Source organism: Panonychus citri, unplaced genomic scaffold (genome assembly GCF_014898815.1).
Source record: "Panonychus citri isolate SS breed McGregor unplaced genomic scaffold, ASM1489881v1 Contig00001, whole genome shotgun sequence".
Lineage (NCBI taxonomy): Eukaryota > Metazoa > Arthropoda > Arachnida > Trombidiformes > Tetranychidae > Panonychus > Panonychus citri.
This window is the reverse complement of record NW_026515406.1, coordinates 268,929-681,035: the sequence shown is the minus strand read 5'-3', so window position 1 is coordinate 681,035 and position 412,107 is coordinate 268,929. Positions and strand designations below refer to the sequence as shown.

Below are 412,107 nucleotides of genomic sequence, written 5' to 3'. Positions count from 1 at the left end.
ATACAATTAACTGTGTTAACAATTAAGTTAAATTACCTGGAGAATAAAAATCTCATTCTAAGAAATAGAAGGAAAAAAAAAGAAGATTAAAAATGATCTTCCATAGAGATTGTATTTTAATGGTTCAGGCAAAGTCCAGTGAAGCGGTCAGAATGAACTGTAAGGCGATTTGAAGATGGGGGAGAGCGGGAAGTAAATAGTAGGAGGTGGAGGTGAAGGCTAAGGTTAAAAAGTTGAAAAGAATAGAAAATATTACAAAAGGTGAAAAAGAATCCAAGTGACCTCTCTCTCTCTCTCTCTCTTTTCTCATCCTCATCTATTCTCAAGGTAGAGGTCACGCGGTCGTCATCATTGGTAAAAAGTAACCACCAGGATGGACGGAGGATGAAGATGAAGATGAAGATGAAGAGGAGGAGGAGGAGGAGGGTAAAGGTAAAGACTTAAAGTAAAAGGTCAATTGGATCACCATGAAGGTGATATTCAAGTGAGGGCGGACAAGGTGATGAAGGAGGAGGAAGGAGGAGGAAGGCGTCCCCGCTAATGTGACTTGAAAAGTTGTTTTTGTTATCATCATCATCATTGTCCAGTTCCTTTGACCATAAGAAAAAAAAATATATCACTGACCATTGGAAAGAATGAGAAAAAAATAATAACTAATATTAACAATGGTAATCATCATAATCATAATAATCATCATCATAATAGTAATGATTAATAATGAATAGTTGCAAAGAGAGCAATTTTTTTCTTCATCATCTTTGATTACCTTTGACCTCTGGTCAATCATCTTATTTGGTCATTTTCCTTAATTTTTTTTCCTTTCTTTTTTTCTTTCAAAATGTAAACTTTAATTTATTTACCTTTGGTCATTTTTTTTTCCTCGCTTGTTGTTGTTTCGTTTGACCATTGTGTTGGTGTTGCCCTTTTGTTATCAGGTCATTTTGTTGCTGATCCTTGACCATTGGTACCGCCAACAACAACAACAACAAATAACAACAATTACTGACCTCGACCTTGATTGTTTGAGTAAGTTTTTTTTCACCTTAATAGTAAAAGGAAAAAAAAAATGAATTATTACTTTGATAAAAATCAATTGTTAATCAACCATAATCATAATCAGTTAAATGGTCAAGGGAAAAGTTAATCATGTCCAGTGAATGAAGATAAATTAAAAAGTTTCAACTCTATTCAATTTGTTTGATGAAAGTTTCAGTTAACTAAAACTTGACATGTAACAATAATTGTCCACAGGTAAAATCTTGAAATCAGCTGAAAGTTAAAGCTGCTTGATGATAATGATGATGATGTAAAAAAAAGGTCACAGACTCCTCCTAAAATTACATAGACCCTGTATAATATTATACAGATTTTTTTTTTCACATAGATGTTGGTATTAGGTCATGAAGAGGGAAAAGTTGAGTTGCCAATTTAATTTAGGCCAATTTGATTACTAAGATACCTGCGGTCAGAATTGAGGCCAACAGATACATAACGGAGATGAGAGAGAGAGAGAGAGAGAAATAAGGCCTCACTGATGATAAATGAAGAGAGGAAGATAATATTCATTTCGCTCTCTCATTTTCATCTTCAGCTTTTATCTTACCTTTGAAACGTCATTGAATAACTGGGCTCGAGTTGTACCTTAGGTGTGTCATGGTCATCATCTTCATCCTCTTTTAGACCATCATCCTCATCATCCTCATCTCTCTCTCTCTCTCGAAATAGCATCATCTTCATCCTAATTTTAGGGACACCCAGCGTCATAACCAGAGCCAGTTTTTGGCCTGAAAATGTGATCTAAACTTGGCCTTAACTGTGAAAGTTAAGGCGTGTTACCTGTTAACCGATATTTGAATAAGAAAAATTTTCCGATTCTTATTTCAATCTAATTATATTTTCTCAATTTAAATTATTAACACAATTGAAAAATTTATCAATCAATTTAATCAAAAGTTTCAATTTATTTTTATTGTTTTCTCATTTATTTGGGTTGATGTTATACTTTTTGCTTGACAATCAATTCATTTGATTATAATCATTAAATTAATTGTACACTGGTTAATATTTGATTGTTATAACTGTTTAATTGTTTATCATTAATTTTCCGTCCTTCATTTTCATTTTAAATTAACTTCTTGATTGGTGATGATACTAATTTATTATTCAATCGTTTCATTTTACTTTTCATCATCTAATTGATATTTTTAAATCTGCTAGTTAATCACGATTGTTGTTGTTAATAATTAAGCAACAATTTATATTGTATCCGGTGATTAAGATGACCCTAACTATTTATTTATATTAGTTTATATTTGTTAATTACATTTCATCATCATCAGCATCTTTTAAATTGTTGTTAGGTCAAGGACGATGTTTAAAATACAATTAACTCTCAATTATTAAATCAACAACAACAACAATCAATACCAAAGTAAATTAATTGTAACTTTTGATTAATAATTTACCAAAAAAAAATCACCATTGAAATGATTAACTGTTGCTAGAAATGAAAAACACAATTAAACAACAATCAACCTTCAGGGCATTAGAAAGTGTTGCTATTAAATTGTAATTTAATTGTAACGATTAACTTTGATTGACCTAATTGTTGATTGTCTTTAAATATTTTTACATATCATCAAAATTGTTTCAATATTTAAACTTCACAGATCAATTGATAATTAAATCAAATTCAAACTTAATCACCAAAAAAAACACAACTCAACATTAATTAAGAATTAAAATTTAAATTATAATCTAAATTAAAAGTGAAAATAATAGCAATTCATAAATTGTGGTCAACTCTCACTAATCACATTGTTAAATGATAATAATGATAAAAGTTAACGTGAACAATTAGTTAGCAATTAAAACGTTTTCATTGAAAACAAAAATAACGGTAAATGTTCAGGTCATTGACCTGAACTCATGAATGAATCAGAATCATCATGTTGGTGTTGGGTGGGAAGAAGGAGGAAGAAGCATTGAAAAAAAAGAATATAAACTTTTTCTTCATCATCCTTATCATCCTAATCATCATCATCCTCATCAATAGACGTAACATTCACGTTACTACGAATGGAATTGAATGGAAGGCGAAAAAAAAAAGAATCGAAATTAGTTCGACCTCATCATCCCTTTAGCTCTTTCTTTTCCCTTTCAAATTTAGAATTAAAATTAACCACATCATCATCATCATCATCATCATCTTCATCCTCATCTTCATCTTCATTTTAATCATAATCAACAACAACAGTTATAAGTCAATGAACTCTCACTGAAAAAAAGTTTTCGGTATATTAATAAACAAACAACAATCAAAAATGGGCTAAAGTAGTTTAACAATTTAAACCTGTAATTCATAATCATGATAATAATAACCCCCTTTTTTTACAACAGTTAACTAATTGTTAATCATACAAATGATTTTAAATCAACTCCTTTGATTACAATTTAAATCATTGACTTTGTATTAATATTTTTTTTTTCATTTCCACTCCCTCTCATTATTATTGCCCATTGGGTTACTAAGGTAAACAAATTGTTGATTGTGTGATGATTATAATCACGATTGTTAATCATTATTACAAATAATAGATTTAATTGTTGTCTACTAATCAACTAATTGTCTAACTAACTAACTAACTAACTACCTTTCCCATTGGGGTGGGTGGTTGACCCCGTTGATTGTTGTAGTTATTTTCATTAATCAACCTAATATCAATATTAGATGTTGGTTGATTGTTGATGGAAGAGAAAAAAAAATTTACTAATTGTTACAATATTTTATATTAATATTTCTGTTGTTAATATAAAGATTTATTTATAGATATGATGATTATTATTATTACAATTAAGAGTAGGTCGATGATGACAGTTGGATTAATTGACAATTGAACTTTTTGATTGCTGATTTATTTAATTGGCCTTTATCATTATTATTATTTTCATCAATTTTGTTACTCGTTTGATTGACCAGCGCAACAATTAAGGGTTAATTGTGATCAGAAACAAATTTCCAATACGGGCAAACCTTAATTTCAATTATCAATTGTTAATTAAATGATGTATGACCTTTTTAATCAAAAATAATATCAAGATGATTTGAGTTAATTGTTGAAAATTAAAATGTTTCCAAAGGCTTATCATTGATTGTTTTTCTTGATTAAGCTTTAAATTAGTGATGATTATTATTCATATACGAAAATTTGATTAATTGAGTTAATCAAATGATCATGATAACAATTGAAATTGACGGTTAATTGTTGATCATCAGAATGAGTTGATTAAAATTATCCAACTAGTCATATAAAAATAATCTAATTAAATGATGTTTGTTAAAATTTAATTTTTCCCAATTTAATGATGAACTATTTTTGGGTTACAATTTAGTTAATTTAGTTTGAAAAAGTTATTATAATTAAATTAAGGTCAAAAGTTATAACCCTATCTTTTAATTAACAGTAAAATTACTGATCAACATATAAAAGGGAAACATTGAAATGATTGATCAACAATTTAAATTGTCTAATTAACAATTAACACTAACTGATTATTATATGTACTTCCCTTTGGAACCGGAATTACAATCAAGATTAATAAACAATTGATTGTTAATTTCATCATCGTCATCATCATCTTGATGATTAAGCTTCCTGTCTGAATGTAGTTGTAATATTTTATCATTGATTAGATTGTTGTTGTTAATCAACAAACAATTAACGTGAAATAATCAAGAAACCCAAACAATTTAATGATTGCAATGACCAAAGAGTGACCAGTAATGATTAATTAGCAATTGATTGGATTACAGAGTTGATTAAATTTAGGAAATGACCTCAAAAAAGTAGATCAACCTTCAGATGATGATAAAGTTGAGGGTGGAAGATGATAAATGTTAATGATGGAAATTGAGAGAGAAGGAAGAAAATAATATAATTATCATGATGATAATTATAATCATCATAATCGGTCAATGAACTTTTCTCTGATTGTTGTTTGATAATATTAATGAAAATTAGTTAATGATAAGTAATTAAAAAAAAGTGAAATTGAATGTAACTTTTGTCATGATGATTACGTTTGATTGTTGTTGATTGTTGGTTAATCATGATGATAATCAACTTCGATAATCAACTTTTATATAGAAGAAGAACAAAAAAAGACAGTTCTCTCATCTAATAATAATTAATGGAGAAAAAGTAAAATCGAAAGTAAAAGTTAGTGTTCGTTGGAGTGAATCGTTTGTAACAACGAAACGCCAACGAACCCTTTTAACTTGTTTTTCTGAGTGAGAAAGAGAGAGAGAGAAAGGAAAGAGAAGTGAAAGGTTTAAAAAAAGATTCGATGATGAGGATGAAAATAATATAATGAAAGAAAGATAAAATGATGAACGAAACGAAACGAAAAGTTCATTGACCTTAGAACTTTTTTCTTGTAAAACTTTCTCTTCTTTACTATCGAACTTGAAGGAAAAGTTATGATTTTTCATTTTCTTTTCTTGGCTTTCAACTTCATTGACGAATGATAACAAAATGGTGTAGGAAGAATAAAGATGAACGATGAAGATAAGAGAAAGAGAGAAAGAAGAAACTTGAAGTTCTAAAAAAAAGTTTCGAGTCTAGAAAAGTGAGAAAAAAAAATTCCAATCATCTCGTACAAACGAATTGATAATAAAGTAACAATTGATTTTCATGACAATCAGAGAGTAGGAGTTGATTCTGATTAGACTACGTGGATGGAGATTGAAAAGACAATTCAGTGATCGTAAAAGTGGACACAACAATTAGTTAATTGTTTTGCATTTGAATGGAGAAAATAAATCATTAAATTAACTTATTTTCTTTTGTATATCTTATATCATTAACTGTAGACGTTTGTTCAGGTTTCCATTTAGAATTTCAATCGAAACTTTTTCAAGATTTCATGGAGAGTTCAATGAACTCTCCATCATCATTATCATCTTTATCTTTCTTTTTTTTTTCTTTCTTTATCATCATAAGTTGAGGTTCCAAATTTAACCCGATTCCGGTTAACGATAATAACCAAACAGTTAAGGTCGAAAAAAACGAATTACTGAATTTCGGAATAACCAGTTATTCTGTATCATGAACCAGAATTGAATCATGATGAAGATAAAAATGGTGAAAGAGGTTAAGAAGATGAAGATAAGGATGATAAAGATGATAAGATAAGTACAGGTAAGAACAAAAAAAAAGTGAGATGAAAAGTGAGAAAGTTTTTGTTGTCATCAAAACGAAAGGTAAAAGTAACCGAAAAAAATTCATTCCAATAATTATTTCAATCGTAATTTATTTTCATCATGATTAAAATATAAATCTAATTATAAATACTACGTTCATTTCGTTAATTGTGATCAAAAATCGTTCAATTTTAAACTTGAACTTAGACAATTAGTTAATTGTTGAAAGATTAAATTTCTAACCTATGGTATTAGTATTCACTGATTAGTTTTAATTGTTGTTGTTGTATAATTTTTAATTGAACAATTTTCCTAATTTGATTACTATTTTATTATATAAATCAAAACTAAACCCAATCAGATTTAAATGATTAATTTAATTTAACAATTGTTATCATATGAACAACAATTAACAATTCCCACACAAACACAATTAATAAATAACAATTGAACAACAATTTGTAACCATATTAAGTAAATAATAATTTATTATATGTACAACAATTAAATCTGTAATTACAATTATCGGCCATTTGATTTCAATGATTAAGAGGAAAATGATTAGATTCATATTGTATTTTTAATTATATAACAATTTACTTGATTGTTGATAAACTAAATCAAGTTGAATACACAAAACATTATTAACAATTAACAGAAAGTAAAAAGTTGATTAAGTTGTTGAGCTGTGTTTTTTTTAATTCTCACTGATTACAATCAAGAATTAAAAAACTTACGGAAATGATTAACTTACTTAATTTATAATCAACTGATTGTTATCAGAACAAATTAAATAAATACTCATCAACAATCAAAATTAAATCAACCTCTATGCATGAACATAAGTTTCAACAATTAAACATTCAACTTAAATTATATTTCAATCAATGGCAATCAAATTAACACAATACAAATAGTGAAAACAATCAACCAATCAACAGCAATTAACATAGACAATCAAGAAAATATTATCAACGGTAACAATTAAGATAATAATAAATTGTGAAACTGTTAATTGAATGATACAGAAGCTCCCAAATAATTGATAATATTAATAATAATGTTACTTGTCGATTGTAACAATTAGCTGATTACCTAAAGTGCTAATCAAAAATTTAAATATAACTTGATTTCGTGAGTTGAGTGACATGAATGATGATGATGATGATGATGATGATTAAAGATGATTAAGATGATGAGCTTGAAACTTTCTCTTTTCCTTGTAAACACACAATCACAATTTGATTCCCATGCAACTGAACCAGGACTCAGACCAGTTTTTCAACAATTCAAGTTTAATTTCAGTAACTTTGGGTTCATCCTCCTCATCGCCATCATCATCATCATCATCATCATCATCATCATCACCATCACCATTACCCTCCCTCCCTCTCTCACTGACTCACTAAGAGAGTGGGTCTGTGAAAATGTATGTTATTATAACGGCGGTCATGTTTAACATTGGCCTTTCTGAATGAGCTATTAAGGGCTGATGGTTTATGATGTGATCATGTTGAGGTGGGGCTCAGGTTGAGTAACCTGAAAGTGAAATATATATAAACGAGCTCATCTAAATAAGCTAAGGTCAGATTCACCTAATGCCTTATCAACCCACTTCTTTGATAACCTACAAAACAAATCAACAATCAACAGTAAACAATTAACGGTAAAAAACGATGTTTATATATAACAATTTACAATATTCATTCATATTTCATCCTCATCATCAACATCAATCATGATCAACTGACCTTTTTAAATGGTCATCATCATCATCATCATCATCATTAACAACAAAGTAACAATTAATATACACTCACAATGATCATCTCTTAATATTTGATTGATTGACAGTTGTGTCCAAGTGTTGATTGTCATTAAATTTTGAGCCCGAAAAAAAAAATAATCACTGACCGATGATTATAAATAATATGATATGAAAATGATCCGAGCTAATTATGATTATCATCATCATCATTATCCAAGCTTAATTGTTTGACAATTTGTATTATCATATCTTATATAAGCCCTTAAAATGAATTGACAACAACAATCAGCCAATAATCAATATTATCCAGAGCAAGAAATCAACAAAACAAAACAAAAAAGTGTAAATCAATATGTTTTACTATGAGAAAAGGTAATGATAAAAATGTATTGATGACAATTGATTGGTGGACAATTGAACAACAATCAACAACAATCAACAATAATCGTTGGTAAAATTTTGCAAACATTTTGTCACACATCCGATGACAATGTATCACAACCCATAGGCTGATATACAATTCAAATGATAAGCAAATGATAATCAGACCGCCAACAATTAACTAACCATACCCTAGCCTCACTATTGAATAATAGTTTGGATGGCTTAATTTTTGATTTCCAGGTAAATGATAATAAAAAAAAAGGTAAATCATGTTTTTCTTACTGCAAACCTACTGTTTCCTTTTCCGATGACAATTGCATTCGTAATATAAGTCCTGATATAATAAAAGTGTTTGAGGTCAGTTATATTTTTTCATTTTTGACGGATGGACGGACGGAAGAAATGGCCTAATTCTCGAACCTTTTCTTTTTTCTTACCTTTTTTTTATCTTCATCATCATCTTTTCATCTTCTTCTCACTTCGATAATCAGATCGCACCTTTAGTCTCTCTCTCTCAATTTCTTTCTCTTCCTATGTTATATAATACTCGTCACAATAAGAGCGACAACGGACTCGACTCGGATTAGGTACAGTCTCTTGATTGTCGGTATATTATATATATTAGAACATAATTTTTCTTCCTTTTTTCATCCTTATTTCATCTTCATCTTCATCATCTTCACTCACTCTCGGTAAGATACTATTGAATTTATTTAGGTCAAACTCAGACTGGATTGTGTTGTTGTTGTTGGTGTTGTGCTTGTGATGCAAGATGATGATGAGAGAGAGAGAGAGTTACACCGGTTATCATCCTCATCATTTTTTCGGGATAAACCTTTCCTTTTTTTGTCATCCTCATCCTTTTTTATATTACCTTTCCTGTGGTTAGTTAGATGTTGATATTTTTGGATAAAAAAAAGGTTTGGTTTTATTTTTTGTGCCTGCGATTCATTGAAAAATGTTTTTTTTTGTATATGATTAATCAATTGATTATGTTGATGATGATGATGATTATGATCTTGATCCAATTTAAATGATAATAACAATAATCAACTTATATGCCTGTGTGTTTATTGTCACCTTTGTTGACTGTATATCTTTAACAATCAACAGTTAAATCACAAAATTGTATATTAAAAAAGTAAAACTTTTGATTGTGATGAAACTTTTTTTTTAAGTATTGACCTGAAAACTGATTGTTGATAAATTGTTACTACTGCTGTTAATTAGTGTTACTTGTTTGATTGTTGTAGTTTATCAGAAGCAGTTGTGATAATAATATTGTTGATAACTGTTTATATTGGTCTATTAAATTGTTATGATTAACTTTTTTTTTCATCATCATGTGTAGTTTGTTAAATGTTAATAAACTTTATCTGTATCAGGCCAAGGTTATCATTGTAATAGTATCATCCTCATCATCATCATCATCATCATGATAGATATACAATTTATCAGGTTGCAAATTTATCATCCTCATCTTCATCAACATGATGATGATAATTGACGTTACATCTATGTTAATATTGATCAGTATTCTGGTGAAAAAAAGTAACTAAAGTGAGAGTAACCTTCAGGTTCTTGATTGAATTTTATTCAGAACTTTTTTTTTTGTTCATCTTCGAGATTGAATTAGACCAGATTGATGATGGAAATTGGGATGAGGATAAAAATGAAAAGAGGGAGAGAGAAATAGAGATACTTTCAACTCCTCCTTAAAAGGATGAGGGAAGATGATGAGGAAGATAAACACTGATGTTGTAATTGATGAGGTTATTTGCTCTTCTTTTAAAAAAGAAAAAGGAAAATTCCTTCATCTTCATCTTTATCCTCATCTTCATCCGTATCATTAACTTTCTCTCTCTCTCTCTCTCTCTCTCTCTCTCTCTCTCTCTCTCCTTCTCATCTTCCTCCCCGTTATCAACTTTCTCAAGGACGAAGACAACGAAAACAACGACGACGAGTTAACGTTATATTCAAAAATGGACGAAAAAAAATTCGAAACTTTTGAAATTACTCTAAAGATACGAAAAAACGAAATTCGCAAAACAATCAAAACTATTTAAATTGTTGATTGTTGCAGTTGATAGACAATTTAATCAACCTTGTGATTATAATGAGTATAAATACAGAGTGAGAGACAGGAAGAAAGTGTAAGTGTAAATTGTCAGAATTAAATTGTCTCCAAAATAGTTTATTGTCCATTCGTAACAATATAATAATCGTAATGATAATAATCTTTGATTGTTACTTGTTGATGTTCATTTGTATATAAATATAAAGGTAAAAAAAACCATTGGAAAACTTTTTCCCAATGATTTCAGTTCTTGGAATTACCAACTTACCATATTAAACCATTGACCATATAAATATAATAATAATTTGATGTCCAGTTTGTTTTTTATTGCCCAGAGACTATCGGTGTCCTTATGGACTGGTGCTAATGTGCCGGTATCGGTACCTGTATGTGTATTTTGGTGCTGATGGTAATGAAGATGAAGCTAAAAGAAGGTGAATTATTGTGGGAAAAATGATCTTCCTATGATGATAATGATGAACATTAAGGAAGAGAGAGGAAGAGAAATGGATGATAAACTGTAACCTAGTTTTTTACTTATTCTTCTTACGAGAGAGAGAGAGAGAGAGAGAGTCTTGTTATTACATAGAAAGATGATAATGATGGCGAAGAGGAAGATAAGTTTAGAAGGAAGAGAAAATAATTCTAGAAATTTTTGTTCCTTTTTCTTTTCGTCGAATTGAAATTCTAATGAACTTTTTTCGAACCATTTGATTCATTTGATTTAGTTACGAATTTACTAATTGATTGATTATCATTATCAAGTTAAGGATAAATATTGTTGTTGTTGTTGTTGTTGCTAATTCAGAGTGAAACTAATGATTAGTTGATTATTATTATTTCGGGCTTGGATTATCAGTTGATTGATAAATATAATCATTTACAATCAGTTGATTGTTAATGAGGAGACAGTGAAAGTTAATTATATAAAGTTTTCTGATTACGATTAACTTCAAATGAAAAGGTTAACAAATAATAATAACTTTTCATCATTATCATCATGAAAATAGGAAGATAAATCATAAAGGTTTAATTATCAAGGGGAGAGAGAGAGATAGAGAGAGTCAATATTAAGAAAATGAAGATAAAAAAGAAAGAAAGAAAAGAAAGAGAAAACTTTTTCTTCTTATTATCATCACTCTCTCTCTCTCACTCTCTCACTCACTCACTCGCTCACTCTTTAAAGGACATTGAACTGAACCAACAATCTCAAAAGGATTGTTGTTAATTCAGATTAGATTGTTGTAATTTAGGTCTAAGTCCGAAATCAAGTTTGTAGTTAGTTACCAAAAGAAAGTAACTAAATTAACTTACTTTCATCATCCAAAAATAATCATCATCTCTACCGGGTTTTCCCTTCAAATCTTCATGATAATCATCCTCATCATCATCATGTAGTCGTGGTGGTTAAAGAGGAGGAGGTGGAGGATAAAGAGGTGATAATAATAACCCACTACAAGCACTTGAACGAGTTGAAATGTAAACAAATCGTCCCAACTGATTTTAACTTCAATTGTGGTTCACAATTAAGATTTAAATTTGATTAATCTTAACATTGATGTTTCTATTTGGAATCAATTGATTTATCTAATAGTTGAATTAATTGTTCTGGTAATGGGAGGATTTTTTAATTATGACCTCTAATTGACTCTCTCTCTCTCTCTCTCTATTTGATATAATCTGGCAACAATTTATTAACTATTATATATTTTTCTTGTTGATGATTAACTCTGAAAATTAACTATGTCACTCTAGAACGATAACCTCCAATGTTATGATGATAAGGATGATAAAAAAGTTCTGAGCATGTGAAAGAAGATGTAACTTGTTATGATTAGTTGATTGTATGGTAACAATTAAAGTCTAACTAGGTTAATATCAAAGGCAATGGTAAACAAAAAGTATTGACTAGTTGTCAGGAATTAACTTTCAACAATTAAACAACATTGTCATAAGCACCATGATAATGATTCTTGATTGTAAATTAAATTGTTTACCAATCAAGATGATTAATCATCAACTAATAAACTTTTAGACAGCAAAAATAAACAAAAATTGGCCAATAATTAAACTTTTTCATTGATCAACCAACAACAATTTAATCTCAATTGTAATATCTTAATTATTATCAACAAGATAATTATCATCTGATTATGTGGTTTAAATTGATTGTAAAGGATTAAAGTGTAATTTAAATCTAATGATGACCCAAATTAACATTGCCAATGAAAAGAAAGGTAAATTTAATTTCGTAATGATGATAAATGATGATGAAGATGAGAAAAGGTAAAAGAAAGAGTAAAATTTTAAAAAGTGAGACAAAAATCACCTTGATGACAATAGAATGAGAGAGAACGAAAAAAGAGAGAGAGAGAGAGAGAGACTAAAGATAGACAAGTGCATTGATATTTAATTGCAACTCTGACCTCAGATGATGAGGATGATAAAACTCACCAACAGGAAGATAATGATGAGGGAGTAAAATAGTAAACTCAACATCCAATCAATATTTATCTTCATCTTCACCATCATCATCATTGAACATTAATACTTTCACTCTAACCTCTTCTTCAGTCTTTCTCTTTCTCTTTCTTCCTTCTCTTTTTACTCTGTCTATCATCATCATTATCATCATCACAAGTGATAGAGAGAAAGAGAGAGAGAGAGAGATAAAAATAACAATTTAATAATGAAAGAGAAAGAGAGAGAGAGAGAAAAAATGGGTCAAATAGAAATGTGAGTTCATTGACTTTTTTTCATCTTTTTCTCTTCTTGAATTAGGGCAAAAGAAAGGAACATTTATCTTCTCTTTCTTTACTTTCTTTCTATTTTTCTACCACCCCTTTTACGAAAGAAAGAGAAAGAGAAAGAGAATGCGCGTCAAGAGCAAAAAGAAAGAGAATTTAAATGTAACCTTATCCGCCTTTAGAAAGAAAAGTAACTAAGGTCATTGACTTGATTTTTCTCTTTCTTTTTCTTTTCGCTTATCGAACATTTTCAAGAAAGAAAGAGAGAAAAGTAAATCGGGAGCTCTTTCTTTTTATCTTCTCTGTATATTTTTTCTCTCTCTCTTCTTCTTCTTCGAAGACCAAACGAGAGAGAGCAAGAGAGAGAGAGAGAGAGACGAGCATGTGAATGAACCTTCACTTACAGTTCGTTTTTGCCTTTCTTACAGTTCGTCATCATCATCACCATCAACAAGAACAAAACTAAACAGTAAAAGTATTGCGAGAGTGACATCATCCTTCATCTTCATCTCTCTCTTTTTATCATTTTAATTGCAAAGAAACACCAAGAAACACCAATCGCTCTCTCTCTCTCTCATCTTTATCATCATTCTCTTTCAATTTCCCTCTCATTTTGTGCTTTTTCTGTGATTTTCTGTTGAATCTTTCAAATGATTCACCAACAAACAACAACATCAACAACATCAAATGGTTAATCTTAATCTTCCTCATCTCTGTTAATCTTTTTCTCTGTTTGCTTTGTTTTCTTCAACAATTTTCTTCATTCAATGGAAATTATATATTAAACTGTTAATAGAATTTGTTAATTACCTGTTAATGAGAGAGAAACAAACAAAAAACAATGGATTATATTAAACCAAATGGAATATTTTATTTCTTCTCTTGTAAGGAATATTGTTTAACTTGATTTTCCAATTCTCTTCCGGTCATTTCAAACTCTTTCTTCTTTCATCATCCGTGATTATTTGTGATCTCCACCATCAGAATTTATATCATCATCCTCATCTTCTTCATCTAGTGAATCAATTTCCAAGAGAAGAGAGAGAATTTTTTTTTTTTTGTTTACTTCAATTTTTTCTATTCTCTTTTTGGAATCTTTGTTTTTTTCTCTTCTATTTTTTTTCTCCTTCTTCTTCTCTCCTTTCAATCTCCTTCTCTTCTTCTTTGTTGGCTATTTGTCATCATCATCATCATCATCTCTCTCTCTCTCTCATCCTTTGGATTTCATCTTCTCCCCTTTTCCGTTTGGTGTTTTTTTCGTCTGGTGGGTTCATATCACCACCACAACAACACTCAACCTTTCACCATAAAGAGTAATCATATTATTCACAAATCTTTATATTTACTTAGTTAATTATCTCTCTCTCTCTATTGTGTTTGGTGTATATAATTTATTAATTTACTAATTAATCATCATCATCACTTAATATATATACTTAGTAATAAGTATATATATCTTATGCCTACATGAAAAAGATGGATATGAATATGTTTCATAACTTAAAGCTGAAAAAGATGCGAACCTCAGCTCAAATTGGTACTACGGTAACACCTAAATATGACCCCAAGCAACATGATCTAATGTCCACTGATGATAAGGGTCAACGATTTTTACCCGTTGTCTCATTAGAAGCGGTTGTTGGTTCGACAACATCTTCATCTTTAACTGCTCGCAGGTCAAATTCATCTTCTTCATCAACCTCATCAACCTCTTCTTCAACCAATTCATCACCCTTTGATTTGGACCTTGAGGGCTGCCTTGACCTTACCACTAAACCCAAGTCCAGTTCAGGTTCATCGGTAATGGTCACCAAATCTCGCCTATCCTGTGGTATACCACCTACACCGCTTATCATGGGTGATCTACCAGGCCAAGGACCCGGTAAAACTATGTTATGTAAGTTAACAAATAAGATGAGGAAGAAAAATTTTCTCTCTCATATCTGTCATCTCTCTCTCTCTCTCCCTCCCTTTCTTCATCATTCACCTTAACCATTGTGTGTTAGTATATGTATATTACAATCAACCTTGATCAAGGTTAAACAACCTCGATCTGCAATCGCAAGGTTACATACAAATACCAACAATTACATCAACAACAAAATCATCATCATCATCATCTCTCTCTCTCTAACCAAATGACCTTGTTAATTTCATATGCATCTCTCTCTCTCCCATTTTTTTTACAACAATTTACACAATACAATTTATAAATTGTGAATAGTTTGATTTAAATAATCATTAGCTGATGTGTGCACCCAATTACGTTCATTTCATTTGTATATCATCATAATATTTTAAATTTTGGTTTACTTATTTCTCACTTTGGTATTAGAATGACTTTTTTTTCTCATTCTCTCTCATCATCATCTTTCACTCAACTTTTGATTGAAAACTTTGCTGATGATGATGATAATGTTGATTCACCTTAAAAGAGTTAATTAACCTTTATATAATACGCGTTGGTGCTGACCTTGCTCGACTTTTACTTTGGTCTATATTTGCACCAGAACAAAATGATAAATTGTATTATCATCGTCATTAATTATATTAATTGTTGGCTGATTGTATTGTTTACTTAATTGGTGTAGTAATTTGTTATTATTATATTGAATCAATTTTTCTCTCTTCTTCCAATTTAATTTAGTTTCTTTTTTTTTTGGTTAATTGTTGGTTTTTTCTTTTCATCTTAATTTAGGGACCATAATGAATAAAGGATCGCCACCTTCTAGCACAGGGATGACCAGTTCATCTTCACCGCCTTCATCTTCACCTCCATCCATTACCTCATCTCCACCCTCATCCCAAATATCTTCCTCCTCGCCAACCTCATGTGAACCAAATGGTTCAAGTGATGGATCAATGGTTGTTAATGGTTCAACCAATGGTTCATCTCGTGATCATCATCATCATCATCATCATCATAATCTTCATCATCACTCCTCCGTATCTTCATACGGATCTTTAGTACCTTTCAATTATTCGGGTTCTAATAATGATACCAATGGTTCAGAGGTTGATCATGGTTCCAATGGCCGAGAAAATGGTCGTGATTTAAGTGAAAGAGGAGGAGGATTAATAAATAATGTTCGAGGTATTGATCGTTCATCTAATACAAATGGTAATTCAAATGGTACCATAAATGGTTCACCATCTTCCAATGGAAACCATCCAACCGCCGATCATCTTCATCATCTTAATCATCCTCGTTTTCTTGTCCATCCATCTTCCTCATCACCCTCACATCATCATTCACTTTCCTCTCTTGCTACATCTCTAGCCAATTCTCCCTCCTCAAGTGGCCATCTTTTAGGTCACCTTCCTAGTTCATCTTTACCATTAGCCTTACCCTCATCATCATCTTCATCCACCTCTTCACCACCATCATCCGGTTTACTGTGTACATCAAACTCAGCAGCATCCGCCATGGGTAACCTAATCTCATCAACACCAACCTCATCCTCATCACCCAACATGATATGCATGATTTGTGATGATAAAGCAACCGGACTTCATTATGGTATAATTACCTGTGAGGGTTGTAAAGGTTTCTTTAAACGAACAGTACAAAATAAGCGAGTTTACGTTTGCGTTGCCGAAGGTCAATGTGTTATAACCAAACAACAACGAAACCGTTGTCAATATTGTAGATTTCAAAAGTGCCTACGACAGGGAATGGTTCTTGCAGCGGTCCGAGAAGATCGTATGCCCGGAGGCCGTAATTCTGGTGCTGTTTACAATTTGTACAAAGTAAAATATAAGAAACACAAGAAACAACCTAACGGTACCAATGGTTCATCTTTACCCTCCTCATTAACCTCAAATGCTAATAATAATAATAATAATAATAACAGTAATGGTACAACCAATGGTTCGAGTTCACTTGGCAATGGTACATCGAATGGTAAAAATTCTCTATCATCATCATCATCTTCATCTTCACCAACCTCATCCTTATCCAATAGTCTGTCCACCCTAAATGGTAATGGAAGCCTTTCCATTGCCCTTGGTCAAGCATCTCTTAACTCTACTTCTAGTACCAATGGTCGAGGTCCCGGACCCGGAGGTGGAAATGATTCAACCAATGGAGGAGTTAGTTCAATGTTTACTATCTCATCTAATGGCCTTGGCTCATCTACCGGTGGATCAACCGGTAATCATGGTTGTCCACCCAGTCCATTAAATAGTCCATCCTCAACGATGAATATACTCAAGTCAGCATTAACATCGCCTTATCCGATCAACAATCATCACCATCACCATCATCACAATAATAATAATCATCATAATAATAATTCCCATCATCAGTTAGTGCTCAGTAATAACAACACCAATCACCATCATCTCAATGGTAATAGTAGCAACAATTCAAATAATCGAGATAATAGTCACGGAATGTCCAATGGTAATAGTAATTCAAATAATATCCACACAAATCATAATAGTAACAGTAATCATAGTTTATTTGATGGATCAAATAACAACCACTCCTCCACAAACACCACCACCACCACCACCAACAACAACAACAACAATAACCTAAGTCACATAAATAATAATAATAATAATAAGAGTTACGACCTCGTCCTTGTTGATTGTAATTCATCAACTCGAGGTAAAAGTCCATTCGAGATGAGAGATCATCATCATCACAACAAAAACAACAATAACAACAATCATGTTAATCATTTTCTTCATCATCGTTTAATGTCCGGTGTTCGTAAAGAGTTACTATCTAGTAAAGAGATTCATGAAATTATCATGGAATTGATTCAAGTTGATGATTTTAATGAAGTAATGGAAGATGTTAACTTTGTTAATTCTCATGATTTAGATGATGAAACTGAGATTAAAATTAAAACGGAAGAAGAGGATGAAGGTGTTGAAGAAGATGAAGATCTGGATGATCGAGAAGAGAATCGAAGTAAAGTGAAAAAGTTAATAATGACCATTGGCTCTTCGAGGTCAATCGACGGAAAAGATAAACAAGAGCTTACACTTAACGATAAATTGTGTTCCATTGGCGATTCCATTGTTTATAAGCTTGTCCAATGGACGAAAAAGCTTCCCTTTTATGATTCACTGCCTGTTCAATGTCACACAATGGTGAGTGTTAATTGTTTCTTTCTAATAACTAAATCAACTAATTGTAATCATCTTTTTCTTTCAATTCTCTTAAACTTTCACTTTACTTTCAAAGTGAAAGTTTTTCGCAAGCGTCAATCACAAGTCATTTACCTTTGAACATCAAGTTTATTATCATCACCCCAACAGTTTATTATGCAAACGATTCAATGAACGTTTGTTGAAAGATAATCAGATTAATTTTATCGTAATTAGAGAGTGAGACTTATTATCTAATTGTTGATTTAATTGTGTGACTTTCTCTTAATATGTGGTGTGTGTGTGTGCATATAAATTGTTTGATATTATTTAGTTAAATTGTTACTCTTTTTTTATATTTATGATCATCAAGCTAATCTGATGTTTCTGTTTATTATAATTGTAACTTTGTTTTCACTTTTCTCTCTTTTTTTGATGATGATTTAAACGATTAGTGATATTTGGGATTATCTAACGATTAGTGGTTAATGATAAGTAAATAAACAAATTGTTTATCATTTGTGTGTGTGTGTAAATTAAATGTATTGAGAAATTAGTACAAGGATAAAATCTGAAAGCTCAATAAACTCTGAGGATTCTTGTAATCATAATCCTCGTAAAGTAAATGAATGATAACATATCAGGAATCTATGTGAACTTTTCATGAGCCAGAAACTCAGGCTAGAAATTATATCATGAATTTATATATATAAATATACGATTCGGAGTTCAATCTACCCTGAAATAATCATGATAATACAGGGTTGGCAATTTATTTTTACACAGTTTATTTCTTAAATATTTCGAAAATTAATTAACTAATCTGTTTGGTCTTTGCTTAAATCGATTATTCAAGTTTGGGAGATTAGTTTAGCCATATCAAAAAAATATTCGATTGAATTAATCCGTTTAATTTTCGATCGAAACGAAGACCATTTTTACACAAAAACAAATGAAGCTCTATGGGTTTTCACTTCTAAACTAAACTAAATCTTTTTAGATACTGAAGTAAACTTGAAGCTCAGTTCAAGACTATCCTTCAGAAAAAGGCTGAATTTTGTTCATTTCTTCAGAAAACATTTCAGACACGTACCAAAGTGATCTCCCAAATCTTGTCTACAATTTGGTTCCTTTTTTAATTAATAAAAATCTTTAACTCAAAAGTTATCACCAAATTAAAATGTGTAAAAATAAATTGCCAACCCTGTAGAAAGAAACATTGCTCTCTTTTCTATGTTTCTTGCCATGAACTTTTCCTTAGCTTCCTCCTTCTCCTTCACCACCACGATCACTCCGTCTCTCTCCCTCTCTTCCTATCTCTCTCTCTCTCTCTCTAACCATGATCAATATATCAATATATTTGTGGTATCACTTCCTACTTCCTGGTAGTAACCATCACCAGGCTTTTCACCTTCTCCCTCACTCACTATCATCTCTCTCTCTCTATTGCTCATTCTCATTCTGGGAAACCCACACTTTCTTTCACTTTCTCCCTCTGTCTATTTTGTTACAAATTCCCTTTCGATCTGATCAAAATTAATATATTATCACGGAGATGATAATCAAATTGAAAGATTCCTCATCATCATCATCATCATCACTTTTCACCATCATTCTTGTAGCTCTCTTGTTCATTTTTTTATTTCCAATTCTCATCATGTGTACCAGGCTCATTTGTAACCAAATCTGTATTAATATTAACCACAATCAACTCATTACGACTAATTAGCAATTTATCATCACTTCCAAGTAGCAATTTAATTTAATTTTTTTTCCACATTTGATTTAGTTTATTTGGACATTGAACCATAAAAAAAATGAACATGAACATGATGATTTCATCTTATGTTGTTGATGATGAATTTAAACTCATCTATTTTCATCGTTCTCATCGTTGTCGATTATTTAATTTCACAATTATAACGAAGAAGAAAAGTTTTACAACAATTAACTAAATTGACATTGAAGTAATGGTGTAAAGCTAAACTATGAGGGGAATCATATTTCATCAAATTAACTTATATTACCACAATTTAACTGGTGAGATGATTTCATCAAAATCTTAGTTAATATAATTAATTGTCATGATAAGTTTATATTTATCATCAACTTTTTTCTTGCTGGAAACTTTGATTAATCAACTAAAATATATCTCAATTTCTGTTTCCTTTTCCTGTTTATAAGCCTCTAGACCCGCTATGAAGTTAATTATCACGATGAATTAATCACAAACCCACAATGAACAATTTAACCAACAATCAATTTTGATCCATATATTATCAGTTAAAGTGTTTACATTAATACATGATAATAATTACTTAGTCAATATAATTGATATTGAATTGACCTAGAAATGAATATTGAACAGGCAAATGTCATTTATTTTATCATCATCACCAATGATGATGACGATGATGATGAAAAGGATGATAAATTATTAAGCTCTCTCATTATTAAATTAGAAAGTTTCAAATTGTAATTGATTCTGGTTCTGGTTCTGGTTCTGGTTTTCAATTCTGGTCATGATTCTGGTTGAATTTTAATTTCACTTTAAACTTATATGTATTTATATAAATACTAATAATTATCTTGATGATCAACAATTTATCATTAAAAGTTGATTATTATCATGATGATGATTATCATGATATTCAATTGCAATTAAATGTGTGTGTTGGTTGGTTGAAAAAAACAGTAACATGATACAATCAAATTGAAAGCAAAAACATTTACCGTTAACTGTGAAAGTTATATAACTTTTTCTTGATTAACTGTTAAAGTTAAAATTACAATTAACGGTCAATGAACTTTAAGTTAACTAATTTTTTCTTATATTTATATTTATCAATGATTAACTTTTTTTTTCTGTTGTTGGCTTGACAATTTGTCAATCAACTAATTGCGAGTTTTTTGAGTTGAAAAAATTAACTGCTATCATCATTTACTTGATTATAATTAAGCAAATCAACTAAATAATAAGTATAATTTTATTAAGCTTTCACTTGATTAGTTAGTTAATTGTAGGAGATGATTATTTAATTTTAATCACTTGTTTTTTTTAATATTATATTATTAATAAGTTACTAATTATATTCATTGATTAGTATTGATTATTTTCAATTGTTATCAATACCTGTTAATTAAATTAGTATTGTAGCTGTTTAAACAATTTTAATTGTTTTAAAATTAAATGTTCATTGACACTTATTGAATCAATTTAACGATTTAACTTGATTGTTTGCATTTTCTTTCGTTTAATTGTAACAATTAGTTTATATTACTAATTACGATGATTATTAATGTTGATCAATAACTTTTTTTTTACTTCTTCTTCTTGATTGATAATTACTAATTTTTTTTTCTCTTCAATTTTGTTTTCTCTTTCCATGTTTTCCAACAATTAATTGTCTCTCATTGATGGAATTGAATTAATTGTTTGCTTAATTGTCAACAGTTATTAACTCATAAATGGCATTCATTGTTAGTATTAACCTTTTGTGCTTACCAAATTTTAAAAGAATCAAATTCAAACAACAATGGCTACTCGTCCAATTTAAGTCATAACGGAAATGGAAATGGTCATCATCATAACGGTAAATCATCCCAACGTTATGATGAAGATGATTTTGGAGACGATGAAGACGATGAAGATAATAACAGTTCTAATAACAGAATTTACGAAGAATCCGATGAAGAATTACAAAGAGAAATGAGACAATCAATGCAGAAATTGATTAATTGTTTAGGTAAGTTAATTGTGAAGAAAATTGTTATAAAAGAGAACTGATTAACTAATTGTTATTGTTTTTTTTTTGCTTTTCTAAATTTTCGTTATCAGATAAAATTGTCCAACGACGTACCCGCCGAGAAGAGGATAATCTAACCCTTGACAGTTTGGAGAAAGAGTCTCGACTTTTAATTGAATATCTTTGTAAAGTGAAATTATATTTAAAGTCAATTAACTTAAAGATGGAGGAATACGTCCTGCTCAAGGTGATCATAATGACCATGATGACCAGTGAGAAACGTCAAGAATTATTATCGGAAAGGGAAGCAGCCGGATTAGATATTATCGAAAGGATTAACTGTAAATATCTCAACGTGCTGAGCTGCTACTCGTCCCCGTCGAGGTACAAGATGATCTTAAGGTCAATCCATCTGATCGAAAAGTGTGCAACCATTTTATTAGATTCCAAGATGTTTTATGTTCCCTTTTTATTAACATCGAACATTTAAATTATCGGCAATTAGATCGATCGACAATTAAATCAACAATCAATCAACCAAAAAAAAAAGAGACACACTCACAAAATACTGAACCAAAAAAAAAACGAGACCAGGATTGAATCGAGTTACCTTACAATTTGAAATTAAAGCACAATCAAAGATGACAAAATTTTTTCTTCTTCTTCACCAATTAATTGATGATTTATTTACAATCGGAAAACAATTAACAGCAAATGGAAACGATCATCATCAATTTACCTGTTTTTTTTATACACAATATATTATTATTATAACCAATGGTTAATATCATCAAAATTAAATTGATTGTTGGCGAAAACAAAGTTAACAAAGTTAAAAGATTTGTTGTTAATTAATCACAAACCACCAGTTTGATTGTTTATCATCATCATCAGCTCTCTCTCTCTCTCTCTCTCTCTCTCTCTCTAGGTGTTTAATTGTGATTCTAGCAAAGTATCAAGAAACTCAATGATAAACACTCATCTTAAATCACAATTTAATTACAAAAGGAAAACCACAATTACGATTAAATTTATAAATAATAATATAAATATATATATATACTAATTGCCTCATACAACTCTCATCAAACTCAACCATCATCATCAATCAATCAATCAATTAACAGATTGTGACTCACAAAAAAAGGATTATAATTATATTGATATTATTAACTGTTGATTATTTTGTACCTTAAATGATTAATTATGGAACCAATAATTGTTGTAATTGATTGTTGAAAGAAACCAAAGGTCAATAATCAGCTGATCCATACAAAACAATTTCAATCAAGAATTAGTTTAAATCCTTTGATGGGAAAAAAAACTGTTATATTAACATTGCTTGTTTATCATCCTCATCTTCATCTTCATCATCACCAAGATTTTTTTTTGACTCGCCATGTCATCATCATCATCATTTATCTTCATCACTTGCTATATATAATTATTGAAATTATATTATACCTTCCGGAGGTGAAAAGAAATCACAATTTAAAGATATTAATAGTTATAATATAAATCCAATCGAGTGATAATTAACCAGAGTGAGAGTATCATCATCCACATCCCTGTTATCATCATTATCATCATCATCATCATCATCATCACCTTAATCACCAAATCACATTAATCCTTTTTTGCTGCTATTGCTGCTGCTGTTACTTGGATGGCTCTTGTTTCCTAAATCGAGGACTGAAAAGCTGAAAAAATTAAGAAAAAAAATTAATTGTTACAAGTTTCTATATAATATGATTAACTAATTGTAAATGTTTATGTTTAAAAAAAATGGCAAACAAATCAATCACAACACCAACCATTTAAATCATCCCGTCCTCTCTCTCTCTCTCTCTCTCGTTATCAAATCTTTTTTGTCTTTGACCCTTTTAATTTCCCCCCTTATCATCCTCTCTTTCTTGCTCTCTCTCTCTCTCTCTCTCTCTCTTTGTGATTTTTATTATCTGATGATAAAGTGACCATCAGCCTTTTCCCTCATCATTTTCCATCATTTCCTTTTCCTGTTTTCCCTCTTCCCTCTTCCCTTTCTCTCTCTTCCTCTCTCTCTTTCTCTGTTATTGCAACAACAAAAAAGCCTAATTAAATTTGTAAAAGATGAAAAAAAACCCTACTCTCTATTTAATTGATCGGTTAATTATTAAATCAATTCATTTCTCTTTTCGGGTTCACTTTAATTAGTTTCTGTCAAGAGACATTGACAATAAATCGGCTTCCAGATGATTTTTTTGGTCCTCCAAATATAATCATAAACTTGGTGACAATTAACTCTCTAATGATAATGATTAAATTGCGAAAATTTGGTAAACTGTCACAATCAATATCCACTTGTAGTTTGACAGTTTTAATTGTGGTTCCTTTGTTTTTTGCTCACGTGATTCAATTTAAACAGAGCAAAAGTTTAATTACTAAAAGAAAAGAAAATAATAATAATCAAATTACTATTTCATCAATTAGTTGATTGTTTAAAGTAAATATTGATAGATAAAAATAAAGAATTGATTTTCATACTTAGTAGATCCTTGAACATGATATGATTAATCAAGATACTTGGAAGAGATTTTCTTAAATGATAATTTATAAGAGGAAAATGGTAACGTAAGCACAAGTAATTAATTGCGAATGGAAACTTAATCAACTAATCAAATGATTAAATGGTTGTTTGATTAACATGATGTCGGTTAGTTTACTGATCCAAATAATGGCGATTTAAAATGTTGACCGTTTGTTTGTATTTTCTCAATACTTGATTAGTTATCTTCATTTTCCCTCCAATGGTCAATCGTTTTCTTAATCTTCTTCACCACAAACACTTAAATCACCATGAGAATGACTCATTTCTTCAAGATTATCCAGAAACGAACCTACGATATCCTCTCTAATCGGTGGACACTTTTCTGTTTCGTCGCTTTTTTCATCGTCCTTCCGATAACATTTATCGTTATGTTTGAAAAGGTAAGTTAAACTTAATGTAAATTCTGAAAGAGAATCAAAATTTGCTAATCCATCAAGGTTAATCCATTTTCTTTTCTTATATTATGATTATAAGATTCTGTTGATCTGGAATAGTTCACAATCTCTCATGTTATTTCAAAGTGATTACGGTGAATTGATGGTTAACAAATTATCGGGTTCACTTGGACTATGTGAAAATAAGCCGGACATTGATGTGGTTTACACTTGGGTGAACGGGTCGGAGGTCACATTTTTGCGAAACTTGTTAAAAGTGAAACGTAATTATCTTGAAATGATTCATGGTCAACAAGTTAATTGTTCAATTCCATTGGAATGTATTTACAATAATAGATCAGCAAATAATCACCCTGTTGATAGATTAATCTTCATGGATACAACTCTGGTTGCAATTGATTCCTCAATGGACATCAAAGGTTTAGAAATGTTCAAATCAATCAAATCATTTGAAACAATTACTTCACAATCGATTGGTTCTCAATATTATCTCTTATATTTAACTAAAGGTAATTTAATTGTTCCTTAAAACAAATCAATTAGAACAGAAATCAAATCATATTCTGTTGATAGACAATCAATTTGATTAATTTAGTGGTAACGATGAACTGATTTTCATTTGAATTGGAAATTTTATTCTTTTTTTTTTAATTGTTCTTTTCTCTTTTGTCTTTTGATTTCTAGATGAGGAAAAAGCTCTTGTTGATTACTTTAAATTGCACAGTAATGTTAATCCAGTTAAACCAATTTATGTTCATCTTAATTGTTCCGATTTCTCCTCATCAAATGAAAGACTCAATTTGGCTGAAAGTTTTGTCTCTAAAAATATAATCTACTTATCGTCAACCTCATCCACTGGATCAATATTATCTTCGGAAATGTTTTCATCCTTGTCATCATCTTTATCTCCATCTTCATCTTCATCTTCGACTTATCAATGGTTACCACCGAGGAAACAATTTCTTAAATTGTTCAGCGAGAGAGAGAAAAATTCAATAAGAAATATTGTTTTCCATTCGTCTAGAAGATCAGCTTTGATTCTGTTGGAACCTTTTGTTGACCATCATGACGATTTAATTGACCATCTCTTTTCTCTGGGTCATCGATATAATTTCACCGTAACCTTGTCCCCACTTCTTTACCTTGGTAATGAAGATCTGGTTGAATGTTATGATGGTAAAATCGCCGAGTCGATAAACGTCAATAGATTTGCCGATAACGATGAGTTTAAATATTCCCTTCGATCGGTGGAAAAGTTTTCCCCGTGGATTCGTAATGTTTACCTGGTGACCAATGGTCAAATTCCCGATTGGTTGGATGTTAATAATCCTAGACTACGATTAATTACTCATGAGGTAAGAGAGAGAGAGAGAGAAAAGGTTCAAAGGAAACTCGTTCTATTCATTTTCTATTCTCTTTTTTCATTCCGTTTTCGAACAAGGACATTTTTCCGAATAAAAGTGACCTTCCAACCTTTAATTCTGTGGCCATCGAGATTCACTTACATCGTATTCCAGGTTTATCGGAAAAATTTCTCTACTTTAATGATGACATTATGTTGGGTAAACCCGTTTACCTGGAGGACTTTTACACTCCCGCCGATGGTTACAAGATCTATCAGGCTTGGCCTGTACCGAACTGTGAGCCCGGATGCCCGGCAAGTTGGTTGGGTGACGGGTTCTGTGATCAGGCCTGTAATACAACCTTGTGTCTCTATGATGGCGGTGATTGTACTAATAAAACTCTAACCTCCTCGTCTCTTGGTGGCATTTTAAGTGACCACTCCAATTTCCGTGGTGGGCCATCATCTTTCACCGCTTCTCGACCTTTAACTGACCAGTGTCGTCCCTCTTGCGCTGATTTTTGGCTTGGAGATAAATATTGTGATAATGTTTGTAATCACCCTGATTGCGCTTTCGATATGGGAGATTGTGGCCTTGACGGTTATTCAACTATCCCAGGTTACCCTTGGTCACCCCATCAACGGCACTACTTTTACCCTTCACCTACACCTTCAATTTATCTTAATCTAACTGATCTCATGTCCACACCCGATTTCCAGTTAATTTCAGCCTCTTATTCAAAAAATTCACAAATCAGATCGGTGACAATTAACTTGAAACATCAACTATTAACAATTTTATTCTCAACCAATGTTACCGATATCATGATGCCGATTGAATTACGATACAAAATTAACAAAGTCTCTTTTGACCTGAACTTTGAATTGAATGTCACCTCATCAAATGAAGTTTCCTATTTCAGGTCAGATCCCGTTCTCGTTACAGCTTCACCTGAGACTCAGATGACAGTTAAAACCGACCTGAACATTTTGGATTCTATTCCCAATGATAATTCAACGATCCAAGTTGATCCAATTATCATTTTCAATTTAACATCAACTGATCACAACCAGAGTTTGATTAAAATAATTGATAGTGAAAATCAGAATTCATCTAATCAAGTTAAATTGGGTGAAGATTTAACCAAATTAATTGAATCATTGTCAATGGGACAGTTTGATCAAAGGCCGATCGGCGTTTATCCTTGGGAAAATGAGGAAAACTTTAAGAAACTTGGAGATCTAATTGCTAATTATGAAAAATACTCGACAATTAACGATCAATCAATGGTGAAAACTACTCAGCGACAATTACTTGACATCTTTTCAGATTCGATTAAATTTGTTAACCATTTGTACAATCGCGTTTTCGGAATCAAAGCTCGTAAAATTGTCGCCCATTCACCGATACTTTTGGATAAATCGATAATCGCCCGTTTATGGGAACAATTTCCCGAAGAATTATCATTAACCTCATCACATAAATTACGAAGTTCAAATGATATGCAATTCTCATTTTCTTACTTTAATTTTCTAATGAGTGAAACTCTACCAGCTAATTACAATCAACTAATTAAACAATTCGACACCGACAATTCAAACAAATTATCAGCAAACGAACTACGATCACTTTTAGTTAATATTGTCGCTCCTCCGATCGTACCAATTGTTTGGTCAAATTACTCTGATTGTTGGAATGGATCAGATTATAATTTTCTAAAACAAGTAAGTAAATCTAATCAACCAAATTAACTAATTGTCTTTGTTTTAAATTAATGTTCTAATATTAATCATACATTAGGAAGGCTACGAATGGACAATTGATGAATTGTTGGACTGTCAGAAAATCGTTAATTCATTGGATAAAATGTTTTCCTATATTGGTAAAAATCGTTATACACTCATGAGTGATTCTGAAGTTTCATTTACCATGATCAGGGGGAATTCAGGTCAATTGATTAACAAATTAGATGGCCTTCGACGGGACCCGAAAAAGTTTCTTTGCTTCAATGACGACATTCAGAACGATGAGTCCAATGAGACAAAGCTAATCAGAAGCTCATTAACTGATTATTATCAATATTTGGTACCGAAAAGATCATCATTTGAATTGGCCGATAATTCAGTTAATCGATTTGAAAATATTTCAGCTTACCGATTATGGAAACAATCAAGACAATTAAGACTAAATTCACTCGATCAATCATCAACTTGGTTTTACTTTTTACTCTATGGGTTAATTTTATTTCTTATAATATTTAAAGTTTTAAATTATATTTCAACTCGTTCACGCGTTGATTATATCAACATTATCAGAGTATAATTAAAATCAATTAGTTAAATCAACAAGTTTCAAAGCAATCAAATAACAATAATAATCACAATCGGTCAGTTGAAGAGCTAATAAAACAACAATTAAAGAGTAAAATTAATTATTAGCTCGGTGATAAACTTAACCAGTTGAAGTGGAGACTGATTATCAATTAGAGTCGATGTTTCAATTTACTAATAACATTTTAGAGTTAATTTTGTGTTTATCATCATTCAATTAAATAAATCAGTCAATTAAATCGTCAAATTGGTGATTATCGTTTTTCCATCTTCATGAAACAACAACATCGAAAATTATATTCTAATTTAGTTAAAACTCTTTTTAGTTTGATTCGATATTCTGTTCGGTGAACCATCTTTCGGGTGACAATGGACGGAAAAATGACCTTAGAACAATTTAGGCATTGAATTGATGCAATTTCACTCAAAATATTCCAATTAGATCTGTTAGACCTTTTGTGTTTTAGAAAAAGCATCGAGTCTTTGGTTCGTTAGAATATTCAATCGTTAGAACTTTTGAGCGAGTTGATTGTTCATTCAAAGCTGAATATCTAATTGTTTGTACCTCAGAATCGATAAACTTGAATCAGTATAAGAATCAATTGATTACTTTTTTTTTGCTGAATTGAATTGTTCTAAAATAAGTGTTAATACAAATCTTTTGATTCTGAATATAAACTTAGATAGATGAAAGTTTTTCTGAGACAAAAATGATGTCTTAATGTTGTGGTAATTTGAAAAAATCGTAAATAAATGTTGGAAAACTTCAACTATCAACAAAATTGGACAAGACTTTTAAATCTGATTTTCATGTTTTCTTTTTGCTGTTTCAATTGATTGCTTTTTATATTCTAACGCTTATATTTGTCTATTTTCCCTTACCATTTCTCTTTTTTGTAGACTTATTCAATGAAATTAGGTCATTGAGAAAGTTGATTTTATGCTTTAATCATGTGCATGGAAAATAGTGAACAGTTCAATGTAGTTGGGAACATTGAACTTGTTCATTTCCCTTTTTAGTTCTCTTTCTCTCTCTCTCTCTCCCTTCCTCCCTGTTTATTGTCCTTGATAAGGAAGATGAAGGAAACTGAATGGGGTTATGAAGATTAGGTTGTTTATTTCATTATGGAATTAGGATCCAATTAAGAAGGGAGTGATCTTTTTCTTCGTGTTGATACTCGAGGTTTAACACTTTCTTCGTCTTTTTTCTTGGTCGATTTTGATCCTTTCGACCCTTTCGATCCTTTTGATACTTTTGATCCTTTAGATCCAGTGGTTGTGGTTGAGCTTGAATTTGCATCTTCGACGAATTCTTTGGCCAAAGTTGAAATTCTAATGAAACCTGAGTGTATAAGATTCGCCAGAATGTTACGAGTCTCTCTATTTGGTGACCAAATGCATTTATTGATGGACGTTAATGGATAATCAGTTAATCGGGATCGTTTAAGGTTTGAAGCTTCTCGAAATTTATTCACAATGGGAACCAGTGCAGGGCCCATTTGGTTTATTGTAAAATCGTTGAAAATAATTCCATAAGTGGAAGACATTTCCTTATAACTACGAACTCGTTGGACACTTTTATCGATAAGATAACCATTTGATGGCAGAACTGTTTTCGCCTCTGACGTTGGCCCCGTTTTACTAGTAGCGGCACTTTTTTTCGTAGTACCTTTTTTCGTGGCACCTTTTTTCTTGGACGCTGTAGATTTTTTTGATTTTGTCACAGATTCTTGATCTTTTTCGTTATCAACCTCCATGGGAGTTGTATCACTTGGCACAATTATATTAGCACTTTTGTCAACATCAGCATTTTGAGCGACTAGATGTTTTAATTGACTTGTAAATACAGGCTGAAAATGAGAAGATAAAATAACAATTAGTATTACTATTATTACTTGGCTTGTGTTAATTATTCACAATTAAACTCACCAAAAGGTCAGATAATTTTCGACGGGTAGTTTTCTCGTGTTTGGCTCGAAAATTATTCTGTAGAATTGAGTTACCCGAATTGTCTGATACAAGAATCGAATTGAAGAAAAGTGAAAGTGAAAGAGATGGTACATTTGATGTTTCGAAAGGTATTGTGTAAAGAGATCGATTTTCACTTGACTTTTGACCTTCTTCATAAATTTGTTTAAAGGTAACAATTGATTGATTACTGGCGAGAAATGCTTCATCCAGGGTTATAAAGAAACCTCCAGGTAAATGAAGAGAAGAGACCAGACAATTAACTACCGATCGGTGGAGAATTAAAATTGGAAGGAGACGAGGTTGATGGATATTCCATAGTTTTATATTTCTATCCCAACCACCGGTCACAATTATCTTACTCTCAGGTAAAGGTAAGATTTGAATTGCACTAACCATTGCCCCATGAGCGATCCAAGTTTTAACTGGTTTAAGTGTCGTTATTAAGCTAATATTATTATCATTATTGGTCTCACTTTTACTTTGAACTAAAATTGATGAAGTGGTGGCTAAATTGTAGTAATTAACCATTCCATTGCCATAACCCACAGCAAGATAATTTTGTTGATCGCACCATGACCAAGATAAACATCGGGCAACAATATGAGAGGAAAATGGAGGTTCCAAGACAACAACCGGTGGCAAATTATAAATGGCAGGTAATTGATTGAGTATAGATGATGACTGATTAGATTGACTAGAAGATGGTTGAGAAATTAAATCCTCTGGAAATGGAAGAGAAAATATTCTTACAAAACCATCATCGAAAGCGGCAGCAATCAAGGAAAGTCTCCGTTTAACTGGACAATAAGATGTTCCACCTTTAGGTGTTTCAAATGCCCAAATTGTACCATAATTGTTGGCAAAACAGCAGACACATTCAAGTTTATTTGAATCAAATTTCCAAACTTGTATTAATCCTTTACGATTAACTGGTGGTTCGGTTTTCTCTATGAAATTTGCTACCTCATAATCATCAAAACCTCTACCATCACCCAAACTGGCAACCACAAGATAATCACCAATTGGACAAGTTAAATTGGATTGATTGTTTTCTTGACTATTTAAAATGGACGAATAATCTACTGAGAAAGGTTTTGATATCCATTCCATTGTATAAGATTCTGAACCAATGTAACAGGTTAAAGTTTCACTCTCGGGATTAAAATGAGTTTGAAAAATGTCCAATTGAATCCATTCATTTTCCTCGATTGAATCATTGTTTCCATTTATTGTCACCTTAAAACAAGGCGATTTTAAGTTAACAGGATAATAATCAGAACGATTTCTAGAATCAATCAGGTTACATTGGGTAATTGAAATGAACCATCGGTCATCTTGGAATGAAGGTAAATTACAATATCTACCAAGGAATTCAAATGTTTCCTGATCATGTAACTGAAGAGGTTTAAATGCTTCAGTTTTAATCTTCTTCTGATACTTTGGCATCTAAACTGTTGACAAATTTAGTTACTCATTAAACAATTAAAAGTTAAACAAAATTAAAAGAAAAACTTAATTACATTAGATTACAGTTGAAGAAAATAAAATCAAACGAAAGGTAAACAAACAAGAAAATTTTTTTTTCTTTTTCAAAATTTTACAGAATAAAAAGTTCCAAAGAAAACCGATAGATGTCGCTGTTTGCGAAAACTTTTCCATTAATTACATTTTGATAATTAAATTAATCGAAATATTTTCTGTTCTAATCTTGATTAATATCTAGATAATTAATGATTTACTGAAGCTGAAAACAGGACATAAATGAACTTACTTGCCTGAAGAGTAATTTAGCATTTTTTTGTGAATCTTAATAAACTAATAGTTGGTTAATCAGGTTGATTTCAATTTCTTTGACTTTTAATTGTGATTAATGAATAAGTAATGGCAATTTACAATTATTATTAAAATCTTTTCATTTTAGCATCTAATTATTAACAATTTTGATTGCATGAAATAATCAACAAATGGATTGACAATTAGTTGATTTGACTGAGCGTTTTGATTGATCAATTTATGAGCACTTATTGATTATTGACTAATCATCAGGATGATTTATAATTATCATCAAAATTAATTTTGTTTTACAATATTAAACTTAAGTTTTTTTTTAATTCTCATCAATTATAATTAAACTTCAATTGTTACAAATACAGAAGATTGTTATTAGCATTCAGTTGGAGTTGACCATTGGAGCCAACCGATTTCACTATAGCAAAAAACTTTTTTATTTGATTGCAATTCAAATTGTGAATAATTTAAGATACAATAGAATTAAAAGTTGTTACAATTAAATATTTCTACAGATAATTATCATTAATAGGATCATTGATTCTGCATAGAATTGTAGTGATTAATACTCTCCTTGTTCTTTACCTTCCCTGTGTGTTTCTAATGGTTACCAATTATTTAGAAATGAAAACAAATTATTTTGTTTGTTTCGTTTTTTTTTCATGATTGTGAATTTGAATTCTGTTTAATTGTTTATCTAATTCTATTAGAATTGAATATGAACCGTTTTCGACACCAGTGAGTATATATTTTAGTATTTCTTTCAGCGAAAAGTATTCGGTGTATTCGTCTTAATTTCTGCTTGATTTCTAATTGAGATGCGATTGTTTGATTTGTAACAGGGAATCGATGATGGACCGATTAACTAATTTGGAGACTCATTTACGAGAAATTTGCTATAATCTGGCCTCTTATAATCGTAAAATAGCCAAAACCAGGGACGAAGGTGATTCTTTGGCCACATCGATCGTTAAATTTGCCGAAGAGGAAAATGTCAATTCTAGTCTAAAATATGGATTAGCTCATCTCGCTGATTATTTCAGTGCTGTTCAAGATCAAAGGAATACAGAAGTATAACTTAGTAATTAACAGAGTAATTAAAGTAATTAGTATACTAATCAATATCATCATGTGGACAATTAGGTTTTCCAATTGGAAGGTCGGATCATCCAAGAGATGAGCGTCTATGGTGAACTCTGCAAGAAAGCAAGAGTAAGTCTCAAGATGAATTTGAATCAAAATCACGAACATTTTGATCTGATTAACATGAGAGAATCTAAATTGTTAATTATTTGTCCATTTAGGAGGAAACTCGTAAAGGTTTACTAGCCAAGGCCAAAGCGGGTGACATGGCCCGAAGCAGTAGCATTAACGAGATTCATAATGCTGTCAAAATGTACGAACTACAAATCGACCGATTTGAAAAGCGAAAATTATCAGATCTCAAAGTGAGTTGACAAGATTTAATTTCGAACCACTAATCAATTTAATTTAATTTTCTTTCATTAACAGAGATACTTCAAAGAATTGGTTCAGATTGAATTGTATTTCCATTCGAAAAGTGTTGAACTTTTAACCAAAGCATATAAAGAGATGATCGATGTCGATGAGAAATCTGACCTTAACTCATTTCGAAATCACTTCGGCATCAAGAGGAATCAATCACCAATCAAAGATAATCGCCTAAGAGCCGGTGGAAAAAGTACCAATAAAACGGCCACTTCGCTCCGTCGATTCAGCTCTTCACCTGAGGTCTCATCGGAAAAATCGACTAATCAACCAACGCCGACGATTAGCAAGGCCAAAAGCGACTCTTCAGACAGTGAGGACGATGAAATCGACGAAATGGCCTCAGAGGTTGCTCGCAATGAGACCACAATCAATAAATAATCATCGGTGTCTCCTGATTATCTTTTAAATCTCAACCATTTGAATTTGATTTTTTTACCAATTCTAATCAAGAATTAATATTTACTCATCTCATTTATTTCCTTCACGAAAATGAATAAATTATAATTTTGGTTCTCGTTTTTAATTGTAACCAATTTATTTGGAAACCTTATTGAAATTTTATTTTTGGCGGAAAGTAGTTAACAAAATTGTTTGTTGATACAATTAGATAATGAAATTATAATGAGCTATATAATTAAAGTTTTGGGCTTTTGTTTTAAGGTTCTGATAATATGGATCGACGTTTAATTGAATCGACACGATGGGTTGGTCTTTTTGTAGTTTTCGAGGGCGAGGATGTTGTGGATGATGATGAAGATGAGGTTGAGGTGTCAGAATTTTTGGTCTTTTTGGTGTTTGAAGGAACAGTTTTCTTTTCCTTGACACTTGATGACTTAAGGCAATGATTACGGTGTTTAGCAAAGGTCAAATGATGACTGAAGATTTCACAGCAGTTTGTACAATGGTAACGGACTTTGCGAATCCGTTTTTTGACCAAACTAAGGCCACAATCTAAGTCTATCTCGGCTCCATTGTTTTCTCTTCTCCTGGAGCGAGTGCTATACGATAAAGAATCAAGTATACTATTGGAACAGGTTGATCGTGGAGATTGACCTGACCTCCGACCAGTTGAAGATTGCGAGGAGACAGGAGTGACTTTTTGTTGAGCTTTCCGTTGTGATGAGCCATTTGTAAGTGTTGAGACGGAGGAGTTAGCTGAAGATGAAGGCATCGATGATGTTGCAGTAGTTGTTAATGATGTAGGAGATTTTGTTGATTTTGCTTTGATATTTTGATTGTCATTAATTGTAGTAATTATAGCATCTGATGTTATTGCATTTTTTGTTGATAGTTCTGTTGTTGATGAGGATGATGAAGTTGATGTGTCAGAATTTTTGGTCTTCTTGGTTTCACAAGGAAAAGTTTTTTCTTCCTTGACACTTGTTGATGACTTAAGGCAATGATTACGGTGTTTAGCAAAGGTCAAATGATGACTGAAAATTTCACCACAATTTGTACAGTTATAACGGACTTTTCGTATCCGTTTTTTAACCAAACTAAGGCCACAGTCAACGTCAATGTCGACATCATTGTTTTCTCGTTTCCGGGCAGAACGAGTACTATAAGATAGAGAATCTAATATACTACTGGTACCAGTGGTCGATCGTTGTGATTGACCTGATCTACGAACGGATGAAGTTTTAAAGAGACGGGAGTGACTTTTTGTTGAGCTTTTCTTTTTGATGAGCAAGTTGAAAGTGAAGAGGTAGAAGAGATTAATGAAGATGAAGATGAAGATGAAGGTTGTGAGATACACGATGAAGTGGATGGTGTCGCAGTAGTTGTAGTAATTGTTGTTGATGATTTAGGAGATGGTGATGAAGATGAAATTATTGGTACTTTTGGTTGAGGAGAAATTGTTAATTTTGGTTTGATATTTTGATTATCATTTACTGTCATTATTGCAGTTGGTATTGTTATTGCATTTTTTTCTGGTGGTTGTATTGTTGGTGAAGATGAAGATGAGGTTATGGGTAACGATGAAATTGATAATGATATTGATTTGATTGGTGGTTTTGATTTTCTTTTTGATTTAGATGAGCAATCAAGTATATGCTGATAAAGCTCCGTGGCAGTGGAAAATTTGTTGTGACACTTAGTACATTTAATACTAGGCTCGGAAGATGAAGAGACAATCACAGGTACTTTACATGATCTTAATAATCCATGGGGACTGTAGGATTGCCATCTAAATATATTGACGGGAATGTTTGGATTGTACTCAATTTCGGTGTACGAACAAAATACATTTGGATGATTATTAATTTCGTGCTCATCAAAATCACTTAATGAAAGGAAATAATTATCACATGCATTACAAATGAAAACCAAAGTTCCCGGTTTTACATCAATTGTACCTGTTGATTGATTATTGGTAAAATCAATGACTAATCCATTGTTAGCATCGGTGGTGGTGGTTGTGGTTGTGGTTGAGGTTGTTGATGAAATAGTAATATTTTTATTATCTTTCTCTGATTCCGTTTCTTTGTCTTTAATTGTATTACTATTATCATTGTTGATCATTGATAGATTGTTGTTGTTATTGTTATTATTTACTTGAGCAATTGAACCACCGTTGGTTGATTTTTGTTCATTTACAGTAATATCACAATCATCATCATCATCGGCATATAGTTTAAAACCAGGAGGAAAATTGTAATCTTGTAAGTTCAACAATTTAATCTGGTTAGTTGAGCTTTCGTTGGGTTTGTCTGTGCAGTTATTGGTGCTGGTTGAGTTTCTACCGGTGGTGTTGTTGTTGTTGTTGTTGTTGTTACAATCATTATCTGGTTGAACCTTGGGTTTACCATCAACATAGAATAATAGATTCTCAGATATTTTCTGTGCAAGAGATTGATAGAAGGCAGATTCATCTCGATAAGAAGCATTGTTATTAACGGATCGAGTACTTCGAGTGGGATTGTGAACAGTTTCCGCGTGTTTCAACAATTCGGTTGCTATATGAAATTTAGCATAACATTCGTGACACTCAAATAGATCATCGTCATAATCATCTGCATCATAATTAGCTCCACGACGATTGGCACGTCGACGTTTAAGAGATCGAGTTGAAATGGTATTTTTTAAACGTTGAGAAGAGGATGAGGATAAAGTTGAGGTTGTAGCATCAACATGAGCAGTTGATGTTGAAGGTGATGTTGATAAAGATGTTGATTCAATACACATTGATTTGAGTAATCGACTATTGGCCACTAGTGATTTACTATGAACACGGGAAAGATGTTCAATGAGCTGCTTTTTAACATTGAATTGAATTTTACAATAAGCACATGTAAGCGTATTAATCGGATGTCGGGATGAGATGTGTTTCTTCAACTGTTCAGGTGACTTACACTTAAAGGGACATTGATTACAGGTAAGATGATTACGTTCTTGTGATGAACTACTATTACCATCTTCTTCCTCGTCATCACATTTCTCTTCACTTGATGAGTTTTTTTGGTCACAGCCAGATGATGATGATGATGATGTAGTTGAACATGATGATGAACCCTTTTTACGTTTAATACCTCCAACTGTATTGGTTGTGGTTGTTGTTATTGTTGATGATGAAGTTGATGTTGATGTTTCCACTGATGGTTGAACCATTGATGATGGTTGAGATGTAATAAGTCCATGAGCACTACTAAGATGTCGTACCAACTGTGCCCGTTGAATAAATGTCATATCACATCGGTGACAAGGTAATCTAATGGCTTCCAAAGTATCTGAATTTTGAGAACGATGTTGCTCTCTAAGATGAGCTCGAAGAAAACCAATTCTATCAAAAAACATAACACAAGCGTGGCAACAATATAAACCTTTAGACTTGGGTGGTTGATAGGTGGCGGTTTCAGTTGTAGTTGTTGTTACAGTAGATGAAGAGGGTAACATGGATGAATCTAAATTTCCAGAGACCAAATGATTAGTAGAACCAAAATAAGAGTCAACTAAAGATGCTGATGATGATGGATTACCAGAGGATGTTGATGGTTGACCTGTATCAGGAGAGGAAACATTTTCACCATTAGAAATTGTTGCTGTTGTTGATAATGTTGATTTTAATCTCGATATCCAAGCAAGATGTGATTCACTTAGAGCAAGGGTGATACTACAATTAGCTAAATCAGCATCACATAGGAAAGCATAGTTTATATGGGTACGAATAAAGTGTCGCTTTAAACTGAATGAATGACGATAAATAGCATTACAAACATAACAATGATATAAATTTTTTCCACTCTGGTCTTTGGTTATAGAATGATTTACCATAGAGAAGGTAAAAAACGGAGAATCATTGGTAACGTTATCATCTCCAGAATCAGATAACATTTTATCTTCATCTTTTCTCTGTTCACCAATTACAACAGTAACACTCCTATCATCATCTCTATTCACTTGATTATTATTAACATTATCATCATTAGTGGTAGAAACAGTGGTTGTTACTATATTATCATTTAAATTGTTAGGTGAATTAATTGGTCCATTACCAGTTATAGTTTCCTTTTTTTCTTCATCTTTGGTTTGGTCTGGATTAATGGTACTATTTATGTTATCCTTTATAATAATATTTTCATTATTATTATTATTATTATTATTATTACTTTTTGGTTGGTTAGATGGTGATGATGAAGATGTTGTTGGAGAGGATGATGATGATGGTGATGATGAGGTTGATGGTGATGATGATAACGATGATAAAGATGATGATGTTTCTATTGGTGTTGATGATGATGGTGATTTACCATTAGTTAAGTTTAAAGGTGGACATTTTGTCGAAGTAGATGAAAAATCTTCACTTAGATTACCAATTGCATCATTATCTTCTGGAATAAAAGCTTTTCGTAATTCCTCTTCAGTAAACTCTTCACCATTTTCTTCAATTTCATTGACCATTTCTAACAGTTTGACCAGATCATCGATACCAGATCGTAGTTTAGCCATAATAGATTGAAGATTTTAACAAAACACAAGCTTTGATGATGGAAAATAATAAAGAGGAAATCAAAGCGAAAATGTTGATAATTAACAAATTAGAAAAGAAGAAAAAAAAATGAGAGGAAGAGAAACACACAAGTAGATATGAAGATGATGAGTAATAAAAATGATGTGGATTAAAATTTGACTAGTTCTCTCTCTCTCTCTTTCTCTCTGTCATTCTATGTCTCTCTCTCTTGCGCGCTCTCTCACTCTCTCTTTCTCTTTCGTTTTCTTTTTCTCTCTCTTTTCTATTGTTTTTAATCCAAAGGATTAAACATAAAAAATGGTTATGTTGGCTGAAATTGAGAATCTTTTTGTTGCCTTTTAAAAAGATTTACTCCTTGATAGTTGGTTTTAAAGAGTTTAAAAAATATCTACCATGCTTCAGGGATGATAATGTTGATGGAGGAGAGAGAGAGAGAGAGAAAAATAGAAAACAGAAAAAGAAACAAAAATAAATAGCTTATATCTAATGTATAGCTTATAGGAAAATTAAGATAAGCAAGGACTTAAGAAGTTAATCTCAGGCCTCATGACCAGTAGATTTTTTAGTTGTTAATTAATAGAAGACAAATATTGAGATATTGGGATAGTGAGCAAAAATGTTATAAAAAAATTGTAAAAGAATTTTCATAAACGAGAGAGAGAGAGAGAAAGAGTAAGTGAGTGAGAGAGGAAAAAAAGCTTTCAAGATGAAGATTATATTCGCACAGTTTTATGGATGGAGATTGAGGTTGTAGATAAAAGATAATATCTAAGACACAAGAGGTAAGAATATGAACACAGAGAAAGAAGGAAAATGAGAGAGTAATAGAAAAGATGATAAATGTATAAAACAATAGTAATATAATAGAAAGATGAAAGATGATGAAGATAAAGATGAAAAGAATATAAGAAAAAAAAAGAAAACCTAAATCACCAATGGGTAAGAAAAGCGATCAAGGGAAAAAGAGGAAGAAGAAGGAGAAAAGGAAAAGAAAAGACAAGAAAAAGTAAGGAAAGACAAGTGCACCATTTGATGTTGATGTTGTTGATGATGATGATGTTGTTGTTGTTGATGATGATGTTGATGATGATGAGAAAAGTGATGATGGTGATGATGAAAAGAAAAGAAAGAGAATATGAAAAAAACTCTATTCTAAAGTTGAATCCCGACAATGGTTGACCATCCAAGAGATTTAAAGATATACTCGAGGGTCGAACAATATTTTCTTCAGTTGAGATTAATTGTTTCAACTACTACATTCGACAAGAATTAAATGGATAACAATTTATAAATTGCTAATAATTAATAAGGTAACTGGGACAAATCAAATATAACAGTAAATATAACATTTTTTAAGATTAGGGTGGTGCCCTAGTTTTCCGCTTGGCGGTGACTCAATTCGATGTTTACATCGATGGTCGATTATTTTTTGCTTGTCATTCTTTTTTGTTCAATTTTCTTTTTTATTTGTTTCAGTATCTTGATGTTCTTCATGTAGTTGTTTTCCATGTTCCAGTCTGTTTTCTTTATTTTATTACAGTTCATAAAGTGCTCAGTTGTTTGTTTCTCGCCACAGCAGTTATTCTTAAGGTAGTGTATTTTAAGTGTTCTAATTGTTTCGATTAGCGTGTGTGGATATCTTATTTTTCCTTCTTCGAATTTTTTGTTACCATTAGGAAACATTGTCTTTACGTATTTGGGTGCATATAGATAATATAATTGTCTTTGTGTTTGTTCAAGAGTTGATTCAATTATTTTGTTTAGATCATTATTGTTGGTAAGTGTAATCGCTATTTCTTCAGTTTCTATTGTTTCAAAGCATTTCTGATAATTGTTTTTAATGTTTATTTTTATTGCTTTCTTTTCTTCTAGGTTACTCAAATATCTTTGGATGAGTTTATTTATATGCGGTTCAACTGAAAGCTGATATTGTTTGTTGGTATCGTCAAGGGCAACGTCTATTATAGAGAGTATGTTGGAGACCATTTTCTTTGGATCATTTTTAAAGTGTTTATGTTTGGGCTTTCTCAGTGTTTTCAAGCAGATGTGGTTTTTATTGAAGTGAAGATTAATTGTTTCTATTGTTTCTGTAATGGTTAGTTTGTTGTTTAGGTGGTTAGTTTTAGTTTTTTCTATTATGTTAATGTGATTGTAGTTATTGAGGATCGGAAAGGTTTCTTGATTTCCTTGATTTTTAATTAGTTTTCTTATGATCAGTTTTATGTAAACAATGGCAGGGTTTTTGATGTTTAGTATATATGACCACCAGTAAGACGCTAAATTTATTTTAAGAGCATGTGAGATGGTTTTCAATCCTTCGATAATTAATAGTCTAATTCTGTATTTGTATAGATTGTTAAGTGTGAAGGGTGAGGTTCCTAGTTTAATAAAGTTAACGGTAATGTAAGGTGTTAGGATATTGTTGATTTTCTTAGTAGTTAATTGTTTGCAAATTTCTTTTATTTCATTTCTTATTTCTGTCTTAAAAGTGATTTCTTTGGTAAATTTAGTGTGATATCCTGTAATCTGATTTTGATAGAGGTTGTAATTTTCTTGTATTGTTTTAATTTTGTTTAGGTTGAGAGTGAGATTAATTTTATTGAGATGATTATTGATTGTTTCTATTGTGGTTAGTAAGTTAGAGTTGGTAAATGTGAGTAAGTCATCAGCGTATGATATTACTTCGATTTCTTTGTTAATTTCTTCGAGAGTCTTGTTCATTCCGAGACAGAATAATATTGGTGATAAACTAGTACCTTGGATAAGTGCTCTGGGTTCATTAATTATTTCAAATTTTTCTTGTCTATATATTCTGATTTTTCTGTTATGAAAGAAAGATACTATTAGTGATAAAGTTTGTTCATCGATTATATTTTTTAATTCATCAAATATTTTGTCTAGGTTAATTTTGTCGAAAGCTCCGCTGATGTCTAATAGGTAGCAGTTTTCGTATTTTTGTCTTAGCTTTTCGAATTCTATTATGAAGTTCATTCTGTCGCTTCCTGGTATATAAGCGAATTGTTTCTTGGTGTCTATTTTTATTTGTTTAACTACTCTATTAGTTAATATTTTGTCGACTATCTTGGTAATGAATGATTGGCTTCTAATTGTTCTGAATTTGTTATCTTTTTTTGGTATTTCAGTTCCTCCACTAATTTTCATTATATTTGGAATTTTTCCAATCATGAAGATTTTGTTTATGGTATTAATGATTGTTTCATTATTAAGTTTTTTGAATTTATTCCAATCTCTAACTTCGAAGGGATCAGCTGTAGATGATGATTTATTAAATTTAATCGTTTTTATTAAGTTAATTTCTTCTATTGTTAATTTGCTATATTTAATTTCATGATATTCATTGATAGTAGTGAAATATTTTGCTTTGAGTTTATCTTTAGGTTTTTCGAAGAGATTGTCAAAATTAGATGTTTCTATTTTGTTTATTTCCTCCCAGAGTTGTAGTGTTGTCATGTTTTTTAGGTTGTTGAATTTGATTGCGTTAAATCTGACTCTATGTGGAATTCTTTTTCTGATAGGTGATGTAAATATTCTGGTTAAGTTATACAAATGATTTTCGCTTTCCTCAATTTTTTCTATTTTGTATTTGGTTCTATTTATTTTTTCTTTAAACGTAGTAATGTGGATTGAGCTTTTGATGATTTTATGGTCACTAAATTTGTTTTTGATTTTTTTATCTATTGAGTGGTGAATAAAATTGGCTAGTATGATATCAATATTGTAGCTTTTCTTTGCATTAGGGTTGATAATTGTACCTTCGTCAGTTAGTGTATTTCGATAGTTAAAAGATTTAAGAGTTTTGTTTAAATTCTCTAGCATTTTCTTATTGCCATTGCAATCTTTTCTTGGATTTTTGGTCCAAATTTCGCTTTCCATATTTATGTCTCCACATATTAGTGTTGGTTTGTTACCAATTAGTTTAATTGTTTCTATAATTTGTTCGGTTGTTAAGTCATTTCTTGGTGTTCTGTATAGGCTGACGAGGAAGAAGAGTCCCTCCTTGTATTGTAGGAGGAGTATTAGGATGTTTTTGTACATTTTTATGATTTTTCTGATTATGACGTAGTTTGGTATACATACTGTTACTTGGTTGTGTCTTATAATATTTTTACTTGTTAGTTGAACATTGGAGGGATTAGTTTCGTTCATTATTAGTATATGATCTTTTTTGAGTTTAAAGTTTTTGATTAATAAGTTTTCATACCTGATTGATTTTCTGACATTGTTCATTTTAAAATTCAACATTATGCCTCCAAAGAAGAGAAAAACATGTAATCCGCCGATTGGTGAGGAGATGGTGACCAGTGTTGAACCTTTAAAGGATTTGGATGCTTGTTTAAATGTGATTAAGCGTTTTTCACAGAATAGAAGTGGTGATGAACTTATGGATGAGTTGATGAGTGTTTATGGTGAAAAGGATTTTCTTGAAATGGTTAATTTTGTCCAGGATTTTTGTGATAATGAGATTAATATGTTAACTTTGGAACATGAAGAGAGAATCGTTTTGGAAAACTTCACTATGATGTACACTAATTGGAAGGGTTCAAATGAGGTGACTATTGGTAATCCTGTTGATGAGACAAGGTTGGATATGTCTTTGATAAGAACTCGTGAAGAAATGAGTAGGCAGGTTTTTATAAAGTATCAAATTAAGAAGGAGGTTCCAGCTAATTGGTTGGATGTTTCTTCTTTTGAACTTCGACCTGTACTTCTTGTTTTTGCGAACTTGGACGCAGTTTCTGGTGCCGATATGAAATCTGATTTGGATTCTTTGATTCAGTCGTTGGATGTTAAATGTATTGAGCGAGTTGCTGTTGGTAAATTTTGTCTAAAATTTAGACTTGATTCACTTGTTTCCCGTGATACTTTTCGTGATAAGTTGATGTCGGATTCAAATTTCATTTCTTCTTATTATGTGAAATATCCTGATTTGCATGACCCATTGATTCGTATTGAGAAGATAAATGTTACTGGAGACATAACTGATTCTTTTTGGTGTGATTGGTTGAAGAAATTGGCGAAGTGGAATCATTGGAGTGCTGATTTGCGACTAACGTTTAGGACTGCAACAAAGTTCCGTGGGAGTTATCGGTTAATTTTGCAAGTTGAGTCTCGAGTGAGAACTTTGATTGATGAGAGTTTTGGGAAGGTATCAACTTCTTGTGGAAAATTGCAAGTTTATGATAATTTTTCACTGATGATGTGTGATAATTGTTGTAAGTTTGGTCATCGTCGAGAAAAATGTTTTCGTCTACCGGTTTGTGGTTATTGTGCAAAGAATCATTTATCTTCTAATTGTCCGGTTATTCTGAAGTGTGATTTGCATAAGTGTTCGAATTGTGGTAAAGTTGGTGAGAGTGTTTATAACAGGGGTTGTCAAGTTTTTCTTGATCTTTTGTTAACTGAATTAGAGCGTGTTAATCATACTTATTCTTATGTTATCTTATAATTGATTTCTTTCTATGGCTTTTTTCCATGAAAATGGTTTTTTTATGCCTTTCTTAATGTTTATAATGATTCATTTTCTAATTTTTATTTTCTAGTATGGATTCTAATCTCGATACTTTTTTAACTAAATTGGAGGGTTTTTTATTGATGGGTGAATTGAATTTCGCTGATGAAATAAGTTTGATAAAATCAGATTTGGCTGTTGTGAAGTCTTTCTGTGGACCTTTGACTGTAGTTCAACATCAAACTATTCAGGCTTTGGAGTATCGTTTAAGGAATTTTTTACCTTTTTTGATAGTTTTCATTGGTCCTGATTTTTTAAAAGTGGATGTTCAAGGCGTTCGTAGAAATTGGAATTTGATTGCTCGTTCAAGAAGTGGATCATGTATGCTTGGTGCTCAGGATTTGGAAAAGGTTTTAATAGACGTAATTAAGACTGAGAATTTGGATTATTCTTATGGTTCAAAGTGTCTAAAGATTTCTTTTGGTAGTAAGCACGAAAGGTTAACAAAGTTGCGGTTTTTTCGAGAGAATTATAATATGGTCGAATGGTTGGAGCCAAGTCCAATATTGCCGATGATGAAGGTACTGGTGCCAAAGTCTTTGCGTTTGCAGCGTTTTCGTAATCATCAGGTTTTGAAAGATCAATTGTTGCGAGAAAATTCTTGGTTGGTGGATTCAGTTTTCAGAATTGATTATATGATTCTTGGAGAGTTGTATGATTTGATTCTGATGAGTTTTGCAGCCCATTCAAGGAAGAGGATTGAGGATGAAAATATTTGTTTTTTGACTATTTTTGGTACTAATTTACGTTTACTTGATAATTTAAATCTTCGTTTATGTGATCGTTGTGGTTTGTTTGGTCATTCCACTTATAAGTGTCATAAGGAATTGAAATGTATGTATTGTAAGGGAGATCATTCGTCAAATAATTGTGTCTCCAATGGAGTACGAGTGTGTTTTTATTGTTCCGGGGGAAGTCATGATGTTAATTCATTTGATTGTCCCGAATACCGTCGTAGGATGAAAGTTGCTTTGGACCGAATTGATTATGATTATACTTATTTGTATCTTGAAAAGAAAAATTGATTTGAATAAAGTTGGAATTTTTGAAAAAAGCGCTTTTTATTATCTTTCTACTTTTTGGGTTTGTTGTTGTTCTCAATTTTTACTATTTCCTCTTTTTTCTTTCAGTCTGTGTGGTTGCCATTTTTATTTCTTTACCTTGAATTCATCATGTTCAGTGTTTATTTTTATGTTAATAAGAATTTTGATATTAGTGCTAATTATTTAATTAGAATGTTGTGTTGGTCAAACGATTTGTCTACATCTTCTATTAAATCTTATAATTTGATCGAGGGTAAAGAAAAGGATAAGATTGAGTTATCAATTGATTTAAAAGCTAGGAGAGTGATGGAGTCCAAGGAGATGTGTTTAATTTTACAGAATAAGGTGTATGTGTGTTTTGATTGTGTTTCACCTTATGAGGAGTATTTATTTAAAGTTCGTGTTCGAAATTTGATCTTTGATGAGGAAAGGAAGATGATGTTAAGTTTCAATGGAATTGATAAATTGTTCGTTGAGGTTGATATTGGTTTCCGATCCGAAAAGATATTGATTAAGGATCTAAATGGTTTTCGAAGGGCCATTTTGTCAATCAATTAATCGATTAAGTGTTTCCTTAGGGCGCATGTCGGAAGTTGATCAATTTTTTCCACTGTTTCCCTTCTTTGCTTCATTTTCTTTCTTTGTCTTTAATTTTCTTCATTTTTTCTTTTGTTTCTTCATTTTCTTCGTTTATTGTTTTTTCTTTTATTTTTCAATCAATTTCGTGATAATGTCTCTAATAAAGAGTAATAAAAAGGTGGTTTTAAATTTGGCATCATATTCTTTTTGGTGTATTAAGCCTTTGGACAATAATTTGGATGATTTGTTCGGTTTTTGGTCTCTTCTTAATCAGGAGGAATTTATTCGTTCAGTGATTGTGGATCCGATAAGTGTTTCATTTGTTAACGGTGTTGGTATTAAAATAGGTATTTACCGTCTTGCAATTGATGGTTTAAAGGAGTTTTGTGCTAACCATGAGATGATATCAGATGTCGTTCCGTGTGAAACTAAATGTATGGAGGTATGTTTTTACCGACCTGTTGACATGGACTGTGAAGATTCTTCTTTGGTCCGTCATATGGCCCATTCAATAAATTTAACTGAGGATGATTTGAAATTGATTCGAGTGGATTCGACTGATAATGGTGATTTATTTGTGGTTTCATGTACCGATTTTGCATATGAGGAATTGGTGAGGCGAGGTAAGTTATTCTTAAGGTTTTTTGATTATTTTTAATTTTGGTTTTATTTTTTCATTTTTTAGATCTAAAGTTATTGTTTCATACAATGGTAATTGGTTTGTTTCAGAATCTTGATTTAATACAATGTGGACGTTGTAAACGGCGTTACCCAGTTACCGTTGGCCATCAATGTATAAATGAGACGTTGTGTGAGAGGTGTGGAGATAGACAACACGGCTTGTGTCGGCGGTTGTACATTTTTTGCGTCAATTGTGGTGGAGAACACAGTCCTGATACGATCCATTGTAATTTGTTTTTAAGAGATATTTTGCGGGGATTTGCTGTTTACGATCGTTATTTAGACAAAGTCTTTCTCGATTCTACTCGATATATTGGTGACAATGTAAGTTTAGATAATTTTATTTTGTTTTTTTTTTTTTTTTTTTTTTTTTTGTTAATTTTCTTTATTCTTTTTTTCAGAATTAATTGTGAGTAAAGACTTGTAAATTTTCGAAGTATTTCTTTTCATTGGTGGTCACAAGGATGAAATTTCTGTCGGTGTTAAATGATTCAATTGGTCTCCTTTCGTAATTTGGTATTTTTTCAACTTCATATTTTCTATCAAAAACTCGAGAAGTTCTATTTGGTTTCTTAGATTGGATTTGTTTAACATGACGATAATTCGGCAAACATTTCTGTCGATCCTGATGTAACAGTCACTTGTTTCAAATTCAGGGAGATCAACTGGACCTTTGAAGATGATGAAAACATTCACTGAATTAATAATGTTGACCATTAATTTATCACTTAGGAAAAGCATTTTTGTAATTTTTAATGTTATCAGTTCAAAGAACGAGCATTAAATTAGCTTCAACTTAATCAAGGTAACAAATGATAATAAAAATTAACCAGTTTGCGATTCGAAAATTGAGACATCTGGTGGTCAGAATTGTAACTATTTCGGCGCCATCTTGAATTGTTGAGTTTTTATCTTTCATTTGATTGTCAAACAATTAATTCTGTTAATTAGTTTGGAAAGTTATTTACACAAGATTAACATGATTGGTAATGTTAAATTGTTTCCTTTGTTGTTGATTGTTGGGGTAACGTTGATTACTTTCAATGAATCTTTCAATTTTCAAATTATCTTTCAAATCAATTATCAACTTGAGAGATACTTGATTGAGACTTTTAATTGTTGCAAAGTGATTAGTGTAACAATTAAAAGATTGGGAGAATCGAGAGGAGGAAACAAAAGTCAGTAAAAAAAAAGAAGGTGAGAAAATAATATCGATTTTTGGGTTTCGTGGTAATTATGACAATTCCAATCATTTTTTTCAGGGTTTTTTTTGTTTCTGTTTGATTAATTTACTTTGATTTTGTTTATCTCTCGATATTTCTAAATCTTTCCATTGGTTAATTAGTTAATTTAACAATCAAAATGGAAATATTTCTCAATGTGAGAGAGGAAATTACGATCAACTCCTTTGATGAAGAAAAGATTCCGTTGGGTAAGTTTTAGATCTTTAACTTGGGTTACATCTTTGTCTCGAATTGAGGAAACGACAATTTTCTCGACCGAATGTTGTTTCAATGGACCTTCGTCAGTTAAATCAACTGACCCATCGAAAGTAATTACAATTGAGTATTTGTAGGGTTTAATTTCAGCTGAAGGTAAACAATTAAGTGTTGATTGTCTCATTTTGGTCAATTCTTCTCCAACTTTATCGAAAGTGTTTCCTGTTTTCAAAATAGAGTAAAATTTTCATTCTATTAGTTTAAAGTTTGCAATATTGAAACAATTAAGTTTTTCTTTGTCATTTATCATTAGTTACCTGAGATCTTGTAGTGTTTATCTTTGTAAATTACTCGATTTTGAGGATAAATAAAGAGTAGAAATTGGATAAATTCGGTCGGTTTAATTACGTGTGATAATATGAATGGTCTCTTGAGTTCTTGATTAGCTGGTTTCTTTTGGAAATTACTTCCGGATTCATCTGAATCAGTTCCAGGGATGTTAAGGATAAATAGGACTTCTTCAGGGCGTTTGTAATCATTGTCTTCGAGAATTGAGCCAACTAGAGATTCTAATTCTACCACTGATTGTGGATAATATTTCGGGTCTATGGTTCCGGATTCTCGAAGATTTTTCCCTTCTCCAAAGAAAAGATATTCTTGAAATTTCAGCCATTTCCAGACAACGAACACCGATAAAATGTTGACCTTTTCGTTCTTCCTTTTTATATTTTATCCTAGAAAGAAAAATAACAATTGGTCAAGTATAATTGTAATAACGTTTAGAAAAAAAAAAGGTTTAACATGATTAACTTACTTCCAATCTTTAAGTTGGTCAGTTAATTCCTTGGTTAGTTCAGATGACCAAGGATATTTTTGCCACATTCGAGGTATATGTTCAATGTAATCATGTAATGGTAATCGTTTGATGAGAATCTTCAAAACATCAACACTGTAAATACGAGGTTTAACATTGTAACAAAGGTCAAGTCCAATTTCATTGATATAATCTTGAGAATTAACAAAATCTAGCCAATCCTGACGATCATCGATTGTCCTTAACTGGACAAGTTTATCGACTAGTGATCTTTTCTCAGGAGAAACTTTGGTTGGATCATAAGGGAAGCCCATTAAAAGTCTAAGAATACCATCTGATTCAGAGACTGGTATTTTCCAGTGAACGATTATATCCCGATGTCTCCAGGCCAATCGACGTTTAACCAAAAGTAGATCTTTCAATAAGTCAGAATCTTGAGAGTGAATCTTATACCATGCAATCAACACTCGGCGGGAACACTGGTGACTTCCTTTCACTTTCTTCAAATAGTAAGCAAAGAGTAAAAGCTCAGACGAATCACGGATAACGGAAAGAAACACTTTTGGTAAAACTGGCCTGAGAAGAGAACAAGTGTAAATTCTGTATAAAAGATAGGGAATTACACCAGCAGGAGAAGAATCAACATTCTCAACGAGAGTAGAAGCCATTCGGGAGATAATATCCTCTTTTCGTTTTGTATCCTGATGTTTATGAAAGAAAAAAAAAATTAGTAACCAACAACAATATGGTACAATCATTTTAAATTTACTTCTTCGTCTTTACTTTTGTCCAAGACTTCAATAGCTGCTGATAAACACCTTAAGCATTTAATTTTATATTCTTCAATATATAAACGAACATTTGTCTCCGTTAAGAACCATCGGTTAATTGATTGATTAGAACATGATTTATAATGAGTTTCAGTACCAAAGAGAATGAATCTTTTAAATTGTCCAAGTTGAAAGGTTATGTCAACCTTTTTATTCACGTTTGGCTTGATCACCTCAACAATATCATCATTCTTTGAAGGTGATGACAATTTATTGTCATCACATGAAACAGTTAATTCTGATGGTGAATTTTTCTCCGGTAATTTGGTGGAATCGTCAATTCCCATGATCACTTAATGAAGAAGAAAAAAAGAAGCCAAAGAATAAATAAAATCAAAGAGAATCGAATGAAATTAAAATTAACACAAATGGAGAATTCAAGTAAACACAAACCACCAGAATAAAGAATCAATTTTTCAATTTGAATTGATAAAAATACTCCAATTAATTACCGAAATTAATTAGACAAAGAAAAAGTGATTTCTATTGTCAATTCAACAAAAGAAATTGAGTAAACAAAACCGAAAGAATTTTTTCTATTCCAACATCAGATGTCGCTCTTCACCGATTCTTTTTTAATTCTTTTAGGAGATTAACCTTAATCACTCGAGATTAATTGTAATTTAATTAATTTTACCTTAGAATTTAAGATTAATTTTTCGTTAGTGTTGTTCGCCTTTTCCCGAGGATTGCGATCATATCAAAATTATGATCTTTCTTTCACTCTAAATTATTCCCAATCTCCAAATTGGACATCAGGATAATCTTGCTGACCAAGACTCGATTAATTTGATTATTAAGCTTTTAATTATTTTCTTTAGCTATTAATCTGATATCAATTAACTAATTCTTATCTTAATCATGGTTAACTCTCAGTCAAAATCTAAATTGTATTGATGAGGTTTCATACTTTTCACTTAAAGTTGCACTTTGGTGTTAATTGAATTTTCTCAATGTTTACAATTAAAAATTAATTTTTCTCTACAATTTCTTGGAATCTCACATTTTAAATTGTTACAATTTACTCACTAATTGTTATTCTATCAAGATAACTCCCCTAATGTAACAAAATATTGATAATCACTTTACACTAATCTGTTAATCAATTAATTTCTCTCTATAATTAGCCTCATTTGTTTGTTGAATTTACAACAATCAACTAAAAAATATTATGAACTCGCAATCAATTAGTTAACGAGTAATCAATTTGATTTGATTTCTTAATCTTAACTCTTTCTACTAACCAATCTGATTAATCCAATAACCAATTAAGCTAAATGATTTGATGATTTCCTAATACAATGATTAAGTCACAAAAACTAATCAAGTTTCCATAATAACAATTATTTAACTACCAAAAGCTAATCAAATAATTGCTCGCCCATTATTAAATCTTAAATCCTTCATCTAATTTAAATTGCTCCATAAAAAATACTAGTAATTAACAATTAAAATCTAATCATGATTCCTAATTGACATATAAAGAAATTAAACTAAACCGTTTTTTTGTTATTCTAAAACAGATTCATCATTAATCCTCTCAACACATTTAACAAAATTATGTACATGAATCATGCATGTTCATTAAGAAGAAATGTTTTTTTACTCATCAACAATTAAATCTAATTAATGAGTTAATTTAATTGTCCAAAGAAAAAGAACTTAAGTAGCGACATCTAGCGAAAAATTTTAGAACTTGAGTTTTGTTTACTCTTTTTTTGGAAAATCCAACAATTGAATTGATATTTTTTCCTCCTCATTAAAATTAAAAGATTTAATTGCTTATCGATTTTCTTGATTAAAAGGATTAATCTTTATTTAGAAAGTGTGACAATTAAATCTTATAAGTTTTCTAAATTCTGTTGGAACAAAAAGAGAAACGAGTTGGAGTGAAACAATCGTTTCCACATTCATCTGTTTATTGGCTTCTTTTTTTTTCTATTTTTTTCTATTCTTTTCTTTTCATTCTCAAGCTAAACTTTTTTTTTCTTCTGTTTATTATTCCATTGATATAATTTATTACCATTTATCGTATTTAGTTTATATATTTACACTTGTTCACGATTATATCCGATTGTCTTCATTACTCTGTCTTGAGATTGGTGGATTTACTCTTGTTTTGGAATCTGTGGTGAATATTATTGTTTTTGTCCCTTCTCTCTTGAAGCTGCTTTTTTTCCCCTTCATCTTCTGGTCTTGGTCTTGATCTATTGTTTGGTCCAGCCAGAAATCACCATGGCTTCTTCAACCGAAGACCAATCTCAAATGTCTATTCTTTCCGATGTATCCAATGGAAAAATGGTTGAATCCTCTTCAAGCAGTTCATTAACAATCAACCAAGATGGTGACTGTCAGAGTCAATTATCACTGAGCACAAGTTCATGTTCTGAGATTAAAATTGCAGATTCAAGTGAACAATCAATCAACAATCTAGAAACCTCACAACCAACCGTCAGTGGAAATGGTAAAATGTTTGCCATTAAAATTTTACGTAAACCACCAGTGTCTCGAGTAACAATTTATGTCACCCATGATTGTGGACCTGAATGTCTTGGAGAGGAGAAACGACTTAACGATATTAAAGGAGTCAAATTGTCCACTCATTGTATATTAATTAATCGAGTTAATCCTTACTGTGTTCCTATTTTCCTTGGTTGGAATAGATCTAAACAAGAAGGTTGGATTGTCTATACATCTCCATGTGGTAAACAATTAAATTCACTTCGCCAGGTTTACCAATATCTCCTAAAAACTGAATCTGCTCTTTCAATTGATCAATTTTCCTTCCATAGTCAATTAAAATTACACACCAATCGGGATATGTTCAAAGTAAGTAGAGAGAGAGAGAGAGAGAAAAACAAAGATAAAATTGATTCTTCTACGAGATTAACAAGATTCTAATATATTTTTTATTTCCTCTATTCTAATTTAGGCTTATACTTATTTTGCTGATATTACCGAGGGTAAAGAAAATGTTCCAGTTGCAGTTGTAAATGAAATTGATTCTAATTTACCAGTTGGTTCGTTTGTTTATATTTCTGAACGAATTGCGGGAAAGAATGTAAATTTATCAAGTGATCCAGAATTTTTGTCTCACTGTATTTGCCAAGATAAATGTAAAAACAGCGATGAATGTAGTTGCCATGGGCTATCTCGTGATGAGGCTTACATGATCTCTGGTCTTGATTCTGTTAATCAAGCTGGTTACAAGTATAAATCATTGAACAAAAAACTGGCCTCAGCTGTTTTCGAGTGTAATTCCCAATGTAAATGTACAGTTCGCTGTTTAAATCGTGTCGTACAAAATGGAATCAAACATTGTCTACAAGTATTTAAAACACCTAATCGAGGTTGGGGTTTAAGGTGTTTACATGATATTCCTCCGGGATCGTTTATTTGCCTCTATGCTGGTGAGATAATTGATTTTGATACTGTTAACGAATCAGATCGGATCAATGATTATATTGCTGCTCTCGATTATATTGAAGAGGGTCGTCGTCCAAAAAGAGACTTTGATACCGCATCGGATGCTGATTCTGTTCTTGATTCCGATTCATCTTCATCAGAGGAATTGTCAAGTTGTGAAGGGATTTCAAATTCTTCAATTATTGATGATTTAAGTGATATCGATGAGACTCCAATTGAGAATGAATCAACACCATTAGTTGAAGGAGAAGGAGAAAAGGAAAAAGAGAAAGAAAAAGATGAAGAAGAAGAAGAAAATAAACCAAATTGTTCAAATAACAATCAAACCAATGGAAAAGCAATTGATCAACAATCAACATCAATGAAACCTGATGATTCACCAAATAGTTGTACAATTTTACTTAATGATTCAAGTAAAAGGTCAATAGAAACGGAAGATGAGATTAGTATGGATATTACAAAACGATCTAAGAAAGATGATGAACCAGTTCCAATAATTGATTTAGAAGAAGAGTTAATCAATGAAGTTTTAAATTCTCAAGCATTAGATAATGATGATGTTATAATTGATTTTGATTCTATGGATCAATCAAGAATATCATCTTCTCGGGAAGGTGAACATGGAACAACAATCGATGGTAGCAATGAGAATCATGATTCATATTCAAATACAATTAACGGTAATGGTCATTCAGGTGGAATCTATGAAATTGATGATATGGATGATGATAATCCAGAATCTGTTCCAGTAATTTTGCAACATCTCGAGATGACCCACAGTTTGTCCATTGATGGTGCTCGTTTCGGTAACGTGGGCCGTTTTTTGAATCATTCTTGTGAACCTAATTGTCGAATTAGAAATGTTTTCGTCGAAAATCATGATTACCGTTTCCCAAGATTGGCCTTCTTTTCAAATCGTCTCATTCAAGCTTACGAAGAGTTAACTTGGGATTATCGTTATCCACCGGATATCCCATATTCGGACTCTAAAATTTGCCTTTGTGGTTCTCGTCTTTGTCGAGGTCGCATCTATTGATCGAAAGCCTAATTTTGTTCAAAATTTTCTCTTAATTCTCTGAAACTTATCATCTTTACACCCAAACGCAATGATGATCAACATTTATAATCATTTTTGCAAATTCTCTCTCTCTCTCTCTCTCTCTCTATTTCTCTGTTCAATTCTCATCAAATAGATCCAATTGTTTTTTGCTTATTTATCATGTTCATCATCTATACCAATAAATCAAATTAATTTTCTGTATAAAATTAACATTACAATTAGAATTGATCAATTTATTCACGACGAAAAAAAAGTTAATTCTTAAAAAAAAGTATTCACTTTAAAATTAAATTATTGCTTCTCTTTTTCCAACAAAATTGTAGCGTAAAAATAGTTGACAAAAATATCAATTTGTATCTTAATTTAAAGATCAAGAATCAGTAATTGATTGCAAAAGTTAATTAACAATTACGATGATGATTTTGATAGAAAAACAAAAGTTTCCAAACTATACCATCGAATAGGTAAACAATTTTGATTGTAAATCATTGAAACGATTAATATTATTGCTTAGTAATTGATAAATGTTTGAATTTTCTTGAATCTGAAAATTGTTTCTATCGATTGTATTTCCTTTAATTGTTATGATTCCGTTGATTTGAACATCTTAAACAGTATCGGTCATTGCAATTGGCAGTTCACTCTGGTCAAACGGAGCTAATCCTTCAAAATTAATGTGACTTGAATACTTGGCAAGGAGGAAAAGCGTTGCCACACCCGAAAGGATGCCGACATTTTGTAAAATTAAGGCTTTGATCATTGAGCTTGTCGACCGGGCCATCGCTTCATCAAGGGACGCGGACAACTCGGCCATCATGTCAACCAAGGCAATGTACAGAAACATGCCCCCGGCAAGGGCAAAAATGTAGGTACTTCCAGCGGCAAAATCGCCGATAATGATTCCCAATATCATACCAAGATAACAGGTACACGCTGAGAGGAAATTGTACCCAATGGCCTGACGCAAAGTCATTCCGGAACTGATGAGAACTGCGAAATCGCCCAATTCATGAGGAAACTCCTCACAAATCACAGCAACCGAAGTGCTAATTCCTGTTAAAATTGAATTTGAAAAAGCAGCTCCTGTAACAATAAGAAAATGATAAATAAATTGCTCATTATTAACCTTGAGAATTACAAATGATTATCAAATGAATTAACTGATTATATTGAATTAACAGTTTGAGACTTTGAACTGAATATCAAGATATCGGCTTTCTCTTAATATTTAATTCATCATCTTTTTGATTGATAAAAACAAAACAATTAATATCAATAGAGTAATTAATTATTACTATTTTCAAGTTAATAAAAGTGGATTCATGATAATTAGCCTTGAATATGTAAAAAATATTCATTTACAATTAAAGTTAATTGTGCAATTTGTTGATCTTTTTCAAAAGATTACATTTGACCCAAGTAACATTTTCACTTTTCCAATTAAATGATGAGAATTAAATTTACTTAATTGTTATCAATGTTATTTTAATAGTTAGTTGTTTATATTGAATTTGATTATAATGTAATTATCATTTCCAATCATCTTAATTACTTAAGCTCTTCAACAGCAATTAGCTCTCAGATTTACAAGAGATGAATAAGTATAATAATTATATTAAGATAATATGAGAATTAAGATAATTATTAACAACAATCAGTGATTATATTAAATTAATTACAAAAGAGGCAACTAATTTCCATGTCATGGTCAGTATATTAATCACAATTAAACTAACGATTACCATTAATCAATTCAATTGATTGTAAGATGAAAAAATTTTATTTACCAACAGAATATATTAATTTTTATCAAACAATTATAATGAAAAATTAACAAATTGTGTTAATCATAAAAAAAATCATAAGTATCAATATGATTATTGTTTTTGCAATTAATTAATTTTCTAACTTTAATTGAACATATTGATTTAATCAAGAGACTGTGGACTTTTAAAAGCTCAGAATTAACCATTAACCAGAAATTAAAACTAATTATGTTTTCCTAATCATCATCGATTTCCATATAATTTATCTGATTGATTTAATAGATTGTTACCTTTATTTTAACGCTGATCTGTTAATTTTCAGCCCCACTAATTAGGAAAAGTACTTTTGTCTGATTTGATTTGATTAGAATGGAAGAAGAAAAAAAAAACAAAATTAAATGAGAAAGCGCAAAGGAAGTGGTAGGAAATTTTCCCTCTAGATATTAATAACTCTCGACGTTTTCCAGCAATTAGTTAATTTCAAGTGTAACATTGAAATAAATGATTAGTTGATCAACTTACCAACTGATAGACCATCAATGAAATTGTGTAAACCATCACCGAGAATAATCATCCAAGCAATGGTGGCGATGTCTCTTTCGCCGGGATTACTTGATGAAGTATCGATGTGAGTGTGAAAGTGTTTATTCAACGAGGCGGAAGAACAGGAAGTTTTCCTCATAGAATGATTTCCAACGGGATTATTAGGCACTTTAGGTTTCAATAGACCCCCACCACCATTAAGACCACCTCCTCCTCCTCCACCAGAAGCATTACCATCCAATCCTCCGTTTCCTTCATCTTTTCCGTTTCCTTGATTCTCCTGGTTAGAGGTGAACGTTGTCTCCTCTGAATCTTCATTGGGATGACCTTCGTTTTCAACCAAATTACCATTGGCGAGGGTCAGTGATTTGGACACATCATCGTCACCCATGTCCCTAAAGTAGACATGTTTCATTGCGTTGAACCCGCTGGCTAAATTTGACGATTCGGTTGGATGTTCAGGTGAAGAGCTTGTCGGAACGTAAACTGAGGCCAACTTTTTTTTCCGTTTAAACTCAGAGACAATTTTCATTATTCTTTCCGACCAAAAGAAAAGGTAAATACCACCAAAGATAATCAATGCTTTCCACAGGAAATCATGGGAAGGATATTTGATTACCAGGTCAAAGGCTTGAGGTATAAGGTGAAAAATTGAGCTTCCAATTAAACTTCCCACCGCTAAACCTTCAAGTAAATTCATTGCATTGGTAAATGAATCTTTATCAATGAAAGGCATAATCATAACACCAACCAGTGAACAGAATGAGATAATTGTTACAAATAGAATTGAAAATCCCCAAACTGACCCAATGGATGGACGCGGTTGCGAAGCCTCATCTTTAGCCAATTTAGATGAGCACTTGGAATCATGTAATTGAAATAATATCACAGGGCAAAGTTTAACAATTGAATGGCTTAACCTTAAACCGGTGTCTTCCTCTGAATCGGTTGCAGCGGTTGTGGTTGTGGTCGTGGTTGTGGTCAGAGAGGGAAGGTCAGCTTTACGAATTAAATTCAACAGGTCATCACTAGATTGGCATTTATTAACTGCCCTACAGATTAAAATGAGCTTTGACCTTTGACGATCAGCTGAAGTTAATGAAGCTGAAGATGGAGATTGATTTGTTGATACTATTGATTGTAAAGGAGATGATGTAACACTAGATGAAGATGCTGATGATGGATTAGAAGTTAAATTATTGATCAATCGAAGATAATTATCAACCTCATGTTCACAATTGATTTGACGTAAAAATTGACCAGATTCATCGACATTACCACTTCTGAGATCTTCAAAGAATCTGAATAAACTTGATTCAGTTAGATTTTTATTGCACCATTTGGTTTCCTCCTTATTACCACCAAATCGATCACCATTTAAATTGTATCGACATTTATCTTGATTGTGACTTGACAATAAGAAATATGAAAGAGCTTCAATATCTTCCAAATTTTCCAATAAAGGACCTGGTGAATTGTAATAACTCTCAGAGGGATCAGATTGATTTCCAGATGAGGATGAAGAAGATGATGGAGATGATGAGGTAGAATTGATTCCATACGAAAGTGTAACAATTAAATTAACCATCAAATAGATTATGGTGACTAGAAGACCATTGAAATTAGTCATCTTCCTCTCTCTCTCTCTATCTCTTGCTATGGCTCCTCTCCAAATCTTTATATTACTAAGATCAACTTGAATTACTTATAATGATGATGATGATGATGATGATGATGGTTGATGATAATGAATTTATGTTGTGTTAACAAGATGATCCAGAGGAAAATAGGAAAATATTGATGATAATTATGCTATTAATTTATTTACATATGGATATAATCAATTGGCTTCTAATTAATTCACCGGGTTGACACATTGCTTTTTCAGAAATATACATTTGTATTGATATAAATATTGAACAATGTTGTTGATTGTTGTTGAGCTGAGGTTTGGTTGTCACTTTCGAGATGAAGTCTTTAATTACACTTTGGTAAATCAGTTGATTGTTTTCTTCTTTAAGATGATAATTGTTGGTGTTGATGTTCAATTGTGTGTTAACTGGTTGATGATTGTTGCTTTAGTTTACTGATTCCAACAAGAAAAGATTCCATTGGAATATGAGAAAAAAGGAAACTTGATTTTCATCTGATTTTCCTCTCGATTGGTCGGCTGATTCAGCCGTTTCTGGTTATCTCCGCTTCTGGTGACCCCCATTCAGGAGGTTCCAAGATCCTCCTGAGTCCAGGATGTTCTGGTGAAAGGAGGAGACTCTCCTCTTTCCCTCCCAATCCCCTAGCGACTGAATTAGAGCAAAATTCAAAAATTATTAATTCGCAAGTTTTAACAATCAAGTCGATGATTAACTTGACAAATCAACCTAAAGTCTAATCATTATTTAGTTGTTCAGTTAATTAACTACTTAGAGATATCATTTCGATTGTTAAAATCACAATTGAATAAGAAAATTTTTCTAAATTGTCACAATTTTTTTTTTTTTCTAATTTTCATTACGATTATCATGAATTCGATGCTTGTGACTTTTTCTCCTTCAATCTTAATCATTACGGGTGGAAAGTGAATTTAATTGCTTCAAATCTCCCGTGATTTGTATCCTAATCATTTTATTGTTGATTATTTGCTCAACTAAATTGTTCTAAACTTATCTAAATATTGTTTTCTATTTAGCAAGTTCCATCATGTTGACAATTGACATTCGATTGGTGAATTTTATGTAAATTATCAATAAAGAGAAATTAATTCTTTGAATTAAATGTAATCATCTTTCGGTGTTTTCAAATCGATTAATAATCAAGTATCTTGTTCTATTAATCCATTGATTTTTTTGTTAGAATGGTGAAAGTCCAAGATGATCCGAAGTGGTTGTCAAGAGGCTTTTCGTTATTATCTTTGATATGATTAGATGATTATCGTAAATGATTAGTCTGTTGTTTTCTTTTATTTTATATAATCTATTGATTTCTTGCTATTAAAGATGATGATGATTCTAATATCTTCTCATTTTTTGTTTTCAAATTCTTCAGATAAGTTGTTGATTTATGTTCATTAGTATTTAACACGAGTTTTTAAAGTTCTTCCTTGAATGGTTCTAAATGTCGCTTATCGATTTCGTCGCAGGATGTTGGGGAGGTCAGTTTTCTCTCTCTCACATACTCCCTCTCTCAATTTCTCTTCCTCTTCTCTCTCTTTCTCATCTTTCTTTTTCTCTCTTTCTTTCTCTTCCTCTTCCTCTCTCTATCTTTCTTTCTCTTCAGCTCTCTCTTTCTCTTTCTTTCTCTCTTTTTCTTTCTCTTCCTCTTTCTCTTTCTCTCTTTCTCTCTCCATCTCTCTCAATATTTGTCAACTTGTGAGAGTTTTTTTCCCTCTCAATGTTGTTTACAATGTTACCATTGTTTAGTGTATGTGATTTATTATATTCTTGATTTGATCAAATTTTTTGGTTCCTTTTTCATTCATTTGAATTAATTTTCTCTCTCAACAATTAACTAATCATTTTATTTAAATCACATAATTTCATATATTTAGGTGCCTGTGGTGTACTAGTTGGACATCCTTTAGATACAATTAAGGTTAGATTACAAACTAATCCGGAAAATGTTAGTTTATCAACATTACTATTCAACAAGAATCAGAGAGTAAGTAGTTAATCAATTGTCATTTATTACTCAATACAATTAATTGGATGATGATGATGATGATGATAATCAGTTAATCTTCATCATAATTACAATCAACAAACTCATGATGTTTGATTCAGTTATCACCATAAGTATTTATTTATATTTGAATTAATGATAAATCTTAAAATATCATAGGATTAATTTCATCTAATTAGTTTTTTTAATAATAATAATATCATTTGTGTCACATTATATTTAATTGACAACAATTGTCACTCATTGTGCAATATTTGTCCACATGATTATCATCATTTAGTTAATTGCAATCACAATTGAATGAGTCTAAGTTGGAATCATTTTTTTCCTCATCATCGTCCTAATTATCATCAGTTGATTGTCCAAATTAAAACTTTCTATCAATGGAAATTATCATTATCATTGTTATAACTTTATTTGGTGGATAATGTTGTAATTATGAATGATACAATTCACCCAGAACTTGTTCATATCCTCAGTGAGTAGAGATTCAAGATCATTATGAACTTCATCATGTTAGTTACTTTTTCCATCATCATCTTCATTGTATAAACTCATAATTCTGTAAATAACTGTTTTTTTATCTTCCTTTTATATATATTTCTCTCTCTCTCTCTCTCTTTCACTTTCTCCATTCAATTATTATCATGATGATGATTGTTCATTCAGCTTGGTGGACTTTTTTCCGGTCTATCTTCACCCTTAGCGTGCCTTGCATTTGTAAATGCGATAGTATTTGGAGTCTATGGAAACCTTAATGAATACCTGAAAACTTTGGAGTCAACAACGGAACCACGAATGTCCAAAGTGGGTCGAGAGTTTATCGCTGGAACAGTTTCTGGTGTTGCTCAGTGTCTCATAACTTGTCCCATGGAATTGGTCAAATGTCGCATGCAATTAACACCCTCGGTAACTGCGGCAGTTACCATTTTAAACGAAACAAATCAAATCAAATTTGTGAATACCCAAAATCCAACCGTCACCAACAACAATGGTAACATTAAATTGAACAACAGTAATAATATAAAATCAACATTTAACACTCTCAACAATCAACATAATCCTGATCATCATCATCAACCATTACAACAACAGCGTCAATTTCATCACTCTCAAAAACAATTATCTTCAATGGTTAAGCATAATTTTCCCTCTCGAAGTGTCCACAGTTCAATTAAAAGCACCAATGGTCAACCAACAGTTCGCGATGTCCTCAGGCAAATAAAATACGATGAGAAAAGTTACATTCGTGGACTTTATCGAGGTATGATTCCAACTTTACTTCGAGATGCTCCCGCTTTTGGTATTTACTTTTCCTCATTCCAATATCTTATCGACCGGAACCCGGAAGAGACCAGTGAAACTAAACTTCTAATGGCCGGTGGACTTGCTGGTGCACTTTCATGGCTGTTCATTTATCCAATCGATGTAATTAAAACTAAAATACAAACCGAAGGTGCCAAATATGATCATTCACTAATCAAATGTACCAAATCGATGTACAAAGATAGTTCATTGGGATGGAGAATCTTTTTCAGGGGATTCACACCCACCCTGGTAAGAGCATTCCCAGTAAATGCTGTCACCTTTTATGTTGTCAACAAGACCTTTGTATTATACGAGAATTACCTATAAGTTATCATCATCATCGACAACAACACCAACAACAACCCACTCACCTCATCTCCAACCATTGAATAGTGATCACTATTTTTTACTATCATGATGATTGTATTTTTTTCCCTCCTCAGATGATATCAATTCTTATATATATTTGAGAGAGAGACACACATATACACATTATCTTCATCATCTTCATCATTTTCTCTTCTTGTCTTCCTTTTCCTGTTTTCCTTTTTTCATTCACCTTCCCTGTCCAAAAGCTTATGGAAAAAAAAAACTCCAACGAAAAAAAATATTCCAATTGTATAATATAAAACTTATTCTTTGAAACAATTTAATCCCAAGGAATTGATCATGTTTTCAGCTGATTAATTTGATCCAATTTCTGTGTATGTGTGTCAGTTAATTGTTAGCATTTTTTTCATCATCGTAAAAATAACAATAAAAATTAAGAGAAATGAAAACAAAATGTTAACAATAATTTTCTGGAAAATTGAATCATTGAAATTGAATCAACTTCTAAATACTAATCATGATAAGTTTGATAACTTTTTCGGTGAGTGAGTGAGTGTGTGAGAGAGAGAGAGAGTGAGAGTGAGAGTGGTGATGATGATGATAACGATTCTGGAGAAAAGAAAGAGAAGATGTTTAACCAGAAGAAAGAGAGTAAGATTAAAAATCGATATATTCGAATTGTGTATTCATTTTCTCTCTCTTTCGATTTCTCTGTCTTCGTCTGCGCAATTGGAAGGACGAAGAAGAGAAAAAGATAATCAGCTTCAGGGAGAAGAGAAAAAAAGATGGAAAAAGAAAGAAGAAAAGAAAGAGAAAAGATGAAGATGAATTTTTCGAATAAAACAGAAATTCTGAGAGAAGGAAGAAGATGATGATCATCACAATCGTCTAATTGTAACCATTTTCTAAATGTAAATCGAACTACTCATTTTCTACTTCTCTCTCTCTCTCTCTTGTTCTATTCTCTTTCTCTCTTTCTCTCTCAGTTTATTTTCTTTTTTCTCTCTTACCTTTGCTTTCTCTTTTTTCCAATTTCATCTTTGTGTCATTTTCTCTTTTTATTCCATAATAATCTTCATCATCTTCTTTCATCTTCTCATAATAATCTCCATTCTCATTATTTCTGTATCATCTTTATCTCCATCATCTTCATTTGTCTCTGCTTTTCTCTCTCACTCTCTCTCTCTCCGGTTCCATCTCATGAGAGAGAGAAAGAGAGAATCAGTGAGACCAACAACATCTCCAATTGTATCTCCTCTTTTCATCCAATATTCAATTTAATCTCCATCAAGGGAAACCCCTAATTTAATTATATTCTTGTTACCATATTAACCGTTAAGTTAATCGTTAATTAACTTTAAATTTGTGACAAAATTGTTAAAATCAACAAAAAGAAAATCGATTCAGTGTCCATTTCCATCAACCCTAATTGCTTCATCTTCTTCCAATCTTTCCAATCAACTGGTAACAATTAACATTCTCAAATCAATCAGTTAATCACAACAACAAAAAAGTGAAATTCTATCTACAAATCTAAAGAAAATCCTTTTCTCTCTTAGGCCTAACTAAATCTCCATGTTTCCATTGTTTCCTATGTTGGAATCTGTTTGTTTTCTTTGTTACATTTTCACCTACAAATGGTTCAAGTTGATTAATCTTCCATTTCTCTAATAACCAATTAATTATCCTAATCAGTTCTTCACAACAACAACACAAATTGATTTTCTAATCGTTTGGATGGTCTTCTGATTTCTCCAGTTAATCTACTGTTATTGGGTTTATAATCCTTAATCTTTAATCTCTAACTCTTCTCTCTCTCTCTCTTCAAATATAAACACCTAATTAGTGTGTATATTTATTGGTTAACATGTTTAACTTTAATCTCTTGAAATGCAATTACAGTGCCAAACAGTGTTCCAACAGTGTGTCCATTTTAATTACTACAATTAATGGTTTCAATTACAACAATTTAACGACAATATCTACATTGGAATCAAGGAAATTAACTATACCAACAACAGAAATGGAAAATATTGTCTATAGTTGCTCCTGATGAAGACTCATGGTTGTGAAATCAAACAATCAAATTAGTTAATCAAGGAAAATCATATTGTCTCAAATTTTAACGATACAAATTATCCAACAATCCAATTGATTAATAAAGAAGGAAAATCAAGAAGAAGGAGAAGAAGAGGAAAAAAAATCTCCAAATCAACTAACCAAGAGGAGGATTATTTACATAACCTTCCCCTTGGAATTATATATTGTTTATCATCTATATCTTCATCTATTTCTTATCATCTTTATCATCTTCTTCTCATGTTCTGTCATATTTCATCATCCAAAATTCGAGAAACAACAAGATTCTCCTTTTCTCTCTCGAGATTTTCAGGAAATTACTTGATCAACCTGAGGAATAATTCGTGACTCTCTCTCTCTCTCTCTTTCATTTCATCAACAATTACTCTCTCACTCTCACTCTGTCATCTTCATCATTCTCTGACAATTTCCTCTTATACATATAACTTCAAGATCAATTACACACCTTAAACAAAAATCATTTCCATCATCAATATATTATCAATTTTAATCAATCTTATTGAGTTACTGTTACATTTTGGAAACAAAATAACCCAAAGGTTATAAGAAGCTGATATAAGGAGTACCAAGTTAAATCGTTTTCATCCAATTAGTTAATTGTTTACGATTTGTTTTTTTCTAAAATTCTTACATATAAATATAAAATATATAGAAAATGTTACGTCGTTTATCAATTGCATCGACCTTCAGGTCATCTGGATCTACCAATAAAGTGAAATATTGTAAAAATCGTGGTGTTGTCCGAAAGACTGGTCGTAAGGTGAAGGGTGCCCTGGGAGGTGATGATGATGATGAAGATGAGGATGATCTGGAACAAGGAGAAATGGATTCATTTAATGGTGTTAAAGTTATCGGCGGTGGTGGAGGTTACAATGGGTCCGGTGTTGGAAATGTATATCATTCTGGATCAGCTGGTTACTCTTCAAGTTCCTACTCATCATCTCACCAACAACAACACCAACAAGTCCAACAACAACAACAACAACATCCTCATCCTCATCTTCATGTACATTCACATGCTTCATATAATCATCCGTCTTCCTCATCACCACCAATTAATGTAATGAAAATTGGACAAGGTCAGGTTACTTATGGAGGTAAAGAGGGTCCCACAAGCTCATCTGGTATTGGTAAAAAGGGTGATTCGGAAAGGAATGGACCCAGGGTGATACCCGGTATAATTACATCTTCTGGTAGAGGTAATGATAAAATTGCTCGAGTTTTCTCATCACAATCAACTTCTTTACACAATAATCGAGGGTAAGTTTCGTTATACACATATGATTATATTACTAGAAGAATAAATTTACATAACTAAATCATTTGCCTTCCCCCAAACAATTAACCAAACAACAATAATAGTAAATTGTGAATGATGATGAACATTTAAGAAAATGAATCAATGTTCATTAAATACTCAATCTCATAAATTGATTTCCTTGATGAGCTTTTTATTTATTCACAACAACAAACAATATCATATGAAATTAATGCTCATTGTAATCAAATTACTTTCTGACTTACGGATTATCATTTGCAGTTTATGATGATGATGATGATGATGATGATGATGATATGGTGGTTGTGATGATGATAATTGTCACAAAAACAATTACCATGATTGAGAAAGGAAGATAACAAAGTAATTTGTGATGAAAGAGCAAAGGCAACAATCAATAAATCATTTGTTTACTTTTTCTTTGTTTTCTTTTGTTGGTCATTTTTTGTTTTCTTTATTTTTCTTATTGTAGGTCAAGCATGGATGGTAAAGATGAGGATGACAATAATAAAAACAATGACAATGATGAAGATGAAGACGAAGATACCAATAATAATAAAAGTAGTTCAATTAAACCAATTATCATACCAACAATCAGTGGATCATCATCAATGATTACCAAGCAGCAGAATAAGACAACCGAAGATGAGGAAAGTGTTTATCTGAGTCGAAAACGTCGAGAAATGAGAAAAAAGGAAATTAAAAGGCAATTTGATCGTTCAGATGATCGTCTTGGAAGTGGTGGCGGTGGTGGATTATCAGGTAAACGAGGTGGAACTGGTACCGGTGGTGTTGGTTTCACTGGCGGTGGTTCATCTAAGGGCTGGTCATTTGTTTTCGATCCATCCGGACGTTTATGTTACTATTGGTCAATGATTGTCTCTCTTGCTTTTTTATACAATTTTTGGGTCATCATCTATAGATTTGCCTTCAGTGAGATATCCTCTGAAACAATGGTCCTATGGTTAACCTTTGACATTCTTTCTGATACAATTTACATTCTGGATATATTAATTAACTTCCGTATTTGCTACCTGGATGAAGGTGTCCTACAAACTAATGCCAAAAAGCTGAGACAATATTATATGAATTCAACCTTCTTTTACATTGATTGTCTCTGTTTACTTCCATTAGATTTTCTTTACCTTTCCATTGGTTTTAATTCAATACTTCGAGGTTTCCGTTTGGTTAAAATATACAAATGGTGGTCATTTCTTGATCGTACAGAGAGACACACCAATTATCCAAATGTTTTCCGAACTGTATCACTTGTCCATTATATATTGGTCATCTTCCATTGGAATGCTTGTTTTTATCATCTTCTTTCAAAGAGAAAAAATTTTGGTTCTTCCGATTGGTTTTTAGGTTCTCGAGATCATCAACTTTGTCCCGATGTTGAATGTGACTATTTACATGCCTTTTATTGGTCCATTCTAGCGCTCACCATAATAGGTGACCTTCCAAGACCTCGTACCAAAGGGGAATATATTTTTCTCATTGTTGAACTATTTTTGGGTCTCTTTTTACTGGCCACTGTTTTAGGTCATGTGGCCAACATTGTTACCAATGTATCAGCGGCTCGTAAAGAGTTTCAAGCTAAATTAGATTCCGTTAAAACTTATATGAGAATGCGTCGAGTACCCGAACATCTTAAAATTAAAGTAATCAAATGGTTTGATTATCTGTGGATGACACAAAAATCAGCTGATGAAGATAAATCAGTCGGATTCTTACCAGGTAAAATATAAATAATATAATACAAACTCTAAAAACAATTTGTCAACCTTTACCATCACTTTAGTAATATAATTTCGTTTACAATCAATTTCTCATTAATAACTTTTTCCCTCTTTCTCTCTCTCTCTTTTCATCTAATTTCCCACCATTCTGATGGTGTGTAAAGAAAAGCTTCTTACCTCATACACTGAATACCCACCGTTTAATATTTGGTATTCAAATGACTTTTTCCAACATTTAAAATGAGAAAATATTTCCTATGTAATTTAATCATCTATTTACATATAATATTTACCTTTTAAATGTATTTCTGTCTATGAATGAGTAAATATTATTGTTACCATTTCGCTTCTTGATTAAATTTGGTTCAAGTTTACATTGAGATTATTTTCTATCAAATAGAAAATAGATTCTCACAATTTAAATCTTACTAAATAGAGAGAAAAATATTACGATTTTAATTGTTGTGTAAAACTTTTCTCTCTTTCTCCTTTTCTCCTACTAATTCTCATTAACTAATCATGATTAATTTCTAACAATCATCTCATTAATATTTAGATTGTTTTCTTTTCTCATTTTCTCTGTTGTTCCCCTGTTAATGTCAATCAGAACTTTTTTTTTCCACCTCAATTACATTTATTGTCATTTCTTTCATACATATAAAAGTTATTAATATTATTCTTGATTCCCTTGACCATCATGCTACATAGTTGTCTAAGCATATTAATTATATATGTCCAGTGTTGAGCTTACCTTTGACCCCTTGTAAGATTTGTTGTCAATTGCAATGACAACAAATGTTTATATTTATATATTGATACTTTTTTTTGTTTGTATCAACATTTGATATTATCATTTAGTTGACATTTGAAATGATTAATATCAAATACATAAATATGATATTATCATCATTTGATTAATGAAATTTTCATTTCATGTTTCCCAATCCTGCCGCCCACAACTTTGATTGAAACTTTTCAATGATAATAATAATAATAATAATTGTTTACATTTGACTCTTGATTGTTTCGTTATTATAATATATTAACTAATTAATTTTTCGTATTTCTATTTTTGCTTATTAATTATTTAGCTAAATTAAAGGCAGAGATTGCGATTCATGTTCACCTTGATACCCTGAAACGAGTTGAAATATTTCAGAATACGGAAGCTGGTTTTCTTTGTGCTTTGGTATTACGACTTCGTCCAGTACTTTTCTCACCGGGAGATTATGTTTGTCGAAAAGGGGAAGTGGGCAAAGAAATGTTCATTGTTAATAGAGGTAAACTTCAGGTTGTCTCTGATTCTGGTTCCAATGTACTGGCCACCCTTAGGGCGGGAAGTTATTTTGGTGAAATATCAATTCTAAACATGGGAACAGCGGGTAATCGTAGGACTGCCTCAGTTAAATCAGTTGGTTATTCTGACCTATTTTGTTTATCCAAACAAGATCTATGGGATGTATTGAAAGATTATCCAGCAGCACGAGTTAGATTGGAAGCAATTGCCTCGAAAAGATTAGAAAAATATAAGAAAGAACCTCTCATGAAAAGTAAGTAATCATCATCATCATTACCATTTAATCAATACCATCCAACTACTATTATGTATATAACTATATCAGTAGCATCTCCATCCTCATCCTCATCATCAACAACAACAATATTATCATTAGACATCAACATTATCATTTCGCCTTAGATTAGACAAGGAAAACAATTGAACCAGATCAATCTTAATGTGATAATGTCTCTCCTTTTCTTGTGATATATATTTGAAAACATAATCTGTCAATCACAATTCAACTTTTAGCACAATTAGCTTAATTATTTACATTCAGCTTAGCGTTAATTGTTGTTGCTAATATTACGTTTAATTAAAAAAAAAATAATAAGATGAGCCTTTCATATCAATCAAAATATAAGGCAATTCAATGAAAAATTGACTCTTAATTGTTGATTTAATTTTGCCCTTTCATTGATAAGTCTTAATTGTCTTAAATTTGTGTGTATGTGTGTGTGTGTGTAAACAATTAACGATTAATTTGATTTACTATTTTTATAACGTAAACAATTTAATTTTTGACGTTTAAATTGTAAATGGTTATTGTTGTGTTTTATAAATCATTTGATTAAACTTAATGTTAGTTGTATGTTTAAAAGGTAATTTAAATGTTTCTAAATCATTGGCAAGGCCTATTAACATGTTAAATTGTTCGTTTATTATTGTAATCATATTAATCATTTTCTGCTTAATTTGACCTAAATTTAATGTCATGAAAAAATAACGATAATATAAATGTGATACATTTTATATCTCATTTTAAATGATTAGCTAAATTGTTGTCATGTTTAGAAACGACATCAATAGTTAGTTTAAAAAACGAACGGTGTAAATATCAATTGTTTTAATGATGATGATTGAGAAAATCCAATGATAATTGGTTTTAATACTAAACAATTAAAGGTTTTTAATATATATACATATTAGTTTGTCTGATGATTAACCTTAATTTCATTGATTAACTAAGATACACAACCTTAGGTTAGATTGTAAGTTGATGTTTGTGTTAATTCAAATTACTTTCAATCTCCTTTCAGTTTGATTATTTACTCAATGGATGATTATTATTATCATGATGATTATGAGACAATAAAGGATGAAAAACAAATTGATAGTATTATGATATCTTCATTGTTATCATCACTTATTGTTGAATAACAATTGATAAACTGATAGATTTAAATGTTGACAATGTTCAATGGTGTGTAGACTCTAGTGTTTACAGTTATATCCATATGATATTATATCAATTGAAACCTAATCTCTGACCAATATGATTGACGGATTTGATTTTGTTTCTCATTTTTTCCTTCTCCTTTTGTTGCTATTGTCTTGTTGTTGTTGTTTTCCTTCATCTTACTTGGTTTCAAGTTGAAGATATACCCACGAATTTGATGTGTATACTTGGAATGAAAATTCAGAGTATCACCATGAAAAAAGAAAAGATGAAATGTTGATAATGATGCGCAAAATCAATCATCTCAACTCTCATGAAAAGATGTGTTATAATACTCACATAGGAAGATGAATATAATATATCAATCTCCTTCCTTCACCATGAGTTTCAATCTGTTTTTCATCTAGTTTTTTTTTACTCATCATTTTCAGGCTCATCTTGTGTCTATCTTTTCATGGTATTATTATCAGGTAACATGAGATGTTATCTCTATATAAATTTGAAATTTTATCTGTGGTTTTGATGGGTTAGTTTGTATTCTCATCCTTTACAAGACCATTTGAACATTTGGGATGATGAACATGAACGAGAAAAGATTTTCTTGTCAAATCTTTTATCCTATTCAATACTTTTTTCCTATTCTTAATGATTTATCTCAAGAGATGGTGATGATAATGATGTTATATTTGTACTATTCAATGAGACCAAATATTTGATTCAGTTAATTACAATTAAGTGACAATATTTATTTTCTTACCTTTGGGTTTACCTTTTCGTTGACAATCAAAGTCTATTGGTTCATTATTTTCAACTTTTTTTTTATTTCCTTCTTAGTTTTGTTTTTCCAAATCAATCGATTAACTTTGTAATTACAATTTATCGATTTTCATTTCATTGTAACAATTAAGGATTAGTTTTACACTTTAAGATGATTAGATTACCTTTTTATTGTTCAATTTCAATTTAATTCAGTTTTCTAGGTTATTTTCATCTTACCAATTTACTTTTAATTGTTTCGTTGTTTTATCAAGTATTTTCCTTATAATCTCCAGATTGATTAATTTAACTATTACAATTATATCTTCTAATTAGGTGATAATAGTTTTTAATTGTTATAAACTTTTTCTATCTCGGTTGATTAAAACAATTGATTATAACAAATTGTAAATGTTTTAACCATTACAATAATTACTTTATTTTAATTATCACGATTTGTTGAAATTAATTACTCATTTTCTCTGGTGATTAATATTAGATTCCCTGTTGAATTGAAGTGTTAATTATAATACTCAATAGATGTGAATATTAAACGATTTGATTGTGATAATGATTAAGACTTGATTGCAATTCTAATCAATGATAATTAGCTGATTTCAAATGGAAATACAAGAAAACTTTTTCAACATTTTGTTTTCCGTCTACTGATTAGTTTGGATTACGATAAATTGTTGATTGATTTTCTAATTGTTTATCTATTTATCGTTTCTAATTTAGTATCTAGAGGTCGATCTAAAAGTACACCCGGAATTCAATCTAAATACAATCTTAGTTTGCCGAAGGTGAATGATGGTAAATACTCACGAACTCATACTCAATCTGCGAATACACTATTAACGGAAGACGAATTACTTGTGATAAATGAAGAGAAAAGGAAAGAGGATGAGGGGCGAGATGGAAATGGCGATGATGGCGGAGAAAGAGAGGGAGGAATAAGCGAAGATGATGTAGATAGAGTATCTGATCATCCACCGCCTCCTTATCACCATCAGCAATTGTTACAATCATCACATCAACAACATAGTTTATCTGGTCGCTCGGAGGGAAACAAACCTCCTAACGAGTTGACTAACTGTAATTCCCAAGCCAGTGTTGCCTTTACCAAGGAAGGTGTTAACATTTATTTTACTCCGCCAACACCAACACCACTTACCTCATCCGGTCTTGATTGGTTAATCGATGGATCTTCCATTGCCGCTGCTGCTGCAGCGGCCGCAGCAGCGGCGGCGGCTTCTTCATCTTCCTCTGTAAATGTTTCTACTTCCATGGGAACGGGTAAAAGGTGTGATAATGAGAGTGAACAAACTAACGGTACCGGTGGGAACAATCAGGGAATCATCCCAAGACCAAGTCATCTTCAACCCTCTGTCTCTCCAACACCTTCTTACAATTCATCAACTTCACCCTCTCACAGCCATTGTCTTGTGCCTTCATCAACCAGCACATCAAACACTTATCATCATCACCATCCACCCCCATTTACCTGTCATCTAATATCTCCCGCTCATTCATCTTCACAACTTTTCCTCTCCACGGCACCAGGTACACCTTTAATACCTTTAACAGCTCCAACAACTCCCTCCGGTGATTTACCCTCCGAAGGTGGTACTTTCAGTTCAATTGGTGTCTCCCCATCAACCGTGGCAAATGTCACAGCAACTTTATCATCTTCCACCGGTGGTAATTTACCTCCACAAGAGATTCTGTTGTCCGAAATAAAACGTTTACGTGATAGATTAGCTCACCTTGAGAAAGAAAATACTTCCATGAGTTTCAAATTATCTCAACAACAGTGGGAAGTTGAGGAGAGACTGAAAGGAATCGAGATGAAGATGATCGCCACCAAGGAAGATGACAATGGATCAACCGGTGGAAATCGAGGTGGAATTTTCAATGATGATGCTGTTTGTGATGAAGATGATGAAATAGACGATGATGGTTATCATCATCTTCATCATCATCACCATCATGGTCATGATCATGGTCAGGGTGATGGTGAAATTGGATTTGAATCAAGTGGACCGGAAGAGGAAGATGAGGGAGGATTAAGTGATATTGGAGGTGATATTCGTGTTGATGAGGATGAAGATGAAGATGAAAGTGAGAGAAACAAAGAATCTATTATTTAATTGATGATAATTAATTCTGAACAATTGGTTAATTATGTTGATAGAAATTGAGACTAACCATGCAAACACAGCGAAAGTAACGAAACAATTTATTCAACGATAGAAAGAAATTTAATTGTTGATTAACTTTCCGATTATATAAAACAATTAACTTGTTTCAACCAAAAAAAAAATCAATCAATTGATTGTTCAACTTGATCGTAATGATGAGGCGAGATAATTATTTAAGTTTGTTTGTTAATTAAAACTCAATTAGTTGATTGTTTTTGTTTTCTAAATCAATCTAAGAAGAAAAAAATCTCTACACTTAATTATATATAAAAAAATTACAATCTGATTATTGTTAATTGTTAACAATTAAAACATTTTAATTAAGAGATTGAGAAAAAGATTGTAAGTAAATAAATCATTTTGATCAAATATGTTGCTAATCAGATTGATTGAAATCAATCAACTCGCCATTATAACGATGATTAACAAATTTAGACAATTCATCAATTCAATTGGCGAACGATAAATTAACTAATTACAATTGATTAATTATCAAGTCAATAAAAATTTTTACTAATTACGTAGTAAAGGTAATAATAGATTTAATTTTAATCTATTTTACCTTTTTGTGTAAAATAATCAATACAATTAAAAGAAAATTGAAATTTGAAGAAATAAAGAAAAATTGATAATCAATTAATTAGCGCGAAAATAATTAATTGTGGTTAATTTAAATGATCAATGATTGTGTGAAACTTTGTCAATTCATTGAGTATTTTTATCGCAATTTCATGAGAGAATCGGTGATCATGACTAAAGATTTTAGCCCAAGGGTATTTTTTTAGGCTCGGCTCGATTCTTGGACGAAGAAAATTGATCTGAATTGACTCGAACTGTACAATCGATACAAAAATGGTTACAAAGTTGTTCGCGACGGCCAAGGACGTGATTGGCACAAAGGAAGTGGATGGTCAGTTTCATGAGACTTTTCAATCTTAGCGATGGTCATTGTGTCTTCGATGAAGTCTAACTTGTGCTGTCGCTTATCGGTTGTCATGGTGGACAGGTCAAAGGCCGATATATGATCTAATCGAGCCACTATTGGATCCCAATTTTAAACAAACGCTTTTCCCGTTTTAGGACAAATCAACCAGGTTATTGTCTTACAAGGCCAATTGACCACTTCCGTTGAAACGGAAACACTGAGTGAACATGACAGAGACACGAGCAATCAATTAAAACTAACTAATAATCGTTGTATTAATTGTAAATGATCAACTTTAACACTTGACAATTAAGGTAAACAAATTGTCTTCTCTTCCCACTCTAATATAATTAATCAATCCAATAGTAATCATCTAATTATCTAATTGGTCAATTATTAGCAAACAAACAATTTGAGACTGTCCAATATTTTGATTAACCATCAAGATATAAAATGTAATTACGATTATTTTTAAATGCTATTGAACTCAAATTAGTCTATCAACAATTTAAATTGGTAATAAAAAAATCGTCACAATTAACGAGTGAAAATATTTAATTTCTAAATGAATGATTTCCAATTTAAATTGTTAATTGAATTAAATGTTATCCGATTTGGATTTTTTCGCAGTTATCGTTGGACTGGTCAGTTGTTTGGATCGTTGTTTGGTCAATCCTATTGTACTTTTCGTTACCTGTGACGGTCGACTGACGACCTCACTAGCGTCAAGGTCACTTTTCCTGAAAATATTTCTCAAAGTTGGTGGATTAAAACTAATTGTCTTATTGAAAGATGACCCTTCAGATAAATTGACCACTGAGCCGAAACCCGTTGAATTGAGGTTTTTTGTAGCAATTTGTTTTGATTGTTTAAATTGTTCACTAAATAATTCAACAGTGGCTGTCGATGATGAAATATCACCATGATAATAATTAGCTGAATCATTTTCAGTTGCATGTTCAACGATTACATGATTATCTTCATGATTAAAAAAAATTTCAAACAGCAAAGAACCAGAATTGTTGATACAAATGTAATTAACCCAATTAACGGAGCCAAGTAATAGATTTGTTCAACTATTAGATTGTTTGTAATTTGAACATTAGTCGATTCAAACTTTGATGATATATCAATATGCATATAGAAGGATATAAACAATTAGACACTCAACATAATTAGTTAATTGAATTACTCGTATAAACAATAAACTTTAATCACTTGACATGAAAATATTTACATGTTGGCATTTTAAGGTTTGGGTTAACGGTTCATTTGGTTTGATTATCATTGTCATCGTAATTGTCTGGTAATCAACACTGATTTTCAATTGTATTGTAGTTCATACTTAGCAATTAGTTGATTGCTTGGAGGGGTTTAGCTGAGTTGATTTGGTTGTGATTAAATTTAAGGTGAATTTTGAGTTGGAAATGTTTTTTTTGTTTATTTTTGGATATGAAAAGTATTACAATTGGTAATTGATGATTTACTAATTGTTTCCCTTTCGGGATAAGTTAATTTACTTAATTGTATCCAATGGAATCGATAGTTAATTTTTGTTAAGTTGTCAAGAAACAATTTGGTTGATTTAATTGTTTTTTTTTCTCGTTTGGTGATTTGATTTTAGATCATCTTCAATTATAATTCAACTTTTCGTTGATTTAATGATTTAACACATAAGGCACAATGGTCAAGAGTCTTTTGGTCATCTAATGAACCATCAGTTGGCTTAATTACTGATTAAATAGAGAAAGAATTTAATTAATACACTGATCATAATTAAAGTTAATTAGTTTTGTTGTTTACCTGGTGTTGGGTTTGGTTGAGGCTGAGGTTGAGGTTGTGGTTGTGGTTGTGGTTGTGGGTTTGGTGATGACTAGATGATAATTAGAATTAAATTGTTGTTATTGGTAAGTTACAATATAAGAGTTAATTGTTAACAATTAGTTAATTACCTTTGGTTCAACATGGAAAGCGACCATTGGAGCATCAATGTCACCTTGGATTTCAATTGTTGCAGTTCCGTCAGCGGCAACGTTAATTGATTTACCAGTACACTGACCACCTTTACAATCAAGTTATTATATTATCAATTAGGATGAGCAATTAAATTGTTAACAATTAATTTGCTTACCTTTACCAGAACCGTTAATGATATCACAATAAACTCCTTCAGGTAATCCAGTTTGAAAAGTTGATGTAATTGTTTTACCTTCATTGTTAATCACAATAAAAGCCTTTGACCCTCGACTGAAGGCAATTAAATTGTTATCGTTATCGTACCAATTAGCGACGGGCTCATCTCCGGCCACAGCTCTAAAGGTGACCATGTTAGCGATCGCTTTGAATCTGATTAAAAGAACAAGACAATTAACTGATTATCCAGATTATCAATGATTACAATTAATAGTTACCTGTGTTCACAAACCCAAGGGGCTTCACATCCACCGTCTTTCTTGACTACACGTTTGATGTTTTGTTGATCATCAGCTGGAGGGCCCATGAATTTATTTCTATCATTATCCTAGATTACAATTAGCCAACAATTAGATTACTCAACAATTAAAATCGTATAATCATATCACTTAAACTTACACCATCTAAGCTTAGTGGCCAATCGTAACTACTCATGACATTTGGAAGACCTTTTGATAAATGGATTGGAATTAATCACAATTTGGTTTTGTTTTTCGTGTTAATTGTCAACAATTAAATGGACTCACCGTAAGGCCAAGACAACATGAAGGCGGTTGCGAGTTTGTAGGCTCGGGATGAACGGAAGTTACAACCTCTCACTGGCTCTGATCGTTGGAGATCGTGATTGTCCACCATAGGAACGGCATCACCGCTCTTGACAAATGACCAGCCTTCACCAAAGTTTTTCAGGTACTTCAATTTTTGACCATAACCTCTGAACACATCACGAATTGATGATCGATAGTTAAACTCTAACACTCGACCTAAGGGAGTGTATTCAGCCATTGAAACGGCCCCACCAGGCATTACTTCATGAAAGATTATCGGTCGACTTCCAGAGGGAAAGTAAGCAGTATTTAAATCGTGAACTCCGTCAAAAATGGCCTGAATATCGGCAGGCCACATGTGTTTAGATGCATCCATTCGGAAACCAGCAATACCAATATCGATAAGATGATTAACGGCATCACGTTGTTTTGACCTGACATATTCACTACCAGTATCTAAATCATGAAGACCGGAGAGTTCACAGTTTCTGACCTGAGAGGGATTACCGTAATCGTGAATTTGTCCATCACCAGAGTTACATTTTTCCTTTGAATTAAAGTTTGAGGCATCAAAAGGTACACCTGGATATGATTTACCCGATTGACCTTGGAAACTTGACCCTCCCGAGCCGACACCATCCAATTCACCGGTCATATGGTTAAGAACCAGGTCAACGACAACACGAACTCCAGCTTTGTTACATCGATCAACCATCGATTTGAAAGCATTTTCATCACCACTTCGAGAGGCGATCTTATAACTGACCGGTTGATATCGTTCATACCAAGGTCGGATCGCAGCGGGTTCATACCAAGGTGCGGATATAACTGCGTACTCGAAAACGGGTGAAGTCTGAACGGCAGCGTAACCCGCTGGACCTAAAAACTGTTCACATTCATCGGCAATATCATCGAAACGCCATTCAAACAGGTTGGCAATAACCGACCGCTCAGGTGAGGTCGGATGCAAGTCCGAGTAAGAACCACCCGCTGATAAACCGGGAGCTCGGGAAATAAGTAAAACTAAATTAAGCACAATTAAAGGAAACACCGATGTTGCCATGATTGAAATTGAAACTGAAACTTTTACAATCAATTTCTCGAACCTTAAATACCAATTGGTTGATTAATTTATCTTAATTAATTGCCCTCAACTTGATTACCGCCTTGACTACAAAAATAAATTGTAATTAACATTTTTACCCAACACAATTAACTGATATTAGTTTGATTATTGTTTAATTGTCAACAAGATGATCATTTTGATTATGATTGGCTGATTTCATCTTGAACAATAGTTTTTGTCTGCCAATAATTTACAATTGTTTTAGTTAATTACAAATCTAATTGTTGTTGATTAACTAGAGGTGATGATATTTATTTTTGACAACCCAACACAATCAAATCAAAATACAATCATTATAATTGTAACTAATTGTATTTAGGATTGAAGTCTAAATAACTATTGACGATTAACCAATTCTATGAGATTTCCAATAATCAATTGATTAAATTTCTTGATAGACAAAATTAATCACAATTAAGCGTGATTACAGAATTGAAAATCTTAAAAATTTAATCAATGATTTATATAATTTAATGAAGATTAACTTGATTAATAATGTAATTAGTTGATCATTTAAGTGCGTGGCTTTAAATTATGACAATAAATTGTAACTATTTATAAATTGTTTTTCCTTTGGAAGGTTAAATTGTTCAAGTTTTAATCACAATCGTAAACAGAAAATAACTTTAAACTTTTCTCAACAATTAAGGAAATGTTTTAGTTGCATCGATTAATTGTCGTATAAATCAAGAAAGGGAAACTATTGATTCTTAATCATCGTGATTAACTGTTGGAATAGAAATGATTAATTTAGTTTAGTCACAATCGTTGCAATCAATGGGTTTAATTGTGATCAAATGGTTTGCTTATTTATTTGGATTGAAATATTTTCCTCTATTAAAGTTAAATTGGTTTAAAATGATTAAATTTAATCTCTTTGATTGGATACGAGTTTATATTGACCATCACAGTTCCGATGGTCAGTTACTGTCCCATTTAAAGTATATGAATGAAAGTGGTCAGTTTTGGTTAGTCTGTTGTCGAGGTTATTCACAGAGGGGGAAAATTTCCCGTCGACAAAAAGTGGCCTCATTTGGATTGGATTTTATTTGCTTATCACTGGTCAGTTACATTGTTTATCTTGCATATATCGAAACGGAGTCCGTTCAAATAATGACCTCAGTGTTTATCTTGATCAATTTTCTCGGTATCCGTTGGGCCTCAATTTATTGTGAACTTACCAATCAGTTTACTATACTTCGTGTTTTGGATGACCTTTTGTTTGCTGGTCATTTTGACGGACTTATTGACCTAATGGGTCCAGTTAATTGTAGACTATTTAAAAAATTCACTTTTATTATGGTCAAGTTTAACTCGTTTGCCGTTTTTGCCGCTGCACCGGGACTCGTTTTGTATAATATATTTGCCGTCCTCCGACTTGAGGTCATTCAACAGCTTTTCCAATCTGATCGAGTTGAAATTGACCGGTTAAGTGACCTATGGTGGTCGATTGAAAATCGATACAATCTACTAATTGTTGTACCCGGTCTTGTAATTACCATTATTTTTTTACTCCAAAATGTAGCCTGGTGTTTCACCCATATCATAATATTCATGACCTACTCAACGCTCATCTTGGATAATATTATAAATTCAGCTGATCATCATCATAGCTCATCGGTTGATTGTTCAAAATATTGGCGAGCAACTAATTATTGTTACAATCAAATCAATATAATGAAACAACAATTTAGCCCAATCACTTTCTATGGATTCATGTTGGGCTGTTTTGGAACTGATTTTGCCCTTTTCACTGGTTGTATTTACGGAACTGGAAATTCAACCTTAAACTTAATCATCGCTGGACTTGGACTATTGGCGGTCAGTATGTTGACCATGATAAACATAACCGCAGCTCAGGCCATTCGTAAGGTCAGTTTTGTGTCGGTAGAAAAGATGATTCATTCATTTCAATTTCTTTTCTTCTTTTTTTTCTGATTCCTTCCAAATTCAGATTAACTATTGTGAGAAATTAAATTATCGCCTTTCTTATTCCTGTAAATGCTCAATTAGTATCAAATTAAAGGTTAGCTAATTAACTATCAACTAATTAAATCATCGAGAGGAAGAAAAAATTAGTTTTGTCTATTTTTCCTTCATCAGAGATTGTCAACAATTAGACGAATGCAAATCTCACCAATTGGTTTTTATGTTGGAAATTTGTTTCTAATGGACAATTATCGTTACTTTGTGGTAAGCAATTAACCCTTTAAACAATTAATATCCAACAGAACAATTAACTTTAATTCGTAATTAATTTAATACAATAGTTTCTATTGGAAAACGGAAGTTTATTATTACTTTTTGTTACCAACTTGACAAAAAAATATTGATCACAATTGATTAACAGCAACAATTAAGATGAAACAATGATTATTGTGAATGTTAATCAGTGATGGAACTTGATGATTAACAAGATAAAGCAATTAAATAAGATTCAAAGATCAACCATTAAATCATATCAATCAGCAAATCAAATCAAATCAAATGTCTTTCCTCAAACTTTCAATAATAGTTAATCATAAATCAGTTGATTTGATTCCTTCAATTAACATGGAGATACAATTTATTCATTTTCTATAATTTAATCAAATCATACAATCAACTCAATTCTATTGGAATAATCAATGGAAAATGTTCATTAGTTGATTAATTTGATCATCGAACGTTAAAATTTTCATATTCACCTTGACATCGTTACCATACAATTAATTGTCTTCCAACGTCTTAAATTTTAATTTTAACGAGTTTTTGATTAATCCATTCATCGAACGATTAACAGGAAATAATTAGAATTTGTTGATTTAAATCAATTGAATCAATAGTTTGATAAAAAGTTTTAATTGTTGTTTCTCTCGTAAATTGTTATGTTGGTTAATAAAATCGGGGAAAAAATTTGAGAAAATTTCAAGTTTGATTGTTGATTGTATTTAATTATCGATTGTGGTTGCGAAGGAGAAAATTATTGTTAACAGATTTGAAAGAGTTAATTGTTATGAAGATGGTGATGATTTAATTTGATTTAGTTGCAATCGATCCTGACATCAAGAGACAACCAATTTGCTTACGAGCTGCGTCAATGATTGTAAATCGAGCGGTATAAGTGCCCTGAACAATTAAAGAATCGCGAAAAATGAGAAAATGGTGAAAATCAATTAATCAAGTTGAAGATTTTTAAATGAAATGACAATTTAAATATGAAAACAAAATTTGAGCTCAAAATTTGATACTTACTGAGTTAAACCAAGAAGGGAATTGACTTTGGGAGGCCATGATGAACTTTTCACCGACATCTGACCTGATTCCCGCTTTAACGGGACACTTACAGTACGATTCTGAATTATGGTATTTCATGCATGAATCAAATTCCATTGTCATCCAATCACAGATTGAAAATTCACAGGCAGGTCCAAATAAACAGGGTGTTCGTTCATCGTCCTTTAAATTATTGGCCTCAGATAAACGATTTCCAGTCCAAGTATCGACATAAAATGAAGTTTCCGCAGGTAAATCGGAAGCGATCTTATAAACTATCGTTGATTCACCTTCGTTATCAAAGTAAACTGGACTCGGGGAAATTGAAACATCGGTAAATTTGACAATGGCCTCAGGTCCACCTAGTAGACAATCAAGGGATCAGAGTTAATTGTTGCCAAGTAGAAATCAACTGATTGATTACTTACCACAATCAAGGAATTGAAATGAACTTGAAGGAGCGCCAATAATAATTGGAGATAAAATTAATAATAGAAAAGTAATTGTTGATAACATAATTATTGATTAAGTTGATTTACTTGTTGATTTGATTTCTATTGTAACAATTTAATCACTGCTTGTTTGCTAACCAACGTCTAGGTGTTTAAATAGTTTCAATTACTTGACCTATTGGTGATCACAATTAGTTAACATATGTAATAAATCAGGTCAAAAACCGATAACGATAATGATGATCATTGAAAAATAATCAATTAATTGTGAATCTAATTAACCAACAATAACCCAACATTCAAATTAAATCATCATCATTTAACTAGGTTAACTTTTGATGAACCAAATGAAACATTAAACTGGATCAATCGGTTAAATTATTTTCATCAGAATAAAACAAAAATTAATTTAACTAAATCATTCAATTGATTATCATTGATTTAATTAACACTTGGCCAAGGCTAAATTGCTAAGTATGCCGAGACTTTTGGTAAATTGTTACATTTCAACCAATCAAATAATTAGATAATTGTTACAATGTTTTAAACTTTTGTTGTTGTTGTTGTCTCAATAGTTGATTAGTTTCCATTTGATTAACAATTTTCTTTGGTTTTCGTTTTTACAATTACAACAATTAAAACAATTAACCTCTTCGTCCGAAGCCTCGACCACCACCACCACCATTAAAACCACCGACAAGTTGAATGGGAACTGTTGCCCTGAGGTCCAAACCAATTCCACACTGAGAATTCATTCCACTGGTCATTTCTCCCGTTAAAGTGATGATCGTTTTATGACCAGAGGTCGTTGAGAAAATTCTGTCCACATTATTTGGTACCCGTTTCGATTGATTATCAGAATAAGGTTTAATTGTCTCAAGTGAAGTTGAAAGTAATTCATCAAAATAAAGTTGACCAACATGAAGTAATTTACCTGAGGACAGGTAAATCTCAAAATGAATATGAATCGGTCGACCAGGATACCAACCAGGAACAATTGTTTGAAAATTAACTTGACCAATTGAATCGGAAATTTGATAACCTCGTAAAAATCTGTCAACTGGACTGATCGAGGTTGTAATTGTCGACCGAAAACCACTTCGACGTCCACCACGACCTGATAACGATCCAACTCCTGAATAAACACCCAAAGCATCACAATGCCAGATATCAACTCGTAATCCAGGTAAACCTTTACACGAATTAACTGAGTCCATTACGTTTATCGTTAAATTTAACGGGATTCCAGGTTTACCATCGGTGATATCTCGTCGCTCTAAGACATCCTTCAAATAGTATGGACCCTCAGTGGACATTGGGGTCAAGGAACATGTCCCGTTGGTCGATTGTCTTTTCGGTCGAGGCTCCAGGCCAATTGTGGTCACATTGGAAACACTCTTGTTCTTATAAGGTGAAAAAGTGACCACATTAGAGTTACTATTGTTATCACAATTAATTAGTTCCAGAATTGTTGATAAACTGAGAAAATATATCGCAATAAATTTCGTTGTTATCATGTTACTTTTTTGTTCAATGATAATCGAAATGATTGAACTTTTCGAATTGTAAATTTTTCCAGAAAAATGATTGAAAAATAATCTCTTTCTTTTATAAATTACTAATACTCTCTCTCTCTCTCTCTCTCTCTCATTTTATCTTCTTGTCATCCATTTTGTTTGTCTTCCTTTTCATTCATTAACCTTGTCTTCTGGGTATCCATCAAATTAACGCAACAATTTGACAGTTTTTAATAAATGACCGTAATCACAATTAGATAACAATTGAAACTATTGTTAGATTGTTAATTGTCCCTTCTGTTCAAATAGAATCAAGTAATTACCATGATTCAGATATTTACACAATTTTAGACTTTATTGTTGTGATCATATGAAATCGCAACAATTACAATCGTAACAATTAAGGTGCCAATCGAGTGAAGGTAAATATTGAAATCGTAATTATCTTTTAATGATAATAAGTGAATGTTGATTTTTAATTTTACCTTTTTCTCTTCTTAATCCAATGACCAATTTAATAATGATTAATTCGTGATTTACTATTTACACCATTTTATTGGATCGTTGCTAGATTACAGTTGAAGGATTAGTTGATTAAGAAAATTAAGTTAATCAAGTTGCTGTAAGGAAAAAACAAACAATCTGATTAACAATCAGGTCATTTTGACATCATAACAACTTCGTATTCTCAATGTAAAGATTTAATTAAATAAATTAATCAAATTACAATACGGTAACGCTAATTGGACAGATTTGTTTTCTGAATAACTTTCGAACCACGTTGACTATAAACATGTGACTGACGGATTTGGAGTCGCTATGACACAGGACTAAGATCAAGGTCATTGAGGTAGTGAATGAACCTCCATTTTGGGTGAGAAGTGGAAGTGAGGGAAAAATTTGTGATTCTTGAATAACTTTTTTGTCTTTGGGTATTCAGACACCAGACTCAAGTTATGGGAGTTTGAGTGATACTCAATATTAAGGTTATTCCTGGTCACTCTGTTATGAAAGGTTTCAAGGTCATTTGATGATCAGAATCAATTCGAGTTCCAACCTGTAGGATACGATCCATTTATGGAGCTGCAAAGAGTAAGAATTAGTAAACATTAACGAATGAGCGGTAGTTAATTTAAGTCTGTTTTGTCTCTTGTGCTCTCAACCAATGGCATTTCCTATTTACATAATTTCTTTTTATTTCAGATCAATTAGCTAATTCAGAAGAAGATTTTATCGGTGTAATGTTTACTGATCTTAGGACTTTTCAATAATACAGAAGCAACTTCTGTTGAATCCTGGACAGATTCTCAAATGTTACCAAAGGTTTTCATCTAACAAAAGATTCTAATTAAACTAATCTCAACTCTAATTTTAAGTTTAATAGTTTGGCCATACTCAATTGTCATATTGAAATATCAAGGTCATTCCGGTCATTCTGTTAGGATACAGTTCAAGGTCATTTGGTGGTCACAAACTACCATAACTTGAGTCTCAACACTAAAAAACAAAAAAGTTATTCGAGAAAAACTTGTTGGAAACTTGGTGAAATGCCCTGTATAATAAGTAACTTACGGTAAACTTAATTAAACACTGTCATTTTCTCTGTTGCAAAAGTTTTCCTGTTCGGCTCAAAAATAAAAGTGATGAGACGAGAATTTTTTCTCTACATTTAATTAGAGAAGGAAAGATATTGAATGCTCCTCCGTTATTAGCAGATATGAGGTCTAAAATGTTAAAACCATATTGAGTAAACCTGGTTCTCTTGAATGTGGCTGCTCGAGTTGCATCCAGGACAAATTGAACACCTTCGAGCGAAGCAATAAGCTACTGGAGCACATGAGGAGAATGATAAACATTTTGATCCAGTGTCATTATTGCGAAAAACTACTTAAATCAGATCAATGGTCGAAATCGAATTTGAAGATCTTTCATTGGGCATTAGGAAAGACGCAAAAATCACTTCTGAATGAATTATTACATATATTAGAATACTTTTCACAATATATGCAATTGTAAATCCATACACATTCGACTAATGTTGTCAAGTAACAACCTCAAAATCTCAAGAGTTACAAAACCAGAACATAGATGGAGTCACATTTATTATCTTCGCCGATTATTGTAATAATTTCATCATAATCTTAATCCAAATTGTTGAAAATTGTTCAAAAAAACATAATTAGAATTAACAGATCTCTCTAAAGTTTAACTAAAAAACTGAACTGACGAAAAAGTCACAGTGTACTTTTATCAATAATAATCTAATTGTTCTAGTCGAATATATTGTCAACCAATCCTTCAACTAATCAACAGTAAACAATTAAAGTTTATTTCTCTTAAACTTTCCCTCTCTCTCACTTTCTTTCTCATAATTTAAACTCATTCAATCTCATTAATGGAAACTACAATTAGATCAATTGTTCACCCAATGAACATTTGAATTACCGTTAAAATGGAAAAAAAAGTTAACCATTAATAATAATAAAGAAAAACGTGTTTCTCCCCAAGAGTTTCTCTGGTATATGTTGGCATCTTTTTCTTGTTTCATTTTTTAAGAAAAAAAGTTCAACATGAATCTAAATCTAAATCCATCTGATTCCTTAATTACTTTGATCATTCTCACCATAAAACGAACATGAAAAACCCTTGAAACCGGTTCTCCATTGATAACTTACCTGTTCTCCTCTGAAGATAGAGAATATTTTCATTTTCTCTTCTCTTCTTCTCTTCTTCTTCTTCTTTTCTCTCATTCACATTTTCTAACATTCTAAATCAACATTGGTTCTTATTCTTGTGCTTTGTTTATATCTTTGTGTAAATGTCTCCAATTGATTAACCATCTTAAATTGTTTTCTTCTAATTAAATTCTCAACATCAATATCTACTTAAAACTCTCTCATTCTAATTGAAGTGATTTGTTGATTGGTCTCAATGATTGATTACAATTCCATCACCTTAGAACCAACATCATCTTCTAGACACTTTTTCCTCTTCTTCTATTACTTATTCTTAATCTGTTGATGTTTACAATTAAATCCAACAATTGATGTTTATTTTTCTATTAATCCACTAAATGGAATTACTATTGTACCTTAATTGTTGTCATCTTCTTATTAAATCGTCACTATTGTTTCGTATTTAATTATGATTCCATTTAGAAGTAAATTCAATGTTTCACTTGGAATCAATTGGTTGATTATTTTTTCAATTCTTCAATTGATTATTATTTCCAATGGGTAAGAATTAATTTTCTCTCCATGATTACCTTAATTATCTTCCAGTGATTAACTTAATTTCTCAACAATTCTCTGTATTGGTCAATCGTCTCTTTTGTTTTCTATCCTTGATTTTTTTCCCCTCAGACTGACCATCAGAATTTGACCTTTACTATGATTTCGCTACAATTTAGCAATCAAATTGATTCTTAATTGTTTCAAGTCATTTGAATCAATTTAAATTAACTTGTTCACTTTTTAAACTATGGTTAACACTATTTTATTTGATTGACAGTTTCCATCGATAACCAAATTATATTAATAACAATTAACACAATTAAAAGTTGACTTTTGTCCTAATTACAATTTTCATAGTAAAGGTTAATTTCAAATTGACTTATTGTTTAACAATAATCAACATTTTCCTTTCACCGATTAATTTATTAATCAATTAAAGTTTAATTATTTGGGTTACTTTTCAATTCTTATATTTAATTGATTCAATTCATTTTCTAAATCATAATCAAAAACAATCAACTTTAATTATTTTCAATTCAGTTTCCTCTTTTTTTTCCAGTTAATTTAATGATCAACTTATTATTGTCATTTTAATTTAATTGTTGATAAAATTGAATACACGTAGTTGATTTGTAATTAGTGATTTTGATTAATTTACCTTAATGATTATGATTAAATTTTGATGATTCCATTGTTTGTCCTTGATTAATGAAAATAATTACAAACAATCAGTCAATCATTAAGATTTTCTTATAACTATTATTATTATCATTTCAATTGCTTCCACATAATAGATTAGATTAATTTGATTGTAACAATCAACAACAATTAGCTAACTACTAACTAACTAACTTATATAATTAAGTAAATCATAAAAAAATCTGATTCAAACTCAAACTTATCAATAGTTAATTGTTATCATTATTACAAAGTTTTCCTAACCAACTAAATTAAATTCACAATTAACTCACTAAACTTAATTAACTTGCATATGTAATATTGTATTACTTTATCCTTGCTGTTCTGTTATTAATTCAGTTTAAATTGTTTGAATTGATTATAAACATAATGATAATTTAATACAACCTTGATTTGTATTAACCTTGTTCAAAACTAAATTGATTATTAATCAATACAAATTAAGATTGTTTTCAATTAATTAACTGAAAAGTCTGATGATGATGTTTTTGTCAGTTAATCGTGTTAATTGTTGAATGAGTAACAATATTTTCCAGTTAATTGCTTGATTCTGATTGAAAAGTTTTTCCGCTTTTCATGTAGATTAATATTTCCTGATTCTCAAATTTATCGTAACTTTAAAATCTCCTTTTGATTTGATTGTTATCAGATTAATCAATTCGGACCTTAATTGCTGTTCATTTAACTCGTTGCTGATTAGAATCAGTGAAAAGGGTTTGAAATTGAATGAACTTGAGCTCAGGTCATTGGTCTTTCTGATTGGAGAATATGATTAATCTAATTTCATGTTCGAATTTTGATTTTCTCTTTTTCTTATAGCCAAACGCATGAAAGAAACTTTTCATTCGAATCATCCTCATCTTCATCCTCATCATCTTCTTCTAGTGTGATTAATGAAAGTCGAAATCGAGCTGCTTATATTGACGGAAGTGCAGCAAGATTTAATTCCAACTTTGGATCAACCAAACGTCCATCAAGAACTCAACCTTCGCCATCAGAACGATTCGATGATGAAGATTCATCAGCAACTCATTTAAGATCTGTGATATCATCGAGTTACCATGATAGTAAAATTGCCGATGAAAGGGACGAGATACCCGAAAGAAAAGAGAAAGATGAACGAGAGTCAAGTGCCGAAGTTATCAGTTCATCTCGTCGAGGTGATGATGAAGATGAGGACAGAAAAAATAATCAACCATCAGAATCCTCATCAACCTTAGCACCCGATAAACCGATAAGGTCACAAGGAGTGAAAAAAAGTCGGACAACACGTCCACCAGCCTCACCACCGAGTACATCAACACAACCTCCTCCTCAACAAACATCAACAAAATCCACTACAACGCACAGTCCAGCCGGACAATCAAATGGTCATCGTGTAATTAATACTCATTCCTCATCTCGTCCTAACGGTGAATCATCATCATCATCATCAGAATCATCAGAGTCTCGACCAGGATTGATCAATAGTAACTTTGCCTCATCGAGTGTGCCAAAGTCGACCAAGCAAATCAATCCATTTCTATCAACCTCAATTCATTGTGGTGAAAACATTACCCTAAGCTCACTGACCACTTCAATTGTTTCTCCAGGGTGGACAGAGGGTGAAAAATATCCCGCCAATGTTGAATGCGTTTGGATTATTACCGCTGTAAGGTCACATTTTACTCATAAAGAGTCAGCGATTTTAGTTCGAGTGAAACATCTTGAGATTGAACAAGATGAGGTCGATTGTCCCTACGATTATCTTGAGATTAAAGGTCACAAGAAACTCTGCGGGTTTATGCAGAACAAAGAGATTCTAATTAATTCGTCAAGTTTAATAATCGTTTTCCACACCGATTCCAATAATGAAGATCGAGGTTTCGAATTGGAAATTTATTCTCATATGGATGATTGTACTCTGGAGGTTAAGGCAACGAACTCAGGTGAAATAACATCACCCGGATTCCCGAAAAATTATCCCGATTCAACTGATTGTTGGACATTGATCAATGCGAAAACTTTAATCAACAGTGGATCTCGAAGTGGTGGTTCTTTAAACGGAGATGGACACGAGAATTTAACCATAATGGTGACATTTGATTTCATTGAATTGGAACCAGATGATCAGTGTAATTATGATTTTGTTGAATTCTTTGAGGTTGATAGTTACACCAAGAAACCAACCAAAAGTTTAGGTAAATTTTGTGATGAGAAATCAATCAATAAACTATCTGAACGCACCATTGATTATAATCCTGATCCTCGAGTATCATCATCACCTCAACCATCAACTCACCTTTTAATTACTCGTCCAACAAATACAAATAATAACAATCATCATCATCAAAGTGAATCAGTACAACCATCATCTTCATCCTCATCATTGAAATCATCATCATCATCCTCATCTTTGGCCAATGAAAACATTAAATCAAGGGCAACAGTTAATGCTAAAGGACCTTATCTATTGGTTCATTTTAAATCTGATCAATTACTTAATCTAAGAGGTTTCAAAGCCTCTTACAAGGTTGAAACTGATCTGTCAAGGTCATCGCTTTCAAATTGTGACTGGACTCCCGATGAATCCTCCATGACACTGAGCTCACCTCAATATCCTAAACCATACCCACCGAATAAGGATTGTTCATTAATCTTAAAATCACCTCGAATCGATCAGAAAATTATTATTGTCTTTGAATCATTTCTCATGGAGATTGATAATAATTGTACTTTCGATCGACTTGAAATCTATGATGATTATGCTTCGATAAAAGGTGAATCATCTAGTGACAATAAGCCATCAAATGGAGTTCGAGGGTCATCATCTAGTCTTTATGCCAACGGTTTGACCATGACAAAAGTACCGACAAAAGTTTTCTGTGGACACAAATCGTCCAAATTTAAATACCTTTCGAGTGGACCATTGATACGATTACGATTTGTTTCCGATTCTCTTCATGAACATCAAGGTTTCTTTGCAAGGTACAAGTTTATTCAGGGTGAAAATATTGATGTTCAACCTTCAAAACCGATTGAAATTTTTACTCAAGTTCCTGAAAATGCTTCGATAATTTTAGGCTCATCTCATCTTCTTTCTTGTCATCCAAATATTTTACACATTAATCAGCCCTCATCATCATCATCATCATCATCTTCAACTCGATTACCTGAAACAAATGACCAAAATAATAACAATTATAATCATCATGTGGGTGACATTAATTTCAATCAGAATCACAAGAATAATAATAATAATCCAAATAGTAAAAATATTTTATGGTTCAAAGATAATCAATTAATCACCGACGGAGTCTCTGAAAATGGGACTAAATTGTTGATTCGTGAATTTTCAAAGTTAGATGTTGGCAGGTACTCTTGTAAATATGGCTCTGCCACCGCTGAGGCTTGGCTTAAAGTACAAAACACCGAGTGTAGTATAACCTTCCGTAAACGACCTCGAGACGCTGTTCTATCAGAAGGAGAGTTCACCATCTTTGAATGTAATGCCATCTCTCCAAGTCAACTGTCCAGTAAAGTGACCATTACCTGGACCAAGAATGGTAAAAAATTGGTAAACAATTCTCGAGTTGATAAGCTTAAAAATGGTTATCTTGTTATTAACGGAGTAAATCAAGAAGACTCTGGTCATTATTTTTGCGTTGTTCGGCTGGAAGATTATCCCAGTTGTACCTCTCAAGCCGGTGCTCGACTTGATGTAAACGCACGTGCCAACGTTGAAGATATTTGTGGTAAACCAAATTTAGCACTGCCCTCCAAACAAAAGCCTCTCCTCGACTCGGCGGGTAAAATTGTCGGCGGTGCAGATGCAAGGAAAGGCGCTTTCCCCTGGCAAGTAATGTTCTGGGACGTTAATCGGAAATCATTTTGTGGTGGAGCGCTGCTCAATGAACGCTGGATAGCCACGGCTGCTCATTGTTTCACCCAGAATAAGTACAGTCCACCACCTCCGCCGTTGGATACAATTGTTGTCCGTCTTGGTAAATTTGACCAGAAAGATACGGAAGAGCAAGAGTTCAACACCAAGATACAAGATATAATTAAACATCCCGATTATAATCCGGAAACTTTTGACAACGATCTGGCCTTGGTTCGTGTTCGAGATCACATTTTATTCACTGATTACATTAAACCAATTTGTATTGGTTTCTCACGATCTCTTATCGATGGACTTTTCTTCACTGATAACCAACGGACAATTAAAATGGGCCATGTAACCGGTTGGGGTCAGTTAAAAGAGAACGGACCTCAACCTCGTTATCTTCAAGAGATACGAATGCCAATTGTTGACCAAGATTCTTGCCGTAAGGCCACTTCCTTTGCCGTCACGGGTAATATGTTCTGTGCAGGTTATGCTCAGGAAATCATCGGTGATGCCTGTAAAGGCGATTCGGGTGGACCATTTGTCGGACTCTCTTCCGATCGATGGTATCTAATTGGAATCGTCTCCTGGGGCGAAGGCTGCGGTCGAACGGGAAAATATGGTTACTACACAAAAGTCTCCAATTACATCGATTGGGTCAAAGGATTGATTAAACACTAATTGTTGACTCATTTAGTTAATCAGTCAACTTTTCATCAACTTAAATTTATTTTTCCATTAACTATTTATTTAAAAATCTTTCCTAAAATCCGAGAATCGCAACAATTTAACCAATACAATTTCAATCATCAAGAATTACATCATAATCAACCTTTTCATTTTTCCCCCTGTTTTTAATTGTAAGACTGAAAAACAATTAATTAACTAATCAGAGAGAAAAAAAAATAAGTAAATTAATTATTAGTAAAACCAAATTTACTATTAATAATAATATCAAGTACAATTATCATCATTAAACAACAACAACAACAAAGATGATCCCAAGGTCTTGATAATTAACTTTAAGGAATCAACAATCAACTTAATTTTATCATCACTATGATTGAATAATAATCAATATCAAAAATCAATGCCATTGACAACAATTAACAAATGGATTATCCTCCTTTTCATCATCTCATTATCATCATCATTACTTATATTGTGATAGATTGAAATTATTGTTCAATCTTGATTTGATTTGATTTCTTTTGATTAAAACTAATCATTTAATTGACTGGATTTGATTTGATTTAATTTAATTTATCTGGTAAAGAAAAAGTTGTTTATCTAATTGTGTGATGAAACTGGTTTTCCTTCAATAAAGATAAACATCAAATTAACATTAAACTGCAATTAGTTGATTGTCATGACATTTAAATTTGTTTTTAAACTTTTAAATTTTGCTATTTTTAAGTTTTGTCCATTTATTGAATAAGTTAAACTGACCATTGATTGAGACCAATGGGAATAGGTCAAAATTAGCGATTTAATCTAATTGTGATCAATCAAATGATTGATGATGGCAATTGTTGTGATTGTAAAGTATTTGAAAAGAAACAGCTTGAAATTGATTCAATTATTGAAAGAAAAATATTCAAATCAATTAATTGATTAGTAACTTTATTCATGGTAATTCATGGTAATCATTTCCTTGATTGTTGGGAAAGTGATTCCATCCGATTGATAAGTTTAAATTGGTGCGATTCGGTTTTAATTACAATCAAAATGATCTCGAGAAAATTGATTCGATGTTTACAATTAACTCTCATTGTCTTTGGTATTTGTAATATTATCGACTCGAGTTTACGAGTTTACGAATATTTGTCTGGACAGTTCAATCGAACGGCAATTTATACATTTTATCGAGCATTTAATAAACTGCTCCAAGGATCTATTTTGATCTTTGGCCTTCGATGGGACCAGTTGATCCGATGTGTTGACCTAATTGAGACCATGAATTTTGAACATTTATTTCCTAACCAAACGAAAACCGGACACTCGAAAATAATTAAGTTTAATCTTCTAATGGCTTTTCCAGTCCTCGTTTCTTTAATTGCAACAATTTGCATCGATTTTAATCCGTTCAGAGATTCACAATTCATAAAATCGACCTCATATATGATCAGATTTTTCCTCCTCCCGGCGAACATCATGAAAATGTTCACAATCCAATCGATTCTCATTTATCTCTCAATTAACCTAGGAAATTATTTCGATATTATCAATCGGAAGATAATTGATTTCAGTCGAAGTGTTAATCGAGATAATTTTCACCTTAATCAGATTCGTTGTTTGTACAGTTCAAATATACGAGCCACTCAAGCGGCTGAAAATTTTGCCGTTTACATTGTGGCCTCCATTTACTTTGAGTGTATCTGCCTGAACCCGATCATTTTTCACCGTTATTTCATTGATTCATCTGGTTCACTAATTAGTAGTAAATTTTTTTACTACATGATTAAAGTTGTAATAATGATCTTAATGACTTACCTGTTTGTCTCACTTAATTGTCAAGCATATAAATCACTTGAAGATTTACATAAGATCTCATTGTGTCGAGATATTGATCAAGAAGAGGTAACAAAGTTAATTAGTCCGAAACAATTAATAATCATATTGATTAAATTTGTTTCTCCTCTAATTTAGATTCAATCATTTCTCCTGAGAATGAGTCAAAAAAATATTGGTTTCACTTTCCTTGGGCTATTTGTTGTTAATCTTAATTTTATCGCCTCACTATTGACCCTTACGATGACCATTGTCCTTTACACTCAAACAATTATCAACCTTTGACCTGATCAAATGTTAATTGATCAACATTTCCATTGATTGTTAACCATTCATCTAAATTCAATCATTCAATCAATTACCAATTACAAACGCGTTACTTTTTGTAGCTGATCATGTCAATCAAATAATAACAATTAACTAATGTTACCAATTGTTTTCATCTATCATATTATAAGTAATATCAATAATAACTTTCAATTGATTTAATTTTGTTTCTAATTGTGAACACAATTAATAAAATGAATCAGGTACTAATCAAAGTTAAACATTAAACCGTAACCAATGTTAATTTATATTCATACAATTATAATTGTCCCTTATAAATTGTAATTATGTGTTTATATGTGAGTGTGTGTGTGTGTGGTTAACTGTTAATGTTAATCAAAAGTTAATTGTTATCACAGTTATGATGATAACATAATCATATTAAAAATCAATTTAATTGTGATAAGTGACCTAACTGAATCTCTGTTACCTGAATAAATCATTTATCTTCCGGTGTTTTTTTTTACTGTTACAATTAACTTACGTTTGCGGTTAAAACCCGGCAAAGGTAATAATTTAGTGTATGATTTAGGAAAAGTATATTAATCACTTGGTTAATTAACACTCTGTTCACGATTGTAAACCAATCAAAGTTAATTGTGAATTAAATAGATGACGTGGGTTTTATAACCTTAGCGGGGTTTTACTCTTGTTGAACTCGATACGCTGAGAGAGTAGTAAATCAATTTGATTGATTTTCTTTTTGTAGTAGTGATCTAATTGTTATCGATTGTGAACTCACTTGTTTCTCTCACCATTTGATTAAATTTACCAATGAATATGTGGTGATGGTATTTAACAATCAATTGGACAACACTAAACAACACCAACAATTAGTTAATAAAATGCAATTCAATCAACCAAGTTGTTTGTGTTTCTATCTTTTTCTAGTGATTAACTTTCTGTTAGTTAATTATTGTTCATCGGCATCTTTAAAATCATCATCATCTCCATCATTCTCAACTTCAAATGATTATCAAATTTACTCGGGTGATAATTTGCCAAATTGTTCTCGAGCTGATTTAACTTTCGCTGCCGATAATCCGATTCCCAAACAATCAAATGGAACCACTTTTCTTCCCGATTTTGATCCAACCGTTGTACTTAATGTAGTCGACGCAATTGTCAATGGTGACCTTTGGAACGACGTTGTCTCGGGAATACGAACTGTTTTCACTCATTGGCGAGATCGATTGTCCCTTAATCCACCATCACCAAGTACCAAAAGTTTTCCAGAAAATTCAACCAATTCCGCTAATCAATTACCATTAGTTGCTTTTGATTGATCAATAACCAGATAAATCCAATTGTGTAAGTAAAGAAAACCAAATTTGTAACCAGAGATCCTTAATTGTTGTCAATCCATTGACAGGTAAACATTGAAATCCTAAATTATTGCTCACGAGAAAAGTTAAATTACAATTAAAAGGATAGAGAAAAAAAAAACAAACTAATTATAGTTAATCAGTTGATTTTTTCGCGTTCAACAAAAAGCAATTGTAAAAAAAACAAAAGAAAACAATAAGCAAATGATTAATCAAATTGTTACTGTTTCTTTTGTAAAAACTTAGAGTGAGAGAAATTAACAATTTGTTTATCACAATAAACTTATATTTTGAAAACAACAAGAACTTGGAGCAACTTTCCAATTATAAAAATAAGCTTTTCGAATCATTAATTGTGATTTACAAAGGAGACCAAGTTGCTTAATATTATCATATTTTTGTCTCATTTCCTTGGTATCCTGTTTATGGGTGATGAGAAAATTGTTTGAACATCCTCGTGATTTATATTCGGTATCAAAACGAGGATCATGTTGTCGGGTTATATTTAATGGTGCCAACCAAACACCAAGAGTAACATCCTCATTATGATAAAGTGAAAGAAGATGAGAATTGGTGACAATATATTTAACTAATGAATGAGATATAACATAACCACCGCCCAGAGCATAAGGTAAATATTTGTCACATAGAAACCAATTATCTTCAGTCCATTTTCCTTGGCGTTTAATATTTGCATCACCATTAAAATATCCCCAATAGAGTGTTCGAGAATCGGCTTTTTTACTTTTCAATTCATCGTAAAGTTTATCAATTCGTACGAAAGAATCATCATCAACCTTTAGAATAAATTTATAATTGAAACGAGAATATGTCCACCGGAGGGATTCCAAAAGCTTTAGACTAAGGGTTGAATAGGAATCAAGAATATGAGGGAAAATTATGATATCATTGAATTTTTCTTGCTCCTTTTTTAAATGTTCTAGAACTAAATTACCACCAGATTGTGTACCCATAACAAAATAATACTTGATTGACCGATTCGATCCAATTAGATTAATCCAACTTTCCCTAATTGCATCTCTACGATCTTTGTATCCTGGTGCAGACATGATTAGAATTACTAGATCAATCTCTTGCTTCTGAGAGGTTGTTAAGTGAGATGATAAGTGTATTAATCCATTAGCCAGGCCAACATCGGTTAATTCTTTACCCATATTATCACCGCCACCAAAACCCTCGCTTTCATCGTTACGTAAAAGACCAGCTTCTTGGTTATTTATCTCTTGATTGGCCTCATCATCGACAGTTGGTGATTTAAGCCTTGAGGAACATAATCCATCCATATTCCAAAGGAGACCAAACATAAATCCAGTTGAAAAAAGTGCTAATCCTCCAATGGTAATTAATACAACCGTTGAATGGAATCGGAAAAATTTTTTACACACAACTGATGGGCTGGTAGATGTTGGCTTAACGATGAACTGCATCACACTAGATTTGATTATCGATTATTGAAGTGAAGATGATCAACTTTAAAGGAGAGAGAGAGAGAGAGAGAGAGACAAAAAGGCAGAATTTTTTTAGATTGGAGAAACAATTGAGGTTAACAAATAAGTGATAATAAATATCGTTCGGTTTTAGAATTGGTAAAAATGTAAAATATGCACATAGAGTAGAGAATAAAATTGTTGATGATTGTTGAATCTTCTCCGTGAAAAATTGTTCAATAAGGAGACAGAAGAAGAAGAAGATAAATATTCGAAAAACATAGTTAATTAATAAAATAGACAATTAAGACAAATTGATTAATTAAAAAAGACAATTGATTAATGTGAGATACTTTTTCCATGATGATGTTGATGCGGCAATTTTAGAGTTACAATCTTTTTCTCTAATTCTAAGCTCGCAAATGAGCAATAATTAGATAAACTGTTGAGCTAAAGGACACATTATGATAGAAGGTAAATTTCAATAATTGTTTCAATCAACTAAATTAATTCGATTACAGTAAACAATTAACTCGAGTTCATTTGTAGTGAATTGTGTTAATCTGATTGACCCAAGAAAGTAAATGTTTCCAGCTGATTAACATTGGAAAAGTTGAAGGCGCGAAATTTGATGTAACAATTTCGTTCTCAAAATAGTTTTTTTTTATTCGTAATTGTTATGATTAAATTAATTTTTTTCTGTAATTAACATTTGAGAGGTTAGTTTAAGGGAGTTTCGGAAGAAGAGAATGAAGAAAATGATTATTTGAAACTCAATGTGATTCTATTGTTTGTTTATCCTGTTGAGTGAATATTTTTTGCAAATGTTTCGTTAACAATTAAAGGAAGCACAATTGAAGCATCACAATTAACTTTTACACATTTAGCGTTTGATTTAATTTTACCCCAAGAAACAGCTTCATCTGGTCGAGCTCCAGAATCGGATCCATCAAATTCATTTGCTGTGTTGATGAAAACTGAATAATCGGCTCCATTTCTCTGAGAATATTGAACAACATTTTTCATTAGAATAAAGAAAATGAGAATTTTTTCGTTCTTTATAATTACCATTAAATTAGCGTTACAAATGTGATGTTTAATTATTCCTCCGCCGATGATTAACATGCCCGATTTTTGGGCTTTAACTGCAATCGTATTGATCCGCCTTATATCAGAAGCAATGTCAACAATTAGTCCAGGATTTCGGAAAGAGTGAAAATAAATCATATCACCAAGTGACCCATCAGTTAGTCCAGGGCAAAAAATTGGAATCTTATTACGAGCTGACCAATAGCATATCGATTGGTCATTGTTAATCTTTTCACCTAATCGGGTGATCATTTTTGATGGAGTCCAAATCTTTTGCTCATCTGATTTTTGCTCTGACAACATTTCATCCAAAATTGGGATAACCCAATCTTCAAATTTACAATAATTCTCATTGGGTATTAATAAATTTCCAATCCTATTGATACCTTTTTCTCTGAGATAATTTCCTTTCAGGTTAAAGTCACCAACGAATGTAGGAGCTAAACATTTGATTAAATCTTCTTCTATTCCACCAGCAGTGGTCACAATACAATCTACCTGAAAATAACAATAGAGTTAATTAACATTCGCAAGGTGATCTCTGTTAATAGTTACCATTTTATGTTGAACAATAAATCTAATGACATCTCGAAGACCACAAGAGACAATATTAGATGTATAACCAAGGAAAATTGAACATCCACTTTGTTTCCGAATGAAACAATCGCTCTCCAAATCATCGGGAGAAAATTCTTCTTTCCTTGCTTTAAGCTAATTACAGTTGACAAGTAAAAAAATAAGAAAAACAATTAGACGAAAAGTTAACTAAAATCAAACAAAAACATTTACCATTTCATTGATTATTTCAATGGCTGTGGATACATTGGTGGCTTGGAATCCAGTGGTTTTGAATGAATTAAAAAGTTCCGCGGGATTAATTCCCTTGTTAAAATCATACCCATGCACCTCAAGAGAAAGAAGATCATCATCTTGATCATCTTTTAATTGAGTTTTTTGGAAAACAGATGAACGAGCAATTAAAGGACTTTCATCAATCACTTTCGTTGAGGAATCATTTTCATTTTCACAACACTTCACATCACCCAAAACCTTTGATACCTTTGGATCCATAGAATTTCCAACAATTTAGATTCTTCTCAACAAACTTATCTAAAATAGAATTTAAAAAGAAATGTAATTTAAATGGTAACAATAATTAAAAAGATTAACAATTTAAAGAGATACGAAAATTAAATCTTCCATCACATGTTCACTATTTTGATTTTGGTTCCAAAACGAAACTAACTCCATCTATTGGGGAGAATCGAATTTATGGAAAAACATGTTTGATTGTTTATTTTTTGTTCCTTTGAAAATGTGAACATTTAATTTGTTCATTTGATTATATTTCTCAATTAAGGTTGTAATTAATTGTTAATTTGGTGAATTTAGGATGACTTCGTGTGCTGTGACTGCTTTTAAGGCCCTTAATGGGATTTTCTCTGTTTATAAGCCTCCATATCTTGGAAAAGCTGCTTTAACTGAAATGATTAAGAAAAATTTAGCTCAAGGTAAGTTAATTGTTGGCAATTTTTGTTTCGGTTTTTTAATTTGCTCATTTTTTGTCTATTTTTCCATCTGTTTTTTTTGTAGGCTTGAATGAAATGGAGGTCAGGCCAGTGGCATCTAGAGTTGTTATTGGTGGGTCACTTTCTAAAGGAGAAAATTTAACAGTTAATTTAGTCACAAATTATGCTGATCATCCATTAGTTGTTGGTCCAAGATATCAGATTAAAGATATTAAATTAGTGCTAGTAAATCATCTTGATTGGTTTTCATCTGGCGTTATTCCGGTCGGTATTGGACCTTCTGGGTGTTTTAATGGTAACAATATTATTTACTTTCTCTATCATTTAGACCTTTACTTATATTAGATTTTTTTTCCTTTCCATACATATAATTTTTAGCTTTTAGACTAAAGAAATCTAATCCAATCAGATGTTACGAGTTAACTGGTAGACTTGGATACGCAACGGAATCTTTTGATTCTTCAGGAGAAGTTCGTGAAAAGTCAACTTATGGTCATATCACTCGAGGAAGATTAGAATCATTTCTTAGTAGAGTTGAAGCAAATCACCAATCACTCATATGGACAACCGTTAATGTCGATATTAAATCACAAGAAGCTTATGAATTGGCATCTAAAGGCTTATTGAAACCCAAACAAAGTAAAAATATGCCAATAATTTATTCCGTTAAGTGTTTGGAATTTGATCTACCCTATTTCACCATCCAAGTTCAATGTGTCAACGAATGGCCGACTTATCTTAAACGATTCATTCACGACATTGGAATTGGATTAAAATCTAATGCAACTTGTACTCGTTTAAGATGCACAAGGTTTGGAACTTATAACGTTGATGATTCGTTGCTTCCCTTTCATGTTAATCTTGAAAATATTGTCAATTTATTGGAATATTTTGATCCTAAACAAGGTAAACTTGTTCGTCCAATGATTGATCAAAGTTTGACCAACGATCTAGACATTGATTATGATGAATATTCATCTGATAATCATGAGGAAGAAATGAAAGATTTGGAATCGATGACATTCAAATTTGAAAAAGATGCTGATGGTTGGATTGATGATCGAAGCGATTTAACTGACGATAGAATTTAAATCTCACTAACGAAAAATTCTTGTAAATTTATATGATTGTAATATCAATGATTTGTAAAAAACTGAATCTTTAAATATTTATAGTAATTATAATAGTAACCATAATAGCCAATTATGTGGTTAATCTTTGTAAATATTGTGATGTTTTAATTATAGATTAATATTTTCATAGAATATGTAGATGCTATTAACAGATCAATTTTGATTTGGTTAATTTTGTGTATGATTGTGTGTGTGTTTGTGTAGATTAAAGGGAAAATAAGCAGACTAATAGTTGTAAGTTGACTCAATGGATTAATCAGAGATGAAAAGGTTCACAGACTAACAATACACTCACTGATTTATGAATGAATGATTATTTTAAAGTGATTATGATAGAGATAGTAGAAATGATAGAAATATTTGCATATTTATATATGTAATTATGATTATTCTGAAGATGGAGGTGGATGCTCCTCAAATCCATCAGATTCAATGACCAAAGCTCTTTCCAAAATAACTTGACCCTCTTTATATCTTTGAGCTTCTTCATTAGCAAACTCATAAATCCATCCAAGCTTGTTGTCACAATTCTTACAGGAAATATCTCGAACTTTATGTCTTCCAGTTAACATGGCTCGTTCCTGAATTTCACTGTTGACAAATTAAACAAGAAAAACAGGTTTAATAAAAAGATTAAAGAATGAGAGCAAAAGAGAAAAAGAGAAAACCAAACCAAAAGAGAATAGAAAAAAGCTAAAATTAATCCTATTCACATAGTTAACCCTTCAACTGATTAACTAACAAATCAGCGAGGTTATCTGAAGATCAATCTTCTGAAATCTAATTAAAAAAAAAAAAAAGAATAAAAGAAATACCTGTAGGTAAGATTAACTGCTTTCTTAAATAGATAAGCACGTCCAGTGGATCCTGTAAATCGGGTTGAGGCCAATTCCTTTTTATTAGTCAAAACGGTGTCACAAGAAGCACATGAGAATAACCTTTCACCTCCCATATGTTCTAAATGAATACGACCCATGATTGGAAAAGAAAAATAATCAAATTTAACAGAATTGAAACAATTAGAAAGCAAAATCCTTTTAAATGTAAAGAGAATTTTTTTGTTTTCAATTTTCTTTTTAAAGGTAAACAAAATATTCCATCGAAGATCGAACACCAGATGGCACTACTTTCGAATGTTTTGTTGAAAGAATTGGCGCCAATTGAGTTTCTCTCTTTCAACTTTTGCCTCTTAAATTTTTTTTAATTTTTTCTCTTCTCTTTAACAACCATTTTAATTTGTTTTTAATCTATTTAATTAGTGACAATTTTATATTCTTTTAAAATTATTGATCAACCTTTTGGAATCATGAATGTTTTCAGCTTTTACCTAAATACTTTAATCTGTGGAAATGTTGGACAAAGATGTAGTTACCAGTTTAAAGTTGATTCTTATCATTGTTCACATGAGGCAACCATTGAGATAGAAACTGAGGTAAGTTAATTTGATTTATTTTCTATTCTATTCTTTTTTTCTAATGTATTGATTGTATTATTTGTTCTTTCATTCTTTCACTTTAATTAGGAGCATGAGATACAATGTGTTGTCTCACCAATTCTTTCCATGGCTCAAAATGGAGGAAAATTACTCGCTTCCGCCAATGAAGCGGGACTTGTTAAACTTAGTGATATTAGTGATTTAAATACAATTTCTTGTTTTGAGCTTCATCAAAATGCTATATTTGATATTAAATGGAGACCCAAAGAACCAAGTCAACTTTTAGCTGCTTCTGGTGATTTAAGTATTTCGCTGGTAGATGTTGAATTCCCTGGTAAGTAGATTTCAAATTTAATTTCTTTGTTCTAATGTTTTTCGATTTGTTTAATTTTCTTATCAATTCTTTATTTGTTTAGAAAAAAAGATAGCCCACATAACCGATAGCCATTCAGGGTCAGTAAGAAGCATAAACTTTAAAGATTCCAATGTTTTCGCAAGCGGGTCAAGAGATGGACAAATTAAAATTTGGGATCTTAGAGATACAACAAGTAAGTAAAGTATTAAAATGTTTCCAAAGTGTTACCATTTTTTTCATTGTTTTTTTTTTAAATTTTTCTTTCGTAAATCTTTGAAATGTTAAATGTTTTCTTTTTCTCCATTTTTGTTCAGAGGCGATGATTTCTATTCCATCTGCTCATGATGTTAATTCTAAGTTTGTCAAGCGAAAATTGCGAAAACACAAAACTCGACCGACAAATGTAGTTACCTCAGTTTTATTCAACGATTACTCATTGTATAGTGGAGGCTCAAGTGATGGATTAATTAAACTTTGGGATACCCGTAAAAAAGGAAATAACAAACGACAACCCGTACATGAGATTCCTTACAATGGTTGTTCCAATTTTTCCGATAGACAAGGTTACACTTGCCTTCTAATGTCAAAAGGTCTTCTTTATGCTTCCTGTTCCGATAAAATAGTTTATTGTTATTCTTCACAACTTGATACAATGATTGGCCGTTATAGAGGTGCTCGAATTAATAATTATACCAAATTATCCATAGTTCAAGATGAATATCTAGTCTGTGGATCAATGAATAAATGTGCTTGTGTTTGGAAGCTCAATGATAAACCTCAACCAAAAGGATCGGTGGTTTCACCTTCTTTCATTTTACCCGAAGAACATGAAGTCGCTTCGGTTGAGACAATCTCCGAAATTGGATGTATATTTACTGGATCTGATGCCGGTCGATTAAGAAGATGGTCTTTTGATTATTTTGATGAGAAGGTAATTAAAGAGAGAGCAGTTCCCTTCGAAGACTATCAAGAGACAACACTTAACGAATCAGAGATTGAAAATATTCCAAACAATTCAATAGAAAACATTTCTTCGGATAATCTTAATGATAGTCTAACTAGAAATGCTCCTCTAGCTGAGAATCAACCAACTCCAAGAATAATTAAATCACTCAAACCAAGGAAAAGGAAAAGTCCTCGATCTTATTCACCGAAGACGAAAAAATCTGCTAAAACTCGACATCAACCAACAGAACCATTAACACCGATAACTAATTACTATCAAAAATTACCCAAGGAAAATACTCCCAAAGGATAATTGAGATAAATTAAATCTTCAATTGTTAAATTTTCTCATCTTATCAGACAAAAACTCGTAAGAGCAATTAGACAAACTGTTATCCAATCAATGACGATATTATAATAATAATGACAATCATCATACAATTGGTGATCATATTTTCAATCTCAAATAATTTTAAATGGAAAGAAATTAATAATTTACCCGTTGAAGAAAATTATTGGACAATTGAACTTAATCACAACAATCAATCCAACTATAAATCAATCGCAATAACAATTATACTTTTACCTTGGAGAGAAACAAATTTAGCCTCTCAAGTGGATTATCAAAGTAAAATAACAGATTAAGTGTACCATCAAACCACAATCAATAAGTGTGAAAAACAAAAATCAATCAATAACGAAACTAAAAATTTGTAAATGTGTTTAATTATTTTAATTGTGTATCTACAATTAACATTGTAAAATTATAGACAAGAGAGAAAGTTACATAAATAACATTGTAACTTCCTTTCGAAAATTTGTATTCTAATTGTCAAATAAAAATATTTTCTTAAAACAAAACAAAACAACAAAAGTTCATATAAAATCAACAACAATTAAATTTAATTCAGTTGTAATTTCCCCTTAACAGCGACATCTATTTTCTTTAAAAAGAAATATTGAGATCCGATATGTAACCAGTATGGATCTTAGATTCGATACATTTACAGAGAGATTTGAAAAGCGACAGAGAAAAAGAAAGAGAAAAATGTGACAATTTGTCGAAAGAAGAAAATATGTTAAGTAGAAAGAGAATTTAGTGGCTCCATCTAAGGGTTGAGTAGATAATCGATGAATGAAAACATTCCCTTGACATCAAGACGTGTCTTCACTTTAAGAGTTAATTGTAATTAAATTGTTATTGATGATTGTCACTCGATTATTTTAATTTAATAAGCCATCGGTTAATCTCGTAATTTTAAGTAATTTACTTGTTCACAATTTGGAATCATGGTTAATACACAAAGAATGAGAGTAGCTAATGAAAAGGCTTCTAAAAATGTTACTCTTAGAGGGAATGTTCCGAAAACCAATGTAAGTAGAATTTTTTTTTATTCTTTTCTCTTTTAATTTCCATTTATTTTTTCCTTTCTATTCTGTGTCTATTTTTTGTCATCTAAATGTCAACGTCAATTGATTTTATTTAATATAAATCAAGTTCTCTCTTGATTAGATGTACCATTTACTTTTTTTCTCTTTTACCCGGTTCTGTTGCGTTCTTCTTATAAATAATTCATGTTCTTTAATTTTCTTTCCGTATTTTGTTTTTTTTTTACTCATTTTTATCTATAGAAAGGACAAGATGATAAATATCCAGTTGGACCTTGGCTTTTGGCTCTGTTTATTTTTGTCGTTTGTGGATCAGCTATTTTCCAGATTATCCAATCAATCAGATATGGTTTCTAAATTGTATTTGTCTCCAAGTATTTGAAGAAAAAAAAATATCAAAGATTATTATTATTATGTTAGCTGTTTAAGAAAAAAAGAGAAAGGAGGACAAAAATTGACCATAAGGTTTACTATTATGCTTTCTCTTTTTGATTAAATAAATTTATTATTTTTTCAAGCAAATTGTTGGACCTGTTGGTTGATAATTACAATCATCTACTATTATCGTGATAATAATCATTAGGATGATCAAGATTTCCGAGAAAATCTCAACTTTCCAGTGAAATTAGTGATTTCTGATAATTTACTTCAATCAAAGTTCTCAATTTAAGAAAAGAAAAGAGTAAACCAAACAACATTAGGAGAAAAGCAAATTAAACAATCAACTAGTTTAATCATCAGGTTTATATACATTGTACTTCCTTTTCCTCTAATTTAACTCGATTAATCACTTTACTATTTTCTAACATCTTTCCTTATGCTTAATTGCTACAAATTAACAACAATTTGCGTTTTCTCAAGATCCCCCTTGAGAAACTCTGATAAAACCAAATCAACTAGAAAGTTGATTACCTTTACTAAGATTCTCGATAATCATACAAATCACATTAATCAATTCTTAAATCATTCCAATTCCTCCAAAACTAACAATCTATTCATCCATCAACAATATCAAAAGTATCAGGAACCAAACATTTATCAATTTAACGAACAATCTAAATAATCTTAGATATCAATACGTCTCCCTACCCATTGTGATAAAAATCATTAACTTACCGATTAACCAAATTAACTTAATCACCATAAACTGACTGAATATTCAAAACAAAACCCAATATGAATAGACTAAAATTAACACCAATCGATAAACTAAATTGTTCAATTGAACAATTTTGTGAATTGATGAGCGGAAACAAAACTGATCGCTAACCCATTTTAACAAAAAATTATCTTCGAACAAAAAAAACTAATCAATATCACTAAAAATATCATAAATTATCAACAATTCTGAACAATTGGTTCCAATTAACGATTCCAAGAAAAGGAAAGAGAGAGAGACACCAAAAAAAAACACCAAACTCTAAACGACGATGAAGATAAACATTAATTTGGTGAGAGTTAACAATCAGTGAACAGATAATATGATGAATCAATCAACCTGAGAGCATAAACATTACATCAATTAATAAATTGTTGTAGTAATTGTGACACTTTTTTTGCTCGTTGTTCTATCAATATAAAGTATCACTTGCTATCCCTGGTGAAGATCAGTTAACGTGTTGAACTGAATTAACTGAACCATTGATTTTTCACCAACACCACAAAAGAGAGCGAGAGATACACACACACTTAACTTGCCGAACACACAATTAACTCTAACAATTAAAAATATCTTTCTTACCTCCCATTTAGAATGGAACATGAAAAAAAAAATATTCCTTCCTCTTCCTCTTTCTTTTTCTCTTTCTTTTTGTTAGAATTTTCAATCTTCCAATTCACATCCCGCCTTTTTCTCGACTCTCTTTCTCTCTCTCTCTAACCAAATTGTCGATATTCTCTCTTAATCATCGTTAACAGAATCAGTTGAACAACAGACATTTGTTGTTAACAATTTAAATTCATTGTGTTAATTCACTTTGATTTTTGTTCTAATTGTAAATCACCTTTTCTTCTGTGATTATTGTTTCTCTCTCTCTCCCTGTGGTCACTCATGGCACCGAATGCCGGATACAAGGAGATAAATGTTGTCCATCGAACATCATCCAACTCGAATAATAAACAAAATGGTTCCTCAGTTAAAAATGTAAATCGACAATCAAATAACAAGAAATCTAAATCATCTAAATCATCTGCATCTTCTTCAAAGAGATGGTCAGTTAATACCTGGATGACCATTTTCTCTCTATTCTTCTTCATCTCTGGACTTATCTTATTCTATATTCCAATTGAGAGATTGATTAAATTACAACAACAACAATCAACTGTCCAAGAAAAAGAGGATTTCAAATGGATGGTCACTACCGATCAACATGTCGGCCCTCATGTTTTGTAAGTTCATTTTTCCTTAATTTCCCTCAATCAAATCACTCGATTGTTAATTAGTCAACTTATGTGATTTACAAGCAACACTAATTATTTAACATTGTCTTTGATTATTTATTTACCTTTCCAAAGACAATCAAATGATAATTGTCTATATTTCTCAACAATAGATTTAATCATTTTCTATCAACTGAATTAATATTAACCGTTTACATATTTACTCAACTTTTAATTGTTGTAATTAACTTGGGAAACAATGCTAACGTTAATAACTTGGATCTGTTGATTTTAAGATTCACTTTGAATTAGACAACAATTTGCTTATATTTTCATTTCTTTTCTGTTAATCATGATTAACTAATTGTTAGAATTGCTTCCGTTTTGTAGTTAACAATTTGAATCCAAAAAAAAAACATCTTCAGACATTTTCATGGTCTAATTGAAGATTGATTATAATCTTAAATTAACTTAGTTCTTAATCACCATGATAATCACATTTCGACGATGATTATGATGATCAATTATGAGTTAATCATCAGACTGTGAATTGTATCTCTTGTTATTCATTTAGTTAATTATGTTAATTTACCTTCTAACTACTGATCATTTTCATTGTGAACATTTTCACAATTAGAGTTGAATTATCTAAACTCAATGTGAGACATTAGTTAATTAAATTGATCAGATTTTAAGTGTAACAACAATTTTCAACAAGAATATTTAATAATCGGTTAATTGTTATTAATAATCATCATTAACTGACACTAATTGTCAAACAAACAATTAGTTATTAATTAAACTCGATCAAGTTAATCAATGAACCATAAATTAGTTACTCTTACGATTATCGATTAAATTAAAAACACAAAATGCAAATTGTTTTGTCGTAATTAAGTTAATCATTTTATCGTATTGTCAATAATCCCCAATAACTAATTAACTCTTGTCACTAACCCGTACAAACTAATTTACTGATTGTTTATTTAAAATAACAATTAACAACTAATTGTAATTGTTATTAATCTTTCCTTATATTTTTCTTTGTTTTTCAATGAAAAGAAAACCTTTCAGCAATTAACTTTCAATTATTTGATTCTTTTTGTTAACTTAAGACAATCAATTCCTGCTTTTGATTGTTACACTCTAGAAAAAAAAAGTGTAACAATCAACTGATCATGTTGATGATTTCTATAAAAGTAATGCTGATGATGATCACAATTAAAGTGAAAGAATAAAAAAAGTTAAATCAATTGGGTGACAATTAGCTTGATTATTTGACTTCTCAATCTTATCACAACTGCTTTCAGTTTCATCAAAGTTTTTTCATCTCTTCATTATTATGAGACAATTAGTTAATTATTTGAAAAAAAAAGAAACAATCAAAATCAACCAACACAATCAAGTAAAAGTGGGATAAGCCTTGATTGTTACAGGTCGATACAATTAATCACAACAATCAACATTTTTATTATCAAACTTTACGAAAAAAACTTTGAAAAAATTAAGTTTTTATCATCTGAAGATTAAGTTGACCTGAAATGAACTAACTCAATTGATTTTAGTTGATCACAATTAACTAATTGTCCTCCAACTTATTGAAAGTTGATAACTTCTTACTGTAATAATTAATTGTAATCATTTTAAACAACTAATTTTAGCCGAATTTAATTGCGTTTCAATTAGTTTTCAAGTCAATGAAAAGCAATCAAATAATTTTTTAAATGACAAAAATTAAAATCAATTTGAAAAAGATGAGGTGAACAATTAATAAATTGTTGCCCTTGATTGTTAACCATTTTATTTTACAACAAATTAAGAATCATTCACACCACCAAATACAATTAGATTATTTGATTTTCTTAAAGATTAACCATTAGGCATTTGTATTTAACATTTTATGATCATTTTCTTTGACAATTAAGTTAATCGTTTCCATGATTATCCAATTTCAGCCACCATGATGTCCCATGTCATAAACCAGGTTATCGTCGGGAAAGAGCCTATGGCGCTGAACCTCAGCGTTGTGGTACTTTAATTTACGATGAATTGGTACCAATGGAAGAAGCAATTAGATTAAGACAAATGGCCGCTAAATTGGTTTACGAAATCGGGGAAACTAATCCATACTCTCGAGAATCAACTAATCTCCATTGGGTTAATCTTCACACTGTCTTCAAACGAGGATACAAGGAAAAGGTTTTCAATGAGACCGATTTCAAGTTGATTAAGAAAACATCAGAACAAGCAAAGGTAAAGTAATCAAAATTTAATTCGGTTCGCAATTGTTGTAGAAAATTGTTTTCATTACAATTAATCCTTACGAATCAGCTGACCAACCATATCGATCAAACTTGACCTTAGGTTTGCAATTAGACTAATTCACATATTAGATTTTCTTCATTGTAATTACAACAATTTGATTAGTTTGGCAAATGATTTATTATCACAATTGATTTTGTTGTTTATTGTAAGAGTAGTTTTTGCCATTCGATTGAAAGTAATCGAGACAATTAACTAATCACTGACAGGGTAATCACCTTTTAACCTAAATTGTCGGTCAGTTAATTTGTAAGCTATTTTGTTTTCATCGATAGTTAAAAAAAAAGTAGTTAAAATCAATTCAATTGTAGTAAAAAAAAAAATTCAAATCTCTAATTAATCATAATGAAAAATAATACAAATTTCAGTTCAAATCTGTTGAGAATCAGTAATTTACTTATCATTACAATTATCTTAATGGTTGATTGATCGTAATCATTATTAAAATGGAAAATGTTTTACCAATAGTTTCAAGTTTCGATTGTTGGTCATTATTATTATCACAATTAAACATTACGATTTAAATTGTTGTTTTTCACTTCGTCAAACACAATTTCGAGTGAATTAAATATAATAATAAGTTACTAATCAGAAAAGCGGAAAAGTGAAAGTTTCACTTTCGCTTAATCGAATCGATTGTAGGTCAAGATTGTGATTGTTGATCGAAAATATTTTTAGTGAAAATGATTAACTAATTGTCTCTCTTTTCCCTTAAATTGTTAGACTGTGATAGCCGAAACTTTCGGAATACCAAGAGACGCATTACACTTTACAACCGTCGCTCAATTTACTAGATATCGACCGATGACCCGTTACTCTCAATTCCGACACGTTGATAAGGTTCGAGTTCAATCGTTAATTGTTACCTCGATTCTATGGTTATCAACTTATGATTATGATTTCGGCGGTGGAACCACATCTTTCTTAACAGCTCCTGATTCCAAGCCATTTACTCCTTACATTGTTCAACCTAAAATCAATCGATTTGCAGCTTGGACTTCAGGCTGGGAGAATCCTCATGAAGTGATGCAACTTCTTTGGGGTGAAAGATTAGCGTTAATCTTTGCGTTCACCGTTAATCCCAATCTTGGTGAAAAGAATATGGAATCACTAAGAACTTGGGCTCAAGCTTTACCAGAGAATCCATTCCATGCTTAGAATGACAATCAATCTTTATGATTGATGAATAGAAAATTTCAATTTTCTAATTCCATCTAAATATAACATGACATGTTGATCATTTAAGAAACTTGATCAAAAAAAAGGTTCATAATCATCATCACCAACTCTTTTCATCGTGTTTGTCATTAACCTAATCATCACTTTGTTTCTTGAATGTGATTTATGTGATTGAAAAGATCTGTAAAATAATTTATTCTCATTTTTCTCACAAATTGTTAAAAAAAGTTGTTTTTCTCACCTATTCTATATTAATTGTTATCGTTCATAATTGTTGTTAATCGACTTAACATCTCACCACAAAATGACATTAAATCCTCTTTTCCCTTTCCAATAAGAATATTGGTTTTATTTTTGTAACTATGTTTTCCTCGTTTTCTTGGATTACAAAAAAAGAGATACAAAAAGGAGGTTTTTCCAAACCATATTAACTCGTCTTCTTGGCTGATCGCTGAGGTTTGGAGATATTATCTGAAATTTTGTTCAGTTCTTCAGAAAATTTCTTAACTGTCAATCGGAACATTTCAACATCATCTTCTTCCCATTTTTGTCTATCTCCATGAAGAAGAAAAGAAGCAAAAATCACAAGATTTGACACCAAGAATGAGAGAAGCAATAACAGCACAAACAAAGAAGCGAAAGTTTTCCACAAAAAGAACAAAATTACCAAAATAAAAAAAGAATAGAAAACAAAGAAACAATTAGAATAGAATAGAAATAAAAATTTGAAAGAAAAGATCGACATTTTTACTAACCCATTGATATTGACGTCACTTGCATCCAGATGCATGGTCAATTCTCCCAATTTACTGAAAGCTTGACCAGCAAAATTAAAAATTTCAGCAACTCGACCTGCAGCAGGAGTAGATGACATTTCTAATTGATTAAATCAAATCAATAAACAAAAATTTAAATTGTTGTTTAAAAACAAACAAAAAGTACCAACAAAATTTTCAGCCAATAAGAATCGAGAGGGACCGAATTAAAATTACAATTCTGTTCCATACTTAACATACACTCCCTCATTTTCCATCGATTTCAAAACAAACCAAAGAAATTGAAACAATTCTAATTGTAAAAAAGATGAGAAATTAATTAAACTAATCAACAACAATAAGTGAATGTAATTGCTTAAATTGGAAACTATTGATTATCGGTTTTGGAATAAATTTTTTTCTTATCGTTTGATTTTCTTTTCAACAGATGGTGTTACTTTCGTCTTTCAATCAGATGTTTTGTTTAAATCATTTGATTCCGAACAATTTATTTAATTTGATTGATTGTTAATTCTAATCAATTTGTCTCGATGATTTAATCGCTTTTACTTTATTATGCTGGGCGGTTTCTGCTGGTGATCTATTACTTACTTGTGTAGTTATGTTTCTCCTCTTCAAGTGACATCTCTCATTGAGAATCGGATGTGTTTTCAGCCTTTGGTGTAACTTTGATCATCTTTAATTGTTACAATTTTAGCTTTTTTTGTCATCAAACTACTAAATTTAAAAAGATGACATTGGGTTAGAAAATTTATCTTCATTCACTATTCTGTCCATTATCATTAACATCCACCAACTAATTTACGAACAATCAATCCAATCCATTAATCCGACTAAAGGAAAAATTAATATTCCATTAGCTATGGAATATAATATGTCAATCGTTTTCTAATTGACTTATTATCTAATTACCATTATTAACACTCGCAATTAACTTATTAACCTATGAGAATCTTTTCCTTTATTCGTTGGACTTTAATTTCATCGAGGTTTTGTATTTCCTGTCCAAGACTTTAACAGGTTATTCTCAATGGAGTTTGCTGTTCTTGAGCTCGGCCTTAAAAACAAACAGATTTTCAATGTCACATCATTTCTTAGGATTCAAGTTGAAGGTAAATGATTAACAATTTATTTACTTTTTTTTAAAAAATTCTATTCTATTTGAAAGTGTTACTCATTATGTGAATAAATCTTTTCTCTACTTTGATTGACAGCATTTCGAGTTAACTGGGAAAAACTGTGTACAAGTTTGGATGGAGCTGATGGTGATGATTGTCAACCTCTTTTCGATGATTGGGAGAAAGTTTTTTCTAAAATATTAATCATTTTAAAATCAACTTTACATGTTGGCCAATCTAGAGAAGAGAATGAATTTGGTCAACGATTGGCAAGAATATCATTACAAACAAGTAACTCACTTTTAGAGATATTAAATCGAGAAGACAGTAATCACATTATTAGCCCTTCACTTGACCGGGAGAAAACTCATTTCATCTCTTCATTAATCAATCAAATTAACTTAATTCGGACAACCATTGGAGCGGTTATAGCTGAATCAAATATTGTAGTTGCCGTTGAAAAGACACCAAATGATGAGGGGACTGAAATTTTCCGCTCTTGGGATGGAACAAGTAAACAACAGATTCTCATCAATTGTATTAAAGATCAATGTCTTCCCTTGGGCCAATATTATATTATCCACAAACGAAATGAACAATTACCATGGTCATCAATCAATGAGATGGTTTACCAATCAATTATTAGCTATCTTAAAGCTGGTGAAATTAAACAAGTGGAAAGTATTTTAATTGGCCTCGGACTTGATTACAACTTTCTTCTCAAATATATTTTGGAATATACATTTACCGATAAATTACGATCTCTTTTAATTAATCGTCTAAATTCCGAAGACCAATTAATCTATGAGAGACTTTGTCTAATCGAAAAAGTCAACGAACCATTGCAACTACGATTAAGCCTCTCCTGTGTACGATCAGTTAAATCGAGCTACCAAGGTGACCTGTTGACCTATGGGATTTTCCAGGAGAATTCAAAAAATCGAACCTCTTGTTTAAAAGTAGTCGAACCAAGTCAAATTTGGTCCTATCTAGTCAAAACTAATCGAATTAATTTACTTAAAATGTGGATCACTCGATATTATGATAACGCTAAAACTGGCGATTCTCAAGATGGAACTGTTTTCTCAGCTAAAATAACCCAATCAATGATTGATCAGTTAATCATCGATGGTCAAGATTACCTAAGAGAATCAACTTTATCCTCTTTGGGTAATTATGGTATTTTTAGTTCCAGTGAATTGGATAATATGCCACTTTTGATTCGTCGTCTTTTCCGTTCATGTCCTGCTGAAAAAACTGGCATATTAACTGGATTTGCTGATCACCCGTTGTTCAATAAAACCACAATGATTAGTTATCAACAATTTCATAAGCAATTCATTGAATATTGTGCTGAAAATTCACTCTATCAAATATTATATTGGTCATATGTTCAAAATGAATTTCAAGTTAACCTGGAAAAGTGTTCAATTGACCCGAAAATGGGCAATCTCTTACAACGATTTAAAACTTGGAATGAAGATCCACTCAAAGACTATCATACTCTTAATTCAATTCTTGAAGTTTCCCGTTACCTTTATGACCTTAAATCACCAGTTAATTTACAATCCCTGTTGGACGCTGATTTAGGCAAACTTGCAATTCTTGCCTCTCAATTTGCTCCCAAAGGAACTTTATCATTTTTAACCGCATCACCAGATGAACTTTGGTTCGCTGAAAAAGATTCACTTCTAAAAGCTATGGAAAAAAATTATCCTCTCTTATATCTTGCCACGGTTTCCATGAAAGAATTGAATCTTCCCTTCCTTCCTATGCAAGGAAGTGAATTCCCATCAATATATACTCTTCTCAATGAGACAATTGACCTTGACATTACCCGTCTATTCACGTGGCAAACGACAAATAATTACCGTATTTCAAATGATTCAACGATTCTCGGTGAACTTCCCCACTTTTCCCACCCCAAGTTGGTCGGACTTGGCCTGAAAGCGAACCTCACATTCATTTATCACCTAAAACGAGGTCGTCCTTTCGAAGCCTTCACCCGATGGATGTCAACTAAATCTACTTTACCCTCGCCTAAGAAAATTGATCTCGTCTGTAAACGAGCAGCTCTTTTAGCCTTCTACAATTGTACCAGCTTGGAGATGACATCGGCTTGTGTCACATTCTTTGAACTGTTCAAAATCAATTCGACAAATTTTAGACTTCACCTTGCAATTGGCAACCTTATAATGACCCACGCGGGTAAATATTTAGGCCTGGAGACAAAAGCTCAATCTATTGAACTAGGAAACGTTTTGAGAAAAGCTTATTATCACAATGAGAAAGGAGCAATTACTCACCTGATGGAACTACTTTTAACCTCATTCACCAAGAAATACGGTGAAAATGAATGTACAATGGACGAATGTGTTGAATATCAACTGGCAATTAGTTTCTCTAATCATTACAAATTAGATTTACCATTAACTTACCTCAACAAATGTATCGATTGTAACGATTGGTTAATGTTTACAGTTTACTCGCAATTTTATGAATACCCTAAGGAGATTGTATGTAAATTATTGACCACTTTCAGTGGATGTATAACTGAACATCTTGAGAAAGCATTCAGCTCTTCAATGGTCACTAGCGAACGTAAAAGTCCCCAATCAATTGTCCGTCGACGAGTAACCGAATCTCGAGATACACTATATTCGAGACTTGGTCTACTTAAAACACCAACAAATACACGTTCAATCCCACCAAACGTCCAACAACAATTAGCAGTTAGTCCAGAAGATGATAGAGCTTCCGTTATTAGTGAAACTGATCTATCCAATCTAGAAACGGTTTCGGTCACTTCGAGCTCAATGATCGGAGATTTACAAGAAAACCTTGAATTTGATCCAGAATCTCCACCCAAGGATCTTTTCAACCTAATATTGACCTGTCAACGATTCCATCCCTCGGAACCAGGAAAATCACTACTAAACGCATCTATAGCTCTAGTTAATCCAATTCCCGCTTTAATTGCCGCTTCTCTTTATTCCAATTCAGAAAACGACAGCGTCTTTTCAACCTTTGATTGTTTCTGTTGTTGGCTTCATTCCTCTTTCCAAATGCCGGACGATAAATCGATTCGGCCTTCATCTAATTCAATCCTTTGGAATCAACAAGATTTTAATACACTGATTCAAAGTGCCTTACAAGTACCAAGTAACTTTATCGTTTTCCGTAACGCTCTCAGAATATTTTCCTTGCCCAACAGTCCGCTTATTGATCTGGTTCAATTTTTCATTGAATTTCTGGTGGAAAAAGATTACTATGAGTCTGTTAAAAAGTTGAAGACATTCCAAGTGTGCCTGTGGAATTATAAGAAACCCGTTGACTCTCGAGGTCTTTTATCATCAAAGGCCTGGATGGAGGAAACATCGGTCATCATATTGTCCAGTGGACTAAAAGCCGCGGACTCAGAGTATGAGCTTCATATACTTTTACGACACTTAGATTTTGCTCGACTTCAAAGTAGTTTCGATGAAGAAAGTAAGTATTGTTTGGAGAAAAAGGTTAAATCAATTGTTTACTAATTGTTTTTCGTTGTTTCTTCAGCTTGTGTTCCCGATTTTCGTAAAATTTATCGCTTATCCCAATGTGTCCAAGAAACTAGTCTAAGTCTTAACCGTCTGAACATTTGTGATTTCCTTGATTTCCAACCGGCAACTGATGAATATAATGAACGTGTCCTATCATTTGTCTACGAACTACAAGAGCGAGGCTTTTATCTGGAAGCTCAACAATTTGCCACAATCAATGAACTCACTGATGATACAATTTATGTCAATGGATGGAGGAAAAAAATTCAAATTGATAAAAGCAATTTCTCTCTTTGGAAAAAATGTTTCAACGATCTTGAAGAACGACAAATTGACCTGACAGTAATTCGAAAATTTATTCAAGAATTTCGTAGTACCTTTTATTGTGAACTGACCAATGCCTTCATCTTGGCCAAAGACTTTTATTATGCAACCAAATCATCAGCTGATCATAATGATATTATTTCATGTGAACTTGCCCTTTGGAATACAGTTATATCCATTGAACTGAATTCCATTCATCCCGATGAACTAATCGATTGGACCGATATTTGGGAAAATATTTTAAACATTGCGAAAGATACAATTCCACCCAGTAAGGGGACCAAAGGTACAAATCATCTAGCGACAGAATTGACCGATGAAGAGGCTCGAGTGCTACGAATAATTATTGGTAAAATTTTAAATGTCGGCAAAATCGAGTTGGCCTATCGTTTAGAGTACCTTTACAGAGTTCGAAGTCACGATTTGCTTTTCATCAATGTAAGTGTACCATCAGGTTGATTAATCAATTTACTCTAAATTCTAATTTTTTTGTTTCAAACTCGTTAATTGTTAACAGTTTAGCAATTTACTGGCCAACGATTTTTTCTTAAGTCAACCATTTAGTGCTCGAACATATTTTGAAGTTACTGCCAAAGAATACGGATTCACAGATATCGCTCAAGGTAACACTTAAATTGTAGTAGTTTTGATTATGATGAACTAATTGTTTTTTTGTTGTATTTGCACAGTTACCCAATTGTTGATGCGACCACCCCTTGAATCTGGTCAAGTGGTCAAGGTTTTGGAAAAGTGTCTCTCTCTATCAGAACATGCTGAGAATGCTTGTCAACGAATTATTCTTTATTATAAAATATCATTTGTAAGTAGATTTTATATAATAATCTTAGAGTTTTGGTCTCTTAATTGTTTGAATTTGTCATTTCCTCAGGTTATTGAAAAGCGTTATTCTGAACTCGCCGAGGAACGAGATGAATTGTCCATATTATCTGAATTGGTCAAGAGATCGACAACTAATCCTGAAGCGTTAGCTTATGCCAAAGAGTTGATTAGTTTTGGTAAAATTGGCGATGATAAAGTTTCCAATTTAGTTTTGGCGGAAATTTTACCTGCAATTAAAAATGATATTGCTCAAAGTGAATCAAGTGAAAGTGGTATCGGGGAAATTAAAAATGGCTCTTATGAAAATGCGACGGCAACAAATTTCCTCGCATTGATCCGATTAATCAATGATCCAGCGATTCTTGGTCGGCAATTACTTGACATCTTACGAACCAATGTTTCACCTTTAATGTCCGTTGAAATCTGTATCAAAGCCCATGAATGTTTTACCCTTTGCTGTGATATCGAAGGTATCTCATTGGTCCTTCGAAATGCTCGAATATTGATAATTCAACATTTGACCATAACCAAGAATCACCAAGCAATGATTCGTCTTCTAACCGGAATCGGTCGATATTCTGAGATGTCTTACATTTTTGACATTCTCCGTGAAGATCATCAATTTGAGTTACTTCTTCGTCGAGGTAATCAAAAGTGTAACAAACTACGAGTTGCACTTTTAGATTATCTCAAGGGAGACAAAGAGATGTACCCGTTGATTGCGCTTAACTTTAGTATGCATCGAGAAATCGCTGAAATGTTAGAATCGGGAGCAATCAAATCACTAGGCTCAATTAACCTTCGGCGGCAGCAAAATTGTATGTCATACAAAGAGGAGCTGGAAAAGATTTTACAAGAGCTGATGGACGCGGCGGAGAGCTACAAGAAAGCGGGTGTTTTTGCCCGATCGGATTATTGTGATAAAATGGCTCAACTTGTTGCTCTTCAAATTCATTATTTACCCTCGGGCGTTATCTTGATCAATTTATCGGACACCATGGTGACCGATTTCATTGCTCGCCATTCCAAGTTCATCGAAGCGCTAATTGTTGCCGATGCTTATCAAAATCATCGACAATGGGCAATCGCCATTTTCAACAATGTCGTTAATCGCGGTGATTGGACTTATTTAAGAGATTATAACAACACTTTTCCTCTTAATCCAAACAATTTAGAGGAAATTTACGGTTTATATATTAAATTTCGTACCAATAATCGTAATCTACCCTCCGATAAATTGTCCACAATGAAGAGTAACCTTCATAAATTAGTCAAACAATCAAATGATCTGGTTCAAGTTTACAAATATTCACAAGAATTGGGTTTCGTTGAAGCTTCCAACAATTTACTCAAAGATATCAATGGAGCCTATCTCAGTGATCTCAGACGTCAAGGAAATCTATGAATCAATAATTAACAATTAATTGTTGAGAAAAACAAAACCAAATCTAAAATATTGGAAATGAATCAAATCAACTATTGTTATTATTATTTTTAATTAACATCATTATAAATTTTTCTAATCAACTTTTTATTATATCGAAACAATTGTTTATCTAAATTCTGTGACTTGTTAATTTACTTCAAATCTATTATATCATAAATCAAATAATCATTTTTTATCATCACAATTAAAGATAAATAATAAATTAAATCAATATTTGTGTTAAATGAACAAACGAAAATGTGACAATTTATTTTCCAATTCAATGATTATTATCAATGGAAATGATTTCTATCAATACGATCAAAGTTCTCTGACAAAAAAAAGAAAACAAGTTAATCTTAGAGTTAATTGTTTTCTAAATAGAAACAATTAAAACAAATCATGAGACCAAATTGAAAGAAGAAAATTTTCTCTTTCTTTTTTCTTTCTTTTTTCTTTCTTATTCTTTTCTTTGTCATTTCTTTGTTTACTTTTATCGGAGCAACATTGTTATTAGAAATTCATCTTGTTGATTGTACTTTCGTTTCTTAATTATGTTGACAATTATTTCAATTCTGTTTAGTTTAATTGCTTTAAACTATGGAAGTGAACATGTATTTCTCTCTGAGACAATTGATCCATTGTCGGATGAAATGATTAACGAAATTAATTCACTCAACTCTACATGGAAGGTAAGTCTTTGTTTAGCTTTTCTTATAACTTTCACCATTAAAGAATTTAATTTTTCTTTTCTGTTGATTGTTACACTTGATTCGCAGTGATTGTCATGTAATATTAACCATTTTTGGTGGAAAATTGAATTTTCTTTGTTTGTTGTCAATACAATTGATTCTCAATTTCTCTTCTCTTTGTCTCTTTTTAGGCTAAGAAAAACTTTGCCAATGTTTCCCTGGATTATGTGAAAGGATTAATGGGTGTTCATCATACTTACGATAATGTGATTCCATTGGCCGAGGAAGATTTTCCAATTGCTTCCGATATTCCTGATGAATTTGATGCTCGTGAAGCTTGGCCGGGATGTGATTCGATCTCGTTTATTAGAGATCAAGCGTCTTGTGGCTCTTGTTGGGCATTTGGTGCAGTTGAGGCCATGTCTGATCGTATTTGTATCGCTTCGGGTCAAAAGGCTCAGGTAATTTTATCGGCTGAAGATTTGCTAACTTGTTGTGGTTTCCTTTGTGGTTTCGGGTGTAACGGTGGTTTCCCTGGAATGGCCTGGTGGCATTGGGTCCATCGCGGTATTGTCACCGGTGGATTATACGAGGGAGAGGGTTGTCAACCCTACAAGATAGCCCCGTGTGAACATCACATTGTCGGACCTCGACCTGATTGTAAAATGGAAAAGACACCAAAATGTGAGAAAACATGTCAACCAGGATACAATAAATCTTATGAAGCCGATAAACACTATGGATCCAAATCATATTCCGTTAGTGGTGTGGCCAAAATTCAAACAGAAATCATGACCAATGGTCCAGTTGAAGGTATTGATAGAAACAAGTAATAATTAATCATCAAACTGACCATTTATTTTTCCTTCATTTCTAATTACAGGAGCTTTTACCGTCTACTCTGATTTCGTTTCTTATGCATCAGGTTCGTTAATCTTAATTGGCTTTCATTTGAAGAGCTCTATCATTCCAATCTAATCAACTCTAGTAACTGAAGTATTAAATTTTTCCTCTCTATTGATTTAATTTCTAGGTGTTTACCAACGACACTCTCATGAGCAACTTGGCGGTCATGCGATTCGTATCCTTGGTTGGGGAGTTGAGAATGGTGTTGATTATTGGCTTGTTGCTAATTCCTGGAACACTGATTGGGGAGATAAGGGTAAGAACTACTCATTTACTAACAATTAGTAAACAATTAAATCCAATTGACTTTCAACTCTTATTGAATTCAGGCTATTTCAAGATCAAACGAGGAACCAATGAATGTGGTATTGAAGGAAAAGTTAACGCTGGACTACCCAAATTGTAATTCCAATGATGGACAATTAATTAATCATTAACAATTAACCTTATCAATTTGTCAACATTCATATTTTCATCATTCAAGTTAAATCACAAAGTTTGATTGTTAGACAAATTTACGATTTTTTTATTGTTTAGATGTTTTTCTTTTATATCTGATGGAAAACAAATCAATTAAATCATCAATAACAATCAGATCGTCATTAAGTAATTGTCACAATTACTTGACCGCAACTTATAACCTTTAATATTTAAATGTATTAATAATTTGAGAAGACAATTATTACAATGAGCTCTTATCATCAACAATTAACTTCATAGTGAATAAATTGAGAGAAAAATTATATCACCAATTAATTTAATTGATTCGGTAACATATTAACTAATTAAGGAAATAAAGTTGAAAAAAGTATAAAAATAACAATTAAGTGTGAGAAAGTAAATCACCTTTGATTACTTTTGAAAATGATTAATATAACGACACAGTAACAATCAAAAATCAATTGATCTTAATGAACAAAATTAACCATTAATCATTAGCCAAAAAATCAAGGAAGCAATCAGAATAAACAACAATCAGTAAATGATTAACTTGATCAATTTTAAATGGTAAGATTCATGTCAAAGTTTCAAATGAAAATCAAAAACTATCAACACAATCAGTTGATTAAAAATGAATTTAATGAAACTTAGCAATTGTTTACAATTTAGTCAATAACAACAATCAATGAGCAAAATGAAGGTAAGTAAATCGTTTCAATTGTAGATCTTAATTGTGGATTAAGTGAAATATTAGAAAGTTAATTTTTGATCAACTTTTCTTTCAAAGCCCAATGTGATCTGGATGTTAATTAGTGTCTCAATTGGATTAATTACAATTAGTCGATGTGAAATTCGGCTTAATTTCCGGATTAATCTTCAACCCTTTTCATTTGCTTTGCCGAGATTCAAATTGCCTCCCATAAGGATTTCCGCTCATTTCCTGCCCTCCCCGCCCTCTGAACATGACCCACCGCCTCGGGCATTGAGTTTCCCAGGGATAACAGTGACTGGACAAAACAATTACCCAAACAATTTGCACCATCATCGGATTAATCAAGACGAAGAAGAGACAATTTATCATCACCAACAATCAACTTCAATAATTGATTCAGATGATCAAGTTAATCACAATCCAACAGTTGATTACAATCACCATCCAAATGATTACGATTAACTGTTAATCCCAACTGATCAGTTCATCGGTCAAATTTGACTAATTGTAACTTCAACGATTACAATTAAATTGTTATCACCGTAACTACCTTTTAATTAGACTGTGTAATTATGTAATTGTTACGATGATTTATCAATATTCAAGTTGATAATTAATTTCATTAAATAGTTCAAATGATTGATCATCATGAACAAGAACATGATTAATTGTTTTTCTCTAATAATAGTGAGTAATTAACCCGAACAATTAGTGTCTAATTAATCAATAACAATAAAAATCAAACACAACCATAGTTAACTTTTTGTTTCATGAAAATTTAATTGTCGTCGTAATTAGATTAACAATTAAATCGGAGTTAACATAAAGTATACAAATTGTACAATCAAATGAACCACAGATAAATATCAAAAAAATATTACAATGTAATAGTTATATGAATGAACGAATTAAATTTTCTCAATTCGTAATCACAATTAATCACCAAATTATCAATTTCTTTTCTTGTTCGTGATTGGTAATAGTTAATTGTGTCATCAAAAATAAGAGTTAATTGGTTCCCCGAAAATTTTCTCAATGTCTCCAAAAACGATTAACAATAATTTCTGAATTTCATCTGAATCGTCCTCATGAAGTTCCGCCAAGAATGGAACTGCTTCCGGAATATATGGTGTGTATTCCTCGGTCATAGATAAGATTAATTGATGGAGAACATGTAAAGCTTGATAACGAACCTGAGGGAACAATTAAAGAGAGAGAAAAATCAAATCAATTAATTTACCATAATAGAAAAGAAAATATCAAAATTAGAAAGTTCAATCAATTACCTTAGCTGAATTCTCCCTGGTTTTCAATAACAATTGGTAATTAGCATCTTTCACAATGTTATGGTCATTTACCGACTTGACCAAATGCTGAATACAAGGGATAACACCTTCATCGATTCGTTGACAGTATTTATCATTTGGACCAAAGTCATTGGTGATCTGTAACAATTAAAGAAAAGAGAAATTAATTAATTGTGGATATAGTAAGTTACATATTTTTTTTCTAATCAAAAGTTTGCTTCAGAATCAGTTGATTGTTTCCACACATAAGTGAGTTTACACTTTTCAGGTGACGAAAAATAAAATTTACATCATTTGAAGCGAAAAATTGATTAATGGACAACAATTACGATTAATTTACCTGATCCAATATCAAAGGATATAATTTTTTACTACGATCAGGAGTGGCAAAAGTAGAGGCGACATCGTGTTGGAAACTTTTAGCTAGAGTGGTCAGTATATTGCTAATGATTAAGTGACCAATTTGTTCATTGTCAGTCTTTGTTTTATTATCGTTGGATAATTTCAACATCCCGTTTTCAGAATTAATGTGAAAAGCTTTTAATTGTTTGATACAATTAATCACAATATAAGGAGCAGCAAATGCACTGAATAGATTTTTCAATTTATCGGCCAATTTGTTGGTTAATCGGTAAAAGGTTAAGACTCTGTGGTAATTATTATTTCCATCACCAGTTTTCACCCAATCATAGACCTAAATAAAAATAATGAAATAGAAATTAATTAGCGAAAAACAACAATTAGTGAAAATTATTCATTTTAAATTGGACAATTTAAACTTTACCTTGTAGAAAAATGATCTGAAACTGGCCTCTGATAGTTTCGGCACGAATGAAGTTATTGCATCTAAACTTTTATCTTCAATCTTATTGATTGATTTAATATCCTCATCGGAATCACAATTAACTGATCGATAATCCAACAATTTGAGAGCAAATTTTTGCAAATTAACCATATTAGGTTCAATTTCATTCTTATCACAATCTTTTAATCCTCGATGTAAAATAGTTAAGCAAACATAACGTGGTTCCTGTAGGAGAAAAAAAAACACAATTAACAATCAAAATTGGTCAACAATTAACAAATGTCAAGTTGATCTTACCGATGAATCAAGCTGATCAAAAGCTTCTTCCAAACTTTCAATCAGAATTCTGAATGGAACCTCATTAGCGATATTAATTATAACCTTGTCAACTCTTATACTCATACCAGTGAAACTACAGTTTCTATCAAGTTTACAAATCTACAAACAACAAGAGAAAAACAAAATTTAATTAGTGAAGAAAAAGTGACAATCTAAATATTAATTAAAGAAAACACCAAACAATTAACTTACCGATATTAATAATTGACAAAGATCTGAGCTTAAATATTTACCAAAGTATAAGGTTAATTTACTGAGAGCAGTTAAACTACTAAGTAATAACACTTCCGACCTAAAGGGAGAGAAGAAACAAATTAACAATTAAATCACTTAATTAAATCAATAATAACAAAACAATCAGGGAAAATGATAACCATTAAGAGATCAGAGTTATTTAAATCCACACAAACAATTAATTCAGGTGACGAAAAATAATATTGGACATCATATCTCAAGATGGTTAGAAATTAAATTAGTGAAACAAATCATAATAGAAACATGAGAAACAAAAAACTCAAAGTAATTAATGAGTTCCAGTGTTTTCATGGTGATAATATGATCAGGGAGAGAGAGAGAGAGAGGGAGAGGAAAGGTGATACATCTAAATGATTAACTTACTCTTCTTTTAGGGTTGACAAAATGATTGACATAACAGATGGAATTAAAGACAAACAATCAGTCTTTAAGCAGCTAACTAGCTGAGATATACAGAGTATCATTGAAGCAATTAAATTGGTGTTGGCAATTTGAGATCGATCTTCACAAAGGGAAACAATTGATTTCAATGCGAAAACAAGGAAATCAATTGAATCAGAATCACCCTGTAAAATTTTAGATAATATTCCAATGCTTATTAAACCAGTTTGTGAGGTGACAATTTGAATGTCACTTTTATTTTCCTTAAGATCACCAACAATTTTCACAATTGGTTTAATGAAATCTCGTAACATTGAAATCTAAACAGGGGAAAAAAATAAAAGATTAGTGAGTAAAAAAAAAGATTAATCAATCTGTAAGTTTTAAATTGTTAATTGTTGTTTACCTTTGATTTAGATTTGTTGGCAGGTAATCGTCCATTGAGTAGGTCAAGTGCTTTACGACGGACGGGTAACGATTCTGAACCAAGAAGACGATGAATAACTGAAATAAACTCAGGTTCGGGCAGCAATACGTTAACCTTTGAAAAAGAAGAAATTTCCAAGTTAATCGAGATGATCAATTAAAAGAATTAAATTAAATATTATCTCACCTTTTCGAGGACATTAAGAAGCTCTCGGTTGAGTCTACTGTTACCACGATTGGCCTTGTTTTCCGGTTTATTACAATAATCAATGAGAAGTAAATTAGTCTCAAAGAGTTGATTAAAGAGATCCTCTAAATTGGACCATTTTGATTTAGCAATTGCTGAGACATAATCTTCAGAGGAAACAATTAGATAAATCGTGAGAATGGTTTCTTTTGCAAAATCAACTCGATTAGTTAACTCGGGGAAACGATGATTTTCACCAAGAGCCTCGAATGAACCATTATTAACTATATTATGACACATTGACATTAGTTGATTAATTGTGGTCATTTGAATTGTCGCATCAAAACCAGTAACTAGGGCAGAGATAAATTCTTGGATAAATTTCCTTGATTCTTCAATTTCAAGTGAACGGCGAATCAATTTATAAACAATGTACCATAAAAATTGCTCCTCTCCAAGAAGTGAGGTCAACTTTTGGAAAAGATATAATCGCCGATGAAGAGGAATATCATTAAATGAATCGGTAAAAGTTTCAATTATCTTCTTCTGTGAATCCTCACTGGACATTACAAGACCAGGAATTATTGTCTCCATTGTATCGTCCAAAATTTTGTGAGTATATTGATCATCACATTTGATCATATCGTTGCCAATAAAGCCAAAGATGACAATTATATCACGAAGAATATCATCTTTCAGATGACCTGAGATTCGGTTAATTATGGTTAATGCTTGCATCCGAGTTTCTCTTAAACGGGCATGACGAAGACTCTCCAAGATGTAGACAAGTTCAAAATTGGTTAAATCAATTTCAGGTTGATTAAGACAATTAGATAAGATGACTAGTAGGAGAGATCGAAAATATTCCGATGATGATTGCTCTTCCGAGAGAAGATTTTCCTTGAGAAGTTTAAAAACTGTTCCCATTAATTGTTCGGCTCCGGTGAAAATCTCTTTGGAAGCAAAAATTTCAAGTAGCATAACAATTTTCTTCCATCTATCCGAATCTTGATTTAGAACAATCTTCTTTTCCAATCGACGTCTTTTAGCTTGACCACTTCCTTTATCATCTTCACCTGAATCATCTAGATCACCACCAGAATCAATCATGACACTGATTATGTAGGAAACAAGTGAACCATCAGTTAGAAATTTTCGCAATTTTCGTCGGCAATAGTTATCATTGTGAACTTGGATAACATCTAGAAGACATTCAATCAGCAATCGTTTAGAATCATCATTCAATTGTTTAACATATGAATTGTTGAACAGGTTTAATAACATTGGACGATAATCATCTGAAGTGAAAAGACGTTGAAGATTCAATCGAAGTTGAAGATTGACAAAAAGATTGCTCGAATTATCGAGAACTGGAAGCATTTCTATGATTTTCCTCCCCGCAAGGTAGGTCAACTGCCGTTCAGATAAATTGGTTGGTTGAAAGTGTAACAATGACAGGAAAAGTTTGAGACAATCAATGTTGTTATAATCTCGTAACATGCTTGCTAAACCAACACGTACGGTGTCGGGAGTGTTGGGGTCTTGTTTAATCAATTTGGTGATATTTTTAAAAGTAATTGAAGGTAATTTAATTTTTCCAACAGGTTGATTGTCTGTCCAGTATTTAGCGATGGCGATACTAATTTCTCGTGGATCTCCGGCCAATAGTTCCTTGTATTGACTGAGAAATTGTATAAAAGTACTTGGTTTAGAATCAATGTCCAATAATTTAACTGCGATCGCACGAACTGCTGAGTGGGGTGATTGAAGAGCAATACAAAGTGATACCAATTCAATTTCATCGAAATCATTTTCTACCATAAAGTGGGAAGAAATTTCCAAAGCTCGAGCTTGAAGAAGAGGATCTTCTGTCTTTACCCAAAGGCCGACAAGAAATTTTGGACAAAATGTTCGAATTTCTTTTACGAACAACTTGAGAAGACTTTGGAAAACTGGTTGAGCTTGAATTTTCTCATGGTGACAATTGTTACACAGAAAATTGAATAATCCATTGATATAATTATTCTCGGTGGTTTGTAAATGCCAGAACCAAGGTTTCAATCCGGGTGAACATTTTTTATGTGATAAAAGTCGAGTGACAAATAATTGAACCATTGATGAGGTGACACGTCTCTTGGTAAGGTAATTGATTGATGAATTGATGAAATCTTTGATACAATCAAAATTATCAGCATCTTCATAAGAGGTTTTCTTGAATCGGACAGTTGATGGATCAACCAGTTTGGCTAAAATTGAGATACAAGTTAACGAAAGCTCATTGATTGACTCGTAATTGTCATTAGCTGTTTGTAAGGGTAAAAGGTGGAAAATAACACAAAGCCCTAGAATTTGTTTGCGATAATTTTCCGATCCTGATTGATTAAGAACTTGTAATAAGGGAGAAGTTGGATTTTTGTTAATATATGAAGCAATTCGTTGTGTAACAAAATCAATCGATGAACCATAATCTTCATTGGCTATAAATGTTTTCAATTGTTCGGTGTAAATTGATTTAGTCCAATCAAAGAGTTTACGGTTTGTTTTTTCAATGTCCGTTTCGAAAATGACGGAAAAAAGGGAAAGGCCAGTTTCATCTAATGGTATGAAATAGTCGACAAAAAGATCCCAAAATTGTGATTCTTCCTTAAAGTCTAAATTGGAGACAAGCTTGAAACAACTTCGACGAACTGTTGTCCAATCATTGTGAGTCTCAGAATCGTCTTTGTTACGTCTGATCATTTCGATACATCGAGGTAATAATTTTTTCCCATAGACAATTAAATCGGCTAATGGAACCATTTTGATGAAAAGATCACGACAAGAGAGTAATTCAATCAAAACCAATGGATTATTTTCGTGTAAAGTGTTAACTAGTGAATCGGCGATTAATTGTTTGGTTTGTTCATCAGTACATTTAAGGATTTCCTTATGATTCTTGGCAATGTGACACGCTGAGTGTAAACGAATACCTTCATTGGCACTTGTTAGACCAACGAAAACGTTGACATTTTTATCATTCAATTTGGTATAAAAGGGAGAGATGATTAAATTTTCTAAGCCTTTGATTGTTGATTTACTTGTTGCTCCATCAAATTCACTGGGAAAACGTCGTTCCAACACTTGGACAATATTAGATAATTTAGATTTAGCATCAGAATCTGGATTTGGTTTTAACGCCACAACAGCTTCAAGAATTTTACTAATTGTCCATGAAGAAATTTTTAAATTGTCGATTAACATTAGAGCGTTCAAATATTGATCATCATCTTCACATTGACCAATATAATAGGTTAACAGAGAGGTTAGAAAATATTTCGATTGAATTTGACCATTAATCTCAATGAAACGTTTCAAGTTTAAAGTTTTCACAACAATTTCAGGTATTGACTCTAATTCTTGAAATTCGTAGACAATCAAAAGTGTTAGAAGAAAATTTTTCTCTGTATATGAATCAGAAACGTCCAATAAATGTTTAGCCATTTTGGATAAAAGTTTTTCCAATTTAGAGACTTTCAATGTTACCCTGGTAACAAGTTGACTTAAGACAATGTAACAAGATTGAACTAAACCTCTGTCCCGAGATTTGGTACCATAGAAAAGGTAACTCAAAATGATGGTTATGTATTTGTCCTTAAAAGTGTCCGTAAGGACAAAATCATCTTCCAAAAGGGTTACAAGTGTCGAGGTGAAAAATGAAACAACCGCTGGTATTTTATGTTGACTTTTAACCGTTTCAATGATGGAATCCTTTAGATATTCAATGGTAACTGAGCTTGTTTTCAGGTAAGCGATGAGGGAAACCTTTGGCAGTGGGATTGAATGTTTTGATACCGATGATAACCAGTGCCATTTATTGATTGGATCACGAATCTTTAAGCTCAACCTGACAATACGAGGGAAAAGCTTCGTCTCATGGTAAGGTAAAACTGAGATTATTAGATCGTCAAGATTATATTCATGAATTGAATATCTATAGATTAACCATTCCAACATTTTATGGGTGTGGGTTAACAGGAAGTAGGGTGAAACAGCTTGAAAGAGAAATGAACGTATTAATTGGTTTAATTTGTCATTTTCTTCCTTTGATTTAACAGCTCGATCAAAGTCTTTATTGATAACACTAAACAATTCTTCAAATTTAACCAAAGATCCATCGATTGAGCAGATTTGTCGAAAACCAGTTGAACCAATGATAAAATGGGTATCCTTATCTATGGAAAGGGCTTCCTTACGGTCGTATAAAAATGATGCCCGATACTTGGTGTCTCGAAGGCTATTTGTTTGAGGAGCCTCAAGTTTCCGCAATTGGGAGGCTAAAGATGTTTCCTTGTTCATCGTTTAATCTTTTCTTCAATTTTTCTTTTTTACAACAAAAATCAATCGAATCTCAATTAAATCAGTTATTCGGTCACATCAAGAATAGAATAAAATAGTTAACAAATGATTACAACATGGAAAACGTTGATTAATTAACAGAAAAGTAATTAAGAAAATAAAATTATTCCACCGACATAAATGTAAACATCCACATGAGAAAAAAAAAATGTGGAAATAATCACGTGTATGGAAGTTCGTGAAAAAGATCATAGGGGTCGCTGTTTTCGGCGAATTTGAGAAAATTTAATTTTCTCGATTATTTTTAATTCTAATCAATTAACTTTATTTAAATTCTCAATTGTTAGTTTATTGGTGATTTGTTTGGTTTAGATTAATTTGGATTTTAATTGGTTAAGGGGAAAATAAATGGGTGGGTTGATTGAAATTGGAATGGAAATGGAATTGGAAATTTGCTAAAGTTTGAGTAACTTATTTTTCTTGGTGAAGGGAAATTGTTTAATTGTTTGGATTATGATTGTGTTGATTAAATGAATTGAGTTCAATTTAATAAGAATAAGTGTTTTCATGATGATCAATTAATCAACTTATTTTTATAATTGTTGTTTGAGTTTAAGAAAATCACTTGTTTGAGATTTAAATAGTGTTAGAATTGTAATCAAATCGAAATTATTAACAATTGTTAATTGTGATTAGTGATTATCTAAGAAATTAGAATTTAAATTGTGTATGAGAATATTTCAAGAATTAGATTCGAACTTGTAATTAACTTTAAATTCGATGGATTAGAACATCGAATTAAAAGTTTCTCGAAACTCTTTTAGAATCGATTTTTGAGAAAGTCGATCGGATTGAACTCGAAACTTTTTGTACATTAGAATCGATGAAATCGAAGAAAAAAGTTATTAAGTTTAATTGGGAATTTAACTAATTAAGATTTCCACTCGATAATAAACCGAATATAAAAAAATTGGAAACAAATTTTGCGAGAAAAATTAGAAATCATTTAATGATAATAATGATAATATTTGGACAATTAGTTAATTAAAAAGATACCATAATTATCCAATTATTTATACAATTGATTTTACGACAAAAACAAAATAAATAATAATCTTGTCATTTTCATATTACAATATAACAATTAACAATTAAAGGTAAATTACTTTGTTAATGTCTAATAAGAAAAAACGAAATTAGGAAACAATTAACAATAAGGAGAAACAATTAAATGATTAATTAAATAAATATATAAGTTAATCAATTAGTGTCCAAATATCATTTCCATCCAAAAGCCAATGATATAAAAAGTTGAGAATCAGCTTCGTAATTGGTAATGTATTTAATTCCTGAGTGTTAATTGTTACGAGATTGTTATCCAAATTACAATGTACTTCCATAATTAACCATAATCATGATTGTAATAATCAAATTATATTATCGATGCTAAAAAATAAATAAAATAACGATTAATAAAAACAAAAGGTTAGATGATTAATCAAATTGGTCAATAAATAGATTGTGATGTAATTAAAATCAACAATATAAGAAAAAAGGATTTAAAATTAAAAATATAATTGTAGTAATTAAATTACCTGGAGAAGATCAAGAAAAAAAATCATAATAATCATAACAACAATCAATAAATGATAAACAAAATGGATGCAAATTACTGGTTAAAGTAAAGGCAATTTTCCTTGTTAATTGTCGTAATTTAAATAAAGTTAACAATTAACTTTTTCTTGTTGTCATTTTAATGTCACTTTATGATTTTGTTCAACAACTTATTATGTAATTTAAATTGTTAATTATTACATAACAAGAGAGATACAATAATCTAAAATTGAGCCAGGAACACTTTACTCACAGGGATGTTTCCAATTGTTGGTGGTAATTGTTGATTATTTGGTGAATTAACTGATTGACTGTGATTACAACGACCCTGACCTGGCTCGTTAACAGCTAATTTAAGGGGTAATTGTTGTTTAATTATATTATTAGAAGCACCAACATTATTATTAAAGGCATAATTTAATGGCTGTATTGATGTTGATGATTGATTAATAAATTTATCTGATGTTATTGATCCAGTTGTAGTGATTACGGAAGGAGATGATGATGAGGATGAAGATGATGAGGGTGGTGATGAAGATGAAGAAGATGGAGTTGATGATATGTTATTTAAACCAACAGATCGAGTTAATTGTGAGCTAGTTAATCCAGTTAATCTATCATCAGATTGATCGACAATAATTGCAGAAGAACCGGAAGAAGAGGAAGTACAACCATGAACAGAACCAGAAGAAGAGGAGACACCAGAGTTATGGAAACAATTAGAACCTCGATTATTTGGATTACTTGTATTAACGATTGTGTGAGCCGGTGATAAAATAATTCCCTCCTTCTGAAGAGCCTCCAATTTCCGGTAAAGTGTTTCCCTCTGTTCTTCAACATCTTTCTGTTCCCTTCGAACTGATTCTTTCAATTCTTCCAATGAACTTTTTTCCGCTTCGATTGAACTTTTCTCTTCGTTCAACCTTTTAATCCAATCACTTTTCTCACATCTCAATTGTTCCTGTAAATTTCTCAACTCTTCCAATCCTTGTTCAGGCCGATAAACTGATCGACGATCTGGTTTACTTGTTCCAATTGTCGTTGGTGTTACCGATGAACTTGAAGCCGATGACTGAAAACCTCCAGTTAATGTTGACACACTTGATGATGTTAATCCACTTCCACCACCACCATAATCAAAACCTTTACCACAACCTACAATATTACCACCTCCACTTGAACCTCCACCACCACTACTGGACATACTTGAACTGTGGGTGGTTGAATATATGTTATCCTTTTGAAGTTGAATTATCTTATTATTTGAATCCATCAACTGAAATCTCATATTCTCAAATAAAGTTTGTTGATAATTGAATAAACACTAAACCAGAATCAGAGCAAAGAAAAGAAATATATTAACAACAACAATTAGTTAATTTGGTAGCAAAAATCAATTCAATTAAAAGGTGAATTAATTTTTCTGCTTCACTTTCAAATGAATTTTTGAGGAAAAAAACTGTTTGCATATTAATCAAACTTTAATAACAATCAATTGCAAAAAAAAAGGTAATTGTGATTATAATTATCATAATTATCGTCTAATATATAATAACATGGGAAACAAGAAAGTAATTAAATTAATTCACTTTGACTACCTAATCATTATTAAATCATGAAACCAGAAACTAAAACTAATATTGAATATAAAAAACGAGTAACTCTTAATCTTAAAATGGTGACTATTAAATGCTCAAAGTGATTAAAGTGATTAGAGAGAAAATTAATTCTCTCTTAACAATTAACTAATCATAAATATGAAATATTAATAAATTACCGTTGATAATCATTAATTAACTAATTTAAATGCTCAACAAGTTTCTGTAAATAATATTAATGATTGAATTGATTTAAGGCTTTGAGTTTTTACTTTTGCCTCTTTTTTTTTGCTAATTGTTGTGTGAAAGTTAAATTGTTTCATGTTCAATCAATTAACTTACCATTAAAAGATTGACTTGATGTTGAAGCTCAGCAATTTGAATTAATTGATCTTTTCCTTGAGTCATTAAGAGTGGGGTTGTTGTTAGACGATAAATATCACTTGGGTCGTAAAGAGGTAGAGTGGCAAACATTGATGATGTCGTTGTCGATGATGATGAATTGAGTGGTGAATTTGGTGCCAATGTATTGGTGGATGAAGGGGTGAACAGTGATTGAATGGAGGGTGTCGGTGTTGTGACCAGTGATCTACGTTGATATTTTTCTGGACTTGAGGTTGACGATGAGCACGATTTGTGAATGGTACCAGTGGAAACATTGGTACTTGAATTGTTACCAATAACGGGACCAGATGAACGTCGGATCTCATTGATTGTCGGTCTAATTGATAGGAATGATTCACTGGTGTTTTGATTGTTAGCGGTGGTTGAAGATGAAACTGATGTTAAGGATAACGAATTTGATCCCAATATATTGTTAAGGCCACTTCCATCTGATTCTGCTTCGGTAATCCGACCACTTCCAATACCAGAGCTTGATGCTCGATCTCCACCACCACCACCGACTACAATGATTCCACCACTGGTACCGATCATTGATCCTTCCGTCTCTTTGAATGTACAATCTTTCAGTTGGACGAGTTTCTTTTTCAGTGCATTGAAACGTAGGGTGGGATCTTTTTCCGGATTATCAAAACCACCAAAGGTTTCAGCGCGTTTGGGTAAAATTGGTGAGACAAAAGTGTCACTTTGATGTTCACCCGCCGAGGAAACCGATCGACATAAATTGGTACCCGAAATGTATAAACTATGAGCTATTCTGAAAGCTGAAACGATAAACAAAAAGCAACAATTAGATCAACAAATTGTTCAACATATGAAAATTGTCTCAATTAAACTAACCTTCATTGGCAGCGTTGATAATTGTTTCCGGTGAACAATTATCTTCAATTATTGGCACATATCGGATTAACTCTAATCCCTCCTGTTCAATTCCAAGTAATTCCTGAATTTAATGAAAAGACAAATTTCCAAAACAATAGTTGATTAATTATTTTAAATTCTAATGATTATTGATCATCTTACCATCATATCAGCAAAAATTTTCATCTTATCTTCACACATTTGAGCCATTCGAGCATCTTTTTCGTACATAGAGTTTAATAGTTCACGAACTTTGGCCTTTCGTGCTTCTTCAATTTTCCTTTCCTCTCCTTCTGAATGACCACCGGAACCGGAACCCGAGCCATTGGTATTCTCTTCATCTTCATCAGGACACATTTCAACCGCTTCACGAGTTTGATCAATCAATAATTTTGATCCTTTGCCGTTGGACAGATAAGCTCATACATTTCCGGTTCATGGGGATTAGATGAGATTAAGTAGACACCACGTGACAATTGTCCAGCTTTCTCACGAACCAATAGTTTTTGTAACGAGACAACACTTGACTGAAACAATTAGAACGACACCAAATTAATATTGAGACCAACGAAATCACAATTATCTTCATCATCAGTAACGTGCAAATAAAAGGTTCCCAAAAATCATTCAGACACCGAAATGAGATTAAAATGGCAATTCAATTTTACCATGAAAAACTAACTAAATTACAGATTAAAATTCTGATTCTAGATGAAAACGAATTAAGAACGAGAAAGTGAGATAGAAAAGTTCTGATGGAAACATGATGAACCCTCTGAGGTTTAATAATTTGATGAATAACACAACAAATCATAATAATAATGAACAATTTAAATTGAAAATTCAACCAAATATAACAAGAGTGATGATTGAGATAAATTCACAACAATAATCACCATGAACATATTATCAAAATCATGATGAATTCATGAAATTGTGAAAAATATCAGCAATTTAAATATTATAACAACTACAATACAAATGTGATAAAACTATAACTTAAACTAAGCCAATATCATTGTAATATTATCATTTCCTTACCAAGATCATCAAGATGATGAAGATGATGATAACATTATCATGCATTCAGAATTGTCCTTGAAATAATAACAAAAATGATATATAATTAAATGATTTGACATGTTAACAACAATCAAAGGTTACCTAAAGTTTAATTTAACCTTAAACATATTTGCCAGACTTGATATTAAATTTATAGAGCAACAAAAATGACACAAAAAGATGAGGATGAACATGAACATGATGAAATAAGTGATGAAGATGAGCAAGAATTACAAACAATATTGTCAATGAATTTAAAGGTAACCCTAAGTAAAGGTAAGACAAAATATTCCCAAGGCAGTATTAGTTAAAGTAAGAAAACTTGTTAAAAACTAAATCTATGAGTTTTTACTTTCTTTTTCATCCTCATCCTCATCCTCATCATCATCATCTTCCTTTCAGCACTAAAGTGTATCCATACACTTAAATACATCTCTCACAGTATGAACATTATATTACAAGTAATCAAAGGAAATGTTTCTCAACCTTAAGTAAGTGTGATTCATTTCACTAGAAAACAAAAGTATATAAAAGAAAAGCTAATGTAAAAAAGTACCGTTATTATCATCATCATCATCTTCATTTGATGATGATGATTAAATTGATTAGCTAAATGACAGGGGAAAGATGCTCAAGGAACAAGTTGATTAAGTTGTTAACATATGAACACAATATTATTACATTTGTTATTACATCTTTGTTAATATCTGTTAATGAATTGTTATTGTTAACCTGAAACTGGAAAATTAAAGATAATAATGATAATATTATACAATTAATAGCAATCAAAATGATATAAAAATTTAGTTTTGTTGGGATAAATTGTAAATTTTGTATGATTAGTTTACAATTTAATCTAATTAAATGGTAATTCATTGGTGTTGTTAATAATGATGAGGAAAAAAAAATGATTCCAAGTCAAGGAAAGGAAGATGAAAAATCAGCAGAATCAAGGTCAAGGTTAATGATGATAAAATACAATAACATTAGTCTAGTATCTATGATGATTTTTTTTAACCATGGAGACTTTGTATATCGATGATGAGGATGATAATAATGATGAAGATGTAAGATAATACAAAGATGAAATAATGATCAAAAGGGATCATGAAGTTTCAGTTTGATATTGTTCAGGGTTTTTATTTTCAGTGAAAAGAGGAGGATGATAAAAGAGACACAGTTGAAAGGTTAGGGATAAGAAAAGATGATGATGATGATGATGATTAAGACGATTTTTCTTACATCTGATAATCAGATAATGATGATGATGAGAGAGAGAGAGAGAAACTGAATATTTCAAAGGAATGGTTAATGCGTATTCATGGTAAGGCAAAGTATTTCATTTTCTTAACAATCTTGATCATTAATGAGATTTAATTAATGAGCCATGTTGTTAGATTATGTTTGACAGTTTGTTATAACAGTAAATTCTGAATAAATTCAGACAAGAATCTGAAACTTTCACTGAAATAACAAGAGTAAAGGAAACAAAAACATCTTATTATCATGAAATAAGGTCAATCTTTTAAGATGATTAACTGATGATGATTATATAAGGTGATGAATTAAAGACTCACCTTATTATCTAATGAACAGAAATGATACTTTTGATTGTTTTCTTGAAGTAAAATGATAACATCAGACAAAACAACAGCGACCACATCGATAATTTTACCACGAGCTGATTTCCATGAAATATTGGCCTCATGTCGTAATTTACGATTATTTGAAAGAAGATCAGATTTTCGAAACTTTTTCCCTCTATACAAAGTTGTCGATTTAGCATCGATTTTGTTATAAATCTCAAGTAAACGAATTTCCTTTTCCTTTTCAGCGACCTGAGCATCAACTCGATTGATAACATCCTTAATATGTCTCAGAGCATCTCTCAAGTCAAGATAATCACACTTTGTATCTAAAAAAAATAAAATAAAATAAAGACCAACAACAACAATTAGATTATAACAATTAAAACAAGTCTCAACTAATATAAATTGTCCATACCTTTGGTTACTTTCAATAAGGAATCAATTAACAATGGATACTTAGTTATACGTTGAGTTACAAGTAAAATACATTCAGGAATACCCCTGGTTTTACATAATGGTTTTGCACTGCATTTCTGTTGACAATTAAGATAAGCAATTGATTAAAAATCAGAATGATGAGTAAACAAAGTGATTAAAAAAATTCAAGGATTAACTTTGATGATGGTGATGATGTTCACCTACTTTCTAGATTTAAAGTAAATAACTGTAACTTGATAATGTTTGTTTACCATGTTGAATATGTTAATCTCTATGTATTAACCTTGACCTCAAAGGTTGGAAATGTTCATGTGTAGATTAAGATTAGGATTGATCATCATCATCATCACCATGATTATCTCGTTAATCATACTAATTGTTAATCACTTACTTTGATAAAAGTTTGGAATTTTCTATCAGTCTTTAGGATATCTTTATACAATGAGAGTGCTTCTTTATGTTGACTACAAAATTGACCATAACAATTTCTTAATTGTTCACCATTTGATCCGGAAAACTGATCATTTTCATCATTAATCCAGTAAGAGTTAAGATAATCCAAGATAATCAAAAGAAAAAAAAAATTAAAAGTTAATATTTAGTTTGGTAACAAGATATAACATAAATAGGAAAGAATCACAATTTATTTGAAAAGTTAAAATCATCTCAGTGAATCGAGATGATCAATCATTGTCATCTTTATCATCTGATGATGAAAATAACGGTTCATATTTATGAGAAAGAAATGAAATTTCATCAGAGATGAACTCATCCAAATAACATCAATAACAACAAGAATAACAATTAAAACCATGTAACCAATTTAAAGGATAATTTAGGAATTGATTGGATAAGGGAATAAACGAAAAGGAAAAAAAAAATTTTTTTTTCTCTTTCAATTTTGTTCATCATTTTAACAAGAGAAATTCAATTGGAATCATGTTACTCATTAGATGGACATTCTGAGTCTGAACTTTACCTGTTGTAAGATGATGTCTCCAATACTATCGATTACAGAATCGAGAGATTGTCTTTCACGTAACTTTTTCAGGAATGTGAGGTGAGTCTCAAGAAGATCCTCCAAACAGGGGAATATCCTTTCCACCATGTCTTTGGTCATATGTAATTCCTTAATCATACCCTGAGCATAAATCTTTTGCATGATCTTAAGGGTTAGGCAATGGTGCTTTTCCGTTATTATTAGCTCTGAGAGAGAAGCACAATCAAGATATGCAAAAAAAAAGAGATGAGGATGATAAGAATGATGATACGAAAGAGAAGAGGATGTGAAGCCAAGAAAGAAAAGAAAAGATAAAAAAAAGTAAGAGTAAAAGTAAGAAATTAATTTCAAGTCCATTGAATATCATCCATGTTGTGTGTGTGTGTGTTATCATCATTATCATGGTGAATACAAAAAAAGGGACACAATAGATTGAGATTCAGGCTCAGGTTCCTGGGTATAAAGTCAATTATCATTGGTCAAACAATTGGGTCAAAAGGTAGTGTAACCATTGATGTATATGGAGTAAAAGTCTTAGGAGAGTGGGAAGTGGTTGATAATTGAGATTCCAAATGATAATAAAATGCTTACCATGAATAACCTCTTGTCGTCTGATGTCCTTTTCCTTTAATCGTTTGAGAACCTGAATAATGAATAATAATAACAATATAATGAACATCAACAATCAAAGGTAATCGATTCAATGAGAATACATAATAATCAGGGTAATCAACATGGTCAATAATCAATGATAATAAAAGTTAAATTGTCATCAAAATGATGATCATTTATCTTGAAAAGTCCGGAAGAGAATCGGAAAATATCAAAAAAATCATCAAACTAATCAGTTTCATATCTCAAGGTAATCATCATGATTATACCAAGAAATTAATATCATTACAATTATATTGGATTATATTCTTAATCAATGACTAATTTGATTGATTGTTCATTAGTTTAATTACCTTTTTATCAACTGTATTGTTCCAGGATTCTGGTTCATCATCCAGAAGCCTCAATATTAAATCATCTTCAAATTCAGAGGTAATTATTTCGGCAACTCCTTCATCAAGTGACTCCATTGAACCAGAATTAGTCTCAACCATGCTAATTAAAGGTTTTTAATTGTTCATTAGAAGAGTTAATTAATTGTTACTCTTTTTTTCCAACTTACTTGCTGTGTCCATCCTCACCAGTGTCCAGTTCCTTGTCCTCACAAATGACTTTGCTGTTGTTATAATGAAGACGAAAGGAAAAAATCTTGATTAAAATGATCAATTTTCAATCAACACAATTAAATTTAATTTAGTTCGTGCAACTTCAATGCAATTATTCAAATAATAATAAAAATCACAGGCAGAAACAAAAAAAAGTAATTGATAAACAATTATAACATTAGATATGATTATCTCATGTTCATCATGTTGATGATTAGTTAATTGTCATTCTAATAACGGTTTGCAATTAACACATGCAAAGTTAATTGTTAACTTGCAGTACAATTTATTTACAGTTAACAACACACATGCAATGTAATTTAAACCAATACTAAAGGATAGTGATTAGTTGATTATACTTGATTAATTCAAATGATAAAAAGGTTACGGTGTTGCAATTAAATCCATTGATTGTGATAACAATAATGAAGGTGAACAGTTAATTGTAGTGACAATTAGATTTTGATCATTATCACAGTAACATTCAGATTGTATTAGAATCAGTTGATTTGTGGTTCACTGATTGTTGATGGTTAAATGAGTTGTTAATTGTTGTTAACATTGATTTCCTAAAGTTAATTGAATCTCAATTTTTAAGGTTAATCAACATGAATACAAACTAAAAAGTGAACAATTAACTCAATATTACTCATAAATCACCATAGATGATTATCGTTGAGAGACCAAATTTATTCAGAATGGAAATTGATTAATCCAAATTTTAAAAAGTAAACAATTAAATATATAAATCCTGGTAATAATTAAATCACTTAGTATAATCCTTAATCCAGTTGATTATCCAAATTAATTGTAACAGTTGATCAACAAAAAGTTTACAACTTAAACTGTTAAGTTTCAGTAAAATCACAATAAGATTGAATAAAATTAAACATAATTAACTGTCAATAAAGTATTGATCAAATCAGAGGGAGATCTTTAATTTAACTGAATTAATTTAATTGTAGTGATGAGTCACACCAAGAAATGAGTAAAACTAATTAGTAAAAATTTGAAAATCTAACATTTGAAACAAAAAGCAGAGAGTCACAATTGTTTGAATTGATAGAAACCAGTTGATAGGCATTAATGGAGAGAGAGAGAGAGAGACTGGAAATGATGAGGATGAGGATGAGGATGAAGATGATGATAAAACTGTAAAGATTCCAGAAAAGATTCAACAAAAAGCAGTTAAGTTTAGTTACACCTCAGTGTGACATCGACTCTCATGAAAATCATATTCAGGAAGAAAATGAGAATTAAGATAATGGCTGAAAGGAAAACCTTAGTAATCTTGAAAAAAAGATGATGATGAAGATGAAGAGATGAAGATGAGAGTTAAATTTCTTGGAAAATGTCCTAAAAACGGTTTGTAAAGATGACGAAGTAAAACAAAATGCTAAACAGATTCAATCTAAAATAAATATAAACCTGAAAAATGAACATCATGGTTGACAGTTTCTTGTTGTTGTTCATTGCAATTCATGTCAATGACAATCCTCATCTTCATCTTCATCCTCATCCTTATCTTCATCATCATCATTACCATCAAGGCGACATGTAAGTTTGTGTGAGTGTGTATATATCATAATGTAAACACTTACTCATAGAGATAAATAGTAAACCTCAATGTAAGTATTTAATTAACATTGTTTTTTTCGCAATCAATGATCAATGTTTCATCTTCCGTTAATCCATTCAAATGATTATCTTGATAAATTGAAAGGTTTCTTCAAATTTCATGTTGATTCAATTAATCTCATCTAATATAATCTGTCAGTCTGAATAAACTTTGCCACTCTAATAATTGGTCACCATTCATTCAGTGATACAAATATATTTACATGAATGTTCAAGGGAAAAGATTATCAAAATTATATCTTCATCGTTATCATGGGAAAAACTGAATTAACCTTTGGTTAAGATGAGAAGAAAAAAAAGTTCTGAGTTGACTGAGTAAATATTATTTCCTAAATGTAATGTTACATAAGTGAGAAAAAAAAAGTTTCTTTTTTTAGACCTTAGATTAACTTGGAAAATTGATTAGTTAGATTTACTTGGTAAGTAAATTTAATTAACTATCTTACAGTAATTACTACAATCAAATAGATAATATTAATAATAATAATCAAAGTTTATTGTTAATTGAACAAATTGGTTTGGATGATTAAGATAATCAGAGTTATATTCTGGTTGATCAAGAAAAACAATCAGAATCCTTTTTCCACAGTTTCAGTTTAATTAATGTAAACTGATTGTATTATAATCACAAAATTAATAATAATAAACCATTAAATTAATTAACCAACTTGAAAGGTTTTAACTGTAACAATCAACTTTATAAATAAACATGTGAAGGACAAAATTAACTTTGATTACGATAATCAAATTAACGGTTAATTTTTGTTTACTATAAGTAATAGTGGTATACAAGATAACTGCAAGTTGTAATTGATTTAGATGATGATAATGTTGATTATTATGATTAACATGATTATCATCATGGTTATAGTAGTGGTTGTGATGGAGGATGAGGTGTTGGTGGTGATAATGATAAATAATGATGATGATGGAAGATAATATAAGATGAGAATAAGATAAACATGGAAACCAACTTGATGATTCTCTCTCACTCTTTTCCAATCAATTGATCTAATATTATCTTCATTTTTATCATCATCAAATCCAGTTGAAGATAGAAAGAGTTAATATCATGTACCTGGGACGATATCATCTCTGGTCCCAGAGGAAGTTACATTGAGATGATGATGAAGATGAGGATGATGGTAAGGAAGTGAGAGAAAATTGAGACTTTCGATTGAGGGAGAAACTTTTTCAAAGAGAAATATTAGTTTCGATTAGTTTATCTTCCAGGAAAGATGATCATAAAATAGATAAACATGATTATTTATTATCAGAATCATCATCTTAATAATTATTATTATCTTCATCTTTAACTTGTCATGTTGAATCAATTTGTAAGAATCAGCTGATCATCATCATCGTCATCATAAAACCAAAATCAGTTGTTGTGTTTTTCATATTCAATATTTTAACAATTGTATCAGATTAAATTAACTTATCAACTTTTGTCAATTGTATATTGAGATGATGAGGATCATGTAAAATTCAATCATACTCATGATCAAAAGTAACAACAACAAGTTGATTTAACAATATCAACAATCAAAATGAATAATTCATTGATTATTTTAATATTTTTTTTCTTGATTCATTCAACGATTGAGAAAGATAAATATTGATGTATCTTAATAATCAATAACTAGTCATGTTAAAATCTCATATTCACCCAATAAGTTGGTATAGTTAATCAAAAGTATAACAGAAAATTGGATTATGAATTATTACTAACAAATTGTTATTAATAGATTTACTTTAAGAAAAGAGCAAGAAGATGAAGATGATGATTATGATGATGATGCTGGTGGTTAGCAAACATGTAATATGATGCTATCATTAATGTCTCAATATTTACCATGGAAAATGTTGTAGACTGAAAGTTATTTACAGTTATGAGTCTTGAGAATAATTCTTTTGACCAATTAAGATTTTGACATTTAAGATATAAAAACAATAACAAAAACATTGGATCGATCATCTTGAAATAATTTGAAGATTAGATGAACAAAATGAAAGAGAAATGATTTATATATAAGTTATTATCATTTTCAATCAATTCTCATGATATGGTGGCTATTCTGAGAGAGAGATGAAATAACAATCAGAGAAAAGTAAAGATGACTTAAGGGAGTAATCTAGTGTTAAGATTGGTGGATATTTTCATCTACACCACTGACCACTACTGACCACCCCTATGTTACTTGTATCACTTTTTTTCCTTGGGATTTACTTTTGTAAAGACTTACAAGATTCACCATTAGATTGATCAGTTGGATGGTCAAGTTTTTTTTTGTTTTCTATTGACCATTTTACTTTTTCATTTAGTCGACTAATGAATTAGGTTAATCATAATCATCAGTAGCATAGATTAACAGACTAACGATTTATAAATCATGAACTTTATAAGTATTGAATCAACCATTGGTTAATTTTTTTAGATTAAACTCTAAACCAGATTAAAATCAAATTACGTTGATTTTTTCATCAAGACAATCAGTGAGCTTTTATAACTAAAACAAGGTGTACAATCAGATTAGCTGATTAATCTCATTTTGATTTTGATTAAACAGGATACCAGAAATTTAGTTGCTAATGAAAAAAGGTAAACAATTAACTTCCTCCCAACAAATAGGTAGACAAAATTACATAGGAAATGCAAGGATCAATTTGAAGGAAACAGATAATTAGATGAGTTTTATTTTTCGTGGAAAATGTTGATTAACTTTCCATGATATCGGGCTGACAATTATTTTAATTAATATCTAAAGTAATCAGTGTTAAAACAATAAGATTTTTCCAATCAATAGATCAACTGATTTGATCGTAATCAAATGTTTTATTAGACGATTAAGTTGATTGTGAAGAAAAAAATTTCACCAAAATATTTACACATGAAGATGATCATAATCATGATTGAATTGATTGATTGATCGGATGTGAATCGAGGTCAATACAATTGAACAAGATCCGATTACTAGATTACCAACAATTCAAATCAAGTATATAAATGAAAATCAATTGATTGACTGAATCAATAGTTATCAAAATTCATTTGAATTAAATCAATCAGAGATACAAGATCATGTTACCTAATTTTTTTAAATTTACTTTTCAATTTTTTCAATTGAAAAAGTTAACGACAATTAGGACAATAGATTAACTGTTAATAATGAACGTGATAGAAATAAATTGTCAAGTTGAAATATTATCACAATTAACAAACATAAAAAAAAATCTAATCAACAATCAGTGGATTATATTGAAACAGGCAAAGGTTTGTTGTGAAAAACAAAAGTAAAAGTTAATATAACGAGCAACAATTAACAACAATTAGTAGAAAGAGTTAATTGTAAAACTCACTTAACACCCAATTTGGTGGCAACTCGCCTCCATTGTGAATAGCCACTTGGTGTGTATGATTTACGATTAATGCTAATCAGTTGAAAAAGAAAGAGTTGATTGTAATTAAGAGACAATTAAATTGTGCAAAATTTTAATCATCACTTGCAAGTTTTAATTAACCTTTGATTTTAAAGTCTCATTAAAAAAGCATCAAAGTTTATTCACAGGGAATGGTAAAGGTAAGAAAATGAAGAGAGAGGATTGGAAATGCTCAAGTAAATTTATTCAACTGGAAAGTTTCAAAGTTATTCAGGGTATTCATCATGAATTAATATAATAGATCTTGAATTGAGTGAAATGGTAAGAAAACACAGCGGATATTAATTCTTGTCAAGTTGAATCATTGATGAAAATCCAAGTTTCCCTTTGGAGATGAAAATGAAATTGATCAATAACATGAAAAGAGGACAAATAAGATGATAGAGGATCAAGAAGAGGATCAAGATGATGCAAGACAAGGATTCTCATGATAATATTCATATTATTAATCGATGACCTTTACTATGAGTATTTTCACCGGGCTTGGATTAGTAATGAACCATTCAAATATCTAGTCTGAGTTAATATTAATAATCAGACAAGTTTGATTATTAAATTATGATTAAAGGGAGAGACACTCACAGATACAATTCAGACTTACAGGTAAACATTACCACCCTCTGAATAAGATGAGGGTGGGTGGAACTGATTAGGAGACTCTCAATAGGAATATATATCAATTTAGATTATCATTTTCTTCATTCATTCAAACTCAACTTACTTACTAATATTTTGTTTACAACATTAGTTTTCTTGGTTGTTTCATCTGGTTGATTTTTAAATTGTTTTCAAATTGTTCATTTTATCACTTACCTGGGTGATGATGATGATGGTGGTTTACAGGTAATACCCTGAGAGTCATGGGAAGATGATAAAGTGTGAGATGATGATTGATGACTTTTACAAAATCCACCGAGTTTTTTATCCTTAACCGATGAGGTGGGAGATGATGATTTACCATTTGATCCTAGATGAGGGATGAGGCAAGGGGCGGATGCGGAAATGATGAAAACAAATCGATTGAGAAAAATCAGTAAAATTGTAAAATATAATATATATATATGAATCATGCATGAATCAGAAAAAAAAGTTAATGAGTTACAATTAATTGAATTTAAAATGATAAAATATGATTTGGAAATCAAAAGACGATTATCATCATGCAGAAATAAAAGAGTCAATGTCATGCATTGGAAATGAATGAAATGGGATTTGCATTGCAGTTAATTAATTAATTATCATGCAGGAAGATATTGAATGGAACTGAATTGAAAATAATTGTAGATATCAGATGAGATACAAACCAATAGGAATAGGAAACTCTTCCATATCTGGACATTCATGGAGAGATGGGAATCCTCTTAGAGGATGATAATGATGTCGGCCTGATGGGTTAGGAGGTATCATGATAATTAATTGTCATGAGTTTTTTGTTTATTAATTATCATCATTTTTGGTAAATAATAGCAAAGGTGAAGAAAAAAAAATCAAATTAAGTTATTTCCATGATAATTCAATTTCAAATGCAGATGATAAATGAAAATAGGTTATTATTATAATGGTCAGCAAAGGTAAGCAATCAAGGGTCATAATTATTGGTGATTGAAGTAGAGTTCAAGCAAAGATGCATCAGAAAAGCACCAATATATTGATAATTATTGATTTTGAAATGAATTCTAATAATAAAAACTGAGAGAGACAGAGAGATTGAGAAAATGGTCAACTTACCCAGAGGAACTTGTAACATTGGTGAAATGGTCCGGTCTTTAGTGGACAATGCCAAGTGACTTGGTTTCTTGGCAAGACGAAACTTATTGCAATCTAATATCTGATCCTTACATGAACTATCATGAACAGTTACCATACAATCTGAGGTAATTAAGGATGCAAAGAAATTAGTGATTAATACAACAGGTAATCAGTTAATCTATTGACTGGTCAGTTGGTCAGTGATGATTAAGGTGAGTGTAATACACTTACTTTCACATTTAATGGCAGGTTTATTGGCTAATGCTTTTTTACAAACATCACAGAGAGCAGCAATTGAATAGCAAACGGACACAAATTGGTGAGGTGATACCTTTTTTGTATCTTTATCCTTCTGTGTATCAAAGACAATTAAAACATTGAGATTTGATTAATTAGTAAATTTTTCTTTGTTATTGTGGGTCAATGACATCATTTGAATCACGGTCAATTGTGTGTGGGTTTTTAATGTTAACCGATTGATTGACCGGAAGGAAGTTACGATCATCATAACAAAAATGATGATGATGATGATCATCATCATTAGAATAATTAATTAGCTACTTACTCGTTTCTTTCGGAAAAATAAACTTCCTCTTTTTTTCCTCTTTGAGATTGACTTTTCATCGTCACTTTCTTGATTACTGATGTAGGATAAATTTCTGATAACAATTAAGAAAGAAATAGAAACAATAATTAAGAGATTAATTATACAACAATATTATCAAATAATTAAGTTGATTAAAAATTGGATTAAGTTTCAAAAGAGAGATTAATTCATGAAACTGAGATTCAATTATTATTTTTTTTTTCTTCAGTAAAAGATTAACAATCAACACTTGAAACATTGACGTTTGTATTCATGATTAAGTTAACGTTGAGAAAACAAAGACAATAAAATCAATTATTAATTAAATTGTGACAGTTTAATCAGGGAAAACAAGGTGAATGATTAGATTGTGTAAGATTTGTATTAATATTATATCAAGGTGAGCAAAACGTAATCATTATAATCATTACCTGTAAGGATTAAATATCATAGACAAGGTTGAAAGTCAATGATAACTTACAGATGATTAAGTAATTAATTATTGATTATCATCATCATCAAATTGATAACAATCTTAATGATGATGAGTTTTCATCCCTTTGGTGATTTAATGGTAAATATACAAAATGGAAGCAATAAAAATGTTGATTTAGTTTTTTTTTGGTTCCTCTTGTTAATTGTAAAAGTTAATCAATGTGAACAATGATTTAGTTACAATTAATCATTTGATTACATCTTCATCATGATTAATCATTCAACATTTGGCTAATTGTGATGGTGATAATCTAATTGCTTAACTTTCACTAATTTTAATCAATAAATAAATAAAAAAAAGTGTTAATCTGAAAAAAAAATTTACTGTTAACTTTTTGATTAGTTAATTAATCAATTTGTTTGATTAATTAAACTCCCAGTTAATTTCTGAATATTAATAATGATAATTAACTTTCATTTGGTGTTGAGTTTTAAAATTTCAAATTGAATTACTGTTAATTGTTACAACGAGTTAAATTATAATTTAGCAAACTAATTGAATACATTATTGAAATTTCAAGTCCGGTAGAGTAAAAAAAAGTATTCAATTTACAATTTCAATCACAATTAACTGATTAATTAATATGTCAATCAATTTTAATTTTGTTCCTGCAAAAATTAACCCATAGAGAAGATTAAATCGTAATTTAAAAAACCAAATTGATCAACAATTAACTTGACTGATTTTTGATTAATCTACATGTTAGATAATATTGATTTTCTAGTTGAAATTATAAATATTAATCAGTTCAACAATTTAACTTTTATGAATTAAATTAATTATTAATTCATTTGGGATTTTTCAGAAATTATTTTTCTCCGTGAAAACTAAATTGTGATTAACATTGAATTAGTTTGAAAAGATCAACAATTAAGCAAAAACAACATTATTTAGATGTTAATTGTTTGAGGGTTAAATTAATTCAACTTCTGTAGTCACTTAAAATGTCAAAGTTAATTGTTACAAATAAATTGTTACAATAAAAAAAAGTATATTAAAATCAATCACCAGTTATTAAGATGTTGATTGTTTATATTTTAAACATGTTCATCTAATATAAATTGTCAATCAACAAACAAAAAAAAACGATAACAATTAACTTTTTTTAACGTCTTGGTGATAAAACCGTAACTTAAATTGTCTCAATTATAATAATCAAAATGAAAACTTTTCCTTGAGCCTAAGAAAAGTTGAAATAGTTGAATTAACAACCAATTGAGATGATGATTAAATTAGTTGCATGTTAATTAACTTACTTATCTCTACGTTCCCGGGACGTTGATTGCTCCTCCGCCGCCTCTTGAGCAGCCAAAATGGAGGGAGTTGATATTGATTTATGTAAAGTTGATCGAGGGGGAGTCAGGTATTGATGAGGATGATGATTAGGATGATGAGGATGAGGATGATGTGAGGGTGAGTGTTGATGATTTGATTTGAGGGTTGAATTGGGCATAATTTTACTGGTTGTTGAGGTTAAAAACTGTCTACAATTAGCCAGAAAATTTGAATCAGATGAGGAAGAGGATGCGGAAGTGTGAGTGTTATTAATTATCTGAGGATTAATTGTGTTCATTGGATGGTGATGTTTGGTTTGATTGGAAGAGCTTGTGGTAACAGTTGATTGTCCGATTGTTGTTGTTGATTGAGGTGAGATACTTTCACGAGAAGATGAATTAGATCCACTTTTAGGTGATGGACATCGATCGGTGGTTCCGGTGCTGGTCATTATATCATTCATACTACGAGCACATCCATGGGACATTGTTGATTGGGTTGAAATGCGATTTGATTGTTGTTGTGGTTTTTGTTGTTGTTGACTAGTAATTGAGCTTAAATTATGATGATTAGGTTTGAAAATTGTCTCACTTGAACTTGCTGAAAGTGATCGCGGCTTTTCAATTGGGATCACGTTAATTTGAGATTCTGGTGATCCACTGGGAGATGAGGATGAGTTAAGGACGATATCGGTTGATGAAATTGCGATTCGCGTTTGATGACCAAATAAACTTTCTGGACTTTGACTACCACCACTCAGCGATTCACTATTATTAACTAAATCATCTAGACGAGATGCGGATGCTGATGAATATCGAGTCAAGGTGAAATTAGTTAATTGTTGCTGTTTATCAGCTGTTGAAGATTGACCTTTATCGTTGGCTCGTTTTTTAGGAGATTCTGATTCTCGAGCATCATAAAATGTATCCTCAAGATCAGAATCTAAACTTGATAAACTGATTCTGTTGAGTAAAAAAAAACAAAACAAATTAATCAACAATTAACACAGAAACAATTACCCAAGATGGTAACAATTTAAGTCTAACCAACAAATCACCTGATTATCAACTGATTAAAAGATTAAATCTTATCAAGATGTTGATTAAAATATAATAGTAATTACAACGGATTTAGATTACAATCAAGATAATAATAAACTGTTTCATATTTAAATGAATTTGTCAATATGAATAATGAATTAGGTAATATGATATAATGATTATGATGAAATTATATTAATCTATTAATGATTAAAAATAACCTCTAAAAATGCATTCAATTTAAAATGTGATTAATATTATTAATCATAATTGTAACGTTAATTGTTTCAACGATTAAATCAATAGTAATGATTGTAAGAGTTGGTGAAATTTATGTATCGTTAATAAGCTAAATGTTTAAAAAAGAGGGGAAAATTTTTCTTAAATTGTAATAAAGTTATTGTTTTGATTGTTGTTGTATTATGTTGATTGTTGTGATTTATGGTAACAGTTAATGATAAATTTATCGTTATTATTATTATATTGATTTGACATACATTCTATGTGGTCCATTTCCTTTTCCTTTAATTGAATCACCATTAAAATCGGTTTGATTAATTCCAGATGATTGGTCAGTAGCTGATGACCAACTTTTCCGTCTAGGAATTGGTTCATTGTCATGGTGCTTATGATTAGTATTATTATTGTTACCAGTGGGGTGGTTATTGGCCAATAAAGGTAAACCGTTACGCTTGGCACACCGTTTGGCCGTAGTACCACCAATGGTTGAGATTATCGTTTGACAGCCACTGTTATTGGTCGTGGGTGTTGGTGAATTGTTGGTGTTTATTGTTGTTGTTGTTGTTTCTGTTGGGGTTGTTGGTGGTACTGGGGGAGATGTTGATGATAATGGTGAAGGAGTTGCTACTGGTGACCCACTGATTGAACTAACTAAACTTGAAGGGGTTCCTGGTGTCCGTCGTCCACCCAATGTGGGGCCAATAAATTCTTGTGAGCTTGATGGTGTTAAATCATTTACTTTAATTTTAACGGATCTTAAATCAGTTCCACCCATTGAACTATTATTATTATTGTTTGCATCAAATAGATGAGGTTGAGAATGGTGATCAATGGGGTTTGTGGCTATAGTATTATTTGCATCTTTAACCTTATATTGATAATCATCATCATCATCTTCATCTTCATCTTCCTCCTCTTGAGTCTTATCAATCATCTCAATGGCTGATAATGATAATGATGATGGTGATGGTGATAATTGACCTTGACCGATACAGTCTATGTCGGTTGTCCTTATTGTTGTTGATCCAAATGCTAGGGTATGAGGACGAGTGGGTAGTGGTGGTGGTTGAGGTGGTATCATTGGACTTGATTCTGAGCAATCATCTTCTAGTCGGTGGTTGGAATGAGAGCGAAATTTAACTGTTTTAAAGATGTAATCTTCTGATTCATCATTATCATCATGATGATAATATGGTGGTTCTGATGATATTGATGAAGAAGATGATGAGGATGATGATGAAGATGAAGATGAAGATGATAATGAGACAAGAATCTCTTCCTCCATTCACAGGGAATCGCGAAAACAAAACTTGTTACCCAATTAAACGTAATTTATATAAATTAAATCATTTGGATAAACCATGGAAATGATTATGAGCAATTAAGATACTTTCAGATTATCGGCAACATAAGATTATCTGTTAAATCAACATAAAGAAAAAAACAAATCACATTAAACATTGAAATAGAAAGTTAATCTGATTGAGTTGTGATTGTAAATTGTTACAATTAAAAGCCAATTGTATGAGTGAAAAAAAAGAGTGTTAATAAATCAATGAATGGAAGACAACAAATTAACAATTTAAACTGAATCAATCGATGATGTTATATAAATTAACTAATATTAAACGTTTCGAGATGAGATTAACCTTGAAATTAATACAATCAGAAGCTAATTAATCAAAATTTAACTAGTTATCAATAGATTACTGTATAGTTGTAATAGTTACAATTTAAATGATAGTTAATAATGAATTAAGGATAATCAACCATTTGATAACAATTTACTGATTTACCATAAAACAACAACATTAAACTTGATTAACATGTAATCAAATGATAGATATAAAATAAAAATCAAATTAATCATAATGATTACATGAAACATATAAACTTCTTGATTGTCAATTGAAATTATCATAACTATTACTATAAATAATCAAATTAAATTGTTACACAAATGATATTATCATGATGATTATGATGAATATCACCAATTCAAATCAATTCAATTCCCTCCTTATCAATGTTAGTTGGAGAGATTAATATTATTATTAAGAAATATATTACATGCATCATGTCATTCATATAGAACCTTGAATTTCATGGAGAAATCTTGAAACTGAATCATGATTTAACTTCAATTCTGAAAAATTTCAATCTCATATTGTCTTAAAATTAAATTGCCCTCAAGTCATTTTGAAACATATATACCGAGTAGTTCAAGTTAATTGGATGTTGGAATTGTAATATCAACCCAACCCTTAATAATTTGGTTGATTCCTGAAACTGAATTGACCTAGTGAGAAATGATTAATGATAATTTAATTAACTGATTAACTTTTCAATCGTAATCAAACTTTCATTAATAAGGTACTAGTAGTAGACTTGCAATTGTACATTTTTTATTATCACAACTGAATTGAATTCATCCATGGTGATTTAAATATCATCATGGGTAAATGCTGATTCATTTGGATTTCACTTTTAAATTAATACAACTGATTATGAATTAAGATCAGTTGTACAACAACAATTTACAATGTTCTGAATCTTTTATTTTCATGATAACATGTTGAATCTTTGAATGAACTTTTCTTGTTATATAAACTGATTAATTTTCTCCTTGATTCATGTTAGATTTCAATCTCTTACAGTTCAACTTAAATTCCGGTAAATTTACATGATATTCATGATTCATCATGCAGATCTTTTTAGCAAATGATGTGATGTATTAACTGAATACTTTTTGGTTTCTGATGAAAACCATAATTTGCTGATGGAAATTGAGTCAATTGAATGTCGTTTCCAATGTTCATTTGTTATGTTTTAATATTTGTTGAATTAATCATCATGATTATCATGAAAAATAACCAGAAATTGAAAAAAAAATCTCCCTTTAAATATTGAATAAAGTTCAGTCAAGTATTTTTAGTGATGTTCAGAGATTATATTATGATTTTCAATGAACTTTTTGCTTCACCTTTCGTGTTTACCTTTACATGAGGTTGTGAAACTGAATCAAAAAGCTCAATAAGTTGAACAGGTAGACACATATTTCATGGGCTTCAAAAGGTTTTGACTTTTGAATTTCATCAAGTGACATGATGATGATGAAGGATGAATGATGATAGTTAAAAAATTTCCATGAAGATAAGTAGGTAACTGTTTGGCTAAAATGAGAAAAATTTGAGATAAAATTTGAAACTCTTCAAATTTGATACACAGGGTAAAGCATAATGAGTCTGAAACTTTTTTCCAGATCATCATGATAAATTCATGCTTATCATCCTGAGAGGATTTTACTGTTAACACTTATCCAGGTAAAAAAAATCAAGCATTTATCTCATTTTTTTTGTTTACATTAACGCTACTCGGAATCAAGGTGAATAATAAACATGATATTCATGAGAGTTAAAGTATATATATTTATAAATATATTTAGTCTTTACTATGTAGAAAGATATGATGACCATTGGTCAAAACTATGAAGCAAAAAATCATACAAATTATTGATTCTCAGGGAGTGAATATTATCATGAATCTGATGGATTCGCATATTTTATCATCTATATTTAGAGATAGAAATTCAATTTAGGATAGATTGAGATAGAAAATATTTCATGATAGAATTCGGGAAAAAAGGAAAAGAAAATCTAATTCCAATTAATCAGAGATTCCAAGTTATCATTTTCGCATGATTCTGATATCAGGTATTCCCTCCCTTATGTGTAAGGTCAAGCATCAAATACAATACATGACATTTAGGGAGTTGCAACAAAATAATAAAAATTGATTTAAAATATTAAATCAAAGATAAAGTTGAGATGAGTATGTGAATAGTTGATCAGAGATTGATCATGATAAACAACAGATAGAAAGATATAAATAACGATTTGATTTTCTTCATGATATCAAAACGAAAAGTAACTTAGGAATCGACTCAACTCACAGACAGAAATTGATACTGAACTTTTCTCTCTCTCTCTCTCTCTCTACCTGAATTGATCAGAGTTTCATTTCATATGAAACATTGATAGAGTTACAAGTTTCTAGGACTACTCAGGATTACATGAGATTGGATAAGACGATGATCAATATTATCATCTACTGCATGATGATGATGGTGATGATGATGATTTTTCTTTCTATTTTCTGTACTTTTTTTTTCTGCAAATCAATCGATGACATTAACATTAATCTTCATCGAGTATTATTATTGTGTTTGCAAAAACGAGAAAGAAACGATTCATTTGTAATTCTCAATGATTTTCGTTACAACCAAAATCATGAAATGAACTTTTTATCCATTCTTATTCTGATGAAATTAACTCTCTCCCCTTTTTCCTCTACTATCATCATCCATCTTACATTTACCTATTTATAAACTAATATACAAAAGTTCAACGTGATTTATTAGCTCAAACCGAGAATAATAACTTGAAACTAACGCTACTTTCCATCACCCTGTAGGTAAAAATATCATCTCAATTCATTGAGTCATGAAATTTATTCAAATATGAAACAATTTTCTCTCAATTTCCAGACCAACAAGAGATGTCGAGAAATATTGTAAGACTTACAATGGTGTAAACTTGAATATTACCAGGGTGACAATTTTGTTGTACCCTCCCAGTTAATTGAATCAAATTGTTACATGATTAAAATCATTAATACTTTCATGTTTCTCTTCATGATAAATGGTTTGCCAAAAAATCACCAAGATGCTAAGGTGATTTTCCTGCTATTCTTAACCTTGGTTCCAAGCAAAATGTTGAAACATTTTATCAACTACATTTAACCAAAGTTATCATTTACTACCATGACAAAATATCACATTTACCCAATTCCAATTTACTTTTCCCATAGACATTAAATATTATAATGGTTTTTTCTTGTGGATAAAAATTTCAATTTATTGCTCAGCTAATGCATGATAATTGGATTACCTCGAGTAGACATTACAATTTAAATTGTAATTTAATTTGCTATCAACAATTAATTGTCAACCTTATATATCAAGTTTACGATAATGGTGATGAGAGTTCATTCATCATGAAAGATGACACAAAATTTTGTTAATCTTCATTTTTTTTTCCACTTCCTCATCACTGAATTTATCTGAATCATTGAGATAGAATTTATTTATTTTTAAAATCTACTATTGGTCAACTGGACAATAAAGTCATGTCCAGTTTTACATTATTGGTAAAGTTAATTGACTTTTGTTAACTTGTATTGTATTTAGAAAGCAAAATTTAATCATCAATCATATGTACAAGTAAATCTACAGACTAAATTATTAGGGTGAAATTAATTTCTTACAATTAACTGAAGGGTATGTATATGTATTGATAGTATAATACTAGTAGTTAATTGTTTCTATTTACAATTAGGTTAATCTCATCAAATCTGATCACTTGGTACACTATGTAATCAATAATAACTCAGAGAAAAAGTCAATAATGATTTATAATGGTAACAATTAAAGTGACAACGATAAACAAGAGACCACAATCAATTTTTTATTTGATATTTTTATACTTAATCTAATAATAATAATCAAATTGATAAATGATGATGATGATGATTAAATCAGTTTGGATTTTTATAAGATGATCATTCAAATTGATCAAACAGAATCATAATTGTTATAATCATCATCATCATCGGAATAAGAAAACAACAACAACAACGATAATTTAATTGTGGTTACATGAATTAACTGAGCCACTTATCACACAATGATTGATGGTAATGATGAAGATAATGATATTAACTATTATTGTCTCTTTTTTTTCATTCTCATCTTATTCATGGAGGACAATTTTTTCCTCCATGAAGATGCTGATCAAGACAGAAGTTCATTCTCATCATTAGCTTACATTTTCTGGGTCAATTTGTCCAAGAAAAACACAGTAATCAAGAGTAAACAATTAACCAAGATGCTAAAGGCAATTGTGATTAACAATCAAATATGTACAACAACAAATAGAGTAACAATTTGTTACAAACAATAGTTATTAGTTGATCAGTAATCAATAAATCATAATCAATATTTAATGATATTAATTTTCGAGTCAATTCTGTCAACAATTACCAAACATTGACCACTAATTGTACATTTTTGCAAATCATTAAAAACAAAAGGATATTTGTCTTGAGGGAAGTTTAATTGTTAACAAAAGTGTGTTAATTGTCACGATTTAATTAGTCCAAAGTCAATTGTAGTTTTGTGTATCTCTCATCATCATCATCATCGGATTCATGAGATTCAAAAGTAACCTGATATCAATGAAATTCATTGGTGTGAGCTCAATCTTTGAAACCATGATCATGATGATAAATTCATTGAGATTCATTGGAAGTAAATTTCATGTATCACAATTTAAATTCAAAAATTGTAAACTCTTTCAATGGATTTCATGGTAAAAAGTTTTATCATGAAATATAAACAACAAGGAGATTCTTATGATGATGATAAACATTTTCTAGGTTAAAACAAACAAACAATTCAATAGTTTTCATCTCATCTTCAGTTACCATGAACTTCATATACGTTAACTGAATCAAAATGAGAGAGTCAGAATAATTTTATCATCATAATAATCATTGGATGATAAAAGGGATAAAATCATTTAAACAGATTGATATAAAATCACTCTTGAGATTTGTATGTAAGTGTGATTGACAAAAATGTCGTTAGTTGCATCAAATGATGGTGATGATGGTGATAACCTAGTTTCTTATCATGTTGACCATCATCTTTTATCATCATGATAATAATAAAACAAGTCATGATAATGATAATGATAATCATTAACAGTCTAGTAGTAGTAGTAATTTTAGCTCCTTTGACATGGTCAAACTATTGAAAATGGTGAAAACATATATACTTGTCAAAGGATATAAACAACAATCAAGAGACAGTTAATACAATGGATTATATTAAATATTAAAACAGTTTCATCATTCAAGTTAAAATCCTCCCTTCCAAATATCATCATCATCATCATCATGACAATGTGTCACTTGTCAGTTAATTATCAACAAAGATACTTGACCAGTCCTGAATAATAATCATTATCATCATCATCATCTTCATGAATTTTTCATTCCCATTTACCTGAAGTTATCATCAATCCTACAAACAATAATGTACCAACAATTAATGATGATAACTTAATATTACGATAACAATTGGTTAATTAGTAACGAATATAAATATTAATGCAATTACTTATTTATATTCACGTCCAATTGTAATGTAATTATTTTAATCTGACAAATTAATTTCGATTTCAATTCAAGTTAATGAGTTTAAATCTTCATGTAATTGGATTAAGTTAAAGATGATAACATGATAAAGTGATTAAGATACAAAGATAATAATGAACAGTTACAATCTTTTTAAATAGTAAGTTTTTTGGTGAATTTATTTCTTCAGTAAGAAATATAGTCAATAATGATAAAGGAAGAGTATTAATAATCATCATGATGATATTCAAGTGAATGAATAATTTCAACAACATAGAAAAAAGGTAAGATTGTTCAACAATTGAATAGGAGTTACAGGGAATACATAATAAAACTTATGAATATCATTTTCTTAAGAGGGAAAAGAGTAAGTTATTATCATGAGAAAAATTGAATTGGGTGGGATGTTATCAAGTAATACATGTGAGGGTGGAAAAGAGGTAAAAATTGTGAGTGACAATGAGCTGAATGAAATGATAATAAGCATATACATTGTTTTACCCTTGGTGAAAATGTATTATCATGATAATATTATTAATCTTGACTATATGGCATATATACAATAATATGCACAGGGAATCAAGTTGATTCAGTCATAGGATGAGTAGTGGGTGGGGGTGGGATTGGATTGTGATACATGTAGTATTATAAGTATTATCTAGGAATCTGTGTCATCCTCTGCCTTTTTTTATCTCCATGTAGTTATTTATATAATAATAATATTTTTCAAATTTCCAAGGTAAATATTATAAGTATCTATATATTGAGAAAGATATTCAAGATGAACAAGATGATGGTGATGATGATGATGATGATGATGATAGGTGAAAGGGGAAGGGTGATTTAAGATGATAAAGGCTTATAAGTGACTTATAATATTAAATATATACTTTTTTTTTGTTATTGTTTTTCAAACTCCCAGGAAACTCAATAGATATATCCAGTTACCTGGATTCATTTGATAAGCTAATATATTATTTAATAATATGGTTTCTGATAAGATCAACTTTAATCACCCCGATTAACTTATTCATGATAATACATCATCATCATGAAACCAGAATCAAAAGTTTAACTTGAGAGACACACTCAGTGATTAGTGGGCGATTGTGTTTTTTTTAAACAACAATTTAAATTCCCACAATTTAGATATGATGATTAACCCACAACAACAATAAATAGATTTCTTTTTGTAAATTTACACATGATAACATATAATTTGTTGGAAATATTATAAGTCTTGATGTCACAATGATATTGTAATAACAATAAAGTTCACAATTAAACTGATTGTTACCAATTTTTTTTTTCTAAATTTTCTTAATAATAAAAGATGACTATTTATCAGAGTTGATTGTTATCATTTAGCATAGTTTAATTTATTTCCTATTCCATTGATAATATTTGTACATATATACAATTAAAATTGACCTTTAATTGTTACAAAATTTGATTGAAGTATATTAATACATAACTGAATTAAAGATTTTTGCTCACAATGATTGGATTATTTTAATTACTAGTATATTTACATTGACGCCCTTGGTAAACTGTAATGAATTTAAGGAAAAAAATTAGTCTCATCATCTTCCTGATATTGAATCATCATTTTTATCATTATCATCATCAGCATCCTCATCTTAATGTTTATCTTGGACTCATACCTAATATTATTTGGTTATTAAAAGGCGTTGCTGATGTAAACAAATATTATTATGATTACATGAGAGTCAAGAAAAATTCAGTAAACAGAGTTTATTATTATCATCATTTCCTAGCATGGAAAATGTTACAATGATATAGTGATGAGGATGCTAAAGTAATGAAGATGAGAAAATTTTGGAAATATTAATCTGAAAGCTCATTATATCTATTGAATGTTAATCAATAAATGATTCCAATCAGATTAGACCAGAAATTGAGTGTTTGATTTGGTTTTCCTTTCTGTTTGTGATAATATGAAATTGTGAAGAAAATAAAATCGTTATCATCATCATTAGATGAAGTTCATTAGTTATTATATGTTATTATTATTGTCAAGACACTGAATTAAGATGAAATTGATTGTAAAAATAATACAGAGACACTTTGATCAACACCATCAATGTCTGGTTATTTTTTTTTCAAGGGTAACTATGGATGAAACTGATTCAGGATATATTTTAGTAGCATCATCATCTTCATGATAACTGAATACATCTCTAACAGGGTCAATTTATTTGGTACAATTTAATCAATGGTCAGAAAGAAAAGTTTCTAGGGTAACTTTGAGAATTGAGAACAAATAATTTCCTTGAGTAATAATCGATCTGCTTAAAGATATCGGATAAGTTCAACTCTTTTCATCGCATCTACCGGATTTTTTATCCATTGGTTGGGAGAAAGTGAGAGAGACAGAGAGAGAAATACTTATTATCAACATTATCACTTTTCCACTCTTACCATGTATCCATTTCCTCAGCTGAATATCAACCAGAATCAAATTGAAACCCTTTTTTCATGGTTTCCAGTCTGATATGAATGAAAATATCAATAATCTAATATCACAAATGATAATTACCTTGTTTAAAACTTCAAACCTACACTGTTAGTAAACTATTAACAGGCAAGGACAGATCAACAATCAACAATCAACAATCAAGATAAACAATCAGCATCAACAGATGAGGAAAAACCAGTAAACATCAACATTTGTTACAATCGTTGATTTTCAGTGTTGGCTGATTGAATTTTTTTCTTAAACCTTTCAGAAAATTATAATTATCATTGATGATGGAAACTTTTCTTAATCAACCTACACACAAATTAAAAAAGCTCAACAATAATCAGTAAATTGTTTACAAATGATCATGAAAAATTGAAATAAGCTAATAAGATATTAATTTAACTCGGTAATTACAATCTTAATTTAATTACTACAAGAATGATACTCAAGTGACAGTCCAAAAACCATAATTAATTAATTGCTTAGGTGCAAATTAGAAACTAAATTGAACTAAATTAGGGATCAAATTTATCGATAAATTTTATTCTTACAAAAAAACAGCTTAGATTAAGTTTATTATTCATTGTATTTATATTTAGAAGTCAATAATTAATTCAAGTTGTTGTTTAATAATCAACTAATATCATTAAAGTTTCAATAAATATTCAAGTTTTAATATCTTGGATATATAAAAGTTTTCATGAAATAAATATAATATTTGTAATTCAATAATATCAATGATTATCATCATGAATAATCATCATGGTTATACCAAAATGTTTCACTATTAACCCTCTGGGGAATTTATCATTTCCTATCTCATATATATTTACATAGGAATCATTTATTCAAATTCAATATAATATAATATCAATGAGTATTATTAGATTGGGTTGGTTGATCAGATTAACCGGTAGCAAATTTAATCAATGATAACCACACATATATCAAATGCATTATTATGATTAACTGATTACTAGGCTTTAATTTAGAAACAGCATTTAATCAAAGTAAAAATTGATTACCTTAATATATATAGTATTTGATATAAACAGTATATATAGTTAATCATCATGTATTGTGATTTAATTGTTGAAATGAAAAGGTAACTTCTAAATCAATAGGAAAAACTGATTAAAACCATCAACTTATTTTATTGATTGAAGTTAATCATCGTTACTTGAGACAATTAAGTCACTAAAGTAAATTGTTAACATTGAATAATAAGGAGAAATGAACGATATCTAATATTCTGAACCCTCGAACACGAATGATATTTATTAAGTTTGTTCTGAAAAAGGTTCTAAGGTTAACTTTTGAAGGAAGAAAAAAGTTTTTCTTTTTAATAAACAAGAAAAATCAATAATAATCAACAATTAACCTAATAAATCAATTGATACATGAAATAATTATGATTAATGATGAAAATAATTTATAATTGTAATCGATTAGCATGTTAAGCTTTTTTTTTCTTTGTTTCTAAGTTTTAATTGTTGTCCTAATGATTATCATTTGTAGCAAAACTAATGATAATTATTAATTGGATATTGCTAATAATCAATTTAATTGTTAAGCACAATAGACAAAATCATTGGTCAAGCTTGACCTTAATATGCCATTAATATATTATATATGTACATATAAGTCCTTGTTGATTGTTAATCAAATTGTAATCAAAAGTAAATAATCATCAATTGTGATTACAATTAAGGGAAAATACTAAAAGTTGATTAGCAGATTGATCAATTATTGGAGACGAAGATCAATCAATGGTAAACAATTAACCATTGGATCAACAGTGAGTAAATAATAAGATTATTAAATTGATTCAATCAAATTGATTTATTAACTTGTTCAATTGTAATATTATTATTAATCAAGTAATACAATTAACCTCTGGATGTTATTTTTTTTTCAATATTATTATTTCATTACTGAAACTGGACATAGGTCAAGGTTAAGTAAATACTGTTATTTAATATTCAATTGAGTCCAGGTAACCAAATATATAAAGTACCTACTCTCATATGTTATTAATATAAAATCATTTATTTAGATGACCTACTAAACTGAAAGTGAGCAACAATTTATTAATCATTGTTGATGATGATGTATAATTAAGGGATAATTTAAGTTAAAGAGAGTATGAGAAACGTGTTTAAATGATTAAAAAATTAGCAACAATTTAGTAACTAACCAATACAATTGATGGAGCACAGGAAAAGTTAATATTAAATGACAATAGATTTTTTTGTTATAATATTTAAATTGATTGTTAACAATTAAAATATTGTCTAAATCAAGGTTTTAATCTGCTAAATAATAATCAGTTAAATACTTGGTTACAAGTGACTTTTTTTTCCTCTCCCACAGTTAATCACAATTAACTTAATCAAACTAATCAATTGTATCGTAGCTTTTGTTGCGCAAAACTTTCGCAATTAACAATTAACAATTAACAATTAACGAGAGTAAATCTTTTTACTCTTTGATTGTGAATATGATAAATTGTACTTATTTCATTTTCTAGACAAAATAATGATTTAATAACAATTAAAATACATCATGTGTGTAATATGGTGATAGTATTTTAATTAATTGTTGTAATTGATACGCTAAAAATTAAGATAAAAGGAAATTCAAAGACAGTTAATTGTGTTATCAAATTAATTGTTAGAACAATCTAATAATATCAAATCAAATTACTTGATCATCAACAATTCAATTGATATATATTACAAGTTAGACTTTGATTAAAACTTTAATTACCTTGGAAACTCAACCTTAGCAAATTATTACTTTTGATATTCAAGGTTTTTAATTATTATGATGATTTAAATGATGTGTTGACAATGATTAAGTAAATCACAATCAACAGTGATTCAAATAAGTAAAAAAAAATGAATATTAAATATGGTAATGTGATAACCAGATGAACTCATATATCAATACCATGATGATGATTATCATCATTCTGATTAATATTAATAAGATGATATAAGTTGATTCATCATTAAATCATGATTGAAACAAGGTAATTGTTGATAATCAATATTTTCATCGGTGAAAAGGTTGATTGTTTTATCAAACAAATAAATTAAAACTTTCTCTCTCCAGGTAATTGATTGTCTAACTTGTTATGTTAATCGTAATTGTAATTAACTTATTATCTGATGGTAGTAACCTTTGAGAGAGAGAGCAGTTTAGGTTAGACAACAATTAACAGAAGAAAATGAGTTAATCACAATCAAATTGTTCTAAATTTTTCATTTAATCTTTAAGGTGTTAACAATTTGCCGTATACTAATCAACAATAATATTTAGTTCAATTTACAACAATCAACAATTAAACTAAACGATAAGTGTTAAAGGTTAGGTTAAATGGTGAACCAATAGAAAGGTAATAATTAAATTTAATCATGAAAAAGTTTCTCCAATATATTAATTGTAATATATATTAACATTTCCGTGTTCCCTTTTAATTGTTGGGTAATTGTTTTTCATTGTTAAACTAAATTAATTGTTGTTATTGTCGGTGTTACCATTGATCATGATGTAATCAAAATCAATTCATGTTTAACAATTAAAAGTGAACATTATTTTCGTATATAAATCATACATTAAATTAAAAGTACATAAAAAAACAATTGAAAGTGACAATTAACGTGCCACTGAATTTAATTATTGAATAATAATTAGCATTATCATTATAGTAGATAAGCAATTAAACTGATTGAGTTGCGATGATCGTTAGTTAGGTGATAATTATTGCGAAAAAAATTCAAAGGATTAACACAATAATAATCATAACGATCATGATGATCATGGTGATTTTCTGGAAGATTAAATCTTTTGTTTATCTTCATTAATGATAACTGATATTTATGATTTTCAGGTAGCATTTTTTTATCGATAGTTAAAAGGTAATATCAATCGAATCAAATTGATAACAAATTCAGGTAATTTAATAATGAGAATGGTGATAATCAGGATGTTTTCAGTTCCGTTATGATGAAAATTGATTTTCTCTTGTTACTTTTTGTTGTTAGTTTGTTTTAGTTCATTGAGCTTGTAGATATATTTCAATATTATCGTTGATAAATTTATGAGATTCATTTGAAACATTCAGATAGTTCAGAATGATATGAAGATGGTGTTTTTTTTCTGGTGGTAGTAAAGGAGGAAGAGGAAATCCTGCTTCTGTTATTTTCCACTTTGATTAATATTGTAATACTTTCAGCCCTCAAGTATGAGTTGTTTATTTTTTTCATTGGTTGATTGTTGTGAGTTGAAAATTTTACTCAATTTTCAGCTCAATCAAGTAATCATCATAATCAGAATCATAATCATGGTTGATTACTACGAGGAATCAAAATCGATGATAATTTTGATTTGATGGCTTTTTTCATCTTTTTCGCTCACACACACTCTGATCATGATTAACTAATCAAGTGATGATGAGTGAATGATAATAACGATGATAATCAAAGATGCAACAATAAGCAAACACAATACAAAAGGTAAAGTTAAAAATTGTTGTTGTTGTCAATATGATTTTTATTATTATTTTTCGCTTGTTAAAAGTAACATCAACAAATAGTTATGAGTAATAATAATATAATGATGATAATCATCATAATGACAATTGTAATACATGTATTGAAAATGGATTCGGAAAGAAAATGTTGAACAATGAACATTTTCAGGGTGGAATCAACAAGGTACTTTTCATCTTCATCTTTCCATCAGCTTCCTTATCTCTGACTGTTCATCATCTTCATTGTCAACGGAGGAAAGAAAAAAAAAATTTTCAAATGATAATCATGATAATGATAATGATGAAGGAGGTGGAGGAGTAAGACCAGTTCTCTCTCAAATATACTCACTCTCTCTTTCTCTCTCATATTTCTTATCATCTTTGCCGTTTTCATTGTTTCTTTTCTCTATATCAATCATAACGGTTATCATTTCAATTCTGGCAATGACCTTGGGTAATAACGTCCATTGGGATGTTGACCTGATAAGGAGATTGTCAAGTTGATGAGGAGGATGAAGATGAAGATGCTCATGATGATCAAGAGTCAGAACAAGAAAATACTATTCTAATAATCATCAATACTTTAGATTTGAGTGCTGGATACATGGTCTCATGATCATATTTACATGCATCTCTCTCTCTCTCTTTGTATCTGTGATTGACCAGGAATATATTTGATTGACAAGTCTGATTATGATGAGGATGATAAAAAAGATAAAATGATTTATCAAACCTCAATATTATCTTCATCGCTCATTAAAGCTAAGTGACAATCACGATTCTTTTATTATTATCAACAATAATTAACTTCATTAGTGATAATTATAGTGATGAGCAACTGTTGATCACAAATCCTTTTGGTTCATGTTTAAAAATTATTAAAAGCTTCAGCAATTAGTAAATAGCAAATCAATTGTTTCATTAATTGATCAATTATCTTAGAGAAAAAGAAAATTCCTATTTCAATAGGTAAATCCTTTTAATCAACTTTGATTATAAAAATAATAAAAATAAAATTAGTTCAAAGTATTATAATGGATTGGGTTAAAAAATAAAGAATCAGAAAATTCAATTAACCAACAATTAGTTGATACTAACCACTTGGTAGTAGGAATTTAAGGAGAGAGAGAGAGGTTAATCAATTGGCTAATTAAATGTTGATTATTTAACTTCCAATTTATCTAATCACTTATTTAACTCTATCTTTGATAATTGTTTACATTTATCATCATCAATTGGAAGCAGAAACTTGAATTGGCAAAGATAACATATGATATTGTTGATATACGAGAGAGAAAATGAAAATAAAAAGAGATGGATAAGAGTGAGAGAGACGAAGATGAAGATGAAGATGAGAGTAACATGATAATTGTGTCTTTATATAAAATTCAAGTTCACAATCATCTGTTGCTAAATTGTTGACTTTTTTCTCGATTGTTGTTGTTGTTGTTGATACTTTTGTGTCTTCTTTTTTTTTCAATATCAGTTGGTGTCAATTTGAAAGAAAACTGGTTTTCATTTTGGATGGATAACAATAAAATGCTATACAAAACAATGTTACTCTCTGTCTAGAGGGAAGACCTTCAAGCATCACTATCGCCAAATATTATCACCTTAACCACCCCACCTCCTCACCACACTGAGACTACTATCATCATCATCATCATCATCATCAACCATTATGTTTGAAACAACAGAATCATGTGAAAAAAAACTAGCTTCAAGTTAAATGGACATTGAATGAGTATTTGTCTGTTTGCATGCAATTCAAAAGAGCCACTAAAAAATTTGGAAAAGAAAAAAAAAATAAACAAAAGTAAAAAAAGTTAAGTAAATCAACAGATTGTAAGCGAAAGTGATACTGATTATAATGATGTTAATGTTGATGATAGAGTGAGTGAGTGAGATAGAGAGGGTGAGGGAGAGTCGCTTCAGTTGATTCAGATTAAATTCAGTCCTTTCAAGCTTCAGAAAAATCATCCAAAGGTATATAAACATAAAAAATAAACAGAGTGATGATGAAGATGAAAAAAAAGGTAGATCGAGAGTTAAGAAGAGAGCAGAATGAGAGAGAAAGAGGGAGAGAGGAAAAAGATGTAGAGTAACTTGAAGATTAAAAGAAAACGTAGTAACGACTTCCTTTCCCATCGTTGCCCTTGGTAGACTTGATGACAAAGAATAAGAAGATGATGATGATAAAGAAGAGAAAGAAGAAAGAAAGAAAGAGAGAGAGAGAGAGCACAAAGGAAAGACCCGAATAAGGGACAGATTGTAAGGCGGTAATAATGTTTACCTGGTAAAAATGTGGATGATAAAAGTACAGAGGTAAAGGTGAAGTTACTTTTAAACTGATACCAAGATGACAAGTAAACTTTATCCAGTTGCTGTTATTGTTGTTGTTGTTGTTGATATCTGAGAAATGATGATAATAACATCCGATGCCTTAGGGCACTTTTTCACAGTACAATTAATACCAAAAAAAATTTTCACAGGTTATCATCATTTCCAATCATCATCATTTTTTTTACAAGTATTTCTATTGAGTAAAATTAATCAGATGTTACATTTTGTGGCTGATTATTTACACCAAATGTTTGTAAATGATGATTCATTTAACAAGAAACAAAAATAGTGTGTTGATTCAATTGATGTCAGTGTTACACTAATGCATGAAATTAATTCAGAAAATGAAAAGATATGACGATCATGATGATAAGAGGGAAAAGATTGCCTACTGATTGTTATTAACAATCAAGATGAATTAAAGTTGATTAAGAAGAAAAAAGAAGCCCGGAAAAAGGACACTTATATTATCATCTTTTTCCTCATCATCATCACAGTTATATTCTAGTTACACACTGTTATTAATAATCTCCCATCTTTTCATGTTAAGTTGAATTTAATTTTTCACGATTCCAATGATAAAACACATCAAATTACTAACCAACGACTGGCTAATTAAATAAGTAATTCAATTGAATTAAACTAAATTGTAACTATCAATTAAATGATAGAGATCTTCAAGTTGTAGTTGGTAAGAAAAGTTTTTTTTTTCAAGTTATTAGAATGAGAGAAACCAGATGATGAAAACAAAGCATTGACCACAACAATTTAATCCCAAAAGTACACAGCAAGCAACAGGAAACTCGGATGAGGATAATGATGAGAGAGAACATCATAATCATTATCATCAGTCAAAGAGAAAAGAATCCCTGATGAGAATAAGTTAGAACTCAGGTAAAACGTTCGAGGTCAGTTTTGTTTGCTCTTCTTTTTTTCTCGCACTCACATCGTTTCATTATGATGATGATGATGAATAAAAAAAGACAATTGTTTGACCCAGTTACATTCATACGGTTACTATCATCATCATTATTATATTTTCCTATTCATTTTCTAAGTTTAATCATAATGAGAATTGTTAATAATAAGCATGATGAAAATAATAATCAACTTTGGTTTGACTTTCATTGGGATTACATTGGAAGCTTTTTTTTTATTTGATTCTCTATCTTGATAATTGAAACAACAACAAAATTTGGACCTTGATTGTTGATTGTGATTAAATACGAGTTAACATAATTTTAAACAATAGTGAGTGAATGGGAGATTGAAAATGTAATTAGTTTGACAATTATTAAATCATGTCTTCTATGTGTGTGAGTGTTGGAGTTGATTAAGTCATTTTCTGATGGAAATTGTTAATATGAAACTTTGTAATCTAACACTAAATGAGAGGAAATGAAAAAAAAAACTTTGATTATGCTGATTATTATTTAGATATAATCAACAGATGATTGGAATTTGATATATTTGATCTTTGACAATTTGATTATCATCAAGAAATGAAAGTTAATCAGTTGGTTCGATTAAAATTTTAATCTATTTGGTACAATAATCTCAATTGTTTAAAACTGATTTAACTGACCAGGTAGAGAAATAATAAAATGGACTTCCTACTTTTCTGTCTATTATAATACTTAATGAGGTTACAAGATCATGATCATGATTTTAATCATTGATCATATTATCAAATCATCAAGTAATGATCAAGTTGATTATAAGCTAAACTGATGATTATCGTTCATATAACAATGAGAAAGAGTGATGGAAAGTGAATGTGTTTATATGAGAGAGAGAATTAAAAAGAGATCAATTTATTAATCAATTGATATTAACCATTAAAGGATAATCAAGGTATTTAATTGTATTTTGGTTCAGATCAACAATCAACATGACAAGAGGTAAGGAAAGACTAAGTTGATCAGTGGTGTTAACAAAGTTATTGACTGAATGGTTGATACTGTTGATGATGGTAAATGTGGATAATCAATTGATAATGATGGTGATGATTAAAAGACTAAATTGTATCCTGAAGATGAGTGAGAGAGAGGGAGAGAGAGAGATGAAAGTTTTCAAAATGAACCGAAAATGAATTGATCTAATCTGATGAACATCTCTATCAACACACTAACATGTACACTCACGAACATAATTCAATTCAGTTATATACACAAACTGACTTGTGTTTATGTGCATTGATGGTGTTGACTGATTAAATTATGATTAATTTCATCAAAACAATATTTCCAGAAAGAAATGGTCAAGTGAAAAATTGTTTACACAAAATTGAAGGGAGAGGGAAAAGATATGAGACAAAATGAAGGAAAACCCAAAACGTGACACTTTAAGTTAACCCACTTGACACAACAATGGAATTGAAAACGAGATTCAATTCAATTAATTGTCGATGTTATTCAAACCAATGTTATTACAAATTAGAATTTAATTTTTCTCGACAATTAATTAGCAATCACAATTCGGGTGAGTAAAAAAATAAGAAACAAAAGTCACAAATCTACTCACCGAAATAAGAAGGAAAAAAAAACAAAGATGGTCGACACAAAGAGTTGAAGAGAATAAATTTCTCGCTTTATTAATCAGACGAAGAATTAAAATCACAATCCAAATGTTAACGGAGAAAAATAATTAATTGTAGTTCCTCTGACACTCTCACAAAAACACACAATCAATTGATCCAGTTGTAAATTTGATGACAATTTACTCGCACAAATTAACAGTTAATTTAGTTACTCTAAATGAAGAGAAATCAAAACTTTCCTTTCTAATGATAAAAGAGAAATAAAAAATTCTAAACTTTTTTTCTTTTTGATTCTTTCGCCATCTGTTGGCCAATTGAAGAACTTGGAGTAAGTAGCGAGATCTAGTGGATTTGATTGACACTATTCGATTTTTGTTTTTTTGGTTAACATCTACCTTCTTAACTCTGTGATTAATTAATTACAACTAATTAAGAAAAAAGCAGTCAATATGCATCAGTTTAATTTCAAGTACAACTTTTTCCTGTGCATCGAGTGATATATATAACAATTTACATCAAAATGTCTACCTTATCACCTAACCCAAAATGTGAAAAGTGATCGTAAGTAAACTTGCTATAGGCAATATTTAAACAATCGATATTTAAACATGTCTACCCAACAAATTCATATTTAAAATGAAACATTTAAAAAAAAAAAAAAATTTAAATTTTAACATTTAAAATATATGCTTTCGAAAATTGGACATCACTTCAAGGACCCGGCAAATCTATGAAAGAACACAAAAAAAGGAAACAAACAAACAAAAACTAAAAAAAAAAAAAAAAAGGATTGTCACCATTAGATGCATCCAACAAAATGAAGGACAAGCCAAGCCAATGAAAACACCGAATTATTCAATCACTGATTTAAATGAACCTTCTTACACCTAATAAAAATTCATGAGATACTAACAAGAAAAGCATGAAAACTAACACGAAACTTGTAAACTGAACGTCTAGTTCGGTACCATGTACATGGTTAAATGCCTAATGCATTTGTCAATTACGACGATAATAAATTTTGATCGTTAACTTTTTTAATTTTCACAATTGAAAATTAGAATTTCAAATTCATTCTATTATCATTTAATTGGGAGAATAACTATCATTTGTTATTATGGAACTAAAAGATGTGAAGATTTTCTCTATTCTATGTTAGAGGTAATTGTTGTTTTTTGGAAACACGAAGAAAAAGAGTTGGAAGTTAATTGTGACCTCGATGTGATTTTCAACTGAACGAATAACTTTATTGATTGATAATCTGCTGATTCTTTGATTAATGCCGGATGACAATCAATTGTGATCAAGTTAGGATTTTAAAAATCTTTGATATTGATAAATAGATGAGGTAAATGAATGTTGAACCCACTGGGATGTAAATTATATTTACGAGTATAAAATTGGTGAGAAAAAATAAATTAATTCTATCGTAACAATGAGGCTTAAATTTGTTGATAAATTTATCTTTATCCTGGTAAAATGAATTGAGCATTGACTCTTTACTTAACCACAATTGCTGTAACCAAAATTCATTCAGTTTACACTGAGGTACTTTGTAAATACAATCTGATTGTTCAACTGTTTCCAATGATTGTATTTTATTTAAATCGTCAACTGTTTGATCATCTTGGTTAATTGGGTCGATTTTATCATCGTTTATGATCTCGAACACTCTTGATACACCATAGATAGATTTTTTGGTCAATTGTTCTGGATACAGGAACAAGAACTTGTCAATTTCATCGATATCTTCATAAATTAGAGTACAATCAACAATATGAGTGAAACCATTTCTTTTGTCAACAACATCGACGAAAGCACGAGTTCGAGGCCAAATTGTTCGAGTTAGCTGGGGTAGACCATTTTTCTTAGCATATTTGTTACTTTTTTCTGCGTAATCATTTTTAAATGCTCCTTAATGATGAAAAGAAATGTATTAATGTTAATAATTGTTAACAATGGAAGTGATTAAAATATTTTACCTTCGGGAAACAGTAGAAAAACATTTCGATCTCGATCAGATTTCTTCGAGTGTTTTGCCCAATAATCAACGAAATCTCCTTTTTTAAAAGAGGAATCGATAGCGAAATCACTTCGCAACCTTTGAATTATCCCGTTGGCATAAAATCGATGCCATTTGTGCCAAAAACTAGCGGGTTTGTAGCAGCTTTTACCAAGGAATCCAATGTACAAAGCGGTTGAATCAAAGACCGTTTGATGATTACAGATAACTAGTATCTTCGTTGATGGAGACTTGACATCAATAATCTCAGTTGGATCAACACCTAATCTGAAACCTAATAATAAATTGATGATCAACAGATTATCGTGATATTAATGTTATCACTCACCTTTTAAATCATACAAAGTTCCCCAAGTGGATATAATCTTGGCCAATGAAACTAAGAAAACTCCTTCAATCTTGTTGTATACCTTAAATGAGATTAATTTAATTGGTAAAATAATACAATTTAACAAGATAATTGCAATCACAACCAAACTTATGTTGATTAAGGTAACAAAATGTATAACTTTTTGTAGCAGATTAAAAATCATTGTTTCATATAATATAAATTTACTGTTAAAACCTCATCAAAGTGAAATGAAATGTCATCAAATAACAAGTTAATTAGTTTATAACGATCTTTTCAACGATGCAAATTAACATGTGAACTAATTGTAAAAGTCCTCTATTAAATTTGTATTTTAATAGTAATATATTAGCAAAGAGAAAATAGAAAAACAATTAATTGTATAGTTATTTTCGTCACAATTGCAAACTTATTCTTATTTAATCAACAGTTTGTGTTTGGGTAAAATTATGAGAACTTTTCTTTGCTACTCTTTTTTAGTATTTCCATTGGTAATAACAATCTTCGGCAGGTATCAATCGAGCACGAAATCCTATTCTCATCATTCTGGAAAAAAATACTCGAAACTTACCTGTAAATCTATTAAATGTGGTGAATTTGGAGAGAGAGCACTTAGAATTAGATTATTAACTTCTTGAAGTAAATTCAGTTCTTTGATACGATCTTGATAATATTCAGGGGCGACTTTTGATGCGAGAGGATTTTTATTAGTTATCCCTCTGATTGACTCATTATTATTTACTCTAATGATATCTAATAGAATTGGTGTCAATCTATTAACCATATTTTCATCTACATCACTGAATTTATAAGAATCAGGTAGCTTTCCATCAATCAGGTGAGTTTGGGTTAAATTTTGAGCAGCCTCAAGTCCACCGAAAAAATTGAAAAAAGGTTTATCAAAGTGTAGTGATTGTCGAGTGATATTGGTTAAAGCTTTGTTTTTCTCATCAGCTGAAGGAATAGCGGCCAATTCTTTATACCATTTGGTTCGATTTAAGTAAGATGTTTTAAAGAAATGACTAATCTCTGAGTCTTTAACAATCTCTGGATAAACAGCAACATCATTCCACTCTTTTTCCGGTGGATTAAGTGTTTCAATGGTTAATGGTTTGTGTCTATCAACCCACCGGGCAGGTTTAGGTCGGGGTACAAGTGAAGACCATAATCCATCAGGATAATAAGTTAATCTTCTATTAGGGTGTTCAAACATGGCCGGGTCTCAATCGATCGCGGTCACTTCGGAAACTTAATTTCTATTGCAAACGAAGCAGCTCACTTACTTATCAAGAAAATGAAGTTAGGACAAAATCTATTTTGGCGATCAATTTTGAGACCAAAAAAGGTCAATTTTTACCCTTTGGAAATTTAAAATGGAAATGGAAATTTAACATGGGTTCAACAAAAAGCATGATTTCAATCTGATTAAAACTCTACACCCTTTCGATTAAATTTGTTATAAAATTTCATTCGGTTGAGATTCGAACCCGATTTTTTTACATGAGACTCTCATGGAGTTGAGAATAGCATAGAAGAAAAATTTTCAATTTCGAACAAAAATTCTTGAATATTTTTCAGATTGAAATCGAGATATGGAAAATCTGACCTATTTTATATAAAATAGCGCCGAAATTGGACGCCATCTTGGATTATCGTTTTATCTGAATTTTCAGATTAGAATTAAAGAGTGTTGCAGTTAAAAATGGTAAATTATCTTAACTTAAATTGTGATAAGAACTAGAAAAATGTAGACAATTGAATTAAATCGTCATCTCCTTTGACTGCAACACCCTTTAGTTGCTGATCAATTTGCAGATGAGAGAATCACTAGTGATTCTCTCATCTAAATGATAGCTATCATTTGTTATATCATGGAACTAAAAAGATGTGAAGATTTTTTCCTATTCTATGATCAAGGTAATTGTTGTTTTTTGGAAACACGAAGAAAAAGAGTTGGAAGTTAATTGCGACCTCGATGTGATTTTCAAGTGAACGAATAACTTTATTGATTGATAATCTATTGATTCTTTGATTAATGTCGGATTACAATTAATTGTGATCAAGTTAGGATTTTAAAAATCGTAGATATTGATAAATAGATGAGGTAAATGAATGTTGAACCCACTGGGATGTAAATTATATTTGCGAGTATAAAATTGGTGAGAAAAAATAAATTAATTCTATCGTAACAATGAGGCTTAAATTTGTTGAGAAATTTATCTTTATCCTGGTAAAATGAGTTTAGCATTGACTCTTTACTTAACCACAATTGCTGTAACCAAAATTCATTCAGTTTACTCTGAGGTACTTTGTAAATACAATCTGATTGTTCAACTGTTTCCAATGATTGTATTTTATTTAAATCGTCAACTGTTTGATCATCTTGGTTAATTGGGTCAATTTTATCATCGTTTATGATCTCGAACACTCTTGATACACCATAGATAGATTTTTTGGTCAATTGTTCTGGATACAGGAACAAGAACTTGTCAATTTCATCGATATCTTCGTACATTAGAGTACAATCAACAATATGAGTGAAACCATTTCTTTTGTCAACAACATCGACGAAAGCACGAGTTCGAGGCCAAATTGTTCGAGTTAGCTGGGGTAGACCATTTTGCTTAGCATATGTGTTACTTTTTTCTGCGTAATCATTTTTAAATGCTCCTTAATGATGAAAAGAAATGTATTAATGTTAATAATTGTTAACAATGGAAGTGATTAAAATATTTTACCTTCGGGAAACAGTAGAAAAACATTGCGATCTCGATCAGATTTCTTCGAGTTTTTTGCCCAATAATCAACGAAATCTCCTTTTTTAAAAGAGGAATCGATAGCGAAGTCACTTCGCAACCTTTGAATTATCCCGTTGGCATAAAATCGATGCCATTTGTGCCAAAAACTAGCGGGTTTGTAGCAGCTTTTACCAAGGAATCCAATGTACAAAGCGGTTGAATCAAAGACCGTTTGATGATTACAGATAACTAGTATCTTCGTTGATGGAGACTTGACATCAATAATCTCAGTTGGATCAATGCCCAATAGAAAATCTAATACAGCGTTTCACGAGTAATAATACGATAAGCAAATGATTATCAACCGCGTACAATGATATACAATTGAAGAAACTAAACTCTCAGTTGAGAAACATTTTTCTTATTTGAACAATTCAAAGGCAAAAAAACTAAGGCTCGAAGTCTCAAACTTTTGATATCAATTGGTATTCAAACGTAACTATTGAATTTTCTTCAAATGAGAACTAAAATCAAGTTTTCGACTTTGATTTCTTCTAATGAGTAAAAGTTATTCTTGATTGAAAGTTTGATTTCTTGAATCGTAAAACATTGTAGCCAATTGATAATCAATAGATTATCGTGAAATTAATGTTATAACTTACATTTTATTTTATACAACCTTCCCCAAGTGGATATAATCTTGGCCAACGAAATTAAGAAAACTCCTTCAATCTTGTTGTATACCTTAAATGAGATTAATTTAATTGGTAAAATAATACAATTTAATAAGATAATTGCAATCACAACCAAACTTATGTTGATTAAGGTAACAAAATGTATAACTTTTTGTAGCAGATTAAAAATCATTGTTTCATATAATATAAATTTACTGTTAAAACTTCAACAAAGTGAAATGAAATGTCATCAAATAACAAGTTAATTAAGCTTATAATGATCTTTTCAACGATGCAAATTAACATGTGAACTAATTGCGAAAATCTACTATTTAAATTTGTATTCTAATAGTAATATATTAGCAAAGAGAAAATAGAAAAACAATTAATTGTAGTTATGTCACAATTGCAAACTTATTCTTATTTAATCAACAGTTTGTGTTTACTATTACTTCAATTATATTAACTGAAGAGAAACTATTAATAAACAATCAATCAATTTAACGGTAGATAATAAATTGATTTACTGGCTTTATGTTTTCGCAATTCAACAATTGTCTTATTTGTTAGTGGTGACTTTCAAACCATAAGCTTGACCAACTATCAATGGAATCATATAGAATTTAGTTCGAGACTGAACTTCGGTAAGCCAAAAGACCGTTCAAAGCCATTTTTGTGAACTTAAGATTAAGATCAAGGTCAAGATATTTCTCCGAGATTCATCATTGAAACTTGTTGGGAAAATATTGTTACAAATCTCCTAAAGTTTATTAGATTTTTGTTTAATTTAGTCTAATTGTGAATTAGAAGTGCGAGCAAATCTATTTCTTCAATTTAATCATTTACATTTGTTTGGGTAAAATTATGAGAACTTTTCTTTGCTACTCTTTTTTAGTATTTCCATTGGTAATAATAATCTTCGGCAGGTATCAATCGAGGACGAAGTCCTATTCTCATCATTCTGGATTCATAATCTGGATTATCAACGAAAATTCTATGGTACAATTGTGGATAACGAGCAAATTTATATGACCACATTTGTTTAGAATGTTTATTGTTTGCTCGAAATCCTAAAATTTTGCGAGTTGATTCTATTTCTTCTTGTGTTCTCTCATCTTTGCCAATTAGTGGACGATAGTTGATATCCAATTCTTTTCTTGGAACTTGAGAATACATCTGAAAGAAAATGATAAAAAAAAGAAAAGAAAAAGTTGATATGATTCGTCGAATTGTCCATTTTTGTAATTAGTAATAAAAAAAATTATAACCAACCTTAATTAGATATCGAATAACATCATTATTGATACCTGTGAATTGTCCATTTTCATAAGATTCGTACAATTTAATCTCAGGTGAAATCCAGCAAATATTTTTCGGACCAATTCCTTCAAATATATCACTATGGAAAGTGTGAGCGTTCATTTGGTAAACAAAGAAATGCCACTTTTGACCATCAGTGACTAGCCCTTGATTAACAAATGGATAAGTTATTTCATGGAAAGGTGTAAATCCATGATAAAAGGCTAATCCATTTAACCAAGAAAATGAACCAATGATTGCTTTACATTTAACTATATCTTCATCGTCCTTAAAATCTTGACCATAATTGATATTTTTTCGTGAGGCAAGATCATGTAAACCAAACATTGACAAAAAAGGGAAATCATCTTGTTCATCGGTAGAAGGGTCAAAATTTTTTACAGGCCAAAAACCGGGTAGTGAAGGAAGATAACGATCCCTCAATGGTGCACCAAACTTGTAAGGGTGAAAGGTTAACTCAGGAATCGAAGCTGTTGAGCTTAAAACATCAGAACCAGAGACAACCTGAGAAAAGAAAAGACTTTAAATTAAAGGGAAGTTCTGAGTTGAAATTAATTTAGATAATTACTCTTGAAAGAGGCTTCGATGTCCGAATTGAAAGTGGAATAACACTATCGTAGGTACAAACTTGGTCGATTTTTTTGTATTCTTTCTCTCTCCAAAGGGGAACTTTCTTTGGGGGCAAAGGAAGTTGAGATGCATACCACCATGATCGAACTCGACTATCAATATCAACCTTTAAAAGGAAATAAATATGAAATGAATTAGAATATAATGGAAAAAATACTCGAAACTTACCTGTAAATCTATTAAATGTGGTGAATTTGGAGAGAGAGCACTTAGAATTAGATTATTAACTTCTTGAAGTAAATTCAGTTCTTTGATACGATCTTGATAATGTTCAGGGGCGACTTTTGATGCGAGAGGATTTTTATTAGTTATCCCTCTGATTGACTCATTATTATTTACTCTAATGATATCTAATAGAATTGGTGTCAATCTATTAACCATATTTTCATCTTCATCACTGAATTTATAAGAATCAGGTAGCTTTCCATCAATCAGGTGAGTTTGGGTTAAATTTTGAGCAGCCTCAAGTCCACCGAAAAAATTGAAAAAAGGTTTATCAAAGTGTAACGATTGTCGAGTGATATTGGTTAAAGCTTTGTTTTTCTCATCAGCTGAAGGAATAGCGGCCAATTCTTTATACCATTTGGTTCGATTTAAGTAAGATGTTTTAAAGAAATGACTAATCTCTGAGTCTTTAACAATCTCTGGATAAACAGCAACATCATTCCACTCTTTTTCCGGTGGATTAAGTGTTTCAATGGTTAATGGTTTGTGTCTATCAACCCACCAGGCAGGTTTAGGTCGGGGTACAAGTGAAGACCATAATCCATCAGGATAATAAGTTAATCTTCTAGGTGACCATTCATCTGGTTCAAAATCATCATGGGGCTGCAAAGGGACATTATTATATTGCCATTTAACTGTATCAAAATTTTTATCCTTTTTACCTCGGAATTTGCTTTTCTCCCTAAAAGAAACAATTGTAACCTGTTTGTAACAAGATATTCTAATACAGGGCTGATGTAATTGTCTTAACATTCTACACAAAACAATAAAAAAACAAATTAACTAAAACAATCAACTAATCATTAAAGAGAGAAGAAAACCAAAATCAAAAAAGGAAAACAAACTCATCACATTTTTATTTAGAATAGAAAAAAAAATTTTCGTTAAAATAACTAACCCCTATTCTCACATATTCTGCGCGTAAAATAGGCAAGTGATTTTTTCGTTGATTAAAATGATTATGATTAATTAATTGTAGCCAATTTTTACTTAATTTCTTTCAAAACTTCTGATTATTAATAATCAGATTCTTTTCTCTTTTAATTTTCTCTCTTCCATTTTAGTTGATTGTTAATCTTTTTCCTAGTTTCTATTTCCGATTCACAATCGACTCGATTAACAATTAGTTAATTGTTTATTCTTGTTGAATGTTGATTGTTGCTACTAGAAGTGATATTTTTTCACCATTTAATTGTTTCTATGGAACTTAAATTAAATTGATTACTCGAATATTTCTTTTCTTTTTGTTTTCTAAGAAAATGATTAATTTTACTTGACTGATTTGATTTCGATATTTATTTTAATTGTTATTCATGTGGAGATCATGTTAGGCTAATTCCATGTTCAATTAAATCGTAATCAAGGTAACATTTTTCATTCAATCTCTTTTCTTATCTGATTGAGTTTTCCTTTTTCTTGACAATTAATTAATATCTCAGTGACATTTCATATCATGACACTTATGGAAATTACAATTATAATGGAAAGTGAAATTTAATTAGATTTTTAATCATCAAACTCACCATTGAATGAAACATATTAAACATCAGTAATTATTTTAATTACATCACATGTTGACTGGATGATTTACTATTACAATCAGATAACAATTAACAATAAGGTTGAAACTTTTTCTCAACTAATACAATGTATTAATAATTAACCGATTAAGATTAACACTCCAATAAAACGAGACCACAATTAATAACTGCAAGGAAAGTGAATTTCACAATTAAGGAGTATGTTCAATCCACTCTCAGACCTGATGATCAAATATTACCACAATAACGATAATCAGATTAGCCAAAAAAGATAAACTCACAATTAACTGAATCTAAATTCAGTTGTAACGATTGACCATTTTGCTATAAAAAAGGAGTTCAATTCAATTTCTTGAACAGTACAAGTCACCAAATCTTGACGATTGAATTAAATCAGTTACCATTCTCGGAATAATTTTCAAAGTGAATCAATCATGAAATTATCTTCGTACCTTCGTGCTAATCAAGTGAAACTGATTAAATCTTGGTTTTGTCTCATGTCTTTCATGGGTCTCGGCGGTTGTTGTACTCTTCTTGGTTCATCTTTACTCGATCTTCAGATCCGAATGAGTGAATCATTTTCGGTGACTTCTAATTTGGTTCCAAGCCGTTCAATTGGTTATCTAATTGGTGGAATACTTTGTAAGTTATTATCTCGAGCAATTTAATTCTTCCCATTGTGATTAAGTATCAGTTTCGTTTTTCTTTAGCCGGTATAATTGACCTTTGGCTCGGACCCAACATGATTCTGTTTATAACCAATTTCACCGCCGGTCTTTTCATTGCTCTGGCTCCTTGGTTTAAATCATTTTATGTTGTTTATTCATTTTTCCTCCTATCGGGTATATCCCAGGGAATTTTTGACATTAGTAAGTAATTAACTTTCATGAGACAATCAACCGATCACCTGTAAATTCAGTTGAATATCTTGTTATCATCCAAGTCATTTTCTCATTGATTTTGTTGAGCTAATTGTTGTTTAATCCTCTTCTCAAATAATATTAATAGCTTGTAATACTTATATCCTTAAAATTTGGCAAGGGAATCCACAATTAAGTAATTATATCCAAGTTTTACATGGGTCATTTGGATTAGGGTCACTCCTTACACCTTTAATTACTCAACCTTTCCTGTTACCTTTAAGTGACCAAGGGTCAACAGAGCCAACAATCAACGGAACCACTGATGATTTAGCCCTTTTGGGTGATTACAAACCTGATGATGTTTTAATTCAATATCCATTCATGGTGATTGGATTATTTTTAATCACTGCTTCAATTGGATTTCTCACCTTCCATCTGAATGAAAGGTCAAACTCATCGGGTGGCGAATCCCATTCAATGAGATAAACAGTCAAATCGATGAACCATCAAGAACGAAAAAATTTATTGGAATTGCCATGTTATCCCTTATTGCTAATTTAACTTTCGGAATTCAAACATTAATTGGTAAGCTGAATAATAAAATATGTTATACTATCAAATGAAACAATCAGTTAATTGTGTCCATCCGACTCTCTCAAGGTTCATTGGGTCCAGCATTTGCCGTAAAATCTGATCTTCATATGAGTAAATCAAATGGCGCAACATTGGTCACCGTTTTCTGGACAGTGTTCACCTGTTATCGGGTTATCTTCATTGTCTCATCAAATTTTATCCCTGAACACATTTTGATGTGGGTCAGTTATGCCTCTCTAGGGGCTAGTATTGTGGTCAGTGTTCCTCATGCAGCCTACAATCAACTGTCCATTTGGATCTCAATGATTCTCCTTGGAATTGGATTTTCCCCTTTATTTACCGTTTCATTGGGTCGACTTCAGAAATATTTCTTGCTTTCCAATAGTTTAGCTTCATTCATCTTCATCAATGGTTCCGTCGGTGAATCGATTCACCCTTGGGTCGCATCTAAATTAATGGAACTCAGTCCGGTCACTTTTGTCTATTATCTCGGATTTCTTTGTGGCCTTTTCGTTATCGTTTGCGCACTTTTGCCCTTCGTTTGCAAAAGGATCTTTCGATCGGTTAAACAACGGCCTAACCTACGAACCGCTTCAATACTTTCATCCACAAGATAATCACAATCAACCAACTCAACATCGAAAACATTTCACACAATTTAGATCAATAACTTTCTCAATTACAACTATTAGAATAACTGTAATTAATCATATTCTTTGATTAACCTTCAGTCAAGTTGAACTAATCAGTTAATCAAACATTCATCAAAGGAACAACTAATAATTGGAATCGCAAATTTTTTCTTCCATTTCAATATTATCATTAATTTCTCGAAAAAAAATATTAATCTTCAATGTCCAGTTGTGTATTAATGGTCATTTGGAAGACAAAATCTCTTCCCACCCAATCATCTAAACTCACCTTTGAAATGTTCCAATCGATTCAAGTTACCTAGAAACCCATTAACTTTTTATACTCACTTTTAATCATAACAAATTGTTAATATAACTGTAATTTTATTGTCAATATTGTGTATCATTTATATGATCAAAAAAGGGACACATTGAAAATCAATAATTAAAACTTGCTACTTGTTATTGATCATTGTCAAAGTGAAATCAGTTGAAGTGACAACAACAATCAGTGAAACAGAAATTAGGTCAATCTAATTGTCCAGCAAAAACGGACACTCAATTGATGCCAAACATTTAGATTGATATTAGTTTGTTGATTGTTTTTTCCCATTGAGATTTGTATCTGCATCCATTGATTATGATTAAGTTAATTGCTCCTCATGGTCAATAGTAATTCAATGTCTTGTTTCTGTCTAAGTGTCACCCTCTCTTTGGCGGGTATTTGTTTCACCGTCGCCGGGACAATTATCATTTATTTTCAAGCTTCAACTGATTCACAATTAGCTGATGTTTGGCTCTTATTGGTAATTTTACTCGCAATTGGTTCTGGATTAACAATTATCGGAACAATTTGTGGCTCATTTACTTATTGTTGTAAAGGTTCAAATGATTCAAACAAAGTTAATTCATCAACGAAACGAGCTTGGTCCACTGATGAACAAACTTAATTGTTGTTACAATTTAAAAAAATTTTCCTCTTTCTTGATTAGACAAAATTTGTAAGTTTCTCATCACTTTCAATATATAAATTTTTCTTGTTTTCATTTATTATTACAATTTATTTGGTTTGGAAATTGTTTTTTTTTATTCATTGATTAGTTTTAATTACAATTGTTTGAAACAATTTGTTGAGTTTTTGTTTTCATTCTTATAACGGTATTAAATTAGCCTCTTGATTGTTGTTGATGTTAGAGTTGGGAAAGTTTTGGAAGATGACATTTATTTTTCATCAATTATCAAGATTAATTGATCTTGTTGGTTAGTTTATTAATTGTCTGTTGATTGTTCAATTTACATGACGATTAAAAAATTGACTCTAATTTTGGTTTAGTTTTTGTTTTCTTGCTGTTCGGGTGTTTCCTTTTGCGCTTTTTAATTTGTAGCATTTGATCAACTGGAGTCTTGACAAAAGAGGAAATGATGATCATGATGATGATGATGATGATGATGATACATTGCGAGAGTTGGGAAGATGAGTTTGATTTTGATGAAAGGGACAAAAAGAGACGATGGAAGATGGTGATTGTCAGTTGGTTATTGATGATTTGCAAGTTGTGACAATAATTATGAAAATGGTGATGAAAATATGATGATTTTGGATAAAGATGAAGACGAAAGACAAATAACAGGTTAAACCAATAGAAAGAGATAGGAAGATAAATCTAGTACCAAAGTTGTACCAATAGAAAAGTTTATCAAAGAGCATAATTGTTAGATGATAAATCAACACCCGGAGTTGATGCTGGGGAATTGCTTGAACCTGTATGGTGAGAGTGCCCGTGCCCATGGATGTTGCACTTTTCAATGGCGGTTGCAAAATCGTTCAGGAAATTGGTATTACCATAGAAACGTTCTTGTTCCTCTCGCTGTCGGGCAAATTCCTCTTCCAATTTCTATGGGAGAAAAAGTGAAATGAACAAATAATTTAGAGCAAAAATAAATATTATCATCGACATATTCTAATGGAAATTAATTCACAGGCTTATTGTTGATTATCTTACCTGTTTACGAGGTTTCAAGTTGGCTTTCCAATTATTAATTTCATTATTATGTTCTTCTTGTAATTGTTTTAGTTTAATTGTTTCATGTTCCATCAGAGCTTTTCTTTTCTCATTTTGAGAATGTTCTAATTCTCTGATAGCTGCTTCCGATGCTGCTCTCAGATCTTCCAATTGTTTCCGGTGTTTATTTTCTTGCTCCTGTTGTTGAGCTTTGTACCTCAATTTTTCACTCTCCTGCCATTTCCGGATTCTGTCCCGTTCATCCTCAACATTGGATAAATTTGCACTGCTACATCTTAAGCTCTCCCTGAACATAAGCTCACGAGCCTTCATTTCAGCTCGAATGTGTTTGGGTAGTTGTCGCCTCTCGACGGCTTGTCGTTTCAATAGTTGATCTTCTTGTCTTTGGCTCATACGTTTCAATTGTTCAAGTTCCTGTTAAATAAAAGACAAAGTTAATTAGCAATTAGAAAATCAGGTAGTATGATAAACCGAAAACCTTGAGTAATGAAAACTAATATAATTCAAAGTAATTAAGTGACGTACTTTTTCATGACGAGTGATAATCTGATGTCTTTGGAGGAAAAAAATATCCTTCAGCTGTCGCTTAGCGAGTTGATGTTTCTCATGCATTTGACGCTCTTCGAGTTCCCAGATTGCAGCTTCCCGTCGGCGGAGTAACAATTGTTTCTGCTGTAAGAATTGTCTCTCTAGATCGGCAATCTTTTTCCGGAAAGTTTCACTCATCCGTCTCATTGCGATATCATGAGTTTCATTGAGCTTCTCCATAAACAACCGCTCACGCTCATTTTGGTCAGCATCAAGCTCTTCTTTACGAACTCTCCAGATATCTTTACGTTTATCTTTTGGAAGTTGATCAATTTCCGCTTTTAAATGCTTAACTTCTTGTTTAAGTGCTTCTTTAAATGCTTTCATCTCTCGCTCTTGGTCCATACGAATCTTTTTCGATGCAAATTTAAGATCTAACTCTTGCTGTTGTTCAGCTTTTTCAACTAGATTTTTTTGGGTTCGATTGAGAGCCTCCAAATCGGCTTCATAGCTTCGCAATAAAGTGGCCACTTCTTGCTCGAATCGTTTCTCTGCTTGTTCACGAACCAGTTGAGCTTTAAGGGCCAAATCTTGGAATTGCTTCTGCTCCAGTTTTTGAAGCATCTTCAATTCACGTAATTCTTGTTTTCTACAAAAAGGAAGAAAACAAAACAAATCAAATCAATCATGAGAATTTTTGAAATTAATTTACAAAGAAAAACAAAAAAAGGATGAAAAGGATGAAAAGGATAAAATCTCATTGAAAAAGTTTTAAAATCCAAATACAAAGTTTACAAAAGTTGAAATAACAATCCAATGAAAGAAACTCATAAAAAAAACAGTTTTCCAAGATGAAATTCTCATGGGATGCATGATAGATTATCAGATAGATGAACTGAACATTACAACGACAAGGTTAGGAAAATGATAACTTGTGAAAATATTTTTTTTAGTTTTGTTTTTCTGGTAACATGAAACATAAAACACAACTGCAAAGCATGATGAAACACCGACCTGTCATTGTAATTGGAAGATTGAATATTGTCAACGAAAAGTAAGCACACCATGATGAAGATGAGAAGAATGAGAGAAAGGAAGATAATCAGACAGAGATGAAACTGGACATGAAGGTGATTGAAAGATGAGAGAGAAAAATACAAGTTCACATCGGAAAGAATTGACTTCAAATGAACAAGTTGTAAGATTGTTAACTGACCAATATAATGATGAAAAGATTAAGTTTGTTTCTGATTATTGGAAGACTAAATTGGAACTGAATTAACATCAATAAGTTAATTTTAAATGTATTAATTTACATTTAAAATCATCAAAGTGTCAATACAATTATCATCTTCCCTTAGGCCTGACAAATGGTCATCACATTGAGGTCAATATTTTGAAAATAGTAGGAGGAGTTTTTAACAATTAGGCTGTTTGTTTCATTATTAGATTTCCGTTGAAATTAAAACTAATTGATTTATGTGTAAATCTGTTAATCATTTCCTATGAAATAATTAGCACATAATTGTGACAGATTTTAACAATTAAGTTAAATGCTTAACTATAAGTTGTTACTATTTTTTGTTAAAATTAAACATACGAGTGTTAATCACATCAATCAGAGAAAGTATCAATTAAAATCATTGATTGTTTATATTCTGATAATCCTGAGAGTTTAATTAATATTAATTGGTTAGTTTTCTTTAACATATCACTTAGAGTGATAATCATATGCTTGACTATTCATGCACTCATGAGGGAAATGTAAGTTAGTTATAAATAAAATAATCAACAAAATTGATACTTAGAAAATCCCAGCAATCAACAGAAAGCCTCCTTGATAGAGAGATTAAATTGCTTATGAATTTATGATGATCATCATAGAAAATCAATTAAATTGATTGAAAGGAAATTTATAAACGAAATGATAAACATGATATAAGAATAGACAATGTATCGAGATATTGAATAGAACAGAATATGAAAAATCAATCAAAAAAATCAAAGAAATCAAGCTAATCAGAAATGAACTGAATTATATAAATTCAACTGATTAGAGAATGGTAATTGTTAATCATCAAATGGAATCAGCTATTAATAAATCAAGAGAAAAATCCAGTAACTAATCAATGAAAAAGGTAAATCAACAATGCAAATTTAACTGCAAAGTTGGAAAAATGAATAATTTAACAAATCAAATATTCAAAATAGTAATACATATTTAATAATATTAGATTTCCTATTGAGAATTGAAAAAAAAAGTTAATCATCATAATTAAAAATGATTTAAAATGAAAATTGTTCAAAATTAAAGCAAAACAAAAACAAAAACAAAAACAGAAAGTAATTAAATCAAGACTGACATTAACCTTAAAGACTTGACAATAAAAAAGATATAATAACGATGATTAGTAAATTAATTGATACAACAATTAGTAATTAATTGATAATCAGTTAAAATGAAAGGGTTGATAACTAATGTTTATCGCTGGAAACCTTTAATTTATTGACCGTAATGGTAAATGATAATAGTGATAATAATTAATCACTTGAGGCCAATTTCTTCATACCTCCGTTTCATTGTGATAATAGTGACAATAATAAACATATGATAAGAAGACGATGATGCAACATTTAAAGAGGAAAGATAATAATCAGCTGAAGGTTAAATCAAGTCAAGTTAATAATTATTTTTGATTAAGTTCAAGAAAAAAAAGTAACAACAAATATCAATATATTATATTATTAATATAATATTAATAATATCAAGAACATATCATATCATCATAAACATAAAACAAAATGGTAACAGTAAAAAAACAAATCATCATCTTCATCACTAAAATTATCATCATCTGGATGTCATATTTTTAACATACTTTCAACACATATTATCATTATTTTATCAGAATTTATCATTATAATCATAATCATAATCAGCATAATCTGCTTGTCATACTCAAGCTACAATTTAATTGGATCTTTAACTATATGATTCTTAAATTAAATCTTCATCAGAAAACTGTCATTTAAAGTAAATGTAATAATTAATATCAAGTTTAAATTGGAGATAAATTATCAAAGTTACCAAGTATCTCTCACCTTAATCTTAAACCAATTTAAGAAGGAAAAGATTTAGAGTCTTTATTTGCCTCTTTTTCGCAATAATAATAATAATAATCAATTGATTACAACAACAACTAATCCTCAATGAAAGTTTATGACACTAACATACGGTTAGCACGCTATTCCTATTGAAACAAAGTATCTTTATCATCTCAATGATTTTCAGTGATCATTTTTTTTTCATTAACTGATAGTAACTTTATGGATAGATAAAGATATATGAATGAAACCTGTTTGAAAAGATGATGAGGAAGAGATGTAAATGGATGAGAGAATTGAATCAATCAGCATAAAGCGGAAAAAGATGTTGCTAATGTGAGAGTTTCCAATCAGATAATCAAGGTTGACCAATGAATGTGAGAAAGATTTTTTTTTTAAATTCTTAATTGTTAAGCTATGATAATCTCAATATAATGATTAAGCTTATCTCATGATTATTGTGAATTAAGTTTTAACATAAAAATGGATCAATGTTTGAAAAGGATAACATGGTCAAGTCATTTGAATTCACTTAGTGTTACATCATCATCATCATCATCATCATCTTAACAAAACAATTTAAAGAGTATGATGATGCTTTCAAGGGGAGAGAGAGAAGATAAATAAAGTGGGTGGGATAGAAAAGGGAGCAAAAAGATGATCATAATGATGATGATGATGATGATGAGTTTGGTAAAGGTATGGTTAACTTGATGGATACGCTCAGAGAAGCGTTGAAAAAAAAATGTGTATCAGAAAAAGATTAAATTGCTTCAATGATGATATATTGGTTAAAATTAATTATAAGTTGTGTCAGGTAAGATGATGATTATGAGGTAATTAAGAAATTGATAGTAAAATAATGAGAGAGATGAATTAACCAAAAACACATAAAACAAACAGAATATGTAAAATAGGATATTAAACCAAAAAAAGAAGATGAAATTACCTTAAAACATGGTCATCTCTTGGTTTATCCTCATCACCGTAAATAACTTTACTCGTGGTGGTTGTAAATGTTTCACCATCGATTACAAATTTTCTGACCCTGGTCAGTGTTTTCTTTTGGGCAGCATTAAAAGCGTTCGATTTTTTCAGATGATTATTTACATTACCATTTTCCTGTAAGAACATAACCATTTTGATGAAAAAGAACAGTTAAATTATTGAATAATAATGAAGATGAAAGATGATGAGAGGTTAGTGGCTGACTGTCAATTTTAAATTTGACTGATAACCGAGGAATAGATTGAGATTATGATGCAAAAAAAGGATGAGAAGGAAGGAAGAAAGGTTATTAACTAAGGTGCGAAGCTAAGAGATTTCTCGTTTTTTTTATGTTGAAAAGATCAGTCGCAGATCAGAATAGTTTGAGATCGATAGATAAATAAAAGAGGAAGAGGAAAAGGAAGAGGGAGGCAAAATGATGAAGAGAAACTGAGAAGATGCTGTGAAAATGATGAGGATGGAGAAAGAGAGAGAGAAGAGAGAGAAAAGATGAATTTAATGATCTTACTTTATCAGATCTCCGTTTACGAATTGCTACCTGATCATCATCAGTTCCATTTCGATTTTCTTTATCACTATTTAAACTTGCAAAACTTGTACAACTTCCGGTGTCCGATGATTCCCGTTTTAACATACGAGAGTGAATATTTAATCTTGAAGGTGAATCAGTAATTGAGGAATTGTTAATTGTTTTTGATTGTGTAGTTGATGTAGGAACATTTTCATGAAGACTGTTTCTAATATTTGAAGAAGCTGAACTTGAATTAACACTTTGACGACTCATTGAAGATCTTGGTGAAACATAGGAATTCCTGTTCATCTCAGATTCTGAACTATCGGTACCGGGCTCGGTTTCCTCTCTATCAGAGACAAGATTAAGATTTACTTTAATCCTTTTTCCACTATTGGAGCTATCTGATGAGATTGTTTTAACGGAAACATGATCATCTAGTTCATTATTATCTGTTGATGTATCACGACGATGATTCATTTTAAATGCTGTTGTTGGACTTGTTGTAAGGTCTGAATTTAAATTTTCGTTAGAAATTATTATCAATTCTCTTTCACTATCAACAGTTGAGGTACCAGTTTTATCACCATCACGGGAACAGATTAAATCGGGTGTATATCTTTTAGGTGATGAGATAAGTGATGAAGATGATTTAGTCCCACGACCATTAAAATTATTTTCATTAGTTGAATTCATTAGATCAACTAAATCCTCTAGTTTATCACGATCTGATCGATTGGCTAAATCTTTACCATAATCAATGGACACTATGGACACATGGCTAGAATCCGTTATATTTGAATCACCATGAACATTATCAATGATAGTACTATGATCCGATGAGACTGTTACTTCACCGATTGCTTCTTGGTTTACATTGTAGTTTGATGAAGATGAAATATCTACACTTTTTGGTCCATCGGCCTCGTAACGGGTAAATCCTGATTCTTCACTAGATTTAAACTTATTTTCACTTGTATCATGCTCACTGGAAGATGCACCAGATGAACGATTATTTCGTTCGACAATTTCTCCTTTCTCTTTTGAACCAACTGACACTAAATTGTTATCCTTTTCAGGTGACTCTTTTTTACGATCACCATTTTTGATAATCTCTTTATTAGGTAAATAAGGTGAATCTTCCTTTTTGTCTTTAACCAGGTCAACATTATTTTCTGATGAACAGGGTGGTTTAGGTGCTGGTCTTTTGTTGTTGCTAGAATTGTTATTATTACAAATTGTTGATTCTCTAATTTCTTTATTGGGATCAGTTTCACTTTGTTTTGAAGGCACTTTGTTACTGCTACTTTCACTTTGATCTTTTTGATTTATTCGAGTTCTTTCAAGCATATCACGTGGTTTTGATTGTGAAGGCGGTGTTGTTGTTGTTGTTGCTGTTGGTGATGATGAAAGGGACTGAGGTGGTGGTCTGATTGAAGATGAAGATGAAGGCACAGTCGGAGGAGGCGGCGGTGGTGGTGGTGGGGGTTGTGGTGGTTGTGGAGCTTTTGGCTTATTTTTAATATTATTCGGTGGGTTTGATGGCTGTTGTTCAGTTCCTCCTGATTCATTGACGGTACTTTCTTTAGATGACTCAATTTGCTTCCGGGATTCACCTTCCACAGTGTTGGTCGAAATCTATTGTGGCCAAACGTAAAATTAATCATCAGAATAATTAGATCATTAGTAAAATTCAAGAACCATAAGTAATCATGCAAACTAAATGATTAACTGTCATGGTAAATAATAGAAATCCTTTTCAAGTAATCTAATCTACCGAAAATGTTTAACCCTATTCTGGTTAAACATCTGATCTTTTGTTAGAATTGTGAAGTAAAAGGCAGAAATAAGGGAGAGAAATCATATTATTGATTAGTCAAGAATATTAATCATTAGGGATTATTTGATTAGTTAAAGGTTTTGATGGAGTGACACCCACTCTCGTAAATGTCATAAGAACTTAGTTATATTTGGAAAGAGAGGGAGAAAAAGTTGGTAAACAAAATGAATAACGAGAGTTAATTAGCAAGTAAGAGTTTGTAAAAAAAAATTGTCTACGTAAGATTTAAGGACAGTTAGTTGATTGTTTAGTGTGTGAATAGTTCAATCAGCTATTGTAAATTATAAGTGATTGATAATCTTCAAGTAAAAATGATAAAAAAAAATAGAAAATGAGAAATCACCTCAGAACTTTCTTCTTCGTTATCCGTGGTTAGTACTTCCTCTACAATTTCAGCTTTATATTCACTGATTAAATCACGAATAGGCTTTGAATCTATGGCTTTTGATAGGAAAGGATGTTTCAATAATTCATCGGCATTGGGACGTTGGACGGGATCCTTGGTAAGACATTTATCGATAAAAGAGACGAAATCTCTGGACCAGCGACTGGGACGATCTAAACGCGGTGGATCAGATTTTTGAATCTTGAGTAATACTCTCATTGGAGCCATTTCATGATTAGGAGGTTGCATTTGGGCAAATTCAATTAAGGTAATTCCTAAACTCCAAATATCTGCTTTATAATCATATGGGTTATCACGAAAAGCTTCACATTTAACAACTTCGGGAGCCATCCTAATGTAATAAATGAAAGAAAGAAATATGATTACAATTAATAAATTAATTTCTATTTGAAATGATTACCAGATGATATAATTGGACTACTTGATGAAGATTAATTTAATCAATTTGGTCTTAATTGTGAGTAATAAAACTTTTAAAGCCTCATTAATTGACACAAAAAAAAATGCTTGTAACTTAAATATATACATTCAAAGGTAAGGGTGAAAGAAACAAGATTTATTTAGTTGATTGTGACAATTAATTGCTGAAAAAAAAGGTAACAACAAAAAGTGACTAATGTTGTATAAATATACATGAGATTAATTAATTGTTCAGTGAAAAAGTTTCAGGAAAAACAGTTTCCCGGGATATTGAACCAATAGTTTACTTGAGGGAAGAGATCAAAGTTAAAATCACTAATATAATCAAAATCAAATGAAATCAGAAAAAAAAAGTTCAACCTAAAGTTTTTAATTAAATTCAATTAATGTTAATGTGGGTTGACACACACACACGGTAATTGAGTTAATGAATAAAATAAATGTATCATCATTAGTATTAATATTATCTTCGATAACAGCAATTAACTTATTGGTAATGAAAAAGAGGGAGAGAGAGAGAGAGAAACAATCATTGGGTAGATTGATGTTAATTAAACACTAGACTAATTATGATAAATTACTAACCATATGGTAGTATTTAATTGTCGTGATGAACGTTTCATAATTAAAAAACAAATAGGAAAATAAAATAATAAGGTAACATCATATCTTTGATAATTTGAAGAGATTAATTTTCAATTGATTGATTTAGATGACATTTTGAGGGAATCAAAACAATCAAAATTAATTAATTAATTGAAAATTTACCTGAGATAATAAGTAACAAGTGACAGGATTAATTATCTAATTTTACAACAATCATAATCTCTCCATTGGTAAATAATTTGTGACAAAATAATCATAGTTAAACATATGATTAGTTTACATAGTTAATTTGTTTTTTACGCTTAAACACAATCACATTACTATTAACCATAGATTTTTATCTGATAATATTATAATAATATAATTACTTGCATAAATAAACGATTAAAAAACCAAACCGTAACAAAGTAAATTTTACTAATAGCTTATAATTCAATGTCGGAAGTGATTTAGTTGATTCTAGTGATTAGAAACTGTAGTTTTAACTATTAAAAGCGTTACGAAAACTTTTCTCTTTACAACCCAACCATTGTTGCTGTCATATTTTTCAATGGAAACAAACACAATCAATTTAGTTAACTAATCAATGAGGATCAGAAAGTTTAACTTATAGACCTTGATTTTTGTTTTTGGTGCATAAACAACAAACAAGGTAACGATAAGGCTTCTCTCTTTCTCCCTCTGACAGTTACTTTACTAGTTTACCTGGAATCTTGATGTTAATCATTTACCTCAGAATGAGAAATGTTTCATATGTAACAATGTAATAGAGGGAGAAAAGTCCAGTCTCAGTGAGAGTATTGAACAAAATTGTATTGGTAAATTAGGATACCAGTGATCAATTAATTTATTGATCATGATGATGTCGTATTATATTTATAGCCACTTTAATTTTTTTATATCAAATAGTATTTGTTGTGAAAATCCAATAGAGAAACAAATTAACATACCAATAAGGTGTTCCAATGAACGAGTCACGTTTTTGCAGGGTATGGTTATTTTTTGCTGATACACCAAAATCGGCTGTGAATGAGAATATAATAGAATTTCATCATCAGTTTTAGTCGTGAGTTGATCAGAGTTAGAAAATAGGGAGAGATAGAGAGACGGGGGATGATATATTGATGAAGGAGTAAGAGAGAGAGAGAGAGAAATAATAAGTAGGAAAGGGTAAGAGTAGAAAGTGTGGGAGGCATTGGTGACTATCATCTTCTTCTAGCAAGATCGAGAGGTTTGATGTGAGGTGGGAAACGTTAAGTGAAAAAAAGGATGGAAAAGATAAAGGTAGACTAATATGAGAGAGAGAGAGAGAGAGAGAGAGATGAAGACCGATAGAAAGAGTAGACAGAAAAATACAAAAAGTTTGCAAGATAGATTATAAAAACAGAAGAGCTGCACTAATATTGAAAAGAATGAGAGAGTTGGTGAGAGGGAGAGAGATGACAGGCACATCTGATTACGTACCTAATTTAACACCTCCATCCAAAGTCAATAAAACATTTCCAGCTTTAAGATCACGGTGGATTATTTTTTTCCGATGGAGAAAGGAAAGGCCTTTACAAATTTCATGGCACACATAACGTATCTGTGGTTCGGTTAAGGGTTTATCTAAATCAAACATGATACTGTCAATGGCTCCACCTTCACAAAATTCAATGAGAATCCAAAGTTTTTCATCATGAAAAAAGGCTTCATAAAGTTGAACAATATTTTCATGGCAACATTCACTGAGAATATCAATTTCAACTGTAAAATCTTCCAATTCATCTTCTCCTTTAAGTTCACAAATTTTTGCGGCTGCAAAACGTCCTGTTTGTTTGTGATGTGCCTGTTGATGTTTTTGTTGATGATGGTGATGATGGTGATGATTATCGTTTGTTATTGTCGGCAATTAGAAATAGAATTTTAAAAAAAAAGAGAAGTTGATTAAAAAAAAAGAAACAAAAAGAGAATAACAAAAGTAAAAAAAAGAAGAAAAGTAAAAAGGAAAAGATGAAAAGAAAGAGAAAAGAAAAACAGACAACTGACATAGAGGAAGAAGAAATTTTTCTCTTTCCTTCTCTTCTTCTTCTTCATATATTCTTATAACTTTGACATATACTAACCTTATGAACTTTACCAAAAGCACCATCACCAAGTTCACCGACTAGAGTCCAAAAATCCTCAGGATTCTCATTAAATCGAATATTATGGCAAATCTTTTTTCTTTTCACCTCATTAACACTACTGCCTTTAAATATTTTACCAATTCTATCCAAGAAAGAAGCCATTTCTTAAAGCAAGAAAACAGTTGGCTTCTTATCACCTTTTCTTAGCAATTATATCCACGATGACGGGATGATGATGAGAGAGAGAGAGAGAGGAGTAGGTTGAGAAAGAGAACAAACCAAAAAAAGAGAATAGAATAAAACAAAAATATTTAACACCAGCAACCAAGAGACACACAAAGTAGATAACCACAAGTAGAAAATAATTAACCAACAGCAGCAGTGATTGAATCTATATTTTTAATTGTTTTGATGTTGATGAGAGAGAGAGAGAGAGAGAAAGAAAACCAAAAAAAGAGGAAGACACACAAACAGAGAAAGAGATAGAGAAAGAAAAGAAAGAGAAAAGAGATAAAGTAAAAGGAGAAAGAGACACAAAAAAAGCCAACCACTAAGACACAAAAACGTTATCAATTTAGAGTTAATTCTATTAGTGTAAACACTAGTGAATACTCTTGATTATCAATCAACATTTAGTAAATTTAATTACACTAATTAAAGATGAAATAAGGTAATAAAGAAAAAGTTAAATGTTGTTAATTGTTCAATTGCAACTTTTTCACTCAACAAAATTTTCTTCAAACTCAAAATCGTTTAAGGGAACGTATAATAATAATGGAGAACAAAAATTCTACCAACAATTGGATTTAATTAACTTTTACCTTGGAATTTTATTTAATTAATTGATTAGTTTTCTTATTTAATTAACATTACAATCAAGTTTTTAATTGTTAATTCGCTTTATTATGGTTATGGATTAAATTACCTTTTGGGTGGAGTTTTCGATTAGACTGTGATTAGTATTCGATCCCCGGTTATGTTGGCAAATTTTTTTTTCTTTTTTTAATCAATTGGGACAATGTGTTTGTTTGGATTGTTGATTGTTGATTAATTTCCTTGGATTAGGATTTTAATTGTTTTGATTGTGGTTTTAATTGTGATTAAGAGTAATTTCAATATGACTGCTACTCCTGATAAGAAAAATTTGTCCACTCTGTTCACCGATCTGGTTAAATATGAGAGAATCAATAATTATCAACAAGCATTGAAAGTTTGTGAGAAAAGTATGTCAGTGATTATCATTAATTTCTTCTTATTATTTGATTGATTTATTTTTTAATTGTTCTTTTTTTTATTTCTTTTCTTCCTTTGTGTGTCTAGTTTTATCCGTGGAAAGTGATAATATTAAAGCTTTACATTGTAAAGTAATTTGTCTTATCCAGGAGAGTCAATTTAAAGAAGCTCATGAGGAAATTGGTAAACACTCTGATCTCAGGTTGGAAGATTAATTGATTATTCTTTTCTTTTTTTTTTGTTTAATTTTTCTAATCCATTTTTCTTTTCTTTTTCAAGTGAGGAATGTATATTCGAAAAAGCTTATTGTGAATATAGGTTGAATAGAGCTGATGATTGTATCAAAACATTAGATTCTCATCCTGAGCCTGATTTTCGTGAGAAAGAATTAAAATGTCAAGCAGTAAGTATATTTATTGATTAAGGGTAAATTTTATAAATTAGTTATTATTCAATTGTCTGTAATGTTATAAATGTTTTAATCAAAAATTTGCTTTCATTTTGACAGCTTTACCGGTTGGAAAAATATCAAGAAGCTTACGATTTGTACCTTGAGCTATTAAAAGAATCAGCTGATGATTCTGATAATGAAAGAGAAGCTGATTTAGCTGCTGTTGCTGCTGGATTAGCTCAGGAAAATGCTAAAGCTGTTGAAAATTTACCCGATCTTGAGGAACGAGACAATTTCTATGAAATTTGCTACAACAAAGCTTGTATTGAATTATCTAGACAAAATTATTCTGCTGGTCTTAAAATGTTGAACAAAGCTGAAGGTAAAACAATCAAATCAAATCAAATAGTCTGAAAATTTAATCTTCTTTCATTCTCTCAGATGTTTGTAGGAACACTTTAGAAGGTGAAGGTTGGACTGAAGAAGAAATCGATTCAGAAATTGCTATAATTCGCGGTCAAATGGGTTACGCTTATCAAATGATGGGACAATTAGATTTAGCATCTAAAATGTACAATCAAGTTTTAAAACTCAAGTAAGTTATACTGGGTAAAGTGATTCTATCGTAATAAATATTAATTGTATCTTATTTATTTACCTTTTAGGCCTACAGATCCTTTGGTAATCGCAGTTGCTTGTAACAATATTGTTACCGTTAACAAAGATCAAAACATTTTCGATTCTAGGAAAAAGACCAAACAAGCTCTAAACGAGGTGAACAATCCCAAGCTTAGTGTTTTCCAGAGAAGGTCAATCGTATTCAACAATTGTCTTCACCTTTTACTAACCAATCAACCTGATGCTTGTCGAAAACAATTAACCCAATTTAAGGCAACTTTTCCAGAAGCCGGTATTGACTCCCTAATTTTAGAAGCAAGTGTTTTATGTAAAGAGAGAAAAGTTAACGATGCCATTGAGATTCTAAGAAAATATAAAAGTATCGATAACAATAATATCGAAGCTCCACTTATTATTACGCAACTTCTTCTATCGCAAGGACGTGATGGTGAAGCGCTGAGTCAGATGACCGAGTTAAAAAATGAACAGAAATTAGCATTAATTTCAATTATGGTTACTCTTCATTTAAATTTGGAAGATAAAATTGGTGCTATCAAAGTATTAAAATCTGCAATCAACTGGTTCCAAGAGAATAAACCAAAAGGGTCAGAATTAATTATCTTATATCGAGAAGCAGCCAAACTAATGATGGAAAATAAAGATCATAAAGGAGCAATTGTTTTACTTGAAGAGCTTCGTAAACATAATCCAGATAATCCAAGAGTATTAGCTCATCTGATTTCAGCTTATTCGGAAATTGATCCAGTTAAAGCTCAAGAGATTATGAAATTTTTACCTCCTCTTGAAAAGGTCATTGCTGAAGTTGATGTTGATGCTTTGGAAACATCTAATTGGTCTTTGGGTGCTAAATATGTTAAGAAAAGTACCAAATCTGATGTTCCCTCACCAGGGAATATTAAAGAAGAGGTTAAAAAGAATAAGAAAAAGAAGAAGAGGAAAAAACAATTACCCAAAAATTACGATTCGAGTGTCGATCCAAATCCGGAAAGATGGTTACCCAGATGGCAAAGGTCAACCTATAAAAAGAAAAAGGATAAAAGAGGAACCCAATTCGTGGGTAAAGGTACTCAAGGTGCTGTCGGTGGACCAGAACCCGAACCAATTGCGAAAAGCTCACCCAAACCTGGTTCCAATGTCGACGCTTCACCCAATCCTAAAGGACCTTCACGAATCGCCCAGAAGAAGCAAAAAAAGAAAGGAAATCGACGTTAATTGTTACCATATTAGATTTACATTTAATTTAATTCAACTATACAATCGAAAGTCACATTATAAGTGTTTTTTTTGGTACCCGAAAGGTTTAATATTTTGAAGTAAAAATGTTTGTTTATCAACAAACTCGCAAAAAAACTGTTCACATTTATTGTTTTAATCGATCCACTGATTTGTCATTAGTCAATTTGTCGCGTTTTGGTTACAATTTAAAGGTCATTTCGACTTTTGATTCGACATTTTTAAAATCGAAAAGGTCACAATACAGTCTTCAGAAAAACTCCATAGATGGAGACACTTGTATTCTTTTCTATGTTGGTTACCATAGTAACTACGTTTAACTGGTTAGTTCATTTTTAGAAAAAAAATTTTCAAATTCTGATTGTGATTGTGATTCTTTTTCTTAATTAACAATTTTAACAATTTGTTGAATTAGTTTCTTTCTTGTTGATTTGTTCTCTGTAATTTGGATTCATCATCTCTTTGTCTCTCTTATTCTCAAGTGAATTGTGTGCTACTATTTCTCTTTCATCATGGAGATTAACGATACCAACATGGAGGCATTGGCTCAATTTTTATCTCAAACATTGTCTCCTGATCCAAATATTAGGCGACCTGCTGAGAAATATTTACAAACAATTGAGGGTAATGCTAATTATCCTATTCTATTGTTGACACTTATCGATAAGCAACAGATTGATATGAATACCCGAGTTGCCGGTTCGCTTGTGTTTAAAAATTTTGTTAAACGTAATTGGCGTTGTGATGATGATGCTTCTGATAAAATATCACAAGCAGATAGAAATATGGTTAAATCATTGATCATCGGGTTAATGTTGAAAAGTGATGAAAAGATTCAACGACAATTATCTGAGGCTGTTAGTATAATTGGTAGAGAAGATTTTCCTGCTCGATGGCCAAATTTGTTAGATGAGATGGTTAACCGAATGCAAAATTGTGGAGGTGATTTTGCTGTAATCAATGGTATTCTTCAAACAGCTCATTCATTGTTTAAAAGATATCGACATGAATTTAAATCTCAAGAGCTTTGGTCGGAGATTAAATATGTTTTAGACAATTTTGCCAAACCTTTTACCGATTTATTCACTGCAACCGTTTCACTGGCCAGAAGTCAGGCCACTAATCCTGCTGCTTTGAAAATAATTTTCAGTTCTCTTGTGCTGTGTGTGAAAATTTTCAATTCACTTAATGCTCAAGATCTTCCAGAGTTTTTTGAGGATAACATTTCTATCTGGATGTCTCATTTCTCTGAGCTTATTTCTGTTGATCATGCATGTCTAAAAACAGATGATGAAGAAGAGGCTGGTCTACTTGAGCAACTTAAATCGCAAATTTGTGACAACATTTCAATGTATGCACAAAAGTATCACGATGAATTTGCAAGTTATTTACCCAATTTTGTGCAAAATGTTTGGACTTTACTGAGTACAATTGGCCTTCAACCTAAATACGATATTCTTGTTAGTAATGCGATTCGCTTCTTGTCAACTGTTGTTGATCGACCTCAATATAAAGGTTTATTCCAAGATCCCAGTGTTCTTGATTCATTTTGCTCCAATGTCATTATACCAAACATGCAATTCCGAGAATCAGATGCAGAAATGTTTGAAGATGATCCAGAGGAATATATTAGACGAGACATTGAAGGTTCTGATACTGATACCCGTCGGCGAGCTGCTTGTGATTTAGTTAAATCATTGAGTCGACACTTTGAGGCTCAAATAACTTCAGTGTTTAGCCAATATATTCAAGCCATGTTAACTAATTTCACAGTTGATCCACAACAAAATTGGAAAAACAAAGACGTCGCTATTTACCTTGTAACCGCTTTATCTGTTAAAGGAGCCACCTCTCAATCGGGTGTTACTCAAACATCATCATTGGTTAATATTGTTGAATTTTACTCTACCGTAATTAAACCCGATCTGGAAAGAGAAAACCTCAACTATATTCCAGTTCTTCGAGCTGATGCATTAAAATACATTATGACCTTTAGGAATCAATTACCATTAGAGGAAGTTATAATTCCCTCCCTACCAATCATAATTGCTCATCTCGCTGCTCCAAGTATTGTTGTTCACTCGTATGCAGCTCATGCCATTGAAAGGTTATTCACAATGAGAGAGGGAACCACCAACATCCCTCGAGTGAAAATTGCCTACATTCAAAATTTGATTACTCCCCTGATCACCGGTCTATTTAATGTGTTTAACATTGAAGGTTCATTGGAAAATCAATACGCAATGAAAGCAATTATGAGAACATTAAGTCTTCTCCAAGCTCAAGTGATTCCCTATTTTGATCTAATTTTACCTCGAATGACGGAAAAATTAACTCAAACAGCCAAGAACCCAAGCAAACCTCACTTTAATCACTATCTATTTGAATCACTTTCCATTTGTATTAAAGTTGGAGCCAAAGCTAACATTGAATCTATCGCTAATTTTGAAGCTATCCTGTTCCCTGTATTCCAGAATATTTTCATTCAAGATGTCCAAGAATTCATGCCTTACATTTTCCAAATAATGTCACTTCTCCTTGAGGCTCGACCCTCAAGTTCACCTGTACCCGCTCATTATATTGAAATATTTCCCCACCTTTTGGTACCCATACTTTGGGATAGACCGGGTAACATTCACCCTCTGGTTCGACTTCTTCAAGCTTACATTGAGAAATGTTCTCAACAAATTATCGAATCAGGAAAATTGGAAGCTCTTCTCGGTGTTTTCCAAAAACTAATCGCCTCCAAAAACAACGACCATGAAGGTTTCTACCTACTACAAACCCTCATGGAGAATCTAAGTGAAGATATTTTAACACCTTATTGGAATCGAGTTTTACTTTTACTCTTCAACCGATTAACCAATTCAAAGACCGTTAAATTTGTCCGATCTTTTCTCATTTTTACCTCTCTCTTTGCCTACAAGTATGGTGTCCAAAATTTGACTACCCTGATCGAAGGCATTCAAACCAATATGTTCGCCATGGTAATTGAAAGACTATACATTCCGGAAGTTCAGAAAGTATCAGGAACTTTGGAAAGAAAAATATGTGCCATTGGAATGACGGAAATTCTTAAATCACCTCTTCTTCTTGAATCGTCATCACCCCAATTATGGATCACTTTTCTAACCAGTTTAATTGCTCTATTTGAATTACCGGAAGATGAAAATGTACCCGAAGATGAACATTTCGTTGAGATTGAAGATACTCCAGGTTATCAAGCTTCTTATGCTCAATTGGTATTTGCTGGTAAAAAGGAAGACGATCCATTTAAAGGAACCATAACTGATGCTAAATTATATCTCGCCACACAATTAAGCCAATTGTCTCAAAAATATCCACCTAATCATTTCAATTTACTTCTAAATGGTATGGATCAAGAAGCGAGAAAACATTTAATTGTTTACATGGAAAAAGCTAATGTTCGTTTCGCCTAATCAACGTACTATTAATACTATTGTTAATCTCAAATTGAATTAACAATTTAATTGATAAAAATCTAATGGGTTTGCCTCATTAAATTTTCAATCAACGATTTCAACTTGACGTTATTCAATTCATCGATTAAACGTTAATTGTTAACACAATTTAAATGTGAATCATAATTATTGATGGTGTCGTTGTAGGTTAATAGCAAATTAACAGTTAATTATCACACTTATTAAGAATGTAAACTTTATTTAGATAATTTGGTCGATTCAAACTAAAAAGTTAATTTGATTTAATTGTTTGCGAGTTGAATTGGTGTTATTGTTAATTACTTAATTAAATATTACAGAGATTCTGATCAATTTAACGATGACATGACAATCCATTCGCGTTTATTTTTCTCGTTAATTGTCACGAAATCTTGATAAAGAATATCAAAGTTACGTTGAGCAATTAGTTTACGTTGTTTCCTCCTCTGAATTGATCGTATTGTAAGTCCACTGATTAAAAGTGAAAGTCCTAATCCAAGTGCGATACAAATCACTAGAAAAGATGCTAATTAAATAGAATTAGTGATTGAAAGTAAATAGATAAAATTAATTAAATTGATTAACTTACAGTAACGACGATCTGATAAAATAGAAGCAATTTTAAGTCCAAAAAAAGTTAAATTAATATGAAAATTAGCAAAAATTGATGAAGATGCTGTGATTAATTGTGTTGCAGTCTCTGGATTTTCAGGTGGTTGATTAATTAATTGCTCTGTGGTTGTCACGATTTCTGGTTTGATTGCTGTGGTTGATTCTGTTGCGTTTGTAGTGATTGAAATTGTTGTGATTTCATCAGGTTGGCGAAAAGCTGATTGGCCTGTAGATATATAAATTAATGGCTCAATTGAAGTCGTTGATTTCAAATCTGTAGGCCTAATTGCTGTGGTTAATTGTGGTTCAGTATGAGTTTGAGTGTTTGTTGTTGCTTCAAAATTAATTGTATAAATCATTGACTCTGTTGCTGTTTTAGTTGATTGGGTTGTTGTTTCAATTTCGGGTTTGATTGTTGTGATTAATTGTGTCAGTGGTTCATCGGGTTGCTGAGTCGTTGATTGCTCGGTTATTGTCGTTGTCTTAATTTCTGGTTTGATTGTCGTTGTTAATTGTGGGTCTGCTGTTGTTGCTTCGGTTTCAGTCTTGATTGTTGTGGTTAATTGTGGCTCAGTTTGAGTCGGTTGGGCTGTTGTATCAATGGTTTGTTGAGTGGTTGTATCAATTATTGATTCAGTTGTAACCTCACTGATTGTTGTCGATGTGATTAATTGTGTTGTAGTTTCAGGTTCATCTTGATGAGTCGTTGTTAATTGTTCTGTAGTTGTATAAATCATTGGCTCCGTCATTGTTTCAGTTTCAGGTGTAGTTGTTGTGGTTAATTGTGGTTCAGTCTGAGTTTGAAAAGTTGTTGAAGTTTCAAAATTAATTGTTGTTGAGTAAATGATTGGCTCTGTTGTTGTCTCGATTTCTGGTTTGATTGTTGTTGTTAATTGTGGTTCATTTGTGACTTCAGTTTCAGGCTCAAGGGTCGTCGTTAATTGTTGCTCAGCCTGAGTTTGTAAAGCTGTTGGTGATGTCCCAATTTGAATTGATTCGGTTACTGGTCTATCAGTTAAAACGAAAGCTGTTGATTGATAATCATCCGAATCAGTTGTTGTTAATTGCGGTTGACCATCAGTAGCGGATAAGATTGTACTAGTTTTATAATCAATGTCTAATTGTGATTCTGGTGTCGTTGATAACATTGTACTTGACTCAAAGGTGGGCACTGTTTTGGTTGGAGTTCCGGTTGTACTGATTTTCATTGACTCTGTCGTTAGAATTGAATAAGTTGATCCATTTGGTAAATTTTGTGTTGAATTGTTAAATGTTATCGTTGTTGATTCATTTGTAATTGTTGTTGATGTGATTTCTTGATTGTGATTGGATGTTGTTCTTTCTGTTAATTGTGTGGTTTCGTCATCAATTACTGTCGATTTAAAATACTCTGAGGTTGTGGTGAAACTAATGTCCGACTTGGAGGTTGTCAACATCTCGGTCATCATTTTTTCTGATTCTGTGGTTGATTCAATTGATTGTGTTACATGAGATTTATGATCATGAGTTGTTGAAGTAAATTCAGTCTCCAATTCAATTGGATTTAGTGTGGTAATCGGTTTGACCGGCGGGTTAACTGTATAAGATTTGGTCACTTTATCATCATAATTGGAGTGAGTTGTCTGATCATCGATAGTTGTTGGCTCGAGATACTCTGGTGTGGTTAATTTAATTGTTGTCGATGGTAAAATCAAAGGATCATTGGTTTGACTAGCGGTTGGATTGTAACTCGTAGAGGTCAAAATAATGTCTGAGTTAGAGGTGGTCAGTGTTAAAGTTGAGGTCAAAGTTTCGATTGTACTTATTTCTAGTGATTCTGTCACTACAGATGAGTCAAGTGATTGTGTTATATGAGTATCAGGGAAGTTGCTTGTCGCTGTTAGGTCATTTGAAGTAGTAATAGTTTCGACTGGTGAGTTAGATGTACAAGATTTGGTTGATTGATCAACTTGTGGTTCGACTGTTGCTAAATGAGCACTAAGCCCGTCGATTGTTGATGTCAAAGAGCTAAATGTGCTAATCAAATCGATCGGTGTATTGGTTGTATAAGATCTGGTTGATTGGTCAACTTGTGAGGTAATTGTTGTTGTTTGGTCAGTTATTTGCTCATAAGGTGATTCATTGTGACACTTTTTCTTGCGTAATGTGACCTCTAATGACACGACGATCTCTTGAATATCCTCCGGTTGTTTTTGTTTAACGGCAATTCGATAAATACCTGATCGATCAAAGTAAATTGTTCTTGAAAAAATATTCCAATTAAGAGCTGATTCTCGTTCCAACTTGATTTCTTTGATCAAGTTTTCAACTAATTGTCCAGTCGAGTCCAATTGTCGTGAAACAATTAACAAAGAACCAAGATCCGAATACTTATACCTTGGGATTAAATAAGCTACACTGACACAAAGAACTGAATTAATTTGTTGATAATCACTCAGGTAAATTGGTTTCTCATAATTTGCATAATTTAACTCAACTAGAGTAACAATAATTAAAATAAAATACAATTTAAATTTCATCTTGAATCTGAGAGTTTAAACTGAAAGAATCTCTTTTCATTCTGATTAATCAATGAAACAACAATTAATCAGTTTTAATTATGATTTCATCAATGGGCTAATTATTGTTACTCTCGTATTAGCCTAAAAATTTACATAGTTTTGATGATTAATTAATTCACAAGGATTTTCGTGTGCCTCATACCATTTAGATCATCAGTTGTTAATTGTTGTTTATCTTCATGAACTAAATGAACAGTTTTGTTGATTAACTTTGATTATGAGAGGGAAACAATTATCTCGTTCATTTTAATAACTGTTCAATATTAATTACTGAGAGTTTTCTGATTGGGACAAAGATTATACGTAAATGTATCTACATTCTTGAATAAGATTGTCAAAATTCTGGGTAAATATTACGCTCAAGCTACAAGGAGTCTATTAGAGGTTAGGGTGTCAAAAAATTCAGCCGAAAATCCTACAAAACGGAAAAATAGTCCAATTCAAAAAGAAAAGAAAAAGAAAAAGAAATTTCGAATTTGCGATTAAAAAATGATTTTCATTTTCATAAATCCAAAAATCGGTCTGTCAAACAACCTTAACAAACTTTCTTACGAAAGTTTTTTCCCGCTTGTTAACATTTAAACTAACTTTTTTATTGTGTCTAGAGGGTCACTTAGTACTAATACACTAATACAGAAAAGCTCCTTGGGAAGTTTTTGCCGACTGAAAGAAACTTTTTTTTCTTAAATTGGGAACTTATCATCTAAATCAAGATTACATTAAAGCTTACATTGAGAAATGTTCTCAACAAATTATCGAATCAGGAAAATTGGAAGCTCTTCTCGGTGTTTTCCAAAAACTAATCGCCTCCAAAAACAACGACCATGAAGGTTTCTACCTACTACAAACCCTCATGGAGAATCTAAGTGAAGATATTTTAACACCTTATTGGAATCGAGTTTTACTTTTACTCTTCAACCGATTAACTAATTCAAAGACCGTTAAATTTGTCCGATCTTTTCTCATTTTTACCTCTCTCTTTGCCTACAAATATGGTGTCCAAAATTTGACTACCCTGATCGAAGGCATTCAAACCAATATGTTCGCCATGGTAATTGCCGTTGTCGGTTGTTGGTTCAATTTCTTGTGGCCCAAATATGAAATCTTCAAAAGGATTAATCAATGGAGGAGTTAATTTCTTATTGTCGTTAATTGTTGTCGATGAATCATTTATATCAAGCGTTGATTGGGTTGTATCTTGATTAGTAACTTTAATTGTTTCAATATAATCAGTTGTCTTTGTATTTTCAGTTACAAAATCATTTGGTAAATTATCTGACTTATTGGAAACTGAATCAACTAAATCATCATGATGAGTTGATTCATAATAAATAAAAGTTGATGAGGTTAAAGTTGGTGGGGTTGATGAAAGTAAATTAAAATCGCCATCTAAATCAATTGAATCATAATCATAATCATCAACTAATCAAGGTGAAAATCAGATTCAATTAAAAACAAAAATTAAATTATTATCATAACAATTCAATCATTTTCTTAAAAAAATTATTTACCTTTGTATTCAGTTTGAATATCATTTAGTGATTTAATTTGATTGTCATCAGAGTTAATTGTCGTTGGAACAGCATTGGACACTACAAAACAATTAGGGTTACAATTAAACATATGAAATTAAACATTTTGATTGTCAACAATTTAACTTACCCTACAAAACTGTGATTAAGATGGTTGATAAACTATTAAATGCGAGAAAGTTTTTCACTGAAAACATTTTTAAAACAATTAAATTAAAATCAACAACAATTAAAATCTAATCCACTACTAGCTTAGTTTTAATTAACTGAAGCAATTAAAACAATGGTTGGTGTTAATTGTAATTAATCAGATGAACTGAGTTACTAAATCAATCTAATCGACATTGATTTCTCACTCATTGTTTTTTTCCTGATAAATTTGAATTTTTTACCATTAAAAGATTTGATTGTTAACTAATGATGATTAGCTATTAATCAAAATGAAGATACATTGATAACAATTAACTAACCACTGTTGATTAATTTTAAGCATGAAACATGAAAATGAATGTTAAGATTAATATATTGTTAATCTTGATTGTCCAATAATCAATTGATAATTAAGTTGAGTTGATTGTGATCAGTGATCAGTGATACATATTAATTGTTGTTTATTATAATTGGTTGATCTTTGAACTTAATTCAATTAATTATTTAATCTGATTCCTAATTGTGATAGTGATTAATTCATAGCCTTATTTAAATCAGGTAATTGTTACCTGATAATCAGATTAATTATTGACATGTTTAAACATTAATCATTGTGGATCACAGTTTTAATCATGTTAATTAAACAGTTAATTGGTCATTAGGTAGATACAATTTTATTATTTCTAATTGAATAAGGATTAAAATAGTTAATCATCAAGTATCCAATTAGTTGATTGTTGTTGAATTTGTAAATGTAACATTAGATTTGAATGTTATTCTGAATGAAAATGTTATCCAAGAAAAATTTATTAATCAATTTAATCACAATTAAATTGTATTTCACGTGTTTAATTGTTACTCTAAATTGTACAGTTACCATTGAGATGCCAGCAACAGTTAACTCTGGTGACGATAATAAACCAACAATTAAAACTGATTACAAAGGTAAATAGTCTGTTTAAAAAGTGATTAAAAGCTTAATTGTGATAACTCAATTTCTGTATTTACCTTTATCCTATCAACCAATTAGTTGATGAATCAGTTGATTTAGATGGTGATATTGATTCAGTTTCCATTTGTTCAGATGATTTTTCAATGATTAAAAGTCAAAATCTACTACAACAATTTACTACTTACTCAAGTTAATTAAACTTGAGTTGATCGATCAGCAATCAATCAAGATGAACAAGATTATATGATTATATGATTCTACTAATGGTCACGTTGGAATTGTTGTTAATTGCTCTCCCCTTGAATAGCTATTTGTTAATTAAATGTTGCCGAAATCCAGATCAGTTCAACGATGACATGGACCAAACTTCGATGCGACAAAATACCGTTACATTTTGCCCGTCGACGAGGTCACAATACACTGGTGTCAAGTCGATATTCGCAGGAATCAGTCATTTATTTGGTTGACCTGAGGTCATTATTAATAATTGTCGATCACTCGAACCTTGGTACAATCGATTAACGTTAGTCCAATTGTCACAATTAAACTACAGTGGTTACAAATTCTTAATCATTTGTGTTGATCGAGAGATTGATTTTGGTTTTTTTCCTCAATTTGATCCAACAATCAACCGATATTAATTGACGATACAATCAAATGTTGATTAATACAAGAATTTAAATCTATCAATGGATCTAAATAACAATCATAATTAGTTAACTATTGTAAACTTTAATACCAATCAGGAAAAAGGTTCCGGATTTAAGGTAGTAATTGCAAACCGTATTGATAAGACAGAATCACAATTAATCAATTTATCATAATAATTTAGATGGAAAAATGATAATTATCGTTGTACTTGGTATATTAATAGTAAATTAATTAACATTAATCAGTTTTTAATTTGATCTGGTAAAGTAAATCAACTTTGATCAACCTAAGGAAATTATTAACAACAATTAAAATGAAAATCAATAGATATTTAAGTTTAATTTTGTTAACACTAATTCCATCACTTAGCAATCAAGGTAAATATTAATTAAATCATTTTGTTTAGTTTTGTGATTAATGATTTATTTATTTTTTATTCGTTTTCTTGGTAAACTTTCAATTGTTTGTGATTTAATTTCTCTCAACAATTAAGCTCATTTCTCACAACCAATTTATAAAAGTGAACCTAAATTATTTAATTCAGTTATTTGTATTGAGATTTCGTATATTTTACCATTTGGAGTTGAAATAAAAAACGATGAAGAGCTTGTGGTCAGTTTAATAGCGTTGAATGAAGATGGACTAATAACCAATTGGTCAAGCATTATTTCTCGTATTAAATTGAATCAAGGATCAGCTGGTGTTTGGAATAAGTATTTGAAAAGTGTCTATTTTAACTCGGCTGAACTGGCGATTGTCTCAGTGTCACATGAAGGGTCATCAGTCGATGGTCAATCATCTTTATCATGTACCGTTCGTATGGACAAAAATGAGTGTCCAGATGAGTCTGATCATATCTATTCAATTAAGCCAACGACCGAACCAATAAATGAGACAAAAACCGAATCAACAACAGAACCAACAACAGAACCAACAACAGAACCAACAACAGAACCAACAACAGAACCAACAACAGAACCAACAACAGAACCAACAACAGAACCAACAACAGAACCAACAACAGAACCAACAACAGAACCAACAACAGAACCAACAACAGAACCGGCAACGGAACTAACAATGGAACTAACAACATTGGAATCAATAACTGAATCGATTTCAGTCTCAACTGTTGAGGTAGTAAATGTCAGCATGACAACAGTGACCACACCAACACCAACGGAACTGGACACGATTGAGACAACAATATCTACAACTGTCGATTCCTTTACTGAAACAATTGTTGACAGTCAAACACAATTAACTTTAACTCCATCAGCTGAAAATCTCACTTTGAATTCAGTCACAATTTCAATTATTGATCCAGTTCTTGAGGATGACAATCAAAAAGATGAACTAAAAAGTGCAGATTTGAGTAGTAATTTATTTCAAACCTACAAATTGTTCACTAACGAACATTATTGTAAGTTTAATTGTTCGATTTTCTTATGAAATTTATTATTAATTTAATATTTTCATCTTGTTGTTGATTTATTTCAGATTTTGCTTCAATCCTTGGACTTGTGGGCTTAATTGTTGTCACAATTAGTGTAACATCGGTGATCTCATATCGTAAACGACAAAACTATCAACCCAAGAATCAAGACTTGACTGTTTCAGCATCTCGAGATGGAGTTGAATTAAATACAATAACAATTAAAAGACAAACTCTCAGTAATTAAAATTGAAATAATAAAAAAACAATTGACTGCTAATCTTTATTAACGTAAATTTGATTATCAAATTAGATAATTGTTACCCTCTTGTTATCAGTTGAACTGCTAATTTATTTATTTAATTTATCAATTAACAACTGATAAACTAAACGGTTGATTAACTAAATTGGGTAAATAACTAATCTTGTGAATTAATTAATCACCAAAATTAATTGCAAACACAAGAGTACAACAATCAAGCAATAATTGAACCATTAATAAATTTTAGTTTAGTTGATTAATCAAAATAAAAAAGTGATTCTTTTGGTTTGAATTTTCAGCTTCGAGATGAAATTGTATTTTATTTTAATTGTTGCTATTTTAATTGATTTAAATTATGCCAGTGTTAGAAAAACAATTTACCTGAGCGATTATCAAGATAGTCCAGTTCTTTGTGTAAGCCTTTCTTATTTTTTTTCAATTAATAGGTACTCGAATCTTGGCTCTTTGTTGATTTTTTCAGAAGAAACTTCCTGGAATGGACAATCAGTTGAAACTTTGATTGGAGAAATCTCGTTGGAACGAGAATCAGCTCTTAATTGGAACACTTTTTCAAGAACAATTCATTTTGATCGATCAGGTATTTATCGAATTATCGTTAGACAGAAACAACCAAAGGACGTTCAAGAGATTGTGGTGTCATTAGATGTCACATTGAAAAAGAACCAGTGTCCCAATGAATCGCCACACGAGTATGAAACTGTCCAACCAACAACAATCACACCACAAATTGACCAATCAACCAAATCTTATATAATTAATCCACCGGTCAAACTGATAACCACAATAAATCCAATTGAATTAAAGACTGAATTTGCTTCAACACAATCAATTGAATCAACTACAGAATCGATTACCGCTTCGAGTGTCTTAACAACATCAACCAACGACCCTGGTACTCATGTAACACAATCAATTGATTCTCTAGTGACAGAATCACTAGAAGTAAGTACAAATTACAATCCAACCGCAAGTCAAACCAACGATCCCTTGATTTTACCATCGACGACAATTACCTCACAAGTTGACCAATCAACCAGATCTCATACAACCAATATACCGATCGATTTGATTAGCACATTCAGCTCTTTGACACCAACAATCGATGGGCCTAGTGCTCATTTAGCAACAATTACCCCACAAATTGACCAATCAACTAAATCGTGTACATCACCAGTCGAAACTATTACTACTTCAAATGACCTAACAGCGACAAGCAACTACCCTGATACTCATATAACACAATCACTTGACTCATCTGTAGTGACAGAATCACTAGAAATAAGTACAATCGAAACTTTGACCTCAACTTTAACACTGACCACCTCTAACTCAGACATTATTGTGACCTCTACGAGTTACAATCCGACCGCTAGTCAAACCAATGATCCTTTGATTTTACCATCGACAACAATTAAATTAACCACACCAGAGTATCTCGAGCCAACAACTATCGATGATCAGACAACTCACTCCAATTATGATGATAAAGTGACCAAATCTTATACAGTTAACCCGCCGGTCAAACCGATAGCGACACTAAATCCAATTGAATTAAAGACTGAATTTACTTCAACAACTATCGACCCTAAATCTCATGTAACACAATCAATTGAATCAACCACAGAATCAGAAAAAATGATGACCGAGATGTTGACAACCTCCAAGTCGGACATTAGTTTGACCACAACCTCAGAGTATTTTAAATCAACAGTAATTGATGACGAAACTACACAATTAACAGAAAGAACAACATCCAATCACAATCAAGAAATCACATCAACAACAATTACAAATGAATCAACAACGATAACAGTTAACAATTCAACACAAAATTTACCAAATGAATCAACTAATTCTGATAACAAATCCAATGAAAATGATAATCTGAATACAAAGACTGGCAATTTAGCAGATGATTTGATTGTTACAATCAAATTATTGACGAACAAACAATATTGTAAGTTAATTTTCAATGAATTAATTTCAAATCAACTAATCATTTGTTTTCTATCACTTTAATTACAGTAATTTATTCAATCAGTACACTAATTGGACTAATTGTCATAATAATTGTTGTAACAATTATAATCAATCACTTGAAACAAGAAACATGGAAACCAAATGATTCCAGTATTTCCGCTGATCCATCAGGAATTGAATTAAATGTAGTTACATATCACCGGCGGACAATTAACTCTAAAATTTTCAATGCCCTTTCTATTAATCGTAAATCAAAACAACCAATTAACGAAACTGTAGTACAATTTAAACAATAATCAAACTAAAAATGTAAAATTAAAATGTTTAAGTTTAAATTAACACAACTGATCAATTTAACCATCAGTTACAATCAAGGTTTCAAATGATTTGAATCAATTGTTTATTGTTGATCATGATATTAATATTTAATTGCACCAAAAATAAAAAATGTTTAATTTTAATTGACAAGTTAATCATTTTATCTAATCACTGACTAATTTACAAACAAACATGATTAGTGAATGAGATCACAATTATCCGAATAAAATTAATTGTCCTGGTTCATATTAACTTTAATTGGTTGTAAATTAGATTCTAATCAATTGGCAAATCAATCGGCAAAATAATTCTCACCACAATCAATTATGTTAATTCAATAACTAACAAAAAAAATGAAAAACAATTAAAACCTTTACGATTAAAGTAAATCAATATGAAGATTTATTTAATTGTGTTACAAATCACATTCATCAATCAAGGTGAGTTAACAATTAACGCGTTAAACAAGCAATTAACAGAATAAACTGTTCGTTTCTTAGCAATTAGTGATTCTCTTAATTGTGACTTTAATCTGAACGATTGTACTTGGTATCCAATCGGACAAACATCAATCAATTGGCATTGGACTGGACAGAGATCAGCTGATTCTCATGGTGGTTATCTCGAGGTTCCTAATGAAAGTCCGAGTATTGGTCAGTATTCATCATCATCTTCATCATCAACTAATCAACTAATTAGTGGATCGATTCGTAACCTTTGGTACATTCCGAGATCAGGTTGTTTCTCATTCTCGTATCGATTTTATTTCATTCAAAATGGTTGGTTGAACTTGACACTTACTCCAATTGTGGGTGACTCTGTATTACTTTACTCAATTAAAGATGGCCGATCATTGGACTGGTCAAGAGTTTCGGTTGATATTGGTAATAGTCCAGAGTTTTATCTTGTCTTTTCATTTTCATTGGAAACTTCATCTTCTAATGATAATAGTAAATCAACTGATTGGATAATTTCATTGGATGATTTTAACTTTATCAGTGGTGTTCAATGTTCAGATTTCAACCTGTGTGATTTTGAAACTGGTTCATGTCACTGGAAATTGTCAGGGTGGCAAAGGGTCACCGCTGGTCAGTCAATTCCAGTTGATCATACAACTTCAAGTTCATCTGGTCATTTCATTGAACCCAAAGTTTTCGGATCAACAAGTAGTCTTTCATTGGCCCCACTTCCGTCCAATATTCTGGAAGGATGCTTAGCATTTTGGACCAACATTGACCTGAAAAGGTCAATGCCACAACTTTATGTCCGACAAGATTCAGGCAATCGTTGGAAAGTTGATCTAAATGGACCAATGGTCAACAACAACAATGACCCATCCTCCTCATGGCAATATCATCAGATAACAGTTTCGCTTAAATCACTCATCTCAATTGAAACAATCGCTTCCAGCTCATCACAATTAGCAATAGATGATTTAATTTTGTATAATCAATCGTGTCCATCTATTGGGTCGTGTGATTTTTCATATGATTTCTGTGGATGGGTCAACTCAGGTAAATTACCTTGGCGACGTCAAATTGGCCTTTTATCTTCTCTATCAGTTAGTGGATCATTTCCAACAATTAAGGAATCATTTGATCGTCAACGTTGGTATGTTATTTCTGATCAGAATCGAGCCAAAGGTCAGGCCATATTTGAAAGTAGACCAATGGTCATTTCGTCATTGATTTGCTTTGGTTTCTCATATTTTTATACTTCAACTAATTTCCAACGAAATGAAAATTTATTGATTAATTTAAATGATGTTAGCGGTAAATTAATTAATCACAAATTAACCACTCAAGTTGATAAAATTCCGTTGGAATCAACGTCCTCACTTAATTGGATCAAATTTGAGAGGACAATTAACGTAAAATCTAATGATTGGGTAACAATTTCACTGACCACTGACCAGCAATCACATTCATCAATTGTATTGGTTGATGATATAGAAATTAAATCAGATAAATGTTCAAATGAATCTCCAAGCAATCAACTAATTACTACAACATCAATTCCAACCACGACGATGGAAACTGATTGTTGTGTATCAGAACCTTGTATTTGCGTTAATTCAGGTGAAATGTCAACAATTAATCACAATTACGAGACAACCACTCCATCATTTTTTGAACAATCAGTGGTCCCAGCAATTAGTGAATCAACTTCCACTACCATTGATTTAATATCAACAAAACTTAACAATCAACAAACAACAGCTTCTGCCATTGATTATCAATCAACTACTGAAATCTACAATGATTTAGAAACTAAATCAACTACTGATTTAATTTTTTCCTCCACAATAACAACTGAATCAACTAGTGAATCTGAAAACGATAAGAAACTTAATTTAATAACAACATTTACCAGTTCAACAAAAGATCAATCAACTACTATCACAATTAACACTAATCAACAAATATCATCAACCCCACTGAACACAATTAAACCTGATACATTAACTGCTAACTCAATTACACCGGTGACTTCATCTCCAATTGATTCAGTATCAACAGTTAACTTTGAACAATTAACTGAAACTGATAAAGTTACTGATGAAAATAGTGTAACTGAATTAACTATTAATACAATTACCGAGGCAATTGATCAAATTATCAACCAAACAGAAGCCAATAATTTAATCAGTGAAAATACAACAATCAACTCGTCAAATTCAAATGAAAGATTAATAATTGGTAATTTAGGGAACAATTTAATTTCAATAGTTAACTTAGTTTTTGATGAGAAACCATGTAAGTTTTTTTCTCCAACAATTAACTTTACTTGATAATCAATTGTTTAATCAAATTTACTAATTTTCTCAAAATTTTTCTCATTTTTGATGAAATTTCAGTAATTGCTTCAATTAGTGGAATCGTTGGTTTAATTTTCCTTATTTTTGGTATAATTGTATTAACTGCAAGTTGGAAAAAATCAACAACAAGCCAGCAACAATCAACTAATCGACAAACAATTAACATAAATCAAGATGAGATGGAATTACAAACAATCACATTCAGAAGGCGAACAATTAATTCAAATGTTTTAAAACTTTTATCGCAACAAGAACAAGATCAATCTAATTCATTAATAACTTTTAATTCTAAATAATAATCAGTAATTAGTATTATTGTGCTGTGGTAATATAATAATTAGTTGATTCAGTTTTCGTTGATGATTTAGTAGTTTCAAGAAGATCTTTATTAACTCTTTCCATCTCTTGAATTTGAGCAGCAATTTGACCGTGAATTTCCTCAATCATTTTATCGTGTTTAGCGACTTTGTCAATCATCGTATTGTAATCGTCACCATCTAAATAAATTCCTTCTTTGTTGATACAATTTCTCAAATCTTTTTGTAATTTAGAAATTTTTTCAGCATAGTCACGTAAAAATGCCTTCTTATTGATCCTTTTATTTGCCTCGGGCTTATTGGTGATTCGTTTTGCTCTTTGAGCATATTCCAGGGTAGATGCAGTATCTTCACAATCATCTATCGATGGTGAAATGGTGGCAACAATTGAGGTTCTCGTTTTACCACCAAGAGAATCTTGAAGAAGACGTGTAAGCTTTGATTCTCTATAAGGTATGTGAGCAGTTGACTTATTAACTAAACAATTAGCAACAATATAAACTTAGTTAGGATAATCTAATCAAATCGAATCCAAAAAATTTAAAATCTTTAAATGTAATCATATTTATTTGGTTAATCTTTTGACTTAATTGTTATTGAGGTTCAAATTGTTCCCGTGTTAATTATCATCATGAGCTCTACTCAACAAGATTATATGATTCTACTTGAGGTCACATTGGAATTGTTATTAATTACTCTCCCCTTGAATAGCTATTTGTTAATTAAATGTTGCCGAAATCCAGATCAGTTCAACGATGACATGGAACAAACAACGATGAGACAAAATACCGTTACATTTTCCCCATCAACGAGGTCACAATACACTGGTGTCAAGTCGAGATTCGCAGGAATCAGTCATTTATTTCATTAGTCTCAGGAATTGAATGCTGTTCAATATCCGTTGGAATGATTTAGAAATTGAATCAACTACTGAATTAATTTTCGCAATTTCTTACTGTTTGGAATTCATTTGAATGGCTGCGTCATCTTGTGGATTATTAAATAACTAAAAGTTCTCGTAACCATGGTAACCAAAATTGGAAAAACAAATTTTAAATTTTATCATTTTCGTTTCTTTTTAAATGTTAGTTGATATTTTGCTCTTTTTTTTCCCTGTTAATTGTTGTGTTGTTTTTATCTGATTATTTATTTGATTGTTTAATTAACTGTTCTATCAACCGAATTATTAAAGATGATGAGTCAAAATATTAAAGTCTATGTTCGTTGTAGACCTTTAAAGGAAAGTGAAATTCGGAATGACACCTTAACGGTTAAGAGGGAAAAGAAAGAGGTCATTTTGAAAGACAAGACCTTTGTTTATGATAATATATTCACCGAAGAATCAACTCAAATTGAAATTTATCGATCAGTCCTGGCTCCCCTGATTGATCAAGTTCTCGATGGTTATAATTGTACAGTTTTCGCCTATGGTCAAACTGGAACCGGTAAAACATTTACCATGGAGGGAAAACATACTTTAAACTGTAGTGATTGGCAAAGTGATCCATTGGCTGGACTTGTACCTCGATCTTTTTGTCAACTTTTCGAGTGTCTTGAAGGACGTGATTGTACCATAAAGGTATCATTTCTTGAGCTTTACAATGAGGAATTATATGACCTGCTGGCGGCTTCAGATGACATTGTTAAACTGAAAATGTTTGACGATATAAATAAGAAAGGATCTGTGATTGTCTGTAATCTAGAAGAAACTGTGATCACAAGTAAAGATGAGGTTTATAAATTGTTACAAAAAGGATCAGCTAAACGTCAAACAGCAGCCACTCTGTTAAATGCTTGTTCCTCACGAAGTCATACCATTTTCACGATTACAGTTTATGTTACCGATGAAACGGCCAATGGAGATGAAATGGTTCGCATTGGTAAATTGAATCTTGTCGATTTAGCTGGAAGTGAAAGTCTCTCCCGTTCTGGAGCTGTTGATAGAAGAGCAAGAGAAGCAACTTGTATCAATCAAAGTCTTCTATCACTTGGAAGAGTAATCAATTGTTTAGTTAATAAGTCAACTGCTCACATACCTTATAGAGAATCAAAGCTTACACGTCTTCTTCAAGATTCTCTTGGTGGTAAAACGAGAACCTCAATTGTTGCCACCATTTCACCATCGATAGATGATTGTGAAGATACTGCATCTACCCTGGAATATGCTCAAAGAGCAAAACGAATCACCAATAAGCCCGAGGCAAATAAAAGGATCAATAAGAAGGCATTTTTACGTGACTATGCTGAAAAAATTTCTAAATTACAAAAAGATTTGAGAAATTGTATCAACAAAGAAGGAATTTATTTAGATGGTGACGATTACAATACGATGATTGACAAAGTCGCTAAACACGATAAAATGATTGAGGAAATTCACGGTCAAATTGCTGCTCAAATTCAAGAGATGGAAAGAGTTAATAAAGATCTTCAGGGAACGAAGAGAATCCTTAAGGAGAAGGAAGAAGAATTGGAAAATAAAACGAAAAAAATGCAGAGAATTTTATCTTTTGCTGAGAATTCATCTAAAGATGCAACCATTTTGTTCAAAAAAGTGTCCAAATTAAAGAACAACGAAGCAAATAACAAGAAAGTAATCGAACAACTTCAATCGAACCTCGATATTCAAGATCAAAATTTCGATCGGATGGTCGAATGTAGAATGGAAGAGCTTCAAGATCGAATCGAAAACAATGCCAAGCAATTGCGAGATAAATTAACAACATTCACGGAAAGATTTGCAACCAGTCGAAGTTGGATATTTGCTTCTCGATGAATTTCGTAAACAAGTGGAATCAAGATTGAATGAAGAACAAGAGATGATTAACACATTCGCCGTGGAAGTCGATGAATATTCAAGTCAATGTCATTCCATGTTAAACAATATGCGAAGTGAATTTCGTCGAGAAAATCGCCATCGAAAAATGGACTTACAAAAGCTCACCCGTCAATTAGTAATCGATTCACCAACCGGAAAAACACCAAGAAAAATATCCCAACAATTAACCGATTTACCAACATCTCCAGTCAAACAAGAAGATTCAAACCTGTAGAAATTAACTAATTAATCCATCATCATCATCATCATCATCATCATCGTCGTCGTCGTCATCCTTCAACAATCAACAATCAACTTGTTAAATCATTGGTACTTATTTTTACTAAAATTTTTGTTAATTACACATCTTTTTGTTTACATCATTATTATCATAATTGTTTACCCCTTGCGTTATTTGGTGAAATAATAAATCACAAAAAAAAGTACAATCACAATTTAAAATGGAATTACAATTAACCAGCATCGGTGATTTTCTCAATAGATTAAATCATCGATACGAATATATTTTTATTCTCTATTACAATTAACTGATTAACGGTCATCACCATTTGGACCATAAATATAAATAATGACGAAAAGGAAATGTAATTAAAATCGATGAGAAAATTAATTGTTAATTGTTTCGACCTAAATCATAATAAGTTATTAATACGATGTCATTTTATTTTTAATTGTGATTATTCAAGTTTTTCATTGTTGATTCACTAGATTGATTAAATCTTCAAATGGCTCACTGATTAGATCACAGGTAATTACACCTATTAATTAATGAACTAAACACTGAACGAAATCAAATATATAAATTATACTTGATTGTTACAATTAACTCGTTTTCGAGTACAGTTATTAATTATAAATTCCAAGTGCTATAAACTTTTTTCTCAGTCTAATTGACTTACTAACAATTAACCATAATGAAATTAACTTTTTACTTTGCTCTTTGTTTAACTATTTTTCTAGGTAAGTGGTTAGTTAATTGTTGATTAATTGGTTATGTGTTTTGTTTAATTTTTGTTTCTTGATTCGAAATCTATTCAAATCTGTTCAACGATTTAGTTTTAATTGTTTTTTTCTCATTGATTGTTGATCAGTTGTTCCTAATTTGGTTAAAAGTGACGATCCAGATCAATCTAGTGGTGAAAATGTTGAACCAAAAGTCGATGATCAAGTTAAAACTGATGACCAATCAAAATCTGATGTGACAGCTGACGAATCGTCTAAGGAAAAGTCCGATGACCAATCAGCTGATGATCAATTAAAGTCAGAAACTAGTGATGACCAATCTCAGCCTAAAGTAGACGATCAAGTTAATCCAAATGCCGATGGTCAAGATCAACCTAAAAGTGACCAAAGTGATCAAAACAAATCAACTTCGGATGATTCTAAGCAATCAACTGATAACGATCAGAAAAACTCTGACCCCTCACAGCCACAACCCGAACCTGAAACATCAAAATCTGATGATCCATCAGAACCTCAACCAGAACCCGAAGTCAAACCTAACGACTCGTCAGAACCCGAAACTAAATCAGAATCAGACCTCGAACCACAAACTGAGCCTAAACCAGAACCTGAAGTAAAACCCGACGGTTCATCAGAACCCGAGACTAAATCAGAACCAGAATCAGAAACAAAGTCCGATAATCCATCAGAGCCTCAACCAGAATCACAACCCGAATCTGAATCATCAAAACCTAATGATCCATCAGAGCCAGAAACAAAACCAGAATCAAAATCCGATGACCCATCACAACCTGAACCCGAAACTAAACCCGACGGTTCATCAGAACCCGAGACTAAATCAGAACCAGAATCACAACCAGAACCTGAAGTAAAACCTGAAACTCCAAAACCCGACGATTCGTCAAAACCCGAAACTAAACCAGAACCAGAATCAGAACCAAAGTCCGATAATCCATCAGAACCTCAACCCGAATCTGAAACATCAAAACCTAATGATCCATCTGAACCTCAACCCGACCCTCAACCAGAACCTGAAGTAAAACCTGAAACTCCAAAACCCGAAGATCCATCAGAACCCGAACCCCAAACTGAGTCACAACCCGAACCCGAACCTGAAACATCAAAACCCGAAGATCCATCAGAACCCGAACCCCAAACTGAGTCACAACCCGAACCCGAACCTGAAACATCAAAACCCGAAGATCCTTCAGAGCCTAAAACTGAATCACCCGAAAGTCCAAAAGACGATAAACCAGAAAAGGAGCCAACTAATCAACCAAAACTTTCTTTCTGGCAGAAAGTTAAATTCGCTCTCTCCCCCAAATCACCACGTGAGTTTATCAATCAATAACAATTAGAAACTTTTCTACGATTAAATCGAATCAAAATCTCTTCTTCTATCAATAGATTTCTACATTCTCATCGGAATATTTGGATTCATTTTCGTTGCTTTTCTGATCTTTGGTTTCTCTCGTCTTTTCATTCATCCACAACAACGAGAACAATTCAACACTTCGACTAATGTTGAACGAGGTCGAGATAATTCAAGACTCGAAACAATTCAACTCGATTTATACAAAAAAACTACTGGAGTTATAATAGTTAACTAATTGTAATCAACTAAATTTCGATTGATTCATTTTACGTTGAAAATAACATGAATGTTAATCGAGTTGAAAATAAACTCATTTTTATTTTTTTTTCACCAAGACAATAACTATCAGAGTTTTAGTTGGTTATTTTGATTTTTTGGTTTAAAAAACAATTGTAATAAATACTAGTTATCATGATAATGATTGAGGTGATTAACATGATGATTTTGATGATGCTCGAAGTGAACAGTTAACATTTGATTGTATGTTTTTGTTTGTTAGGATTAGAGGTTGATATTATACATAATAGGATAATTTTAGATATGCAAATGAATCAAAAGGTAATCAGTTGATTATATATATATATAAATTGTTTAAAAGGATAACCAAACAATTAGCGAATGTTTAAAAATATTTCAGTGGGTGATATCACTTGATGGGCACTTTTTTGTTATCTTCTATCTTGCACTTCCGTGAGTTGATTGTACTTTTAATTGCCAATAGTTTTTATCTCTTGATTAGCAGGAGGATTATTATTACCAACGGAGTCACATTTAGTCAACCGTATAAATCACATGGCTTTACGAGAATCAGGTAATTACAACAGGTTTTCATGATTAACGAGAAACTTGATCATCTAAATGTATTGGATTTAAAAAATATGGTAACAGGTATCAGCAATAACGAAGATTGAAACTGGAAGGTAACTTAATTACAACAATAACAACTTGGAATCATTGAAAAGGTTGCCTCTTGGTAAATTGTTTGCCATTGATTGTTGATCTGGAATTTACACTTGGAATTGGTATCATTTTGGTGACATTGAGTGAAGAGATCACGTTTTCAGGGGAAACAGTAACAGGGCAATGTGAGTTTTTCTCGCAATTCGGACAAATATTTGGATTGGGTCACCACTGAAACAGCAAATGATTCACTGTTCAACAGAGTAAGTTTCATTTTCCATGAAAAAAAATATACATTTAAAGCTGGGTGACTAGAATAATCTAAAATCGATCAAACTTATTGGGTGGAAGAGATTGTTTCAATATTATGTCTCTCTATTTGTTTCCCTTGGGATCATCCAGATGAACTTTTTACCATAATAATTATCTACAGAAGATTATTATCCACAAATACAAGGTCGGTGGAAAATATTAAGAGTACAATTAACAAAATGAACCAAATGATAATAAAGGTTCAATTCCAAATGGCGCTAAAAAAGAAAAAGAAAAAGAAAAAAAAATAAACATTAATAAATTACAAAAAGAAACAAAATCTTAATCAACCCAATAACCCAAAAAACAATTTAAATGGCACAAGAGACCATCTCAATCAATTAAACAACTAATTATCCAAGCACGGACATAATTTAATTGAGAAAATCAAAATCAAAATCAAAATCAAAATCAAAATATAGAGTTAACTTAATATCAACCAAATTAAATTGAATTTGAATCTCAAACAATAATAGAAAACAGAAATGATCACATTGAACACAATTAACTAACCATTTGTACAGTGATGGAAAAATAAATAAAATTTAGCTTGAAATTAGCAATGATGGAAGATGGAAAAAGATTAATTTAATCAAAGTGAAAGAGAAACAATTAAAATTGATCAACAAATGAGAAAATAATTAAGAAAATAATCAAAAACTGTAAGAAAAACAAAGAAAAAAAAAGAAAATAGAAAAACTGTTCCAAGGTAGTAACCATGGTAACAGTTTCTTTTTCTCTTTCTTTTTGTTCTTTGGTTAGTGTTGGTTAGTCAGAGAAAAGTGTTCAGACAATAAACTACTTCTCATTTTAATTTAATCTCTTTCTTTAATTGTTGTTTAAATTGTTCCGTGTTCTAGTTTTTTTTTGCTTAATCAACAGAATAATTTGGACGATGGAACAACAATCATCTTCCTTTTTACCTGACGATTCCATCAATTATGTAAGTAAAACACTTTTCTTTCAAAGAGTAAGGAGTTACTACTCTTTGCTTTTCTTGTTGCTCTTTTTTTGTCTCAATTTCTTTTTAAATATTGTCCTCTTCTTCCGATCTTCCTCCTTCCTCCCCTGTTTTTTACCTCCTTTTTCCTTGATTTTCCCTTAATCTCCTCATATTTTTCTTTTACCTTAAAAGTGTCTCTCCGATTTTTCTCTCATGCTGAGAAAATTATGTTTCTGAAATAAGAAACCGATTTCCAATTCTTTTCTCCTTCTGGTTGTTTCATTTTCTACCTCTAACCATTGGATTACTTTGGTTAATCCAAAATCAACTTGTGTCTTCATTGTTTAGCCATTTTCCGACTCTCTTTCTCTCTCATCCTTTATTATTTATACTTTTAATTTAATGTTAATTTACTCATTTCTCTATTTAAATATAAGCAATGTTTTGGTTGTTCCAAAGAGATAAAATTCTCTGATGTTGAGAGTGATGACGAAGATCTTCCAAACCATTTGCTTGATCACTTTTTAGATAAATCTCGTTCTGGTAAGTCTTGCTATCACTTTTGTTCTCTCTTTTTCTATCTCTCTTTTCCATAGGCTCTTTTGGTTTATTTTCCTTTTCTATTTTGAAACCCAACCTGTTTTCTCTTCTTCTCATTATCATTATCCCTATTGTTTTCACTTTCTTGTGTCTTAGGCCAGAAGATCTTTTCCTCAGTCTCTTTTTTCCCTCCACTTTCACTATTTACCCAATTTCTATTTTATTTTCTTTTTTTTAAAATCTTTTTTCTTTTCTTTTACAGCTAAACGTCAGGTAATAACAGATAGACCTTGTTATCACGGTCGACTGGATACTCCTCTTGTTGGATTCAACGTTGCTGCCTTACCACTTTCTAATGATCTATTTGTTGCAATTGAGGTAAAGATTTATATAGTTGTGTTCACCTATTGGAGGATATTATATGTATTCTAATCTTGTCTCTCTCTCTCTCTTTCTTTCTCTGTTCTTTTTCTTTAACTTTAGCATATTCCTAAGACACTTGTTTTCACCGAGAAATGTACCCCTGATGACTTTTTCAATCTACTTGGTTGTACAAAAGAATCTACAGAATTTCAAACAAACATAATTGTTTTCAAATTAATTCCTGAAGATATTGAAGACGAAAATCCTACCGAAAGATTATATCAACATCTAATTGAGAAGAAAAATTTCACTCAAACCAAGTTAAGGTGCGAAATATACAAAGAATTATACATATTACCCTTGCCTAAGGAAAACGAGCCTCCAGCATTTTTACCAATCACAAATCGACTTAATCTTGAAAAGTGTCCAAGAGAGGATAATCTACTATTAGGTGTATTGGTAAAAAAACCACCACTGGAGGAAGGAGAAATTAGTGGGGAAAGTAATCATACTCATGTCATCTCTGATTCACCAGTTTTTTCAGAAATCTCTTCATCCTTTTCTCCAGATCTAATTGATTCTGTAAATTCGAATAACATTAAAAGCCCTTCACCATCCAATAGAGGGACATCACCAGCAACACTGGAGAAGATTAAAAGTGGCCTTGAGACAACGTTCAAACTAATGCCTGCCAATCGCTATGGTTCTTATATTGGTGCTTCAACGGAAGATATTCCCTTTCTTACTGATCCAGTTACTAATCAACAAAGTATTAAGAAACAAAAACCTCAACTTATTCAATCAATTTCTCAATTAACTGATGATATTTCATCTGATTCTAATGAAGGTGAACCTGAAAAAAGTGCAAACACCAAGTCAACTAGCCGTAAACGGACATTACCAGAAGTTGATCAAAATGCTTCAAAACAATCATCCAAACAAAATGTATTAAAGAAACAACAACGTGCCTCATCATTAACATCACCATCGCCATCACCATCACCATCAAGATCATCATCATCATCATCATCAAAAGTAATCAAACAAAAAAGTTTATCATCTTCATCATTAACAAAAACAACAACAAACCAATTAAAACCCATTTCAAATAATCCTGCCAGTGCAAAGCTTTCACCTAAAAAGCTAAAAATGTCAGCCAGTAATGTTGTCGATCTTGATTCATCAGAATCCGATCCTGATGCTGATCTATTTCCTCGTAAACCAAACAATTCAATGACTGGTATATTTATAACTACTTTTGGAGATTTTGAATTTAAATATCATGTGATTAGATCAGATCGACCCGAAGTCAAAAAATATTTACCATTAACGCTCAAGTTCACGGGCAGAGTGAACACCGTTGAATGTGAACAGTGTCTTAATGTTGCCAAGCATAAGCCAAATATTAAAATAATCATTTTCCAAATACTTCCACGGGAAACATCAGAAGATAAAAGAATCTTTGGAAACTTTGCCACTTATTTAATTAATCGAGATCGATATGCAATCTGCGATTATAAACCTGAAGCCTATCGAGCTTACGTCTTACCAGTAGTAAAAGGAACAGCAAATATGAAAGCATTTGAAATTCTCAAACTAAAACCAAGAGGAAAATATCCACATGAACTTTATGGTTTGGTGATTAAAAAATCCGCTATGGTAACTGTCCTGCCATTAAATCCTCAAGTTAAAATACAATCTCTTCCATCTACTTCGTCCACTGGCTCATCATCAGCAACTCGAGTTCAAGCCACATCAAGTACTTTCACATGTAAAGAGAAAAGTGCAGCTGAATCATCAGAATTTCATAATACAAATCTTAAAGCAATATATGGATCAGAAAATTTTCCAGAATTGGATGTAAATAGACTGGCCAATTTGATACACTCTTCAGTCGACGATTTATTAAGCTTATCGGCTAATGTAGCAAATCTCTTACAAAAAACAACCGAAAATGATGCAGATCCACAAAGGAAGGAGGAAGCAACACTCGAATGCCAAAGCAAAGTGCTCTTTATAATGGGCCTCGAAGAGCAGCAACACGCTAAACGCAAAAAAGCATATGAAACTATTCTCAGTTGGTTAAAAACGTTAACATCGTGATTCATCTTCCCCTTAATCCCAGAGATCCAGCTCATCACTCTCTCTCTCTTTCATTATTTTCTGTGACAGACATTATCAAAATTTCATTTTAATAAGTGTCCATTAACATTTTCACTCATTATGAATTCAATTCAATTGCTTAGAGTTTAATCAAAAATGCTATCTTTTTGTTTTCATAGAGAAAAATGTATTGATCATCATCATCATCATCATCTTGAAATTATAAGAACATGATCTCTCTCTCTCTCTCTCTCTTCTTTAAAAGCCTTTTTCCATATTATATATTATATATTAATCTCTTTCCTCATTCCTCCATTTAATTCATTTTCTAATTGGCATTTTAATTGCGTTCTTGACCTTCCTATTTAAGTTGATTATTAATTCTCTCTCATTTCCTTCAAAGTTGACTGATTATAATAATAATGACGATGATTATGATGATGGAGAAAAAAAGAAAATAAGATTTCATGAAATGATAAATAATATTAATTAATAACGTCAACTCACCTTAAAACAATAAGAAAAAAAAGTATAATAATTGTAATGATTTTCGAACAATCAACTAATTAACCAATCTCACCCTCTGATTGACTTTGTTTATTATAATTTTCTAAATCTTTTTGACAAGAGGCCAAGCGAAAAAATTGATTCAGCTGATTTTGATTATTCAATTAATTATATTTTTCTTTTTTAAATAAGTTGATGTGATTATTTAATCACCAAAGTCGTTAATCAAATGGACAATCAAATGATTAATTTGATTCGTATTGTTGACATATTTGTATTTTTTTTACTTCTCTTTCATAACCAGACTGATATTCGAAGTGATTAATTTTTCTTCTCTCTTCGTCTCTCAATCAAATTGTCCAAATTAAATTGTCTAAATATTCAAATGGACTATGTAATAAATTTCGTGTTGACCGTGCAATTAGTTTGGAGGAACCTCAAGGTTATCATGATTTTGAGAATAGAAAATTTCATTTTTTTTTAATTCTCTTGAAAAAAAAATCATGACGATAATCATGATGATGATAAATAAGAAATGGTAATAAATAATTTCTCTTACTTTTGTCTTTCTCTTTTCTCTTTTAATTATCTTTCAGCATTTTCTTTTGTTTCCAGTTAATTAGCACCATAATAGTTGACATCGGTTGGTTCGGTTGACGAGTTATTTGGACCTTGGGTTGACATTGACGAAGAGAGGAAATAACTTCTTCCATTACCAGTATATCCAACGTATTGGTCACTATCGTCATCATCGACAACAACACCACCATTACCAATCACTCGTCGTCCATTATTATTACCAGATCCATTATTATTATTATCACCTCCCAATAAATTGTTACTCTCAATGCTTGACCTTCGGTCATTCATATTTCTTTGATTATCACCTCGATTATCACAATTATTATTATTACTATTGTTATTATTATTAACGTTATTGGTATTGTTTAGGATAACGTTTATACCTCCATCGATATTATTATTTCCCGTTGATGATTGGGGTCCAATTGATCCTCCGGGAACAATTATGTTACCCCCAAGCATTGGAAATGCTGAATTAAAATGTGTGGACATTTTTTTCCGCTTCCGTTCAACACCTTCTTGATCTACTGGTTTAGGTTTGTAGGTAAATGGCCTTGGTTCCGAGTATTCACCATCTTTTGGACGATATAATTGAGCATAAACTTGAACCGATCGATCAATATTGGTATTATGATAGGGTGGAGTTCGGAAAACTATGGCCACTTGATGGTGAACATCGGCCTCCGTGAAAGAGGCAAATGATTCCCAAGTTTGATTTCCGTCCATGTCCGTCTCGAAGAAACGAATTTTGATCTCTTTCTTATTTACCTTTTCACAGAGAAGAAAAACTTCCTCATTACCTGTACAAACACCCGAATATTTGTCCATTCGAACAATTTTCAATTCTCCAGAATCGGGAGATTCTAATAACAAACCAGAAAAAAAGAATAAAAAAAAACAATTAAGAGAAAAATAAAATAATCGTGAAAACAATTACTATTACAATTGAATAATGATAATTATCACAATCAATGAGATAACAAAATGACAACAATTAAAAGTAATTGATTGTAGTTTTGATCGTCGACGTACTTTGATTAGCTATTGGTCTTGAAAAAACGGCATCACAAATAGGAAAATTCATCCCTTGGCTTTGATCAAATGCTTGGAAACAAATTTTAACACAATTAAGATTAATCCGTTTCGCCTCACGATCAGCCTCTTCTCGAAGTCGCTCCCGATCAGATTCTAAAACGGAGAGAGAGAGAGAGTGAGAGAGAAACAAAAAAGAAAATTCAATTTTTAAAAATCTCACTTTGGTTAACATAATTATCAAATTCTTACCCGATAATTGTGACCTATCACTTAGAGCACATATCAATTTATGCTCTTCCAATTTCCGTTGATAAAGTATTTCAGGAACTTCCTTTTTACCCACAAATAGAATTCCTAAATTTTGGAATCTGAATAAATAGGAAGAGAGAAACAAAAAGTTAATTACCATAATTAATGAATCGAAATCCGTTAACAGAGACTAGTGATGATAATAAATCGATGGCGATGATGGTTAAGAATCAACATCATCTTTGAGTCAATACAAAAGTTGAAACCGTTAACCTTGAAACGAGCATCAAGTTGGTTCCTTAAAGTTGATATTCGAGAGAGAAAGAGAGAGAGATAAAAATTACGAATAGAAATTAAACTCGTATAATTTAAAGGTCTCTTCTTAATTCTTCTCACAATCAGTGAAAGAAATTTAATCAACCGGTTCCACAAGAACTTCTATCAATCGGCCTACTCTTTCCTGTTTTCTTTTCTCTATCTGGTTAACACACAGAAAGAAGAGAGAAAAATAAAATAAAATAAAAGAGATTCTCTTTCCTTCAATTTAATTAATCTCTTTAAAGGTAATCACAGGTAGACAATTAAAACTATCGTAATTAGAAAGGTAATTGATGATGTGATGGTGGTTACAATTTCATCTTCTTGATTAGGATAATTATGGTAACTTAATTATGATGGATTGTTGTTGTTTACATGATGGTCACTTTTTTTATATTGTCCATTTTGAAATTTTTTTTTCTTTTTTCTTCACAATTTTATATCATCATCGACAAGAAGATCAACTTTAATTCTTTTCTAACTGAAGATAATCACAATTTGCAAATTAATTGGAGGGAAAATGAAACAAAGAGATGATCGGATTACTCACACTGCTTGATTATTGTCTCCAAGAGGTAAGATACAAAAACCATTTTCGTTACAATGTTTTCCCATTAATTTGTGTACATGAAGTTTAGGTGTTGAATCATTCGTATAAAGACTGGCCTTAATGTGGACTTGGTTCGATGATCGGTAATTTTTAAGCTTTAAAAGGTAACACAATTTGTTGTAGAAAAGAAAAACAAAAATTAGAAACAAAAAGAAAAAAAGAAAAACAAAATTACAAAAGAAAAGAACATTTTTTTTATTCTCTTCTAAAATAATCTACTAGAATTTTCTTCTCTTTTCTTTTTTTTTTGTTTCTAATATTTTAATTCGTTCAATTTTCTCTCTCTCTCTCTTTTTTCTTACCTTAACTGTTGGATATGTTTTCTTATTCTGTGAACTGTTTTCTCCCGTTAATCCACCATGAGATCCTTTTTCGCTTTTGTACCGGTACCTGATTCGGTTTGTTGGTTCTTCTACAATTCTCAGATAGGATCCTAATAAAGGGACACAAGGAAGACCCGATTAATAAGCCGACAATCAAATTTGATGGAAGGATAATGATGATAAGATAATAGAGATTATCCATCAATTTAAAACAATTAAAGAGAAGGTTAAATCCGAAGTGAAATTAAAAAGGAATCAAATGACTTGGGATAATAATAATGGTTAAAGAAAAAGCTGAACAATTCAAGGAAGAATAAGGTAAGAAAATATCAAGAGATAATATTGACAGATTGGTTTTTCTATTCTATTAGCTGAATTATAATGATTATCATCATCATCATCATCATCATCATCATCATCATCACCTTAATGCTGGAATAAGGGTGATGGATGGTTGATTTAATGTTGAAGGTAAAACAAAAATTGTGACAATTGACGTGAATTCTACCTGTTTATTTACGTCTAGTGTAACATGTTTTTCAATTTGATTGTCCATTTTTGATTGTCAGGGCCTCCACTTCATCTTATAACAATTTAACAAATTTCTTCATTCAAAATGGCGAATCAAATTTCTTTTCTTATATATTTATATTAATATATTTTTCTTTCTCTCAATTAGATTATATATTAATTCTTGTCCTGTTTTTTTTTCTTCTCTTCAACATTTTGGATTCAACAATTTTCATTCCATATCCAAGTGACCTTAATTGAAAAGGTCACACTTACCTTTCCTTTCAACAACAACAACAACAGTAACTTACCAACTACTATTCATACAATTGAAATAATAACCACTTTCTCTCTAATCCTAATCATCCACTAATCATTTCTTCATCAACATAATATAAATATAAACATTTCTTTACATGTATTTTTATATTGTTGTTTTGGTAAGAAAGGACAAGGAAGTTTTCTCCTTTAATTTAGGTATTTTTGGTTTTTTCTAAATTCTCTCACTTTTTATTACCTCGATTCTATTTTTCCTCTCTCTCTCTCTCTCTTCATCTTTTCCCTTTTTGGTGTTTATTTTGTATTCCAATTCTGCTCTGATTCCTTATCTCTTTTAACATAGATTTTATTTCCATTGATAAATCAGAGTTTCTAATTGTTCTCTTTCTCTCTCATTTTCTGTATATTCAAAGATTTACTTCTAGATAATCTTAACAATTAACTTACATTGGCTTCTAAACTTGGATTTTCTATTGGCTCACAATCATATAAATCCCGCTACTATTACTAATCCAACCAGAGTTTCCAATATTTTTAAGCTGATATGATTTCTGTATACACACCTTTAGTGATTTAATCATTAACATTCCTTGATTCCAACGATTCTCATGTCATTACCTGAGGATCATTATCATCATTTTTTTTGACAATCAGTGTTTGACATCACTGTATCTCTTTCTCGCTCTCTCAATGCTTTGAGTTACAGAGGGATTATTGTAAGTTACAGTTTCTAGATAATTAGTTATCTAGTTATTAGGAAAATTAACTGACTGATAGTGCAAAATAAGGGCGACGGTATAAAGACAAAAAAAAAGAAATGGAGGGAGAATCATTGACAAAGGTAATGACGATAGAAAAAGACAGCGGAAGAGAGAGAGAGAGAGAAGGTTAGGTGAGATCAATTTGGTGAAGAGGAGGAAAAGAAAATGTAAAAAAAAAGATGAGATAATTACTTGAATTATCATCTGTTTCCATGGGACCCAAAGATATACCTGTTGATCCATTATCAAGTTGAATTTCAATCTTTGTCTTTTTCGGATGTTGGTCAGTTAAACGATAAAATAATGATGTGGTCACTGGTGATCCTAATCCACTTGATGATTGTAACGGTGATGGAGATTGGTGTTGACCTGATGAAGGTGGTGACAAGTGATGGTGATGAGGGTGAAGGTTCTGATGCTGCTGATGGTGTTGTTGTTGGTGTGGATGTTGAAGATGCTGTTGATGAGGTTGTTGTTGTTGTTGAGGATGATGGTGTTGGTGTTGGTGTTGAACTTGATGTTGATGTTGAGGGTGAGTTGAATGTAATCGAGTCATGGTCGATGTATTTGAATTTGGTGAACACTCCATTGAGAGTATCAACTGATCACAGATTCTTGATGATGGATTAACCATTGATTGAGGTTGTTGTTGTTGCACTGGTGATACAAGGACTGAATTTGAGGTTGGCGATGACAAGGAAACCGAAACTGGTGAAAGTTCAGAGTTAATTAAATTCATTAATCCATCTGAATTGTCATATGGTGAATACTGATCATTGGGACCATTTCCAGAATCATTAACGGGAGTTGCTGATGCTCCAGATACTCCCAGGCCTGAGGTTAAAACGGAAGATGACAAACAATTTGGTTGACTTAACATTAGGCCACCAGAATTTGGATCATTGGTGCAGAAAACTTTCTTCTCCTCGTACGACATTTGACGGAAAATTAAACTCAAAATGGTTGTTACAATGTAGAGACAAACAAAAATCAACAAAAGAAAATCATCAAAAGTGATATAATTAACACTCACTCACAAAACGAAAATTCCACTCACGAAATCAAAGGAAGATCAAGTTGAGCGAGTAGCCAAGGTACAAAAGCCTCTCAATCATACAAGAGAAAAAAAAATCCACAAAGATGAAGACAAAACCCACCACTGAATAAACGAGAAAACCAGAATCACAGTGAAAACAACAATCTGAAATTACAAATGGAAAACCACAATTAACTGATTCCCGTTTTTGATTTTCCCGATGTTTGTATCGTGTTGATCTTACATCCACTAGACGTGTGATCGTAGTAGCAGATTAATTGAAACAATCGTTACAAGTGATGGGAAGGATTAAACAACAATTTGAATTAGTGCCAATGTTATGATTTGTTTATCGACACGTAATCATGCAAACACTTTTCGCTGTGCTGTTGATTTAAGTAGAAACACAGTTAATGATGAAACACTTACACTGGTTACAATTAATCCAGATCATTTGAGTGGTTTAAACAGCAAGTCAACTCACCAGCAAACACACACACACACAAACAAACACGTACACGTTAATAATTAACTAGTGGATCAAGATGATCGGTGAATGTTTCATGTGATGACATATGAAGATAAGAATCGACACTCACTCTGTTTGTCTCTATCTCTTTCTCTCTCTTTTTCTCACCCAATGGATGGATAACAATTTGTTAATTGCTGATTGTTGACGAAATCGTTGACGTAACGTGAAGACACAAACTTATAAAATGGACTTTCTCGTGTTGGTATTTTGGTTCATTGATAATCGGCTTTTCGTAATACAAACGGTAAAACTTATAATTCCTGTTATAATGTTCACATTCAGGATTCAACAGGTAATATTATCGGTGCTGATGTGCTTATGTTGTATGGTTAGTTTTGAGAGTACAGAAAGATGATGATGATGAGAAACTCACTCTCTCACTTTCTCCCTCTTTTAATTTTTCTTTTGCTCACTCTCTCTCTCTTTTTTTACCTTAGTATACACACACAGGCAATCGACCAACAATCAAGAAGTAGAAGGAGCAAGAAAAAAGAGGAGAAAGAGAATAAAGAAAGACGATGATGATAAGGGAGCAAATTAATATAAGGAAAAAAAACTTTTACATGTAAAGGTATTTTCTCTTTCTCCCTCTCTCGAGCTTCCTCTCTTCTTTTTCTCTTTCTTCTTTTCTCAGGGTTACCTGGTAAGGTAGACACTCTGTAAGCTGTAATACACTTACACATATACAAGCACGAATTTCGATAAACTTAATGTCCTAAAGGTAAAGTCGATGATGAAAGGCCAAAGAAAAAAAAATGATGAGGATAAAACGATCCAAAGGTAAATGATTATGAAAAAATTAATTGTTTTCTTTTTGTGATTTTTTTTCTTGTTGTTCAACAGAAATGATGATGAATTAATCGTTTACCCAATTGACACAATGGCACAACAATAACAACAAAAAACCATCGATTACACTGAATGAATATGGTGACAATTTATTAACAGAAAACTTTGACAATCAACTGAATGTGTATTCAGGAATCAAGGAAATTAACAAAACAAGGTAAATGAAGAGTAAGTTAATTGTTATTGTTGTAAAATAGTCACAAATTAAGTAACAATCATATAGTAAGTATTATATTTATATACATGAAAAAAGTGATAATATATTAATAGTAAGACCTGATAATAGTTGGTGCAATTGCTATCAGAAAATAACAATTAATTTTTCCTCAATTTTGTCATTCAATGTTAACGAATATACTTGTTTGATCTCAGATTAATTAGAGAGACTTAATTACAATGTAAAATAATTAATGATCAACGATATATGTACACATGGAAATGAAGAGTAATCAAGAAAAGGTAATTTTGTCATGGGATTGTCTCATTTTTTTCTGTTCTTCAAGAAAGAGGAAAAGAAAGAGATGGATCATCCTTATCATCCATCACCACAAAATAACGTGCTAATATCGTATATATTATATGATAGAAAAACAAAATTAGACAGAGAAGAAAAAAGAAAGAGAAAATTTTAGTTTCGTCGTAAGCGACTGGCCTAATAACGACGTAGACGAAAAAGTCTTTCGATAAACTTTATCTTCTCTGTCTTTATAATATCTTATCTCTCTCTCTCTCTCTCTCTCTCTCTCTCTTTCTCCCTCTTTACCCTTCTCATTTATCATCATTCGCATTTCTCTTCCAACACAACAACAACAACACGACACAATTAAAACTACATATGACAACGAGATGATATTATAACTAAATTGCTGCTTCAATCCTGTTTACACATGTTGATTCAAGTTGATTAACTTTGATTATCAACTTCTATTGTCCTTTGTAACCTTCTCGATTATGACGATTTAATTTTCCCGTCTCATTTTTGGACTATCAATTAACAAATATCAACGATAATAATAACGGTACATTAGCCCTACTTTTAAGAATCGTCTACGTATCAAGTTAATCATTGGATTGAAAGATAAATTCATTTACGATTTAATTATCTTGGTAATTATATTTGATTAACTATTATCATTTTGAGGCATATTAACTTTTCTTGATTGCATTGGCTCAATAATAGAGACATAAACAACAATTTCTTAAAACTAGTGTAACTATTAAGTTACAATTTAATAAGTTTTGTCTTAATTATTGAAGACAATTTGATTAACCATCATAAATTTAATGTGTCAACTTGAAAAAATTGTAACTGTTAATATTTTCAAAGCAAAAATATCAACAGTTATCAACGTAAATGATTTATCATTAATCCATCAACCTTAATCATTAACTTTAATATTTTGTAAAATATCAGTTAATTAAATTGTTAAAGTTTTTGACAATTAGATACATAAACTAGTTCAATATTTATGTATAATAATTAACAAGATTTGAAAAACTTTCTCATCATTTGATTCAATTAACTAAACTTTTTCATTTCTCTCTCTCTCTCCCTTTTAGATATATGATTTAATTGTACAATCAAATTGTAATTAACTTTCGTTGTTAACCAGGGTAACAAAAGGTATCAAACAATTAACTTTAAACATTATGGTTCCTCAAATTAATACGTGTTACCTGTTATCATGATAACAAATGATTATTATCATTATCATTTGAACACGATAATTATACTAATTACACTATTAATATTAAACTGAATTAAGTTTCCTATGATATTTACAGATAGTATAAAATTCATGACGTATTCAGGGTTTTCCTTACACGTGACTAATAATGATGATAACATGATGATAATGATGATGATGATGAGAATCATCATCTTCTCATCCTTTGATTTTTTCACTCATTTTTTCATTAACCTTGATGATTAACTAATCATATTAATCTAATACTCTTATTTTACTCTTTCTCTCTTTCTCTCTTTTTCCTAGTGATTAAGGTTAATTATTGATCATTTCAAGCAACAATTGGACTCACAATTAAATAGACAGAGGAAAAGGATTGATCATCATTCATTGATTATCGTCATTAATACTAATCATCAGCATCATCATCAATATTTTTCATTCAATTTAGTCATGAGATGAATTCATATCTAATCTGATTGATTAGATATCGATGAATTTTTTTTTTTTGAGAGTTTATAATTGTTTCGATTATTGTAATTACAATTATGTAAGTTGGTTTTGATTTCAAGTTGAATGGTTGATTGAGTGCATACCACAATTTAATTAGCGATCATTATGATATCAGATTGTTTTATTTACTTATGATTATTTATTTTGGTTTAATTGTTGATTGTTTACAATTAAAACAAATGATCGACTAATCAATAGTTAAATTATGTTTATTAATCTATTGGTTAGTTTGGTTTTAATTGTTTGTAATTACTTTGGATTCATTTAAATCTGATTATTTTGCTTTTATCCAACAATTGATTATCATTGTAAAAGTAAAACATTTAGTCAGTTTGATGATGTTAATTATTGATTGTTACGATGATCATCATCATCATCATCAAGATGATGCCCTTCACCAATTATCAGTCAACCTTGATTAGTTTAGTGAAATAATAATAATCAAGGAATACAAGATGATTACGTTGATGATTAAACAATTAAGAGGACAATTTATAATAGACAATAACGTTCATGTTTGATATGAGAAAAAGTTAACAATTGAATATTGATTGTTGATTTGAAATGATGATGTTGATGATGCTGCTAACTGTTAATCACTACAATTAGTTGTGAAAAAAAGTGATGTTAATTGTTGTCATTATAAAGGTTGATTTTGTCTGAAAAAAAAGATGAAGAAAATTGAAAAAGTTGATAATGATTATTTTAACCAAATGATTAGTTTGATTGTGAACGAAATTGAAAGAGTAATTTAATTAAGTTTGATCAAGTATGAAATAAATTGTTGAAGGTTAAATTGAGATTGATTAACGTTCATCAATTGATTGTCAAATAGTGTAACCTAATAATTAGACGTGTGTCTTAATTATTTTGATTGTAAACAATTTGATGAGGCATGAATTTGGTTAAGCTTTTTAAATTGATCAATAATTAACGATAAGGTTAACCATAATTAAACATGCAATCATTGAAAATTTAGTTAATTGTGATTTAAAATTTTCTAAGGAAATTAGAAAAACAAAAGTTACAACAATTTACTAGAAACTTTTAAATCAAGTAACAAGTCAATCAACCATGATTCTGTTAATATAAATGGTTAAGATTATTGTTGATGATCAGATGTTGATTGTGATTAATTGAGAGAAAAAAATTGTACAAACAATTAACGGAGACAATTAATTAAATCAGTCTGAAAGAAAAAGAAGAAAAAAAGTTCAATTATTCAGTTAATTGACGTAGATTGAAAATTAATATTACAAAAAACAACAACTAATCGATTATTAATTGTGTTTAGTTAATTGTAGATTAACAATTGATATTCATTCACTAATTGTTGATTATGGTATAAAGATGACAATTGGTGTTGATAGTAGATGAAAATTGTTACTCTACAATCAGATGTTGATTAATTGGTCTCAATTTGTTATATATTTTACTTACGTCTTTCAGTTAATTTTACGTACAATTAGTTACAATTAAACCGGTGGTGGTTATGTAAATATTAGATGTTCAAACACAAGGTCCAAATGCAGTTCTCTCTGCCTAATTATCAGCAATCTACTAATTAATACATATAAAAAAAGTAATTAGAATTAAGTCTATTAATCTTTTCTTAGTAGAGAGTCAACTTAATTTCTTAAATCAACCTTGTCTCTCTGATATTTTATACTTTTCTTTGATTGTTATTGTTATATTATTATTGAAATATAACTGGGATTTTCCAGGATAAACGGTGTAGCTTTTTCATAGGAATAAACTGGTTTTCCACCAATATTAAAATAATCGTTAATATGATTAGAATTGATGAGAAATTAGACAAATTAATTGCAACAATAGAAATCTCCATTTTGTTATAAGTCTAGTGGTTCCATTGGGAAGATGATGGAAGTGGTTGTATTGATTTGTCTGCGATCAGGAAAGTTAATTTGGTGACTTTTGAGATCGACGAAATTGATTTGGTTTGGGCCAATTGGTTTTTTTTATGTTGTTGATTGGTAAAATATGAAGGGAGATCAATTTGTTGATGATTTGGTTGAATTTCTGACAGAGTAGGTTGAAGATGATGATCAGGTATCGATGTAGGAGATGAATTAATTGTCTGTAGGTTTGTGGTGTTTCCATTTCCATTATTACTCCATCTTTTTTTTTCTTTACGCTTTCATTCACGTAATAAGAATCCAGGACATTGATTTGAATCTGAATGACTGATTATCATCATCATTCATGGTTAAATTGCGCCTTAAGAATTATTATTATAACCATTATAAATCATGGAAATATGAGGATCATCATCATGTCGATAGTGTTGATGATCAAGTTGTTGTTTAGGAAAAAAATGATGAAAAATCTTGATGATGGGCAGGGTGGAGATTCACAAGTTTGGTTGGTGTAAAACCCGAAGTTAAAACGTAAATCTTTGTGTTTCCATGTTTCTTTTTTTTCTCTCTCCTCTTTTACAACCTTGTTGTTCAATTCTTTTTCAACTTATACTTGAATTTTTAAACTAAATTCTGTCAGAACGATGGGTTCACTTTTCATCTTCCAATGATCAAGAAATGGATAAGTATTAGAAGAGGAGAATTGCAGAAAAGAAGATGTAATAATCTGGGAAATCCCTTTTGGCTTTTGTTGTGATTTTTTTTTGTTCGCGTTGAGTGTTACCTGTTAAGAGTTTGATCTGAAAAGAAGAAGAAAAAAGAGAAAGAAAGAATAAAATAAATCAATGTGATCATTTACCTTAGAATTTATGGTTAAATAGAATATTTTTTGTTCTCTTCTCTTTTTCTTTATTAGAGAAAGAGAAGAGATAAAAAAAGAAAGAGTTTTCTTTCTTGGCAATGACTATACATCTAAACACTTTGTTTAGATTAAATTAGTTGATTAGAATAACGATAATTTTGAATTACCATTGACATTCTTAACCATTAAATGTCAGTCTGTTTAACTCAATCATTGGTAATAAATTAATTGTAAGATAAATTGTCTTTAAACAAGAAAAAAACATATTCTCAATACAAAAGAAAATGACAAAATGTATCAACTTACCTGAAGAGTTAACGCTTCCAATAGAAGAAGATAAATTGATACACTTTCAATCCTCTTCAGTTGATTCTTCAAATACCTTCACTAAATTGTAAAAGAACAGATTAAAATTAATCACTACTAATTCAATTAGTTAATTAATCAATTAAAATGATTGAAAATTCATTTTACCTCCAATTCTGAGCGAAACCAGTGACATCTATTGGTTAATAGAAAAGTTAACAGCTGATTGGAAATTTTTTCATTTTTTCAATTGGATTTGTTTTCTAATTGTCACTTAAACGAATTCAGTTAATTAGATCTTCAAATGATTTAGAATTTTGATTTTGTGCTAATTATTGTTGGAGATGGTTCTTTATTCTGTGTATTATTGAGTTGATTTGGTTCGGTTTTAAAATGTGTTATTTGGAATAACAATCGTCTTGGTAATTTGATTTTGGACAAAAACAATTTGGAAATGGCTTTTACCCGATTAACTAATTTCCTTTGGATTGGAATTAATTTTATTTCAACTGTTCTATTTCTTTATGGTTATTTTTCAGTTGATGAGAAATTGTCGGTAAATTTGAATAGTTTCAATCAAAATGCTGTTGGTTTTAATTCCACTGGTTTTGATGCCATTCGGAATCATTGTAAAGTCTATAAGGAGAAACCGATTTTCAATAAAATGGTTTTCATTTTAATTGATGCTCTTCGAAGTGACTTCGTTCCTAATTCAGATGGTCATGGTATCGATAATGGTTCATCTTCTATGCCTTTCACCTCTCGATTGTTATCATCAAATGTTGGAGCTGTTAAATTAACTAGTATCGCTCAAACACCTACTGTAACTATGCCGAGATTGAAAGCAATTCTTGCTGGAATCAAACCAAATTTTCTAGATTTAATTCGTAATCTAAACGCTGTTTCTTTCAACGAGGATAATCTAATTGATCGAGCAAAACAATCTGGTAAAAGAATGATTTTCTACGGAGATGATACTTGGTTGAAAATGTTTCCCGGTGAAACTTTTATCCGCCATGATGTAACCTACTCTTTCTTTGCCACCGATTATACTCAAGTGGATACTAATGTCACCGAGAACATGAAACCCGAATTGAGTAAATTAGATGAATGGGATTTCCTGATTCTTCACTATCTTGGTGTTGATCATATTGGCCATAGTTATGGTTCTAAATCACATTTAATGCCTCAAAAACTCAACGAAATGGATTCAGTGTTAAAATCAATCTATACAAAAGTTTATTCATCAACCGAACCATATCTTATTATTGTAACCGGTGACCATGGAATGACCAATGAAGGTAATCATGGAGGATCAACTGAACCCGAAACAGAAACAGCTCTTATATTTATCCATTCAAAAGGAAACTCAACCAATAATCATCAGATACAAAAATCTACTGATAAATTAACCAATTCTGTTCAACAGATCGACATCGCTGTGACAATTTCTCTTCTCTTTGGTATTCCAATTCCATCTAAAAGCCATGGAATTGTAATAACATCTCTATTTGACCAATGGTCTATTCCCCTTGAACAGACAACTTGTTATCTCTTTGAAAATAGTATACAACTCAGCGAATTGATGAAATTCAGTTCACCGACAATCACCACTCTTTCAAAAGCATTGAATGGACATTATAAATTCGTGATGGTAAAAAACAAAACCTCATCGGTGGAAAATTTAAAATCAATTGACAAGGTTTACATAAATTTCCTTAAATCGGCTCAAAAAGAGTTAACCAATCAACAAGATTCTAACACAATGATTGGTCTGGCCATTCAAATTGTCGCCATTACACTCAACCTATTTAGCGCCTTGAAAATTGGTCTAAATGAATCAAAGGAAATTAATTCTGTGATATTTAACAATCTATTCAATCAACCGATTCAAACTTTCACTCTATTGGCTCTCATCTTACGAGTTCTACTTTTAGCATCGACAAGTTTTATCGAAATGGAACATTTTTTCTGGTTCTATCTTTCATCGACGATCGTTATTCTAAATGGTTGTCGTTTATTGACAATCGAACGAATCATCCCAAGTATATTTAATTTCATGTCTCTACCTTTCGATTATGCAGTTAAAATTATTGGACATATTGTTGCCCTAATTTTGATTCGATTGATCTCCTCTTGGCAAACCTTAATCACTCCTACATTGGGTCAACTTTTCACAACCAAATCAACTCGTAGTATCGCCACTGCTTTGACCATCATTTTTTTAACTTTAATTTCATTTCTATCAAATTTAAGTAGATTCAGTAAACAACAATGTATCTTAGTTTCCGGATTATTTTGGATTTACCTTTACCGATGTGATACTAATTTTCTGACAACGTTTCGTTTACCTTTTATCAACTTGATTCCTTCGTTATCATCATTGTTTAAAGCTCGTCTTGTTTATCTTCATATATTGATGCTTCTGGTGGAAAATTTTTTAAAACGTCGACGAATTGACTTTGATTGTAATCTAATTGATGGTTTATTGCCAAAAAATTCCCGTCGAAATGCTGATCCAACACCGAGTATCCTTCGTACCTTTACCGTTTGTTGGATCCTTTTAATTTGCCTTCTAACCAAACTAGTCAACATCCCCTTAATTGTTTTGTCCATTGGTTTGGAGAAGATGATTTATTTAATCGTCCGATGGTCTCTTAATAATGATTTTTCAAATATTGTCTATTTCATTTCAACCTATTTAACCTTTGCAATGACCTTTCATTATGGTCAAGGTAATTCAAATGATATTTCAACAATTGAAGTGGCCGCTGGTTATATTGGTTTAGATGATTATATGCCAATGTTTACAGGGATACTAATTGCTTCCCATACATATTCACAATTAACTCTTTGGTTGTTGATGATGTTTGTCCGTCTCACCGAAATCAAATCTAGTCTCATCTCAGTTAGGACAACCAAAGTGATCAATGGAACCTTTAGTTTCTTGTTAACTTTACAATTTACCACCGTTGGTTATTTCATGATTGTCGCATTGATCCTTCGTAATCATCTTTTCATCTGGACGGTGATTAGTCCTAAATTATTGTATGAATCTTTCCAATCTTTCATGGTTTTCATGATTGCAGTTATGGTAACAATTTGTACACAGTTGAATAGGTGATGGCTCTCAGAAAATGGAGAAAAATTGAGAGAGAGAAAGGGAGAAGGAGGTGTAAATCCTTTCGTCATCTCTTGATTGTTCAATTTTTAAATATCTTTTAGTTGTATACATTAGAATTTTGTTTATCAAATGTAAGATTTAAAGAACTTTGAAACTCTTTAAAATCAACTTGATAAAACACAGAATCTCTTTGCTTTTTTTAATCCATATGGAATAAATATAATTAAAAAAATCTTGATTAACAAAAAAAAAGAGGAAAAACACACTTGGATCTAAACCATAATAGAGAGTTCAAGTAATGTTTCAGTGATATAATATGTTGACTTGATTGATTCCACCATTAGGGAGGGAGGAAAGAAGGATGAAAGAGAAAAGAGAAGAGAAAAAAACACAATATGGAATGATGATGGTTAATTAATCCATTTAAAGATGAAGATGATAACAGCGAATCATTGGTCTTTCTTAATCTTCTGACTGGTTGCCCGGTAGATTATTGAATCTCTACCTGGATCCATGTTCCACATACCCACGGATACACCAAGAACCACAAGAACCATGACAATCACGGAAAAAGCGATCATAGCAAATGCTATATGGAAATCAGGTGAATACTCATAACCCAATCCAAGGTAACGTTTATCCACAGAAGCCTAACAATGGAAATAAATTAAATTCCAATGATCAATGAAACAGAACAAAAACCAAAATGAGAATACAATTAATCTGAATTCTTAAAACAACTCACCATTTTATCTTGTAACTAATCCAATTAAAATAGTAACAATAAATAATAGTAGATTAATTAAAACAATTTAATTCTTTAATCAAAACAATTGAATTTTATTTGATCTTCTCAAAAGTCAAATTAATTTTTCGCTTATCAGCTGCGCATGTGCATCAAATAGGAATCGAAAAGCGGCAACTTCAAACACTAATTCTTCAACAACTAAACTGAATTAATTTCCGAATCCTAATTCTATCAAAGCAAAATTGATCTATTATCGTGATCCATTTTGGATGCAGTTTATTATTCCAGGAAGAGAGGATTTTCGTGATGAGATTTGGAATAGAATTTCGAATGTTTCTAATTTGATCAATATGGAGGCATCGCACTGATTCGTTGGATGCCATGTTCTTATAAAAGATCAAAGAATTCCCAATTTAAATAGGAATCATTAAAAGATTACCATAATCAAACAAGGGCACATATTGGATTTATACATTGGATTTTGGTGTAAAAGTTCAGTTAAATTGAGATGAATTTTCAAAATTGGCGAAGACCTTATTTCAATTCCATCTACGCTTTTCAATGCGCGATTGATGGGGATTAACCCATATTAAATTCACATTTTTAACAGGAAACATTACGAATACTTATTATTACAATTATGAATTAGATTTTGCCGCTAATAGTTTTGTGAATATATGACGATGTTATATATTGGCTGATGGAACTATTTACGTTCAGGTCAATTCAATTAAAAATGTTGCCTCAGATTAAAAGTTTTTCTGTTATGTGCTGTCTCTTTCTCTCTACTCTTTGCCTATTCTTGTATTTACTGGAAAACTGTAAGAAATAATTGTTGTGTCGATTTAAATATCGACAGTGGACAAGATTCATGTTGTTGATGGATTCAGTTACTAATTCTAATTTAATTGTGATTCGATTTGTTGAAGAAAAAAAAACAAGATGAAAATGATTAAATTGTGATTAATTGTTGTAATCATAGTGAGAGAGTTTTATTTTTCAAGTGAATTTAATTGTTGTAGGAAAATTTAGAAGTCGTTAAATACATTTTTGTTTTGTCTTAATTATAATTATAATAGTTTATACAAGTCGATTAATTTGATTGGAATAGCAAATATTTTTAACCTCAATTAAGATGGTTAAAGATACAAAGAGTTGATATATTAATTATAAATCACATAATATACAAAGTTGATTGTTGGTTATCAAGAATGTTGATAATTATTATTAGTCTTAATTTAATCCATAATTTAAATGCTATAACAATCAATTTAAATTCACACACAAACAAAAGTGTGAATAAAAATTTTACATCGTTATTTGATTGATTGTAAAGTTCAATCAAACAACTGAATCAATTTAAATCACCACCATTGGATACAATTGAAATACAAAGACAAGGGAAGAAAATATAACAAGAAAATGAAGATAAAAAAAAACAATTATTTGGGTAATTAGTTAATTGATTTGGTTTTTGAATGGTGATGGCAAAGTAAATTCTTGAAAAGTTAGACAATCTTAATTGTTAATCAGGTGGGATTAACCAAAAATTTCAATTATCTCAGTAGACAATAGATAATTATCAGAGAAAGTCAATTTTCTTGAATAATGATTAGTTATATGCAATAATAATAATAATTAAAATTGATTGTTGACTTGAGGTGAAGAGGAATAGGAAACAATTAACAAATAAATGATTGATCAACTGAAATAACTTTGGCCGTTAAAAATGCATGGATACAATAAAGTAAATGTTGAAGTTGATTTGTTTTAATTTCCCGAGTCTCAATGGTAAATTGTTTTCCAATTGATTCTGATTGTTGATGATGATGATTTAGAGTTGATGGTAAAAGTGATCCAGCTGATGAAGATGATGAAGATGCTGTTGGAAGATTAGGATTATCGGAAGCAACAGTTATCGATGAAGTTGATGAATGTGTTAAAGTTTCTGATGATCTATCATGATGTTGATTGGGATTGGTTGTTAATCGTTTTAATCTTTCCTTATTAATCTCGTACCGGGATGAGGTTGATAATGAGGAGGGTGAAGAGGTTGAAGATGATGAGGATGATAACACAGGTAGACGAAAGGAAAGCCAAAGGGTGGACCTTCCGTCATCGGAAGAGGTTTTCAATTGTGAAAATTTGAATGACCAGTTATGTTGTTTATTGTTATTATTAAGTTCACTTGGATGACCAGTTGTTGCAGCGGAAAAGTTAAATCCATATTGATAATCCAATATTAAGCTTCCTAATTTACCAGAACAGGTAACAGGAAATGATTTACTCTAAATTGTAACAATTAAGATGAAGAAAAAAAAAGAATAAGATAAATCAGTTAAGTGTAATTATAATGGTGATTAGAATTTTTTTTCTTCATTCCATTTCTCTTGATTCTTGGCAGGAGACAATTAGCAAAAAAAGTGGATTACAATTATAATCATCATTATGATTAGTAAAGGATGATTATAGTTATGTCAGGTAAAGGGTTAAGATGATTAAGGAAACTTGATTATTTATACAACTTGTTGTCTGATGATTAAGATGAAGACGAGAGTGAGTTTGATTGAGAAAGGGGTAAGTAGGGTGATGATAAAGTAACATCGGAGTGGGTTGATTAAGAGTAAATTAAATCAAGGAGGAGGAGGAGGAGGGAATGATGATGATGATGATTATGAAAAGATGAGAAGACATTAACTATCATGATAATTAGTATATGTATTTATGATGGATAGAAATCATTTCTCATCATCACAATACCAACTAATGATAATTTGAATTAAATATAACGGTATTTAACCATTTGAAAAGTCCTACGCATTTATTATTATCATTAATATCAAAAGAAATGGTCTATTGAATTGTTAATATGCTTGACCGTTGCTACAATTAACTTAATCAAAACATCATCATTATCATTAAGATAATTTTAGGTCAAACAATTTACAATATTATGATAAGACTAATAATGAGATATCATTAAACTTTATGTCACAATTGTTATTCGTATCACCATCCTCATCCTCATCCTCATCATCATCATCATCATAATCATTATAATTTAATCCTTTAATCAATTTTTTATCAACAATTAACATGATCAAACATTAACACTCAATAAGAAGCAATTTCAAAATGATTTAGTGAATGTTAACTTTTTTTCATGATGATTGTAATCATCATCAGTGATTCAGTTTAAATATCAAGAAATTAAAAAAAATTATCTTCGTGATCAAAAACTGGATTAACTTTGAATGATATAAAATGATTTTCTTATGATGATGATGATGATGATTGTAACTGAATGAGTTGATTAAAATACTGAATAGGCGTTTACAGTTATATTATATCATTATATCATCACCAACATCATCAAGAGGATTATATTAAACAATTAGATGGATGGATCAAGAGACAAGAAGAAGATTAATTTTGTAAGAAAAAAAAATTAGAAACTTTTTCTCCTTTCTTATTGTATCTTCTACCTGCACAAGTAATACAATAATAAACAGTCACCATTAAGTGATTTTGATTGTTACAGTTGTTTATTATTATCGTAACTACAATTAATAAAGTATTGTTATTGTTGATCATCACACGTAAAGTCCATTGACTCGGTATGATTGCGGGGGTGAGATGATAAAAGGTAACAAACAATAATAACAGTTGCACCCATCATACAGATGATAATTATAATACTGTAGTAATTAATATAATATTATTATTAAAAAGTAAATCAAATCAAATTGATAAACAATTAAATCATGTAAGTGTAATGATAAAAGTAACAAAACAAAAAGAAAAACTTTTATATTTATCTCTTGTTGTTGTTTTTGTTTATAACCCTAAGGCTAAATTCAGTTTCAAATTTTGATTCAGTGATCATGAAGATGAGTATCATGTTATTATCATCATTGGTTAACAACCTACAAGAATTAAATTAGTTAATATATAATAGAATTACTATTAAAATTAAAAAAAAATTAGGTTCATGGTAAATTAATGTTGATGATTTTGTTTCTGTTTTTTTCATTGCTTCGAGGCCTAATTATTGTTGTTGATTAACAATCTACCTTTTTAATATATATATTGTTAATCATTAATCTAATCAGATGAGAAACACTTACAATTAGGTTAGTTAGTCAATTTTGATTAATAAAAAATATAAACTACATTAATCAGCTCGTAATCAACAATGTTGTTGATTTGCTTTGAAGTTTTTGATGGTTTTTTTTTGTTCAAAGTATTAAGTAAGTAATGATTAAGCAAATGTGCCAAACAATTAAATATGGAACAGGGTTGAGATGATTAGGATTATGGTGATCACGATGATAACAATCAGTGAATTAGAATATTAATTATAAATAATATTATATTAATCATTTGACATTGGAGATGATTGTATTGATTGATTAGGTGACCTCTTAATTGTGATTTATTTTTACTTTCATTCGTTTCCTACCATTATTTTTACATCTATGATTAACCAAGAGAGAGAAAGAAAAAATCAAGGAAATTTAATTGTTATTTGAAAACTCTAATGATTTATTATAATCAGATAATCAATTTGAATCCATCATCATGATTATCATGTTTATAAGCTTATATCTTAAAGGGCAAAATGATGATGATGATGATAAGAGGTTGGGTTTGAACAGTTCAAGGTTGACTTACATAGTAAGTCTTAATTTGGCTGATAATGATGATTGTGGAAAACAATTTAATCATTGAAACAATCATTGATTGTTAATGATATAAGCACAATCAAATTGTTCAGTTTAATATTTGAAAAAGTTGCAAGAAAAAAAAGTTTACAATTTTGAAGGAGAAACTTTTTTTTCTTCACTTGAATTTTTTTTTCCAAAACAATGTTACCAATACAATAGAAAGTTAAAATGTTAGTGACGATGATGATGATGATGATGATAAAAAGAAATAAAGAAAATAATTCTTAGTTATTAGTTGGTAGGGTGGAGGTGGAAAAGGAAGGAAGGGAGGAGGAAAAGGAGAGTGAAAAAGGGAAGAGTAAGGAGGATCCCTGATATTGAGAATTTTATCCTCTGCAGAGAGAGAGAGAGAGAGAGAGAGAGAGATCATCCATCCAAGGAGGAAGAAGATAATAAACAGAAGACAATCGAGATTATCTTCATCATCAGCATCATTATCGCCTTTTGCAATTTGCAGATCTACTAATGATGATAATCTAGATTATCATCATCATAGTTAAACTAGGTGAGTCTGATTGCGGTTTTTTGGCCAATATTTGAAACTAAAAAACAAAATCAAAATAATTATTGATCAGTTAATTAGACACATGAAGAGGTTAACAGATGACTTGGAGTGAGAGATAGAGTTTTAGCCGTTTGATGATAAGGATGATAAAATGCGTGATAGATGATTATAATTATGATAACAAGATAATGATGATAATCTATTAAAAAGTAATACACAACTGATTCAATCGAAATGGTCAATGAACACGCAACAATCAAATTGAGTGTAAATTTTAAGTGAAATGAGAAAGATGTTGTTTTAAGATGATGAAGATTAACGACAAGGTACATAACTATTAATGTAAAAAAAGGTGATGGTAAAGATGGAGAAATGATGTGAATGGTTCAGTGCAAGTGAAACCTGATTTGGTCAAATAAATTGTCGGGTCCAGTAACAACAACAGATATATAATATTATAAAGGTGAAAAAAAAGCGGTCAAGAGGATAGAGCAAAAAAACAAACTCAGGTAAAGTGAAAAGCGAGAGAGAGGGAGAGAGAGATACTAGTTAAGTGGCCTGGTCAACAGATCAAAATAATAGCGATAATAATAATCACCATCATAATGACAATGATGTCTGATGATGATGAATTTAATAATAATAATGGAACGAAATGAATGATAATAATAATGGGAGACGCAATCAACAGCGAGAGAGAAACAAAAATTCAAACCTTGTAAACTCATAATAATAATTCATATACAAGTGATGGCGAAACTAACAAACTATGCAAAAGTACAGTCCTCGGCAAAAGTTTAAGGACAATCAATTGATTATAATGTATATTTAGTATATGATTAACATCGTCACTGTTTTGATCAAAATCTATCAAAAGAATCACAGAATCAAGTAATGAACGATCAATTGGTAATAAATCTTGAGTCAGAGCATATTATTATCAATGAGCCAATCGAATGAACTATCGAAACTCATCGTGAATAATGAGAAAATAAAACTAGTGTAAAGGTCAAAATGATAAATTATCACTTAATTAGCTAATAATAAATGAGGTCAGAATACGAAAGATTTATCAAGGAAATGTCTCAAGAGGAAAATCAACAAAAACTAATGCATAATCTTGAACAATTAGAATATCAAAAAATAAATTGATAAAACAAACAATGTCTTAAACTTGACGAGTTGATCGATGCAATGTTAATAAATAATTAAATAATTAATTAATAGAAATTATATAAAAATCATTTTCAAAACTACTACAATGACTATATTTCAAAATTTATAAATTATCATAACCAGATCGAGTTATAATCAATTGATTGTTGTAAACTTTGAGGACTGTATATAATGATATGAGACGTTTTGATAATGTTGGTAAGATAAAAAATCGTCAACATGATAGATGCTGTTGAAACGGATGCTGTTGATGGAAGTGGAGATTGGCAAGAAGAGAGATAAGAGAGAGAGAGAGAGAGAGAGAGAGAGAGAGAGAGAGAGAGAGAGAGTAAGAAAATCAACAAAGATGACATTTGTTTGTTAATTCACACACATGGTTGATCACCAACACTATGCTAATAAACGTATTTATAAACACATAGTTAGTCAGTTGTTGGTAATTTACTTTTGAATGGACACAACAGCTTACAGACTTGTCAGAATACTAGAGAGAGAGACGATAAGTAAAAACTGGGCTTAGAGGGGATTCTGCAGGAAGATAACATTCCAAGGTTGTTTTCATCATCATAATATACATAATAAGGAAGATGATGATTGTAATCATTGTTGGTAATCTTTTTTTTTCTTTCAAAAAAAGTCCAAACAAGCAAACAGAATCAGGTATTGCTCCTCTTGGTGTTGTGTACATACATTATAATATGTTTGGTAAAATGTAGAAATGGTAAGCAAATCATCAAGTAATTTTCAAAGTGTGTATATTTGTCGTCTCCTTGTTGCCAGATGATGGAAATGATGAGGATGAGAAAAAAATGATTATGATGATGAGAGAGTAAAGTGGAAGGACCAACATGATGATGATGGAAAAATTGGAGAAAAAAATCATGTTGACAGGTTAGGAAAAAGTGAGTAAAATGAGAAAGATGAAGAAGAGGATGATCAAGATGAAGACCAGATCTCATGTAATATTATATTGGATGAAAGAAGGAAAAAAGAGGTGAAGAGATTCCCAGCGGGAATAAACAAGCAGAAGAAAAAAATATGAAACAACGAAACTTTATCATGTTTAAGAAATGGAGATGATGATGAGAATGATGAGAATGATGATAAAAAAAATGATAGAGACACACATGATTGGAAGCATTAACAAGAGTATTTGAAATGGTCAAACAATTGATAAAAAAAAAGTTCAAATATGATTTCTTTTTCTACCTGAACTTTTATCTTGGTTTACCTTTGATTACCTGACAAGTTAAATGTTTTAATTTGTGAAGGTGGACAAAGGACTTTTATTAATGTTTCAATGTCTTTGGTCAAATATGAGCAAACGAGTTGGTTCCTAATATGGTTGGATTGATGTAATTAACTTCAATCAAGTTGAACAATTAACATTTATCATTGTCTCATTGAGATGTTTCGAAAATTTCAATTGTGAGTTAATTTATTTAACATTAACAAACAACAGCAAAATGATATTTATTATCAAGATGATCTAGAAATGGTTCAATGTGTTCAAGTTGATTGTTTTGCTTTCAATTTTGTTTGTTGTTGATTGTAATCAAATAATTAAGGTTTCCTATTACAAATTCATTCATGAATTTTGAAATAAATTATCATGTTAACTTTGAGAAAAGTTGATGAATATTCATTTTCTTTCATTTTTTGCTTTCTTGGTATCTTTTTGTTGTTATCTTTAACTCTCTCCCTTTCATGATGATGGAGTAACAAGTGACAATAACAACAACAACATCTTTCCGGTTGACAAATGATGAAAAAAAATAAGGAAAGGAGATTTGGATGATGAAGATGATAATGATGGTGTTGATGTTGATCATGGTGATGATTAAATGTACTGAGAGGATGGAAAAAAAGTTAGTTTCCAATTGAATTTTAAATAGTTTTCCAAATTGTTTACACATCTACAGTCAATATCAAAAACAACAACAGGTAGAGAGAGACACGATTGGTAACTATGAAGATGATGATAATGATGAGGATGAAAAGGAAACAGCAAGTTTTACTTGAATCTCATCATCCTCAAGATTCAATTGATTGCAAGACAAGGATGTTGATCTGTTTGAGTAAATTTGTTAAGGATCATCTGATTAACCAAACAAATTAAATATTAACAGCTACTGTTTTTGGCCTAATCATTGGGATGAGGAAGGTGATGAGGATGCGATTGACATCCTATTAGGTTAACTGTTTTTTTCCATTATCAAGTGTTGAGATAAATGAATTGTTTGCTTGGTTTAACCACAATTTAAACATTAACAGTTAGTTGATTAAAATACCAGTAGCACGTACACTTTTATTATTTAATCAAATATAATACTTGGCTTGAGACAACAATTAACTAATTGGTATACAATTTGATTTGTATGAAGATTTACTATCATTATGAATTTAATTGTCTGAAAAAAAAACTAGAGTCTGTTGAAGTTAACTGAACAATTAAGATGATCGTTGAATAATTTAGGGTAAAGGTAAACATTGAAAGTTAATATAAAAGTGTAATTAATTAATTGTCAAGGGTCAGGTCAGGTAGAGTCAAACGTGGTTTTATTTACTTTCTTGTTTTTTTTTGCTGATAACTAACCATGATAAGAACCGGATTCTAATCAATGAACAATCATCAACAATTTAGATTTGATTGAGAAAAAAAACTTAGTCTAACAATTAACTGACCAATTGTATCGATGATTAAAAAACTAATTATTTCAATTTGATTACTTTCATAATACAAATGAAATGGTATTTAAACTTGTAAAAAGTTGTTGATTTAATTTCTATCTTAATTTTGGATCGTATATGTGTATCATTTTACTTCTTGATCTTACAAGGAGGATTAAGGTTAAGTGGAGATTATGACAGAATCATGGATTAACTTTGAAATAATCATTTCATTTAAAAAGGCGATGATGACTAAGTTGAAAAGATAACCTGAAAAAATTGAATAAATTCATCATTTGGATAACATGAATATGTCTTTAATCAATCATATGTTTGATTGAAAAAGAGAAGAAAAAAAATTTGAACTTTTTTTCAAACGATTTTGATTGTAAATTAGACATAATAATCTAAATCACTATGAGATATGATGGTAATGATAATTAAATGGAAATACTTTGAGAATTGAGTGAATTAACATTGACAGAATGTGATTGTAACAATAGTTACAATGATAATAATGGATTGAAATTAATACAATCAAAGTTGGACAAGGTTTAATGTTATTATTGTGGTTTATTGTTGTTGTTGTTGTTGATTATAAGGCAATACTTTGGATTGACATTCTTGGGTATCATTGGATCAGGTAGCAGCAAATACACTAGTTTACAAGGTGGACCAGAGAGGGAGGAGTAAGAGGAGGGAAAATAAGGTGGAGGTGGTTGGGTTGTAGGGTGGAAAAGGTTCAAAGGTTATTGCAATACCTTTGCAATGATATATTGCATTGCATATGTAGATGCATATTTATTTGCAATTAGTTTTGGTCAGTGACCTCAAAAAATAGTAAGTAGAAAGAGTGAGAGAGAGAGAGAGGAGCTAAATAGGAAGATGACGATAAAAAGTTACCAGAGCAAGAAAATGAGATGAGAGAGAAAAAAGTGTAACATGGAAGAAAAAGTTTTCTTTTTTTTCTATGAGAAATAAGGAAGAAAAAGATGAAGATAAAAAGGTTGATGGAAGATGATGATGAGGCCTTTGGGCTTTTAAAAGCATCAATAAAAATAGACTTTTAATGATGTTGAATCGAGATGATGATAACTTAGCATCAATATAATCTTAGATATGTATAAGATTATAACCTTTTCTTAAATAATAATAATAATAATGATGATGATGATAATCAAATACAACATAAGATCAATTTAAATATATTCAAAGATGAGGATAAAATAAACAACATGAAATCAAGAAGGAAAAAAATGATGATCAAGGTAACACACTTTAATTATTGTAAATAAAGTGAAATTAAAAATCTTATCATCATCATCATTTTTCATTTTATAGTAGATGAGGTTCATTGATGCAGACTTTTTTTTAAAAAAAAGTTGAATAGTAATTAAGATGATCTTCAGACAAACATAATTATCAACCATCATCAATGAAAAGAGGTTGAAACATTAATTTAATCTCTTAATCATCTTTTAATAATCTTAATTATGGTAAAATCTTATGGGTGTAATTGTTACTAATTAAAAAGTAAGCTAATAAACGGTAAGTAGATAAATTAAATTAAATTAAATTAAATTTCCGTTTTCTCCAGCTGAGAGATCAGAGGTTGGAAAATAATAATAAATGTACGATCAAAATTGATTACTCGATTAAATTGTAATTTGATGACTTATTTAAATTACTTGTTATTAAAAATAATAAAGTATTTCAGCAAATTACAATCAAAATATTAATACGTCTCAATTTAGATTGAAAATATTGATTCAGTTTCCATTAAGGTAAACAATAAGTTTATATCTTTAGGTAAGGTAAATACACTCATTGTTAATCTTAAGGCTATTGATTAATTAATTATGTCCTTAATTAAGTCATTTGCTGATGACGATCAACAAGATGACCAAGATATGGTGAAATTAAGTTAAACATATTGGTTTATTGAAAAGATAAATTGTTTGACATTGTGTCTATTTTTAAGCTTCTAAATTTGAATATGAATATGATTTTTGTTTCTGGTTCAATTGAATGGAATCCAATTGAATGCAAAAGTCATGACAATCTAAGCAATTAAAATGATTATTCAATGAGATTATAAGTTATTATTATTCAGTAAGAAGATGACATTGTAAAAATAATTCATGTAATATAATATAAGAAAAAAATTCTCCTTGAAAGTTCATCAATTGAATAACAAAAAAGCAAAAAAGGTAAATGTAAATATAACTGATGAGAAGAGAAAAAAAAACTTTCTTTCTAAAGTCTATTGAATCAATTGTGAGCAAATTATCATGATTAACATGGTAACATGATTGAAGAAAGTTCAGAAAAATTTGCAATCTACTTTTACTATTACATGAATTACCTTTGAAACTGGAAAAAAAGGGGTGAACGTGAAATGGGAAGGGATGAAGATGAGAGAGTGAAAGGCAACAACAACAACATGGATCATCATTGTCTCTCTCTCTCTCTCTCTCATCTCCTTGAATTTCAAGGTGAACAAGTTGAATGGTAAATATAATATCAACTAAACATGAGTAACGATAACTATTCATTGAATTAATTGTAAAAGACAATGGCCATGAAAAGAAACGTAAAAACTTCTGTTAAAATGAAAGGGAAAAATAGGAATCATCATTACTATCATGAAGATGATCATCTTCATGTTTGATGGATGAAAGTATGGGTTAGGTTATTATTATTTATTAAAAGTGGTTATCAGAAGAGGATGATGAGAGCAAAAGATGATAAGAAAAAAAGGAGAAATGGTAAGAGATGATAAAGATCAATGGGATGAAATGAAATTAATGTAAGTTAGATGGTAAACTTGTAACAGGTAATCAAAAGGTAAAAGAAATCATGATTCAGCTGATTGATCTGTTAATTAATAGAGATGCTGGAGAGAGAGAGAGAGAGAGAGAGAGAAAATAATAGATTCGAATTGATTATACAACAAGCTCAAAGATGATAATCAAGAGATACCTGTAAAAGAAGATACAAAGAAAACCATGATGATGATCTGATCTTTGATATTTAATCAGATTGTATCAAATTAAATAGTAAAAACATCATCATCTTCATCATTCATCAGCAATAGCAACAGAAGCATTAATAACAAAAGAAAACAGATAAGAATTTAATCTGTAACTAATTACCTTAGAAACCAATTTAACATTCAATCTAATGAGATCTGCTTCATTTAACTCAATTATCATTATGATTGCATGAAAAATGATGACAATTGAAATGAAATTGTTGTCAATGTTTTTCATGCTTTCGTTGTTAAAAAGTGTTAATGGTAATCATCATCATCCTTGCACATTGTGATAAACAACAACATGATGATGCAGAAAAACAATGCAAGAGAAATGAAATAAATAATAATAACAAAAAAAAAGTATATTAAATGATACAAACCCTTAATTGTGTGACAGATTGGTAAGTTGCACGATTCCAATTGTTTCTAATAAGTGCTAATTCACTTGGTGTTTCAACTGAAAAGTAACAAACAGTTGCCGTTGTTGTTGATTCATTTGATGTCTCGGTTACAATTGGATTATTTGTCAGATCAGATTTCTCACCATCAGGATGATGATCTGTTGTTGTTGTTGATGATGATGATGATGATGTTTTGTGTTTTGAAGTTAAAGGTGATTTTGTAGCTGATGATGAATAATTTGTATCACAAGATAGTAGAAGAAAACAATTTTCTCTCTCATCGACATATTCATTTGGGTTGAGACATCGTAATACTGATTGATGAGCCTTGAAAAGGTAAGGTTGACCCTCGGACCACCTAATGGTATTAGTGGTAGAGGGGTGGGAAGATGAGGAGGTGGATGAGGAAGAGGTGGTTGGGGTTGTTGTTGTTGTTTTAGTGGTAGATGAATTATTATCATTTGGAGTAAATAAAAGACCTTGAGGGGGTTTAATGTAAATTAGGGCATCGCCACCTTTAATTACAAGGTATCGTGTATACCAATGATAACAGGGGCGATGTGGTTCACTTGATGACGTTGGTAAACCTTGATTAATCCAGCCCATGAATAAGATTTTATCGTTTACAGGTAAATGTTCATTTAATGTGACCATTTGATGGGTTGTCACACTTTTAACACTTTTCTCAATATTTGCAAACAATTGAGAGTAAATTTGTTGATTATTACAAATGACTATGGCTGAGGAATAAGTTTTACTCGATCTACCACCACCTCCAATTAGAGATGATGGTTCCTTGAAATTTCCCATAGATGTGATTGTACTGTTACTGGCACATTTAATGCCAACACCAACACCCGAATCAGTTGATTTGGGTGTAGATAATGAGGTTGTAGATGAAGATGAAGATGATGTTCCAGAGGTTGATGAAGTAGATGAAGAGGAGGATGATGTTGATGATGATGGAAAGCATGAGTTTGAACGGTTAGAATGTCCATAAAAATTGGTTAACCATCTAATCTCAAAACTTTGTGGTCGGATTTTATCACTATCATGAATATATTTGGTTATGAAACAGTTTCCAAGGTCAATTGATATTAATGGAATCCAATTGTCAATTTCTGATTCTTTTTCATGGTTAACATTTACCTCCTTTTTCACTTTGCCCTTTTCTTTACCATAATTATTATTATTATCGCTTTTAATGTTATTATTATTAACACTATCATTGGATGATGAAGATGAGCCAAGTTTACCAGATGATCCGTTTACATTGGTTTTGGTTATATTCGAATCACAATCATCTTGTAAAGGTTTTTTCCCCTTTTCCTGTCTACTGGTTGTACCATTATTATTTTTGGCGGTGGTGGTGGTGGTAATGGTTGAGGCCATAAGGTTTCCCGCCTCGTTATCCAAGGTCTCTCTTTTTCTCCAACATTTGGTTAGGAAAGGTGAGACCATCTTGAAATGTTTTACCGTTAAATTAACCTCATGTCCAGCCTGTTTCAATAATCTGATTGCTTCCTCGTGGGTTGTTGTGGTCAATGAAAGGGTAACATTATCTATCCTAACAATGGCATCACCGATAAACAATTGTCGACTCCTATCAGCAGGACCTTCTCGAGTTAATCCAGAGATTAAAATTGGTAAACCATGTTCACATCCACCTTTGATACTTAATCCAAAACCAACTGATTTCTCACGAACCAATTTAACTGTTCGATACTCTTCAATTTGACGACGACCAATTCCAGTACCAGTTTTAGATAAATTAAATTGAATCATAAAACCAGAATCATTTGAATTAACATTATTGATTGACAATAAACCATCATCATCATCGTCATTATCAATAATATCACTTTCTTTACGTAAAAGAATCAACTGATCACCGGTTATCCGTAATCTCATTGGTAATGTTGAACCACTGATTGAACCTTTAATTGTTGAAGTTGTTGTTGTCGTTGTTAAGGTTGATGTTGATGAATTAGTTGAACTACCGTTAAAAGTGTAAGTCACCATAACGATATCACTTTCAATATTACCGGTGATGGTTCCTTTGGGTATCACAGCTTGATCACTAGTAAATTTATATTTATTATCACTAAAAATAACATCATCAACATTATTATTATTGTTGATATTGATATTGTTATTGGTAGGGATACTTTTTCTCAAACAATTAGAATCAGTATTAAACTGATGTCTAGAACCCAATAGATTCATTTTAACATGGATTTTAGAGAAGAAGAAATAAACCAATTAAATTAAATGGTTAACAATATAAACTAAAATTACCAACGGTTTGTAATAAAATGGAAAACCGTTTCCAATAAGATATTGATTGTTAACACCATCCAAGAGCATTGAACAAATAATATTATGGTATCTTCATCTTCTCATGGTGTAAGGAAACAAACAAAACGATTATGTTAAAACACTAATCAATGGTAAAAAACATAAGCAAAAAAGTAACAATTAACTTTCCGAAGTAAAACAATTGATTAATCAAAAAGATTAAAGAGAAAAATTTAAAAAAAAACTTGTTTCTCTCTCAAAGGAAAAATAAACCGAATGAAAAATTTTAGAATAAAAAATTATTCTACAGTTTTAGTTCTTTTTTTCGCAACAAGAGGCCGCTAAAAGCGGAATTCGAAAGTTACTCCATCTAGTGAGTAGAATTTAAACTAATTACGAATTAATTTTCGTTTTTATTAATTGAATCACTTTCGAAATTAATTATTCCAATTTTAATTGATTAATCGTATTTTTTTTATAAATTGATGGAAAAAAGATTTAAATTGTAGTTTGGGTATCTGAGTGATAGAGTTTCTTTCATTTCTGATATTCGAAGATTGAAACAATTAATTAATCTCTTGGAGTTTGATTGGTCAATTTGATTGGAACAATTAACTTTGGAATCAAATATTTGTCTTTGCAATTTAATTGATCATTATCATCTTTTGATAATTATTCTGTTCATAATTCAATCTAATTGTCTTGAAAATTAAGTCAACACTTATTTTAATATCATAATTATCTCTCTAGTGATTTTCATTTTAATCTAACAATCAATTAACTAATTAATAACAATAAACAATTGAAAACAATTTATGTTTAGTAATCTCATTTAATGATAATCTAAATCATCTTAAAAAGTTACTTCTATTGAAACAATAGATTAAAACAAAAGGCAATCATACAATTAACATGATCAAACAGTTAATTATAGTTCATAAGAATCAATTAAATCATCAAATGTTGATGATAAACAATCAATCAATTAACTAATTGTGAATATGATGAAACATCAATTGTATTGTTTGTAAGAGGAAATTGTTTTGTATGTATAAATGAATAAACAAAAGGTATTCACTTGGAAGACATAAAGAGTTGATTGTGACTTTTGATTGTGATCAGAATCTAATTAGAAAAGTTAATTGTTAATATTTGAACAAAAACAAATCATAATTAGGATGATAAGATGATGATGACAAAAGACAAAGATAAACAGAGGAAAAGATCAAGTGAAAACAAAACTAATCATCTTATTTAAAGGAAAATCATTTCGTCGTTGTTGATTAGTTTGTTCATTATTTTAGTTCAATTGTTAATCATGTCTAATTTACTAATTGCTGTTTTAAGTTTAATTTCCGTGAGCCTGGTAACATGTTCATCGATCTCTGGTACTCATCAATCACGATCTGTGACCTTTGATGATAATTATTATGTCGAAGGTGTAATTGTCCTTCCATACGCTGAAATCCATGAAACATTTACCGCTTATTACGATGGTCAAGGTAATCGAAGTCGAATTGATTATTATGGTGACCTGGTGTTGACCCTTCAACGTGGGATGTCAACTCGGAAGCCGATGATCTGGAAGGTATAAGCTACAAGATCGCTTACAATGTGGACTCATCAGGTAATCCAGGTCGAGTTTGCTTCCAAGTAAATGGTTCGTCACTCGATCCCGTTAGACCTCAATCAGCTTTACCCGATTTAAGTCCATTCAATTATCAAGGAAATGATAATTGTCCACAATTTGATTCACAATTAAAGGGAAGTGAGACCTGTGAAAAATATTCTTACACGATTGTTAACGGGGAAAAGAAAAGTAAATATACTTTTTGGTTGAAACGCGATCAGACCAATGGGTCACCCATTCCAGTCCACTACGATATGGAAGGATACAATTCGTTGTTTGGTTCACATTACGATCGATACCAAGTGTCTTATAAAAATTATCGACCTCAATCAGTCTCAAGTTCAGCCTTCGAATTGACGATTAACATGACCTGTGGCTCTTTCCCTGGACCTGGTGCTGGTAAAATTGCTCATCTTCACAATCCAATGTCCGAATTTATCGCCGATGAGGATAAACGAGAATCACAAGTGACCAAAGCTTTCGAATCATTCAAGGCGACTCATAATAAAAATTACGAAAACTCATTGACCGAGGAAAAGAAAAGAAACTCTTTCCGACACAATCATCGTTTCATTGAATCACATAATCGACGAAATGTCAACTACAAGTTAAAGGTTAACCATTTAGCCGATATGGAAGATTCTGAACTTCGTTATATGAGAGGTCGATTGAGCACAAAGGGTTATAACGGAGGTTCACCTTATATACGATCTGAAAAGAAACACCGACCATCAATTCTTGATTGGAGAATCGCTGGAGCGGTGACCCCAGTCAAAGATCAGGCTGTTTGTGGATCTTGTTGGTCATTTGGTACAATCGGTACAATCGAAGGTGTCAATTTCGTTAAAACTGGACATTTACTCCGTCTTTCTGAGCAGCAATTAGTTGATTGTAGTTGGGATCAAGGAGATAATGGTTGCGATGGTGGTGAAGATTTCCGAGCCTACAAGTACTTAATGAGAGCCGGTGGAGTTTCCCTCGATGAAGATTACGGTTCCTACTTGGGTCAAGATGGTAAATGTCACGATTCTAAAACACCTAAGGCCGTTAAAGTGACCGGTTTCATTAATGTGACCTCAAATGATCCCGAAGCCTTGGAATTGGCTCTATTTGAAAATGGACCAGTGACCGTGGCCATTGATGCCTCACAAAAAACTTTCTCCTTCTATTCCCATGGTGTTTATTACGATGATAATTGTGGTAACACTCCAGACGATCTTGACCATCAAGTACTCGCCGTCGGCTATGGTCAACTTTACGGTCAAAAGTATTGGCTAATTAAAAACTCGTGGTCAACCTATTGGGGTAACGATGGTTACATTTTAATGGCCCAGAAAAACAACAATTGTGGTGTAATGACCAGTCCAACTTATCCAATAATCGCTTAAATCAAGCCAACAATTAACCGTTAACATCAATACGAATCCAAATTAAATCAATTTCCAAACTCCATCTGAAACTAATTCTAATAAATTGTCGACAATTAATATTTTCCAAATGAAATAATAAAAGAGTTTTAATCTCTACTTGTAACCTTACATATATTTCATCATCATTTTCTTAATTGTTGTCTTCTTTTTCATCCTTAATTGTTGTTGTGTTGCTGCTGTTGTTTCACTTTCGCAATTTGGCAACCTCTAAACGTCTTAATTGTAGTTAATACAACAATTAGATATATTTGATGATTGTTATTAATATTATCTTCTTGAGTGTTTGTTCACCATTACAATCAACAGTAAAATCTTGAGGAAAAATGAAAAGATTAAGAGGTTGAGAAATTGATAAGATAATTAAAGAGGATTATTTGTTGATGATGATGAGAAAAGGAAGATGATTAAGATTGAGTGAGTTAAATTGTGATGAAAACAAAAAGCGATCGTTATAAATCAGCTAATTGTTATTAATTCTTTCGATCACCTTAGTTTTGTTATTTTGATTACTCTCCATCTCTCTCTCTCTCTCTATGTGTGTGTTTGTTTGTATTGATTACAATCAATAACAATTATCGTCTCTCGCATTTTGATTGTGATCATCTTTCAGTATAATTGTTATCATCTAATTGTTGATAATTGTTATATTTATTGTATTTAAGTGATTGTCCATCATCATCATTAACCAACAAGAAAGTTACTTTGTGTCTCTCTGACAATTTACCTGAGATTAAAAATTTTTCATTCTTTTTATTGTTCAACTTTTTTTCCACCTTCAAGTTTGTTAATTCATTTAATTGGTTGACCATTAGACTGACCATGTCGCACGGGGAAAAGGCTGTTGATTTGGATCATCTAATTAACTCATTGAGTGAACTATTTAGTACCGATCTTGTCGATATCGAAAAGGTCAAACAATTAATGTCATCGTATCAAAGTAATCCCAAAGAATGGCGGAAATATGCCCACTTTGACCGTCACAGGTAAGACTTAATTACTACTCAACTTAATTGTCCACTGATTAGATGATTAAACAATCAAATTGTCCATCAAACCTTTGAATACATTGGGAATGAGTTGTTAACATTGAGGAAGAAAAAATTTCACTAATTGAGTTTTTTTGTTCAAATCGAAAATTAATTTCTAATTATTAACTGTTCCTTTGGTTGGTTATTAATTGTTAACAATCATCAAATTGTGATGATGTAAGGTGGAAATTAAGTATTTTCCACCTTGAGAACTAACCAAATGCACAATTAAGATAATGGTGATTAAAATTTTTACGCTAAGATAATTGTATCTCTTTGATTTTATCATCATCATTATCATGATTAACTAATTGTTTTCAAATCAATTGATAACTTTTGCCAGGATTAATTATCATCATCAAGGATAAATGTTATTATTATAAGAAAACATAAACTCTCAAACAATTTAAATACAACAACAACAACAATAGAGACGATTAGGATTAACTAACGTTTACATTGATTTGGATTAATTAATTGATTAGATTAACAATTATCTTTACAACAATTTAACAGGTACACCAGGAATCTGGTTGACACAGGTAACGGTAAATATAATCTCATCCTATTATGTTGGTCCCCTGGTCAAGGGAGTAGTATTCATGATCATGCTAATTCCCATTGTTTCATGAAGGTAATTAACTTTAATTTTAATTGTTCCATGTTGATTAATTGTTTTCGTAACTCAATCAATTGGTTTTACGTTTTTCTCAAATCCATTCAGAAATTGATCTCAACTCATCTGATTGATTGAGTTGATTAAATCTTGAATATGTTTAGTGTGATTATTTTTTCTTGTATCTTTTTGATTGTTTTTTTAATGATGATTACAATTTGTTAATTGTTAATTAGATTATGTCTGGATCACTTGTTGAGACACAATTTCAATGGCCTGAGGATAAAGAGGTAACAAGTGATAATGATTATGATGATGAGCTGAAAATAATTTCATCAACAACTTACAAATGTGATCAAGTAACTTACATCAATGGTAAACAAAATTTGTCTTAATTGTATTAATGATTTAATTATCATGATAATTAATTACCTTACGATAATAATTAACCCACTCTTTACCACTTTAAAAGTCACCTTAAGATTAATTGTTGATTGTCACAAATGAATAAACGATTATTATGAGAATGAAAAAAAAAAGTTTTTCTATTAACATTAAAAGTGATTACGATTACGAGACAGAGAAATAATAATTTGACAATTAATTAGACAACATAATCAAGTTGATTGTTGTTGATTAACATTTATATTTAGAGATTAAATTAATCAGGTAATAAGATGATAATCAATTTGACATGATTAAAACTCAATGACATTGATTTGTTGTCGCGATTATTATTATGACGACAATCATTATGTTCATTTAATCAGTTTGGTGGTTTGTGGTTGGTAACAATTAGCTAATTGTTTTCTAATCGATCTAATTTTCTTAATTAGACTCAATTGGTCTTCATCGAGTGGAAAACATGAGCCATGTCGAACCTGCGGTCAGTCTTCATCTCTACAGTCCAGCGATCACTAATTGTCGCATCTTCGACCAGCGAACAGGTAAAAGTACCCAAGTTTCGGTGACATTTCATAGCGAAAGCGGCATTCGAACTCCATTCAAGGTAAAGAAAAACTTTTTTTCGAATTTTTTTCAACAACTTTTTTTTTCTTAATTGTTTTTGTTTTCTTTTTTCTCTCATTTCTTAATCACTTTCAGGTAACCGAGAAAAAAGGATTCTTATTATATGAGAGTAATGAGAAAAATGGAGGAGAAACTTTAATTAACTCTACTACCGATAATTTAATTGCTTCCAACGTAATCAGCCAAGGAAATTAATTGTTTATCATTGATCATCGGAAGCGATTATTATTTGTTATCAAAATATTACTTTTACTGTGTCTTAATTATTTCCGTCAACTTTTGTCAACAACAATCAAACTAATCATCGTCTCTCATTTTTCAATTAACTAATTTAGAGAGATACAATTATGTGAAATGGTTAATTGTTAACTCATTGATAACTTTTTTTTTCAAATCTTTAGACAAATATTAAATATTATTTACACACAATTGGAATTGATTCAATTTTTGATTCATCTCTGATTTTAATTGTTCATTGAGATTTCATTCAATCAATTGATTAATTTTCGTGATAACTTTTGATGGGTTAATGACTGATAATTAGATTGAAATTAAAATTGTGACAATTTATTTGAAAATCTTATATAAATTGTCATGTCAATTATGATGATGATTAACTTGTTGGTTAATTAGTCAATTATTATATTGCTGAGTTGGCATTTGAACTGAATTACTTAATTCATCTTGATTAATATTAATCAAAGTTAATGGTTGAACTTACGACTTGGAGTCCAAAGGATAATCATTTGATTTTTAATTATCCTTAAGGAATTAACAATATCCTTAAGTTTGATCAGCCAAATATCACAAGGATTAACTCAGACAATTAGGATTAGGATTAAAATTAATCAAAGGGAAACAAACAAAAATCAAATCCTTTTTAAAATCCAATGGTAAAAGTTATATCAACACTTACGATGGAAATAACCTCAATAATTTAATCAACTCACCATTTTCAACTCTTTACTTTAAACTAAACAATCAATTTAAGTTAATTTTGTAAATTACTTTAAATTAATTCTAATCACTTGAATTGTAATTGAGTTTATCGAGAAGAAGAGGAAAAAGCTTAGAAATGAAACAAAAAGTTAATCATCTAAACGAAAGTCACATTGGTCAGTTATCGTGTTTCACTGATCAGAAGATAATCTTTAATTAAACGGTGATCAACAAGCAATCAGCTAATCCATAAATCAGTTTACAATTAAAAGCGAATCAATTTAAATTTAAATTATATTGGAATCGAATAGCTGCTGCCATCTAGTTACTTTTTTTCGAACTAAATTTTGTTCTCTTTTATTTTTCTCTTTCTTTTTGTCTCTTTCTCATTTTAAATCTTTAACTCTTAGTGTTGAATTTATTATTGGCTTTAATTAATCTTGATCAATATACTAAATTGTAATTACTGTTTCCTTTTAATTTCTTTGTTTTTTGTTTGTTATTAACGTTCCCTTGGTTTACTTTAATTATAACTATTAAGGTTTTCCTCTGATTTTGATTAGTGTCTCTCTCTCATTGTTTTTTTGTTTTTCTTTTCCTTAGACCAAACTGGCCACGCTTTTGTATCATGAGCTTGTCAACCTATGGACCCAATTCACAGGGAACCCTAACATTTCATGATCCTGAGGAAGCAAATGAACTGATTGGAGGTGATACCCAAGGAACTGATTTCGATTTTACTGATTTCACTTTACCCACTTTGACTCAAAGTCAATGTTCACAACCGCTTACCGGAGGAGCTGGTGCTTCACTTATTTCATCCTCTTCACTGGATAAAGATGGTTCCATCAATGTAAGTTCTTCCTCCATGAGATTCAGAGAAATTTCAAACTAGTCAAAAAATTCTTTTTGTAGAACAAACAAAATTCTAAAAAAAATTGTAAGGCCTTTTGTTACATGTTTCTCTTTTTTACCTCCGTTTTGTTTTCTCTTCTAAAAAAGTCAAGATGAAAGTAGAAAATTTTTTGCTCTTTTTTTTCTAAAAAGAAAAGATTTTGAAGGTTTTCTTCTTTATGAATAATTTTACCCATTTAATTAGGTTTACTCAGCTTATTCATCTTTTAAATCAATTAGCTTTTAATACACTTTCAAATAGACACAGACGCCATTCGTTTCTCTTCCTCAGTGTGTGTACATTTTAATCTCTCTTTCTCTCTCTTTCTCTCCTTTTCTAGTTTATATTTTCTTTCTTTTGTTTGTATTTTTCTTCTATTTAGAGAATATAATTGTTTACGCTTTTTCCTCTTCTCATTTTAACCTATCAACAGGCACATAAGTCAGGAGATTTGGGCTTACAGAATGGAGATATTACCGCTGTTGCTCAGGTATTTGGAGAATTAAATTTTGAAGAAGAAGAGGAAGACCAATTTTACAACAAAGATTTACCTGATCACGCGTGTAAATACTGTGGTATTCATGATCCTTCTTGTGTTGTTCAATGTAATGTTTGTAAGAAATGGTTCTGTAATGGCCGAGGTAACACCTCTGGAAGCCATATTATCAATCACCTTGTACGAGCTAAACATAAAGAGGTAACCCTTCATAAAGATGGTCCATTGGGTGAAACTGTTCTCGAATGTTATAGCTGTGGATGTCGTAATGTTTTCGTTCTTGGCTTTATTCCTGCTAAAGCTGATTCGGTTGTTGTACTTTTATGTCGACAACCTTGTGCTGCTCAGAGTAGTCTAAAAGATATGAACTGGGATTTAGAACAATGGAAACCTTTGATCAATGATCGTACTTTTCTTTCATGGTTGGTTAAAATTCCCTCTGGTCAAGAACAATCAAGAGCTCGGCAAATAACCGCTCAACAGATTAATAAACTTGAAGAGCTTTGGAAAGACAATGTTGATGCCACTTTTCAAGATCTTGAGAAACCTGGAGTCGATGAGGAACCTCAACAGGTTCTCTTAAGGTATGAAGATGGTTATCAGTATCAAAATATTTTCGGTCCTCTGGTTAAAATGGAAGCCGACTACGACGAAAAGCTAAAAGAATCGCAAACACAAGATAACATTGAAGTACGATGGGATATTGGTTTGAATAAGAAAATAATTGCTTACTTTAATATCGCCAAATCGGATAGTGATATGAGATTGATGCACGGAGATGAACTTCGTTTACGTTATTTGGGCGAACTGGATAAACCCTGGTCTGGTGTTGGTCATGTAATTAAGATCCCCGACAATTACAGTGAGGAGGTTGGAATTGAAATGAAAAGCAATATCTGTGTACCAACCGAATGTACATCTAATTTTGTTCTTGATTTTGTCTGGAAATCAACATCATTTGACAGGTAATCTTATTATCAAAATGATCTCTCTCAAAAGTTTAACCTATTCGATTTTATTTCTTTTGTTATATCTTAAATTGTGAATCTAACAGTTAATATATTGATTTTTTTTCCTCGCAATTTTCTTAGGATGCAAGCCGCTCTTCGTCAGTTTGCTGTTGATGAATCTTCTGTTTCTGGTTATATTTATCATCGTTTATTAGGCCATGAGATTGATGATGTTATCATGCGATGTAATTTACCTAAACACTTTTCAGCTCCAAATTTACCCGAATTGAATAGATCCCAAGTGATCGCTGTTAAACACGCTCTTCAGCGGCCATTGTCTTTGATCCAAGGTCCACCTGGAACTGGTAAAACTGTTACTTCAGCGACAATTGTTTATCATCTTGTGAAAACGGGTAACACTCCGGTTTTGGTCTGTGCACCGAGTAACATTGCTGTTGACCAGTTGACTGAGAAAATTCATCGAACTGGACTAAAAGTGGTCCGTTTGTGTGCTAAAAGTCGTGAAGCAATAAGTTCACCTGTATCTTTCCTTGCTCTTCACAATCAAATACGCAATATGCAAGGACATTCAGAGTTACATAAATTACAACAATTAAAAGATGAAACTGGTGAACTTTCATCAGCCGATGAGAAACGTTACCGAATGCTTAAAAAAGCCTGTGAACGGGAACTATTGGAAGCCGCTGATGTCATTTGCTGTACTTGTGTGGGTGCCGGCGATCCAAGGTTAATTCGTTTCAAGTTCCATTCAATATTGATCGATGAGAGTATGCAGGCCACAGAACCAGAATGTATGGTTCCCGTTATTTTAGGAGCTAAACAACTTGCACTTGTTGGTGATCATTGTCAATTGGGACCCGTTGTTATGTGTAAAAAAGCCGCTCGAGCGGGTTTATCACAATCTCTTTTTGAGCGTCTTGTTGTTCTGGGCATTAGGCCACTTCGATTAGAAGTTCAATATCGTATGCACCCATCGTTGAGTAAATTTCCATCAAACTTTTTCTATGAAGGTTCCCTTCAAAATGGTGTCAATCCCGATGATCGTAAAATGAAACGGGTCGATTTTCCATGGCCTCAACCCGATAAACCAATGTTTTTCTACTGTTGCCAAGGTCAAGAAGAAATTGCTGGCTCAGGAACCTCATATTTAAATCGAACCGAGGCCGCACTTGTTGAAAAGATTACAACTCGATTCTTGAAAGGTGGAGTAAGACCTGAACAAATCGGTGTCATCACTCCTTACGAAGGTCAAAGAGCATATTTGGTCCAGTATATGCAATACAATGGATCTCTTCATGCTAAACTTTACCAAGAGATTGAAGTTGCAAGTGTTGATGCTTTTCAAGGAAGAGAAAAAGATTTAATCATAATGTCCTGTGTACGATCAAATGAACACCAAGGAATCGGTTTTCTTAACGATCCATGTCGTCTTAATGTCGCCCTAACTCGTGCTCGTTATGGTATAATTATTGTTGGTAATCCAAAGGTTTTATCTAAACAACCTCTCTGGAATCATTTGCTTACCTTTTACAAAGAAAACAAAGTTTTGGTTGAAGGGCCATTGAACAATCTAAAAGAGAGTATGATTCAATTTAGTAAACCTCGTAAAATGTTAAACTCAATCAATCCCGGAGGCCATTTCATGAACAACACAACTTTTGACGCTCGTGAGGCAATGATTCCCGGAAGTATCTATGACAGGTCAGGAACTGCAACTACTGGAAACCGTTACAATGGATCGTTACATTTAATTGCTGCAGCCGCTGCTGCAGGTAACACTGGACCACCACCACCCAATGTTAACCATCCTTCATATTTCCGTGCACACGATCAAATATCGTACATTAGTCCAGAACGGGCTCAAGCAGGAGCAGCTCTATCCAACCTTCCAGTACCTATTGGTATGTTTATGAATATGATTCATATACCACCTCGATTTTACAATCAACATCAACAAGCAATGCAATCACAACGTCAACAGCAACAACAACAACAACAGCAACAACAAGGTATCCTTGGTGAACAAAGATCCAAAGGTTCAACTACTGGTCGACTTAATCGTCTTAACAGTAATCAACCTCCGCACACTTCACGATCAACTAAATTGGAAAATGGTTCATGTCCAAATAGTCAACCAGCGAGTCAAGATATCGGTGGTTCGTCTTTCTCTCAAGGTCCATTGACTCAAAATCAATTGTCAATGAGTCAAATCAGTCAATTACCTTATCCATCATTATCTCAACATCCTTTCTCTCAACCTGGACTTTCACAGACTGAACTCTCTCAAGATCCATATTTGACCGATCCATATAATTTCTAAGTGCTACCGTTTACAACAACAACAACAAAAAAAGAAATGACCTGCAGACCAAACAAACAAAAAGAAAATCTAATATCCCCCTGACAACTTTGGTGGATTGTGCATTTTGTTTTTTTCTTTGATTTATAAATGTGAGAATGTGAGAAAACAATTGGGTGATAATTGAAAGATGAATCTCACTCGTGGAAAAAAATGCAGCACATCAACACAAACACACACACACACATACACACACAAACAAGCAAACAAGCAACACTCATTTAAGAAACATCATTCATCAAATAAACACACAAATAAACTACACACACACAGACACAACAATCACTCTTTAAAGCGAACGCAATCCCAAACAAAACAGAAAATGGCCTGAATGGTAAAAAATAAAAGTTCCTCAGGAAAAGAAAAACTTCTGGAATCGTAACTTAAAGACCATGATAGAAACGAGATGAACAACATTTAATCATAGTTAATATCAAACAAGAAGTCATTTTAAATTATAAAGAGGAAATCTTGTTACCAGGAAGATAATAATTCGCAATTGAATTGAAAACCAACTTTGAACGGTCACTAATTACCTGGAGAGAGAAATGGAAATATTCAATGATTTAAAAAAAAGCCAATAGGACTATCAATGTGATTAAGATTTCGAGTCGATGACAAATCTAATTTACATATTCGTGGTCAAAATTTTCTGGAAACTCTTGTTGATTTGGTCATCGTAAACCGGTATAATAGCTATGGGGCTATTTCTTTGAAATTTATCATCTCACTAATTATCTTCGCCTCCCTCATCTTCCTCTAATTAATCTAACCTCTCTCTCTCTCTCTCCCTCTCTCTTAACTATTTGGATCCTCCACTCTCCTCCTGATCATCCATCTTTCAAATGATTTGGAAGATTGGAAATTAAAAAAAATCAAATACAATGGATTTAAATTGTGCAGTGGTAACTGGGAACATGCATGAAAAGCAGAAATCAAAAATGAAATCAACTGAATCAAGAAATTGAAGATTAACTGCTAATTTAATTAACAATAATTTCCCTCCATCACTTGACATGAAAAAAAAATCAAATATCTAACCGATGAAAACTGAATGAAATTAAATGAGAAAATTGAAATTTACTATTTACAGGAAGAGAAAACAAAAAAATCAAACTAAAATCTTGGTCTAATTATTATGATATTTGTTTAATTAATTGTAACAAATGATTCGTTGAAATGATTACGAAACAAAAGAAATTAATTGAAATTAAAGATTAAGTTGAAAAGAAACACTCAACGATAAGTAAATTAACTACAATCAACTAATTGTGAAAAGAAAAACGATCACTTTAAGATATTATAATTGTAATCGAATCACTGATTTCCTATTGATCATCAACTGATCATCATTAGTAATTAAAGTCAAGTTGTTAAAATACTTGAACAATTTGTATCCAATTGCTTCTGATACGCAGGTTATTAACTTAATCAAATTGTACACAATCAACTTAATCACAATGATTAAGATACAAAGTAAAAAGTATAATTAATTGTCCTTCCTTGAGGGTGAATAGAAAATCCTTTTCTTGTCTTTGTCTCTACAATGGATCAACAATCAACGAGTAAACAAACTGAACAATTAACTAACCATTGATCCTTGGAAAGTTAATCAATCAAGAAAAAAAAATCAACAACAACAACAATTAATTAACATGAGATTTTATTTACTCACAGAAATTAACAGAATCAAAGGAAAACCTTGAATTAACTGTTCCAACGAGAATAACAATTTAACATGTATTGGTGATGATCAGTAAATTGTTGATTTAATAGTTTATTAAATTGTCTATAATTTGATTGTTGTGAACAATTGAATTGAACAACAACAAGTGAAACAATGAAAGGTAATTAAATTTAATAATAATAATAAGGAAAAGAAATGAAAAGTTTTTCTTTTGATTAGAAAATTGTGATTTTTAATTTACTTTTATTAACAACTGGATTAAGTTTCAACAATTAACTGTTAGTGAGTGAGTGTGTGTGTAAGATTAAAGTTCAAGACAACAATTTAATGATAATCAACTATTAATAATTAACCACAAACCTGAATATAAGTGAAGGTCAATCCATTTCAAATTTACCTTTTAATTCATGGTCAAGTTAATTGTAATTTAGGTTAATTTATGTTTTATTTATATTAATTGCTGAAAACAAGATAAAAATGTATTTCAAGGATCAATAGTAATTAAAAATAAATTGTTGTGTAAGTGTTTATGTTTATTAATCACAATCAACCAAATTAACTTGACTGATTTTATTTGCATCTTTTTTGTTTTCTTTTGATCATTCAATTTACTTATCGTACAATTGATTAAACAATTAACTTATTTGATTGTTTTTCTTGATTAAATAATAACATTGACCCGAAGGGCTGGTAAAGTTAATTGTTGTTGATTAATTCAACAGTTGTCATTAATTGTCATAACAGTTACAATTATCAACCAATAAATTTTAATCATTTTTGAGGTTTTTTTTTCAGAAAAAATTTTCAAGGTAAAAATTTGTTATCTAAAGGAAACAATCAGTTAATTGTTGAAATTAAATCAGTCGCCGATAATTGCTACTGTTCATGTTATTAATGGTTAATTATAATGTCTAACTTAAATTGTAATCAAATAAAGGTTCAACTGTCTGAATGATTTAGTGAAGATTTTGTGATCAGGTAAATAATTAATGTAAATAATTAGTTGACAATTTAATCATCAAGTGTAATCATAATGTAGTGATTAAGTTTAATTGTCAATCAAAAATTTGACCAACAAAGTTTGTATCAAATCAATATAAAGATAAAATTTATTATTTCTCAGAATTAACAATCAGAATTAATTGTTATTATCAAGATATATTAATAATTACCGATGAAATTGATTGATTGATTTCCAAGAAAAAAAATCAGCACAATTAGCTAAATATACTTTGTGAATTTAATTGTTTGATCAGCAACCCGGATCCTCTGTAATCACAATGAGAAGACTAATTGTTATCAAATATAATTCTCAACCATCAAGGAATTTAAACAATTAACAATGAAACAGTTAATCAATTTATCAATCCCAATATGACATTGAACAAATAATATAAATTAGGCTAATTGATCAATCTAATTTGGTTATTATTAATAATTATCATTATAAACATTACATGTAAATTGTATTATTATTAATAGAATCAAAGAAAGTTGTTTTTTATGATTAAAATGGGAAAACTAATTGTTACCTGTGTATTAATTACCATGATTGTTTCATGTTTAGCTGATCCTGAGCGACCAGGTAAATATCTTAATCATGATCGAACGGTGATTAATTGTGCTAAATACAAGCGAGAAGCTAATCAACACCAATGTGTCCTTTCACCAATCAATGTCGAGGGTCCATTTTACCTTCCCGATGACCACGAGCGATCTGATATAACCGATGGTCAACCAGGTATTCCCTTGGAATTAACAATTAACCTGGTCAATTCAAATGATTGTAATCCAATGGGAAACATGTACGTTCATATTTGGAGTGCAAATGCCGTAGGTAAATATTCAGGTGTCGAAAATTTTGGACCATCAGAAGAGTTTGATAAAGGTCAAGGTGGACAACATCCCGAACCAGGTAAAGGTAAACCAGGACCTGGTTTACCTGGAAGACCAGATCCAGTAACCGATGAGCGATTCCTCCGAGGTTACCAAGTGACCGATTCCAATGGTCAAGTCAACTTTAAGACCATAATTCCCGGCTGGTATTTTCCACGTTGTCTCCATATTCATATTGAAGTTTATCCCAAAAATACAACTGAAAAAGCGGACATTTTATTTGTCGGTCAAATTTACTTCAAAACCGAACTGGCCAATGAGCTTAAACTGATTGACCCTTACTCGGCCAACACCAACCCGATAACCCTCAATGAAAACGATGATCTTTTCACGGAAAGACACGGAAATGAGACACTTCTTAATCTAATTAACCATGGAAACAACTTCTCCACAACCATCACCTTTGGTATTAACCCTGAGGCTAAAATTGAGATTGAAGTTTAATCCTTTACCTTTTTTCAAACAATTAAATTGTTTATTTTTAACATTATTAAAAAACTTTTCGTGCAATAAAATTGTATGTGTGTCTTTTGATTGCTTGAAATGATTAGATTACAATTAAATCTAATACACTTGGTTTAGTTTTACAACGTTATTAATCATTGATTAATCAACAGGTTATAATACTTTTAATTACTAATCATCTGTTAATTGATCGTATTGTGAGTGGATCAAATTTACAACTACAATTTATTATAAAAGACAATTAGATTATATTAATTGGGTCATTTTATTTTTAATCTTAGATTGATTAACTTTTTTTTTACTAATTGTGTTTTAATCAATTGTTTTTCTATTCTATTATTAATTGTTGTCAACTCATTTAGATAATCGTCATGTTCAGGTTGTCGTTTTTAATTGTTTCGCTTTGGGCTATGTAAGTTTATCGATTGTTGTTGATTTTCAATTGGTTCGTTACGATTTATTATTAATCTCATTTCAGATTAGCGATTGGTCAGTATTGTCTCTGTGAGAATAATGGTCAAGATAAACGTTCTCGAATACGAATCACTCGTGAAGAATTGGCTCTCCTTCATAAAGAGGCCATAAGGGAACATGAACATCACCTTAATCTACTTCGAAATCAGAATTCTAAGATTCGACCATCATCTTCTTCTTCTTCTCCATCTTCTTCCGAACCACCGATAACCATGGATTCAACTGAATCGACAGAATCGACAGAATTTACTCCCACAGAAAAACTATTGATTCGGAAAAAGAGGATCGCCGATGATTCTAATCAGTAAATCTACTTGAAACTCTCTCTCTACATTTCCATTAAATGAACTCTGGTAGATAAATAAAATTGTAATTTCGAGAGAGAAAAAAAAATCTAATAATAATCATTGGAATTCTAAATAAAATATAATCTATTGATCTGTCGGAACAATTAATTTGAAATTTCTTTTATGATGATGATTGAGATTCTTTTTCATCTGGACAATGGTCATTCCTCTGGAAGGTGAAAAGATGAATGACTTTTAGAGTGGAGCTAAGAGTCGGTTTAAAGGGAGAATTAAAGTAAATCTCTCTCTCTCTTTCTCCTCGAAATAGAACCAGAGGGTGAGTATGTGAGTGAGATAGAGAGAGAGAGTTGATTTCCCGGTAAAACGAGAAAAATGGGAGAGAGAAAGAGAAAGAATAGAAAACCAAAAAAAAAGAGAGTAGAATTTTTCTCTCAGTTGAAGAAACTCTTTGGCCTTTGTTTATCTCCAAAGTTCTTAAAGAATTAATTATCTTTCACTGTTTTTAATTCTTTTTCACTAATTAAAAGTTGAACAATTAATTCATCAATATCTCAACGTTCTCATCATCTAATCAAATCATTTCATCTTCGCCTTCATCTCGATTTTTGATTCTCTTTTTTTCCTTTTCCTTTGCTTTTCTTTCAAGACACTCACTCACTCACTCTCTCATTAAGGAGAATAGAAGAAAACAAAAAAAGAGAATTTTTTTCTTCTCTTTCAAATTGTTTACCTGTTTCATTGTTATTCGGATTGTGCTTTTTTCTGATATATTTCATTCATTCATTCATTCATTCATTGTGTGTTTATGTGCGATACCAACATTACATCAACGCAATAAAGACCAACCAAAAAGTGAAGGTGAAAAGGTTGTTTGGTAAGTTAACAGTCAGGTCAACAATTAACCTGATTTTGTTAATTCTATTGACAATTGATTTGGATACACATAAAAATCACTGTGTGAGTGAGTGAATGTATCTATTGTGTGAATGGAGTAGACAAAGATTCCAATACGCTGCCTTTTAATTTACTTTCACTTTTCCCTTCTAATTGTTTGTATACTAATTCACTCATCATCATTTTCAAACCTTCTCTCTCTCTCTCATCTACCTTTATCATCATCATCATCATCAACTGATTCCAATGCTGTCTCAATTGTGACTACACCTTGATTCGCTTCTCACCATAATTTCAATTGTTTACCATTCGATTTAATCACTTTCACTATCACTTTGTGTTCCTCTTTTTTCACTTCGTTTCTCCTCTTTGTTCAATTTCTTGATAGAATTCAATTATTTTCTACTTTCACTTGTAGATTATTTTCTCTCTCTCATTCTCTGTGGTGATCATGATTTGATATGTAAGCGAATTAATTTCAATTATCTTCCAACAATCAAGATAAGGAAAGTTGTCATCTAAAAACACGCTCACTCTTTTTACATGAATGATAATCATCAGGAAAATCATGGAAAACATTACAAACCAATAAGTTATTAGAATCTCAAACCTTTTTATATTCGTCTCTCTCTCTCACTCACTTACTCTCACTTTCTCACTACTCTCACCTGATCAGGTATCTCATTTTAATTAACTTTCGCTGAGTTTTTTTCTGCTTCCAATTCTTATTATGATTTTGGAAAACAAATCTTTCCTTGTAACTCTTTACCATTAGAACTCATCTCACTTTTTAGAAAACTAAATTTACTTTGCTAATCTAATTAACTATCGATCCTCGTGATTAATTAACTGATTGTTTGACTATCAATCTGTTTTCTCTGTGTAGCTATCATTTCCTATTTCTATTGTATCTTTGTGAACAATCAGCAAAAAAGAACAACAATTAACAAGTTAATTCAGTTTCTGTGCCATTGTTAATTGTTGGGTGAATGTTACATTTGTGTGCCTTTCTGTTATATCATTAAATTGTTAATCATTATTAATATTATTTTTTTACCTTCGACAAATTAACCCAAGGACAACAATTCTAATTGTGATTATTATTTTTCTCTCCAAAAACAATCTAGAAGAAAATTAATTATGGATAATTCAATTGACGATTCGAGCCAAACCTTTCGTTGTCCATTAGCTGATGCAAATAATAATACGACCAATGGTTTAACAACAACAACAACAACAACAATTAAAAGTCCTTTTTGTGATAATGATGATAATCTAACCAATTGTGATTCTCAACAATCAACTAATCCACTCTCATTGATCTCAAAGTGTTCACAACGAGCATTCAAAAGTGATCCCGATTCCCCTTGGACTTGCCCATCAACTAATTCACCTCAACAATCAACCAACAAACACTGTAAATATCATAGCAATCAATGTTTACGTAAACGGGAACCAATGGACAAATTTGATTCTAACGATGAATCAATTAATTGTGATGATTGTGAAGACGATTCAATGTTATTGGATATCCCACCAGAATATGCTCGAGATGATATCGAATTGATCGTTGATTTGTACATTTGGTTTGAAAAGGTTCGATCTTTTCTATTAGGATTATTATGTTAATCTAATGATTAGAAATTCGATGAGAACTTTGTAAAAATTTCAACCATCAACAATCATCAGTGGATTTGATTGTTGCCTCGACTCTTCAAATTATCATCAACATGAACAACAAAAAGATTAACTATCAAACTCTTAATAGTTATAATCCATTAATTTTATACTAAACTAAATTAGATGGTCAAGAAAACAGCTAATCTAATTGAAGAATTATTTTTTTAACAATTGACCAACTTAAGTTGTAATCAACAAAACCACTTGTTAATTGTTTATTTCATATCATTTTGTTTCCACTCAACAATTAAACTAATTGGTGTTTAAAGAAACCGGGTAAACGATTCTGCTACCTTGATAACCAGAGTAAAGAAATGAATGTAACAGGTAGATGGACATTGTCCAATGGGCAGTGTCCAAGACACTACAACGTGTTGTCCGATTTACCATTTTCTCGGAAACTTTTGAGTTTTAGTTTTTTTTGTGATTGTTTGTTTTGAGAGAGAAAAATGAATATATTGAGTAAAATGAGCTTATTGACAATCTGTATAAAATCGGTGCCATTAGGATCGAGGAGATTGTCCTGAAATCGGGTGCTCGTTCACCGATTTACATTGATTTACGCAAGGTGAATAGTTATCCTGCTCTTCGTCGATCAATGTGTTTGTCCATGTGGTCAATGATGAATGATCTTGAATTTGATCACATTTGCGGTGTTCCATTAACAGCAATTCCATTCGCGACAATAATATCGGACAATCATGACGTTCCAATGTTGATGAGACGATCAGCACCAAAAACATACGGAACCAAATCAATGATTGATGGGGAATTCAAATCGGGTGATAAAGTGATGGTTTGTGAGGACATAATCACCAGTGGATCGAGTATCATGGAAACAATTGAATCTCTCAAATCAGTTGGTCTGGTGGTTGAAAATGCTTGTGTTTTTGTTGATCGAGAGCAAAAAGGCAAAGACAACCTGTTAAAAAGCGGAATAAAAGTCAGGTCATTTTTGAAAATTTCCGACATTTTAAATCGTCTTGTGGAAAAAGGGATAATGGAGGAAAATGAAAAAATAAAAATAACAAATTGGCTCAAAGAAACACCAGTCGAATCATCAACTAATTAGATTGACGATCAATATTTATGTGTATGAAAATAATGAAACAATAAATGCAAAAATCAATTTAAAAATCACCAACAATTTGATTGTCATTTCCTCTCTCGTGTTAGGATAACAATCAAGGTAAGTTTGTTTATCTACAAAGGGGAAAATCAAATTTCATCCAAATTGCGATTAAGGTGAAGCTCCTTCTTCAAACTACCTGTAAGCATCATCATCATCTTCGGTCAACCATTTTTTTTCTATTCTAAGCATTGGCCTAATTTTAATGTTCTTTTATTCATTTATTGGTCGTTTATCATCAACATAAGTTCACCTTTTTTGTTTACCTTTGTGTCTCTCTCATTGGTCTTAAAAAATGTTACGAAAACGGAAGGATGGTAAACAAATAGGTAAATTGATTGATGGTAAACAAGCAATTGAATTTTCTGCAAAATCTCATCTTAATTTTATCACATTAATTGTTACAATTATCTTAATTGTAACAATATTTACTGCAAGGATTGATTACAAATTAACCAGTAATCGCAAAATAACAACAAGTGACAATAAACCAAGAGTCTGGATTGCTGGAAGAAATGTTAGTTAATCAACTAATTGTAGTGATCATCATTTTAATTGTGATTGTTTCTGATTACTTGTAGATGGAATCTGGTTACTTAAATCATGTTATCGAGGCTTTCGATCGCCTTGGCTACCAAAGGGTCGATGGATTAACTCAAGATTGGGATGTCCTCTGGTCACACGATTATCCATTTGGTAAAGAGTTTTTTACTTCACTTAAACCTCATCAAAAAGTAAGTTGATCAACAGTTAACCAATCAATAGATTATCAACCAATTAATTTCTATTGTATCTTTGTGAACAATCAGCAAAAAAGAACAACAATTAACAAGTTAATTCAGTTTCTGTGCCATTGTTAATTGTTGGGTGAATGTTACATTTGTGTGCCTTTCTGTTATATCATTAAATTGTTAATCATTATTAATATTATTTTTTTACCTTCGACAAATTAACCCAAGGACAACAATTCTAATTGTGATTATTATTTTTCTCTCCAAAAACAAGCTAGAAGAAAATTAATTATGGATAATTCAATTGACGATTCGAGCCAAACCTTTCGTTGTCCATTAGCTGATGCAAATAATAATACGACCAATGGTTTAACAACAACAACAACAATTAAAAGTCCTTTTTGTGATAATGATGATAATCTAACCAATTGTGATTCTCAACAATCAACTAATCCACTCTCATTGATCTCAAAGTGTTCACAACGAGCATTCAAAAGTGATCCCGATTCCCCTTGGACTTGCCCATCAACTAATTCACCTCAACAATCAACCAACAAACACTGTAAATATCATAGCAATCAATGTTTACGTAAACGGGAACCAATGGACAAATTTGATTCTAACGATGAATCAATTAATTGTGATGATTGTGAAGACGATTTTAATTGTGATTTTTTCTGATTAATTGTAGATGGAATCTGGTTACTTAAATCATGTCATTGAGGCTTTCGATCGCCTTGGCTACCAAAGGGTCGATGGATTAACTCAAGATTGGGATGTCCTCTGGTCACACGATTATCCATTTGGTAAAGAGTTTTTTACTTCACTTAAACCTCATCAAAAAGTAAGTTGATCAACAGTTAACTGATCAATAGATTATCAACCGATTAATTGCTATCTAATCAACAGGTTAATCACTTCCCCGGGTCAGGTTATATCACCAACAAAGTGAGTTTGGCAACGACTTCAATGCCTCATATACCAAAAGCTTTTCATCTTCCCAAAGAAAAGGATAAGTTCATTTCCTATGTAAGTTTATCCAAATGAACTCGAACTCGAACTCAAGTTCAACAAGTGGTTGTGAACTCGAAATCTTAGGCTGTATTTCTCTCTCTCTCTCTCTCTCTCTCTCACTCACTCATCTTTTGATCTTAATCTATTTTATCTCAATAGGCCAATGCTAATCCAGATAGATTATGGGTGAAAAAGAGCAACAACCACCGAGGGATTAGAGTTGAAAAAATTGACCAAATGAATTTAGATGAGACTGGACACTTTGTTCAAGAATATATTCAAAATCCACTTTTAATCGATGGAAAGTAAGTTGATAATATGAATGAGAGTAATTAGAACTGATTGTAAATGATTTATCTATTTGTTAGGAAATTTGACAACTTATTCGAAATGGTTCGATTGATTTTTTTTATTTTATTAATCGATGAAAATTTCATATCAACTCGAGGATATTTTGTTTCCACTCAACAATTAAACTAATTGGTATTTAAAGAAACCGGGTAAACGATTCGGTTACCTTGATAACCGAAGTGAAGAAATGAAATTGGCAGTCAGGCCTGACACATGAACGGAGCCGGTGGGTGAACAGTAGATGTCTCTAGTCATGAACGAGATGTGATTGGCCACAACGTGTTGTCCGATTTACCATTTTCTCGGAAAGTTTTGAACGAACCGTTTGAGTTGTGACACTTTTTGATTGTTTTAAAAGTAAAATGAAAGTATTGAGTAAAAATGAGCTCATTGATAATCTATACAAAATCGGTGCCATTAAGATCGAGGAGATTGTCCTGAAATCGGGTGATCGTTCACCGATCTACATTGACTTGCGTCTGATTACTGGTTATCCCGATCTTCTCAAATCAATGTCTTCTACCATGTGGTCAATGATTAAAGATGTTGAATTCGATCGAATCTGCGGTGTTCCATTGACAGCAATTCCATTCGCTGTGGCGATGTCTTTGGACAACAATGTTCCAATGGTGATGAGACGATCAGCACCAAAATCATATGGAACCAAACAGTTGATTGAAGGGCCGTTCAAATCGGGCGATAAAGTGATGGTTTGTGAGGACATAATCACCAGTGGGTCAAGTATCATGGAAACAATTGAATCTCTCAAATCGGTCGGCTTGGTGGTTGAAAATGCTTGTGTTTTTGTTGATCGAGAGCAAAAAGGCCACGAGAACCTGTTGAACAACGGAATCAAAGTGAGGTCATTCCTGAAAATGTCCGACATTTTAAATCGTCTCATGGAGTCCGGGATAATGAAGGAAGATGAAAGAATCAGAATAAGCAATTGGCTAAAAGAAACACCCGTTGAATTATCAATTGAATAGACTGATGAACAATCAATAATAATCATTCCAACGTATTTTCCAATTAATTGTAATTGTTATAATCTTATCGTGTTTATAAAGAAACAATTAATGAAGCAATAAATTCAAACATGTGAATCAATTTGATAATCACTAACAGTTTGATTGTCATTTTCTCTCTCAGCTTATGGTTAAATAACTTCCTAATTGTAAAGTTGTTAATATGAATGAGAGTAATTAGAACTGATTGTAAATGATTAATCTATTTGTTAGGAAATTTGACATCGGATTATATGTAATCCAAACGTCCATTAATCCACTTCGAGTTTACATTTACGATAAAGATGCTCTTCTCCGTTGGTGTGGAAACAAATATCAACCTTTCAATTCATCTGATTATGATTCTTATGTTGTTGGTGATGATTACACACCAATTTGGGAGGTGAGTTAATTGTTTAGATAATTGAATGAATCGATTAACTTTCCTTTCATTTTGTCTTTTCATCCTTTAGATGCCAAGTTTGAGTAAATATTTCAGTGAATTGAATTACAATATGAAACAAACTTTGAACATTTACTTACGATCAATTGGTTAAGACCCTCAAGTCATTTCAAATGTTTACCGGGAGAAAGAAACACCAATGGGACACCGTTTAGGTCTAATATTTTTCGCTCATTCGCTTTCCGCACACCTGCGCATTGGTGATTCTTTTGTTTTGTTGACTCAGGTGAAGAAATTAGATTTGGTTTGTTTTCCGAATCACCATTTTCTCCGAAAGTTTTGAAAGTATTGATTGTTTCTTCAAGAGAGAAAGCAAAATGAATCTATCGAGTAAAAATGAGCTTATTGACAATCTTTATAAAATCGGTGCCATTAAGATTGAGGAGGTGGTCCTGAGATCGGGTGATCGTTCACCGATTTACATTGATTTACGCAAGGTGAATAGTTATCTTGCTCTTCGTCGATCAATGTGTTTGTCCATGTGGTCAATGATTTGTGATATTCAATTTGATCACATTTGCGGTGTTCCATTAACAGGAATTCCATTCGCGACAATGATATCGGACAATCATGACGTTCGAATGTTACTGAGTCGACGAGAAACAAAAACATACGGAACCAAATCAAACCAAATCGGTGGGGAATTCAAATCAGGTGAAATAGTGATGGTTTGTGAGGATATAATCACCAGTGGATCGAGTATCATGGAAACAATTGAATCTCTCAAATCAGTTGGTCTGGTGGTTGAATTTGTTTGTGTTTTTGTTGATCGAGAACAAAAAGGCGTCGAGAACCTGTCGAAAAAAGGAATCAAAGTGAGGTCACTCATGAAAATTTCCGACATTTTAAATCGCCTCGTGGAAAAAGAGATCATGAAGGAAGATGAAAGAATCAAAATAACCGATTGGCTTGAAGAAAATCCTTGTGAATTATCAATTGAATAGATTGATGATCAACTTGGTTAATTGTTACACATCAATAATCATATCGTGTGTATAAAAAACTATGAAGCAATAAATGGAAACATCAATTTAAAAATCACCAACAATTTGATTGTCATTTCCTCTCTCAGATTATGTTAACTTCCTAAATCTAAATCAGACTGTGACTATGATTAAAATCTAATTGTCTAACCAAATAGCTAATCATTTGGTTGATTAACTTACTCTCCATGTGTAAACAATTTCATTAACAATCAAGGTAAGTTTGTTTATCCACAAAGTTGAAAATCAAGTTTCATCCGAATTGCGATTAAGGTGAAGCTCCATCTTCAACCTACCTGTAAACAGAATCATTTCAATTCTTGTGTAATAATAATCATCATCATTTCATCTCTCTCATCATCATCATCATCTTCTTCTTCTTCTTGGGTCAACCATTTTTTTCTATTCTAAGCTTTGGCCTAATTTTAATGTTCTTTTATTTTCGTTTTATCATCAACATAATAAGTTGACCTTTTTGTTTTACCTTTGTGTCTCTTATTGGTCTTAAAATGTTACGAAAACGTAAGGAAATCACCAAGGTAAGAATTAGATTTTTAATTGTTGACAAAATTGTCTATCTATTGATAACTGTTAATTGTTTTACAGGAATCAGATGAAGAATTGAAATCAAATTGTTCTGATGGTAAACGATCAGGTAAAAAGATTGGTGATAAACAATCAATTCAATTTTCTGCAAGATCTCATCTTAATTTCATCACATTAATTGTTACAATTATCTTAATTGTAACAATATTTACTGCAAGGATTGTGTACAAATTAGCTGATAATGAGACAATTGATTTACCAAATCAACTTAATCACCTTAATCAACTTTTGATGAGTGATGAAAATCTGTTAACCAAAAACAATGGATCAACATCAACAAGTAAACAACAAATAACAACAAGTGACAATAAACCAAGAGTCTGGATTGCTGGAAGAAATGTTAGTTAATCAACTAATTGTAGTGATCATCATTTTAATTGTGATTGTTTCTGATTAATTGTAGATGGAATCTGGTTACTTAAATCATGTTATTGAGGCTTTCGATCGCCTTGGCTACCAAAGGGTCGATGGATTAACTCAAGATTGGGATGTCCTCTGGTCACACGATTATCCATTTGGTAAAGAGTTTTTTACTTCACTTAAACCTCATCAAAAAGTAAGTTGATCAACAGTTAACCAATCAATTGATTATCAACCGATTAATTGCTATCTAATCAACAGGTTAATCACTTCCCCGGGTCAGGTTATATCACCAACAAAGTGAGTTTGGCAACGACTTCAATGCCTCATATACCAAAAGCTTTTCATCTTCCCAAAGAAAAGGATAAGTTCATTTCCTATGTAAGTTTATCCAAATGAACTCGAACTCGAACTCAAGTTCAACAAGTGGTTGTGAACTCGAAATCTTAGGCTGTATTTCTCTCTCTCTCACTCATCTTATTAATCTTTTGATCTTAATCTATTTTATCTCAATAGGCCAATGCTAATCCAGATAGATTATGGGTGAAAAAGAGCAACAACCACCGAGGGATTAGAGTTGAAAAAATTGACCAAATGAATTTAGATGAGACTGGACACTTTGTTCAAGAATATATTCAAAATCCACTTTTAATCGATGGAAAGTAAGTTGATAATATGAATGAGAGTAATTAGAACTGATTGTAAATGATTAATCTATTTGTTAGGAAATTTGACATCGGATTATATGTAATCCAAACGTCCATTAATCCACTTCGAGTTTACATTTACGATAAAGATGCTCTTCTCCGTTGGTGTGGAAACAAATATCAACCTTTCAATTCATCTGATTATGATTCTTATGTTGTTGGTGATGATTACACACCAATTTGGGAGGTGAGTTAATTGTTTAGATAATTGAATGAATCGATTAACTTTCCTTTCATTTTGTCTTTTCATCCTTTAGATGCCAAGTTTGAGTAAATATTTCAGTGAATTGAATTACAATATGAAGCAAACTTTGAACATTTACTTACGATCAATTGGTAAAGATCCTCAGGTCATTTGGAATAAGATGGAAGAAGCAATTTCCAATGTTTACCGGGAGAAAGAAGCACCGATGGGACGATTATCGACAATGGCTTTTCCTAAATCGAATAGAAACTTTTTCGAAATGGTTCGATTTGATTTTCTTGTTGATGAAGATCTTAATGTTTATCTAATGGAGGCCAATATGTCACCAAATTTATCTTCGGCTCACTTTGCACCCAATAAATTACTCTACGAACAAGTAATTTATAATTTATTCTCTCGTTGGATTAACCAGAATCGATGGAATCAAAGATTGGAATCAATATGATTCAGATTCATGGAATCTCAGAGTCTCGGAAAAAGACTTAGCCGTTAATGAGGATCTTTGTACCTCCGATGAGTGTTTCATGTCATGTAGATCAGATTCTTGTCGATCATGTTACATGTGTCTCTCTGATGGCCTGAAATTAACCCTAAAAGACGCTTATCTTGAACACAATTCCCGTTGGAACTCAAAGCGACTCTTACCTTCAACGAAGGAAAATTCAATTAATCCAACAAGTGGAATCAATCAAATTCAAATCGATTGGTTCAATGGAAAATGTTCAATCAATAGTGATTGGTGTTCATGACCCACAGTTACTCAAAGAAAATAATAACATGTTCTCATTTTTATACAGCCAAAGACTTAGAATCTGCAACTAACTGTTAAATCATCCACACAATTAAATTTAATCAATGAGAGTTAAACTGACCAAGACAAATGATAAGAACCAATGAGCTCTCATTGTAACAATAAAATCTCCTTAATGGTCATCCTATTAGATATCAAAAGTTACCTTTACCTGCACGAATGATTTGAACGGGTGGTTGCGAACTCAGAGTCTTTGGCTTTAAAATTTTATCGATTCTATTCATTAATTTGTTTCTCTCTCATTTTCGTAATTTCGAATAAAAATTTTTCTATTCTTTTCTAAAATCTTTGCTCTTTTCTCTCCATTATTCTCAATCTTTATCGTTATCATTTTCAGTTATTAGATTTTTATCATAATAATAATTACGATATTATAATGTAACGAAATAATTAACAGTACGAATTGAAAATTTGACATTTAAATTTTAGAAAAAAAAATTATTCGAAAAAAGTTTCAATTTCGATCGGTAGATGGAACACTTTCATGGAATCAAAAAGTAAACATTGAATGTTAGTCATTAATGTTTATCTATTTGAAATGATTATCTAATTTAATTGTAACCTCTTTTTACTAATTTTTCTGGTCTACAATTAAGCTAATAACTCACCTTTTTGATATAATCGTGTTGGACTTTCTAACTGGGTGAGTAAATTGTTTTCTCCAAATTGATTTCTCTCTACATATGATTAGAATGTTGTTGTTTCTATAAGAGAGTTTATTGTGTTTTCTTTTTTTTTCCTTGTTTTTTTCTTCTTCTTTCTTTTCACTCTCCTTGGTTAAGTTTTCTATCATCTTCTTTTCTCGACTCTTTCTTGTCTTTCTCTTCTTATCCCCATAATTTGCCTCTTTTTATTTTGGTTCATTTTTTTCTCTGTCTGTCTCAAAAATATACTCACTTTGAGACTTTTCTCTCTCTCTCACCATCTCTCTGTCTATCTCTTTCTCCCTTTCAATTTGTAATTTTACTCTCCCTTCCTCCCTCCCTCTATCTCACTTTTCGCATCATATTGACGTTTTTTCATCTTTTATTTTCTCCCCTTGTTGTTACTTTTGCATTAGGTAATAATAAAAACATCTCATCGTGAAAGAAAAGGTTATAATCTGGCGATGATCTTTAATGGTTATTCTCATTCCTTTGTGTCTCCTGATATAAAATAAATTCTCCAACTGTAATTTACACTTAAATTGAAAAGAAGAAAAGTGTTTTTTTCGTTTTTTACACTTATTCATTTTCTAATTGTATAGAAAAAGGATTAGAACATATTATCAACCAGTGATCTTAATTCAATCATTACGACAATATTCATCCTATCAACACACTCACACCAAAGTGTCATCATCATCATTAACAAGATCGTTAAAAGGAAGAGTTGATCTTTAAAAAGGCCAACAGAAATCACAACTTCTAATTGTTTTGTCATCAAGAATCTACGATCAAAACACCATCGCAACAACAAAAAACATTATTCAACCACCTCCATCATTTACCTTAATCATCATAATCGTCATTCACCATCATCATCATTTGGTTTTCTCATTGAGGAAGTGTTTTTGCTTAGATTGATACTATAACTTACTCACTTTTCTCTCTCTCTCTCTATTCTTTTTTCTTCAACCAAAAGTCTGCTTGATTTTCTTAAAACATTTATTTCTTATCAATTTGTGTGTGTAAGTTGATGTATTGTTTTAAATCACATGCTTACAAGTTTCAAGTTCTGCTTTCCAGTTATATGATAAGTAACCATTGATATTCATTGAAGGTTAACTAATATCTTTCTAATACTATTTTTCTTTTATTGAAAAATTTTCGATCTCTGATTAATCTTTTTGCTCCTTTTTCAAAGTCAATGGTTGATTAAGGTTCAGCTTTATTGTTCTTCTCTCTCTCTCATTCTCTTGATATTATCCTATTTTCTTTCTCTCTCTCACACTTTTATCTCTCTTTCTCTCCCTATTGTGTATAATCTACTTTACTTGATTATCTGTGACAGTTGTTCTGTTCAAGTGCAAGACTCATTTGTTTGACTTTTTGTCACCAAAAAGAAAAGAACCCGAGGTATCGTTTTGCAATTTCTGTCCTCATCTTCTGTTATCATGTTATATATTAGATGATTATCAAATTTTCTTTCTCAAGTTGTTCGATTAACCAGTAATTCTAATCCACCTCCATCATCACAACAACCTCCCTCTTCTTCCGACTGTCTCTCTCTCTCTCACTCTTCTCACTCTTCTCTCTCTTTATTACTCTCTTTTCCAATCTGTTCCAATTGTCCTACATTCCAACGTTACTTTTTTTTAATCCTTTTCAAAGTGACTCCTCAACTTTACCTGTTACTCAGTGAGATAAAAATAGCAAGTGAGACAGTCAAATTTGTCCCCAAATTTGATCAACTGTTTGTGTTCTTCCCTCTTTGTGATTGCTTCTTTTTTCCTTTCTTCATAAATTTTCTCAATTAGTAATTAATATTATTATCGACAAATTATAAATTATATTTATCAATAATGGGCTCATTGCCGAAATGGTCATTACTCGATCCAAAGCGAGTTCACTCTGGTGCTAGTAGTGGTAACGATAGATCAACAAGCAACAATAATTCAGCCTCAACATCCAATTGGGTCAATGGAAGCTCATCATCATCATCATCTTCATCTTCTGCAATAGTTAATGCCTCATCATCATCATCGACCTCATCTGGTAATAGGCCTTCACATAATGATATTAAACCTACAACTAGCAACAAAGACAACAATTCTAACATCAACACTAGTGGTTATACTGCACCAACTGGAATCAGGCCTAGAGTGGAAGATGATTCAGATGAAAATCTACCACCAGGATGGGAGATTCGTTATGATCAATATAATCGTAAATATTATGTTGATCATAATACAAGAAGTACAACCTGGGAGAAACCACAGAAATTACCTCACGGCTGGGAATTAAGAATTGATCCTCGAGGTCGAGTCTATTATGTTGATCATAACACGAAAACAACAACTTGGCAGCGACCAACTGAAAACACTTTACGTATTTTCAATGAATGGCAATCGTCTCAGGGTCAAGTTATGCAACAATGTGGTCAACGTTATATGTATGCTACACCACAAATGGAGAGAGGAGCATCTTCATCAGGAGCAACATCATCATCATCATCAAATAATTTAACTAATGGTGGACAAAATGGTGATCAATCACAAGAAGCTGGTTCAAGTGTTTCCAATACCACTGGCAATAAGATTGTCTCCTCTTCATCAAATTCATCCTCATCTTCAACAATCAATTCAACCCTTGTGGCTTCCAGTTCCGGAGGATCCTCCAGGGAAGTAGTAATCAAATATGAAGAGGAACCTTTACCCGAAGGTTGGGAGCGACGTCTTGATCCAAATTCTCGTGTTTATTATGTTAATCATAAAAATAAGACAACCCAATGGGACGATCCAAGAACCCAAGGGAAATTTATACCTAACTTACAAAGTGGCCTGAATGGTTCAAATGTTTTAACCGGTTCAACCAACTATGAACTATTACCTTTACCAAAAGGTTGGGAAATTAGATACACTAAAGAGGGTGAAAAATATTTTGTTGATCATAATAGGAAATCGACGACTTTTCAAGATCCTAGGATTCCAATTGAAAATGGTGATATCGCTGCATCCGTATCCAGTATAACCTATGAACGTTGTTTCCGTGCTAAACTTCACCAATTCCGTTACCTATGTCACATAAATGCGCTGCCTTCCCATATAAAGATTTGCGTCTCTCGTACCAACATTTTTGAAGATTCTTTCCATCAAATAATGAGAGTTCCTCCACATGAACTTCGTCGACGTTTATTTATAACCTTTAAAGGTGAAGAAGGTCTCGATTACGGAGGAATAGCTCGAGAATGGTTTTTCCTACTCTCCCATCAAGTACTAAATCCAATGTATTGTCTCTTTGAATATGCCGGTAAAAACAATTACTCCCTACAAATTAATCCAGCCTCTTCAGTTAATCCTGATCATTTATTATATTTCCGATTCATTGGCCGGTTTATTGCAATGGCTTTGTTTCATGGTAAATTTATCTATTCAGGATTTACTTTGCCTTTCTACAAACGCATGTTGGGTAAAAAATTGGTCATGAAAGATATTGAATCAATTGATCCACAATTTTACAACAGCCTTGTCTGGATTAAAGAGAATAGTCTTAAAGACATTGAAGATGAGATGGAACTTTATTTTACCGTTGATTATGAGATTTTGGGTCAGCTGAAAAGTACCGAGCTTAAAGAAGGTGGAGCCGATATAAGGGTAACCGATGATAATAAGGATGAATATTTAAGACTAATCAGTGATTGGAGATTTAGTCGTGGACAAGAGGAGCAAACCAAAGCCTTATTAGATGGTTTCAATGAAGTTCTACCATTGGAATGGTTACATTATTTTGATGAAAGAGAATTGGAACTTCTTTTATGTGGAATGCAAGAGATTGACATTGAGGATTGGCAAAAGAATACAATCTATCGACATTATTCTCGAGGAAGTAAACAAATCCAATGGTTTTGGACTTTCGTCAAAGAGGGTATGGATAATGAGAAAAGAGCTCGTCTCCTTCAATTTGTCACCGGTACCTGTCGAGTGCCTGTAGGCGGTTTTGCTGAATTAATGGGTTCCAATGGACCGCAAAGATTTTGTATTGAAAAAGTTGGTAAAGAAACTTGGTTACCCAAAAGTCATACTTGTTTCAATAGACTTGATTTACCACCTTACAAATCTTATGAACAATTAGTTGAAAAATTAACCTATGCCATTGAAGAGACTGAAGGATTTGCCCAAGAATGAACAATTTATCAATCAATCAATCCAAAAATCCATTTACCAATTTACTTTCATCATCCCTGATCCAAGCAGAAAAAAAAAATTAATAAGCAAACAAATTGTTACCAAATTTTGACCAACAATTATATTTATAAAACAAAGAGATTACAACTAAATATTATAATTGGATCCTAATTTGTAAACAATAACAACGGAACAACAATCAACTGAATTTTAAACCTTATCCATTCAATTGATTTAATTATGTTTGACTTTTTTCCTCTCCCACTTTCTCCTTCTCTCTCACTTTGTGAATCTCTCACTTAATTTCCTTTTTTTCTTCTTTCTTATTCTGTGAAAATTTAGCTTAAATAACGAAACAAATGATTATGTATATTCTAATTAATTAATTAACTAAAATCTGTGAGAAAAACAAATTATATATACAATTTTATGCTTGAAAAAGAAAACTCTATTGGTTATAAATTAAATATTGATTATTGATTTTAATCAAAGTCTGAGATGAAACGAGCGGTAGAAATGTTAATTTACATGAGTGATAATCATGAGAATAAGAAAAACAAAACTATCGAAAATGGAACATTTTCTTTTTCTTTTTTTTTTACCTGGTGAATTATGATTTTGGTTTTAATTCTCAATCATTAAGTTCTAATCGTTTGAACTTTTCTACATCATAGAAACTTATTTTCACCACTCGACCTCCAAAGTATCGACCGTTTAAATCAACGACCGATTTGATTGCTGCTTCAACTCTTTTGAATTCGACGAAAATTCTGACCGCTTCTTCGGGATGACCACCTTGAATCTCGTAGATTACACACCTTACCACCTCACCATATTTTGAACATTCTTCTTTCACTTCGGGTTCCAGGTCATCGTCGACTTCGCCGGGTCCAACCATGTTACGAAGTAGAACAACTTTTGTCGGATTTTTCATTAAATCAGTAATCGATTCAACTGCCGCTGATAAATTGCCTTGAACGGGATTTGATGAAGATCCAATATCCGAGTATAAAGATGATACTGTTCCTGGAAATGGTTGCGGTGGGGTTGGAGTCGATTGTGGTGGAAGTGGCGACGGTGGTGGTGGTAATGCTGCTGATGCTGTTCCAGCGACAATTTTACCGCCTCGTTTACTCGTTTTCTCCACCTCAAGTGCTCTACTTATCCCCTGTTCCTCTTTACCTAAACCTTGACCTTCCTTATAACCCATTCGAGCCATGATCTTTGCAGCAACTGAACCTTTCGGTGCAGATGAGGAAGATGATACAGTTATAGGTGATGCTGATGATGATGATGACGAGGTATCCATCATTTCATGAGACGTTGATTTAACTACAGTTGATTCAATCAGTGAAGGTGGTGGAGCAATTGCTGCCCCTCTAGTGACCACTGGTGCTGATCGACCAGAATAACCTGAAGGTTTAACATCTTCCTCTTCATCATCACTATAAGCATCCACCAGTGACCTGGAAAACATTGAACCACCTGTTGGATTGACCAAAATTCCCGATGATAATGATCCTGATGAGTTAGAATTTGCTGATGTCGAAGATGATGATTTATCGATTGGACGTCGTCTTCTATGTTCATAATCATCTGAATCACGATTCTTTTCACCTTCTATTTTAACTTTATCCGGATTATTTGGTCGATCTTTGATTATCTTCTCATAATCATTGGGAAATAAAGGATCATATTCTTGTGTAACATCCCAATCACCTCCTAATAAAGATCCATTTGTATTCTGTTGAGAGAAATTTTTCCAATATAAATAAATAACCTGTTCGTTTTTTCATCCACAAATTGCTAACAATCACCTTTCCATGATAATCCAATATTGAGGACAACGGTGTTTCCTCGACGATCGTTTTATTCTTGAATCCGAATCCAGGTCCACTATGAGGCCCGACAGGTCGCCTTGGAATATTTTCTCTCTGTAATGGAAAAGATATTTTTTATAGAAATTGTATAGATTATCAAATAGAAAATAGAAAACAATTGTTTTCAATTCCATTTTGAAATGATTTCTTTTTTTTCTCTCACCTTGGCTTGATTTTTCTTCTTCGATAATAAATGTGTCTCTAACAATTTAATTCCAGACCATTCAGATGATTTAGAATCTTTAATTGAGTCACTTTTATCACCGGTAATTATATCATCATAAAGAGACATGATGACATTTACTAACACTTTTCAATCTCTATGAATTTGGTAAAAGAGAAACTAATTAACTGTCTTTGATATTTAGTTAAGAACAATTTATTCTCATGATAATCATTTAAATTCAATAACAATCAAGAGTTAATTCACTAAATATGAAAATGAATTGTTCACATTTGAAACATTGGAATTTGTTTGTTTACATTTGTAGTTCATTTGGAAAACAATAGATGGAATTAGATTAGAAGTAAAAAAATCGAAAATTTTTGTTAATCAAAACTAATTAATTCACAATTAAGATTAATTATCTTTGTAATAAATTAAAGGTTTAGAAATTTTTTGCTTCTCCTTTTAAGTTAATTAAAGTTTGATAATGTTTGAGTTAATTTGATGGTTTGATAAGTGAAATTAAAGTGAAGCAATTAAATTGTCAAGATGGAGACAAAAAAATTGATTACAATTAAAAATTAATCTTGTCAAGATTAAGAAAACTAAATTAATCTCGTCCTAATTAATAGTATTAACTAAAAAACACCAATTAAATAATGAGACAAAAGTTCAAGGATAAACAAATGATTATTAGGAAAAATTAACTAATCATTTGATTATATTTTCGTAATCAAATCAACCAAATGTAAAGAGTTGTAAATGCGAAAAACAATTAAAAGATAATCACCATAATCATCTCCTTAATCCAGTAAAACAATTAAGGAAAAGAAACAATAAAACGATAGAATTAGTGATTTAACAAGAGATGATCATTTGATATCGAACAATTAAATTTAATTGTTACCAAAAAAACTTTAAAACTTTTCCAATTCAAATGAGAAGAGTAACAATTAAACCGATTTAAAGTAAACAATTAACAATTAAAGTGAAACAATTTGTTAAATTTGTTAAATTAATCGTTAAATCGAGAAAAAAAGATCAATTTAATCACGTAATCAGTTTCAATCGAATCAAATTAAGTTAATCAATCAATTTGCAGAATTTGTGTTTACCTTAAAGGTAAAAATTAAAAGAAAAAATTTTCTTATATAATTAAGTTAATTACTTTTTAAGGAAATTGCTGATGTATAAATACATTTACCGATGAACAATTAGTTTAACCTTGAATTAGTTAATAGAATTAAAGAAAATTGTTAATCAAGAGAAATGAAAATAAATTAATGACAAGAATTAATTTTCGCGCCAACAAATTTGAAAGAATTTCAATCAATCACTTTGTTTGTTTATCTTTTTAATTCATTTCTTTAACCATTTACTTTTTGTTTCACATCAAGTGTTTAATTAATCAAAAATGGATTAATTTCTTGTTTTCTTCTTTTAACAAGTTCAATTTCTGTTTCACTCTTAATTGTGACGATTAAAGAGAAAATGATTAACTTGTGATCACGTTGATTCTTTACTTTAATTGCCGAAAAAAAAAATGGCGAGAGAGGGATGTGTCTCTCCAGCGACTAGAGACTATGAGATTGTAAGATTATTACTAATCTTTTCAATCAGCTAATTATTTTGTTTTCTTTAATGTTAATTGTTAAATAATCTATTCTTTTTCTATATGTGATACTATCAAATTCTTTTCAACTATAAATAATTAAAGGTTCGTATGAAAGCTTCTCAGTTTAATCCATAACCGCGACATTCTTACATCTGATTCTCTTTTTTATTTTCTTAACAAATTCTATTCTCTTTTTTTTTCTTCTTCTATATTTTCGTGTTTTCTATTCTAATTTATAATCGACTTTGATTTAATTCTTCTAATCAATTGAAATTCTCCATCATTACACCATGAATATCCATACATTTACCTGTTCTATTATCATTTTGTTCTTGTGTTTTATTCATCAATCAAGTAAGTCTCTTTAATCTGTTAATGTTTAATTTCTTTTGATTTGACTTTCGTTAAATTGTGTGGTTATTTATTCTCTCTTTTTTCATTTTGTTCTTCTTTTCGATTGTAACAATTAAGGTGGTCAAGATTGTACAAATCAGGAAAACGGAATTGATGGAACCGTCAAACAAGTACTTCTAATGAATCATGATATCCCACTTCCTGTAAATTCAAGTGTCATGAACGATTGGTGCAGGTAAGTGTTTATTAATAAAGTTAATCAACACAATCAATATTCAATCATCGGCATGATTTTCAATCATTTTAATCACGGATGTGTTTACATTTCAAATCTTTAATCAACAAGTGAAAATGTTAACATATAAGATAAACTTGTTGCTTTTGTTGTTTTTCTTGTAAACATTGTACCAATCATATCGATTTTGTCTGACAATTTAATCTGATTACCTTTATGTTTAATTAATATTATTATTATTTTTTATCAATTTACAGTCCATTTAAAACCTTAAGTCGTCGAGTATCAAAATTCAGTAAATGTATGCCTCCGTTTTTGGCCCAAGTCGTCGTTGTCCTAGGAAGTGGAATCAAAAAGCCCGTTAAATATATTTGCAAAGCAAATAAAGCAAGTAAGTTGATTAGTTGATCTCTTAATTGATTGAAATTTCTAATCAATAACTAGTCGATCATGAAAACCATAAACGAAAGTTATATTGAGTAAAGAGTCAAATATAATCAATATTACATTACTAACATTGAAATGATCTTTATCAACCTAATTATTAGTTTAATTGGAGCGTTTGATAACTAGAGTTTTTATCTGTTCTGTCCAACAATTTATTGATCAACAAATTGATTACTTGTTCTGATTTTAATGATTTTTTCTCTATCTGATTCTCTCGTTAATTTAGAGGCCATTGAAAATTATGCTTGTATGACAACTAAATACCTCGAACGATTTAATCGTCGTGAATCTTTTTTCCTTGATTCACTTCAAATTATCTCGAAAAATGTCACCGATGATCAAATATTACCTCATTTCTGTTGTGCTGTCAACACTTTGCTCCATGATATTTACGCACTTGAAAGACCTCGTTGTAAAGACAGTTCAATAAACACCAATAATTTCATTGGAGATATGGTCAGTCTGGCCGTGTCCGATGTCCTCGATTTGATGTGTGGCTCTTTCCGAAGTCATAAAGCTTGTCAAGAAAAAGCCCCTCAGGCACTTAAGTTTTGGCAGACAAAGGAGTTGATACCGTTGATCTAAGGAAATACTCATTTGTATCAAGTATACTCAAAGTGGTCGGACGATTATCATAATCTAATTTACCATCTCATCAGATTGATTATCAATTTACTTTCATCACGTTCACCACCGTTAATTTGTTTCTTCATCTATTAATCATTATCATTATCATCTCATCTCATCTCATCTTATCATCATCATCATCATCAATATTTAAATTAGCAATCAATTAACTCCTTGAGATACTTGATTGTTAACCATTTTTTTATATGCCTTTCTTGTTATAATTAATATAACAATTAATTATAAATCTATTACCCTTTGCACTTATGTACAATGTGATTATCTTTAATCACACAATTTAAATCCATCTCGATTAACTCAAGTCATAATAATGAAACTTTCTAGTGATTATAAACTCAACCAATTGTATAAAACCAACTTACAAATGAGACACTATTTTGTAAAACATTGTTTTTCTTATTTAATTGACAATTAAACTGATTGAAATTAATTTTTCGAGAACAACAATTAACAATTTGTTGATCATGATAAACTTTTGTCTCCACCAAATCAATAACAAAAATCCAATATTGGATAACATTTTAAATGAGATTACAAGTAGAACCATAAAAGTTGGATAACTTTTTTCCCCAACGAAATCATGAAGAAAATCAACTAATTTTCTTAATTGTGATTAACTATTGTTGATTAACTCCATTCGGCTCTCCTTGCATATTAGTTTTAACTCGATTTCCATTGAAAGAATCTCTTATTTCGGCAATTATTTCCTTCATTCGGCCGAAAATTTGTCTAAATCTCTCGACGACTTTTTCAATTGTTAATGAGAAAGAAAAACAGATTAAGCTTATCAACAATTAACCAGCAATTAACTTACCAGGATTAACTTTTGTTGGATCTCCAGGTTTCATCGGTTGTCCATTTTGATCCATAGGTTGATCTTGATTAGTGGTCATCATATCAGCTTGTCTCTTGCGTCTTGATAGCACTTGATTTTCTTGATCATTTAATCTTGTCAGTGGTGTTAATTGTTGCTTTGATTGTCCACCTCGTCTAATTATCCAATCAATATTGGCAACGATTCGCGATCGGACCAATAAATCATTTGAAGGTAATTGATAAGTTTCAATGTTGCTCAAAATGTAAGATCGATGATTTTTATCCTCCTTATGATCAAAATTGTTTGATCGAGCAATTAACTTGGGTTTAATTACATTTCTCAGATCAATTTGATTTGTCTCATCGTTATTATCATCTTGGTTAATCACTGTTGTTGTTGTGGTGATTGATTGTGGTGATGGTTGGGTTAATTGTGGAGTTGATTGTTCGGCTTGATTGTCTTCCACTGGAGTTGAATCAATTACTGTTGATGATGACTCTTGATCATCTGAATTAGGATCATCATTAATTAGCAGTGATTTAGATACATAACCTGGAACATTGAGTAAAATTGTTGTGAGAACAATTAAAATTAACAAATATGAGTTTCTCATTGTAATCAAATGATTTATATTGTTACTTGTCCGATAATAATTAACCAAATGAAACAATTTCAATTGCATTGGTTTGCTTTTAATTTCATCTAAATTAATATCTAATTGTTTTACTGATTCACTTTTTTTTCATTGTTTAATCAGTCGTTTAATTTAGTTTAATTATTATTTCATTATCAAGGACTGATTGTTTTAAAGTAATTAATTGTTTGTTTGATATTAATATGAATCTGATTGATTATGTTATGTAATTACATTGATATCGTTTAATTGTTTTCAAACATTCAAGTACAATCAATTGTTGACCCATGGTAATTGTTTTGGTTATTAAGATAATCAATTGACCACAATTACTGATTATTATTAATACTTGATGATTTTTTTATTCTTGATTAGTGATGTTAATTGTATTATGGTTCATATATATATTTATATTAACTAATCATTACTGGATTTAACTGAATTGATTCAGCTTACAATCAGTTTTTGATTTGATTTGATCGGTTGTGTCAATAAAGTATCGTTAATTGTTGTTAAATTGTCAAAACTTAAAAGTAAACATTGTTGACAGAAATGTAAATTTATCAACGACGTGACTTTTTTGTTCAATGTTATTAATACAATTAGTAGATTATTAATAAAATTAATTGTTATCAGGAAAACTGTTTTCTCAACTAAATTAATGTACTATGAACCTAAACTTTAATTGTTTTGATCATTTATTGATTTAGTTTCGGATAATTATTAAAGTTAACAAAAAAAAGGGATTTAAAATTGATCAACTTCAAATGTTATTATTTTTAAGATGAGAAACAGTTTATTGTACTTGAAACTTTGGATTTATTGATTTAGTTATAGGATAAGAGAATCAAATGGAGAAAATTTGATTAATTTAATTGTTTAATTAATTACAATGATTGAGAAATGAAAACTAATTAATTGTTGAGAAAACTTTTGAAAGAGTTTCTTGAAGACAGTGCCATCTATGAATTCTGAAAGAAGGAAAAATTGAGCAATTAACTGTTGGACTTTTAATTTCTATTGATTAACTAATTATTACCGTTGAATAGTTAGTTTTGATACGATTTCCAATGAAAAAATCATTGATTCTAAAGACTAAGTCTTTGATTCGATTGAGAATTTGTCCAATCTTTCCTGTGTTAGAATGTGAAAGAAAATTAAAGTTACTGAACAATTGACATTTTCGACCGACAATTAACTTACCATGATCAGAGTAATTATCTGAAAGTGATCTGATCGGTGGCCTTTTCGAAGATCCAATAAAACTTTTCCAATCTTTCGATGGATATTGTTTAGGATTCTCAATATCAGCTTGTCTCTTACGTCGCTCATTAAATTGATTTAATCTTTGGTTACCTTGGCTAGTTAATTGCCGATAAATTAACTTAATAAATAAATCATCTGATCGATAATAAATTACCTTGACTTTAAATGAGTTTCTCGAATCAATTGTAAAATCAGTTTGATCATCATCTTTACTAATCACTGTAGTAGGAAAAACTAGAATTAAAATCACCGATAGAAATGAAATGTTCATCATGACAACAATTAGATTGAATTACTTTTAATATAAAAAAGATAATCATAATGCTAATAACAATTAAATCGATTGTTTAATCAGCTTTCAATTTGTGGATGCAAAAAGTACCAATGTACCAGTTAAATTGCTAATAAATTGGTAAACTTAAAATAATTTAGTTGATATTTTCTTGTTTGGATCGATATTTTTAAATAGTATTTCAATGAACATCAATATTTTTTCATTGCCTGAGGGATTTATGACATTTTGGTAACAGCACCGATGAAATAGGTTGCAAATGGCTCCTTGTCGATTGAGAAACCCTTTGGTGCTGGTGTCCGAAGGGTGGTCATCACTGAAGGTATTTTTTCATCACAAGTTTTCACATTTTTATAAGTTGAACAAACGAGATCCAAAACATCAGCAGCTCCTGAGCTGATTCTTTGATGAATAAATTTACCTGTGTGAACATTAGGTGAGGATGAACATTTAGCTGGTTCGATTTTGGTCAAACTGTCCAGAAAATCGACCATTGAACAACAGAAAAGCGGAAGAGCTTCGGCACTCGAAGCATTATTGGTGATATACTTTAGATTCTTGATCAGGTAACTTTCTTTCTCGTTTAATTGGTCGATAAATTGATCTGTCATACAGCCAAAGTTTTCCATTGAAACTAAACAACATTTTCACACATCAGAAGCAAAGAATATGCAAAAAAACAACAATAGAAGTAAAAAAATTCGAATAAAAAAGTTCGAATTCAATTGTTTCTCTTACCTTGTTTCTTTTCGTTGCAAATATATTTTATCGGCTTTTTCACACCATTGGAGAGAATCGTCAACACTTGAGCTGCGAACGGCTTTTCACATTTAGAGTATCGATTTACCTTTTTTCCGAGTGATGTAACGTCCCTTCGAGAATTAGATTAAAATTAAAACAATTACGAAGAGAAATCAAAACAATTAAGAAAAAGAATCTACACAAACGCCATCTAGTGATTCGAAATAAAACTAATGAGAGAACAAAATTTGCAACAATTAACCAGAAAATTAAATTGTTCGCAAAAAATTAGAGAATTTGATCTGTTAATTAGAGATTTAGAAGAAGAATCAAGTAACAAATTAAATTATCGCTTTAATGGTTGATTAGGATAAAAGTGGTTGAAGAATTCAATAGAGTAAAAAACTAATCGAATTGAAATTCGATCTTGATTGTTGAGTAACAATTAACTTACTTGCAGTATTCGGTGTGCTTAGCATCATCTTTGGGAAGTAATCTTCGTTTACTGATTAACAATAATACTTTAAATATTCTGTCCACTTCTTTTAATTGTTCCGGACAAGATAAATTTCCTAGAAAACAATTAAAATGACAGAATTAAAGTTAACAGTAATCAACAGAAAATGAGATGAAACAATTAACAATTAAGACAAACCTTTAGGTTTATTTGGAGCTGCTGATGAGTGATTAATAATATAAACAGTTAGCAAAAGGATAAACACATTAACCTTAATCATGATTAACTTTTTAACTGTGGAATTAACAAAAATTTCAAGAAAAACCTCTGAACAACCAACAATCAACTGAATAATTTAAATGATTTAGAATCACTATTTATACATAAATAGACAATCATATGGTGATTAATAAATCTATTAGTCTAATGATAAGACTAAAATACCACAGGAATCAAAGTTAATTGTAATCGAGGGGCGTTGATTAAGAATCAACAATTTAAACCTCTAAGGTAAACTTATCATGGAAAACTCTGAATTCTTAAAATTCAATCATCATAATTAACTTCAATTCAGTAAAATCATCATCATCATCATCATTAATTTGCATGGTTGAAGTCATTGGTATTAATATGATTAGTTGATTAGTTGATTAGATGAAGTTGTTACCCCGAAGGAAAAGTTTGAAAATTTCATGGGAAAAAAAAGTTTTTTTTTCTCAACTAAATTTTGAATTCTGATTAATTATTTCACAATTATCAACAATCATCAGATCTATCATACAAAAATCATACAACAATCAGCATAACCATCATGGCTTATCAACTGATCGTTGATCAATCTGATTGTTTTGATTGTCTTATGAATCAGAACCTTGATTAATAATTTCAGGGTTAATTGTAAAAAAAGTTTCTTACTTCAATTGTTTATCTGATGTCAATTGTAATACGAAAAATTGAAGGTTAATTAAGTTAAATTGTTTATAATTTAGCAGATCATATTGATTATCATTGATTGATAATCACTATTTATTAATAATGATAAATCAAAGTTTTAATTATAATAAAAATCTTACTTTTGACAAAACAAAAAAGATGATTGAAAGTCAATCGTATTCTGGACTTTTTTGCATCAATATTGACTCACCTACAAGTTATCATCAAATCAAGATAGGAAAAATACCGTAGTTATATATGTATGTATAAATAGGCAATGATTTTTAATTTTGTAATAGAAATCAACCAAATGAGTAATCTTCTCATGAACGAAGTGTGTGAATATTTACAATATGAGTAAACATGAATTAAAATCAATGCAAACTATTAATTTTGAAGTTTCTCCATTAAAAATATCAACACAACATCACCATGATGGAAAACAAGAGATATTTTGAAATCAACATTATCATCATTTCATTCATGTTTGTTTTTATTCTAAATCTACTCTTGTTACATTCACTTGATATTCATTTAATAATAATAAGGATTACCGATTACTATTTTAGTAATCATTAACTTGATGATAATCGTTATCATCATCATCTATATCTTTATCTATAATATTAGATGATTAAGGTTTAAGCTATTAGCATTATATGTTATTTGTGAATCACAAGTCTAATAAATACACATGGTTTAATTAGATTTGGCCATTTCGTCATCGTTTGATGCTAATTCAATGAGATATAAATGTTAGGCTATTTTTTGCATAAAAATATTCACCAAAAATGAGTAAACTTTATCTGCATTGATGATACACGATGCTGAAATTTATGATTGAACTCCACCTAATTGCCCCATAACCAGACGTCATAGTTCACCCCTTTACTCTTTCTTTTCTATCTCGTCCTCTTATTAATCTAATTAACATTTTAATTTGGTCAATTTAACACTCATTTTTTCATCATTAATAACTTTTGACTCTGACTATGCCATTGGTTCTGTTTTGTGGGCTTAGCTTTTCTTCAATCTTCATTAGAAAAATTGTGAATCGTAAAAATTGTTTATGATTAATAACAGATTGTTAACATTCTGACATTTAATTGGTTGACAATCAAGGCACATTAATAGTAGATTCTAAATTAAGTTAATTGTTAATCAATCAATTCCTTAATTGACTTCTCGATGTAATCATTGAAAATCAGCATTTCAATTCATTATTTACATAACTAGATAAGCATCAGTATGAATAAAATTACGTTCTAATTGGAAATCGGGTTTTAATTGTTCGCTAATTATTCAGATAAACTGGAGAAAAGTTGAAGTAATCTAATTACAAAGGCTTCGTCCTTCAGATCTCTTGGTCCTTTTTCATAGCTTTTGAACTGTTCAAAAATTCGTGGCGCTTTCTTATTACAAGTTTCCATGTCCGGATAAGTGCCACAGACCAAATCCAAAGTGTCTCTAATCGCTTCCTCGACTCGACTGAATAAGAACTGATTAGGAGTCGCAGTTTCATCTGAACATGGATTATGTTTAATCGTCTTAATTGCTTCAAATAGTCGATTAGTTGAACAGCAAACACCCGGAAGTACAATTTCCCGCGAGAAATTTGCCGAATTCATTGCATCAAATGAGTCTAAATATCGAGCCTCAATCTCCAACAATTTATCAATATAATCATCGTCCATACAAATATAATGTTTCCTGAAACCTAATTTAAGATATAAACGTAAAGATAATCACTTAATAGTAATAAACAAATCAATCACAATTAAATTAAATTCTTACGTTCAGTTGATCCTCTGCAAATATGTTTAACTGGTTTTTTAAGTCCATTGATTAAAATTGTCGCTGTTTGACCAACAAATGGAGTAGCACATTTAACATAAACACCACCTAATTTAGTTAATTGTTTCAAGGGTCTTGGTGACAATTTCACAAGAGGACAAGACAATCGATTAATCAGAAATAAAGTACAATTCAAGTTAATCACTTACGAACAAAATTGATCTCGAAGTTGATCATTTTTTGGTAAAATCCTTTTCCCATCCATTAATAACACTGATTTAGCTAAATCATCAATCTGATTTAATGCATTGATACAAGATGAACTTTTATCCCTTAATATTGAATCAATATTAGGAACTGCAATCAATAAAATCAATCAAACAATTAGCTGATTAAAAAAGTATTGGAATCACTTTTAATTGTTAAAGTGTAATTTACCTGATAAAATGTTAGTGGCACAATTAATCTGCATGAAAGTAACAATTAAAATCTGTAAAGTCCATAAGAGATTCATCTTGATTAATAGACACTTAATGGTTAGTTAAATTTGATACAATTAAAAACTAAAATAAAACAAGAGAGAGAGACTGAGAGTATAAAAAAGTTAATTGTTAATTAATATGTGAAGACAATTAAATGAGCGATTAAATTGTCGACGTTGTCAGAAAAAAAGAATTTAAAAAAAAAATTTCGTTCAACTCTTTTCCATTGATTGGAATGAAAATCAATTCAATCTGATTTAAATTCTGGTTTTTTTTACCTTGATTATTACATCTTTCTAGTTATCAACAATTAATCACAAGTAACTATCGGATGAAATTAAGATGATGATTAACGGCCAGTAAGCATGTTATGTATTAATCCAAGGTGTCCCCAAGTGGTTTAAAAGGTTAATTGTTACCTAGAAGAAGAAAAAATTAAGGAAATAAACGTATAATTTAATTAGAAAGATTGACAATTAACTTTTTCATTAAAAAATTGAATCGTCTCTGTGCTAATTGAAGTGTTAATATTGTCACATCTTTTTCAATTAATCAATAACTCTGATTCCGAGGTCTTGATTAGTCATTTGAGTTTTTAAATTCATTTGATTATCAACTGATAATTAGTTGAAATTCAAGGTTAATTTACACTATCAATTATCATTAATTAATCATGATAATTTATCTCATAGTCATATGAATACATTTCCAATTACCTGTTCATCTCAGGTGATTGTTCAATTAAAAATTGATTCACAATATAAATGATCATTAGCTTAATTGTTGGCTAATTATTATTCACATAAATAGTCAATTAATTGAAGAAAGTTGATTAATGTCTCATTCTTTAAATCTCTTGGTCAGTTTTCGTAATCCACGAAAAGGTCAACCAATCGAAATGCTTTTCTTTTACAGGTCACTTGGTCGGGGTAACGGCCACAGATCCTTGAGTCTAGAATCAATCTCTTAATCAATATGAAATTGATTAAGATCAGCTGTTCGATTTGGACAAGGATTATGTTTAATTTAGTTAATCAAATCAAAGAATCGATGAGTTGACCAGAAAAAATCATTTTCTTAGATGATTTTCTAAATTCAGTTCATAAAGTCAATTTAAAAAACGACCTCCAATGTCCACCAATCAATCGTCACCATCGTCCATGCAATAAAATGTTTCTTAAAACCTAATTAATGAAGATAAACAATTAGAAACTTAATTATAATGATTAAAGATGATTCTGGTCATTTGTTTCAATTCAATCTCATTGATTTGTCATTAGGACTTTGAATTGGAAATCCTTGAGATTGAGAAGAAGATTGAACGATTCAATGACCTTCCAAGAAGATTTTAATTATCAGCATGGTCATCATGATGATGGTCATCTCTTTCAAATTGATTCGTATCGTATACGATTGAGTAATAATATTGGCGATGACCTTAATCATTGGATGAAATGAAAAAGCTAAACGATGGAAATAATCTCATCATTTGATTCTGTTAATTGTTTACAAGGTTAATTTTCTAATTATCATCATTTTCATCATTAGATGTAGTCATTAATTGGTTAATTTGTGTAACAATTTAGTCTTACATTCAATTGATCCTTTGCAAATATGTTCAATTAGCTTTTGAAGTCCATTAGTAAATATCGTTGCTGTTTGACCAACGAATCGAATTGTAAATTCAACATAAACACTCAGTTAATCATTTCAGAGTTCTTGAGTACAATAAACGATAATAATCAAGTAGCTAATGTTGAGAAATTAAAACTAAATTAACGCTAATAACTCGCGAAATTGATCTCAAAGTTGGTCATTTTATCCATTAATTAGCATAATCAATAATCTGATTTAATGAATTAACACAAGATGAACTTTATCCTTCAATATTGATCCAATTTTAGAATCTTAAATGAACAATTAAATCAAAAACATCAACAGAATTCAACTTCGAACCATGATCAACTAATTATTTGATATAAAATCTTTAGGTCAATGGGAGATTCATTTTCTTGACGTTTTTTAGTTAATCATTTGGGGATTTTCAATTATTAGAACTAAAGTTCTAATATTTATAACTTTTGTTTACTTTTAATCAAATTGATATGACAATTAAAAGGCAATTTTTCAACCTGAATGATTGTCCAATTGTCCATTGATCATCAATAGCAACTATTAGATTGATTCACTCAAAGATACGGAACTTCATTTTTGATTTTTGATTTAATTAGTGGTACGATTTTTTTAATATCTATCTTAAACTAGCGAGAAAATAGTAAGAATTTTATTTTAATTAAAAAAAAAATTAATAAACCGAACAATCAATTAATTATTGTAAAAAAGTCGAAAAAAGTCAATTTTCAAAAATAACAAATTTCCAAAAAAAGTAATACTCCCCCCTTTGATTTGCTCGGCAAATTTTTTGGACTTTTTCGCTTCGATTGTCCACTAAATCTTTATTCTATCAATTGTAAAATTTCTAATTACCTTAATCAATTAAAAAGCCTTAGGTGATTATAATTAAGCTTTCAGAAAAATCAACTGATTAATTGATTTTCTAGGCCTTCAAACTCAGAAAAGTGATTTTTCTCGATTTTTTATGTTTAGTTCGAATTTTCGAAAACTGGTGAATTTAGATCGAGAATTTCACCCCACATTATCAAACTAGATTCTTGTGAACACAAATTGTACAATATAATTAGAATCAGATGAGTTTTCAAAAAATCATTTAAATTCAAACGTCCGTACCTTTGAGTGAATCACCCTAATAAATGTAAACTAATTGTCAAAATGAAATTGAAGGTTAATTATTATCTTAATATTAAATTGAAATGTAAACAAAATCAACTTAACCTTTAAACGAGAAAACAAAATCCAATGTTATTCAGGTTTAGAATTTTCAATCAATAATGATTAGAGTAATTTAGTTGATGAAAATCGTTAATTAATTAAATCTAATTGAAGCTATTTGAAAGCAATTCAATTCTCTTCCTATTTTGATATCAGAAAATATTTGCATCAGAAAAAAAAAACGAGAGTAAAGGATAAGCGGAAGAAGAGGTTAAAGGTTTAGTAAGCAAAAGGATTAAGATTAGTGATTAGCATTTAATTTAAATGACGATTAATTATGTCGGAGAAATTAAATTAATTTTTGGCCTCGAAATAAAGAAGAAAAAAAAATGCAAAAAACTAAAGCGTTTAAACTGAATACAAAAAAGAAACACTTACATATGATAAACACACATTACAAATGGATTTGGGTTCATTCAATAATCTTTAATCAGATTATCCAATTGCCTCAAGATTCACCTTTAACCTTGTGATTATAAATTCGTGACTGTTGATCATCATAATCCAATAATCAAAGTTGAAATTAATCATCATCATCAACATAACCACAAAATATACAAAATGTATGTTACCCTTTGAAAGTCATCGAAGGTCAGGTTACTGGTCACATTAACGGTTCACCATTATTACTCCTGTTTCAACCGAAAACTGGACATGATGGATTAGGTAAATATGATAATGAAGATAAAGAAGATGATGAAGATGATAATGGAAAGAAGAATCTAAAAAGAAAAAGAAAAGTGTAATGTCCAATCAAGAAGAAAATGGCGTCGACCAGAAATCAAGATGAAAACCTTTTGGTTAGTAACAGAAGAGAAAGTAAGTAAAATATATTTGGTAATATATTCGATTACAAATTGACCTGACGACCGAAAACAACATCTTATTGCCGTTAGGAGATTAATTAAAACACTAACAACCTTTTAAGAGAAACTGAATTAATATAAAACAATCAACATAATCAAGAAGAAGAAAAAAACATGAACCCATTTCCGTTTTCTCTTTCACCTTTATTACTCTTATTCTAATCCCGCCTTTTAGATTTTCTTTCATTTTCTATTCTTTTACCAACCGAAAAACAGATAAACAAGTTACTCTTTCTCTTTATTAACTGTTACACTTTTGTTTTTTTCCAATTATTGTGTCGATTCAATTTTCAGATATCATCATGATGATCGTCATCATGGAGGAATATCAAGTAACACCCTTTCAACTGGATCTTCCACCGTGAGTGTGTATATATAAGAGGCGAGGTCATCGAGTGAATCATCTCCATTCGCCTTCAACAGTCTAACCTTTCAACTTCAAATTCATTTTTTTGTTTGTTCCCTTTGATTAACCAAATCAACTTTTTCAACAATCAACATGCGTTTCTTGGTAAGTGATTAGTTTAATTTAGTGATTTTCGACCATCTTTCTTGTTGGCCTTTTGTCTTTTTCCTGTGATACAATTTTAATTCTTGTATGTGAATGTAGGATTATATGGATTTCAATGTTCTCTTCTTGATTATTTCTCTCTGATGTTAATTAGATTATCAGACTAATCTTTCTGATCTCCGTTTGTGTGTGTGTTTTTTTTGCTATTTGAGATGGTCAACTTATTGTGTTTTCTTATTCTCTGTGATTTGTTTTTCTAATTTTCTATTATAATTTTGTTTCTTTTTTCTTAATTGTATTAGGTCGTTGTCGCTGTTACCATCATGTGCTTGGGTTTCATCGTTGATGCTCATCATGTTCCATACATTCCCGACAAACTCCTCGGTAAATTAGCTCCTCCAGTCCTTTTCCTTGGTAGTGCTTACGGTGTTGCCGGTCTTGGTGCCATCATCGGTGCTGGTTTAGCCAAACAACAACGACATGGAGGTCACATGGGCGGACACATGAACCTTTTCGCCGTTCACCCTGGTCTTCAATTCGGTCACGTTGCTCCCATTAACCATCAAATCTAAACCTAAATCATACAAAAATTATTTATATTCATTACCTGTTAAACATAATTGTTAATTGTTACCAACACAAATTTATATATATTTAATTTCATCAACATGTAGATTTTTTTTGTTGGATTGAAGCAAATCATCATCATCAATCAATTGGAAAGCAATTAATGGCGTGAAAAAAGCATCCCAATCATCACCAACCATCACTATTTAAATAAGATCAATGTCACAATCATCGTAATTTATTTTGCTTTCAATTCATAGTCATTAAAACAAAGAAAAAAATATCAAAACCTCTGGAATCATTTTATCGGATAATTTATCTCAATCACAATTAACCCAAAAATCAAAACAATCATAGATCATACTAATTACGGAAGTGAAATTTAACTTAAGTAGGAAGAGAAAATGAGAGAAACTGATTCGATTTTGTGAACCAATTAAATCAAAATTCGTTAATCAAAATAATCGCCTCAGGGGTTAATCAAATCAAATGGAAATTAAAATTTACAACTGGAAACACTTTCGTTTTCAATGAATTTTGATCATTCCAATAATTGAGGTGAACAATTTATAGCCTTAGGGTTAACCGTTAATTGTATTCGATCACTTGAGTAATTTAATTATTCGGTCAGAATTTGACTTAATGATTTGAGAAAATTTTGGTTTTCCTGATTCAACTGATTAATTAATTTCTAATTTTTATAAAACATACAATTAACTAAAGGCCTGATGGTCAATCTGAATTAAAGTTAATTGCTGATTGTACTTGATGAGACTTTGATGAAACAATTAAATTGAACATCAATCAATTAACTGCTAATCAAGCAAATCAATCAAATTGTTTCATTCTCATTGATTTTAATCGTTAATCTAATTTTGTTTGTGATTAATTTGTAAAAATTGATTTGATTGATTGTTGGGAACAATTAAAAAACAAAGATAAATGATTAAAATCAATGAGAATTGCTTAGTTAATCAATTTAAATGGTTGATTTAACCGAGAACATTTAATTGTAAATTGTTATTTTTAAATTGTTATTAAAAATTAGACTTTTGATTTTGTTTCTTTAATTGTAATTACAATTAATTCCTCTCTTGCTTTTTGTTTGCTATTGTTGATGGGAAATAATGACAAGACATTAAATTTAGTTACGTTATTGATTTGATTAGTTGATGGTCACAGGGAAAATAATACAATTAGTATTACAATTAACGATGCTGATGATTAATTTTGCAATAGATAAAAGCTTAATTTGATTAGCAATCATCTAATTATCGCCTTTTACATATTAGATGAGAGGAAAAATAATGAAAACAATTAACACAAAACTAAAGTTAAAACAATTGCGAAAACAATTAAAATTAAATTGGATAGCGTTGAAAGGGCAGAATTTAATTTAACGTTAGTTTGATTGTAAACGGCAACACCATCAGCGATTATCTGTAATTTGTAGGACACTTTTTTAGTGTCCAAAACCCCGTACAAGCATTTAACGATCTTGGGTAATGTCCAAGAGCATCGGTAATCATAAATTTTGGAATGATCAAGTTGATTGTTAATCGATGATGAGACAGTACCAATTGTGGCCAGTCCGTTGAAAGAAGCGTTTTCATAGTTACATTCGGCAACGATTCCAAGTCCATCTGAGTTATTAAGAGCGACTCGAACAATTTTCGGACTTTGTCCAATCACTTGAAGTAAAAAGTCCGTTGAGTTGACCTTTTCTTTAGCAATTAAAAGATACTCTCGATTACCTCGAACCTTGTAACCAATATTAGCACCACTATTGGTGCAACAATTAATGAATTTCATCTGATAAATTGGTAGTTCACTTGAATTTTCCCCAACGGCAACCGATCTGGAATCGGCGAGTATCGATACTTGATAATCGTGATCCACCACTAGATCGGCTTTTTTACCTTCGTCAACGGGCCAGGATGAATCACTTTTAGCCATTATCCAGGTACAATATAAATTACCGTTAAGATAGATTGACGACCCAAGTGTCGCATTAACGGCTCCTTGAGTGACAGTGGCACTAGTTAGTCCAGAGATTTGTTTCACACAAGAATAGACAACATTGGAATTAGGTTTTCTAAATTGTAATCCAATTGTCCGAGATTCCGTTTCTTTGATATTATAACCAATTAAGGTGAAATTAAGATACTCATCAAAATATTCCCGTTCGATGACACTGATCTTTACTTGGACCATACAATCGTTTCGTGAACAATTGGTTGTGTAATTAGTTGATAAACAATACTTTTTAATCCCACAATTTGCATCACAATTGTTGTTGTTACCAATTAGAGCTGATGATTGATGAACAACTGATCCTAAAATGATTAAACAAATGGACCAAATCAATGGATACATTTTTAATAAGTTACGATTGATTGTTGGGTTAATTAAGTTGGAAAGAGAGTTGGATGTTCTTGTTAATTGTTGACTGTGTTAAGTTTGTTGCTAAATTGTTGACATACTTGATAGCAAATAGATACTATGATGATTGTCAGAGGATCTTTGATGTCACATTCATTTGAGTGAAAACTTCAAATCATCTCGAATCCAAAAGTGAAATCAAGGTTTACACCTTTACTCTAACAATTAACTCAATTGATTACACTTTTTTTCTTCTTCTTCTCGGTAATAATAACCTTGAATTAGGTAAACGGGTGAATTGATTGTTGCTCCTTTTTCATGGATAATTTCAGTCTCTTTGTGTTCATCAGTTAATTTAATGGAAAAATTTGATGATTCATTGTAATCAGATCGAAATCACTTTTCGAGTCTCTCTCTCTCTCTCTCTTTCTTTCTTTCTTTCTCTTAGATTGTCAGGTAAATTCTGTATATACACAATTTGTATTCTGATTTGATTGTTTTGTGAAATTAAAAGCGTTTAAAGATGAATCATTGGATGGAATTACGATTTTCACGAGTAAATATGATTGATTGATTATCTTCCTTGTTGCTTGGATCTTTGTGTGAATAAGGGTGAATAACCAATACCAAGTTAATTGTTCTGATTTGATTGATTTTAAATTTTATGGGACCAAATAGATGAAGGCGAGAATGATAAAGATAAATGTTAAAAATGGAATCCATGTTTTCAGAAAACCAGAAATTCCGACATATTTTCCGAAGAGAAAAATCCAACCAGCAAGAATCACCATGTTCCAATTATCTTTTCCTTTATACTTCATGGTGGATAAAGCAAGGGCCACATGAGAATGACAATTATCTAGGAATAAATTGTGCTAAAAAAAAGGAAAACAAGTCAATTAATTACATGAATAATTAGCAATCTTCATGATTCTTACCACTCTTGAAGAGTAAATTTCACAAGCATAATCTGTCGCTTCGTCCCAGGCCTCTTTATTACCATTCACTTGGTGAGGATCTAATTGTAGATATCTGGTTGGATCACCAAAGCCCAATTTGTCCGTCTATTAAATTAACATAATCAAAGACAAAGTGATTAGTTGTGAGAAAGAAAATTTTCTTATTCTATTTAGAATTTGCAAATCAGCTGATCGACAACATATAGAAATAGAAATTCATCTTTTCCATACTAACCGAAATTGTATAAGACATCGAGAAATCTTTAATTATTCCTTGACTTGTGGCGATCCCCATGTGGCCAATGAAAGGGAAAAACCATCTAATTAAGTGACAATTAAAATTAGAAACAATTAATCAATGAAAGAGACAAACAACCAAGTAACCTTATAGAAAACACTTACGTTATTATTGGTATTGGCGTCCAAACAATACAATATGGATACCGATTTCTTTCAAAATCCACCGACATTTTGATTGTTAATCCAGTAGTTAATCACAAGACAACAAATCAAACTAATCAAATGGAGATAATCAATCAATTAATCACACGAAAAAAAATATGAACATGAGGTTGTTAGAGTTTGTAAACAAAAGCAATGAGATTGTTGTTATTCATTTGGAATTATTTTCACGGAGAAATTAAACTTACCTTTTAATTAGAGAAACTAACCAATGTAGAATAAAGAAATTCAATTAGTGTTTAATTAGAAATGAATAAAAGAAATTGGCACAATTAAGACGAGAAGATGAGACGAAATCAAGAGTTTACAAAGAAATTATCAAAAGTGTAAAGAGAAAGAAAAATTTTCCTGACAGACTCAGAAGAAAAGATTCTTAATTGTAAATCAAATTTTCTCAAAGTTTAACAATAAGAAATTTATTTAATTGTAATTGTAATTAATTTCTTAACAAAAATATACAAAAAATCGGCAGATTATCAAAAAAAAAAGATTTAAATACAAAGTTGAGAGTGAATTTAACTTGATGAAAAATGATGCAACGATGGAAACGATTATGATATTATCGATAAAATTAATTTAGTTTATCATAACCGTTGGAAAAAAATTAAAAGACGATTTAAATTTGTGATCAACGGAATTCGCCCTTGATTTTCCAAACACCAGTTTTATCTGATCGTCGATGGAAATCACTAATTTTCCATAAAAGTGACTTGAAAACTGGTGTCAACGAAGCGGGAATCCGATCTTTAAATCGTTCGAGAATCTCTTGCGTTGTCGCTTCTCCGTCAACCGAGGCTTGGAAAGCGATAAAATTTCTGATATCATTTAAAAGTTCGTTATGTTCAGATGAACAATCATCTTGAGATGTTGATCCATGTTGATCACCAGCGAAATCTTCATTATCGTCATCACCTTCAACTCTTTCAGGCCTTTCGAATTTATTTCTCGCTTTAATTGACGCAATTAAGGCAGCGCTTGACATTACACTTGACGATCCACCATCAGAAGCACTTGTTGATGCCGATGATCCTGGTAGACGATCTCGACGACCTTTTCCAAATTTATTGATTCCATTATTATTTGGTAATGTGGTGCTACTTCCAGTCCATGTTGGTATTCCGGCCGCTGGAGCATAACACATTTGTCGAGATCGTCTGAGCGCTTTTATCGCTTCGTTGGCAACTTTTTCAGCCTCACTTTCAACCAAGACAAAATCGGTATTCGTTTTACCTTCGATAACATCATGTTGTAAAGCCGAATGCATGGTCGACTTTTTGAACAGTTTTTTCAACACATAATCGTCTTGCTGTTTATCGATATTATCTTCCGACGTAATTGTTGAGGACGTCGAGGGTTTCGCAGATTCTTGATTGTAAGTATCACTTTTGACCAAATATTTAATTCGTTTGCCCTCGAAAATGGTTCCCTTATGTTTCTTAGATTTGGTTGATTTCTTACTCGATTCTGGTTTATGATAATTCTTGTACATTGGTGATTGAGCTGTTGTTGTTGTTGTTGATGATGATGATGATGGAAGGATGAATCACAGATCGGTTGAGTATCACTTTTTTTGGTGCAATGTGAAGATGAGGATGATAATGGTGATGAAGTATTTGAATTAGAATTGAATTTATCTGCTATCATTTTACTCAATTTTTTCGCTTTTTCTTGCAATTCTTTGATCTTTTCTGGTGGCAGTGTAATTTTCTCAGTTGAAGATGACATAGTTCGAGAAGATTTATCTTTACTCTTTTTGGTAACATTTTTGCCGATTTATTAATCTTGACCTTTGATCCAGTTCCTGCAAAAAGAGCGCTTGATTCAGTTGTTGCCGAATCATTTCCAAGAGTAAACAGTTCGTGAAGATCATTGGTCTTGAAAAATCGTTGCTGCTTTGGATCTTTTAGAACTCGATTTGTGAGATATTGTTTGAAAACTTGTCGATGATAAATTTTTTCCTCAACTGTTCCAGCGGTTAGAAGCCTAAAATTAATCGAAAGACAATATATTGATTAAAATGAGAGAGAAGGAAAATCTCTAATCGAAAATTACCTGTAAATGGTCACTTGCTTATCTTGACCGATTCTCCAGGCTCGTTCTCGGGCTTGCATGTCGGTAGTTGGATTCCAATCAGGATCATAAATTAGCACACGATTAGCACCAATCAAATTTAATCCAACGCCACCAACCTTGGTAGTTAACAGGAATACAAAAATATTTGGATTCTAAACAAGTAAAGCAATCAAATTAATTTCTCTTCTTTTTTTAGAACCTCAAATTACTTACTGAATTAAATTCTCGAACTGTTTGTTGTCGAGTTCCAATCGGTGTACTTCCGTCCATCAAAAGGTAAGTATACTCTCGATATCGTAAAAACATTTCCAAAATATTTAACATCTTAAAAGGAGAAACAATTGACCCATCGGATTAATCAGTGAGTTAATTGTTGATTATGTTATTAAAACAATTTACCTGTTTTCCTTGAGTGAAAAGTAACACTTTATGTCCTTGTTTATGCCAAAGGGAAAGTAAAACATCAACGACTTTCATTTTACCCGATCGCTTATAATAACCGAAAGTATCTTTAACTTCACCAGTTTCCTCTTTTGGACCATCGGTAAAAAGATCGGGATGATTACAAATTTTTCGCAAGTTAATTAGTCCAACAAAAATTTGCATCTTTCCTTTGAAAATATCTCGAATTGTATTCGACTCTAAATAAGTTTTATAAACATCTCGCTGTTCATCAGTTAAACGGCAAAATAAAACTTGCTCGTTCTTAGTTGGTAGATTAAGTACCATTTGAACTTCATCTTTGACCCGACGTAAGAGGTAAGGTTTAATTGCATCTCGAAGGACGGTTGCACATCGATAAGCGATTTCGACCTGAATTTGTGAGGCGTTTGCATAACCTCCTTGAGTAATCGGAACGGAAAATTTTTCCATGAAAACGGGAAGAGTTCCCAGTTTTCCCGGATAAATGAAATCAAAAAGTGACCACAATTCTTTGAGATTATTTTGTATCGGTGAACCAGAAAGGATAATACGATGAGGAGTTCGAAACTAAATTATTTATATTTCAAGGAAGGAAAAGAAAACAAAATTAAATCACTGAAGAGAAACAAATTAAATTGATTGATTTGAATTACCCTTTTACATGCGAGGGTCGTTTGAGCGTCAGGATTTCTGATCTTATGACCTTCATCGAGGATCACATAATGCCAATCATATTCGTAAAGTAAATCTTGAAATGTAACAATACTACAATAGGATGTGATTAAAATCCCATTGCAACGATTAATTATTCCAACCAATTTTTTCTGCAAAAAAAAAGATGTAACAATTTAGCCAATTGATTTACTATTGGAAGCCAATTAATTTTCACCTTTTTACCATGGAATGAGCCAGTGTGATGTAATATAGCGACTCTAAGAAAAGGCCACCAGGCCTGAAATTCAGAGACCCATTGATTCATAACTGTCGCTGGAGTGACTAGTATAACTGGACCTAAGGTTTTCCTCCTAAAGATTTGCAATAATTATTAGGGATTATTATTAATATTATTGAGATTTCATGAGTAACAATTGATTACTTACTCGTCACGGAAATTTGAGATCTCACTTGAGGCCAAACCGGCAAGAAAAGCGATCACTTGAATAGTTTTTCCCAAGCCCATCTCGTCACCCAAAATCCCACCACAACCAAGTTGATGTAACTCCCAAAGCCATTGAACACCTCGTTGTTGATAACTAGAGACAATTAAATTGTGGGATGAATATTTATTAAAACAAATCAGATTGATTGTCAATTACTTACTTGTACAATTTAGACCATATATGTTCAGGTACTTTGAAATCACCTTCGACGGTGTGACAGTTTTCATAAGTGATGATTTCATTTGCATCAACTTGTCTTTGGATTTCTAGTTTAACGGCTCTGATTTGAGGAGAGAAAGAGAGATTAATGATTTAATTATCATTTAGATTGTAAAATGGATTTTAATTGTTGTCTCTAAATAGTTACCTCATCCTTTTTTGGTAAGCGACTTCATCTCCATCATCTAGAATCTTTTTCTTGGTTACCTTTTCTGGACCCGCTTCGAGTTTAATTTTTTTCGATACTTTTTTCCCCACCTTTTTACGTTTCGATTGTATCTCATCAGCGTCCCCACCATATTCTTGATCATCGATATCACCAATTTCTTCATTATAATCATCTTCTTCTCCATCTGAAGGAACATAATCATCTGTGTCTTCCTTTTGTCGAAATCTTTTACTACTCTTGGAATCAATTCTTTCACTTTCTTCATCCTCCATTTCCTCATCATCATCATCATCATTATCATAATGGCGATTCTGTGATAATTGAAAATTACGAAATCGCTGAAGAACTTCTGAGCTGCTTGTGGCTCTATTGAAATTGGAATTTGTTGTAATGGCTTCCGATTCCTGAAGATTGATTGATGAAGATAATTTATCGGGAGATGATGAAGTCGATGGTTGTAGATGATCATATCCATCATGTGTTTCCTCTTCGATTTTAACAGTCGGCCTTTTATCGAATGACAAAATGTCGGCAAGTCGTTTCTTATGAGTATCAGTTTCTTTTGGCTTTTTACCGATAACCTGACTATTCATAACCGAATCGACTTGTTTTAAAACTCCTTTTTCATAAGATTGTTGTTCATAGGCAACAACTCCAAGTTCTTGAAGCTCAGAGACTTGATCTTCATTAGAAACACAAGGGATAGATGACATATCAATCCGAAGTCGAACAGGCCCCTTTTTAACTTGATCTTCGGGTGATTCTTCATCTTCATCTTCACCATCATCTGAATCTTGATTGATGCCTTCTTCCTCTTCCTCCTCTTCCTCTGCCTCTTCTTCACCATTACCTTCATTGAAATCCCCATGTTCCTCATAATCTTGACCAGGAGACTCAGGTTCTTGTTTAACATGAAAAGAATCACCTTGATCTAGATTAATTGCACTCGAAGAAGATGAAATTCCATCACCAGGAACACGTAGTGAGGCACAGGATTGATTCACATCGAAAGGCATGTTGACAAAACCTCAGACGAAAATAGATCTTGCTTGAAATTTATCTGTTTCTATTACTTCACTTATAAAAATCTATCAAAATAGAAAAATGAAAATTAATGAAATGTTAAAATACCACAATTAAATTACTAACCTGATAGAGGAAAAAACCATAAATAGAGTAGCTTGTATTTCATCATCCAAAGTCAGGCCTGGTGAAAGGTACAAACAAAAGCTACTAACAAACAAGAATAAACAAAAGAAACGATTTATATAAATTAATTAGAATTAATCTCAATCAAGTCCACATAGAAAAGGTAAATTCACAAACAAAATTAAAGCATTCAATTGATTTAGAACAAAAGAAAAGCAAAAGAACAATTAATATTAATGATCAGTTGTGAATAGAAAAAAAAATCTAAACATTAAAAGAAAAGGAAAACAAGAGAAAGAAGAAAAAGAAAGAGAAAAAATCAGCTGATTCTACCGGTTTTTTCCAAAATCTTTTCTAAAAGTGAACTGATTTTAATTCTCTAATTATGATTATTAATTTTAATTGTTCTCGATTTATTCTACTTATTATTCTGTTTATTGAATCGATGATTAAATAAATTCTGATGGTAAATCAATTGAATCTTCAATATGTCAACATCAAAAGGTAAGAGTTTTTTTATTTTCTCTTCATTTGTTTACATGTTAATTTTTTATTCTTTTTGCTTAATTGTTTCAAATTGATTGTTGATTGGCTTTTTAATTTTTATCAATTAATTGTCTCTTATTGTATTTTAATCATCTTTTGATAGGAGTTCGTAAAAAAGGCAAATCAAATTGGAAAAAGGTACTTTATGAATCTCAAGATTTTCCAGACAATTACATCCCACCGACATTTCTTAAAGATTTACGGAAAAATGGTTAGTTAATTGTTACAATCTAATTGTGTATTTGTCACCTTCTTTCTAAATTGTTAACAATAAGTGACTGATCATTTCTCTTAATGATTTTCTTGCTTTACAGTTAATTTGAGATATTACTCACTGAGAGAATCGTTAATCTATTCTGGTCTTTTAACCCAAGAAATTAATTGTATCATAATTTTCCTTCAAGTTTTTAATCTTCTACAATCAAGTGAACAATCATCTTCTAATTATATTTGTATTTCCATTGCAATTATAACTCTACTTCTTTACCTGACACTTTTATTGTCTTCAGAAAGCGATGATGGTAAGTGTTAATTTCTGACCAACACAATTGTAAACAATTCATATCAACCAATTATTAATTACTAATTTTACTCCAATTAACAATTACTCCAAACAACAATGAAAAAGTGATCGGTCAACTTAAAACAGGAATAATTTTCATCATCAGTGGATTCACAGTCTCACCAATCCTGAAAACATTAACGGAAACAATTAGCACCGATACAATTTACACAATGGTTACATTAATGATGATTATTCATTTAATTTTTTTCGATTACGGGGTCAAAGTGGCCATTGTCAGTCCGTCTCTATCAATCAATAGTGCCATTTTCGCTGGCGTTTGTCTTGCCTCTCGATTGACCTCAAGTTATCAAGCATTTGCCTTACTCACCTTTGCGACCGATATTTTTGTCCTTTCAACTGTAATCCGATCAAAATTGCGGAAAAACATCTCAATTCAAGTTAATTACATTCTAACTTGTTTATTAACCACAATCTCGTTGATTCTCATGGTTAATTTATGCTCACCCATTTTCACAATTATCTACGTCATTTCGTTGATTATGGTTAATCTAATTCTTCCCTATGGTTTCTGGTCACTTCAATCGTACAAGGAAAACATTTATGGCCCATGGGACGAAGCCGTGATCCAGATAAATGATTGATTTACTAATTGTCAAGGAAAATGTTTATATTCTTGTTAATTCTATTTATATATTATTTTTTTATTTAATGTTAGATTACATGCTTATTGCTTGTATAAAAGAAACAATAATTGTGATCAACATTTGTGTTGATTTTTGGAGAGATAGTTGGATGTTGGTGCTGAAATGATTAAAAACATGCAAAAAGAAATTGATAATCAGCATGATTTCACAATAATTTGAAGAAATAAATTAACTTGTGAATAGAAAAAGAGAGAGAGACAATTAATCAACATATGATGTGTTCGTGATTCCAAAGTGAAATTGATTGACAAAAAAAAAGAGGAACCAATTAACATTAATCTCTCAGTTAAATGCTGTTAACTGTTGATGTAGGTTTGGTGTAAAATCCAATTGATTTAAATTGTTTTAAGATGATTACAATTTATATATGTAGAGAGAGAAAATTATAGATAAAGTTGATAAATTAAAGGAACAATTAGTTGACCAGTGTAGATGTGTGAGTGTAGAGGTGAGTGGATGTCAAAGAGAGAGAGAGAGAAAGATTGATTGTAATCTCTTTTTTTCTTCTCTTCTTTTAGATTGTGATTCGATAAATTAAAAGTAATTAATAGATTGTATATGTTTGTGTATCATATAAGCTATTAAATGGGATAATTGATTAATTATAGTAAGCGGTGGTTGATAGGTAATTTTTTGAACAATTAGAAGGTGTAAAAAGAGGTGCAATTGGTTATTAATTTAATTTGGACAGTCAGTTGATTCTCGTTCGATACCAACAAATTTAAGTTGTTCCGTGAGTCCATATCGATAATCAAAGAAAAGCTCTTCACCAGGTTGGATTGGCCGTCGAGCGAAAATACCAATTCGATGATCACCATTAACCATTAGGACTTTGGCATAGCAATTAGGGTTAACTGAGTGATTAGCGAATCGTATCTTATTACCCTTTCGAGTTGCATCTACAACATAATCGTTGTTAAGGTTAAACAGGAAGCTACACTTGTACTTGTCGTACACTTTTCCCCGTCGATCGGCTTCATCTTGTGAGATAATTTCACCACAATATTCAGAGATAAATTCATTTTTGGCCACATAATCTTTAAGAAAGATTCCCCATCCGACAACATCGGAAGGTGCGAGAAGAAGGTGTTTCTTTAAACCTCTTTGTATTGAAACATTTCGACATGTAATTTGTCGGGCATCCTCTTCGTGGGAACCACAAGTTTGACAAAGATCGGGATCACATTCACGAACCGCAAGGTAACAAGGACATTGTTTTGTAAAACATTGAGCTTTACACCGACAACCAGGAAATCGGTGAGGACATTCAATACTACAAGAACAATATTTTTCACAGAAATTATTGGTTGATACACAGATACAATTAGCGTCACAAGGTAAACCTGGATGATCACAAGGAATATAATTGTAAACACCAGTTGAGGTAGTTAAAGTTTCTCCGTCTTTCTTTAAGTGTAACTTTCGATGTTGTAATGCCCAATATCGTGTTTTCTTTTTCTTTTTTCGAGGTGGGGAGAAGGTTAAATCGATCTCTTCTAAACCACCATGGGAAAGCTCTTGTTGAGCAAAAAAGTAAACCTGTTTACAGGTTTTCGTGAAAATGGCCTCGGCTACCGCACAATAATTACGATAGAAAGTTTTCCATAAAACTCGAAATAATGATTTCTCCGCTCCAGTCCATTCGTCACAATTATTAATCTCGCTCATCAATTCACCGGTTTAATCATATTCTCCTGATTAGCTCCAGAACGTGAATTGTTGGAATTTTCATCACCAGAAATTAAAGTGCTCACTGTCGGTGGCGGTGGTGGGGGTGGTAAAGTTAATGGTAAATGGACATCGTGATTTGTCAGATAAAGTTGATTAGTTGGATTTCCATTGGTAATATTATTACTATTTGAGTTGATAAAATTGTTATAATGATGATGATTATTATTATGGTGACTATCGTTATTGGTGCTACATGATTTCCTTTTATTTGACTTCATTTGTCTCCATTCTTGCATATGATCATGTGGAGATCGGCCAATATAATTTGAAGATCCTACATTACGATTACTATGAATATGATTACTTAAATGGTGATTATTATGATTATGGTGATGCTTGGAATTGACAACATGTTGATGGTGATTATGATGATTATGTTTGCTCAATAATTGATTTAGACTATCATTACTGTCTTCACTGCTAGCATCATTACTGCTGACATTACAATAGAGTGTCACTTTTTTGGATACTTCTTGATAGTTGAGTATTTCATCATCTTGTTTTTCTTGTTTAATTTTCAATCTAACACCATCCATATGTAGATAACAATCAGGTCCACAAGGATCAACAGCAGGTTTAATATCGGAAGGTTTGGGTTGTGGTTTCAAATAATGATCTGATTTAGAAAAAACAATGAAAAGAGAGAAGGAGAGATGAGATGAGATGAGAAAACGATTATTTTCAAATAGAAGATTGAAACATGAAATTTATCCTCTTGATACTTTGATATTTATAAGGAGAAATATTATTCTTCTATAGAAGAGAATATTCTTTGCCTTTTCTGAAGAGTAAAGATTAACTATAAGTACACTTACGGTGAAGAAAACAATCATATCTGTAACAACGTCTACAGAAAAGAGTATGAAATGAATGCATTGTCTGTTCTCGAGAAGATGAGGTTGCATGAGGACCATCGATGTTTGGAGTAGATTCAATATTTTCCACATTGAAACAATCTCTTTTCGCTATAAGGTTTGCATACCTGAGAATAAGAAGAGAGAGAAGAACAAAATTAGTACCTGCTTTTGAAAAAGAATAGAAAAAAAGAATTACAAACCTCTCTTCCAATTCTTTTGGATTCCCTTTGTCAGGATAAACTGAAGAAACGGCTTCGAATATAATCGAAGGGATCGTAATTTTTTTACCTTCATCTTCGATCTTTCCAATATCTAAATTAGGAAGTAGAAAAGAATAAGTTAGAAAAAGAAGAAGATGAAGAAAATTGTTCAATAATCTCACCTGATGAAACATTGGAATCATCAGTTATGGTGGAAACTGTTTTAATCTCATTATCAGTTGATGAAAGTTTTCGACGATTTTTAGTCTCGGATTTAGCGAGAGCTTCAACTGCTTCAATGAAAATTTCATCTTCCATGATATCCTTGGTTCCATGAACTTTACCATCATAATTTTTCAATAATTCTTCAATGAATCCTCCTTCAACTACTTCATCACCCATATAGGGAATATTGTGAAGTTCAGTTTCATCTTCGACCAGAAAATTTTGCTGAATAGTAGCCCAAGTAGCCATGGATGGAATAGCGGAAACCGAGTAGAATGTTTTAATTAGACAACGTTGATTAACTTTGGCTGAATCAGATTTAAGATAAGCTCGTTTATGGGGCACATCGGTGGGTAAATAATCACCAAATTTATAATTAACGGTGATAACACTTTTATCCTCACCAGAATGCTGATGATTATCATTTTTTTCATCATTATCATCATTAACCATAATTGATTCTTTACCAGAAGTGGTTAACAATTGTCGTAAATAAGATCGATTATTTGCATAACATGCCTTAATTATATCTTTTCTACGGTAACGTTTTTTAGCTCGAATTTTACTAAATTCACATATAACCCGTTTCCTCCAATTTTGTGGTACCAAAAGGGAAGGTGAAGAAGAAGAAGAAACCAGTGAAGAAGATTGATTTGAAAGAATGGACGATGAAGATGAAGAAGATGATGAAGGTGGTGGTGAAGAAGATGCTGGTGATAAAGGTAATAAAATAGTCGGTGGTGAACAAGATACAGATGAAGAAGAAGATGAGGATAAAGTGATCGTCTGAATAGAAGGACTAGTAACCAAAATTCCAGAAACACTATTACAAATAATGGAAGGTAATTTGAAACCATTGATTCCATTATCAGCACCATTATCACCACCATCCGAATTATTAACGCCATTAGAAGTGACAGAATTATTTCTTACCACCTCTTCATCTAAATCTTCCTCTTCCTCATCTTCCTCTTCCTCTTCATCCTCATCATCAACTCCAATTCCACCATAAACACCAATTAATTGACCACCAATTCCATGATTACCATCACCATTATCACCATTCAAGCAGCTGCTGGTTCTCCTATTGTTAACAATTGTATTGATAGAATCACCATTTTCCATCATTGGTTCATCTTCCTGTTGTTCCCTTTCTCCGATAACCAAACCTTTCTCCATTCAGACTTACCTTAATTACCAACATTAATTATCACATAATCACAAAGAAATTTGGTTAATTTGATATAAAGAAAGAATAAAAAAAGAAACTAAACTTAAAAATAAAAGAACAACAAAAAGAAAATGAGAGAAGAAGAAAACAAGAGAGAGAAAAAAAAGAAAGAAGAGAAAAAGAGAATATGAAAGAAAGAAGAGAAACTCAGGCTTTGTGTTGATACGAATTCCCGGTCAGAGAGACTTTTCTTTTCTTCTCTTTCTCTCTTTTTCTCCCTTTCTTTATTCTCACTTTGATAATCATCTTTATCTTCACTTGTTACCTGTCATCTTGTTTCATCTTCTTCTCGGAACAAAAATGTGAATCAATTAAAATAATCATTAAAGTTGATTATTGGTCTTGGAACATCTTATTAGTCACTAATAGTTTATCATGTTAACCATTAAATTGTTTCTTCATCTAAAGAATTGCCAATGTTTAATATTGAGAAAGAGAAACAACAATTTTTGATTCTCTTTTCTCATTCTCATTCTCGTTTGTTGTTTTCTCCATTTACATTTTTCTATACAATTAATTCCATCAGGTATTGTATTTTTTTTCTCTCATTTAATCTCTTTTCTTTTTAATTCTTATTATCTCTCACCTTTGGTCTACTGTTATTCTAATCCTGTTCTCTTGTGTCACTTATCCCTTTTAATCAGAATTTCGGTTTTTTTTTCTATTCTTTTTTTTTCTATTGGGTTTGTTTACTTTGTTTATTTGGTCTTTATTTTCATCATTAAGGATGAATTTATTTCTTGCCACGAGTTAATTTTATCTCTCTCATCTCAGTCTTTTTCCTTCTCTATGTTTCTCTTTTTTTCGTTAACATCTTGGTTAATCATTTGATTTAATTCTTTTTGTGCTGATACCATTTCCATGATTCTCAAATTCTAATTCATTTTCTCTTGTTCTTTTTTTGGTTTTTTGTTTATTCCAGATTTTCTATTCTTTTCTTCATCTCTGGTAAATTATCCCTTTGATCGTAAATATTATCATTTGGTGGTGGTACACTTGTTATAAAATAAATACCATGGAAAAGAGTAAAAGTGATAAACATTTATTAATCCATGTTGGTACTAAGATTGAAAGTAACGATGTGAAAATATTACACTACGAAGGAAAAGATTCTTGGTTTGGTAATCGAGATGTACTTAAATATGGTTCTTTAATTACGTTAACAATACAAAATTGTACCCTTAATTTATTGATGAGAGCCTCGCGAACCCAGAAGGAATTATTTATCACATCAACGGCTGTTATCTTAGCTGAACTGGTCAAATTGATTACCTGTATTGGAATGGTCTATTCTAATGAAGGTTCATCTAAAGGAGCCATTAAAACAATCAACAATCAAATAATTAAACGTCCCCTGGATACATTAAAAGTTGCAGTTCCTTCCATCATCTATTACGTTCAAAATAATCTTCTCTATCTTGGTGCAACTCATTTGGATGCAGCTACTTGTCAAATAATTTATCAATTAAAAATTTTAACCACCGCCCTTTTCTCAGTGGCCATGTTGGGTAAACGACTTTACCCCCATCAATGGATTGCATTAGTATTATTATTCATTGGTGTAGCTCTTGTTCAACTACAACAAACAGTATCAATATCATCATCATCTCACCATCATCAACAACAACAACAACAAACACCAGAGGAAATAGTTAAATCAACTCACATTAATCAATCTCCTTTCATTGGATTCATGGCTATTCTTACAGCCTGTTGTCTCTCAGGTTTTGCTGGTGTTTATTTTGAGAAGATATTAAAAGGAGAAATATCTCTTTGGATTCGAAATGTACAATTAAGTGCCCTTACAATTCCTTTCGGTTTAATTGGGATACTTTTCACCGATTTTGGACCAATTTCTGAGAAAGGTTTCTTTTATGGTTACAGTCCTCTCGTTTGGACGGTCATCTTTTGTCAAGCTCTTGGTGGACTTCTCTGTGCCGTGGTGGTCAAATATTCTGATAATATTATGAAAGGTTTTGCCACCTCTTTGGCCATCGTATTATCATGTGTTGTCTCAATGTTTTTCCTCGATTTTCATCCTAGTTCACAATTTATTCTCGGTGCATTAATTGTCATGGCTTCAGTATTTCTCTATGGAAGGCAAGTTCCCTCATCAAACTCTTTCGCCAAAACCTCAAGTTAATTAACTCTAATCATCTTAACCAATCATCCAAAAGCAATCATCATGGTATATAAATTAATTTACTACACATATATATTTATTTATTTATTGTCGGTTTGTTGTAGTTCAACTTTTACCTTGAATCTTTATTGCAGTTGATTAAAAGGTTAATCTTTAATTGATGTTCTGTTCATTTTTTTTGTCAAATGAATGAGAATCTTCAATCAATTGTAATGTTTAAAATTTTGAAATTCAAGTTCACTTTCATAATAGAATATTTTTGTTAATTATAAAAACAATTTTAGAAGAGGAATTAAATTTTGTCAACAATTGCAAAGTGAAAATGTAAAAAATATTACACAATTTTGTTCTGACCGTAACAGTAAAGGTCAAATTCACAATAAAAAAGGTATAATTGCACGTCGATCAGCTGGATAAAGTTCAGCGAAAGCAACTTGATACCATCGATGAGTTAATATTGCTGAGATAATTTGATTCACTATAACCCAAATGTAAAGTGCCAACCAATTGTAATTGAAATCAGTTAAAAGGTATAAACTAGTGTAAGTAATTATTTCAGCGGCATAATTTGGACATGAGACATATTTAAATAACCTGCCATCGGGAAAATAATAAGTGCCTCGTCTTACAAATCGAACTGTGGAAAAATTTTCATCAGACTTAGAGGTTAATTTAAATGTTGGATAAACAAGAAGAATAAATTTACGAATGATATTATTACATCGAGAACTTCTAATGGAATTGGGATCATGTCGTAAACGGGCTAATTCATAATGAGCCCAGAGTTGAATGGTTTGGCCAATGAAAAAGATAATAAATCCAATTGATGTAATCAAAAGTCGTTCCCCTGTGAATAACAAATTTGCAAAACGAAAAATTAGTTTACATTTTGTATATCATATAAAGGAAAGTGTGAAATTAGGTGTTAGGGTATTGGCGAAATTGTTTTTTCTTCAGTTACATTTTATAAAGTGCACTGTCGCGTACAAATTATTCGCATTGAATAAGGCGATACTTAAATAGAAAACTATTCCAGTCATATAATGTATAATGTTAATCTCATTATCAGATGATACAGAAATGAAGACACATTCAAGATATCTTCGAGTAATATGCATCAGACAAATAACTGAGAAAGAATAGGGTTCAAGTCCAACTGAAAGAGAGAAAAAGAAAATGATTTAGTAATCGATTGAAAATCAATGTAATTGTTACAAACCATAATTTATGTCACCGAAAATAAATTTCAATGTTGGATAAACAAAATCTCTTATCTTAAGCTTATACAAGTAAGCGGACAAAATGACAATCAAATTAATTATACCAGCAATCGCATAGAAATGAGAGAAATATCTACAAAAGAGAAAGAGAGAACAAGTGTCATAATATAACAGTGAAGAGATAATCTATCCAATTAATTATTACTTTTTCTTGATCATCAGAAATTTCATACACCCAGCTGAATAAGCATTACGTTCACCATTACTTAAAGTTGCCAATGTTTTCCCATATTTATAAAGGACAACCAACCAAGTTGGTAACACTTTCTCACAGGTTAACATGAAAATTCCAATAACTCCAACAATTAGCGTAACACTTAACCAAAAAAGAATAAACCATGAAATTCCCAGTTTTTCTAAATTGCAAAAAAAAAGAAAAGAAAAATTAAATCAATTCATTTATGAACAAACAAACAATAAGAACAACAAAATAAACAAAAGTTACCTTTGGTATTTAACAGAGAAACGAAAAACTCCAACATTTTGATGAAAGACAAACGGTCAAAGGGTAAGGTGAAAATTAACTAAATTTATTTTCTATTAATCAACAACATTTTATACTCAAGACAATTGAATAAACAAAAATTAAACAGAAAATTAGGTTAATTGTGCAATCAAATGAAAAAAAGAAAATGAAAAAAAATGGAAAAAGAAGAAAAGTGGCTCCATCTGTCGGGATGATTTTCTTCTCCGAAGGGGAAGACAAAAAGGAGCGAAAAAGTCGAGGGAGGGAAGAAGATGAAAGATTGTTATTGTTTGTTGACCGCGAGTTTTATTCGCGCCTCTTTAAAGGTCTTCCTTGTCTTTTAATTGTCTTTTAACTTCTCGCTCATTCACTTGAGATGTTTATTTAATTTTCTCTTTTTTTAATTATCATTGATTTTATTTTATTTTCTATTTTAATTGTGTTACACTTTTAACTGTTTGATTTGAGAACATCTTTTTAATATTCTTTTGGTTGTGGTTTGCTTTATTTTTCAACTTCTAATCTCTTTGTGACCTCTTCACTTTTTTTTTTCATTTGTTCTTCTTGTGGTTTTTGTTTTTTTTTCCTTTACTTTCCTTCACTCAGATAAGAATCTTTGGTCTTTGAGATTTATCAGAGTGTTTGTGCTGTTCTCTGTTTATTCTTCTTCTTCTTCTTCTGTGATCTGCCTTTTGTGCTCTTGTTGGATAAATAAAAATGGTAGTCACCAGATCGGCTCAGAAACGGCAACGTGTTGAATGTGCATCACCGGTGAAAAATCGTAAAAATGTTATTGAGAGAAATGTTAAAACAAGGACAAATACCATGATGACAAGAACCACTTCCATTAAAACTCCTAGAAAATGTCACCGTAATTTAATGGACAGTTTTAATGATGCTGCTGTTACCGAGGAAAATAATGACAATCAGTTTACTGAGAGTAAATTTGAAGAAATCGACCATGGACTCACCATGACACCTCCGCCTACACCTGACCCTCAATCTGAATCCGAGGAGATGTTATCTTATGCCACCAGTTCCCCTGAATGTTCACCGGTCAAATGTAACCCGATTGTTGAGGCTAAACGACTTTTATCTATTGGTGCTGTTGACGGTATTATTGGTCGAGATACTGAGATCTCAGATTTATCCAATTTTCTAGAAAAATGTCTCGACACTAAAGAATCATCAACAATTTTCATCTCTGGTCCTCCTGGAACTGGTAAAACTCTGACCGTCCAGTCAATCATCACAAAATTAAAGCAAAGCTATAAGATCACTAAGCTTTTTTACAATTCAATGGATTTCAGAAGAGGTACAACAATTTATTCAAAGATCGCTGATGATCTTGGATTAAAAGACAAGACCAGGTAAGAAAAGATTTTACAAGGAGAACATTTTCCAATTCTCTTAAATCGAACAACAATCAAATCTAATCAATTTTCTATTCTTAAACTATTATAGATTTCGAGATAAATTGATCGAATCAATTGAGAAATTTATCACCAAAGCGAGACAAATGGTCATTTTAACAATCGACGAAATTGATAAATTAGACAAGGATCTGGTCGACGCGCTATTAGATTGGCCTAAAGTGAAAAAATCGAAATTAATTTTAATTGGTATCGCTAATACGATAACCTCATCAAGTCTTAACAAAATGACCTGTATCTTTGAACAAAACAGTGTCAAGAAAATTTCATTCCGCCCTTATTCAAGAGACCAGATTATCGACATTATCCAATCTCGATTACAATATCTAAATCCATCTTTTGAACTAATCTCAAGTAATGCCCTTCAACTCTGTGCACGAAAGGTTTCATCATACACCGGTGATGCTCGTAAAGCACTGGACATTGTCCGTCAAGCAATAGAAATGGCAGAGAGGGAGAAATGTTTATCTAATCCCTTAACTGGATTAAAACTGACCGCTGATGATGGTGATAATCAGGGTTCACCAAGGAAAATGGCTCGAATGTCACCTCGTAGATCACCCCGGAAACGACTTAACTTTGATCTTAATCCTGGTAAACCATTAGTTGAACCTCGACACATAAGTGCCATTTTAAATTCCGTTTTCGGAAACAAATTATTCTCCGAGGAAAATTTTACCGAACTCACAATTCACCAACAGATTATCTTATGCTGTATTCTTTACTATGGTAAAGAAAGGCAAAACAAAGAGATGAACATTCCCACCCTGTATAAATTATTCATCAAATGCTGTTCTAAAACTGGAATTTCATCTAATCAAATATCAAATTCTGATTTTCTGTGTATCTGTCAAATCTTGGAATCAACTGGATTAGTGAGGATTAAACAAGCAAAGGAAATGTTCCAAACCAAAATAACATTATCGGTGAACGAAGATGAAGTTTCCCAACGAATTTCCGAAAAGTCTCTCATTCAACATCTAATGAAATATATAAATACTCTTATATGATTATCATCAATTCCCCATCGAATATTATTTAAATCCAACAATCTATTTTATCCTCTTTTTTTTCAAAAAAAAAACTTCACTAATCCTTTTAATCAATGAAAACCAAACAGATTTGTACATATACATTGTATATTTATCAGCTTTTCTGTATGAAGGGATAAACTTTTATCTCTGGTAATAATTATATTTATCTTAATGAGACGAAAAGAAATTTAAAATAAATGATAATGATAATCTTTTAAACAATCACAATCAATAATCTTAGATTACTAATCTATGTAAAAATCTAATCACAATTTTAAAAAGATTAACTCAATTACTGTAATGGTGAGGAAAACGAAACAAAGTAAATAATAATAATAATGATTAATAAAAACTTTCCAATCACTTTTGTTGGTGACAAAATTTTTTGATGGTTAACACAATAGTATCGTTGTTAATTGTCGTCATCATTATTAAATTTAGCTTATAATGGGAGCGCATTCGCGCAATTTAGTTAATTGTTACGGTACAAAAAATCATGTGCAACTTTTTGTTGTCTGGATTTGATCACATGAAGTTTGTTGTTGTTGTTGTTGCTTTTCAATTTCCGTTTAACTTTTTGTTTTATACAAGAGGATGATCGAGATGTGTGATGATGATGATTGTGATTTGATTATAACGTTGATATATTTAGTATTTTTATGTGAAATTGGTGTTAATTTGTAGTGTGACAATCTTGATGATCATCTAAATGGGAGGAAATTATTTGGCCTCACGTTGATTATTGATATTTTTTATCGTCTTCTTCATCTTCCAGTTAAACCTTTAGGTTGTGGTCTCACTTTGATATCGTTTTCTGGTCCATCGGTAAGAAAGATCAACTCTGGTTGACAATTTCTCTCCGACTTTCAAACAATTTAATGTCAATAGTTTGCATTTGTCTTCCTCTTCCTTCCATGGCTTTTCTTTTCCAACAATTTAGCTCCCATTTATTTTTCCTTCTCATCAATTTTTCTCTCTCAATATAAATTAATTATACATGTTGATGGTGTGGTGGTGTTGGTGTTGAGAATGAGAGTATAATGGTAGGACTTGATCAAAAATAAAATCAATTAGGAGGAAGTAGACCATCAGCTCCGGATGTTCAGTTAGTCGGGTGTCTCTTTATATGGCTAATCATTAGCCGGGTATCTTTATTGCTTAAACAGGTTTGCCCAATTAATTAACTTTCATTGGGTTAATTTGTTAAGTTTTTTCTCATTCTATGTTTGTTTATGTGTATATAATTTAAGTGTTTTCTTATTGTGAGTGTGTGTGTGTTGTGTTGAATTGTGTTGTATATTCCTATGATTTTTGTTGTGTAATTTGTGTTTTTTTTTACTGTTGCGATGATGATGATGGTGTTGAATGGAAAGGGATTTTCAATTATACACAATTATTGTTGTTTCCTTTAGATTAAATTATTGGAACACAAGTCATGAATTGGTATCCTCTTCTTCAGGATTCTCGGTATCGATAAATTCAACATGATTAAATGGGAAATGTCCAATTTTCCCATTCAACTCTCCTTCCCATTGTCCATCCAATTTTGTTTTGATTACTTTAATTATGTCACCAACCTTTGTGATAGAAATAGAATGAAAAAAAAAGATATTCAATCAATAACAAGTAAAAAAAAATCTATTTCTGTTTACTTTGAATTACCTCTAATTTTAAAGCCGTTTTATCATATGCATTAGGTACTCTTGCTTGTGTTACTTTGGCCATGGCGGGTAATTGTCGTTGTATCTGAGGTGTATTATATTGCGGTTTAGCGGGTATTTGTTTGGTTTGACTAGGAATCGGACTGGAAGTTCTAGTTGTATTTTCATTTTGGGTATCATCATACTGGAAGATATTGATGAGATGATTTATTTTTCCATAATTTTCCCGAGGCAAATTGAGACAGAAAATAAAGGAAGAGAAATGCAGAAGATGAGATATTAATTTTTTTTTTGATGGAGAATAAGAAAAGTTCAAAGTTAATTAGTAACCTCTGTTAGCTACAATAATTAATTAATCTCTCTCTTTTTTCTTACCGGTTCAACATAATTAACAGGAATACAACCTGTTTTGCCCAACCTATTTCTCGCTGTCCACCAATGGTCTTCATCTTTAGAGACGATTGTTAAAATTTCATTCCGTCTGAACGGAAGATCTTCATCATCTCCACTTCCTACGAAATCATATTTAGCACGAACTTTTTCAGACCTTTTGGTGGCCTTTTTATAAGAAACAGAGTAAAGATAAAGAAAAAAGCAAACAAACAATTAATCGGGGAGAGAAAAATGCTTGAGTGATATCATAATAATAACAGTATCACAAACAAATGGTTAGAAAGATGATAAAGTGAGTAAATATATGTAAAGGTTAAATCATCGGTATTGGAAAGTGAGAGAGGGAATTAGCCACTCACTGGTCTTTTTAGTTTAGTTGTATCCAGGAGATGAATTTTGTAAAAGCTCAGTAATGAAGGGATATCGGGAAACATTTGATCGCCCATACGAAAACGAGTCTGGTCATATTGCTGAACTTTATTAATGATGTAATGGCTAACTTTCAAATCTTCTCTGTGGGAAAAGAAAGAAAGAAAAATGAGAACAAGTGAAAATTAATGGTAATTTAGATAAAGAGGATAGGAGAGAAAAGAAAACAATAGAATGTCAGTCAAAATTAAAACCATAGACAAGAGAAAATGGCAAAAATAGTTACCTAACACAGAGAACAAGATCACCAAGGATTGAGCTACTGTTTCGCACCAAAAACACTCCCACTTCATTTTCAGCATTCAATAAGTCAATGGCCTCTTGTCTTGTCATGGAACCAAAATACCAACTGTCCAACCAGAGGGAGAAGTAGGAAGAAGAAGATAAAATAAGATGGGAAAAAGAAAGACGAGAAGCCCAAGAGTTAACAATAATGAATGTGGAAGAGAAAAGAAATAAGAGAATATCAATTAAAAGGCCAAAACAACATCAACCACAGGCTACAAGTGAAAGAGGAAAAAAAATCCTGAGAAAAAGAAGCCAAGCAAATTTGAAAGAGAACTTGATACACAATCAAGACAAGCACAAAACAAATATTAGAGAAGAAAATTAACATTGGTTAACCATTAACAGTTCAATGGAAAAGAATAGAAGAAAAAAAAATCAGGACATGTTAGATTATCATTGGACTATAACATAAGCAATGGAAATAATAGAAATCAAAGGAAAACCATAAATATGAACAATCAAATTTTCACAGATAAATTGACATGAAATTAATCTATCATGACATAATTCTGACCTTTTTCATCTTTTTTTAAAGGCTAAAAATAATGAAAAAGATGAAAGAAAGAGAATAAAATAAATTCCATTGGATAAAAATATTAGAGAAAATCAAAACCAATGTTAAATTAAGAGAAGAAAAAAAATAGAAACAATCAATTACTCTACCTGTTTTTATCATAGGGATCGAAATTTGCTGCCATGATTAGATGGAAGCAGTTGTTAACAAGAACATATAAAACCACAATTAGCAGAAAAAAGAAATTAAAACACAATTAGTTAATTGTTAAAGAAAATGTTACACATAAAAAGTGAGGAAGAAAATGTTTACAAAAAATTGGAGAAAATGAGAAAAATAAATTGACCAAAATTCTTGCGAAAAAAGGTGACATCTAACGACGAGAAAAAGAACTAAAAGAGAAAATTTTAATTAGGTAACATCCCCTAGGGACTTTTCTTCCTCAACTTTTTCCAACAACAAGTTAAGTTGATTGTCATTGATTGTCTTGTCTTTTTTAATTTAATTCTTTTCATTTTAATCTAATTTAATTCTGATTTAACTGTTTGATTAAAATTTTTAAGTCTCTTTTTTATAGTTTTCACGTGAATTTTGTTTAAATTGAAATAGTTACACGATGGAGGAAGATCCGTTCACAATAGAAAATAGTCAATCTAAGGTAAGTTTTTTTTTCTATTCTCTTGTGTGTGTGTGTGAGTGTTAATCTTTTCTGTATCTCGCCTTTTTTTATTATTATTTTTCTCTTGTTGATGCTTTTTTTTCATCTTCTCTCTCTGACTCTCTGTCTAGTTGTCTCTCTATTTTATCCTTGTCGTTTTACACCTCTCTTCTTTGGAGTAACATTTTTCTTTTCTCCATCTTTAGGATAAATACAAATGTAATAATAATTTGTTTGTTTCTCTTGCTAGAGAACGGGCGAGATTTTATCTTTTCTTTCTCTCTTTCTCTTTCTCTTTCTCTCTCTTCATTCTCTTTATTTATTGGTTTCTTTTATTTTCTCTCTCTCTCTCCTTAATTATATCGGTGTGTCAATACTTGACATAAGAGTGAATTATTATTGTTCAGTTTTGAAGGAAAAATTAGATAGAGAGAAAGAGTCTACTGATTATTGGGTTGAGAAAAGTTTTATCTTCGTTTCTCTCTTTTATCTTCACCTTGGTGTTAATTGTATTTGTTGTATTTATATCAGAGAATGAAATGGTTGATTTACAATCAAAACTAATATAAACACAACCATATTATTGTCATGATGAAAAGGGTGAGAAAGAATAGATGAAAATTATTGAGCCTTTTGAATTTTCCTTTCTGGTTACTATCCTTTCACTGTTCGGCTTTTGACAATCAATCAATGAATTGGTTTTATTGTTAATGAATCTACTGATTTGTTGAGTTATTACTTTTCATTGATGAATTTAAGGCTTTTTTTCTCAATTCTATCCAGGCTGATTGTTGTTGATGTATTTATTTCTTTGCGTTTTGTTTTATTCCATTGATGTTTATTATATTTAATTTTTATTTTGTTTCTCTTTACTTGATTTTTCTTATAGGGTAATGGAAATGATGAAGACGATGACGAGGACGACGAGGAGGAAGATGGTGACATAGCCGAGATGCTTGATTACTATAAGGGTGAAATGGAGGAAGCGTTAACTTGGATACTTGAAGCGGAAGAGCATCTGATTGACATTGATTTGATGGAGAAAAATTTACCCGAAGTTAGAAAGATATTTAAAGAGCACGAAGATTTTATCAATTCACTGAAAGATATTCAAATAGAAGTTGCTAAGTTACTGGGTGAGGGTCAAGCTATTGTTGACTCAGAAGAATGTCCACCCGAAGAGAGAACTGAACTTGAACTACAGATGAACCTGTTAAATGAACGATTGGAACAATTAAGTTTAAAAACCCTAGAGTTTCGTAAAAATATTCATGAAACATTGATGATTTTACAACAGAAGCAAATTAATCATCTAAGAAATTGGCTTTTCACTGCTGAGGATAAATTAAGTCAGTTTACCGATTTTGGATCTGATCTTGTCGAGTTAAAGAAACAGTTGACAGATTATCAAGTAAGAGTTTTAGAGATGTCATCATTTACTTTCTTTTAGCAATTATTTGTTCCTCCTCTTTCATTGTTATCAATTTTTCTTTCTTTCTCTCTCTCTTTTGAAAATTATCGCTGACAGAATTTCCAACAGGATTTCAACGTACAAGAAGAAATTGTTGACTCATTACGTGACCTTGTCTGGATTTATGATGATTGTGAAGGATCCAGTCCAACAATGGATAAGCCACCGGATGAACTGCAAGATCAATTAGCCCCATTAGCTGAGAAATGGAATATGGTTCGTAAATTTATCCATGAACGTAAAGAAAATTTGGAAGATATTGTTCACTCATGGGAAAATTTCACCGACGAGGAAAATAAATTCAATTCATGGAGAGCTAAGTTAGATCGAAGGTTAAGGGAAATGGAAGAGGCGGCTGCTGACATGCATATTGGCTCTTCGTTTGTGGGAGAACTTGTTAAACGACTTGAGAGAATGGAGGCTGAAATGGATCGCCAGCGGTCTTTGTATTTGAAAATAGGTGAAGAATCATACGAGCTAATAAATAAGCTTGGCTCGAAATCAGCTGCTGGTTTGGTTATTACCAGAAAAATGGAGACCCTAAAAGAGGTTTGGGAGGCAACGGTTCAAAGGATGAACACCTTAAGCCATGTTGTTTCAAAAATTAATGAGGCCTCACTTGATGAGCTGTCCACCGATAATAATGGGGAGGAGTCCATGACAGAAGGTAATGAAATACTGAAACAGGTTGAAGGGGAATCATCTCACCACATTAACAAACAACAACAACAACAGAAGCAGCAACAAAAAGTAGCTACGCCTACGACTCCAAACCAACTGGTTGGTTCAAGCGCAAAGAAACGTCGGCTTGATAGTTGGCTGATTCAGGAGTGGCAAAAGGCTCTTGATGTGTTTACAACCTGGTTAACCGGTGTTGAAGAGGTAATTGGTGTGGAAGAAGCTACTAATGAAAATTGCACAACTTCATGGAATTCAATGTCTTTAGAGGAGCAGCAAATTTTCTTGGAAGATACTGAAAGTGATCTAGAGATGAGAAGACAAGAATTCGATTCACTTGTTACCAAAGGAAATGAATTTGTGGATGAATTAACCAAATGTGGTGAAAATGAGGAGAGCTCATCTATTAAACAAATTGTGGAAACAGTTAATGAAAGATGGTGTCGAGTTAATCGTACTCTTCGTGAGCGTCAATTAAGACGCCAAGGATTAGTTCAGTTGAATCGTATGGTTGTCGAAACTGGTGCAATGTCTCTTGTACTTGAATCAGCGAAAAAATTTTTACGCGAAAAAACAACAAGTAGTTTAAGTGATTTATCACCTGATATCCTGAAGAAAATTGATGAAAACTGTAAATTAAGGATAAAAGTGCTATCAGCTCAAGAAGATAAAATCTCTAAGCTTCGTAAAGAGTTGGAAGATCTGAAGCGGACATTAAGAACAGCGATCAAAGAACCATCTTATCAGAAAATTGTCTCTTTCTTCAATGAGAGAGAGCAAGTGAATGAACAATTGTGTAATTTGCTTAAGAAAGTTAGTGAATCATTAACTCAATCTAAACTCACCGATGGTTCAACCGAAAAACAAATTCAAGTCACACAACAACAACAACAACAACAACAGTCATCAACATCAAATGGTTGCCCAAGTGATTTAAATCAAAAAGTGGACTCTTCATATGAAAGATTAGTGAAATTGAAAGAAACCAAATTCTCCAAGAAACCAAAGGTTTACTTTGATTTGTTATTAAATGCTAATCAACTTGATGAGTATAATCAACTACTCAATGAGATTGACAACGAGGGAAAACATTTGAAAACATTACTCGCAGAAATATCATCGTCATCATCATTAACATCATCATTATCATCATCATGTAAAGAGAAAAATTTTATCAACCTTTCAAAGCAGCAACAACAAGGACAAAATGACAATACTTTGGTTAAAGAGATGAGAGATAAGTGTAACTCTTCACAAGAGATTTGGGAGTTTTGCCACAATGAGTGTCTCAATAGAATAGCTAATTACCGTAAATTGGAAACAAGCCTGACTACTTTTGACGATGAAACATCAATTCTTGAATCAGAAGTAGAACAATTAACTGATTTTCTCAATGAACTTCGTCCTGCCCTGGGTGATATACAAACACTGGAAAGTGATGTTGAACAATGTAACAAAGTTTTGGACGATATTAAAATAACATTAGAAAGCAATTGTGCACTAATTATATTAAAAAGTGAACAGTTGATTGCTGAATTTGATGAATTCGATGATGATAACAATGATGATTCCAATGGTGATAACAATCAAGGTGGATCAAAGTGTTTACAAGATCGGATGGATAAACTAAAGGAAAAGTGTTCAATGTTAAGGATGAAAGCATCAGATAAAATTCAACAATTGGAAACTGCTTTGAATCGTAGTAAAAATGTTTGCCAATCTTTTGAAAAGCTTGAACGAGACATTGAATCGTTAAGCTTTGAGACTGATGAAGTTAAACATTCGGTTGTTGATGATTATCAGAAGAGCTTTAAATCTGGGCGAACATTACAAGAGAGATTACGAAAAACCAACGATGAGGCAAACAAATTGTCAAAATTATTAAACAATTTATCACCTAGTCATCAACCCACCACCGAATCATTGGAAGAGATGAAAAGTAAAACAGAAACAATCAAAGAAACACTGAAAACATTGATTGAATCCATAGAAGAATATCTAACAACATTGAAACAAAATCATAGTAAATTTGGTGAATTTACCAGGTTAATTATGATGGAAAAAGATTGGTTGGATAAATTGGACAGAAAACTAAAGCGATCTCCACAAACGGCTGCCGATGCTGAAGAAATATCTGGTAATCATGATGATTTAGAAACTTATTTACGACATCGACCTGTTGAACGTAGTGATCGTATTCATAAATTGGCCAATGAATTGATTGCAATGAGTTTCTTTTCTGATTCCGTTGAAATTGAGATAAATAAGGTTGACCAACGTTGGAAAAGTTTACAACATCAAGCTCATCAACGATTACAAGATTTAGAGTCTTCAATCACTTATGCACAACAATGTGATTCTCAAATTTTAAAAGTGCAAAAATGGATTCAAGATGTTGATTGTTTACTTCAACAGCGTTTTGATGAAGATATTCTTGCGGAAGATATGCCGGATGAAGTTGATGTAATTAATTGCTTCTACTAATTACTTTTATTGTCAGATTATTGTCATTAATTATGTTATCATTTCTTTTTATTTTTCACAATTGACAGAAATTGGATCTAGAGTTTAAATCAAATAAACAAATTCTGGACACATTGACTGAAAGTATTGAGAATTATCGTTCTCAGGAAAGATTGGAAGCTGCATCCAGACTTGAGGAACAATTAGCAATCTTAAATGTAAGTGATGATTAATTGATTGATGATTTGGTTTATTTTTAATTGTTGATTCTTTTTTTCTTATTTTTAGTCTCAATATCAAGATCTTGTTATGAAGTTTAAAAAGTATCAGCATCCAACTGATTTTGCGATTCGTTTGAATAGTTTATCGAAAAAGTTAAATGAATTGATGGATAATCTTATTGATCTCAAGGTTAATTCTTATGAATATACTGTAATCCAGGAAGAGTTCAATGAGTGTCGTAAATTAGTTCAAGAGATTGATAATGTACGTGAAGAAATTGATAAAGTTAAAAAGCAAACATCACTTGCTGTGGATTTTGCTGATGATCCGGAAGATTTGGTTCGAGAAGTTGATGTGCTGGAAAAAATTTACGAAAATTTATCTCAAATGGCAAGTGAACGTAAACAAGAGATTGAAAAAGTAATGGAAATTAGTTCAACTGTAATGAATTTATTATACGAACTGAAAAATTGGTTAAATCAACAAGAAGATCCATCGAGTGTTGATCAAAGAGAATTTGGTCAAAAGAAAGATGAACTTCGACAATTAAATGAAAAAGTGCAATTATTATTCCATATTATTGGAAATAAAGACAATAATGATAAATTGAGACTGAATATCGAGACAATTGTTTCCGATTTTGAACTTTTGGAGGAGAAAATGTCTCGTAAATATAATTCCGAATTTACTACTAGAAGTAATAGTTCCGATTTGACACAATTAACGACAAAACAATCATCCTCATTGAAATCACTTAGTAAACAACGACAACTTGGACTTCAACGGTCAATCGATTTATCCGAAGGAATTGATTCCAATCAATCGTCTCCAAAGTCAACTACTAGTCGTAAAGGTTCATTATCAAGAACCATAACTGCAACCGCTGCTTCCGAAGGTCTTCCAATATTATCAACAACAAGAACAACAGAAAGTAACACAGTTAAATTGCTCAATTTTTTTACTCTTCCCGAATTGGAAGATATTGATTACGAATTACAAAACATTCAAATTTATTTGAATACATGTGAGATTTTGAACAAAGGTGATTTTATTGAACAAAAGCAACAATTAGGTGCCTTAAAGAAGATACAAAACACTATGGAATCCCATAAGCCTAAGATTCATAAAATGGTTGCTGAGAAAATGATGATCAACACTATTCATCCCCAAGGATCTGAATATATACCACTGATAGAATCCATTTGGACCCATTGGCAAGCACTTCGAGAATCATTTATGAAACGTCATCGACGTTGGTGGTTTGCTAAAGAGACACGAATTCAGAACGATACAACTTTCAATCAAATTAAATCATTCCTTGATATGGCCGAGAAAACATTAGCCGCTAGTCGATTGCCAACTGGTGAGTTGAACATCGAAGTAGCTAAAAAAGAGGACGAACCTTTGAGAACCGCTTTCAACGAGCATGTACCCGTTTTTGGCACTTTCAAAGTAATGACTAAAAAAATTATGGCCGATCTACCCGATGGTGGGGAGAAGCTTGTTGATCGTATTACTTTGATTGATGAAAAGTGGAAATCAGTAGTTCGTGATTTGGCCTGGCGTAAAGAGCGACTTCACAACGAGGACAAAAATATGGACGTTCTTGGATATTGGAATCAACTGGAAACTTGGATTGGAAAGGTTAACAAAACTTTAGCCAAATTAGAGGGTAAAATTGAAAGCTTCGAGATGGCGAATATCTTACAAAACGAAGTCAAGGTAACTAAATTTCCTTTAATCATCTAATTAAGAAAAAATTTCTTCAATTCATTAATTCATTTTCTCTCTGTAGTTTCTTGAACAAGAATTACAAACTCAATGGTTAAACATGATGACCATTCAATTAGCTCCAACAATGATCATTGAAAAAGATGTTGATACCATGGAAAAAGATTTTTTCAAAGTAGGTTTTCAATCAAATAATGTTCTAATTGCCAATATAATTAACAATTAATTTAACTCTTTTGTTTTAATTTTGTTCCCAGTTAATCATTGGTTTACCTGAAGCTCGTATTTCTATTGACAAATACTTGACCAGTTTCAAAGTGGTCTCACGAATGTTGGACGATGAAATTGATTGGACATCTACTCATTTAGAGGAAGAAACTAAACCTATCGAAGATGCAAGTGTATGTATAACCAGAACAATTTTCTTAATTGTTATCATTTATTTACATAGTTGATAGATAAACACTCTCATGAAAAGAAAAATTGTCCATCTAAATGAACCAATAATCAATTGTAATCGAAAACATTGGAATCTGTATATTGTATCTTCTCATACTAAATAATTTATTTTTATTTATTTTCAGGTACATGAAACCAATTACGAGAAATTAATTGTTATGTTACAAGAAATTGAAAACGATGCAAATAAATTCGGACACAAACCTCCAAGTTTCTTGAAAGAAAAGATGGATTGCCTTAAGGGCAAACGTGAATTACTCCATAAAAAGATGAGATTAAACGCTGATCCAAGTTCAACTGAATGGTACAATTGGCTTAATTCTCAAGTTGATTATATCGCAATTACATTTAAAGATTGTTCTGATGAGAGAGTATTAGAACAATTGAAAAATATTGTCAATCAAATTGAGGTAAGATTAAAATTTAACTCTCTCGCTCTAATCGTTATAATTTCTCCATAAAAATTGTGTTGTATTATTTCATGGAAATGATATATTTATATTATCTAATATTCACCATAAGAAGCATGATCAGAGGATTTAATCTAACGATCTTCACTTTTCATCCTCATATCTTAATCCTATTGTGTTCACTTGATAATCTGAATACATTGACTTTCATTAGAGAGATAATGGTTTGTCATTCCTTTTGTTATTGATGCGGGATTTTTGATGATTATCTTCATCATCAATTCATATCCTACTTGGTTCATAAATGGTTCATGATTTAGATTCAGAGAGTAAAATCTTTGATAATTTAGGTTGATGACTTTCAGCTTATTTGATCAAATGAATACAATTTGATTATTTTAGTTTAATCATTATTGTTCAATCTGATTCCAATTTGATTGCTTGTAAATTTTGTCTCCTCTTTGCAACTTCTTGAGTGAATTCAATTAACTTAATTTTTTGCATCCATCTTTCTGATTCTTAACAATTTAAATATTTTATTCACACAATTGGTTTATTTGTATCAGCTTTTAGTAATATAATGTGTCAGTTGTATCTTTAATAATGAGATGTCGTTATTTTCATCATCACTTTAATACATTTTTATTAGACTATTAGAGTTAATCTGATTTTGTTTCTTCACTGATAACATTGAATATCAACTGTCCATTCAGTTTTCCTGCTCACTAAATGACCTTTAATTCAGTTTATGATATACTATCAATGGATGATAAAAAAAGGTATTAGCCAGTCATTTTTATGTTACACTAAATACAATCAGTAAATCATTGATGATAACTTTCATTATTAACAATCAAACCTTTTTCACACTTTTGTCATTTACAATTACATTAGTAATGATCTTCCATTTGTTTGATCAAACAGAAAACCCATTAGTTAAATTATCAATTACCTTGGAAAATTTAATCTTGATTTCGATATTTTTTTATTATCTTAATCATCTGATTTTGTTAATCAAGTGGAAAAAAGTTGATTTATTATATAATCTCTTGCTTTGTACACTTGATTGTATTAATATTTTCCCTTTTTTTCAATCAAGTGATTCTCAAATTGAATAATTAAAGGGGTAAAATTGATAGAAAAGTTAATTATGGTGATTTAATTCGCGTTTCGATTGGTTCAGATTCTTTAATTTAAATTTGGATTTTTAAATTCTCTTGCTTCTTCTTGATCGATTTCGCGATTTCCGAAATTTACTATGACTTTTATAAGGGACACTTGTCGTTGAATCAAGTGAAGATTGACTTGAACTTAGACTTCGGCTTCGGCTTCGACTTCTACTTCGACTGTGACTTGAACTTCGACTTCGACTTTGACTTTGACTTGGATTTTTGCTTCGACTTCGACTTTGATTTTTGCTTCGACTTCGACTTCTGCTTCTACTTCGACTTTGCATTGATGATAAACCACCAGATCCTCTTTTCGATCGTGTTCTAGATCTTGCTGAAGATCTCGAGCTAAGCCGAGCGCGTGATTGAGGTTTTCTTTTACTTCCCCTTTGACTGTTTGTTGATTTTCTACCTCTACTCTGAGTACTTCGACCTCGTTTACTGCTCCGTAGACTTTGTCTGCTACTCGAGTGTTTCTCTTGAAAATTATTCAAATCTAATTTAGAATCAGAATTCGAGCTTGTTTTGCTTCTAGATGGTTTAAAAAGATCTCTTGAATTAACACCAGATGAAGTGTCTATCGTTTTTCCATCACTTGGTACCAAAATTGTTACTTTTTTCTTATCTTCATCGGATACCCGTTGATCTGAAGATGAATTTGACTGAGATCTTGACCGAGATCTTGACCGAGATTTTGATCGAGATGATGACACTTTTCTTAATATCGGTGATAACAAAGGTGTAATCGACCTCGCAACATTGTGAAAAATTTCTGAAATACCACCGCCCTCCAGGTCATCCTTTTCTTCAACATTTCGTTTACCTTTTAATTAATTCGAAATGATTAAATTGTCTCATATAATATCAGAAAAATGACTTACTTTTATTAGCTTCATCATCTAAATGCTCAATTGAAATCGGACCAGATTTTAAAGTTTCAAGATCTAACGGAGATAAAGATGACAATGAAGACAACGATGAACTAGATGATGGTGATGATGACGATGAAGATGATGACTTTTTCGTCCTCTTTGAACTTTTCGTCTTTTTCCTTGGCATCGATATCGATACAAATTAACTCCAATCAAACCAAAGAAATAGTAACACTCTCATAATCCAACCAATTGCTAATGATTTAAATTATCAATTGTTTAGTATTCTTCCAATTTTGTCGTATCTGTTGATTAACTAATTGCCTTCGATTGTCTTCTTATGTCAAATGATTCTTTTCGACGTTTTTTTTTAATATCTTATTCTATTACACGAGTTTGCTCGATGTCGATTACATAATATGTTCAGAGATCTGAAAACCTTTTCTTTTTCCTCTTTCTCATTCATCTTTCATCTCCATCAACTCTTTTCCCATCACTACGAGTCTCTAATTTTTTACCATTTCAATGTTATCTTAAGTTGTCTACAATTTAAAGCTAACAATTAATTAATCATTTATGTTTTCATATAATTATGTTAACAATACATTAATCATCAGATTAGAAAGAGTTAATCATTTGTTTACTTATTGTGTTAACATTTCATCTAACATTAAAGTTTACAATTTAATTTTCCATTAGAAACAAATTGCAATTCATGAGGATTTAAATTCCATCTCTAGTAACGATAATAACAAGGACCATGATGTTTTGGAAGATGATCAGAGTGCAGAATTAGAAACAATGAATAAAAGTAAGTATTTAATTGTTTTCTACGAAAATTGATTAGATGAATTGTAATTCATGTTTATTTTGAAAGTTATTCGTTTTGCTGAACTTTTGGAAAGGTTTTTTTTTTATTGTTTTTCTGTTTGATTATTTGATTTAATTGTATTTCTTTGTATTGTGATTAATTAGATATATCAAGTTATCGTTGGAATAGTTTGAAGGAGAAAATGCTTGCTTTACAAATTCGCCTCGAGGCAAATTCTGGCGATGAATTGAATCAACTGCTACTTTCATTGCGTGAATTAAATGAATGGGTAATTAAAAAGCGAAGTGATTACAGCTCATTGGGTGATATTATTGGTGATGTTTCCTCACTGACCAAGCAACAAGATGATCTGACCAACCTGAGTCTTTCACTGGATGAAGAGAGGCCAATCATTGAGACAACTCTAATGTCCGGTCGATCACACCTTTCAAAAGGTGATTCTCAAGGTAAATAAATATCTTTATATTCATATTTTTCATGATATTATTTACCTAATCAAAAACTCCTTCAACAATATATATAATCTTCCCAAAAGCAATAACTTATATTTGGTCAAACATTTGATGAAAAAAATGATCTTGTCATCAAGATGATGATGATGATGACCAGCAAATCTTAACCTATACGGTTAATCATATTTTTTTTCATGATGATTACGATGATCAACTTGAATAATATGATTTGGTTTCTATGGTCATTCCATAACAATTTATTTTTTCTACTTATGGATTTCTCTTTCATCACCATCTCTATTGTGTATTTTTTATATTAAGATCATAATGATAATGGTAATAAATATCAATACAAATTCCGTGGCAAATGAAAATGTCCTTTGGTGTATTTGAATGTTTATCTATTGATTGATAGAAATGTCAGAATTTTTTTTCCTGATCTTAAAAAGTTTTTCTTTATTATAAATTGTTGATGGTGAATTTTCAACTTAAAAATTATTGATTAATCTTGCAATTGTCTAATTTGTTTTTCTGTTTAATTTTCCAGGTTACGATGAGATTAGTGGGTCCAGAAATCGTGATAAAGGTGAAATTAACAAGATAACTCAAAGTATCCAATGGGAAGTTGAAAGATTATCCGAAAAATGGTCAGAATTATTAAAAGTAATTGACCATAGGAAAAGACGATTAGATGATATAATGAGAGTAAGTTTCTAGTTGTCATTGCTCATTTATTATCATTGAAATTGTTAATTGTTACTAATTTGACTCTTTTTTACTTGTTTTCTAAAACTTTTTTCCAGAAAATGGTTAAATTACAATTCCAAATGGATGAATTATCATCTAAACTTTGCATAGCCGATATGACCAGAAATAAATGGATACCGATCTCTGAGATTGCTGTTGATCAACTTCCTGAAGTTCTGAACGAGCTTCAAACATTCAGAGATAATATTTATCCACTTCAAAGGTTTGTTGATCAAATGAATGGATCAGCAACCCGAATCAGTGGATCTCAAGTGTTACTTTCTGATGGAGTTCTTAATTGTTTGGAGGAACTAAATACTCGTTGGAAGTTAATTCAAGTCTCTATCGAAGAGAGAAGGAAAAACTTGGAACAAGCAGTAATCGATCACAATACAGCTCAACAGCGTTTCCTAAATGACGCAGTTGAAAATCCATGGGAAAGAGCAGTCGCTTTCAATAAGGTTCCATATTATATAAAGTGAGCATTTTACCCAAGTCAATCTGATTAATTATCAAAATTTCATCCAATTGTTATTGACTTTTTCGTCTTTCTTATTATAGTCATGAAACTGAGACAACCCATTGGGATCATCCTAAAATGACTGAACTCATTAACACCCTAAATGAGTTTAACGAAGTTAGATATTCAGCTTATCGAACTGCGATGAAATTAAGATCAGTCCAACGTCACTTATGCCTTGATTTGGTTAAATTTGATGGATTAATCGAAATCTTCTACAATTGTGGATTAGCGGGACAAAATGAGAAACACCTCAATGTACCGGAAATAATAACAGTCCTTCAAACAATTTACACAGCAACGGCTTCAGGTGATCAAGCGATTGTAATTAATGTACCTTTATCAATCGATTTATGTCTTAATTGGTTACTTAATTTGTACGATACGTAAGTAGTTTGTTATACTAATTTAATTGAATAATAAGTGATGAATTTTTTCTATTCTTTTTCCAATTTGATTTCAGTGCTAATCGAACTGGTTTTATTCGAGCTCTCTCTTTGAAAATTGGCCTGGTTACTTTATGCAAAGGAACTTTAGAGGAAAAATATCGATGTGAGAACTGTTATTTTCTATCCATTTTGTTTCCTAGTTTATTAATTTGGAATATAATTTTCTCGATTGACAGATATGTTCAATGTAGTCGCTGATAACGGACTAGTTGATGAACGAGCTTTGGGAATATTGTTACACGATTTTATTCAAGTGCCTCGTCTCTTGGGAGAGATTGCTTTTGGTGGAAACAATGTTGAACCAAGTGTCCGATCGTGTTTTGACCTTGCCGCACGTAAATCTGAAATTGAATTGATCGATTTTCTTGCCTGGTTACAACGAGAACCTCAATCAACCGTTTGGCTTCCTGTTCTTCATCGTTTAGCAGCCGCTGAAAAGGCTAAACACCAATCAAAGTGTAACGTTTGTAAACAATTTCCAATCATTGGATTCAGATATAAGTGTTTACTTTGTTTTAACTTTGATATGTGTCAAATTTGTTTCTTTTCTGGTCGAACTTTGAAAAATCATAAAAACATCCATCCAATGCAAGAATATTGTCTGACCACTTCCTCAGGTCAAGATATAAAAGATTTTACTCGAATCATACGGAACAAATTTAAATCCAAACGATACTTTAAACGGCATCCAAAATTTGGTTATCTTCCCGTTCAAACGGTTGAAAGTGATGCCGATGTAAACACAAATGAAGGTCACCTCAACTCTCCGACACATACACTCCAACATCCGGACTCTCTTGATATGCATTCAAAACTTGAAATATATGCTAGTCGATTAGCGGAAGTGGAACTGGACGATGGACAAGATCGCAACTTTGACAATTACGAAGAACTGTGAGTTAATATCAATATTTTCTTATATCATTTTGAGTTAATTGTTATTCTAATTATGTTTCGTTTCTAACTCTTTTTTTTGCTCAATAGTGATGATGACCGTCAATCTAATGCTCAATATCATCCAGAGTATGATATCAGTTCACTCACCATTCCTCGTGATCGATTGATTACCACAATTGCCCCAGATCAACGTAATGAACTAGAATCCATTATTAATGGATTAGAACAAGAAAATAGGTTAGTAATAGTTGCTACCAATTTTCACTTTAGGTTGATCAGGTTAATCAGTTGATTAAATTGATAACAATAGCTGTTTTAATCATCGATTTTTTCATCTACTCAGTCTCATTTTCAATTGCTATTAACATCATTTCAATCCAATATTAAATCAATACATTTGATTAGAAATAAAGTTAATCATTGGACTTGTTTGTTTCCATTTTGAATTTCAATATTTTCTTTGACTAATTATTAATTTGGTTGATTTTTCACTATTTTCAGGCAATTACAGGCTGAATATGAACGATTAAAGATCAAAAAGAGCCAACAAGTTAACGGAAAGAGCTCAACTAATGTCCAAAGTGATTCTCACCATTATTCAACCATTGGCTCACTGACCAGGGGAGGAGGTGATATACTTACAGTTAAAGCGGAAGTGGATCCATATGCATCTTTAATCTCATCCAGGGAGGAAATTCTATCCGCTGAAAAGAAAGCCTTACGATCTAAAGAAGACGAACTTGAAGTGAAACGTATCCTTCTTGAAGAGCAAAACAAACGCCTGGAAGCCACTTTGAAACGATTGCGACAATTTTTGTCCAAATTTCCCGATGCAACGAGTTTATCCAACACCCTGCGATCGACACACAGCGATTACGCTACTCCGGCCAAACTATTATCCTCGGCTGGGCGATTACACTATTCAACTAACAACAGTATGGCCTCGCTACGGGTTAATGGATCTTCCGATTCTCATCATCATCTTAATCATCATCAATCATCCAACATTGCTAATCACTCTGACGAAACTGCTAACAGATAGCTGAAGATTAATTGTTTTTAAATTGATTTTTTACTAATTTTAATTCCTATGATTGTTGATTATTTTAAGACAATTTTCTCAATCATCTTAGTCACAAAAGTAGAAGGTGAAAAAAATAGTCAATATTAACATGATTAGTTTTGTTTCACATTGATTAACTTTCCGTTTCTCTAATTCCCTGGCTTTTAATTTTGATTAAGCATTTTAACTAATTAATTAATCATCATTATCATTCATTTTTGATCATCATCTCAATTAACTATCTATCTATTTTAAGCTTTTATTTTCCCTCTCACCGATTGTATTTTCAATCAATTTTAATTACACTTGTGATTTAGTTGATTTGGAATTTTTACAATCAACTAATTAACCTTTAAGTCCTTGAGTTATTTTCACCTTTTTCTAATTATATTTCACCAAAGTTTTCAATTTACAATTTGTTAGCATTTAAACATTATAGCAATTTACAGGAAAACAAACAATCAATAGATTTGATTAATCTTATCATCGATACGAGTTGACTAATTACAACAATTAAGTTAACATAATTTGCATTTTCCTCCCCTTTATTATTTCCAACAGATCTTCAATCAAAATTATCAACAATTGTATTTATTTTATTATAATTTAATCATCTTAATTGTAATTGGTCAAAATGGTAGCAATTAACTAAATCAATAATCCATTTTGATCAAACTGACAGAAGAAGCAAAAAAATCCAATTCACTAAATTTGAATACATTAATTGTTATATGACACATCGAAAGGTTGACAACGAAAAAAAAAATCTTAATTGTAATAATTTATATCTTAATCAATTTGGTTCCATTTAAACAAAAGCAGCTTTAATTTTCTTTAAATCATTTATATAATTAATAGAATCATCTCTTTATAATTAAATCTCACAATTAAACTAATGGAGAGAAATCATTTCTCTCTCTCTCTCTCTTTTTACAACAATCAATGTCTCTTAATTATTCAACGATATTAATAACCAAATTAACCTTTTTCCTTTCACAATTAAATATCAACATAGATGAACCTATGGACCTTTTTTTGGGTTTTCTGGTTTTCTGGTCACGAAAAACTGGTAATTGTTTGGGTTTCGTTTGTTTTGATTAGTAAATTGATCTTCACCATGGAGATAACATCAAGTAAACTTGTTAACAAAATCGACGCAATTTCATCAAGTGAATACGAGCCTTTCCAATAGCCTAGTTAATTGTGTGATTTATTAGATGGCCATGTTGTTAATTATGATTTAATTGTTTGGATTGGAATCATAATTATCTAAAATAATTGGGGTTTCACTTTTTTCCTTGTGTCAATGCAATCATCAGGTAAGAAAATTGTTTCCACTTTTTATCAATGAAATTTGGATGATACATTTTGTATTATTAATCGACAGCTAATCAATTAATTGTTTTCTTTTTTATCTCACAATAACAATCAATCAATCATCTTCCATCCAATTAAATGGCGATTTAACTGTTTCAATTTTCAAAGAACAATTAGAAAATAATAATTCACCTTCCGAGGTTATACCAAGTGAACTAGTTGCTTGCTCCATTTGCAGTAGGAAATTTTTACCCGATAGATTGGTAAGTAGAAATATAGATTTTATATGCTTGTAATTAGTTAATTGTCAGATTTTTTGATTGATAATTAAGTTCATTTCAAAGGTTGATTGGTTTTAATGAGAGAAATTGATCAATCAAACCAATGGAAAAAGAGAATCAAATTTACCGTTACCTTGTTGTTTTGTAGTTGATCTTTGATCGTTTGATGTTTTAATTGTTACAATTGAGTTGATTGTGATTCTTAATTGTTATTAATTAGGTGAAACACGTTGAAATATGTGAGAAGCAGAAACGTAGGAAAAGAAATATTTTCGATTCTTCCAAACAACGAGCTCCGGTCGACGAAAAAGGTGATCTACTTGTTCCAAGTTTATCGAGTTCGATTAAAAATTCAAGTCCATCTAAATCGAAAGGAGGAAAAGGAAATGGTTCAAAGAAGATGATTGAAAGTGACCCAGGTATAGACGATAAGTCAACTTCTAGATCATCGAATTGGCGAGATCAACATGAACAGTTTATCAGGACAATTCGTGAAGCGAGAGGAGTTAAAATGGAACCCGAACCATTAGAAGAAGATGGAAAGAAGAAAATTCCCCCAGGCTATGTGGAGTGTCCATGTTGTTCCCGACGATTTAGTAAAGCGGCCGGTGATCGGCATATTCCATGGTGTAAGGAACAAAAATCTCGAAGCATAAGATCACCAAAGGTTAACAATTTAAATCATCAAAATGGTTCCAAGGGAACAGTTAATAAGGTTAAAGGGATTCGAAAATATCATCCAGAAGGATTGAGTAAAACGGATATTGAGAGTGATTCAAATGGTGGAGATTTAATCATCCAAGGGGTCGGATCATCTCCATCATCATCATCATCAACCACCGGCGAGATTAATAGTAATGGTAAATTGTTTTCTCCGCGAGTCAAGAAAAAAACGATCGCCGGTGGGTCAAGGTATCGATCACCTCCTCGTAAAGATAATCAGAGTAACAGTAGTTTAGTGAACGGTGGTGGAGCCAATGGAATTAATTCTAATTCTAATCATGTTAATCACAATTATTCGAACAGTAATAATACACCAAGTAGAGTGAAGACCCGGTGGAAAGCGGAAGATGGTCAGAGTAAACAACATCCGAAAACGCCGGTGATGAAGTTTAAGGAGAAATTTCCAAATCATGTTCGATCGTCTCTCGATTCGATAACGACCAAATTTCTGGCCAACACTGAAAATCCAGCGGAAATATTGAGAAAACCGGAAAACTTTACTGGCCCAATGATACCGAAAACCGTTCCCGGTGTACGAACCAGAGGTTTATCTCCCATGAGAGGGGAAAATGGTCAGTTATCAATGGAATCTCAGGATTTAATTAGGATGAAAGGAAAAGGAGATTCTGGTGGTTCGTTTGCTGATGAAAGACTTAAATTGTTTGACCGATTAATCTTAAACAATGGTAACGGTGCTGTCGATGAAAATAATCGTAATAGCACCTCAGGTAGCTCAGAATCGGGCTCATCTCGTCCATCCCATGAATCAATTGATTCCTCGTCGGAATTGATTCTTCCTCGTTTCTGTCACCAATGTGGAACCAAATACTCAACACAATCAGCTAAATATTGTCATGAATGTGGATCAAGGAGGTTGGGAAGTGGTGGTCCCTTTTTGGTTAGTTAATTGTTCCTATTTAATTTTCATTGCCACAATTAAAATCTTTCATTTTTCCATCTCTCTCTCTCCATAGTTGCAACATTAGTTACATTGATGATTTCCCTTTCCTTTTTTATTTTCAATTCTTATGTGAATGATTAGTTAATTGTATCAAACCTTTAGAACAATTAGAATAGAAACTAATTCTTAATATCTAAGTTTCTCCTTTCAATCAATCAATCAATTTTTGATTATGTTTGCCCCTTGTTTATTAATTGATTTCTTAATCAAGTCCAATATAAATTTGAAATTGATTCAATGTGGACAATCAAATTATCACCTTTGTAATTGGGTTTTTAGGATCAATTCACTAATTGGCTTAATGGTCAACCAAAGGATGGTTTCTTAAGTACTGGATGACCTTTTGTCTTTGTCTAAATCAGTTGAATTTCAATTTTACTTTAATTGTAATGATTAAACAAAATATTGATCCAATTTACTATTAATAAAAACGTAAAACTGTTAATCAGATTTACACTTTTGTTTTCAACTAAAGTCGTCACGTAGAAATCTAATTCAATAACAGATAAATACGTAGTTAAATCAATCCTGAAATAACAAATTAATTCAGTTTAAATTTCGTTGATTAAACTGACAGGTGAATCTATTATTTAATATCAACGAATTGTCAACATCTTGACGAGGTTATAACTCAATATTGTTGATTTAAAGACTCGAACGTCGATTGTTGAACATATGTCGTTGAGAATGTTGTCCAGCCAGTGGTCAGTGAGACTCTGGTGGGAAGTTAAATGCCTCAGGCTGTTCAAGAGTTTCGTTGAACAGAATTTCTTGTCGGGTTCCATTCCGATCGAGTGAATGAATTTGTCACAGAATCGAGCGAAAAGAGCAAACCAGTTTTCTCTCATCGCAACTCGATGTTGGTCTTGTTAACGCCGGTCAACATTCTGACACCCAAGGTATTGTTTGGGGAAAATTATTGCCAATCATTTCATGAGACACGATTCATTTTGGTCATTTCCGTTTCCATCTTTTACTTTGCACCTTCTAATCAAATCATTTAAACTCTCATCAATTCCACTTCCTGTTTCCCTTTCAAAGACCACCAACCCTTCCGGTTTCATTGAACTATCATATATCAACTAATCATAATTGTTTCGATGATATTTCATAATATCATCGAAAATAAAATGTTCAAAGTTTTAACTTGAAACAAATCTCGAGTTACTTTCGATATATCGAAAAGAGAAATTCTCTTAATCGATAATCGTTTCAATGTTTTCTTTTTTTCTCTAACCTTGTCTTTAGATTTTGAATGTTTATTTTTTTTCTCTTTATTTAATTGTAACAATTAATTAATTTGGTCGAAATTCTTTTTATTTTTTGTGTATTCTATTCTCCAGTTTAACCAATTATCATCATAATGCCTCTTAAAGCGGAGACCAGAAAATTCTCTGATGGATGTGGACGAGTTTCTGGTCGATTAACTCGCTGTATGGAGGCTTTTGCTAAAGATCCCGAATCGGAGGCAAGATGTTTCGATTTCCTGGAAGATATGAGAAAATGTTGTGCCGATTATGGTGCTGTTTCCACCGCGTGTAGGGGATGGTTGGCAGAAAGACGTAAAATTGAAGCTCCACAACTTAATTTAGAAACGGTAGTCAAATCAACTATGATCGACAAATATCAAGATCGTCTCAATTTCTCTCCAGCAGAAGCTTTTGCTGATTCTCCATTTTAAATTGTCTTAATTGTTCAATTACAATCGTTAGTTACATACATTAATTATATCGTTAAACCTCAGAAAACCAATATAATTAAATGCCCGGAATGAAACCTCTTAGGGTTTGATTATATTCCCGGTAAGAAACGCTTTTAATAAAAGTGTAAGAATTAATTTCTTGGAATTGATGTGAGATTAAAACTTATTGAATCAATATAATTAACGCGAAAGTATCATCTCAAAAGGGTTAATCGATGTTTAGATTAATCATTTTATTTTCATCAGTGAATTAGTGTTATGGTAAGACAAACATAATTTTGTTGATACAACTTTTCAATAGAATCGTTTGTTGTAACCTTGACAGTTTTCAATCAATTAGAATTAGTCTAATGATGATAATGATGATGCTTCGGCTGTAGTTAAAGGTACTGGGGAATATTTTCTGATCTTGGTGAGTATTGATGAGATTGAATTTGAAAATTGAGCAATTTTCTTTTTTATTTTATCAACTTCGGGAATTTCCATGTCCACAAACTCGGAGTTAATATAATCATTAACGGTATCCAAGATTCTTTCCAATCTTTCAGCTTCCGGATCCTCGACTGGTGTAATAGTCAAAACAGATTCAATTGCTTGACATAATTCTTGCCAATCAGGAATCGATGATGGTCGTTGGTTGGATTCAATTGAAGCTTCTCCATCGGCAAATTGTTCACTCAATGTTTCATTATTTTCGTCATTTTCCTCCATTATTATCTGGCTCTCCATAGATTTTCACTCGGGATACAAAATTAAGTCACTGGATAAATTTGATGATGAGTTGGAGCCAACTTAAATCCACAATTAAAACATAAAAATTGATTCACAATTGAGTCAATAATCAAATTTAATTGAGTGGTTGATCAACAATGATAATCATTGTTGGTAAGCTACTCATTTAAAGTTAATTTAAAGTAAAGAAAATCTTATTAAGTGGATACAGTAGAGAAAGAGACATGCAATTAGAAGCAGATAGTTGAAAAAAGTGTTAATTGTTGTTGTCTTTGAAGACTCCTAACAAAGGATATCATATTATTGGCGAGTTAATTAGGAGGATATATTGTTGGATTGATGGTTTAGAAAAATAGATTAAATATAAAATGATTATAGTTAAAAAAGAGAATTAGAAGAGAAAGTTAATGAGAGCGTAAGCATTATAAATGGTCGTTAATGTGATTGGAGTCATTCCGCTGAAGAAGCCACAAGTTCGATATTTAGGATAACCAAGCCAGAAAAGAACTCGAGAAATGGCAAAGAGAATATTGAGAAGTGGAATTACTCGGATGAAAATGTCTGGAGCTAAATTGGTGGCAAGAATAAGCTGATTGACAAAGATGAGTAAAAATTGTTCCATCGAATTGGTATGAACTTGTTTCGCTGAAATGACCAAGTTCTCAAATCCCTCAAGTGGATTAACAGCACCGGTTGAAAGTCGACTAAAGACAACCAAAGCTGTCGTAATGACCAACCAGACAACATGAATTGCTTGAAATCGCAGGATGTATTCAAGCCGATTACCCAAAGTCATAAGCGATTGGACGGTTGTTTTTCCATTAAGTTTGATCTTATCGTTCATCACCAGGTAAGCAAGAGAAACTTGTAAGATTATGGAGGCAACTATGCCGATTGTGACAATCGATCCAAAGGTTAAATTTGTGGTTGGATCGATTCGAGATCGAACTGATTTTCGTCCTGAATAGCTTGATGAGGGTGAAGGACTTTTCATCGGAGTAGAAGTAACTGAATCACCTTTACTTTGGTTTCGTGTAACAGCCATGGTTTTAGTTCTTGATATAACTTTGTTTAAGTTTTATAAATATAAGTAGTATATTTGTACTTTCCAACCAAGTGCAATCAAGTCTGGAGAAAATGAAGTTGATGATTAAAGAGACAGAGAAAAGGAAAAGAGGGAGAAAAAACCAGAAACCATCAAGGTAACCAGAAAAAGATTAAATTAGTTATCTTAATTGAGAGAGAGGGACAGACACAAGGAGTGAAAGAGGAAAAAATTACTAATAAAATCTAAAGGAAGATAAGAGGCAAATCAATGGAGTAAAATCTCTTTCAAATGTTTACATGTAATCAACATGAAATATTGTCATCAAATTGAACAATCAGAATCAAAGTTCAATAGACAATAATCTTTAGGGGAAGAAGAGAAAAAGCTGATAAGTCAGCAGAAAATGATATCAATTCTATGAAGGATATTGAACAACAATTAACCTGAAACTGGAAACGTGTAAATTAGAATAACATGCGAATTACCTGAAGAGAAACAAAGTAAATACCAATGAATAAATCAAATGAGACACTAAAATAGTAAATAAAGTGAATTAAATTAAAATGATCACAAGTTTGAAGAGGGAAAGAAAGAAAGTCAAGGCAAAATGGGATAAAGATAGGATAAGGAAAGAGTTTCTGATGATTAACGAAAAAGAATAAAATAAACTCAAAGAGAATTAAAATCTTTCACATAGACAGATGAAAGAGAGGAGAAACTTGTTTAATCAAGTTTCAAATTAACAGAGGAATTCAAATTGAAAGAGTCATCATGATAGAGCAACAAAAATATAAAATCGAAAAGAAACAAAAAAAATAGAATAGAATGAAAGGTAAAAAATGGAGAATAGAAAACAAAATGAAAACACTTACCCAAAGTATTACCTTTCGATAATAATGTGAATCAATGATCACTTGAGAATCAATTGGTGATAAAATAATTACGAAAAAGAAAAAAAAACAAAACTGAATCAACTAATTGTCAAAGTGAAGAGAAAACAAATTGTCAAAAGATTTAACTGTTCACTGTTGCAATGGAGAAAAAGTCGTTAACTTAAATGAAGAGAATTCAAACCCAAGAGAAAATGGCGGTTTGATCTCCGTTGTCATGGTTACAAAATCGAAGACAAGAAGAAGTGAGAAGATTTTTTCTTCTCTCACATTTTATCTTCTCTTTCTCTTCTCTCTTACTCATCTCATTTACTATCTTCTAATTTTCTGTCTACCTTTCAGTCTTCTCGTATCTTCAGATCATCATCATCATCTTTTAGACGCTCCGCCTGTCCCTAAGTCTGGCTCTTTCTCTTCTCTCTCATTTTCTCTCTTCTCTCTCTCTCTTTTCTCTTCTTCTTCTTCTCTGTCTCTCTTTTTCCCTTCTTTACTTGTTTATGTTTTTTTCTCTCTCTTTTTCTCCTTCTCCTTCTCCTTCTTCTCTTTCTTATTCTCTTTCTCTTTCTATCATCTTATTCTTCTCTCCCTTCATCATCATCATCATCTTATCTCTTTCTCCCTTACTCTCCTGTCTGTCTGTAGTTATTATTTTTATCAGACTCACAAGCGTTGGATGAACACAAGTATTTTTTTTTAATTGTCTTGACTATGTTGTTATTTTAATTGTTCTTGTTTATTTAACTGTGTTTTCTTTTTTCTCACTGGATTATCCAGAGGATTTACCTGTGTTCGAATTTGTTTGTATTACCATTGATGTGAAAAAAAAGTGATTAAGGTTTTTACTTCTCTCTCTTTCATTTACTCACTTTTTCTCTATTCTATCTCTATAAGACTATTACTACTCTCTCTCTCTCTTCTCTCTCTCTCTCTATCTGTCTTCTACTCTTTTTCCATTCTGTCTTTATTTTTTCTCTTTCTCCCCATTCTCTATTCTTGTAATTTGTTTCTTTATTCTCTCTTCTCTCTTTCTCTTCATTCAGAGAAAAATGTTTTTTAATTTTTCTCTTATGTGTATTTATTTTTTCTTGTTTCTCTCTTTTCAGGAAAGTGAAGATGAACATCAACAGAAATAGCAACTTTATCAAATTCATCGACAACTTCAACAAAAACCTCATCATCATCACCAACCCATTACTCAGTAACATTGTAGCACATTGAAGTGAACAGAAAACAACAACAACACCAACAATTCACTACTAAATCTGGATTATGATGTTTTCTACTTTTCAGTTTAATTCTTTTCCTCTTTTAATTCTGACCAAGTGATTAACGTTCCATTGAAGCAGGTCAACGGAATGAGAGTTGTGGGCCCATCATTACTCTTATTATTATTGTTATTATCATCAACAACAGCAACAACAACAACAACAACCAGCACCACAACCACTAAATCATCTACCTCATCTCCATCAATTTCACAATTTTTTTCATCAACTACTTCACCATCATCATCACCATCAACTTTTTCATCATCCATGGTTTGGAAACAAATAAATAGGTTACTTTTTAAACAATAGTAACTTGAAATCACAAACTCACACCAACCAGGGGCAACACTTAAGGTAACCCAAGAAAAAAAAACACAACTTGCTGTTGAAAAAAAAGATATTAATCAACACATACAACACACACACACATACAAATCATTAAACCTCTACATTTTCAACATCACTCACTCTACCTCACCTTCATCATCATTATCATCATCTTATGGATCCCAAATCATCGCGCCCAAATCAAAATAATCTCTCACCCAACTCTGCATCAAAGCTTCGTTTGAATAAAGTTCTTAAAAGCTATCGACAATGTGCTCCTGACAGTTTAAATGGACCCAATTTTTACCATCCTATCTGGATAAATGATGATCATCACGATCATGATAAAATTAAATATCCAGCCGAAAAATATTCCAACAATAGTTCATCTATTGTTGCATCACCATATTCAACCTCCTCAAGTCATAATATAAGAGCGCATAGTATTAATTTAACTAACAATAATTATCATAGTAAGGTTATTTATAATAACACCACCACCAAAACTACCACCGCCAACAAAGCCAATAATAATATTAACCTTAGTAATAATAATAATCATCAAAATAATAGTTCAAATCACAGTAATCATACCAAGAATACCTCATTGGAATTGTCAGTGTCGTCGTCATCATCATCATCATTATCATCTAATTTAGTTTCTAAAAATGATTTACATCCTCCCGGTATTCTATCACCAAATAGTGATGATACAATTTCGGATAATGGTAATAAAATCATTGGTGAAAAAGAAAAAGGAGTTAAAGGTGGATCTTATAGCGAATCATCATCATCATCATCATCATCAACATCATCGTCATTAACAACAACACCAACAACTAAAGTAACAACACCAGTCACGAAAACATCAGGTTCATCTTCTTCTTCACCAGGTACATTATCACCAACATCTACACCAACAACTAACACCACCATTTTATCAAATGAAGTTGTACCACCAAATTCAAGGATTCCACAGCCCATTATAGTACCAGCCGATCCAGATAGTTGCCAAAGATCAGAGACAAAATTAGAGGATTTTGAAATTTCGTGTTTTATTGTTGGTGGTGAGGAGCGTCTTTGTTTACCTCAAATTTTAAATACTGTTCTAAAGGGTTTTAGTTACGATCAAGTCAACTCGGTCTGTGATGAGTTAAAAATATTTTGCTCCCGATGTACACCTGAGCAGTTAGAGGTTCTTAAAAAGACAGAGATCATACCTATTACTGCTCCAAGCTGTGGTCTTATAACCAAAACGGATGCGGAAAGACTTTGTGCTGCTTTACTATTTTACGCTAATCGTATTAAAATGTTAATGTTAACCGGATCACCAGTGAACTTGACACCTTTTCCTGGTCCACCGCCCATGATGGGCATGGATTATGATGACCTTTTATTTGATTTGAAAGGTTTACCCATTGGTGGGGGTGATAGTTTGTTAACACTTAAAACCGAGAAACTTGGTACCGGTTTACCTGTTTCTCATAAATGTTTTGGCCAATGTTCAGGTATCCTGTATACAGAATTATATACTGAGCCTACCTCGCGGTGTATTAGATGTTCATCTTGTGGCTTATGGTTAACACCTAAAAGATTTGTTACCCATATTCATGCATCTACAGAAAATCATACCTGCCATTGGGGCTTTGATTCTTATAATTGGAGGTCTTACATTCATTTAGATGATGAATCAAAAGATTATCAGTGTGCAATTAATGTTGATCAACTTGAAGCGGAATTAGAATCATTCAAAGCACGTTTTGATCCAACTGTCAACAACCATAACAAAAATTCTGGTTTTGGCTTATGCAATAGTAACATTAACTCGTCCGCTGCCAATAAAAGGAAACTCAATCAGTCCAATAAAATGCAGACTGAGAAAAAAGATGATTACGATAAACAGGTTAGTTTCATTTTCATCATTACCTTTAAAATCACCTCTAAAATTCATCATTTACTTTCTCTCTCTCTCTCTCGCTCTATTACTTATTTTTTGTCTTCTTTTGTTGTTTTTCATGATGAAGATAATGAATTTGAGTCTCATAAATAAGGGGAAAAATGAGAGAGAATGATGAGTATGACGAAAAAAGAAATCATTACATTAACGAAATAAGTGACACACACACACCACCGCCACCGCCAGCCTTAAGTAACTTGTTGTGCATACACTTATTTATTTTCTTCATACATTGTAGCAATTTCAAGGTCATTATATTATCCCGTTATATTTTAAGCTCACAACTTTCCTCTCTCTCTCTCTCTCCTCCCTCCCTCTCTCTCTCACACACATCCATTCTAATCCATCTTTTCTCATCATCTTGTACTCATTCATTCAACATACATTCTACATTCACGATCAACCAAACAACTGTAGAAATTTTTGTCTTTCACTTTTGTTGTTCCTCTTTTTGTTTCTCATTCAATTCCTTCATTCAATTGTGAATAACAATCGTTAAAAATCAGACTTGATTCTTTATTTTTGTCAATCAAAAGATGAAAAGATAGATAGATAGTTTTTGAAGAGAAAAGATCAATTTTGTTAATCGAAGTGTAAAATAAAGACTCGATCCAAAAATTGATTGTGAAAGAATGGAAATAACAAAAGGCTAAAATCACCTGAGAATCAGAAACTGATTAACTTTGTTTCTTTATTTCTCTCTCTCTCTCTCTCTCTCTCTCTCTCTCTCTCTCTCTCTCTCTCTCTTTGTTTTGCCAATATTTAATTTTCCAAACCGTTAAGCCTTCAAATGGCAATATTATTTATCATTCTAATATATTGCAATTATTAATAACTTTCAACTCTTTTTTTCCTCCGATAGTAATCATTGACTCATCATCATTTGTTGATTAATTTATGAATGTACTTTTATTGAAAAACAAGAGAAACATAAATCAGCAACTGTAGACATACAATGTCAATGTTTTCCCTTGCACACATTGGCATACAATTAAGGTAGACTGATAATTAAATTATCATTATTATTACTATTATTTGTATTATCAAGATTATTATTTACATGGTGATTGTTATTATCATCTTTTTCTTGTTGTTATAAACCCCATGCTATCAGTATACAAGTTGTTTATATCATCATTGATTACCAACAAAAGCTCAGGTTACCTACTCCCTCTTTCTCTCCCTCTCCCTCTCTCTCAGTCGTTTTGTTTTCCTCAATCTTTCTCTTTCTCTTCAATATAATAGCAAGATGATAATATTATCACGAATAAACCATGTGACTGTTGTTGTCGGTATTTGTTATTAGTTATGATCTTGAAAATGCTGATCACACTTAGCATGTTAGAAATGGTCTGTTGATAATAATGATACATAATATAATAATAAATGTAATAATTACTATTCCCTATTTCAACCATTAACTAAATCATATACATGTATACACTTGATAATTTATATTACTTTACGTATTTGCATAATCACAATGACAATTATCATTAACCAATGGTTAACAAACTATATATAAATTTATGATTGTACTGAAAATCAACTAAATTTTATCCTGATCATGAATCTTCTTATCAATGAACTGATAAAGTCTGTATATATATATATATACTCCTTAATGAATGTTGGAATAGGTGTAGATTAGATGATTTTTTCTTAATGTTATTGGTATTATTAGCATTAATTGTTGATGATTTAGATTGTTGTGTGTGTTCAAAATGCTCGTTATACCTCCATGTTGTTGACAGATGTAATAGTCTATTCGTTTTTTTCATGGTGTTGCTTTTACCTAATCAAACTTAGTCTAATTACTTTACGGCTCACTCGTTACACACACACACACATCACAATTAAGGCCTAAGGTAATCATCACTATTCCCAGCATTAGGTGTATTAATTGTAAACTTAATTGTAATACTAGTTGTTACTTGTAAATCTTTTTTTCTTTCCTTCTCTCATCAGAATGAAAAAAAAAACTATTAATAATATTTGCTTGTCAATACTCATCTCCATCTCTCTGTATGTTTAATTTCATCCTGTGTTTTTTTTTACTAGAATTTAAAAATGATTAAATTTTTAAATTAACTCTCATGATAATATTTCCAAGATGTGGGTAAAGTGATATAGCCAATTGAGTTGATGATGTCTCTCTCTCTTTTCTTGCTCTTTTATTTATATACATGATATAATCTACTGAGTCTTCATGATGATATTGATTGAAATTCAGATCGATAAATCCTTGACTATATTACTATAGTTATTAGTAACTTTAATATATTTTTTGATGTTTTCTTTTCCATATAATAACACTGATATTATTATTCAAATTTGTCAATTAGTATCACTCTTGATGATGTATGATTTTTTTTTCACTTCTCCCCCTGTTATTTTGTCTTTTTTCATGGTGCACAGGGTGGTTACTTTGTAGCTCTCTATTATTGCTTATGATATTTATATCTGTCTTTTTACACCCTTCCCCCTGATAGCTTGCTAACCTAACTCTTTGTCTGCATTGCTGCTTTTATTTTGGGCTGTGTGGTTGTGGTGTGTTTGTATGACGTTGCAAAAATAATATATGAAGAGAGAGAGAGAGAGAGATCATGACGACTCTCCTTTTCTTTTCTTAAGAAAATAACTCACTGTGAGTATTACATGTTGATGATGATGTAAAGAAGCACTTCGTGAGTTAGGGTGTGTTGCTCTTCTTTGGCCCTCTTGGAAATTTTTGGCATGTTTCTCTAATTCTTGTTGATTGAAACACGATACTTGATGGCTGGCTCTCTCTCTCTCTCATCATCATTTTTGCACTCTACTTTGTCTTCATTGTGTATTCATCTTCATCTTGATTCTCTTTCCTTTTCCCTTTCATTTTGATTTCTACTTACCTTGCATTTACCTTAATGATGATACTTATATTTTACAAGTAGTATATTTAATATCATTGATACTCATTGAAAAAAAAAATCATATTCAATTATTAATCAAATTATTATCATTAAATCTTACAATTATAAATTGTAATTGTTGTTACAATTTTTTTTAAAAAAAACTTGTTATCAACTTTTTGAATTGCATATTAATCATGATATAATTTTAACGATAATGATTAAAGTTGTTGTTGTTGATGAAAAATAATATATCCTTGGCCTTAATAATAGTAATAGTAAATTAATCAGTTATCATTCATTATGACTGTTTATTATCCTTGTTTGGGATCGATTTTTTTTCTAATTCTAATCAATTCGTCGTTAGCTAATTACTTTGATATATTTTCTGTCTCAATATCTTTCTGTCTGTCTTTTTTTCTTTGATTGTTGGCTGTTTTCGTACGCTGATAACGATTTAATCAATAAATATTACATCAAATTATCATTAACTTGCATTATTATTAACTTTTTTTCTCTTTATTCTCATTTTATCAGCAGACAAGTAATTCAAATGATGACCTGTTACTGGAGCCCTTGAAGAAGATAAAAACTGAAGACATGGCCACTCTGAAACCTTCTCCTCCCTCTGCTGCTTTTTTAACATCACCTTATCCTCCACCTTATCATTTGCCGCCACCACCACCACCACCACCTCCTCCTCCTCCTCCTCCTCCAACTTCTGCTTCTTCTCATTCTCTTCATCATTCTTATCATCATTTTCCTGTTTCCACCAATTGGACTCCGGATCCTTCTGTGTTCAGCTACATGTATCATCATCCCAATTTATTATCCACTGTTGCTACCCCATCATCTTCATCATCAACCTTGTCCGCGTGTACGACTTCAACGACAACAGTAGCAACAGCCAATCACCATAATAACAATAATAACAATAATAATAATCATAATCATCCCTCGCCCAATTTATCATCGCCAGAGAAAAATCGTCAGGGTAAAAATCACCAACACCTCTTTTCTGATTTGGACAAACTTTTAAGGAGAAACAAAGTACACAGTGATCTTAGAGTACAAATTTTCAAAGAAATTGAAAACATAATTGAAGAAGTCCGTTCAACTGGTAATGATGATAATGTTGTTGTTGATACCACGCCAAGTTAATCATCAGCAATCTATCAACAATTTACAACCTCTCTTTCTCTCTCTATCTCTCATACACATTGGAAGCAATTAAATTAACATGCATACACGAAAATTCACAAAGAGAAAAAAAAGATTCCAAGAGTTGATCAGGCTCGCCATATATTCTACCTCCTTATTCTTTTTTTGTTGTTTTCTCTTCTATTAATACATCATCATTTTCTTTTCTTCTTCTTCTTCTTCTTCTTCCTCTTCTCTCGTGATCTTGAACCTTCTTCTTCTCTTATTTTCTTCTTCAAAGATTAAAGTGGCAATCGAACGCATCTCACCTTGTTCATCATCTTCATTTCTCTTCATTATCAACCATTGAACTGTATCTTCATCTTTCTCTCTCTCTCTCTCTTTCTCTTCTCATAAAAAGCATCTTCATCTTCATCTCCAATGCGATTTAACTGTTTCATTTGGATTTTCAAGATAATCTTAACATCTTCTCACCATGGATGATTTTAAATCAATGATTTCCACCTACAAATTTGGAAGATAACAAAAAACAAATCATCTCTACCTCTCTCTCTTTTCTTTCTTTCTCTCTTTTACTGACTCCTTATTTCTTTTTTCTTCTTTCAATATCTTTCTCATACTGTCAACCGATTTCTGAGATTGATGTAAATATTTGGACGACGAAAGATGAATTAAGAAATGAGGAGAAAAGATTATTACTATTACTATTATTATAATTATTGTTATTGTTAATATGTCACTATAAATTACATCCAATTTTTTGTTCTCGAAAAAAAAATGTCTCCTTTTTTCTTTCTTAAATGAGGTTAAAATTTTCTCGCAACTCCAATACTATAATCAAATAAAGATGGATCGGGAAAATATCCATCTTTATCAATATAATAATTACCAAGTTTACCTTTTATCTTGAACAAAACGTAAGGTGATTTAGTGTCTCGACGACTTTGTACACAAGAGACATGACTTAATGGAACTCGGAAAGAGTATTCAGTTCTTGAAAGTGGTACACGACTAAGAGCTTTAAATGCCACCTCTTTACCTCCCTCTCTTAATTCAATCATAGAAATTGTTCTCCAGAGAAAAAATTTATTCGTTGAATAAGCGACCATTCCAAATAGAACCAAAGAAATAGAAAATGGATACCGGTAGTTCAATAGAAACTGAATCGGTTCAATCTGTTTACTTGCTGCTGGTAATGAGTCAAGAGTATAGATAAAACCACCGCCATAGACACAAATTAACGAACCAAAACCGGCCAAAAATGTCCGACGAAAATAAACACCAAAATCTTTCAAAGCATAAATAATTTTATTCTTTTCCTGTTGAACTCCACCAGCGACCAATTGATTAAATAACTTGGACGAAGACATTTCACATAACCTAAACCAGAGAAGGGAAGTAAAACCATCAATTAACAACAATCAGCATTTAGAAAATCAAAAAACAACACAAAGAAAACAAAGAAAAAAACATTAATCAGTCAATTGGATTAAAGATTAAAGAAACAACAAAAAAAAGAGAAACACTAATTTAAATTAAAGAAGAAAACACATGACATCGATAGTATCGAACATCGAAATTTTTTATTCTTTTCTATTGTAACATAAATTCCATGTTCATTCAATCGGTTTGGAATTAAAAACAATTCAGATGATGGAGATTCTATAAATCTAATTAGTTGTTAATTTCTCTTAATTTGAATCGAATAAATTTCCAAATTAAATGCTCCTGATAAAAGCGGTTCGACTTACAAATGTGCCGCTCAAATTTTCGGTTCCAATAACTAGTGACATCTGGAGGATTCGTGAAAGTTACTTGTATATGATGAACATCAAGTCGCCATTTTTGTTGATGGGGTTGAATTTTTTTTCTTGTCTGTTTTTTGTGGTATTAAATTAAATTGGATCATTTTTTTTCATGTTTATATAAATATCTCATCATTAATTAGTAAAGTACTTTTGTTTCTAAATTTAGAATTATTTTCCTTCTCTCTATCTCTTATCATTGTTTCTTCCAGTCTTTTTTTTTCTGTTTCTTTCTCTCTGTTTTTAAATAAGAAGAACCATGTCATCCACACCTGTGGAAGATGCTTTTCAAAAAGCTGTTGAAAGAGCTAAAGCGGTTGCCACTAAACTCTCAGGTAATATTTCCGGTAAAAGATCGGCTGAAGATGATGGTGGTGCTACCGATGCTAAAAGACCTCAATTAAGTGACCCTTTTGGTGCTCAATTGGCTGCTAACAAGTTGCAGGGTCAACAACAACAGGGACAAGGGCAACAACAGTCCCAACATTCACCACAGCAACAATATCAACATCAACCTCCGGTATCACATTCAATGTCTAATTCACAATCTTCTTTACACTCACCTCAACAACAATTTGGACAAAATATGGGAGGTGGTAATGATGGCGGTGGTGGAGGAGGTGGTATTAGTAAAGGTGGCTTGGGTTTAGGGGGACAGCAATTAGACTCAAGACCTCCACCTCTTACTAATGAATATGGTACCTCTAGACATATTCACAGAGAAGTTCCTGTTCCTCCTCAATTCATAGGTTTAGTTATTGGTAAACGCGGTGAAAGTATAAAATCTATTCAATCAACTACCAATACTAAAGTTCAATTTGATTCAAATCGGGTAGATGATAATGGTTGTAAGATCTGTAAAATCTCTGGAGATTTAGAGAATGTAAATCGAGCTGAAAAAATGATTCAAGAAATTATTGAAAATTCTCGTAACATTCAGGTATGTTGTCCTTTTTTCACTTTGTCTTTAACCACGTTGTTTTTGAGAGGTGATAATCATGCTTGCTAATTGTTTCATTTTTTTGCTATCTTCGTATATTATTTATTTATTTTTTCTATCTAACAATTTAGGCGCAACAACAGCAACAGCATTCCGAGGGCCATGTGCGTGAACATCATGGTTATGATCGCGATATGAATCGTGATAATAGAGACCGGGATCGTGGTGGAGAAAGAGGAGGTCGAGGTGGTGGAAGAGTGGGTGGGGGTGATAGGAGGCGATTTGAAGGAGAAGAGGTCGTCATGAATGTACCAGTTAATCGGGTTGGAGTTATCATTGGTAGAGGTGGTGAAACCATTAGGTCAATTAAACAACAATCAGGTTGTCATATTGAAACAGATAAAAATTCCAAAGGAGTTATTATTATAAGAGGTCCACCTGATCGTATTGGTATTGCCCAACAATTAATTAATGAAAAAATAAAAGATACTCGTCACAATGATGGAGGTCCTGGTGGAGGAGGAGGTAGAGGAGGCTATGGGTATGTTATCATTTCTATTATTTATCATTCAAAAACAAAATCTCTCTTCATATCATTAATTTTATCCTTAAAAAATACAAAAATCATTCATTGCTTGTTGAATTGTATTTTCAGAAGGCAAAGTGGTGATGATACTAGAAACAACCAATATCAACACTATAACCAATCTCAAATGTACAGGTACTGGCACAAATCTTATTTTTATTTATCCAGTTCACCTTTTTATTTTTCCATCTTCTCATTTTTTTCTCAATCTACTCTATCTCTCTGTCTTCCTCTATCATAATCATTTCATCCTCCACGTTAAATTATCTTTGATTTTAATTTATTTAAATCATCGATTAGAAAACAGTGGAAAGAGAAAAGACTGTACTTTGTGTATAATGTCGATTATTAATCCGATCGTCATTAAAGGGTTTCTGTACAGTAACAAGCTTTATTTCTACAAGACAGAATCATCTCTTCCAATCGATGCAAACAAAACAATTTATCTTTGATTATTAATATTTTTTTTTCTCTCGCTTCTTTTTGATCTCTTTGTAAACAGTAACAGGCACTATAACCCTACTCATCAACAAACACCTCAGCATCATCCACAACAACCAAGCCAACCCGCTCAACAGCAACAATATTGGCCCAATTACTATTACCAAGATCCATCTCAAAATTCCACCGATTGTAAGTTTGAAATTTGTCTGCAAATTAGAAGGAAAAATTTCAGCATTTCTTTAGAGCTTATTCCATTTTTATTCGTCGTGGAATAGGTGTCAATCTGTGCTAGATTAAAATATCTTGTTTAAGTAAATCTTTTTCATCTCTATCTTGTAGATAATGTTAATTTATCTTATTGATATTGATGATTATTACCTAACAAGAAACACATGTTAATTAGATTTTTACTCATTTCCTTTTCTTATTTTTTATTTTCCTTTCTTTCAGCTTCAAGCCAACATCCAAACTCTGCGGCGTGGGCTGCTTACTATGCGCAAACTCAAGCTCAGCAAATGGCCTCAACAGTACCAGTAAGTGTTACTAAAAGAATTGGATTAATTAAATTAACAAGTTTTACTATCATGTCTACCCTCTTTGGTTGATCTCCACCTCTCTTTCTCTCTCTCTCTTTCTCCCTCTTTTTCACTCTTTTGGCACATGCTAGAGCTTATTACTCTTTTTTCCATGAGATTTAAGTGTATATTCTGTTGCCAGAGTAACTCCTTGAAGTTACTTTTTGTCCTTATTTTCAAATTTTTTCTCTATTTGTCTCAAGGACTTGTAATTGATAGGGACAAATGAAACTAATTATTGGTAAATTGTAATTTGTTTGCGTTTTCAGACAACCGCTGGCACCCAAAATGGTAGTGAACAACCTCAACCAGATTATACTGCTCAGTGGATTCAGTATTATCGTATGTATGGTATGGTAAAGGAAGCCGAGATGATTGAGCAAATGGCTGAGCAAATGAAACAATCTGCCCAACAAGGCCAACCACCACAATCGCAGCCACCAACATCAGCGGGACAACCAAAGCAACCGCCAGCACCTCAGCAACAATGGAGTGCACCCCAAGAACAGAGTAGTGAATCTTATAAATATAAGCAGTGACTTTTTTTTTAAAGAAATAACAAAAAAGTAAAAAAGAGAAAGAGAAGATTCCTTTTTCTGGTCCAGAATTTTTGTTTTTTGAATGTGAATTAAGACACTGGTCTAAAAATGTATAAAAAGAAATGAAAGAGGTGCCATTTGCTCTGGTCGTGATTTAATTTACCATCGTTTTGGACGTGACCGACACCCACTAAACACATACACACACATACATACACACATACCTACATACATACTACACACCTACAAAAAAACACACACAACCACCACCCATCTTTAACCTTTACTGGTATGAACTCTACATATAAAAAAAAAAAATACCAATGTTTTAAAGAGTAATAATAAGCAAGTCTCTTTCTCATCTTCGATGATCGATTATATTTCTAAATCGATTTTGAACGAAAAAATTTTTTTGTAAAAAATTGGAATCACAACCAAAAACACACCAGCCCCTTAATATTTCTTACCCTTACTCCCTCTCTCCCTCTTTCTCTCTCTCCTCATCCTCTCTTTCTCTCTCTCTCTTTCTCTCATCCCGTACGAATAAATTGGACGATCCTTTTGTGATAATCCTAAATCACTAATCATATACACATACCCCATATATGAACCTTAAAATCATATCAAATTATCACAAAAATTTAAATTATTTGATTGATTGTTGTTGGTGATCAAAACAATTTCTCTTAATTTTTAGAGAAGAAATTAATTCACTTTCAATGTTTTTTCTTCTTTCGTTTTGTTCTCTCTCTCTCTCTTCTCTCTTTCTTTTTGTATTTTTCATCAAAAAATGAGATGATAAGAGTCTAATTGTTGACATACAATTTAACCTTTCACAATTTAAAATGAAATTAATCCAATTGTCGCCGTTGCACAGAAAAAAAAACAATCAAAAGGTTCAAAGACATAAATTTATCTCAACCATTGAATCCAATTCAATCAACTTAAATTCAATGAGAGAGATTTAGTAGTTTCTATCATTATTATTAATCCTCTTATTTAGAAAATTTAATTTTCTTATTAACTAATTAGCTTATCTAATCTCGTGTATCAATTTAATTCAAGTTGATTGAGTTTTAATGAATTTTTGACACTTAATTGACACCAAAAGCGACCATTTATCCTTAATGTTTATCTCTTATTCAAGGTGATTTTATATTAATCATTTAGTTAATTTGTTTACTTTTATTAATGTTTATTATTATTCTGATACAATTTAATGATTATGATTAGTTTATGATGAGATTATCTAATTAGCATCTCTTTCCGTGTCTCCGCAGAAACTTATGTTTGTGACCTTCGAGTGGATCTTAGTTGTCATCAAATTTGGTACAAACTGGAATCGGCTTTTAATTGTATTGGTGATCAATTATCTCTACGGTATGTTAGTTATTATGATTAACGAGCAATCAAATTTCAATCAATTGAGACAAATTGTAAATTCGTACGAAACTTTTGGTCCTAATAATCTTTGGTCTTTAACATTGTATATTTGTCTTAAAACTTTACCTGGAGATTTCCAACAATTTAATAATGATTATTGAGAAGATTAATTGTTGATCATTGTTGATTATCTTTTCTGATTGGTTACAATTTGTTAGAAGTTCAATTTATTATGATGACTCGTCTCACCTTTTTTTTCTCTTTCTTTTCTTTCTTTTGTGTCTCTTTTTTTCACTTAGATTTATCAGCGGCACTTTTAAATTGTTCGGTGTCTCAACAATCAACTAATCTAATTGCTACCAACACTTGAGGCACAATCACACCATGATGGTTAATTACTGTTCATCTAGAAACACTTATCTTCATCTGATCTTCCTCATTTGTTAATAATAATTGAAAATCTCTGGTCATCTCAGTTCAATTTTACCTACTAAATTATAATGTAATTGCGATGGTTTAATTAAGCCGATCAAATTTGATTGTGATTCTTTTATTGATGATAATCATCAGTAAATTATTCTAGTCTGACAATCTGAGTTAATCTTCCTCTCTCTCTCTCTACCTGATTGTAGATTCAGTTTTTTAATTCTCAATTTAGATCTTAATTGTTCCCTTTAATTGCCTTTAACTACTTCTTTTTAATTGTCATTCTCATCTCTTTTTATATTATAACTCCTTTCTCTCTCTCACTCATTTTTCATCAATCATCATTGGCGATCCTCTTAATTAATCTAATTAATGTAAAATATTATTTGCACCAAAAATTATTCTATTAATTTATAGATAACAATTTACAATTAATATTGATTTTGTTAACCAAAGTGAAATCGATCATTGAAAATGTGTATTGTAAATATCTCATGATTTATACATAAATTGTCGTGATTTTTTTAATTGTTACTCTTGTGACTTTAATCCAAACCTTTTGTATATGAAATAATAGTAATTAACAAATAACTTATTCAAATTGCTTTCGATCAATATAATTATTTTCTCATTAATCAATAACAATCAGTTAATTTATTAGTTAATCGTTTATTTGTGATCATTATTGATTTTAAATCTTTAAATTAATTATTTTCCTTAATTTTTTTCTCACTTATTTTTAATATCATTTAATAGATTCAATCAATTTTAAAAATCGGTCAAATAATTGGACTCATATGAATTAATCAACTACAATGGGAATGAAATAAATAAATTATGAATAAACTGACAATGAACGGTTAATCGTAACAATTAAATGATCCTCATTGAATGAGTAACTTATGATTGAGTTGATGATTTATTAATTGATTGACAGGCTTTTATTTATCTCTTCACGTTAATTGTTACTTAATTAATCAGATGGTTAAAAGCTGTAACTGATTAACACAAAGGTAAAGGTGATTGTTTTCAAATTAATTGATTTTCATATTGAAGTTATTGGTTAATTAACCAAGGAAGTCTCAATGTTTAACTAACTACCATGCTGATTAAATTGATGCTAATGTAAACTTGAACAACCATTGATTAAATGAATTAATTGTTTACAAAGTTTTCCCTTTGATTATGTTTAGTAAAAAAAATTATGTCTATTTGAAAGATAAACGATTTCCAAGGTTAATTGTTGTGAAAACGAAGCAATTTAACAAATCAACTCGATTGACGACGGAAACATGGCCAATGAGAAACAATTACCATTCGGACAATTTATTATATGTCAAGATAATGTTGATGCTTTTTGGACTCAACATGTTTCCGGTCAGTGGTTGTTGGCGATTGTTAAATTATCTGTTGGTCTTTTCGTCAATTGTTTCCCAATTGTATCAATTTTTCTGGTCAATCGTTTTGTTTGCTTATTCCGATGATCCAATTAATTCGGTTCTCTGGACATTTCAAGCAATTTACGCATTTGCGATTCGATTCATTTTGATCCATCGAGCCAAACGAATCCATTCAGCTTTGGTCATCATGACGAACATGGTTCCTTTCGGTGAGAATAAGTTTCGATTGTGGTCAATCATTTGTCTTCTATTAACATTATCGACAATGTTGTTTGATTTTCTTCGTCTTGTAATTTGGTTCATTTGGGGACCGAACGAGGAATTGATTGATTTGTACACTTCCATTTTAACCGATTTCGATGTTAATCTTCCTCTGCCCGTTGCCGCTTTTACCGATTTTTGGACTTATTGTTATGCGACAATCGGTTGTTTAATTGTTTCCAAATCGTTTTATTTGTTCACCTTTCATCTCGCTTCTGAATGTTATCAATCACTTTACTCGTTTTGCCAAGAAACGGCCTCCGATCCAAAGAGAATCCGTTATATCAGTTTAATGTACCACAAAGTGTACAATTTAAAGGACGAATTGAATGAGGCTTTGAGTTCACTTCCGTTTTTCTGGTATTCGCAAATTTTTTTCGAAACAACTTCACAAATTGTTCGAAACACCAAAGATATTCCTTCACTTGATTGGTCTAAAGTGTTTTTCCGTTGGGGCTCTTATCTTAATTTACTAATCATTACCATTTATATAACTTATCAGGTTGATAGATTTACCATCAAGGAGATGTCACTTGTTGGTAAAATGATTCAATTGTTAACTGATACTCGACCTGTGAACGAGTTTAAATCTCGCACTTATGCGGTTGACAAATCGATTCTAGTTAATCAGCTGATACAAACACCGACAATTATTCCCAGTGCATGGAGTTCATTTAATATCGATCGAACGTTAATTGTTTCCTTCTTTGGAGCGGTGGTTCCTTTTTCTGTTATGTGTTTAGAGTTCCAACAGATAATTAACAGATGATTTAGTTTACTTTCTAAGCGAAATACAATTAAATTATATCCGATAATTTATTGTCATGTTAACGATGGAAAGATGCACAATTAAACCCGATAATTTAAACTTCTTTGGATCAACACGGGAACAAAGAGACAAACATCGACAATAAAAGATGAATCAATTGATTTCAATTTCAATTTTTATCAAAAGAAAATGAGAAATTAATTGAAATTAAGTAAATTGTATAATATGAATGAAAAAATTTCTGCAAAAAAAAAGATGGAAAATCGTTTAGATTTTCTCGATTATCTCTCTCTCTCTGGCGATTTATCGAGCTGCTCCTTGTTCCTCAGGATTCGCCAAGTTTGAGATGAGAACGAAAATGACCACAGGTACAATGTACATCCACTAGTAATTAAAGAAAAAGAATAAAATTAATTAACAATCGAAATCTAATTGTGTGTGTGTCTCTTGATTTCTTACATATTTTGCAAAGAAAGATCTATTATCTGATTTGTCTCCTCTAATTTTCTCATTCTTTTCCTGTTCCATCCTTTTAATGTAAGACATTGTATCGGGTCTGTAAAGGAATATAATTAGTTGATTGTTGTCCAATTAATTTGATTCAATTACATACAATGGTCCTAAATTTGTAGTAACCAGTGAAACCGTAGTATTGAAAGTATCTAATGTAAGAGGAGAGGTTGATGGTTGCCCACAGGTTGGATTGGTTGAAGTTGAACTAATACCAATTAGATTTCCTGAATAATCCAATGAAATCATGAGAATATCCGATAAACTGGACTGAATTAATGAACACTGTAGATTAATATCCATGAGAGAATAGAAAATGAAAAAGATTTCAATTAGAAAGGTAAGTTCAGTTGATCAATTGTTCTGATGGTCAAACTCACTGTTTCCATGAATGAAGTGGCCATTTTGGTTTGCTCTTCATTGTTACTCTTGTAAGCGATAGCTTTTAAATAATATAATCCATTATTACGTGAAGATTTCTGCGATTAATGATTAAAAAAAAGAAGACTCTGAGTATCACAATTAAAAGAAATCTAATCGATTCCTACCTCAAGTGAAGCTATTTCACTTTCGGTTAAAGGTTGTTCTTGTTTAATGATAATGTCCTTCTCCCTGGAAGATGGTATTGTTATGGTTCCTCTTAATTTATAATTGTCATCTAAGAACAGGGAAGAAAACAAATTACAACAATTAATTGATAGAAATCAATACAATTTTATATAAATGAAAACAATCAAAGAAAAACATATATTCACTTACATGAATCAATCGAATGGTACAGTTTAATGGTTAATACTTTATCGAAATTAGTTTGATGGGAAATCTCTTGAGCCTGTAAATTGAACAGTAATTAAGAAAATTAATCAATTATAACCATAAGAAACTGATAGAGACAAAAAACAATTCAAATAGTGTTTTTAACACATGAGAAAATTTTGTATTCTTACCTGGATAAGAGTGAAGAGAATCAAGCAACAAATAGATTTTATCTCCATAATGATACACAAGATGACTGATTAATTCTAGAGGACAATTTAAAGTAATTAAAAAAGGACTAAATTAAATTAAATAGAAAAACAATTAACTAATTGGTAAGAATTAATTTGAAAATAAAATTGATCAACAAAAAAAAACGAGTGACTTGAAATCAGCTGATCGGTCACATGACTCAGTCCATCAAGTGAACAATTTAAATTTTTAGTAAACAAATCAACTGATTGTTTCACCCATGGAAGTTATCAGATTAGAATTAAATTATTTAGAACTAGTTTTAATTAGATTAAATTGTGAGGGTCAACTTTACTTAAATCAATTAATTTACCGATTTTCTTCCAATCCTCCTTCGGTTTAATTGTTACAATCGACTAATAATTAACCAATTGAAACAATCAACAGATAAATTTACTCACAATAATGAACCGAACTGAACTTTTTATTCAAATGTTTCAATTTTTACGATGAAAACATTAATTTAATCAACTTAATCGTCACTTAAATTATTACCTTGATCATCATAGTCTTTCAACTAATTCAATAGCAACAATTTATTTTTTTTACAATGAACTAACTGTTAATTAAATTTACCTAATAAAATATTAATGCAACGTATTTAATTGTTAACCGATTAACGCTAAAATACTTATGGAGATGATAAATCAATTCTAATTACTCAGTTGACAAAAATATCGAAAATTATTCCCAAAGTTTGAAAGTTTTACTATTGGAAAATGAATCGATTTTAATTCAGTGAATTTAGTGAATGAATCAAATGGTAAACTAATCCAATCTTTATCTGAATGATGATCAACCCTGAAATTAAATTGTCTGTGACAATGAGAGTAGTTTGGTACTAAGTGTGTTACAATTAATTCAATTAATTGCACAATAATAAGATTACAAAATTTTGGAGCAAAAAAATATTTTGATAACTTAATTATTCTGGTGACATGAAAAAATTATCAATTTCAAGTAACAATCTGAACTAAATATGAGAAACTTTGAAATTTTCATGACAACATGATAATTCATGGTTTAACAATATTTAGGTGAGGAATTAAGAAAGAGAGAGAGAGAGAGAAAGACTCAAGATGATAAAGAAGATGATAAGAAGATGATGAAGTTAAATGGTTACCAGAATACAAAGAGATCGGATAAATATTAATACTAAGGAGGAAGCAAATGGTTCCTTTTATATTCTGTTGCCAAAAAACTATTTATAATTAACGAATAAGAATTTTCTTTATCTTCCTTATCATCTTAATCAGAATTACTCTTTCTCTTTCTCTTTCGTTATCATCCTCATCCCAGCCCTCATCATCTTCATCTTCATCTTTCTGGTTACCCTTTGGTAAAAAAGTGTCACCTTTAATAAGAGACTTTCCTTTTCGCGTCTCTCCCTCTTGTAGTTAATGTCCCGTTGATCAATTGATTACCACAATTAACTAATCACAATCATTAAAATCATTGAGAAAAAAACAACATCACGTTGATTGTTACAATCAATTTACTCCATGATTAGAGGTGTTAATTGTCACCTTTTCATTTAAATATTAACATTGTTGTTGTTATTTTTGTTTTTGTTGTAAAAAAGTCAACTTTTTAATTTGCTGTTGTGTTAATTGTGATTAATTAATTGATTGTATTGGTTGGTTGATGAAAAAAAAAATGTTTCCAAGAAGTGGACAATCAACTTTAACCCCGGAAGTACCAAGACGAAAACACCGGAAAGGTTTAAGTTCATCGGGTCACAATTTAAATTCAGTGGGCCAACAAAAATATGATCGAGGTAAGTTAACAATTAGTTAATCAACTCAACTATTTTATCACTTTAATTGCATCCAATTAACACCTTGAAGATTGCAAGTAAATTAGTACAATAATTAGATATTGCAGAGAAAAATTTTCATCACAATTAAGGATAATTTGATTTTCTATCTTGACGATTTTAATATTTGTCTGCATTACTAAATTATTGCCGCTTGTTAATTGTCAGCGAAACAATTGACGCAATCAGCAATTAATTGTTTAACTCTTTTCACCCATTTGCCAATTTATACAAATCTAAATTGTTGCAATCTAATTTTAGTAAGTGATTATTGTTTTCATCTCCTTCTGATTTGATTACTTGGTTTAAATTTCTTGGCAAAAATTGAAAACAACGACAACAATCAAGAAAATTAAGGTCACCATCAAGTTAATTTTTAATTATAGTAAATATTTACAATCAAATGATTTCTACAGGTAGCAAATTAATTGTTCAAAATTGTTTGAAAACAATTAAACAATTTAAATCCAATTGCATGAGAGATACAAAGAAAACAATTAATAGATTGTAATAGTTAAACAATAACGAGACTAACGTCTTAATGTGTTCATAGTAGAAGATGAATAACAACAATTAACTTATTGATTTACTAATGAAACGAAGCCAAAAACTGAAATTTCTTAATTTTCTGATGTTAATCAAATTTGGAAATTAATTGTTACAATTAAGATGCACTTGCCTTCAATCATTATATTGGATATTTAAAACAACCATTGAGAAGACATTTATCATCGGATATAACATATCTCGTCCCATCAATGCCAATCCAGTTAAATAAAGATGGAAACAACAATCAACCCCAACAATTAACTACTCGAGAGGTTAATCAACCAATAAATTATGATCGACCTCCTTTGGCCTTAAGTCCAGAGCCAATATATTCCGCTCCAAGACGACAACGATCATTTCGTAAACAAAGATCACTTGATAATCCAGCGAACGATAATCAAAGTAAATCAATTAATTGTTCCAATTTGGGTCCAAATGAAAAACCAACAATTAATCAAATTGACTATTTATCGATAGCATCATCGGTTCCCCATTTAGCACAACAACAACAATCACCAAGAAATTCACTTCTAGAACAACAATTAGTTAAACAGGAGAAAAAATCAGATAATCAATTGAAACCAATTTCGGTTTCAACTGAAGGATTAATTCAACATATTATATCCCAACAATCACAGATTGAAAGATTATCAAAGCAACAAGATTTTCTAACTCAACAATTGTTAATTTCACGAGATTTGGGATCAAGTGAATCGAGTAGTAAACGAAATGGACGAACACGAACTCGATCAAGATCAAAATCTCAACAATTAAGTGGTAGTTTATCCTCATTGGAACCAGTTAAAAGACGCTCATCATCAAGGGAAAAGATTCAAGAGCAATTACATGCCCAACAAGCTCGAGTTCAACAACATATCCAACAATTAGAAGCTCAATTAGAAATGATTCGTGATATTAGAACTGGTTCATCGACCAGGCCGACATCTAGGTCACATTCACGGGCGACCTCAGTTCGAGACGGGTCAAGTTGTCCACCGGAAGAGGAGGCAGAGGAAGAGGAGGAAATTGATCATCAACACCAACATTCAAATCGACCCTTGTCAGCTGATCCTAAATGGTTAAAATCAAGTGATTCAACCTCACCACAACTGAAAGATGAACAATTAAAATCAACAACCTTAGTATTACCTACAATTAAAACGACAAAATCAGTAAATAGTAATAAGGGAAAAGTTAACAATTCCGATCGCGAATCAGTTATTAGTAAACCAAGATTAATGTTAACTAATCCATCGGAGGAAGGTAAAGACGATGATTTAGCAATTGGATCAGAAAATAATCAAGGTAAATTGATTGTTAATCGACCAGTTTTAATTGATGAAGATGATGGTATACCTTTTATGGATGATGAATTGATTGATGAGCCACCGGATGATAATGAATCAGATGAATTGGAAACTGTGTTTGAATTTGATTCAAATGTTGATGGGGAAAAATTAGATTATCGGGATGATGAAGAGCTAATTGATAGGGAAGATGAAGATTGGGAAGATGATGATGAGCTGGATTATTATTCTAGATCACCACAAGCTGAGACTGACCAATGGTCAAGATTAATGGAGGAAGATATACTTAGAGCAAGAGAGGAGATGGACAGACAACGATCGTTAATGGAAAGACAAGAAATGGATCTTTCTGATCAACGGCAACAATTAATTGGATTAGAAAATGATGAGATGATTAATTTAACACCAGAACAATTGAATAATCAGAAAATTAATCAACAACTATTAACAATTAAAAAAGAAACTGAAACTTTAAATCAACCAGATATAAAGCAATTGAGATACTCACCAACCCACAGTAAACAATTAAATCAAACAATCAACCAAAATTTGATTCCATTAACTCAATCAAGATCTAGATCAAGATCACCAAGTCCATTTACAGTTGAAGAGCAAACAATTAAATCAATTTCTGATGATAACAATTATCGAAATCAAATCGATACTAATCGTGGAAACGTATTCAATTTTAACGATATGGAAACACAACAATTTCAATCACAATTAACTTCAAACAATCAGCCAGTCAATTTATTAACAAGTAAACCTCAAAGATTATCTCCTAATTATGTTAATCAACAACAGCAACAGCGACAATTAACTAATATGATTAATCAACAGCAAATACCAACATCTTCGGGATCGTCTTTTAGTCCAGTGGTCAACAGATCAAATCAAAGTGGAAATGAAATTAATTATATTGTTGGACCACCGAAGATTATTGATAGACAAATATCAACACCAATTAATGGAAACAATCAAATTAAGTCACCGAATAGTAATTACATTAATCGACCTTCGATTGAAGATCAACCATCAAACCTTTTTGTTCAGTCATCTATGTTGCGATCTAAAATGTTGGCATCACCAATTAATTTAGCAAATTCTAAGCAATTTAATCAACCGGCAGTTCCACCTCGACGAAAGCCCGTTACCCCACGGACTCAGTCACCGATTCAAGTTCCGTCGAGTGTCACATCACCTTCGTATCGAATTCAAACTAATAAGAATCGAATGGCAGGTCAACAAGTAATCAATTCTTCCCCTAGGCGACCTCAAAGATCAACATCTCAAATTGATCAAAATTTTTCGATAAATCAACAATCCAATCAACCCCAACAACAACAACAATTAAATCAACCACAATTTAACCAGTCATTTAATTCAATGCAAGGATCGTCCAACAATTTAATTTATCCCCAAGCTAATCAGCCACATCTTTTAATGAATCAACAATCAAACCAACAATTTAATCAATCATCAATTTCCTCCAATAATTTGACTGCAAGATTATCACCAAACTTGTATTCACCAAAACCAACCCCAGTCCAGGTCCAAAAACCAATAGCGACTACGACAACAATTAAACCACCAACAATATCCCGTCCAGAGTCAATGTTCAGGCCAATTTCAAGCAATCAAATGCAAACAAAATCAAATGTCCCACCGATAATCAAGATTGACCCATCACGAAGCTCATCTAATCTCAATTTATCATCACCATCTCCATCAACATCCTTTATTAATCAATCACGACGATCACCAAGTCCACAGCCCCAATCACAACAACCCCCATCATCATCTTCATCATCTTCATTTTTAAAACGAGCTGGATCATTCATCCAACGGAATACAACATTTATGAATAAACATCAATCTAAAAATTCAGATCAAAAAAGTCAGCAATCAACACGATCACGATCACGATCACCTTTACCTGTTGCGACAACTATGACTGCCCCAAGTATTACAATTTCACCACAAACACCATCGATAAACAATTTAATTGAGAATGTAAATCAATCATTTAGCGGAAATACTTTGAAAATTGATTTACAAGCAATTCGATCAAATCGATCATCTCGAGCATCTTCACCAGCCCCACCCTCAAAAGACCCACCGCCATTGATGAGAAAAATTTTCATCAATAAGGATACAGTTGAAGCAGGTAGGAAATTAATAATAACTAATCAATTCCACTAATCAACTAATTGTTCATCTTCATCCTTACCTAAATTAACATGTAACATAACAAAAACTATGAACACAAGTTTGACTATTAATTGTTACCATTTTAAAGTAAAAGAGAGAGAGAGAGTGATTAGATTTTGATGATTTAGATTTGCAACAGTTTGATTAACATTTTTATAAACGATCACTAATTATAGACTTACAATTTAATGATTGTTTACAATTTAATTTTTCTTCATTAGGTTCCTTTGTTGATCATTTTAATCACTATTATGCACCACAGTCTGAACCTAATCGACGTCCATTAAGTCAACAATTTACACATTTATCAACTGGTGAATTAAATAAATTAGGACGATCCATAACACCGATGAGAGAGTTCAACAATCAAGGTAAACAATCAACGGATAATCAACCACTTAAAAGATCACCTTCAACCTTCAATAATAGTAAAGTGCCTAATCAAAGTACAGCAAGTGAGTTGAAATTCAATGAGATTTGAAACCTCAGGTCGATTTAAATTGTAACCATAATCATCTTAATTGTTTAGATGCTTTGATTGACGCTCCAATTAATTACGAGAGGCGACAAACTTTACCTGAGATAAGCAAAGTTCTTGGGGTGGAAGATACAACCACCGCCAAGGAAGAATCAATTTTAAGGAATCTCTCTGGGAAAAAGAAACACTCACTTCCACAAAATGATTTAAATGAGGTGAGAATAATTAGTTCAATCATTTTCTATTAATAATTGAATTGTCGTAATTTTGTTTTCTTATTGTTTCAGGTTCCATTGATTCCTGGATGGGAGAGGGAAAAGGTTGCCACTTTGGCCCATGAGGCTCGAGAGGCGAGAATGAACCAGCCGACTGGACCGATGGTCCATTTGACCGCAGCCACTAATTGGTTGATTAAATATAAATTGATTGGATTGATTATCTTCTTCAATGCAATATTAATGTACCTTTTTATTAGGATACTTCAACCAATTGATCAGTTTAACATGAATAATGATCAATCAAAATCAACGTAGAAGTAAAATGAAACTTTTTTTTCATTTCGAAAAACTTGTTAAAATGTTTGAATTTGTTTGAAATAAACACAATAAAATCTGAACCATAATTTTGGATATTTTTCAACAATTAAATATTTATCGTGTATTGGCCAGAGAATCGAATCAAAAACTCCCTGAAAAATGAGGTAGCAAAGTACTAACAGTATTAACAGAACAGTTGAAAAAAAACAATTTATGCCAGAAAATGGATTGAACTTTGCTCTCTCTCTCTCTTCCCATGTCATCAGAATTATCAATCGATGGGAGAGATCATTGTGAGATGACAATAATGGCTCATTTAGAAACAAAACACGACTGTCATTCGGATTTAATCACGTGACCATTTGACAAGCAAACCCCAATTTTTACTTTTGTCACCATCATCTTTCAGCATATGGTTTTTAAGTCCAGTGCGTTACGCTGTTAATTTTAATTAATTTTAATTCTTCTATTCGTGTTAAAATTTGAACAATGAGCCAACAACAAAAACAGCAAAAGCGACGACATCAACAACAACGTCAACATCACCAGCAGAGTCGAGAAGTGGAAGCAAATTGAATTCAGGAAATTCGCAGAAAGCTGAAGAGGAGCTGGAAAGAAATCGCCCGACCTAATCAATTTGGAACAATCAGAGAAGGTGGAAGTGGACCCTCAGTCCGAAAGTTGCGTTTCTATGATTTCAGTATCACCCTGTCATTCAGATCACTCCATCGGATATAGAGCTGAGATGGTGAATCCGAAAATGTGGAAGAAAAAGTCTCTCAAACAATGAGAGTGATGAGGATGACAACTATTAATCATTCGTTGTATCGACAATCAACAATCATGGCCATACACGAAACATCTTGTTATGTGTTACCGTGTTATTTTTTATATTTAAATCAACTCAATTTTCAATATCTTAAACTCGATCGGATCTACTGTCTTAAAGCTTTTTCCTCAAAATTTCTTTATCAATTGGCTTTATTTGTTTTTGATTAAAAAAGTCGTATTTTGTTAAAATTCTTGCACTAAATCAGATATTTTCGTAAAGACTTTTTGTGGGTGATGGATATGAAAATCCGTCTTGAAACGAAGCCTTCGTTCATCCTCCTGTTGTCCAAAGAAAAAAGTTCAATTTGTTCGAGGTAATTTCATGCAAATATTTATCAGATTCATAATTTGCATCGAATACTGTCGAAAATATTTCGAAAATATCGCAAATCGAAAAAGTTGATAGGTTTAGTTCCACTCTTTACCGATCATACCTTAACAATTTGATTTAATTGTTATACCCATTATGTTCATCATTCAATATTCAAATCTTGCTTGCCATTTAGGAATGGGTCAGTTGCCCAAATTTGGAAAACAAGATGGACAAGACAAAGTATTTTCATGAAAATAACATTGTAATAAAAGGTGACATTGGAAAATAAAAGATCGGCCACCGATTGAACGAGATTTATTTGATTAACTCTTTCGTATTCGTAAATATTTTTTTATCACTTTTCAATTTACCAACTAGAGCAATGACTCGTTGGTCCAAAAGACGATCCCAGACCCATTTAAGACTGAAAAACATGATAGCCTAAGGAAAGAAAAAGAGAAATATTCATGAAATTAGAATCCATGAATTCAGGATAAGTAGAATAATCTTACTTGGATGAGTATAGCAAAGTAAACCCATTGGTAGTAAGGGTGATAAAATTTTGATCCATCATCCGTTTTAGTACTGGACGTGACCCCGACGTAGGGTGAAAGTGAAGAATGAGAACTGGGTAAAGTTGTGTAACTACCATCGATCCAACAATAATCCTCGATTTTTTTATCGTCAAATTTTGGAATATCGTTAAAGGTAAAAGAGATTTCGGTACCAAAAACATCTTTACATGTTACAAGAAGAGCTTTCACTAGAAGGATTTTCGACATCAGAGAAAAGTTGAAAATGGAAATCAGATTATCATACGTGTGTTTCCCATAGAAAAAAGTTTGAAGATTTCAATCTTCTTAAAAGATTCGAGTAATTTGGTTATATCGATTGACCGAGTTTTACTCCGTGAGCCCCAATCACCCATTTTTCTGATTGAAGAATGATATTTCTGATATCAACACTGAATTCGAATAAACAATTGAAAGAGAAAATTTTGTCTTAAACAAATAGAGAACTTAAAACAACCAGCATTTACTCGGAACAATTCACAAATAAATAATTACTGGTTATTAACCAGTTGAGATTACCACCCAAACGGATTTTTAGTTAAATCATAGTTATGAAACAAAGTCTATTTCCATATTGTCTCTGTTTGGTTGATGATTAATTATTGATTTTTTAATGATTAAAAGATTATCTATCTAATGGCTCAGATGAAAACGAAATGCTATTTGATCCTCTACCAAGCAGTTTCTTATCTGAAAAGCTTCAACCTAAAACTAAAACTCAAAGTCAACCTATAACCTATTGTCCATGGAAATTACGAAATGCCTTTTAAATTGGATACCAAAGATGTTGAGATTGTTGATCAATGAATTACAATTAAGAAAGTGAACCAATCCATGATTTAGTTGATGAACAGGAAGGATTAGTACAAAGTGAACCAACATGACTCACATTTGACCTGAGACCAAATGTGATTTAACCAAATCGGCCATTCCTTTGATGAAAGCAGTATGATCATTAGGAGCTGGAAATGAAATTGGAACAATTAGAAAAATTTTTCGCCCTCGTTTAATGAAACCTTCAATTGCTTCATCAGTTTGGGACTCAACCAAAGGGCAGGGCCAGCTTTTGATTACCAGACAATTAAGTTTAATGAACCTCGAATCAAACTGATTTGAAATCAAACTTGATTGTTGATCAATTGCTTGCCGAATGATAAGTCCTTACTAATAATGTTACTTCATCATAAAGTTGAAAATATTTTCTTCGTGATACAACTGAGACACAGGGAAAATCACAGAGAAAAAGCAATAAAAAAATCCTGGTGATAGATCCACTATTCTTCGGCATGTGTTGAAGTCCTATGGATGTACATTTTATTGTACACCTTGTGGTGCGACCTTCACCATGAAAGCCTCTGCCAGAGCATATTCATTGATTTGTGCGTATCGTACCCGATTGTCGATGGAACATCGTGATTTCAAGGAAGCTTTTAAAAAATCAAGCTCAAAAAAGAAAAAAACAAATCATGTTACACTTAAGTTTATTTCTGATGGTGAATTTGAACAGAGATTAAAAACTTGGCTTGAGCGGGTTATCATGGATGCTGCTTATGATGGTAAAATAGTTGGCCAAACAGTAATACGGTGATCACTCAGATCAAAAGAAAACTTTACCAAATTTAATCTCCATCTTCAACATAGTTGATACATATCGAAAAAGTCGTGAAGGTGATTGTTTCGAAGTTGCAATGTAAGTTTATTTAATTCTCTCCTTATTTTGCATTTGAATTAATTCATTTTTTTCTGCACAGGAAAGACGACGATTATTTTACTATTTGGTTTACGAAAGGCATCGCCTTTCAGCTGGTAGAGGTACGCAAACTTGCTGCTGTCTCAACTGCTAGAATAGAGGATTTGGCCAGTGAAGCAGAAGTAGTCGAAAAATGCACTTATAACGGTTGTGTTTGCTAGCAAACCTTTACGGCTTCTCCCGAAGAAGAATTCGCATTACATATTTTGTGTAATAATTTCTTAATGGTTTGTCTCTGCTGCCGAAAGGGATTTAGAACAATCACCAAATTTCAAGAAAATTTGACCCAACAATGTTCAGTCCAGAGGAAAGTAACCAAAGAACAAGAGCGGGAACAAAACAAAAAGAAATAACTTCGATCGTTCAATCAACTTCAACAACAATTCTCTATTCTAATTTCTCATTACATTACACTACCATTGCTCATGAGGTCATGAACGATGGCAGCTCAATGGTAGCTTTCTTGAACACTGCCATTACACTACCATGAATTCAGTTAATATCAATTTTGATGAGTTTCTTTGTTTATTTTTCTCGATGAATTATCATCAACAATTTAACATGAAAAACGGTTAAGGAAATTGAGAATTCCCTTAATTGTAATTCTGTATCATCATTGCAACTATTGGACTTGATTGATTAGCTTAAATTATCATTTTCACCGTCACGAGAACTTTGCAAAATTATCTTGAGATTGTCAACTAATTGCAAGTTTTGATTTTAATTACTAACAATTGAAAGCTTGCCAACTCTAGTTAATTTTGATTGATTCAACAATTAAATTTTTGTTTTTAATCAATAATTCAATTTGATTATCTAATCAAATCAATGATGATCAATACAATATAATTCAATCATTATATTCAATCAATAATAATTGTAACTCTAATTGTTGATGATTTGTTGATCAAATGAAAAGACATTCGTTCGAGTGGGACTAATGTTTCCCTGAGCAATGGTAACACTTTAGTAATTCATCATCAAATTTAGCTGAACAGACTCCTGTGTGTCTTTTATAGCAGTAAATACATCGAGACGCATCTAAGCAATGGCCATGATTTTCTAAACAATGATACAGGTTGAGTTCCAAGTTGTCAAAGATTTGATAATAAGTTCCGTTGAAGCAAATGTGACCATCAGCATCCAGTAATTTGTTTGTTTTCCTCACTTATATTGAGTCTGATGAGGTAATCAATTTGAGCAGCAGGTTGATTGCCAAATAATTAAGTTATGAACCTCGAATCAAACTGATTTGAAATCAAACTTGATTGTTGATCAATTGCCGGCTGAATAATTAGTCCAATTGGACAATCAAACTGATTCAGATTGATTGGACTAATTCCTCTTTTCTTAACAAGAACATGGGTCAACTATGTGATTGGAAGAGATGAGAGCAAAGAGTATAGTGAAAGAGACTGCAAGCTATCCGTGCTGAGAGCAAACTGAGCCCGGATGCCACCAGAGGGCGCTTTTTACCATTTCTCTTTCTTTTTCTCTTTCTTTTTTGTAGACTAAGGGCCCTTTCTTTTCACTTTCTTTTTCTCAATTTCTCTTTCTTTTCCTCTTTCTTTTCCCTTTCTTTTTACTTTTTTCAGCGGAAAAAAGTAAACTAAAAGAGGGAAAAAGAAAAGAAATGGTAAAAACGCCCTCTGGTGTCAGGCTCAGTTGCTCTCAGCACGGATAGCTTGCTCTCTCTTGCTTCTTACTCTTTGGATGAGAGACAATAACAGAAAAAATATTACGGAAAAATCAACACTATATTTGCTATGGATTCGACACTGATTGGCACACAATTAAATACATCGTATGACAATCAACAAATTTAATAATGAATTAATATAATTTTTATCGCTGAAACTTCGACGATTATGACAAATACATCAACCAAAAAAACTGTGCGAAAAGAAGAACGAAATCACCTCGAGGAAATGAAAAAAACAGATCATATTAATCACATTATCTTTCAAAATATCGATTAAATTCTGAAATTCAGTTAGATAACAATCTTCATGATTTCTCAATATCCAAGGCGAAACATGATCAATGGTAACACCTTTCGGTAGAGGGCTTGTTTTAGCAAAATCGATCATCCAAACATCAACATTGGATTTATCATAGACCATAAGTAAAGAGCTACCGATCATCTCATGGGTCGAGAAAAAGACTGATTTTTGTAATTCCTTTTGCATAGATTGAAGACGACTAATAAGAGCATCTAACTGGTTTCGCCGAGTAGGAAGAAATTCCTGAAAACGGTTTTCACCTCATCACAAGTTCTCGCTGAGAATAAATCGTTGTTAGTAACTTGTCTTGATTCTGTCTGCTCAATTTAAGATGAGAGAGAGAGAGAGATAAAATTATTATTCAAAAACAAAGTTATTTTTTTCTTTTTTAGTTGCTCACCTTAAATCCTTCAATACGGAATCCGAGAGTTGATGTTGAACTCAATTGCTCCCTTGCATATATTTTAACTTGGTTATTGTCCCTTTTGACTTTTCCTCTGATGATAACGAGTTATGATCCAATTTAATCATCTTTATGTACAGATCTTTTCTCGGCTCATCATTTGAAACCTCGTCTTCAAGGAATATAAATTATTTTTACGAAAAATGTACCAAATAGACGAAGGTCTATAACCAACTATTGCTGCAGTTTTCGGTAAAGATATTGATGGATCTTGGGTGACAATTTCCATGGCCTCAGTTTCTTTGTATGATTTTTTCTTTCTCTTTGATTTGATGTTGACCACGTTTCCAGTTTTTTCAAATTTACCCACTAAACTCATCATCGCTACATCTTCATCTCGCTTATCAGTGTTTTCTTTGTCATCTTCATTATCTAACTTGAGATAATTTTAAGTTTTTATTTTGAACACCCTTTACTTATTTTCATCCTGATAAAATTTACTAATTATTTCTAAATCATCATATTTAGCGGTTAATAAATCAATTCGAAAACAACCAAAAATATCCCGTTCAGAGTCAATGTCTCTAAGATGTTGGGATTTGTTGTTGGTTAATCGTATTAGTTAATTGTCTCTGTTGATGTTGGTTAAGATAATTAGAAGATAATTACTAAAATCTGAATCAGGTAAATAATTGATATAATTTAAAATGATTTTATTAAAACAAAAAATGAGTTAACTTTTTTTAATATATCACAGACTTGTATAAATTTCTACTATTTATTGTAATAATTAGCTAGTTATTATGATAATTATCATCATAATATCTTAATCTTGTTTTCCATTGACGATGATTTAATTTTCCATCATTTGTGCCAGACAACAATTGACTGTGGATTTGTGATCAATTATTTCAATTTAAACTGCTCAATTTATTTCCGTTCATTTACATTGGAGTAATTTTAATAGTATTTGAACTTACACACAGCACAGAAAAGTTGCACCACAGAGGCGCGATGCTAGTTCTTCAAGACTTGGACCAAAACTTTTACACATGAAGTGACAAGTTGATTGGACGATATTGAAAAATTAATCCAACCAACAATATTGACCCCACTCTATCTTAAGACTACAACAAGTGCATTTGTTTTTTCTTCTACAGCTCCACTGTTGACAAATCTTCTCACCAAAATTTGAAGTTATTCATTGTTCTCTCGCTCTCATCAGTTACTGCTCCAAGTTTGTGACAAACCAATTCAAGTGAATGACGCCAAATTGGACACAATTGATCAACAACATAAAAACAAACAACTTCATGTAAGCTAAAATCTTTCGCCGGCAACTACCCCAAAATTTCATTCCAGCTAATCTATTTATTATCTTCCATCGCCGGCTCATCAGCTACTTCATTCGTTCTGGTGTTCAAAAAACGATATCTTGGTAAGTTGTTTTAGTTAATACTTTGGTTGGTTTTCTTCACGGTTAATATTTTTCATTTCAGGAACGCATCAATGTTGAGGCTCAAAAGCGTGGCCGGTCGTCCTAAGGGCGAAAATAAACAAAACCAGCTGGACCAAGATCAGTAAGACCCTGTGTTGCTTGTGTCACAGATTCTGCGTCAAATCAGGAATCAGTCTTTGCGATGAATTTTCCGCATTATCATTGAGTGATGCATCTCGTAGATCACAAGGAGAAACCATTGTCGACTCAACATCCACGGAATCGGGTATGCCAATTTCACAAACTGACGAACCATTGGTGTCAAGAAAATCAAGATTAGAGACACCGACTCACTCGATAAGAATGGTTCAGATGATCCAGTTGAAACTGTTTTCGGACTCGAATCATTCCGTGGGTGCAACTGCTCAAGACCTCAAATCTAAGATTACTGAACTATTTTCGAATACAAGATTCACTTTTCGAATACCTTCTTTACAATCCGAGTGTTTCAGCTTGAGAATAGGTTAGTGAAAGAATGCATTAAATTACATACATTACAGTTGAATTTATTCATTTTTTTCCAGTGCAACACCTCAGATGGAAAAACAGCCGGCAAAACGCTCAGATACTAAAGGGTGTTGCGTTTAAAAAGTATAACTTATCTTACTTTAGATTGTGATGAAAATGATAAGAATGAAGATAAAAAGATAAAGATGATGAAGATGATGAAGAAGAAACAAAACATAAACAAACTCAATTTGCGATTAATTGTTTTCATTTTATAAATTATGAACAAAATGATCACCTTTGGCTTCTCGACACTTATTAATTCGCTTTACAAAATTATTAATTGTGTTTTTTAGCATTTCTTTTGTAACCAATTTAAATTTATCAACAATTAAAGACTTTAATTGAGTCAAAGTCTTCGGCTGACATCGCCGAACTTGCTCGTCAATGTAACCCCAGAGAAAGAAGTCCAAAGGGTTGAGATCACATGATGATGGAGGCCATTCAAACTCACTCCGCCGGCTGATAAGCTTTGAGCCGAAATGTTTTGTCAATAAATTAATTGTCTCAGCGGTACAGTGAGGAGTCGCGCCGTCTTGCTGAAACCAGGCCAAAGGCCTTTGGTCAGGGTATTTGTTGAGCTCGGGGATGAAGAAACGGTCAATACATTCCCTATAAGTTATTTGATTTACATTCGAAGAAAAAAAATAAGGACCAATTAGTCCATAGTGACTCAGCGCAGCCGTACATGGCACTGAGGTGAATGAGCAACAAGCTGGTTAATGTTTGGGTTATGAGATCTTTCTGTTAGCCAAGAACGATTATTCTGTCGATTTATTCGACCTGTTAAAGTAAAAATCTTCTCGTCCGAAAACCAAATGCTCTTCACGTCCAATTGTTCCAAGCGAATCAATTGGTCGATTCTGACACAAAAACTAAACCTGGAATCTTTATGGACTTGTGTCAGTTTTTGCCCTTCGATTGGTTTGTAAGCGAAAAGTCCATTTTTTTTGAAAATACGATAAACGGATGTTGGAGCCGATTCAACCACCGCCGCCGCTTTTCTCAATGAGATTGTTGGGTCTTCAGTTACCATCACCATCACTCGATCTTCATTATGTGATTTTCTCTTTCTCTTTGACTGTTTATTTGATACTGAGCCAGTTTCTTTAAATTTCTTGACCAATCTCAACATCCCTGAACTATTCATCGTCCTAAGGCCACTTTCTCTCAACTCTTTATTCACTTCCTGGACACGTTCATAGTCCGTTGAAAATTTTCGGTAAACCATAAAAAAAGTGGTCACTACTTTGGTCCTAAAAGCTATTTTTTGATTCATTTTCACCAGAAAAAAACTTACACGTTGATTTTGTTTATGTTTGTTTTGTTTCTTCTTTATCTTCTTCATCATCTTCATCATCTTTATCTTTTTATCTTCATTCTTATCATTTTCATCACAATCTAAAGTAAGATAAGTTATACTTTTTAAACGCAACACCCTTTAGTATAATTTCCGAATCGGAGGATGCTATCGCTTGGTTAGTAACAGTCCCGATTCATATACTATTTAAGTTAGATCCGTTTTTAAAACTAAGTGTTTCTCTGTTCCTGGCAAAACATTCCCCATGAGGAATTGGAAAAACAAAAAATCGAAGTAGCTGCTCATGGCGAAAAAACAGACAAAAAAGAAAGCCGAGAATTTCCTTATAAAATAATCAGTGCGACCGGCGGATTGATTACGAGAACGTTCCTTTACGACGCGATTAGACGAAATTCCAAGAGAAACGAAGAAAATTGCAAACAGCAAAATCCATTTGTTCCAATTGTATTGGATAACTGGAAATGTTTAAATTTGATTGTAATACTTGATTTAATGAGAGACTCATTGTGGACATTGTTGGTTGAATTGAATTAAAAATATTCCTTGAAAGATGAGGGAGCAAAGTAAATGGATGAGATGATGGACAGGTAGATTCACAGGTAGAACCAAAACGATGGAGAAAAAGATAAAAGTCATTTTGAGTGTTTAAATCACTTCGGAAATTGAGAAGATGAACATCACAGGGTAAAGGTGATGACATAAATTGTAACGATCCTTGATTACTGGAAGATCCACTTTGCATAAGAAAAGGTTCATTGAGTAATTTGGTCAACTCTTGATGGACATGAGACGTTGGCTTAAGGGGATTGAGACCACGATTTTCAATTGAAACTCTAAAACGTTCACGAGTCCGTCGATGGTCAGTTATACCTTGACCAACACCTCGATTATCATCTTGAACCAACCGACGATCCAGAAAGACATCAATTAAACCTGCATGTTGACTGGTCACTCCTAAGGGTTGAGCAGAAAGGACATTCAATCGAGTCCAAGAATCTTCTATGTACATTAGACTAGCCATTGGATAAACATTTCCTTGAACGGGAAGTTTTTCAAACCATTTACGTTTAACCATCTAAATGAACAAGTTAATAAAAGATTAATTAGAATAGTAAAACAATAGTTTTTCGTCAAGTAATTTACCTGGAAACCATTTAAATCAGTGTAAAATGTATTATCACTTTGAATGTCAGAAAAAAATCTTAATAAAAGCTCCTTATTGTCAAAAGAACCTCCTGCCTTGACCATATGAAATTCATTTTCAATCTCAAAATAAGGTTTTCCTCTGGTTAAGGTGATTGTATGTTGTAATTTTAATGAATTGTCAATTATAATCTCCATCCGACTGACCAAAGGACCATCAGTTATACGTATGGAAGGTTTTGAATAAGCCATGTCTTGAGCTTCAGCTGAGTCAGGTAGGAAAAGGTAAGCACCACTTTTTTCAACCTTTTTCCCACCAGGTCGAGTACCGTAGGTCATAAATTTTAATCTAAGGTCAATCGTTTTAAAAAAGTCACCTTGATGTAAGATCACTTTACGTAGCATACCATCAGCTCCGTTAAAGATCAATTTGATCTGGTAAAGGCTCAAAATAGCGAAATTAAAAGAGCGAAAAATCAATAAGTTAAGGTCACTAGCGCGAAAGTCAAAGTAGCGAATTTAAATGGTAAAAATTAGAAAAGATTGAAACAAAAATAAAAGACAAGAAAAAAATACAAAAACATAGATTCGTAAGACCCTTACGGTCGTCAATGTGACTGGGCAACCTCGAGTGTTGCCCTCAGCGGTCACATTTTTATTCAACCGCTTTGGAATACAGTCTTCTATAAATTCAGTCTTCTAGAAATTCAGTCTTTCAAAAATTCAGTTCTTTAACTTTAACTCTTAAACAAATCACAATTTTGCCGAAAGGGAAAAAAACATATGATCATTTTTGCTTCTTTTTCGTCGACACAGAAAAAAGAAAGAGAACAAAATGTAGACACAGAAAAAGAAAGTGAATTAGCTTTTTTTTGGTTACCTGATTTTGGAGCGTAATTGGTAAATTGGTTTGTTAATTTTTTTGTTAATTGTGATTGTTTTTTATTCTAATTAAGATTTTCTCTATTTTTAAATAGTGAACCTCCGATGGATTGGACTCCAATCAGTTGACACGAAATTAATTAACTGTGATTAGTTAATTGGTTTTTTCATTTTCTCAAATGTTGTTGGTTAATAGGTTCACCTTTTTTTTGTTTACCTTTTTTTCATTAACCTTAAAGGTTTGATTTAATTAATCAACTGGTGTTAATTGTCTGGCGACTTGTATATCATCTTGTTGATTGTGATTAACTCAGCAAATTAGTTGATACATTGTACTAATTAACCAACGGATTGTTTAGTATCCATGGAAGATATTTCTGGAAAGTGAATATACATTTCAAAAGATTCTCAATTTCATCTTGAGTGTCGAAAATTTTGTTTACTTGGACTTGATTAATCAACAATTAACAGAATTTGTATATAAATTGTTGCAGATTTTTCTTCTATTCGAGTTGAAAATTTAATTGGAAATCACAATTGATTTATTGGAGTTTTTTTACACCAAAGGAAATAGATTTGGAAAAGTTTAACATCAATAACAATTCAAAAAATACATCAACTAAATTGTGATTAAATTGGTCAATGAAAGCGGTGGTATAACTATAATTAAGATTGAATAACGGATACAATTAAGATGATCAACTTCCCATTCTAATTGAAATGATTTTCTCTCACTGGAAAATTAAGGATTTCCAATAATAATTTAGAACCCAATTTTTCAATCTAGTGATTAAGTTGATTTTTCCCTTTTCCCTTGATTTTAATTGTTGTGCTCCAAAGTGATTTATTCCAGTGATTAACTAACAATTAATCAGATGTTTACACTGGATGGTTTAATTTTTCATCATTACAATAACAAGATCATAATGTTTAATCATTATCATTAATTCAAGGTAAATTGTGACTTTGTAAACAAAAGTATAAAAAATCAAACAATCAGGAGATGAAGTAAATTAGATTAATAATTATAATTTATATCAATCAATAGGTTGATTAACTTGGCTTCAACTAGAAGTGACTTTCTTATTGACAATTAACATGAAACAATTAGTTTCAATTAAAAGGTTAATCAAATCAAAAGGTCTGAATTCTAAGTGATTAACCTTAATTTGTGTTCTGATTGTAACGATTGTAGATGTTAATTGTTAGATAGAAAAAGTTAATTAATGAAGATAAATTAGATCAATTACCGATTGTAAGAGTATAATTTTCTGTTATTGTGATGACGATTGATGATTATCCTGATTGTTGTCTAATTATCTGAGAGATAATCAATTTCCATGATGATTATCATGATTTAGATCAAAATCTTTTCATTTTTTCCCTCTTTTCCCTTAGATCCAATGGCGAGATAATCATGATGAATATAACCAATCATCTCTAAAAGAAGCAACTAATTAAAGTGTATGGCGAATATACTAATTGTTTACAATTTAATAATGAATGGAAAAAGTCAGACAATTTAATCATAATTCAATTGTTACCTTGTCCGAGTGAACTTTTCCTGCAATTAGAATCATCAACAACAACAACAACAATAAAAGTAAAATCTCCAAGTAAACCACAAGAATTAATTAATTTCATATCAACACCAACCATCCAGTTTCCAATTGGGATAATTATCAACAATTTACCGATTGTTGAATCATCATAATTATTGTTAACCAAAGTGTAATTTAAACAATCAAGCCAACAAAAAGTAACGGTCATGGAACAGGTCGGAGATATGAAGAATTTATTTCTTATTCTTTAATCATCATTTCAATCGGATAATTAAATTGTTATCACGTAACAATTAGGCGGTACTTAAATCAACTCATCATCAGTTGTCATCATCATTGGCGTCATCACCAGAAGATAGAAAGAGAGAGAGAGAGAGAGAAACAAAATTCAATGTTGTTGTTTACTAAGTTAGAAGGTGAAGGAAAACCCCATTGAAAAAGATTCTCAAGGAAACCAAGTGAAAAGTGTCATTCTTTTTTTCAATTAATTGCAACAATCAGTGTTTTCTCTTGTTAATTGCGAATAATTAAGTGAAATTTAAATTGCTTAAAGAAAACGATTAAAATGATCGTTTATCTCAAGTGAACCAGTAAACAAGATTTTGACCAAATAGAAATGATGAAATCTGGTTAACTTATTACTTTCAATGGATTTTTAATTTTTGTTTTTGTTTCTCTTTTTAAATCATGTTGTTTACCTTCAATGTTAATTTAGTGTTAATTAAGTTAATCATCTAAATGGTATCCAAAGGTTTTTCTCGTTTTCATCTTAACTCTTTATTAAGGGTTGTTAATCCTTCATCAACAATAATTGATACTTTACCTTCATCTTCATCTTCATCATCTTCATCATCATCATCTTTACCTTCATGTGAATTACCACCTTTAGTTTCAGTTCCATCCCGGTCTCGACATGATTGGGGTTCATGGGATAATCGAATTGATTTTAATATTCTCCTGCAAGAATCAATTAATTATGGTAAACCAATTCCAAAGATAACAACAGACATGGCGGGATCCGCTTCTGTTATTGGGAGACGATCAACTAATGAAGATCGTATCAGGTTAGTTTATCGATTCTCTCAATTTTCCATTATCTAAATCACTTCTTAATTGTTGTACATTATCGTTGATTACAATTTAGAAATAATCGTTTCGCTTTTAGGTAAACATGAACCAAAAAGAATCTCATTCTTCTATATAATCATATGTAAACATTTCTTTTTTTTTTGTTCTTTTCTCTTTGTTTCTGATTGTTTTTCTATTCTCTTTTTCGTTTTCTTGTTCTTTTTCAGAATTAAAGAGTTGAGACCTGATCTTCTTTATTTGGCCATATTTGACGGACATGGAGGGTCACTTGCTGCCGATTTTTGTTACCAAAAAATGGAACAATATATCACCTATTGGTTACAACGAGGAGAAACTGATCTTGAGGCGGTTTTGCAAAACGCTTTTATCGAAGTTAACAACGCACTCGCCCGACATATAGCGCTTAAGGTTAAAGAAAAGGAATCCATGTTTTCCGGAACAACGGCCACTGTTTGTCTTCTCAAAAATTCCGTTGAATTAACGATTGCCAATGTTGGCGATAGTCGAGCTTTACTCTGTCGTAATGGCGATGCTCGTAAATTGACCATTGACCATAGTCCATCTCTCAAGTCAGAAAAGGTGAATTAATCTGAGTTGAAAGAAGAACAATTTTTTTATTCAATCTCTCTCTTGATTATCTTTAATCAATGATTAAGTGATTTTCATATTGATGAATATTTGATTATAATCAATCTCTTGGCAAACACCCAACGTATTACGTTTGTACATTAATGTACTTGGTTAATAATTTTTCCATTCAATTAGTGTGTTGATATGCTGAGAATTATATAATTATGTTGATTGTTTCCAATTTAGGATTTGAGATATTTCCACTTTGTTACTTTCAATTACAATCAATGAAAATCTTTCATCGTCATCAAGTTAACAATCAATTGATAACTGAGTTAATTTTTCCATTTGATTGTCATAGAAAAAAAGGGAAAAAACTGTCCCTCCGTTAACTTATAATCAAATAATCAAATAATTACTAATTTTTTTTTCTCTATTAATCAGGAACGGATAATGAAATCAGGAGGATCAATAATTGCAAACAGTCATGGAACTGGATTAGTTAATGGTCGCCTTGCAATGACCCGAAGTATTGGTGATTTAGATCTTAAACCTTATGGAGTAATTGCTTTACCTTATACACGATCTCTTGAGGTAAATTAGTTAACAGTTAATTTGTGATTTTCTATTCTTTTTTTTCGTTAAAAATTAATTTTAATTTTCCATTTTTCATTCTAGATTAAACATGGAAAGGATTCTTTCCTAGTTATGGCCACTGATGGTGTCAGTTTCGTAATGAATGACCAGGAGATCGTCGATGCTGCCTCTCGATGTAGTACCCCATCCGAGGCTGCTAATTTTATCGCAGAACAAGCTCTTCACTATGCTTGCGATGATAACGCTTCGACAATTGTAATTCCCTTTGGTGCCTGGGGCAAAACTTCACACAATCGAAACACAGTTTCATATGGTTCCTTTGGCCGCGAACTTTGTCGAAGTAATCGATACTAACAATCGAATTAACCAATTTCTTATCATCCATCACAATCAAAATTAATCATCTTATTTAAAGAAACATTTTCCTTCATTAATTGTTTCGTTAATCATCGTTAAGCATTTAAACTCATCTTTAATTAACTTACGTTGATCAAGTTGAAAGAAATTAACAAAGAAAACATGTAACTATTTTTTTCTTTCTCTCTCTTAATCTCTTTCCAAGTTCTAAAAAGTGATTTTCAAGGATTTTTATCCTTTAACTGTAAATTAAAATTATCACAAGTTATTGAAATAAACAATTAAAAATCTAAAAAAAAAAGAAATTATTTTTTCTAGAAAATAAGAAAATATTAATTTCGATACTATCGAGATACACAATCGACATCGAATTTATCTTTTTGGATCCAGTAGAAAGTTGAAATATCGATACTTAGAAATATCTGTAAACAGAATTTTTTTTTATTTTCTTTTTTTCAATTTAACTTGATCGTTGTTGTTAATCCAATTCGTTTGTTATGTTTAATTTAATTTATTTGATTTATGTTCCATCAAGAAAAAAGGGGATAAGTTAAATTTTGTTAATTATAATCTTTGGAAAACAATTGTAACCTTGAGCCAATGGCTTTCTCATTAGTAACGTATCATTATCATCACCATCACCACCATCATCATCATCATGGTAATAATAACAATCATGAACCTCTCAATTCACATAATCTCAAAGGAAGTGATGTTTCTGATGCCTTATCGTCAAACTCAGCTGATTCATCTGAAGATACATGTTATTCATCATCAGATGAAGAAGGTAACAGTAAAACCAATACCACTACCACCTCAACAACAACAACATCAACAACTAATCATAAATCAACAACTTTACGAAGTGAATCTCGGTCTGGTGGTTCGTCAATCCATAAAACAGCCAAACCCGAAGCTTGGAAAGCTCTTGTAGCAATGGTCTACTTTTTTCTGGTCACATGGATAACAGCTTTTGTCATGGTTATCGTTCATGATAGAGTTCCCGATATGCAAACTTATCCACCTTTGCCCGATATTTTTCTCGATAACGTACCTTTAATCCCATGGGCTTTCCAAATGTGTGAATTATGTGGTGTTGCTTTGTTTCTCATCTGGTCCTCAATTCTAATCTTCCACAAACACAGGTAATCTTTCATGATTTCTATTATCAAGAAAGAAAAACATTCAACGATAATGAACAAAAGAAACTTCGGTTCTCAATTCCAAGGTGTAAAAATTTCTCCTTCAAGTCAATCAAGTTTTTTTTTGTTCCATTAAGAGAATTTAGAGTTTTCTCTTTTTTTTATTTTTGCTTTCTCTTTCTCGTTCTCTCTTTGTTTTATTCTGTTTATTTTATTTCTTTTTTAGAAAATAATAGCAATTCTAAATATTTTGACTCTTTAGTTTGTTTTACCGATTAAATTGGAATTGAGATTATATTTTTATCTTTGGCACAGTTTAGAGTCAATCTCTGAATATCTTTTATTTTCAACTTTCTAATTCAACAATAAGTAAACAAAGTGAATGATCAATTTACCAATTCAATTTAGAGATTTAATTGTCTCACCGAATTTATTTCCTAATCTTATTGTTTTGAATTTCACTTTCACCACCTTCCTTCAATTACTATCATTTACTTAACTTTTATTTCCTTTAATTTCTATTCTAATTCTTTATTCGATCTTTTGAAACTTGAATAGGTTTATTCTATTGCGACGGATGTTCTCACTTTTTGGATCAGTATTTCTACTTCGATGTGTGACCATGCTTATAACCTCACTTTCTGTCCCTGGTCGACATCTTAAATGTACTGCTCGTGTAAGTAATGGTTAACCATTCCAACCAACCATGTCACCTTTTAATTAGCTCAATCAAATCATTTGACTTTCATGAAACAAATTCTGATTGATCACCAGGGAAAATTAACTGATTCGCAATTCTAATTTTTTTTCTTTCTTTCTAATAACCATTACAGCCCTACGGAAGTTGGATTGAGAGGTTACATCAAGCATACTTAATATGGGCCGGTGGAGGAATGTCCATCAAGGGCGTCCGAACTTGTGGTGATTATATGTTCAGTGGACACACAGTTACCTTGACATTGCTCAATTTTTTCATCACTGAATGTACGTAATCGCCAATCAATCAAAATCAACTATCCATGTATCCGATTTAATTGATTTTCCATCAAATTGGATCTTATCCTATGGAGTTTTATTTTTACATTCAATTTTGGAAATAGTTTTTCTCTCTAATCATTGACAATAGAGCAATTTGATAATTTTATCATTTACCCAATAACGAGAGATGATTAAGTTGACTTAATTGCAAATTATAAGGCTTAGGTTAAAACTCAAAATGGTTTAGCAAATGTCAATTGATTGTTGGTATTAATTTAAAATGTGCTTTTTATGGACGTGAAAAAATTTACTTTCCGGTTTTTTATTTTAATCACAATTTAAATTTCTGAATGACAATTATTTCTCATAAAATTACAGCAATTATGTTAATAAATTGTTACAAGTTGATCTCATTTATGGGTTAATTGTGTTTTCCGTTGAAAGGTAAACATTTTGTTTAATTGCGTCTACCTCATTGTAGACTAACACAAAAACAAAAAGACCAACAACAATTTAAATCATCAGCACTTATCATCTAGAACAACCAGTTAATCAATACAGGTAATCATAAGGTTACCATTGATTATTTATTTAATTTACATTATGGTTGAAATAACAATCACTTCACAAATAACTAATGAAGTATAAATTTTGTCATTGAAAAAAAAACCAACAAAAGCTCTTGGTGATTTAATCTAAATCAGATAATTTCTCAACAACAATTAAACAACAGAAACAGCAGTTACCTTGTGCCTAAGCTTTTTCAATAAATTGCTCGATTGATGATTAATAATTTTTCCATCATCAAACAATATGATTAGTTATCATATTCTCAATCCAAAGTAAATTACTAAGATAATTAACCAGATGTTGATTGATTACTAATAATTTTGTTCTATTTAATTTTTTCCACTCTTCAAACAGATACTCCTCCTCGAATGTACTACATTCACACATTATCCTGGGTTCTGAATCTGTTTGGTGTTTTCTTCATACTCGCAGCCCATGAACATTATTCCATCGACGTTTTCATCGCTTTCTACATTTCAACAAGACTTTTCCTCTATTACCACACTCTTGCCAATAATCGAGCTCTCTACCAGCGAGATCGTAAACGAACTCGAATATGGTTTCCACTTTTCTATTTCTTTGAGTCCCGTGTCAACGGAATTGTACCTAATCACTTCGAACAACCATTTCGATTGGAATCGATTAGAAATTGGTTTCAAAAGATGCGAAAATCTAAGGAATCATAATCAATTCTTCAATCAAAAGCCAAGCAATTAACGAACAATCTTCTTACTTTATCATCTTTTCATCATTTCCACCAACAAGGTCAATACGGTCAAGAAACTTCACCTTAACAATTAAGAAAGCAAAGGACAAATTCAAACATTTTTTTGCTAAAACTTCTAACAATCAATCAGTAGATTGAATTTTTGTAAAAACAATTAACTCTCACCCTGTGTTTGCATGATATTATCAAGATAATGTCATTTTTAAATAATAATCAATTTTTGTCATCCATTTTCAAGCAATTACTTGATTATTATCTAAAAATGTTCAATTATATTGACCATTGCATTTTTGAGTTAATTGTTTCAAAATGATTATTACAAAGTTTATTTTTCGTTTAATAGCTAATTATGATCAACGAGATTAATCTCAACCTAACCTTCATCTCGCTAATCATATTTATATTTTTTTCTGTGTTTATTTCTCTGATTTCAAAATGTCTTCCTTTTCAATTGTTTAGTTAATTGTTAATCTCATTTTTAGAATAAGATAAAATTACTATTAATTGTGATTTAATCTTTTCTAATTAATGATTCACCTTTACAGTCTACCATTTGTTTCTTATGTAGTTCGATTACATGTATTTTCTTTCCTATGTAAAAAAACTAACTTATTTTGACGTGTTAATCACCAGAAACTTCAAAACAATTAACTTTTTCAATTGCAATCAGCGAACGAGAACAAAAAAAAACAACGAGACAATTTAATCTGATTACGAAAAACAAAAGGATTTCCATGTCAAACTATTCTAATACATTTCATTTTCTGTGTAAATTGTTAACTAATCATGTATCATATGAAAAAAACATGATACTGTATTTAATTGTAATTACTATCAACTAATTGCCGGTTAATTTTATTGTCATATCTTTGAATGGACACAAAAAACATAATTCAAACAAAATCAGTCTTCGTAAGTTTAATCAACTACTTATTGTCATCAGAAGCTCATAACAATTATAATATTGATTCTGTATTGATTAAGATTATAATCTAATCAACTATTAATGTAAAATCTTGATTATATTTATCCGTTGATCCTAAATTGTAATTATAATGTTATGAAAATCAATTTCAAATTGGAAACTCATGTAACCTGAAGCAGCAACAATTTAAATCGCAACAATCCTAATTGTTACAAATAAAAAACTCGAACAACGAAGTGTAATTGTTAACATTGAAACTAAATTTAAATTAAATTCACTGGGAGACAAATTTTGACACCCAATTATTAATATTAGCGAATTGGTAACAATCAATTGACTTTGTTAACAAGATAATTTGAATTCGCAATGGTACAGTTAATTGTTAACAATTAACCAGCAAATAATTGCTAAAGAATAGTGAAGAAATGTTCATGGTTAGTTAATTGTTTCTTCCTTTACTTTCTTTTTTTTTTGATTATCTTGATAATCTTTTATTAGAAATTAGTTACAATCAAAGTAAATTACCACTAATCCATTAAAAGTTAACCACTGATCCAACACAATGATAAGTTAACAATTTGTTATATGAATTAGTTAATCATCTCACTAGAAAATAGATTCAAATGATTATCATGGTTCAGGGAATCCACTGAATCCATGAAAACAAAGACAAGATTGAGAGACAAGAAAAGGAACACCAAGAACAACAATAATCTTAAAATCTCAGAATGCATCAGAATTAAGGTGAAATAATAGGCAAGAGAGAGAGAGAGAGAGAGAGAGAGAGAGAGAGTTCTGAACAAAAGAATCGAACTGAGAGTTTACAAAGATTGTTCAGCCTCAACGAAAATCTCAAGATCATCTCATGTTTTCATAAGAATCAAGAGAGATAAAAATTTCCAAGAATCTGAATAACATGACAAGGTACAAGAACGACAAGAATAATAACAATTAGAGTTAATTGTAATTCGTATATGCACAAATTTCGTTGTGAGAGCAAGTCCTTTTTTTTCCGGTTCGAGTTTTCAGCTTGAAGAAACACTGAAAACTTTTCAAGCTCACGAACAAAATATCAACCATTTTCATCCAAGGAAATAGGAAGGAAATCTCACCCTTCGTCATCATGAATTCAACTCCCACTTTCTCTTTCTCTTCTTAAAAATCATATTACAACCTGAGAAAACCTTGTTCTCCAGGTAACAATTGATTAGAACAATTTTTTTTCTCTCAACTTATTCACTTTTGTTTGAACGGACAACAAGCGATAAACAGAGAGTAAGAGAAAAAAAAATAGAAAAAAGTGAAAAAAAGTTTCGATTTTGAACCTTAGCTCCTTTTTTGTGAACACTCGCTGGACATCGTGAAGCCAAATCATCGTTTTAATATGTTAACGTTAAAAATCAATGTGATTCTTGATCGGACAATCAACTAATTGCTACCATTGTGTTAAAAAGTGAAAAGTGATTTACAATTTTTCGGATAATTGTGCAAATTAAGTTTCTCTTTGTGATAAATTGGATAATCATAATTTTCTTACCTTGTCATTTGCTTTAACTCATATTCTTGACCATCGATTGACCACTAATTATTTTGGAAAAATTTTCGTTTCTCTCTCGTTTATTGGATTGATTGTTTTCTGTGCACAAAACAAATTAACTCATTAATTGTTCATAATGAGACAAAGTAGTCGTTCACTGGCTTCCAATGTATCTCGAGGCAGTAATGGTAATCTCACTCATGTACCTAACGGGATGATGGGTAGTGGAGGTGGTGGTGGTGTTGGTGTTAATCGTAACAATCAACACCATAGTTCAAATGGTTTACATGGTATCGATAATGTTTGTCTTAATATTGATTCGTATTTAGATGATCTAGATCAAAATATGGATCCAATTAACGTGAATAAAGGTTCACCTACAGGCTCATCGATGATACGACCTTCCGTTACCTCGAATAGTTTACCATCAACATCAACCGATTATAAGAACTGGTCAATGGTCAGTAAATCATCAATTCGTCGTCTTTCCCTTGAACAACAAGATATCGTTAAGGAAAAACCAACTGAACCTTCAGACGCTTTTCTTGCCTTTCCTTTTGAATATTCATCCCATTCAACCAATTCAATTGTCCGACTTGTTTGGCGTAATTTAACTTACACTTCACCGAAAGCACCGAAAAAACCCCCGACCACACCAACGGGCACCAGTTCTATGGGTCCAATTATACGTCGAGTTATTTTAGATAAACAAAACGGTGAAATTACCGGTGGAACCCTGACCGCAATCATTGGCCCTTCGGGTGCAGGTAAATCAACATTACTTGAAAGTTTAGCTGGTCGACGGACTAAAGGTCTTAAAGGTTCAATCATGGTTACCTATGATCGCGATTACCTTGAGACAAGTGAAGAAAGTAGGTCAATTAAGATCTCTTTCATTGGTCAAAAGGATCAGCTAATTGGTGAGCTAACGGTCCGAGAGACTCTTATGTTTGCCTCAAGGTTAAAAAATTACAAACGAATTCGTAACTCATATTATCATCCAAGGTTAGTTAACTCCGTTTTAAAGGCACTTACCCTTGAAGGATGTGCTGAGGTCAGGGTTGGCCGTATCTCGGGAGGCCAATTGAAACGGGTAACCTTTGCAATTGAGTTAATCTCAGGTCCAGATATACTTATGTTGGATGAGCCAACCTCCGGTTTAGATTCATCGTCAACCTATTCTTGTATCTCCCTGTTAAGACAATTAACCGATCTCCGTCATAACGGTAATTATTATAAACCACCGGCCATTATTTGCTCCATTCATCAACCCTCGGCAAGAGTGTTAAACATTTTCCACCAAATGTATGTCCTCTCCTCCGATGGTCGGTGTCTCTACCAGGGTTCACCCACTTCACTGTTATCTCATCTTTCCCGTCACGATTTAACTTGTCCTCAGTTTCACAATCCAGCAGATTTTATCATTGAAGTTGCATCAGGTGATTATGGCCTTGAGCCGATCAATAAATTGGCCCTTTACGAGTCAACCAAACAGATGACATTGATTAACGATGAGAAAACAATGTATCTCTCTTGTCGTAAATTAATTGTTCCCGGTTCTCGATCGGGAGTTGATTCGGACACAATGATGGTTGATGATCAAATGGACCCGATGAACAATGGCCTGGGAATGATTACCGTCTCACCAAACGAGAAAAGGGTAAAAGTTACTCGAATTGTTGATAAAATGAAGCAGCAAAATTTTCCCGTTTTCTCTCATTTTATTATTCTACTCACTCGAACTTATTTAACAACAATTCGCGATCCAAAGTTGACCTGGTTTCGTATCGGTCAAGCAATTTTCATCGGTCTTCTTATGTCTTATCTGTACGATTATCCAATCGGTGAAGCTGATGGTTGTTTCCCCGCCAGTGTTAATACTGGTAATGGAGGTCTATCCCTAGTCTCTAACAATTTAACTTCAACGGAATTGTCAAGCTTAAGTGCTAATCTAATTAACAAAAGTCCTGGGGCCGTTTTAGCAGCGACTCAGGATAATGTGGCTTTCATTTTTTTCATCACTCTGTTTACCGTTATGGCCTGTATGATGCCGACGGTGTTGACCTTTCCCGCTGAGGTTGCAGTTCACATTCAAGAGCGTAACAATGGCTGGTACTCATGTTGGACCTACTATTGGACCAAAATAATCGCCGACACACCTTACCAAATCGTGATAACAACACTTTTCTGTTCAATTGTCTATCCAATGACGGGACAAATTTGGGACCATTGGAGGTTCGCTTTGTTTATATTCATCTCTATTCTGATTTCCAATATCGCACAAACGGTTGGAATGCTTTTCGGTACAATTTATGTTCGAAGTGTTCAAAACGCCGTTTTCATGGCTCCACTTTCAATGGCACCCGTTTTCCTTTTAAGCGGCTTCTTTGGTAAAATATCTAAGGTACCGTTGGCCCTTAAACCGATAGCAACCATTTCCTATGTTCGTTATGCTTTCGAAGCGTTTCTCATTGTTCTTTATGGTTACGATCGGTGTCCACCTCTAAATCTAACAATGGCTAATCTAAATTCATCGCCATCTTCATCATCCTCTTCCTCGGCATCTCCCTCTTACTCCCTATCATATGCTGCTCAAGACCTTCACTTTTCAACTGAACTTCCTCCAACCGATTACGAAGATGAAAACATCTCAAGTTCACCCGATTACCCTGGTGACCCTGAATCGTCAACCGGAACTTCATCCTATTTATATGATAGTTTACCCAAAATTTGGTCTGGATTTTACAATCCACTTGATTATTTAAGACTCGCCGCTGAGTTACCTTCATCTTCATCATCGCCCGATCAGGTGACATCTTCATCTTTGATTCTTAATCATTTCTCCCTGAAAGATGATTACCTTTGGCAGAATATTGCAATTCTAATTGCAAGTTTAACTCTTCTTCGTCTTCTAGCTTATTTCATCTTAATGTATAAAACAAATGAGAGAAGATAATTAACTAAATCAACTCTCTCAATGGAAACAAACACTCAACAGAACAGACAATTAACTAATTATCAGATGAAGAGACAAACAATTGAAAATGAACAAAAAAACTCCAATAGTTTCAATTTGTGAATGGAAACAAATTCAATTTCAATCAATGTAACAATCAAATTGTAAAGGGAATAATCAATCAATATAATCATCGTAACCATCGGTTGCAACAATTAAAAACTATTTTTTGGTAAACCAAATTTAGTAAATCAAATTTAATTGTTGATTGTGTTTCCTATTTTCTTAGCATAATTAATATTCAAATTTTATTATTATTATTATTTTAAAAGTGTATTATTATTATTATTATTTTAATGACAATGAAAAAAAAGAGACCAACAATCAACTAATTCACTGACAAGAAAAATTAAATCACAATTTCCCCTCGGGTTGATAATCAACGGTAACTGAATCAATCTAAATCAACATTGTAGTTTAACACTTAATCTTTGCTGTCCAATTAACAACACCGACAACAATTTAATTATTGTACCAATTGAAGCACGAAGGTTGAGAAATAAGAATCATATTTAATTTAATTGTTGACCAAACTGTTAACAACATGGAAGTGAAAATGTCCCAACAATTTAGTTTGTTTCTTTTTCGTCAAAAAAAAAGGAAAAGCCAAAAAATTAGAATCAAATTAATCAACAATTAAAGGTTCGAAGAGGAAACCCAAAGAAGGAACAATTTAACCAAGGCCTTACAACGATTCACTGATTTTTACCTGACAATTTATTAACTAACCTTGTAATTAGACAACAGCAACAACAATAAGAGCAACAACTAAATTTAACTAATCACAAATTCGGGTTTTTTGTTGTTCAACAATTTACACGATTAATTTTTCACAAATCGTAACAATTACCGGCTAATCATTTAACCTTCATCATCTTCACTGATTTTGTGTTTTTTTCACAATTAGTTCAATTCACAAGTTAATTAGCATCTTAATTGTAGTAAAATTGGAAACAAAAAGTCAAATCAAAGTGATTTTAATTTTCTAATTAGATTGTAATATATGCATCCAATGTTTTAATTACTGGATAATTCTTGCATCCTAATTATGCATTGACAATAGTTTATTATGTTTAGTAAAGTGTCAACAATTAAAATTAAAAGATCAACAATCTAATCAAATTAAACCTTTAATTGTCCTTTCAATTTTAATCATCTCAACTTTTATAAGGTGAGTAACATAATCATGATCCTGATCACCCAACCATGATTAAAGATTTAATTATTATCAGACAATTTAACTCGCAACCGTTATAATTATTACGAACTTAAATAATAATTAAAGTTTAATTGTCTCTTTATTTTTAAGCTTCAACAGCGGCCTCAGGGGAGGCTTCGATGAATTGGAATTCATCGTTTCCGGCAGTGACAACCGTACAAGGGGAGGGGAGATTGGATAGGATTACAGGAATAAAACAAAAGAATTTCTTATTGCCCCTGAGGCCGATATTACAATATTAACTGCTAATATAAAATCATCAACATTTGATAGATTAATTTTGAAATTTCTTGTAAATTTATAATTAGTGTCTTGTTCTATTAGCGCTGCATTTAAAGTTTCCGAACAGGTGAACGGGTGATGTCTTTGATCGTTGGGACAGCAATTGAAATTGTTGAGGTTAACTGTCTTCTTGGATAAAATGTTCATCAATTGGCAATAGTGTGTTTGTCCTAAATAACCATATTCATTCGTATAACACTCGATGTTGTTCATGATTGTAGCAATGACATCGTTTTCATCTCGCAACCATTTGCAAATTCTTGCTCTGATCTCAAGTCTAATTTCTTCTTTCCATCTCTTGGTCGACAGCCATCCAATTATTTGCTTTGTTATTCTTCTTGGGGTGAATTTGTATTTAATATAATTGCCGTAGGTCCATCGCAAATTTTTCTTCCCATACTTGTTGATTATCGCAAATGCATCGTTAACATAGGTCGATTTTGAATTGATTGATAATTGCAACTTTTCTGGTAATATTAAAACATGATCTTCCTCTTCCTCCTTCATGAATACCAATTGAGCTTGAATCATTATCAGGTAATTGTCCCATTCAGATTTCAATGTATATTCAAATGCATTCATGTTGAATGAACCAACTCCAACGAACAAGCTGTCTCCTTCAGTGAAATATTCCAATGATTGGGTGATTTCCATTGTGATGAACTTTTCTATTATTTTTTTTCTGATTTTGGATGATATCTGTTCCGGTGGGTTCAGTGATTCGAAGGTGTATTCATCACGAATATTAGTTTCTTTACCATTTCCATAGATTAGTGATTCCATCCACAGTTTTTCCAATAAATGATCAATATTATAATAATTCCAAATAAATGAACCGGACGTTGAGCTTCTTTCTAACAGTGACAATGTTGAATCCATAAGGTGAAACAATTTAATAAATTTGCTTGGAACTGTCAGGAAAATTGAGTATCCAATCAGTCTTAATTTCGGGTAAACAATATTGCTTATTATAAGACGTTTCGTTTTCATTGGCAGCATTGATAAGGTTTTTGGTTTGCACCTAAATGATGCTAACAATTCAGATCTCATCTCCATCATAGTTTGTTTAATTTGTTTAACATCAAATGGAATCAGGAACCTAAAACCCAAAAACTTCATGAGATGAAATTTCTTGCAAAAGTTTTGCGTTTTTTCCAAATTCAAGGTTAGATTAATTTCCTTCAGGTGATTTTCGACATCTGCAATTACACTTTTTTCATCATCATTTGGGTCCAAATAAACAATCAAATCATCGGCATAAGCTTGAATATTGATTTTTCTTTTCCTCAGAGCTCGAATCTGTGAATCCAATGCCAGTATATATAATAATGGGCCCGAAGATGATCCCTGTGGTGTCCCAACACTTTCTTCACAAAATTGAGGCTTCTTGTCTTTGATTATTTTTGTCCACCTCCGAGAGCAAAATGAGCCGATAATATTCGCCAATGGTGAGTCTCTTTCCTCTATTCTCGGTATTAATTTGATCATCGACACTCGATCAAATGCTGCCGTTACGTCCAATAATAATAGTTTAACCTCCTGCCAGTCGTGTTGAAAGGTCATTTGCAGAATCAAATCCTCTCGACTTGTATTTCTTTTAAACGCAAACTGAGTATTTTCCAATATAAATTCGTCACAAATGTCCAATAACCGATAACTGATTATTTTGTCGACTGATTTGAATAAATAATTCGGCGACTTCACCATTCTGACTTTATTTGAATGGGATTTCGGTACCATACCTGCTCCTGAGATTCTCATACACTCGGGTATATATGAGAGCTCAAATATTATCTCCAAGATTCGTCTTATGATAACTATATTCTTTTTAAAGAATTTTTCCCACGTTCGTTTGGTGAATCCATCAGAATTGAGAGATGATTTGAATCTTTTACCTCTTGGCACAGCCTTTCCCATTCTTCCTCTTGTAAATTTCCTTTTACGAAAATTGCTCGATTATCATTGAATATCGGTCTGTTAACGGTGAATGACTTTAACTGCTGAGAAATTGAATCTTTATAAATTCCATCATATTCACTTTCACTCAATACATAGACATGATTATCTTTTCTGATTGTATCAATCAGACGCCAGAAACTTTTGGATTTAAGACCCTTGATGTCGAGGTTGTCAAATTTTCTTCTCAACTCAGACTTCTCTTCGATGTCTACTGTTTTAATTTTTCTCCTGTAACCTCTCGTAGTGAATTTCGCAGATTGATTGTACCATTTTCCATTGCGAATTGGAAAATTGATAATGTCCTGAATTACTTGAATCAGCTGTGAACCAACGGTCAAATTTCCATCATGATATTCAACCATATCACTTGACAGTTTATACTTCTTCAATCTGATAACCCACTGGTCTCTAATTTTTTCTCCTTCTCCTGCTAAAACCACCATTTGAAGTTGATTGTGATCTGAGTTCGTTTTGTTGATCATTGCTTCAAGAAGAAGCCAATTTTCTGAGTAGAGTTGACAGTCAATGAATGTCCTCAGAGTTCCAGTTTGAAACGTGTAATTGTCCTCTACTGGTTGATGAGCTGATTTCAGAAACTCTTTGAATGTATTCTCACAATATTTATTCCATATTGGTTTCCTTGGAGACCATAGTGAACACTCAGCATTCATATCACCACAAATGATCACTGGGCCAGTAATTGTCTCCAATACTTTTCCCAGTTCACAGAAAAAACGATCCTTTGTACTTTGGTGTCTGTAAGTTGATATCAGGTAGAATTGTCTATTTCTTATTATTAATTTTATACCGACCGTGTTTTCCATGTTTATATTCATGTTCTTCCAGAGAAATCTCTTCGGTATAACCCAACATGAGTGTTTGTTGAATATCACACTTCTTTCATTAACCTCAATGATGTTACTCTTGATCTCAATACCACTTTCAATTTCATCAGCTTTTTCGTTCATTTTAGCGGCCAACCAAACTGGGGAAACTTCATTTATCGATATTAAGGTGTCACTATGAATTGGATCATTAACTAGAATATCCAATTTGTCATAAGATTTAGCGGTGTTCCAATGTAAAATTTTTAACATGATTATTCAAAAGAACTAGAAAAAGTAAGTTTGCAATGCAAAAAGAACCCCAGACCCATCTGGTTTACATTATTTAACTAAGAGCGGTAATAGCAAATAAATTTAATTTTAAACAAAATCATTTATTCATTACAATTTAAAATAGACGAAATCCAGACAGGCAAACAATGCTTACAATTAACTTTCTGTTGAAAGTTATTCCAGATACTGATTATTGCGAAAACATCTAACCTCCGAATAGAAAGATTTAGTTGTCATCTCAATTACCGCTTGGTCAATATCATTAGCCACAAGTGATCCTAAGTCATTTACTAATCCAGTTAAGATGATACTTTATTGTTCATATTGTGACCTTTTCCTTTCCGTTCAGGAAATAATTGAATGGAAAGGCGATGAATTCTGTCCGGGAATGGACTGATTATCATCTTATCCGAATTGCTAATTCTTTGATTCCTCTAATATTTCACCTTAATGGACTTGATTTCTCTGGTTATCAACTTAATTTATTTCACGTCTTGGATCAACAATTGGTTGTTCTTAGTCTTTGATATTGATCAATTAGAAAATGAATTGCGACAATTTAATTATCAAGAACAAACTATTCAAGATCTCGATGAGAAAACTGTTCAATGTCCAACTCAAAGTAACCCAACTTAAAACTCGAAGTCTTTGGTTGTATCTTTTTACATTTTATTCATTTTGAATATTAATGTAAATTCCAATTGATTTCTATGTTCAATCTTTTCACACCGATATTCATTTTTGAATATTAATGTAAATTCTAATTGATTTCTATGTTCAATCTTTTCACACTGATATTCATTTTTGAATATTAATGTAAATTCTAATTGATTTCTATGTTCAATCTTTAATCATTAATATTCATTTTTGAATATTAATGTAAATTCCAATTGATTTCTATGTTCAATCTTTAATCATTAATATTCATTTTTGAATATTAATGTAAATTCAATTGATTTCTATGTTCAATCTTTAATCATTAATATTCATTTTTGAATATTAATGTAAATTACAATTGATTTCTATGTTCAATCTTTTCACACCGATATTCATTTTTGAATATTAATGTAAATTCTAATTGATTTCTATGTTCAATCTTTTTACATTGATATTCATTTTTGAATATCAATGTAAATTACAATTGATTTCTATGTTCAATCTTTAATCATTAATATTCATTTTTGAATATTAATGTAAATTCTAATTGATTTCTATGTTCAATCTTTTTACATTGATATTCATTTTTGAAACAGTGTATTATTGTTATAACTAATGTGCTTTTGTTAATGTGCTTTTGTTTTTAGCTGAGCTATGTGAATGGCGGGGTTTGAAATAAGTTTTTGATTTTATTGGAAAAATTTAAATTTGAACATCAAATCAGTTAAGAGCCAAATGAGATTGCTGTTAGACAGCTAATTTAGAATGAAATTATTTGGAGAGTTATCCGGATGTTAGTTAAAAGGAAAGTGATGCAATTTAACAAATAGTATGAAATTATTAATAAATGTTAGTATGAGAAAATAAAATGTTTCATCAAATGATTAATTAGAGATTCAAATTCAAGCAGATTAGTTGATTATCAATAAATATAAATGTCCATTCTTCCAATTGTTGAATTAATACTCATGATTAATCCCTCATTATCCAATTGTATTCATAATTGACCAATTGAATTGCGTTTTTTAATCTTCGCTGGTACTCAGGGCATTCCCAGTCGAATGGTGTATGATTTTCTTCTCGATTTTTTCTCTTACAAACATCACAGCGATGAGCATTACTATTGAATCGAACACCACAAGTTTTTCCATCATGAGAGCCAGTACAATATTGGCACAGTGCTTGATTTTTACACATTTTAGCTGAATGTTCATATGAAAAACATCTATGGCAAAATCTCACATGAAAAAAATCTGTAACCGATATTTGTTTAAAATTGAAGAAAAATTTTCCTCTCCTTTCCTGAATAAAATCTCTTATTCGAGGTGTTATATTTATAACAACATCCGTTTTGTTGATTGTTCTCATGTTAAATTTTGTGACAAAGGACCAATTTCCTTTGCCACCAGCTCCATTTTGAATCATGATCTGATCTACCAGTGTGACCGCTTCAGCATCTGTTTCAATGTTTAATGGCAATTTGTTCAGTTTGACCTTGGGATCGTAGCAACCAGGATTTTTGATGACAATATCTTTATTCCATCTCGAGAGTGTCGATCGTGCTAATTGTAAGTCATGTAAATCAGAACAAATTACTCTGATGGCATCTTTACCCTTGATAATTCGAGCTGGAAATGCTTCAAGGGCATTAGATCGTAACGCTTGAGATATTTCTTGCCATAATTTTAGAGGCGGAATATTAGGATGAGTAACCACAATTAGAGGTTCCATTAAAGATGATGACCATGGTCGCCATGATGTTGGTATCGGTTTATCTTCCACTCGGTGGAAAACTTTCTTGATTTTTCTCACATTATCCAATCGAACCTTGATGTTTTCTGAGTATAAATCAACTGATCCAAATTTCCTTTTCAACTGTTTGTTTTCTCCTGACGTTTCATCTTCTTGATAATCTCCCGATTCTTCCTCCATTTCTTCTTCATCCATTTTCTCAATGAGCGTTACCATTTTATTTATTACTTGTTCTTCTTCAACCATGTCGTCACTTTTTCCAGCAACTGGATTGGGATTTTCTTTTGTTTCGGGATTGTTTACAACTGGAATAACTGTCTCTTCTTCTATTATAATTGGGTTTTTTATGTTTAAAGATTCACCTTCTTTAACCGAAGTTGATGCTGTTGAACTTGCGTAGCTTGCATTTGATTTGCCCTCTCTTGATAAGATAGCAGGTATGCAAATAGTCATTTCCTTAGGTATTGATTGAATCATAACTTTCTCTTCATCAGTGAGATTCAATGTGTCTACACTTTCCTTGGCGTAGGTTACGATGTGACTCATTTTCTGTAAAACTGTTTTCTTTACTGAGATTACACCTTTTTCTTGTTCATTAAACACGATTACGATATTACTAATAAGGTCAAGCAAATCCTTTGGAATGGCTGCAATCGAGCTTGTCCAGTCTTTCCTTGTCGGAATCTTAAGATTTATTTTCTCACAAACTTATCAATATCAAAATTATCCATTTCTAACAAGTCAACAGAAAAGAAAATAAATTGAAAAATTAAAAAATTAAATGTAAGTATTTACTCCCAAAGGGAAATTTTAAATTTTGAACTAAACGTTCTATATTGTTAACGGAAAAAGATGAAGAGCAACGTGGCTCAGTCTTTTTATATATTTTTTGTGTTATTTTTTATTCTTTAACTTTCTTACCTTTTTTTAGGGTATTTCTACGACCTTGTTATTCAATTTTAGAGCACTTAATATAATTAACTATTATTATTTTCACGAAATAAAACAAAAAAATTCAGGGTACACAGGTAAACACGTTTCCCTCTCTTTACTTTTAAGCTTCAACAGCGGCCTCAGGGGAGGCTTCGATGAATTGGAATTCATCGTTTCCGGCAGTGACAACCGTACAAGGGGAGGGGAGATTGGATAGGATTACAGGAATAAAACAAAGGAATTTCTTATTGCCCCTGAGGCCGATATTACAATATTAACTGCTAATATAAAATCATCAATATTTGATAGATTAATTTTGAAATTTCTTGTAAATTTATAATTAGTGTCTTGTTCTATTAGCGCTGCATTTAAAGTTTCCGAACAGGTGAACGGGTGATGTCTTTGATCGTTGGGACAGCAATTGAAATTGTTGAGGTTAACTGTCTTCTTGGATAAAATGTTCATCAATTGGCAATAGTGTGTTTGTCCTAAATAACCATATTCATTCGTATAACACTCGATGTTGTTCATGATTGTAGCAATGACATCGTTTTCATCTCGCAACCATTTGCAAATTCTTGCTCTGATCTCAAGTCTAATTTCTTCTTTCCATCTCTTGGTCGACAGCCATCCAATTATTTGCTTTGTTATTCTTCTTGGGGTGAATTTGTATTCAATATAATTGCCGTAGGTCCATCGCAAATTTTTCTTCCCATACTTGTTGATTATCGCAAATGCATCGTTAACATAGGTCGATTTTGAATTGATTGATAATTGCAACTTTTCTGGTAATATTAAAACATGATCTTCCTCCTCCTCCTTCATGAACACCAATTGAGCCCGAATCACTATCAGGCAATTGTCCCATTCAGACCTCAATGTACACCCAAATGCACTCATGTTGAATGAACCAACTCCAACGAACAAGCCGTCTCCTTCAGTGAAATATTCCAATGATTGGGCGACCCCCATTGTGATGAACCCCTCTATTATTTTTTTTGATTTTGGATATCTGTTCGGTGAGTTCAGCGATTCGAAGGCGTATTCATCACGAATATTAGTTTTACCATTTCCATGATGTTGGCATCGTTCTATCTTCCTCGGTGGAACACCCTCTTGACCTCTCTCACATTATCCAATCGAACCTTGATGTTTTCTGAGTATAAATCAACTGATCCAAATTTCCCTTTCAACTGTTTGTTTTCTCCTGACGTTTCATCTTCTTGATAATCTCCCGATTCTTCCTCAATTTCTTCTTCATCCATTTTCTCAATGAGCGTTACCATTTTATTTATTACTTGTTCTTCAACCATGTCGTCACTTTTTCCAGCGACTGGATTGGGATTTTCTTTTGTTTCGGGATTGTTTACAACTGGAATAACTGTCTCTTCTTCTATTATAATTGGGTTTTTTATGTTTAAAGATTCACCTTCTTTAACCGAAGTTGATGCTGTTGAACTTGCGTAGCTTGCATTTGATTTGCCCTCTCTTGATAAGATAGCAGGTATGCAAATAGTCATTTCCTTCGGTATTGATTGAATCATAACTTTCTCTTCATCAGTGAGATTCAATGTGTCTACACTTTCCTTGGCGTAGGTTACGATGTGACTCATTTTCTGTAAAACTGTTTTCTTTACTGAGATTACACCTTTTTCTTGTTCATTAAACACGATTACGATATTACTAATAAGGTCAAGCAAATCCTTTACTGGAATGGCTGCAATCGAGCTTGTCCAGTCTTTCCTTGTCGGAATCTTAAGATTTATTTTCTCACAAACTTATCAATATCAAAATTATCCATTTCTAACAAGTCAGAAAAGAAAATAAATTGAAAATTAAAAATTAAATAAGTATTTACTCCCAAGGAAATTTTAAATTTTGAACTAAACGTTCTATATTGTTAACGGAAAAGATGAAAACAACGTGGCTCAGTCTTTTATATATTTTTTGTGTTATTTTTTATTCTTTAACTTTCTTACCTTTTTTTAGGGTATTTCTACGACCTTGTTATTCAATTTTAGAGCACTTAATATAATTAACTATTATTATTTTCACGAAATAAAACAAAAAAATTCAGGGTACACAGGTAAACACGTTTCCCTCTCTTTACTTTTAAGCTTCAACAGCGGCCTCAGGGGAGGCTTCGATGAATTGGAATTCATCGTTTCCGGCAGTGACAACCGTACAAGGGGAGGGGAGATTGGATAGGATTACAGGAATAAAACAAAGGAATTTCTTATTGCCCCTGAGGCCGATATTACAATATTAACTGCTAATATAAAATCATCAATATTTGATAGATTAATTTTGAAATTTCTTGTAAATTTATAATTAGTGTCTTGTTCTATTAGCGCTGCATTTAAAGTTTCCGAACAGGTGAACGGGTGATGTCTTTGATCGTTGGGACAGCAATTGAAATTGTTGAGGTTAACTGTCTTCTTGGATAAAATGTTCATCAATTGGCAATAGTGTGTTTGTCCTAAATAACCATATTCATTCGTATAACACTCGATGTTGTTCATGATTGTAGCAATGACATCGTTTTCATCTCGCAACCATTTGCAAATTCTTGCTCTGATCTCAAGTCTAATTTCTTTCCATCTCTTGGTCGACAGCCATCCAATTATTTGCTTTGTTATTCTTCTTGGGGTGAATTTGTATTCAATATAATTGCCGTAGGTCCATCGCAAATTTTTCTTCCCATACTTGTTGATTATCGCAAATGCATCGTTAACATAGGTCGATTTTGAATTGATTGATAATTGCAACTTTTCTGGTAATATTAAAACATGATCTTCCTCCTCCTCCTTCATGAACACCAATTGAGCCCGAATCACTATCAGGCAATTGTCCCATTCAGACCTCAATGTACACCCAAATGCACTCATGTTGAATGAACCAACTCCAACGAACAAGCCGTCTCCTTCAGTGAAATATTCCAATGATTGGGCGACCCCCATTGTGATGAACCCCTCTATTATTTTTTTTTGATTTTGGGTGATATCTGTTCCGGTGAGTTCAGCGATTCGAAGGCGTATTCATCACGAATATTAGTTTCCTTACCATTTCCATGATGTTG

At 31.4% G+C, this 412,107-nt stretch overlaps 81 protein-coding genes, 5 long non-coding RNA genes and 2 pseudogenes across 123 annotated transcripts; 49 read left to right on the top strand and 39 right to left on the bottom strand.

The window, feature by feature from the left end:
• The first annotated feature begins 13,594 nt into the window (after positions 1-13,594).
• Positions 13,595-24,477, top strand: LOC128393242 (hormone receptor 4-like). Of its 2 annotated transcripts, none has more exons than XM_053353408.1 (4): positions 13,595-15,075; positions 15,877-18,284; positions 21,736-22,027; positions 22,120-24,477. In XM_053353408.1, the coding sequence occupies exons 1-4, from the start codon at positions 14,646-14,648 to the stop codon at positions 22,515-22,517; spliced, it is 3,528 nt and encodes a 1,175-aa protein (XP_053209383.1). In that variant the 5' UTR covers positions 13,595-14,645; the 3' UTR covers positions 22,518-24,477. The 2 variants fall into 2 exon arrangements, with proteins under 2 accessions (XP_053209383.1, XP_053209461.1); XM_053353486.1 differs by lacking the exon at positions 13,595-15,075 and adding an exon at positions 15,364-15,763.
• A 182-nt stretch (positions 24,478-24,659) lies between these two features.
• On the top strand, positions 24,660-28,929 carry LOC128393384 (N-acetylglucosamine-1-phosphotransferase subunits alpha/beta-like). Of its 2 annotated transcripts, none has more exons than XM_053353594.1 (5): positions 24,660-24,994; positions 25,089-25,518; positions 25,694-26,364; positions 26,451-28,076; positions 28,153-28,929. In XM_053353594.1, exons 1-5 carry the CDS (start codon positions 24,863-24,865, stop codon positions 28,672-28,674), a joined length of 3,381 nt encoding a protein of 1,126 aa, XP_053209569.1. In that variant the 5' UTR covers positions 24,660-24,862; the 3' UTR covers positions 28,675-28,929. The 2 variants fall into 2 exon arrangements, with proteins under 2 accessions (XP_053209569.1, XP_053209635.1); XM_053353660.1 differs by lacking the exon at positions 24,660-24,994 and having other exon boundaries at positions 25,137-25,272; positions 25,346-25,518.
• Positions 28,930-29,779: 850 nt separating this feature from the next.
• Positions 29,780-32,225, bottom strand: LOC128393622 (uncharacterized). Its single transcript, XM_053353851.1, has 2 exons — positions 30,612-32,225; positions 29,780-30,532 (listed from the first exon to the last, which is right to left on the bottom strand). The coding sequence occupies exons 1-2, from the start codon at positions 32,097-32,099 to the stop codon at positions 29,825-29,827; spliced, it is 2,196 nt and encodes a 731-aa protein (XP_053209826.1). The 5' UTR covers positions 32,100-32,225; the 3' UTR covers positions 29,780-29,824.
• Positions 32,226-32,833: 608 nt separating this feature from the next.
• LOC128396836 (CBY1-interacting BAR domain-containing protein 1-B-like) lies at positions 32,834-34,471 on the top strand. The gene is made up of 5 exons (XM_053357501.1): positions 32,834-33,179; positions 33,284-33,512; positions 33,585-33,653; positions 33,746-33,889; positions 33,954-34,471. Exons 1-5 carry the CDS (start codon positions 33,160-33,162, stop codon positions 34,329-34,331), a joined length of 840 nt encoding a protein of 279 aa, XP_053213476.1. The 5' UTR covers positions 32,834-33,159; the 3' UTR covers positions 34,332-34,471.
• On the bottom strand, positions 34,459-40,263 carry LOC128397014 (serine-rich adhesin for platelets-like). Its single transcript, XM_053357709.1, is given in 2 exon segments — positions 34,459-35,640; positions 35,643-40,263. Coding segments are annotated over 2 exon segments (4,290 nt in total). The 5' UTR covers positions 38,901-40,263; the 3' UTR covers positions 34,459-34,608.
• A 7,548-nt stretch (positions 40,264-47,811) lies between these two features.
• LOC128396924 (uncharacterized) lies at positions 47,812-50,349 on the bottom strand (annotated as a pseudogene).
• A 1,211-nt stretch (positions 50,350-51,560) lies between these two features.
• LOC128397898 (histone-lysine N-methyltransferase SETDB1-A-like) lies at positions 51,561-54,534 on the top strand. Its single transcript, XM_053358675.1, has 2 exons — positions 51,561-52,667; positions 52,771-54,534. Exons 1-2 carry the CDS (start codon positions 52,074-52,076, stop codon positions 54,298-54,300), a joined length of 2,124 nt encoding a protein of 707 aa, XP_053214650.1. The 5' UTR covers positions 51,561-52,073; the 3' UTR covers positions 54,301-54,534.
• A 64-nt stretch (positions 54,535-54,598) lies between these two features.
• On the bottom strand, positions 54,599-58,870 carry LOC128397889 (metal cation symporter ZIP14-like). Its single transcript, XM_053358667.1, has 2 exons — positions 56,613-58,870; positions 54,599-55,407 (listed from the first exon to the last, which is right to left on the bottom strand). Exons 1-2 carry the CDS (start codon positions 58,261-58,263, stop codon positions 54,932-54,934), a joined length of 2,127 nt encoding a protein of 708 aa, XP_053214642.1. The 5' UTR covers positions 58,264-58,870; the 3' UTR covers positions 54,599-54,931.
• A 746-nt stretch (positions 58,871-59,616) lies between these two features.
• On the top strand, positions 59,617-62,400 carry LOC128397922 (mitochondrial basic amino acids transporter-like). 2 transcript variants are annotated; one of them, XM_053358705.1, is made up of 3 exons: positions 59,617-59,781; positions 60,178-60,287; positions 60,978-62,400. In XM_053358705.1, the coding sequence occupies exons 1-3, from the start codon at positions 59,745-59,747 to the stop codon at positions 61,941-61,943; spliced, it is 1,113 nt and encodes a 370-aa protein (XP_053214680.1). In that variant the 5' UTR covers positions 59,617-59,744; the 3' UTR covers positions 61,944-62,400. The 2 variants fall into 2 exon arrangements, with proteins under 2 accessions (XP_053214680.1, XP_053214689.1); XM_053358714.1 differs by lacking the exon at positions 59,617-59,781 and adding an exon at positions 60,663-60,786.
• Positions 62,401-62,547: 147 nt separating this feature from the next.
• Positions 62,548-73,441, top strand: LOC128397880 (uncharacterized). Its single transcript, XM_053358658.1, has 4 exons — positions 62,548-65,306; positions 65,798-67,062; positions 68,156-68,614; positions 71,297-73,441. Exons 1-4 carry the CDS (start codon positions 64,702-64,704, stop codon positions 72,706-72,708), a joined length of 3,741 nt encoding a protein of 1,246 aa, XP_053214633.1. The 5' UTR covers positions 62,548-64,701; the 3' UTR covers positions 72,709-73,441.
• Positions 73,442-74,872: 1,431 nt separating this feature from the next.
• On the bottom strand, positions 74,873-77,524 carry LOC128397908 (alpha-amylase-like). Of its 2 annotated transcripts, XM_053358685.1 has the most exons (7): positions 76,405-77,523; positions 76,277-76,326; positions 76,096-76,205; positions 75,816-76,030; positions 75,637-75,746; positions 75,488-75,557; positions 74,873-75,417 (listed from the first exon to the last, which is right to left on the bottom strand). In XM_053358685.1, exons 1-7 carry the CDS (start codon positions 77,486-77,488, stop codon positions 75,320-75,322), a joined length of 1,737 nt encoding a protein of 578 aa, XP_053214660.1. In that variant the 5' UTR covers positions 77,489-77,523; the 3' UTR covers positions 74,873-75,319. The 2 variants fall into 2 exon arrangements, with proteins under 2 accessions (XP_053214660.1, XP_053214668.1); XM_053358693.1 differs by lacking the exon at positions 75,488-75,557 and having other exon boundaries at positions 76,405-77,524.
• An 817-nt stretch (positions 77,525-78,341) lies between these two features.
• LOC128389659 (uncharacterized) lies at positions 78,342-79,781 on the top strand. The gene is made up of 3 exons (XM_053349317.1): positions 78,342-79,423; positions 79,506-79,577; positions 79,655-79,781. Exons 1-3 carry the CDS (start codon positions 78,410-78,412, stop codon positions 79,754-79,756), a joined length of 1,188 nt encoding a protein of 395 aa, XP_053205292.1. The 5' UTR covers positions 78,342-78,409; the 3' UTR covers positions 79,757-79,781.
• A 641-nt stretch (positions 79,782-80,422) lies between these two features.
• LOC128390284 (uncharacterized) lies at positions 80,423-81,530 on the bottom strand. The gene is made up of 3 exons (XM_053350012.1): positions 81,235-81,530; positions 80,786-81,168; positions 80,423-80,659 (listed from the first exon to the last, which is right to left on the bottom strand). Exons 1-3 carry the CDS (start codon positions 81,320-81,322, stop codon positions 80,564-80,566), a joined length of 567 nt encoding a protein of 188 aa, XP_053205987.1. The 5' UTR covers positions 81,323-81,530; the 3' UTR covers positions 80,423-80,563.
• Positions 81,531-81,902: 372 nt separating this feature from the next.
• LOC128397163 (uncharacterized) lies at positions 81,903-82,775 on the bottom strand. The gene has a single exon (XM_053357850.1). It carries the CDS (start codon positions 82,773-82,775, stop codon positions 81,903-81,905), a length of 873 nt encoding a protein of 290 aa, XP_053213825.1.
• A 2,348-nt stretch (positions 82,776-85,123) lies between these two features.
• Positions 85,124-91,809, top strand: LOC128389379 (uncharacterized). Its single transcript, XM_053348988.1, has 2 exons — positions 85,124-86,011; positions 87,527-91,809. Exons 1-2 carry the CDS (start codon positions 85,920-85,922, stop codon positions 91,251-91,253), a joined length of 3,819 nt encoding a protein of 1,272 aa, XP_053204963.1. The 5' UTR covers positions 85,124-85,919; the 3' UTR covers positions 91,254-91,809.
• A 131-nt stretch (positions 91,810-91,940) lies between these two features.
• Positions 91,941-93,565, top strand: LOC128389849 (uncharacterized). Its single transcript, XM_053349526.1, has 2 exons — positions 91,941-93,152; positions 93,222-93,565. The coding sequence occupies exons 1-2, from the start codon at positions 92,202-92,204 to the stop codon at positions 93,366-93,368; spliced, it is 1,098 nt and encodes a 365-aa protein (XP_053205501.1). The 5' UTR covers positions 91,941-92,201; the 3' UTR covers positions 93,369-93,565.
• A 1,375-nt stretch (positions 93,566-94,940) lies between these two features.
• On the bottom strand, positions 94,941-96,730 carry LOC128389563 (beta-1,3-galactosyltransferase 6-like). Its single transcript, XM_053349207.1, has 2 exons — positions 96,537-96,730; positions 94,941-96,226 (listed from the first exon to the last, which is right to left on the bottom strand). The coding sequence occupies exon 2, from the start codon at positions 96,181-96,183 to the stop codon at positions 95,008-95,010; it is 1,176 nt and encodes a 391-aa protein (XP_053205182.1). The 5' UTR covers positions 96,184-96,226; positions 96,537-96,730; the 3' UTR covers positions 94,941-95,007.
• A 93-nt stretch (positions 96,731-96,823) lies between these two features.
• On the bottom strand, positions 96,824-98,493 carry LOC128389755 (probable deoxyhypusine synthase). The gene is made up of 4 exons (XM_053349418.1): positions 98,062-98,493; positions 97,828-97,983; positions 97,252-97,770; positions 96,824-97,182 (listed from the first exon to the last, which is right to left on the bottom strand). Exons 1-4 carry the CDS (start codon positions 98,341-98,343, stop codon positions 96,979-96,981), a joined length of 1,161 nt encoding a protein of 386 aa, XP_053205393.1. The 5' UTR covers positions 98,344-98,493; the 3' UTR covers positions 96,824-96,978.
• A 31-nt stretch (positions 98,494-98,524) lies between these two features.
• On the top strand, positions 98,525-100,026 carry LOC128390096 (pseudouridylate synthase TRUB2, mitochondrial-like). Its single transcript, XM_053349799.1, has 3 exons — positions 98,525-98,783; positions 98,866-99,096; positions 99,180-100,026. The coding sequence occupies exons 1-3, from the start codon at positions 98,666-98,668 to the stop codon at positions 99,890-99,892; spliced, it is 1,062 nt and encodes a 353-aa protein (XP_053205774.1). The 5' UTR covers positions 98,525-98,665; the 3' UTR covers positions 99,893-100,026.
• LOC128390374 (protein yippee-like 5) lies at positions 100,013-101,013 on the bottom strand. Its single transcript, XM_053350119.1, has 2 exons — positions 100,750-101,013; positions 100,013-100,525 (listed from the first exon to the last, which is right to left on the bottom strand). The coding sequence occupies exons 1-2, from the start codon at positions 100,908-100,910 to the stop codon at positions 100,321-100,323; spliced, it is 366 nt and encodes a 121-aa protein (XP_053206094.1). The 5' UTR covers positions 100,911-101,013; the 3' UTR covers positions 100,013-100,320.
• A 113-nt stretch (positions 101,014-101,126) lies between these two features.
• On the top strand, positions 101,127-104,043 carry LOC128389467 (denticleless protein homolog). Its single transcript, XM_053349100.1, has 4 exons — positions 101,127-101,366; positions 101,457-101,703; positions 101,786-101,917; positions 102,039-104,043. Exons 1-4 carry the CDS (start codon positions 101,241-101,243, stop codon positions 102,980-102,982), a joined length of 1,449 nt encoding a protein of 482 aa, XP_053205075.1. The 5' UTR covers positions 101,127-101,240; the 3' UTR covers positions 102,983-104,043.
• A 369-nt stretch (positions 104,044-104,412) lies between these two features.
• Positions 104,413-110,275, top strand: LOC128389938 (2-oxoglutarate and iron-dependent oxygenase domain-containing protein 3-like). 2 transcript variants are annotated; one of them, XM_053349702.1, is made up of 4 exons: positions 104,413-104,799; positions 106,133-106,446; positions 108,393-108,690; positions 109,483-110,275. In XM_053349702.1, exons 2-4 carry the CDS (start codon positions 106,286-106,288, stop codon positions 109,915-109,917), a joined length of 894 nt encoding a protein of 297 aa, XP_053205677.1. In that variant the 5' UTR covers positions 104,413-104,799; positions 106,133-106,285; the 3' UTR covers positions 109,918-110,275. The 2 variants fall into 2 exon arrangements, with proteins under 2 accessions (XP_053205677.1, XP_053205606.1); XM_053349631.1 differs by lacking the exon at positions 104,413-104,799 and having other exon boundaries at positions 104,813-106,446.
• On the bottom strand, positions 110,259-110,921 carry LOC128390465 (chromatin complexes subunit BAP18-like). The gene is made up of 2 exons (XM_053350221.1): positions 110,694-110,921; positions 110,259-110,489 (listed from the first exon to the last, which is right to left on the bottom strand). Exons 1-2 carry the CDS (start codon positions 110,810-110,812, stop codon positions 110,366-110,368), a joined length of 243 nt encoding a protein of 80 aa, XP_053206196.1. The 5' UTR covers positions 110,813-110,921; the 3' UTR covers positions 110,259-110,365.
• A 259-nt stretch (positions 110,922-111,180) lies between these two features.
• Positions 111,181-118,206, top strand: LOC128389283 (spatacsin-like). Its single transcript, XM_053348877.1, has 7 exons — positions 111,181-111,455; positions 111,725-111,826; positions 111,929-115,321; positions 115,388-116,133; positions 116,213-116,318; positions 116,385-116,515; positions 116,585-118,206. The coding sequence occupies exons 1-7, from the start codon at positions 111,446-111,448 to the stop codon at positions 117,938-117,940; spliced, it is 5,844 nt and encodes a 1,947-aa protein (XP_053204852.1). The 5' UTR covers positions 111,181-111,445; the 3' UTR covers positions 117,941-118,206.
• A 232-nt stretch (positions 118,207-118,438) lies between these two features.
• Positions 118,439-120,302, top strand: LOC128390190 (cathepsin B-like). The gene is made up of 5 exons (XM_053349903.1): positions 118,439-118,653; positions 118,845-119,466; positions 119,537-119,578; positions 119,687-119,815; positions 119,889-120,302. Exons 1-5 carry the CDS (start codon positions 118,516-118,518, stop codon positions 119,963-119,965), a joined length of 1,008 nt encoding a protein of 335 aa, XP_053205878.1. The 5' UTR covers positions 118,439-118,515; the 3' UTR covers positions 119,966-120,302.
• A 1,165-nt stretch (positions 120,303-121,467) lies between these two features.
• LOC128389195 (HEAT repeat-containing protein 1-like) lies at positions 121,468-128,950 on the bottom strand. Its single transcript, XM_053348772.1, has 9 exons — positions 124,413-128,950; positions 124,206-124,340; positions 123,782-124,119; positions 123,356-123,455; positions 123,122-123,262; positions 122,804-123,049; positions 122,360-122,713; positions 121,999-122,157; positions 121,468-121,905 (listed from the first exon to the last, which is right to left on the bottom strand). Exons 1-9 carry the CDS (start codon positions 128,745-128,747, stop codon positions 121,708-121,710), a joined length of 6,006 nt encoding a protein of 2,001 aa, XP_053204747.1. The 5' UTR covers positions 128,748-128,950; the 3' UTR covers positions 121,468-121,707.
• Positions 128,951-129,734: 784 nt separating this feature from the next.
• Positions 129,735-168,368, bottom strand: LOC128397173 (serine-rich adhesin for platelets-like). Its single transcript, XM_053357895.1, is given in 22 exon segments — positions 129,735-130,193; positions 130,615-131,685; positions 132,302-133,125; positions 133,202-133,304; positions 133,385-133,611; positions 133,614-133,749; positions 135,862-136,199; positions 136,289-136,406; positions 136,703-136,828; positions 137,291-137,517; positions 137,903-137,954; positions 138,277-138,418; positions 138,486-138,539; positions 143,527-143,598; positions 144,421-144,574; positions 144,912-144,992; positions 145,336-145,476; positions 145,588-145,708; positions 145,922-146,015; positions 147,695-148,675; positions 149,251-150,411; positions 168,139-168,368. Coding segments are annotated over 21 exon segments (6,099 nt in total). The 5' UTR covers positions 150,279-150,411; positions 168,139-168,368; the 3' UTR covers positions 129,735-130,184.
• A 154-nt stretch (positions 168,369-168,522) lies between these two features.
• Positions 168,523-169,211, top strand: LOC128397265 (uncharacterized). Its single transcript, XR_008326911.1, has 2 exons — positions 168,523-168,715; positions 168,871-169,211. It is a non-coding gene; the product is annotated as an uncharacterized LOC128397265 (long non-coding RNA).
• Positions 169,212-169,401: 190 nt separating this feature from the next.
• LOC128385800 (acyl-CoA:lysophosphatidylglycerol acyltransferase 1-like) lies at positions 169,402-170,746 on the bottom strand. Its single transcript, XM_053344760.1, has 3 exons — positions 170,506-170,746; positions 170,137-170,451; positions 169,402-170,068 (listed from the first exon to the last, which is right to left on the bottom strand). The coding sequence occupies exons 1-3, from the start codon at positions 170,708-170,710 to the stop codon at positions 169,458-169,460; spliced, it is 1,131 nt and encodes a 376-aa protein (XP_053200735.1). The 5' UTR covers positions 170,711-170,746; the 3' UTR covers positions 169,402-169,457.
• Positions 170,747-174,682: 3,936 nt separating this feature from the next.
• On the bottom strand, positions 174,683-176,956 carry LOC128392600 (28S ribosomal protein S30, mitochondrial-like). The gene is made up of 4 exons (XM_053352686.1): positions 176,057-176,956; positions 175,827-175,994; positions 175,211-175,762; positions 174,683-175,114 (listed from the first exon to the last, which is right to left on the bottom strand). Exons 1-4 carry the CDS (start codon positions 176,864-176,866, stop codon positions 174,830-174,832), a joined length of 1,815 nt encoding a protein of 604 aa, XP_053208661.1. The 5' UTR covers positions 176,867-176,956; the 3' UTR covers positions 174,683-174,829.
• A 1,035-nt stretch (positions 176,957-177,991) lies between these two features.
• LOC128385608 (sodium-dependent glucose transporter 1-like) lies at positions 177,992-180,675 on the top strand. The gene is given in 5 exon segments (XM_053344498.1): positions 177,992-178,296; positions 178,365-178,523; positions 178,663-178,992; positions 178,995-179,102; positions 179,178-180,675. Coding segments are annotated over 5 exon segments (1,356 nt in total). The 5' UTR covers positions 177,992-178,088; the 3' UTR covers positions 179,729-180,675.
• A 127-nt stretch (positions 180,676-180,802) lies between these two features.
• Positions 180,803-193,024, bottom strand: LOC128385567 (serine/threonine-protein kinase 10-like). The gene is made up of 9 exons (XM_053344445.1): positions 192,297-193,024; positions 191,656-192,019; positions 191,142-191,214; positions 189,103-189,496; positions 186,917-188,557; positions 186,350-186,522; positions 182,293-182,944; positions 181,747-182,181; positions 180,803-181,638 (listed from the first exon to the last, which is right to left on the bottom strand). The coding sequence occupies exons 1-9, from the start codon at positions 192,459-192,461 to the stop codon at positions 181,441-181,443; spliced, it is 4,095 nt and encodes a 1,364-aa protein (XP_053200420.1). The 5' UTR covers positions 192,462-193,024; the 3' UTR covers positions 180,803-181,440.
• Positions 193,025-193,297: 273 nt separating this feature from the next.
• Positions 193,298-195,919, top strand: LOC128385601 (signal recognition particle subunit SRP72-like). The gene is made up of 6 exons (XM_053344487.1): positions 193,298-193,522; positions 193,620-193,734; positions 193,812-193,935; positions 194,041-194,305; positions 194,365-194,518; positions 194,589-195,919. Exons 1-6 carry the CDS (start codon positions 193,417-193,419, stop codon positions 195,772-195,774), a joined length of 1,950 nt encoding a protein of 649 aa, XP_053200462.1. The 5' UTR covers positions 193,298-193,416; the 3' UTR covers positions 195,775-195,919.
• A 212-nt stretch (positions 195,920-196,131) lies between these two features.
• Positions 196,132-199,385, top strand: LOC128385575 (exportin-2-like). Its single transcript, XM_053344457.1, has one exon. It carries the CDS (start codon positions 196,308-196,310, stop codon positions 199,233-199,235), a length of 2,928 nt encoding a protein of 975 aa, XP_053200432.1. The 5' UTR covers positions 196,132-196,307; the 3' UTR covers positions 199,236-199,385.
• A 71-nt stretch (positions 199,386-199,456) lies between these two features.
• Positions 199,457-202,559, bottom strand: LOC128385585 (mucin-5AC-like). 2 transcript variants are annotated; one of them, XM_053344477.1, is made up of 2 exons: positions 199,846-202,559; positions 199,457-199,770 (listed from the first exon to the last, which is right to left on the bottom strand). In XM_053344477.1, the coding sequence occupies exons 1-2, from the start codon at positions 202,385-202,387 to the stop codon at positions 199,586-199,588; spliced, it is 2,727 nt and encodes a 908-aa protein (XP_053200452.1). In that variant the 5' UTR covers positions 202,388-202,559; the 3' UTR covers positions 199,457-199,585. The 2 variants fall into 2 exon arrangements, with proteins under 2 accessions (XP_053200452.1, XP_053200443.1); XM_053344468.1 differs by having other exon boundaries at positions 199,457-199,782; positions 199,846-202,556.
• A 1,056-nt stretch (positions 202,560-203,615) lies between these two features.
• LOC128385620 (uncharacterized) lies at positions 203,616-204,291 on the bottom strand. The gene is made up of 3 exons (XR_008324807.1): positions 204,092-204,291; positions 203,941-204,021; positions 203,616-203,851 (listed from the first exon to the last, which is right to left on the bottom strand). It is a non-coding gene; the product is annotated as an uncharacterized LOC128385620 (long non-coding RNA).
• Positions 204,292-206,651: 2,360 nt separating this feature from the next.
• On the top strand, positions 206,652-209,871 carry LOC128396891 (uncharacterized). Its single transcript, XM_053357545.1, has 3 exons — positions 206,652-207,137; positions 207,215-209,389; positions 209,458-209,871. Exons 2-3 carry the CDS (start codon positions 207,718-207,720, stop codon positions 209,706-209,708), a joined length of 1,923 nt encoding a protein of 640 aa, XP_053213520.1. The 5' UTR covers positions 206,652-207,137; positions 207,215-207,717; the 3' UTR covers positions 209,709-209,871.
• Positions 209,872-210,011: 140 nt separating this feature from the next.
• LOC128397153 (kinesin-related protein 9-like) lies at positions 210,012-215,765 on the top strand. Its single transcript, XM_053357839.1, has 4 exons — positions 210,012-210,170; positions 210,231-212,486; positions 212,588-212,832; positions 214,028-215,765. The coding sequence occupies exons 1-4, from the start codon at positions 210,125-210,127 to the stop codon at positions 215,636-215,638; spliced, it is 4,158 nt and encodes a 1,385-aa protein (XP_053213814.1). The 5' UTR covers positions 210,012-210,124; the 3' UTR covers positions 215,639-215,765.
• Positions 215,766-216,498: 733 nt separating this feature from the next.
• LOC128396902 (proteoglycan 4-like) lies at positions 216,499-218,381 on the top strand. Of its 3 annotated transcripts, none has more exons than XM_053357561.1 (4): positions 216,499-216,661; positions 216,793-217,776; positions 217,846-217,995; positions 218,072-218,381. In XM_053357561.1, the coding sequence occupies exons 1-4, from the start codon at positions 216,616-216,618 to the stop codon at positions 218,272-218,274; spliced, it is 1,383 nt and encodes a 460-aa protein (XP_053213536.1). In that variant the 5' UTR covers positions 216,499-216,615; the 3' UTR covers positions 218,275-218,381. The 3 variants fall into 3 exon arrangements, with proteins under 3 accessions (XP_053213536.1, XP_053213544.1, XP_053213529.1); XM_053357569.1 differs by having other exon boundaries at positions 216,500-216,661; positions 216,793-217,539; positions 217,777-217,995; XM_053357554.1 differs by having other exon boundaries at positions 216,500-216,661; positions 216,793-217,995.
• Positions 218,338-230,397, bottom strand: LOC128396877 (nuclear factor NF-kappa-B p100 subunit-like). Of its 2 annotated transcripts, none has more exons than XM_053357527.1 (7): positions 228,567-230,397; positions 226,804-226,934; positions 226,442-226,596; positions 225,574-225,692; positions 225,322-225,477; positions 224,267-225,152; positions 218,338-219,469 (listed from the first exon to the last, which is right to left on the bottom strand). In XM_053357527.1, the coding sequence occupies exons 1-6, from the start codon at positions 229,309-229,311 to the stop codon at positions 224,323-224,325; spliced, it is 2,136 nt and encodes a 711-aa protein (XP_053213502.1). In that variant the 5' UTR covers positions 229,312-230,397; the 3' UTR covers positions 218,338-219,469; positions 224,267-224,322. The 2 variants fall into 2 exon arrangements, with proteins under 2 accessions (XP_053213502.1, XP_053213510.1); XM_053357535.1 differs by having other exon boundaries at positions 228,606-230,397.
• On the top strand, positions 219,927-223,357 carry LOC128396852 (uncharacterized). 4 transcript variants are annotated; one of them, XM_053357506.1, is made up of 5 exons: positions 219,927-220,194; positions 220,632-220,737; positions 220,997-221,112; positions 221,218-221,599; positions 221,666-223,357. In XM_053357506.1, exons 1-5 carry the CDS (start codon positions 220,147-220,149, stop codon positions 223,198-223,200), a joined length of 2,187 nt encoding a protein of 728 aa, XP_053213481.1. In that variant the 5' UTR covers positions 219,927-220,146; the 3' UTR covers positions 223,201-223,357. The 4 variants fall into 4 exon arrangements, with proteins under 4 accessions (XP_053213481.1, XP_053213471.1, XP_053213464.1 ...); XM_053357496.1 differs by having other exon boundaries at positions 221,642-223,357; XM_053357514.1 differs by having other exon boundaries at positions 219,930-220,194; positions 221,218-221,866; positions 221,945-223,357.
• LOC128396960 (uncharacterized) lies at positions 226,475-228,554 on the top strand. Of its 3 annotated transcripts, none has more exons than XR_008326881.1 (4): positions 226,475-226,605; positions 226,927-227,142; positions 227,504-227,811; positions 228,027-228,554. It is a non-coding gene; the product is annotated as an uncharacterized LOC128396960 (long non-coding RNA). The 3 variants fall into 3 exon arrangements; XR_008326883.1 differs by having other exon boundaries at positions 226,927-227,295; XR_008326880.1 differs by having other exon boundaries at positions 226,927-227,811.
• LOC128396944 (uncharacterized) lies at positions 230,094-233,184 on the top strand. 5 transcript variants are annotated; one of them, XR_008326876.1, is made up of 6 exons: positions 230,094-230,234; positions 230,380-230,948; positions 231,164-231,250; positions 231,692-231,898; positions 232,352-232,415; positions 232,786-233,184. It is a non-coding gene; the product is annotated as an uncharacterized LOC128396944 (long non-coding RNA). The 5 variants fall into 5 exon arrangements; XR_008326874.1 differs by having other exon boundaries at positions 231,638-231,898; XR_008326875.1 differs by having other exon boundaries at positions 230,380-230,722; positions 230,786-231,898.
• Positions 233,185-233,314: 130 nt separating this feature from the next.
• Positions 233,315-236,224, bottom strand: LOC128396925 (uncharacterized). 5 transcript variants are annotated; one of them, XR_008326867.1, is made up of 5 exons: positions 236,206-236,224; positions 236,038-236,118; positions 234,662-235,669; positions 234,433-234,552; positions 233,315-234,181 (listed from the first exon to the last, which is right to left on the bottom strand). It is a non-coding gene; the product is annotated as an uncharacterized LOC128396925 (long non-coding RNA). The 5 variants fall into 5 exon arrangements; XR_008326865.1 differs by lacking the exon at positions 236,206-236,224 and having other exon boundaries at positions 233,315-233,651; positions 234,031-234,181; positions 236,038-236,199; XR_008326868.1 differs by lacking the exon at positions 236,206-236,224 and having other exon boundaries at positions 234,433-234,549; positions 234,639-235,669; positions 236,038-236,199.
• Positions 236,225-236,273: 49 nt separating this feature from the next.
• Positions 236,274-239,868, top strand: LOC128396844 (GPI ethanolamine phosphate transferase 2-like). Its single transcript, XM_053357479.1, has one exon. The coding sequence runs from the start codon at positions 236,492-236,494 to the stop codon at positions 239,159-239,161; it is 2,670 nt and encodes an 889-aa protein (XP_053213454.1). The 5' UTR covers positions 236,274-236,491; the 3' UTR covers positions 239,162-239,868.
• A 1,236-nt stretch (positions 239,869-241,104) lies between these two features.
• Positions 241,105-254,983, bottom strand: LOC128397528 (serine-rich adhesin for platelets-like). The gene is made up of 2 exons (XM_053358269.1): positions 252,405-254,983; positions 241,105-242,197 (listed from the first exon to the last, which is right to left on the bottom strand). Exons 1-2 carry the CDS (start codon positions 254,649-254,651, stop codon positions 241,592-241,594), a joined length of 2,853 nt encoding a protein of 950 aa, XP_053214244.1. The 5' UTR covers positions 254,652-254,983; the 3' UTR covers positions 241,105-241,591.
• A 1,005-nt stretch (positions 254,984-255,988) lies between these two features.
• Positions 255,989-257,891, top strand: LOC128397538 (digestive cysteine proteinase 2-like; annotated as a pseudogene).
• A 290-nt stretch (positions 257,892-258,181) lies between these two features.
• On the top strand, positions 258,182-260,885 carry LOC128397558 (cysteine dioxygenase type 1-like). Its single transcript, XM_053358299.1, has 5 exons — positions 258,182-258,766; positions 259,328-259,445; positions 259,664-259,802; positions 260,264-260,436; positions 260,532-260,885. The coding sequence occupies exons 1-5, from the start codon at positions 258,603-258,605 to the stop codon at positions 260,649-260,651; spliced, it is 714 nt and encodes a 237-aa protein (XP_053214274.1). The 5' UTR covers positions 258,182-258,602; the 3' UTR covers positions 260,652-260,885.
• Positions 260,886-261,741: 856 nt separating this feature from the next.
• Positions 261,742-267,349, top strand: LOC128397513 (regulator of nonsense transcripts 1-like). 2 transcript variants are annotated; one of them, XM_053358249.1, is made up of 4 exons: positions 261,742-261,854; positions 261,999-262,248; positions 262,724-263,751; positions 263,878-267,349. In XM_053358249.1, exons 2-4 carry the CDS (start codon positions 262,024-262,026, stop codon positions 266,075-266,077), a joined length of 3,453 nt encoding a protein of 1,150 aa, XP_053214224.1. In that variant the 5' UTR covers positions 261,742-261,854; positions 261,999-262,023; the 3' UTR covers positions 266,078-267,349. The 2 variants fall into 2 exon arrangements, with proteins under 2 accessions (XP_053214224.1, XP_053214231.1); XM_053358256.1 differs by lacking the exon at positions 261,742-261,854 and having other exon boundaries at positions 261,861-262,248.
• Positions 267,350-269,109: 1,760 nt separating this feature from the next.
• Positions 269,110-270,214, top strand: LOC128397547 (uncharacterized). Its single transcript, XM_053358288.1, has one exon. The coding sequence runs from the start codon at positions 269,307-269,309 to the stop codon at positions 270,141-270,143; it is 837 nt and encodes a 278-aa protein (XP_053214263.1). The 5' UTR covers positions 269,110-269,306; the 3' UTR covers positions 270,144-270,214.
• Positions 270,215-270,342: 128 nt separating this feature from the next.
• On the top strand, positions 270,343-271,108 carry LOC128397567 (uncharacterized). Its single transcript, XM_053358310.1, has 3 exons — positions 270,343-270,361; positions 270,527-270,576; positions 270,643-271,108. The coding sequence occupies exons 2-3, from the start codon at positions 270,536-270,538 to the stop codon at positions 270,944-270,946; spliced, it is 345 nt and encodes a 114-aa protein (XP_053214285.1). The 5' UTR covers positions 270,343-270,361; positions 270,527-270,535; the 3' UTR covers positions 270,947-271,108.
• Positions 271,109-271,355: 247 nt separating this feature from the next.
• LOC128385819 (uncharacterized) lies at positions 271,356-273,792 on the top strand. Of its 2 annotated transcripts, none has more exons than XM_053344749.1 (2): positions 271,356-271,820; positions 272,968-273,792. In XM_053344749.1, exon 2 carries the CDS (start codon positions 272,981-272,983, stop codon positions 273,467-273,469), a length of 489 nt encoding a protein of 162 aa, XP_053200724.1. In that variant the 5' UTR covers positions 271,356-271,820; positions 272,968-272,980; the 3' UTR covers positions 273,470-273,792. The 2 variants fall into 2 exon arrangements, with proteins under 2 accessions (XP_053200724.1, XP_053200730.1); XM_053344755.1 differs by lacking the exon at positions 271,356-271,820 and adding an exon at positions 271,858-272,303.
• Positions 273,793-274,130: 338 nt separating this feature from the next.
• Positions 274,131-274,592, top strand: LOC128397142 (uncharacterized). The gene has a single exon (XM_053357828.1). It carries the CDS (start codon positions 274,131-274,133, stop codon positions 274,590-274,592), a length of 462 nt encoding a protein of 153 aa, XP_053213803.1.
• Positions 274,593-274,597: 5 nt separating this feature from the next.
• On the top strand, positions 274,598-278,361 carry LOC128385795 (probable tubulin polyglutamylase ttll-15). Of its 2 annotated transcripts, XM_053344716.1 has the most exons (6): positions 274,598-275,166; positions 276,072-276,224; positions 276,290-276,409; positions 276,554-276,699; positions 277,984-278,152; positions 278,223-278,361. In XM_053344716.1, the coding sequence occupies exons 1-6, from the start codon at positions 274,945-274,947 to the stop codon at positions 278,304-278,306; spliced, it is 894 nt and encodes a 297-aa protein (XP_053200691.1). In that variant the 5' UTR covers positions 274,598-274,944; the 3' UTR covers positions 278,307-278,361. The 2 variants fall into 2 exon arrangements, with proteins under 2 accessions (XP_053200691.1, XP_053200699.1); XM_053344724.1 differs by lacking the exons at positions 277,984-278,152; positions 278,223-278,361 and adding an exon at positions 276,763-277,100.
• A 161-nt stretch (positions 278,362-278,522) lies between these two features.
• On the top strand, positions 278,523-279,260 carry LOC128385810 (uncharacterized). Its single transcript, XM_053344736.1, has one exon. It carries the CDS (start codon positions 278,530-278,532, stop codon positions 279,154-279,156), a length of 627 nt encoding a protein of 208 aa, XP_053200711.1. The 5' UTR covers positions 278,523-278,529; the 3' UTR covers positions 279,157-279,260.
• LOC128385776 (probable tubulin polyglutamylase ttll-15) lies at positions 279,259-282,145 on the top strand. The gene is given in 9 exon segments (XM_053344692.1): positions 279,259-279,412; positions 279,608-279,734; positions 279,802-280,140; positions 280,205-280,357; positions 280,423-280,542; positions 280,678-280,823; positions 280,887-281,055; positions 281,126-281,466; positions 281,468-282,145. Coding segments are annotated over 8 exon segments (1,653 nt in total). The 5' UTR covers positions 279,259-279,412; positions 279,608-279,704; the 3' UTR covers positions 281,823-282,145.
• A 226-nt stretch (positions 282,146-282,371) lies between these two features.
• On the top strand, positions 282,372-286,929 carry LOC128385767 (NEDD4-like E3 ubiquitin-protein ligase WWP2). Its single transcript, XM_053344681.1, has 3 exons — positions 282,372-282,527; positions 282,945-283,941; positions 284,343-286,929. Exon 3 carries the CDS (start codon positions 284,388-284,390, stop codon positions 286,707-286,709), a length of 2,322 nt encoding a protein of 773 aa, XP_053200656.1. The 5' UTR covers positions 282,372-282,527; positions 282,945-283,941; positions 284,343-284,387; the 3' UTR covers positions 286,710-286,929.
• Positions 286,930-287,164: 235 nt separating this feature from the next.
• On the bottom strand, positions 287,165-289,059 carry LOC128385786 (splicing factor 45-like). The gene is made up of 3 exons (XM_053344704.1): positions 288,753-289,059; positions 288,527-288,643; positions 287,165-288,453 (listed from the first exon to the last, which is right to left on the bottom strand). Exons 1-3 carry the CDS (start codon positions 288,879-288,881, stop codon positions 287,341-287,343), a joined length of 1,359 nt encoding a protein of 452 aa, XP_053200679.1. The 5' UTR covers positions 288,882-289,059; the 3' UTR covers positions 287,165-287,340.
• A 1,068-nt stretch (positions 289,060-290,127) lies between these two features.
• Positions 290,128-292,348, top strand: LOC128392794 (uncharacterized). Of its 2 annotated transcripts, XM_053352909.1 has the most exons (5): positions 290,128-290,346; positions 290,473-290,724; positions 290,842-290,959; positions 291,217-291,350; positions 291,633-292,348. In XM_053352909.1, the coding sequence occupies exons 2-5, from the start codon at positions 290,661-290,663 to the stop codon at positions 291,989-291,991; spliced, it is 675 nt and encodes a 224-aa protein (XP_053208884.1). In that variant the 5' UTR covers positions 290,128-290,346; positions 290,473-290,660; the 3' UTR covers positions 291,992-292,348. The 2 variants fall into 2 exon arrangements, with proteins under 2 accessions (XP_053208884.1, XP_053208955.1); XM_053352980.1 differs by lacking the exon at positions 290,473-290,724 and having other exon boundaries at positions 290,129-290,472; positions 290,843-290,959.
• Positions 292,349-292,659: 311 nt separating this feature from the next.
• LOC128392696 (uncharacterized) lies at positions 292,660-293,554 on the bottom strand. Its single transcript, XM_053352803.1, has 2 exons — positions 292,869-293,554; positions 292,660-292,799 (listed from the first exon to the last, which is right to left on the bottom strand). The coding sequence occupies exons 1-2, from the start codon at positions 293,551-293,553 to the stop codon at positions 292,672-292,674; spliced, it is 813 nt and encodes a 270-aa protein (XP_053208778.1). The 5' UTR covers position 293,554; the 3' UTR covers positions 292,660-292,671.
• A 778-nt stretch (positions 293,555-294,332) lies between these two features.
• Positions 294,333-295,045, bottom strand: LOC128386680 (uncharacterized). Of its 2 annotated transcripts, XM_053345757.1 has the most exons (3): positions 294,709-295,045; positions 294,545-294,639; positions 294,333-294,476 (listed from the first exon to the last, which is right to left on the bottom strand). In XM_053345757.1, the coding sequence occupies exons 1-3, from the start codon at positions 295,043-295,045 to the stop codon at positions 294,468-294,470; spliced, it is 441 nt and encodes a 146-aa protein (XP_053201732.1). In that variant the 3' UTR covers positions 294,333-294,467. The 2 variants fall into 2 exon arrangements, with proteins under 2 accessions (XP_053201732.1, XP_053201724.1); XM_053345749.1 differs by having other exon boundaries at positions 294,333-294,639.
• An 8-nt stretch (positions 295,046-295,053) lies between these two features.
• Positions 295,054-296,731, bottom strand: LOC128386669 (uncharacterized). The gene is made up of 4 exons (XM_053345738.1): positions 296,460-296,731; positions 296,259-296,376; positions 295,802-295,935; positions 295,054-295,697 (listed from the first exon to the last, which is right to left on the bottom strand). Exons 1-4 carry the CDS (start codon positions 296,539-296,541, stop codon positions 295,282-295,284), a joined length of 750 nt encoding a protein of 249 aa, XP_053201713.1. The 5' UTR covers positions 296,542-296,731; the 3' UTR covers positions 295,054-295,281.
• A 1,510-nt stretch (positions 296,732-298,241) lies between these two features.
• On the bottom strand, positions 298,242-303,150 carry LOC128386561 (uncharacterized). 5 transcript variants are annotated; one of them, XM_053345612.1, is made up of 7 exons: positions 302,699-303,150; positions 300,187-300,654; positions 299,749-299,889; positions 299,427-299,575; positions 299,198-299,345; positions 298,989-299,122; positions 298,242-298,911 (listed from the first exon to the last, which is right to left on the bottom strand). In XM_053345612.1, exons 4-7 carry the CDS (start codon positions 299,500-299,502, stop codon positions 298,493-298,495), a joined length of 777 nt encoding a protein of 258 aa, XP_053201587.1. In that variant the 5' UTR covers positions 299,503-299,575; positions 299,749-299,889; positions 300,187-300,654; positions 302,699-303,150; the 3' UTR covers positions 298,242-298,492. The 5 variants fall into 5 exon arrangements, with proteins under 5 accessions (XP_053201587.1, XP_053201613.1, XP_053201604.1 ...); XM_053345638.1 differs by having other exon boundaries at positions 299,427-299,551; XM_053345629.1 differs by having other exon boundaries at positions 302,893-303,150.
• Positions 303,151-303,998: 848 nt separating this feature from the next.
• Positions 303,999-306,891, bottom strand: LOC128386501 (uncharacterized). Of its 2 annotated transcripts, XM_053345547.1 has the most exons (2): positions 306,748-306,891; positions 303,999-306,600 (listed from the first exon to the last, which is right to left on the bottom strand). In XM_053345547.1, exon 2 carries the CDS (start codon positions 306,476-306,478, stop codon positions 305,582-305,584), a length of 897 nt encoding a protein of 298 aa, XP_053201522.1. In that variant the 5' UTR covers positions 306,479-306,600; positions 306,748-306,891; the 3' UTR covers positions 303,999-305,581. The 2 variants fall into 2 exon arrangements, with proteins under 2 accessions (XP_053201522.1, XP_053201514.1); XM_053345539.1 differs by lacking the exon at positions 306,748-306,891 and having other exon boundaries at positions 303,999-306,642.
• LOC128386632 (transmembrane protein 222-like) lies at positions 306,628-308,398 on the bottom strand. Its single transcript, XM_053345694.1, has 5 exons — positions 308,256-308,398; positions 308,008-308,119; positions 307,841-307,925; positions 307,585-307,710; positions 306,628-307,521 (listed from the first exon to the last, which is right to left on the bottom strand). Exons 2-5 carry the CDS (start codon positions 308,073-308,075, stop codon positions 307,309-307,311), a joined length of 492 nt encoding a protein of 163 aa, XP_053201669.1. The 5' UTR covers positions 308,076-308,119; positions 308,256-308,398; the 3' UTR covers positions 306,628-307,308.
• A 58-nt stretch (positions 308,399-308,456) lies between these two features.
• LOC128386399 (DNA excision repair protein ERCC-6-like) lies at positions 308,457-313,519 on the bottom strand. Its single transcript, XM_053345436.1, is given in 12 exon segments — positions 308,457-309,597; positions 309,600-309,836; positions 309,839-310,050; positions 310,120-310,292; positions 310,354-310,464; positions 310,540-311,130; positions 311,217-311,387; positions 311,453-311,588; positions 311,664-311,816; positions 311,884-312,003; positions 312,091-313,183; positions 313,261-313,519. Coding segments are annotated over 11 exon segments (3,843 nt in total). The 5' UTR covers positions 313,128-313,183; positions 313,261-313,519; the 3' UTR covers positions 308,457-308,695.
• A 58-nt stretch (positions 313,520-313,577) lies between these two features.
• LOC128386541 (phosphatidylinositol N-acetylglucosaminyltransferase subunit C-like) lies at positions 313,578-315,224 on the top strand. Its single transcript, XM_053345590.1, has 4 exons — positions 313,578-313,764; positions 313,910-314,017; positions 314,121-314,327; positions 314,435-315,224. The coding sequence occupies exons 1-4, from the start codon at positions 313,749-313,751 to the stop codon at positions 314,971-314,973; spliced, it is 870 nt and encodes a 289-aa protein (XP_053201565.1). The 5' UTR covers positions 313,578-313,748; the 3' UTR covers positions 314,974-315,224.
• Positions 315,013-319,404, bottom strand: LOC128386411 (histone-lysine N-methyltransferase E(z)-like). Its single transcript, XM_053345446.1, is given in 5 exon segments — positions 315,013-316,710; positions 316,713-317,383; positions 317,583-317,749; positions 317,825-317,936; positions 318,007-319,404. Coding segments are annotated over 5 exon segments (3,168 nt in total). The 5' UTR covers positions 319,229-319,404; the 3' UTR covers positions 315,013-315,714.
• An 81-nt stretch (positions 319,405-319,485) lies between these two features.
• LOC128386491 (UDP-N-acetylglucosamine transporter-like) lies at positions 319,486-321,580 on the top strand. Its single transcript, XM_053345530.1, has 2 exons — positions 319,486-319,806; positions 320,203-321,580. Exon 2 carries the CDS (start codon positions 320,296-320,298, stop codon positions 321,421-321,423), a length of 1,128 nt encoding a protein of 375 aa, XP_053201505.1. The 5' UTR covers positions 319,486-319,806; positions 320,203-320,295; the 3' UTR covers positions 321,424-321,580.
• Positions 321,581-321,664: 84 nt separating this feature from the next.
• On the bottom strand, positions 321,665-323,315 carry LOC128386516 (polyprenol reductase-like). Of its 2 annotated transcripts, XM_053345559.1 has the most exons (6): positions 323,149-323,313; positions 322,849-323,059; positions 322,643-322,776; positions 322,385-322,579; positions 322,145-322,270; positions 321,665-322,060 (listed from the first exon to the last, which is right to left on the bottom strand). In XM_053345559.1, exons 1-6 carry the CDS (start codon positions 323,183-323,185, stop codon positions 321,798-321,800), a joined length of 966 nt encoding a protein of 321 aa, XP_053201534.1. In that variant the 5' UTR covers positions 323,186-323,313; the 3' UTR covers positions 321,665-321,797. The 2 variants fall into 2 exon arrangements, with proteins under 2 accessions (XP_053201534.1, XP_053201542.1); XM_053345567.1 differs by lacking the exon at positions 322,385-322,579 and having other exon boundaries at positions 323,149-323,315.
• A 166-nt stretch (positions 323,316-323,481) lies between these two features.
• LOC128386457 (cell division control protein 6 homolog) lies at positions 323,482-325,864 on the top strand. The gene is made up of 2 exons (XM_053345493.1): positions 323,482-324,539; positions 324,634-325,864. Exons 1-2 carry the CDS (start codon positions 323,887-323,889, stop codon positions 325,610-325,612), a joined length of 1,632 nt encoding a protein of 543 aa, XP_053201468.1. The 5' UTR covers positions 323,482-323,886; the 3' UTR covers positions 325,613-325,864.
• Positions 325,865-326,042: 178 nt separating this feature from the next.
• Positions 326,043-329,237, bottom strand: LOC128386551 (adapter molecule Crk-like). The gene is made up of 6 exons (XM_053345601.1): positions 329,071-329,237; positions 328,346-328,468; positions 328,050-328,203; positions 327,673-327,855; positions 327,299-327,481; positions 326,043-327,213 (listed from the first exon to the last, which is right to left on the bottom strand). The coding sequence occupies exons 1-6, from the start codon at positions 329,103-329,105 to the stop codon at positions 327,070-327,072; spliced, it is 822 nt and encodes a 273-aa protein (XP_053201576.1). The 5' UTR covers positions 329,106-329,237; the 3' UTR covers positions 326,043-327,069.
• Positions 329,238-329,367: 130 nt separating this feature from the next.
• Positions 329,368-344,080, top strand: LOC128386391 (dystrophin-like). Its single transcript, XM_053345425.1, has 17 exons — positions 329,368-329,579; positions 330,469-330,990; positions 331,108-334,191; positions 334,281-334,409; positions 334,480-336,135; positions 336,209-336,319; positions 336,402-336,545; positions 336,729-337,013; positions 339,754-339,865; positions 340,030-340,332; positions 340,886-341,043; positions 341,142-341,563; positions 341,647-341,991; positions 342,069-342,157; positions 342,231-342,948; positions 343,039-343,188; positions 343,453-344,080. Exons 1-17 carry the CDS (start codon positions 329,538-329,540, stop codon positions 343,991-343,993), a joined length of 8,811 nt encoding a protein of 2,936 aa, XP_053201400.1. The 5' UTR covers positions 329,368-329,537; the 3' UTR covers positions 343,994-344,080.
• LOC128386532 (serine/arginine-rich splicing factor 4-like) lies at positions 337,020-339,245 on the bottom strand. Its single transcript, XM_053345578.1, has 2 exons — positions 339,064-339,245; positions 337,020-339,005 (listed from the first exon to the last, which is right to left on the bottom strand). The coding sequence occupies exons 1-2, from the start codon at positions 339,239-339,241 to the stop codon at positions 338,221-338,223; spliced, it is 963 nt and encodes a 320-aa protein (XP_053201553.1). The 5' UTR covers positions 339,242-339,245; the 3' UTR covers positions 337,020-338,220.
• Positions 344,081-344,228: 148 nt separating the features above from the next.
• LOC128386466 (zinc finger C2HC domain-containing protein 1A-like) lies at positions 344,229-349,143 on the top strand. Of its 2 annotated transcripts, none has more exons than XM_053345501.1 (4): positions 344,229-345,333; positions 345,500-345,594; positions 345,833-347,233; positions 347,576-349,143. In XM_053345501.1, exons 1-4 carry the CDS (start codon positions 345,321-345,323, stop codon positions 347,633-347,635), a joined length of 1,569 nt encoding a protein of 522 aa, XP_053201476.1. In that variant the 5' UTR covers positions 344,229-345,320; the 3' UTR covers positions 347,636-349,143. The 2 variants fall into 2 exon arrangements, with proteins under 2 accessions (XP_053201476.1, XP_053201483.1); XM_053345508.1 differs by having other exon boundaries at positions 347,310-349,143.
• Positions 349,144-349,192: 49 nt separating this feature from the next.
• Positions 349,193-351,866, bottom strand: LOC128386603 (transmembrane protein 79-like). Of its 2 annotated transcripts, XM_053345673.1 has the most exons (3): positions 351,651-351,866; positions 351,264-351,309; positions 349,193-350,858 (listed from the first exon to the last, which is right to left on the bottom strand). In XM_053345673.1, the coding sequence occupies exon 3, from the start codon at positions 350,773-350,775 to the stop codon at positions 350,122-350,124; it is 654 nt and encodes a 217-aa protein (XP_053201648.1). In that variant the 5' UTR covers positions 350,776-350,858; positions 351,264-351,309; positions 351,651-351,866; the 3' UTR covers positions 349,193-350,121. The 2 variants fall into 2 exon arrangements, with proteins under 2 accessions (XP_053201648.1, XP_053201641.1); XM_053345666.1 differs by lacking the exon at positions 351,264-351,309.
• Positions 351,867-353,252: 1,386 nt separating this feature from the next.
• Positions 353,253-359,806, top strand: LOC128386422 (uncharacterized). 2 transcript variants are annotated; one of them, XM_053345465.1, is made up of 2 exons: positions 353,253-355,166; positions 358,652-359,806. In XM_053345465.1, exons 1-2 carry the CDS (start codon positions 353,439-353,441, stop codon positions 359,270-359,272), a joined length of 2,349 nt encoding a protein of 782 aa, XP_053201440.1. In that variant the 5' UTR covers positions 353,253-353,438; the 3' UTR covers positions 359,273-359,806. The 2 variants fall into 2 exon arrangements, with proteins under 2 accessions (XP_053201440.1, XP_053201431.1); XM_053345456.1 differs by having other exon boundaries at positions 358,649-359,806.
• Positions 359,807-359,973: 167 nt separating this feature from the next.
• On the bottom strand, positions 359,974-360,784 carry LOC128386622 (transmembrane protein 223-like). The gene has a single exon (XM_053345683.1). The coding sequence runs from the start codon at positions 360,640-360,642 to the stop codon at positions 360,079-360,081; it is 564 nt and encodes a 187-aa protein (XP_053201658.1). The 5' UTR covers positions 360,643-360,784; the 3' UTR covers positions 359,974-360,078.
• A 324-nt stretch (positions 360,785-361,108) lies between these two features.
• Positions 361,109-364,169, top strand: LOC128386438 (far upstream element-binding protein 1-like). Of its 2 annotated transcripts, XM_053345474.1 has the most exons (6): positions 361,110-362,017; positions 362,149-362,558; positions 362,673-362,738; positions 363,106-363,236; positions 363,498-363,580; positions 363,892-364,169. In XM_053345474.1, the coding sequence occupies exons 1-6, from the start codon at positions 361,337-361,339 to the stop codon at positions 364,159-364,161; spliced, it is 1,641 nt and encodes a 546-aa protein (XP_053201449.1). In that variant the 5' UTR covers positions 361,110-361,336; the 3' UTR covers positions 364,162-364,169. The 2 variants fall into 2 exon arrangements, with proteins under 2 accessions (XP_053201457.1, XP_053201449.1); XM_053345482.1 differs by lacking the exon at positions 362,673-362,738 and having other exon boundaries at positions 361,109-362,017.
• Positions 364,170-364,313: 144 nt separating this feature from the next.
• Positions 364,314-368,406, top strand: LOC128386480 (uncharacterized). Its single transcript, XM_053345519.1, has 3 exons — positions 364,314-364,450; positions 365,442-365,541; positions 365,844-368,406. The coding sequence occupies exon 3, from the start codon at positions 367,156-367,158 to the stop codon at positions 368,398-368,400; it is 1,245 nt and encodes a 414-aa protein (XP_053201494.1). The 5' UTR covers positions 364,314-364,450; positions 365,442-365,541; positions 365,844-367,155; the 3' UTR covers positions 368,401-368,406.
• A 147-nt stretch (positions 368,407-368,553) lies between these two features.
• Positions 368,554-370,051, bottom strand: LOC128386592 (ER membrane protein complex subunit 10-like). The gene is made up of 7 exons (XM_053345657.1): positions 369,858-370,051; positions 369,670-369,742; positions 369,459-369,568; positions 369,291-369,389; positions 369,014-369,195; positions 368,860-368,956; positions 368,554-368,784 (listed from the first exon to the last, which is right to left on the bottom strand). Exons 1-7 carry the CDS (start codon positions 369,903-369,905, stop codon positions 368,704-368,706), a joined length of 690 nt encoding a protein of 229 aa, XP_053201632.1. The 5' UTR covers positions 369,906-370,051; the 3' UTR covers positions 368,554-368,703.
• Positions 370,052-371,179: 1,128 nt separating this feature from the next.
• On the top strand, positions 371,180-376,908 carry LOC128391353 (interaptin-like). Its single transcript, XM_053351262.1, has 5 exons — positions 371,180-371,695; positions 372,404-375,757; positions 376,023-376,256; positions 376,331-376,494; positions 376,567-376,908. The coding sequence occupies exons 1-5, from the start codon at positions 371,563-371,565 to the stop codon at positions 376,810-376,812; spliced, it is 4,131 nt and encodes a 1,376-aa protein (XP_053207237.1). The 5' UTR covers positions 371,180-371,562; the 3' UTR covers positions 376,813-376,908.
• Positions 376,909-377,655: 747 nt separating this feature from the next.
• Positions 377,656-379,164, bottom strand: LOC128391444 (innexin inx1-like). The gene is made up of 2 exons (XM_053351372.1): positions 378,472-379,164; positions 377,656-378,400 (listed from the first exon to the last, which is right to left on the bottom strand). The coding sequence occupies exons 1-2, from the start codon at positions 378,739-378,741 to the stop codon at positions 378,275-378,277; spliced, it is 396 nt and encodes a 131-aa protein (XP_053207347.1). The 5' UTR covers positions 378,742-379,164; the 3' UTR covers positions 377,656-378,274.
• A 6,978-nt stretch (positions 379,165-386,142) lies between these two features.
• Positions 386,143-387,910, bottom strand: LOC128386380 (alpha-mannosidase 2x-like). The gene is made up of 2 exons (XM_053345414.1): positions 387,157-387,910; positions 386,143-387,088 (listed from the first exon to the last, which is right to left on the bottom strand). The coding sequence occupies exons 1-2, from the start codon at positions 387,559-387,561 to the stop codon at positions 386,396-386,398; spliced, it is 1,098 nt and encodes a 365-aa protein (XP_053201389.1). The 5' UTR covers positions 387,562-387,910; the 3' UTR covers positions 386,143-386,395.
• A 195-nt stretch (positions 387,911-388,105) lies between these two features.
• On the top strand, positions 388,106-392,510 carry LOC128386370 (protein phosphatase 1K, mitochondrial-like). The gene is made up of 5 exons (XM_053345402.1): positions 388,106-388,991; positions 389,437-390,664; positions 390,896-391,268; positions 391,704-391,853; positions 391,938-392,510. The coding sequence occupies exons 2-5, from the start codon at positions 390,339-390,341 to the stop codon at positions 392,208-392,210; spliced, it is 1,122 nt and encodes a 373-aa protein (XP_053201377.1). The 5' UTR covers positions 388,106-388,991; positions 389,437-390,338; the 3' UTR covers positions 392,211-392,510.
• A 144-nt stretch (positions 392,511-392,654) lies between these two features.
• On the top strand, positions 392,655-396,791 carry LOC128386359 (sphingomyelin synthase-related protein 1-like). Its single transcript, XM_053345392.1, has 4 exons — positions 392,655-393,358; positions 393,914-394,031; positions 394,189-394,339; positions 395,258-396,791. The coding sequence occupies exons 1-4, from the start codon at positions 392,814-392,816 to the stop codon at positions 395,587-395,589; spliced, it is 1,146 nt and encodes a 381-aa protein (XP_053201367.1). The 5' UTR covers positions 392,655-392,813; the 3' UTR covers positions 395,590-396,791.
• A 618-nt stretch (positions 396,792-397,409) lies between these two features.
• On the top strand, positions 397,410-401,071 carry LOC128386350 (ATP-binding cassette sub-family G member 1-like). The gene has a single exon (XM_053345381.1). The coding sequence runs from the start codon at positions 398,229-398,231 to the stop codon at positions 401,046-401,048; it is 2,820 nt and encodes a 939-aa protein (XP_053201356.1). The 5' UTR covers positions 397,410-398,228; the 3' UTR covers positions 401,049-401,071.
• A 32-nt stretch (positions 401,072-401,103) lies between these two features.
• LOC128397135 (uncharacterized) lies at positions 401,104-405,665 on the bottom strand. The gene is made up of 2 exons (XM_053357816.1): positions 404,602-405,665; positions 401,104-404,545 (listed from the first exon to the last, which is right to left on the bottom strand). The coding sequence occupies exons 1-2, from the start codon at positions 405,663-405,665 to the stop codon at positions 402,511-402,513; spliced, it is 3,099 nt and encodes a 1,032-aa protein (XP_053213791.1). The 3' UTR covers positions 401,104-402,510.
• Positions 405,666-412,107: the final 6,442 nt, after the last annotated feature.

Bases quoted from the DNA above. Each gene is read 5' to 3' on its own strand.
- LOC128393242 (XM_053353408.1), top strand. From the start codon at position 14,646: ATGAAAAAGATGGATATGAATATGTTTCATAACTTAAAGCTGAAAAAG. The intron at 18,285-21,735 runs GTGAGTGTTAAT...AATTGTCAACAG, and splicing joins CTGTTCAATGTCACACAATG to TTATTAACTCATAAATGGCA. The intron at 22,028-22,119 runs GTAAGTTAATTG...TTTCGTTATCAG, and splicing joins GAAATTGATTAATTGTTTAG to ATAAAATTGTCCAACGACGT.
- LOC128393384 (XM_053353594.1), top strand. From the start codon at position 24,863: ATGAGAATGACTCATTTCTTCAAGATTATCCAGAAACGAACCTACGAT. The intron at 24,995-25,088 runs GTAAGTTAAACT...TATGATTATAAG, and splicing joins TTATCGTTATGTTTGAAAAG to ATTCTGTTGATCTGGAATAG. The intron at 25,519-25,693 runs GTAATTTAATTG...TTTGATTTCTAG, and splicing joins TCTCTTATATTTAACTAAAG to ATGAGGAAAAAGCTCTTGTT.
- LOC128393622 (XM_053353851.1), bottom strand. From the start codon at position 32,099: ATGCCAAAGTATCAGAAGAAGATTAAAACTGAAGCATTTAAACCTCTT. The intron at 30,533-30,611 runs GTGAGTTTAATT...TCTCATTTTCAG, and splicing joins GAAAATTATCTGACCTTTTG to CCTGTATTTACAAGTCAATT.
- LOC128396836 (XM_053357501.1), top strand. From the start codon at position 33,160: ATGAACCGTTTTCGACACCA. The intron at 33,513-33,584 runs GTATAACTTAGT...GTGGACAATTAG, and splicing joins AAGATCAAAGGAATACAGAA to GTTTTCCAATTGGAAGGTCG. The intron at 33,890-33,953 runs GTGAGTTGACAA...TTTCATTAACAG, and splicing joins GAAAATTATCAGATCTCAAA to AGATACTTCAAAGAATTGGT.
- LOC128397898 (XM_053358675.1), top strand. From the start codon at position 52,074: ATGGCTTCTTCAACCGAAGACCAATCTCAAATGTCTATTCTTTCCGAT. The intron at 52,668-52,770 runs GTAAGTAGAGAG...ATTCTAATTTAG, and splicing joins CCAATCGGGATATGTTCAAA to GCTTATACTTATTTTGCTGA.
- LOC128397889 (XM_053358667.1), bottom strand. From the start codon at position 58,263: ATGACTAATTTCAATGGTCTTCTAGTCACCATAATCTATTTGATGGTT. The intron at 55,408-56,612 runs GTAAGTTGATCA...TTATTGTTACAG, and splicing joins CATTGATGGTCTATCAGTTG to GAGCTGCTTTTTCAAATTCA.
- LOC128397922 (XM_053358705.1), top strand. From the start codon at position 59,745: ATGTCGCTTATCGATTTCGTCGCAGGATGTTGGGGAG. The intron at 59,782-60,177 runs GTCAGTTTTCTC...TCATATATTTAG, and splicing joins CGTCGCAGGATGTTGGGGAG to GTGCCTGTGGTGTACTAGTT. The intron at 60,288-60,977 runs GTAAGTAGTTAA...TTGTTCATTCAG, and splicing joins TATTCAACAAGAATCAGAGA to CTTGGTGGACTTTTTTCCGG.
- LOC128397880 (XM_053358658.1), top strand. From the start codon at position 64,702: ATGTTACGTCGTTTATCAATTGCATCGACCTTCAGGTCATCTGGATCT. The intron at 67,063-68,155 runs GTAAAATATAAA...TTAATTATTTAG, and splicing joins ATCAGTCGGATTCTTACCAG to CTAAATTAAAGGCAGAGATT. The intron at 68,615-71,296 runs GTAAGTAATCAT...TTTCTAATTTAG, and splicing joins GAAAGAACCTCTCATGAAAA to TATCTAGAGGTCGATCTAAA.
- LOC128397908 (XM_053358685.1), bottom strand. From the start codon at position 77,488: ATGGCAACATCGGTGTTTCCTTTAATTGTGCTTAATTTAGTTTTACTT. The intron at 76,031-76,095 runs GTAACTATTAAT...TCTTTTAATCAG, and splicing joins CCTTGGGTTTGTGAACACAG to ATTCAAAGCGATCGCTAACA. The intron at 75,418-75,487 runs GTAAACAACAAA...CTATTTAATCAG, and splicing joins TCAACCAAACCCAACACCAG to TAATTAAGCCAACTGATGGT.
- LOC128389659 (XM_053349317.1), top strand. From the start codon at position 78,410: ATGATTAAATTTAATCTCTTTGATTGGATACGAGTTTATATTGACCAT. The intron at 79,424-79,505 runs GTCAGTTTTGTG...TTCCAAATTCAG, and splicing joins CAGCTCAGGCCATTCGTAAG to ATTAACTATTGTGAGAAATT. The intron at 79,578-79,654 runs GTTAGCTAATTA...TTCCTTCATCAG, and splicing joins CAATTAGTATCAAATTAAAG to AGATTGTCAACAATTAGACG.
- LOC128390284 (XM_053350012.1), bottom strand. From the start codon at position 81,322: ATGTTATCAACAATTACTTTTCTATTATTAATTTTATCTCCAATTATT. The intron at 81,169-81,234 runs GTAAGTAATCAA...ATTGTCTACTAG, and splicing joins ATTTCAATTCCTTGATTGTG to GTGGACCTGAGGCCATTGTC. The intron at 80,660-80,785 runs GTAAGTATCAAA...TTAATTGTTCAG, and splicing joins TCCCTTCTTGGTTTAACTCA to GGCACTTATACCGCTCGATT.
- LOC128397163 (XM_053357850.1), bottom strand. From the start codon at position 82,775: ATGATAACAACGAAATTTATTGCGATATATTTTCTCAGTTTATCAACA.
- LOC128389379 (XM_053348988.1), top strand. From the start codon at position 85,920: ATGATTCCATTTAGAAGTAAATTCAATGTTTCACTTGGAATCAATTGG. The intron at 86,012-87,526 runs GTAAGAATTAAT...TTTTTCTTATAG, and splicing joins TTGATTATTATTTCCAATGG to CCAAACGCATGAAAGAAACT.
- LOC128389849 (XM_053349526.1), top strand. From the start codon at position 92,202: ATGGTAATTCATGGTAATCATTTCCTTGATTGTTGGGAAAGTGATTCC. The intron at 93,153-93,221 runs GTAACAAAGTTA...CCTCTAATTTAG, and splicing joins GAGATATTGATCAAGAAGAG to ATTCAATCATTTCTCCTGAG.
- LOC128389563 (XM_053349207.1), bottom strand. From the start codon at position 96,183: ATGCAGTTCATCGTTAAGCCAACATCTACCAGCCCATCAGTTGTGTGT.
- LOC128389755 (XM_053349418.1), bottom strand. From the start codon at position 98,343: ATGGATCCAAAGGTATCAAAGGTTTTGGGTGATGTGAAGTGTTGTGAA. The intron at 97,771-97,827 runs GTAACTATTAAC...TGTTATTTTCAG, and splicing joins TTATTGTTCAACATAAAATG to GTAGATTGTATTGTGACCAC. The intron at 97,183-97,251 runs GTAATTATAAAG...CAATATTCTCAG, and splicing joins TTTGTAACGCTAATTTAATG to AGAAATGGAGCCGATTATTC.
- LOC128390096 (XM_053349799.1), top strand. From the start codon at position 98,666: ATGACTTCGTGTGCTGTGACTGCTTTTAAGGCCCTTAATGGGATTTTC. The intron at 98,784-98,865 runs GTAAGTTAATTG...TTTTTTTTGTAG, and splicing joins TAAGAAAAATTTAGCTCAAG to GCTTGAATGAAATGGAGGTC. The intron at 99,097-99,179 runs GTAACAATATTA...TATAATTTTTAG, and splicing joins ACCTTCTGGGTGTTTTAATG to CTTTTAGACTAAAGAAATCT.
- LOC128390374 (XM_053350119.1), bottom strand. From the start codon at position 100,910: ATGGGTCGTATTCATTTAGAACATATGGGAGGTGAAAGGTTATTCTCA. The intron at 100,526-100,749 runs GTATTTCTTTTA...ATTTGTCAACAG, and splicing joins GCAGTTAATCTTACCTACAG to TGAAATTCAGGAACGAGCCA.
- LOC128389467 (XM_053349100.1), top strand. From the start codon at position 101,241: ATGAATGTTTTCAGCTTTTACCTAAATACTTTAATCTGTGGAAATGTT. The intron at 101,704-101,785 runs GTAAGTAGATTT...TTATTTGTTTAG, and splicing joins GGTAGATGTTGAATTCCCTG to AAAAAAAGATAGCCCACATA. The intron at 101,918-102,038 runs GTAAGTAAAGTA...ATTTTTGTTCAG, and splicing joins GGATCTTAGAGATACAACAA to AGGCGATGATTTCTATTCCA.
- LOC128389938 (XM_053349631.1), top strand. From the start codon at position 106,109: ATGGCACCGAATGCCGGATACAAGGAGATAAATGTTGTCCATCGAACA. The intron at 106,447-108,392 runs GTAAGTTCATTT...ATCCAATTTCAG, and splicing joins CATGTCGGCCCTCATGTTTT to CCACCATGATGTCCCATGTC. The intron at 108,691-109,482 runs GTAAAGTAATCA...TTAAATTGTTAG, and splicing joins AAACATCAGAACAAGCAAAG to ACTGTGATAGCCGAAACTTT.
- LOC128390465 (XM_053350221.1), bottom strand. From the start codon at position 110,812: ATGTCATCTACTCCTGCTGCAGGTCGAGTTGCTGAAATTTTTAATTTT. The intron at 110,490-110,693 runs GTTAGTAAAAAT...TCATGGAGATAG, and splicing joins AGTGACGTCAATATCAATGG to ACAAAAATGGGAAGAAGATG.
- LOC128389283 (XM_053348877.1), top strand. The intron at 116,134-116,212 runs GTAAGTGTACCA...AATTGTTAACAG, and splicing joins ACGATTTGCTTTTCATCAAT to TTTAGCAATTTACTGGCCAA. The intron at 116,516-116,584 runs GTAAGTAGATTT...TCATTTCCTCAG, and splicing joins TTTATTATAAAATATCATTT to GTTATTGAAAAGCGTTATTC.
- LOC128390190 (XM_053349903.1), top strand. From the start codon at position 118,516: ATGTTGACAATTATTTCAATTCTGTTTAGTTTAATTGCTTTAAACTAT. The intron at 119,467-119,536 runs GTATTGATAGAA...TTCTAATTACAG, and splicing joins GACCAATGGTCCAGTTGAAG to GAGCTTTTACCGTCTACTCT. The intron at 119,816-119,888 runs GTAAGAACTACT...TATTGAATTCAG, and splicing joins CACTGATTGGGGAGATAAGG to GCTATTTCAAGATCAAACGA.
- LOC128389195 (XM_053348772.1), bottom strand. From the start codon at position 128,747: ATGAACAAGGAAACATCTTTAGCCTCCCAATTGCGGAAACTTGAGGCT. The intron at 123,263-123,355 runs GTAAGTTAATTG...TGTTGTTTGTAG, and splicing joins TTTGTCAATTATTAATATCG to ATTTGTAAACTTGATAGAAA. The intron at 122,158-122,359 runs GTAAATTAATCG...TAATTGTTACAG, and splicing joins ATCCTTTGATATTGGATCAG to ATCACCAATGACTTTGGTCC.
- LOC128385800 (XM_053344760.1), bottom strand. From the start codon at position 170,710: ATGATTTTTAATCTGCTACAAAAAGTTATACATTTTGTTACCTTAATC. The intron at 170,452-170,505 runs GTGAGTGATAAC...ATTTATTATTAG, and splicing joins AACTTTGTATGATTTAAAAG to GTTTCAGATTAGGTGTTGAT. The intron at 170,069-170,136 runs GTAAAATATTTT...TTCATCATTAAG, and splicing joins TTTTCTACTGTTTCCCGAAG to GAGCATTTAAAAATGATTAC.
- LOC128392600 (XM_053352686.1), bottom strand. From the start codon at position 176,866: ATGTTAAGACAATTACATCAGCCCTGTATTAGAATATCTTGTTACAAA. The intron at 175,995-176,056 runs GTAAGTTTCGAG...TTCCTTTTAAAG, and splicing joins CACATTTAATAGATTTACAG to GTTGATATTGATAGTCGAGT. The intron at 175,763-175,826 runs GTAATTATCTAA...TTCTTTTCTCAG, and splicing joins CATCGAAGCCTCTTTCAAGA to GTTGTCTCTGGTTCTGATGT.
- LOC128385567 (XM_053344445.1), bottom strand. From the start codon at position 192,461: ATGGCTTCTTTCTTGGATAGAATTGGTAAAATATTTAAAGGCAGTAGT. The intron at 186,523-186,916 runs GTAAGATCATTA...ATGTTCTTACAG, and splicing joins GTAAACGGAGATCTGATAAA to GAAAATGGTAATGTAAATAA. The intron at 182,945-186,349 runs GTAATTTCATCT...TCCTTTTTGTAG, and splicing joins AGAGATGACCATGTTTTAAG to AAAACAAGAATTACGTGAAT.
- LOC128385601 (XM_053344487.1), top strand. From the start codon at position 193,417: ATGACTGCTACTCCTGATAAGAAAAATTTGTCCACTCTGTTCACCGAT. The intron at 193,936-194,040 runs GTAAGTATATTT...TCATTTTGACAG, and splicing joins AAGAATTAAAATGTCAAGCA to CTTTACCGGTTGGAAAAATA. The intron at 194,306-194,364 runs GTAAAACAATCA...TCATTCTCTCAG, and splicing joins AATGTTGAACAAAGCTGAAG to ATGTTTGTAGGAACACTTTA.
- LOC128385575 (XM_053344457.1), top strand. From the start codon at position 196,308: ATGGAGATTAACGATACCAACATGGAGGCATTGGCTCAATTTTTATCT.
- LOC128385585 (XM_053344468.1), bottom strand. From the start codon at position 202,387: ATGAAATTTAAATTGTATTTTATTTTAATTATTGTTACTCTAGTTGAG. The intron at 199,783-199,845 runs GTAAGTTAATCA...CTATTTAATTAG, and splicing joins TTTATCAGATCGTCGTTACT to CATCTTTTCTAGTGATTTGT.
- LOC128396891 (XM_053357545.1), top strand. From the start codon at position 207,718: ATGAAATTGTATTTTATTTTAATTGTTGCTATTTTAATTGATTTAAAT. The intron at 209,390-209,457 runs GTAAGTTAATTT...CTTTAATTACAG, and splicing joins ATTGACGAACAAACAATATT to TAATTTATTCAATCAGTACA.
- LOC128397153 (XM_053357839.1), top strand. From the start codon at position 210,125: ATGAAGATTTATTTAATTGTGTTACAAATCACATTCATCAATCAAG. The intron at 212,487-212,587 runs GTAAGTTTTTTT...ATGAAATTTCAG, and splicing joins AGTTTTTGATGAGAAACCAT to TAATTGCTTCAATTAGTGGA. The intron at 212,833-214,027 runs AATTCTAAATAA...TTGATTGTTTAA, and splicing joins CTAATTCATTAATAACTTTT to TTAACTGTTCTATCAACCGA.
- LOC128396902 (XM_053357554.1), top strand. From the start codon at position 216,616: ATGAAATTAACTTTTTACTTTGCTCTTTGTTTAACTATTTTTCTAG. The intron at 216,662-216,792 runs GTAAGTGGTTAG...ATTGTTGATCAG, and splicing joins TTGTTTAACTATTTTTCTAG to TTGTTCCTAATTTGGTTAAA. The intron at 217,996-218,071 runs GTGAGTTTATCA...TTCTATCAATAG, and splicing joins TCTCTCCCCCAAATCACCAC to ATTTCTACATTCTCATCGGA.
- LOC128396852 (XM_053357489.1), top strand. From the start codon at position 220,147: ATGGAACAACAATCATCTTCCTTTTTACCTGACGATTCCATCAATTAT. The intron at 220,195-220,631 runs GTAAGTAAAACA...TTTAAATATAAG, and splicing joins CTGACGATTCCATCAATTAT to CAATGTTTTGGTTGTTCCAA. The intron at 220,738-220,996 runs GTAAGTCTTGCT...TTTCTTTTACAG, and splicing joins TTTAGATAAATCTCGTTCTG to CTAAACGTCAGGTAATAACA.
- LOC128396877 (XM_053357527.1), bottom strand. From the start codon at position 229,311: ATGTCGTACGAGGAGAAGAAAGTTTTCTGCACCAATGATCCAAATTCT. The intron at 226,935-228,566 runs GTAATTATCTCA...TCCCTTTATTAG, and splicing joins GGAAACAGATGATAATTCAA to GATCCTATCTGAGAATTGTA. The intron at 226,597-226,803 runs GTAAGAAAAAAG...TACCTTTTAAAG, and splicing joins AAACATATCCAACAGTTAAG to CTTAAAAATTACCGATCATC.
- LOC128396844 (XM_053357479.1), top strand. From the start codon at position 236,492: ATGGCTTTTACCCGATTAACTAATTTCCTTTGGATTGGAATTAATTTT.
- LOC128397528 (XM_053358269.1), bottom strand. From the start codon at position 254,651: ATGAATCTATTGGGTTCTAGACATCAGTTTAATACTGATTCTAATTGT. The intron at 242,198-252,404 runs GTTTGTATCATT...GTTACAATTTAG, and splicing joins AATCTGTCACACAATTAAGG to AGTAAATCATTTCCTGTTAC.
- LOC128397558 (XM_053358299.1), top strand. From the start codon at position 258,603: ATGTCGCACGGGGAAAAGGCTGTTGATTTGGATCATCTAATTAACTCA. The intron at 258,767-259,327 runs GTAAGACTTAAT...ACAATTTAACAG, and splicing joins GCCCACTTTGACCGTCACAG to GTACACCAGGAATCTGGTTG. The intron at 259,446-259,663 runs GTAATTAACTTT...ATTGTTAATTAG, and splicing joins ATTCCCATTGTTTCATGAAG to ATTATGTCTGGATCACTTGT.
- LOC128397513 (XM_053358249.1), top strand. From the start codon at position 262,024: ATGAGCTTGTCAACCTATGGACCCAATTCACAGGGAACCCTAACATTT. The intron at 262,249-262,723 runs GTAAGTTCTTCC...ACCTATCAACAG, and splicing joins ATAAAGATGGTTCCATCAAT to GCACATAAGTCAGGAGATTT. The intron at 263,752-263,877 runs GTAATCTTATTA...CAATTTTCTTAG, and splicing joins AAATCAACATCATTTGACAG to GATGCAAGCCGCTCTTCGTC.
- LOC128397547 (XM_053358288.1), top strand. From the start codon at position 269,307: ATGATTAAAATGGGAAAACTAATTGTTACCTGTGTATTAATTACCATG.
- LOC128397567 (XM_053358310.1), top strand. From the start codon at position 270,536: ATGTTCAGGTTGTCGTTTTTAATTGTTTCGCTTTGGGCTAT. The intron at 270,577-270,642 runs GTAAGTTTATCG...ATCTCATTTCAG, and splicing joins ATTGTTTCGCTTTGGGCTAT to ATTAGCGATTGGTCAGTATT.
- LOC128385819 (XM_053344749.1), top strand. From the start codon at position 272,981: ATGGATAATTCAATTGACGATTCGAGCCAAACCTTTCGTTGTCCATTA.
- LOC128397142 (XM_053357828.1), top strand. From the start codon at position 274,131: ATGTGGTCAATGATGAATGATCTTGAATTTGATCACATTTGCGGTGTT.
- LOC128385795 (XM_053344716.1), top strand. From the start codon at position 274,945: ATGTTACGAAAACGGAAGGATGGTAAACAAATAGGTAAATTGATTGAT. The intron at 276,410-276,553 runs GTAAGTTTATCC...TTATCTCAATAG, and splicing joins AGGATAAGTTCATTTCCTAT to GCCAATGCTAATCCAGATAG. The intron at 278,153-278,222 runs GTGAGTTAATTG...TTCATCCTTTAG, and splicing joins ATTACACACCAATTTGGGAG to ATGCCAAGTTTGAGTAAATA.
- LOC128385810 (XM_053344736.1), top strand. From the start codon at position 278,530: ATGAATCTATCGAGTAAAAATGAGCTTATTGACAATCTTTATAAAATC.
- LOC128385767 (XM_053344681.1), top strand. From the start codon at position 284,388: ATGGGCTCATTGCCGAAATGGTCATTACTCGATCCAAAGCGAGTTCAC.
- LOC128385786 (XM_053344704.1), bottom strand. From the start codon at position 288,881: ATGTCTCTTTATGATGATATAATTACCGGTGATAAAAGTGACTCAATT. The intron at 288,644-288,752 runs GTGAGAGAAAAA...TTTCCATTACAG, and splicing joins AGAAGAAAAATCAAGCCAAG to AGAGAAAATATTCCAAGGCG. The intron at 288,454-288,526 runs GTGATTGTTAGC...TTCTCTCAACAG, and splicing joins TATTGGATTATCATGGAAAG to AATACAAATGGATCTTTATT.
- LOC128392794 (XM_053352909.1), top strand. From the start codon at position 290,661: ATGAATATCCATACATTTACCTGTTCTATTATCATTTTGTTCTTGTGT. The intron at 290,725-290,841 runs GTAAGTCTCTTT...GTAACAATTAAG, and splicing joins GTGTTTTATTCATCAATCAA to GTGGTCAAGATTGTACAAAT. The intron at 291,351-291,632 runs GTAAGTTGATTA...TCGTTAATTTAG, and splicing joins TTGCAAAGCAAATAAAGCAA to AGGCCATTGAAAATTATGCT.
- LOC128392696 (XM_053352803.1), bottom strand. From the start codon at position 293,553: ATGCAATTGAAATTGTTTCATTTGGTTAATTATTATCGGACAAGTAAC. The intron at 292,800-292,868 runs GTAAGTTAATTG...CAATTGAAAAAG, and splicing joins TCCAACAAAAGTTAATCCTG to TCGTCGAGAGATTTAGACAA.
- LOC128386680 (XM_053345749.1), bottom strand. From the start codon at position 295,045: ATGATGAACATTTCATTTCTATCGGTGATTTTAATTCTAGTTTTTCCT. The intron at 294,640-294,708 runs GTAAGTTAATTG...ATTCTAACACAG, and splicing joins AGATAATTACTCTGATCATG to GAAAGATTGGACAAATTCTC.
- LOC128386669 (XM_053345738.1), bottom strand. From the start codon at position 296,541: ATGATTAAGGTTAATGTGTTTATCCTTTTGCTAACTGTTTATATTATT. The intron at 295,936-296,258 runs GTAAGTTAATTG...TAATTCTCGAAG, and splicing joins AAGCACACCGAATACTGCAA to GGACGTTACATCACTCGGAA. The intron at 295,698-295,801 runs GTAAGAGAAACA...AATGTTGTTTAG, and splicing joins TTGCAACGAAAAGAAACAAG to TTTCAATGGAAAACTTTGGC.
- LOC128386561 (XM_053345612.1), bottom strand. From the start codon at position 299,502: ATGAATCTCTTATGGACTTTACAGATTTTAATTGTTACTTTCATGCAG. The intron at 299,123-299,197 runs GTAAGTGATTAA...ATTGTCACCAAG, and splicing joins CTTCGAGATCAATTTTGTTC to ACCCTTGAAACAATTAACTA. The intron at 298,912-298,988 runs GTAAGAATTTAA...ATCTTAAATTAG, and splicing joins TTGCAGAGGATCAACTGAAC to GTTTCAGGAAACATTATATT.
- LOC128386501 (XM_053345539.1), bottom strand. From the start codon at position 306,640: ATGTATCCATTGATTTGGTCCATTTGTTTAATCATTTTAGGATCAGTT.
- LOC128386632 (XM_053345694.1), bottom strand. From the start codon at position 308,075: ATGTCGGTGGATTTTGAAAGAAATCGGTATCCATATTGTATTGTTTGG. The intron at 307,926-308,007 runs GTAAGTGTTTTC...TCACTTAATTAG, and splicing joins ACGCCAATACCAATAATAAC to ATGGTTTTTCCCTTTCATTG. The intron at 307,522-307,584 runs GTAAGAATCATG...CCTTTTTTTTAG, and splicing joins AAATTTACTCTTCAAGAGTG to CACAATTTATTCCTAGATAA.
- LOC128386541 (XM_053345590.1), top strand. The intron at 314,018-314,120 runs GTTAGTTAATTG...CTTGCTTTACAG, and splicing joins TAAAGATTTACGGAAAAATG to TTAATTTGAGATATTACTCA. The intron at 314,328-314,434 runs GTAAGTGTTAAT...ACAATGAAAAAG, and splicing joins GTCTTCAGAAAGCGATGATG to TGATCGGTCAACTTAAAACA.
- LOC128386491 (XM_053345530.1), top strand. From the start codon at position 320,296: ATGGAAAAGAGTAAAAGTGATAAACATTTATTAATCCATGTTGGTACT.
- LOC128386516 (XM_053345559.1), bottom strand. From the start codon at position 323,185: ATGTTGGAGTTTTTCGTTTCTCTGTTAAATACCAAAG. The intron at 323,060-323,148 runs GTAACTTTTGTT...TTTGCAATTTAG, and splicing joins TTCTCTGTTAAATACCAAAG to AAAAACTGGGAATTTCATGG. The intron at 322,061-322,144 runs GTAATAATATCA...ATTTTTCCACAG, and splicing joins TTCCATTAGAAGTTCTCGAT to TTCGATTTGTAAGACGAGGC.
- LOC128386457 (XM_053345493.1), top strand. From the start codon at position 323,887: ATGGTAGTCACCAGATCGGCTCAGAAACGGCAACGTGTTGAATGTGCA. The intron at 324,540-324,633 runs GTAAGAAAAGAT...AAACTATTATAG, and splicing joins GGATTAAAAGACAAGACCAG to ATTTCGAGATAAATTGATCG.
- LOC128386551 (XM_053345601.1), bottom strand. From the start codon at position 329,105: ATGGCAGCAAATTTCGATCCCTATGATAAAAACAG. The intron at 328,469-329,070 runs GTAGAGTAATTG...CTGGTTGGACAG, and splicing joins GATCCCTATGATAAAAACAG to TTGGTATTTTGGTTCCATGA. The intron at 328,204-328,345 runs GTAACTATTTTT...CTTTTCCCACAG, and splicing joins GATCTTGTTCTCTGTGTTAG to AGAAGATTTGAAAGTTAGCC.
- LOC128386391 (XM_053345425.1), top strand. From the start codon at position 329,538: ATGGAGGAAGATCCGTTCACAATAGAAAATAGTCAATCTAAG. The intron at 330,991-331,107 runs GTAAGAGTTTTA...TATCGCTGACAG, and splicing joins AACAGTTGACAGATTATCAA to AATTTCCAACAGGATTTCAA. The intron at 341,564-341,646 runs GTGAGCATTTTA...TTCTTATTATAG, and splicing joins AAGGTTCCATATTATATAAA to TCATGAAACTGAGACAACCC.
- LOC128386532 (XM_053345578.1), bottom strand. From the start codon at position 339,241: ATGCCAAGGAAAAAGACGAAAAGTTCAAAGAGGACGAAAAAGTCATCA. The intron at 339,006-339,063 runs GTAAGTCATTTT...ATTAATTAAAAG, and splicing joins AGATGATGAAGCTAATAAAA to GTAAACGAAATGTTGAAGAA.
- LOC128386466 (XM_053345501.1), top strand. The intron at 345,595-345,832 runs GTAAGTAGAAAT...GTTATTAATTAG, and splicing joins AATTTTTACCCGATAGATTG to GTGAAACACGTTGAAATATG. The intron at 347,234-347,575 runs GTTAGTTAATTG...TTGGGTTTTTAG, and splicing joins GAAGTGGTGGTCCCTTTTTG to GATCAATTCACTAATTGGCT.
- LOC128386603 (XM_053345673.1), bottom strand. From the start codon at position 350,775: ATGGCTGTTACACGAAACCAAAGTAAAGGTGATTCAGTTACTTCTACT.
- LOC128386422 (XM_053345456.1), top strand. From the start codon at position 353,439: ATGGATCCCAAATCATCGCGCCCAAATCAAAATAATCTCTCACCCAAC. The intron at 355,167-358,648 runs GTTAGTTTCATT...TCATTTTATCAG, and splicing joins AAGATGATTACGATAAACAG to CAGACAAGTAATTCAAATGA.
- LOC128386622 (XM_053345683.1), bottom strand. From the start codon at position 360,642: ATGTCTTCGTCCAAGTTATTTAATCAATTGGTCGCTGGTGGAGTTCAA.
- LOC128386438 (XM_053345474.1), top strand. From the start codon at position 361,337: ATGTCATCCACACCTGTGGAAGATGCTTTTCAAAAAGCTGTTGAAAGA. The intron at 362,559-362,672 runs GTATGTTATCAT...TTGTATTTTCAG, and splicing joins GGAGGTAGAGGAGGCTATGG to AAGGCAAAGTGGTGATGATA. The intron at 363,237-363,497 runs GTAAGTTTGAAA...CCTTTCTTTCAG, and splicing joins ATCTCAAAATTCCACCGATT to CTTCAAGCCAACATCCAAAC.
- LOC128386480 (XM_053345519.1), top strand. From the start codon at position 367,156: ATGTTTAGTAAAAAAAATTATGTCTATTTGAAAGATAAACGATTTCCA.
- LOC128386592 (XM_053345657.1), bottom strand. From the start codon at position 369,905: ATGGAGATAAAATCTATTTGTTGCTTGATTCTCTTCACTCTTATCCAG. The intron at 369,743-369,857 runs GTAAGAATACAA...TTCAATTTACAG, and splicing joins TTCTCTTCACTCTTATCCAG to GCTCAAGAGATTTCCCATCA. The intron at 368,957-369,013 runs GTATGTAATTGA...ATTCCTTTACAG, and splicing joins ACTACAAATTTAGGACCATT to ACCCGATACAATGTCTTACA.
- LOC128391353 (XM_053351262.1), top strand. From the start codon at position 371,563: ATGAAAAAAAAAATGTTTCCAAGAAGTGGACAATCAACTTTAACCCCG. The intron at 375,758-376,022 runs GTAGGAAATTAA...TTTCTTCATTAG, and splicing joins TAAGGATACAGTTGAAGCAG to GTTCCTTTGTTGATCATTTT. The intron at 376,495-376,566 runs GTGAGAATAATT...TTATTGTTTCAG, and splicing joins CACAAAATGATTTAAATGAG to GTTCCATTGATTCCTGGATG.
- LOC128391444 (XM_053351372.1), bottom strand. From the start codon at position 378,741: ATGTCGAAAATCCTTCTAGTGAAAGCTCTTCTTGTAACATGTAAAGAT. The intron at 378,401-378,471 runs GTAAGATTATTC...TTCTTTCCTTAG, and splicing joins ACTTTGCTATACTCATCCAA to GCTATCATGTTTTTCAGTCT.
- LOC128386380 (XM_053345414.1), bottom strand. From the start codon at position 387,561: ATGCTACGTAAAGTGATCTTACATCAAGGTGACTTTTTTAAAACGATT. The intron at 387,089-387,156 runs GTAAATTACTTG...TTGTTCATTTAG, and splicing joins CTGATTTAAATGGTTTCCAG to ATGGTTAAACGTAAATGGTT.
- LOC128386370 (XM_053345402.1), top strand. From the start codon at position 390,339: ATGGTATCCAAAGGTTTTTCTCGTTTTCATCTTAACTCTTTATTAAGG. The intron at 390,665-390,895 runs GTTAGTTTATCG...GTTCTTTTTCAG, and splicing joins ACTAATGAAGATCGTATCAG to AATTAAAGAGTTGAGACCTG. The intron at 391,854-391,937 runs GTAAATTAGTTA...TTTTCATTCTAG, and splicing joins CTTATACACGATCTCTTGAG to ATTAAACATGGAAAGGATTC.
- LOC128386359 (XM_053345392.1), top strand. From the start codon at position 392,814: ATGGCTTTCTCATTAGTAACGTATCATTATCATCACCATCACCACCAT. The intron at 393,359-393,913 runs GTAATCTTTCAT...AAACTTGAATAG, and splicing joins CTAATCTTCCACAAACACAG to GTTTATTCTATTGCGACGGA. The intron at 394,340-395,257 runs GTACGTAATCGC...CTCTTCAAACAG, and splicing joins CAATTTTTTCATCACTGAAT to ATACTCCTCCTCGAATGTAC.
- LOC128386350 (XM_053345381.1), top strand. From the start codon at position 398,229: ATGAGACAAAGTAGTCGTTCACTGGCTTCCAATGTATCTCGAGGCAGT.
- LOC128397135 (XM_053357816.1), bottom strand. From the start codon at position 405,665: ATGTTAAAAATTTTACATTGGAACACCGCTAAATCTTATGACAAATTG. The intron at 404,546-404,601 runs GTCATTCACCGT...TTTTCGTAAAAG, and splicing joins TCAATTTCTCAGCAGTTAAA to GAAATTTACAAGAGGAAGAA.